The following is a 556717-nucleotide window of genomic DNA, read 5'->3' as shown; positions in this document are numbered from 1 at the left end:
GAACTCTAAATTTGGGGCTGTGGTTTGATAAGCACTGTACAGAAGCAGATCTGATCAGGTATCTGGAAACCCTCAACCTGGTGCTTCAGGCAGTAAATTTTATTTCCTATTCCCATCTTGAGGCTCAGGGTCAAGAGTCCAACTAATCTTTACTACACACAGCCTGAACAATCTTTAAGCTCAAACCATGTCAGGTATGCTGAGCTCTGACAGCTCCTGAGAAGTGATGCTGAAGCTCTGATTCAGCCCAGCAGCTGCCCTGGCTGTCCCTGGGCACCAGAGGTGTCCTCCTGTGTGGGTCTGATGGTACCAAAATCAGTCCTCAGCACTCCCAGAGGTTCCCATTTTAAACCTTTCAAAACTGTAAATCAAATTAAGTTTTTGGCTCCCTGGAATTTGCTCACATTTAACAATCTGGGAATAGGCCCCACTGTGCTTGGACAGAGCACCCAAAGGACATCCAACCTTCCTGAGCCCACACCTGGGGCAGCAGGGAATCCCAGAATAGTTTGGGTTGGAAGGAAGCCTTAAAGCTCATCCCATCCCACCCCTGCCATGGCAGGGACACCTCCCACTGTCCCAGGCTACTCCAGCCCCATCCAGCCTGGCCTTGGGCACTGCCAGGGATCCAGGGGCAGCCACAGCTGCTCTGGGCACCCTGTGCCAGGGCCTGCCCACCCTCCCAGGGAACAATTCCTGCCCAATATCCCATCCATCCCTGCCCTCTGCAGTGGGAGCCATTCCCTGTGTCCTGTCCCTCCATCCCTTGTCCCCAGTTCCTCTCCAGCTCTCCTGGAGCCCCTTTATGCCCTGGAAGGGTCTCTGAGGTGTCCCTGGAGCCTTCTCTTCTCCAGATGAGCACCCCCAGCTCTCCCAGGGCAGAGGGGCTCCAGCCCTTGGAGCATCCCCATGGCTTCTCTGGACTCTTTCCAACAAACCATCCCTCCTGTCCTGCTGCCCCATGCTATGCAAGCAGCAGGAGCCATGTGCCCTCAGAAGCCCCATGTCCCAGTGCAGGGTCTGTACCTACAGGCAGGTGAATCTGAAGCAGGCTGCTCTCCCCAGCGGCACGCAGGCTGCCATGACCCCTGCAGGGACCCTGTGCTGCTGACAGCAGCTCACAGCTGATTATCTCCCAATTTAACTGGCACTGAGCTGGGTGTGCTGCCCAGCTGGATAATCCCATTTCTGCTCTAATCCACTGCACCCTTTCAGCCCCAGGGGCAGAGCTGCTCACTGCCTCTCCCAGGCCCCCAGATGGGATTTTGGGGTGGGAGGGAAGCACTCCAGCACCAGCAGCCTTGTGTTTTGGGACAAAACTCATCCTGTGTGTTCCAGACCTTAAGCAAAGATGATTCCAGAGGTTTTGGTGCAGATTGATGTTTTTGGGGCAGTAACCTGGCACTGGAACAGATTTTCCAGGGAAGCTGTGGCTGCCCCACTCCTGGATGTGTCCAGGATGGGTTTGGGGAAACCTGGTCTAGTGGAAGGTGCCCCGGCCCACAGCAGAGAGTGGAATGAGATGAGCTTTAAAATCCCTTCCAGCCCAAACCACTCTGTGATTCTGATCCTAAAGGAGGTCTTCCCTGCCTTCCAGCATCCCAGTTTCACCCCAAACCCCACTTTTCCTCCAAAAATGGGGTGGGCCCAGGAGCAGTTTTGCTAGCAGCGGTTCAGACCCGGGGAAGGAGATCTTGGCTCACATTTCTCTGCTCCAGGCAGAGGTTTCAAACCAGTTATTACAGGAGGTGGTTGCACATCAAAGGGCACATGCATGTTTTCAGGGAAAACAAAAATAGAACGAGTTCCCCTCCTGACTGGAAAATTATATGTTGTGTTTCTGGCTTAAGTGATAGATTAAAAACTGCAAGTCTTTCAGGTGTTTGGATCACCTGAGAAGTTATTTTAGAGGTTCAAGATGCTAATGAGGGTACAGAAGATCTCCCAAGGCAAGCAACGATTACCTCAAAGAGATTGCCAGGCCAGGCTCCAAAGCAGCCTACACAAACCAGCCTAATTATTCTCATTATTCCCCCAGAAGAGCTATTTTGGTTGTTACAAACACAAAGAACAACCCAAGTTCCAGCAAGACAAACTCTGCCTGCTGGATGTGACCCCCTGAGGCTGTGTCTCACTGCCTGCCCTGCATGGGGGGTTTGCTGCTGGCTGCTCCCACTCACCCATGCTCTGGCTCCTCGATGGGATCTGTGAATTCCGAGTGCACGGTGGAGTCGATGGCGCTGTCGGTCTCCACCTCGTCGTGCATCTCGTGCTGGACCAGGGTGCTGGTGTCCTCATCTGTGAAGGTCTCACACTCACTGTAGGTGCTCTCTGAGCCCATGTAGGCACTGTCAGTCACCTCATTTGCCTGGTTAAAAAAAAATAAAATCACAAGAAGCAAAACAGTAAGATGAGCTGTGTGGATTCGTGGCAGAGAGGGTCAAAACATGGATGAAGAAGGGAATTTTGGCTGTGCTGCATTTCTGAGCACAGGAATCACCCCAGGCTCAGGTACTGCTCCACCTCAGCCTTTGCAGGGCTTGAGAAGCAGATCACAAAAATAGGGAGTAAATAAGAATTGGAGGGAGGATTTTTTGTGAGCCAGGATGGATTTGGCCAGGGCAGGAGGAACTACCCACCACTGACTCAGCACTTTCCACCACTGCTGCTTTCTCCCACCCCTTTCCAAGAGGACATGTTATTAATCTGAATTGCCTGCAAAAACCACCACTCAAAACTCCCAATTAGCACTTGGAGCACCTTTTTTTCTGCCCTGTCTGGTAAAACCTTCCATCCCTCAACAGCAAATAAACTGCTTCTAAATCTTCATCACAGCTTTGGATTTGCAGGGACTCAAATCTCCACACTTCAGCTGGAGCAGGATCTCAAATCCATCACTGAGCAGGCTCTGGGAAAGCAGCAGGGTTTAGGTTTTAAGAGACTGATATGAGCAAGAGCTGTGTTTTCCTCCCAGTTCTGCACCCCCAGGCAGGTGTTCAGCTTCAATCCTGCCTGTTTGCTCCACACACAGGCAGGGGCATCAATTCCTTCAGATCCTGATGTCTGGAGAACCATGGCAGCAGCAGCAGAACCCCCCCAAACCCCCCAAAACCCAAAGCTCTTGTTACCCCTCAGTGCCAGCCCCTTCCCTAAGATCTGGGGATTTCCCCAGCAAGGCTTAGAGTAAATCAAGGAGTTTTGGGATCTGCCAGTGCTGTGCTGAGCTCCAGCTGATCCCTGGTTGGGCAGAGGGTGGGGGGCCCTCCTGTCCAGCCTCCAGCTGCTCATGGAAAGCCATCTGCTCCCCCTGAAGTCCTCCTGGTGGGATCTCATGTGATCAGCTGCCCCTCCAGCACAGAGAAACAGCAGCACTGTGAATGCAGGCATGACTGAAGCTAAACCCTTTTCCTCTGCACACAGAACAGCTTTCAGGGCTTTTTCCAAGGATTTTGGAGAAAATGATGTTTCCCAAAGCACTGTATTCATAAAATCATGGAGTGGTTTGGGTTGGAAGGGACTTTAAAACCCATCTCATTCCACTCCCTGTCTGTTCCACTATCCTAGGCTGCTCCAAGCCCCATCCAGCCCAGCCTTGGACACTTCCAGGGAATAGAAAACCTTGAAGGGATGGAGAGAGAGCTGATAGCAGCAATTCCCACTCCACATGGGAGCAGCCAAGTGACTCAGTCCAGCCTGGCTTTGCTCTCCCAGCCCCTGTGCCCACCACACTCAGCAGGATGGACACAGCCAGGAGCTCCTCTTGGAAGCCTGGCTCAGCTTCCACCTGGCTTGGGGACACCAGCACCTCCAGGACACCACCCTGAAGTTAAACACAGCATAAACCTGCACAGAGCTGGAGTCTGGGGCTGTTCCAGTCAACCCCAGCAGGGCACAGCCTGTGCCAGTCTTGCAGAGAGAAACAAAAGCCTCTGAATAAAGCCCCCACCCACTCAAAAAAGCAGAAATCCACCAAAACCACTTACACATCTAAAGCTGGGACTTCCTTAAGAGCTTTAATGGATTTATGCTGCACTTTCTAGAAACACCATTAATGCTCCAGCAGGAGGGACAAGGGGAAGCAGAGGCTTGACCTGCCTTGGCTTGGTCACAGACAGGAAGAGCCCAAGAGGTGACAGCAGCCACATTCCCCTCCCTTCTCCCTGTTTGAAAAAGATTTCTTGCCAAACTGGAAATAATTTTGCTTGCACAGTACAAAATAAAGGCTGCTTTTTGAATACCAACCCTCTCCCCCTTCTCACTGGAAAAGCTTAAATTTAAGCACAGGTCAAAGTATTATAATGAGCAAATTGAAATATAATAAGCACAGAGCAAAGACAACCATTAAAAGAAGCCAAAAAACCTCCAAACACTCCCAATTCACAAGTAATTTGATTTAAAACCCTGCTGTGGTTACTGCTGACCCTCTCAACATGAAGCAAGCCAGGAGCTGAACAGTGCCTTAGTCACATATTGGAACAAGAGCACCTTTAATGTCCCTTCCAACCCAAACCATTCTATGATTCTATGAGTTCTCCATCAAATTGTTCCAAAACACCTTATTGATGGGAATACATGAATGGACAGGCTGGATTTGGGAGCAACTCTTTTGGAATAGGAGCACATCAACCACTGTCCTTCAGCTACACCAAAGATATGCATCAATTTATTATTTAAAAATTGTATTTTTTTTTCTGATACCAGCCTAGATGAGGTTTCAAAAGCAAAAGAGCCCTATTAAAATTAAACCTGAGTGGACAATGATTTAAGAAGCAGCTGAAACTGTAAACAAAATCCTCCTGAGCACGAGCGTGGAGAACTTTGCTGCACATTTCACCACAGAATCAGTAACTAAACCTCAAGAAGAGATGCCAGGAGGAGATAGGCAAACCAAGGGGGTTCAGGTATTGCCAAATGCCTGTCAGAGCTAGACCTCTGTCCCTGGGCAAGTGTGTGGGTACAGAAAGTTCTTATTTATGGCCTCATGAGCAGCTGGTTTGTGCACTGACCCTTCAAACCCCCCTGCCACAGCTCTCCTTCAGCCAGCCCTGCCTTCCTGTGAGCAGAGAGTGAACATTTTTTTCCAGCTTAAAAAAGAGCCAAATACAAAATATACAACATGTTAAAAACATCCATGGGCTCAGGACAGCCAGGTTGGGCTACAGCCACCCCAGGAACATCTGTGCCACATTCAGAGCAGGGCTGGTGTCACCATTATCAGTGCATTTTATGTTTTTATGGAATAAAACACACCCTGAGGTGCTTCAGGCAAACCTCAGACATTCAAACTGGGACACACAGAATTCCAAGCTGGAACAGGATCAGGGTTTGATGGAGGTTCCCAGTCCCAAATCCAGCTCCTCCAGCAGGGATTTCCCCAGAGCCACACCTGCAAAAACCACCATTCAAAACTCCCAATTTTGACAGGACATGGGGCCACCTGGAGGCATCTCTGCCTGCTCAGGTAAACTCCAGGGATTGGAGAGCCAAGGTGAGCACTCCTGCTTGTAAAAGGAAATCAATGGTGCAATCAGCACTGGGATGATGTAATGTGCCCTGATGGGACAGGTGAGGTGGGGAGGTGCTTCAGGAACCTTCTCCAGCAGCAGCTCATCCATTCAGGCATCTGATGACATATGGGAGGAAAGATTACTTAATGAGATGTTTGAAAGTGCTATAAACCATATGGATTTAAAAAAAGCTGCTGCAGTGTGAGGAGAAGGGCTCTTGGGAATCACCTGCAAGGTCCAGGCAGGGACAGGCTCAGCTTTGATCTGCCAGGGACAGAAGCTTCAGCTCTGCCAAGGCGTTGCCTTGGAAAGGAGGGCAAAGTCTGGCTCCAGGGAGGTTCCTTCCAGGCAGGGCTGTCCCTGGAGCTGTCCTGGCATCCCTAAGCCCTGCTGTCCTTGAACACAAACACTGGGAAGGTTAGGAGGGGAGGTGAGTGACAAGGAAAAGGAAAAACAACTCTGCTTTCCCAGCAGTGTGAGCCTGTTTCTGGAGAATCCAGCCCTGACTGGGCACAGGATGGAGAGGAGATGGATCAGCTACACAAATCCCCCTCCAAAGGACACCCTGTGTCCCAGACAGCAGTGACAGTGCCAGGCTGGGAGCCAGGGAGAAGGGACACAGTTGTGTTTCAAGTCCCACATTAATGCAGCTGACCCCAAAGCCCTGGAACACCCCAGGGCAGCTCAGCCTCTGGAATGCCACTTTGGGGACTGCCAGCTCTGCTCCCAATGCTGCCTCTTCACACACAGCTGGGCAATGCCAGCTGTCAGGGAAGCCTGTGCTCAGCCCTGGGTGAAGGCAACTTGCACAACTCAGCCCCTGGAGTTTGGGTTGTTACCATCACCCCCTCAAGGCTGGGCAAGAGAAACGTGCTGCACCTCTTGGGGCAAATTAAAAACACTCACCCAGCCCAAAAAACAAACCCAAAACCAACTCACAAAACACCACACCAGGCACACTGTTCCCAGCACCCCAAAAACCAGCAGGCACTGTCCCTGCTGATTCAACTCCCCCAGGGAGACCCAGGCAGAGAAGTGTGAAGTTACACCACAGCCCATGGAATCACAGAATCATGGAATGGTTTGGGTTAGAAGGGACATTAAAGTTCCACTCAGTTCCACCCCTCTGCCATGGCAGGGACACCTTCCACTGTCCCAGGCTGCTCCAGCCCCATCCAGCCTGGCCTTGGGCACTGCCAGGGATCCAGGGGCAGCCACAGCTGCTCTGGGCACCCTGTGCCAGGGCCTGCCCACCCTCCCAGGGAACAATTCCTTCCCAATATCCCATCTAAACCTCTCCTCTTTTAATCTAAACCATTCCCACGTAAAAACCCAGGTGGATCTGCCTGTGTAAAAGTTCAGGTGGATTCCCAATCTGTCCCTTGCTGGCACCTCTAGAATCCAACCCCTCATTTCGTGACAACAACCCACCTGTGGAGACATCCTGTCCAGAGGCAGATCCAGCTCTGGGAGCTGCTCCTGTGAGGCAGGAGGGAAGCAAAGTCCAGGGGAGGCTTAAAGAGAGAGCTGCTGAGCCCCAACAGAGCTGCTTTTGTTGCCGATAAGGAGCAGAGCTCGCACACTTCCCTGCCGTGTGACCGACCGCAGCCTCCTCCCGCTCCCCTCGATTCCAAAATAAAAGCACCCGCTCCAGGTGCTCATTCCCGGGAATCCATCCCCAAAGAAAAAGGCTGAATCCCAAGTCGACCCGTTGAGGTTTATCTCGGCCTCCCTGCTCTGTTTCTGGTGAATAATTAAGCGTTAAATGACAAATTCCTTCCTTATAGGCAGAAACAGAGGGATGAATAAAGCTTGGATTGCACACCAGGGGCAGGTCAGAAGCAATTTGGTGACTCAGAGGGTGATCTCTGGCAGGCAATGACAATATTGACCCCAAAGAAGGTTTACAAACAGCCCAATGCCACCCTGCCCCAGCCTTCAGCCCAGCAGCTGCTCCCAGCAGATCCATGGGGTGCCCTTCCCCATGGCAGCCCTCCTCACACCCACAAGGTTTGAGGGTTTTGTCTGGTTTTCTGCTTCCTCTCCGCAGAAACCTCACATATTTCGAGCTCCATCAGCCCTTCCTCCCCAGCATAACCACAGTGATTTCCTTCCATTACCTTCCCAAAGCAGGTTTTGCCCTTTTCCCTGGTGGAGCTGTGAGCAGAAGGCACAGTGCTGAAGTGTCCCTCGATAAGCACTGACTGCTGAGGCAGCCCAGGCTCAGAGTGCTGCTCACAGCACGGCACTGAGGAGTTATGCTTTAACCCGAGCTCTGCCTGCATCTGCTCCTCCACAGAGCAGCTCACAGCCCTTCTGCTCCTCTGCTGGTGCCTCAGGACCTCAGAGAACATCTGCAACTGTCATGAGAGCCCAACACCAGACACTAAAACTAGTTAGGAAATCCCAATCCCTGTCAGTTTTACTTCTCAAACTCTTATTGAGGCACCTCTGCTTCCACTGCTCCCCCTCCCCTCCTGGTCTTTCCTGGTGTCCCACAGCCCATTTCCCACGTTCCCAGTCTCACACAATCTGCTTCTGGTTCAAGATAAGGCTCCAAGGACTTTGTTTTCCAAACTCCTTCCAGCTTATTTCCTCCAGGGCAAACACTTCAACTCGGACTTTTCTGACCAGCAAGACAAATTTCTCACCATGGCCCTGCACTTGGGTCCTGCCTTCAAGGACATCTCTAACACATTACACGCCCATCCTTCCTTCTACACAGTTTGGAGTTGACACAATAAATTAATTTCCTTAGTATTTTCAGTCTTTAAGATATCAAATTATTGCTGATTTGGGAGAGCTGGAGCCCCTCTGCTCTGGGGGTGCTCACCTGGAGAAGAGAAGGCTCCAGGGACACCTCAGAGCCCCTTCCAGGGCATAAAGGGGCTCCAGGAGAGCTGGAGAGGGACTGGGGACAAGGGATGGAGGGACAGGACACAGGGAATGGCTCCCACTGCCAGAGGGCAGGGCTGGATGGGATATTGGGCAGGAATTGTTCCCTGGGAGGGTGAGGGGCCCTGGCACAGGGTGCCCAGAGCAGCTGTGGCTGCCCCTGGATCCCTGGCAGTGCCCAAGGCCAGGCTGGATGGGGCTGGAGCAGCCTGGGACAGTGGAAGGTGTCCCTGCCCATGGCACTGGATGGGCTTTAAGGCTTCCTTCCAACCCAGACCATTCCAGGATTCTGTGAATACAAGGATAATATGGGACTGTTCACTTGCTGTCCAGAGGGCTCATGGCCCTTCATCTCCTGCTGGAGGGGAGCAGAAAGGCTTTGGGGACAATGGGGACATTGCTCAGGGCTCCATGTCCTTCCCAAGGACAGGTGAACAGACACTGCACTGCATCTGTCCCATTCCACAGCCCTGCAGCTCCAGCCACCTGCAAGACTTCAAATCCACCAGCTGTTCAGGACAAAATTATCCCAAATTGCAGCAGCCAGCTCCTGGAGAGGGGTTTATGACCATTTCATCCATGGTGCTTTCAGGTCAGCCCTGTGACCAGAGGCCTCCTGAGGCCATTCCAGAAGGTGGGAATGGCACTGGTACAAAAAACCTGAGCTCTCACCTCCATGTCCCATTCCAACCACCAGACCTTCCCCCCTGGGTTAGGACAGCCAGGGAACAGCTGAACTCAGGTCTGTCCTGGTGCTTTGAGCCCCTTGGACAGCTCAGAGGTGGTCACAGAGCTCAACCCCATCTTTTCAGCCTGTGGCCCCTGCCAGACATGCACCCTGTGCTAACAGTGCTGTGGGGAGAGGCAGAGGAGGAAATAAGGCTCCCATTTCTGTAATAAGAACCCTATTTCCCATTTCCATAATCTAAAACCCCATTTCTATAATCTAAAACCCCATTTCTATAATCTAACGTGTCACAGATTGCAAAGCAGGACCCTCCCTGTGCTCACCAGGCTCACTCTGCCTTTGGGAAGGCAGGTATCCTGGGAATTCTGTACTAGGAAAGGAGGGCTCAGAAGGTCCCCAGGGCTACCAGAAGGGGACACAAGGAGCCTGCAGCAGCCTCCTACACCCACCCCACCTGGGCTCCCTGCAAAACACAAGGCACCAGGGATGACAGTGACACCTCAGGGAGCAGCTCCAGCACAGCCCAGCTCCAGTCCCACGTGCTCCAACAGTTTCTGTGTCACAACACACAGCTGGGACCCTGCAAGTCCCTGGTCCTCATTGCAGAAGCTCTGAGCAGCTGGAGAAACCCAGCAAGGTGGATTTCAATGGCCTCACTCTGATTTTTGCCCTCAAAGAAGCCTGAAATTCAATTGCTCAGCATGGAAATAAGTCCTGGCTTTAAGAGAGTTAAAGTTTCACAGAGTTGATGTGTTGGCCTTAAAGCTGCTGCTCACTGTTGCACAGAATGTCAGAGAATACTCAGAGCTGGAATACAGCTGCACCTGTAGGCAGGCAGGCTGGGAGAGCCAGCAGTAGCTCCTACTCCCAAAATACTCAAAACTTGGGACCTGCCCAACTCCCATTTTCCTCCCCAGATCCATTCCTCTCATGCTGTACAACTCCCTGCTAGACAAATAGCCAGAGGGGACGTGCCTGGGCAGGTGAAGGCTTCCAGGGAAAGCCAAATTCCTCTGCTGTGGCTGTGCAGAATGTTTTCCTGGCTGCTTCCAAGAGGAGCCACGGCAGCTGCCCAGCAGATGGCAACAGCCCTGCACAAGGCACTGCAGCTGCAGGATTTATGGCTGCCCTGTCCTGCAGAGCTCAACCAGAGCCTTCCTCTGACCTTGCTGCCCCAAAACACGAGTTCTCAGAGATAGAAATCCCTCTTTGGGGTATTTATGGTGCTCCCAGGCAGCCTTTACAGAGAGCTGGCTCTGCCTCTCCTCCAGAACACCTGAAGTTGCACATCTCCATCCCAGTCTAATCCCAGCATTTCCATGCCTCATTTCCCTTTTCCAAGAGTCATCCTTCCCACTCTGCACTGCCCAAGGGGGTCACCTGCCCCAGGAGCAGAGCAGAGGGGCAGAGTCTTCACCCTAGGCACCCCAAGGGTGTTGAGCTTGGAGGTCTTTTCCAGCCTTAATGATTCCATGATCCCAGGAAAACTAACTCAAATTTCCCCTCCACATTCCCCAGAGCATTCCAAATGAGTCCTGTGCCTCAGCACTGAGTCATGAGCTCCACAGGAGCTCACAAGGGAGGCAAGAACTCCCACCTTCCAGGCAGTTAAGCTGTGCCAGCCCAGCCTGGGGGAAAACAGGGCTCAGGGTCCAGATGGAAAAGCTCCAAGCTACTTTCAGTGTGACTCTGACAAAGCAGGAAGGTTGTCATTAGCTTCTGGTGGTTTCTCACTCAAGCTTCCCCCTGGGGCAGGAGAACACATGGGAGGTGATCCCAGCCAGGTGATGGTGTCCCTGCTCCCAGATGGGTGCACAGGGATGAGGCTCCTCTTGAATGTGTGGAAGGTTTGGGATGAGCCCCCTGAAACCCAGCAGGAGGCACAAGAAGCCACGTGGCTGCAGGAGCTGCTGTCTCAGTGGAGCCACAGGAGCAGAAATCCCCTTGGAAGCACCTTAACAGACAGCCCTGTGTGCTGGGCACTCCTGGAGTGGTGCAACAGGAGCCAGGAGACCCATGGCACATCCAGAGCCACACCAGTGGCTGAACTGGGGGACCATCCAACATTACCAATTCCTGAGCTCACACCTTGTCCCCTTCAAAAGCCTTGTCCTGGAGGAAGCAGGTGCTGGTGGCTCTCTCTGGAGAGCAAACACTGGGTCAAAGTCCCATTTCTGGGCTCTCAGGGCTCTCCATGGGTGCTGAGCTCTCCTGATGACAGTCACCAGAAGAGGACATGAGTCATTGAGCAGAGCAACCTTATTAACAGAGAGAAGACATTTTCCTGGAGATACTTAGAGCACTTGTTTATACTTGTTTGAACAAACACTGAGGAGAAAAGCTCCCTGTCAGACCCCAGCATCTGGAAGAGCTGAGCACTCCAGCCACTGGGAGGAGAGGGACCACAGCCAGTGCTCCACTCCAGTAACCACAGCAGCTCCCAGCATTCTGCAAATGCAGCAACTCCTTCTGCCCTGATGTGACAGGGAGGAGAAATCCCAGCTGTGCCACTTCACCCCAGGGCCCTGCCACAGCCAGAGGGGCTTCCCTGAGGTGTCCCAGTTGTGTTTTGGGGTGTGTTCAGTTGGATGTCCTGCTGCAGCATCTTCCCAGACCTGACACAGGGATATCCCAGAGCCCAAACTGCTGCTTAGTGCACTGACAAGTTTACTCTGAGGAAAGGTGATGTCTTCAGTTTAAAAGGTGATTTTTCCCCCCCCTCATCTCTTCTGGAGAATCCAAGCGAGATGGAATATAGATTTTGGGAATGGCTGTTTTTTCTGTTCTCTGCCTTGTTGACATCCTGCTGCACCTGAGGAAGAAGGGTCTGCTGGAGCTCTTTTCCCAGTGCTCCCAGCAGGATGCTTTGTACCACAGCTTCTCCCTCCCTGGGCCAGCTCCATCTTTCCAGGATGTGTGGGATAAAAAGCACGTTGGGAGCTCACAGCTCAGCCAGAAGAGAACAAAAACCCCCTCGCCCCAAGACTCCAGTTTATTTTTACACTCCCAAGGCTGAGTGGTATTTCTCAAGCATGTTCTCATTTGCTGAACCTCTACAAAATCCTGGCAGGCTGGAAATTATTTCGAATCATGTATCCAAGACAACAAGGATAATTCTTCCCCGGCATGTTATAAGCAGAGCTGTCCTTTAGACAACTACACTGAATTCAGGATAAAAATCCACTTAGATCTTTTGGAAAAGGAGATTTCAGGACTCATCACCTTTTTCCTTTGGGTCACCTTGTCTTTTCAAGGAAAGGCTGGCCCAGCAGCAGACGTATTTCATCCCAGAGGGGCACACACCTGCCGTGTTGGTACTGCTGCCCAGAATAGCTCCCAGCACTGACATAGCTCATCTATGTTAAATTAGCCCTTGGAAAACATCCTCACTCAGAATCTCAGGCAAGATGGTCCCTTGACACAGGTCTGAGGAGCAAAAAGTGAAAGCCTTTGCCTGTCACAGCCTCCACACTGCTCAGTCCAGCGTTAAAATGTGACCCTGCACCACTTAAAAAGCATGGAAATCCATCTCCCTGCCTGCCCTCCTGTCCCACTTCTCCCCAGCTCTTCCTGGGGCTTGTAACTACCTTTCAATAAGGAAAAAATAAACCAATATTCAGCCTTGCCTGGAGAAGCTGTGGCTGGCCTGGAAGTGTCCAAGGCCAGGTTGGATGGGGCTTGGAGTGATGTGGTAGGGTGGAAGGGGCAGGGGTGGCACTGGATGAGCTTTAAGGTCCCTTCAACCCAAATCATTCCATGATTTAAGGACCAGCTGCCCAACACCCAGGCTATAATTAACCTTTTATCAAGAAATCACAAGGCCAAAATTATGTACTACAGACTGTACCAAGCAAAAATACACACAGATATGAATAAATATATTTGCATGCAAATACAAAGCAGGTCAGGAGTGTCGTTGCCAGCAATAAGTAGTGTGATAAAAATCACAGAGAATCATAAATATCCTGAGGGGGAAGGGGTCCACAAGGATCAGAGCCTGACTCCTGGTCCTGTAAGAACAACCCCAAAAACATCCAGGCTACCAAGACACAAGTGTCACAACCCTGAAGAGGGAAGTTTGGAAAACAAAAAGCAGAGGGAAGTGATTCAGTCCCCACGTGGGACAGGGACCCAGACATCCTTTTGCTCCCAGGCTGGAAGGCACAGAGCAGGAATGGGTGAAGCTTTCCAAGCCAAGCCCAAACCCCAGACACAGACAAGAGGTCTCTCCTTTCCAGCTGGGAACAGCAGGATCACTGCTGCAACCTGCTCCTGTGGTAAGGAATGCAGCAGGGAACCAGCCATGGAGGCTTTAACTAGAGGAAAACAACCTAAATCAGAGAAATAGCCTTCATCAAGCCCAAGAATAGAGAAAAAATGTAGATTTTTGTCCTTTTTGTCCTTTGCTCTGCCTTTTACTGGTCAAAGAACAGCAAATGTCAACATCTCACTGCTCTGCTGTGCCTCTCAGGCAGGCTCCTGCCTGGTACAGCTCAAAACCAAGCTCAGGTTTTCCAGGCTCAGAAACTCCAGCAGGAAGACAAACCCAAGAGCAGCAGGTCCCCTTCCCGTGTCACCAGAGTGTGACCACAGAAAGGGGCTCCCTTTCCAGCCAGGGCACCGTGCTCTGCTCTTCCACTTTTATCAGCACCAATTTTAACTTCAACAGCACCAAATGCTCGGTGCAGCTTCTCTGGGCCCGTCAGCCAGAGACTGAATTTGTCTTTACACATGAAGCACCCCTGAGCTCAGTCACAGCTCATCCCCTCTCCTCCATGCCCAAATCCCACTCCACATCAAACAACATTTATGGGAATGCCCAGAGCTCATACTTGCCTCAAACGTGACGAAATCATCGAACTCATCGGGGCAGGCCGGGGCTTCCTCCTCGGGGGTGTATCCCATATCATACAGCTGGCTGTCAGGGTCTGCAGGGGACAGAAGCACAGGCTGCATCACTGACAGAGAAATCTGCACCCAGGGGTTGGCAATGTGGCAGAACTGCGAGCGCTGACCGGCGCCTCCAGCCCTCAGGAGGGGCCGCTGCTCCCGGGGCTGGAAGGCGATGGCTGATCTGCCACAGATCCTACAGGGCGCCTTCACCACCCCCCACGCCCTCCGTTCCTTTCCCCGGCTGCCTCGCCATCCCTCTCTCGGGGCTGTGGGCAGGGAGTGCGCGGGGTGTGTGTGGCAGCCGAGCGCCATGGGAACGGGGAAGGCAGGCAGGGGAAGGCAGCCAGCCTGCAGCTCCCGGCGCCGGCTCCTCCCGCATCGGGAGCATCGCCGCAACAGCACCGGATTTGCAGCAAGAGCTCCTCAAAATGAATTCCTCCCCCAGCCCAAACCCCCGGCGGGGCAGCAGCGCTCCCGCGCTTCCAGCGAGGAAAGGAGCGAGAATTCCCTGAGGCAGCGGCGAATGGCCGCTCCGGCACACGGCCTGGATCCCGCTGGCAGCGCCGCCGCAGCGCCGGGTAAACAGCGGGCTGGAAACGCAACCTCGGAGCCGTGCCCCGGGAATGCACAGCGAGCAGGGAGGGACAGGGGACACCCCTCTGTGCCCTTCAGAGCCCCGTGCCAGCCCCCCAAAGGGACACAGGTTTGTCCCGCTGCAGCTGCCCAGACGGGACAGTGCCAGCCGCACCCAGAGGCACTGGCAGAGCTCCTGCTTTGGGGCCCTCTCCAGGTATCAAGAAAGGCCATTTTTCACAAAAGAATCACATTATCATCATTTAATACATCTGGTAAAAGGTCAAGGGATTAGGGGTTGGTCAGGGCACTGGGGGTGCTCACCTGGAGAAGAGAAAGATCCAGGGACACCTCAGAGCCCCTTCCAGGGCATAAAGGGGCTCCAGGAGAGCTGGAGAGGGACTGGGGACAAGGGATGGAGGAACAGGACACAGGGAATGGCTCCCACTGCCAGAGGGCAGGGCTGGATGGGATATTGGGCAGGAATTGTTCCCTGGGAGGGTGGGCAGGCCCTGGCACAGGGTGCCCAGAGCAGCTGTGGCTGCCCCTGGATCCCTGGCAGTGTCCAGGGCCAGGATGGATGGGGCTTGGAGCAGCCTGGGACAGTGGAAGGTGTCCCTGGACATGGAATGAGAAGAACTTTACAGTCCCTCTCAATTCAAAGCACAATAAGAATCTCTGATTAGGGCACGGGATGAACTGAGAGCTCAGGCTGCAGCAGCATCTCCCACCTAAACACCATCCCAGGGCCCCTCAGCTGGGCACTAAATGCAGACACAGGTGGGCACCCTGGAATGCTGGAACCACCAGGAGATGCTGGAACCACCAGGAGATGCTGGAGCCACCAACCAGATGGGTTCCCTGGGGTGGGAGAAGTTGAACACGTGGCACCAAAGAAATGATCCCTCCCCTCCCCTGGGCCTGGGGCTCCCAGGCTGTGAACCCACCCCAGGAATAACCCAAATTGCTGTTCCAGCACCAGAGCCATGCTGTGCTCCACAGGGTCAGGGCTGCAGCAGGGGGAAGGTGCTCTTGCTCACAGCTTAGAACTTCAGTGTCCCACTGCTGTGCCACTATGTCCCACTGGTGCTGCTCCAAGGAAGAGCAGGGTGAAGGGATACACCTGGAAATGCTGCCTGGGCAAGGTCACCTCCTGCTCTGACTATTGGGGGACCTTGATAACCTTGGAGGTCTTTTCCACCTTAATAATTCTATAACCTATTTTCCCATTAATGATCCCTGGTGCCATTCTGGGATTTGAGCCTCCTGGCTGACAGCAGGGAGGGGATGGGGACAGTGACTGCTCACCTCAGTGGGTGCCACATCTGGGGGAAAAACCAAAACCGAACAGTGCTCCTGGAAGCAGCTTGTGTCACAGCACCCAGAGGGGACAGGCAGCACACCCAGGCAGTGTCAGCTCCAGGCCCCCTCCAGTGATCCTTCTGGCACCCCACAGCAGCCCCTGGAACCACATCCCAAAGGCACAGGCTTCTTCCTTCTCCTCATCCCCACTGCATTTCTTTTCCTCCCCCTCCAAGCAGACACACAAACACTTCCTACTTTTCTACAGACACAGATATTTATTCTCCTCATTCCTTCCAGAGGGGCTTGAAGAGGGAGGATTTGCAGAGAAGGCTTCCCTTTGGAATCAGGGGTGTGAAGCGTGGGCAGAGCACAGGCACATGCAGCTCCTGCATCCATCACCTGCCTCCTGCCCAAACCAGGGGCTCTGGAGCCTTCCCAGCCCTTTGGGGAATGAACACGGTGAGGATGAACGGGATCCATCTGTGTGCAGAGAGTCCAGCCCAGAGAGGGGGTCTCTGTGTACCATGGATTTATTTTCACAGCAAATTCCAGTGTAAAAATCCATCTGAGAGGTCACCTGCACCCTCGTGGTGGCGTGGCCAGCACAAGCCATGCTCAGGAGCCAGCACTCCACATTTCCACGTGTCACAGAGAGCAAAGACAAACAGCACCACAAACAAAGGTTGACATTCCTGCTGGATTCATTCCCTCCCCCTCCAAAAAAAGCCATATGATGCTTTGTGTATAGGGAGAGTTGCCATGGAGAGCCTGCCTGCAAGTCTGCCAGCACAACAGCCTTGCACATTCCTGGCCAAAAGAGCCAAAAAACCCTGGGAGCCAGAAAATCGAGGGCCCTTGGTGTGAGTGTCACTCCCCATGTGCAGAGCACTGTCCCCAGGTGCAGAGGGAGACACGTGGTGACAGCTGGAGGGGTTTGCTTCCCAAACAGGAGCAGAGCCAGGGATGGCTGTGGGCCACCAGCAGCACCAATCCATGGCACAGGCTGAGCTCTGACATTCCCTCTGCTCTCCCCATGGACATCAAAGCCCCAGCTGACCCCTGCTCTGCTTCTCACCCCCTTCTCCCTGCCCCTCACAGCACAAACAGCCTTTCCTTGCTTACACCCATCCCTGGTTTCTCTTTTCCTCACTGACAGCTGATGTGGTCACAACACTTGGAGTCACCTCTGCCCCACTCTGTCAAATCCAAGCTTTTGCTGGGGGTGGCATAAGGCTCTGCCTTTTGTCCTCTGAGTGCCATGACCAGCTTCTCCTGCACTTCCAGCTCTATCCATCACTCCCACTGCCAGTCCAGTCACATCCACAAACATCCAAAACTATTAAAGGTAAAAATCAGGTTCTGAGAGACCTCCCAGGCAGCTTTACTGCTGAGCCATCACAGAATCATGGAATCATTCAGGTTGGAAAAGCCTCTAAGGTTATCAAGTCCACTCATTCCCCCAGCTCTGCCAAGGCCAGCACTGAAATATGTCCCCAGCTGCCACATCCACATGGCTTTTAAATCCTTCCAGGGATGGGGACTCACCACTGCTCTGGGCAGCTGTGCCAGTGCCTGGCCATGAAAGAATATTCCCAAAATCCACACTAAACCTCCCCTGGCACAACTTGAGGCTGTTTCCTCTTGTCCTGTCACTAGAAGCCACCATTTAAAAGCCATGTGGATGTGGCACTTGGGGACATGGGTCAGTGGTGGCATTGCTGGGGGAATGGTTGGTCTCAGTGATCTCAGAGGCTTTTCCCAACCTAAATAATTCCACGAGCTCTCCATGGGGGTGGATGAGAGACCTCTTCCCATATCTTGTTGAGCTTCAGAGCTCTCAGGTGTGCCAGAGTCACCCGGGCTCTCCCAAGAATCCTCAGGAACAGCAGTTCTGGGATAAAGCTCCTGAAATAGATTCTAAAAGCTGCTTCCAGAAGGCAGGATTGCTGTGGAAAGGCACCTTGAGTGAAGGGCTGTGGGTACAGCAGTGGCACATGGGTCACACAGAGCCAGTTTTATCATATAGGAGTGACCCAGAAAAACAGCCTTTCAGGAGTATTTAAATCATCTGCCAACACCCTGTACACACTGCTGCAAGCCACAGAGCCTCAAACTCTGAGGGATTCCACCAGGATGGATTATGTGAGCTCACAGACCTGCATCTTTCAGAGTGGGAATAAGGCTTGGTACCTGCCTGAATGGCACAGAATAAAACAGACCCCAAAAATGAGCAGGACAAAGTTCTGATTGGCTTAAGGGAGAACAAGTGATATAAACCCAGCTGCCTTGCTGGGAATGCTGCTGGAAAACAAGAGACACACAGCCAAATATTTAAAAGTTGCAGGAATTTAGGAGGATCCTGCACAGGGGGAGCCACTATCCAGTATTTCCAGAGGCACTCAGGGTCCTGTGCTTTATCACATGTGGTGTGATCCCTGTGGGAAAAAGCCAGCCCCAATCCCACTCACCCACCTTCCCCAGAGTGGCCCAGGAGTACATTTATAATCTGATGCTCCTATAAAAGAGCAGCTTTCTACTCTCTGCTTTCCCCACAGCTCATCTTCCCCCAGAGATGGGCCAAAGGAGCAGGAGCACTTACTGAAAACTGTAATTTCCCAACCCAAAATGCCACAGGGGATGGAGCAAGCAGCAGCCCAGGCTCCCAGGGAGGCAGTGGCAGAATTAAGGTTGCTTACACAACCCTGGCTAAAGCTCTTCAGCAGTCCCTCATTTCCTGAGCATCACTGCTCACTGACTGGGGCTCATCACACATTCCTTTTGATCCTCTCCTATAGCACAGGCTCTGCAGCCTCCCTCAGACTCACCAGGGAAAGCCACTGGAAAAGGAATTCACTCCATGGCATCCAAGCCCTTTGGAATCACAGATCCAGCTGCCTTCCCTTCATCTCAGAGGCCTGGTGAGCATCACTGCCTCTGCCCCAGAGATGGACCAGGAGGCCACTACTGACTCCTGGAATCTGTGCTGACTTTAATTAAAACCTGGAATTTGTGCTGAGTTTAACACCTGGAATTTGTGCTGAGCTTAACACATGGGATCTCATTTTTAATTCCCAGCAATCTGAGTGGTCTCTTCAGTGTGTGCCAGTCACCAAGACCAGCTCAGATTCCTGCAGGTTTGTGCCAGCCAAGAACAAAGGCTTGCTGCTGGAGAGACCTCCTGATGTCCTCCAGCTCCTTCACTTCTTCTACTTCCAAATCTCTATACCTCTGGAAACTAAGCTGGATTTTTCAGACAGAGATCACAGAATCATTAAAGCTGGAAAAGCTCCAAGACCATCAAGTCCAACCATTAACTCACCACTACCCCATGTCCCTAAAGTCCCTGCTCTGTGGAGAGGCTGAGGCAGGACCTGTTGAAGGATGAACCAGCAGAACATCCCAAGTCAGCTTCCAGGAGCACATCAGTGCTGACACAACCTTGGGGACACCCAGTGGCCACTGTCCTTGAGATGCTCCACACCTGGGAGCTCACAGAGCATGAGTGGCACTTTTTAGATAAGATTGTCCCACAAGCAAAATATAATTAAAGAGAACCCTGAGTCAGGAGCTCAAATGGAGTAGAGGTTGTGACACCCCAAATAACACAGGCAGAAACCAGACAGTTCCACAGGCTGGGACTGACTGGATGCCACCACCCCATCCTGAACAAAGCTCCCAAATGGAGAAATTAGGATAAGAGTTAAACCCTGTTCAATCCTCCCCAGCTCAGAGCTTCCAACCTCAGGCCTAGGAAATGCTCTGATGTTCTTACTTCCAAGCATGGCTGAATTTAATTATCACAGCAGTGCCTGTGTGGGTCCAGGCACAGCTTCCAGACCCACAAGGATTAAAGGAAACACTTTCAACACCTACAGTACTTCCATCAATATGCAGGCACTAGGATTTGTTAGATCTCATTTGCCATTTCTGCCCTCCACTAGCCACACCAAAAACTGACCACAGTTAATGCCAAGTCTCTCCAAAGCTGTCACTGAGCCCTGGGAAGTGTTTTGGACCAGAACCACCCACCTGCCTCTGGAAAAGACAGGAACAGGAGAGCTGTGAGCCTGGGCAGGGACTACAGACACCCCCTGCTCCAGCCTAGGCTCTAATCTCAACAACAGAGCTGTAAATCACCAATGAAAATTATTTATAAAGTTATTTATAAAGCCTCTGATCTCAGACTTGCCCTCTAGGTCCTGACCAGAACCCAGCCTGGGCTTAGGGGAAATTTGGGACAGGAAATACATAAGAGAGGCACTAAACTACACTTGCAGGAAGAATTCTCCCCAAGGTGGTGCTCCACAGTCCTGGGCCATCTCTTGGAAATGATGACTGTGCTGCTCAAAGACATCCTGTATGTTACAGGGAGTGTCCAGCAGCCCCTGTGCCCTCCTGCTCCCCTCCAAAATCCCTTAAAAGCTATGCAGAGTAACAGAAAAATACTCCTGATGGCACATTTGAATCCCCTTCCCTGCTTCTCCCCCTAACTCCAACATTGCCAGAAAATCCCTTGGAAACAGAGCCAAACCATGTCCCACTTGTCACTGAAGGAGAAGGGAGATGCATTCTTTAAAGTGCTTTTGCTCCAACTGGCTTCTGGATAGGAAACACCACCCAAAATAAAACAACATCATGAGGGGGATCCTGTAAAATTGTGTTTTGATCCTTTTTCCAGCCATTATTTGTGCCTGACCACTCACCTGCAGGGGAAGGAACACAGGGAGAAATTGGACCTTTTCAATCCAGAGTACGAGGAAGGCACTGAGGGGCTGAGGGGTAACAAACAGAATTGCTGAGGTTGGAGAAAACCTCCAAGATCATCAATTCCAAACACAGAAATGAGATCCAAACAAGGCATTGCCCAGCTTCTCATCAGGGGTATTTTTATTAGAAGCTGTCACATCATCTCTCTATAATTATTAACTGCATTAATAAAAATTCCTATTGCCTCGTTAGCAGGTGTCCTTCCTGTTCTAAGAAGGAATAAACTGCCCAGTGATTTACAAGAGCAGTTTGGACTGTAAGAGCCTGGAAAAGACAATCATGAAGGAGAAAGACATTGAGGAACACCTGGACCAGGCCAGGAGGAGCAGAATGGGAGTGAGATAATGTGAGCTGTGCTCAGCCAGAACACCAGAGAATTGGGAAAATTGTATTTTCCCAGTGTGTGGATACCCACTGGAACCTGCTGCTCACCCACCCACAATCAGCACTGATTTCCCAGGAAATCCACATCACATGCAGCCTCTCCTGTGCAAAGAGACAGGAGAAAAACATCAACCTGCCAGAGTGTCACAGGGGTGTCATGTCACCCAGAGCAGTCACCAGCCCCCAGGCTGTGACAGAGCAGGGCAGAGAGGAGCACAGATCCTAGGTGAGTAATTATCCCTTTGTTAATAACTCCGGATTGACTGGATTCCTCAGGAGAAAGGAGCTGGCAGCTCTGCAGGGTGCTGGGCTCCACCTTCCTCCACCCAAGCTGGGGCAGGCATCTCCTGATGCCTGTGCTGCTGCTCCTGCTGGGGAGGAAGGACACATTCCCCACCTTCCCAGGCTGACCCAAGCACTGACATCCCCTCACCCTGGACTAACACCCCAACCTGAGACAGCACAACAGGCAGGAAACAAGACACAAATACCCCCCACACCCACGTGGAGCCACCAGCCCAGCCCAGCCCAGCCCAGCCAAACCCAGCCCAGCCCAGCCTCCTCCCACGCACTCCCAAACCACAGGCGAGCCCGGCTCCCAAAAGCATTGCCAGCACCAGATGTGGAGGAAAACACAGGGCCCAGAAAGGGAATCCTGCAATGGAGAAACTGAGGCAGCAGATGGGAGAGGAGAAATGTTATTTAACAGAACCTGCCTCTGTTTTCTCTGTAGTCATCATCTCCACAGAAGAGCATGCTAAGAGCTGCTCCAATAAAGTACTGCTCCCTATTTTCATATTCCTGGGAAAACAGCTAGTCCCTGCAGTGGGTTTTATCCTCCTTTCCCAGAAAATTTTGCTTTCTTTTGGGCATCAGATTTGTCTTTATCAGGTGGGTCAAAAAGCCATCACAGGTTTCCTTCACTTCAAGACACATGGAAGTCTCTGCACTCTGGAATTAGCTTTGATTTCCAAGATATCTGGCTACACAGCCATGCTTTTCCCTCCCAAAGGATGCTGAACCAACAGTGATTTTTTGGGGGTTTGATCCCAGCTTTAATCCCAGCTTTGAACCAGAATTCCCTCAGACTCAGGGTGCATTTCAGACTTGTTCCACTCCACGACAATGACTGGAAACAGCCAGATTTCTCAGGTATATTGGTATATTTATACCGGTATATTCCTGCTCCAAAGCAGGAATTCATAAAGGTGGAGACATTCCTAGAGAAGGAATTCTCAGAGGGGCAGAGATTCCCATGCCAGTCTCCCATTCCCTGTCCTCCAGAGCCTGGAGCCCTCACAGCAGATTTCCAGCAGCATGTTTGAGCAATTCCTTGCTGTTCTCATCCCAGAGCTGCCTACAGACACAGCTCTCCAACACTTCAGTGCCTCTCCCAAAAGTAGGTCAATGCAGTATGTCATCTGCCAGGCTGCTTTTGGGAAGCACAGCTCCCTCTCAGCCATGGAGCACCCGGAGCAGAGCAGCCTCTCCTCCCCTGTCACCCTTCACCCAGCTGCCACTTTGATCAGTTCAATACAAACAAGTGGTTATGGAAATCAAAAGAGAAATGGCTGGGAAAAAAAACTGCTCAGCTGAGCCACAAGTGCCCCCCCCCCCCATCAGCATCCAATGTTATTAGATTATTATATTGAGTATATTGTTATTGCTACACTGCTATTGTATAAATGCTGTAGTATATTGCTATTGAGTACATTGGTATTAGGTAGAGTGCATTAATGGTTGGATTCAATTATTCTAAAGGATTTTTCCATCCTAAATGATTCTATGTCTGTATTATAGCAGCAACAGTGATTTAAGAGAGCTTGAGAACAGTGTGATCTGTGGTCCCACTCCTGGCTGCTCTATGGCTCCTCTCTCCCAGCAACAGCCCCAGCTTCCAAGGGGAACAAAAAATGATCCCTGCTCATCCAACCTCCCTGCTCCCACTGCCATGGGGAAGAGTCTGCAGCCAGGATCTGCTGAATCTGGGGCTGCACAGCTGGGGAGAAAGTTCTCCACACACAGGAGCACTGTGGGGCTCCTGGGAGCAGAAGAGGGATTTTTCTGGTGCTGGAGGAAAGAAGCACCCAGCTCAATGTCCCTGCCCTGGGGCTGTACCTGTGTCCTTCTCTTCCCTGGAACAGCCTCCAGCTGGGCTGGATTCACTCCTGCTCAGTTCTCCTGCTGTTTGCATCTCCACACATGGGATCAGCTCCCTACAGAGGCATCTCTGTGCCCTGGATACACCCAAACCTCCTCAGGAGAGGGATGGAGACAGACCCCAGGTCATTGTGACCACAGAGCACCCCCAAAGCAGCTCAGCTCCATCCCTCACGCTCCTAATTCCCCATTCCCTGTGAGCACAGAATTACACAGACTCAGCAGAATCCCAGATTCATTGAGTCAGGAAAGACCTGTGAGACCATCATGTCCAATCTGTGCCCAGTGCCCACCTTGTCACCAGCCCAGAGCCCTGAGTGCCATATCCAGGCTTTCCTTGGACTCCTCCAGGGATGGGGACTACAACACCCACCTAGGCAGCCCCCTCCAATGCCTGGCCACCTTTTCCATGAGGAAATTCCTCCTGATGTCCAGCCTGAATCTCCCCTGGCACAGCTTCAGGCTATTTCCCCTCATCCTGTCCCTGTTCCCTGGAGCAGAGCCCAATCTCCCCTGGCTGTCCCCTCCTGTCAGGGAGTTGTGCAGAGCCAGAAGGTTCCCCCTGAGCCTCCTTCTCTCCAGGCTAAAGAAGCCCAGCAAAGCCCTCACACATTTTTATGGGCAGGCCCAGTGGTTTCCAATACAACCCTCTAAGCACCACTATTTCAAGCGAAAAAAAATCCAAATTAATTCCAAGAATTCCTTGCTGCTCCTGTCCCTGCCCCAGAACGGGGCACAGACAAGCACGTGGACCCCAAACTTGACAAGCACAATCCTGGTGCTACAATCATCCTCCTGCACCACAGAGATGAGCAGAACCCTGAGCTCCCAAGAACAGCACGGGGATTATATTTTTTTCAAGTATCCATATAAATTTTAAAGAGCCATTTAAATCTCCACTCCTTTCAGGGGCAGAATTAACACTCATCTTCCTAAAGTCCTTATCCCCACCAGCAATATGTACAGCACATCCATATGGATCTGCCAGAGCAGAGCAAGATGCAAAGGCAAAAAAAAAAAGCAGAAGACATAATGAGAGCAATTTGGGTTTTATTCTCGCTGGTGAATCAATCTTGATTTCCCATTCACAGCAGCCCCCATTCCCTGCATGCCAGCTGTACACAAAGAGGCATCTGTCCTACCTTCAGCCATCCAAGGAGCTGTGTCCCTGTGGATGATGGTTTCCCCAGGGTTGGGAGCAGGCAGCAGCAGGCAGGTCCCCACTGCAGCAGTGCTGCATGAATCCAGGGCTCAGCAGATCCGTGGGAAGAGCTCAAACCGGTGCCAGATACTCACCCAGTTTAGTCAAACGTGCACACGAGCTCTGCTTCCATCTGCTGAGCCTTGGGCAAGGCTTTCCTTTCAAAAAGCAAAAGCCTGCAATATTCACTAGGGCCTGGCCAGCCCTGCTGAGAGGAGCACTGGGGTGTCAGCAGTGGCCTGTTGCAAATGCACTGCATTTCCAGCAGCCAGGTGGGGCAGAGAGCTGGGGATGCACACAGCCAGCCCCAGAAACAACCACGGGGCTGGGAGAGGAAGGGAATGCAGGCTTTGGCTTCTGGAATTATCCCTGGGCGTAGCAAAAGCCATCTGCAATGCAGATCCTACAGAAGGGGGGAAAGAGCCTCCACAGAAAGCAAACAGGGGTTACCTGACAGGATATCCAACCCCTTGGAATGCCCCATGGAGCCAGCAGGATCCAGGTCACCAGGACAGCCAGCCCATCCCAGCCACCACGTGCTGCCCAGCAGTGGCTCTGAGTGGCTCCCAGGTGGCATCTGAGCCCTGGCAGATGCAGAGGCACCACCAGAGCCAGAGCAGTGGGAGCAGGGAATGTGGAGCCCAGCCTGCACGTGGGATAACCCCTCAGACCTGATTCTGGTCCTGGCTCTAAGCTTTAAGGTCCAACACTCACAATCCTTCATTTGGAGAAGCGCTGGATAGGATTTTCCTGATTCCTCTCAGGACATTCCCAGCTGACCAACCACTGACACAGCTGCAGAAATCCTGGAAATGCCCCCTGAGATCCTCCCAGGGATGCTCCTGGGATGGGAGAACAGAGGCACTGCCAAGAGCCAGAGCAGGGGGAGCAGGGAATGTGGAACCCAGCCTGGAATAACCCCCCAGACCTGGCTTTGGGAGCTGATGTGCAGCTCCCTCCTGGCTCTAAGCCTTTAAGGTCCAACACTCACATCCTTCATTTGGAGAAGGGCTGGATATGATTTTCCTGATTCCCAGCTGACACTCAGCTTCCAGGAGCTCACCAACCTTTGACAAGGCTGCAGAAACCCTGGAAATGCCCCCTGAGATCCTCCCAGGGATGCTGCTGGGATGGCAGAGCTGCAGCCCCACAAAGGCTCATCCCCATGGCAATTCCCACTGCTGCCAGTTCCAATTAGGAACGGTGTGATGCTCCCACACAGGCTCAGAGCCACAGCCTGACCCTCCAGCCCTGGATTTGCTATTCAGCATCCTGCCCTGTCTGCTCCAGCTTCCCAGCTCCACACTTTTCCCTCCAGCCAGCATTTGGAAATGCCTCTGGGGAACTGAAGATGCTCCTCCTGCTCCAAGCCTCTTACTCAGCCCCTGGAATATCTTTCCTCTGGCACAGTGGGTTCCTGATCCAGCTCCTCCAAAGCTGGGGTCTCCCAGGTCTCCCTCCTTGCAAACAGGAATTCTCTTAGAGCTTCCAGGTTTGGGTGCTGGCTCTAGCTGGATTTTCCACATTCCCAAATCCAAAGGGCTTTTACTTGAAGCAATTAAAAAATAAACAATAATAAAAAAAAAGAGATGCGACTATTTCCATCCTCAGGCCCTCCCCTGAGCTCCTGGACACACCCATCCCTCCCTCAGTGGGTGCACTGTCTGTTCTCAGTGCACAGGGGCCCCTTTGTTCAGGGATCAGAAGGGGTGGATGAGGCTGGCAGCTCCAGGAATGCACCTTTCCCTGCCTGGCACAGAGGTCCCTACTCTGGCTGACACCTCCAGCAATCCCCCTGTGTGCAGGGGCATCTCCCAGAGCCCCTTCCCAGAGGGCTGCTCCCTCCTAGACAGATGTTACAGATGTTTTAGCTCTGAGGATGTGTGTGAATGACACAGCTTGTTCCTAATCCTTGTGAGTTGCAGTGTGAGCACAGAGATGTTCAGTTTGTCCTGCTGAGTGCTCAGACCCCTACAGAAAAACCAGGTGTCTGAAGCTTGACAGGTTTTAATACCTTGACAAGGGAAGGACTGTGCTGGTGAGCACAGCCTGGCTGTGTGCCTGCATCCAGCTGTGGCTGATCCAGCCCATCCTTCCTGCTTGCCACCAGCTGTTCCTGCACCAGGACACAGAGGAGCCGAGCTGCTCCTTGCTTGTGATTGCAGAGCCCACCCCAGGGCAGCTCCTTGCCACACAAACAGGCTGAGTTTCCCAAGGGGCTGGGATGCAGTCCCTGCTTGCAGTGTGTCCCTGAGGAGATCCTGCATGAGCTCAGCTCCTCACTGTGATGGTTGCAGCAGTCACAGGCTCCCTGTTTCTTTTCCCTTGGATCTCACTGATGGCAGCCAGATGCACCAGGTCTTCCTCTGGCTGAGAATTATCCAGGCCTCAAAAACCACGTTTTTTAAGCATCATACTTCATTACTGCTTTCCTTCCATTATCAGTTTCTCAAGTTTTACAATCCAGGGCTATAAAATTCCACTTTTCAGAGTTATTTATGCCTCTTGACATGCTGCCAGTGCTGGATCCACATTTCCCCCTCTGCTGTGCACACTGGCCAGTCACTCAGGCACCATTCACATGGATTTTAAAAGCAGGGAAGCCACTCCTTGTGGGGCAGGGAAGGACCAGGGGATACCAGGAGCAGGAAGGGCTGGGACACAGCAGACACAGGGAGCTGAACCTGTCCCAGCAGCATTTCTGTCCCCACAGTCCCCAGGCCCGAGAACAGAGCTCAGCCACTACCAGAGCTGGCCCATGGCAGTGCAGAGCTGGCCCTGGGGCTCTGTGTGAGAGCTTCAGTGGCTCTTGCTCCATGCTGGAGGCAGAGCCAGCACCAGGAGCCCTGGACCAGCCTGTTCCTCAGCCTGGGACATGCCCCAGGCACAGGGAGCATCCTGCATGTCAAGGCCAAATGGACACAAAAAGCAGCTGATGGAGGAAATGTGGCTGGGCTTGTAACTGCACCTCCAGTTTGCCAGGCTCCAGGTAAATCCAGCTGCTCTCCAAAGGGAATTCTCCAGAGAGAGAGAGAGAGGGAGAGAAGAGTGGGACATCCTCAGAAATAAACCCTGCATTAACACACACACCAAAAGGTCCAAGCTGACACCAGCTCTCAATTCTGTGAGTGACCCAAGAATTACAGAGCACCAAGAAATCCAACAGAGCATTCCCTGGCTAAAAATAGTCCTGGCTAATTAACAAACCATGTTAAAAGGGACACCCATCAGCAGCATGACCTCTGCTTTGGTTACAAAGGGATGATCAATATTGACTGTCTCAAGAGCAGCAGCAAATCCTTCAGATCCCTTCAATGTGAGCAATGCTCAGCTGGGAGACTCCAAGAATCTCCTCTGCTCCCTGCCCTGGGCTCCTTTTATAACCATTTAATGCCACATCTTGTTAGAGAGCTCAGCCCTTCCTAACCACTGTAATAAACACATATCAATCTCTTTCAAATTTAATAAATAGAGACCCTAAAAGCTTTGCCTGGATCTGCTTTTCCCATTCAATTAATAGAACACAATACCAAAGTGATGAATTATTGAGGAGAAACACAAGCCTGGGCTTTCACAAATGCTCTACTCCAATGGCAATTTATTACAAATTAATAGTGTGCTGCAGTTCCTCCTGCTTCCTGGCAGCTGGGAACTGGTCAGGCTATACCAGGAAACTTGGGAGCTGCCACAAAACACTGCAGTGCTGATCTCAAATAATCCTGGAGTGGTTTGGGAGCTCAAAGCTCGTCCCATTCCAACCCCAACACCTTCTACTGCCCCAGGCTGCTCCAAACCCTGTCCAGCCTGGCCTTGGACACTGCCAGGGATCCAGGGGCAGCCACAGCTGCTCTGACTCCCAAATCTCATGGTAAATAAATAAATAAAGTGGGGGTGGGACTGGGGAGGAGGAGGAGGGATGGACAAGTGGCAGAACAGGAGAAAACCTTGCTTTGAGGGGTTTTTGCTGGAGAGCACAGTCTGTATGGGAAGGATGGTTCATTCCCACCCTTACAGCACACTCAGTGTGCAGGGCTGGCAGCAGGGCCACACTGAGCAGGGCTGAAATCCCAGATAAGCATCTCTGAGCAGAGCTGACTATTGTGCAAGGATGATAATTCACATTTCAGAACTCCAGCAACTCAGCAGGGAGCCTCCCAGATTTCTCACACCCTGCCCATAACAACATGCCTGGCCCAAAATGACCCTCTGAGAGAAATCCCAAACTGACAAAACAACACCTTTTTCTGCAGCCAGAAAAATATTTCACATTTCACCAAGCTACTGCTCTGGAAGAACATGCAAAAAGCCCCCAGGAGCCACGTGGGGACTGGCACTGGCCTGTTTGATCATCCTGACTCTACTCAGGGAGTTCCAACTTCTGGTTTAATGTGCTGCTTGCTAAAAACCATCTCAGCACATTGATCCTCCAAACAGGATAACCTCAATAACCTCACTCCAAAGTGAGGTTATAAATGGTAAATTCATTAATAAATTAGTAAATGCATGGTGATTTCCATTCCAGTGGAAGGAGTCCCTTTCCATGGCAGGGATTTCCCAGTGACATTTCTTTACAGGAAGGAACTTTCCTGATAAACAACAAAACATGGAACCACCATCACCACCGCTGCAGCACCTTTTTCAACCCTTATTAAATGCCCACAACCTCTCCCCTTCCCCCCCACCCAGCACAGAGCAGTAACTCTCAGAAAACCAAACCCAGATGGTTTTCCCCAAGCAGCTTCTCAGCTCAAGTTAAATTTATTCTGCCCCCATCCTCACTCACAGCACAGCAGGAACTCACCTCCATTTCTGATGGCTCTGATCCCCCGGTGGAAATCTTCAAAGCTGATAACTCCCAATCCACTGGGATCCAGGTATTTTGTTAGGTCCTTTACCTACAACCAAAAAAAGCAGCATTACTGATGGAATCCTTGCAGGAAACAGCACAGAAACACCTTGTAACCAACTTCTTCCTCTTTATCAGAAAAACTTAAACAAGTAACAGTGAATTTCTTGAGCTGACCCCAAACTGTGTCTGTTCTCCTTGAAGTGAATGAGTAATCAGTACAAAGGAGTTAATTAGGACTTGATTGGTGTTGAAACTATTGCTTAGCCTTGAAGCAGCATTTTGGGCAGTGGCTCCTGCAACATGAGCCTGCTTTGCCAGGGATTTGTTTATTTTTATGAGTTTTTAAAGAGGTCCTGCCTTAATTGGGAAACTGTAATAGGCTGCCTGGTAGGAGGGCCCAATTAAGGGGATTCAGTGATAATGAACTGCTCCATGTTACAAATTTAGGCCCTATAATTGAAACATTTTCCCAATTAGACAATGCCTGGGGGGTTGGGAATCACATCAGCTGGGCAGGGTTGGGATGGGGGTGCTGGAGCAGCACACACACAGAGCAAGGGGCACTCTGAGGATGCTCTGGCATCTTCACAGTGAAACAGGGCAAAACCACAGAGCCCAAAGTGTCTCAAAAAGGTGCCTTTGGTTCCAGACATGAGCAGAAAATCCTTTACACCAGGTGCTTCTCAAGCTCAGACAACCAGACATTTCTCCTTTGTTTAAGAGCTTTTGAGGCACCTTTGTGTATTTTTGCACCATGTGCTTCAGCTGAGGAACAATGCCAGGAGCAAGCTGGGGAGGTGAGAGAGGAATTGCAGGGTGAGCTCCATACCCCAAAGCTGCCTCACCCTGCCACACACATCCTCCTCCTCCCCTTGATGCACAGGAAGGAGTCTTCAGGGCTGGATTTCTGCAGCTCTTTGACTCACTGGGGTTTCAGTTTGTTCTTGGGGAAGGAGCTGGTGAATCACCAAACCTCTCCTTTCACAGAAGGAATCCTCAGGTGTCAAAGGAGACACAGCCTCCAGCCCAGGTGTGGAGCTCAGAGCTGCCTGCTCACCCTGCAGCAGCACTGGGGGCTTGGTTTGAGCTCTTTATGGTTTTCTGAAAGTCAGGTGTGTGTTTCTATAGGAAAATCACAAACACAGCACACTTAGAGCTGTTCACCCATGTGTCCATGTGCTTTGGTCATCCCACATGTCCACAGGAGCAGCAAAAATTCCACTGGCATGGAGAAACCCACAGGGCTGAGACCATCAAACCATGGAATCAGAATATCCTGAGTGGGAAGGGGCCCACAAGAATCATCCAGCCCAAGCCCTGGCACAGACACCCCAACAATCCCACCCTGTGATCCCTGCCCAAACTCTCCTGGAGCTCTGGCAGCCTCAGCACCCTCTGGGGGAAGAACCTTTCCTGAGATCCAACCTAAACCCCCCTGGTACAGCTCCTGCCATTCCCTCAGGTCCTGTCACTGAATTCCAGGCTGTGCCTCTGGAGGAAACCCAAATCCCCCAAGGCACAGCCCTGCCCACCTGCCAGCTGACTCCAGCTCAGACAGCAGCAGGAGTTTCTTCCCAGAAAGGGTGGCCAGGCACTGGAAGGGGCTGCCCAGAGAGGTTTGGAGTTCCCATCCCTGGAGGTGTCCCAGGAAAGCCTGGATGAGGCACTCAGTGCTCTGGGCTGGGGATGGCTCACAGGCTGCACTCAATCTCAGAGCTCTTTTCCAAGCTAATCTGAGATTCTGTGAATGGGAGAAGACAACACAAGCACCTTCTCCATTTTTCTAGAGCATTTTTTTTGGCAGCCAGACCTCCTAAACTCACATGGCACTCATCATCTTGGGTGAGTCAGGTTTCTTGTATGTTAAACAAAGGTATTTTAGACTAATAAAAACAACTTGTAGGAATGTGTCTGTTCCAATGAATGCATCTGGCAGCTGCCTGGAGTTCAAAAGCTGCTGCTTCATTTGTTATCTGTGTACAGAGATAACAGAAAGGCAAGTGACATTTAACCAGGCTTGATAAGGGATGAGCATGACACACTCCAAATACCAGTTTCTGTGATTTTCAGCTCCTCAGGAGGGATTCAGAGCCTCAGCAGGGCACCTCACCCAGCCCATGCTCTGGGGGCAGCCAGGGAAGTTTCTGCTTCATATTGGGCTGTGGGCAGGGGGAAATGAGGGGAAATGGTTCTGAAAACTCCCCAACCCAGACATTATGGACACAAACAACAAAAGGCACATGGTGAAGAGGTTTGAGGCTGTGGCAGTGTCTGTGCTGATCCAAACCTGCCTGTATGTGCTGTTCAGGCTTACAATCACCACTGCCAGTTGAGACACCACCACCAGGGTGAGTGTGAGTGGCTGCTGACACTCTGAAGAACCCACAGGACAGAAAACAAGAATATTTGCTATGCCTGCCTGGTCCCCACAGCCCCTGGACTGCTGCTCTCACCAGGCATCACCCAGCAATGGAGCTGCACCCCCAAACACCTGGGAGAGCTGGGGGTGCTCACCTGGAGAAGAGAAGGCTCCAGGGACACCTCAGAGCCCCTTCCAGGCATAAAGGGGCTCCAGGGGAGCTGGAGAGGGACTGGGGACAAGGGATGGAGGGACAGGACACAGGGAATGGCTCCCACTGGCAGAAGGACAGGATTAGGTTGGACATTAAGAAGGAATTGTTCCCTGGGAGGGTGGGCAGGCCCTGGCACAGGGTGCCCAGAGCAGCTGTGGCTGCCCCTGGATCCCTGGCAGTGCCCAAGGCCAGGGTGGATGGGGCTGGAGCAGCCTGGGATAATTTTCTTCATTCTTCACTTTGACAACTGGACTAAACCCAGTACCTTATCAGAGCATCTGGGAAAACCACCAGCATTGTGGCTCAAACTGCTTTAGATTCATCCAGTAAATGTGAGCAGTTCTGAAGTCACAGATTTGGTGGTTTTAGCTGGAGCCTGAGCACAGCAGCTCCCACCACACTCCTGCTGGCACAACCCCAAACAGGAACACTCCACCAAACTGAGCACCGAGCTAAACCCACGAGATAGAAGCCACAGTCCTGCTCCTGGCCAGCAAGAAATACTTAAAGATTTTCCTTCCTGTGTGTGTGTCTGTGGCTGGTTACAAACCCTCCTTGGAGCTGAGCATTAAAGAGTGAAAGAGGATGAGGTGGTTTAAGTAGCTGAATAAATCCTGGTGGAAAGTGAGAGGTTTAAACTGCTTGAAGGCAGGCAGGCTGCCTGGGGCTGAGCACAGCTGGGGGGACACGTGCCAAGGGCTCTGGTCACCCCTGTGCCAGGGACAGTGCCAGAACAAGGGATTCCTCCTGCAAAAGGACAGGGAGCAGATGGGGACAAGGAGGGCACCTCAACACCACACCACAGCTCCTTGCAGCTCCCACACCCCCTGATCCAAGACCTCTGCACACCCCAGGGTGTTTCACCTTCCAAAACACAAAGATTTTGGTGCCAACACCCCCCAGATCCCCACAGTGTGATGATGCCATGGGGCTCCTCACAGCACAGAAAGTTTCCTGGCTTTGATGCAGCTCAGCAGAGTCCAACAGTGACACCTCCAAACCCAAACTCACACAAAGGTTGGCAGCCCTGCACTGCAAGGCTCCCACAGAGGTGAAGGATTCCCCAGCTGTGAACTCCCTGTTTAGGAGGAAAAGGAAAAGGAAGTAAATCCAGCTCTCAGGGCTGCTCTAATCTACACAGACTGCAGCAAATCCAATGGAGGAGGAATGAATATTCCTGATAAAGACCCCCAAACACCTGAGCAATGGGCTGCAGCACCCAGCAGGAACTCCTGGAGCCTCACACCTGCTGCCATCAGCCAAGGTGAAAGGAAAGGTGGGAAAAAAAGGTGGGAAAAGGGGGTGAAAAATGGAGGAAAAAGGGAGAGGAAAAAGGAAGGGGGAAAAAAGGAGGGGGGAAATGGGAGGAAAAAAAGGAGGGGAAAAGGGAGAAAAAAAAAAGAGGGGAAAAAAAGCTAGAAAAAAAAGGAGGAAAAAAGGAAGAAAAAAAAAAAAGATGAAAAAAAGGAGGAAAAGAGGAATAAAAGGAGGAAAAAAAGGAATCCTGGGTCTCCTGCTTGACTGAGACAGGACATGAAAATCCAAGTACTTCTCATGTAACTTTAATTACTCTGCCCTGACTGCCAGAAGCCCAGATCTGCTCTGAACATCCTTTGTCTTTGGGGGAAGCAATATTGGGAGTGAGACAATCCCTGAACCCTGCAGGGACAAGGATCAGCACCCCATTGGCAGAAGTGCCAAACTGAGGGAATTTTGGCAATAAAAAGTGCAGGGAGGGCTCAGAGCAGCTGCTCTCCTCTCTGCTCAGCCAGGTGTGTGGCCTGGAGTGGCCACAGCAATTTATCCAAGTGAGAACATGCTGGATAAAACCTCCATGGCTCCACAAAGGTGGTGCAGCACCTCTACCCTGCCTAACACAAAGGGATAAACCAAAATACTCATTTGTCCCTAAAAACCCACCCTGCCTCTCAGGGCTACACCAATCCTTCCAAAGAAAAATGTGTAATATTTTTAAATGCTGATAACAGAACTTGAGTATCCCAGAACCAGGAACACCATTCCCAGCCCTGCAGTTCTGTGCTCCAGCACAGCCAGGCTGAGGGGCAGGACGAGAATTTGGGATTATTCTGGCTCCAGCCCTGTTATAGGCTCTGACTCCCCAACCTGCTGAAGGAGCTGGCACTCCACACAGCACTCAGAACCCCAAAGCAGGTTTCTATTCTGCTGCAATTACACCTAATTAAGGCACCTTTAGAACACCCCCGAGGGGTGGATCTCATTCCAGGGAGCAGCCCTGGCCAGTTGTGAGTAAGCACAACCCCTGTATTTAGGAGGAATAAAGAGGAATAATTACTGTAAGCATAAACCTGCAAGTATTAAAAGCAGAGGAATCACCCACAAACCAACACAGAGAAGGAACAAACTGAGCAGGTTCCCAAGGGGAAGACAGATCCTGCCATTTAATACACCCACTTTCCTAACAAATCCTCCTTTTCCCATTAATCCAAGAGAAAAGCTTCCTAAACCCCCTCCTGAGGTCACCAGGCTCCTTCTGCTGGTGCTAAGGACCAGATCCCTTCCTCAGGAAAAGACTTTCCTTCAAACACTCAAAATTCACCAGGAAGCAGAAAAAAAAAATTAAAAAAAAAAAAAAGCCAGAATATGTTTTAAAGAGCTGGCAGCCAAAAAAGAACAGAGGACCCACATCCTTCCTGCCCCCACCCACAAAAAAACCCAGGACAAACAGATCCAGCCTGGTGCAGAGCATGGAGCTGCATCACTCACATTTGGAATTTTGGGGTATTTCACCTGCTGGTGGAAATCCCTCTGGTCTGTACAGGACATTTTGGACCAGCCCCAGCAGCTCCAAGCATGTCTGGAGGCAGGAACACCTCTGTGCTCACCAGGGCTTCAGGAGCCTCCAGTTGTGGTATTTAAGTGTGTTCTCAAATGCCAAGTGTGACATTTCCAAATTATCCCTCAATTGTTGCCACTGAAGCATAAAAACGTATTTAAACAAACAACTTCAAGGATGTTTGGAAACATTAACAGGAATATAAGTTACGCTGGGGTGGTTTTAATCCAAATTTATTTGTTTGTCTCGAGTGTTCCAGGTTTCCTGTCGCTCCCTAAGTGCTCAAAGGCTTCAGCAGACACGATGCTCTACTCCAAACATTTATTTGTTTAATGAACTTGAAGAGGGCTCTTCCTCCACCCTCCAAGCTTTTGTTTCTAGCTTTTGTTCTGCTGATGACAAGGGAAACCTGTTCTCACCCTTCCAAACGCTGCTTGGTGGCAGGAGGCCGGGTTAAAGCAGGAAAGAACAAAGGTTTAGTGCCTGGTGACTGCTCAGATAAAGCAGGAGGATGGAGCTGCCTGGGGGAAGAGCCAAGTGCCAGCACTGAGCCACCCCGGGTGTGTCCTGCACAACAGGGACACGGAGCCGATCCGAACTGAAAAAAAGCAAAAGCAACACAATAAAACACACCAGGAGGTCAGACACCAAGGATTGGGCATTTTTCAGGTGCTGGATGTTTTGCCTGGTGTGGCACTGTGCACAGTGCCCTGCAGCAAAGCCAGGTGTGTGTGTGATGGGGCTGTTTGCTTACAGAGGCTGTCCAGCCTTAGAAATCCAGGACTGTGCTGTTTGCTTCCCTGTGCTCCCCTCCAAGTGCAAAACCTCTAGGCACACCCCAGATTAAATCCTGCCCCTGGCCTGGTACACTCAACCTCCCCAGGAAAACTCCTGGAGCAGGCAGAAGGGGCTGGGATGCCATGCACAGTTTGGGAAGCCCAGGATCCCAGGAATTGTGAGCACTGGGCATGAAGGGATCACCACCAATGCTCCTGAGCACCCTCCAGGCTGGGAAGCCTGGAACTGCTCCATGGCTCTGCCAGGCTGGCAGCCAAGGCCCTGCACAGGGGACTCCTCTGTGCCCTGCCTGTGCCACCAGCTGCCCTCCTGCAGCCACCTGCCTTGGTCTGAAGGACAGGTGTCTGCCAGATGGGAATGAGGAACAACATCTCTTTACTGGGAAAATCAAAATAGAAATACAGTATTACAAAGAACAATCCCATCCCTGACAGAGTCAGAATCCAAGCTGACACCCTGTCAGTCAGTCAGGGTGTTGGTATCAGTCCCATTCAGTGGTGGCTGCATCCTCCTGCAGTGGCTGATGTGGTTTAGCTGGAGCAGTGCTCCTGGAGAAGGTGCAGTTTCCTCTGAAGGTCCAGGGATGATGTGGAAAGGTCTGGTTTTCCTCTGGAATCCAGTGGAAAAACAGGTAACTTGCTGTCCAAAATCTCAGTTTTTATCTGGGTAGGAAATGCTTGGCTCCTCCCCTGGCTGGAGCATCTCCCTGTGGGATGATGTAATTTTATCAGTCATGCACTGGGACTGAATGGCCCATTAACAGATGATATCTTCCTGGAGGGAGGATGGGTTGTGGGAAAGACAAAGATGGTTGTCCCAGCTGGTTTAAAGATGCCCATTAGCAGATGGTGTGTGCCAGGAGATAAAGAATCACTGCCCCACCTGGTTTAACAGATAGAATGTGACAGAATTCACATTTCTGGCCACACCACCACACTCAGCCACCCCACCATGCCAGAACAGGATGGATGCTCCACACAGCCTGGAGGTACAGCTCAGAGTGCAAGAGGATTCCCTGGTGCACACCAAGAACCATCCTGTTCCACACCAAGACCTCCAGCACTCCCCTGCTCAAAACCAAAGCTCCCAAAATTCCCCCTGGACCTTTCAGGGAAGGCTCCACAAACCTTCCCTCTGCTGTGCTCCTGCCAGGACAGGAGTCTCAGAGTTCCAAGCAGCCAGGAGAGGATTAGCTGGTTGTTGCATCCATTTAGCAAGCACAGGAAAAAAATTCCACAAGGATATCCAAATTTTGGGTTTTTTTCCCCCAGCTGTAAACTCCTCACACACACACAGTGAGCAGGGTGAAGAACAGCCACTCCCCTGGAAAAAATAAAGAATGTGGCCAGGCAAAAGGGAGGCAACAGCTGCCTCTCCATCCTTCCCCAGGCAAAGGCAGTGGTGAAAACCTCAGAGGGTGATCAGATCTGCAAAACTACAATGTGTTATTAACAATAAATAAACGGGGGCACTCCCAGGCTGCTGTCAAACAGAGGGATATTCAGCCTGGAACAAAGCTGTGCCCACCCCTGGGACACTGACAGCTCCACAGGACATCCCCAGAGCTGCCACCATGCCACAGGGAGCTGGGACACACCAGGACACACAAAGGAGCTCAGCAATTAATGTCATTTCAGCCAGCACACAAATTCCCATCCAATGCCCCTGTCCCTGAGTGCTCCAGCTTCAACAGGATGTGCTAACAGGGAGCAAAGGCAGCTTAGCCACTGGCATCCCTAGGAAAAGGGGATTTGCTCTCACACTGCAAGGAGCTGGATGGTTCCAGCAACTGGAATCTCTTTCCACATCAGCCTCCACAATTCCCTGCTTTAAGAGCAGTTTTCTCTCTAGAGAGGGGAAAAATCCTGACCAAAATCAGGAATGCAGTGCCTCCATGTCCTGATTTAGGTCAGCCTGGAGGTGTTTTCCTGCTACCAAGCACATCAAGGGCCTCCAACATCAGGAGATGGAGCTGGAGTCATTCCAGAGGAGCCAGGGAGATGCTCCAAGGGCTGGAGCCCCTCTGGAGCCAGGCCAGGAGAGCTGGGGGTGCTCACCTGGAGAAGAGAAGGCTCCAGGGACACCTCAGAGCCCCTTCCAGGTCATAAAGGGGCTCCAGGAGAGCTGCAGAGGGACTGGGGACAAGGGATGGAGGGACAGGACACAGGGAATGGCTCCCACTGCCAGAGGGCAGGGATGGATGGGATATTGGGCAGGAATTGTTCCCTGGGAGGGTGGACAGGCCCTGGCACAGGGTGCCCAGAGCACTGGTGGAGTCCCCATCCCTGGAGCATTTAAAAGTCACATGGATGTGGCACTTGGGGACACGTTTCAGTGGTGGCCTTGGCAGAGCTGGGACAGCTGGACTCAGTGATCCCAGAGGTCCTTTCCAGCCCCAATGCTCCCCTGATTCTCAGCCCAGCACAACCAGTCTGGCAGCTTTGTACCTCCATTTTCCACGGGTGCCTGAATTTGTACAGAGGGAAAGGCCAGCACTGCTCCCCAGGGCCCAGCAGCACCTGCCCAGGCTGCCAGGCCAGGAATTAGGAAAAGATGGAGGCAGGCATGAGGAACAGGGAGAAACAAGCCATGGTTCACTGCCAGAGCTGGAAACAGGTTGCTGCCATGGCAGAGGGGACACAGAGGGTGGCCCAGCAGAAGCAGCTCTCCCTGCCCAAGCAGGCTGAGGCTAAAGGGAAGTTATTTGTTTTGCAAAATTCCAAAGGCAGGAATTAAAACTTCAAAGCCCCTGGGTTCCAGGAAGATCATTCCCCTGACAATGAGCAGCAAATGAAATAACAGGAATAAAGTGGGGAGGAATTCTGTGGGAATTGTAATGATTATCAATTACTGTCTGGGCTGAGTTACATAATGGGATCAGAGCTTGGGAATGCTTGGGGAGAGGGCTCTGCAGGCAAGAGCAGCTCAGAATGAGCCCTGTGATCTGGGGCTCCATCACACTCCAATCAGTTAATTATGATGACCCCAATCCAATTTTAATTGGAAATACCCTGCCCCTGAGAGGAAGCTTCTCATGAATCCACCTTTCTTCTCTCAGTGTTTATACAAAGAGAGGGAGAATGACTTTTATAGGCAGAGAGTGACAGGACAAGGGGGAATGGGTTTGAGCAGAAAGGAGAACATTGGATATTATGGAGATATTCTGGCCCTGTGCCAGGGCTCCCACCCTCCCAGGAAACAATTCCTGCCCAGTATCCCATCCAGCCCAGTAGGGAAACATTCCCTGTGTCCTGTCCCTCCAGGCCTTATTCAGAGCCCCTCTCCCAAAAATCCACCTCCCACTCTGCATTCACAGCACTCTCAACCTGAAGGAGCAAGGCAGGATGAAAAGGTTGATTTAATAAACTGGTAGCTGGGATAAAATTACCACCAGCACCCTCCTCCCAGCCCAGGCAGACAAACCCTGCCTTTGAGCATTCACAGCCCTGCCAGGCTCCATCCCACTGGGATCAGCCATCCATCCATCTGATCCCAGCCACAAACACATCAGCACAGAGCTCTGATCTGCTCCCAGCCCTCTCCTCCATGCCCAGGAGCTTAAAAAACCCGAGCAGGGGCAGCTGAGAAAACCTGGGAGCACAGGAATTATCTCCTCCTTGGAGTCTTTTGGGATATTTATAAGTGAATCAAGTGAGCTGAAAATGGAATTTGCAAACCAGTCACCACCTCGCCCAAAATTACACAAAATATGTTGGCTTGGAAGCGTTTTCCTCACTGAGGGAGAAAGAAAAACTCCTGTCTTGGAGCTCCTGGAGCACAGAGACCTGTTATTTATTGATGGTGGTAAAAGCCCTTTGAAGAGGGAGGGAGGAGGCAAGGAAAGGGCTCCCACCCAATCTCCCAAAACCCACAAATTCCCTGCCATGGTTTTCTTTAGAGGGAAAACTGGGCCCTTGCTCAAAGCAAGCAAAATATTTGAGATTTGCTGCTGTTCCAAAGCACACAGGGCACCTCCTGCACACCCAGAGCATGCCCACTGCCACCCACAGCAGGAACCAAGCTCAGGAGCTGGGCTCCATGATCCTTCCAAGGCAGGACATTCTATGGAGTTAAACAGCAATTAAACCTCTGGAAGGTGCAGCAGCAGCACAGCTGGAGGCAATTGAAGCCTCACTCGCCTGTGAAACCATCATAGATAATTTTAGAAATCTCTCCATGAAACCAGCATTTCCTCTGTTAACAGTGAAGCATCAGAAAATGAAAAAAAAAAATAGAATTGGGGTTTCCTCATGACAGAGATCATTAGATTTCACTAGGAGGTGGGAGAAAAGCAAGGGGAAGAGGGAGCAGATCCCAAAGCAGAGGCAATGTCAGCATTGCCAAGGGAGATGGGAGGAGGAGGATGCTGGATCCAGGCTCACACCCCCAAGGGGAGCAGCAAAATCCAGCCTGGCATTCCCACAGGGGGGTAACCACTGAAAAGCTGCAGTTTGACACTCCCCAGACTTCATTACACAAACTCACTGCCAGATTTTCAGATTGGTTTGCTCAAAAATAAAAACCAACTCCAGGATTCTCTGCTGCTGCTGTCTGGAGTGATCCCTGCAGCTCTCAGCTCAGGCTGGGCACCCCATTCCAAGAGGCTGAGAAAGTGCTGGGAAAAGTACAACAAACCTGATAAAACCCTTCAGAAAACAGCCCCAGAGGGAAAGTTAAAAGCTGAATATGGAGACCTCAGCTGAGGATGAACTGATGTGGTGACAGGACAGGTATTGAGGGATGGAAATGTTAAAGAAAGCAAAACAAATCCCACTGAAATAAAGCTAAAACTGATCATCAAGAGGGGAAAAAAAAGGCTGAAGATCCCTTGGAACAGGAGCCTTTGGAATTGAGTTTGACAAACTCTGGGATTTCTCTTAATTGAGCCAAGGCAGTGAGATCATGTGGTGCAAGAGGCTTTTCCTTCTCCAATTGTCTGTTAGATCAAAACAAAAAAAAAGAAAAACAACCCAAGGTGCCAGCAGGACGCTTGTCCTCAGCCTTACAAACAATTCATTCTCCTCTGGGCCTGCTGGAAATAAATCCAGGGAGATTTTTGACCTCAGCCAGACAGCCACAATGCAAGGATACAGCAGGCAAGACGTGTAAAAATAAATTGTGAAATAAAAATTTGAACCAAAACCAGTTGCACAATGGCCTTAGATTCTGTGCAAGACACAATCCTCCTGCTTTACAAGGTGACAAAAAAAGTGACATCAAGTGTGTCCCCACATCCCTGCTCGCTATTTAAGGCAATTTTAGTCCAGCCTTCTGTCCCAGCCAGTGGCTGCAGGGAGCAGCAGATCCCAGAGAAATGCAGGGAGAAGGGGGAGGAAGGAGGCAATAACAACACAACAACCCTGGCAGCTGCCTCTCAGGTGCTCTGGGAGCAGTCCAGGGGTTTTGGATGAACAGTCAAGCTGTCCTCAAGACCTTTGTGTCCCACATCTTGTTTGTAAATCCATGGGAGCCTTTCAAGTGGCAAACAATCCATGCTGGACAAACACTCTCCTGGGAGAGGCTGTGGCAGGACCATCCCAAGGCCAGCCTGGTTCAGGTCACCCCCAGCACCATCCTCCCATCAGCCCTTTGAAGATGAAGGTTCTGGCAAGAGCCTCAAGCCCTGTTATCACTGCAGATCAGAACAAACTGCCTTTATCCTGGCCTTCATCTCTTCCCCGTGCCAGCACCAAACCACAGAGCTCTCCCAGCCAGCCCTCCAACACCCCAAGCTGCTTAAGCAAAACCCTGTCCCAATCCCATTTTTTTATCCCCATGGAGAGAAAAATACTCAATTCATCCAAGCAGAAATCCACAATCCCATGGTGTTTATAGAATGAACGCCAGCTGGTGCCTTCCCTGTGACATTTAGCTAATAATTGCTGCAGCCAAACGAGCTGACAGCGCTCACTCAGCAGCCCATGAATGCCTCTGGTGTTTGACTGAGCCTAAAGACAACACTTGCTGCTCTCCAGCTCCTCATCCATGTGGATACACACACACACACACACACAGGCTCCCCTTAACCCTTCAGCCCTCCCCAGCTTCAGGAATCAGCTGCTTGTTGTGATTAAATATAGCCATTTGTTCCACCCCTGGGGGTGGGAGGGGGGGGGAAAAAGGAAGCAGGTACCTCCAGCAGGAGGGCTGGAATTTGTTTCTCATCAACTTTGTGGTTGTCCAGCAAGCCATCAAACCCCGACCCCTCTCTCACAGCAGCCCAGTTCTGGTTGTGGCACAACCTCTATTTACACCTTGAGGGTCTCATTGAGTCACCTTAACACTGTTCAACCCACTGGGGATGTTCCTCCCCTTTAACTTCCACCTGAGCTGGATCTGTTTTCCAAAAGTCCCAGCTGCTTCACACAAAATAGGTCAAGGAACTTCCCCAGAACTCCTGCCTTTATTACTCCATACATCAGGGGGTTAGGCTGGATTTTGGGAAAGGTTCTTCCCCCGAGGGTGCTGGGAATGGCACAGCCCCGAGGCTGCCAGAGCTCCAGGAGTGTTGGGGCAGGGATCACAGGATGGGATTGCTGGGGTTCTCTGCAGGGACAGGAGCAGGACTGGATGATTCTTGTGGGACCCTTCCCATCCAGGATATTGTGTTCCATGATCTGCCAGGAGCTTACAGACCAATCCCCAAGCCCTTCTCCTCCTCCCTCAGCGTGCCCTGGTCTTTTCCAAGCTGCAGACTCACACCAAGTCCTTGCACACACAGGCATCACCATTCCTCCTCTGCCAGTGCCCTGGACTGCCCAGGGGCTGCTGGCTCAGGCATTGCACACCAGCCTCCCCAGGGTGCTGCACCAGCAGCCAGCTGTCCTGCATGCCAGGAGCTGCCTGTACCAGCCCCTGCCTGGAGAGAGATGGGTTTCCAAAGCATCAGTTATGGCAGCACAGGCAGCACGAGCTGTGCTCAGCAGGACAGAACAGGGAGCCCTTCCCAAATGGATACACACACACACAGAATCCAAAACCTCCAGGAATCCCCCCGAGCTTTGGGGTGACCTGATCAGCCACAGCCAGTCCCCAGGCCAAGCTCAGAGTGTTTCCCAGGCTCAGTGAGGCCCCTCTGGAGCTCTGGCACCATCCCCACGCTGGGCTGAGCTGCACACCCAGAGCCACCTGCCACGTCCCCTGCCACGCACACGCCACCTCCTGTCCCTGTCCCCATTCCCACGTCCTTGGGCTGCTCCACGCCGGGGGACACCCAGGCAAGGAGGACCAGGAGCCACCGTCTGCTCCTGCTGCCTCTGCTGGGGACAGCACAGGGAGAGGGCAGAACAGAGGATTTGGGAATTCAGGAATAAAGCCTCTGTCCTGGCACAGGCAGGAGCAGCCGAGGTACCTGTGCTCACACCTTGAGACCCTCTGCACACACAGTGCCCCATCAGCAACACAAAGAAGTTCCCTGCCTCCACTTCGCAGGGCTTTTTTTCTAAAATAAATACCTTTGTTTGATCTTTGAGAGGTGTTTCTAGCACGAGGACAGGGATAAAAAGCCCTCCTCCACCAAAAGCCTCCTTCACACACGATTTGCTTTGTCATGGCACTTAAATACCCGCGCAGCAGCCACGGATGGAGAGGAGAGCAGATCCGGGCAGGCACAGGGCAACTCCACAGCAATACCTGCACGCCTTAAAAAAAAAAATCTTCTTTTCCTAGTGGCGATGCCAGCCCAGGCCAATGCATGGAACACCAACAAGCCCACCTCCATCCCTGGTGAGCGCTGCCGGAGCTTGCTCCATTTTGGGTCAGCCCAGGCAGCCTCAAATTACATCGCCTCTGATCTGCGGCAGGAACAGCGGCTCGCCAGGGCACAAAGAGCAGAAAGGGGGGAAAAATACTCCTTCAGGCTGTCAAACCGCGATAAGCGGGGCAGCAGGGAACCAGGTATGGGCTGGAAAGGCGCTTCAGGATCACCCGGTTCCAGCCCCCAGCCACGGCAGGGATGCTCCCCGTTCTGGAGGTGACCCGCGGGCACAGGGAGCCGGCACGGGGGACACGGAGCAGCCGGGGCGATGTGCCCGAACCCCGGGGCGGCAGCGATGGGGAACAAAGAGCCGCCGGCAGCTGCGGATCCTGCCGAGCCACGCGTGCCCTGCCCGGGCCAGCGCTGCCCTTGGGGACACTGCCGCTCACCCGGGCAGGAGCCACCGGCACCCGCGGGGCCCGGCCCGAGCCAGCGCCGGTGGCAGGTGCGGTGCCGGTCCCGGTGCTCACCTGCTCGGCGCCGTAGGCCGTGGCGAACTGCACGAACTCCTCCACGCGCACGAAGCCATCGCCGTCGCGGTCCAGGGCGTCGAAGACCGGGCGGAGGCGCGGCTCCTCCTCCGGCGGGGGCTCGGCGGGGCCCGGGCTGCCCGCGGCCTCCCCCGGGCACCAGGGCGGCGGCCCCGCGCCGGGAGCGCTGGCCTCAAGCGCCCACAGCTCCACATCCAGCTCCGGCTCCGGTTCCAGATCCTGGTCCGGCTCAGGTTCTGGTTCCAGATCCTGTTCCAGCTCCGGTTCTAGGTCCAGGTCCGGTTCTGGTTCTAGCTCCTGTTCCAGCTCCGGTTCTAGGTCCACCTCCGGTTCCGGCTCCAGCTCTGGTTCCAGGTCCAGCTGCGGCTCCGGTTCCCGTTGCAAGGCCAGCACCGGCTCCGGTTCCAGCTGCGGCTCCGGTTCCCGTTGCAAGGCCGGCTCCGGTTCCAGCTCCGGCTCCGGCTCGGGGCCCGGTCCCGGCCCCCGGGGCAGCGGGGGCTCGGTCCCAGGCGGACGCGGCTCCATCTTCACCACCGGCGCCGCGCGCCCGCCGCCGCCCGCCCCGGGCCATGCCCCGCGGCCATGCCCCGCTCACATCGGGGCGGTGCCGGTGCCGGTGCGCTCCCCGCGGCACTCACGGCTTTGTGCGAGGAGCGCCGGCCCCGCCCGCCGATACCGGGGGCGGCCCCGCCGGTCCCGCCCCGCCCGGGGAGCGGCGGCTCCGAGCGCCGGGGCCGCGGGTCCTGCCCGGGACCGGGGGATGGGGGAGGCGGCGGCGGCACCGAGAAACAACCGCGCCGCCCGCCCGCCGCTCGGGGCCGCCCGCGGAGAACCGGCAGATCCAGCCCGGCCGCCGCCGCAGTAGCCGGGGCGGTGACGTCACTCGCCTGCCGGTGCGGTTCGCCCCGCCCCTCCGCGGCGCGAGCCCGTGCGAGGCCGCGCCCCCTCCCGGCTCGCGCGCGGCGGGGGCGGGGCCGGCGGGGAGGGGCGGGGCCAGCGGAGCGCGAGCACGTGGGAGCGGGAGCACAATGAATGGGCAGCCCCAAATCCCCCTGCTGAGAAGCCGTGTCCGGGACCCCAAACCCCTGTGGAACCGTGAGACGGGATCACCCAGCTGCTCCAGGTATGAACTGTGCAGCGGAACCCCAAATCCCTTTGGGTATGAACTGTGCAGCGGAACCCCAAATCCCTCCAGTGAGATGAGCCCTGCTCCAGGACCCCCAGCCCCAGTGGGGCTGCTCCAGGGGGGAACTGAGCACTGGGACATCGCTGGGACCACATTAATGAGTTAATTAATGCCGTGTTTAGGGCCCACAGCCTGCAGGCTCGGTGCACCTGCAGTTTCTGCTGGAGCGCCAGGATGACCCCGCTAACACACCCATGAGCTGCCCAGCAGGTGGAATTACAGCCCCCGGGTATAATTAACAGCAAACTTGATGAGCAAGAGCATCCCTGGTCCCAGTGCCACTGCCCAGGATCAGCCTGGTTGGGCCACAATGTGTCCCCCGAGACAGAGAGGATGTCACCCCTGTGCAGTCAGCCCAGTGCTGGGAAGGATGGAAACCTCTGCTCCAAATCCTCGTCACATCCATTCCCAAAGTGAGCAGGGCAGAAGGGGCTCCTCTGTCAGTCCCACAGGGGAAGCACAGCTGCCACCTGCACAAACCATTCCCTGGGCAATACAATTCCTGCTTCCCAGACAGCTCAGGCAGCCAGGGGTGGTGGGAGTGGCAGGGAACAAGGTGCCAGCCTGGTGCTGTGAATGGCAGCTCTGGATGGGTTCCTGCAGCTCCAGGCCATGCCAAGGAGCTCTGTCCTTCCCCTGGCTCAGCTGCCTCTCCCTGGGCTGGCCACAGAGCCAGCACAGCCCTGACAGTGCCTGGTCATGGGTGAACTGTGAAACCCATGGAGCCTCCCAGAACAGGGATGCAGGTCACAGACAAGGCTGCAGCTGGGCAGAAAAGCCAACACACATCACACAAAATCCCTTCTCTGGGAGAAAACACATCCTGTACCCAGGAAGAGCAACACTGTGCCTGGAGCCAAATCCCAGGAGCCCAAAGGACAGCAGCCAGATCCCAGCCCAAGCCCCACATCCCCATCCCTCTGAGGGGCTGAATCTTACCCCCAGCACCTCCCCAGCACCTCTGCTGCTGGAAACACCTTCCCAGAGCCACTGGGGCTGAGGAGCTGGCAGGACCCCAAGCCCCATGGGCCTGGAGCACTGGGGCACCACAGAGCCAAGGGCTGGAGCCACACCAGGCTCTGGCAGTGGGAGCAGTGGCTCTCCCCCCTCCCTCGGGGCCCAGTTTGGACCATCAGGACCAGTCTGCTGGGCAGGGCACTGGTGCTCATGCAGCAGAGAGAGGCATCACTGCTCAGGGGCCAATTTCTTTATTTGTGGCCTGGAGGAAGGAGCAAAATCTGGCAAGTCTACAATCAAGTAGGAAATATAATTAAGTGGGAGAACAAGCTTAATGGAATCCAGGGTGAGCCTAAAAACTACCAGCAGCAGCAGGAGGATGCACATGAGCAGAGTGTGTCCCCTGAGGCACCAACACCAGGGACAGGGCTGGCTCCAGCTGTGCCATCCATGCAGCCCTGCTGTGGCTCCTGCAGCCCAGCAGGAGGAAAGGACTGGATTCCAGTTCTAGCCCTTCACCTACCCTCAGCCTGAGTGTCTGAAAGGAGCCAGTGTGACACTGGTGTGACAGATGGGTGTGCACAGACCACTGGACACCTGCAGTGCTGCAGCCCTCCCACCCCCTCTGCTCCCTGCAGAGGGGCATCCCAGCTGCAGCCCTGGCAGCCTCTCAGCACCCCTTGGGGACAGAGACACCTCCCCCTGCCAGGGTTTCCCCTCGAAGAGTTGCCAAGGCAGAAGTGGGCCCACCACACTGGGTGACCCCAACCCCAGGCAGGCTGAGCTGCTCCCCCTCCCAAAAAGGAGCTGCTGCTGGGGCTCTTGGGCACTTCTCAGGCTAAGACAGGGGGAGAGGGCAATAAGAGGATGGGTATCCATGGGTGACACTGCTTGGGGCTTGGGAAAGGCCACAAGAGCAGCTTGGAGGGAGCCACAAAGGGACAACAGTGACCATCTCAGCCCTCCATGCTGTCTCTGCACCCACAGCCACAGCAGCTCAGAAGGCAGCAATGGCACAGGATGGGGGTGGGCACCCCTAGAGCTGGGTCCCCCAGGGCTGGTAGTGTCACCACTGCCACCAGTGGCCAAGGAGAGGCTGTGGCTGTCAGCACTGGCTCTGGGAGATGTCCCTCCGTGGTGTCCCAGGTCACATCTGTCCATCAGTCAGTCCCAGGCTGTCCATCAGTGGGGTTGGCTTGCTCCTGCAGCCCAGACATCTGCAAGAGAGGGAGGAGGTGGGGACAGAGCCCTGCTGGGGCATGCCCAGCTCAGGGAGGGTGCCGGGGGGGGGCACAAGCAGGGAGGAGACCCCTTCCCCTGCCAGGCTGCAGGAATTCATCCAAGGAAAAAGCTCTTTGGCATTCTTTGTGCTCAATCCTGCTGCTGGGGTACAGAAAATGGGTATCACGTGGCTTTGGGGGAATCTCAGAGGTGCCTGGAGAAGCATCCAAAGGACACCATGTGACAAGTCAGGCTCAAAGGGAAAATCCAGCAGGTTCTGCTTGTCCCAAGTCATGCCCAGCACTGTCCATGAGGACGTGTCCATGCCATGCTACAGCAGCCATGCCCCAGGAGAATCATGATTAGGAATCATCATTTAAGTTGGGAAAGCCCTCTAAGACCATCAAATCCAACTGTTCCCTTATCACTGTCATGGCCACCACTAAATTGTGTCCCCAAGTGCCACATCCACATGGCTTTTAAATCCCCCCAGGGATGGTGACTCCACCACTGTTCTGGGCAGCTGTGCCAGTGCCTGACCATGAAGGAATTTTCCCAGGATCCAACCTAAACATCCCCTGGCACAGCTTGAGGCCATTTCCCCTTGTCCTGTCCCTGTTCCCTGGGAGCAGAGCCCAACCCCCCCCCCCAGCTGTCCCCTCCTGTCAGGGAGTTGTGCAGAGCCAGAAGGTTCCCCCTGAGCCTCCTTCTCTCCAGGCTGAGCCCCTTTCCCCTCTCCTGAGCTGCTCCTCACAGGATCCATGCCCTGCACCCCAGGGAAAAGCAGTGTTTCCCTGAGGAGCCCTGCTCCCATCCCACGAGGGGGAAATGCAGTCACCTAGAGTTTAGCAGAGGAGGAGGCAATACCCAGCAAGGCAGAGAAGCTGTTGGGGGAGGTGAGCCAGCTGCCACCATCCACGACCAGGGTGGTGCCAGTGACGTAGGACGAGAGGGGGCTGGCCAGGTAGAGCGCGCTGTGCGCGATCTCCGTCTTGTTCCCCGCGCGCTGCAGCGGGATCACCGAGAACTGCGCCGACCTCTCGGCAAACCTCCCGCCTGAAAGGAGCAGCCGAGAGTCAGTGTGGACCATGGCAGGGCTGGCCACCACCATGGCTGGCCAGGCACTGCAGCACTGCCCATGGGGATGGCTCGGTGCTCCAGGGAGCTGGGATGGGATCCTGGCTCAGCCCTGCCATCAAAACCTGGGAAGATTAAAGGAGGGGAGCTCAAACCCAGCAGGGATTTTGTACTGACACAGCAAGCTCCAGACAGGACCTCAAAGAGCTTTAGAACCACGGAATTAAGGAATGCTTGGGGTTAGGAGGGAGCTCTCCTTCTCCTCCCCTGCCATGAGCAGGGACACCTTCCACCGTCCCAGGCTGCTCCAAGCTCCATCCAGCCTGGCCCTGAACACTTCCAGGGATCCAGGGGCAGCCACAGCTGCTCTGGGCACCCTGTGCCAGGGCCTGCCCACCCTCCCAGGGAACAATTCCTTCCCAATATCCCATCCAGCCCTGCCCTCTGGAAGTGGGGGCCATTCCCTGTGTCCTGTCCCTCCATCCCTTGTCCCCAGTCCCTCTCCAGCTTTCCTGGAGCCCCTTTAGGCACTGGAAGAGGCTCTGAGGTATCCATGGCTCCAGAGCACAGGGGCTCCAGCCCTTGGAGCATCTCCATGGCCTCTGGACCCACTCTAAGAGCTCCAGGTCTTTCCCATCCTCTGCAACTGCACTAGCAGTCTGCTCATGGATACAAGAGCCAACCCCTCAGGCAGAGCTGAATTTTGGGGGAGCACAATCCATCATGGCATCAGAGAGCCCATCCTGCTGCCAAACCAGTGCCCTGGGAGCTACCAGGGAAGTGGGAATGTTCCCAGAGAGCTGTGCCTGCCAAGCCAGTGCCCAGTAGCAATCCCCCAGGAGCTGTGTGGCACTGGGGGTCCCTCCAGGTCCCCTCAGGGGATGCCAGCAGGGCACTGGCAGGGCAGGGAGCCCAGGCTGCCTCACCCAGGCGTCGGAAGCCCTCGGTGCCCGTGATGGGGCCGGGGGCCAGGCTGTTCACACGGATGTTGTTGGGTCCCCACTCCACTGCCAGGTGACGGGTCATGGCATCTGGGGAGGGATTGCAACAGCAGTGAGAAACAGGAGCACAGCCTTTCCAGCAACTTCTTTTGAGGGGGGGAAAAAATGCTGCAGAAGAATCTGGCTGAGAGCAACGGGCCCTGGAGGGGAGAAGAGCCTCATCCGAAACCCAGGCATGCAGTAACCACACCAATTCATGCTTGTCCCTCCCCAGGGCATGTTCCCATCCCAGTATTTAGGAAGAACTGGCTTTTTCCCTGGCCCCAGCAGGGTGTGTTGAGGTACCTATGGCAGCCTTGGCAGCCCCAGCGTGCACCTGCAGGGCCTGCCCTCGGTAGCTCAGGGTCGCTGTGATGTTAACGATGACCCCACCATGGTCCTGGGAAGGAAAGGAGACCTGGAGTTAGGCAGCAGTGATGAGGAAAGAAGGGAAATTTTGGATGATAGAGTAGACTAAGATTGTGAGGATGCTCAGAGGGTGACTGAGAACTGGCTGAGGATGGAGACAAAGCTGCTTTATGAAATGAATGAGGAATAAGGATGTTGCAGCCACAATCAGTGGCACAACAGTGAGTATCCTTCAGAGATAGTTACTTATCTGAGATTTGTCAATAACAGGGTTAAAAATATTCTCAGGGCTTAGTCATAGAACAAGTAATTCTTAATCCTGTACTTTGTCACTGATCACTTTAAATGGAAGTTTTCACTGCAGAGGCAACACTCGGGTACCTTCACCATTAAGAACACTAAGCCTGAAAAGGCAGGAGAGAAGCAAAAATCATACCCCTGATCTTCAAAATTGAAAGCACAAAGGGCCACAGAGGGCTCTGAGGGACAGGAGAGCTGGGCTTGGAGGGACAGTCACCCATGGGAACTGCCAAGCCACCACTGAGGCAGCTCTACCCACTGAATCTCAGAGATGGGACAGCCAGCTAGAGAGGTGGGACATGCAACGTGGAAGGAAAGGCCAAGACAAAGTGGCAGAGCTGAAAAAGGAGGAGGAGATCACAGCTTGTCCAGTTGGCAGAGCATGGAGAAGTGCTACAACAGCACAAAGCCCCAGGGCAAGGGACAGGAGGATCCCCAGTCCAGGGCTGGGATCCCTGGAAGAGAACAGAGTGGATCTGTGCAGGGAGGCTCTGGGTCCTTGCACTTCCCTGATTTGCCCAGGAGCACAGTGTGGTGTGACACTACCCTCTGCCTGCCAGAGCCTCTCCTCAGAGTCCCCTGGCTCCATGCCACTCACCCGGAAATATTTCTCAAAGAGGACTTTGGAGGTGTTGAAGGTGCCCATGGTGTCGATGTCTATCACTGTCTTGAAGGCGTTGAAGGACAGGGCACTGGCTGGGCACAGGAAGTTCCCTGCAGCACCTGAAGCACAGGGACAGGCAGGACAGGGCAGGGAGAGATGTCAGGGCCCTTCTGTGACAAGGAGGGGGAGGGATAATGTCTGGAGAGCACATGGAGACAGCCCTGGTAAGGGATAAAGTGGTGGCTCTGGGTGCCCAGCAGCATGAGGGGAGCAGGGATGAAGCACAGCAGGCAAACAGGGATGGTCATGTACCACACACAGATCTCTGCTATCTCTGTGCCCCCCAGGATTCCTGTGCAGGAAAACCCCTGCCCAGCAGCAAGCTCACAGCCTGGCCCTGCCCTCTCCATCCTCACCATTAATGAGGATGTCAATCCTCTGGAACTCCTTCAGCGCCTCGTCCACCGCGGCCACGATGGTCTGGGGCTGCCGGACATCCATGGACAGGGGCAGGCACTGCTGCCCTGTGGCTGCCATCAGCTTCTTCGAAGCCTGAAGGAGCAAAGAGACTTGAGAGAGCCTGGCTGCACCCTGCTAGCCCTGGGGTAGCCAGGGAAAGCTCCTGCATGCTGCATTCCAGCCAGCTGGCTAAGCCCAGTCACCTGCACGGGCTGCCATGGACACAGCACATCCCAGGCAACATCTCTGCAGGGCAAGTACAAAGGTTGGACCTCAGCAAGGCACTTTTGGCCTGAGCCCAGGCACAATTGCCCTTTAGATCCAAAAAGTCAGCGGGCAAAAGGGCAAAGACAGAGCAGCCAGGTGTCAGGCCGTGAGACAGACCAGCTCTGCAGCTCAGGGTTTGTCACAAGCCACCCACATGGCTCATTAAGAGCAAGATTTTCCCCAGGGAATTAAGCACAGGGGACACACAAGCCCAGCAGCAATTCCACACAACACCCAGAGCTGCTCCCACTTCTATTTTGGGCCTTGTGAAAGGTTCTAAGCCCCAACAACACACGGGTGCACGAGCAGCTGGAGCCCTGGACTGCAGATTCTGTGGCCTCAGAAGACTCTGACCCCTGAGGACTAAAAATCTGCTGAGCTTTGCAGCTTCTTCTGGCACGTGAGCGTGAGGGAGTGGGAAAGGGCAGCCAACCACACCTGCAGCCTCTCCTCTGCCCCAAAACACAGGGTACCTGTGCAACCCACCCCAAGCCACACAGCCCCTGGGGTCTGGTCCTGCTGCACACTGAGGTCTCAGCCCAACCTTGGGCTCTGCCCTGCTGACAAACCTCCCCCACAGCTCATTTCTGTTTCTCTCCCACACAAAAAGCCATGATGATGGTGCAACAGCCCTACAAAGCAGGTTCCAGGTTAACTGAGCTGTGCTGGAGGTGAGATGGGTGCAGCCCCCCAAAAATCGCACCCACCCTGCCCAGCACTGCCAGAGTGTCCAGGGCTGGCAGCACTGGGAAACCATTCCTCCTGCTGCACCATTCCCGGGGCTCCCAGCTCCACTGAGAGAGCAGCAGGATTTCGGGGCTCGCAGCTCACCTCGGACACTCGCTGCAGGTTCCTGCTGGCAATGACGGTCCGGCAGCCGTGCCTGCAGGGAAGGGGCAGCTGAGAAGGGCCGGGCTCCTCAGCAGCACCTCGGCATCACCAGCAGCAGCAGCTCGGGGGTTCCCGCAGGAATTGTGCTGCCCCAAGGCCGCAGGAGGCAGAGGCCGGCCCGGAGCGCCCTGAGGGCTCTGCCGCCCTCGGCTCCACATCCCGGCTGCTGCAGGGCCTGGCACCGCCGCGGGAAAGGGACGGGGCGGCGGGAGAGAGAAAAGGGGTGAAGAGCAGGAAAGTGCGGGAAAAGAAGAGAAGGGAGGGAAAATCAGGAGAGGGGGAGGCAGAGAAGAAGGGAAGGGGGGAAAGCAAAAAGGAAGCAGGGAAGGAAGGAGGGTCTGTCCCAGCCCGCACCTCATGAAGATCTCGGCGATGCGGAAGCCGATGCCGGAGCCGCCGCCGGTGATGAAGGCAACCTGGCCCCTGCGGGACAGAGAGACGCTGTCAGAGCCGGGCCCCGCGGAGGCGAGGCGGTTGTGCCCGGAGCGGCGGGACTCACGCGAGCAGGTCGGGGCTAAGCAGGTGCCGGTACTGCGGCAGACAATCGTCCCCGTCCTCGTCCGGCGGCACCGGCGCAGCCATGGCGGCCTCGGCCATGGCGGGGGCTGCGCACTGCGCCTGCGCGGGCAACGCCGCCGTCACCTGGCAACGGAGAGCGCCCGGGACACAGCGACACCGAGCGGCCGTGGCGGGAACTGCAGCGCGGGGCGGCCGGAGCCGGCCCGAGATCCCGGAGCTGTCCTGGAGATCCCGGAGCTGTCCCGGAGATCCCGGACATCCCGGCGCTGTTCCGGAGATCCCGGAGCTGTCCCGGAGATCCCGGAGCTGTCCCGGAGATCCCGGACATCCCGGCGCTGTTCCGGAGATCCCGGAGCTGTCCTGGAGACCCAGGAGCTGGCCCAGAGATCCCGGAGCTGGCCCGAAGATCCCAGAGATCCCAGAGCTGTCCTAGTGCAGCCCTGGAGATCTCAGTGCTGTCCCAGTGCTCTACCACTGTTGTCCCAGTGTTGTCCTAGTGATGTCCCAGAGCTGTCCCGGAGCTCTCCCAGGGTTGTCCCAGCGATATCCACTGTGCCAGTAGCGTCCCATTATCGTCAGTAGCGTCCCAGTATCTCCAGTGGCGTCCCAGTGCTTTCCGTAGCGTCCCAGTGGCCCCCAGTGCCACCCAGTGGTGTCTCAGTGCTTCACAGTGGCATCCCAGTCCCTCCCAGTGGTGTCCCAGTGCCACCCAGCGGTGTCCCAGTGGTTCCCAGCGGTGTCCCAGTGTCGCACGGGGCAGTTTTACAGCTCAGACCCCACCTTGGTCTCTTCCAGCCACCTGCAGAGCCCCTGCAGCCCCGCAGGCACAGCCCGGCCTCCCAGTACAGTTCCAGTGCTCCCAGGGACATCCCAGGGTCTTCCCGAACTTCCCAGCACTGCCCTAGTGCTCCTAGAGACATCCCAGTTCATCCCAGAGCTTCCCAGTACTATTCCAGGTTCTCACAGAGCTTCCCAGTACCGATCCAGTACCCGCCAGGAATAGCCCAGTACCACCCCAGTGCCCTCTGGGGACATCCCAGTGTCTCACAAAGCTTCCCAGTACCAACCACCACCTTGCACGGATGTACCAGTGACATCCCAGAGCTTCCCAATACAGCCCCAATACCCCCCAGGGACAGCCCAGTGCCTTCTAGGGCTGCTCAGTGCAACCCTGGTGCCCTGTGGGGACATCCCCAGTACCTCCCAGAGCTCCCAAGTATCACCCCAGTGCCCTCTGAGAACATCCCAGCTCCTCCCAGAGCTCCCCAGCACCACCCCAGTGCCCTTTGGGGGACATCCCAGTGCCTCCCAGAGCTCCCCAGCACCACCCCAGTGCCCTCCGGGGACATCCCAGTGGCTCCCAGACTTGCTGGTGGTATCCGAGGGACGAGCCCGGAGTCAGCGCTGGAGGCAGTCGGGTTTATTGGGGCGGGGGTGTTCCCGGCCGGGCTCTAGAGCCCGTAGATGTTGTCCCTGTCCCCGCTGTCCCAGGCCAGCAGCTCGTGCCGCTGGAACCAGAAGCCGATCTCCCGCCGGGCCGTCTCCACGGAGTCACTGGCATGGACCAGGTTCCTGCGAGGGGACAGGGATGGGGACAGTGCCACGGCCGTGGGGTCCCGCCCCCCCCGGCCCTACCTGGCGATGTGCACGCTGAGGTCTCCCCGGATTGTCCCCACGGCGCTGCTGTCCCCAACCATGGCCCGTGTGCACCGTACCACGTTGTAGCCCTCCCACACCTGCGGGACAGCGACAGCTGAGCCCCCTGCGCCCCCGCGCCCCCCGCGACCCCCGAGCTGTCCCCTCACCATGGCCACCACCGGCCCCGAGGTCATGTAGGCGACTAGAGCGGGGTAGAAGGGCTTCAGCCTCAGCTGCTCGTAGTGCTGCTCCACGAGCCTGCGATCCGCCTGAGGCAGCGACAGCGACAGTGACACCCGGGCCGTGTCCCCCGGCCACCCCCGCTCCTCGCCGGGCCCGGTACCTGCAGCAGCTTCATGGCCACCAGTTTGAAGCCGCGGCGCTCGAAGCGCTGGATGATGTCCCCCAGCAGCCGCCGCTGCAGCGCGTCCGGCTTGGCCACCAGCAGCGTCTGCTCCTGCAGCGCCGGGGGGGCTGCGGGACACCGGGGTCACCGCCACCCCCGCGGGACACCGGACCCACCGCACATGGGACCCCGAGCTGGCCCCGCGGCACCACGGCTTGTACTCAGCCCCCAGGCTGCCCATGGGAACCCACCCCCATGCCTGTCCCCCATGCCTGTCCCCCATCCCTGTCCCCATTCTTCTCTCTATCACTGTCCCCCATCCTTGTCCCCATCCCATCCCGGGGCCATGTCCCCTGGACAAGCTCTGCCTCTCAGGCTGGTGGCATCCCAAGGGACGTGCCACAAAGCCCTGATGGGTGCTGGGGACATGTCCGTGGCCTTTAAGCCAGCGATGTCTGTGCCGTGTCCCGGTGCTGGGGATTCTTTCCCGGGCACAGCTCTCCGCTGCTGCAGAGGAAAATCCATGGCGGTGGGGCGCAGGGTCCGGCCCCGCTGCCACCCCTGGGACAGCAGGATCCCAGCCCCCCGCTGGCCCTGCCACGGCTGCGCTGCAGGAGGGGACAGAAACCCCCAAGGGACAGCGCATCCCGTCCGCTGTGGGGACAGAGGGGACAGGAAGGAGGGGAAGGAAGAGGGAGGACACTTTACTGCCAACCCCAGGCTTCGGGGACCGTCCCGGGCTGGCGGGGACAGAGCTGGATAAACCGAGCCCGTGAGCTCACCCGCGCCCTGGGCACTGCTGAACACGGCTCGGCTTTGCCGGGGTCACAGTCCTGGGGACACTGAACCCCCCGGGACCTTCAGGGAGCGCCAGCGCCGGCCCCTGTCCCATCCCGGCACACGGGGCTGGGCACAGCAGAGCCTGGCACCCACTCCCTGAGCTGGGGGGGACAGGAGCCCGTGAGCCGCCACCCCCGGGGATGGAGGGACGAGGACACTGCGAGGGGATGGGGCACCGTGGGGACAGGAAGGGAACAACAGCTCTGAGGGATAACACGAGCAGGGGGCTGGGGATGGGATGAGGATGAGGAAAGGGTCCCCAGGGGCAGGACGGAGAAGGGGCTGAAGGATACCAGGGATGGGGACAGGGTCCCCTGGAGCAGGGGTGGGGACAGGGTCCCCAGGAGCAGGGCAGGGTGGTCACAGGGTCCCCAGGGACAAGGCAGGGTGGGGACAGGGTCTCCAGGAGCAGGGCAGGGTGGGCACAGGGTCCCCAGGGGCAGGGCAGGCTGGGTACAGGGTCCCCAGGAGCAGGTGAGGGTGGCACAGGGTCCCCAGGGGCAGGGCGGGACGGGGCCGTGTCTCACCGGAGCCGTAGCAGCGGGGCCGGGCGGGGCTCAGGCCCGGCTGCCCCCGCGGGAGGCTCCGGGCCAGGCAGCGCCCCAGCGAGCCCATGGTGGCCCCGGCGGGTCGGAGCCGGGCTCGCCCGGCCTGCGGAGGCTTTAAGGGCCCGGCCGAGCCCAGGGACGGGTCAAGCTTCCGTCCCTCCCCTTAAAGCAGCAGCCGGGGATATCCCGGGACGGAGCATCCTCCCCATCCGGAGCGTTCCAGCACGGGGCATCCCGACACCGAACATCCCGGCCTGGTTCCCAAGCCCTGCCAGGAACCAAACCTGCCTCGTGCTTTGCCCTCGAGGGAGAGGCCGGGTCAGCCCATGCCAGGCTGAGCCGGGGCACAAGGCAGTCCCCAGCCTCGGGAGCAGCCAGGACAGTGTCCCCTGTGGGGCACAGACCTGCCCCGGACACAGCAGGTGCTGGGGAAGGGGTGCAAGACCCTTGGGCCAGAGGAACTGCCCAGATGGGAGCACCTCTGATCACTTCTCCAAGCCCCATTCTGGGAAATCACATTCCTGGGCTCAGAGACACTTCATAGGAGAGCAGCTTGACAAGTTCATGGAAAAGCCTGGTTGCTTTGAGCCTGTTTCCCAAACCTGTGCTGATTTGAAGGACTGAGGAGTATCCTGAAGGTACACACAGAAGGAAGCTGAGGGCTGGGCTTGATCTCACTCTCCCTGTCAGCACCCTGCCTTCCCAAGGCACAGGGAATGGGGAGCTCTGGGGACCTGCTGTGCTCAGCACCATGGCAAAAAACATCCCAGAGCAAATGGATTCAACAGGTTGTGGAAAAGAGACTTTGTGCCCCAAACAAGGGGCTGGGGGTGGGGAAAGCCCCCTCTCCAGGGTCTGCCATGCCAGAGAGAATGGGACAAAAGGGTGGCAAAGAGGAAAGAGGTTTTAGGACAAGGGGTGGCAGATTGGACCCTGGACTTCAGGCACCTGGCAGCTGCTGGCATTGACCAAGGGGAAAACTTGTACTGTCACCCTCAGTCAAGCCAAGAAAGAGAAGCAGGATGAGCCTGGAGAGCTGTGCTGGGATGAAATCCCTTCAGCCCAGCTCCAAAGGGAGCCTCAGCCAGTGAACTGGTGGAGGAGGTGGCTGCCAGCTTCCAGCATCCCCCAGGGCAGGGCAGAGCTGCACAGAGTGCCCAGGAACAGCCAGGAACAGGAGCAGGGCCAGGCTGCAGGGCCAGGTCTGGGCTCTGCACTGGCTGTCCAAGCACCCAGTGACCAGCAGGAACAACAAGGGCTCCCAGTTTCATCTGCAGACAGTGGCACTCCAAGTTCTTCCAGGTGTGGCTGGCAGGGAGCTCGGGAAGGCTGAGCACAGACCATCACCCACCTCCTTCCCCTCTTCAATCACCCTCTGGAGGAGCTCAGCCCTCACCTGCACGGGCTGGAGCAGGGATTGCACAGATTATCCAAACAGTATCTGTCATTTCCCAGTGACAAACGTGCACAGGGAAGGGGCTTGGCCACAAAACTGAAACAGAGGAACCAGGAGAGAGTGCTGCCACACTCCAGCTCACCCCTGACACCTCCAAGCTGTCCAGGTACAGCCACATCTCCAAAGATTCCTAGGAGAACACCTCCAGGAGTGCTCCCTTCCCTGGTGCTGTTCCTGCCACTGCAGCTGCCCAAAACCACAGGGAAGTAAACTGATACCACAGAATCACGGAATGGTTTGGGTTGGAAAGGATCTTAAAGCTCATCCCATCCCACCCCTGCCATGGGCAGGGACACCTCCCACTGTCCCAGACTTCTCCAAACCCCAGTGTCCAGCCTGGCCCTGGGCACTGCCAGGGATCCAGGGGCAGCCACAGCTGCTCTGGGCACCCTGTGCGAGGGCCTGCCCACCCTCCCAGGGAACAATTCCTGCCCAATATCCCATCCAGCCCTGCCCTCATTCAGCCTAAGACCATTTCCCCTTGTCCTGTCACTCCATGCCCTTGTAAGAAGTTCCTCTCAAATTTAATCTATTAAATATAAAAATGAAGACTGACTTAATACTGCTTCCTGATCAGGGAAAAGAAATCCTTCCCAGCTGCAGGATCAGAGATCCACAAGCCTCACACAATCTGGTCCTGCCTGACTGGTGTCTGATGTCACTACAGGGTCACTGGTCAGAGGGTGAACTCCAGCTCCAGGCTCCCTGGGAACTGGGGATTTCTTCCTGCAGGCACTTCATGATCGATTCAGATGAGTGTGCTGGAGGGAACTAATGGATCATCACAACATGTGACAGAAAACACAGGAGGAAAATAAATGGAGACAGCAGAAGAAGCAGCCACCTGCACCTTCCAGGAGCTGCTGGACTTGTTGGGATCCTTGTTGGCTGCTCCTCATTTCTGATTTGGGAAAAGCTGTGGATCACTGTGTGTTCATTTACAGAAGGAGCTAGAGAGAAACTAACCCAGCCCCGAGTTATTTAAAACAACAAAGTAAGCACTTTATTCCCATTAAGCATGTTGTTTTAGTATCACAATGGAATGATGAGAAAACGTTTAAAAAAAAACCCCAAAAAAGTCTCTAAATTCCCGCCGACATGGGGGAGGTTTTCAAGGCAATTTAAAAACAAAGGGAGTGACAGAAGTGCCAAACCAGTCCCAACGTCAGGAGACTCCTCCTCCGAGAGCTGGGCGGGGCAGGAAGGTGGAATGACACGAAGGTACGAATGTCTGAAGTGGTCTTTGGCGCTTCTGCCTCGTGTTTGATACGGACATGATCTCTCCAGACACCTCCAGATGCAACAAAGTGCTACAGGAGCATTGGGAAAGCCCCGGAGAGGGAGGGATTTCCCAACAGTCGGGATGCCCTGGGGTGGGCATTAAGACACATCCTGCTGGCTCCGGCTGCGGCCTCGGGCGGGCAGGGAGAGCTCAGGGAAGCGGTGGGGCGGTGAATCCAGGGCAGGAGCCGGCCCGGGGCACGGGGGCAAACCCAAACACGGAGCTGCTCCCGCAGAGGGGCAGCAGGAGCCCAGTGCAGTCACTACAACTTCACAGTGCCCGGGGGCAGGCTGTCGTTGCACAGTCTGTAATAGCGCAGGTCGTTCACCAGCCTGTGCACGTTCTGTGTGAACGAGGGCAGGTCCTGCAAGGGGAAAACAGCAGCTGCTGGGAACGGCCAGGGGCTGACAGAGGGGCACACACCCAGAGGGTGCTCACACATGGAGATCCTGGCTCGGTCTGAGCCCAGGGAGCTGCAGGTTCTGGGGCAGGGATCGTCTCAGAGCTGCCTGCAGGGACCCAGGCTCTGCTCCCATCTCCAGCTCCTCATTGTGCAGCGAGGTCTGAGGGGAATGGCCATGGAATCCTGGAATGGGCTGGGCTGGGAAGGGCCTTAAAGCTCATCCAGTGCCATGGGCAGGGACATCTCCCACTGTCCCAGGCTGCTCCAGCCCCATCCAGCCTGGCCCTGAACACTGCCAGGGATCCAGGGGCAGCCACAGCTGCTCTGGGCACCCTGTGCCAGGGCCTGCCCACCCTCCCAGGGAACAATTCCTGCCCAATATCCCATCCATCCCTGCCCTCTGGCAGTGGGAGCCATTCCCTGTGTCCTGTCCCTCCATCCCTTGTCCCCAGTCCCTCTGCAGTTCTCCTGGAGCCCTTTTATGCCCTGGAAGGGACTCTGAGTGTCCCTGAATGCCTCTCTCCTTCAGGTGAACACTCTCAGCCTGGCTCAATGGCCACGTGCAGCACTAATTCCTTGCTTCCCTCCTGCCAAGGCTTCTGGGTGTCACACACTCCCTGTCAAGAGCTGATATTCCTGAAGAGCAGTTGCCTTCTAGAGCCAACCAATTCCCCCAGGCTTCCATTCCTCTCCTCACCCTTGGTCTCAAATTCCCATCCCCTCCCTCAGGACATGGAACATTCAATGGACAACCCTCAGTAAATGGCAGCCAGAACCTGCTGCTCTGCCATGATATTCCACACATTTCCTTCCCACACACAGGGGCTTTGCAGGAATTGTGAACCTTTGCAGGCACTCTGCTGTTGTCCTTACTGTAACCCTCAAAACCATCTGGCCAGCAGCTGGAGTGAGATTTAACCAAGCACTTGGGAACATGTCAGCCTCCAATGAAAACTCTCCAGGAAACATTCCCTGCAGCCTGAGGGATGAGATGGCAGCTCTGTACCTGCAGTGAGGAATCCCTGCCTGGGGATCGCTGAGCGTGGAAGCGCTGGCAACAAAAGGCACTGCCTGGAGACATTGCCAGGCGCTGCACTGTGCATCCTGAGAACACCTCAGTGCTGCAGGCCATCCTTACCCTGTCCATTTTGAAATTCCTGCCCAGCACGTTCTTCTGGTTGGAGTCCACGCCGTCGCAGCTGGCCAGGAAGCCGGGCAGGAAGGCGGAGTAGAAGCCGTCGAAATCCACCGAGGCCATGTTGTAGGTGGCGATGCCGATCTCCTCCTGCAGCAGGTCGTGGGACTTGTGCACCAGCACCTGCAGCAGCACGTTCACAAACTGGAACAGCATCGTGGTCCTGAAGATCTTCTGCACAGGGAGAGGGGTACAGGGTCAGGGGGCTTCACTCCTCCCCCAGGAGGACAAATCCAGCAAGGACAGAGCAGCTCAGCTTCAGCGGCATCTGCAAACTCTGGGGAGCTCTGAGATGGTTTTTTAAGCCAAGCCAGATGGAAAATGGCTGAAATAAGCTCAGTTAGTATCAGCTTGAAAGTTAACATTGAATTTGGCCACACTTACCTCATGGTTTGGGGTTTCAGGGACACCTCAGAGCCCCTTCCAGGGCCTCAAGGGGCTCCAGGAGAGCTGAAGAGGGACTGGGGACAAGGGATGGAGGGACAGGACACAGGGAATGGCTCCCACTGCCAGAGGGCAGGACTAGATGGGATATTGGGAAGGAATTGTTCCCTTTGAGGGTGAGGAAGCCCTGGCACAGGGTGCCCAGAGCAGCTGTGGCTGCCCCTGGATCCCTGGCAGAGTCCAGGCCAGGCTGGATGGGGCTGGAGCAGCCTGGGACAGTGGGAGGTGTCCCTGCCATGGCAGGGGTGTATAAATAAATCAGCTTTCCAGTCCCATCCAGCCCAAACCATTCCCTGATTCCATGACCCAAGTTTTAAGCATTGGCAAAGCCAGCAGCATCAAGTCCCACTCCAATTCTAGCCAGGTGTACCCAGCACAGAGCTCTTGTGGCCTGAAGTCTGCCCCAGGCACCTGTGAACAAAAAAAGGGCTGCCCTTCAGGTGTGACCACAGGTGAGAAACTGAAAGCTCTGCCTTCTCAGGCTGACCAGATTCCCTGGATTCCAGATTTAATCCTTCATGGCAGCAGCTAAGGGTAGGTTACAGGGCCTGGAGGATGGGTCCAAAGAGAGCTGGAGACTCCCAGGTGGCAGTGACCTGGGAATAGGGGATACCTGCAGCTGCCCAGGTGGGAAGCTGGAGGCACTCACTGTCCCACTGATGATCCCAATTCTTGCTTCCCCAGACTCACCTCACTGTCACTGTGTGTTCTGTGCTTTCCCTCACTGTCAGAGGAGGGGACACATCCAGGCTTTGTCTGACTGGAGCTAGGATCCCTCCCATTCCCAGTTCCCAGTATCAGGGGGTGGTAACTCCATTCCAGCCACCTGGAGCAAGGCAACCACCCAAAGGCTGTGGCACAAAACCCCCAAACCTGGGCTTCTGAGTAGTTTAAAACCAGTCCCAGGACAGCTCCCACCTCCTCCATGCACAGAGAGCACAGGTTGAGGCAGGACCCACCTTGTGGTACAGCTTCTGCTTCGTGTTCAGTGTCTCCAGGTAGAAGAGGTTCTGCTTGAACAGGTGAATGTCAGGCTGCAGGAAAGATTGACCAAATGCCTGGGAACAAAGCACAGAGGGAGGAAGGGGCTGGAGACCACCACAAACCTCAGAGCTGCCAGGCAAAACAACAGCACCTTCAGCCTGACAGCAGGACAAACCCTGGGAGCCTCACTGCAGCAAGCTCATGAGACACAGGCAGCTGTTCAAATCTGTGCTGCCACCAGATCCATGGGAATGACATTTTGGTGGGAATGTGGGCATATCCCTGCAGAGCAGCTCCTCAGGGATGTCACCTAAGGCACCACAGCATGGGGAACAGACAGGACACAGCCCAGCACAGGCCCTCAGCCTTTGCCCAAGCAGATATCACCACCCTGATTTAGGATTTGGAGATGGACCCTGGGAGCCTGTGCAGTGAAGAGCCCAGAAGGAAACCTGCAGGACCCTGAGCTGGCCTGGCAGGGCTGCACAGTGTGTGATCAAACATCTTTTCCACCCTGAACACCTCCAAAACACCGTGCAGAGGATGAAGGTGGATGAGGTCAGCTCTGTACAGAGACAGGATTTTAACAGTTCCTCTTCAAGGCAGTGTGAACAGAAGAGTTTATTCTCCCACATGACCCATTTATTATCAAATGGACAAAAATGACCCAGATCCCATCAAGACTGAGCCAGTTCTGGCTTTAGATCTCAGGTGGAAATCAGCATACAAACTATTAATATCCCCCACACAAAGCACTGGCTGTGGGAACATTCACAGAACATGAAATAAGAACTTTGTATCAGAGCAGCAAGAACCAAGGAATAAAACAAGCAGTGCAGCCTGAACTGAGATTATCACATAAATATCTGCCAGAATGAGACATTTAAGAGAGTTTGGAAGATGAGAGAGATGGCTGGACAGCCCTGCACAGGAACCAGCCTGGGCTTCATTCACACCAAAAGGTGGCAGGAGAAGGAAGGCCAGAGAGAAACATGACCCAGTTTATGTCAGTGCAAGAGCTCCCTCTGCACATGTGCACCACAGGGGACCCAGTGTCTCCAGGCACTCAGTGATGGGGAAACTCTCCTAAAGTCCTCCCACCTGCAGTTTAAGGTGATACAGGAATTGCAAGGGAACTCATCTGGCCAGCTCTGACTGAAGTAACACATGGAACACAGTCTGTTGTTCTTAAAAATTCCAATGACCCAAACTCAGAAGGTTGGAGCTGGCTCTGTGCACACGCTGTCCCTGCCTTCCAGAGCCTCAAGGGGCTCCAGGAGAGCTGCAGAGGGACTGGGCTGGATGGGATATTGGAAAAGAATTGTTCCCTGGGAGGGTGGGCAGGCCCTGGCACAGGGTGCCCAGAGAAGCTGTGGCTGCCCCTGGATCCCTGGCAGTGTCCAGGGCCAGGCTGGATGGGGCTTGGAGCAGCCTGAGACAGTGGGAGGTGTCCCTGCCCATGGCTGGAGGTGGAACTGAATGGGCTTTCAGGTCCCTTCAACCCAAACCATTCCATGATTCACTATTCCCCAGGCCAAAGCTTGTCAGGTGTTACCCCACTGATCCTTCCCTACCAGGGCCTGTGGTACAGCACTCAACAAGAGCATGGAAACCAAAAAGACACTCAGGAAAACTCCCCTGCACTGGCAGCTCTCCCCAGTGCCAATCACAACACTCAGAATTAACTGGGTCAGTGGCAGTAATGTATTTTTATTGCAGGATGAGGCTTGCCAAGGAATTGACATTCCTTCCTCAAGCCTGCATGGCTCTGTGCCTTGTGAGCTCAGCAGCTGGGTCAATCCTCAGCAACTTTCATTTTCAGCTGTTCTGGGAGGCAAAACCTCACTCAAGACTCATCTAAACCCATCATCCACATGTGCCCATTTGGGACCCTCAAGAACAAAGACACTGAGGGGCTGGAGCATGTCCAGGGAAGGGAACAGAGCTGGGGAAGGGTCTGGAGCACCAGGAGAGGCTGAGGGAGCTGGGAAAGGGGCTCAGCCTGGAGAGAAGGAGGCTCAGGGGGAACCTTCTGTCTCTGCACAACTCCCTGACAGGAGGGGACAGCCAGGGGGGATGGGGCTCTGGGAAGAGGGAACAGGGACAGGGCAAAGGGAAATGACCTCAAGCTGTGCCAGGGGAGGCTTAGGTTGGATACTGGGAAAATTCCTTCATGGGAAGGATGGCCAGGCCCAGGCACAGCTGCCCAGGGCAGTGGTGGGGTAACCGTCCCTGCAGGGATTTAAAAACTGTTGGACGTGGTACTTGGGGACATGGGTTAGGGGTGGCCATGGCAGTGCTGGGGGAATGACTGGACTCAGTGTCAGAGGGCATTTCCAGCCTGGATGATTCTGTGATTCCATGTTTGATGCACTGCCCCCAGCAGTGTGAGCTCCCCAGCAGGACAGTTCTGGGCAGTGGTGGGAAGGGGTGAGTTACCTGCATGATGGCACTGAACTGGGCTTCATTCTCCATCTGCTCCTCTGCCACTCCCCTCTGGACACTGGCCAGCACACTGGATTTGAAGAAGTACCTCCAGTTATGGTGCAGGACCCGGAAGAGCAGCTCAAACAGCTCTGCTTTCACATCAGGGGATGAGCGCTGCAGGGGAGGGCACAGAGATCAGAGCAGCTCAGAGCAGGCACAGAGCTCAGAGCAGCTCAGAGCAGACCCAGAGCAGGCACAGAGCTCAGAGCAGACCCAGAGCAGGCACAGAGCTCAGAGCAGCTCAGGGCAGGCACAGAGCTCAGAGCACCTCAGAACAGACTCAGAGCAGGCACAGAGCTCAGAGCAGCTCAGGGCAGGCACAGAGCAGGCACAGAGCTCAGAGCACCTCAGAACAGACCTAGAGCAGGCATAGAGCTCAGAGAAGCTCAGGGCAGGCAAAGAGATCAGAGCAGCTCAGAGCAGGCTCCTCTGCTGGGATCCCACCCCAAGCCCTGGGTCCCACCCACTGCTCTGCAGCCAAGCATCAAAGCACTTCTCCTAAGGGAGCAGCAGACCCAGCAGCTGTAGGATTGTAATGAAAACACACTGCTGACTCTGAGCTGTGCCTCCTGCTTTGACCACCTCCCTAATCTTAGCTTCTCTTGGAACCCCGACAAAACCCTCCATCTACCCTGCTTCCAATCCCACTGTGGAGTGTTTTCCCTTCACATTTGCAGCTCTTGGAAAGCCAAAGCTTCACTGCTGCCCCCTCCCCAGCAAAGCCTCCCCTCCCCTGCCCTGGGAGAGCTGCCCTACCTCTGCAATGATGGGGTAAACCTGCTCCATGCACAGTGAGATCACACTGGGCAGGAAGGGTTTGAACACCTGGCCTGGCTCCTGCACCACCACCTGCAGGATCTTCAGGAACTTCTCCACCACCCGGCAGCCGGTGCTGCCCTCGTGGAGGATGCTCTCTGCCAGCTGCTCCCTAGGACACAAACAGGCATCAGGAACATTCCCAGGGATCCAAAGGCTCTGCCAGCTGCTCCCCAGGACACAAACAGGCATCAGGAACATTCTCAGAAATCCAAAGGCTCACCTGGTTTACTGGGAAATAGGTGATGCCTCTGAAATGCTGAATTAATGCTGGCCAAGGCATGAAGCCACAGAAGGGAGGGAGGTTGTGACTGAGGGTTGACAGACCCCCTCCCATCCTCCCCAACAAAAAATGAGTGAGGGGATACTCTGAGACCTTGGGCAGGAGCAAAGAGGGAATGTGAGAGTCCAGTTCAACACCCCAGACAGCCAGAAAGTCTGTGGGGCAGCTGGAATTGCAAAATGGCAGCTATGATGGGAATGCACTGGGTCTCTCTGGACTTGGAAGTGTTTTCCACAGATTCAGCCCTGGGATGTGACAAAAGTCTGGCCACAAAGGCTGCAAACAGCTCACTGTAGGGACAGGGAACAACTGGCTGAGCAGCTCCTGAGATAAACCCTCCTGAGGGGTAAGAAAGAAGTGACCAGTGCTGGGCAGTACCTGGTGAACATGTTCAGGAAGGTCTGTATGATCTGCTCAGTGAAAGGCACTCCCATCTGCACCCTCAGGCCTTGAAATAGGGTGAGGAAAAAGCTCAGCATCTCATCTGTCACATCTAAGAGAAGAGAAAAGCAAAAAGAACATGTTAAAGAAACATCCAAGTGCATCAATAAGTCTTTTATGTTTAAGTCTGAAGTTTGCTCCTCTGTTCAGGGAACCCCATTTACTCTTGGGAATTTACCAACAGGAATGTCTGAGAAACTGAAACCATCATCTGGTTCCTATAGGGCTTCAAGATTGTTCATCCCTTTCCAAAACCTGCCAGGGATGACAAGCACAGGCAGCACCCAACCCCAGAGAACAGCCATAACCCTGCCAGCAAGGCCTCAGTGTGCTCAGATGCTGGGAGAAAGCTCAGGGGCAGCTCCAGGCCCTTCTCCAGTTCTCACTGCTCATACAGGGTTAACAGGAAACACCAGGAAATCCAAAACACCCACAGAGCTCGGGGTGCAGGAGACAGAATGCAGCCTGGGTTTTTGGCAGGAACTGAGAGGACCCTTCTATCTTCAGAAGTGAGCACGTGGTGATGCATGAGCTGATCAGCACAGCTGATGCTTCATCCATGCCAATAAAGACTGGATAACCAAGCTGGAGCTCTCAGCTCCTCCCTCATCACACAGCCTTTGATAGCCAAGAAATTGCAGCTGATGAGGCTGCCAGCCTGTTCTGAAGACAACAGCTCCCTGGAGTCACAGCACCTTTGCTACTGCCTTGGATCCTCTGCATTTCACTGATTTTGTCTCCCCTCAACCCCCAGTACTGAGAAAATCCTAAATGGAATAGGAGGAAGCACCCTGATGTGACCCAAAATGCAAGTTGCTGGCCACAAGGCTGCCAAGTGGCAGTCCTGCTTCCATCTCAGGGCAAAAAATCCCCAAATCCCACAACATTTGATCCAATCTGATAACAACTATTCCTCTTAGTCTTCAAGCTTCTGCAGAGAATGTAAATGGCAAATACAGCCAGAGAGGGTATTTTAAAGCTTTTTTTTTTTTTTTTTATTTTAATGCTCAGGACCAGCTGCTCTTTGAAACTGTGACAATCCTGCCTGGATGCTGGCAGGCAGGGATGTCCCTTCCCTGCTGTGGTTCAGCCCAGCTCTGCCAAGCACAGCAAACCCACATGCTCCACACCCACACCACAACTCTGTGCTGCTGCTCTGGGTGTTACCAGGAGCTCAGAAAGCTACTCACAGCATGACCCCTGGCCTGAGGTTATACCTGACTGATGAATGAAAGCTGGGAAGAGGGCTAGTGAGACCTGCACGGATTCTTGCAGCGACTGATAACAGATCTGCCGGGACTTGGTGGATTCTCCAGAGACACTTTCTACAATATCTTCCAGAACGCTCAGTGTCTGGTGGATGATCACTTTGGCTGCAAAACAAGAGGAGTGATGCTTCTTGCATGTGCCAAAACTGCTCACAGGTAAGAGGAAGAGGAATTAAGCTCGCACACAAAGTAATTAAAACAACTGAGGTGCGACACTGCAGATTTCTGAATGATTTCTAAAGTGATCCTCAATGAAAAAAAACCAAAATTCACCCAACACCAGGCCCAAAGCATACAAAGCAGTTTCCCTGCATTCCTTCTATATAAACAAATCCAAACCAGTACTTCCTAAGTCTGGAAGAAATTTTTTTTTTCCCCTTCACTTTTTATGACCACAATCTTCGTTAATGCTGCTTCCAACCAGTATTTCTAATATTACACCATGAGGCTGTCCAGTATTCCCAATGCAATCCTCACTATTTAAACTTCAACCCCAACCCTGATCCCACCTTCCTTAAGAAGACAACACTTTAATGGAAGAGTTTACAGGTGACCTGGGATGAGAGGCAACAAATCCTCTAAAACTAGAAAGCAAAGCCAACCTGCTCCTTTCTTCCCGTACGCCAAACACCTTCTGAACCAAAATAACCCCTGGCAAATCAGCTTAATGACACTGGGCAGTGCAGCAGCAGTGAGCAGGACACTGGTACTTACTGTCCTCCAGCTGCACCTTCCTCTGGGGCAGGCTGGCCGTGGCCTTGAGCTGCCTGTAGTCCCTGGTGAGGGCGGACACGAGGCTGGCGTGGTTGGTGGAGCGCACGGCCCACTGCTGCTCACTCTCAGGCAGGTTGGGCCAGGGCAGCAGCAGCACGTTGGACAGAGCCCTGCACACCAGCACCTGGGCCTGGGAGGGACAGGAATCACAGCCACACAATGGTTTGGGTGGGAAGAGATAGGAAGGGAGGTTAAAGCTCAGGTGTTCCACCCCTGCTTTGTGTGTCTCTGGACGCTGAGGATGGATTGCAGCTCCCAAAACACACAACACCTGAGCTCCTGGTAGCCACAGTGAGATGGGAGAGCAGAAAGCCACCTCCAAGAGCCCAGACAGCACCAGGGTTGGACAGACAGCAGAACCATTGAATCTTGCAATGGTTTGGGTTGAAGGGACCTTAAAGGTCACATAGTTCCAACCCCAACTTCCACTAGACCAGGATACTCCAAGTCCAGCCTGGCCTTGGACACATCTAGGGATGGGGTAGCCACAGCTTCTCTGGGCAACATTGAGCAAAGAGACAAAGTTTTTAACGTTTTTTCTGAGTGAATTTTTGCTAGAGCACAAGCCTGGAGTGAAGTGACATTTTATGGCTGTCCAGCAGTGCTCACTGTACAACTGCAGAACACGAGCCCAAGTGAAAACTACCAGCTCTGCAAAGAGAGAGAAGAAAAACTCTAGGATTCAAGGGCAGCTCCCAGCTCTGTCAGCCCTTCCCTGCAGCAGTAAATCTCCGGTGTTTATAAAAACAAAGATTATTTTACTTCCATTACTCCTTGTCTGGTTTACAGGCTGAGCTTCTGCACTTGTGCAGCACTTTGTGCTCCCTTGCCAGCACACAACACAACCATATCCCAGCACTGTGGCTTTTCAGTGCTATAAATGGAATGCATTTATATTATTTACATTGCTTCTGCAACATAAACATTTGAGTCTCACAAAAATCTTTGTGTAGATCAGAATCAATGTGCCTGTACTGTAAAGATGATGCAGAACTGGGGATGGTGTCAACCTAAGAGGTGCAATTGTGCTTTTTCCTTGAAACAGATCATTAATTACATACAATATCACTGTCATTTGTGGATATCCACAACACAGAGATGACTGCTGCCCCTCCACTTGATTGTTGAGGTTATCCCTCACCACCTGAGGCACATCTTGCCAAGGACAGCTGATTTGCAGGTGAGACAGCCGTGGCCCACTGACCTTGTCGGGGAGGCGCTGGGCAGAGGTGTCAGTGATCCTGTTGAACACTTTCTGCACGGCTGGGATGCTGCTCAGGAACACCGGCCGCACCGTGGTGGCCAGGGACACCAGCAGGTGGCACGCAGACAGCAGCAGCTTCTCCTGCACCTGAGACACAGAGGGGTGGTCAGGCTGCCCAGTCCCAGCTGCATACACAGCCAGGCACAGCTCACTGAGCTGCCAGGACCTGGGGATGCAGCCAGGGGGGGTCGGGTTCTGTTCCCAGAGAAAAGGGACGGGATGAGAGGAAATGGCCTCAAGCTGTGCCAGGGGAGGTTTAGATTGGATTTTGGGAAAAGTTCTTCATGGAAAGAGTGGTCAGGCAGTGGTGGAGTCCCCATCCCTGCAGGGATTTAAGAGCCATGTGGATGTGGCATTTGGGGACAGTGGGTCATGGTGGCCTTGGCAGTACTGGAGGAATGTCTGGACTCAATCTTAGACAGCTTTTCCTAACAATTCTAACATTTATTTGTCAACCAGAGCATAACTGAAATCCTTTAACACATGAGAGAGAAAGAGACTTCCCTGCTTTCAAACCATAAAAACATTAGACTGAGTTTGAAAGCCTTTAAGTTGCTTCTGCTAGCCTGACCCCCAGTGCTGTTATGACACCTCCCACAGCTCTGGGATGCTCCAGCCCAGCCCAGCTGAGCAGAGTGCAGCCCCCAGCCCCAGGGGAGGATTTACCTTGGAGCTGATGAGGGGGGTGATGGCCTCCAGTGCTGTGGACACCAGGGAGATGAACTGCTCGGGGTTCTGCCGGTGCACCTCGCTGTAGAACTGGGCCAGCCAGTGAGCATAGGCCTGCAGGGCTGCCAGGGACTGGGCGTGCCTGGGGACAGCAGGGGACACTGTCAGCACTGAGCAGCACACAGGAGAGGTGTTTTGGGCAAACCTGGCAGCGTGGTTTGAAAAAAATCCTCATTGCTTTTTTGGAGCCACTAAGGCAAAGGCGTGAATTGATAAAGCCAAGTTATCACCAACTTGTACTGGATGTAAGCACAGTTCATAATCACACTTTTATCAGGTCAGGATTGTGTCAGGAGAGGTGTCCCAAATGTGTGACAGTGTTGCTTTCTCAGGCAAGCATTAGGAAATGGATCACAGGTTTCTTCAGGGACAGGGAAAAGGGTGAACCCATGCTGACAGATCATGGAAAACTCCTCCCCAATTATTATCCCCAAGCCAGAAAATCTCCTCCCAAGCTATTATCCCCAAACCAGAAAAAACATTAAAACAACATGACCTGCACAAATTTCAGTGCTATTAACTTGGGGCTAATAGGAGAAATCCCATTAGTTATACAGTGATATGGTGAAATCTAGAGGAGGTCTTCAAGGAGCTGCTGAAGGTGCAGTTACAAACCAGAACAAGGGTTCAAACCTTAAATTCTGCTCACAGAACTGGCAGAGAACAGATTTGTGCATAGTCTCAGCAAGGGAGGGTCACTAAAAGTCTGTCCCAGAGGTGATGTGTGACCAGAAGCACCAAGATTTCACACAAAATCAGTGCCTGCATAGCAGGCATTGTTTGTCCCAGAAATGGCTTGCACAGCTGTAAGGTTTATGTTTGTCTTGGAAGACAAGGATTTCCCTCAACAGGGAAAAACTTCTTTTACCTGAGGCACAGATGTGACTTTAGTAGCAAAAAATCCATCTACTGGATTTATAAATGGTGGAACCATTTCTTTAAAATATCACTGTTGTAACACTTATTTCCTCATTAATTACCCCGCTCTTACAGCCACCAGCACAGGGCACAATCCCAGCTTGCTCTCAGAGCTGATTTAAGGGGCATTTTTCCTTTTCAGCACAAACATGTTATCCTTTAAACAACCTGGGTACTTCCATTAGAGGAAAGACAGGTCCAACACGCTGGCAGGAGCCTTGACTTTCATCAGCTGAAAAAGGTGCTTTCCTGGGGAGCTGCCAGCAGCTGGAGAGGCTGTTTCCCAGAATATCTGAGCAGCAGATCCAAGCCTTCCCCACCCTGTGAGTGGCCAGTTTGGGGCAGCCCACACTCACACATCGATGAGGTCGGGTTTCAGCACGGAGGGAACGGCAGTCTCAATGTTGTACAGTTTGATTTGGGATCCATACAACGTCACCTTCACCAGCCTGCAGGGGCAAAAACACAGGACACTGCAAAGGGATTGTACAAATCTGCTCCAGCAGCTGGTCTAGTGCAGCTCTTCCCCAGTCTGGGTCAATATTTAGCTAATACACAAATGAGATTTTGACCGTTTAGCTTAAAATAATTCAGAGTCTACTGTGCTGTTTGGGAAAAAATGGAACAAGTCAGATGTTCCTGCACAGAAATGAAAACACAAAACCTAGGTAAAGGCCTGAAATTCTGCCATTTGTAACTATGTGCTAATTAAGTATCTTGGAGAGGAAGATAAAATGTCTGTCCCTTCAGCTTTCACAGGTCTTTTCATTTGAGAGAAGAATCATGGAATCATCCAAGTTGGAAAAGACCTTGAAGATTACAAATATAGATGAGAATTCATAAACAACTGAATCCCAGCGTGAAAATCCATCTTTTGTGCTTCAATCCTGACTCTGAGTGAAGGCAGAACAAAGAACAAAAAAGAACACAGCCACTGACAATGTGGAGCTGCTAAACAACTGTACCCTCTGGGAAGACAAGCTGAAAGGATAGGACAGGAGGCAATCTCTCCTGATGAATTACACCTGTAATGATAACTGAGGAGTGGAAACATCTCTGCCTGCCCAGCGAGTTTGGGTGTTATAAAGGAGTGGGTTAGCTGGCCACCAGTTACAGTACAAGTAGAGTACAAGGGCTTGAGATTAGGAGTCTGCTGGCTGTAAGGAGGTAAGGGACAGACAAGGTATGATGTTGTGTGAGGGACAGACAGGGTAAGGTGGTTAGGAAAGGGACAGGTTTGGGTTTAGCCAGTTATGCAGAGGAGAGAAAGAGTCAGTACTGTGTGAAGCTGCCTACGAGGGAAGGAGTCAGTTATCAGAAAGAAGCCCACTGCAAGGAGGCATGAAAAGGTTTCCAATAGAGGAGTGGAGGGGTGGCAGCCCAGCACCCACCTCTCCACCACGGTGAGGGCGTCGCTGAACCTGGCGGCAAACACGTCCCCGGTGAAGTACTCGGCCAGGCGGCCCACGGCCTGCAGCAGAGAGCTCAGGTCCCTCAGGGAGCAGTGCAGCCTCCTGCAGTCGTTCTCTGCTGTGATGTTCAGCCTGTGACCTGCAGGGACACCACAGCAACACAGCCACACATCAGTTCATCTGATCGTGCCCCCAGAGCTGCAAATCCCTGCTGGCGCAAGGGAAAAACCCCACGAGTCTGAGATGAATCCCTGCAGCTCTTGGGCATGGGAAACCTGTGACAAAGGGACAGGAAATGCAAAGCTTATTCTAATTACATGGCAAGAACTGTGAAATTAGCTCAGCACAGCTCAGATGGTGTGAGAGCCCAGGGCGTACCCCTGGCCTCCTTGGGGGTCTCAAAACCCCCTGGCGAGGGTCTCAAAGACCCCTGAGTGAGACCCTGCTGTCTCAGGCACTGAATTCTAACTCCTGGGGGAAATTACCAACACAGAGGGAATGGAAACAAGCCACCAAAATTAGTAAAGTATAAATTAGATTGTTAGAACGTAGATAAATAGACTTTTGGGAATGTTTATGATAAGGGACACGTGGCCAAGATGGAGAATTTGGGGGGTGGACACCTTTTCCTCCTTCTTCTTCCTGTCATCCATGTTGGGTGACACGTTGGCACTTTTAGATTGGATGGGGTCAGGGCTGGACCATTTAACAAGATTGTATTGTATTGGGAAATTGTTGTAAACATGCAGCATGTAGTTCAGACTATATAAAATAAGCCCTGCCCTCACCAGGCAGATTCCACCCTGGATGCCAGGCTGGGCAGACTGCTGCTGGCTGGGCAAAAAGTTCCTGAGATAAGAAACAATAAACAATCCTTGCAGCCTCTGAAAACCCTCTCCAGCAATCTCTCTTCAGCTGCTTCGGGAAAAACCAGGGTTTAAACCACTGCATGTCCCTCTGGGGTGATCTTGGGTCTAAGGAGAAACCTCAGACTGGGAGAAGATGGCAGCACTGGGCCAGACACTGCAGCACTGGGGCTGGGAAAGCAAGCTCAGCTCTTCTGACCACACTTCAAAGGCTGATAAAGGTATCAATGACTATTTCAGCCCTTTCCATCTTCATTTCCTTCTGGAAGATGTAATTCCTACACAGAGAGAAGCCTGTCTGTGTCTTGCTGCCATCAGGAGCATCCCCAGCTCTGCAGAAGATGGTTTTCCCCATGGAGAAGATAGTTTTCCACACTCCCTCTGCTGGCTACAGTTCCAGTGATCCAGCAGCAGATTTGGGACAGAGAATTTGTGACTTCACTTCTGATGTGAGGTGTGTTGTACACTTCCATATTTCTCAGGTACAAGAAACAATCTGCTAATGGGATTTTCCAGCCCCACACAATCATCCTGCTGCTCAGGTGTGGACACCTCAAACATTCCAGAGCTTCTACTAAAATAGCAAATATGTTCTGCAACACCATTTTTCGAAGAAAATCACATTTTCTTTCCACTGACTGTATTTCATCTCAGACCAAACTTTCAACAACAAATTCTCCATTTTGTGGGCACATCATCCTGTGCCATGTGTTCTGGGATGAGCAGGGGTGTTGGATCAGAGGCTCACTGAGGTCCTTTCCAACCTAACCCATTCTGGGATTCAATCCAGAGCTGCTGATCCAGCCCCAGGACAGTTCCTAACATAGGCTGCACTAAACCCCTACACATTGCTTATCCAAGGGCTGAAATGATCCTAAAACTGGGAATACTTTTTCTAGAACTGGCTCTACAATAGTCACCATTCTGCCATGTCCAGCAGTATTGGAGATGTGACAGATTCCCTTCCTGGTCACACCAGTGAATTTCAATACAACCACAACCTCCCCTCAGGCAGATCTCCCTGCCACTGCTTCCCTTGTTTCTCAGGAAGGAGCTGTAGTATTTGGTGCAGCACACCTACTCTTAACACCTCTGGTATCTTCATTTCAAATACCAGAACAAGGAAAGAACCAAGCCTATAAGAATAAATCATATTATGAGATTTCTGTCTGCTGCTGGAGTTTAACTACTGAGCCATGAGCTACCACACAAGTTCTGATCAACTGAGTATAGAAAAAGCAACACCAAAGCAGGTCTAGAGTGGTTTTGCAGGGATGAAGGAGGGAGGAGCACAGTGTTAGAGGCTGGTTATTACCTGTTCCTGAAGTGACCACGAACTGCTGGAGCCCCAGATACACTTCCAGGTTATCCTGCAGAACAGGAAACTGGAAAAGAGAAGAACTCATTGTGATCCTGGGGCTTGGCAGACACTAACACCCAACTACTGACTGCTCTGCCAGAGCAATTTCTCCCCAGTGCCTTCAGAAAGGCATTTGGAGGAAGGGCAGGATGGGCTCTGGGCTGATCCTGCATCCCACAACATCCCAGGTCCTGACAGCTGTCAGGAGAACAAAGACCACTCCCCTGAAGGCACTTCCCTGTGGCAGCTCTCCTTTGCCTCTAACCCCAGCAATCAGCCTGACAAGATAATGGTCTGACAGTGGAGTGAGGGCACAGCTGGAGGGACAGCCCAGGCCAAGGAGCAGAGGAGTGGCAGAGTCTGAAGTGCAGGAAGTCTGTGCTCACCCCCTCACCTGGAAACATCACCTTCTCAAAAGGTGATACTTCAAAACCTCCCAAAATATCATGCAACCTAAAAGCTGAGTTCAGTGCCTCTACCAGGGTAGAGAAGGGAGGCAGTGCAGCACTCTGCCAGCAAGCTGTGGGCTGCACCAGCTGAAATTCCACGGGGAAAACAGCCAAAGGAATAAACAGCACAGTCCTCATGCACCCCAGTGTGGGAGCAGAGTGTCAGCCCAGCTCCATCACTCAGCAGTGACAGCAAACACGTCAGGTTCTGCTCATACTTCAGCTGAGGAATATTGCTCAACCCTTTCAGCCTGGCACAGCTCTGTTTAATTTCTTTTGGGGAAAATGGTTGAAATTGGTGGTTGGTTTTATGGAAGTTCCCTCACCCATCAGCAGAAGGAGCTGCAGCCCTTCCTTGCTCAGCATGGGATGGAGCAATGGCAGCTGCTGTCCACTGCTTTAATTATTTGCCACTGCTAAAATTCCTAACTAATCACTGAACCCACCAGCCCTGCAGGCACTGGGAAAAGCACTGGGAACTGCTTGAGAGCCTCCACATTCCCCAGTCCACAAGAAGGAACAATGCATAGCTCAGGAAAACACTCCCTACCCATCTTCCAACATGCTGTGCCTAATTAACAGTGGAGTGTCTTTGCATAAATGCCTGAGGGGAGTGTAAAAAACCACAGAGCCTTCCTCCTGGGAATGTGTTACTCCAAGGAAGCCACATGCTCTGCTCCATCTGATCCATCTGCTCCCTGAAACACCATCTCCTCTCCTTGGTGCCTCCTGCTGACTCACACCAAAGCTGCACAGCAGCCTGTGCTTTTGTTCCCTCCTCCTAGTGACAGGCTTCTGCTTCTCTGCTTCAGGAAAAACAGCAAAGGCACTTCAGGTCAGGCACCTTCTGCCTCTGCAGCAGCCCAGTTTTCTCTGCTTCTTGGGAATACAGGTCAGAGGGTGAGCTGTGCAGTGTTCCCAGCAGGACTGATGCACCTGCTGAGATCCCAGTACTGTTATTTCCCTTCCTCCTCACCTCTCCTGGACTGCTCTGAATTCTGGGCTACACTTCCATCCTCAAGATCTCCTCCTCAAAACTGTGATGCTACAAACTCAGACAACTTTTACACCCCCAAAGGTAGTGACAGCAGCTGAAGAGATCAGATCACTTATCCAGATCAGATCTGCTTCCCAATACTCCAAAGCCTCTCTCCAGCATTTTTATCTAGCCTCTAATTAAAATAAAGATTCTACTCTTTAAAACCCTATTAATGACACTTATCTGACCAATTCACAGCCCTTATTTCAAGATGAAGGACAAAATAAACAGCACAGAGGGGTTGCTGCCAAATGCTTACACTTTGAGAGAGGGGAATTTCTAAAGAGTATCCACCAAGCTGGACACTGAAACACTCTCTTCAAAACACACCAAGAAATGCAACGAAGCCAAAGCAACAATTTTCTCTCTTCAATTTCTAATCTCCCCTTGCCAAATTTTGCAAGAAAAAGAAAATCTCCATCAGTTGGTGCTCATTCCAGGTGGCACTGGGGCTGGGGAAGCACTTACCAGTGTGGAGAAGGCGTGGGTGGGCAGGAGCTCCATGACTTTGGCCACCACTTCCAAGCTCTGGCGCAAGTACCGCTGCCACTCGGTCTGCTGCTGCAAACAGCAGGGACACTGGGGTGAGCACAGCCCCTCCCAGGGGAGCACTCAGCTTTGGGGACACTGGGAAGGAGGGACAGCAGGGAGAAACCCCCACACACAAAGCAGCACCTCAGAGAAATGGGATTTGCATGCTCCACTTGAATTTGTTTTTATATAGAAATGATAGGGGACAGGGCAGGAGAAGGGAGGGGAAAGAGTGGCAATGATTTGATAGGTGAATTAAACAATTATTTTAACACTGAAAAATTCTTTCCATGCTCAGCCACACAGGTGACTGAGAAAGAAGCTGCCTGTTACCATCATAGCCCAAACCTGCTATTGATAGGAGAAGGAAAAAATGGAACAAGAAACACACACAGCAACATAAACAACAGAATAATCAATAGCACCATGTCCTGACTTCATTTTGTCCACAAATCATGAACTAAAACCCTTTTCAAGTTTTATACCAAAAGCCTAAAGTCTAGCAAGTATCATCATTTGCCACCCTGTTTTGGAAGCATAAGGACAACTTCATCAGATGCTCCAGATAATTTATATCCTTATTTATGACATTATTATCACCATGGAAAGGCATCCAAACACCAACATGGTCTTTACAGGGGTATGACAGCTAATTATAAGTGTCAAATCAATCAAGAAAATAATTAATTTTGCCTATGAAATGGTGCTGCTATCAAGCTCAGAAGCTGTGATGTGACCAGCCCTCAACATCCCAGAATATAAAAATCTCTCTGATCCTATTTGTGGTGAAAGTCCCTCTGCTCCTTCACCTACCCTCTTGTGACACCTAACCTACCCTCCCAGGGCTCTGGCCCCACCCATTTTGGCCACCTACTTCACTTTGACATTTATCAGTTTCAAGATAATTTTTTTTAATCAATGCCAATTTAGGAGAAATAAGCTTAAACACAAACACCAACAATACACAGCTTCAAGCTTTTGCTTTAGAGATATTTTAGCATTTCAATTCCCAAGTGACCAACAAATTAATTCCAAACTAAGTAAACACTTTAAACTCCAAAGGAATGACATGGCCACTTAATACCTCTGACAATCAGAACACAAGGATTTAAATTTTCCCCCCAGTAAGTTAAACCCAAAGGTTACATCTTCAGTGTGACTTTTTGTGGAAAGCATCTGAAGCTGTTTTAAGCTCAAACCCCCCACAGAAGGGAGGGGAGGAGCAGCTGTTTAGCCCATACTCCCAAGTGCAAGCTCTGGAGAAGGCACTGCAGGTGTGGCAGTCACAGGTGGCCTGTCCTGTCCAGCCCTGCTCCTTACATCATCATCCAGGGTCTCGTCATCCAGCTCCTCCAGCTGAGCCTGGTTATACCTGAACTGGATCCGGTTCAGCACCTCTGTCAGCAACAGAACCAAGGCATCCTCGTACCTGCAGCCACCAGAAGACACACAGAGAGCTGGCTGAAACCCTTCCAGCAAAGGAAATCTAAAACACAACACTTACACCAAGCAGCATTCAGGGTATCAGCTCATTTCACAAGGTACTTGTAAGGAAACTGCCTTGGCAATACCCACTATCCCTCTGTCTCTGGAAGGGAAAGGGAGGATTGTCAGCCACAGAAACAGCCCCAGAGTTAAAAACAGGAAAAGCAGGAGCAGCTTGCCAGGAACAGCACCAGGTGTCCACAAACAGGAGGCACCAAGAGCCTCCTGGAGCCTGGGCTGTGCTCAGCAGCCCCTGAATGAGGAACAGAGGAACCAGGGCAGCTGTTGCTGTCTCAGGTGGGACCCTGAGCCTGTCTGTGCTGCTGTCTCCTTCCCCACACTGAAATCCAGGCCCTTCTCCCCTGAAACAAAGCCAGCCCCCTTCCTTCTCTCTATGTAACACTGAAGGTGTGTCACTGAAATATCCCTGCACCCCTGGGAGCTGGCACAGAGCACAGAGCCAACAGAAATAATGCCAAGCTGCAAACTCAGCAGAGCACACAATCACTGCTGCTGCCACAACACCCAACTTCAGCGATTTCAAGCTGGGTTAGTCTGATTTTTCCTTGAAAAACCTTCTCCAAACAGCTGGGGTCTCATTAAAAAATCCTGTGTTTTTTTCTAGAGAAAATCAGGTTGGAACAACAGGCATAAAAAAAGAGTAACAGACGCAGAGCTTGACGCAAGCCAAGTGTCAGATGTGACAGTCAGCTGTGCCACCAGCCAGGCTGCTGCAAGCTCTGGGCAAGGTGGTGTAACCTTGCATTTGGCAACTTCTCCAGTGGTAGAAGTGGCACTGTGTACAAAAAGCAAAGTTTCTGAACCACAGAAGAGGAAACATCCTCTGTGCCCCTGTGGTGTAACCACCCCAGACTGCCCAGCCCAGAGTTCCCACGGCTCAGGGTGTGCAGGACTGCAGGTGTCAGAGCTGCCCCAACCACTCACAAGCTTTATTGATGATTTTGGAGTCTGACAGACCTAGAGACAGCTTTTTGTTACAATCTTCTCCATCACAAGCTGAGTGACACCAAGACCACACGCAGGTTAGGCAGGCACAGGAGCAAATACTGAAGTTCTAAAAATCTGCTTCTTGAGAAATTCAAACCCCACAGTTCCCATGCTGAAAGGAAGAGCTGTCTGCTCTACAGCAGTTCCACTTTTCCTTGTGGTTATGATGCCAGGCTGGCTTTTAAAAACCAACTGCTGCTATTCAGGGTGCTCAAGGGAAAGAATCTTCTGTCCGCACTTAGCAGAACCAGACAATGCTCAAACCATGGTGCTTTTAAACCTAAAAACCCAAACAACTCACCAGGATATTCACCAGACTTTTAAAGTGGCAGCAAAGAGACTCTTCTCAAACAAAACCCAGCCCTTTCAGGGTCAGCATCTGCCAAGGAAGAGCTGCCAACCACTGCTGTAACTAATACACACAGCAGTAACCAAGTGCAACTTTGGACTTCCAGTCTCATCTGTATTTCTCAGAATCACATCCTCTATTTAAAGAGGAAGTTTAAAATCCTAATTAAATAAAATTTGTTTCCTATTTCATTAATTAGTTGTATGAGCTGTGTGAACACTAAGTAAGCAACCTGTGTTGTAGTTTCCTCTTCTAATTTGTGCTCAAATATGCTTCAGTTCTATTTTAGACTACAAAGCTTCCTTCCTCTGCCTGCAAGGTTCACACACAACATATGTAAGTGACAGTTTGTCTACCCAAACCTGCTCAGCCTGAATTCTTGTGAATCAGTGTGAAACACTGAGGTTTATGCTTTTTATACTTGATGATTTTACACAAAGAAAAGACTCAAGCACACATGAAGATGCTGTAAGCAGTAGCTTTTTTCTCACAGCTTTTCCAAGGTGACCACAAAGCCTCTTTGCTGCTGTAGGAAAAAAATTCTTCCTTGGGAGGGTGGGCAGGCCCTGGCACAGGGTGCCCAGAGCAGCTGTGGCTGCCCCTGGATCCCTGGCAGTGCCCAGGGCCAGGATGGATGGGGCTTGGAGCAGCCTGGGACAGTGGAAGGTGTCCCTGCCATGGCAAGGGAGGGATGAGATGAGTTTTAAGGTCCCTCTACCCCAACCCATTCTGTGATTCCAGGCTGCCCCAGCCCAGCCCTCACCTGTTGAGCACTGCTTCTTTGTCTGCCAGGCGACTTTTGATTTTGCTGGTCAGGTAGTCCAAGAAGAGTGTCCAGATGTCCAAGCAAGAAAAGTAACCTTCATGTGTAGGCTGAAAAACACCAAAATTCCCAATAAGTACCACAAGCTATGGCAAGATGGATTCCACACAGTGAAAACAGGAGGTAACATCCACTTCAATCCCTGGCAAGAGATTCTTGTTTTACTGAAACAGTTCTAGGATGCCACTGGAAAGATTCAGAGCTGCCAAAAAATGAGCAAAAACTCTTGGACAAGGGCAGGAACCCAGGAATTATGAGGTTGGTCTCAGCATTAACCCATCTCATGGCTTGCTACACCAGTTTCCATCATTCCAGTGCCTGAAGGAGCTCCAGGAGAGCTGGAGCGGGACTGGGGACAAGAGATGGAGGGACAGGACACAGGGAATGGCTTCCACTGCCAGAAGGCAGGGCTGGATGGGATATTGGGCAGGAATTGTTCCCTGGGAGGGTGGGCAGGCCCTGGCACAGGGTGCCCAGAGCAGCTGTGGCTGCCCCTGGATCCCTGGCAGTGCCCAAGGCCAGGCTGGATGGGGCTGGAGCAGCCTGGGACAGTGGGAGGTGTCCCTGGACATGGCTGGGTTGGAATGAAATGGTCCTCAAGTTTCCTTCCAACCCAAACCATTCCAGGATTCTGTGATATTATAAAGCTGTTTCCTTTGTCATTATTCCTGTGTTGCTGGGCTGAGTTGCACTGACAGCTTCTATCTAAAGCCATAGAGATTTTTAATACAAAAACTGAAAGCTACAAGAAAGCCACAGATTGAGGACAAAGAACAGCACCCCCAAACACAAACCAAGCAAGTCTGAGAGACTTTTCCACACATTGCCCATTCCAAGGAGCAGGGAAAAAAAAATTTAAGCAGAATCAAAGTAAAACATCAGATAAGTTGTTGTTGCAGGGTAAGCACCAGTGGGAAATGCCAGTAAGGCCCAGTTCAATGTTCTTTTTTTGAGTTGATTGGGGCAAACAAGAACAACAGAACAGGATGGAAAACATGAGGATGTGGGGCTGTACCTGATGAAAAGTGTATTTGAACAGCAGGGCCAGGAATTCAACCACAGGGAACTGGGAGTAGGACTCGATCCTCCTCAGGTGCACGCTCACAAAGAGACGCAGGAAATCTGTGAACTTCTCAATGTAGCTGCAAGGAGAGCAGAGAGCACTGAGGACAAACAGCAAAGCAATTGCAGTGAAATAGTGATAGAAAACACTCAGAATCTTCTCATTCCAAATAAATAGCTGACTATCAGGAGAACAATTAAATATAAAGCCCTGCATGGATTACCAACCCTTCACTCCACTAACAGCTGAAACAGCAGAAAAGACAATCCAGTCAAAAGCAACTTTAATATTCAGATAAATATTGAGTTCAACCAGGCCTGCAAATGAACACAACCCTCTCCACCCTGGAGAAATAATTTGATAGCAAAGGTCACTGTACTGATGGAGACAGGATTAGTGAAATGACCTGTAACCCCTGAGGAATTCAGCTGGAAGTAAGAAGTGAATGCAGGAATCAGCAACAGAGTGGTTACATTTACAGGAGGGGGGGGGAGAGCCAGGGAGCTGAGAGCTAGAAAGGAAAATTCCTCCTGCAGTGGAGATCAGCTCCATCCTGAGCTGAGCCCAGGCTTGAGACTTATTGGGAAAAGAAAGAGAAATCTTCCTCCAAAGCATGGGCTCCTCAGGGAATGTACAAAGTGTAGTTCCCAAAAGGAGCCTGCCACCAAATTTTCAGGGACTGCAGCCAGAGCATGACCTGGTGCAGCAGGGAGAGTTCCTGAGGGAAAAATGGCAAATTCCCACTGGGGTGAGATTTACTGGGAACACAATCACACCCTGCACAGCACAGCTTCGCAGGGTTAAAAACCATCTCCAGATCCATCTGTGCAGCAAGAGTTAAACACTCCATCAGCCACAGGAGGGATGGCAGCACCACACACATCACACACAGGCAATTCCAGCCTTCCCTCCTGCCCAGAGCTCTGAAATGCACCAAACTACTCAAAGTCAGTATTTTCAATAAAATGTTTGGCTCAGCACAGTTTCAGACAGGCATGAGCAGCCTGGTTTTACTCCACTGCCTGATCTGCACTGCTGCAAACTCTGGGGATTTGTTTTTGGGTTTTTTTTGGGAATCCCCACTCTTTCTAACAAGAACTCCCTCACAACCAGCAGCACTGGCAGCTGACAGAGCTGCAGCACTGGGGGCTGTTGTGAGCCTTCAAAACCACACACTGCTTTGAATATGCAAAAAAGATGAAGTTCCTTCTTTATCTGGCATTCTCTGCTTGACAGGAGATCACTGAGCACACCTGAGCACAGATCAAACACTTCGAAATCAAAGCCACGGGCAAAAAAAATTAAAAAATAAGTCCAGACTCAAACATCTCTATCCTTTTAATTTCCATTTTCTAAATAGGCTTTGACCTGAGAAGAGGGAAATTCCTCCTTGGTCCCCAGCCCCCTTCTCCAACCTCTGAGCCACTGCCTGGACCTTACCAGCCACTTCCCATCTTTTGGGACCTTCAAAACCAGACACAAATGAAGCAAAAGGCAATTTCAACTTGCTCTGCAGTTTCAAAGTGTTCAGACTGATTTTTAACAGAACAAAAATAACCAGCAGCACAAGAGGAAAGCAAGGAAGGACTCCAGGGCCTGCAGGTTCTGAGCACACCCAGCTACTGAAGGGGCTTCCTTCAGTGCCCCTTTTATTCAGGATTTTATTAGTCCAAGCTAGGATGACACTTCCATGCACTGAGTCCTTTAGTTTTGGACACAAAAAATCCAGCTGTGCCCTTAAGTGACAAAAGGAAAATCCTCATGGCCTTTTCCACAGAGAAGTTCCACTCCCCAGAAGTCAGCTGGACTTCTCCAGTCTCCAGAACACCTTGGTCCCATCCCTATTTCAGACCTCAACAATGAATAAAGGGGGGTCTCCCAACTCCAGACACCAAGAGTCCCTGTGGATAACAGAGGAATGGCAGCTCCAGAGCTTCCACTGATGGCTGGCCCCAAAGGCTGCTTGATATTGTCCATAAAAGAAAGAATAGTTAAACAGGGGATTGTGGGGTTCCAGGAGAGCTTTTCTGAAATCCAGAGAGGAACTCCAAGGCTCTCTGTGCCTTGCAGGCAGAGCTGGCACATCCCCACATCTCATTTCTACAAGTCAGAGCTAGCAAAAACCAGGCAGCTGAATTCCCTGTGAGTCTGGATTTACCACCCCAAAGCTACACCTTTACCAAAGGAGAATTCTGCAGCAGAAACGTGCAAGTGCTCTCTCCAAATGGACTCAGATGTTTTCTAAATGTTTTTTTTTCTCCTGACTGGAAATTTATTTCCACCCCTGTGTACCCATAGTAGATACTCAGCACTTTCACACAGTTACAACCTCTCTGCCACTGTCAGCAGCTCTGTGACAGGAGGCAGCACCAAGTCACCACCCTGCCAACACCCAGGCTTAGCCACTCCACAAAACAGCAAGAGGAGTCTCACTTTGTCCCCTACAAGTAGGAGTATCTGACATAAGAGAGTGGAGCTGGCCTAGGGAACAAAAGGTGGCAGTAACACCCTGGAAAATGAGAATACTCAGCTTCCCAAGGTGCTGCTGCTGCCCTGCTGCCTCCAGTCAAGCCTGTGGAGAGCCCTGGAAGTGGAGCCATTCACCACTGAACAGAGCTCCCCAAGTTGTGCTGGGTGCTGTTTATAAATACATTTTAAAGTAAAAAATAATCAGAAATGGCCATGGCTCAGTGAAGGGTGGGAAGGCTCTGCTGTTTTCTCCCAAGTCCTGACTTGCAGGATGTGTCCCCACTCTCAGATTCTGACCAGTGCCTGCACCTCACTGAGCCCCTTCTGTGCTGTGACAGCAGGTTCAGCTCTGGTGCCACTCAGACCTGCAGTCAGACAGCAACAAACAGGACAGGAGAGGGAAGGGACAGCCAGGAACACAAACCTTAGCTGTGCACAGAGAACAGAACCCCAGAGCCCTTGAGAGGAAGCTGCCCTACCTCTCATCCAGCTCCTCCAGCCGGCTCTTCACCGTGTGCGCATTGTTCTCCCTGGTGATCTTCTGCAGCAGGTAGAAGGTCTGCTGGAACATGCGCAGCAGGTACTCCTCAAACTCCATGGGCACGCAGTTCTTGGCCATCAGCTCGTTGATGCAGGCCATGGCCAGCACCCCCAGGCGTGCCCGCTCCTGCCCCGGGCCCTGCCCCGCGCCGGGGCTGCCGCCGTTCACCGCGCACGCCTTGCGGCCGCGGCTGTCGCAGCCGAAGCGCGCAAAGTGGAAGATGGTGCTGAGCAGGGAGGGGGTGATGCTGCTGGACAAGGGGATCCAGCTGAAGAGGTGTGCCAGGCACTCCAGGGCCAGGCAGCAGATGTGCTCGCTCTCCGTGTCCAGGATGGGGATGGGCTGGTTCAGCAGTTTGGAGGCGCTGGGGCCCTGCAAGAGGCTGCTCAAGAGGTCACCTGGGGGAGAGAGCGGCGTCAGGCAGGGTAACAGCACTGGGATTTTGCACCTCTGGGATTTTGCACCTCTGGGATTTTGTACCACTGGGATTTTGCACCTCTGGGATTTTGCACCACTGGGATTTTGTACCTCTGGGATTTTGCACCACTGGGATTTTGCACCTCTGGGATTTTGCACCACTGGGATTTTGCACCACTGGGATTTTGTACCACTGGGATTTTGTACCACTGGGATTTTGCACCTCTGGGATTTTGCACCACTGGGATTTTGCACCTCTGGGATTTTGCACCTCTGGGATTTTGCACCACTGGGATTTTGCACCTCTGGGATTTTGCACCTCTGGGATTTTGCACCACTGGGATTTTGCACCTCTGGGATTTTGCACCTCTGGGATTTTGCACCTCTGGGATTTTGTACCACTGGGATTTTGCACCACTTCATTAGGGATTTGTCTCAGTCTCTTCTGCCTTCACCCAGAGCCAGGATTAACAAATACATGAAGGAAATGGATTTTCTCGTGTTCGGGCTTGGTTGGTTATTAAATCTTATCAAAAGTACAGAAAGTTCAGCAGCACTTCCAGCTACCTGCCAGAAGTGAGCAAAATGGAGATGGATCCAGCTGCTACAAGATCTCTTACAGCTAAAGAATCCAATAGGGAATTAACACCTATATTATTTATCCTTTTAACCCAATAACTAACTTCCCATGACCCTCAGTGTGACACTGACTGACCAACCAGCAACTACAACCTGAAACCCATGAAGGAAGATGAACAACAAAAGAGACACAACCCAAAATCCTCCATCTTGTCCCATGCCAATTACTATATTCTATTACTACATTACATTGCTATATTATATATATATATATATATATATATATATATATAACTATATTATAAAACCTTCAAATTTAAAACCCTTTAGTGTGTGAAAGCACACACCTCTATTTCACTACACATCCGTGATTTTAATTCACCACTCAAATTTAGAAGCCTTCTCCAAGGCCTCAGGTCAAAAGCAGTATACTCCAGGGGGTCAGTGCCAGAAAGCTGAAAAACTCCAGGTTTGTGAGATCCAATAATGCAGGGCATGAACCCCCAGCTGGCCTCTGACCATCCTTGTGGATCTCTTCCAACTCACAACATCCTGTGATTCAGCAGGTTCTTTGTCTGAGAGGAACTGGTGATTTCTGTACTCAGGAATTAGCCTCACACAACCCTTCTGGTCTGACCAGGCAGGGCTCTCCTGGTATTTCAGGAAATACAATGCCAAGGGGTGTGTTTTAGGAATTTATTATAAAATTCTACCCTCCCACAAGACTGAGCATCCTTGATGTAATCTTGGCACATCCCTGTTATGCTGAAGGTGCCTGTGACACTTTGGTTGTTGCCAGTCACATCTAAAAGCTCACTCAGGGCAGCACGTCTTCCCAGGGAGCAAAAGCCATGGCAGGCACAGATCACATCCCCCAGCCTCCCAACTACACAACAAAGGCTTCCCAAGAAAGCTGGAGTCTGAAAAATTTGACACAGCCTCAGGATTTATCTTCCATGACCTTCTCCAGCCTCCAACTGAAACAATATAAAGTTAATATTTACAATACCCCGTGACAGAGTTCCACAGTTTCACCATGAAGCTGCTTTGTTTGCTGCCAGCTCCTGGTTTCACTTTCTACCCAAAGAGGGAACAGAAATAATCCCTGCTTTCACTTTCTTTGTGTCAGTAGGCTTCTAACACAGATCCTGCTCAGTTTCTTTGACAGAGAGAAGGTTTTACTTCTGTTGTTGCTCACAGAGAAGCCCCTCAAACCCCTCCATCACCTTTAGTGCCCTTCTGCAAAGCTTTCATTCTCCTCTGCACCTACTGATACTGAGAGAGCAGGACTGCAGTCCCCACTCCAGGGGCAGATGAGCCTCAGCTCCACAGAGCAGCACAGCAGGGAATTATTCCTGACTGCTGCTGCTGTGAATTCTCTGCAGAATCATGGGGAGAAGTTCCAAAGTTAATCCTGCCTAGTCCAGGGTGAGCTCTCCTCTCACAGCAAGAGGAGACCACATGCACTCACCTTTCATCTCCCACCTCCACCCAAGCCACCAACAACCCAGGGATTCCCTTTTCCCTGATTGTCTTTGTTTCCTCAAAAGCTTTTGGAATCCAAGGGCCAGCCCCAGCCAGGCTGCCTTTCCCCAGATGCTGCCCACAATCTCCAGGCTTCCACCTGCTGCAAAACCATTCACCTTCCCTTGTGCAATCCACTTCTCTTCCTTGAGTACCTCCTCATTTTTAATAACCTCTTCACCTTTAAAAATCTGGCACTTGCTGCATTACAGAATCTGAAGTTCTTAGAGAATCTGAATGATTTTTTATGGAAGTGAAACATCCTGACACACCAGCAGTGCCAAAATAACAGCTATGATTTACTGAGCTACTTCCAATGTACACAAGACCCTGAGTGATGAACACATCCCTCCCAAGTCTTCATTTTTCACCAAGACTGATGTCTTACATCACTAAATTCATAATTCCCTGCCAAGCCTTATCATTGCTTCTTTCTCCTGCACTCTGGAAACTGAAGGCATCACGTGGCTATGGCTGAGCAAGAGAATCCTGCCCTTCAGTCTTGGCACTGAACCCCCTGTGGGGACATGTACACCTGGACACACTTGTGCAGCTCATATTCTGCTTTTACAGACCCCCTGAAGCTCAACAAGGTCAAGTGCACCAGGGCTGGGGCAATGCCAAGCACCAACCCAGGCTGGGCAGGGAACAGACTAACAGCAGCCCTGGGGGAAGGATTTGGGGTGTTGGGGGGTGAGAGCTGGACTTGCCCCAGCCATGAGCACCCAGAACCACCCCCTGTGCTGGGCTGAGCCCCAGGGTGGGCAGCAGGAGGGGGGATTCTGTCCCATCAGGTGAGAACCCACCTGCAGAGCTGCCCCCAGCACAGCAAGGAGCTGGAGCTGCTGGAGAGAGTCCAGGGGAGCCCATGGAGATGCTCCAAGGGCTGGAGCCCCTCTGGAGCCAGGCTGGGAGAGCTGGGGGTGCTCACCTGGAGAAGAAAAGGCTCCAGGGACACCTCAAAGCCCCTTCCAGAGCATAAAGGGGCTCCAGGAGAGCTGGAGAGGGACTGGGGACAAGGGATGGAGGGACAGGACACAGGGAATGGCTCCCACTGCCAGAGGGCAGGGCTGGATGGGATACTGGGAAGGAATTGTTCCCTGGGAGGGTGGGCAGGCCCTGGCACAGGGTGCCCAGAGCAGCTGTGGCTGCCCCTGGATCCCTGGCAGTGCCCAAGGCCAGGCTGGATGGGGCTTGGAGCAGCCTGGGACAGGGGAAGGTGTCCCTGCCCATGGCAGGCACTGGATGAGCTTTAAGGTTCCTTCCAACCCCAATTGTTATTCTTTTAAACACACAGTTTGGCCAACTCCACAAAAATCAACGAGAATTAAAGATTCTCATCTTTTAATCCATCCACAGCAGAAACCCTCAATTACATTCCTGTAACTCACAGCAGTTTGTTCAGGTGCTTTGCATGCAGTTAAATCACTGAAGCTTTCAGGTGCAGGGACTTTCAGTGTCTTTGCAAACAGGTGACAAATTTACAGCATCAGCTGCATTCATGCCAAAGGAGAAAACTCCCAGTGACTGGCTCTGCAGCAGGAGAGCAGCCACAAATCCTTCAGCTACTCATTTGTTTGCCATAGGTGAGTGAATATTCCTGAGGAAGGGATTCATCAGGAAATGTGCTATAAATCATGTAAAGACAACATTTGGAGGCTGACACTGCTGCTGAGTAAATCCTACACCATGGCAATAACTCAAATGTTGTCCAGTGTGCGACATTATCAGAGTTCCTTTGCTTAAGTGATATGAGAAATTAGTTTAATGTTGTCTTCAAGTACTATTTAAAACCTATATAAGACTTGCAAGTAACCATTTCACTTTCCTGTGCAAATGAAAAATAGGAAGCAGAAGTTGTCCAAGTTCCTAAAGAGATTTGGGCTCTGATGGAAGATATTAAACATTTATGAGGATTCAGGAGCTTATTTTGACTTTTGGAACACCTTTAATTTCACCTGAATGTAAAGAGTAAAAGGTGGTGGCCTCACTTAGGCAATGAAAACATTTGAGATTCACCAGTACACCGGAGTTGAGTCTCAGTAAACACAAAATGAGCAAGCAGTGGATTAGAGGGAAGCACCTGGTGTTCCTTTTGGAAGTGGTGGAATTATCACCTCTGGAAGTGTGGATGTGGCACCTTAGGGACATGGTTTAGTGTGGCTCTGGCAGTGCTGGTTGTTGGCTGGGCTCAATCCAAGAGTACTTTCCAACCTTAGTGACTTCAAGAAGTGGAAACACAACAAAATAAAACTGAGAGAGTTTCACACAAACAAGTTTGCACAGGCAAAATGAAACTCCTAAAGGCACTGCTGGTGTGGTCCTGGTTCTTAGCAATTATCTTGAAAAAACACTGTGTGAAAAGTTTGTTTGTTTTCCATGAAAGGGGAGAAAGGAAAAGCCCAGCACAGAAGTGCAGCTGACTTCCAGTTTGGGAAATATGATCCCAAGTCACGAGGTGAGCACACAGGTGGATGAAAGCTGCCTCAGCACAAGCCCCAGGGGACTGAGGACATCTCCAACAGGCTTCCACAACAGCCAGCACAGAATCTTTTGCCCCAGCATCATCCTTGACAATTGACACCAGAAGCTTTGATCTTTTCTATAAATATTTCCTGTCCAAACTTTTCCCAGCTACAGCAAAATCCTCTCTCCTCCTGCCAACCCAAAGGAATATTTATTCCCATCAAACTTTGTGGTTTGTATATAAATATAGAAGTATCTTAAGCTCTTCTACAGGAAAGGAGCACTGGAAATGCTGCTCAAACTTCAATGTGAAAGGTTTATCACTAAGCAAAACACTGCCAACAGCTTTATCAGAGGCAGCAGTCTGGAGCTGCCTGGTGCAATCTGGCCACAAGGAAATGATCTGCAGCTCTCAGGGAACTGCTCAAGGTCCCAGGGACAAGGAAATGTGTGCCAAGGACACAAAACTGTTCTCCATTTCAGAGGTAACTAAGAAATAGAGATGTAAATGGGTTAACAGCAGCTAAGCACTCACACAAAAGTCTAACAGGAGTAGACAGAAAACAAACTTTCACAGTCACAGAACAGTTTGAGTTGAAGGGACCTTAGAGCCCACCCAGTGCCACCCCCTGCCATGGGCAGGGACACCTCCAAGGCTGCTCCAAGCCCCAGGGTCCAGCCTGGCCTTGGGCACTGCCAGGGATCCAGGGGCAGCCACAGCTGCTCTGGGCACCCTGTGCCATTGCACAGAGATGTGGGTACCTTTATTTTCTTTTTCCCAGCTAGGATTTAATTTTGCTCCACTTGGTTGGATGTGCCAACAGCTGGAATTCAGGGGACAATGCCAACCCCATGCAAGGCCACAGGCTTGGGGAAAAGGGGCTGAAAAGCTGCTCAGTGGAAAAGTGTGTCCAGGTGGGTGAGAGGGCAGTGGCACCTGGCTGGAACAGCACTGGGGTGGCAGCAGCACCAGGGCAGGGACTGTCCCCTGTGCTGTCACTGCTGGGGCACCTCCAGTCCTGTGTCCTGTTCTGGGCCGCTCACAACACTGAGGGGCTGGAGCATGTCCAGGGAAGGGAACAGAGCTGGGGAAGGGGCTGGAGCTCCAGGAGAGGCTGAGGGAGCTGGGAAAGGGGCTCAGCCTGGAGACAAGGAGGCTCAGGGGGAACCTTCTGGCTCTGCACAACTCCCTGACAGGAGGGGACAGCCAGGGGGGATGGGGCTCTGGGAACAGGGACAGGACAAGGGGAAATGGCCTCAAGCTGTGCCAGGGGAGGTTTAGGTTGGATATTGGGAAAATTCCTTCATGGGAAGGGCTGGTCAGGCTCTGGCACAGCTGCCCAGAGCAGTGCTGGGGTCACCATCCCTGAGAGGATTTCAAAGCCATGTATATGTGGTACCTGGGTTAGTGGTGGCCTTGGCAGTGCTGGAATAACAGCAGGACTTGATGACTTTAGTGGGATTTCCCAACCTTAACAATGCCAAGATTTTAACTCACTATCACTAGAGCATTTTGTACTGAAACTTCAGGGAGGTTTTGCTATCTGAGGACTACAAGCAGGTCTGTGGGCAGAATTTAATGAAATTTGCAGTGGGGTTTCCTCACAGAGGAATTTGTTTCTTCGTGTAAGGTTTTTCTTTCCAATCAGGAATTTGTTGGCCTGTGAAAAGCTGTGGGAATGGGTTATTAGGAGAGATTAGACAGTAAAGGGAGGAATCTGTGTCTGATACTGCAGGTTTAAATACATGGAAATCTTTTCCTTACCACTTTCTCCTGAGGTTGGGGATGGTGGTGGAGTGGCAGCAGTAGCACTGTGCTTATCCCAGATGCTCTCCAAAATACCTGGCCAAAGAGAGACATTTCACAAGTGCCTTCTCAAAGCCACACTGACCCCACAAACACAGCACAGACAACAGGATAGCTTTGGCAGAACACAGCTTGAGAGCTCTGGGAGGGACAGAAACGCCCCATAATGGCTTTGGGCTCACTAAGAGAAGACAATCTCTCTGCATGGAGGCAGCCCAGCAGCTGCTCTGCTCCACCAGCTGCTTCACATTCAGCTGAGGGCAGATCTGAGTACTCCCACCCCATCACCCCCATTTTCCTCCCCTGAGCCTCACGAGTGCCAGCCCAGCAGCAGCCCCGGGTGCTGAGGGGACACAGTGGCAGGTGTGAGTCGTACCTGTGAGCAGCCCCAGCACTGTCTGCACCTGCTCCAGCAGCAGCTTGCGCAGCTCCTCCTTGCGGGCCACGCTCAGGTCCTCGCGGGGACACGCCAGCTCCTCCGATGTGGTCTTCAGCATGATCAGCCCCAGGGCAGTGGTCACAGGAGACTGGATCAGCTGAGGGGCACAGCACAGCTCTGATGGCAACACCCACTGACACACACCCACAGTTTACAGCAGCCCCCTGTCTTGGGTTGATGTGGCCAGCAATGTGTGTTCTGTCACCATCTGTTAAACCAGGTGGGGCAGTGATTCCTTATCTCCTGGCACACACCATCTGCTAATGGCCATCTTTAAACCAGCTGGGACAATCATCTTTGTCTTTTCCACAACCCATCCTCCCTTCAGGAAGATATCATCTGTTAATGGGCCATTCAGTCCCACTGTGTGACTGATAAAATTACATCATCCCACTGGGAGATGCTCCAGCCAGGGGAGGAGCCAAGCATTTCCTACCTAGATAAAAACTGAGATTTTGGACAGCAAGGAGCCTTCTTTCCACTGGATTCCAGAGGAAAACTGGACCTTTCCACATTATCCCTGGACCTTCAGAGGAAAACTGCACCTTCTCCAGGAGCACTGCTCCAGCTGAACCACATCAGCCACTGCAGGAGGATGCAGCCACCATTGAATGGGACTGTGCCACCACCCTGACTGACTGATGGGTGTCAGCTTGGATTCTGACTCTGGCAGGGTTGGTACTGTTCTTTGTAATACTGTATTTATATTTGAATTTTTTAGTAAAGAATTGTTATTCCTAATTCCCATATCTTTGGCTGAGAGCCCCTTAATTTCAAAATTATAATAATTTGGAGGGAGGGGGTTTACATTCTCCATTTCCAAGAGAAGCTTCTGCCTTTATTGGCAGACACCTGTCCTTCAAACCAGGACCTCCCCACTGAGGAGATAAGTTCAGTTTCCTCACATGTGAATTTCTGGTGTTGCAAGAGCTCCAGCCCCACAGGAATCCTGGGGATTTCATAATGTCACTGCACACATTCTGCATCCCAGCACAGCCACAGGAGCAGCCTGTCCCTTCTGCTTGCTGCATCCTCTGCCCTCAGCACCAGCAGCTGCCCCAAAAATCCCTCCCTCCCTCCCTTCCCACACAGCCCAAAGGCTGCAGCCAGGAGCAGATGGCACCAGGCCACAGCTGAGGGATCTGACCTCCCCTTGCACCTCTACTGGATCTCAAACTGTAAACTGCATTTCTCCCAAAAAGAGGAACTCTGCCCCATGCTGGAACAGGACTGGACAAAAAGCTGACTTGTGCCTTCATCAGCCACTGGGATACTAAAGACTTCTTCAAGTGGAACAAAGTTTTGTCCCACTGCTCTTCACAGCTGCCCAGACACATCCAAAGTGATTTATGCTCTGCTCCCTCTGGGAGGAAAAAAGTCCAAAACCAATCCCAGTTGCTACAAGTAATCCTTGAAGCCATAATTCTGCAATACAGGCTGACTTTGCTGCTGATCTCTTGATCCTCCAAAGGCGAGCCAGGCTGAGTTAACATCACTAAAACCACAGAGTTTGGTGAAATACTTGGGGAGAAAATAGCCCATCCAAAAGCTCTTATCTTGGCTTTTGTTAAAGAAGTCCCAGACACAGGAGCAGATGACAAGGAACTCAATGAAACACTCAACTTGTTGGTAAAGTGTGAAGGGACTGAAGATCATCTCTCAGGATGTTTTGTGACAAACCTAAGGAGTTTTAGCAATGCCAGGCACTGGTACCTCAGGCTAAACAAATTTTATACCTCTAAGGAAGCAGTACTTTATGTAGAATTACTGGCTTTACATAATGATAATGCAATATCCCAATTTACCTTTCTTTTCCACCCCTCCAGAGATTCAGTAAAAAGTTTAGAGACTACTCAGACTACTTGGATACAATTTAATGCTGTAGAACAAAGAACATGCTGCAAATGATCTCAGAAAAAAGTCCTGAGACAGGGCTCATCTGCAATTCTAACAGCAAATCATTCTGCTCTTCCTTCTGTTGAGGCTCTGGAATTCAGCATTACTGTTTTTCTTCCACTTTCTCTGAACATTTTAAGAATGTGTCTGCCACATAAATTAATTTATGGAAACATTTTCCTCCACTGCTGAGCTCACAAGGAGAAGTTTAAGGGAAAATAGATTCCTCAAGTGAGCTCTGCAATCCCTTCAGATAACCCCAGAGTGCTAGAAAGGCCAGAAGAGCTCAGGCTGCCTTTCAGTCCAGATCCAGGTGAAATGAGAGGCCAAACTCAAAACTCCACATGAGTTATCTCCAAGTATTTCTTATCAAATTGATAACTGAAGTAAAAACTGCAGCATGTCCCAGTCCAGGAGAGTCAGAAAAGTGATTACACCAGTCAGTGATGAGCTCTGCAGCCAAGATAGTTTTTTTTTTTTTTTTTAAATTTTGCAATTAATATTAGATCCATTTGCCTTAACAAATAAACTCCTGCCACTCGAGGACATGGATTTAAATAACTGCCTTGTGGCTTGGCCGTGGGCTTTGCTGCATTCAGATCATGTAATTATGTCAGCAGAAAAAGCCTGTGCAGCACTTCAGTTTACACTCAGCCTCTTTAAGCCAATTAGGAACAAAATAAAGGAAATTGGAGACAAAATACTCCAACAAAGAGAGGTTTGCACCAGCCTAGCTCAGGATTCCCTGTAAGGATGCTGAGCTGCAACCATCATTCCAGCTAATAACAGATTCAGTCAGGATCCTCAATTCACAGCTGAGCCTTCCTGCAGGAACCCTCCTACACACCCCAACAACATTCCCATTAGTGACTCTACTGAGGAGGGACCAGAGATTTTGGGGTGTCTCTGCCTGTGGGGTGAAAAATCTGCAACAGCCCCCATTGAAAAACTGCCCTTTTGAGAATAAGTGACACATCCATCATTTATTGACTTCTTCTTTGTTTAAAGAAAACTCATACTCCTTGCATTTTCAAGAACTAGCCCATAATACTTAAAATTTAAAGTGAATACTTGTGGCACAGTGTACATTTAACACTGGAGAGAAACGTCAAAGAGAAAAAGCTGAGAGTTACAACAAAATTAAAAAGGAATTTACAAAGCAACATTTACTATTTAACCTTCCTCAAAAGAAATCCCTACTCAATGAAAGCAAATGATGTTTCCAAGGGAAAACCTGGCTTCCTGCATGGACAGAGCTCTTACCTGCAGGATGTTGGTGAAGAAGTCGTGGTAGAACATGGGCCAGTCCTGGCGGCCGATGTCCACGATGACTTTGCAGAGCTTGTTCCTGATGAAGTAAGGCAGAGTTTTGTGGTGAGCCAGCAGCAGCTTGGGCAGGCAGCTCCTGATCTCCATCTTGTCCTGGGATGGGACCCCCAGCCACATCTTATTGATCAGGTTCTGGAAAAGCAATGGACACCCCAAATGAGCTCATCTTGGACATGCTTTGCTGAGGTGACAATCCTGACACTGAGAATCTGGAATCTCACACTGGTTTGGGTGGGAAGCGACCTTATAAATCATCCTGTTCCCACCCCTTGCTCTGGTCAGGGACACCTTGCACTATTTCAGGTTGCTCCAACCTGGCCCTGGGCACTGCCAGGGGTCCAGGGCCTGCCCACCCTCCCAGGGAACAATTCCTGCCCAATATCCCATCCATCCCTGCCCTCTGGCAGTGGGAAGCCATTCCCTGTGTCCTGTCCCTCCATCCCTTGTTCCCAGTCCCTCTCCAGCTCTCCTGGAGCCCCTTTATGCCCTGGAAGGGGCTCTGAGGTGTCCCTGGAGCCTTCTCTTCTCCAGGCAGAAAAACAAAACAGAGACAGAGCATCTGGCAGAGCTGCTGCATCTCATAGCCCAGGACTGGCAGTGCCAGTGGAGCTGAAGTTACTGGTTTCACTGGTTTTGGGTTCAGCAGAACTCCAGTGGCAGGCACATAACCATTTCCTTTACTTTTTAACCCTGGGTACTGAGGGTTTGCTCTTTAAAGGGGGAAGCAGAGCCTTGGATGAAGCAGGAAAAGAAAAGCAGGGGAGGAGGTTTGGCTTTCCCTGCCTCTGATGCCACCCAGGTCTCCTGAAGCTGAGCTGGAAGGTCACTGGAGCAGGCACTGCCTGGCAGTGACAAGGCACCACTTGCACAGAAAGCTTTTAGTCCACTTAAAGTCAGACAAAATCCCAAGGAAAGCAGAGTTGCAAATTGCTTCCCTGCCCTGATCCCATTTAGGGCTCTGGAGCATCAGGAGCTGAATCTCTTGGGATAACCCAGAGAGGAGGCTGAGGCAATGACTGTGCCCATCTGCAGGATTCAGCCTGGACAAAGAGAATGCTGGAGATCACAGCCATAGCCTGGCTTGGGTTGGAAGAAACTAAACATCCAAAACTGGAAGATGATGTATGGTCAAAGGAGATGCAATCCATAGTGGGATGTACTGCACAGAGACACCAGTTCCAGGGGAGAGCTACACAGGGATATTTATACAGAAATTCCTAAAAGAAGTTGGTTTTGGTGATTTCTAGCAGAGAAAATCCACAAATACTGCTTGGAAACAACCAGATGAGGGTTCCTTGAATTTCTAGAATTCCAATAAAACTGGAAGATGTTTTAGCTTTAGCATCTTTTCATGCCCACTGTGTTCTGTCCTACTCCTCCCACCTGCCAGCAGCAGCTTTCTCCCTATAAATGCTTTTGGGAAGATGTTTTCTTTTGCAAAAAGCAGGAGGTGAAAAGAATTCATCTGGAAGGGGCTCAGGAGGAGTTTGATTCCAAATCCACTGCTAACTTTCCAAGGAGTTTGGGAAATCCATGTGCTTGGGTGGTTTTGGGAATGATCCTTGTGCTCACACCCTTGGACTGATCCAGTACCCAAGGGCAGCTGGGGAAGGTGCAGACTGGGACAGACCATGGCTCTGAGGACCCAGCACTGCACCAGTTATTTTTGGGAATTCAAGCTCCTCCATGGAGAAATCCTCATCTCCCAGCTGGACTGGGAACTCCTGTTCCTCCCTCTGCACTTGCACAGTGATTTCTTTATCCTGGCCACAATTAGGTTTTTCAATGCTTCTTTTTCCCCCTTCAGGGAAGCACAGGCTCAGTAATCAAACTCCTGAATAAATAAAGTAAAATATACTGAGCTGGTAGAATCCACAAGGGATGATCCCAAGGATCACTGAATCCACCTCTTGGCCCTGCACTTGTTTTTGCTCATCAGGAAAATCAGTGGGACAGCATCCCCTGAGCAGGAATCATTCCCCTGTCACTTGCCATGATCACCCCTCTTGGAAGGGAAGGTAAATCACATTCAATTTGCAGATTGGGTCCAGACTCCCTCTGCAATCCTTAGTAAGTAAAATGAATATTTAAGAGGAGAAATCAATGATGATGTGGATAATTTGTAAAACCAGAACAACTTTAAAAGCAGAGTTTTTATCTAAACATGTATTTTACCTAAAAAGTGGCCCAGTGCAAAGACCACAAACCCCTCTGACTTAGGGGCACAGCTCAGAGTGCCCACTCAGCCAAGAACAGAACACAGAGGCCACAAATGGCCCAGACTGAGATGTGACACTGACCAAACCCCAGGACATCCTCAGGGACAGCTCACTGACAAATCAGTGACACAACACAGATGTGCTCAGAATACTTTTGCTCATTCCAGTAGACACAGAGATCAATATCAAGGCTTTTAACCCAAATTTTATTCTTTTATAAGTAGGTGAAGAATGGAATGTGGCTGTCTAAGAGAGACCTCACCACTCCAACCAGCACAGGTTTGCAGGGTGTAGCTTGAGAGCACCAACCACAACTACAAAATGTCAGAAAAAACAAAAGCAAGTTTGCCTTCCCTCTCAGCACTCAGAGCCTGCAGGAGCCAGGAGCAGGTAATCACCCCCATATTTCTGATCATAAAAACAGCATAAAAGCAATAACACCCTTAAAAGCATCATGCAGAAACTCAAGCTGCCTCTGAAACTGGAGGTAATTTGTGCTTAGAGATGCCAGGAAATGAATTCTTCAATTTGTGTACAAAGATTCATATTCTCCCACTCTGTGCCTGCCATTAAGCAACCTCTCTGGCAGAGAGCAATAAAAGCATCCTTTATCACTGTACTTACCAGGGATGCCATTTCAGACAAACATTTCCCCCCCCCCCCCCCCCCCCCCCCAAAAAAAAAAAAATCGATTGGCAGATAAAACTGCAGCAGGCAGAGAATGCACTGAGCAGGCAGGAGCCTCACCTCAAACACTGTCAGGCTGTACATCATCACATAATCATTCCTTGTGCTGGATAGGAAGTACAGGCAGAACCTCCAGGCTCCTATCTGCTGGGCAAAGTTATTTAAAAGCTCCTCTGCAAAAAAAAAAAAAACAAGAAAAAAACAACACAACAACATAAAGTAAAATATTACTTTAAAATGCATTTCAGTTTTAATTTGATTTTGATATAAATATTCTATTAAAATTCTTTAGATGTAAACAAAGCCATAACAAGGTATAGTGATAGCACAGCAACTGAGCAGGGAAGAGACCCTGTGTTCAGGGAATGACTCAACCTGGAGGAGGGTAAAAAAATATAATAAAATCACATTCTACAGTGTTTAAAGCAATGTAACAACTTTAATGCAAACAAAACAGATGTGTCATTTTAGAATCAGTCTTGACATAAATACTGCAGCAGATAAGAGGTGAATATTAGAACAAATCACACCGCAATTGTATAATGAGCATTGTTATTTTATCTGTGGAAGCCAAGTGTTGGGATTTCAGGACACTGTGAGAGTAGGAGCACTTCAGATCACAGTGTTCTGAACCCACCTTCTTTTAATGCAACTCCAAGAGCTGCTGACTTGGTGGAAGTTCAGGGTGTCACAAATCTCCCTGAATGCTTAGGACAGGATTTGGTCATCTCTCATGAGGTGACAATGAGAAAATGACAACATGAAAAACAGAAAAGCCACAAGGGCTGTTTTACAGAGTAAGCAAATTTAAGGCTTAATTAATTGTTTTCTTTCCTGCATTTTAAGGAGGAAAATGAGGGATACTTTTTCCACAGCAGGAGATCCCACAACAAAAACCTTGTGTTGTTTATTTTACAGGATTTCTTGGCCAAATCTTTCATGCTGATCACACTTTTGGTACAAGATGGTAGAAACAGAACAATCCCAGAATGGTTTAGGTGGGAAGGGACCCTAAAGCTCATCTCATCCCACCCCTGCCATGGGCAGGGACACCTCCCACTGTCCCAGGCTGCTCCAGCCCCATCCAGCCTGGCCCTGGGCACTGCCAGGGATCCAGGGGCAGCCACAGCTGCTCTGGGCACCCTGTGCCAGGGCCTGCCCACCCTCCCAGGGAACAATTCCTGCCCAATATCCCATCCAGCCCTGCCCTGTGCAGTGGGAGCCATTCCCTGTGTCCTGTCCCTCCATCCCTTGTCCCCAGTCCCTCTCCAGCTCTCCTGGATCCCCTTTATGCCCTGGAAGGGGCTCTGAGGTGTCCTTGGAGCCTTCTCTTCTCCAGGTGAGCACCCCCAGCTCTCCCAGCCTGGCTGCATCCCTCAGAGCATCCCTGTAGCTGTTAGGGAATAAAAGGAATCTGCTTCTTTACAAGCAGCACAAGCAGCTCCCCCAGAGCACCTGGCAGGATCTCTGCTGCCTTTCAGGACACATTCAATCACCCCACCCAGAGGGAATTGCTGTTATTCCTGCTTGTCATTCCACAAGAACTGGGACAGCCTTGCTCTGCATTCCTAATGCTGAAGTCCTTGCAGAGATTTCCCAGCACACACAACCCAACCATGCACAAAAATCACTGGTTTAGGATCCAGAGGAGCTGCCACTGATTCCCTGGAACCCCAACTGTGGAAATCTTTCCTTTCAGTTCCCACTAAGCAGGAGAGGGGAAGATGCCAGTTCAGCTGTGCTGAACATAACCAGTCCCCCAGCAGCAGGAGCAGCCCTTGGAAGGGGCAGGAACTCACCTATCTCACGTTTCCTCTCATTTGTTGTGCAATTGTGGAAAAACTCTGTCATCAGACTCTCCAGAGCCCGCAGGGAGGCCTCTTCTGATGCCTGGGGATGAAAAGGGAAAGAAAGAGAGAAAATTCATTCCCACTCTGACACAGGAGGGTGGCATTAGAACATCACAGATGCACCAAAATCCAACATGAGCAGGATCAGCACAGGACAAGCAACTGGGAACTCAAACTGCTCACCGGTGTCAGGGAGCAGCAGGATTTGTCCACTGCAAGTGAAAGCTTTGGACATAAAGGACCATTTTCTCAGCTCCATTAATAAGGACAAGAACACAACAAAATTCCTTTATTTTAGTGGCATTCAGGAATTTTAAGGCAATAAACAATTCTCCCAAAGATAGCAAGTTGGAGTAAAGATGTTTTCAGATGTTTAGAAATTACAAATATCCTATCATGGGAAGCATAAACTTGGAGAGGATTTCTCTTGGACACCCAGGAAAGGTGATCAGATATTGGAATGGGCTGCTCAGGTGGGTGGCAGAGTCTCCATCCCTGGAGGTGTCCAAGGAGGATCTGGATGTGGCACTCAGTGCTCTGGGCTGGTGACAAGGTGAGGATCAGTCACAGGTTGGACTCAAGTATCCTGGAGGTCTTTTCCAGCCTCCATTCCATGATCCTGTGACCCTCCTGTGACCCCTGACACCTCTTCCTGTCTTTGCCTTGGTGCCATCCAGGTGCTCAGGAGGCTTAATAAATTAAAGAATTTCCAGAACTCTAAAATGCAATATATACCAGCAATCTGGCTTGAGAAGAACAGCATCCCTCCCCCGTCCCCCTAAATTTAGGTTTTGTTTTTGGAAATCATTAGTTCCAGTTTTAAGTCCTAAAGAAATTATCAAGATTAGCATCCAGCTGTAGTTCTGGAGCACTCTGGAGTTGGGATGATTTTATTCTGGCAAGGCTGCAGCCTTAGAGACAGACCTCTTACAGCACAGCCCATGCCATAGCTGTGTCTCCAATGTTTTCAACCCATGCTATCAATAATAAATGCATCAAGATTCAAGCCCAGACCTTCAAGCACAGGAACAAAATAAACATTCAAGAAAACTGAAATTTCTGCCTCGACAAAAACTCCAAAGCAGTGCCTGGCAGTGTCCTGCAGAGAAGAGCATGAGAGACATCCTGCAGCAACACTCCAGGCTTCTGCTAATTCCCATTGCCATGCACTGCAGCTTTCCCAAGCAGCAGGAGACCCTCCTCATGGATAAACCCCCAGGAACACCAACAGCTCCACAGGGAGGGCTCTGCTCTCCAGCAGCTGGAAATGGATGCTCTGCAGGACACCAAACATTTCCATTCACAAAGGAATGCTGAATTCCATCCTACCTTTCCTCTTCCTGCCCTGCTTTTCCCCTTTTTTTTTTTCTTGCTTTTAAAACCCTTGCTACAGAAATCAAGGACTATTTTAGCAAGAGATGCTGGTAGTGGGAAATTGGCTTAAAACAACCAACAATCCAAGCAGAGCAACATTTGCAGCTCAAGTTTCCAGCTTTAATCTGTTTCTGCTTGGGCTGCAAACTTCCCTTCAGCCACAGATCAGCCTCCTGCCACTCACCACTCCCAGGTAACAGCATCTCTGGGGATAAAAGCCTCACTTTAAAGAGAAATATCTAAATCCTTCATTACTTAGGATATGGCCACACTGCCATAAGTTGTCCTGAACTCCTCCCAAGCAGACCCATACATACATATTCCAGGATTTTCCTGAATCCCTGCTGCTCAACACAGAATGAGTCTCAGCAGCAGTTTCTGATGCCAAAGCCCAAAGATGAGTTTCCAATCTCAATTTGATGCAAATTCCTCCAAGAGCAGCACTGCTCTCCCACTCTACCTTCTACCATCCAATACCAAGATCACCTCAATCCATGGAAAACTCTTGGTCCTTTACAGGGTGGAAGGGCTCAGATGTCTTTGGATATTTAATTCAATCCTTCTTCAGCAAGAGCAGTTGACATAAGTACATTTCTTCTAAGATTCATGTCCTGCTTCTGGAAATTAATTATGGAGTTCTTATAAATCTTGAGCATCTGCCTTGTCCTCCACTGACTTCAGCACTGAGATTTGGAAGATCTTATTCCTTAGGAACACAGTTCATCTTCCAAAGTTAATCTTTCAAAGCAGAACACCACAATCACAATGTTCAACATGTGAAAAGCAGGAAAGAAAAGAAACCAGAGAGTATAACATAAGGATTTCATGCAAAAAAAGCCCAGGCTGGAGAGCACCCAAGGCCACCTTGGGCACAAAGATGCATTGGGACCTCCAAGATCGTGCTCTCCTCTTGTTTGACTTCTTGAGGTTTGGCCAACAGAAGGTCAAGAAGGGAAAATTGTCTGAGGTAACCAAAGCCCAGCTTAGGATCCCCTTCTAATTCCAGGCTGGACTTCCCAAGGACCTGCATTTGCTGCTGCCCTTGGGTGTTCCTCAGGTTCCCCAGATCCTGGGGCATGTGGTCATCCCCCAGCAGTCCAGCAAGGCTCTGATAAGGAGGCACTGAGATAAGGAGGCCACATGCTGTGCAGAGCTGCACCTGGACACAGACACCTGGCAAGCTGGTTGGTGAGACTCCAATAAAAATCCAGCTGTTTGCAACACCTGGAATATTTCCTCTTGTTATTCCCATGGTAACAAGCAGTTTGCTTTCTTTTAGGGCTCCCTGTTTAATTTGCATTGAGGAGAAGGACAGGCAGAAGCAGCAGTGCTGAGCTCAGGTTCTGGTGTGAAATTCTGGGTCATGCACAGGTTTCATATTCCAAAGATTTCAAGGGAAGCGTGGGCCATCAGTAACAGAATTTATCCCAGTTTTCTGTGTCAGGGCTGGCAATTTGCCACATCTCCATGAGGGATTACCAAATATGCAACTACTGAAATACAGAAATACTTCCCACTTCCTTTCAGAAGTCAAACCTGACCCCTCACCCCTAGTGCCTCCCAGGGCTGAATCAAACACCAGAGAACACCATTCCTCTCTTCTTCCAACCATTAGAGGAAAATATATTCAGTTCTCCAAGTCCTGCCTGCAGAGCAGGTAACATGAGCTTTTCCCCATGAAAACTGCAGCTCACAAAAAGCAGGGGAGATAAGATGTGCCACGTCACCACCCACTCCTGCTCCACAACACCATGGCTGAGCTCTGACCCACAGGGAGAGTCCTGGCTGCCAAATTCAGCAGATCCTGTGGCCAAAGGTGATGCCCTTGTCAGAGGAACATGGCAGTGAGAGGTGAAAGCAAGCAGGGCTAAATCTAACACAGCCACAGCTGCAGATTCCCAGCAGCACATCCATACTTTGAGCTGGAATTTGGGTCAGAACAGCATCTCTGGGAGGGGTGGCACAGGTGACTGTCCCCAAAATGGGTGGCTCTAAGTGCTGAGCTGGGTGCACAGCACACAGAGGGGGCAAGCAGCAGCTCAGCTCCAGCTCTGCTCCTCCTGAACTGTCCCATCTGATCTGGCTGTGGGTCAGGGTGGGACAGAGTCACTGTCAGCCTGTGTCCTTCCCATCCTGTGTCCCTCATCAGTTTGCTAAAGGTGTTTCACACCACTATCAGAGGAGGGGTGGAGCTGCTTACTCATTCCAATTATCTCTGGACTCCAACCCTCAGTGCCCTCCTCCAACCAGGAAAATGAGCTCCAACAGCTCCTTTTCCTGACAGAAAACACAAGATCAGCTACCAAGAACCTGCACATCCCACAACATTCTCCATCCACCAAAGCACCACCAGAAGGACCCACCCCTCCAGCTGATTTCAGGGCTACCCTCCAGTTACATTTTAAGCCATGTGAGTCATTAACTGATTTCTGCTGATTAAAGGAAAAAAAAAAAAAAAAAGCTGCCAACCTCCTGCATTTCAGGCTGTTCAATATTGCAGCTGCACCTCAGCAAAGCTCTGGAGAAGCAAAATCTTTGTACCCTGCTGCTGACTCCATCACCAGCTCAGATGTAGACTATGACTAAAGTACTGGGGTAGAACCAGTTACTCATCCAGCAAACAACAGAGCAGTGATCCTTGGGCTGCAGTTTAGACACTGCACATGCACTTGAAGAGCAGATACAATGCTAATTTTAGTTTGCACATCACCAAACACAACCACAGCCCTTAAAAAAGCACCTGCTCATTCTGCAAGACATGGAAGTGCTTTCTAAAGCCATTTTCTTCACAAGTGCTTTCATTTAGAGTTCACTTCCTCTTTTTTTTCAATTTCATTATATGCTCTCCGAAGGGACTTTTTTTTTTTTTTGTTGAGGAGAAAGCTTTTCTCTACTGCTTTGCCATAAAAACACAAGCTGTTAACCTTGCAGTGTTTGCCATTAGAGCATCCATCACACCAACAATGCTCTAAACACTGCAACTGGGCTAATGACAACTAAGAGAAGGGTTAGCTCTGTTCAGTTTTTCCCTAATGTATTTGCAAATGGATATCACTCCAAGACAAATTTAAGGCATTCCCTCTCCAGAGCTTTTTTTAGTAAGATGTTAATTGCAGCTGCAATGTTACAGAGGTGACTTCACCCTTCAGGCAGCACTGGAGCACCTTCCTGATGGGAAAAGATGGATTTTACAGCACACAGGCTCCCAACACCACCTCCAGTGGCAGAGAGGAAAAGCCCTGGCTCTCACAGCAGAACAAACCCTCCTTCTGCATCTCTTTGTTTAAAGACAGGAGTTCTGCTGGGGAGTTGTTCCCACCCCCTGCACCCATCCTGGTTTGAATTACACACCCACCCCTCCATCCCTGCCTGCAGCCCCTGCTCTGCTGGGTTTGACACCTCCAGGCCCCCACACCCTGCACTGGCAGCGAGCACAGATCCCTCTGCAGCTTCCTCACTTTCTGCAGCCTCCATCCCCATCCCAATGCCACCCACTCCCCTCTCCTGCCATTTCCAGTGCAAGACACACAGCCCAGCACAGCTCAGTTATCAGCATTCAGATTTTATCACGTTTATCTGTTAAAATCACTACCAGCTACGTCTGCCAGATCTTCCAGGAGAGGAGGCACTGCAGGGGAGCACACCACCAGAATCTTGGCTGATGGAAAAATTCCCAGCTGGAATTGCTACAATGCCACCAAGGAGCCAGTGCAAAGGGTTAACAAACCAGACAAGAAACTTCATCCACAGCACCTGTATAAAATAACTCATCATCACCCTGTCATTGCTAATTGCAATGTCCCAGCCTCTTCCACCTCAGAGCCTTCTGCTTCCAGTGTTGTGCAGTTAATTAACAGCACAGTCACACACCTAAAAATACAAACAACTCCACTCCAGCTGCTGAGTTTTCTTCTTTATTATTTATAGTCAAGCCTAACTTAATGATGCACATATGTATTGTGAATATTAACAAAATTAACATCTCCATGTACTGAGGCAGTAATTTACTCAGTGAAGGATTACCAGGGTGTCTTTCAGAACCCCTCCCTGCCCCAGCTCTAACACAACATGGTAATGAACAGACTAGAAATCATCCTCTCAGTAAGCCTGTGGGTCATTTCGAGCCAGCTCACAAAACCTGGAGAGTCCCTGGGACAGCCCTGGATTACTCAGGGCAGTAAAATTCAAGGAAGAAATGCACTATTATTTTGAGCAAGAAAAGCAGAATTATGAAGTGTTTTTAAAAAACAGTTGTAGGACATCCAGCACATCTTCCAGAAAAAGATAAGCACACATTACAGGGAGGCAGAGCTGGGAGCAGTGTTACTCATTATATTTAATCCTTTGCACCAATAATTGCAGAATGTGGGGGCTCACCCTCATTCCCAGGGTCTCTTCTCAGAGCTCTGACACCAGGAGCCCACAGCATCCGTGCTGCCATCAGCCCTGCTGATGCTATCAGGCCACGGCTCAGCTTCATTCTCAGTTTCCTTGTTGCACTGCAGAGATGTTTTTGTGGTTTCAAGAACCGAAAGCAGACTGTGCTCTGTGCTCCCAGCACAGCTCAGCTCCTGGGGCCTGGCTGCAGAGCTGAGCCCTCTCCTGCCTCACTCATTTCAGACACCACCACTACACCACACCACTAACAACAGGGAGATTGTGCAAACTCCTCAGAGTGGGTTTTTTTGCTGCAGTTGTGGGATAAAAGTCACAGATTGCTGTTGTATCTCAAGGCACCACGCTCCTCTCCGTGTCCCTGAGGTCCCAAAGCTCAGGGCCAGCTCCAGAGCTGCTCAAAGCCTGGATAACTCACCCCTTCAGGAATCAGTGTTTGATTTAAATATCACCTAAGGACTCAGCAGGAGCCCAGGCTGAGCAGTGCTGTGTGGAACAGGCCATGGAGAGGCAGCAGTGCCAACCTGAGTCCTGCACCAGAGATCATTTTACCTGGAAGACTGCCTGCTCCACGAGTAATCAGCACCTTTTTCAATACCCGAGGGATCTGATTTCTTAAACCCTCTTGGACAAGCAGATTCAGTTAACCAGGCATCAGGCTTGAAGGCTGAACTTTGATTAACAGGCTCAAGTGTCTGAGTCTGATTCTTTCTAACCCAGTAACTCTTAACCCACATAGCCAAGCCCAGCAGGCAGTGCGTCCTCCACCCAGCAGCTCCCAGTGCTTCAGCACCTAGGAATTCTCTTGGGAACCCAGCAAAGGAATAAAACAATCCCAGCAGGCTGGAATAAACAAAAGGTGATTTAAGCACAGGGCTGTTTCAAGCCATGCTTGCTGAAGATGAGCCCAAGAGCAATTTCTGGGTCCCTGACGCCCAGAAAGGCAGCTGCTCACGTGCTGCTGACTTCCTAATTGGTTTCTTGTGGTTTAGCTGCTGGAAAGGGCTCAGCAACACAGTATTTTCCCAAACAAGCAGTTGCTAAAATAACAATACACAGCTGAGAAGTGCAGAAGCACTCAAAGCAGATTCCTCAACATCAATACCCTGCAAATCACCGTAGGCAGAGGTGGCTCTGGAGTCACTTTTTGGACTTGCAACTTAAACCTGACAATCCAGCCACACAGACTCTTCTCAGCAGACAGTTCTCAGCTGCTGGCCATCACTTTTTTTAGTCATCAATGATAATAACTTTTCATTTTGTAGTTTATCAGCAAAACCAGCCAAACAAAATCTGCTCTTTAGACAGACACAGCTGAGCATCTGCCAAGGGTGCTCAGCTGGGCAGGAGCTGCTTCCAGAAGTTAAAACACTGCAAGGTGACTCTGGTTGTCTCAGTTCAGAGTTAACTTAAATTCCCCCAGTGAAGTCTAGAAACTCACAGCTCTGAAGCTGCATCATTGCTTTCACTTCACACTCTGCCTTTGCTGGGCTGCCCAGGATGCCCCACACTCCCAACCAGCCTGTGACCCCTTGCAGGGAGATCCCACCCTGCCCTAAGGGCAGTGCTTGTCCCCAGGACCATGGGCACAAGGAACAAATCTCTTCCCTCTTCTCTACATAAACAAATCAGGCAGGACCACAGGGCTGCCCCAAATGCAGCTTCACTCACTTTGAGACAACACCTCCTCCAGAGGTTTAGGTAACCCAACTTCTAAACAGGCAGGTGAAAAAAAGATCCCAAGGAATCCTTTAGAAACGACTGTGCATCTCCATGGCCTCCCCAGACTTTTTCCAGCAGTTCCACATCCTGTGGTTATAAAGACTCTTCCTACAGAGAACACTCTTCATGCTCTCACAGGTGAAAATCTGACCTAAAAATGCCAAACCCTTGTTCCTCCCCACTCATACAAATGTAGCAGCTTCTTTGACTAGAGAGAAGACAAAAAAAGAAAAATGCCCAAGAGACAGGAGTGAAGAACCTGGTGTGGTTGTGTAGCAGTTCTAAGGAGTCCAAGATACATGAAGAGATTTTTAAAAACACTTCTCAAATCCTTCACTGTCAGCAGAGCCACAAATAAACCCTTATTTATCTCAGCCTCCAGACAAGTCCCAATAATACCCAGGAAAGGCTCTGAATCACAGTTGTTTGTAGCCCCAAGTAAAGGAGTCTCTGGAACTGTGCACATATGCAGAGCTGGAAATGGGAACCACCAGGGCAAGCAAAAAAAGAAAGCAAATGTAAGAAAAAAACCAATTATTCAGCATGTTTCTTAAAGGGGCACCTCTACTCAGATGCAGCTCCAGCAGGCAAATCCTGCTGATTTTTCCCCAACATCCACTTCTGCTTGGCAGGATTAACATGGGGAAAAACTGTCCCAACCTGGCTACACAGAGTGCAAGATTTAGGGCAATCCTGAGGGCAGGATTATATATCCAATACATTACAGACCTGATTTCCAAGGAGGTGTGATTATACTACACGAAAATATGGAATTTTCAGACCCTCATTCCTTGTCAAAGAAAATAAAATAAAGACTGTGATACTCTAAATTTTATTCCTGGCAAGAGCATGAAAGCTTGTGTTGGGCATTCAAGAGTGTATAATGAAGCTGCCATGGGAAACACCATGGGAATAACTAAGATTTTTGTTAATTAAAATGTTTTCAAAGGACAGCTCACGCAGGGAGAACATCCAGTCCAATTAATGAAAAACAAGATGTTGACATCTGCAATGTTTCTGCACTTTGGGGGATTTCACAATGCACTTTGCTGCTCACCCCTGCAGCTCTGGGACACCCAGCGTGTCCAGTCCCTGGGAAGGTTCCAGGCTCTCTGTCCATAACAGGGGGCTCTGCTCAGTGTGGGGATGTTTGTCCTGGGGGACCCACAGAGTCACCATGACCCAACCAGCTCCATCAAGCACAGGAACAAGCAGCTTTTGAAAGCCAAAACTGCCTTTTTCCCAATCCCAAAGCCAGCAATCCCCTCCTGGGATCAGAGGAATGGCTGGTGCAGCCCCCAGCTATGACTGGGAACAGAAACTGACCTCACACTTCTACATCATCACAGATGACAGGCCATGGATCACTTTGTCCTCCTCTTGCTTTCCTCCACACTTCATTGCAAAAAAGAAAGCCAAAGAACTGGAGAAAATACAATTTTACCCCCATAACCAAAGGGAATGGGAACAACAAATGCAGCCATGCCAGGTTTTGCTTTATCCTCCCCTGATTTTAAACACCAGGGAAACCACTGAGCCAAACTTCCATGGAAGAAACTGCTCTTCATCCCAAAGAAAAGGTGGAATTGCAATGCAGAAGAAACCTGCTCTGTTCTTACTCAATGAAGCAGCAGGGAAGCAGCTGAGCACAACACAGATTTTTCAGGCAAAACATCTCTCCAAAGGGAAAAAAACTCTTTATTCCCCTCTGCAAAGCTGCATCCAATGCTGGCTTGGGCATCCTGACAAGCCAGTACACAAAACAGATGAGCACACTCCTTTCCCCAAAGAGGGGACAAAAAAGGAACCAGGACAATCCCTCTTGGGAAGAGCTCCACATTGCAATTAAAGCCCTAATAAAATATTAAGTCAAAATGCTAAAAATACACACAGAGATCCAGCTACAAGCTTGGAGATACTGGAACAAATAAAAGATAATTTAGAGTGTGAATGCAAAGGGTTGGAAATGGGAAAAGAAATTGAATTCTGGGCATGATCTACATAGGAGAAAGGTCAGGGAAAATCAGGGGGGGAAAATATATAAGGAATTTGTGGTGTTGCTAGAAGAGCCTGGAATAGTTCTGGTGGAGTGAAAGTATCCTGAATGTAAACAGAAGGGAGAAACATGGATAGAGAAAGGAATCAAATGTGTGGGGAGGGAAGGTAAGATTGGAAAAGAGCTGCTTCACTGTAAGGTGTTGGTTAGGCTTCTTAGGCCAGGAGAAGCTGCATCACCCCAAAATTCCAAAGGACAGAAAAACCACAAATAAACCCCAGGGGGTGCCTGGATGAGTAGGAAAGTCCTTGACCATCACAGCCAATTGCTTTTCCCCTACCAAAATATTAATATTTACATTTTGGTTGGAACAATGAGGCCTGTAAGGGAGAACAGGCACATGCTGCACACTTCATGAATGCTGGAAACAGGATTCCAAGAAGTATTCAATATAAAAGGGAATCTAAACTTTTTATTTTGATAAAACAAAGCAGCAAACACCTTTTCTTTCTCTCAAAGAAGGCTGTCATGTTGACACCTGGGATACAGAGAAAGCCAAAGCAGCAGTGACCCAAATACAAATATAGTTCCTAGGAGGAAATATCTGATGTCTGATACAGGATAATGATTTGGAAGGATTTTAGGGCACATTCTACCAGACAGCTATCAGCCTATACACCTCAAAGCTACATTTTCTTCTACTTTGCATCTACTAATGTATAAATCCCACATTAGTTCCTAATTGACACCACCTAACAATGTGCAATTAACTCACCCAACTGAGCCCAAAGTTCTTGGGGTTTTCAGGTTTCTGTGCATGGAATGATCTCTGCACAGCACTGAACCCCATGGCAGGAGCTTTGTAGTACCTGCCAGATTTTAATGCTTTTCTGCTGAAATAATTGCAACCACCACCACCCATCCATCAGCAACAGCCAGTGCAAATGAGCTTTTCAAGCTCCTTTAGTGAACATGGAGGCTCAAAAATTTTGCCTTGATAGCTTTTAGTTCTCCTGCAGCCTACATTTAGATACCCAGGTCTTTGAAATATGGATGTATTGGAATTATTATAGGTCCTGAAAGGGATTATATGCAACCATTCTGTTAAATGAGCTCTTTTCTTCTGAGAAAGAGCTCTGCTTTTGGAGGAAGCATCCAAGCAGAGATCAGCTCTCCTGCCACAGTTCCCATTCCTGATTCATCTCCAGAGCTACCCAGGCCTTGCTGCAGAGATGGGAAAGTTCCCCAGCATTAATCACCATCTCCAGTTTGATGATTTAATAGAGGGGAGATAACTGGGGGGCACACAAAGTCACAATATGACTTGCTGGCCAAAAAAGGAAGCCAGATGTTGGAGCTGAGGCCAGAACTTCCGAGTTCCTACTCTCTGGTTTCTCTGCTCAGCAGCTGATTGAGTCAGAAGGGTTCTACAAAGGGTTTGCTTTTATTTTAACTGCACATGAAGGGGATGCACTGAGAGCACACAGAACCTCAGCCTTAGGGGTGTAGTTTTGGCACTGCTGGGGGACAGAGGAAGGGGACAAGACCCTCAGCTCCCTCTTCATCCCAAAACCCTGCTGTGCAGCTGAGACCACCTCACCACGTGCCAGCACCTCCTGCTTGTGCAGCAGCATCAGCATCCTCCCCATCTCCTCACAGCACAGCATCCCTGGGCTCACCTGTGCCAGGGACAGGCAGCACAGCATCCCTGGGCTCACCTGTGCCAGGGACAGGCAGCACAGCATCCCTGGGCTCACCTGTGCTGTGAACAGGCAGCACAGCATCCCTGAGCTCACCTGTGCTGTGAACAGGCAGCACAGCATCCCTGAGCTCACCTGTGCTGTGAACAGGCAGCACAACATCCCTGAGCTCACCTGTGCTGTGAACAGGCAGCACAGCATCCCTGAGCTCATCACAGCATCCCTGAGCTCACCTGTGCTGTGAACAGGCAGCACAGCATCCCTGAGCTCATCACAGCATCCCTGGGCTCACCACAGCCCCCCTAAGCTCACCTGTGCCAGGGACAGGCAGCACAGCCTGCATGGGTCCCGAGTGTCCCCAGGGTGATGGGACAGCCAGGCCAAGGGGCTCTGCAGGAACAAGAAGTTGCTGCTCCCTCCTGTCACAATGTCCCAGGTCACCTGCAAAGAGCTGGAGTGCTCCCCAGAGCAGCTCTGGCTCCCAGCCTCAGGGCCACAGCTCATGAGGCTGATACAGAATAAACAGGAGCTATTCTGGTAATGGAGCAGGAGCTCCTTGGCAACCACGAGCACCAGGATAACCCTGGGCTCACCAGCCGTACCTGGCAGGACATGCTGCAATCCACACACTTCACTCCTTGCTGAATGAAAGGCTTCAGCCATCACCAGGCAGCTTTAGGCACAAGAAAACACAGCACTTACTGCTAAAAAACGTGATGGTGCCAGGAGAGGCTATGCAATAAAGGCAAGATGCTGCTGTGGGAAAGTCAGAAACATCCAAGCTGCAGACGCCCACTGCCTGCTCCCATTTCAGCAGCTCTGTGTGCCTCACACAGAACAGGGACACCACATTCCCTGGAGCTGGGCTGCCACTTCCATTGTCTGCTAGCCTGGGAGCTCAGGGACAACCTGAGGGAAGTGGGACTTCTCCTGGGAGAAGCCTGGCTGCAGCTCTTCAGCATCTCTGCATCCAAAACCTCAAACAGCAGCATTTCCTGGAAGTCCCTGTTCCTAAGTTTCTGTCCCTGTTTCAGTTTCTAGCAGGACACAAATCCCACACAACTGAAGAATGTATTTCCTAGGAGGCAATCACCAAAATTCCATCCTCACATGGGGGTTGCAAATGCAATTCCCAGGTGAGTGGTTTGCTCAGGAGATCCAGCTGAGCTCTAAGGGCTTCAAAGATGGTTCATCTTCATTAGTGGAAGGAACAAAGTTAAAGAAAGAGTGATGAGACAAAGACAAGGCTTATTTGGACAGAAAATAAATCCCTTCAAGGATAGCTTCATGATCAATATTTACTTTGAACTGTTCATAAAATCCTCTAAAAGGGTCCTAAAAGGTGAGGAGGAAACAATGTAATTTGGGGTCTGTGGAAGAAAAGCTTGAAGTTGGATCTGCTCTGTGTGTTTAGATATGAACTCCACAGGAACCCACCTGGATTTTGCAATATCCTGATTTCCCTACAGAGGGAAATCCTCACCACCTTTCCCTCAGGAAGCTCCAAACTGGACACAGCACAAGCACTATTTACACACACAGCATTCAGGAGCAGCCCCAAGAACCACCACACAGAGCTCTCTGCAAATACCTCTGAAAGCACAGAATGACTAAAGCTTCCTGTGAGCCCAAATTCTGAGTGGCATTAAGATTTTTGAGCCATGAGTGGCAACTAAGCCCAGTTTTACAACATTTGCAGTGCCTGAGCTCACTGTGCATCACTGCATTCCCTCCTGCCATCCCAATTTCCTGCCCAGTTAATCAAGCTCTAATTCATCCCTGCTCATTCCCTTCCATATCAACCCAATTCAACCCCACTAAGGAAAATCTGCTCCCAGCAGCCTGTTATTCTGGAACAGAGTTGAATTATGTTTGATTTGTTCCCTGTGTGCCTTCCAGCAGCTCATCTTCACACTTTCCCAACTGTTTCCGGGCAGGAGGGTGCAGCAGCAGCAGAACATGCCCATCTGCAGGCTCCAGGAAAATGGCAACAGAAGGAAAATCTTGCACAGGAGTCACATGGTGAGTTACAACAGTAAATCCTGCAGCATATAACCCAGGGACTGCTTCTCAACTTCAAAAGGCAGGACTTGTGGCTGAGCCAAACAGTGAATGTTCAAGAGAAAAGGAGAAGAAAGCAAGGGGTAATACAAGAGGATAAATGTGTGTGTCCACAGGGAAGAACTAACTGCAAATTATTTATTCACCTCTTTGAATCTGGGCTGTTCACTAAGAAGAACCCATCTCAAAAATGTCACCCTTTGCCTGAAGCTAAACCCACACAGAGCTGGGACACATGGCAGACACATCAGGAGCCCACCCTGAGCACCCTCACCTGCCATAAAATACTCCCAGCATTTACTGAGGAGACCATGTCCCACCCCAGCACATCCCAGATGGAGCAGCAAAGCCTCTCCAAGGAACTAATGAAGCTCAACAAAGGGGCTGCAGGGAGCAGAGTTCCAATAAAACACCAACCATGTACCAGGAGCACATCACACAGTGAGCAGATGTGATTACCTCAGCTCTTGGGTGAAGAAATTCACAACCAGGATCCCTGGAAGAAAAGGGGTGCAAAGCCTGATCCTACATCACCTAAGGAAGGTTAAGCTAGAAAGGGTGAGAACAAGGCCAGAAACTGCAGCCTGTGCTCAGTGGGACTCTGGGGGAGCCAGGGCGGATCCAGGGCTGCTGGAAGCATCTCCCCACACCCTGCCCACCTGCAAAGGGCACATTTGTGACTTTGTCATCCCAACAACCACTGGGATACACGGTCTCCCTGAAGGTGAAAACACGAACAGCAGTTCTGGGATGGTGACAGTGACAGCACCTCCATCCCCTGGAGGAAATTCCCAGCTCCCAGCCCGGCTCTGCGGGCACCCCAAGGATCACAGACCTCTCCTCCGGGTCCTTATGGAGGGGAGGAGAGGATTGTGCACCCAGAGCGGGCTGGAGCTGTCCCTGGGTCTCAGGCAGCTGAAGGCCGATGTCTCCAGCACAGGAAAGAATCTAGGGCATTCCTACAGCTTATCCAAGGCACAACTGGAGGCTGGGGCAAGCTCACAGCTGGCACCAGAGAATCCTAACCACGAAATGGTTTGGGTTAAAAGGGACCTTGAAGCTCATCCCGTTCCAGCCCCTGCCTCGTCCAGGGACACCTTCCACTGTCCGCGGCTGCTCCTGTCCCTGGGCACTGCCAGGGATCCGGGGGCAGCCACAGCTGCTCCCTCGGCACCCTCGCTGCTTGTAACGCCACCAACCCCGCGATTCCCAAGGCCCCCCGGGCACCCAGGCTGCCAGGAGGAGTGCGTGCCTGCCCGGCGTTTCGCACGGTGCCTGCGGCGGCTCGGGGTGCAGCCCGCAGGCTCCGGTGTCCCGGGCCCCTCGGGACAATCCCCAGCTCCTGCCACCCCTCCCGTCCCCGCTCCCCAGCTCACCATGGCCGCGCGGCCCGGGGCGGCTCTAGGCAGGGCGCCGCGCTCCGCTCATCTCATGGCCGCCGGTGGCCCGGCGGGGCCTCCCCGCCCATGCACCGGCGAGCCCCCGCCGGCCGCGCAGCCACGGACAGCGGAGAGCTGCCGGCACCCACTCCCCGGGCCTCCCGCGGCCGGCGGGACGCGGAGCCCCGGGGCGCTGGGCAGGGCGGCGGGCGGACAGGCGGCAGCGATGGGCGGCGCGGCCCGCACGGGTCCGGGGCCGGTGTCGGTGCCGGCGCTACGCCAGGCGCATCCCGGGCCCGCCCCGCCCTCCCACCGGAAGCGCTCACCGGCGCCGCAGCCAATCGCAGCCGGGGCAGCGCATCCAACGCATGCGCAGTTTAGCACAGCACACTGCCCGCCGCCATCTTGGAGAAGGGCGCGGCGCCTCGCGGGGTGCTGAGGGAAGGGCACAGCCTGGCCCCGCCCCGCAACAGTGCGCATGCGCAAGAGGCGATTTCCCGCGCGGCAGGAAATGGGAGGTGATTGGGCTGTTGCTTCATGGGCGGGGCTATGGATGGATACACCCATTGTGGGCGTGGTCTGGGACGGGACGGGACGGGACGGGACGGGACGGGACGGGACGGGACGGGACGGGACGGGACGGGACGGGATGGGGATGGGACGGAATGGGGATGGGGATGGGGATGGGGATGGGATGGGATGGGGATGGGGATGGGGATGGGGATGGGGATGGGATGGGGATGGGGATGGGGATGGGGATGGGGATGGGGATGGGGATGGGGATGGGATGGGGATGGGGATGGGGATGGGGATGGGGATGGGGATGGGGATGGGATGGGGATGGGATGGGGATAGGGATGGGACGGGACGGGACGGGACGGGACGGGACGGGACGGGACGGGACGGGACGGGATGGGGATGGGAGGGAATGGGGATGGGGATGGGGATGGGGATGGGGATGGGATGGGGATGGGGATGGGATGGAATGGGGATGGGGATGGGGATGGGGATGGGGATGGGGATGGGGATGGGGATGGGGATGGGGATGGGATGGGGATGGGACCCAGACCTGAGCATGGCCAAGGCCTGGACCTGGAGCCTGCAGCTGGAGCCAGAGCTGGCCCTGGATCTCCTCTGGATCTGGCCCTGGGCTTTGACCCCCAGTAATTAAATGAGCCAGAGTGAGGTAAACCCCCATCCCTCCCAGCCCTGCTCAGCAGGGACAATAAAACTCCTTGGCATGGAATCCTCTGACTATTCCCATGTCCCGGGTTTTTCTCAGCCTGGAGCTCTTTGTGCCCATCAGTTTTCCATTGGCTGACCTGGCCAGGAGCAAAGACATCAAAGGGGAGATCCAGATCCATTATTCCAGGGGATTAATGCTAGGAAAGTTGAAATCCAGTCCCTAACTGCTGCCTCACAAAATTCAGAAGCTGGGAACCACTGGAACTCCAAACCAGTGAAGCTGACACAGACCACAGTGTCCCTTATGGTTCCCAAATTCCTGTGGCACCTGCAGTGACAAGAGGTGACTCAGCTGTGGCTTAACGAGCTTTAGAGGGGACAGCAGCCCTGTGGGGACATTGCAGAGGCTGGCACTTCCTTTAGAGGATTAGACACCAGCAGGAGGGGGAATAAACCATCTGTGGGGCTGGGACTGTCCCCAGGCTCCACCAGGAGCTTAGGGCTGAGCGGGGTCTCCAGGAGGATTTTCTGTCACGGAGGATTTTATTTCCACACTCTCAGCAGAGCACTGACCCCAGCTGGCCCCATCCTGCTCATCCCTGCAGGGAAATGCTGCTCCTGGGCCAGGCAGAGCTGCTGGGACTGCACAGACATGGCCTGGGTGTGCTGATGGATCAGGCAGAGCCCCAGCTCCAAAACCTGCCTCTGCATCACCTCCAGACCTCCCCAAACCCCCCAAACCTCCCCAAAACCTCCAAAATGCCTTACAACACTTTCCAACCCCTCCACAACCTCTCCAACCCCTCCACAACCTCTCCATCTATTCCAAAACCTCTCCATCACCTCCAAATCCTTTCCAAAACTCCTGCAAATTCTCCAAAATCTCTCCAACCTCTCCAAAACCTCTCCAACACCTCCCAAACTCCTCTGGCTTCTCCAAAACTCCTCTGACACTTCCAAACCTCCTAGAAACCTTCCCCAATATTCCCAACACCTCCAGAACTCCTCTGGCTTCTACAAAACTTCTCTGACTGCTCCAAACTGACTCCAAAACTTCCCCAATATTCCCAACACCTCCAAAACCTCTCCAACACCTCTAAAACCTCTCCAAAACCTCCCAAACTCCTCTGACTGTTCCAAACCTCTTCCAAAATTTCTGCAATATTCTCAACACCTCCAAAACCCTCTGATGCCTCCAAAACCTCTCCAACACCTCCAGAACTCCTCTGGCTTTTCCAAAACTTCTCTGACTGCTCCAAACTGACTTCAAAACTTCACCAATATTCCAAACACCTCCAGAATCTCCAACATCACCAAAACCTCTCCAACACCTCCCAAACTCCTCTGACTGCTCCAAACCTCTTCCAAAACTTCCCCAATATTTGCAACTCCACCAAAATCCTCTGATGCTTCCAAAACCTCTCCAACACATCCAAACTTCTTCCAAAACTTCCCCAGTATTCCCAACACCTCCAGAACTCCTCTGGCTTCTCCAAAACTCCTCTGACTGCTCCAAACCAGCTCCAAAACTTCGGCAATATTCTCAACACCTCCAAAACCCTCTGATGCCTCCAAAACCTCTCCAACACCTCCCAAACTCCTCTGACTGCTCCAAAACTTCTCTGACTGCTCCAAACTGACTCCAAAACTTTCCCAGTATTTCCAGCTCCACCAAAATCCTCTGATGCCTCCCAAACTCCTCTGACACCTCTAACCCCCCTCCAGAACTTCCTCAATATTCCCAATGCCTCCAAAACCTTCTGAGACCTCTGGAACTCCTGTGGCTGCTCCAATCCCCCTCCAGGACCTCTCCACCCCCCAGCTGAGCCCAGGGGTGCCTGTGCTGATCCCAGGTGGAGCTGCCTGGATTGTGCACCTCAGCAGGGCTCCCGCTGGGATGTGCAGCTGCAGGGGCTGGTTGCCATGGTGATCATTAGGAGGATAATCTCATTAGCACCGTTTGTCATCCCAGCAGGGCTGTGTGCCTTGGGCACTGCCAGGGATCCAGGGGCAGCCACAGCTGCTCTGTGCCAGGGCCCCCCACCCTCCCAGGGAGCAATTCCTGCCCAATATCCCATAATATCCTGCCCTCTGGCAGTGGAAGCCATTCCCTGTGTCCTGGGAATGTGGCCATCCCATTGCTGGAAGTGCCATTTCTTAAAGAAAATCAGCAGTTCCCCAAACCAGTGGCTGTGCCCTGGTTTCAGTTTGGGGCTGCTCCATCCCAAAAGAGGGAGCAGCAGTGCTTGGACTGTGCCTGGACCAGCCCCGAGGCAGGAGAAGCCATCCATCCCCCATTTTTAAAATTTATTTGGTAACTTTATGTTTTAGAAACACAGAAGGAATGGAAATGCCATGGAGCTGAACAGCTGTTGGGGGAGATGAAGGGAACAGGATTTGTGAAAATAATTTGTTACCACATGGTTTATCTCTCAATTTTTATCACAAACAGGCACTGAAATGCCTGTTCTCCAAACCTCCTGCACTGCTCCAGCCTGGATTCCAGCCCCTTCAATCCCACACTCAAACATTCATCACATTTAATTGCTTTATTCCCGTTTTGCAGCTTTTGGGTTTTGCCCTCAGGGTGAGTCTGAGCCTCACACCAACCCAGCAGCTGGCTGTGCTTCCCCTCACATCCCTCCCCCCTGTTCCCATCTCCTTTGTTGTTCCTGCCACAAACCAAGCTGGAGCTCATTGGGAATGCCATGGAGAAATGAGCATTTTACTGCCCTGCCACCTCATACAAAGCACTTTGATCAAAAGGGTTAAATTGTGTTTTATAAGCCCAATAAAGCAGCTTGGAAAAGTTTTGTCCACAAAGCCCCACCACTCCCCACGTCTCCCAAGCTCCTTGGCAAGGAATTTGCTTATTTAGCAAGCTGTAAAAACCCAGCAGGTAAAAATTCCTGAGTACAAATTCCTGAGGAAAGTACAAATGTGGATAATTAATGATATAAACCCAGCAGAGCCTGGGGGCAGGGAGCTCCTGCCTTGAGGTGGGGAGGGCACCCCCAGCCTGGTGTCCCAGGGGTTTGGGGTGTTTAGCTGGGCTGGAATCCCACCCCATCCCTCATCCCTGTGCTGGGGGCTGGGCAGGGCCAGGGTGCCCGTGGTGGCTGAGGGACCTTTGTGGCTTTGTGGCCACCACTGGTCCTGGCCAGGTCTCCCTGCCTGCACTCCTGCTCTGCTCCACACCCCACTGGGATTCATCTGGGGTTTGGGCACTGATTATATCCCTGGGAGTGGCTTCTCAATTCCCTTTGAAGGGGCTGGGGACAGGAGCAGATCCCCAAAGGACACGTGGATGGGGAGCAAAGCAAGGCCAAGCTTCAGCCAGCCCTTGTGGGTCTGATGTCTGGGGATTATTGAAAGGGAGCCCCAGAAATTCATCTCAGAGTCCAAACCACCCCTTCCAAGCTCTCCAGAGCCAGAGCAGCAGGAGGAAGCCAGGGCAGTTCTCTCCCTCTGCTCTCCTGCAGGCAGGGAGAAAGGACTCCTTCAGGTTGTGGCTTCTCTTGAACCTACACGAAGTTCAGCCTGTCCCAGCCTCTTCCCAGATCTCCAACCCACCCAGACAGCCCAGCAGGATGTCCTGACCTGCCCTCCTGTGCCTCTCCCTGCTCTCAGTGTGCCATGGTTTGGTGCGACCCCAGCAGAGGTGCAGCTGCTGGTGGAGGAGGATGATGGAACCTGGGTGCCCAAGGGCAAGGTCTCATTCTGAGGGCTCTGTCCCTCATCAGGAGCTCCTGTGGGGATCCACCAGGAGCCACAGGGATTTGTGACTGGCCCCTTGGTCCAACACTGGGGTGGGATTTTATTTATTGAGGCAGAGGGTCCCATGAGCCAAAGAGGTGTCCTCTTTTTCCAGGAACCCATCAGGGGCTCCCCAGGCCTGGGAACTCTCATCCTCTTCCTTTTTCCTCCAGGTTTCTGCTCCACTCTGCTCAGCCCATTAGTCAAGGCATTAAATTTTAACATTTTTGTTGCTCCTGCAGTGTGTTCCTGGTGTGTGGGTGCCTGGGTGGATGCCAGGGGACTGGGGGCCCATGGATTCCGTCAGTGCCATCCTGGGGGATGCTGATGCTTCTTCTCCCAACACACAAGGACCAGCATGGAAAGAGGATCATTGAAAACACCCTACACAGCCCCAGTGGAGCCAGGCTGGGAGAGCTGGGGGTGCTCACCTGGAGAAGAGAAGGCTCCAGGGACACCTCAGAGCCCCTTCCAGGGCATAAAGGGGCTCCAGGAGAGCTGGAGAGGGACTGGGGACAAGGGATGGAGGGACAGGACACAGGGAATGGCTCCCACTGCCAGAGGGCAGGGATGGATGGGATATTGGGAAGGAATTGTTTCCTGGGAGGGTGGGCAGGCCCTGGCACAGGGTGCCCAGAGCAGCTGTGGCTGCCCCTGGATTCCCTGGCAGTGTCCAAGGCCAGGCTGGATGGGGCTTGGAGCAGCCTGGGATGGTGGGAGGTGTCCCTGCCCATGGCAGGGGGTGGAATGGGATGAGTTTTAAAGTTTCTTCCAACCCAGACCATTCTGGGATTCCAAGATTCTGTGAGATAAAATTGAGATCGCCAGAGTCTCCTGGGAGGACAGGACCCAAAGCAGCACAGCCAGGAGCTTTCTGGCCACGAGGAATTAAAAAGCCATCGATTTCTGCCATTAGCGGGGGTGTGGCCGGAGCAGACGCCGCAGGCAGAGCCACTCACTGAATAATTCAGAAGGAGAGATGACGAAGCCCGAGGCCAGCCTGGGGAAGCCTCTCCCTGTTCTGGCTCCCCAAGGACAAGGCTTTTGCTCCCGTCCCAGGACACTGGGTGCAGGGTTCCAAGGACCTGAGGGACGTGTGTTGGTTCCTGAGCCGCTCCCAATGGATGGGGAACAGTGACATGTCAGGGACTTGTGAATTTGGGGGCTTCTGACTCAGCTGCACATTGCTTGCAGCAATGGGGGGGACACTCATCAGGGGGCAAAGGGACACTGCTGTGGGACAGGGACACTCCTCAAGGGGCAAAGGGACACTGCTGTAAGCCAGGGATGCGTTTCTGAGGCAGGGACAGCCCTCACAAGGCCCCATGGTGCTCCTGTCCCGTGTCCTGCCCCACCGTGTCCCCACAGAGGGGACGGCTCCCAGGCCACCTCCTCCACCACCAGCAGCCACGGGCCACCCACGAGCAGCCAGGCTGAGAGATTTCCCGCCGGCTGTGCCATGTCCCCTGTGCCAGCGCTGCCCAGAGCGGGGATGTGGCCCTGGGGACGGAGCACGGGCTCCTGGCTGACTCGCGGTGTCCCGGGCGGAGTTTGCCCGCTCCCAGCCCGTGCTGGCGAGCCCAGAAGCAGCGCGGGCAGCGGGCCGGCGGCATCGGAGGAGTTAACTCGCAGCCTCGCCGCGGGAGTCGGCAGCTATTAATACTCGCACGCTGCTGTAGCTGTCAGAGCGAGCGGCTGCTCTCGGTGAGACGAGCCCCGCGGAGCCGCCGCTCCACGACGGCACAACTTTGCCCTCCGTCGGTGTGTGGGGCTGCCGGACCCTTCCGACGGCGCTGGATGCTGCCGGGCCCCGCCGGGCCCCCGCTGCTGCCCGGGACACTGTCCGTCACCGCGGCACGGACACTGCCCGGTGCCCAGGGGCTCTGAAGCACCGCAGGGCTCGGCCGGTGCCTCGGAGCTGCTGATGCCATCGCAGGGCGCTGCTCGCACCCCCTGAGCACTGGCAGCCATGGGTGCCGGGGTGGCACCGGGCATCGCCGGCCCCGCTGTGAGCGGGACGCGGGGCACGGCACAGCCCGGAGCCGCCGCCGTGCCCGGGCAGCCGCCGGTGCCGGCACTCAGCGCGGCCCTGTGACCGGCCACCACACCATGGCCCCGGCAGGGCCGGCCTGAGCCCCCGGCCAGCGCCGGCACCGGCCAGGAAGATGCCAACACCCCTCCGGCACTGCCTGCCCTGCGGTCACCCTCGCCCGGGCGCGGTGGCCACCGGACCTGAGCGATGGATTCCTTCTGCTTCGTCTGCTTCCAGAAAGAGGAGCTGCAGCCCCTGCACCTGCACAGGTCAGTGCCGCAGCCCGGGACAGCCCCGGTGGGGACACGGGAGGGCACGGACCGGGAGCGAGACACCGAGCCGGGCTGGGACAGTGCAGGGCGGGCCGTGCCAAAGTTTCTTTGGGAGCTGGAGCGTCCTGTCCTGGCCAGAGGAGCCCGGAGCCGGTGCTGTGCCGGGAGATGCTGCGCTCAGAGCTCAGCACGTGTGTCCGCCCGGGCTGTGCTGTCCTGGCAGCAGCGCTCCAGGACCCCGCTGGGCATCCCGTGCCATGCCCTGTGGGCAGCACGGCCTCCCGGAGCTATCCCAGGGCCTCCCTCGATCCATCCTGAAGCCTGAGCTCACCTGAGCAGGGTCCCAGGCCAGTCTCTGCTCCTCCCTGCCCAGTGCAATTGGGGGGTTCACAAGGAGAGGCTCCCCCAGTCCTGTCCCTCTGGGCAGCAGCACCGGTGCTCGCCTCCCCCTTTCCCGAAATCTCCTCTCCCCTCGGCGCTGCTGAGCGACAGCCAAGGAGAATGTGGCGGTGCCGGAATTAGCCGGGCAGCCGGCAGGGTGCGAGGTGTGAGTGCTGGCACATATTGTGCCCAACTGCTCTTCCGTGGCACCGAGCCACTGCCGGCTCCTGCCCCACACTGCCAGCCCCGAGCAGAGCCCCTGCCTGGGGCTGTCCCCAGCGAGATCTGGGGGGGCCTCTGGCCATCGGCTGGAACAATCCAGGCGCCTGTCCTTCCTCCCGGGTTGCAGGAAGCTGTAGGATTTGTTTTGGTGTAAATAATGGGGTTTTGGAGCCTCAGTTCCCGTGAGTCAGTGGCCAGGTGGGGGGAACAGTGCCTGGGTGTGGGTGCTGCTGCCTGGGAGGGTGCACAGAATTCCCAGGGCTCCTGTCCCTCAGCCCAGCCCGGGCTCCGAGCTGGCCAGTGGCATCCAGCCTGTGTCAGGCCACAGGTGGCATCGTTTGGCATTCTCAGCCAGGGAAGGAGGACCCGGGGTGGCAGTGGTGGTGGCCCGGGGTCCTGCGTGGTGGCCCAGGGTTCCTCCACCCTGCTCAGGGGACAGCGAGGGACGGATACCCATGGTTTGTGGCCAGGGGATTCTCCCTGTCCTGCTCTGCTTCAAGGTGGGCTGCACTGGTGTGTGGGTGTGTGTCCGGTCCCTGGCTGTCACCAGCTTGTCCCTCAGTCTGTCTCCACCCCGTGGGAACACAGCTGCCACCGCCTGTCACCTCCAGCACAGCCCCACCGGGGTGGGCTCGCCGGGGTGACAGGAAGTGCTGTCCCTGCTCTGTCACCGCCCCGGCGCCCGGCCCTGGTCCTGCCCCCTGTGCCAGCACGCGTGGGTGCTGTGGCAGCGTGTCTGTCCCCCCCTGCCTGTCCCCACGTGTGTTCCCCGCGTCTCTCCCCTGTGTCTGTCCCCTCGTGTCTGTTCTCGCGTCTTTCCCGCTGTGTCAGTCTGCCCGTGTCTGTCCCGTCCCCCCGTGCCCGTCCCCGCAGCCTCTAGATGGTGCCAGGAGAACGGGCAGCGAGCGGAGGCGGCGGGCGGCGGTGCCGGCTGTGTTGGGGTACCGGGGCACTCCGTGCTCTCCCCGTGCCCCACTTCCGTCCCTCCTTCCCCTCCAAGAGACCCGTTCTGCTCCTCCTCCCAAGCAGCCCATCCCAAAGAGCCCGCTCCCGTCCCGCTCCATCCCAGTGCCGGAACAGCCTCACTGTGCTCCAGGCTCAGCACCATTCCCAAGATCCCAAACGCGGCCGGTGCTGCCCCAGCCGGGCTCAGGGGATCCATCCCTTGGGGCGCTGTGCCCCCGCCCGGCGGTCCCTGCAGCCCCCTGGGCCGGGGCAGCCCCCGAGGGTCCCCGGCGGGGGCTCGATGTGTCCCCATCACCAGAGGGGCTGTCCCGCGGCTCCCGGGTGCGAGCAGCCACCGGGAATTCGGTGAATTCTGAGAATCCCGTGAATTCTGCTATCTCCTGCCGGCTGTCACCAGGGGGGACACCGAGCTGGGGGGGAGGTCTGAGCCCCTCGCCCCGCGCTCCAGGAACCAGTTCCCACCACCCCTTCCCCTGGGAATACCCATCCCCTGGATGTGCTCTGTCCCCAGGGGCGAGGGGACACCCGGAGCCCCCGGGGGGAGCGGATCCCCTCCGCTCGTGCTGCGGCTCCCGCTGCGCTCCGCCGCCGCCTTCCCTCCCTCCTCGCCTGCGCTGCTCCTCCCCAGCATCCCCGCACACCCCCGCACACCCCTGCAGATCCCCGGCAGGTTTGGAAGGTTTGGGACCCCGGTCCGGGTGGGGCTCAGACCCTCGGCTCCCGCTCTGACGCAGCCATGGCCAAGGGACAAGCGACCTTCTCGCTGAATTCCCCGGGGATTTGGCACGTTGGAATATTTTGGGTCATTTCCCGCTGCCCACCCTGTCCAAGCCCATCCCCCGGCATGAGCCGGATATTCCCTTTCCGAGCATAAATCCCACCCGCGGTCCCTCGGGGGGCGGGGGCTCTTCGCACGGTTTGGGATTGCACGAGGTGATAAGCATGTTTGATCCGGCTCCTTTCATCTCGTTAATCTTAATTAGTTATTAATATTCCGGGAGTGCTTTGAAGACCACGAGCTCAGTGCGGGCACTCCCGGGTGTTACTATGGCTCGGTGTGCGTGTCACCCGCCTGCCACCGAGGGGCGGGGACGCCCCAGAGGAACCTGACGGGCCCCACGGACCCCGTGGAACCTCCCGGAGTCACAGGGGGGTCTGGCAAGCTCTGAGGAGCCCCAGAGATCCTTAGGGAGCCCCACAGATTCCCACAGAACCACATGGACTCCCACAGAAGCTCAAGGAACTCTGCTGAGCCCCACACAGCCCTGCTGAGCCCCATGGAGCCCCACACAGCCCTCCTAAACCCCACACAGCCCTGCTGAGCCCCATGGAGCCTCACACAGTCCTCTTGAACCCCACACAGCCCTGCTGAGCCCCATGGAGCCCCACACAGTCCTCTTGAACCCCACACAGCCCTGCTGAGCCCCATGGAGCCCCACACAGTCCTCTTGAACCCCACACAGCCCTGCTGAGCCCCATGGAGCCCCACACAGCCCTCCTGAACCCCACACAGCTCTGCTGAGCCCCATGGAGCCCCACACAGTCCTCTTGAACCCCACACAGCCCTGCTGAGCCCCATGGAGCCCCACACAGCCCTCCTGAACCCCACACAGCTCTGCTGAGCCCCATGGAGCCCACAGAGCTCCACGGAGCCCTACTGAGTTCCACAGAGCCCCATGGAGTCCCAGTGAGCCCTGCTGAGCCCTACAAAGTCCCATGAAGACTTGGTGAAGCCCATGGAGCCCCGATGAGTGCCATGGAGCCCCACAGAGCCCAACAAAGCCCTGCCAAGCCCCACAGAGCCCCATGGAATCCCACAAAGCCCTGCCAGGCCCAGCTGGTCCCAGTGCCAGCTCAGCCCCTGTGCACAGCACCGGGATGGTGACACTGGGAGCTGCCCCACGTGTGGGGCGTGTGACACTGTCCCTGCAGCCCCCTCCCGGTGCCTGGGCCGGCTCCCCGGGCAGCGGCACCTCCCGCCTGACCTAGAAACAGCCCCGAGCTATAAATAGGGAGAGAGTTGACAGAGAGCTCGGAGGAGCCGCTCGGAACGCGGCGAGCAGGAGCTGCGGCAGCCGGGATGGCACCGCAAGGACGGGCAGGGGACACGGGGCGAGGAGCCAGGGGAAGGGGCGAGGATGGAGACACCCCATCCCTAGCGGCACATAGAGCAGCCGTGGCTTCCCCTGGCCCGGGTCTGCTGCAGGGGTGACACAGAGAGCAACCAGCTCTGCTCATTTCTGGTGACACACAGAGCACCCCAGCTCTGCCCATGGTAACACACAAAGTCCCCAGCTCTGCCCATCCCCAGGGACACACAGAGCACCCCAGCTCTGCCCATCTCCCCTGTTTTCCTCTTTCACTGTCACCCCTCAGATTTTCTCCTGTACTGCTCCAGCCCCCGCTCCGAGCATCGCCAGCCCCACCCCGGCCGGGTCACCGCGCTCCAGCATTTCTCCTCCCAATGCCTCTCCGATCCCTCCATCCCGGTGGGAACCACCCACACTTGGAACATCCCAGCCGCAGGAGCCGGGAGCCGTGTCAGGAACCGGGGGCGTGGAGGGGACCGGCCCCGGGAGCAGGGCGGGAGGAGGGTGACAGTGGCAGAGCCGATGCCGGCACAAATTGAAGCGGAGTGTCGGAGTGTGATTCAGCCTCTTGCCTTAAAGTCATTCATGAAAAGACTTAATTGCATCCTCAGCGCGAGCGGAGCCATCCGTGAGTCAGTGCCGATGGCTCCCCGGCCCTCCCCGGTTTGTGGGGCCTCAGGGGGCCGCGGGACGGCCTCGGCCCCAGAGGAGAGGGCACAGCCCATGTGTGGGAACAGCCTTTGCGCCCCTCGTGGGGCAGCCCCACGGCTGTGAGTCCCCTTAGAGTGACATCGCGGGAGCGAAAGGACCTGGCGCCCAGATGAGAGGCAAGTCCCAAAGCAAAGCCTGGCCTGTGTTAAACATCCCTTCTTGGCTTCGTGAGCACAGAAGGAAATCGGGGAAGGCAAGGGATGCTCCAAGAGGGAGCACGGTGCCAACCCCTTGCCTTCCTCCGGGCGAGCTGTCACTGTCCCCCAGGCTGGAGGTGCCTGCGAGCTCCTGGTGCCCAGCTCCAGCATCACTTGCTGAAAGTGTTGCCAAATTCAAGGCACCTGAAGGGAAGCCCCCGTGATGTCTTTGCTTCATCTGGCATTCCCTGGCTTGGCCTGGATGTTCCCACCATTCATGAGCCACATCCTGCACGCATTGAGGAGCAGCATTCTGGGGGGCTCTCTGTGCCATGGTGGCTCAGGGTGCCCAGAGAAGCTGTGGCTGTCCCATCCCTAGACGGTGTCCAAGGCCGTGTTGGATGGGGCTGGAGCAGCCTGGGATGATGGAAGGTGTCCCATGGCAGGGGGTCGAACGAGAGGATCCTGAAGGTCCCTTCTAACCCAAACCATTCTTTGACCCAGGCAGGGCATCACCCACACCACGGGGGCATCACCTGTGCCGAAGGAGCCCCACCGAGTCTCAGAGGGCTCAAAGACAGCAGGGCCCAGGGAAGCAGCGGGCAGCAGGACACGGATGTGTGCTTTGGCATTCCGGCTGCACGCTGCTGTGACCCCCGGATACTCCATGCTCGGGCTGTGGGGCCTCGGGTGGGGTAGGGCGCGAAGCCGCCCCCTGCGGAGCACCGCTCCCATCCCCATTGTCCCCAGCGCCGCGCTCTGCTCCGAGCCCAACCCGCGGTACCGGAGCTCCGCACCGGGCGGGGAGGGGGCGGCTCAGCCCCGAGCCCCCTTTCCTGGGCTGCTCCCGCACCGACTCCCCCCGGCTACATCGGGAGGGCGGGGACAAGCAGCGCCCCGCATCCCGCATCGCTCATTCCGCATCCCCCCGCCCCGCGGGGCCGGCGGCGGAGCCCCCCCGCGCCTCCCGCTCCGCTCCCTCCCCGGGGCGGCGCCGCTGCCGGTGCGGGCGGAGCGCGGCGCGGGGCGGGCGCTGCCGGGGCTGCGGGGGGCGCCGCGCTCCGCTCCCTCCGCTCCTCCGCTCCCTCCGCTCCTCCGGCGGCGGCGGGGCCGCGGCATGAGGAGCCCGGCGGGGCGGGCGGAGCGCGGCGGCGGCGGCGGCTCCTCTCCCGCCGGGGACGGGGCGCGGCGGCGGCTCGCCCCTCCGGTAAGGCGGCGGTGTGGGGATGGGGGTGCGGGGATGGGGGTGCGCTGCCCGCCCGGTACCGAGGCCGCCCTTTGTTTGTCCGCACGGCGCGGGGAGGGGATAAATCCCCCATCCCGGTACAAGCGGCGCTCCAGGATGAATGGAGCGGGGTGGGCACCGCGCTGCCCCCTGGATCGGCCCCCCCGGCTCGGGTCCCTCCGGCGGCCAGTGGCACCTGCGCCCCGGGCGGCCCCGGTACGGCAGGGAAGGGATGGGGACGGAGGGGCGTGAGTGACACCGAGCCGTGCTGGGGCCGCGGGGCTGCTCCCCGGGGGCTCCCGGTGGGTTTGGGGGTGTCTGGAAGGGTGCGCTGAGCTGGAAGGTAGATAAGAACAGGGGAAGGGGAGAGCAGGGAGAGGCGGCCTCGGGGGCAGCTCAGGCCGTGTTCCCTCGCGTCCCCTCATTGTGTCCCCTTGTGTTCCCTCATCACCTCCCCATCTCATCTCCTCTTGTTTCCCCTCATGTTCCCTCACCTCCCCTTGTCTTCCCTCACCAGCTTCCTGTCTTCCCTATTACCTCCCCTCATGTCCTCTTGTCATCGCCCCTCATGCCCCGTCCATCATCTCCCCTCGTTTCCCCTCATTGTCTCTCCTCATCGTGTCCTCTCTTGTCCCCTCGCCATCTCCCCGTGTCATCTTCTCTCGTCATCTCCTTGTCTCCTCTCGCATCCCTTCACCACGTCCCCTCCCGTCTCCTTGTGTCCCCTCATCACCTCCCCTATGTCCCCTTTCACCTCCCCTGCTGTCCCTTGCTGTCCCCCCTGTCCCCCGGCCCGGGAGCGGGGCCGGCCTCCATCGCACCCCGCGTGTCCCCGGCTGCAGGGGAAGGGGGAGCGTGACCCACTTTCCTGCAGGTCCGGCCTCGCTGCCGCCGTGGCCGCGGGCGAGCGACGCCAGCCGGGAGCCCCAGCACAGCTCAGGGACCGGGGACAGGGCGGCCCGGACTCGGCACCCCTGTGTCCTGGACCCACCGGGAGGCAGAGGGCAGAGTGTCCGTGTGCCAAGCCCCCGACCCGCCCGGTGTCACCGTGTCACCGTGTCACCCGCCGGGGGTCTGCGGGAGGAGAGCATGGCAGAGCTGGGAGCATCCTCTTTCCTGGGATTATCCCGGTCGGCGATGCCCGGGCTGCACGGGGCACACAAAGCCCTGGCTGCGGAGTCAGGACTGGCTGTTGTGGCAGAGGGACATGTCCCTGTTGTCGCCAGGAGGGCCGGCTGGGGGCTCGGGCAGGTGCCGCTCGGGGCGTTTGTCTTTGCAGATCCCACCCGTGCGGTGCTGCCGGCGCTGGCGGAAGAGTTTTGGGAGGGAGATGATGACAGGCTGATGAAACCAATCAAACAATGAAGTAATCATAAATCCCCGGTGCTGGCGGCGAAGGCGGGAGGAGCCGAGGTCCTAACGAAGCCATCCTGCTCGGCAGCAAAACCCCGGGAGGCCAAGCACTGAAAGGCAGCCAAGGTCCTGTCACTGGGGCCGATGGACAGAGACAGCCCCGCGTGGATGAGCGCAGGGAAAATCCTGCTGTGCAGAGGGCACAGGGAGCGGTGGCAGGAAGGAGGAGTGGTGGCTCCCCGGGGACAGTCCTGGCACTGCTTTGTTTGCTCTTCCCAAATTGGTCTGTGAAACCTGAATCCTGCGACCAAAGGCTGAGGAAGCTTGTCATGGGCTGCTGGCCAGGATGGGAGATGGCTCCTGCAGCGGGGAACACCGTGGATGGGTGTGACAGGGCCTGACCCTGCCCTGCAGCTGGAACATCTGCACTGGGAGAGCAGCTGGGCTGGGAGCCCATGCCTGGCTGGCATTCATTGGCTTTGTCGAAGACAATCTCTGGTCTAGGCGAGGAGCTGGTATGAGAAGTACTGGATAATTCAGAGCCAGTTCGGTCCTAACCTGGGGGCACTGGGGAGCTCCAGTTGCTGGGGTGCTTCAGTGGAGGTTTGGTGCTGGTTCCGTGCTGCCGTGGTGCTCCAGCGCTTCCCGGCGCTGTCCCGCTGCTGGAGCCAGCTGCACCTGGGGACGTGCCCCACCCATGGGCTCTTTGAGGTGGCTGCTCCTCCTGGGCTGCGGCGTGCTGGCAGAGGGGCTGTCCCCGTGCCGTGTGTGACCAGCCCCTCGAGGACACACTCGGCTTGTGCTGAGTGCCTTTGGATGGCCCTGGAGTGGCACATGGATGCAGGAACCCTTTCCCCGTGCCTGTTCTGCTGCTTTGGGTGAGGTGGGAGGTGGTGGCCGGTCTGGCTGGAGGCTGCCTGGCCATGCTGGGTGCCGGTGCCTCCGAGCCTCGGTGAGATTCCTGTCCTGCCCCCACGTTGTCCTCGTTAGGCCAAGGCGCCTTTGTGAGCCCTCCCTGGGCTCCAGCGTGCCACAGCCCCTGGGAAGCACAGCTCATATCTGGTGTGCGGGTCCCAGCGGCACGGCAGGGAGGAGAGGATATCCCTGGAACGGGGTCAGGCAGGAATGAAGGTGGCAGGGGCTGGGAATGGAGTGGGGCCCTGGCAGGCAGCAGCTCAACGTGGGGCATGGCCAGAGCACCCCGGCCCCTCGTTCCGGTGTCACCAGGCTGGTGCTGGCATGTGGAGAACTGGGAGAGGGGACAGCTCTGCAGGGCTCAGGACATGACTTTGCTGGCTCAGTTTGTTGTTTAGAGGAAACAGAGCAGGTTTGAAGCTGGTTGGGGTGTGGAGGGAGGGAGGTCCCTCCTGAGCGATGCCCTGGCATCCAGCCGGCTGGGCTTGGGTGGGAGTCGGTGTTACCTGCTCATAACTGAGGGTTTGGGGATGGGAATGGGCAAAAATCAAAGCTCTGCCAAGTGCAGGCACAGAGCAGTGTGGGCCTGTGCCCATCCCACTGCTGCACGTCACATTTCTCCCCTCTTTAAAGAGGAATCTGTGTTTTACAGAGCCCCTGCTCTGCATAGATTTTTCCCTTCATTTTCCAAAATCCTTGCCCCAGAACAGCCCACGGTGCGAGTCCCAGCCCCTGGAGCTCGCCCGTGCACCAGGCTCTGCCCAAACCCTTTTCCTGTAACCTCCCTCAGTAACCGGGTTGTTTTTCTATCTCTGATGTGGCCAGAGGGATTTTTTTCCCCTCTTTTCCCTCTTAATTTCCAAGCAGCCGCTGCTCCAGCAGCCTCCTCTGCGGGAGCCTGGGGCAACTCTCCCGGGCGGCCTCTGCTCCTCTCAATGAGCTCCTAATGAGTTTGCAATTAGTTATCGGCAGAGCCGGTGTGCCCAGGGCTGGGCGTGCGGCGGAGCGGGATCCAGAGCAGGGCAAAGCAGGGAACAGCGCTGGAGCAGCATTGTCGGTGCCAGCCGCGGCTCCTGGCAGGATGCTGGGCTGTGGGATAATGTCCTTTTGGGATCTGCTCCTCGGGGCTGGGGTTGGAGCCGGCAGGTTTGGGAAGAGGAGCGGCAGCTGCCGACGGGAGACGAGTGGCTGCCTATAAATACCTGCCAGGGAGCAAGGAAGAGGTGGGTGGATTATCCTCCTCACTCAATGAGATAAACGGTTCTGAAGCTTAAACACAGAACAATTTTAGTCTGAATAGTAGGAGAAATGGCTCGGGATGCGGAGATGACGGCAGGAGCCGCCTGTGGCGAGCGGCAGGTCCCGGGGCCGCGGGGCAGCAGCTTCGCTGCCTCTGTCACTCCGGGATCCTGAGCCCGGGGGCTTTGCCAGACTCGGCCGGGACGCGCATCCTCCCTCCCTGCTTTGAAAGCTCCTTCAGCAACGCCTGGGACTGAGCTGGAGTGAGTTTGGCTTCCTTCGGATACGGTGCTGACTCCTCTGCCTGGGTTTTGGGGCGGGAGAGGAGTTGGGGTGCTGGGAAAAGGCCCCGTTCTGGCTCTGGTGTGACCCGACCCGGCTGCACAGGTGCTCCAGGTGTGACTGGCCTGGCTGCAGAAGGATGTGGGACCTCAGCCCTGGCCAGGCTGAGCTGGTGGCATCTCCTGCCACACCGGCACTGCCATCCCTCCATGTGCTGCTGTTCCCCATCCCTGCTGTCCCTGGGAGTGCACGGAGCTGGAACCGAGCTCTCGCCGCCTCCTGCTGCTGTCCCGCTCCGCTGCTCACGTCAAACCCAACGCGTTTTCCAAAGCTTTTCAATTTTTAATGAAAACTTCTGCGTTTACACTTTCCTTGGCTTCGGCACGTCGGTATTTCGGTGGCTGCTGCTGTTCGGGCTCTCCTGGGATGGGCGGCGGCCCCGTGTTCCCGTTAGCCCTGCCGAGGCGGGGCTGTGTTCGGAGCTGACCGTGGCACTGCGGCACGATCCCGGCACATCCCGAACCCTGGCAGCACATCCCGGTGCCAGCTGTGCCAGCCCACGCCGCAGCACGGGACCCGACTTGGCGGCATCCCTGCTTCCCATGGATGTTCCTCGGCTGCTGCTTGGGAAGGAGACACCTGGAAACCACAACAGGCTGAGCCAAGGGGAAAAACAAACAGTCCTTGACTTGGAGAGCACTTCCACAAGCTGCCAGTCCTCCCTCTCCTCTCTCCCATCCAACCAGCAGGGTTTTTCCTCAAACCCAACCTTCTCGACTTGAATAATTGCATTTCAACGCCGGTAATTAAGGGACATTGATGAGCGCAATCGTAAATCCAAGCGTAGCCGGAATTCTTCGTGCAGGATGCTGGGGGCTGTTCCCAGTCCTGCCTCCAGCGAGCTGCTGCTGATCCACCTCCACCTCCAGCACCCAGACGCTGAGATGGTGCTCCTCTGCCAAGGGGCCAATGAAACACTATGGAGATGAGCTGCTTCGGAGATCTTATGAGTCAAACTGTTACATTTTTGGAACATCATGATGTTGAAGTTCCTTTTCTATTTTTTCCCCAACTTCCCAGGGAAAAAATATAACTATAATAAGTGAAAAAGCTGAGCTTTGGTTTGGGATGACAGGCAGCACAGTGGGGGGAAGGAAGGAAGGAAGGAAGGAGGGAGAAGTTGGAGATCCGACTCAGCCTTATTGAGAAGGGGCTGGGAGGATCCTTGTGTGGGATCCTGACTGTGGGGTGCTGCAGGTGCTTTGTGGGGTATCTGGCACCATTTTGGGGTGGCTGCCACAGCCCCTGTGTGGGTGTCAGCCCGTGGGCACCACCTGAGCTCTCTCTGTCCACCTGCAGCCCTCCCCACATCCCTGCCTGCCCCGGGTTTGTGCTTGTGCCGTGATGGAGGGTGAGGCAGGGCCCTGAAGACATCAGAGGAGATGCTGGGGTGGTTTCACTGCTGTGGTGGTGTGGTGGGTGACTCCAAGCTTGGATCTTCTTGTGGGAATGGTCAGAGTCAGAAGAAAACAATCCCTGGTTTGTTGGAAGTGAGGAATGTAGGTGCTGTTGTCCATGTGCTGCTGGCTAGGCCGGCCTCTGCTCTGCTTTGGAGAGATCCCACCAGGAATGCTGCATCCTGCTGATGGTCCCCAGCACAGAAAAAGACATGGATATGTTGGAGCAAGTCCAGAGAAGGCCACAGTGATAATTATTGGGATGGAACACCTCTGCTGTGAGGAAAAGCTGAGAGAATTTGGATTGTTCAGCCTGTAAAAGAGAAGATTCTGGCGTAACCTTAAAGCCCATTTCAATGCCTAATGGAGCTCCAGGAGGGCTGGAGAGGGACTGGGGACAAGGGACTGGAATGAGAGGACACAGGGAATGGCTTCCACTGCCAGAGGGCAGGGCTGGATGGGATATTGGGCAGGAATTGTTCCCTGGGAGGGTGGGCAGGCCCTGGCACAGGGTGCCCAAAGCAGTTGTGGATCCCTGGCAGTGCCCAAGGCCAGGTTGGACATTGGGGTTCGGAACAACTTGAGACAGTGGCAGTGTCCCTGCCCATGGAACAAGACTGGCTTTAAGGTCCCTTCCAACCCCAAAGCAGTCGGGATTCTGGGATTCTCCACACCAGAGTGTCTGGCACCCTGGCCAGCAAAGGCCAGGAGTTGGTGCTGGTGGATGTTGGGAGAGATGTGAGGCAGGGATTTGCTGCAGAGCCATTGTGTCCCCTTTGTGCCTGGGCAGGTCCTGGTTCTGCTCTGGAGCTGGAATACATCAGGCAGCCCTGGCTGGTGTGAGGCTCAGCTCTGGAGGGGGTCAGGACTGGCCAGGGCTGGATTTTGGGGACCCCACTGGGGACACAGCAGCAGAGGGGGCCCCCAAAGAGCCTTAGCTCCTGTCCTGCCCCACGTCTATGAACACATTGAGAAAATGCGTCCATGAGTGTGTCCCTGTTTGTATCCACGTGTGTCCTTGTGCGTGTCCATGTCCTGTCTCCTGTCCTTGTTTCTGCCATACCTGCAGCCCTCCCTTTGACCCCAAACATCCACATGGCTGCAGTGCCTATGGGGGCTGGAGCATCCCCTCCAGAGCCTCTGGGTTGGGGTGGCACCACTGGGACAGGAGTGGACGGGATGGGACAGGATGGGACGGGAGTGGTTGGGACGGGACGGGAGTGGATGGGATGGGACAGGAGTGGATGGGATGGGATAGGATGGGACGGGAGTGGACAGGATGGGACAGGAGTGGATGGGATGGGACAGGAGTGGATGGGATGGGATAGGAGTGGACAGGAGTGGACGAGATGGGACAGGAGTGGACAGGAGTGGACGGGATGGGACACGGTGCCTGTGCAGCCCCCCGGCAGCCGCGCCGCCTCTGCCTTGCAGCGCAGCCATGAGCACGGGCTCGATTGAGCAGGAGCCGTCGCGCAAGCTGGGCTGCTGCGGGGTGCCCCTGATCACCGAGGACATGCAGTCCCTGGCCATCCGCACCCTCTCGGGCACCGACATCACCAAGCACTACGACCTCATCCGCGAGCTCGGCAAGGGCACCTACGGCAAGGTGGACCTGGTGTCCCACAAAAGCACAGGTGAGGGCAGCGGGTGGGTGCTGGGAGCGGGATGCCCGGGCTGTCCCGGCCCAGGGCTCACTCCTGTCCCCTGCCCCCCACAGGCACCAAGATGGCCCTGAAGTTCGTCAACAAGAGCAAGACCAAGCTGAAGAACTTCCTGCGGGAGTTCAGCATCACCAACACGCTCTCCTCCAGCCCCTTCATCATCAAGGTCTTTGACGTGGTCTTCGAGACCGAGGACTGCTACGTCTTTGCTCAGGAGTACGCCCCTGGTGGGGACCTCTTCGACATCATCCCGCCTCAGGTGGGACCCCAGCACCTCCCTGGGAGCCTCTGGGGGATGTGGGGTCTCGGGGGGTGTTGGGCAAAGCTGCCCCTGTGCTTTGTGCCCATGTGGGAAGGGGTGCATGGACTGGGCACCCCTGTCTGGGCTGGGCTTGACCACAAACAGCTGTGGGACCCATCACCCATCCCTTGGGTGACCCAAGATCCATCACCTGTCCCTAGGATGTTCTGAGACCCGTCACCCTTTTCCTGGAGAAGTTATGGCTAACCCATCCTTGGAAGTGTCCAGGGCCAGGTTGGATGGGGCTTGGAGCAACCTGGGCTAGTGGGAGATGTCCCTGCCTAGGGCAGGGGTTGGAACTGGACAATCCTTAAGGCCCCCTCCAACCCGAACCATCCTATGGGGAGCCTGAGACCCATCACCCGTCCCTTGGGTGGCTCAGGACCCACCATCACCCCCTGCCTACTCAGACAAAAGCACTGTCCTGGTTTGAAGCACAGGTGTCTGCCAATAAAGGCAGAAGCTTCTCTTTGAAATGGAGAATGCAAACCCCCTCCCTCCAAATTATTATAATTTTGAAATTAAGGGGCTCTCAGGCAAATATATGGGAATTAGGAGTAACAGTTCTTTACTAGGAAAATTAAAATAGAAATACAGTGTTACAAAGAACAATCCCAACCCTGACAGAGTCAGAATCCAAGCTGACACCTGTCAGTCAGTCAGGGTGTTGGCAGCAGTCCCATTCAATGGTGGCTGCATCCTCCTGCAGTGGCAGATGTGGTTCAGCTGGAGCAGTGTTCCTGGAGAAGGTGCAGTTTCCTCTGAAGGTCCAGTGATTATGTGGAAGGGTCTGGTTTTCCTCTGGAATCCAGTGGAAAGAAAGTAACTTGCTGTCCAAAATCTCAGTTTTTCTCTGGGTAGGAAATGCTTGGTTCCTCCCCCTGTCTGGAGCATCTCCCAGTGGGATGATGTAATTTTATCAGTCATGCAGTGGGACTTATTGGCCCATTAACAGATGATATCTTCCTGGAGGGAGGATGGGTGGTGGAAAAGACAAAGATGATTGTCCCAGCTGGTTTAAAGGTGCCCATTAGCAGATGGTGTGTGCCAGGAGATAAGGAATCACACCCGGCTCCAACAGATGGGGACAGAATACACATTGCTGGCCACTTCAACCCAACACAAGCACCCATGACCACGAGACCACAGAGTTGTGGGGTGTCACTGCACAGGGCTGGGTGTCACTGCACAGGGCTGGGTGGCTCACGCCGTGTCCCCCCGCAGGTGGGGCTCCCCGAGGAGCTGGTGAAGCGCTGCGTGCAGCAGCTGGGCCTGGCCCTGGACTACATGCACAGCAAGAGCCTGGTGCACCGGGACATCAAACCGGAGAACGTGCTGCTCTTCGACCGCGACTGCCGCCGCGTCAAGCTGGCCGATTTCGGCATGACCCGCAAGGTGGGCTGCCGGGTCAAGCGCATCAGCGGCACCATCCCCTACACGGCGCCCGAGGTGTGCCAGGCCGGCCGCGCCGAGGGCTTCGCCGTGGACACCAGCATCGACGTCTGGGCTTTCGGGGTGCTCATCTTCTGCGTCCTCACCGGCAACTTCCCCTGGGAGGCGGCGGTGGCGTCCGACGCCTTCTTCGAGGAGTTCGTGCGGTGGCAGAAGGGGCGGCTGGCGGGGCTGCCCTCGCAGTGGCGGCGCTTCACGGACAGCGCCCTGCGGATGTTCCAGCGCCTGCTGGCCCTCGACCCCGAGAAGCGCTGCCCCGTCAAGGAGGTTTTCTACTTCATCAAGTGCGACCTCATGGCCGAGGTGCGCTGCCGGCCGTCCTACCGCTCCCGCAAGCACGCCAGGGACAAGCTGCCGGCCGGGCCGCACTGCCACGAGCCCGGCGCCTCCTGCACCCCCGCCCCGCTCAAGAGGACCGTCCTGACAGAGGCGAGCGCAGCGCGCGGCCCCGAGCCCGGCGCGGCCGCCCCGGGCGCGGCCAGCAGGACAGACGGACGGCAGGACAAGGGCAAGGGGCAGATGGTCCTGGCCACAGCAATAGAGATCTGCGTGTGACGGCGGCGAGGGGCGGCCGCGCCCCCCGCCCCGCGTCCCCGCCCTGGGGGTGGTGGTGGCGGCACGAGCCGGGACCGGGCTCTGGGTTTCCCAAAGGAAAAAAAAAAAAAAAAAAAAAAAGTGGAGAAGAAACACAATGGAAGAGGAAAAGGACAGAACTGGTTGCGCTCTGTAGCGCCGAGGATGCCGATCCCCCCCATCCCGCCTGGGCGAGGCCAGGGGCACCCCCAGCCCTGCCCCGGCTGTGCTGCCCCTGCCAGGCTCCCCTTGGCACGGGAGGGCTCTCCCAGGCCGGGGAGGAAGAGTCGGGGGCAGTGGGTGGTGGGTGCCCACCGGCTCTGCCCCCAGCCCGTGCTCCCCCCCTGTGCGGGGAGCGGGAAGGCCGATGACCCTGCACCGTGGAGGAGGCCTTTGGGGAGGTTTGGGTGGGTGATGTGCCCTCTTCCCCTGGTCCCTGCCGCACTGCCGGGGACTGGAAGGGGATGGGGAGGTGGGTGACGGGGAGCCGGGTGGCCGCCGGCAGCCCCGGACCCCCGGCATTCCCGGCTGCCTCCCTGCCGTGGGAGGTGCTGGCAGCCATTGATGTAGCAAGTGTCCCTGTCTGTGTGTCCGTGTGTCCCAGCCCCTGTCCCCGGCAGTCCCTGTCTCCTGCCCTGCCGGAGGGATGCTCCCTGCGCTCGGGGCTGTGCCCGCCCATCCCGCGGGTTGGATGCTCGGGGCTGGGCTGGCTCAGCCGTGCTGGTGTCCCCGTGGTGCCCCTGCAGAATTTTTGTACCCAGGGACGGGAGGAGGTGGCAGCGGTGCCTCCCAGGCTGGCCTGCACAGGAGCAGGGCAGGGAGCTCCGAGCGGCCTCTCTGTGCTGTCCCCATCACCCCTCCTTGCTGTCACCCCTTCCCCAAACCTGTCACCCTCCCCTGGGGCTGGCGGGGAAGCGGCAGCGGGACAGACCCTGCCGGGGCCGGCTGCGGCGAGGCAGGGCGTGGTGGCAGCAGCCACCGGTGGCCCCTTAGTGACAAGGTCCTGGGGTGTGTGGGGAGGTCTCACCTTCCCTGCTGGATTTGGGCACCCAGGGACGCTGTGGGGGCACCTCAAGGCAGGAGCACCCTGCTGCGCTTCGGGCTTCCCTCCCATGGGGTGGGTGCCGTGGGGCCGCCCCGCTGCCCCAATTCCCCACAAAGGGCTATAACGCTTTCCAGCAGCAGCAGCAGCAGTTTACAGAGCAGGGGCCGCCCCCAGCCCCCGCCGTGCCCCCTTCCCCGGCACCCCCCGGGCCCGGCGTTAGACGTAGCATTGCCCCACGTAGAGAGCTAGGCACCGGTTTTACTCCTCTTTGCCTTAGGTTCCTCGATGTCCTCGATCTTTCGTGCAATAATGTAGATAAGGGATCCCGGGCGGCCCGGGAGGGCTCGGTGGCACCGCCCGGGTGGGTCCCAGGGGGTGCCCGGTGTGATTTCTGTCCCCGTCGAGGTCGCTGTGTCCGTAGGTTGTCAGGTTTTTATTTCCAGTTCCCTCAGCTGTCGGGTTTCGGACCTTCTTCCCGTAGGAGAGGCTGTAGTGTCACAGACGTTACCTCAGTTTGTCACTGTTGAAAAGGATTTAAAAAACCACAACTGAAACCATAAAAATTACAAAATACATAGTTATAAAAGCAACAAAAAATTTCTCAATGGCGGTGAAGACTTTTTTTTTTTTTTATTAACTGAAGGAAACGTGATGCTGCTTGTGCAGGGGTGGAGGGCACGGCCTCCGCCCTGCCGCGGTCTCGGCAGTGGCTGTGCCTCCATTTTCACCCTGTCACCACGGGAAGGGACAGAAGGGATGTGGGGAGCAGCACCCGTGGGTGGGGGGCACCCAGCAGCCCTCGGTGCAGCCCCCTCCGAACAGCCAGGGCTGCCTGATGCCAAATGTATTCCAGCCACGTCCGTAGGCTAATTTCAATTTCCTGGTAATTATGCAAATGAATGTGGATTTAATTAAGGGCAGATTTCATTAAAGTCTTCTTGGGGAAATGAGAGCAGGGTGGGGGAGAGCGAGGAGGAGGAGGCGGTGGCAGGGAAGCAGAGATGAAGGCAGCGCCTGCCCCGGAAGATAAATGGCCCCAGGGGATGCGGAAGGATGGACTGGATCCTCTGGGAATGGGACAACACTGCAGGAGGGCAGAGCTGTGTGGGCACGGCTGGGGCAGTGCGGGGATGGAGCCCGGGCAGTGAAGGGATGGAGCCCGGGCAGTGAAGGGATGGAGCCCGGGGCAGTGCGGGGATGGAGCCCGGGGCAGTGCGGGGATGGAGCCCGGGGCAGTGCGGGGCAGTGCGGGGATGGAGCCCGGGGCAGTGCGGGGATGGAGCCCGGGGCAGTGCGGGGATGGGGTGCGGGCAGTGCGGGGCAATGCGGGGATGGAGCCCGGGCAGTGGAGGGATGGAGCCGGGGCAGTGCGGGGATGGAGCTGGGACAGTGTAGTCCCGCTGCATCCCCAACCCCGCTCCGGACAGCGGGTCCTGCTCATCCCTTGCTCCTGCAGCGACGGCTCCCGGCTCCTTCCCTCCCACCAGGGCAGGGAAAGCATTGCTCTGACACGTGATTCGTATTTTTCTCTTCCCCGGCTAAAAATACAGATTTGGCCACCCCGAGAGGTCTAGGAAATCAATGTCATTGTCACCAGGCTCTGGCTGGCAGGAGTCTCCCCTCCCCGATCCAGACAAAAAAGGGATCGCTGCCATTTGACGTCTCCGAGCCGAAGCGCTCGCGCGGCTCCGGCGGAGCTGCCTTTAATCCAAAGTGAAACGGGGCTAATTTTATCCCGGCAAGGTCGGGATGCTGCGAGGGGCAGGAGCTGCTTGTCTCCAGGCAAAAGCTTCAGCCACAAAAAGCGGAGCTGAAGTTTGCCAAGCCACCACCTGCCCGGCAGAGCCGCAGCCTCCCCGCCTCCCCTCCGGGTTTGCTCCGGGGCGCTGCGGGGTCACGGCCGCTGCCCTTGGGCACCCCCCGAGCGAGGGATGAGCAACGCCATCACTGCTCTGAGAGGAAAACAATCCCCGACTGGGACAGATCCTGGGGGAGCGGAGGGAAGAGGGATGGTGTGGCAGGTGTGGAATGGTGTGGGTGTGCGTGCAGCATCCCGTAAAACCAGATCCTTCCGAGCCGGGAAGGCCAGGAAGGCCCGGCTGTGACACTCAGCTGCTGATCCCGCCTCGGATTTCATCCACCCCTCGGTTCCGGAGCTGGATGGTGCCCGGTTTTCCTCACAGACACTTAGTGAGGCACTGCAGCCCCAGCTAAAACACTGGGGGCTGGGAATAAAAATAACTGGGAATGATCTGCTCCTCGGGAGCACAATGATCAACGCCAAGCTGGCACCGCACGAAGTCCCACCCCGAGCGCAAACAAACCCTTTAAAAGGTAATATTTCGCCACTAGGATGGTGCTTCAGCTCGCTGCTGACTCAGGAGCGGCCGTGGGATGAGCGGGGAGTTGCCACGCAGCCCGAGCAGCGCGGGGAGCTCGGGGTCCGGGGGTTCCCCAGCCTGGCCCGGGGACACGGGGCCGCCAGCCCGGCCTGGGGCATCGCTAACTGCGCGGCTCGGGGCTGATCCGCTCCCTGACACTTCCAAAAATAGCGGCGGCACCGCGCTGCCATGGGCGTAGGGAGGAAGTGTGACTCATGTGGCACCCGGGTCCCCGGCGGAACCGGGCGGGCGCCCGAGGAATGCGGGAATGATGCGGGAATGGTGCGGGAATGATGGTGGAATAATGCGGGAATGGTGCGGGAATGCAGCAGGAATGGCAGCAGGCACAGGCACATCCCGATGCTCTTTCTGGTGGCAGCTCGGGCTCGTCCCTGCCCGTCCTTCCCGCGGGGACCCGCTGCTCTCTGCCATTCCAGCTGCCAGGGATGATGGACACGTGTCAGTCAAGGCCCCAGCGGGAATGAGCTGCTGGAGACAGACAGCACACAGTGTCCCGAGGTGGGGACAAGGCCGGGCTCAGCAGGCCCTGGCTGGAAGCAGAGGTGACCTTGTGTGACATCCAGGCCCCTCCGGGAGGAGGGAGAGCAGAGCCGGCTGCAGCTGCAGCCCAGCCCAGCTCCCGGCCCAGCCGTGCGTGCTGGGAGGAGCCCTGTGAGCATCCCCAGGAGCAGCTCAGGGCAGCCCCTGCCCGGGGGTCTGGGCTGGGGCACAGGGAACAGCAGGGAACTGCTGCAGGGATCTCTGCCACATTTCCCACCCGGCCCTGTGCTCCCCACCACGGCTTTGGATGCATTTTCACCCAAAGGTGATTTTCCCCATGGAAAAGGCAGTGTTTTCAGCAGGGTCCTTTGGCTGAAGGGTGGGTGGGGGTGTCAGCTTTGGGAAGAGGGCAGTTTTGGGGTGTGGGGAGGTGCCAGAGCCTGGGGGGAATCTGGGGAGCATCCCCAGCCCTGAACATCCCCACCCCCAAAGGGGTGGGCTATGGGATCCGGCTTGCAGGGCTCCCACGTTGCCATGACAACTGCAGCATCCCAGCTTGGCAGGGATGGGAAATCTCCTCCATCCCATCACCCGGACACGGCTCTGGAGCTGGCACAGGCAGCATCCCAAACCCACGGAGGAGCACGAAGTGCAATTCCTCCTTGCTGCACAGCCCCCACAGAGCTGCCAGGGCAGGGCAGGAGAGATTCCTGCTTTTCTCATGGGATCTTCCCATGCCAGACCCTTCCCCCTGCTCTGGATTTGTGGGGTCCTGGCAAGCAGAGCTGCCCCCAGGCTGCCCCCACACCTTCCTGTCGTCTCTGGGGTGGCTCCCAGATCACAGACCCTGCTCCCCCAGCTGGCCCAGATTTGGGGTGTCTCTGGGCTGGTGTTACCCCGTTAATAGGAGCATCCCCAGGGGCGGCTCTGGCTCTCTGCAGCCCCCTCAGCCCCGAGCCTGGAGAGATCCCGAGCTAATTCCTCGCTGACAGCAGTGGCACAGGCTGGGGATAATCTTATCTCCTCGTCTCAGAGGTTGCTGCACCTCCACAAAAGTCGCATTTGAAGAGCATTAATACAAGATTAATCGAGGTTTTAATAAACAGCGAATCGAGCGCTAATGGAGCCCAACTTGTAAACCATGTGTAACACCCCGGGGGCTTAAAGACATCCAGAACGGGGCTGGAACATGCTGAAAGGGGTGTTAATCGCCGTGTAGCCCTGAAGACATTGCAGGGGAAGGGAATTTTAGGGGAAAGCTGCAGGTGAGCCTGGGACACGACCTCACCCCTCCCACTACTTCAGGACACGGGGATTTACAAGCGTTTCCCCCACCCCAGCCCTGGCACGAAGGCAGCAGAGGAATTTGGGACACCTGAGTGCCCCCGGGGCTGGAGCCACGATGAGGCAAGGCCAGTTTATAAGGAAAGGCCAGATGTGCCCTGGAGTGGGATTATCCCCAGTCACGAAGTAGGGGGTGGGAACTTGGGACCATTTGGGGTGGGCAAACCCTGCAGCTGGCCTGGGACCCTCTCCTGGGGCTACAGGAGCCCATCAGCACCTCTCTGGCTGGAGCTGCTCCCAGATGAGATAATCCCAGACAGGGATTTCCATTCCCTCCATCACCTCCAGCCCGAGGAAGGTGCAGCTCCCTCAGCCTCTGCTGGGCTCACTCCCGTTTGTGGCACCTCTGCAGCCACTCCAGGCCAGGCCTGGTTTGAGGAGCAGTGCCAGGAGCCTTTACAAGGACCAAGGTCTAGTTCTAGAGTGCCCCTGTGCCCTGTGAGCAGGGCTGGGTCAGGCCTGCCACGAGGATAACTGGTGTGTGCCAGGGCTGGCTGGCTGCCCCCAGGGCCAGGGGCACTCCAACACCTGGAGCCTGCCAGCTGTGCTGGCTGTGGGCTGGACATCGACTCTGGCTGTAGCTGTGGCTGAGCTCAGCAGCTCAGGATGGATGGACTGGGGTGCTTCACTGGTCAGGATCTTCTCAGGGGTCCTCAGTTTGCTCCATAGCACCTCAATCCCTTCCATGTGTTTGGATTCCCCCTGTGGGGGAAGGAGCAGCTCTGCAGGACACCAGGTTGAAGCAGCCCAAGGTTCTCTGTCAGGAGCTGAACAGGCTTCCCAAGGAGGCTGGATCTTGGGGGAGGACAGCACTGGGGACCAGCATAACAGTCCCATTTATCCTGCAGGATGAGGCTGTGAGTCCCTACCCAGCTTTTCACCATTCCTGGGAGCCACTTCTTCCTGCTGCTCCAGGGGGACATTCCCTGGCCAGTCTGCTGTGAGAGGGAATCACCAGCAGCAGCTCAGGATCTGCCAGAGCCCTGGAGAGGAGGAGCCCCACACCCAGAGTCACCACTATGTCACACACACACAGTCATCACAGCATCCAGATCACAGAATTCCAGAATAGTTCAGCTTGGAAGGAGCCACTGGAGCTCATCTGGTCCCACCCTGCTTCAGCAGAAGGTGTTGCTCAGGATTGTGTCCCGATGGCTCTTGAGTATGTCTGGGGAAGGAGACACAGCCTCTGTGGGCAGCCTGGGCCAGTGTTTGGTCACTGCTCAGGGAGGAAGTTCTTCCTCATGCTGATGAGGCCAAAATCCCACAGGTGTGGAAGGAGGAGAGCCCAGGGGTCAGATCCACTGGTTCACCTGGCAGAGTAGCCAAGCACAGCCCCAGCACAGGGACAGGAGCTCAGCAGAACCCCAGCTGAGGCTTAAATATCCCACAGCTGTGGGTGGGTGGATGGATGGATGGATGGATGGATGGATGGATGGATGGATGGATGGATGGATGGATGGATGGATGGATGGATGGATGGATGGATGGATGGATGGATGGATGGATGGATGGATGGATGGATGGATGGATGGATGGATGGATGGATGACAGACCTTACAGCCCCTCAGCTGAGCTCCCCAGGAGTTTTTGTAGGCCCAGTTTGACCCCACCCTGTGTGAAACTGTCCAGGCAGAGCTTCTGCCTTGGTTTACTGGATCAGACTGGTCCCTTTTGGGGGTGGGCAGTGCTGTTGCTGCTGGGCTGTGGCTGTGCCAGGGCCAGGTGGGCACAGATGAGACTGCCAGCCCTGGTCTCAGAGACCCAGTTAGAGCATCCAGGGAGCTCCTGTGCCTATTCTGGCTGAGCAGCCCCATCCCTGCTCCCTTTTCCCTGTTCCTTGTTCCCTTTTCCCTATTTTCTGTTCCCTGCTCCCTGTTCCCATTCCCTGTTCCCTGGTTTAATTCCCCGCGGGTGACTCATCCCGGCCCCTTTATCAGCGCTGCACACAAAGAGCCCTTTGTGCTCCTGCAGCCCTGCCAGGGGGGATTGCCAAGGACCAATTAATCACCAGCTCCTGCTGCCACAGCCTGAGATGGTGCCCTGGGAAGGGGGAGGTCAAGGACTGGAGAGGGGACACTGCCCATGGGACAGGACTGGGACAGGAGCCCAGGTCCTGATGCCAGCCCAGGAAGGTGAGGCAAGGGCAGCCACCAGTCCTGGGATATCACAGTGATGGAATGAGAGCTGGGCTGGGTGTGAGGGAACCTTAAAGATTCCCCAATTTCCCTGTCAAGGGCAGGGGCACCTTCCACTGTCCCAGGCTGCTCCCAGCCCCATCCAACCTGGCCCTGGGCACTGCCAGGGATCCAGGGGCAGTCACAGCTTCTCTGGGCACCCTGTGCCAGGGCCTGCCCACCCTCCCAGGGAACAATTCCTTCCCAATATCCCATCCAGCCCTGCCCTCTGGCAATGGGAACCATTCCCTGTGTCCTGTCCCTCCATCTCTTGTCCCCAGTCCCTCTCCAGCTCTCCTGGAGCCCCTTTATGCCCTGGAAGGGGCTCTGAGGTGTCCCTGGAGATCAGCCAAGGGAGGTGTTTTTGGCCCTGCCAGCCACAGCAAGGCAGATACCTGTGGGCATGGGAGGTGCACAGCACAGGATTATCGAGTTTGGTGAGTATGGATGATCTAAGGACAACTCCTCCTGCTTCCTGAGCCAGCCATGGAGCTCAGCAGGTGAAACCCAAGTGCCCAATTTTGATTTTGCTGGGAGGGCAGCAAATCCTGCTGGCTGTGCAGTAATTCCCAGGCTGTGTGGTGACATGGGGCATTCTCAGGGCTGGTGTGAACAGGGCTGAAGCAGAACCATTTTTGTGGTGAAAAGAGTCAGTTTGGGCAGGCTGAGGTGCTGAGCAGTGGATGTGTCTGTGCTGGGGCTCAGCAGAGCTCCCCCAGCAGGGACTGGTGCTCACCCTGGGTCACAGTGACCCAGTCCCTTTGGACCACCTGCCAGGTGTCAGTGTCCCACTGCTGCAGGGGACAGCCAGGCAGGAATTACCAGCACTAAAGCTGTCCTTGGCACAGAGGAGCTGCAGAGCTCCAGCAGCAGTGAGGCTCTGCCTGTGCATCCAGCACCTGCACATCCCTGGGGACACCAATCCTTCCTGAGGAGGACAAAGGGCTCACCTGAGAGTTCCTGGGTGTGTGAGCAAACACAGTGTGCCCATCCCAGGGCACAGCAGGAGCTGCTCTGCCCCCAACACCTGCCCCTAAAGGGAGCTGATCAGGCTGGGAGAATGGGATTTCACCACCAGACACTGTGTTCCCATTTTTGCCATGGCAGGACTCTAAGGAGTTAACAGCAAATGCCACCTCCTGTATTTTATCTCTCATCCATTGAGGCAGCTCTGACACTGGCAGCAGAACAATGCAAAATTCTGATTAGCTCTGGTTTTCCAGCAAGAGGGGAGGCACAAGAGGGTGGGGATTTAGTACTATTCTGCATAATTTTTAATCTAAATTCCATTTCTTTTCTTTTCTTTCTCCAGGAAGCAAACAATCTAGGGGGTTTTGTACTCAATTTCTTGCTTTCATAATCTAAATGAATTGTTTGCAAGTAGGAGCCAGCTGCAAAGCTGGCAATCTGGGATCAAATCTGCCTTTCTCCTAGTTCTTTCAATCATTAATTTGCTCCTCAGCTCTGATTAGCTAATCCTGGCTGCCTTGTGGCAGCTTCCAGGGAGAAGCAGTGCAGGAGCTGCAGCTGCCATGGAGGGAGCTGGAGCTGCTGGGATTGATTCCTGGTGCCTCGTGGTGCTCCTGGTTGTCACTGCTCCAGAGACAAGTGGGGTGTTCTCTGGGAGAAAAGGCAGGCAGGGTTATTTGTGGAATGCTGGCATTTTGGAAATACCAGAGGATGATGCTTTCCCCTGCTCTGTGTGCGGGTTTGTTACTGAGATTAATTAGCTGGGCTGTGAAATAGGAGTCCAAGGCACAGCAGCAGATCCTTGCTCTGAGGTATTTGGGTGCTGCCCCATTTTTGGGATGTTGCTGCTGTGCCTGGGGGATGTGGCAGAGCTGGTACCTCCATTTCCTAGATGGAAACTGAGGCACAGGGCTTTGCTTGCTGGTGGATGGAGGCTCCCAGAGCTCAAGGCTCAGCAGGGATGTCTGCAAGGGGATGGGATGTGTTTTGTGCCAGGCCCTGGTTTGTTACACAGTGAATTAATCTTTGCTCAGAGGCTGCTGAGGCCCTGGCACAGGGTGCCCAGAGCAGCTGTGGCTGCCCCTGGATCCCTGGCAGTGCCCAAGGCCAGGCTGGATGGGGTTTGGAGCAGCCTGGGACAGTGGGAGGTGTCCCTGCCCATGACCAGGGGATGGGATGGACTTTCAGATCCCTTCACACCAAAACCATTCATAATTCTCTGATTTTATTAATTAATCCTATGAATTAATGAATTAATTGGTCTCACCTCCTGGCAGTGCTCCTGCCAAGCCCAGATGGGCTGGGGGTGTCCCACTGGGATGTCACTTCCCCAGGCTGACACTGGCTTCCCAGAGCATTCCCTCCTGTTGTCCAGCTCCCTGTGACCTCAGTCCCCAGGTGACCCTTGTGTCACCAGGCTGGCTGGGTCAGGGCTGCTGCTGGCCCCCTGTGCCCCTTCCTCACGTGCAGCTCCACAGGGCTCTCCCTCAGCTGCTTTATTCCATTCCTTTTCCAGATCAAATTCCCCGAGTGCTGGGGGTGGATCCTTTTAATTTTCATTTGTTTCAAAGCCATACAGGGTTTACAAGCATGACAGAAATGTGCCTGGAGTGCAGGAAATGGCCTAGTTAGCTGCAGGAGCAGAGCAGGCTCCTCCAGCACGCTGACTCCAAGGACCTCCTCCTCCCCAGGGACCAGGGCAGCTGCCTGCTTCCCTCCCCAGCTCCCTTCTGGAGATATTTGGTCCTTCCACAAAGCCCAAAGAGCCAGTGCAGGCAGAACAGTGCTGGGGAGCAGAGGTTGGGAGAAACTTCCAAGGCTGGACAGGGCTTGGAGCAACCTGGGATAGTGGAAGGTGTCCCTGCCCATGGCAGGGTGAGTTTTAAGGTTTCTTCCAACACAAACCAGTCTGGGTTTGTGTGATTGTGACTCTGGAATGGTGTGTGAGCTCAGGCCAGGTCACTGTGTCCCCCCTCACACCCAGCTGGCTGTGACAATCTCTTTAGGCTGCTCCAAGGTGGTTTAGAGAAGGGCAGGGGCTGTGTTGGGGCTGCTCCCTGCTGAGGCAGCAGAGCTTGCAGGGTCACCCCTCTGACAGCTCTGGGCACTTCCACCTCATCTGCAAAGGAACAGATCTCAGAGGTGTCCCCTTCTCCCAGGGGCTGTGAGCTGGGGAGGAGGAGGGCTCAGCCCAGGCTCTTTCTGAGGGAAAGGCCCTGCAAAGAAGGGGCTGACAGCATCCAGAGCTGGGCTGGGCACACTGTCCCTCACCTCTGGGACACTCACAGGGACTGTCCTGCCTCCTCTGCCATGGCTGGAACTGGAAACATGCACAGAGGGACAGAATGTCCTGAGCTGGAAGGGACCCAAAAGGATCAAGGATCTAACCTTGGCCCTGCACAGACACCCAAACAAGCCCCATGACCCTGTGCATCCCTGGTGTCCAAACACTCCTGGAGCAGCCTCAGGGCTGTGCCCATTCCCTGGGGAGCCTGGGCAGTGCCAGCACCCTCTGGGGAAGAACCTTTCCTGATCTCCAGCCATTCCCTGGTCCTGTCCCTGCCCCAGGGAGCAGAGATTGGAGCTGCAGCCCCTGCTGAGCTCTGCCCTCAGTCTCCTTCTCCAGCTGAACAATCCAAGTGCCCTCAGCTGCTCCTCAGACCCTTCCCCATGGCCGTGCCCCTCCTTTGGACACTCTCAGCAGCTTTAGATCCTCCTGACATGGTGGCACCCACAACTGCCCAGACCTGAGGTGAGGGCAGAGTCTAAATCTAAGTCTTTGCCTTAGCAGGGCAGGTGGGAACAGGAGGCTTCCTGGGCTGAGAAGAGACTTTTCTAAAAGAAAAGGGTCCCAGGAAAGCTTTGTATTAACACCAGCTTCCTTTCCTCTGGGCTCCTAGGAAGGATGACAGGACCAGCAGCTGCTGAGGGAGGTGAAGAGGAGGCTGTGTGCCCATGGTGGGGAGCAGGAAGGGGCTGGCACAGCCCATGGCTGCTGCAGCACAGGCAGGTGAACATTGAGCTGTCCAGCTCTTAATCTTATTGAATGGTTCAGCCTGGTATACTGAACCTCCAGGGATCCAGCTTCCCCTCTATTTCCATTTCATTTGCTGTGGGTTTGTCTTTGGTTCAAAGAACACAGCAGCCAGCAGAGTCTCTCCATGAAGTCTTTGAGGCCTGGTGGAGATGGAGTCCCCAGGCACCTGAGAGATACAGCAGTGAACACCTGCCCCTGTATTTGCTTCCTGAGGTTTTCCCAGCCACTGGAGTGCTCCAAGCCTTGCTCCATGGACACACAGATTGTCTCTGGATAAACTCCACAGTTCAGAGGGGTTTGTTTTGGGGTGCTGAGCCTTCCTCCAGCATCTCATTTCTCTGACCCATGCTAATGCCACACTTCAGATCTGTGTTTAATTCCAAACAAACAGTGCTCTTAGAGCAGGTTGTGCCTGTGTGTCCATCTCCACAGCCAAGGCTGCCTGGGGGTCTTGCCCATCTCTGCTAGCAATCCTGGGATTCAATCCTGTGGATGCTCTCTGATGTCAGGGAGTCAAAGAGGCAGCAGAGCAGCTCCTGGGCCTGGGGAGAAAACAAGGAGAGGGTGGGAGGAGAGCTGTGAGTTCTGTGCATGGCAAAGAAACTGTTTTCCAGAGGCAGGTTTCTTGTGCAGAGGCTGTTCCCCAGGCTGGATTAATCCCAGCACTGAGGTGGCTGTGAGTGTCCCCCAGCAGGCAACAGCTCCCTGTGATGCTCAGGAGTTGTTTTCAAGGAACTGAGGAAAAGCAGCAACAAGAGAGGTGCTAAGTGGGAAATCTCCTCCCTCCTGGCTGCTCTGCCCCTCCTTCCCAAGCCCAGCCCTGGAGCAGCCCGGGCAGGCTGGCTCTGAGCTGGAGAGGCCAATGTGTGCCCAGCCTGCACTCCTGCCTGTGCTGATGAGCCCCAGAGCACTGGGGGTGCTGTGCCTGCCCTGCCTCTCCTCACAGTCTCTTTGATGGGATGCAGCCCTCCTGCCTGCTGCTGAGGGGCAGAGGATGAGGCCAAGAGGGCTGGGACGTGTTTTCCCTGTGTTCTGCTCCAGTTCCACGTGTCAGGTGTGTGCAGGGAGGTGGCTCCAGGCAGAGAGGAGGGATTGGTGCTGCCAGGGGAGGCTGGGCTGCTCCCCTTGGGCTCTTACTGAGGGACAGAGGCTGTGTCACCCCACTGCTCTGAGGGTGATGGTGGCAGGTCAGTGATGTCACCGAGGGACAGACACCTGCTCCTCACAGCCCCATCCCTGCAGTCACAGTGCAGGTGAGGGGAAGTGCCCAGCCCCTGACCACTTCCCTGTCACTGGAGACATCCCAGTTTGGGCATGGACCAGCTGCAGGAACACCTGGGACACCCCTGTGGAACGTCACCAGCCCCTAATGGTGGCACCAACAAACAAACCACGGCTCTGTCACTTCCACCTGTGAGCTGTGCTGAGAACAAGGAACTCCCAAATCCTGGATCTGTCTGCTCCTAAGGCAGGGCTTCACCCGGGGCAGGTGAAGGTGTCCAGGAATGCAGCAGGAGCAGCAGACAACCAGCCCAGGCACAGATGTCAGCACTGCACCAGGCCACATTTGGAAAGCTGACCTCTCATCCTATTGCCTAATCCCAAATCACACTGGGAGCCAGGATGATATTCCATTCCACCAGGAAAGGCTGCAGCTCTGCACAGACCATGAGGATTTGAAACCCATGTTCATTTAACCCTCCTGAACTCTGCCTGATATCGTGTTGTTGCTCATTAGCTTTGCCCTGCAAAGCCTGGCTGACATTTCATAAACTCATTAGCAGGAGATCAGAGGCTCAAACATCATTCCTGGGGCCATCCTTTGAGGAACAGATTCCCCAGTGTGTTTGCTCCTCAGATCTCACTCTGATTCCTGAACCTACCCTGAACTTGGAGAAAAGGCCCTTTGGAAAACCAACAGGAGCTGCTGCTGTGCTGCTGTCCCAGGACTGCATTCCTGCTCAAAACTCCCAGCTCCTGCCAGCAGCCCCTGCTTCCAGAGGGATTCCTCTGCACATCCCAGGCTGCCAGAAGCAGGGAGAAGGGCTGAGCATATTTGCTTTTTCTCCTCTCTAGCACACAAAGCCCTGGAAGCCTCTCCCTGATAGGCTCATTCCCCAGTGCTGGGAAGCAGCAGGGATTTCATGTCAGGCACAGAGATGTAATGTCCTTTCAAAGCAAATCAGGAGACAGCCTGGACTTGCTGCCCTGTCACATTCCTTGGCAACAGCCTGGCACCCTGGCAGAGCAGCACTGGGCTGTGACAGCCCTGCAGCTCTGCAGAGCTGCCCAGGCACTGCAGCTCAGGATCCCTCTGTGCCCTGGGAAGGCAGCTCAGCTCTCCCGGGAAGCTGGAAGCTGTGAGGGTGTGAAAAGCAGGAATGCACACTTCAAAGAGGCCGCGGTGTCTTTTAAGGCTCAATCCTCAGAGCACTGGTGCTTGAAGGCAGCTCTGATATGTGAGATGAGGTTACAAACACATCTCGCTCTCCTGCTGGGCTTTTATTGGGAAGAAAAGGGATCCAGAGGAGAGGTTTGTCCACTTGCTATCCTTTCTCACTCTCCACAAGTCTTTTATCACAGAATCACAGAATGGTTTGGGCTGGAAGGGACCTTAAAGCTCACCTCACTCCACCCCCTGGCATGGGCAGGGACACCTCCACCAGGGCCTCACATCTCCTGATCTGCCTCCTCTATCCAAAACTCTCATTTGTTTGGAACTAAACTTTGATGATTACAGCCCGAATTTTGAATGTATTTATGCAGTTTATTCCCATTAGCTGCCCACGTGTCTGGAGCTCAGTGTTTCCTTTCTTGGGATGAATTACTGAGAAAATATTCAGCTAGACCATCCCTGGAATGGCTAATGGCTTCACTCCTCCTCTTCCACTTGGATTTGGGCTTCTGAAATGCAACTTTCAGAACACAGGACCTGTGCCAGCTTGGCCATAGGGCTGAATGAACATTTCCTGTCACTATTTTTGACAAATATCACAGACACTTGAAATCCCTGGGAGGGTGGGCAGGCCCTGGCACAGGGTGCCCAGAGCAGCTGTGGCTGCCCCTGGATCCCTGGCAGTGCCCAAGGCCAGGCTGGACAGAGCTTGGAGCACCTTGGGATAGTAAAAGGTGGCACTGGATGGGCTTTCAGGTCCCTTCCAACCCCAACCCTTCCACAATTCTGATATTTTTCTCAGTGTTGATTTTTCACAAAAAAAAAAACAAAAAAAAAAAAAAAAAAAAAAAAAAAGTAACAGATTTTCTATGGAAAACACAGAACCTTTATCAATATCTCCAAATGTTTTGATTCAAGATTGTATCACCACTGTAATGTGGGAGACAGTTTGACAGGACTTTGGTCCCACCTGCCCCATGTTCTGGGCTCTCAGCCTTAAGCCAAAGCTTGGGGCTGTCACCACCTCTGACTCATGAAAAGTTACAATTTTCTTTGAAATTTCAACCAATATTAACAAGTTCCCTTCATCAAAGGGACACGAAGAACACACACCCACACCATAAACATCTCTACTTGCCTGATTCTCATTTTGGGGATAAAGGAGATGCTCTGCAGTGTCCAGCACCGACTGGTTCTTCAGGCAGGCACTGGGGGCAGAGAGAAAGGGGAGCAGGGTTAGTTTGCCATGTCAGCTGGCAGGGAGGGAGATGACCCAGCTCTGGGGAGCTCTGAGCTCTGTGCCAGGGCATCTGCTACTGCTCCTCTTTACACAGCTATATCCTGGCTTTTACAAAGCTTTGTGTAAATGGCTTTGCACTATTTGAATACAAACCTTCAAACAAACAGCCATGTCCAGCTGCATAATGGTGGCTCTGGGGCAGTGGGAAATGCACATAAATGTGGGTGCTTCACTTTGGGCAAGGGGCTTTTCCTCCACTGGGACAATCTGGGTGTTTTTCCCCAATCCCAGGATTTACTGAACTGCCTGGAGCAGCAGGCACTGCCTCACCAGTTCTGGTTTTGCTCTGGCCCTTCTCAAGCCATGCATGAGCTGACCACAAAATGTATTCCAGAGAAATGGAAAGGCAAGGGACCAATCCCAGAATTGCCTTTTAAAGGGACTCTGTGCACACTCGGAGCCTCGGGCTTGAAAACTCTGCCGAGGATTTGGAAACCACTCCCTGCTCCCTGCCCCCATACGCAGGTATTGTGCTTGGCAACAGTTTTCCCTTCGCTGGTTCTCAACTGCTCCGAGATTTTACACCCCATGTGTTCATTTCTCTCTCCCTTTTTTTTTTCTTTTTCTTTTTTTTTTTTTTTTTTTTTTTTAATTTCTACACCTCCTTCCCCTCCAAAGCTCCCCGGGATGAGCTTCCTATAGGGATAACATCGCTCCCTGCTAGCAGCAATTAACACTTGGGAAGAATGTTTCATCAGAGAGAAAAACATCCAGCTAAGTTCCTCAGCACTTGGCTTCTGCTCTGATTGCAGCACCTTGCTTAAAGGCAGGAAGGCACAAAGCCTGGCTTAAACTCTAATTCTCTCCTGCTGCAGCTCGGTTTTGGGGGTGCTTTAGTCAAACCCTGCCTTACTGAGCCGAGTTAACCAGGTGAGCTGCTAAGTCTGTGCACAACACAGGTCCTGACAATCTTAAAGTGCTTTTTACATGCTTGAAGCATAGAGGAGTAATCACTGTGGGATCAGCATCACCTCTTAAGGCAGCTAAATCTGGTTTGTCATGCATAAAAAGCAGAGCGTGCCTTCCTTCCAGGAGTTGCTTTGAATCTAATGTTGTAAATTCTTGCCTCTGCCACCCTGCAGCCAGGAAATGTGGCTGTGAAAACAAGTTATGACAGGCAAAATTCAGATGTTGTATCCTGAGCCATGCAGGCAGCTGGATGCTGGCAGAACAAGGAAGGCGAGTCCCGTGTAGTTTTGCCTTGTCTGTGGGTAGGATGGTGTCACTTCCCTGCCCAGGGTCCCAACACCTCCCTGTGCCCTGTGAGCTCCCCTTGGCCCACTCCCAGGCTCTCCCAGATTCCTGCTTTTGGCAGCCAACCCAACTCCCAGGCTGCTGTTGTGCCCACACCTGCATTGTTCGTGTCCCTTTTTCTGTGCTCTCTGGTTTTTGGTGCACAAACAATGCCCTGGATGTCTAAAATGCAGCCAGAACGGGCCCTGCTGCTCAACAGCCACAAGGAGGGTCTGGGGCTGTCCCAAACCTGCCAGGATCTAGATGACTCTCCTCGACAGAGCTGGCTCAGGGAAGCTTTAATAGGCTCAGGACTAGGAGCGCACATTGTTCTCGCAACACCTGATTGCTCTTTATCCCAGCCCATCTCTGACATCACAGCCAGGCTTGCACACAGATGGGAACGTCCCTCCCCGTGGCACAGAGCCGCAGAAATGTGCCGCAGCTCTGATTTAAGTCCCAGGGCTGGAAAATAATCCCTGCAGGCGGCGAGGCTTCAGCAGTGCAGCTGAAATGCAAGGAACTGGGCAGGTATTGGAATGCTGAGCCCTGGCAGAGAGAGGGAGTGATTTAGCCGGGATAGAAAGGGCTGATGGAGCTGTAAGAGTAATTAACCTCTGGTGTTATTTAAATTGAAGATGTCTTGGCATGAAGTGTCCTTGGGAGGCACCAGTGAAGTCAGGCTGGTTTTATAAAGTTCGGCAGCTTGGGAGACAATAAGGGTGTGAGCTCCTGATCTCCCTGAGGATCAGAACCCTCCCTCTTCCCACCCTCGGGCACACCTTGCTGCCCCTCCCTTCCACAGGCATTTTCCATCAGCAAAAAAATGTGGGGCTTGGTTGTTTTTTTTGGTGGGTTTTTTTTGGGGTTTGTTTTTTGGTACAGCTGGTTTGAAAAGGTTCTATGATCACTGGGTCTGGCATTGGGGGAAAGGCAGAGTGGATCCCTTTGTTTGGGGGTAGATCCCTTTGTTTGGGGCTGGATCCATTCGTTTGGGGTTAGATCCATTTGTTTGCCCTTTGGAAGTGCCTCCTGACCCCCATAAGTTATTCACATATATTTTGGAGCTCAGCACAGAAGTTCATCCTTTGTACAGAGCAGGAGGGGGGTGAAGGTGCAGAGATTGGCACCTATTCTCACCCACTCCTCAGCCCCTTGGCTCTCTGAAAGAAGAAGTACCTCCAGCAGTGACCTCCAGGGTTCCCAGAAATTTGCTTTTTTTCATTGTAAACCAGAGAAAAATTAGGAGAAATCTCACCATAAAGGTAACTTTATATTTTTCTCCCTTTGCAGAGTGGAAGGTTTGGGCTGTGGCTTCCAAGGGTGGGATTTTAAATGAATGGAAGCAAAATCAAAATGCTGTCAGTAGCTTAAAAACATTTTTGAAAAGTTACCAATGGAATCTGTTCCAACCATTGCTGCCAGGTGTGGCCCTGGGAACATTTCTGCCAAGTGTGAGAACTCTGAGCAACGTTGATATTCATCTTTGAGCCCTTGGTGCCTGCACCCTCCAGCAGCCCTGCATCCCTGACTCCTGTGCACTGACAGCACGTGCTGCAAGTCCTGCAGAGGGTGCAGCCAGAGCCGGGATGGGGATTTTGGCCTGGCTGCTGGGCTGCTCCACACGGGATGTGGCACAACCCCCACCCCTGGCTCCTGTGCCAGAGGAGCCATGTGTGAGAGTGCACACGCCAGTGCCAAACACCAGCCCCGAGCAGGGAGCTCTTCCCTCTGGGGAACACAGGGTTAATTGCCCTGCTAATCACTCTGTTTCACTAATCAGTCCCTGCAGAGGGGTTCTGTTTGTTTATCCAGGCTTATGCATCCTCTACCCAGCGTTTCTGGTGATTTATTTAAGAGGCTAATTTTTGATTTTGCTTTCTGGCATTTTTTTTAAGGTTTGGTTGTTTGGTTTGTTTTTTTTTTTTTTTTTTTTTCTTCACAGCAAACATAAATCTGCTAAGATATTTCTCCTAGGAATTGTATTGGTTCAGCAGGTCTATTCCCAATGTGAGTCCTTACTTCAGAGAATTCCCTGTATTCATGGAACCATGCTGTTGAGCCCTGTGGACACTGCAGGTCCTTAACAAAGAACACAACTGGGTTTTTAAAGGTCCTGAGTACAGGACACATGACTTGGAAACTGGGGAACACTCTCAGGTATTGGGACCCTCATGACAAGAGACATTGAGAGGCTGGAGTGTCCAGGGAAGGGAACAGAGCTGGGGAAGGGGCTGGAGCACCAGGAGAGGCTGAGGGAGCTGGGAAAGGGGCTCAGCCTGGAGAGAAGGAGGCTCAGGGGGAACCTTCTGGCTCTGCACAACTCCCTGACAGGAGGGGACAGCCGGGGGGATCGGGCTCTGGGAAGAGGGAACAGGGACAGGACCAGGGGAAATGGCCTCAGGTTGTGCCAGGGGAGGTTTAGGTTGGATATTGGGAGAATTTCTTCATGGGAAGGGTGGTCAGGCACTGGCCCAGCTGTACAGGGCAGTGGTGGAGTCCCCATCCCTGAAGTGTTAAAATGTGTGGATGTGGCACTTGAGGGCCTCGTTTAATGGTGAATGTGTTGGTTGCTGGCTGCATTTGATCTTTCCCAACCTTAACAATTCCATGCCCCAGTGACTGAGCCATGCACAAGGCACCTGTGCAGAACAGGTTGGAAGCACAGCAAAGTGAGGTGGTTTCCCTCAGGGGCCTTACCTGTCCAGCAGAGAGCCCAGGGAGGTGACAGCGCTGTCCCACTGTGCTGCCAGCACCAGGCACAGCCCATCCTTCAGCAGGGAGCACTGCAAGAGAGGGAGGAGCTGAGCTTTGGTGCTGCTCTGCACTTGAACAAGTCTCTAAGTCAGGCTGATGGGTGAGGAACAGGAGCCACAGAGCATCAGGTCCTTCCAGGCAGAGCCAGTGCCATGTCTGAGCCCTTTGTGACCCCACAGCCCACCGGGATCCCTGCTGCCCTCTCTGAGGGAAAACCAGCAGAGTATCTGGGTGTGTTATTTAGCCCCTACCTCTGCTGGAAGCAGGAACCAAGGTAAATATTGAGATATTGTAGCAGGAGCACTCATTAGTTGAAGAAGCCCATCTCCCTTTGGAGAGGGAGAGCAAAGGCTGTAACATTCCCCTTTGGCTCAGCAGTGACAGATCCTTCTGGAAACACACCAGCTCTGCCCAGGGCCATTTATCTGTGACAGGAGGAGGGAGGGATGGCCCTGCTCCCCCAGTGCTGGTTTGTCCTTCCTAGAGAGCTGTGCACAGGGATGGATCCTCGGGGGACCCAGGGGACAGGCAAGCAGTGCCTACACTAATTGGCTGCTAGATGTAATTGCTGCTCCATACAGATGTACTTCAAAGGCATGCTGTCAGTTTTAAAAAGCACAACCTGAAAAGATCTTACATGCTCCTATTACAAATAACACCCAAGACTTAGAACTGAGAGCTGGAAGCCCAAATGTTTGTGTTTTGTGAAGGGCCTGCTGTGGTCTGACAGCCCTGGGGTGATTGTTGGTTTGCTGCTGCCACTGTAATTACTTTCCCCCTTGTTTATTCTCAGCTGCTGACAGCACTTCCCTGCACATTGCCCCTTCCAGCTTTGCCCAGGCCAGGCTCCTGGCTGGGTGGGTTTCTCCTCCACCAAGGGGAAACCAGCCTGGGCCTGGTATTCTGTTGCTGTGGAGCAGAGTCAGCTCAGCCCAGCAGCACATCCAAAGCCCAGGCTGGGCTGCACCTCCTGAGAGCCACAGAATGGCCTGGGTTGGGAGGGACCTCAAAGCCCATCTTGTCCTGGGGCACATTCCACTGTCCCAGGCTGCTCCAAGCCCCATCCAGCCTGGCCTTGGGCACTGCCAGGGATCCAGGGGCAGCCACAGCTGCTCTGGGCACCCTGTGCCAGGGCCTGCCCACCCTCCCAGGGAACAATTCCTTCCCAATATCCCATCCAGCCCTGCCCTGTGGCAGTGGGAGCCATTCCCTGTGTCCTGTCCCTCCAGGCCCATCTGGTCTCTCTTCATATTTCTTGTGGCTCCTTCACATACTGGAAGGCTACAATTAGATCACCCTAAAGCCTTTCCTTCTCCAGGTGAGCAATCCCAATTCCCTCAGCCTTTCCTCCCAGCAGGGCTGCTCCATCCCTGTGATCATCCTGGTGCCTCCTCTGGACTGACTGCAGCAGCTCCATGTCCTTCCTGTGCTGGGAACCCCAGATCTGGAGGCAATACTCCAGGTGGAAAACCTGGCTCAGGCTCCAGGGCACAGTCCAAGAAGAAAAAAGGGTTTTTTACCATTGTAGAGGAGGATTAATGAGGTGTGATTACAGAGAGGGAAATAGAAACTGTATTTATATAGAGAAACAAGACAGGAGACAGCAGCAGAGCACACAGAGCAGGGTGATGACTGACTGGAATGAAACATTCAATAAATAAGTGATGGATGGGCCATTCCCATGAGGGCTGTGTTCACAGGGGATGGTGTTGAGGGCTCCCAGGGATGCAGGAACACCAGCAAGTGTCCCCAGTGCCCACATTACTCACCAGAGGTGCCAGGGCTCAGAGGCAGCGTTGCAATAGTGCCACCAAAGCCTCGGCAGCACATCAGAGCAAAGCACTACAAGGCTCTTCTTCTGTGCCAAGGAAGCAAAGCCCAGTTCCAGCTGTTCCATACCTTTGCTGCAACACTGCCCTTGGCCCTGCTGAGCATCTGGGAGATGCAGAGAGCCTGAGGTGAGTCCAGCACAGCCAGGCGAGCTCCAGTCAGCACAGAGCCCCTGGCCAGCAGCTCCTGCAGCAGCTGCACGTATGGGGGGGGCTGGGAGCCCTGCAGGATCATCCCGGGCAGCAGCAGGCAGGTAGTTTGGCACAGCTGCTCCAGCTGGGCCTGGCCTGGGGAAACAGCAAAATACTGCTTTAGTCTGTGCCCAGCACCTCTGAGCCCCCCAGGGCCCCTGAGCCCCTCAGGGCATCTGCCCTGGCACTGACGGGACCATGGTGGTCAGAGGAACGGTGGGGATGGGATGGGATGGGATGGGATGGGATGTTCTCTGGGATGGGATGTGCCCTGGGATGCTCATCCTGAGCTGTGGCCTGCCTTTGTGTCCCTGTCTGGAGATCACAAGACAGCAGGAGTGACCCCATTTCAGGAGTCAGACAAGGACAACTGCTGATTTGCTACAGCAGCTACTATTCCATTTCATTTTTTCCAAGCAGAGGAAGCTGCTAATCCAGCTGCTTTTATAATCCCAAATGTAATTCTGCTCAGCATACGTGAGGCTTAATGTATTTCATATTTTCCTCATGATAAATCTGTCTGTCCATTAGGCAGCAGCTTTGTGATAATTATTTGCTGGAAGGAGGTTTCCTTGTGTGCAAGAGCTTCCTCTAGTGTCCAAGATGAGCCCAGAATGTGAGTGATGTGTCTGCTTTGCTGGAGGCACTTACAAGATCGTGCCTGGCAGTTCAGAGATCACGTGGACGTGCTTTTCCAGGGCAGTAACTCTTTGAAATACATTTTCTGAGACACAAACACATCAGGGCTGTACACTGCTTTCCTTTTTACTCTGCTTAGGCATCTTCAAAGCTCAGATATCCTCACGCAGCAGGAAATTAGGGGCGTGTATTTTGAGATTAGCTCCCAACACTGAGCTGTGAAAAGCCTGCAGAATACCTGTGCTCTCTCCACAGCAACCTGTTTTATTTTGTTTTATTTCATTCAATCTCTTCTACAAATCAAGTGATTTGGTCACAGCAAACCTGCTCCTTCCACTAGGATGATGGGGAAAACACCCTTCCCAAATACACTGGGATAAATCCTCCTTCAGAGACCACAAGTGACTTGGTGTTCACCCCAGGAGCAGAGGAGTTAATTTACCATCCCCTCTTTACATTTCTACACCTGCTGGTATGTGACCAATGCCCCCCCAAAGTCCTGTGTCAGGCAGGGCTGGGCTGTGATTCTGTCACTTCTTTATCCTGCTCCTTTCCTATCCACAACAATCCTGTGGTTCCACTGATGGGATTAAGGACTGCACTGGTCAGGTGTAGCACAGGAACATTTTCTGATCAGTCACATCAGAACTGAAGCTACAGGAATGGGAATAGCCTGCTTCTAAACAATTCTGTTCCCCAGGGAACACCACAGGGATGCTTCACCTGGTCCCTTGTTTATATCAAGGCTTGGGATCAATGCACAGCATGCCAAGGTGGGAGCATCCCCTGGTGTCAGTGCCATCTCCTGGCCCTGCAGCTGTGTTTACACATGTCTATCAAGTCAAATCAGCAGGAAAGGCCCTGAGAAGCTGCTGCATCTCAGGAAGTGTCAACCTGGCTGAGGCTTCAGCTCCCAATCAAAGTCAGCCTGCCCATAGTTGGGAGTCATTTGGAGCTGGCAGCTGCTCAGCAGCAGTGGGAGCTGAATGAGCTCTGAGCCCAGCTCAGGGGAAGCCTCTGGCCACACTGCCAGCAGCACTCTCTGCACCAAGAGATATTTATCTACTCCCAGCTCAGAGCAGCTCACACTGCCCAGCCCTGTGCTCCTGCCTCTCTGAATGGGCACAAACCACCAGGGCTGTGCTGAGACACCTGGGAAAAGCTCAGAGAGGGTCATGTGCTGGTCTGACACCAGCTGTTGTTCTGCTGCTTCTGTTAAGGCCAGCCCTTGTGAACAGCTCTGTCTGTAAACCCCCCAAGGTCTGGCAGGGGAACAGTTAAAGGCTGGACTCCCCTGGAGCTGTTCTCTGCAGCTCAGAGCTGTCTCTCTCCTTCTGAAAGGACATCAATACCCAATCTTGCTGTCACCAGATGGTTTGTCTTGCTGTCCAATTAATCAGTAGCAGTCCCAGTGTCTAACAGAGCTCCATTTCCTTACCAGCACTGCCTGGCTGCTCAGAGCCCAGGACACTGGGCTGTGTTCCTGGGGCACGGCTCAGGAGCTTGCGCTGCTTCCTGATTCCCAGGCTGAGGATGGGGTCGTGTTTCAGGTTATGGATCTGCAGGAGGCAAGGCAGGGAGGGAGGGAGAAGCAATTTGTGTGAACACATTAGTATAACACTCCTCAAGTATTGATTCAGGCAAGCTGTGAAGCTTTTGTTGCTGTCTTGTACTTCTGTAATTGCCAGCCTAGAAAACACCTGCTTGTCTGGAGATACAAGAACATTTTGCATGCATTCTTCTTTTTAATTGAGCCTTAATTCAGTGCAGCACCTCTTCATCCTTTTCAAGCTACCATATCAACACATCACTCTAAGGTCTCTACTCCCAGCTTTTCAAGGCCAGGAGCTCAAACAGAACCTGAGAGTCTGACAGCTTTACCCAGTGCCACGCTGGGGTGCAGCAGCTCCCTCTGTCCCTGAATGAACTGGCACAGTCAGGGTGCCCTGCTCTGAGCTGCACACCCACGAGAGTGAAGCCCATTACAGATGTGGCCATTTCCAGAGCTAATCCCTGGGAGGACCATCTCAGCTGGATCACCTCTGAGCCACAGCAAAGCTCAAACATTTCCACCCCTTGGTTAAGCACATCCCAATCGTTCTCACATCCTCAGCCATCCCATCCTTAAATGACACAAAGCTGGTAAAAAACCAGCCCTGGCTCGAGTGTGCCTGAGCAGCCAGGGTGAGGCTGCTATCCCTGCTCCTGACCTGCTTCCAAGCAATGTTATCATTTGGGAGCACAAGCCCTGAGCCCTCCCCAATTCACAGCAGAGCTTGCTGAACAAACAGATCTGCAGCAGCTCTTCCCCCCCTCCCCAAGGCTGCCGGGGCCAGTGCAGAGGGAGGAGCATCCCCAGGAGAACCTGGCAGCTCGGGAAGCACATCCAGAGCTGCATTATCTAAAGCATAACAGGAGAGAAGTCAGGGGATGGCAGTGAAAGCTGCTGCTCTGGCAGAGCAGGATAAAGCTCAGGAAAGGACAGGCTCCTACCTCCTGCTCCTGCACTGTCTGACACTGGGCACAGCACAGCCCTTCTGGGAAAAACAGCTTCACATCCCGCACAGCCATCGGGTAGGATCTGGAGCCTGAGAGATAAATACAATGAGGAGATTCTCTCAGGCCATGAATTAAACATTCTCTAGACTCACACTCATCTTTTGGAGAGATTGATGATGTGCAACTCACTGCAGTAATTGCTTTAAAGGCCAGCTGTTCTGTACAGTAATAGCAAACATTTTAAACCATTATATTTAGAATAGTTCCATTGCCTCCTTGGTATTTTGATTCTGTCCTGCTATCACTCAGCAGCTTCCTCGTGTAAACAAGTCTCCTTCTATTTCCTAACACTGGTGCTGAGGGAATCATGTTAAGGAGACTGTGAAACCTTTCAATTCCAGCTCTAAATCCTGTTGTTCCCTTGCTTCTGGATCACACCAGGCTGCCCTTACTGAAGGGGAAGAGCTACTGGTTAGTAAAACAAATGTATTTTGCTTTGTGCTTAGTAGGTCCCAGATATGCTGGGAACTCTGACTGACCATGGAAGCAGAATTAGCACAAGGCATTGCTGATGGAAGTACATATTTCTGTTCACCTCTGCTCAAGAAAGGTAAATTGAGACTGGAACAGTCAGAGAAATGAGATGAGGATGACTGGGCAGATGGAGAATCATCTGAAGAGTTAAACCAGACCAAAGCTTGTTTGACCCAACACGACCCAAAGCTGAGAAACAAATCTGATTTCTGATAAACACTACAGGGTAGGAAAGGTCAAAGGTGTAAAAAGCACTACTTAAAATAAAGTCCAGATAATGGCACAGGAACAAATGGGCACAGAGTATATGTGGCTATATTTAAGTTTGAAAATGTAAGAAGATTTTTAATTCTCAAAGCTCTGTGACATCCATCCAGTCAGGGTGGGTGCTTAAGGAAGGGAAAACGTGATGGGGCTGTCTGTGAGGGAATTAACTGAACCCAGTGACTCCAGAGGTTCCTCCAGGCTTAGCAGCTGAATATTTCCCTATAAAGCAACAGGGTTATAAAGCATTACTCAGAATGTTTGGAGATTTGTGGATGGAAAATAGAGAGGGAAAAGCTTTTTTCTCTTAGAGTTTAGATAGATTGTCAGTGTGCTGGCACAGATCCATGCTCCTGGCATACAAATATCCTCTGAAATGTTACCACCTTCGAGGCTACCCCTTTAAAGGATCCCTGAGAGCACTCAGCCCTGTTGGAGATCCATAATTCCAGGTTTTCTATAGCCAGAGCCCTGAAGGCAGCAGTTTACAATCCTGAGGTTGTGTAAGTCCCAGTGTATGAGCTGGGCTGGATCCTTTCCATTTCTCCACACCAAACCTTCTGTGCTTCCATCATTGGTGGCATTAGAGAGAACACAAGTGCTCCCAAAATGAGTGTTTTACTCTCACTTTGCTCAAGGTACAAGACACTGGAGGGTGCACAAGGAGAAGCAGAGCCCAGTGACTCCCCAAGCCCCAGAGGAGATGGAGGGTGCAGGTTCACCTCTGCAGGATTAAAGCTGCATTTCTTTCTCTCTTCTTTCCAGTCTCCCTGGAACCCCATCTTCATCTAAATTGCATTTCCACTGTCAATTTGGGAGGAAACAGTAATCTGGCATTAACTGAAGTTTTTCCTCAGCTAGAAAGCCCAGCAATATTCCCTCCTAGGAGAGAAAGGTGGGCTTGCACATTCCCCCAGTTATTCATTGAAGCTTAACTTGTAGGTAAATGTTCACCTGTGTTGGAGGACAAGCCCTGGGAGGTGCAGGGGGCTGGGAACACTCCTTTCCTTAGGGACAGAGGGCTCCAGGGCAGAGCAGCTGGGCCAGATCAGGCCCAGCACAGGGGTCTGAAGGGAGGCCAGAACATGAAAGGATCTCTCTCCCTCAGGGAGCTCCCTGAACTCCCAGCAGAAATGGGATGAAACTCAGTTTCCCTTGTTCATTTTCACTGTGTTATGCTGGAGATGCTTCAACTGCAGAAAACATCTAAAATTTGGGATGTGTATTACCCATTCTTAGCCATGACTGAGGTGTTTCAGAGCAATCTGGATACACAATCCATTCATTCATCTCAAGAGCAAAAGAAGCAAGGGCTGATAATGGATTGGCTGAAGAGCCCTGACCACATTATTATTATTTTTTTTTTTTTTGGTGTAAGTAGATCCTGTTCTTCAATCCCTCCCACAAATCCTGTGGGATCTCTCCTGGCTCAGTCCAAGTCCCCTGGGTTAAAGAAGCTTCTGCAAGGGTTTGTTTCTGCAAGGGGTTGGTTCTCTTTGCCAGGCTGTGGCTCCTTCACTCCCTGCCAGTGCTCAGCAACCCACTTGCTATGGGTGAAAAGAGGGAGTGATTTCACAGCCCAGGATAAAATGGGAAGAGCCAAATAATCCAATGGATCTTGTCAGGAAAGTTCCTCTGGGAGGAACACTGAGGAGGGCACACACTGCCTGCCAGCTCAGCTGAGTTTACAGAAATTATTGCTTTATTATTTTTATATTCCTTTAAGTGTTAGTGCAAAATCAGTGTAACAGTGAGGAGGAACACAGGCAGGGAGCTAACCACACTTAATTCCATGGGAATTTTGGAATGACATCCTTCCCTCCTCGTGGCAATCATGTTGTGCTGCTCTCCCCAGGGATATTTCCCATTTTCCCATCCATCACCTCCTCCCCCCCATATCCCAGTGCTTCCCAGCTGGCAGAGGAGCTGGGATGGTTCAGCATTCCAGGGATGCTGACTTGCCCTGTGCCTCTGCCCATGTGCCAGCTGGAAAGAGCCTTTCCAGATGGGAAGCAGCTGAGTTTCCCTGCTTGCCTCAGCCAGAGCAGGTTTGGATCCCTCCTCTGCAGCCAGCCAGGAGCAAGGTGAGATGTTCCAGAACTCAGGGTCCTGGAGTCTTTGGGAAATCTTGGAGTTGGCCAATGGGGAATGGAGACATCAGGAAGGGAACACACAAGCAGGGAAGACAGATGGGTTCTTGGGGATAATTCCAAAATAACCAAGCTAAAAGCACAAAATCACCAAGCAGGGAAGAGGATCAAAGGAAATCTGTTCTGATAAACTAAGAGCTAGGGCAGATCTGGGATGAACCCTTTTGAAATATATCTTCTGGGAGAATATTTCATTGCTTGAGACACACTGAGCTCAGTCACCAAGACAGGAAAAGTTTTCTAGGGAATAGTGGCCTGCAGTGCCTGCCAAGGCTGGATCTGTAGTGACAGTGTGAGAGGAAACAACACATAACATATTTTCTATTTGTATAGCTGAGCCTTTGGACTTTTCTTTTTACACAAACCTACCATAAAAACCATTCTGGACTGTGCTGGTGCCATACTGAGCCCTCCAGAGGCATGGATCCAGTGCTTGGGCCAGCTGAGGATCCTCTGGTCCCAGGAGATCCATCAGCTTCTTCACAGCATTGGGTCTCTGCAGGCACAGCACGAGGGCAGTGCCCGAGGTAAGGTAAGCACAGTGAGCTTCTGCAGCAGCTGGATCCTGAGAAGAAATCAGATGGAACAGTTGTAAGGAGCTGGTGAGCACTGGGAACATCCCAGCTTTCCTTTGCCTAGGAAGGACAGCAAATCTTTTTGATGTGTGAGTAAGCAAATCTGCTGTTGCTCCTTGTTTTCTCTCCTTTTTAATACACTACTGGTGTACTAAAGCTTCCAAAATCTAGAGCTCAGACACCAAGCAGAGCCTGTGACATCCAGCAGGTCACAGGAGGGCTGTTCCTTCAGGGGACATCTGGATCAGGAGGAAGCACAGGCACAAGCAAGAACACTGAGGTCATAAATACTCTGGGATGAGGAGCCACGTTCAATTCTTCAGCTGATATAAAAGGATGGATCACAAATACCAGAGCTTTGCTTTTTGAATTTACAAAAGGCAGGACTACCCCATACACATACCCTGCTTCTCCTGAAGAGTGAATTCCAGACATTAGTTAGGATACAGAGTTTAAAAGCAGGAGGGTCAGACCAGGAGCTGCAAGAAACCAATTTGTTGTCCTGGCCTTGTCTGATTTGCTCCATAGCAAATTCCTCCACCTTTGCTTCTTTTGCAGGCACAGTCAGTTCAGCCCATGCCCACTCCAGAGCAGAGCTGTGGAGGTCACAACACCCTGGGATCTCACACTGAGGAAGGATGAGAGGAAATGACAAGAAGCAATCACTGCACTGGTGAGGAGAAGCTGCTCTGAGGGCTGGGGACAGACAGACTGACACTTCTGGGACCCTGGCACAGGCAGCAGAGCCAGGGGCAGGTGGGTGCCAGAGTGCTCTGGCCTTGCTGCCTGCTTTAATCAAGGAAAACCTTGGGAAGCCAGGCCTGCTGCAGATGGCTGGGCTGAGCACAAGGTCAGGGTGCCCAGAGCAGCTGCAGCTCTGCCTCCTCCTGCTTCTCCATCTGAATAACATGGCAGGAGCATCCAGCTCTGCCTCCTCCTGCCCTCCATCTGAACAGTGTGTCAGGAGCATCCAGTTCTGCCTCTTCCTGCCCTTCCATCTGAATAACGTGGCAGGAGCATCCAGCTGTGCCTCCTCCTGCCCCTCCATCTGAACAAAGTGTCAGGAAAATCCAGCTGTGCCTCCCTGCACCCCACAGTGCAGCAGCCAGGGCTGGATGTTCTCTCCAGTTTAGAAAACAAGGGCATTTCCAGCTCCCTGTTGGAATCAACCCATGGCTATTTACTTTTTTTTCCCAGTTTTTGAGGAAATAAAAACAAGAGAGGGAAAAAAATAAAAACAACCACCCCACCATTTGATTCAGCTGAATCACATCATTCTCAGAGGTTTTAATTCCTCTATTTTTTAATCTTCTAAAAGCAGCAGAGGATAGCAATTCTCTAGATAAAACATTTCCAAAAGCAAATCCTATCATTTCATTTAAAAATATGGAGATAAAGCACTTCAAGGCCTCTCTGCTTTTCTATCACGTGAAACCATTCACTGCCTTTGACCCAAATCTTCTGACACTCGGCTGCCTCCTAAATTGCATCTCTGAGAAGTAGGTTATGAATTGACAACCACGGGCTCAATACCCCCCTCTATTTGCAAAGGCAAAATCTTTCATGAGAAAACCCCTCTGTGTTTAAATTGGTGAGGTGTTTAGGGGTTGGGTGTGGTGTCTGTCAGTGCTCCTGCCCCAGGGCACAGGGGCACTAAGGGGCTCTCTGATGACAAGAGCTCTGCTTGCATGAGGATGAAGAATTTCAGCTTGTCACAGTATACTGAGAAATGGTGACATTCATTCACTTCTGTAAAACACAAGATAATTCCTTCCTGCTCGAAAATTTTTGTTAGTTAAAAAAATGGATTTAATCCACTTTTCTATGGGTTTTCTCTTTGGGCAATGAAAAACCAGTGATTTTTTTTTCATGACAAATTTCAAAAGGACTGATAAAACGTATCAATATTCATCCGGGTTGGAAACAGCTGCAAAGAAAACATTCAGTTTCTCTTAAACAGAATAAATGAAAGTATTTTGTTCCAGAGCTTCTAACCAGTGATTTTAGACCTAAATAACAAAACTCTTCTGTCTTTCAGTTGTTCCCCAGCAAACCCACAGATTTGGAGATGATGTTGTTTCTAGTGGTTACTGATGGTGTCAGGGAGCTCCTCACAGCCACTCCAGACTGCCAGCCCAGCTCTGCCTGCATTCCCTCCATCCCCATCCTGCCTCCCCATCCTTGTGGAGCTGTGCTGGGGCTGCCCCAGTGCAGCTGCCTGGAATTCAGGCAGAATTTCACTGAGAGGAAGTTCCAGCTGCGAGCAGGCTCGGGAGGGTAACAGGATTAAAGGGCAGTGGAATTATCCAGCTGCTTTTACCCTGCAAGCAGAGATGGGGCTGGGGGGAATCCTGGGGTTATTGAGTCCAGTGACCTGCTGCTGCAGGCAATCACAGCAGGTAATCCTCCACAGCAAGATCAGGAAATAAAGCCCAAAGTGCCAATCTGCACTGGGCTGGATGAGCACTGAGGGAGATTCAGAATCCGTGGCAGAATCCTGGCTGAGCATCACCAGGTCATGCTGAAAGCTGGGGAGACAATGCCAGCTCTATTTACATGACCTTTATTTTCTCTAATCATTATTAAACTGCAGCTAAAACTTCTTGTTGTGGCTCCTGTGATTCCATAACCTCAGCAAAGAGCAGAGCAGATGTTTTTTCTCATGCTCCCAGCTCGGGGGGACTATTTCAGCTGGAAAAGCAATCATGGAGCTGGGCTTGTGCTGCCAAGGATATTTGTCAAGTGCATGTAAATAATACATTAGAAAGGAAAAGGAGATGTGAGGTTGTCTTGCTTGCAGTGAATAAACCCAGATTTACTCTTAAGTGCTATGTACACACAACAAACCAGCACATCCCAGTGCTTGGGGGTTCTCCAGAGATGGATTTTGGAGCATATTCCAGGTAAAGTGAGAAAAAGCCCTGGACAGAAGGGACAGACAGACTGGCTCCATCTTCTTCAATAGGACACTTCATCATGGATCTCATCAATCCATATAAATACCTCCAAGGGTGTCAGGGATAGTACCAGGGCTTTCCAGCACGAGCAGTAAAGCTCAGAAACTAAAACACAAGGAATTTTACCTCCACCTGAGGAAGAACTTCCTTCCATGGAGGGTGGGGAACAGCTGCTCAGGGACAGCTTGGAGCATCCCCCTCTGGAGACATCCCAAACCCACCTGGATGTATCCCTGTGTCACCTGCTCCAGGTGAGCCTGCCCTGCCAGGGGGGTGGGACTGGATAATCTCACTTCCAAACCCAACTGGGATGATCCCAGCTGGGATTCTGTGACCTGCTAAAGGTCAGCAATTTGTCTCTATATTAGGAGCCCCATTTGAAGCCCACCACTGCATCCCCTTGTACCACAGGCCAAGGAGCAGTTCCATCATGAATATTCCTCCCATCCAAAAGCTGCACATGGAATTTAGCTGGAAAAAACAGCCCTGCCCCCACAGCTGCCATTGAGCCACTTACCCACCAGATTTTCCAAATAACCAGTCCTGGAGCCTGCTGAGGCTTTTTTAAAAATCACCCTCCTTACCTTGGGAGCTCAGCATTTCCCAGCCCTCCCCAGTGAGAGCCATTCCTGCTGTTCTAAAAAGGAGCAGAGGCCCCTGGACAGCAGAAAGCATTTCCCATTCTCTGCTCCCCTTCAGCAAAGGCAGACTGTTCTCTTTGCTTCCTCACTTTCAAGCCCTGCTTTTTTCCTCGTGAACAAAACCTCAACAGTCTGTAATTTTTATACTCATTAGTCACCAGCTCTTCAAGGCAACTGAATCAATGCTCAACAGCTGCTCTGGTGTGTTGGAGAACTCCAAAACCAAGGAATTTTTCAGAAAACAGCCTCTCCTCACATTTACCCCACATGCCTTTGCATTGCTTCCTGAGGATATTGGGGTTTTTAAGATGTTTTCTGTTTCAGATGATCAAAAAGCCATTTTGTATTGGGAAGCACATCCCCATCAACCCTAATGGCCACTGTATCTCTCTTAGCAGTGTAAATATTTAAAACTCAGCTGCCTGTGCTCACTGCTTCCATGCAGAAAGTATAAATTGTTCCAGAGCACTGTCTTGGCATGTGCCTGTTTTCTTCTGGAAGCCTCTACTAAGAATTTCTAGGAGACAATGTTAAAAACTTTCCAAACTTAACCCAAGTGCAATATCAATTATAAATGTTTGTTTTTTGTAAAGTGGTTAAATGTCTTCAGGAAAGCAATCAAATAACACAGATTGTTTTTCCCTAAGGGAAGTAAAAAAATAATAATTAACTCCTCTCAAATGCCCAGAGTTCAGTTCCCTGGCTTTCACAGTATCCTTACACTCAGAGTACATCAGGTAGAGGAAAGAAAAGGTTTCTAATGCCATGAAAGAGCAGAAACAAACATCTATTTTTAGCTAATCAACCCCACAATGCCCTAAGATTTAAGAACCCTCTTTATTGCCTATTAGATATGAGCAAGGACAATTTCCTCTCCTTGCAGGTGATTTTTACAGACTGGCTCCCAGGCTTCAGCTGTGTCTGCAATGTAATCTCAGGTAAGAGCACCCCAGAGATGTGCATTCCCTGCCAGGCAGGAGCTTTCCCAGCTTTAACCACATGGAATAAAGCCAGGCACACGTGCTCCCTGGATGTGCCCCACCTGGAATGACCTGGGGGAAGGAACAGAGGACACCAAAGAGGCAGAGCTGGACAGTTTCCTTCGAGGTCTGTATTGCCCATTTCCACCCCAAAGTTTCACTTGGGAGAAACCAGGGCTGTCTTTATGGCATGTGATAAAAGAAGCCCTCAGCTCTCTTTGTGCTGACAAGGTACAGATCTGATTGTTCCATAGAGCTCTCTCCCAGCAACAGCTCTGAAATCCCGGGTGGGGATTGCTGCAATGGATTATCCACAGCTCCTCCCCATCCCCTGCACAGGCAGCAAGCACTGCTGCCACTCCCTTCACCAACCTGCTGCACCTCCCAGGGCAGGAGTGTGGAGGCAGAGGTCACATCCAGGTCCAGATGTTTCATGCCGACCACGCTGAACTTTTCCAGGTGCAGGAGGCGGAGGATCGCGGGCAGCCCCCGGCTCCACAGCCCGGGCTTGAGCAGCAGCACCGTGCACACAACCTGAGCCCCTACAACACAGCTTGTGTTGGTTGATGTGCCAGCAATGTGTGTTCTGTCACCATCTGTTAAACCAGGTGGGGCAGTGATTCCTTATCTCCTGGCACACACCATCTGCTAATGGGCATCTTTAAACCAGCTGGGACAATTATCTTTGTCTTTTCCACAACCCATCCTCCCTTCAGGAAGATATCATCTGTTAATTGGCCATTCAGTCCCACTGTGTGACTGATAAAATTACATCATCCCACTGGGAGATGCTCCAGCCAAGGGAGGAGCCAAGCATTTCCTACCCAGAGAAAAACTGAGATTTGGGACACCAAGGAACCTTCTTCCCACTGGATTCCAGAGGAAAACTGGACCTTTCCACATCATCTCTGGACCTTCAGAGGAAAATTGCGCCTTCTCCAGGAGCACTGCTCCAGCTGAACCACATCTGCCACTGCAGGAGGATGCAGCCACCATTGAATGGGACTAATACCAACACCCTGACTGACTGATGGGTGTCAGCTTGGATTCTGACTCTGTCAGGGTTGGGATTGTTCTTTGTAATACTGTATTTCTATTTTAATTTTCCTAGTAAAGAACTGTTATTCCTAATTCCCATATCTTTGCCTGAGAGGCCCTTAATTTCAAAATTATAAAAATAATTTGGAGGAAGGGGGTTTACATTCTCCATTTCAAAGAGAAGCTTCTGCCTTTCTTGGCAGACACCTGTCCTTCAAACCAGGACAGGTTACTACCCTGGGGATGGGGGCAGGAAACCTGGCAGGAAGTTCATAAAAATACCAACAAAACAAGAGTAGGATCATTTATTAATTGGGGTTTGCTTTGCTGGGTTTTCAGATTAAAAATGGATCTGAAATCATCTAAGCTTGGAGGTTTCTCCATCAAGGAAATCTGCCCCAGGTCCAGAAAGTTTTTGTGTCAGATAAAACTCAAACCTTTATATTACAGATTAATGTTTTAAGAGAGATAAAATATTCCCTTTTACATTTTTCATGTGAATGGTGGTGATTATGTGATGTAATCCTTGAGCAGTTATTACATTCTTACTCTGGTGTTCTGTATATTTTACAGCTCTGTTTCAGAGAGGCTCTAATACCCTGACAGATCCCAATTAATGTAATAAACCAATAATTAATTGAATTATCTTTACTAAAATTGACATTCCAGAAAAAATTTTCTGCTTCTGACAGAGCTCTCCCACAGCAGAGCTGTCAGGTAGGTGTAGCACTATGAGGAGCAGAAAACAAACCAGACCAAGAAAGCTTTGCTGTCTGATGAAAATAGATTTAAAGGCAGAAAAATACATAAATTCCATTTTTAAATGACAGCATTTTCAAATTTTTAGTCTTGCTAAAGTACTTGCCACTAAGAGTACCATTAATATTTTATCCTTATAACATCTTTAGGAGATTTATTGGCAAGTGCAGTGTCAGAACCAGTCGGTGAGGCCCAGGAACTGCTGGTGCTGAACCACATCAATCAGCACAAGCACAGGGGAACATCCTACAGGCTGCTCAAACTGATCCAAGCTGATCTGTTTGGGTACAAAAAATGTCATTTTCTGTTTCCTGTGCACCCCAGTACTAATTACACAGATGTCAATGCAGCAAAGCATCAACAAGGCTACCTGGAATTTAATGCTGTTATTTCCAGGTGACAAGCAGGACATGGCACAGAAACACAGGATCAAAAATAAAAAACAAGATTATTTCCTCCCCACTTGATATGGAAACTTAACCCTCGTGCTGCAGGGAGCCCTCCTGTTCCAGATGTGCTGTTTTCCTCACATCATTCCTGGACAGAAAGGTTCCATAGCAACAGCCTGGAGTGCAGGAAGCTGCTGGCCTCCACCTCAGCAGCCTCATCCCTGTGTGTTATGTAAGCACTCAGTGGCCTCCAGATGTTTTCCTCACCATCTGCCACGTTTTTGGGCAGATATTCTCATTCTTCTGCTGTGTGAGTCACCACCTGCTGCATATTTAGGGTCTTCAGACACTTCAGGAGGATTGCCAGCTTGGTTTGCTCAAAGATATCTTGTCAGAGCTGGCTTTCTCTCCTCAGCAATTATAAGTAACAAGAATTAGAGAAAATACCACTAATTACCAATGGAACAATCTCTGCTGATCATGAATTACCAGAGGTACCTGTTTGGCAATGCTCAAACCTGTCTGATTTCCAGTTCTGGCTGCTCAGAGCCTTTCCTGGTCTTAATTACATTTCTCTACTTTGTAATATTTTTAGATCCATTCCCCTTTTTGCCTACATAGTTTTGATTTCATAGCCTAACTATGAAAATAGAGTTTAGTTTATATGCTCTTTATAGACAATAGTTGAGATAGGTGTGACTTCAAATAAGTGGGAACTCAAGCAGATTCCACATCTCCTGGTATGCTCAGAATGCATCACTGCCTGGATTCCAGCCTAAGAAAAATGTTGGTATAATCCTTTTGCTTATTTTGGGCTGGTACATCCAGATGATTTAGTTCCACCAAGTCCTTGTCAAACCCTAATTTTTCATTTGCTTTCTTACCTGCTTGCAGGTAGGAAAACAGGGATTCTGCTCTGCACCTCCAGCTCTCAGCCTCTAAAGGAGAGAAGCAGATTTGAGTGAGTTTTGTGTGTTCTGAGACAACCTGAGAATTGTGCTATCATCTCCACAAAAAGCAGCCAATATTACAGTGACACACTGATATTTTAGGCCATGGATGGATTGGTTTCAGATGTCCTGAGACACCCTGGGAGGGGTCACCCTTCACCCTTCTCTGGTAATCCCAGAACAGGCTGATCAGGACTGCAAATCCTAAATCATGTTGGGTCTTGGTTACCTTTTCTGGCATTTCAGGGAGTACTGAACAGTGGTTTTAAACCTATCTGTGCTCCTATATTCCACAGGCAAATCAGATGCTGCCCTGTTTCTGGTGCTCCCAGAGCTCAGGTGTTTTGTTTGATGTTCTCTCAGGAACAAAGAAGAGCTGTGGATCCTAAGTGCTGCTGATAAAACCTCCCTGGCACTTCCCCAGCCAGCCAGGAGTGGCTGCTCCAGTGGTTCTTCAGGAAAGCAGAACAGGGTGAAAGGAGTCTGGGGAATCAGAACTTAGAACAAAAGCCAACAAAAAAAGGTTCCCCTGAGTCTAATGTAAAAGGAAAATTAAGGTACTTCATGCACATGAGAATTGAGAAGTTCTAGAAGTTCCCAGATCTAGGGCACAGTGAGGGGAATTTTTTTCCAATGAGCCCTCTTTCTCTTTCCACATGTTTGTTGCAATAATAAGAGCACAAATAGCAGGTAGAACCAGCCCTAAGGTCCTTGCCTTGTCTCATAACTTTTTAGCTCCTCCTTGCAGCCCCAGCTCTTTTCCTTAGTGGGGTTATCTGAAAGGACTTTCAGGATCTGTGAATCCCATGGTGACCTGGGCAGCACTGGGATGGAAATGACAGAGACATCCCATCTGAGACACAGGAAATGCACCTTCTGCTGTGACTTCACCTCTCTAAAACATCATGAAAATCATCATTTCTGGTGGTTCTCAGGACTGTGGAGAAGAAATGATGTGACACCTTCCCCCAGCACAGGGTGGACCCATCTGGCCTTTCCTTCCCAATTGCCTGGGATTAGGATGTCTAACCAAAGGTTTACTAATCCCATTTCAATGGCTCTGACACAGGACACACAGTTTTCTTCAATCTATTTGAAGAGTCACAAATAACTTGGTTTTTGGTTTGTTTTTTTTTCAAGAGGCAACTGGTGCTTACCTGTGTTCTTCCCTTCAGTCCTGGAGCTGCTGCCAGGTGGTGGCAGGTATTTCACAGCAGGGTGGTGTTCTGTGTCTGGAAAAGGAAGGACAGGAACTTTTATGGATTCACAGATGGGAAACCTTCACTGTCTGGGGCTGGAGGGTGACAAAGGTAATTTTATTTAACAGGGCAGATGCTCAACCTGATACAAATATTGAAGAGCTGCTCTTGAGCATGGAAGCCTCTCCATTCCTTCCACAACAATAAGAACACAAGGAAAAAATGGAATTACTTTATAAAAGAGAGAGTGCAGGATGGTGAAGTTGTGCCTCAGCTGTGCTCCTCACAGTGGCTTTGGTGCCAAAGGCTGGCACTGCCATTACAACCTCCCTCAATGAACTGAGCTCACAGCTCTGCTCTCCTCTTATCCTGCCTTTCCATCTCAGGATAACTTTAATTAAGGGCTGCAGTGCATGAACTCTTACAGTTTGAGACACCACTTTGGGATGTCTGATGCCTTCTCTTCTGCAGGCTCCTCTCCTTGCTCACCAGTCTCACAGAGAACACTCTCATAGTTCACTGACAAATTGAACTTGCTGTGAGCCTGAGCCCAGGATCTCTGCCCAGACAAATCTTTCTTCTTGGTGTTCACAAAGTCAATTTGTTACTGCACACTACACAGGCACAGTGGGTTTGACACAAGTGTCTAAGCTTGTGTTGATGACAAAGGACTTTTCTTCCCCAAGGAAAGGTAAAGGAAGGGCTGTAAATTCAAAGCACGAATGCACTTAAGGGACTGCATCACTCCCCCTCAGCTGATACATGGTGTTACCACAATCTTTGATGTCTCTCTGCTTCTGAGTAATCATAAAATCCCACAATGGCTTGGGTTGGAAGGGACCATCTTGTTCCAACTCCCTGCCAGAAACTGTCAGGGCTCAGAACTGTTTCTCTCTGGGTGTGAGGAATCAGGCAGCCCCAATTCTTCTCTGAATATTTCACATTAAAAGAAAACAGTGGGAGCTTGTAGTGTGCTGCTCTAAACCACCCAGTATCAATAACCCCACAGTCTGCACAGTGATTTACTTTTAAGAGGCATGGCTATACATTTCCTGCTACAGGAGGAAACTATCAAATTTACTGTGCTGAAAGATCAATGCTGGCACACATCACTGAACTCTGAGAAGCTTTTGACAGCAAAGGTCTCTGTTCCTCTCTTCATTCCCAACCAAGATAAAAAGACATTCTCAAGAAATCTGTTTTCTTTGGCTCTTATAGATTGGTCACACCTTCATCTCCCTGAGCACAGGGCAAGGCTGAGGCATCAAGGTGGAAGTCTGGCACCACAATTAGGGGCCCACATTTAGGTAGGAGAGCTCCTGGGCTCTGTTCTTCAGTTTCTCTCATATAGAGAGTTTAAAATGCATGGTATTATTTACTGATCCTGCCAATTGCTCTGATATCTAATTAGTACTTATGGAGTACCTTAAGATCATCAGAAAGGGCACCAGGCCAAGCACAGGCACATTAATTAACTAGCCCACCTTGTAGATGACCTCAGCTGGCTTCTGCTGGTTCCATTGCCTCATCTTAATTCAGCCAGGCACAGAATTTACCCCCACATTATTACATTTTCCTGTGCCTGAGAAAACCCCCAGCCCTGGATTCCTTTGTCCAAGTTCAACCAATTCCCCCACACCCTCTAGCTGAGGATAATACAGACATTAAAAGTGCCTTACCAGATACCAAATCTTCCTCTGTGAAGAAGAGGAAGGCTTGTCTGAAGGTCACCTCTGGGGTCAGGGCCATCAGTGCCTGTGGGAGGCTGTGACCTGTGCAGAGGCTGTCCCTGCCCTGTGTCCACCCTTGCAGGGCAGCTGCCAGGGCTGGGAAGGCGTCGGGGGCGCGGAGGGCGCACAGCAGCACGGGGCTGCACTCCAGCATCTCCAGGCTGCTCTGCCACTCAGGGTCCCCAGCCTCAAAGGGGGTGACTGCCCTGGCCTGGCACCTGCTGAGCTGGGGCAGCCACTTCAGGCCTAGGAGCTCAAATCCTGAATCAGCTTCTGCTGCAAGAAAAAGAAAAATGTAAGTCAAGAAAAATGTCCTTAGCAGCCTGTGTTCTGTAGGAGCTGTGCTTTCTTTTGGACACAAACATTTTATTTCACATTGATTTTTAACCTGCACAAGTTCTAATGGTGTTTTGGCTGTTTCATCCAGAAGGGACTGTAAGGCAAACATAGGAATATACTGGGAAAACCCACAAGATGCAAATTCTAAGAAATGCCATTACAGTGAAGAATGAAAAAAGGGTTATCTGGGAAATCACCAGGGAGCCACAGGAGCAAGTGCCATGATTTGATTAGAGAGCACAGCTAATGGAGGAGAGTTAAAAGGGAATCACTGAGAGTACACTGATAGCATTGTGGCTTGGCACAGCATAATCCATAATTATGGATCCTTTAGCACCTCTCATAACACTTTAAGCAATGCTCATCATAATAACAAACTACAGCAGAATGCTGACTTGTCTCTAAAGCAGTTTTAGTGTTGTAGGGTTTGTAAAGTTGCTTCTGATGATGTAGGAAGGAATTTAGGGCTCAGTCCACGAGTGCTGGAAGTTTCTGTTGGCTCAGATCTTGAATTCAGAACTTCACAGGATTTCAAGTAGTATTTCAACACAGTTTTGGGAGAGTCAGATACAACACAGTGTGAGATAGGCAGACTTGTGCCCTTTGTGCCTGCAGCTCCTGTGTTATCACACTTCACTGCAAACTGCACATGAAATTACATAAACTCCCAGTCCTGCCTAGGGCTTGACAGCCCTTTTCATGCACATGTGAGCACCCAGCATGGGGCTGGCATTGCTGCTCCTCCCGTGGGGGAAGCAGAGTGTGAGGCTGTGCAGTGCCTTGGTTCTGCTCACCAGGCTGTCACTGGACAGAACAGAGTCTGGGACTCCCAAACTCCTGTGCCAGTGCCAGCCCAGCCTTGCCTCCCAGTGCTCAGGTAATGTAACACAATGCTCTGTGTTATATAAAAGCTCTGCAAGCCTAAGCACTACTTGGAACTCATTTGATGCTCTCTGAAGCAAATTATGCCCACCTGAGCTGTTTGTGATTGCCCATTACAAAGCAAGATAAATTCTTCAGCTCTTCAGAGGGGAAACAAAGAAACCCATTCTTCCTGAGGCCCCTTCACCATATTTCCCATGATGTTCCTGCTGTGCTAAAAGAGCTACCCAGGATAAACTTTCCTGCCCAAGGTCTCCAGATCTGGGATCACCTGCACTCCAAGACTGATCCCTGGGGCCAGGCAGCAGGATGTGCTGGAGGAGCTCTCCAGCACTCTTCAGAGCCTGCATCCCCACCACTGTCAGCATCACCACTTGCTCCATCCCAGGCTCAGCAGCATAAACTCTGTGGCACAGGAAATCCAGGGGGATGTGATGGGGCTCTGGCACCACGCTGAGGCTTCCTCCTGCCCAGGGACAGCACCAGAACAAAACTGTTACCCATGAAAACACATCTCAGGCTTTTCACTGTGAAGGAATTGCATAAATCCCAACCAGTATTTCACTGTCTCCTGACACTGCAGCTCAGGAAAAGCCTCCTGAATGAGGAATATTAACACAACAAACCCCCTCTAATTAGTCCCAGTTCTGCCCTGGAATTACATTTTGCCATGTAAAGCAAATACATTCCCTTGTAATTTTGATATCCTTATTCACACCACTAGGCAGAGTTGATAGATCTGTACCAAAATGATTTAAGGCACCAGTTTTGGGTTGGTAACTAATGACTGACTTCACATTAAATCAATACCTCATTCTGCTGTCTGGGACATTGCAGAGCACACAATTAGGAGTTAATTTGGGGACTGCTATAACACTGTGCTTATATCCACAGTCCCATTGGGAACAGCCTGGAGAATCCCTGGCCTAGCAGAAATCCCTGTTTGCTTCACACTGATACACTACATGATTATTTAAGCAATTCTATCAATAAATATTTATTTACTTACTTATTCCTACATCATAACATTTCATAATGCTAGAGAATGGTGAATGACATGCATTTAATTTTCATTTTTCCTCAGGATTTAGTGTCAGTTTGTTTTTGGAGAGCAATATATTTTAACTCAAAGTCCTGGCATCCAAATTTTCAAACAATTAGATTAAATTAAACTAAATTAACTTACTGAACACATAAAAACCCCCAACCTGTAGTTAGGGAAATAAACACTGGGTTTTTTTTTTACTCCAAGTGTACAGAGCTAGGAGGTTTAAGACTCACCCATGTGAGTCATAGATTAAGAACAGAAAACCCATTTCCTTGCTGTTTGAAATCCTATCAATCTCCCATCTTTGAATGAATGAGTTACCAAAGTGAATATAAGTGTACAAACTGAAATTTAGAATATCTGAGTAAAATGAGATTGGAAAGTGCCTTTTCTGTACCTACAGAACTACAGCTGCCAGCATTTATCACTTCAGAACATTCCAATTCTACACACAACCACCAATTTATCTCATTTTTATATTTTGACTTCTCTTGAAACTATGGCAATAATGTAGTATTGATTGGCTATTAATATTAATTAAGGCTTAATTGGATGTTACCATGTCACGTTTCCATAATTTCTTTTTGCACGTATCTTAATTTACTTTTAAAAGGTATTTTCATTTTGATTTCCATTGATTCTTCCATAAGAATTACTGTGATTGACTGGCAGCAGAACAATAAATGAGATACTACAGACAAAAAGCACATTCCTAATGGCTTTAATCAGGAAAATCCCTTCTTAATGATCCCTGCAAGTGTCCAGGGCCAGGCTGGATGGGGCTTGGAGCAGCCTGGGCTAGTGGAAGGTGTCCTGCCCATGGAGAGGGTGGGATGGGATGGCTTTGAGCATTCCCTGGTGTCTGATCCTGCAGAAGCCACTTCAGAGCAGCTCCCCAGGCTGACCTACCCAGGCTGTGCAGCGTGGCCTCGGCGTACGGAGCCCCGTGGAAGCAGAGGGCTGGGTCTGCAGGGGGGATGCTGTGTCCTCTGTGTCCTCTGTGTCCTCTGTGTCCTCTGTGCCCTCTGCCCAGGCCTGCCTCTGCCACCTTCTCCATCAGCCCTGTGGTCAGAACAGCAGGAAATGTGAGGAATGCAGAGCTCTGCTCAGCCTGACATGACAACACTCTGCTATCCAGTGTTTGAGTCACTGGCCACAGCTCCCTTACAGACACCAAACTCAACTCAACCATCCCTTCTCCCCAAAATCACATGGACCACTTAAAAAGGGGCAAGGAGCTGCTCAAAACTGAGCCTGGCCCACAGCTTTCCCTGGCTTTTTCAGCAGCACCCTGTTGTTTCCATCCACTTGAACTGAAACATGGAACAAGTGCACAGATGCTGCCACAGAGCTCCTGAATTAGAATAAATATCTTAAATAAGGTGGTGTCCACTAGGAAGAGTCCCAGATCTGAGCCCAGTGCTCACGTGGAGGCCCTCAAGGTGTCTCACATTTCCAGGCATGAGGCCAAAGTCCTGCATCCCACAGGGCCCTCGTGGGCTGGGAGGTGCTGCTGGGGTGACAGACCTCAACAGAGACATCATGTTCTGCTCCTGTGATTTCCAGCCTGGAAAATATCCCATTCCACAGCACTTTTACAGACACTAAGTGCTTAAAGCCATGATCTCTCAGCTCCCATTCTCCCTCCAAAGAGCTGGGCTGTGCACAGGCAGTGCATTAAGGTGTTGCATACAGTACATTTCCACAACAATTAGTTCAGCCTTCTGTAATAATGTTTCAGGCCACCGTTTTAAAGGCTTGTTATATTTTAAATTACTTTGTACACATTTGATTGCTTCCTACCCCACAAGCCTGTCAAAAATTCACTGTGGTGGAGCATGGGAAATGGATTATTGGTGCTAGAGGCAGATGGCAAAGCTTGGATGTCAAATGTACCACTGACAATCACCTGCTCCTCAAAATTCAAAAGGTGTGAGGCATCAAAAATGGGCCATCACTGTCCCAGCAGTATTGCCTGTTGTTTACTCAGACTCAGGGCAAGGCAGAAAATAAAGCTTAGACAAAAAAATGTATGGTGTTTGAACCTCAGCACAGAGATCCTTACCCACCTATTTATCTGCTCTGTTCCAGGAGTAATTGTCAAATTCGAACTTGCTTTGAAAATTGAACAGCAATTTTCAAGACCTTGAAGACCTTTCAAAACCCTTCAAGACCTTGAAGGGACAACTGTTTTTCATTTTGATTACAAATGCAAAACTTCTTAGTGAGGTATTTTCCCTACTCCAATCTTAGTGCTATTCTGTATTTCTCAGAGGGCAAAGCAAAGCTTGTGTGGAAAAAACATCAACTTCCCTCTTCAGGGCTCTGGAATATGGGCTAAGGTGTCTTTCTGCAGTACAGGACTGATGAAAATAGCACAGAACACATGGAAAGAGGCAAAATCTGTCACAAACAAAGGGAAAAAATCCTGAGTTCTCTAGCATGAGGGAAAATATTTTACCTTTTCAGACTACCCTTCATTCCAGCCCCCCCTATATATTCCTAGTGGAAATTTCCCCGTGCAAAACATGAACACAAAACATCATCTGTGGCACTGGGGGAAGCAGCAAAAACTGCACTTTTTAATGAGCAACTTTCCCTGGGTGCAGAGGCAGCAGGTGACACGGGGCTGTAATTACTGTGCCATGATTAATCCTCTGTGTCTGCACATGTTTTCAGAACATTCTGTCTCAGGAGAAAAAGCCCAGCACTATTTGAATTGTCATTGTTTCCCCCCCAAACCTCTAAATGTTCTTTCCTATTGTGGATAAATTAAAGGAAGCAATTGGGCTGTGGATGAATGTCTCCATCCTGGGCTGTGTGGGATGGTGTTAATGGAAGGGTCAGCCACAGTGACCCCTTCTTGGCAAGAGCAGGGCAGGATTTCTGTTCCCTCCTGACCACTGCTGCTGCCTCAGATCTTCCCCACTTGAGGTCAATGTCAAATGATCCTTAAGAAAACAGAAACTCAAGTAAGAAGATTTAAGGCAGCAACTTGGCTGCGTTTTGGAGGTTCCTCTGTACAAAATGAGGTATTTTGGGGTGCTTGGAAGTCACAAGGATGCAGGGCTTGAAGCTGAGGTTGACAGGATCAGATGCTGCCCTCAGGCTCAGTGGCACAGCTGTATTTTGGTTACTCTACCTCTCTGGGCAAAGAGAGTTTCTGACAGTAGGTGATTGAGGCCATGAAGTCCCAGCAAGTCCTCACAAGGATCCTTGAAATCCAGCTGCTGGCCCTGAGCAGGACAGCCCCAGCAACACCTCCATGTGCTGGGTGTGAGATGCCAAAATCAGGCCCAGCTTTGAAATGTCCAGGGACAAGGCTCACAAATCCAAACAGGAGGTTACAGCTTCACATAAAGAAAAAACATTGCCCATAATGATGGAACAAAGGCCCAGGGAGGCAGGAGAATCTCTGTCCTTGCAGATTTTCAAGATCTGACAGAAAAAAAGCCCTGAGCATCCTGAGGGAATTCATTGCTGATGCTCTGCTGAGCAGGCTGTTGAATGAAAGACCTTCTGAGGCCCCTTCCATGAGGAACTACTTGGTAATTCTAAGTTCAAGAGCACTCCAGAGCTAAAGATCAAACAACTGGCAAAGGTCAGCTCTGTTGGATGTATAGTAGTGGCTGATGCACACTCTGGTCTAGAGATTCCTACAGCAACATGAGCAGGCCTTGATATTCTCAATAAATACTCCCTGCACTGTACAGCTGTGGTTGGGCTGCCAATTTGGAAGCCCCAGACACTGAAATGCAAACCCTCCCTGGCAGGCTGCTGGGCAGGGCAAGCATTACCTGTCAGCAAGGCAGGGATGTGATGTCTGGCATTCTCCTTCCTCAGCAGCAGCACCAGGCAGTGCCTGCGGGCTCCAGCAGGGAATTCTCCTTCTGCAGGACCAGCAGGTGAGCTTGAACTCTTGCCAGGGCAAAAGACAGCAATCTGAAATAATGAGGGGCAGATTAGACTGCTAAATCCAGCTGTAATTACTATAGGGCTCAAGGAAATAGATAAATGGCAATGGCATAACAAGATAGAGCTCAGCACTGAGCCACAGGAACTCCAAGAGCTGCGTGTTCTGCGTCATCTTTTCCTGAGACAGAGAAACTTAATTTGAACCCAGGCAAGAGGCTTAACACAAAACCATTCTGCCCTGCAGCTGGGCTGGGCTAATACCACAGCAGTTGTAACTCAGCTGATAGGTGGCACCATCCTAAATCACTCAAAGATTAGAGTCCCAAATGAAGGGATGATTTTCAGAAACAGCACACTGGAACAATGACTGCTGTGTTAACTCCTTAATGATCACTTAGCAGCATGCTCCAAATATCTGGCTATTTACTCTGCAGTATTTCATAAATAGGTTATATTCATTCTACAAAATATTATGGGCAGGGACATTGTTATTCCTCAGGCTTGATTTCAGAACAAGCAGAAAAGAGGGGATTTGTAGTTTGATTTGCAAAATTATGCATACCGACTGACATAGCAAAGAACTCTCAGCATGGTGATTTGAAGTGTGGGGTCCTCTCCTTTGTGAGAGAAGGTGTCATATGATTTTTCTGGGATTTATAATGTAAGAAGTGCAGCACTGGACTTCTTGCATATGTTAAGTTTGACTGCAACCTTGCATTTGTGATTATTGCTGTTTCCTTAGGCTGACTTGTCAAAATGTCAAGTGCACTTTACCTCAAACCTGTCACCATGTTAGTCAGAGCTTCAAAGGAAAAAAAAATTATTTTTGAAAGCCCTTTTTGAAACCCATCTGGAATGCACTGAGGTGGGGGACTTCATGCTGAAGGGCCCAGAGGGACTATGAAGTGCATCGCCAAATATCAGTCTGTCAGTGAAGACTCTCCTGAACCACCTTTGCAGATCAGTGTTTTGGATCATGGGGCTGCTGCCAGCTCTTGCTTATTCTGACATCAATGGCAAAATTCACATTTGTTTAGGAGGAGGAGGATGATGAATTTCCACTCCTGTTCTCCATGAGAGGCCAAGGCTTTGTGGGATTTTCCTACTAGGGAAAAAGCCAACACTGAAAGCAGCCAGAGCACCTCTCACAGGAGCACAGAGAGCTGAAAAAGAGAGAATGGGTGTCCTCAAGCACTCACTGGAGGAGCTGCAGAGCAAGGGGTAACCCATGGCACCAAGGGCACAGTACCTGCCCTGCTGTCATGCCCAGCAGCAGGCCTTGCTGTGCTGAGAGCTGGAGCTGCCTCAGTCCCTGCAGCACAAAGCCCCGGCGGGCACAGCTGGACAGCACAGCCCCATAGGCACGTGGAGGCACCACAGGTGACACCAGCAGGATGATGTCCCCTAGATCAAAGAAAGGGCAAGAAAAACAGCATATTATTGTCACAGGAGCTGTGGCATCAATGCAAGGCAGCTCTCAGAGCAGCTGCCTCCAGCTTGAAGCAAACAGCTGCCTCCTGAGCAGTGACCCTGTGTTTTACAGTTTATTTGCTGCATCCAGCTCATCATGACTGCAATCCAAGGCCAGCCCAGAGTGGGAAAGCTTATGGCATCATCAGTAATATCTTTATGAATCATCAGATGAGACCAGGCAGGCTGTCTCCCCAGCTCTGGGAGCTGCTCACATGCAGTGTGTCAGTGCTGTGGGAACTGTCCCTGTGCAGCCCCAGCACCCAGGGCAGGACTGAGACCTTGCACTGACACACTCTGAGTGACCAAACAGGGCCACAAGAACTACTTGTTCTTAATCAATTTGTCCAGGACAGAGAGCTTGAAGCAGCTCTGGCCATTCCTCTGCTCTCATTCCTCTCTGCTGTTACTGCTGGTCTCAATCCTGCTCAGCATCACCTTCCTTTTGTCCCTCCTTTGTTCCTGCCTTTAACCTTCATCCCAGACCTGGACTGTGGCACAAGCTCCTGAAGCTCTGGGCCACCTGTGATCTGACCTTTGGCTCCCTCTGGGGCCTGACAAGTTCCTTGGACACCTTGGTAATGGTACCAGCCTGCCTTGTCCTACCTGATCCTCTTCCAGCAGGTCTGGCTGCTCGAGCTCTCCTTGAGTCCCTCAAGGACATAAGATTGTAGACACAACTGGAATTTACTTTGGGTTAGAACTTTGGGGTTTTAGTCTCCTCTGTTTTCTAAGCTGAATCCCAGATTCACTGCCAACCCTGAGCAAGCTCAGGAGAAAGAGCCTCCAAGGCCTCTGAGCAGCCCCCACATCTCAAGCACTGTGAGACAAGCTCAAGACTTTCCCCTGATCTGCCTGAGCTCTCTGCTTTATCATGACCCCCATTATTACACTTTCTCAGTCCTAACAGAGTTTTTTTACCCCTCACAATGTATATTCAGATCTCCATAAGCTGCCAAGAGTGAGCTCTGAGGACAAATCCTCAGTACCACTTCTACATGGGCTTCCCCTAGGCTGCCCCAGTAATTTCTCATAGCTTTAGCCAACTGATTTAATGAGATTGGGGATTTTTTTTGTTGTGTCCCAATTGATTCTGAAGGTACGACAGTGAATATTTCTTTTTATTCTAGACTTTGTGACATGGATATCTGTCCTGCCAAGGCTCAGCCTAGTAGTTCAAAGCAACAGCACCAAAACAAGGGAAACTTTGTATTTGTCACTAAGGATGGGACAGGCAGGGTGGTTCTTTGCCTAAAAATCTGTTTTTGGCTTTATGGCTTTAACACTGGCTTTTAGCCATATTCATGATATGGGAACTTTCAAAATTGAAGATTTTTGGTGGGAAGATTTTGGTTACTCTCCAGTTGCCAACACTTAAAAAACCATTTTTTTGCATACACATATCCCAAATCAACAATATCTGCTTGGGTCACTAAAATTCTGATTACTGAGAAGGGGCAGGTCTACACAGCAGCAATACCTCTACTCTGCAGGGGGAAATATTCCTGTCTCCAAGAGGAGCTGCTGGAGACCAAAGGGAAGGAGTCAGTGAATGTTTCTTTTCCTGAAAACTCCAAAGGTGTCTGCACCCAGAGCAAAGTTATCTGAGGAGCAAAGCTTGACAGTGACTTCTGAGGCTCAATGCAGATGGAACGTGGTGTGGTGGAACTCAGCAGCCCACAGCAAATGTGAATCATTAAAGGCCATAAAAGGAAGGGAGGCAGCAAATGTGACTCATTCCATCAGTAGCCACCAGCTGCCATCAATCCCAATCCCAAATAACAGAGCCAAGGGCTGCCTGCCAAACTACCTGAGTTAACATGAGCCAAAAGATGAAAAACTGTCTCAAAATGGGTTTTTTCCTTTCTCCCTTCTCTGTTTGCCTTCCCTTCCACTCCTTATTCATCTTTTTGCCTTATGCTTTCATCCTTTTCTCATGGATTCTTTCCTTTAGCAATGAAGTTCCCTGTGCCTTCTTTCTCTGTCACTCCAACCCTATTTTCCTTCTGCCATCTCCTCCCTGACAGCTGCTTCATTCCTGTGAAACCACCTTCAACTGGGGCAGCAGAAACCAGCCAAGAGCACTGTCCAAAAGCCTCCTGCACCCCAGATGTGCTGTGCCAGCCCACTTCAGATGATGTTGGCCTTTACAGCAGGACCCCAACAGCTTTTAGCCAGGCAGAGCCTTGGCAGGTGTCCCCTGTCCCCAGTTTGCTGCTGGTTAGGGACAAATTCAGGCCCTGAACACTACAAAGGGAAAATGGGGATATGAGTGGAACCAGGGGATAACCCATTGATATTAGTCCCATAAAATGCTCTTCTTTCTGACTGTGTGGTCAGTCCTGCCCTAAGCAAAGCCTTAACCATTCAATTTCCCTGATTATAATATTCAGTCTTCAGCAGGAGAGGCAGATGATCTCTGCTCAATAAAAAAGCAGTTTAAGGAGTCTGTTATGTCATTATGTGACTGTTTATTTGATCATCAGGCCCCTCTGTGCAGAGATTTCCTGTGAAGTGCTTTTTGTTTCTCTTTTCCCCCCCATTCAATGACAACCTAAGCAGCCCCCAGGACTTCAGAACCTGCTCCCATGAGGAGGATGAGGTGGTGCCACTTCTCTGCTGCTTCATTTCAGGCAAGCGTCCCACTAGAAATTCATTCCTGGCTCCAGAATTGGCCAGGTCACAGCCCTGAGCAATCCAGAGAGGCAGAATTGCCTTAGGTGGGCTGGAGTAAAGTGAAGTTATCAATGAAAGAGAACCATAAACCCTGAAATTTCATTTCCTAACACTGACCTTTGGTAGTTGAGACAAGCATGGCTGGAGGTCGAGGCAGCATCAAGCCCTGGAGGTCAATTTTTCCTTCATCTCCTCTGGCCCCAGCTGGTGAAGGACTCTGAGAGCTGCAGAAAAACGATAAATATTAAATGAAAAATATTAAAAGGTTCTGGCTGAAACCTACTTTCTGTGACAAATCCAAGGCCACAGAAGCTTCTCTGGTAAAACTGCTTTACTGGAAAAGCCATTTCAATCCCTTGTCCGTGACATGAGCTGCATCAAGGTCTCTCTGACTGAACATCTTTTCATATTACTCTCCCTGAGGCTCTCTGTGTTCAATTAAAAGTAACTAACGCAAAATAGCCAGCTTGGCAAAGAAATCTGGGAATCAAGAAATATGTCAGGCTGCACTAGCAGAGCTTTTCCCACCCACAGACACATCCTAGTTGCTATTCACTTTGGGTTCTTTAGGCTGAGTTTAACCAGTTTGAAGGGTTCGTGTTAGGCAACAAGCAGGATCCAGTCTGGCAGGGATGTTCATGCCAGCAAAACTTCCACAACATTCCTGCACATCCAAAAGGACCCAATCAGGGCAGGGTGAACAGAAGGTGTGGTTGAAAGCCAGGGACTGTCTGGGAACAGTTTTGGCTGGGACTGTGAGCTCAGGCTGCTCAGGCAAACCTGCCTCATCCCTTGCCACCACCACGGAGCTGGCTGGAACACATCCTACTTGCTCACTCCCAGGAGCCCACAGCATTTGCAAGTCTAATCTGAAAAGGGCAATCTGAGCTGCAGTTTGTATTCCTGTCTCCCAACAGACCAAATTACCAGCATTAGGAGAAAGACAAGTGCATTATTTAGGATGTAGCACTGCTCGGGACTGAGTTAGACCAGAGGAGCAGAATTCATCATCTTTGTAAGAGGAAAAAGGCATCCCTGAGGAAAATAAACAAATAAAGAGAATGAAACTTGGCCAAATTGGTTTTTTTTTTTTTTACATCTTAAAGATAACAATGATGAGAGTCACTGGTTGTGGTCAAGCAGAGCTGAACTCTGACACATAATCCTACACAGCAATCCACAGGTTAATTCCACGTGACTGAGCTCTGCCACTCACAGAAAGCACTGACAGCAGTGTAGAGGATCTCACCTCCAGCCTGCTGCCTCTGACTGTGCTACCCTGTCCCAAGGATAAGGCAGGAGCCCTAAAAACCTCTCCAGAACCTGCAGGTCTGAGCTTTCTGCAGCAGTGCTTCTCATGCAGCTAAAGGCTTATAAGCCACACTTCATTTCCACACACTTCTCATCCTCCAAAGAACCTTTTTCTACTGAATCCCTTAATCAGTTGATATATAGGGCAAAGCCAGAGGTTTCCTAGGAGAGGGTCACTCACTGGCACACAGCCTTGCAGCTCTTCAGCACCAGGTCCCCAAATTCTGCAGCAAGAATATGAATTACAGGCCTGGATACCAGGGAACAGGGAATGGGAAGCAACTGCAACTGTCCCACACCTGACACATCCAGGAACTGAGAGAACAGGAGCTGTGCCAGGGGAGGTTTAGGTTGGATCTCAAGGAAAGGTTCTTCCCCAGAGGGTGCTGTCACTGCCCAGGCTCCCCAAGGAATGGCACAGCCCTGAGGCTGCTCCAGGAGTGTTTGGGCAGGGATCACAGGGTGGGATTGTTGGGTTGTCTGTGCAGGACTACAGGTGGAACGGGATGATCCTTGTGGGTCCCTTCCCACTCAGAATATTCCATGATTCTGTGATCTGCTGCAGAAGAGAGAAGGATTTCTGCAGACTGCATAACTGCCTTGGAAATACAAAAGTAGAGGAATTGCTCCCCCTGCACAGAGATCTCTGAGTGCCTCCAGGGCTCACTGCCTGTGGAAAACCAGCTCCAAACCATCAGGGGCCATCACCTGGAAGCCAGGGGCAGGATTCCAGCAGCTCTCCCTCCAAACCAGAGGCACAGCTCCCTATGCACCTGGCTGGGCAGGGGCAGGGACACGAGGGGCTCTGCTTGGCTCTGGGCTCTGGGAGAGCCCTGGGTGATGTCCTGCAGGATGCCATGGGCTTTGGGCCCTCTCACAGCCAATGCCAGCACTGGGGGCACCTTGCCAGGCTCTGAAGTGTAGGAGGAAGGCAGATTTCCTGTGGAAACAAACACCTGTGTGAGTAAAACATGGAACAACCCACCCCGAAGTCATTCACTCCACTCAAAGGCTCTTTTCAGATCTGTCAGAGCCAGACTTCAACTGAAGAATCACTGGTCACCTGCCCTGGGAATCAATCACCTGGTCACCTGCCCTTGGGGAAAGATGCTGGGAGAACCTGCACACTTTTACTCAATAGCAAACCTGAGGTTATTCAAGGCAGTCTGTTGAAGAAAAAGGAATTGGTTGCCTCATGTTTGCTGTGAAAAGTTATTACAAGGCAAGTGATGCACTAGAAGTGTCCCTGCCTGTGGCAGGGCTTGGAACTTGGAGGTCTTTAGGGTCTTTTCAGCCCAAACTGTGACTCTAAGCTAGCATTTAAATTTCCTCTTGTTCATGACCACAAGCAATGCTGGGAGATTGAAGTGTGGACAAGAACAGGGGCCTGAGGAAAGGGATGTTTTTGAAGGGGATCACAAACTAGAAAACTGGGGACTTATTTTTTACATTATTTCCTTCTGCATTAAATACAGATTTTGTATAATGCTGTAAGATCCAGGCAAATATTTGATTTGCCACCTTCAATTTTTCTGCCAGGATCTGAACCCTGACTTCCCTTATTTCCTTCAACACCTCTTCCCTATGACTGGCAAACCTTTCTCCAGCATAGTTGGGGCCCAGGAAGCAGCCCCAGAAAAATCAAATTTGCTTCCTTTCCAGTTCTTACTGCAGATGTCAGAAAAAGCAGCAAGGTGTGTGATTTTCTTCCCTTAGGTTTAAAAACATTCAAATGTATCATTTCTTGCATAAGAATCAGAAGGCAGAACACAAATCTCCAGAGCAGGTAGATAATGGAGCAACTGGCTGTAAATATTTAAAATAATAATTTTAGAGTAATCATGCTAAGGGTAAAAATCTAATTTACAAACTTGCACAGCAGTTCTCAGCTCAAATGAATTGTCTTTTCATTCAAAATGTTCTTAAATAATGGTGCATGGTTCAGAGCATTGAAGCAGATCTGCTGCCTGTCAGCTCCTCATGACTGCTGGTTTTATGGTTTTCTCATTCATTTCTGGAGCCCTCCTCCATTTCTCCAGCTCTCCCCAGGAGTGTGTTCTGTGCACAGCACCCAGACAGCTGCATTGCAATCCCTTTCCTAAGGCAGCCTGCTCCTATTGCTTTTAAATGCAGAAAGGAGTGAGGAGTCTGGGGGATTTTCTTCTGCCAGAGGAGAAGGAAGCCCATTTCTCTCCCTCTCAGACTGCCTGTGCCTTTCCCAAGAGAAATGGATTGTCTGGGTGAGATGGTGGCACATCTCAACCTTCCAGAAGAAATTCCTGGCTTCAAAGGAAGCACAAGCCACAAGCAATCTTCAAACTCTTCAGCTAAGGGAACACCTGTTGCTCTGGAGCTGTGTTGCAGGAGCAGCCAATAATATTCCATAAGGTTTTAAGACTGGCTTCATAATCTCTGTTTCTCAAATGGGAGAAAATAAAGACTTGAGTGCTACATGCCAGTATTTGACACACTGGTGTCTGATGTTCAAGACTTTGTGATTTGAGTTCAGAGCCCCAGATCATGTTTATTTACCTTATCCTGCTGGTCTCCCACCTCAGATAGGATTCTATTAAATAATGTGACATTTTAGTGATGGTTTATCAGCCAATGCAATTACAGGACAGATAAATCAGAACTCCTGAAGTCCCACAGGCAATGAGATGGGGGAATTGTGGAAAAGGGATGCTGAATTTTCTGCAGCTAAAACCTTCAGGAGTATCAGTGAGGAACTAAATGATTATATTTAACTCACATGTGCCTATCTCTGGAGCTCAGGGCAGTGAAATGTGTGAGAGCTCACTGCAAAGGAGCAACAGCTAAAGTTTAAGACCCAAAACTGTATCAAGGGCTAAAAATTCAACTCATGGATATTCAACACTGGGGACAGAAAGAAAGAAACAGCCAAAGCTATTCTATAATTTCTTTTGGGAATGATACAGAAGCTGATAGAGCAAATGTGACCCTCATCACCCTTCAGCTGAGTGCACTTACAGATCTGTGCCCCCCTCAGCCTGGAGGAGGCTCTGGGGAGAAGCAGAGCTCACCTGAGCTGGAGAGCAGCAGGTGCTGCCCGGGGTAGAGCAGCCGGAGGCCGCAGACATCCAGGCCAGAGCCCAGCAGCAGCTGCAGAGCCTGATGGCTCTCCAGGGGATTCTGGAACAGAGCCTCAAACAGCAGCACCATGGCAACCTGCACAGCCAGAGAAAAAGATGGGAAAAGGAGGGGAATGCTCCCAAGCCCACCACAACCTCAGAGCTGCAGCCCTGCTGCTCACCTCCAGTTCCCAGGATGGATCTGCACTGCCAGAGCTGCAGAGGGGGTTTGGTTTCTGTCCATGTGCATTCACACACAAGGCTCTTGGCTTTGATAAATCACAACTATCAATAATTATAATTTAAGCTATTTCTGCTGGTATAATTTTGCCTTTTGTCACATAAACTTACTAGTAAAGAACAGCAAGGCCTCTGGGGCAGTGCCCACAGTGCATCCCTTCTGCAGTACCATTTGCCCATCTTTCTGCATGATTAAATAATAATAGACCAACTGGTTGTGTCTTTATACCTTAAACAGCATGAAAATCAACACTAAAAAAATATCAAAAGGCAAACACATCACTGGTACTGTCCCAAATTTACATTTCAGAGTCTTCTTTATCAATCTAATCCAATTCAGCCCATCCTGCTGTAGGAAGACACACACCAACACATTCTGAATGTTTATACCCAAAAGGGAAGCAAATTATTGTTATTTTCCCCATCAGAGAAAGAAATTGCTTTAAAAAGCAACCTTTACCACAGGGAGTTGTGTGGTTCTGTGGATAACGAATTGTCTAGCTGGGGATCAGACAAGCTGATTTTCTGGCCCTAAATTTGGGCATGGTTCTCCTGGATGTTGAGCAGCTCAAGGATTTCCCCAGCTCAAGGTTTATGGCTGCAGCAAATGCCAAATGAATCCATCACTACTGGACACAGAAATGAAATGCTACTGCCCCATAAAGACATTATTAGGCTTTACCATCGTGATAAATGAAGATAGAAATTTACTCAAATCATATAAAAGTGGTCTAATTAGGAATAAAAGCTCCATTTCTTTATGTTTGTCTAGCTCAAGCTCTCCTGCTATTAACCCAGTGCTTACAGCAGCCAGTAAGAAGGATTTTCCTGTAGCTGCTCTGAGTCCCTGGGGCTGCCTGGGCTTGGGGCCAGCTGTGATAACAGAGCCATCCAGCACTGGGAAGCCTCAGGATGTGCCAGTCTGCCCTTTCCTCAGGAGCCTGGCACTTGGCCTTCTCCCCATTGCAGCTTGGGTGAGCTGTGCCTGGCCTGGTCTCAGACATCACCAATTGTGGCCACTGGCTGAATCCTGGACTTTCCACCTTGGCCTTGTCACTGAGGACTCCACCTGCAGGGCTGTGCCCAGTTCTGGGGCCACCAACACAAGAGAGATGCTGGCCTGTCCAGAGGAGCCAGAGAGATGCTGCAAGGGCTGGAGCCAGGCTGGGAGAGCTGGGGGTGCTCACCTGGAGAAGAGAAGGCTCCAGGGACACCTCGGAGCCCCTTCCAGGGCATAAAGGGGCTCCAGGAGAGCTGCAGAGGGACTGGGGACAAGGGATGGAGGGACAGGACACAGGGAATGGCTCCCACTGCCAGAGGGCAGGGCTGGATGGGATATTGGGCAGGAATTGTTCCCTGGGAGGGTGGGCAGGCCCTGGCACAGGGTGCCCAGAGCAGCTGTGGCTGCCCCTGGATCCCTGGCAGTGCCCAGGGCCAGGCTGGATGGGGCTGGAGCAGCCTGGGACAGTGGAAGGTGTCACTGGCATGGCAGGGGTGGCACTGGATGGGCTTTAAGCTCCCTCCCCACCCAAAGCAGTCTGTGGCTTTGTTACCCTGGGCTGATCCCCATTACTGCTGCTGGCCCTGCCCTGCTCTTCTCATTTCACATGGCTGAGTCCTGAACATTTTGTGCTGCACTCCTAACCAAGAGCTAACTGAAATCACTTTAACCTTCTCTTCTCCTGGGGTAGAATCAGTACAATTACTCCCTGCTTGTTTGTACAACACACACAGTTCCTGGAGGTCAGGCACTGCCAGAACCTTCAGAAATTTCTTAGAATGTTTCTGAGCTCAAGTTTAATCAAAGTTGTGCTGTTTACTGACTTACAGTCAAGTGGTTTCAGGTTATCAAAATTTTGTCTACTCTAACAGATTTGCACCTGGTTGGCAGCAATTTCTCCAACCCACACGTTTCAAAGTTTAATCTTCTGTGGCTCAAAGCGATCAGCACATCAATACTGATGACATAAAATACTCAGCTGATATATTTAGGTCTGAGAGAAAAATACTTCAAGATCAGGATTTGTATCAAAGCTCTAGACTGAAATATTCCAGGGCACTTAATTGTCTTTCAGTGTCCCCCCTGAGCCCCAGATGAGGAAGGAGGGGGTTGTTTGTTGTTCTTTACCTCAGTGTCTGTGTCTCTGCAAGCCTCCATGGCACTGCTGTCAGGGAAGTGTTTGTCATCACTCTCAACTGTCTGCCAGTAAAATCCCTTTGGCACTGCAAACACCTTCTCCACTGCCTGAAATGCACAAAAAAATCTCTCACTTCCATATTATATTGGTCCCTTAAAATAAATCAGGAAAACCAGGATCTTATGGGCACAGAGCACACGAGGATGCAGCTGGTGGATTAAACTCAGCCCAGTGTTGTTAATTCATATAATTTGCTTTCTTTCAACAATTCCAGCAGCTCTATTTAAGTGATATCCTAATAATATGAATCTGCAACTGCTTCCCAAGAGCCTGAGCATTCCCAGGGGCCAAGCCAGTGACTCCCCAACACTCAGAGCACCCACAAACATCACCAGGAGCTGCATCCATCAGCTGAGGCTTCAATTCTCCAGGACTGAGCACTCAGCAGAAAAGGGCTTTGTGGAAGCAATGCTCTAATTAACCAATCAAATGGAAGGCTAGGGAAGGGATGCATGAACTTCTACATGCCTGTAGCCAAAACAGCACGTTTCTCCTGTGCTCATGTCACCACAAGTGACACATATCTGTTAGTCTCATCCTGCCACATCCTCATGGATAGGCAAAAAATTGGCATTTAGGTCACAGCTCAACACAGCACAGCATTTCCCCAGGCTCAGCACCTTCTTTTGTTTCTCATCCATTTTCTGGGCAGCCAAGCAAGCAAGTTGTACAAGTGCAAGTGTAAGGATGTGTCACTCAGGAGAATGAGCTGTGACTGCATGCTCTGTGAGCAAGGCCACAGTCCAGGGACAAAGGCAACTCTTGAAAGTCACATTTGTCAGCTTCTGGTTTGAACATTCCAGAAGTACAGGTGCATTTAGGCAGAGTTCACAGTGGGTAGGAATCATTTCAGGGATGAAGAAAAAAAAGGAAGTCACTTTTAAAACACAGACTCAGGTATAGCTCAAAGAGGCTTCACTATTTTAAAGGATCTACTCTGATTTACAGTAGGTGTTAATTTGTCCTCAGCTCACGTGGACTGTCCTTTTCAAAACAGAAAAAGAAATTAATTTTCAACATGCTCTCATCAGGACTTTTATGATGGACAGAAAAGGGGCTAACCCTGCATGGAGAAGCATCCACTCTGCATTATGAGCTCCATATAATGAAGTTTAATTGTGTAATCACCTGAGAGATTTCGGGTGTGCTGCCAGGCAAACGATAGGCACTTCAGAGCATTCCACAAATGTTTCAAAGTAACAACCAGAAAATGAAATTCATTTGAATATTAAAACCCCTCTGACAACTGCCTTTCCACTTCAAGTAACCTTTTGTGTTGCCTCCTTCCTCTATTTCCTGTGTTTCATGAGATATTTGCCTGAAAGCAGAACTGGGGATTTCACTTTTTACCGTTCCAGCCAAATCAACTGCACCAAACCAAGAGCTTTGGCATCTCTCAATGAATCTGCCAATTATGTCCAGCAATCCATCATTCCCCAGCCTCCACTGCTGATATTACACTTGGTTGCTGTGGAAAATACCATCAGAGGAAAAGGAGACTTAAGGAAAGGGATAAAGGGATTTTCCCCATTTCCAGTGCATGATGCCAGCTCCTACCTGCAACAGTGGCACAGTGCAATGAGCCCAGACAAGCCCTACCAAGTGGGAATGCAGCAAAATCCCAGTTTCTTATTTCTTCCAGCTGTTCCTTGAACAAACCTCATGTCTGTGAATGTTCCAGAAGGAAAAGAAGGGACAAACGTGGTCAAACCAACACCAGCCTCTATTTCCATAGAAACCTTCAGGATAATCATCCAGCTCCAGGACATGGGGTGGAAAATCCAAGGGGAGCACCCTGGGATAAGCTGTGGATCCCTGGTGACCCCAGGATGCTGCTGGATGTGGCTGTGGCCACAGATGGGAAGAAAAGCCTGTGGGAATTGTTCCTCTCATCTGTCACATCTATTTTTCAACAGCCAACCTGAATGGGAGTTCACAAACCAGCAGGAACTTGAAAAATCTTAATTCTGCCAGAAAATCCTTCTCCTCATGAATTAGAAAATTGACAGATGGCTGCAGGATGAGCACCCTGCTTTGGCCACCCTGGCTGAAACATGCCAGTGGAGAGCTCCTCACACAACCCTCCTATGCCATCAACAGGAAAAAACAGGGAGAAAGTCACTTTTCCCCTGTGATATAGGAGAGAATTGCATGGATAATATTGTCCCTTTTGGACACAAAAAGAGAGAGGAACCCTCTGCAGGCAGCTGCAGGAGCCTTCTCCTACTAAAATAACTTGAGCACTATTTCTGTTTATGATACTTTAGTGCTCCTTTTAATGTTCTACAATAGGGTAGGTGTAAGAATTGTATTGTTTCACCTCAGGCTGGTTCCTCTCACTCCTCCAACATCACAGCAGCTGCAAATACTTTCCCAAGCCTGTGGAAGCAGCTCTGAGTGCTGACCTGTCCCCAAACCCTGCAGAATGGTGAAGAGGCAGCCCAGCCTTTGATCCCTACCTGAAAACACCTCTCAGTGAGGCTCTGAGCCCTGTCCCAACCTCCCCTCTCCCGGGAGAAGTTTTATCTCAGGGAGGAAGGCTCCTGCACTCAGCCACAGCAGCTGCACAGCCCCAGGGACACTCTGACTTCTGCTGTGACAGGTCTCAAGCCCCAGACTCATGGAACCATAACCCTGTGTGTCTGCAGGGCTTCTTACAGCTCTGACATCCTCTCCATCCACACTGCCATGACCAGGAGGAGCAGGGAGGGAGGGCACATCCATAAACTCCTGGCTTCAGTTATTCCTTTTTGCCAGTTTATCCTTATTTGGTTTGGGTGACAAATTCCAGCTTCTGCCACCTTAAGACACTGGAAAAGACCACTCTGTGCCACAGCTAGGATTGAATACACACCAGTTCTTTCAAAAGCATTTAAAAGACACCCCGAGCTCCTGCTTTGTTTCAGATAATATTACCCAGATGAAGGCAGACAGTTCTGGGAAGGAAACCCACAGGAGAACAAAATCCTGCTGCTAAATCCTTAGCAGAAAGAATAAGCACATCTTAGAGGAGATTGGAGCTGCAGCAAAGCCATGAATTTTAACTGGCACACAGAAATATGACCAAGGCTGTGATCCCCTCTTGGTGCTTACAGTGTTTTCTGTTCCTATCTCTGACAACAGAGGAAGAGCCTTTGCTGTCAAGTGATCTGAAAGAGTCTTTTAAGTTGCAAGAAATCTTCCAGGATGTTCCCAGCCCCAGCAGGAAAACAGAAACTGCAGGAAGAATCCCCATTACTCCACAATCTCATCTCCTCACACACAAGGCAAAGATCTGCTCAGCCATTATCTCTGTGGGACAGCACCAAACCCCTTGGAGAGGGGTGCTGTGCTTGCAGTGCCTGCAGAGCCAGGTGGGAGCTCTGGGCTCAGGTAACCTCTCCCTGCCAGCCCTGCTGAGCACAGCAGAGAAAGCACTTCTCTCTCTCTCTCACTCAGCAAGGCTCATGTCTGATGTGATTCACCAAATCCTGCCCCTGAATCAGGCAGATCACTCTCAAACTCTCTCCTCTCCCTGCTGCCATGTGCAGGAGCACAGTTTCCCTGGTAGAATTCAGATTAACACAATGTTGAGTGTGTTCCCTGCACATCTTCCCTCTCCACTGTGCAGGTTCTCTTCACATGGCTACAGAATTTAGTACAGGGAAGTGGAGGCACCACAGGCAGCAGAAAGTCTGGGACAGAGAGGGCTCATCAAGGAAGACATGCAGTTCTGGTGACTGCTTTCAGGCAGCTTGGAATGGATCTCACTTCCCCTTGTTCCCCTTCTGGATTGGGAAAGGAATATCTTAAACCCCAGAAGACAGGATGAGATAGCAGCTCCCGGCCTTTGTGCCCATCAGCACTATTGGCAAAGCACAGCAGCTCAAGAGTTCTTTAAAGCTGCTCTTTTCAGGAATATTGAGTGATGGACACAATCTAAATATGAGGAAGACCAAAAACCTTTAATGTTTTATTCCTCTCCAAGCTGTGCCTTCATCTTTATTCCAGCTCTGGTAGACATCACTGTAGTCCTCCCTCCTTCTAAAGGTTTGAGGTTTTTTTATTTACAAATGCCAGTGGCTGCCTGAACTCCTGGCTCCATGAAAATAAATGCCAGACTCCAGCAGGATTCAGCCAGAGCCAGCATGTCACCTCCTGCCTCCTGGAGCTACAGCCACGCAGCTATTCTGGGCTTCAGCTATGGATTCTTTTCTATAAATGTAAACTGATGAAGTCCAGGACAAACAGTCCTGGGAAGTTCCAGACCAGCCTTATCCATGTGGAATCACCAGCCAGATGTGCTCTCACCAAGCTGTTGGTACAACTTGAGCAGACTCAGGGTGCCAGCCAGGCAAGAGCTGACGCTTTTCACCAACTCAGTTAAAGACAAGCCACAGGCAAGATCTGGGTGAACCTGTTCTTTTGAACCTCCTGCTTTAGAGCTTCAGCCTGGATGTCCCAGAGCTCAGTGCTGGGCTCCATGGAGGGCACTGCCAGTGCTGCAGGACTCATCCTGCCAGGTCTGAGCCCATGTGGGGGAGCTGTCCTGGGTGTTTTATCCCTCCCCAATACCCAGGTCAGCTGTACAACAATCAGCTCTTTCAAGCTTTGGAGGAGGAAAACACAGTGCTGGGCCATGAACTAATTCTGGGAGCTCGCAGCAATGTGGGGATCAGCTCTGGGAGCTGAGCAAATTGTGCTGCTCTCCAGGGAGCTCTGGCAGCATCTCCATCCCAAAACATGGCCCAGCTTGGGTGCTGCTCACACAGCATGAAATGAGAAAGAACACATGGGGCAATAACCCCAAATCAAACCAGAGTGCCACCAGCACAGGCACTGGAGCACAGCAACCCCCAGCTCCTGCAGTTTGGGATGTGTGAGAGGCAATGCTCACACAGCCAGGGCCTGGAGAGCTGGGTGAAAGGCTGATGTGCTAATGAGCAGCATTCCCTGAGCATGCCTCCCTCAGCACTGAAATTAAAAGAAGTTACAGCAAAAGACAGTGGAAGATGCTGAAGGCAACTCAGCAGGGCCAAGGCCACGGTGCTTGTCAATGAAATAATGTCACAGCACTGAGTTTAAAGCTCAGAGCATTCTCACTGAGCTCATGCTGAAACACAGACCTGAAAGACCCTCTGGAAGGCCTCCCACTCCCTCTTCACACAGAGCTTGGGAATGTCATCTCCAAATCTGTGCCACAAGTGCACAACAAGTGCTGCATCCAGGGCTGCTTTTCCACAGGGATTCCAAGTTTCAGCAGCCATGGCCAGTTCTTCATGTATCCAACATGGTTATTTCAGAATTTGAAATAATGTGTGCAACTTTCAAAGCTTGTGTGTGTAAGAGCTCCTATGGCAACACAGTTAACATCATCTCCAGCAGGGAAAGCCCAAAAATCTGAAATTTCACATGAAAGAACTGCTCTACTTTCTGCCAGCCCCCTGCCACACATCAACCTTGCTGTAAGGTCAGTCTGTGCTGCTGGGTATTTTCAGCAGGCCTGGGCTAAAATATCAGGGCAAAATCAGCTCCCTGGACCCATTTCTGGGGATTCTTATCTACAATTAGCCAGGAAAAAAAAAAAAAAAAAAAAAAAAGTAAGGAGGGAACTTTGTGTAGACCTGCCCCAAATCATGACTATTTAAAAAACCCACACAAACTTTGTGTCAGAGCAGGAAAGCTGCTAGAGGAGCACTGATCACCAGCAACAAAATCAATTTTCTGGAACTTAAAGTGAAAAATCTTCTTCACCTTGACATGGGGATGACTGTGGACAGAGGAGGAGGGATGGAGATTCCCTTTCTTCCTCAAAACCTCCCTGAAAATGCTGCTATGCCCTGACTCCTCTGTCCTGGCAGGCACCTGCACAGGTTGGAGCTCAAGGACATGCTCTGAAAGACGAACATCAAGGGCTGCACCTTTTGAGCTGATGACCCAATGTCCAGAAAAACTGAGGGAGAGGAAAAGAACTCCAGCATGGACCAAAAAGGAGGAGGAAAAGCAGCATCAACACTGGCTCTGTGAGGTGTCTGTTGCATCCTGAGGTTCAGCAGCAGAAAGTATTTTTATTTTATACTAAAATGAAGAAATCCTCTTTCTGCTGACAAGGGACCTTGCAGTTAAGAGCTTCCACAGGGATGTTGTCACTCCCAACCCAAGCTGGGCTTTAATGGCTGCATTGTGAGCTGCTGCTCCTATCAGGAGTGAATTGCTGCAGGTTAATAGGATCCTTACACAGCTCTCATAAAAATGCCTCCCAAAAACCAGCTCAGGCAAAGCAATCTGTTTGGGGTCCAGAAGAGGCAGAAAATCCAGCAGACAAATTGACTGAAAACAAGACATTGGCTCATGCACTAGCAAACAAAAACCATAAAGGTTATTACAATTACTGCTGGCAATTGCTCCCCAGATCACACACAGAGCTGCTCAGTACACATCAGCTTCCCTCTCCCTCCATTTCTACCCATGTTGTTCCACAATCCTGCCAGGATTTCTCTCTCAGACTCTGATCTACCTGGAGCAAAAGCAGGGATTCACTGCATGCTCCTCCAACATGTGGGTGCAGGCTCTTTGGGCTGCTTAGTTTTGTACACACTGTCTCAAAACAAATTTACAAATGTACAAATGTACAAAAAGCAAAGCATGGATCACTGGCCTTGTACCAAACCTTCAGACCAAAGAAGTTAAAAGAATGTGATACTGAGTTTTCTAAGCAGCACTTTTTGGTTGGATTTTAATGACACTTGGGAACATTCTCAGTTGGTAGCACTTTGCAAAGCTCCAGGGCAGACATCAGGGTGAGCTGCTGCCTGCTGAGAGCGTGGCTCATTGAGCCCTGCTTTGGAAATCAGCCTTGCTGCCTAACCAGCTATGAAAATGTGCCTGTCCCACCCTGGCCAGGCTGGACAGGGCTTGGAGCAGCCTGGGACAGTGGGAGGTGTCCCTGCCACGGCAGGGGGTGGCACTGGATGGGCTTTAAGGTCCCCTCCAACCCCAACCATGCTGTGATTCCGTAACTCTGTGGAAAAGCCACAACACCCAGTGGTCTCAGCCTCACTCAAGCCTGGGGGGGCACAGAGCACACAGAGCACTTGAACTTGGGAAGAGAATGTGGATTTTAAATTGACATCACGTTTTCCATGGCATCAAGGCAAAGATCCACCCCCAGAAAGTGCCTGCTATCTTGCTGTTCAATTCCTAATGATTTATAATTCCCCTAATAGGGTATTTGCATAAAAGCCCTGGCTGTTTGAAATGATGCCTTGTTTTATGCCTTAAAAGCATGGAGCAGATTTATCTTTTACCAGTACATCAGACTCTTTATGGCTCTTGCTTCTGCTTGAAAGCCACAGTGACTGCAAATCAACAACACTAAACCTCCTTTTCCTGCACACAAGTGGGATAAACCTTTAGGCAAATTGCTAAGTGCACTGCTAAACCCCTAAGCTTTCATGGCATTGATTCTTACAGAGTCATAGTAATCCCCAAATCTGGTTGAAATGGCAGAAAAGTTCTCATGCTACATCATTTTCAAAATTAGAATTTCATTGTGAATAAGAATTGCAGGCTTTGCCATTCCCTGGAATTGTGTCTCAAGGGTTTTGTTCATCTAAAAATATTGGGACAAGACCACAATTGTCCAGAGGCTGGTGCTGTGGTGGGAAAGAAATAAACAAAACATTCCCTCACAAGGTATAGAAATCAGGTCATATTAAGTGCTGCTTTGAAAACCCACTCTAAATATTTACACCAAGGAAAGGCTGGTAAAGGTCTAAAAGCAGCACTGGATGCCCTCAAGGAATAATTTCCCCAAATTAGTATTAGAAATTCTTGTAACATTTAATTCAGTGGAATATTTGTTATGGAGCACTTGCTAATCTGACAGAAGAGAAAGGTTAATTATTATTCTGCTTATAGACAGCAGTGAGTGCTCCTGCAGACATTTCCAGGCAGGCAAGAGATTGGAAGCATTTGATTTGGAGAGGTGCTGTGTCCTTGTAGCTCACACACTTCCCTGGAAATCCACACATATTAAAATCACAGAATACTCTAATATTAGAAGCATTTGTTTTCAAACTCTCTTTAAATCCTTTGCTAAAGCAAATGAGAATATCTGTTAACACTGTTGACTGGAGCTGATCAAAAAATTACCAGAAGTCCAAGCATTTCTGTACAGTACCTGAGGGTCAGGATTAACAGCAGTGATGTCACTGAGCAGGACAGAGGGAATGGCAGGAAAAAGTGGGCACAGCTGGTTTTGGAAGTGACTGGCCAGTTCATCTCTCCACCAAATAAGATCTGGAAGCCATGTAGAGGTCAGAAAAGCAGAAATCTTCTGGTAAAACCTGGATGTTCCCTGGAGATGTTCTGCAGTCTGCAAAGAGAGGTTAAAAAGCTTTGGTGATGGTTTCAGAAATTCTGTCTGTACCTTGCACCTGCAGCAGCTCCTCCTCTGTGCATGGCCATGTCAGACTCCAGTTCCACACAGCTGCTCTCAGATTCTCCAAACCAACCCCTGGTGGGACACCCTGCACCTCCCAAACCCCCACACCCTTCACCCCATGCTCACATCCATCAGCTCACAAACCCTGCTCCAAAGCAGATCCCACCACACTCAGAGGGGAAGAAAAGCCCATCAGCAGGACCAATAATGAAACATTAACTTCCAAAGGCTTTCTTAGGGATATAAATGAAAACATTGTTAGTGCCCCATCCTGCAAGTGTTCAATGCCAGGGTGCAGTGAGCAATCTGGGCTAGTGGAAGCTGTCCCTGCCCATGGCAGAGGGTTGAAATTAGATGGTTCCTTTAAGGTCCCTTCCAACACAAACCATTCTGTGATTTTTTCAAGACTGAGGCTAATATTAATACTGATACTTTAATATTGAATACTGCACTGCTAAACTACAGTTTTCCATCATTTAACCTCTCCTCTAAGCTTCATTATTCTTCAGGTTGATTCTTAATTAACAGGATTTTCAGAGAACAAAACCAGTGACCTCAAGGAGACCTAATTATAAATTAACAGACTCAACAATTGTGCAGAACATCTTCTCTCCACCAGTGACTCGAGGGAAGTGAAGATCCTGCTCTGCCCTGGTGTGATCTCACCTCAGGTCTGGGCAGTTGTGGGTGCCACCATGTCAGGAGGATCTAAAGCTGCTGAGAGTGTCCAAAGGAGGGACATGGCCATGGGGAAGGGTCTGAGGAGCAGCTGAGGGCACTTGGATTGTTCAGCTGGAGAAGGAGACTGAGGGCAGAGCTCAGCAGGGGCTGCAGCTCCAATCTCTGCTCCCTGGGGCAGGGACAGGACCAGGGAAGGGCTGGATTTTGGGAAAGGTTCTTCCCCAGAGGGTGCTGGCACTGCCCAGGCTCCCCAGGGAATGGGCACAGCCCTGAGGCTGCTCCAGGAGTGTTTGGACAGTGCTCAGGCACAGGGTGGAGTTGTTGGGGTGTCTGTGCAGGGCCAGGGGCTGCACTGGATGATCCCTGTGGGTCCCTCCCCACCCAGGATATTCCATCATTCTGTGATTATTGCACCTAAAAAGTGAAGCTCAAGAAGGAAAACTCCAATCAAATGAGAGAGACTGGGAGCTCCTCTGAGCCACCAGGGAATGAAGTGATAGAGCTCCACACAGGGCCAGTGGGATAATAATAACAACTATATAATAATAATAACTGGGAATGCCTGGGAGATTCTTAGAGAACAGAGGCTGTACAAATCTCATTCCCATCAGACATGCCTGGAACTGCAGCCTGTCTATCAGCAGACAGGGATTACAGGAGGTGTTTTGGCATTTGTTCTGACAACAAGAAACCAAAACCAGGCAGGGATGTTGAAATCTGCCTCACTTCTAGCAGCTGTTTGGAGGAGGGCAGAAATAATTACCTCCAAAAAAAACCTGATAAAAATGAGAGGAAACAGCAGAAACACTGGAACAATGGTTTTATAGTTTAGTGGAATAGGAATAGATGCATCCCAGTTGAATAAGCCAAACGACTTGATGTGCTAAGGACAGGAGTTTTGTCTGGAGAAGCCTCTATTATAATTCTAATTATAACTATTACACCTTGGGACAGAGAACTACAAAATGATAAATAACAAAAGATACAGAGATAACAGTGAAGTGGCTAGTAAATAAGAAATGGATGGCTCAGAGCACCCTTTTGGGGCTGAAAATGGACTCTGGGCTCTACACATTAATATTAAAATATCATTTGTCATCATGGTTAACATTTACACATACTTGGTCTTTTTTGCATAATCTGAAAAAAGTAATTTAAGGTCCCCCTAAATTCTTAAAGCAAACAAAAGCACCTGGAAACCCAAATCTATTTTAAAGGTAAGCCTTGAAAAGTGTCTCTATGTGCCCACAGGAGACAACTGGAACCAGAATGAGTAAGTGCCCCAACAGGATTTTGTTTTTCAATTCAACCACTGAAAACTTGCACTTGACAGGGCAGTGAGAGACTGAGGGCTGCAGTGTGAAGAATAAAGTCCACATTTCTCTTCACAGTAGCTGAAGCTGCCCAAGGGCAGGAACAGGGAGAGACTTGCTGTCATTTTCCTTGTCTCTGCTGGGGCTGACATCCCAGCTCGTGTTGTTCCTCCCAGCTCTGATCTCTGCTGGGGAAAGCAGCAGTTCTACAAATGCCTCAGGAAAGAAAGATTGACACAAGTCAGTGCCACCACAGAGGCAGAGCCTCTAATGAGGGACAGGAAACCCAAGTTCTGCTTGGAAGAACTGCCCCAACACCTGAAATGTCACTGCAGTGCAACAGAGCTGAGCTCAGAAGTTTTTCATGAGGAAGATGCTGGGGCCCTGGCACAGGGTGCCCAGAGCAGCTGTGGCTGCCCCTGGATCCCTGGAAGAGTCCAAGGCCAGGCTGGATGGGGCTTGGAGAAACATGGAATAGTAGCAGGTGTCCTGGCTGCATGCAGGGATTTGGCCTTGATGGCTTTGAATGGCCCCTTCCAACCCAAACCATTCTGTGATTCCATGACAAGGACTCCAAAAACTGCACAGTGTTTGATTTAATCACTCCCAGCTCCAACCAAACACTCAGGGCAGCCTGAGCCCACAGCTCCATAAGTTCATTCAGTTCTGCAACCCTGGGGACATATTTTGGGCATAATCAGCACTCAATAATTGTGGTGTTTTGGCCAAGCCCTCAGCTGGAATAAGCAGAGAGCAGGTCGGGCTCTGTCCCTCCATTTGCCTTCCTCCACTGAGGAAACACCTTAAATTCAGTTACCTTGGGCAGGAACCAACACCAAGTCCTTGTCCAGTCCAGCAGAGCCTGGTCTCACCAGCCTCTGCCCAGGGCTGCTCAATGACTAATGGAAAAGCTGCTCATTGTTTTGGGCTGGGTTTTTTTGGCAGTGTTTTCATCATGACATTTGGTGCCAGCATCCATCATTTATTTTCAGGACTACTGGAGCCACAGCTGTCAAACTCTAGGTTTTGTGAGACAACATGGGGAATTCAATTTTTGCTGCTCCCAGGCAGCAGCTGCAAGTGAAGAACACTTGCTGCAGCTGAGGAGGGGATGCTGAAGTGTGTTTTAAAAACATGTTCACACATCCTGCTCCATTTTGGCTCCCCATGGTGTGGCCAGCAGGTAGAATACAGACACCTGGGGATGAAGCAGGCAAAAACAGAGTAGGAAATCCACTCCCAACTCACTGAAGTTGCCTTGAGCCATCTGAGAGGATCTCAGCAGAGCACAGGGCAGCACCTCAAAGGTTTCTCAGCCACAGGATTGAGTTATTCAAGCAAGTGGCTCTCAGAAGATCTGGGGGACACAGGAATTGCTGCTCCCCACATCCACCTGACAACACTTCCCAGCAAGAGTCACCCACACTGCTCAGGTAAAATAGGTCCTTAAGCAATACCACCTGAAAAGCTGTCTCAAAAAAAGAAATAGGTACAAGATGCTCCACCCTGTACCAAATCAGCTCTGTGAAAGAACCAGCAGGGCAGAGCTCAAAGCTGCAATTTCACAGCTCTGCTGTGGTCTGCACAGGAGTTCATCATATCATACATCACATGTGCTAAATTTCCTTCCAGTTTTTTTGCACAGCTCAGGCTCTGGGGGTCACCAAAATTGAGGGGACAGGCTCAGCTCCTGCTTCCAGGCCTCAGCTCCTGGCAGTCATATAAAAATAACTCTTCCTTCTGTGCCACACTCTTCACATGGTTAAAATAAAGGAGGAATAACCACAATAGGTACCAAAAGATGTGTCTCCTCCAAATGCAGCTAAATTCCTGCAGTGTGAGGTTACACTAATGAGCAATTGACAAAAAATGATGCCACAGAGAGCTGCTTTCTGGTCTGCACATAATCAAAATGCAGCATAACTGAGGGCAGCTTGGGTTGGCAATAAGCTGTGAGCAATCCTTCAGTCCCACAGCACTGGGCTGTTCCCCCATCCCAATTTGGGCAGCTCTTATCCTGCTCTGTCCAGCCCTGCTGGAATTTGAGCTTGAATTGGCACATGCAGACCTGCTGCTCAGTACAACTAGCAGGGGTAAATGCTGCTACTCACTGCTGACTCCTGGGTGTCAGGGCAGCTCTGGGCTGAAGGTTCCTCTGGTGCCCCCAGGCAGGCATAGAGGGCCAAGCCTTCCTCTCTCCAGGCTTGCTGCAGCCCCAGCACTTCAAATGGAGCTTTGGGATCATTCTTCCTCTTCACAGGAGGCACCTGGAAATCCATTGGAACACAATTCCATATTTAGATGGACTGAAAAAAACCTTTATCTTGCTCTTTTGCTTTTGAGTAGAGCCCCACAACAACCCAGGGAGCACTCTGCTTTGATTAGTAGATTAGCTGTGGTTTAGCCAGTAGAAAAATCAATAAAGACCAAATTAAATAGGAATAACACATTGCTTTTGATAAGCCATAGGATTTATTTTCTCAATGAGGACTTGCAAGCTCTGACTTCCACCAGTTTCACTGTGTGGAAGCAGGAATTCACATTATTTCCCTGGTTCAGCAAGGGGTGAGCACAGAACCCCTGCCAAGGCTGCCCAGAATGTTCCTGTCACAGCAGCACTGTCTGTGCCTTTATCAGTGACAGTGAGATCAATCCAATCTCAGCTCACAAATCAATGCAAAGGGCTGCTGCAGGCTTTCCTAAGAAACCCTTCACTGACAGCCCAAACCCCAGCAACCCCCATCCTGTGAATCCCCTTTTAGTTGGGCTGAGGTAATTTCTTTTTAATGGATTTTTTTTTTTTTTTTTTGTGCATGTGTGTGTGGGAGGCAAACATTCCATTTTCCAGTTTATAGATCTGATTTAAACAAAAAGGGTAAAAAGTGATTTCTGCAACCCACAAGACATAAATTATTATTGTGAATATCAGTTTAGATCCAAGGAGAAGGTTCCAGTAGGACAGACTGTGCCTTGGATCTTTAGGTTGCTCAAAGTCAGATGAAACATAATCCACTTGAACATGCAGAATACACAAAAATCTTGATTATAAATTTGAAAAGAGAGAGGAGAGACACTTGAAACAGCCTGGGAAGGCACTGGGATGCTCCAAAATGTCCAGGGCAGCTGGTGAAAAGGGGCAGGAAACTCTGGGAAAGCCAGACACAGGGAATCAGCAAAGCCAGGAGAAAGGAAAAGCAGAGCTACATGCTCTGGATGGGGAAAAAGGCAACTGTGAGCTACAGGACTGTAATTCCCTCCCAGGGCTCTGGTGGACACAGAAACTCCAAGTCTTGTTCTCCTGGTAGATACCATCACCAGTCTCTAGGTGCATTATCAGCTCTGTTTACTGCATATACAGCCCCAAACCATTTACAGGGAGATAAAGGGCTTTAAAAACATGTTTTTAACACAGGGCAGGCTGGATTTTGAAACTGCTGCACAGCCTAGCTGGATCACTCAAAACAGCAGCAGCAAGTCCTGCACTGCTTTGAACACTGGATTCCAGCACATCTCCAGTGGGACCATAAGGATATGCTGATTTACACAAGCCAGACAATGGAATTGAATGGATTACCAGCTGAGAATTTGGTCTAAAAATGCCTCAACATTTCCAATCCTTTCAGTAAAAGAAATGCAAAATTCTTCATTGCTACCAGCAGCCATTTCAGAGCCTGTGTAGAATAAATTGGTGGATTTTGCCCCAGTTTTTCTGGAGCACAAAGTCCATCTGAACATGTGACTCTACAGCCAGCAGAGTGACACAGCCCTGGGAGCTGAGAGCTCAGGTTTGGGTTTTTTTTTTTAATGGGAATAACACAAGAGAAAGAGCTCACACTGCAGCTGGTCACAAGCTAACGAGTCTGAATGGAAAATTCAGGATCCAGGGCTGTTCCAGTGGCAATTTTCATTAGCACTGAACTAACACTAAAGAATGTTAGCAATGTTTTAATGCAAGCACGAATATCATTAACAATTAATTGTGTTTAAGTGGAGTTTAAGTGATTTAAAAGCCTGGCTGCACAGGGTGAAATCTACCTTGACTGCATGGATCAGTATTGGTATCTCAGAGTCTTTCCCAGAAAGAATAAGGCCACTGAGAAGGAAGGAAAAATCTGCATTGGGGAGGAAAAAGACACTGTTTTCCCTAGAGAATAAAGGGTAATATGGATGGGAAGGAGAGAAGATGGGGTGGTTCCTCTAGAGGAGAAAAACATGTGAACCAAAGGACAATTAATGCAGCCCCTCACTTGTTCACAGCACTCTTGATTATCAGGAAGGCTCTGTTCTCATCTAGAACAAGTGGTGAAATCCAGGAGCCTGTGTCCATGGCCAAGGACAAAGCCCAGCACTCAGCAGTCACTTTCAACAACTGCAAATCTGCCACAACAATTTTTCACTTCTTCATGAACTCCAGCCACAACCCAGCTCCACTGACTGGTGAGACTTTAATTTGCTGACTCTGAGGTGAATTAGAACATAATTCCCACTTTGTTCAGACACTGTTTTGGAGCTGTTGGGGGGCAAATAGGAGATTTCAAGAGTGATTATGTGTTCACTGGAGGTGCAGGCACAGCCCCCATCACCCAGAGCCCTTTGTGCCAGCTCACTGCACTCACCAGGGACAGCAGCCATGCCACCAGTGCCTGGTAGATGTTGGCTGCTCCCAGCACCTTGTCAGGCACCTGCCCTTCACACTGATCTGTGGCCACTTGGCCACAGCTTGCCAGCCAAATGGTCATCAGCAGCACCTCCTTTTTCCCACTGTGGGGTCCAGGCAATGTGTCAATAGCTGGCAAAAAAGAGGCTTCCTGTTAAAAAAAAAAAAAAAAAAAAAAAAAAAAAAAAAAGTATGAAAATGAAAGTCACTCGGATTACTGGAAATGTATTCCTCATCAGGAATTAATTACATTCATTGCCATCACAGGAGGGGCATTTAACACCCAGAGAGCATTTATCAAAGAGGGAGAATGAGCCATAAAAGCCAGGTTGTTCCATCAGTGACACCTGCCTGAGCACTGCAGGTTTTCTTGGACAGCTGTCACCTGGCTCCTCATTTAGTCACACACTGCCTGGTGAATGGAAGGTTACACAGTCACAGCTGGAAAAGTGTGATTGAATTTATTCTGTATTCAAGACTCAGTGTTTGGGTTTTTTTTTTTTAATCACTGAAAAGCCCTCAAACAAGCCTGATAGTGTGAAAACTCATTATTTTCTGCTTCACCTAACATCCCTCATCATTTCAGAGATGAGGTCACAGTTAAGGGAACTCACCTCTTTTCTCTACTTCAGCACTGATAGTTGGTTATTTAGGATGCAAATTCCCTCTCCTTTAAGAGAACTGTTCAAGACACAACTTCAAGTTTGAACTGTGGACTTACAGCTTTTTGTCCTTCCCCAGATGCAGCAGCTGCAGCTGTAATTATTGCTGCCTTGTTTTTCTTATCTATATTCAACTTGCTGCCCCTGACATTTCTTTGGTAAATTAACCAGCAAGTCTCTAAAATCCCAAAGATTCTCCAGTACTGCTCCTCAATAGTTACAATTACAGAATCATGGAAGGGTTTGACTTGGAAAGGACCTTAAAACTAATTTTCTTCCACCCCCTCCCACAGGTAGGGACAACTTCCACTGGACCAGGCAGCTCCAGGCTCCATCTAACCTGGCCTCATGTTTTCAGTTGCTCCATGTAGCCTGGATGAGCATTTCTGCCCACACCTCTACACTGAATGAAACCTTAATTTGATTTACCTGAATTTACTCTGAAAGCAAAGTAGGCTAAATCCAATTACAGCCACTTTAATTCTGAATTAAAATGTCCAAAAAGGTGTTTCATGACTAATCCACTTGACAAGTTAATGTAGCTTGACTTTTGTGCTGCTCCTCAAAACAGACAACTTCTTAAAGTGGTTTAATCAGGAATAAAACTAAAGTAGCTCCACTGTGTCACTCAATGTTTTGGTACTATATAAAACTGTAATTAGTAATAAAGGCAAAACAGCCATGCGAACGTGTGTGATGTTGCAGATTTGTATTAATTAATACAAATTAATACTTGGGTGCCAACAGAATTCCTCAGGGCTTTGACCCCTCCACTGAAATCCCCTGAGGAAGAAGCCCTGGGAGAAACTCTGGGACCATGAGGGAACAGTGATTTTCTCCTATAGCCTGTGCTGGACACAGGATTCTTCATTCCTCCCTCAACAAGGGTGTGGGGACCAATGAGAGGAGGTGATTTAAGGATTAATGACATAATCATATCTATAATTAATGTTTCAGCAAGAAATCAACTATTCCAAACTTCCTCAGCCCAGCAGCAGAGGAAGGCTCAGTGGGTTTTCTGACCAAAATCAAATTAGTTTATTAAGGTTCTTTCTGACTGAAGTTTTGGTGAAGGTTGGAACTTTCCCTCTCCTCCCTCTGCCAGCCTCCTTACCCCAACAAGAATCTAATAATAACTTCTGAAATATTAAGACTAATGAACAAAAAATGAGCTAATCCAGTTTAATTCTGGGCAAGAAGAGCTGAAGAAAGATACAACTGCTGCTTTCAGCACAGCCCTGCCCAGTTTACCCCAGTCTGCAGAGGAGAGTTCAATTTGCCCACGTTACACTGCCTTTTATTTGTGACAGTATTAGGTTATAAAAAGCCCAAAATTACTCAAATGCTGGGCTATTTTTGGTTGCTCTGGCTGGAATTGTGCTGTCACTCAGAGATAGGCTTGCAGCTGATTGCAGTCAAGTGCCAACAATTACCAAAGAGTAAATAAGATAAAATTTCCTCTTCCCAAATTTCTTGCTATTTTACTGTGCAATGAGAATTTATGTCATTACAGCTCAGTTTCTCAACCACCCTCCATCCTCAGCTCTGGCTTTTTTTTCCTCCACTCTCACATAAAAACAGTGCAAGAAGGAGCAGCAACCACAGTGAGCAGCCAAGGAGTGACCTCTGCTCAAATCCACAGCACAGGGAAATGAGCAAAAAGGAATTGCAAGATAAATTCAAGACAGTCACATAATCCAGCCTGCATGACAGTGGTGCTGAACTTCCACAGAGGCATTTAGGCTGAGGGAAGGCAGGACTGGGTGGGATATTGGGCAGGAATTGTTCCCTGGGAGGGTGGGCAGGCCCTGGCACAGGGTGCCCAGAGCAGCTGTGGCTGCCCCTGGATCCCTGGCAGTGCCCAGGGCCAGGCTGGATGGGGCTGGAGCAGCCTGGGACAGTGGAAGGTGTCCCTGCCCATGGCAGGATGAGCTTTAAGGTCTCTTCCCATTCTGGAATTCCATGATAATCCCAAATGAAGTCACTATTAATTAAAAACTCATTTGTAAAAAATGACAATTTACCTCCATATTATTATTATTTTAAACCAGAGCTGTTTATGATGACAGCAAGCCAAGGCCTGGTGGGCAGAAGATTGCCAGCCAAGATTAACATCATTTTATTTTTAATAAAATAGCTCACAGCGGTTTAATGATGCTTTTGTTGATATTTTTTAAAAGAGTAGTTAGCATTACTCTTCCTACACATCCATGTTAGATTGGACAAAGAGCTTCAAAGACTGGGAAACAAAAATGTCAAGAAAGGCTGGAATAACCAAGGAGAAGTTTGAGGAGTTGCCCCAGTGACAGGATAGAACACTGATAAACCAATTTTTTTTACTTTAATAGATACAGTCTCTACTTTTCAGGTAAATAAAACTTCCCTCCCAGCACCTTTTCCAACACTAACATGGGAGTAAGGCAGCATGTTCCACCCAAAAAACTCCCTCCCTACTCCACCCTGCAGCAGCCAGAGCTCCATCCACACAACCCCTGCATGGGAAAGGCAAAACTCTCAGAACCTCCTCCTTCAGCACAGAGGGGTGAGTGAGGGGAAGGGGAGGAACAGCAAAACTGCCACTCTCATTGGCTGGAAGTTTAATCAAAATAATTGTTTTCAGACCTGTCTAAATTTATCCTCCTATGTCATCTGCACCCTAGCTTGGATCCCAGATTTAAGAGGCAATCCCTGATGAATGGCAAATTACTGGCTGTAAGAACTCTTCTGCCAAACGATGCATCTGCTGTGGGTTTGTAAATGTGAGCTGATTTCTAAGTGCTGCAGCAGCTCAAGCTAATTTCTCTAATGAACCTTCCCCTCTCATTGCACAGCTGCTGTGCTGCTCCATGGTCCTGCTCTGCCCTGGACACAGCTCCTGGTAAAGCCATAACCATGATGATTGTGTGGCTATATTCCCTATTTTCCACACAGTCACGTGGGAAATGTAGGATTTTTAGGACACATTGAACAATTCTGGCCATCTAAGGCAAGGCAGATTATCACTATTCCACAGCTTCTAAAAATTCTTGCATTAGATGAAGACATATTGGAAATGTCAAGTGTTTGTTCATTTTCATTCTGTGGGGAAGGAAAAATGATGGCAATGCCATCTGCTAGATGATTTGAAATTCCACATTAAAGTGTGGAATAAACCCTGAAACCATTCAAAAAAACTGCTTTATCACTGCAAAGTGGGAGCAATGGGTGAGAATGAGGAGAGGATCTGCAGTTCCTGCATGCAACTGGCAGAACACTCTGGAATTAGGAAGTTGACTTTTTCTGACAAAAAGGAGAGTACAATTGATGTTTAATGGCCTTTCTGTAAATGCATTTCTGTACCAGAGTCACTCTGTGGCACCAATGCCTTTCTGAGCATCATGCTGAGGTTATGGATCTGAAAAACATGATGGGGGCAAGATGGTATTGAAATTTCTTATGTGGATGAGCCTCAGATTGCTCAAAGAGGGGAATTATGATGCTCCAAAGCAGATAACTCTGCCAAGGGAGGTTGCAGGGATCCAGGGAGTTGCATAATGGGGCATTATTTGCTCTGATCTCCACAGTTTTCAATTCACTTAGGACACTCCAGATCATAAGAGTTTAAGTTAAAAATATAATAATAAAGAAAATGTCTTTGCTGAAAGTTTTCTTGCTCTGGACAATTATTCTTAGCCTTGGGTATGAGCAATAAAACCTCTTAACTGCACTAAGGGAATTCTCAGCTGCTTCACTGGAGTTAATGGCTCATCTATCAAAAGATGTGGATAAACCCTCTTCCAAAGGAGGGCAAGGATCTGGTCCTTAGGATTTGTTAGCAGAGAGATGCCGTGGATCACAGAGGATCAAAATATTTTTGGTCCAAATTAAACAAGTTAAAAAAACCCCATTCAAATAACTGGTAATGGCTTTTTTTTTTCTTTTTTTTTTTTTTTTCCACATATAATTTCTTTATTTTTTAGAAGTGGGAGAATTTTCTGATAAAGGCTCAGCTCAGGTAAACACTGACCTGAGAAGTACATTGAAATTTAAAGCAAAGTAACACTGAGTCTTATTAGAGTTTGTTTGCTTTCTGAGACACAATCATTAAAAATGAGAAGTGCCTTTTCCATGATTGGTGTTTACACTCCAGTAACACTTGGAGAGGCTCAGAAGGATTCCCAGCCTCATTGTGCTGGTGTTCTGAGCACATGTAACAAAAAGTTCCTCCTCTAATGAGTTTATACTCCTGGTTAATGAGAAGCAGCTGAAATGAGTAAAGGAAGTTTAATTACTTACACATTTCATATGAGCACAAGACTGGGACTCAGGAACTTGTGCCTCAGTCCTGGCTCTGGAATGAAGGATTTCTCTGTGGAACTGTAAAATCAGGATAATATTTCCTTATCCTGGTCCCTGTCTAGCTGGATTAATTATCACAACTCTGTAAAGTGCTCTGGAGAGGAAGAGTGTAAGATTATGAACAAACTTTCACAATTAACCTCTGTTCCCTTTCCTGCTCCTGAAAGTGTTGTGGCCTCTCAGCCCCCTCAGTGTCATCTTATCTGCATCTTGTTCTGCAAAGGATTCCAACCTCACATGAAATGAGGTCCAGCCTGGTACATGAAATGTGTCAGAACTCCCAGAGCCTCTGCAGGGAAGGGAATTGCACTTGGAAGTGTTGGGGCAGGAATTGCTCCTCAGCCATCTGAAATCTAGGCTGGCATTTGGCACATGCTCCAAGCTGGGTTTAAATCCTATGGAAATAGCTCTACTTGGATACTCCAGGAGATTCCCAGGGGAGTGGAACAAGATCATCTTTAAGGTTCATTCCAACCCAAATCATTTGGGATTGGTTCTATGATTCACCATACATTTATCAACCTAAGGAAAGCCTGATTTTTTTTTCCCCCATCTATTTATCTTTGTCATGTATTTCCCTTGATACTCTATGAAATCCCAAAATAAATTAAGGAAAATAAAGGGTCTGGGGGAGGAAACTCTGCTCAGCTGCTTTATCAGGAAGTTTAGCAGAGCTAAAGTGGTTTATTTTACAAACTGTCAGATTCCAATTAAAATGGATTGTATCCAGTTTGTCACAGGCTCTGTGCTCTTCCCTCCAGCTATAAAATATCCTCCAGCCCACCTTTCAGACCTGTGAATTTGGGGCTTTGTGATCCTGAGAACTGCTAAGTGCTTACAGTGTTCCCTGAAGCTGGTGGGAACTCCAGGTGCTTGGCACAGAGCTGGGTAGAGCTCTGTGTTTGCAAAATAAAAATAACTGCACGATTCTTCCACTCCATAATCTCAGATAAAGCCCTGAATTCCATTCCCTGCCACTGAGAACAATGCCCCATAATGAGTATTTGTGGAATAATGTGTTTACAAGTTGTAACCAAGCTTATCCCCCTGTGTGCTGAGATTTGGAACACAAGCCCAGCCTAAGTCAATGCTGAGCAAGAAGGCATGAGGAAAACCAGGAGTGCAATTTAAATCCTGCAGTTCCTTTAACAGACAAGACTGAACATCCCCTTGAAAAAGCAGAGGGGCAGGTTCAGCCTCCTTTCATCTAGAAATAGCATCAGAGATCAGAGCCCTGAGGTAAGGCCAGGAGTTGGGAATTCTATTTTGATTCCAAGACAGAGAATCATGGCAGAAAGTGTTTGTTTCCTGACTGGCACTTGTTCAGAGCCACTGCAAACCCAGGGCAGCTCTTCCTGCTGCCAGCACAGGAAGACATGGAGCAGGACCTGAGGAGACAAAAAGCCCAGAGATGGTTTTGTGTCCTCCTGTCCTCTCCAGGATGAGAAATTGAACTTGTCTCGTGGGCATTTTACATTATTGTCTTCAAGTTTAATGTGAGCATCCTGCTAATGTGAATGGAGGAGTATTCAGGACCTCTACTGGCAGCAAGTTCATGCATGGAATCCTGGAAACTCTGCTCCTTTTCCTTGTATTAACCTTTCCCTTAAGCAACAGCAATGAATGTTCCCATCTGTCAAACTCAGGCAGGAGTGTATTGAGGAATAAGCCTAAATGCATTTTAATCACTTCCAAGATATGCTGAGGAATAGAAAGGATTAAATATCTCCCATTATCCTGGGGCCTTTTTCAAACTGCAGTCAGAGAAACAGCACTGCAAGATCTCATTGTTTTCTAAAGTCCTGGCTCTTCAATTTCTTCCACAGCTGGAAAAAGCACAAATGTGGGAGCCCCTGGGAACCATCAGAGTGGCTCCCCAGGTTTACATGGAAGGTTCTCCATGGCTTTTTGTTCACCCTGTTACATTTAGAACAGGTGAATTTCCTGGTTCTGAGCATTTCTACAGCAATTTGGCTGGAAAACCTCTTAAAGCAGCCAAAGGTTATGAAAACAGCTTTACTGTGTGGCTCTTGGAGCTGCTCTGGTGGTGTGAGCAGAATTGGGGAGAGGAGCCATGAGGATGGGAAGTACAAGCTGCCCTAAGAGTGCCTGGGCATCTCCATAACATTCCTGGCTCTGGGAACACAGAGAGCAAGCTGCTGCTGTGTGGAGGGAGGTGTTTATAACACAGACATGCAAGGCTAGACCTTCTGCTTGCTTATTGAGGCACATCCTTAGGTCACATCCGTGCCATCCTGAGCCTCAGCTCCTGGGATTTGTGCCCACAGCCAGGGACAGCAGGAAGCAGCTACCCCAGCAAAGTGCTGTGCCAGCAAATCCCCCCATTTGCTTTCCCTGGCACCATGTGGGAAGATGAAGAGGAGGCCAGAAACACAGGCTCTGTGCCAGCTGCCAGCCACCCATGCTAGAAAAACATTTCCTTGGGATCTTCCATCTATTCCAAATGCTGTGCTGTGCTGGGCTGGTGGCACAAACAGGAATCTTGGCCTTCTGTCTCTGTGTACTAAGTTTAACTCCATCTCTAATTGCCTTAGTTTATTTTTAAGCCTTTTTTGAGTCGAGGCAGAGGGTTCATTAAGTACAGGAGATTTTAATCTTGTTTCAGGAACTCATTAAATGCCTGGCAGGAAAAAAGAAATGGAGGAATTCAGGGGCCATCTGGTGGCTGCTGGGCACTGCACTGCTGGCCACAACCTTGGCATCAGCCCAGCAGGGAGAGCACCTGGAGCCAAGCAAAACCCAAACTCAGCCCTGGTGTCCAAAAAAAAAGAGTGTAGGAAATATTCAGTGATTTTTACAGTTAACAGGGTCTTTTAAAGCTATATTAAAATAATAGTAAGGGCTAAATGCTGTTATAATTATATTCACACAGAGGCACTTGCTTTGGTCCAGGGTCAATGAAAACATTTGGTCACAGGTGAATTTGGACCACCAGGATCACCTTTGGAGTAATACACACACAGAAAAATTCAACTACAGTGTTCCAAAATAATTATAATCATAAAAAGATTTATAAGTTTCCTCAGCTTCTCCAAATAGATGTACTGCACCACATTTTGGGTACAGATTGGCATTTCTCTAAGGAAGTGGCACAAAACCTATTCCTTCATGAGTGGTTGATCAGGCCTTTGTCCTTTCTTTAAATGGAGACATTAATCTGACTTTCTTGCAGTCCTTTTCCTCTCTGCATTTTCCACCCAGCAATAAAAGTGGTGTATTTTTAAATAGTGCTGAGGCCATCACCTCAGTGCAGTCAGGTGAGCAGCTCCAGTGGAGCTGGGGAGGTGCCCAAGGGCCCATGTCCAGCAGGTGAAGTGCTGGGTTAGGATCCCAGGATCCTTGAACAACCCAGAGATGGAAGAAAAGGGCAAATTCCAATGTTGATGTCAGCAACATTGCCTTAAAAAGATCAAAACACCCATGGATCAGCAATGGCAATCACAGGCACCTATTTCAGGAAGACAGGTAAAGAATCAAAAGCATTTCACTGACAATTTGCAGATCAAGGCACCTCCTACTTAAAAATAACTTCTGGGGCCAGTAACTGAACTAAAAATACTTGTACAAGTTTTAGAAATCAATCCCTACTTTCAGTCAGACTGTGCTGATGGCAGAGTAACTGTCCCAGTAGCAGAATGTGCAGCACTTCAGCACCACTCTGATGGGAAATATGGATCTTGTCAGGGATTTTCCCCTGAAGAAATATCAGATCAAAGAGAGAAAAAGGGCAAGGAAGGATTTGACCATAATATTTTGATAATTTTGTGGCAATGCAAGGAGAACATCTCGTGGTTGAGAATTCTCCCTGACACCAGTGAGCTGAGTCAAGGAGTGTTAACATAAAGAACCTGCTGATTTTGACAAAAAGGTGATGGAGCCTGTGTTTACAAGATGGAAAGAAAAGCACCCACATCATCTATTTGTTAAGGTAGAATGAATCTGTTGTGCCTGGCTGTTTCTGTTTTGTAAGGCAGCTGTAAGGCTAAGCTGCAATGAGATGAGGATCATGGTAATATAATTACTAATACAAGGTTAGCCCAAGTGATTGTGAATGCCAAGAAAAATGAGATGCCTCAGTATGAGTCAACACATTCATTTCCCAAGCAGTCTGGCTGTGTAAGGGAGATAAAACTGTTTATAAGGGGCTGGTTACAAGGTGGCTCCTAATAGCTCTCCAATAACATTATCTTGTTCTGCCATATCATGATAAAGCAATAAATGGAGAATCAAGCTGAAGGCCTGCTGAAAACACCTACTTTCTCCCTATAATAAAAGAGATGAATACAAGCTAAGTTCTAGTTGTTCTGTGTTAAATGAATTCCAAGGCTGCATGGGCCAGGCAGGGGTTTGGCTGCAGTGTTCAAGGCCAGGTCTGACACAAGCTCAGGTGTTTCACTTCACTTGGGGCTGCTGGGAGAGGAGCTCTGTGAAGCTGCTTTTTCAGCAGGGACATTTCCCTTGGCCCTGGACAAGCTGCAGAGCAGCTCTACCTCTGCCTGGCCTCACCTCCCTCACCTGCACTGACTGCTCTGACTGTGTGGCTCCAGCTCAGCCCTGTTCCATCACTCCAGACCCCCTGGGTGATCACTGGGCTGCCCCTGGGTCCTGTCCCTGCCTTGGCTTTCTGCCCTTCATCTTGCACCTTCCTCACTCCCACGTTTGCCAAGTGGCCACTCTCACTGGAGCTGCTCTGCTGCTCCTCTGGGACTGTGGCACTGCCCTCCCTGCTGGCCAGGACTGACCTGCCTGCCTTGCTCTCACCTGCAGATCCTGCTTTGTCTTCCCCAAAGGCTTCCCACTGCCAGAGAGCAGGGTTAGATGGAATACTGGGGAGGAATTGTTCCCTTGAGGGTGGGGATCCCTGCCCCCAAGGCCAGGTTGGGATAGTGGAAGGTGTCCCTGCCCATGGCAGGGGTGGGACAGGATGGGATTTAAGGTCCCTTCCAACCCAGACCAGTCTGGGATCCTGTGATATCCTTAGAATAACCTGCTTGTGCTGCTCCTGACATAAAATTCAGCTCTGAGACTGGCAAAAGTTACCACCATTATCTGGATCCCACCTAATGGGAATGTGACAGGAAAACAAACATCAGCACTAAGTTACTTATCATAATAAGGAAGATGAATGAAGTGACAGATCAAACCCATTTCATTTTACATCCTCCATTTAACTGCTTTACATCCTGTGAGCATTCCTTCTGTCTCCATCAACAACACTGCTCAAATAATGAAACAAACCCTGTGCTGTTCCTCTAAACTAATTCATCCTGACCCTACAGCAAGGATCACACCACCACTCTGCTGGTTTCACAGAACTTTAGGTGCTTGCATCAGTTCTGAACCAGAGCCAAAGGTAAAAATGTGGTTAGGGAGCCCAATTTCAGAGCAGATCAACTCACTGCAATCTTAAATTTCACTGAAAGTTTGGGTGGTGCAGAGAAGGAAAAAAATCAAAGCACAGCATTAAAGAAACCACTGCATTATTTTTATAACTAAGAGGTGAGCCAGACTGCCCAAGTATTCAGACACCTACAGACATGGACTTGACAAGCAGAATTCTTAGAAAGAACCCACTGATTTCCCAGGGAATTGGCACCTGCATGTCTTGAAAATCCACTGGATCTCAGCCCCTTCTTCAGCAGCTGCAGTGCCCCTGGAAGTGAATTCTCAGTCTCTCAAGTTACCTCTCCCCAACCCTGACTCTGAGAGTGAAGCTGAGGACAGAGTTTGACTGAACTGGGTTAAGAAAAAAGAGACAGCACATTAAATCTGCTTTTACATTTTAGACAAGGACTCTAATGTAACCCTAATGCAGCTTTTCAAATTTCCTTTGCCAGTCTTTCCCAGCACCTCAGCTACAGTAATTGCAGAGTTTCTCAACTTTCCCTCTGATTATTATTCAATTCAATTATGTATGTACATTATAAATGGTCAGAAGAATTCTGGAAACTGTGACAAGTGTTCCAGATCTGAACATCTATCACTGCCAAAACAAAGGACTTACAAAACAAATTTGCAAGTGTGCTACTCTGTCAAACACTGGGGCTTGTTCTTTGAATATATGTGTTTATATATAGATATTAGATATTTTCACTGAGACATAGCTGCCACATTACAGGGGCTTTTAATTTTAAATGTCAAAACAGTCAAGTTTTTCTGGCTGTGTTCATAAAAAAAAGAAAGAAAAGAAAACCCTGTTCAAATTCAAAGGAAAAAATGCTGTTATCAAAGTGGATTTCAAGTAATCTTATAAAGGATTGCATTTGATAGATGATGTTGATACATTTTTTTAGTCTTAATTTTAATAATGAATATTTCTGAATAAGAACAAAGAGCAGAGTTGCCCAGACAACATGGTTATTATGGGTTGTGCTGATTTGCTTTCACCATCAGTGCTTTGGGAGGTCAGGCAGGTTCCCCTGGAGCAGGCTGGCACTTAGTCTGGGATCATGGAATGGTTTGGGTGGGAAGGACCATAAAGAGCATCTCATTCCACCCCTACCACAGGCAGGGACACCTTCCACTATCCCAGGCTGTTCCAGCCTGGCCTGGGACACTTCCAGAGCTGGACCAACCACATCTTCCCTGGGCAACCTGTCCCCAACCTCACAGGGAAGAATTTGCCCCCAGAATCCCACCTTACCCTGCCCTCTGGCAGGTTAAACCTGCTGTGCCTTGTCCTGTCACTGTGTAACAAGCCCCTCTCCCTCTTTCTGGCCACTGGGAGCAGTTTGCACACACAGCAGGAGCCTGGGCTGGTGAGAAATGTCCCTGTCCCTGCTGCCACAACTGGAACATCATCCCATCCCTTAGGGGAACATGCACAGCTCCAGTTCCAGCACAGATCCACCCTGAGCTCTGCTCCAGACAAAGCACATCACCAAGCCCATCCTCATTTTATTGGCACCAGCACAGCAAATATGGGAAATGACCAAACAGAGTGATTCTGCACTGCCTGGTGCATTGTCAGGAAGGGGAGAGCAAGGCCACGTGGATTTCTGAGGAGCAAGTGAGTGTCTGCATCTCAATAAGGGCTAACTGGAAGTGGGTGGTACCTGCCAGCAGCCAGGGAGGAGCAAATCCAAAGGATCCACAACCTTTACACTCCAAAGCAGAGCTCTGGGCACTGTGCTGTCCTTGTCAAAGCAGGCTGGCAGGGGGAAACTGCTGGGAGCTTTTTAGTCCTTTACTCCTCCTCATTGACTAGTCCACTGCTAAATAAAATGAGTTTTCAAATCTCCACAACCACAACAATCAATTTACAAAACAAACCTGAATGCTCCAGCTCCAAATCTAGGGCTGTGAAGTCTTTCAACTTTTATACTGACAAAAGAGCTTTATTATTGGCATTAGACTAAATAAATCATTATGGTGGATTCATGGTGATTCTGCAGTTTCTCACCTCCCCTGACCTTCTGCTCAGCAAAATCAGTGTATAGGTGAAGCAGGACTGCTTGTCATAGAATCATGGAATGGGTTGAGTTGGGAGTGATCCTAAAGCTCATCTCATTCCATCTCATTGTCCTCTGCTAAGGCAGGGACAGAGGTAAATCTTCTGAGGAGTAACAACAGCCCTGTCCTCCAAGCCATAGTTAAGGTTTGGCTAAAATCAGGATCATTTCATACTCCTTTAATCAGTATTATTAAACCCACAATCCTCAAAACCAATGCACAAAAGTGAACTATAAAGCTGCTGGGGGCAGACAAGAAGGACTCAATAGAGAAAGTAAAAATATTTCATTTTTTTAGGAAAAGGTATGAAAAATCATTTGATGACACTGAGGCCACTGATTCCAGCAAGCCCTGGCAGGTCAGAACTGGAGGGCAGCTGCTTGGGAGCTCTCCCTGCACAGGAAAGAGAGGAATTCTTCTCTCTTAGTGTGAGAGAAGAGCTGTAGGGCTGCTCCTCTCCTCAGCTAATGTTGTTCCACAACCAACAGCTTTGAAACAATGCAATAAAAATGCCATTTTGGAGCCCCTGGAGGCCCTGAGGCACTGACCATGTGGAACAGCAGTGGGGTGCTCTCTGCCATGGGCTGCCTCCCACACACCGAGCGCTGCGGCTGCCACTGCTCCAGCTGCTCCTGCAATCTCTGCCTCTCCTCCATCTCCTCTTCCTTCTGGGACAGCTCTCTTGCACTTCCTTCTCTCCTGAAAAATACACACAATAAGCTTTTCACTTGGGAAAAAAAGCCACTCGTTCATCTGGTTGCACTTCTTTTTTTTTCCTTGTATTTACATCACACACTTGAGGGGGAATCATCATGAAAGGCTAAAATGGATTTAGAAAGCAATTCTGTTGTTTGGGGGGGGACACAAGAACTTGTCAGTGGATGAAATAATCTCTCTAAGAAGAAAAGAAAAACACAAAGAAAAGGAGCAGAGATCAAACTTCTGGTAAGTGGTGATGATCTGTTTGGAGATCAAAACTCCTTTAAGCAGAGGTGTTTGTGATGTGTCACAATCTCCACACCAAGATTCCCAGTCCAGACCCATTTCCTTTCCACTGTGGTAGAGATAAAGTTCCCCTGACCCCAAGACCTCCCATCTCTCTACATCTGGATGCCTGCAGGAAGATTTCATCTGCCATTCCTGTGGCAAACACAAACTCCAACTTCTTCAGAATTCTCACAGCCCCAGCAATAATTAGAATAGCAAGAGAGAAAACTGCAATCAGTTAAAATCACTGAGTTACCACTCAGAGACAGTAAATAAGCCACATTCTTGTCTGGCCATGGGCTGCCATCCAGGCTAACAGGTAATCAAAATGGAGTTTAGTGTTCCTGATGGAAGCAATGAGCTTAATGTCAGGAATCCCAGGGGGAAAAGCCCTGCAACCAAGCACCTGCCACAGGAGCTGAGGTGTCTAAGTGGCAGAGCAGGCAAGTGTTTAACTCTGACACAGTAATAGTCTCCAGAGCAGCCAGATCCTGATTCTTTCCAGGGCTCATATGTCAAAGTCAGAATGTTAAATTTCACTCTGAAAATAGCAGGATATAACCTTTGAAAAGGCAGCATAATGCAGCTCTCCCAAACAGTTGGGCAGGTGCACAAGGCAACCACCTGATTTCACTTTGAAATTAGACCTTCTGCAGAATACACTGCATTTAACTAAGCCCAGGGAGGCAGAGGCCCAAATAACTCTGCAATTTCCTCAATTTATATCACTCTTATTTATACTTTTTAAAGCCTTCCAAGATATTCCTCTGGCATTCCTCACGGGTGTACTTTGTAACTCCAAGCTCTTGCACTTCTCTTGTTGGCAAAGAGTCAGAATTCCTTTGTTTGGAAGAAAAAAAAAATTACAAGGGGAGACTGATTCATCCTCCAGTTTGTAAAAGGTCTTTTAAACTGAGACAGAGAATAAACTATTTTCTATTCCTTCTGGGAACACAACAGAAATAAGCTTAAATTGGAGAGGGAATAATTTAAATTAGACTTAATGAAAAGCTTTACAACTCAAAGGATAATTAAACAGCAAAATGTCCTACCTGGGAGTCAAGGAATCCTCACCACTGAGGATTTCAAGACCAAGTTCTATAAAGATCTGCCAGGAGATATTAGATTTTACCTCACTCTTTATTGGCACAGGGAGACTGACCCTTCCAGACCTATTTTCTAGGAAGCTGTGCTTAGGAAATCCCAGTGCTGTTGTTCCTAAAGGAGATCAATACTGCCTTATCCTCCTTTTCTGTAGAATAAAAGCCAAAGAAAAAGGCTCAATTTCCAATGTCAGAAGTGCCATAGCTCATCTAATGCCAGGCCCACTGAGGCTGCCTCTAAACCTTCCAGCAGGAGCTGCCAGAACTGTTGCTCTTCCCAGGTAACAAAACCAGGCTTGCTCCAGCTCACAGCCCAGGTAAGCAGTTTTCTTTAATCCTGGACAATTAGAGAAGCCACATTCAAACCCACTGATTATTTTTCCTGTGGGATACCTTTGTAATTCTGCTGTAATTAGAGGATACTCTGGAGTATTTCCTGCATTTTTAATCTTCTCAGCTTCCATTTTGTTCTCTTTCTCTGTGTCAGCTCTGTTGCCCCCACAGCTTGAAAAGGGGAAACTTCTCTTGTCTGGTTCCAACCTCATCAGTTTATTGGGAACCACCTCATTTGTCTCTTGCCTCACTTTCCAAGACTGGTTTTGATTTTTATGAGAGGAACCTCTGTCTTCCAGCTTTTCTGGATGCAGTTTCTCAGCTGGAACAGAGGATTTATGAAGAAGCTCCAAGGATTCTTTACGTGCTGCTCGGAGTTGTTGCAGCAACAGGCTCTTCCCTGAGCAATTCCTCCTGCAAAGGAAATAAAAACCTGATTTCATCAAGATAAAGCATTATAGGAATAAAATCTCTGAGGAACTTCTCATACAATGAGAGCTCAAAACAAGGACTGGGCATCTACAGGAATAATAACTGTGGGTGACAGCAGCACCAGCACTCAGGTGACACAAGCAGAGCCAAACAAAATTGATCTTCCTGGCAATTTATTTACCTCTTCTGCATTCAGGCACAACAAAACACCTACCAGAAGAGCCCTGACCAAATGTATGGTTGGCATGGAAATCAGAGCCTATAGATATTTGTCCCCTTTGATACAGGGGTGGGGTTCAAATACACACAGATGAAAAGTTTTTTCTCATAATTATTACAATTTTTGAATGTTTGGCTTAATTTCCTCAATGAGACTGCTAAACTGTCAGCAAGCACATTACTGTAGTAGTGGAATGTCCTGTCATAATATTATCTACATGCAGAGAATAATAATTCCTGTTTAATAATTTGTTCCAGATAAAAATGAAATTGGATAGATCCCTCATTAATGAGATCAGAATCCTGCCCTGCTGAGACCAAGAGGATTTCTTCTTAAGGTGAATCAAAATCAAAAAAGCTCTGCTCTCCATCATTGCAGATTTACACTGATGGAACTGCTGAACTTGTGTCAGTGCCAGGGAGAGCTCCCCAAGCATCCCCTTGTCTCTGCTTTTTACTGGTTTTGGATTAGATATTCTAAATTACATTGTTTGGGCTCTGCTTCTTGTCAAATCATCTCTTCTTCCAAACCATTAAAAGAAGTGTAAGTGGCTGGCACATGCTCTGCTTGTCCCCTACCCTGCTGTGGTTTGAACTTCCAGGCTGCAGAATTCCAAATGGAACCCAGAGCATGAGTGCAGGAAGATGGTTAAATTGGACACCTCTGCTTCACATCAAACAAATGTCTAATAACCTATGGACATGAATCCAGGAGTTTAGCAAGAAAAGGCTGTGCCTGTTGAGGAATTTACATTTTAGGATTGCACCCATCACACTCTCTCAATTGAGGAGAACTGGGAGGGTCCCTGCCCATACAATGTAGTCAATATTCTCTTTAAATCTCTATCCATTCTAGCCTATTTTATTATTTCTAAAAATAGAAGTTTGTCTGAGTCAACTCCCTACAACATTTCCAAAGTTTGGTTCTGAGTCATGTCAAACAGTTCTGGTGTCACTCACACAGAGCTGGAGAAAAACTCACATTTTCCAGCCCCAGGACACCTCTGGCTGTGTTTTGAGTTGTCCCAAGCAGCTGGACAGGTGCAAATATTGCCTCAAGGATCAACAACTCTCTAGCTTTGCTAGCTCTACCATGCAACAGGAGAAGAGTGACCTCCTGGGGCCACACTGGAGTACTTTCATTGCTGGGCTTTAATTTTTTTTTGGGTTTTTTTTTTTTTTTGTTTTGTTTTTTTTTTTTTGTGAAGACCAGGAATGGAAATATTTAAGTACACAAACTTTCACTCTGATTACTGTTAGGCCAATTATTTTGTTTTCAGAAAAAAAGAACATCATATCACTTGAAACACAGTCCTGGTAAGGAGTCTTACATTTTCCTTTCTGCTTCATCCTTAATTGTCACAGTCTCTTCTTCTTCAGAGGAGGAGCTGTCACTTGCACTGTGAAACAATCAGACCATATTAATTAACCCTGTTCCAGCTGAGTGTTGGCTCTTGATAATTTCTAGGACACAAATTTAGAAAATTAAGAAAAAGAAGAAAAGATCTTCCAGGGAAGATCTCCAGGTGTTATGAAGAGTTCTTCACACTATTGCTCCAGCAAAAAGAAAATTCAAATATTCAAGCAACTAGACCAAAATGTTTACCTGTTTATTATCTAGTAGCTGTTTATTAAGTACAAGGTTTCTTCTTATGACAGAGGTGTGAAAGAACATTTTTAAAGTTACATTTCACAAGTATAAGATTCAGAAAGATTTAAGTTTCTCACCTTTTATTACTTATTTCTCACTCTCAAGAAAGCCAGGATTTACCTTTGTTCCTCTTCAGGGACTGTAAGTGACTTCTGGGGCTCAGCATCTCTCAAATCTATGTCCACAGCTGCAGGTTTTGGCTGACCCTGGAAACTCATCCTGCTCATCCTCATAGAACTTGGTGGGGATGACAGCAAGGCAACATCCCTACACATAGAAAACACCATCTCATATCCTCTGCCTCATCCACCCAAGAAATCCTGCAGGGAGTGCATTGGGATCAAAACTGCACTGAGAAAGGAGTTTGTGCTTGGCTACCACACAGATTCCAGCCCTGCTTCTGCCTGCTATCAAAATTCAAGGATTCAGTTTCCTTCAGGAACACAGATCACAGGCAGGATGAAGAGGGATATTTAGTTCTCAAAATGTGACAGCACCAAATTGTTCTGGAGAACAAAGGCAGGCACCAGAGAGATCACAACTTTTAACATCTCAGCATAAGAACAAGTTCCCCTTTCCTCCCTGCCTCTTGTGGCAATTTGTCTTCCCACACATACAAAGTGTAAATCATCCTAGTGGCTCTCCCTGCCCTGGCAGTGAGGAGGTTTCCCACCTTCCTCTCCACTTTTTCACTCATTATTTCCTCTGTGCTGCCACCATTGATGTTGTTCCCTCTGAACAATGCTGTTCCTTCACACAGAAACCTCCAAGAAGCACTGACATCTCCACTGATACCCACAGAAAATCATCCTGTGTATTTTTGCTCTATTGAGGTATCAGTAAGAAATTGGTACTCTAGACTAAAAAAAAAGTGAGCAGAATAATTGGCTTAGGCTCATTTTCCTGCCTTTCCCATTTATCCCAAGTGTCTGGCAAGGTTTAGACGAAGTTTGATGGAGAATGCCAAAGTGTTTATCATTAAATGGAAATGAATGCCTGAGTATTCCAACTCCAATATCAGCTTTCTGCAAGGCTACAGAGAAAACCCCCAATGGAAGTTGCCCAGTCTCCACTCTGGCAGCCAGGATTAGCTGGGATATGTGACAGAAAAGGACCTACTTATTGTCCTGCTGTCCCTGGAAGGAGCAGAGCTTGGCTGATGGCTTCCCCCAGGGAGGGGACACTGCCCTGGCCTGCTTGGCACACAGCTCTCCCAACCTTTTCATGAGCTCATCTTCAGACTTCCTCCTGAAAGTCTCTGGAAGAGCAACAAAATAATCATCAGTTGAGGTCTTCTGCCATGGAATCACCCAATATTCCCCAAATCCAGCCTGGCAGAGGGGAAGGATAAAGATAATATTGTAACTGGCTTGTCTGGCCCATGGCAGGCTGTGAAGCACTGGCTTCAGGCTAGGAAACCCAGATGAAGTCTTGAGGGAAGCTAATTAAATATGTTTTAGAAGCATTTAAAACCCCCACTATGATTTCTGCATTCAAAATTATCCTGCAGGGAATGACTTAAATACAGGAACCTGAGTTTTATTTATTTTAATGCACTTTCAACTAGTGACATTACCATAATCTGCTGGGAAGAAAGCAACTTCTGCACGAGTTTTTTCCTCCTGCTGCTCCAGCTCCTCAAGATGCTTGCCTACATCCCATTTCTCAAAATTCTGAAAGAAGATAAAAGAAATGTGATGGAAAGTTTATTCCCAAAAGACCACCCCTAATTTCAGTGTCAGCTTGCTTTCAGCAATTCCAGATGAAGTGCTGTAAGAAAGGAATGCATTTATTACATCCCTTCAGACACTGCATCCCTCCAGCTGCTTCAGCTACTTCTGCTGAGGTTTTTTCTCTGAAAACCCAAGAACCCTTTTGATAAGACTCAAAAAAACACTGAAGACAGTGGAACAGATTAAAAAGTGGCCTGATGCAAGGTCAAGCATGTGCATTCTGATCCTGAATAATAATGTGAGAACTTCTCCCTGCCACCCACAGAAGGACTTGTGGCTTTTCAGTTCTTTGAGATGAGCCCTTTCCTCCCCCTCCAACTTGTGAGCAGGGTAAATTCCCATTTCTCTGGGTACAGTCAGTATCAGATGATATCTCACAGCTGCTCACCCCACCCTGAAGGAGGATCATCCATTTCCTTGCTCTGAATCCCTGGCTGAGGGCACACTCACCTGACTCAGCTATGAGAGGCTGCTATGAAAGCCCACATGCATTTTAACCACTCATTGCTTTCCTCTCTGAACATTATTTGAAATTGAAGTTTTAATGAAAAGAATCCATACCCAAATCATCACCACAAATCAGAAGTGCTTATGAGTTTTATTGAAAGGAAGGGGGCTGTGAGTCGTGACAATGCCACCACTGCCACAAATATGCATTTAACACAACCACTCATGGCCTTTAAAAAAGCAGAAGCAGCCTCCAAACCCTGCAGTTTCACCTCCAGCATCTGCCCCTCTTGTTGAAGAGATCCTCCCTCCTTCCTGAGCAATAAATCTTCACACATATCTCAACCTTGATTAGATCTGTTCTAACACTGCAGCACTGCTTTAAGTTCCAGAAGAAATAGAAGTGAAGGTTTGCACAATTCAATTTTTAATACAGAAAGGAACTTAAAATAAAAACAAAAAACACTTCAAATGAACTGATAGGAATCAAGAAGAAATTGTACATTAGGTTTAGCAACTTGACACAAACTGAGGTGCCTGGCTGAGCTGGGGAGCAGCAACCCCATTCAAATGAAAGTGAGAACACACTGAGCCTGGTGTCAGAACTCACCCCAAAGCACCAGACTTCAGCTCATTGAAGTCACTGATATCAAACAGGTTCTGAAAGGCAAATAGGGCCTCCTGAATTAACAGGGACTGAATTCTATGAGGTGAGCTGGGAATTACATCCAGACCCACTTGAAAAAGATGTCCTTCAATGATGCAGAACAGTTTAACTCACAGGTCAGGAGCTCCATGATTTGCCTGGACTGGAACAGCTCTAACATCAAAAAGTTCATTTCTGTGAATATATGAAAGGAGAAGGGAAACATCTATACTCTGACCTGTGGCAGGCTTTGAACAGAAAGATCAGGACCTGTTCTGTGCTGATTAAGTCCAAATGAACTTAAAAATCAATAGAGGCAGACCTGTAACTCAGAGCTGAAGAGAACCACCCCCCACTCTGGGCCACATTCCAGGTAACACTGAGCTGCCTTAGGTGGGTGAGATTTAGGACTCCAGGAACAATCCTAAACACCTCCTCACCTCCAGCACTCCATTGGAAGGCCAAAAAGCTCCTTGTTTTAATGCCAAGTCTGCCTGAGACCTGAAAAACTCTTTTCCTTCCCAGGGACAGATGCTTTGGTTGGCTTCCCTGAACAGTTCATGAGCCTTGCTGCTGATCCATGGCTTTTGCCAGGGTTTGGACTTGCACTGACAGCTCTGGGACAGCTTTTGGTACTTGGGTAACACAGTGTGGTGTGCCAGAGCTGGGCACTTCAGTTCCTCACTGCAGTGGGACTGTGCAGGCACTGCTCTGTGCCCCCACCCCACCTGCAGCACCCCCAAAGCTTTATTTGAGGGCCACTTGCCTGCAATGACAAATGGGTCACCTCTCCAAGATGCTCAGCTGGGGTTTCTTCCTTTGCAACTCTTCCTGGAGCATTGTTGAGGCCATGGGAGGGAGGCTTGACATCCTGCTTTAGGGATGGCTTCACAAGGACCTTGGAGAGTATCTTTGTCTCTATCAGCTTCCTTCTCTCCTTTTTGCTGTACAGCTCATCCACAGACACTGCTGTGTTAAACCAGGAGTTCCCTCTTTCCTTGGCCTGTGTCCTGCCCATTTCTTTCTCCTCAAGGTGATGTGTGGAATCTGAGGGAGGCTCTTCAAGAACAGCTCTCTTTTGGTTTGGCATTTCTTCAGTCAGGCTGGCAGGCTCAGGAGCCTCATCTTTAATCATTTGTACATCTTCTTCTGCAAAGATTTGGGCACCATCTGTTTCTTCCTGAAAGTCAAAACTTTCCAAGTCTCTGTTCCAGTTCTCCCATGGAAGTCTTTGTGCCTCCTGGATTTGCTACAGGTAGGGAAAGCACAAACATATAGAAAGTCAATCTCCCTGAGCTTTGGAAATGGATAATAAACCAAAACAGAGTGATTGGCAGGCAACAGCTCCAGCTCAGACACCATATGGAAACATCCCACACTATACCCCTCATGGAAAACAGTGAGACTGTTTACTTTCTAAAACTTTAATTTCAGGAGCTCCTAACATTCTTTCAATTACATTTTCTTACATGTACTCATTTTTCCAACCTAAACCATTATATGAGTTCATGTTTATCTTCATCACTGAAGGAACAATGTGATTATTTTATCCCAGAAAAGCTGTTCAAAGAGTAAACTTCATACTTTTCCTCCTTCCTGCACTGTCCTGGTTAATTTTCTAGACACATAAAATGATTGCACAGTGTTAATTAGTGCACAGGGAAAAAAAAACAGTAAAAGGACAATAAAAACTGCCAGGAGATGGGACCAAAAAGGTCCAAATTCTCAAGAACAGAGAAAACTTTAAAAGGCCACTACAAAAAGAGAAAAAAAATGTATTTTCTAGTGCGAGAAAATACTGAGGACTAGGCTTTTCCTGTTCAGTCAAACAGGTCAAACATCAGCAGCTGCCCACACTGGGAAGAGCCAGAAGAGAGGGGTGACAGAACAGCCCACACACAACTGTCCCAACCTGCTCCTGGGAGTCTTCCAGGGAAAACATCAGCAGTTCTTCTGACAGGTCTGGAATTAGGTTTGGCAGGTCCCTCTGGAAGATGAAAAGCTCCTCATCACTCTCACAATCAGACTGCAATCAGAAAAAAAGAAAAAAAAAAAAAAGAGAAATTGAACAGGAGGCTGCAATACTCATTGATATTGGAATATCTGGTTTGCAGTGACAATTCCCATGCTGGCATCTCTTCAAGTGCAGAGACAAGAAGTTTCCCTACAGTCACACCTTTACTAGACAGTCTGGGAGTCCAAGAGTCACCAACTCCACATTTCAGCAAGCTACAAATGTAAAAAATATGTAAAACTCAAATTCCCATGGAGGTTGATTACAAACATCCTGCTGAGAAAAGCAATGGAAAGTGTGGGAAGTTCTCTGACTCCCAAGTGATTCTCTGCACTACCTCATTCACCATCAGAGAGGCAAGATACATATAAATATGCTGAATATTTACAAGGGCCTGGAGGACAGGACACAGGGAATGGCTCCTACTGCCAGAGGGCAGGGATGGATGGGATATTGGGCAGGAATTGTTCCCTGGGAGGGTGGGCAGGCCCTGGCACAGGGTGCCCAGAGCAGCTGTGGCTGCCCCTGGATCCCTGGCAGTGTCCAGGGCCAGGCTGGATGGGGCTTGGAGCAGCCTGGGACAGTGGGAGGTGTCCCTGCCATGGCAGGGGATGGAACTCAAGGAGCTTTAAGATCCTTCAACCCAAATCATTCTGGGATTCTCAGGGACTGGAGTCCCACAGCAGCCAAGAGGAACAAGCAGGACAGACCTAGGGGAGCAGCCAGGCTGAGGCACAACTCCAGATCCTTGGGCAACACGAGTGATGAGGCTGGTCAGAAATCAAGACTCAAAGTCAATTCACAGATGAAAGTCTGGCTCAGGCAGGACCACAACTAGAAACCAAAACTCCCCTAGCACAGCTCAGAGAGGCAGTGAAGGGCCAGGGCTGAGCTGAAATAGAGCTGCTGGGAGCCCAGGTGAGGCCAGGCAGGGCCATGAAGGCTTTTCACTGCCCTGATTCCTGTTCAGAACACAAAGTGCAGCTGTGTTTGCTCAGGCAGCATTTAGACAGCTCTGAAAATCCCTTTTCTAAACATCAGATATGCATTGGAGATGAATCCTTATGCATGGTCACCAAAGGGAGATTAAGCACCTCCTCAGCAGTCAGGACACAGCTTTCCTGCTTCTCCCTTTGTTTTGCAAGTGTGGGAATTTTGGGAAATTTTGGGAATTCACATTGCAGAGAATCTCCTCTCTGGTGTCATTAACATGAAGCCAACTGCAACAGAACATCTTTCCTCTTAATAAATTGCATATCAGGGTAATGAAAGGGCTTCAGGGCATAAAACACATTTGTGAGTGCCATTTTTGGAGGTGGGAGCAGAGCACCTTCAGGTGACAGCTCTGGGATGTACAAATGGATCTTTGTGCACCTGGAAACTCCTGGGACAAAGGTGCAGCCCTGGAACTGCAGCCTCAGCAGGACAGGGATTACACAAGCAGATCTTTTGAATGCAAATGAAGTGCCAGTCAGATTGCCTCAGTTCCTTCTGCAGGAAATCTTTTCCATGTGGGATAGAAACAGAGAATTTGGAGATTGTAAAGAATGGAAAAAAATGTTCAGCATGATTTGGGGTTATACAAGGGTGTGTGGCACCAAAATCTGGAGCTGCTCCTCTGGCTTAGCCTGCCTGTAATTTACTCAACAAGAAAGCCTAGAAATAATTTCAGTGTTGGGCCTTCATCTGTACTACAGAGACCCCAACAAGGGTTGTTCAGAATAATTAAAACAGTTTTGATAGAGGGAACTGAGAACAGTGAGGTAATGTAGCTTGTCCAGCATGACAGGGAAAGATCCAGGTCATGGAATCCCCATCAACACTTTATCCACCAGCTCACACTGCTTTGGATCATTGATTAATAATAATTAATAAATACCCACTGGAGGAATTTCTGGCTCTTGCACATCTCACAATCTCCCCCTGTTCCATTAATGGCTACACTAAGTTGAGATAAAATACATCCTTTGTGTGTTCAAAATGTTTTTCAAGTTTATTCATGTTTCAAAATTAACACAATGTTCTGATTTGGACAAAATGCCATTAATAATCAAATCTTGAGATATATTATCCCTTCAGGAAAGTCAATGCCAGAGCATCTTGGACTAGAGAGGAACACCAGAGCAATGGTCTCTGTGAACAGAGATATTCAGCAGCCAAGAACAGCCTGGCCCAGACCCAGCAAATGAAAAACCTGTACCTGTCAAGGATGCTGCACAACACCTCTCAGTCTCACACTTCATATGAAAAAGTTTCTGCAATTATGCTTCTCTGGCAGGTAAAAAGCATGAAAAAGCAACATGCCTTGTGGAGAGGACATGTGACACCAGCCTCAAATACAGAATAATCCATCATATCATGGAATCCCAGGATGGTTTGGGCTGGGAAGGGACCTCAAAGCCCATCCAGTGCCACCTCCTGCCATGGGCAGGGACACCTTCCACTGTCCCAGGCTGCTCCAAGCCCTGTCCAGCCTGGCCTTGGGCACTGACAGGGATCCAGGGGCAGCCACAGCTGCTCTGGGCACCCTCACCCTCCCAGGGAAGGATCCAATATCCAATCTAATCTTTTCCTTTGGCAGTGGGAGCCATTCCCTGTGTCCTGTCCCTCCATCCCTTGTCCCCAGTCCCTCTCCAGCTCCCCTGGAGCCCCTTTAGGCACTGGAAGGCCACAATCAGGTCACCCCAAAGCTTCTTTTTTCCAGGCTGAGCAATCCCAATTGTCTCAGCTTGGCTCCCAGCAGAGCTGATCCCTCTGATCACCCTGGTGCCTCCTCTGGACTCTCTCCAGCAGCTCCAAGTCAGTGCTGGGCCCCAGGGCTGGAGCAGCTCTGCAGGTGGGGTCTCACCTGAGAGGGCAGAGGGGCAGAATCCAAAGAATACAGGGAGAGGAGGTGGCAATTACACTCTGATAATTAAGGATAATCCAGAAGGCTGTGGATTAACACACCATAGTCAGGACAGGCAGCCCACCCAGGATACCTCAAAATGCCTGATAAGGTCTCCTGCTCTTGCTTTTGAGAGTTTTTTTTCTATCATCATCATCTATTATCTATCAGGCAGGTTTTCAGTGCTTACTGTGGAGGAGTCAGAGTCCAGGGATGGGAGCTGGTCCTTCACTGCAGCAAGGATGGCTCCCCACTGGAATGTCCTGTCCTGCACAGGAGCTGCAGGAGGCTCAGCTGCATGTTCTGCATCCTCACTTTGTGCTTCTGAGGCCATTGGGACAGCTTCCCTTCAAGCAAAGGCAAGATGAGCTTAAAGACATCTCTCCAACCATTAGATAACATCAGTCCAAAACAAGGACTGAGTGTGTGTGGTCAGGGCAGAGGAATTCCCAGCACTCCCAGCAGGGAATGTTAAAATCTGCAGTTTTGGACCTGTTCCTTCCCACCTGAGGTTCAGAAAGAGCTGAGAGCTTTCTGCCCTACTCACCACTACCCAGGGGCAGTTTAGCCCCTCATTTATAAAGTATTTTTTTGGGATTCTTAGCCAGAGTGCTGTAACTGTGTGCTCTTCAACCAAGGAAAGGACAAGGACACAGCAAAGGCAGGCTGTCACCTCTGCTCTCAGCTGGATTAACTCCTCTTCCCAATTTCCCTCACATTCCCCTCCTCACTACTCAAAGGATAGATAAAATGATCACAAAATCATGGAATCTCATAATGGTTTGGGTTGGAATGGAGGTTAAACTATCTCGTTCTACCCACCTGCCATGGGCAGGGAACTTTCCATGTGATTCATGTTTATTTATGGTTTCACTGGATTTTTATACCAAAAAAAAAAAAAAAAGTTAAGAATAAGCACATTAATGGATTTTGACCTCTCAAAGTGTTTCTAAAGTGGATTCTTTCTCCTCTTTCTTGATGTCCATGAGAAGTTGAGACAACACAGAAGGAACTACAGCTGAGCTAAGAGTTCAGATAATTCACCCTCACAGAAAAACTTTCTTTTTTTGCTACAATCACATGGTTTTCAGGGCAATCCTACATCAGAGTAAATGATTTCTGGTTCAGATGTTTCACAGAATACCCAGGGTTGGAAGAGACCCCAGGGACCATCAGAGGTTGGTGACTGTGTTCCTCAGGACTGAAATAACTGTTCAAGGGATCACACTGTCACTGTTATCTGCATTGGCCACTAACACTCCTCAAAATATGAAGTTAAACTCATCTTACTCCCTGGGAAGTTTATAACTCTCAAATTACCTCTGTAGGTACTTTATAAGCAACATCAATGGGGGTTTTGTTGGTATGAGACAACACTGAATTTCACTTGGATAAGAAGAGGGAAATCCTCATGGCTGGAGCACTGTGCTCTGACACTGAGCAGAGCTTGCCAAGGGTCACAGGAGCCCCATGGGGATAAAACAAATTAGCATGGCTCCCTGTGCAAAATTCTGAGATAAATATCCCACAGCTATGGATGGACACTGGATCTGAATGACAGTCAGCTCATGCAGCATCCTCTGTGGGAGCACAAGCACTTGTCAGCAGCACAACACTTTCTGCAGAGCTTGGGCATGGGGGCGGCAGCTCCAGGGCTGGACTTGATCATCTTTTTCTGGAGGTCTTTTCCAGCCTTAATGACTCCATGACTCTGAGGCTTGAAAGCCTGAGCTCCTCCGTGCCACCAGAAGTGGCGTTTGCTGGGAAGGAGAAGCACTGAGGATACGGGCGATGGAGGGGGACAGAGCTTGGTTTGAGGGCTGAGCCCCCGCAGCCGCAGCACCGGGACCCGCCGGAGGGACTCCCCTCGCAGCCCCGCCACGGCGCACGCGCACCGTCCCCATGGCAACGCGGCTCCCGCGCCCCCGGCCCCGCCCCGCTCTGCTCCCTTGCCCTCACTCACGGCGCCCACCGCCCTGCTCAGCGCCGGGCCGGACTGCGGGCACAGCGAACCGGCGGCACCGGGACGAGCGCAGGGCCGGGGACAGCGCAGCGGGGCCGCGTCTTCGGGGGCTGCTCGCCACAACCGCCCGTCGCCAGCCACAGCCCCATTGGCTGCCCTTCGCCCCGCCCCCCCACGGGCTCCTACCATTGGCCCGGCGCCGCGGGGGCTCTTGGGTGTTGTAGTTCGGTATCCGGGAGGGCGGAGTGTTCCCGGCATGCCTTGCGCGGGAGGGACTAGTTCCGGTGGCGGCGGCGGCGCTCGCTGGGGCGCAGGTGAGGGACGGGACTGGACTGGACTGGACTGGACTGGACTACACTACTCACCTCTGGGGCAGGCCCCGGGCACTCCCCGTCGGTGGGCCCGTGGCCGCAGCGGTTCGTACCCGCTCGCTGCAGTCCGCGTTGGCGGCAGGGCCGCGCGGGGATGGCGCCCCGGGGCCGTTCCGCTCTGAGGCGTTCGGTACCGGCCGCTGGCTCCGCCTCAGGTGCTGTGAGCGGAGCGTGCCCGGGCCGAGCCCCGCGGGTGCCGTGCCCCTGACATGAGAAATGTGCTCCCTGATGTGACTGCTCGAGTGTTTCTTACCTCGTTTTTCTTAGGTTGTTTGATGTGCTTTAACGTGCCTGAGAATGACAGGCTCGTGTAGAGTCAGCTTGAGTCCAAGCATTTAAAAGTGAAGAGCTTGGTGTATTTTTAACAGACATGGGTAGGATTGAACTCGAGTGTTGTGGGTCCAGGAATATTTTCTCTCGCCCACCTCAGGAACCTGCTGTGGTTCCTGCAGCTGTGATTTGTGCCAGCTGAGTCACTCAGTGGATGATACGCTTCAAAAATGAGATGTTCTGGTTCCTGTTGTTGTGGCTAAGCTGGCAAAAATTGACCCTAAAAAGAGGTGCTTAAGTAAAGGGGCTTTTTTTACTCCCTCCAATGAGTTGTTGCTGAATTTAATGGAAATAGAACTAAGGAGCAGAAGGGGAGCGTGTTCCTGCTGTGCCCTGGTGGCAGAGCATCATCTCAAGTCATGGGGGCACCCACCAAGGATCAGAAGGATCTAAAGCTGCTGAGAGTGTCCAAAGGAGGGGCATGGCCATGGGGAAGGGTCTGAGGAGCAGCTGAGGGCACTTGGATTGTTCAGCTGGAGAAGGAGACTGAGGGCAGAGCTCAGCAGGGGCTGCAGCTCCAATCTCTGCTCCCTGGGGCAGGGACAGGACCAGGAAGGGCAGGAGCTGTGCCAGGGGGGTTTAAATTTAATGAATTAAACTTAATAATAATAATAACAGCAGCCTCATGGGTGTCATGGCTTCACCCCAGCTGGTTACTAAAAAAAAAAAACAAACTACCAGGCTGCTGCATTTCATTTCTCCATCCCAGTGGGATGGGGAGGAGAATCAGAAAAGAAAGTAAAAAACCTCATGGCTTGAGGTAAGAATGATTTAATTATTGAAGCAAAGTAAAACATAATGATGATAATAATAATTATATGAGAAAATAAACCCAAAAGAAATTCAAAAGCAACATGGTTGCTCAGCACCTGCTGATTCCCATTTCATGTCCAGGCTATGATTGGCCCCTCCCAGCCAGTTCATATTCTGGGAGTGATGTTCTGAGGAATGGAATATCCCTCTGGCCAGTTTGGGTCAGCTCCCCCCGGCTTCTTGGGCACCTCCTTGCTAGCAGAGCATGGGAAACTTGTTTTAGGGTAAGCACTTCAGTGTGTTATCAGCATTCTTCTCATCCTGAATCCAAAACAGCCTGTGCCAGCTGCTGGGAGGACAAAGAACTCTATCCCAGCTGAAAGCAGGACAGCAGAGCTGAGGGAGGTCTGGACCAAATGTGAACTTGGTCACTCTGCCCCAAAGCAGGGGAACAGCCTGTGAATGTTCAGGAGGTTTTTGTCAAACTTAGTAACCCAATGTCCCTCAGTGCTCTCATGTTTGCTTTGCTTGTTGTGGGCTTTATCTAAAAGATTCCATGCTGTGACTTGAGCTTCTTTCTGTGGTGGCTCCCCCATCCCTGGAAATGTGCCAGGCCAGGTTGGATGGGGTATGGAGCAACCTGGGACAGTGGAAGGTGTCCTGCTCATGGCAGGGTGTGGGATGGGCTTTGAGGTCCCTTTAACCCAATCGTGATATTCTGTGATATGATGGATTGTCATTATTATCATCATTATTCTATGTATGATGGATGCTGGTGTCACATATCCTCTCCAGGCTCCTCCTCTTTGCACAAACAACCCCAGTTTTTTGTTTCATTCAGGTCTTTTCATTTCAGTCCTGAGAGCTCTGATCACTCTTGCTGTCCTGGAGATTGTGAGCAGCTGTCCTCAGGTGCTTGCAGAGCTGACAACCTGCTAAAGTGCAGTCTGAGGGGAAATCTCAGCTTAAAAAAAAATAAATAAATAAAAAATCAAGAAGCAAGTCTGTAGGCAGAGCACAGGGGAGGTGTAGGAGTGAGGCTGCATGTCCTGGCTGTTCTGTCCTGTCCTTATTGCCCTGCTGACTGTGGATCACCTCACCATTGCTGACTTGTACCTGAGAGTGGCTGATTCTGACAAAAACCAAACACCTGAGTGGTTTATAATTAATGTACCCAATTAATAAGGAGGGTAGAGAACAATGAGCTTTACCTCACCTAAATGTGCTTCTACAAACTGCCCTGGGTTTTACCCCCTTTCACTGCCCTTTGGCCTTCCTGGGGCAGCTCTAATGTGTTCTAGTGAGAAAATTTTCCCCTTATGATCCACTCAAATCCACTCAGCTCTCCTTGTGCTTTGGTTGTGAGGTGTTCAGGCCTTTCCCTTGTGCTCTGCATATTCTTGTCTGAAGCCTCTGGGTTGCCCAGGGCAGTACAAATTGCTGCTGTCAGGTACAGTAGGTGCCTTTACAGTATTTTTAAAGGGAATTAGTTTCTTACCAGCTGATGAAGTAGAATGGGTTGTGCTTTTTGTAGTCTTAGCAAGCTGAGGATGAAGGAGGGGAAGAAGAGGAAGGTGGGAGAGAAAGAATCCAAGTGGGGTGTGAAGAGGTAGGAATTAAAGCTGTTCTCTTATAAGAAAAGGGGCTGGTGCTTGCAAGGCAAAGACTCCCAGTTGCTCAGAAAATAAGAGTGTGGTCTTGAAATGTTACAGCTGAGGGAATCTGAGGAGCAACTGCTGCTGAAAAGCCTGTTCCTGCTCTTTTATTCCTTACCAGTGCCACATTTGGCATTTGCCTGACCCCAGAATGAATCAAAGGAATTAAACTGGCAAGAAGTTCCAGAAAGAAGAAAGATTTGATGTTGGCTTATCTTGTGTAGGCAAAGCCCAGGAGTGCTGTGTGGTGGGCAGTGAGACTGAACAGAGGGGAAAGCAATTCCCATGGGATTGTCTGAACAAACTGCCCAGAGAGACTGTGGATCTCCTTCCCTGGAGATGTTCAAAGCCCACCTGGACACAGCCCTATGTCATGTACTCAGAGGACCCTGCTTGAGCAGGGAGGTTGGGTGAGGTGACACCCAGTGGTCCCTTCCAACCCAAACCACTCTGGGATTCTGTGCTGGGGCCTGGATTCTGTGTCCTGGAGCTGCAGCTGTGCTGAGCAGCTCTTCATGGAGTGCCAGACAAGAACACTCTCTTGTGAGGGATTCAAATGATTAATCTGAAATTGTTCCCTAAGGCTGGGGCTGGGATAAACCTTTCAGGCAGTCCTGGAACTGGAGGAGCTGTGTAATTAAATTGTGTCTGCAGGAGGGGGGTGTGCTTGGATAATGAATGAGAAGATGTGCTGTTGCTCCCAGTGTTTCAGCATTTTCCAGGGTTCACTGAGGTGGGGCTGGGCTGCCTCTGCAGGGCTGAAACAATGAATGGTAGAAACAATCTTCTTAAACCTGATGGCAGGGGAGGGTGCACTGTTCAGGTGACAGAGTGTTTCTGGGAGCAGTGGGCAGTTGTCACTATTAGTGCAAAACAGATGGACAAGACCAGGAATGTCTTGACACATGAATTCTTAATTCTCTCCCTGCATTATAAAACATGCAGAGCAAGAATTGCATCCTTTTGTATAACACTAAGCCTACCTTCAGCTCTTAAATAGATATTTAGTCTTGTCTTGCTGAGGTTATTCAGAACTGCCTTAGGCTTGTTGTGAGGTGACACTTCTAGTGCTCCAGGCACTAACTTTGTCAGGTTACCTTTTAAAATGAGCAAAGCAGCTGAGAGTTGTTAAAAGGTTATTTATTGCAGAAGCACATCGCTCTCAAAAGGCACAGCCACAGACATTAAAGTCTATGCTAGGTTTTAGTTTAGTCTCAAGTAGAAGCAGAAGCTGAGGTCCCAGTAGGGCAGCTCCTATCTTTTTTTCAGGTGGCAGAAAGCAATGGCAGAAAAGCAGGAAAAGCACTAACTCTTTCTAATACTAACTTTTATATGGGATCTTCTTAACAAGCTAAGACACAAGCTCAGATCACTACTTTTTATTCTATAAGAATTTTAATTTTTTAGCACGCTAGGTTACATATAGACTATGCATAAGACTTATTTTCTAAGTCTGAAAAATGTCAGCAATATCTGAAAAATGTGAGCAGTATTTTTACTATAGATCTATTATGTCTAAGTACTGCCTGCTTGGATTGGGCAGGGAGAAAATAAAACCACTGCTTCTGCAATGTTAAAATGAGATTTTAAAGATGCGGGATTTAACATTATTGCCTTTTATTTTTCCAGTGTATTGGAATTGCAGCAAGAGAAACCTTCCAGCAAAATCTTCTCAGTGAGTTCTTGCTCCGGGCTGAGGAGTCAGTCGAGGCTGAGGTAAGGATTTGAAAGCCCTGCCATGGGAGCTGGAGCGGAGTGGAAAGCAGGGGCGAGCAGCTGAGCGCTGTGCTGTGTTTGCTCCTCAGGGCATGTCGGAGCTGAGCGATGAGGCCAGCGAGTCGGAGCTGCTGAGCCGCAGCCTGTCCATGTGGCACGGCGAGGGGCCCGTGCCCTGCCGCCAGGAGCTGGACGTGCCCCTGGACCTGCACACCGCCTCCTCCGTGGGCCACTACCAGGTGGTGCAGGAGTGCATCCAGCGGTGAGAGGGGCTGGGGCACAGCTGGGGGCAGATGTTAGTGTGGGAGCACATAATCAATCACAGCATGATTGTATGCAGGTGTCCTGGTTTGAGGGACAGGTGTCTGCCAATGACAAGCAGAAGCTTCTCTTTGAAATGGAGAATGTAAACCCCCTCCCTCCAAATTATTATAATTTTGAAATTAAGGGGCTCTCAGGCAAAAATATGGGAATTAGGAATAACAGTTCTTTACTAGGAAAATTAAAATAGAAATACAGTATTACAAAGAACAATCCCAACCCTGACAGAGTCAGAATACAGCCTGACACCCCATCAGTCAGTCAGGGTGTTGGCATCAGTCCCATTCAATGGTGACTGCATCCTCCTGCAGTGGCAGATGTGGTTCAGCTGGACCATTGCTCATGTAGAAGGTGCAGTTTTCCTCTGGAGGTCCAGGGATGACATGGGAATTTCTGGTTTTCCTCTGGAATCCAGTGGAAAGAAAGTAACTTGCTGTCCAAAATCTCAGTTTTTATCTGGGTAGGAAAGGCTTGGCTCCTCCCCTGGCTGGAGCATCTCCCAGTGGGATGATGTAATTTTATCAGTCATGCAGTGGGATTTATTGGCCCATTAACAGATGATATCTTCCTGAAGGGAGGATGGGCTGTGGAAAAGATAAAGAGGATTGCCTTACCCTGTCCCAAAGATGCCCATTAGCAGATGGCATGTGCCACTGAGATAAGGGTCACTGCCACACCGGTTTAACAGATGGGGATAAAATACACATTTCTGGCCACATCAATCCAAGACAGCAGGTGCTTTTATTGAAGAGCTCTGAGCATCAGGGGTACAAACCCAAATCTGACATGGATTCAAGATGGACGTGTTTTTATACCCTTTTCATTACATAACTATATATTAATTATTAAACCCATGTTGTTCTATTGTATACATTAATCTTATCTAACCATGTATTCTTGTAATTTTCATCAAGACCTCCCAAACATCCTTTCTCATGATTCTTGTTATGATTAAACAATAATTCTATTCAATTACCAAACAATCATTATATTTAACAATCATATTATTTATGATATGATGATTATGCAGGTGCAGGCAAAGTTCAACATTTGTTCCCAGGACCTAGCTGCCTTTCCCAGGCCTACCAGACCCAACCTTTCTTTCCACCCCCTGAATCTATTGTATACAATTCCCATGTTTTAGAAACAATTTAACCCTATGCTATCACAGATGTGCCTGTCACCACTGCCACACTGCTCAGGACAACAGGAACACATCACCAGGACTCCCAAAGGGTTCTTGGTGCAAAGTTCCCAGGGGTAAATCTGCTGATAAAAATTACCTCACTAGTGTTTTAGTGGGAGTGTGTCTCCATCATGTAATAGCTAATTAGTGGTATGTTTTAGTTTTTTTGGCTTTTATTTAGAGTTAGGGTTAAAAAATACACAAAGGAAGTGGAATTTCTTGTGTTTGGGTTTGGTTGTTTGTTAAATTTTATTGAAAAGTACAGAGTGTTTAGTAGTACTTGCTAGAAGCAAGGAAAAATGGAGGAGGATTTAGCTGTTACAAGGTGTTTTAAAGTTAAACAAGTCAATAGAGAATTAACACTTAGTTATTTTTTAACTTAATAATTAAATTTTTATGACTTCTAGTGTGACATTAACTGTTTAACTAGAAACTATTACTTGAAATTTGTGAAGAAGAAGGAAGATGAATACTGAAAGAGACACTACCCAAAATCTTCACACACACTTCTATTTCACTACACACCCATGATTTTAACTTCATCACTCAAATTTGGAAGCCTTCTCTGGGGTCTCAGAGGTTCTCCAGGGGGTCAGTGCCAGGAAGCACAGAAAGCTCTAAAACCCCAAATTTCTGGGATCCAACACCCCCATGGCAGGGGAGTGGAATGAGGTGCCCTTTAAGGTCCCTTCTACCCCAAACCATTCTGTGATTCTGGGGGAGGTTGTGCTGGAGCTGGTAGAAATTCCCATGCAGGCTTCAGTGCAAGATGCTAACAAGAGTCTGTGGAAGCCAGCTGTGGTGCACAGCTGCAGCACAGGAGTTCATGTGATTTCTTCTTCCCTCTGTCCCTTAGTGGAGACCTGGATTTGAACCAGAGGAACTGTGGGGGCTGGACCCCACTCATGTACGCGTCCTACATCGGCCACGACAACATCGTGCACCTGCTGCTGGAAGCAGGGGTGAACGTGAACATCCCCACCCCAGAAGGCCAGACTCCCCTCATGCTGGCCTCCAGCTGTGGCAATGAGAGTGTTGCTTACTTCCTTCTGCAGGTGTGTATCCCATAAAAAACAGAGAAAGCCACAGCTCAGGGTGGGACTGTCCATGAGCTGCCACATTGTGTTCTGTTGTGAGTTCTGCTTCGTGCTGGGATTTCTTTTAAACTCCTGGTGTCCCAGCAGAAAGGGGCAGTGGCTGAAAGCCTGAGCAGAGCAGATGCAGTAAGGAATATTGTGGTTCTCTTGCAGCAAGGGGCAGAGCTGGAGATGAAGGACATTCATGGCTGGACTGCCCTGTTCCACTGCACCAGTGCTGGGCACCAGCAGATGGTCAAGTTCCTGCTGGAGAATGGGGCAAATGCCAACTGCAAGTAAGGAGGGATCTGTCATTTCACTATCATTTCATTGTCATTTGTCATTCAGTATAAAGCAACAGGTGGCAGAGGAGCACACTCCAACAGACACCTGCCTTTGTCTTCCCTCAGTACCTTAGGATGTGTGCACAGCTAATACAGGGACAGGTGACCTGCAGACTGAATTGAAGTCTGTCCATGCTGTCACTGTTTATTAAACTAAGATCAAGGGAAATTAGATTTACTGCTTGTTTAATTATCAGCTAAACACTGACACCTTCTGAACTCAAATGCACTTCATAAGTCTTTCTATTGATTATTTTATATACTCAGAGTTTAGATTGGTTTTTGAAGTGTGCCCTGCATTCCAATGCCATGCCCTGGGGGCCACCACACATTTATGTTCATGGAATTGCCTGAAGGCAGCAAGAGTTTCTCATTTTATTAGCTCCTGCAAAACTGATTTGGGCTCTTAAAGGCAGATCTGCAGCTGGAAGGAGTAATTTGTTGCTGTGCAGCCAGTTTAGGAGCACTGAATCTCTACAGGCAGCTCTACAACAGAACAGCCAGTCCATCATAGAGTCTGTGATCAGCAAAGGTTGAGGGGTGGAAATGCTCTGTTAGGGAATGGCAGAACTGCAGCACAGTTCAGCTGTGGTTATAGCAGTCCATGTGTGTGTTTTCTCCCCAGGGAGCCAGTGTATGGATACACACCTCTGATGGAAGCAGCTGCTTCTGGCCATGAGATAATTGTTCAATACCTTCTTAATCATGTAAGTGTCCCGGCAGTTCTCTCTGGAGTTGAAAGTCTCTGGTTCCAGCCCTCACAGGAACTACCACAAATTTGACACCATGCTTTTTTTGACAGTGTTATGTTTGCTCCTTGGTGACAGTCACCTCTGAAGTCCCAGACTTTTGGGACTGCTTTCAAAGTATCTGCTTTCTGCAGGTTAATACCATGATTTTACACTGGCTTTGCAGGAATAGGAGTGAGATCTGACTGTCCAGATTTTACTGAATAATGACCAAATTAGAAAACAACTGAAGCTATTATTTTTTCTGTTGTGTTTACAGGCTTGCATGCTCAGGCTAGTGGGCATTTGTATCCAAAAGCTCATGAGCATGCAGGGCTCTTACACAGTTTGATTTTAGTCTCATTTGACTGGTCCAGCTTACTGCCAGAAGGAGGCAGCAGTACAAAACACTTCAGATCAAACAAACCAGTTCAGTGGCAATGCCCTGAAGAGAGCCCTGGGCTATTTGGCATTCAGGAATTGGAGAGGTTGGAGAGAACTAGAAAGTCACTCAGGGTATTAGTGCAGCTTGAATTGTCGGTCAAAGGTGAGCCTGTATTGCTGATGGTGGAGCTAAGACAATATTGGGGATTTTTTTAATACACATACATATTTTTTACACTCTGCCATGTGCACTTAAACAGGTATTTTTTCTACAGGGAGTGAAGGCAGATGTCAGGGATAACACTGGAGCCACAGCACGGACCCTGGCCATGAAGTATGGGCACACCAAGATTGTGGGGCTGATAGACTTGCATGCAGCCCCAGTGCCCAAGGTCTTCTGCAGAGGTCCAGGTAACAGATCTTAGACCTGTTCATTTTAAGTTGGAACCTGAAGAGAGGTGTTTGAAAGTATGTTATACTGTGTAGACGGGGTAGTGCTACCTGGTCTATCCTGGAAATTCCAGCATTTCTGAGGATGGAAGAGGCATGAACCCAACAACTCTTGTCTCCTGGCCCCTTTCTGACCTAGGTTAGCTTTCACTCTCACTCTTCAACATTTCCCTTTTTCTTTCCACTGCATTTATAGAACAGTAGCAAATAAAGCAGGCAAATTATTTCCTATGCTGCTAACAAGCTGTGTTTGAACTACAGGCAACTATGAGGAGCTGAGTTCTTCAGATGAATCCTGTTCTGCTCCCCAGAGACAGAGACCTGCTCGTAGGACCAAGGGTCCCAGCATCCATGAGGGGCCCCAGGCCTTGGCCAAGATCACAGCAGTTGGGATTGGGGGAAGGAAGCAGTCTGGCTATGGTGAGGAGAGTTGGGAGCCTGAGGGACAGTCCCGTGAGACCCCCAAATACACTGCAGCTGTTCCTGCTATCCATTTTTAATTTGTTTGGGATTTGTGTGTGGTTTGTACAGAACAAAGATAGCTTTGTATGAAGGTGTTCACTATCCAGTGTCTGGGTTAGAAGGAAAACACCCTGAACTCTTTTGTCAAGGTTGGATATTGATGAGTGGGATACTTTTCTGCTCTCACCTCAATTACTCTTCCCTTGATTCTTGAGAACAGTTCAGTTTTCCTTTTTTTGAGGCAGGCTCAAAAGTTTGAGAGCCCTTCTGAAGCTGATGACAGAGAGGTGCTTGCAGTGACCAAGAAATCATTGATCATGAGAGTGAACTTGTGAGTTTTGCCTTCCCTGATGCTTGAAATGCTTCTAAAAATGAAATTGCAAAACCTTTGCAATAGACAAGAGAAAGATGATCCAGTTCATCCTGGATGCAGTGCTAGGAGGTTTTACTGTCTGTCATAAGTATTTCTCAGGCTGGTTGCCTGGAATAATCAAGGTTATGGATTTGAAAGCATGTTCAAAGCTCAGTTCATTCTTTCAAACACAATCTGTGGTATCCCCCAGGCTGTATTGGAATGATGCTGTCAGCTTCTTAAATGCCAGAGGGATGCTCCTGGTGTTTTGGCACAGCTGAGGGTTGGTTCTGCAGGGTGTGCTGGAAGATGCTGTTTAAGGTACATCTCTGCTGTGAGGTGTTTTCTCTGGCTTTCTTTCAATGTAAGCATGTAAATGAAGTGCATGTGCTGTGTGATCATGTGAGGGAGTTGCAGGAACTTGCATTTCTCAGGTGCTCTCTGTGCTTTTTACAATGGAACTTGTCATTTATGAGCACAGCCTCTCATTTTGGTTATTTCAGATCCAGAAGTGGTTACATTTTCTGCAGGAACCTCCCTGATTAACCTGCATCCTAATCTCTGTTCTCCCTCATGTTGCACACAGAGCAGGTGCCCCCTCAGGGCTATGTCACCTTCAGGAATGATGGCAGCTGTGAGTCAGGTGTCATCAGGAACAGGGATGTCACCTCCCCAATCAATGAGCTGGACGTGGAGAGCAGCAGCAGCAGGGGTAAGTCACTGTCTCAGAACTGGACCAGCTTGCACTGCACACCTGGGGTGACTCCAGGCCTTGGCTTCCTTTCCCACTAAGATGCTGAGATTGGAATGTCTCTCCTGAGGGAAGGCTGGGATGGTTTAGCTACAGAACATAAAGCTCAGTGTGGTAATTTCATTAATTTGTACAAATAATCTGAAGGAGGATGAGAAGAAGACAGGGCATAGCTGTTTCCAGAAGTGTTTCTGGTGGCAAACAGACTTGGAGAGAGAGAGAGATGAGTGCTGGGGATCAGATGTGAAATCTCTGCCTTGGGATCATTTTGTATCCTGAGTGCTGCACCTGAAGTCTTGCCCTGGATCTCTCCTTTACACCCCCAGAAGGTTTTGGTGGTAATTGTGTAACAAAACCAGAATGTAATGAAGTTGTGCTTCAACATTTTTTTCCTGTTCCTTTCCAGAGGATAGTGCTTTGTCCAGCAACGGCTTGGGAACCATCAGGAGCAGCAGCAGCAGCAGTGAATGCCTAGTTAGGATCCCAGGAGTCAGCAGTGAAGGTTCCTTGGAAAGCAATGAGGTGGATTTTCCTTTCTCTGCCTTCAGCTTGGGCAGTGCTTTCACCCTTGGGTGACTCTACTCTTATGGGAGCCCTGTAGGACCTGGCTCGGTGAGGGAACACTGTTCCAGGGATGGGAAAACCAAGGAAGGGGGCGAGGTTGGAGGTTACTCACAGCTTATGTGGGTCAGGGCAGCTCTGGGACTGCAGTGCAAAAGGGCCTTTAGGTCTTGGAGAGTCTGCACTTGTTAGCCCCCCTGATCCTGACATCTCTGCACAATCATCCTTTCCATTCTGTGGGTGTTTTATCCTTTTCCAGGACTCTGACCACGCCAACAGCCCCCCGAGTCGGAAACAAGCCAAGAGCTTTAAGGGCAAGAGCCGCTACAGCAACAGTGACAGCCACTGCCTGGGGAAGGCTGGGGGCTGCAGCCAGCACCTTCCTGAGCCCCCAGCCTACACAGGGCCCCAGGTAACCACAGACCTGTCCTGCAGGCTCTGTCACTGTACCAGGCATGGGAGGCTTTTCCAAGGCCACCAAACACCTTGGATTCCAAACCTCTGCCCAAACTTAAACGCTTGTGAAATGACAATTTCTTGTAGAGGAGCTGATTGCTGAGATGCTCCTGTTGCTTGAGGGGTGTTCTAGACCCTTCAGGCCTGTGGGTGGGCTGGGGTAGCTGGTTCTGTGTCATTCTGCTCTGCACTTGTTAGAAGAGGCCATGGCTGCAGCAGAGCCAGTCCTAGCGTGTGACTGTGGAGAAGGGCGGGGAACCACGGGAAGCTGTGATTGCTGCTGGAACCCAGAAAGGTTTTACAGCAGCACCAGAAAGCAGATAGTCATGATTAGGAGGAATGGTGATGCTTTTGTTGTGAGTTTGTTTTGTTGGGGCTGCAGGATCTGGCAACATTCCTCGAGGAGATTGGGTGCCTGAAGTACCTGCAGGTGTTTGAGGAGCAAGACGTGGACCTCCGGATTTTCCTGACCCTCACAGAGAGTGACCTGAAGGAAATCGGCATCACGTGAGTGTCAGTCCTGTCCTTCCCAGCTTTCCCCTACAAACCAGGGCCAGCCTGGCCAGGAAGGCTTGGCTGGGGAGTGTTGCTCTCCTCTGGCTGCCTCCAACACAGCTTGACTGTCCTGGTTTGAAGGACAGGTGTCTGCCAATAAAGGCAGAAGCTTCTCTTTGAAATGGAGAATGTAAACCCCCTCCCTCCAAATTATTATAATTTTGAAATTAAGGGGCTCTCAGGCAAAAATATGGGAATTAGGAATAACAGTTCTTTACTAGGAAAATTAAAATAGAAATACAGTATTACAAAGAACAATCCCAACCCTGACAGAGTCAGAATACAGCCTGACACCCTATCAGTCAGTCAGGGTGTTGGCAGCAGTCCCATTCAATGGTGAGTACAGTCTTCCTCCAGTGGCAGATGTGGTTCAGCTGGACCATTGCTCCTGTAGAAGGTGCAGTTTTCCTCTGAAGGTCCAGGGATAATGTGGAAAGGTCCAGTTTTCCTCTGGAATCCAGTGGAAAGATGATATCTTGCTGTCCAAAATCTCAGTTTTTATCTGGGTAGGAAAGGCTTGGCTCCTTCCCTGGCTGGAGCATCTCCCAGTGGGATGATGTAATTTTATCAGTCATGCACTGGGACTGAATGGCCAATTAACAGATTCCTGAAGGGAGGATGGGTTGTGGAAAAGACAAAGATGATTGTCCCAGCTGGTTTAAAGATGCCCATTATCAGATGGTGTGTGCCAGGAGATAAGGAATCACTGCCACACCTGGTTTAACAGATGGTGACAGAATACACATTGCTGGCCACATCAACCCAAGACATTGACATCCCCACATCCTCAGCTGTAACATCTCCTGCTTCTGGAGCTGCCTTGGGGAGACCAGGCCCTGCAGAGGTGCTCATGGCAGGCTGTTGTGCTCAGGGACAGGGGGTGCAGGGCGTGACCCCTGTTGGTTGTACCCCCAGGCTGTTTGGCCCCAAGAGGAAGATGACGTCGGCCATTGCGCGCTGGCACAGCAGCGCCCGCCCGCCCAGCGATGCGCTGGAGCTGGCCTACGCCGACCGGCTGGAGGCAGAGATGCAGGAGCTGGCCATCCAGCTGCACAAGGTGAGGCTGCTGGCAGCCCCTCAGGGCCCTGCACCCTGCAGCAAGTGATCACTGCTGTGGTTTTGTTGTGCTTCTGATTTTCCTTCACCTCCAGCCACGACCTGTAGTGTCAAGTACACCACAAGTACAGCTTGCCCATTCCTCATCCTTTGTGCTCCTTTGTGTCAGCTTCCCATCCAGCTGAAACCTATAAGAGCCAGGGGCAGGAAGTAAATCCCTCCTCTTTCCCTTTCCTCCTCTTTTCCTTTTTCCATTTTTATGAAATTGTGCAGCCATCAGTGAACAGACTTGTGTTGGGAAATTTGGACTCAGGATTGACATTGTGAACAGAGAGGGGGAATTGTAACTCTGGAGCTGGGCTCAGTGTGGAGAGAGCCTGTACTCAGTGTCTGAGATTCATCCAGCTTCCTTTCCCTCTGCAAAGGAACATTCTGGCTGCTTAAGGCATTGAAATAGCAGGGACTCGAGAGCAGCAGGTGTGAGATGTTCAGTGCTCCCAGGCTGATCCCCAGTGTGCTCTGCTGCAGAGGTGTGAAGAGGTGCAGGTGATGAAGGGCCAGGTGTGCCAGGAGCAGAAGCTGCGAGCAGTGGCTGAGAGCTGTTTGATGGAGAGGGATGAGACCTGGAATGCCATCCAGTGCCAGCTTGGAGAGGCTCAGGCCATCACCAAAGATGCTGGAGTCCTGCTGGATCAGATCATGTAAGTCATTCCCACTGAGACTGCTGGGGAATGGGATCTGGGGTCATATTGGCAGCCTTACAGGTGATGCTCAGGGTGAGGCAGGAGAGCTCATGTGGCACCTGAACACATTTGGATCTGCCACAGCCACAGGAGCACATGTGAAGCTTGGGTCAGATGCATGAGCTGAAGTGGCTTTTTTGGGGGTGCTGGGTGCTCCTCTTTCAACCAGAAGCAGCCAAAAGACTGAGGCTGTGCTTACCCAGTGCTCTGGATAAAACTTGGTGATCAGGTGAATCCAAAATGAAGTTTTTAACCCATACCCTATCAGAGGATGTCTTGTAACTCACAAGTGAAGAACTTTCCTTGTGACAGCTGGCAGAATAATCTGTATAACCTCCTGACACTCCTTTACTGCATTTGTGGTGCTTTTCTCTGTGCCCCAGTCAGACTCCTGTCATGGGCATTGTTCTGCCCAGTGATACAACAGGGACATCCTTGAAAGTGGCCTCAATCCTGCTGCTTGTGGATCCTAGCCCAAGGGAGTGGGGTCTGCTTGCTGCCAAGCCATGGTGAGCTGAAGGCAGATCCAGAAGCTCAGCAGAGCCATGTTCCCAGTGCAAGGGGCAGAGCCTGGCTTTTCCCCTTACCTGAGGAGCTGGGACTGCTGCAGAAGAGCCCTGCCATGCTCTGAACATACCCTGCTTGAATTGGTGGGATGGTGATGACAGCCTGAGATCCTGGCTGTCCTGAGGTCGTTTCCTTAGAGGAAATGTTAGAAACTTTTGATTTGGTGTGATTCTCACACAGACCAGGCACAGCCACTGGCTTGGGCTTCCTGCTGCTCACCCCAGCCCCTCCTTGTCTTGTCCCCCCACAACTCCTCTGTGCTGGGGCAGAGCTGAGCAGTGGCTGGGGCTGAGGCACCGCTTCCTCTTCCCTGCCAGCAGCAAGGAGCAGCTTTAGCCCAGGCCCTTGAGGCACTGCCCCAGGCAGGTTCTGCAGGCTGGGGCAGTTGCAGAGCCCTCCCAGCCTGTCCCTGGTTGCTTTGCAGGAGCTGCCAGGCTGAGCTCTCGTCCCGGCTGGTCGCGGAGCGCGCGGGCGAGGTGGCGCCGGGCGGCACCGGGGAGAGCCGGCGGCCCGGGGAGCGCCCAGGTGAGAGCAGCCCCAGTGCTGGGGCAGAGAGCACCAGGAGAGCCCTGCAAACCCCCTGCTTGTCTTTCCTGGCTTTCCTCGGGAATGGAGGAGCAGCCAAACTCTTAGACAGAGTTTAATTCTCGCTCGGGAGGAACGTTTAAAGTTCGCAGAGCGTTTGGAGTGGAACTTGCAGTTTCTCAGCGAGTTTTGGGGTCTGGCAGGTGTTTGTTGCTAAAAATGCCAAGCTGTAGCACAGGCCCCAGTGACAGCCCTGCTTCAGGGACCTGCACCTTGGGTTTGTTACCACCCTGTGTGCTGGAACAGGGTCTGAATAGATGTGGTTGGTTCCCTGACCCAGCAGCTGCTTGTCCCTAGGAGTTGCTAAATGATCCCTGGAAGTGCTCAAGGCCAGGCTGAAGGGAAGTTGGAGCAATCTGGTCTAATGAAAGGTGCCCCTATCCAAGGCAGGGGGTGGAATGGGATGGGGTTTAAGGTCCCTTGCAACCCAAACCATTCCATGATTCTGAAATTCTCTGATATTGCTGCCTGTGACATGTTCCTAGTGACCTGTTCTTTGCTGCCTGTCTTAGAAGTGAGACAAGCAGAGATCCTGTTGATTTCTGTCCAAGACACTTAATCCCTTTGAGATTCTCTTAATAAAGAGCCCATCCAGTCTAAAAACATAAAATTCCAAAGTGGTAGCATTGCCAGAAAACTCCTCAGTTTGGCACATGCAGCCCCAGCTCTCTTCCCCTGTGATTCAGAGTCTCTAACTGGAATCCCTTTGGCTGGAGATGCTTCCCAGCAACACCAGCCCCTTGTGTGCTCTGTCCCAGAGAGCTGCAGATGGATTAACTGTGTCCCTGTCCTTGCAGTGCTGGAAGGGTGGCCACCTTCCCTGAAGTCCCTGAGCTTGCCTGAGCTGTCAGCTGTGCTGGAGGAGTGTGTGGGAGAGATGGGTAAGGTGGGAAGGACTGTGGGGGGACTGTTGTGCTGGGGGAGGCGTGGCTGGGAAGGGTTTGATGGTTTGCAGTGGTTCTTGGGAGACACCCCACAGTCCCTGCTGGTTCAGGGAAGTCTCCAGTCTCTGGAGTTGGTGCTGTTGGGCTCTGCATCATCCCCTGGTGACAGGTCCAGGCTGAGAGGTGGGGGTGGGGGGTGGTCCCTGCATCTCCTGCTCAGTGCTGAGAGCTGCTGGGGAAGTAGTTCCCTAATCCTGTGTCCTGTTCTCCTGGTGACAGGAAACTGCCCCAGCAACTTGCAGAGAGTAGAGACACCCCTGTTTTCAGAGCAGGAAGGCAGCACAGCAGTGGCTGAGTGCAGCTTCCTGGCCCCTTCCTAATGCTGCTTTGTCCCTTTGGTTTGTCCTCAGGAAAAGCTCTGCAGACTGTGACTCAAAATCTCCAAAGGCTCCAAGCCCTGGGGCAGAGCGGGCAGAGCTGGCCAAAGCCATAACCAAGCCAGGAGGGTGAGTGGGAACAGCTGCCCTGCCCAGTGGCACTGAGGGGACACAGTGCCCCCCTGCCAGTGCCAGGCTGTGGCACTGAGGGGACACCATCCCTCCCTGCCAATGCTCAGAGCTCACTCAGAGCCCACACACCAGGCCTGGGCTCTGACTCATCCTTTGTTCCCTCTGGTTGGCTGTCCCTTTGTCCCCCCAGAGGGTGGACCCTTAGTCCCCCGTCCCTTTGTCCCCCAGAGGGTGACTGTCCCCTGTTTGCTGTGGCTGCAGGATTTTGACGTCGGGTGATGTTCCACCCGGAAGCTGAGTGTGCCTGGGACAGGGAGCACAGGGCCGTGCCGAGGCCACCACAGCTGGCAGGACATGGAGGAGGCTGTGGCCACCAGAGAGCACAGCTGGGACAGCAGAGGACAACAACCAGGCCTGACTCGAGGCCCTCAGGATCTTTGGTTGAAAGGTTTCGATTTGGAGGAGAAGCTCCAAGCCTGGAAGCTTGATCTGCCTTAAGTTTCCTGCAGCCTTTGTTGTTCAGGTCTGGGTGGTGGCAGAAGGGTGGCAGTTGTACACAACAATCAATTCATTATTATTTTCTGCATCCCAAGCTCCCCAGGGCCTCTGAAATGTGTCCCTGGCTCTTCCTGTGCCATGGGGATTGGCCCAGAGAATGGATCTGAGGCCATAACAAAGGCAGTTTGTAATGGTGGGGTGAAGGGAGTGGAGTTTGTGATGTTTGGCTCTTTGAGCTGCAGTGGAGCTCAAAGTGCAGCCCTGTTCCTAGTAGGAATGTCTTCTCTACTGCCACCCCAAATCTGGGCTTCAAAGCCTGTTCCTCCAGTCAGCCCACCCTGGTTCACTTTAGGTTCTTGCTGTCCTTAGGGGCTGGGTGTGATCATGTTGGTGTTTAGGAATGGCATTCACTCAAACACTCCCAACTCACCCATTCCCCCCTCCTCCCCTCCCCTGGGATGGGATGGAGAGAACTGGAGGCACAGAAGATGAAGAGCACAGGTAGAAATAAAAGCATTTCACTGAAAACAGCAATGAGATGAAGAACAGAAACAGCAACAACAGAAATAGCAAGTGTAAGGACAGGTCCTCGTCCTGCAAAAATGAATCCTGTCCTGGCCAGAAGCAGGAAATCACCATTACTCCATCCCCAGAAGTTGGCTGTGTGGTCAGTGCTTTATGGCATTGGTCTGGTTTTCCAGGGCAATGTACAGTGCATCTACAGCAGTGCAGATGTTCCCCTGGAAGGACAGGAGAGGGAAGAGCTGGGACGTTGAGCTTCCCCTGCCTCTGGCAAGCAGGGGAACCCAGGGCAGCAGAGCAGGGACAGCCCAGAGGGAGCTCTGTGGTGCCAGGCTTGGCTCCTGAGCACTGCCTGCCTTTGGTGTGCAGGCTTTGTGGTGGGAAATACTTTAGTGGGAAGTAGTTGTGCCAGGGTGTTCCTGGGTGGGCAGTGCCAAGGACAAGCAGTGCAGGGAGAGGCTGCCCTGTCCCTGGGAGTGAGTGAGGAGTTTGGTGACAGGGACTGTGGTGTAAAGTGGTTTCCAGTGTTCCCATTTATTCCTAAGCCCTGTAAGGGGGAAATAATCAATAATCAAAATCTGAAATTTGTGATGGCCTTGATGAATCAGGACCAGTCCCCTTGGGAAGAGGATGGAACTGTGTGTTCCTCCTGGTGTTTGGACCTTGGGCACAGATCCCAAATATAAAAACTCATCCAGCTCCATCTTTTCAGCTGATCACCCCTTCTGATGAGCTGCCTGAGTCCCTTTAGGCAGGGGTGACAAGTGGTGTCTGCTTCCTGGGGCCAGCCCCTGTCCCAAACCAGGCAGGTATGGCTCTCAGCTGTGACCCCACGTGCCTGGCAGTGTCCCCCTCTGGGTGCTGCCTCCTGCCCAGCACAAGGCACTGTTTGTTTTTCCATCTTGAGCAAATGCCATGGAGCACCTGGGCACCCAGTGCCAGCTGCAGGAGCTTCACCCTGAAGAGTCTGGATGAGGTGGAGGGAGTTCTCCTCATGCAGCACCCCTGGAATCCCCTCAGAGGGCAGAGGCTGTGCTGGGAAGAGTGGTCAGGGCTTTGTCCCCCATTCCCTGTCACTGCAGGAGTGGGGGAGTGCCAGGGTCTCTCCTGAGCCTTGGTGGTGCTCCTGGCTGCAGTAGCACAGGCTCGTTAGTGCTGTTTCCCTTGAACTTAAGGCAAAGTCCCCCAAAAAATGCAGAGGGAAAGGGCCTGGGGGTGCCTGGAGAGCCAAGGAAGGGGGGACTGTGCAGAACAGTGGCTGGAAAGTGACTGTAGGGATTTGGGGCTGGCTTTGCTAAGTCTGAGACTGGAATAAAGGGGGCTTGGGGGATTAACATGTCTATCCAACAGATTAGAATGTCTGGGAAAAGGGAGAGTTAGCAGTGTGTGTGTAAAGGAAAAAGGCCCCAAACAGCTGCTGCAGGAGCCCAGGTGTAAAGGCTTCAAGGGTAAGAGAGCACACAAGGGGCAGCAGGGAGGGGATCTACAGCAGAATATCCCTGAGGAGGCAAGGCCTGAACTGCAGGATGTGAACCAGCATTCCTGTGCAGGCACTGGGACTCTGGTGCTACCCTAGGGTGAGCTGTCTGAGGAAATACAGCATTTGCTGACTTGGATAAATGAATAAAAGCTGAGATGCCTGTGTGTGCTGTGGGTTTCTCTGGAGGGAGCTGGGGCATCCTGGATAAGGTCCCTGATTTACTGCAGGACAATCAGGAATGCACACAAGGAGCTGGCAGGCTCAGGGGACTGGGGCTGCCTCATTGGGGCAAGGGATGAAGGGACAGGACACAGTGAATGGCTTCCACTGCCAGAGGGCAGGGATGGATGGGATATTGGGCAGGAATTGTTCCCTGGGAGGGTGGGCAGGCCCTGGCACAGGGTGCCCAGAGCAGCTGTGGCTGCCCCTGGATCCCTGGCAGTGCCCAAGGCCAGGCTGGATGGGGCTGGAGCAACCTGGGACAGTGGGAGGTGTCCCTGCCCCTGGGCTGGGCTTTAAGGTTCTTTCCCCCCCCAGTCCATTCTGAGTCAGCTGTCTGTGTTCACCAGCTGTTTCCCTCCCCTGGAGCAGACAGAAGCAGCAGGCTCTGCTTGCTGAAAAATAAATATTTATTTACATCTGAAAAGAGAGTTAATGTGTAAAATGGTCTCGTGGGGTTTCCATTGATCCAGGACTGTTCCTGTGTGACTCCAGCCTGGTGCAGCCTCTGCTTTGTGTGCTGGAGGCAACTTCTCCCTGGGGCAGTGGGAGAGGCTCCCCCAGCCCTTCAGGGAAGGGGCAGCACCTGGAGAAACTCCTGTGTCCCTGGGCAGGCACCTCCTGCAGCATCCCAGCTGCTCCCTCTGGCCTGGAGGGGACTTTTGTGCATGGTAAAGGAAGGAATGTGATGGGGATGAGCTCTGGAACTGTCTGTGAGTGAGGGGCTGGGGGTGTCTCCAGCTGCTCTGGGCTCCTCCAGGACAGGACAGGAGCAGCTCTGCTCAAACCACACCACCTCAGCTGCTTCCCTTGCACCTGGGCTTCCTGGGGTGCACAGGCTGCTTGGCCAGGCTGGGATGGTGCTTTGGCACCCCACTGGAAAGCAAACTCCCAGGATTTTAGCCTTTGGCCAGCACAATGGTTCCTGAGCTCCTGCCAGCCCTGCAAATCCATCTTTCCCTCCACAAAGCAGGAGCAGACTGGGCTGGATGCTGAACTGGGATGGGGGAGGTTGGGCTCTGCTCTCAAATCCTTCACTCCCAAGCGGTTTTTGGGGCTCCACCCTTGTCTCTGCCCGTGGTGAGGGGGCACCAGGAGGGTTGTGCGGTGAGGAGGGGATGGGTGCTGCTGTCCAGGCTGGCTGTGGGTGTGTGGGGCTGTCAGTGCTGCTGAGATGGGCCTGGGCCAGGACTGGGGGCACAGGGAGGCCCTGGCTGTGGTGTGGCCCAGGGTGCAGGGTTGGGCAGCAGCTCCCATTGCCATGCTGAGGGTCAGGCTCCCCCAGGGGTGTCCTGGGCGAGGCTGCCAGGCTCTGCTGTGCTCAGGCAGTGGGAGGAAGCAGCAGGTGCTGCCACACAGCCCTGCTGAGGGGACAGCCATGCCTGGCAGGAGCCAGGGGTGCCACCTCCCTCTTGGGTGACAGCAGGGATGTCCCTTCAGCAGCTGCAGTGTCCCAGCCTGGCCATCCCGGGTGGGCACTGCCAGCACAGCTTCCTGCAGCCTCCTGCCCTCCAGCCAGGACCTGGTCACCCCCTCACTGGGCACAGCAGAGCACAGGGTGGTCGAGCTTCCAGAGCTGCCACTTCTTCTTCATCTCGGACTTGACCTGCCGTGGAGGGGAGGGAGCAGGGGCTCGTCCCGGCTGTGCCTCCCTGCAGGCACGGGGAGGGCTGGCAGCCGGCAGGAGGTGCCATGGCAGGGACAGGGACGTTACCTCCTTGTTGGCAAAGCAGTACAGCACAGCCACCAGGAAGCCCTGCAGGGACAGCCAGGAGTGAGCCCCCCGCGCTGTCCCTGTTCTGGGGCGGGGATGGGCTTAGGCTCCCCCCGGGCCATTCCTGGGTGCGGGGCGGGGTCCCCTGGCAGCACCGCGCCCTCAGGGCACAGCGTGGCACAGATGTGCCCCGGTCCTGCTCCGTGTGTGCCCAGAGGGCTCGTTCCGCCGGCACTCACCTGGAAGGAGTTGAGGAAGAGGGTGAAGAACACCTTGACGTAGCGCAGGATGCCCGTGGTCTGCTCGTCGGTGGCGAAGATGAAAACGACCTCGTGGATGCCGAAGAGGGGGATGAGGGTCAGGGTGGCTTTGGCCAGCCTGGGGCACAGCAAGGGGACAGTGAACGCCCAGGGAATCGCAGGGCGGGCGTTGCAGGATGTGCAAGGCGGGGGAGAGGCGTGGGGAGGGGCAGGGATCCCGGACTGTGCCGCCCCTCTCCCGGCCCACCTCAGCTTGTAGTCGGCGTAGCCCTTCTGGTTGGCGCGGAGCTTGGCCAGGATCACCTTAAGGATCCGCATGAAGATGAGCAGGTTGATCTGGGAGGAGGACAGGCAGGAGCACACAGAGCCCAGCCCTGGCTGTGACACCCAGCAGGAGATGGCACCCCCTGTGCTGCCCTTCCTCCCCTCCTGCCATCCCAAAATCCGGGCTAGGAAACAGAGGGCAACCCCAGCCCCTTTCCTTCATCAACTCCCAGAACCAGCAAATGCTGAACTCTCTGTGCATTTGGCTGCTCCTTGCAGGCCAAACTCTCCCTCCTGGCCTCTGCTGGAAGCTTCCCTGGGGATCCCAGCCCTGCCCAGGGCCAGGAGCCAGGGGCTGAGCTGCTGCTATCCAGAGTCCCGGGGCTGGCAGCTGTTCCTACCAGGGAGGCGAGCAGGATGGGGATGCGGATGATCCACCAGTAAGCCATGTTCTCATTGAGAGCCCAGCACCTGCCAGGGAGGCACCGAGAGCAGCACCATCACCCTGAGCTGGGGCACCATGGTCCAAGAACTTTCCAGCCCCAGCCAGGTGGCTCAGGAGCCCTCAGCAGCCTCCCAGCATCCCAGTAGGAGCCCACTCCATCCATCCATCCATCCATCCATCCATCCATCCATCCATCCATCCATCCATCCATCCATCCATCCATCCATCCATCCATCCATCCCTCTCTCCATTCTCCACTCACTCTGCATTCTCCTTCAGGTACTTGGCAGCCATCCAGGGCACCACGAACACCACGGGGGTCCCTGCAAGTCACACAGCAAACCCTGTAAAACCAAGCACCCTCCTGAGCTGAGAAACCACCCCACAATGAGGGGGGGACACCCGGGGTGGCAGAGCCCCCACCCTGCACCCTCCTGGGATGGTTGGGGTGTCCCCCACACCAGCACTGTCCCCATCCCCACCACATGCCAGGGTGGCTCCTACCCCAGCCCAGGTAGAGGTAGAGCCTGTAGTAGTTCTTCTCAGAGAACACGGCCCCGATGAGCAGCTTGTAGAGGTAGACAGCTTCCACCAGAAACCAGTAGTGGTTGGCCAGGATGCAGTACTGCATCAGCACCTGTGCTGCACGGCACCCCAGCGCTGCCTGCCAGGGGAGAGCCACCGTGGGGCACCCACAGCTCCCCACAGCCACCAGGCACCCCAGGAGCTCATCCCTGCTGCACAGGCACCCCCAGACCCCCATCAGGGGCATGGGTGGCACCAAGGGCTCATCCCTCAAGTGCCAAACAGGCCCAGAGCTCACCCAGCAGGTGCACAGAGTTCACCCACTGGGGCATGGGCACCACAGGGCTGTGGATAATACAACTGTCCCTGAGAAGGGCCCCTGGGATCTCATACCCTGAGACAATGAAACTTCCCATGAGAAATGTTCCCCCCCTCCCCCCCCCGCCACTGAAACCCCTGTTATCATTTAGGATTTCTATTGGTCTTTACTAGATGATTGGTCTTTTCTCACCTAGAATCTTAAAGTAATTGGACAGTTTTCAACTTATAATTTTACTGGTTAGAATCCTAATCCCCCCCAAACCTATAAAAACCCCTATGCTATGTACTGGATTTTGCTGGTAGAACCCTTTGAAGAAATAAAGCTGCCTTCAGAACCTCTACAGTGACTCCCAGGATCTCATTCCTGGCTAGCAGAGAAGCTGAATTCACCTCGGGGGCTCCTGGAGCTGTCTGAGCCCCATAGCAGCCTGAAGCTAGAACCATCCTGGCCCTGTACAGGCACCCCAAGACCTCACCCATCAGGTGCATGGGCAACACAGGCACCCCAAAACTCACCCAGCGGGTCTCTGGGGCTGCATGGGCACCGACCCCCCTCGCCCTGCCCTCCCTGGACGAGGGTCCCCAGGCTGCCCCCAGCCCAGCGCTTGCCTCGTGGCTCAGCAGAGCCTCCCAGTCAGCCACCTGCAGCAGCTCCACGCCCCAGCGCCGCTCCAGCAGCGCGTCCTTCACCATCACCGAGGTGGCCCGCAGCCCGAAGGAGGCGAACAGGTTGGCGTGGATGTAATTCCTGGTGCAGCGCAGGTTCCTGCAGGAGCCGGGGTCAGGCGGGGCGCCGCCGGCAGGGAGCGGGGAGGGGTTTGTGTCCTACCTGCAGACGGTGAGGACGAGCAGGGCGGAGATGAGGGTGAGCAGTGACAGCGAGTAGCCCACGGTGTAGAGCACCTTGAAGCTCACCATGAGGCGGCGGGCGCCTTCCTGCAGGGGACACAGCGCCAGGGAGCCCGGCTGGGTGCGTGCCCAGCCCCGGCCAGGCTGCCCCGGCCACCCCCGGGTCCCAGCCAGGCTCCCACCTCCTCAGCAGTGACCTCCAGCTCATCCTCGCACTGCGAGTAGTCCCTCCAGGGCTGGCTGCCGTTCACTGTCACCCACTGGCCGTCGGCGCCACACCTGCGGCTCACCAGCCCGTGTTTCACTGCGGACATGAAGCACCGGCACTGTCCCCCAGGCTCCCCAAGCCCCTCTCCCGGGATGATGGATCTGACCCCGCTCAGTGCCTGTTCCAGGGCAGGGCACGAGCTGGCTTTCCCCTTACCCCAGCTCCACTCTTGGATCCCTCTGCCCCTGTCAGACGAAGGGAGGGGAACCCTGAGAGCCTCTCCACCCCCAGAACGGCTCAGCCCTGGCTTCCAGCTCCAGGATGGCAGGAGGGCATCCTCACCTTTCTCAAACCAGGGCAGGTAGAAGGGGCAGGAGACGTTGACGGCAGTGCCGGGGCTCCCGTCGGGCCAGCAGGCGTACATGTCAAAGGTCCTGTTACAGAAGAGCCCTGCCAGGGGCAGGGACAGGGAAAGTCGATGGTCAGGTGCTATCCCTGCACCTCTGAAGGGGCTGATGCCACCTGAAATGGGCCCAGGTGCCCCACACCAGCCTCAGCCCGCCAGGACATCCCAGCCCTGGGTGTCCCATCAGAGATGTGGAGATTCTTCTCAGTCCCTGGGCTCCGGTGATGACCAGAGCAGAGGACGCTGGAGGAGGGACAAACCCCAGCCCTGGCTCTGTGTGCCCCCGAGCCGGGCACGGCCGGCTACCTGCGGGGTAGGGCTCGCTAGCCATCCTCCTCAGGCACTCGTCACGGTACCGCAGCCACTCCTCGAAGGTCTTCTCCAGCACCTTGGCCTCGCCGTGCTGCAAGCCCAGAGCCGGGTCAGAGCCCCCAGCGCCCCGAGTGCCCCATGAGCTGCTGCCACGCCGAGCTGGGCAGGAGCCGCTCGCAGGGGCAGAGCCGGGCGGTGCCAGCCCCGCTGCCCCGGCCAGCCCGGCCCTCACCGGCACGGAGGAGAAGAGGCACATCCAGGCGAGTGGGACAAGGCTCCGCAGGGATCCAGATCCAAGCATGTTCCCCGCGCTGCTCCCAGCCTGAGCAGGGCTCCCAGTGCCGGGCACCCCGATCCTGCTGAGAGTGAAGGAACGGGCACGGCTCGGCTCTGCCAGCCGCCCACACCCGGTGCAGACACAGATGTGCTTCCCAAGCCAGCAGAGGAGATCCTGGGCGCGTCCTGGGCTGCCACAGCCCCGGGTCAGTTCGCTGAAGGAGCCCAAACCTCGGGGAGCAGCCAGGGTGTAAATGGCTCACACGGCTGTTGAGCCTGGCCAGCTCCAGCCGCCGCTGCCGCCCCGAGGGGAGCGAACACATCGCGACAGCCAACGGGACAGCCCAGTGCCACCGCTGCCACCCAGCAGGTGACTGGCACCCCTGGGTGACCCGGGGAGGGGCTGCAGGGACAGGAGGCGGCGAGACCTCCATGGGGTCCCCTGAGCCCCCAGCCCGGCTGGGACCCCCACCCAGCTGCTCTGCCCCGATCCTGCGGCACAGACCCCTCCCAGCGCAGCGGGGCTCGGGGGAGGAGCAGCCCAGTGCCCCCGGGGCTCCCCGCTCCTCCCGGGCTCCCCATCGCTCCGGGCGGGACGACCCCAGCCCGGCCCCCCCCCTCCCCAGCACGGAGCTCCCGGTTTGTCCCCACCAGGGTCCCCACGGCCCCTTGGGGGCCCCCAGCCGGTGCTTGCGGGGGTCCCGGGGCTCCGCGCTTACCCGGCTCCGCGGGAGCGGCAATCCCGGTGTCCGGCGTTACCGGTATTGGCGGTGCAGCTCGGCAGTGCCGGCGGTTCTGGCAGCCCCGCTGTTCCCGCTGTTCCCGGTGTTCCCGCTGTTCCCGGTGTTCCCGGTGTCACGGGCAGCCCCGGCTCCGCGAGGTGAACGCGGCGGTGACCGAGCGGCGTCTGCGGCGGAGCCGCCTCCTGCCAGAGCCGTGCCCCGACGGGAGGAGGTTTTTGGGGGGGCTTAGGGGGGAGTTCGGGGGTGGCACCGCCTCCCGGGGCTCCGGACGCCCGGTGAGACTCGGGGGGTCCCGGCGCCGCTGCCCCCGCGCCCGCGGAGCTGCAACACCGACCTGCGGAGCCCCCGGGAATCCACAGGGATGGGGGTCCGGGTGCAGCCCTGCCGGGGGTCCTGATTGAGTCACTCGGGGATGGGGGTCCAGGTGCAGGTCCAGCCCCTTCGGGAGTCCCCGGTGGAATGACACAGGGACAGGGATGAGGTCCAGCCCCAGCTGCATCCCACGCGGACAGTGATGGGGGTCCAGCCCCCAAACTGTGGATCAAGGATCCAGAGCCCTTCAGTGTCCCCCAGAGCCCCTGTCCCTCCCATCACACAGCCCCAGGGAAAGTCCCTCACCTGCCAGGCTCGGTGTCCCTCTGGCTGTCCCCTGGGCTGGGTGCATGCAGGGTGGGCTGCGGGGGCCACCCTCCCCTGGGGACAGTACTGGATCCAGCACAGGGACACAGCCCGTGACATCCCCGGGTCCCATCACCCAGCCAGGGGAAATTCAAGGGCAGGCACAAGCCATGGGACAAGGCTGGTGGCCCTGGTCATGCACCACCCCACCTGCTGGCAGTGGAGAGGGAGGGCTCAGTGCCAGGGAAGGTGGTTTTGCCATCAGTGGAGTGGGGGAGATTCCCTGATGTCCCCCCAAATCACCAGCAGTGCAGCCCTCCCAGGCTCCACGTCCCTCCCAGTGCAGCTGTGCCTCCCTCCTGCTGCAATGCTGGTGCCGACCTGCCCTGCAGCAGAGTGGAGTTCATCCCCCAAACCCGGCTGAATGCATCAGAAAATGCATTTATTTCGCAAAAATAAGGTGTTTTCCATAAAGCTTGCTGCAGTGGGCTGGGAGCAGACACAGGGGCAGACAGATGAGGAGTCACAGCTGTGGCTCCAGTGATGCGAGAGGTGTCTGGGAGCTCCAAGTGACAAATAATGCAGTGCTGGAGCAGCCCAGGGTAAGGATTTGCTGTCTGGGGGGGAAATGAACCCTCAGGTGCCTCCCCCAGCACGAGCCAAGCCCAGGGTATTTGCTCATTAACAGATTATGAACTTTGGACAAGAGGGACAGGACACAGGGAATGGCTCCCACTGCCAGAGGGCAGGGCTGGATGGGATATTGGGCAGGAATTGTTCCCTGGGAGGGTGGGCAGGCCCTGGCACAGGGTGCCCAGAGCAGCTGTGGCTGCCCCTGGATCCCTGGCAGTGCCCAAGGCCAGGCTGGATGGGGCTTGGAGCAGCCTGGGACAGTGGGAGGTGTCCCTGCCCATGGCAGGGGTGGCACTGGATGGGCTTTGAGGTCCCTTCAATCCAAACCACTCCATGATTCCATGAGTGCCCTGGGGCACTCATGGAGGATGATTCCAGTCACATCCCCTTTCCCAGACAGACACTGCACATCTTCAACCCACAGATCTCCCTGTGTGAATCCATTAATGGCAGCAGGAGCATGGGTGGGCTCATCCCACAAGGATGATGGATTTGGGGGAGAGCCCAGGGCTACAGCACATGGATGCAGCTCCCTAGAGAGGAATCACAAGACTCCAAACGTTATTGTCCCGGTGTGGTCCTTCTGGATGGGATTTCCTCCCATGTCCCTTGCATGGGGACATGAGGAACGAGCTGTTCCTCTCCATATTGATGATTTCAGGAGGGTCTCCATGGCGACTGCAGAGCTTGAGGCTCAGCTGGGCACCCATGGGGTGCTCAGAATCAGCTGGAGCCACAGGAACAGGGGCTGGGACAGCACCCCACTCCCAACAGCTGCTGTCCTGCCAGGGTGGGCTTGGGACACAGCTGCCACCCAGGGCACACGACTGCTACATTTATGTATTTATTTATTACAGGTGATATTCACCATCAGAGCTGGGAAAATTGTCCCAAAGTGATCTCAGGCATTGAAGCTGTTGGTGATTCTTGGGTAGCCTGAGAGCTGCAGGGGTGCTCAGGGAGAGGAGAGCATCCTCCAGAGTCCTGCAAGGGAAAATCATGGAATTGTTTAGGTTGGAAATCCCTCTGAGATAATCGAGTTCAATGAGGCAGCACTGCCAGGTCCACCATTAACCCACATCCCTAAAACACCACATCTACGAGTTTTTGGAATACTTCCATGGATGGTGACTCCACCACTGCCCTCAGCAGCTTGTTCCAGTGCCTGATCACTCTTTCAATGAAGAAATGTTCCCAATATCCAACCTAAACCTCTTCTGGTGCAACTGAGGGCTGTTTCCTCTGGTCCTGTGCCCTGTTCCCTGGGAGAAAATCCAAGGTCACTAGGGGATAAACACCCAGGTCAGTAGTGTCACTAAGGTCACTAAGGGATAAACAGCCAGCCAGAGAATCCCACAGGGTTAAATCCCTTCCCCCGGGGCACTGTTACCAGCAGCAACACCTCCTGAAGGCAGCTTTCACTTTATCTATCCATTATTGATGGGCGAATTCACCCGTGTGTATTATTGCAGGATCTGCTAATCAAGGTGCTTTGCCTCCCATCCAGAAGCAATTCGCAGAACAGAAGGGCTCATCAACACATCCCGACTCCCAGTTATGCAGCAAACTACCCAGGAAAGGCTGTGGGAGTGTTACCAGGTGGAGAAATCCTCTGTGAGGAGGGGCACGGCTGCCTGCTGCTGAGCCTGCTCCATTGCTGCCCCTGGGGCAGCTCCTGGGCTTTTGGTCAGCGTTTGCTGGATGAGAGCATCTATTTCCATCCCGTTTCAATCCCATTTCCATCCCCTGTGGCCATGACAGCCAGGGACCCCACCCCATCACACAGCAAAGGTCACTCTCAGGCCGGTGTTTCACCACATCACCACAATCCCGTGATAAATGAGTGTTCCCAGCTCAGAAAGGCACTGTTGGATCTGGCACTCAGAGCCTCAGCAGCTGCTGTCCCTCCAGCAGCCTCCAGGCGCTTGGGATGCAGAGCTGGGCTCTAAGCTGAGCAGGTCTCTTCTGTTTCCCTGTGGATTCTCCCCTAATTCAAGCCAGAAGGTTTAAATGATAAGATCAATAACTCCTCTGAAATTCATCTCTGTTCACATCCTGCCCTGGGGCTGAGCTCTGTCTCTGCCCAAGGGCCTTGGCAGGCAGGGCAGCATCCATATTTCAGGTCTGGGTTCAGATAACCCTGGCACTGAGAATTCAAGGAGCAGATAATAGGATGCATCTTTTATTTCTTCCTTTCCTGGCTGCAGCTTCTGCTATCACCAACTCTGGGGATGCAGCACAAGAAAAACCTGGATGGAGCTGCTGGAGAGAGTCCAGGGCAGCCCATGGAGATGCTCCAAGGGCTGGAGCTCCTCTGCTCTGGAGCCAGGCTGGGAGAGCTGGGGGTGCTCACCTGGAGAAGAGAAGGCTCCAGGGACACCTCGGAGCCCCTTTCAGGGCATAAAGGGGCTCCAGGAGAGCTGCAGAGGGACTGGGGACAAGGGATGGAGGGACAGGACACAGGGAATGGCTCCCACTGCACAGGGCAGGGCTGGATGGGATATTGGGCAGGAATTGTTCCCTGGGAGGGTGGACAGGCCCTGGCACAGGATGCCCAGAGCAGCTGTGGCTGCCCCTGGATCCCTGGCAGTGCCCAGGGCCAGGGTGGACATTGGAGCAGCCTGGGACAGCGGGAGGTGTCCCTGCTGACCTCCTCCATCCACTGCTAATTGGCATTTAGATAATGATCACTAAGCTGGGCAGGGTCAGAGCTCACCCCAGGTGGAATCACTAAGGGATCCCTTCATCAGAGCTTCCCACCAGCTGCTCAAGGGCTCTCAGGGCTGTGGCAGTGCCCCCAGCTCCAGGTGGTCCCCAGAATTCCTGGGGAAGCTGGAAGATCTCCTTTGGTGCTTGCCAGAACACGTTTGCAGTCACTTCGAGGGAAGGCCGAGCCTTGCTCCTCCCAGCCCAGGGATCTCCACCCCTCCTGTGGAAGCAGAGGAGGTGAGCAGCCCGTGTGGGTCTGGGGTGCCCCAGAAATGGGGATCACTTCCCACCCCTCAGCTGCTCTGAGAACAGACATATTTTCCACACCTTTAATATTCTTCCATACCTTAATATCCTTTAACATGTTCTGTCAAACCAAGGGATTATGAAGTTACCTCGTCTTGCCCTGGGTTCTGGGTCTTTCCCAGCCTTCCAGCTGTTCCAAGTGTTGGATGTTTGCCACCTTCTGGGACTGTGTGATGGATGAAAATGTATTTTCACCCTGGGCTGTGATTGACATTGCTGTGCTGTGCTCAGCAAAGCCAGGTAAGAGATGTGCTCTGCATTTCCCTCTGGCCACAAGGCCTGAGAGGGCTCCAGAAAAGCTCTCCCCAGGTTTGCCAAAGGCTCATGATACAAAACCTGGCTTAGAGCAGGGAAAGGGAGGCACTGAGACTGGAGTTTCTGTGCTGTCACAAGGTAGGATGCTCCAGGTGGGACTGGTGGAAGCCCAGCTACCACAGGAGACTTCAGGATGTGTCTCCTCCAGCATTATTTGGGTGATTTGGGAATTCAGCAAATCCAGGTTTGGGAGCTGACAGCCCCCAGGCACAGTGTTGCATCATAACACACTTGCTGCAAAAGCTCCCTCCCCCTCACTTTGAGAAAATGAAGTGAAAAAGAATCTTTCCCAATTCTTAGCAGTTCCTTGCATGTGTTCTCAGTGTCAGCAGCTGGAGCTGAGGCTGGGCAGCTCCCAGGGCTTGGTGGGATGGCTGCTGCTCCTTCTGCTGATGCTCCTGGAGCTTGCAGGACTCTGCTCACACACAGCTCCCATTGGAGGCCCAAATGTCTATCAGAGAAACATGGAATGGTTTGGGTGGGAAAGAACCTTAAAACTCATCTTGTCCCACCCTCTGCCATGGGCAGGGACATGTTCCACCATCCCAGGCTGCTCCAACCTGGCCTTGGGCACTTCCAGGGGTCCAGGGGCAGCCACAGATTCTCTGGGCACCCTGTGCCAGGTCCTGCCCACCTTGGGCTCTGTCTTGCGTCAGATTTCTGCACGTTTACAAAATCTTCGTAAAAATATTGGACTGGAGGGGTTGGACTGTATCTAATTGTGTCAATAGATACCATAAGCTGGGCTGCAAAACCTGTTGGATTTTTGTGTCTGCCAGGGCTGCTCGTGTGTGATTTTCCTTCTGATGGGAAAATGGCCCATTAATCAGTATAAATTCAAAGCTGTGTTATTACTCCAGTTGCAGGGAAGCTCTGGGAGCAGCAGCATGCACCACACACCTCCTGCCTCAGCAGCATCTGTCTTCCCCACAGAACTGAGATTTTTTTTTTTTTTAAAGCCTTGTTTTGTGCTTCTTCTGCTGGGCACAACCAGCTCCAGGGATGAGGCACAACTTGCTCAGAGCTGCTGCACACCATGTTGGGATGGGCTGTTACCAAACACATTTACTGCTGAGCTGCAGGCAGACATCACCCCAACTCTGCTCTGCAGCCTCCTCATCCTGGACACCAGCCCAAACTGGCTTTGGATGAGATTTTTGAGGACTATTCACTTCTCTCTTAGTTCATGTAACCTCCTCTGCCAGGAGATGCAGCTGGATTCAGGGATCCCTTTGGCTGTGCTGGGGTTCCTGGGAGGGCTCAGCAGTGCTATCCCCTCCCTGGGCACTGCAAGTCATGGTTTGCACAATCTGCCAGCCCAGTGACCTCCCCCTGTCTCTTGCTCACCATCCCCTGCCCAAAGCCCCTCCATCACTTCCACTCCAAACCCTTCCCTGGCACAAAGCTATTTTCAGGAGTTTTGAACCTCAGAACACAGCAACACTTAATTCTGCTGCTGAGATCACAGATTTCTGCCAGCACAGGAACATAAAATTCCCAGACTGGCCCAGCCCAAGCTCTGTTTATCCAAGATTCCAACTGCCCCTCAGAGCCCCTCTCAGAAAGGTTAGAAAAGCCAGGAAAAGGAGGCACCTCCTCCACAAGGAAAGAGTAATTGGGACAATCCTGGAAGAGCTCTCATTTCTACCCATTTGTATCCCAGTTTTGATGGCAGTGCCCAAATGCTGACTACACTACATTATTGTGGATATAAAATACTTCACTTTGGGGGAAATCCTATGGAATTGTACTCAAGCCCAGACATTTTAAAGCAGTGGATGTTGCCCTTGGGGACATGAGTTAGTGGTGGCCTTGGCAGGGCTGGGGCATGGTTGGACTTGGTGACCTTGCAGGGCTTTTCCATCCTTACTGATTCTGTGAGTTAAATAAAGAGGTTGTGCCAAGTTTGGAGTCTGGGGAAGAGGAGGCCCAGGAGGGTTCATTTCACCCTTTTGCTTGTGTTTCCTCATGCATGGGCAGTGCTTTTCAGGGTGATCCTTATCAAAAAAGGGTAAAATTGGTGACTGTGACAGTGGCCTTCCAAACCTGTCTTTGTCACCCTGGCTGGTTGTTCTCTGTGCCTTTCCCCCCAGCTAGTCCAAGAGCCAAAATGTTGGTGAAAACACACCAAAGCATCTTGTGATCATTATGGGTCTCTTCCAAGTTGGGATATTTGATGAGAAAACAAGGATTTTTGGATCCCCTGTGCCTTGTGGTGAGATGAGCTGGTCTTGCACCTCCCAGGCTCACTGGGAGTGCTGTGCTGGCTTTAAATCAAGCTGTGCCAGCTGAAATTAGACCCCCAGGAATCAGGCAGACTTTGGGAAATCAGCACTTAGTGCTGGCTTTGAGTGGGTCAAATGGCACTTTGCTGTGGAGGGTGTTAATGGAGGGAGGGTGGGTGTATAATTTTGTTTTTCACCCAATATAAATTAATAGCCAGTCTCTTCTCCTGACCTGTCAGACACAGACAGAGATGGATCTGGAAATCTCCTTGCTCAGGGGTGTTTTTTCATCCTAAGTAGCTTTTCCTGCTCATCTGCTGAGCCACCAAAGGGCAGCTGTTGATTTATTACCCCTGGTGTTTGATCCATGGGCTTCAGCTTATCCTGGGCACACAGCTCTACTCTAATGCCAGCCCATTAGCAGGGAGAGCTGCTCTGCACTGTAATTACAGGGAACGTGACATTCCTGCATATTTCCCTTCCCCAGACCTTCAGCTTTCCCCAGGCTCCTCTGCACAAAGGGTATTTAGCTTCCCCCAACATTCCCTGGGATTTCCCCTCCTCCTAGGAGGATTTTTTTTCCCTTTCCACAGCTCTGGAGGGATGAGGTTAATGTTAAATAAAGTGGGAAGGAAGGAGTTTCCTCATGAAACTCTTCAAAGGCCAAAAAGTTTGCAAGCTGAGCCAGTCCTCAGCAGCAAAGAGAAACCTCAGATCCTGTGGATAAGGCAGCAGGCCAGGCATGAAAACAGAATTTAGGTGAAAATTAATGTCCCAGATGGGCAATAAGGGAGGCTCTGATTGGGAGAGCAAATACTGGCATCCAATTTGGAAGTAAAAGGAGCATGAAGTGTCTGTACAATTCCATGAACCAGCCAAATTAAAACCTCATCCCTTCCTACCCTGCCTGATTTTTTTTTTTCACCAGTCTTTCTCTAAGCAAATGATCTGGCAGATTCCTTCCCAGTCTTTCAAGCAATGTGTGAAGCTAAAACCTTGTCTAACAGGTAGGCTGGGAAACAACCAGAATTACCAGGTTGTATTTACTCCACCATCATGACCATGCTCATTTAATTTTTTTTCCACACTATGGGGAAGGTGACTGATAGTATATTGAAGTGTACAGCAGCTTCACAGGAGGGATTTCCTGGGATGCAAAAGAAGCTTGAGGACTTTTTACCCATTTTTCCCCCAACAGAGCAGGCACAGATGAGTGTTTTCTGATTTTTGCACTTGAAGAATCTGAAGAATGTCTGTAATTTTTATTTCTAATTTTAAAAACATTAGTGAGATGAGGTTTAAAATCACTTGTGTTCTCCTTGATCATATTTTCAACAGCACATTTATGCTCCAGCCCTTGGTGTTTATGCCCCTGGGGAAAGCCAAAGCTGTAAAATCACAGCCTGACCCTTGGTGAGTGTGGTCCAGGTGAGCCTGATCCCAAGTAACCACTTGCCCCATGAGAATCTCATGAAGCAGCAACTCCTCACAAAGCCTAATTACGTGTTACCAGAAGGGAAAAAATTGCTTTAGGTCCATCTGCCAGCTAATGTAATACAAGGATGTGAGAATTTGACTTAAAAATATGTGATAGAAGCTTTAGGGCCAAGCTCTGCTAAAAAAAAAAATATCCTCCAAAACCTCTGGGGAAAGAACAGTAGAACGTGAAGAATGAAAATACATATATTGAAAAAAACCCAAAACAAATAAAAAGATCTCCAACCACCATTTCATCTGCAACAAGATGATGGCTGAAAGGGCCAACAGAGGGAAAGATGAATAGAGCTGATTTATTTATATGTTGAGAGCCTGACAGGTTCTGTACTCAAAAAAAAAAACAAACCAATTCCTCAAGTGTGGACGGTAGAATGGGGAGATGTTTCCATGCAGGTGAGTTCATGTGCTAGGGAATAAGTAGAGTTGAATTTTCCTTCAGGTGTGGGTTTGCAGAAATGGGAAGTGGGCAGGGAGAAAAGTTTATCCTTCATGGATGGAGTCTGAGCTCCTGCCAGAGAGGCTGCTCCTCTTTGAGACCCTGCTTAGCTCAAAGCTACATCCACCCACCTCCAGCAGCACCTTTGTGCTGCCTAACACTAACACATAAATATCAATTATATTTACTTAGAGTCTCAGTGTAGTGCTTGCCCCAGCTGTGGAATTTATTTTATTTATTTTACAGCTTTGGCTTTCCCCCACATATTTCATGGTTTGTAACTCAGAACAGAGCAGGGGAATACTTCCTTCCTTCTTTCATCCCCCTGAACAAGTGGGATTGCTGATACATTCTTGAACTGCTGAATTATTCCAGGTTTGTTACCTCATGGCTTTCCAGCATAAGAATCACAGTCTCTAAACACATCTCCTGTTTTCTAATGTAACTATTTCAGTATTTATTCTTTCAGGATTTATTGCTCTTTCCTTGCATTTATTTTTCAATCATGTGCATGAATACTGCTCACTACAGAGTCTACATCTGTGTGCTTTCTAAACTTGGGCAGTTAGAAGTGAAAACCTGAACTGCTCTGCAAAATGTCCTCAGACATCTATAGATCAACCTGACAAAAAGATGATATTCTACTCAATCCAAACTGAGATAGAGGTGATCCTGTGAGGAAGAGCTGTGGCTGCTCCACCCAGTGCTAATGAACAGATTTGTGGTCACAGCTGCATTCCTTGGTCCATAGAACATCACTACTGTCAGCACACAAACCCTCAGGCTGTTCTTCCTTCTTGCATCACCACGAAAACTGATGTGGGTTATGTCCATAGGGGCAAACTGGGGACATCAAAACCCTTTAAGAAGTTTACTACCAAGCTGCTGCCAGGATCAGTCAGCATCAGATGCAGTAGGGAGGTGGGAGGCTGCATGAGTTGTATTGGTTACCCACAGCTGCTTTCTGTGGCAGCTGGTGCAGTCCAGCAATTCTGTAGGTCTGTCCCTCACAGCACCCCAGGGATGCTCCTGCCCCTTCCCTGCTGTGCCAGGGCCTGAAAGAAGCTTCTGGGGCCACCCTGAAACCACCCTGGATATTTGGGGACCCCTGGCAAAGTGCACACAGGGATAGAAGAAAGGTTTCTTCAGAAGATGAAGGCAAGACAATATTGCCAACGGACTGACTTCCACCTGCCCAAAATAAACTTTAAATCCTGCTGGGACACACAAATTCAACTTTACTGCTGGTCGGCAGCCCATGTGCAAAACCATCCATTGCTGAGTCCCTGAAAGGATGGCATGTCAAATAATAAAGCAATGTACAGAAAATAGGAACTTTATTGAAGAGGTTTGCTCCTCCCAGCTTCAACTATGGGGTGAGAACAAGACTGGGCAGCCTATGCCTAAGGAATATGAACTTTAACACTTGGAAAAATGCTAAATTGGGGATGAGAAAATTCTAAGGAAATCTATGCCTAATGAAACAAGGGGGTCCTAACACCTATGGACAGGGATGTCTGGGCCCGGCCACCAGCTGCTTCTGAAGCCACCAAGAGAGATCCTTTGGGAGACACGGCCAGGGCAGGGGGTCTCACCTGGGGGCTCCACACGGCCTCCACAGCCCTGAACCGGCCCACAGCCTCTGCTTTTGGACTAACCCAGGACTCCCCTCAGATCGTGCCACACACCCAAACAGCCTCTGAATGCTTTTGGCTGTCAGAAAGCAGCAGCCCTTGCCTCTTCCCATGGAATGGCCCCTCTGGGTGTCTCTCACAGCAGCCCACGGATGCTCCTGACCGTCCCCTGCAGACCCAGGGGCCTGCAAGAGCTGTCGGGGGCTGTCCAGACACCTCGACGGCCTTTTCAAAACCCCCCAGTGATCAAATCCACGCAAGATGAAAACAGGACAATATTACCCACGGGCTGATTTCCAGCTGTCCGCAATACACATTAAATCCTGCTGGGACACACAAATTCAACTTTACTGCTGACCTGCAGCCCATGTGCAAAACCATCCATTGCTGAGTCCCCTCTAGAATGGCACAGCCAAATAATACAGCAATGTACAGAAAACATGAACTTTATTGAACAGGACAACTTGTCCCAGCTTCAGCTACAGGGTGAGAACAAGACTAGGGGACCGATGCCTAAAAAACCTTAACTCGAACTTTTGGAAAATGTTAACTAGGGTTGAGTAAATTCTAGGGAAACCTATACCTAATGAAACAAGGGGTTCCTAACACCTATGGGCGGGAATGTCCCAGTGCCTGGGCTCGGCACTGGTCATGCATTCCCTGCCATGTCCAGCAAGGCCGGAGACGAGCTGGGGCTGGAGAGTCACAGGAGCGCAGAGAAGTGGCCTCTCCTCCTCTTGTAGATGCCAAGGCTCCTCCTCCTCCTCCCTGCGGGCACTGGGCTGCGCCGGGAGATGCGCAGGCAGCGCCTCATCAGGGCGCGGTTCTGCAGCAGCAGCCGCTGCAGCTCCCGGGAGCAGCGGTGGCACCGGAAGCGCGGCCGTGCGGAGGCCGAGGCGCTCTGGCTCTTCTCCTGCAGCTGAGAGCACAGGGAGCCCCATGGCGGGGCACGGGGGCCTCAGGGGGCTGAGCCCTGTGCCGCTGCCCTTGGCCCCGGGCACAGAGAGCCTCGGGCCCGGCCGGGCTGCCCCGGGCAGGGGCTGCAGCAGCGAGAGCCGCGGCCGCCTCTGCCGGGGCTGCCCGGGGCTCGGCCGGGCCCCAGCGCTGCCCAGCCCTGGGCTCAGCCCCGCTCTGCCCCGCTGAGCCTCGGCCAAAGCGCTGCCCGGCTCTGCTCCCCGCGGGGCTCTCAGCCCTGGCCCCGGCCCCTCCCGCCCCGGCCCCGCTGCCCCGGCCCCTCCCTCACCTGTGCCCAGCGCCTCCAGAGCCATCGGCCCAGGGCCCAGCCCAGCCCAAGGCCCCTGACAAGCAGGGCCCCGGCTGCGCACAGCAACGGCAGCGCCTCCACCAGCAGCATGGCGTCCCGCAGTGGCGCCAGCTCCTGCTCGTCCAGGGCCGGGCCCGGCGCAGCCCAGCTCCCCGTGTCCCCGGCAGCAGCGGGGCTGGGAGGCTCCAGGCCCTGCACCAACAGCAGCAGCAGCAGCACCGGCGGCGGCAGCAGCCGCCGCAGCCCCTGCCTGAACACGCTGCTGACCAAGGCCATGCTGCCACCGCTCCACAGGCTCTGCCCGTCCTTCCCAGCCGCCTCCTGCCTGGGCTCTGGGCACGCCAGCGGGCTGGGGACACTCAGCAGCCACCGCGCTGGCCCCAGGGGCTGTGATGTCACAGGGCCCTTGTCTGTGACAGAGGGAATTGCTGGCAATGTCGTCACAAAGGACTCGGTCGGGAGGAATGGCTCTAGGATTCTTTGCGGACATTAAAGAATGCAAACTTTATTCAGAGCCCAGCACAGTCTGAACTTCTGAACTTCAGGGCAAAATGCCCAGGTTTAATGGACTTGTGGAAATGAACTTCTCTGCCCAGACTGGGCTCCCAGCTCGTATTAATGGTCATGCAATGCATTACCCAGCAGGGGATACTCGTCCAGGGACAAGATAGAGGAGGTGGCTCAGGAAGGGTGCACCTTCCTAGGACATTAGCACTGGGGAGAGAAGGGCAATGTGCAGGCAGGAGTTCAGGAGAAAAGGAGACCGTGTCCTCCAAAACTTGAGGGACACTCCACTGGGGTATAACCTAGAGCACTCTGTTGAACAGAGGTGAGTCCTGCAGGACTCCTCTGTCTCCTTTGTGGACGCTGGCCTTTCACAGCCGGCTGTCGGGCACAGGCTCTCCATTGCAGGGGCAAGAGATGCACTTGGAGGATCCCTGGGGGCCCCTTCCAACTCCACAGCTTCTGTGATTCTGTGACTCCACGTCCTCTTCTCCTGTCCCACTTTCCCTCAGAGCAGAGCTCGGCCCCAGCTGGCTGCACCTGCGACTTGCCAGGGACTTGCAGACAGTGAGAAGCTGTTGTGTCCCACCCCAGAACCTCCTCTTCTCCAGGCTGAGCCCCCCAGGCTCCCTCAGCCCCTCGGCACAGACCATGTGCTCCACACGCTTCCCCAGCTCCCTTCCCTTCCCTGAACCCGCTCCAGCCCCTCAATCTGCTCCCACAATTGAGGGCCCACACCCGGACACAGCACTCGAGCTGCGGCCTCACCAGCCGCAGGGCCACAAGCACAGCCCTGCTGGCACAGGCCGGGGGCCAGGGGCCATTGGCCCACATGGGCACACCTGGCTCTGCTTCAGCCGCTGCCCACCAGGAGCCCCGGGGCCTTTCCTGCTGGGGCCTTTCCACACCCCCTGCCCCAGCTGGGAGCTGCAGGGGCTTCTTGTGGCCAAAGGCAGCGCCTGCAGGCACCTGGGCCTCTGCAACCTCCAGCCGCTGCTCTTGGCCTGGCCAGGGCCCTCTGCAGAGTCTTTCCCCCCCAGGTACCCCACAGTGCCACCCCACTCGCTGGCCTCACCCGTCTGCTCCTCAGACACTCCAGCCCCTCCTGCAGATCAGCCAGACAGACCCTGGGCAGGCTGGTTTTGGGCGACCCCAGGACTCCCCTCAGGCCTTGCCACACTCCCAAGCAGCCCCTGCATGCATTTGGCTGCCTCAGGGCAGCACTCCTTGTCTGGGCCCCAGGGATCCTTGCAGCCTGGTGCTACGTACTAATGCTATCTTCTGTTATTGCCCAAGTTCATGGTTTAGTCCAAAATTATACCCTCCCACCCACCTATCCTGAATTACCTGTCAATGCTGCTTTTTGTCAGCCCCCTGCTTGGAATTCCCAAATGGAAATCCCCTAAAACTGGAGGTCTCTTTAGTCCATGTGACCCAATCTTCACCCATACCTCCCTCCACTGGACAATGCCTCTGTGAACCCTACCCTTTATCCCTCTTCAGAATTTCTCCAATTTGCTGATAAGTTCTACCTTCCCCTTGAACCTCTCTCATAGTTAAGTTGTTGCACCTTTGCCAATTTTGCCTTTTGCCCCGCAAACTCCCCTAAGTTATAAATCCTTTTTATCCTATGCAAAATAACTCCCCTTCCACCTTGCCTCCTTAGAAAGCAGTCTGATAGCCATAAAGGCCCTGCTGCAATAGCTTGAGACACATCTAAACCCTCCTGTTCCCAAAGAGTGACCCACTCTGGGCACGGGACCGTAGCGGCAAAGGGAGTGAAGCTCTCGCCATGGGGTCCAGGAATGGCCCCTCTGGGTCTCTCACTGCACCCCATGGATGCTTCTGCCCCCTCCCTGCTGCCTCACGGGCCTGCAAGAGCTCGCTGGGGTCACCCAGAGACCTCTATGGCTTTTTCAGAACCCTCCAGTGATCAAATCCACGCTTCCTTGCAAGATGAAGGCAGGACAATATTACCCACGGGCTGATTTCCAGCTGTCCGCAATACACATTAAATCCTGCTGGGACACACAAATTCAACTTTACTGCTGACCTGCAGCCCATGTGCAAAACCATCCATTGCTGAGTCCCCTCTAGAATGGCACAGCCAAATAATACAGCAATGTACAGAAAACATGAACTTTATTGAACAGGACAACTTGTCCCAGCTTCAGCTACAGGGTGAGAACAAGACTAGGGGACCGATGCCTAAAAAACCTTAACTCGAACTTTTGGAAAATGTTAACTAGGGTTGAGTAAATTCTAGGGAAACCTATACCTAATGAAACAAGGGGTTCCTAACACCTATGGGCGGGAATGTCCCAGTGCCTGGGCTCGGCACTGGTCATGCATTCCCTGCCATGTAAAGCAAGGCCGGAGACGAGCTGGGGCTGGAGAGTCACAGGAGCGCAGAGAAGTGGCCTCTCCTCCTCTTGTGGATGCCAAGGCTCCTCCTCCTCCTCCCTGCGGGCACTGGGCTGCGCCGGGAGATGCGCAGGCAGCGCCTCATCAGGGCGCGGTTCTGCAGCAGCAGCCGCTGCAGCTCCCGGGAGCAGCGGTGGCACCGGAAGCGCGGCCGTGCGGAGGCCGAGGCGCTCTGGCTCTTCTCCTGCAGCTGAGAGCACAGGGAGCCCCATGGCGGGGCACGGGGGCCTCAGGGGGCTGAGCCCTGTGCCGCTGCCCTTGGCCCCGGGCACAGAGAGCCTCGGGCCCGGCCGGGCTGCCCCGGGCAGGGGCTGCAGCAGCGAGAGCCGCGGCCGCCTCTGCCGGGGCTGCCCGGGGCTCGGCCGGGCCCCAGCGCTGCCCAGCCCTGGGCTCAGCCCCGCTCTGCCCCGCTGAGCCTCGGCCAAAGCGCTGCCCGGCTCTGCTCCCCGCGGGGCTCTCAGCCCTGGCCCCGGCCCCTCCCGCCCCGGCCCCGCTGCCCCGGCCCCTCCCTCACCTGTGCCCAGCGCCTCCAGAGCCATCGGCCCAGGGCCCAGCCCAGCCCAAGGCCCCTGACAAGCAGGGCCCCGGCTGCGCACAGCAACGGCAGCGCCTCCACCAGCAGCATGGCGTCCCGCAGTGGCGCCAGCTCCTGCTCGTCCAGGGCCGGGCCCGGCGCAGCCCAGCTCCCCGTGTCCCCGGCAGCAGCGGGGCTGGGAGGCTCCAGGCCCTGCACCAACAGCAGCAGCAGCAGCACCGGCGGCGGCAGCAGCCGCCGCAGCCCCTGCCTGAACACGCTGCTGACCAAGGCCATGCTGCCACCGCTCCACAGGCTCTGCCCGTCCTTCCCAGCCGCCTCCTGCCTGGGCTCTGGGCACGCCAGCGGGCTGGGGACACTCAGCAGCCACCGCGCTGGCCCCAGGGGCTGTGATGTCACAGGGCCCTTGTCTGTGACAGAGGGAATTGCTGGCAATGTCGTCACAAAGGACTCGGTCGGGAGGAATGGCTCTAGGATTCTTTGCGGACATTAAAGAATGCAAACTTTATTCAGAGCCCAGCACAGTCTGAACTTCTGAACTTCAGGGCAAAATGCCCAGGTTTAATGGACTTGTGGAAATGAACTTCTCTGCCCAGACTGGGCTCCCAGCTCGTATTAATGGTCATGCAATGCATTACCCAGCAGGGGATACTCGTCCAGGGACAAGATAGAGGAGGTGGCTCAGGAAGGGTGCACCTTCCTAGGACATTAGCACTGGGGAGAGAAGGGCAATGTGCAGGCAGGAGTTCAGGAGAAAAGGAGACCGTGTCCTCCAAAACTTGAGGGACACTCCACTGGGGTATAACCTAGAGCACTCTGTTGAACAGAGGTGAGTCCTGCAGGACTCCTCTGTCTCCTTTGTGGACGCTGGCCTTTCACAGCCGGCTGTCGGGCACAGGCTCTCCATTGCAGGGGCAAGAGATGCACTTGGAGGATCCCTGGGGGCCCCTTCCAACTCCACAGCTTCTGTGATTCTGTGACTCCACGTCCTCTTCTCCTGTCCCACTTTCCCTCAGAGCAGAGCTCGGCCCCAGCTGGCTGCACCTGCGACTTGCCAGGGACTTGCAGACAGTGAGAAGCTGTTGTGTCCCACCCCAGAACCTCCTCTTCTCCAGGCTGAGCCCCCCAGGCTCCCTCAGCCCCTCGGCACAGACCATGTGCTCCACACGCTTCCCCAGCTCCCTTCCCTTCCCTGAACCCGCTCCAGCCCCTCAATCTGCTCCCACAATTGAGGGCCCACACCCGGACACAGCACTCGAGCTGCGGCCTCACCAGCCGCAGGGCCACAAGCACAGCCCTGCTGGCACAGGCCGGGGGCCAGGGGCCATTGGCCCACATGGGCACACCTGGCTCTGCTTCAGCCGCTGCCCACCAGGAGCCCCGGGGCCTTTCCTGCTGGGGCCTTTCCACACCCCCTGCCCCAGCTGGGAGCTGCAGGGGCTTCTTGTGGCCAAAGGCAGCGCCTGCAGGCACCTGGGCCTCTGCAACCTCCAGCCGCTGCTCTTGGCCTGGCCAGGGCCCTCTGCAGAGTCTTTCCCCCCCAGGTACCCCACAGTGCCACCCCACTCGCTGGCCTCACCCGTCTGCTCCTCAGACACTCCAGCCCCTCCTGCAGATCAGCCAGACAGACCCTGGGCAGGCTGGTTTTGGGCGACCCCAGGACTCCCCTCAGGCCTTGCCACACTCCCAAGCAGCCCCTGCATGCATTTGGCTGCCTCAGGGCAGCACTCCTTGTCTGGGCCCCAGGGATCCTTGCAGCCTGGTGCTACGTACTAATGCTATCTTCTGTTATTGCCCAAGTTCATGGTTTAGTCCAAAATTATACCCTCCCACCCACCTATCCTGAATTACCTGTCAATGCTGCTTTTTGTCAGCCCCCTGCTTGGAATTCCCAAATGGAAATCCCCTAAAACTGGAGGTCTCTTTAGTCCATGTGACCCAATCTTCACCCATACCTCCCTCCACTGGACAATGCCTCTGTGAACCCTACCCTTTATCCCTCTTCAGAATTTCTCCAATTTGCTGATAAGTTCTACCTTCCCCTTGAACCTCTCTCATAGTTAAGTTGTTGCACCTTTGCCAATTTTGCCTTTTGCCCCGCAAACTCCCCTAAGTTATAAATCCTTTTTATCCTATGCAAAATAACTCCCCTTCCACCTTGCCTCCTTAGAAAGCAGTCTGATAGCCATAAAGGCCCTGCTGCAATAGCTTGAGACACATCTAAACCCTCCTGTTCCCAAAGAGTGACCCACTCTGGGCACGGGACCGTAGCGGCAAAGGGAGTGAAGCTCTCGCCATGGGGTCCAGGAATGGCCCCTCTGGGTCTCTCACTGCACCCCATGGATGCTTCTGCCCCCTCCCTGCTGCCTCACGGGCCTGCAAGAGCTCGCTGGGGTCACCCAGAGACCTCTATGGCTTTTTCAGAACCCTCCAGTGATCAAATCCACGCTTCCTTGCAAGATGAAGGCAGGACAATATTACCCACGGGCTGATTTCCAGCTGTCCGCAATACACATTAAATCCTGCTGGGACACACAAATTCAACTTTACTGCTGACCTGCAGCCCATGTGCAAAACCATCCATTGCTGAGTCCCCTCTAGAATGGCACAGCCAAATAATACAGCAATGTACAGAAAACATGAACTTTATTGAACAGGACAACTTGTCCCAGCTTCAGCTACAGGGTGAGAACAAGACTAGGGGACCGATGCCTAAAAAACCTTAACTCGAACTTTTGGAAAATGTTAACTAGGGTTGAGTAAATTCTAGGGAAACCTATACCTAATGAAACAAGGGGTTCCTAACACCTATGGGCGGGAATGTCCCAGTGCCTGGGCTCGGCACTGGTCATGCATTCCCTGCCATGTAAAGCAAGGCCGGAGACGAGCTGGGGCTGGAGAGTCACAGGAGCGCAGAGAAGTGGCCTCTCCTCCTCTTGTGGATGCCAAGGCTCCTCCTCCTCCTCCCTGCGGGCACTGGGCTGCGCCGGGAGATGCGCAGGCAGCGCCTCATCAGGGCGCGGTTCTGCAGCAGCAGCCGCTGCAGCTCCCGGGTGCAGCGGTGGCACCGGAAGCGCGGCCGTGCGGAGGCCGAGGCGCTCTGGCTCTTCTCCTGCAGCTGAGAGCACAGGGAGCCCCATGGCGGGGCACGGGGGCCTCAGGGGGCTGAGCCCTGTGCCGCTGCCCTTGGCCCCGGGCACAGAGAGCCTCGGGTCCGGCCGGGCTGCCCCGGGCAGGGGCTGCAGCAGCGAGAGCCGCGGCCGCCTCTGCCGGGGCTGCCCGGGGCTCGGCCGGGCCCCAGCGCTGCCCAGCCCTGGGCTCAGCCCCGCTCTGCCCCGCTGAGCCTCGGCCAAAGCGCTGCCCGGCTCTGCTCCCCGCGGGGCTCTCAGCCCTGGCCCCGCTCCCTCCCGCCCCGGCCCCGCTGCCCCGGCCCCTCCCTCACCTGTGCCCAGCGCCTCCAGAGCCATCGGCCCAGGGCCCAGCCCAGCCCAAGGCCCCTGACAAGCAGGGCCCCGGCTGCGCACAGCAACGGCAGCGCCTCCACCAGCAGCATGGCGTCCCGCAGTGGCGCCAGCTCCTGCTCGTCCAGGGCCGGGCCCGGCGCAGCCCAGCTCCCCGTGTCCCCGGCAGCAGCGGGGCTGGGAGGCTCCAGGCCCTGCACCAACAGCAGCAGCAGCAGCACCGGCGGCGGCAGCAGCCGCCGCAGCCCCTGCCTGAACACGCTGCTGACCAAGGCCATGCTGCCACCGCTCCACAGGCTCTGCCCGTCCTTCCCAGCCGCCTCCTGCCTGGGCTCTGGGCACGCCAGCGGGCTGGGGACACTCAGCAGCCACCGCGCTGGCCCCAGGGGCTGTGATGTCACAGGGCCCTTGTCTGTGACAGAGGGAATTGCTGGCAATGTCGTCACAAAGGACTCGGTCGGGAGGAATGGCTCTAGGATTCTTTGCGGACATTAAAGAATGCAAACTTTATTCAGAGCCCAGCACAGTCTGAACTTCTGAACTTCAGGGCAAAATGCCCAGGTTTAATGGACTTGTGGAAATGAACTTCTCTGCCCAGACTGGGCTCCCAGCTCGTATTAATGGTCATGCAATGCATTACCCAGCAGGGGATACTCGTCCAGGGACAAGATAGAGGAGGTGGCTCAGGAAGGGTGCACCTTCCTAGGACATTAGCACTGGGGAGAGAAGGGCAATGTGCAGGCAGGAGTTCAGGAGAAAAGGAGACCGTGTCCTCCAAAACTTGAGGGACACTCCACTGGGGTATAACCTAGAGCACTCTGTTGAACAGAGGTGAGTCCTGCAGGACTCCTCTGTCTCCTTTGTGGACGCTGGCCTTTCACAGCCGGCTGTCGGGCACAGGCTCTCCATTGCAGGGGCAAGAGATGCACTTGGAGGATCCCTGGGGGCCCCTTCCAACTCCACAGCTTCTGTGATTCTGTGACTCCACGTCCTCTTCTCCTGTCCCACTTTCCCTCAGAGCAGAGCTCGGCCCCAGCTGGCTGCACCTGCGACTTGCCAGGGACTTGCAGACAGTGAGAAGCTGTTGTGTCCCACCCCAGAACCTCCTCTTCTCCAGGCTGAGCCCCCCAGGCTCCCTCAGCCCCTCGGCACAGACCATGTGCTCCACACGCTTCCCCAGCTCCCTTCCCTTCCCTGAACCCGCTCCAGCCCCTCAATCTGCTCCCACAATTGAGGGCCCACACCCGGACACAGCACTCGAGCTGCGGCCTCACCAGCCGCAGGGCCACAAGCACAGCCCTGCTGGCACAGGCCGGGGGCCAGGGGCCATTGGCCCACATGGGCACACCTGGCTCTGCTTCAGCCGCTGCCCACCAGGAGCCCCGGGGCCTTTCCTGCTGGGGCCTTTCCACACCCCCTGCCCCAGCTGGGAGCTGCAGGGGCTTCTTGTGGCCAAAGGCAGCGCCTGCAGGCACCTGGGCCTCTGCAACCTCCAGCCGCTGCTCTTGGCCTGGCCAGGGCCCTCTGCAGAGTCTTTCCCCCCCAGGTACCCCACAGTGCCACCCCACTCGCTGGCCTCACCCGTCTGCTCCTCAGACACTCCAGCCCCTCCTGCAGATCAGCCAGACAGACCCTGGGCAGGCTGGTTTTGGGCGACCCCAGGACTCCCCTCAGGCCTTGCCACACTCCCAAGCAGCCCCTGCATGCATTTGGCTGCCTCAGGGCAGCACTCCTTGTCTGGGCCCCAGGGATCCTTGCAGCCTGGTGCTACGTACTAATGCTATCTTCTGTTATTGCCCAAGTTCATGGTTTAGTCCAAAATTATACCCTCCCACCCACCTATCCTGAATTACCTGTCAATGCTGCTTTTTGTCAGCCCCCTGCTTGGAATTCCCAAATGGAAATCCCCTAAAACTGGAGGTCTCTTTAGTCCATGTGACCCAATCTTCACCCATACCTCCCTCCACTGGACAATGCCTCTGTGAACCCTACCCTTTATCCCTCTTCAGAATTTCTCCAATTTGCTGATAAGTTCTACCTTCCCCTTGAACCTCTCTCATAGTTAAGTTGTTGCACCTTTGCCAATTTTGCCTTTTGCCTCGCAAACTCCCCTAAGTTATAAATCCTTTTTATCCTATGCAAAATAACTCCCCTTCCACCTTGCCTCCTTAGAAAGCAGTCTGATAGCCATAAAGGCCCTGCTGCAATAGCTTGAGACACATCTAAACCCTCCTGTTCCCAAAGAGTGACCCACTCTGGGCACGGGACCGTAGCGGCAAAGGGAGTGAAGCTCTCGCCATGGGGTCCAGGAATGGCCCCTCTGGGTCTCTCACTGCACCCCATGGATGCTTCTGCCCCCTCCCTGCTGCCTCACGGGCCTGCAAGAGCTCGCTGGGGTCACCCAGAGACCTCTATGGCTTTTTCAGAACCCTCCAGTGATCAAATCCACGCTTCCTTGCAAGATGAAGGCAGGACAATATTACCCACGGGCTGATTTCCAGCTGTCCGCAATACACATTAAATCCTGCTGGGACACACAAATTCAACTTTACTGCTGACCTGCAGCCCATGTGCAAAACCATCCATTGCTGAGTCCCCTCTAGAATGGCACAGCCAAATAATACAGCAATGTACAGAAAACATGAACTTTATTGAACAGGACAACTTGTCCCAGCTTCAGCTACAGGGTGAGAACAAGACTAGGGGACCGATGCCTAAAAAACCTTAACTCGAACTTTTGGAAAATGTTAACTAGGGTTGAGTAAATTCTAGGGAAACCTATACCTAATGAAACAAGGGGTTCCTAACACCTATGGGCGGGAATGTCCCAGTGCCTGGGCTCGGCACTGGTCATGCATTCCCTGCCATGTAAAGCAAGGCCGGAGACGAGCTGGGGCTGGAGAGTCACAGGAGCGCAGAGAAGTGGCCTCTCCTCCTCTTGTGGATGCCAAGGCTCCTCCTCCTCCTCCCTGCGGGCACTGGGCTGCGCCGGGAGATGCGCAGGCAGCGCCTCATCAGGGCGCGGTTCTGCAGCAGCAGCCGCTGCAGCTCCCGGGAGCAGCGGTGGCACCGGAAGCGCGGCCGTGCGGAGGCCGAGGCGCTCTGGCTCTTCTCCTGCAGCTGAGAGCACAGGGAGCCCCATGGCGGGGCACGGGGGCCTCAGGGGGCTGAGCCCTGTGCCGCTGCCCTTGGCCCCGGGCACAGAGAGCCTCGGGCCCGGCCGGGCTGCCCCGGGCAGGGGCTGCAGCAGCGAGAGCCGCGGCCGCCTCTGCCGGGGCTGCCCGGGGCTCGGCCGGGCCCCAGCGCTGCCCAGCCCTGGGCTCAGCCCCGCTCTGCCCCGCTGAGCCTCGGCCAAAGCGCTGCCCGGCTCTGCTCCCCGCGGGGCTCTCAGCCCTGGCCCCGCTCCCTCCCGCCCCGGCCCCGCTGCCCCGGCCCCTCCCTCACCTGTGCCCAGCGCCTCCAGAGCCATCGGCCCAGGGCCCAGCCCAGCCCAAGGCCCCTGACAAGCAGGGCCCCGGCTGCGCACAGCAACGGCAGCGCCTCCACCAGCAGCATGGCGTCCCGCAGTGGCGCCAGCTCCTGCTCGTCCAGGGCCGGGCCCGGCGCAGCCCAGCTCCCCGTGTCCCCGGCAGCAGCGGGGCTGGGAGGCTCCAGGCCCTGCACCAACAGCAGCAGCAGCAGCACCGGCGGCGGCAGCAGCCGCCGCAGCCCCTGCCTGAACACGCTGCTGACCAAGGCCATGCTGCCACCGCTCCACAGGCTCTGCCCGTCCTTCCCAGCCGCCTCCTGCCTGGGCTCTGGGCACGCCAGCGGGCTGGGGACACTCAGCAGCCACCGCGCTGGCCCCAGGGGCTGTGATGTCACAGGGCCCTTGTCTGTGACAGAGGGAATTGCTGGCAATGTCGTCACAAAGGACTCGGTCGGGAGGAATGGCTCTAGGATTCTTCGCGGACATTAAAGAATGCAAACTTTATTCAGAGCCCAGCACAGTCTGAACTTCTGAACTTCAGGGGGGTAAAATGCCCAGGTTTAATGGACTAGTGAAGATGGAGTTCTCTGCCCAGGCTGGGCTTGATGTTCATTTTAATGGTCATGCAATTCATGAGCAATCTGGGGATACCTGTACTTTGTTACAAGATGATCAGGTAGAGAACAGAACATATTTCATAATAGCTATCAGCAAAATATTTCTAGACGTCAGATTCTCAGTTTTCCTAAAGAAATGTACCTGTACACTCTATTTGACTTTTTTTTCTGAAGCAGTTTCTGAGTTCTGAGTCATAGATGATGTATGGGATACAAACTCTGAGCTGGAATACTGGCATGAGTAAAGCCATTACCTGTGCTAGTACTTACAAAGGACAATCCAGGACTGACATGCAGACCTGACCAAAAGGATCTAGGAAGATATCTAACAGATATTGTAGCAGGACTAGGAATTTAGGCCTCCTGTTTATGTTTTTTGCATGACAAAGGGAAATACACTTCTGAATATATAAGGTGCCCTTAGTTGACTTTCTAGCAGTTTTTTTCGTTTCCTTCTGAAAATAAGTATTTCCCAGCCTTGATTGAACCAAGTAAATTTTGCTCCTTTATCCACAGTGCCTGAGGAGATGTATTCAGGGTTTGGATTAGGGTTAGTTCCCAGTTCCTGCTAGGAAGTGTGTCAAGCTCTACACGTTTTGCAGCTCATACAGAAACCTTCTGCGTGAATTCCAGGGTCCAGATGCCCCAGTCTATAGTAGATTTCTCTTCTAGTCTCATTAGGGCTTCTTTTGTTTGATTTTTTTTTGATACACAAAAGCTGGGCTCTTGTCTTCTGAGAGATCGTCCTCGTGATCTGCAGAGCACATGGAGGGTGGATGGATCCCCAGAATGTTCCTGGTGGTTCAGTGAAAGACAAAGTTTTGTTTTTTGGTAGATTTGAAAAAGTTTAATAAAAGACAATAAGAGACAATAAAGTAAAATATTATAATGGCTTTCTGCCAAGAGCACACCTTAACACAGGAAACACTTCATGCATAAAACAGTTAAATGCATCAACTTGTTGCATATTCACAGACTTTACTACAGTCATCTCCCCAGCCTGTAAATCAACTTCTTTTCTTTAAATTTTTTTTTTACTCCTTTTTGTCGTTGCACTCCCTTGATAATGGAGATCAATAAATCTTTTCCTTGAAGTGTCAGTGTTTGTCACCCTTGTCTTCATCTAGATAGGATAATCCAAGAATGCAGAAAATTTTCTGATTGCCTTTTTACCATTTTCTGAGTTAGTTACATGAACAAAAGCTTTTTATATCACCATGTTATAGTCCACTATATATCACACTACTCTTTCTAAGTTTTAATAGCAGAACTTAGAGAAACTATATTAATTCAGCAAAGTTTTGCAATGTTATTATACATTATATACGTATATACGTTATATAGAGCATTCATTTTTAATATTTGCAAAAAGCTAATAATATGTATTTTTAACAGGTCCATGTGCGCTCGGCCGGGTGCAGCACGGGCTCCCCTCACTCCTCACACACGGCCGGGCTTCCTCAGAATCCCCAGGAATGGCTCCCAGCTCTCCTTCCTGAGCCACAAACCCCATCCTGGCTTAGCCCGGGTGCTATAAACTACTCAGACCCCAAGTGGGAATGATTTGTAAAAGTTTTATTGAAATTAAAATTTCCCAAAGTGAAAGGGACAGCACTGGAAGCGTGGCTGACCATCAGAGGCTCATCCACAAAATGGCAGCTCCGCCTTCTACACCTACACTACAATACAGAGGGGAGAGGATTAAAAGGACGACAAAAGGTCCAAAAACAACCTACAACAACAGAATCACAAAGAACCTTAAACATTAAAATTTCTTTTAATACAAATAATATCCATTCGTCATTATCGCGAGCCAATCACCACACCACCCATCTCTAACACGGTGTGTCCCCAGCGCGGGGACACAGCTGTGACACGGAGCTGCCGTGGGGGCAGCCTCTCCCCACAGCCCCGCAGCACATCGGGGTGGCCGGCAGGAGCAGGGCAGTGCTTCTGCTGGGCGCTGTGAGACCACAGCTCGAGTGCTGTGCCCAGGTGTGAGCCCCTCAGTGGTGGGAGGAGAATGAGGGGCTGGAGCAGGTGCTGGAAGGGAAGGGTGTGGAGCACATGGTCTGTGCCGAGGGGCTGAGGGAGCCTGGGGGGCTCATCCTGGAGAAGAGGAGGTTCTGGGGTGGGGATGACACCTTCTCACTCAACGTGGCAGGAGGCTGCAGCCAGGCGAGGCCGGGCTGTGCTCCCACGGGGCAAGGTTTGACACCAGGAAGAATTTCCCAGAAAGGCTGATACTAGAATGGGCTGCCCATGCGTGTGGCGGGTTCACTGTGCCGGGGGGTGTTTAAGGAAAGCCTGGGCACTCAGTTCTCTGGTCTGGTTGCCACGGTGGCGATCGGTCACGGTGACTCGCAGATCTCAGCGCGCTCTTCCACCGCGGCTCATCCCGCCATTCCGTGATTCAGTGTCCGGCCCGCGCACACTTCGCTTCCCGCGGGGTTTGGCCCCGCCGCGCCGCCGTAGCGCTTCCCCTCAGAGCCGCGGCGGCCGCGGGTCCGGGCGATGTCGTTCCGCGATCTCCGCAGTGAGCGCGGCGGGGCCGGGCCGGGCCGGGCGGGATGCGGCACCGCGGCTGGGCCGCCCGGGGAGCCCCGCTGCTCCGCTCGGCCGCACACGGAGCTGCCGGGGAGCGGTGGCGCGGGGCTGAGCCGCGCTCCCTGCCTGGGAGGGGTCCCCGCTGGGCAATGGCACGGGCGGGATTCCCCCGCACGTAGGGAGCGCTGTTGAATGCTGTGTTTGAGGGGAGAGGCTGTCTCCGTTGTTTCACCTCAGTAAATCTCATTAAAAACGCCTGGTTTTACTTTGGCGTGTTTTCTGTTGAAATCATACGATTTATGTTAATTACGAGGTTTAATTTTTTAACTGTGCTTTGCACTGGGCATATCTCATGGTAACTAAGCAGCACTGTGTGGGAGATGGCAATCTTGGCAAAGCCCTTACTGGATATCTAAGAAGGAATCCCTGCTCTTCCTCATTTTCCAGATTTTACTGAGATGATGAGGGCGCTGGGGTATCCTCGACTCATATCTTTGGAGAATTTCCACACCCCAAACTTCATGCTTGTGTCAGAAGTGCTGCTGTGGCTGGTGAAAAGGTTGGTGATGAGACCAACAAATTTTGGGGTGGTGCTGGGATGCGGGGAGTGTGCTTGAAACTGATGGTGTGCTGTGAAATTAGGGAACTCAGTGATATTTAGTCATTCTTTGAACTCTGCTCTTCTAAATACCAGATGGAAGTGTGGTAGTTTGCAGGTTTTTAGCTTGATGACACAGCCTGGAGTAGCAAACGCAGTGACTCAGTGCTGGCAGAGGTTGCACTCTGACTGTGGGCACACTCATTCAAAAGCAGCCTTATCTCTCTCACATATTCTCCAAATTCCACAGCTGCCCCTGCCCATGTCTGTCATTTTATCCAAACAGGGTGATCTCTTGTTGGAACTTCACCAAAACCCAGCCTTGTTGCTACAGCTGTTGGCTGAGCCTGGTGTTACTGCATCCACATGTGTAAAAGAAATAAAATGGTTTGCTTCTGATTCTGCTACTGTCCACCTGCAGTTTTACACCCACTTAACCCATAGACAGACTTTGGTTAAATATTTCTGGATGTTGAAGTGCTATTTGAATTATACATTATCTTCTCTCTCCTGCCCAAGTGCAAAATTAAGGGTTTTTTTTAGGATGATAAGGTAGAACATTATAATAGAAACCAACATTGACCAGTTTGCCTCATTGCTATTTTTTTGCCTGGATTAATAACTAATAGCTATTAAGTTTAATTACCAGATTGTTATAAATTTGCTGAATACTTTTGCAGTTGTAATGAAATAGGGATATACTGGCAACCACTCAAATTATTTCGATTAAGTTGCCTAAATAGTCTTTAAAATGCTGCTGTTACACTGATGGTCCAAATCACTGAATTTCCTTTTATTCTTCCCTGGTTCCTGCAGACTGGCCACTTCTAGAAGTTTCTGCATCTCACTCATCTTTTTTAAGCGTGTCACAAATTTCAGTTTGTTTTTCCCTAAGTTTCTTTTACCTGTGAAAGGAGTAGGTTTGAAATGATGTCTGGGTATGAACTTGTGCAGTGTGTGAGTTTTTACAGCTCTTGCAGTTTGTACAAATCCACTGTGTGCATTCCAGGCTCTGGATGCCCCAGTCTGCAGTAGGAATTTATTTACACATTTATTTTGCAGTCCAGTTGCCAGTTCCAGTTGTTCTGATCTCCAGCTGTTGTCTGCACAGGTATGAACCTCAGAGTGACATTCCTGGGGATGTGGAAACAGAGCAGGACCGGGTTTTCTTCATTAAGGCCGTGGCTCAGTTCATGGTGAGTCTGCCCAGGAGCACTGCTTGGGCTGAAATCCTGAACATCTGAAATCCTGGATCCATGGCAGCTTTAGAACTTTCTCTCTTAACCCCACAGAATTTCCCTGCAAAGGGTGGCTGAGTTTGTGTTGCATTCTGGTGATGCTTTATCCTTGGAAGTGTCCCAGGCCAGGCTGGACAGTGCTTGGAGAAACTTGGGATAGTGGAAGGTGTCCCTACCCGTGGCAGGGGGTGGAGCTGGATGAGCTTTAAAGTCCCTTCCAACCCAAACCATTCCATAATTCTGTGATTTTGCTTCTGGAAATTGGAAGAGGCCAGGGCATGCTGTTACTCCTGTATATTCTGTACTCCTCTCTGCAGAACTAGAATCTAAATAAAATATTGGGATCTAATTAGGATCTAAAACAATATTCATCCTTATCTCTCCTTATCTAGAAAGTGGAAGACACAGCTGTAGATGGGAAATGCTTTTAAATCATTTAAGTTGCTTTGGAAGAGATCCCACCATGGTTATGCTAACTTTGGATGTCTAATTCTTTCCTGTGCTTGAGTAATCATAACTTCTGATGTTTTCATTATGATACAGAATCATGTATTGGTTGTATCAGATTTCCCATAGATCAAGGCTTGTGTTCGTTTCTGAGATCAATTTTTTTTATGCATGAGCATATTTGGATTGGGCCATCAAATTTTTTAGTCTTTTGGAATAAACCAGCACTGTCTTTCATATAATTCATGTTATTTGGAAGCAGTATGAGCCTTTGATGTTATCACACACTTAGTTTTTCTCACATACTGAAGAGTGTTAATCTTTCTGGGGCTGCAGGTGAATCTGGAGGCAAAGGACATTTCAATGCTAATACCAAAAAAGAATTGCAATACTTTTAAAAAATCTTAAAATGTATTAAAATATCATTTTAACAATATTTCCCTTGTCATTGGTGTATATTTTGCACCATAACTTCTCTTAATTCTTAATTTTGCCATGTTCAGAGCAGGGTACATTCCTGTATATATATATATATATATATATATATATATACATAGAATGTACTTTTGAGCTGTGGAGCATCATGAGATGGAGGGAACAGGTCTCTTTTGTTTGGAAGGGTTTTCCCCTCCAAGCACAAGTCTGCAAGCAGAAATAATGGAATGATTTTCAATAGCTGACTTCATGTCAGAAATCCCAGGGGTTTTGGAGAATGACATAATATGATTCAGAAAATGTAATTAATGGAAATTACTTTAATCATCCTGTACATAATCTCAGTTAATATTACAAGCTAGTGCAGGGATTATTGTAGGTTTTCAGCATTTTTGGGATGAGAGAAGCTTGTAGACATTTCCTTAATAATTCACTGTCCGTGCAATCCACAATTATCCTCCCCAGGAGTTAATGGCTTTATGCATCTGTGGGCAGATGGGAGATGTGATGGAGATAGAATTGTCTCAGAAGAGAATGTCAGCACAGATCCATCATCAGGAAGTGTAACTGGAGCTTTGCTCTGCTGTACTGAACAAGTAGTGAGGAGGTGTTAATTTTTCACTCAAATTAGCTACTGCTCTATGTTCCTGGCAGTTTGAGGACTTACCAAATGTCTCCTTCCCAGATCCAGACAGAAAAGTTCTGAAATGCAAGGTTCCCTTAGGTGTGTTTTTAATCAATTTCCCCCTAGAGCTACCCTGATCAGTGGGGCTCAATACCTGGCTCCTGCTTGAGCCCACTTGAATCCAAATTTGAAGTAGAGTGCAACAAAAAGCCTCCAAAGAGTTCATCTCATGGAAGTTCATTCAGGAAAACCAACTCAGCAACCCAGGGGCACAAAACTTTTTGCAAGAGTCAGACATGACAGATAAATTTGGCTTCATTATATTAATAAAGCAGATTATGAAGTTAAACTGGGTGTTGCTGCCATTCTTGTATATTTATATTTTTGTTGCATTTTAGCCATTTGATCTTCAGAAGAAATAGCTGTGGTTTTCAATGGTTCTGCAAAACTAGAAATGTTATAAAATAAAACAAGAAATCAAATAGGTGAGTGTTCAAATATGAAGTGATGGAGGTGACTTTCCAAACATGAAGTTGTTTTCTTGACCCCACAGTGCCAGTCTGAAAAACAGATTTACTTGTCTGTGTATTTTTTCTCTTTTTAAGTAGCCTTCGAATGAAAAACCTTTTCTTTCCTCTTCCTAGACATTGATTTCACTCTCTTGAGGGTGAATGGAGCTGAAATTGGAACTCCTGTTTCTAACAACATGCTTTATAATTTAGTGCTTCAGTCCTGTTTGGATAGGGGATGTTTAACAGAGTGTCAGTTTAATGACCACTTCTCCCAAAATGGAATACTTGCTGTTTCTGCAATTAATTTTTTAGATTGCTTCTACTGCAGGGGAAGGGAGGTGAACATACTTGGCTTTTCACTTTGTGCCTTGGCTCATTTGAGGTCATTCTCAGACCAGCATTTCAAAAGCAGTTAGGGATTTTTTTGTACTGTGAGTCTCTCATTCCCCTGGCTCAGGGTGCACAACATCAGGAGCCTGTTCTGGAAGTTTGGGCTTCAATTTTTAGGAGACACAGAAGATGCTGAGTTGGGATCTTGGGGCTGTGTCCATTCCCTGGGGGGCCTGTTCAGTGCCCCACCACGTCTGGGGAAAGGACCTTTCCTGAGATCCAGTGGATCCTGTCTCTGCAAACACATACAAAGAGTGATTTTCCTCTGCTAGGTTGAGATTTTGGGATGGGAGGCAAGAGGAAATATTTATTGGAAATTAAAATCTGATTTTAAAGTCACAAAGTCTTGACAAAATAAACATGGACCAACATCCATTTGCTTTGTTTCTTTGGAAAAGCTGGAGCCAAATCCCTGGTTTGAAGTGTGGTGCTTTCTCTGTTTAGTTTCACAATATTTTTTCCTTTAGTCCATTATTCAGTGAAGCTCAATGCAGAGCTTAGAATTGTATTATACCAAATATTGCAATATCTGAGTCTCTTCCCCCATCTTAAACATCCTGCTCTATCAGACGTGAGGGAATGTGGATGAACTGTAAAACCAAAGCTGTGTAATACCCCAGTGACACATGGATAGGCTCTATCTGCTACAGCATTCCCAAAGAAACATTTCAGCAAAGGTTTCAACATAAAAATACACTGAAAAGAAGATGTTAAGTCACTTTCATGCTTCATGTCTCATTTTTAAGCTTAATTTTTGCCTCCATAGCTGGTGATCAATTTTTTATTTTTTTTTTTTGCTTCCTTATTTAGTTATGCCATCACAAAAACTCCCTCAAAATTTAATCTGAAATTTGTGGTTGTGGCTATTCATTTATAATATAAATTTACCAGGAATTTCAAGAACAACATTTTTGACCTTTCTCTGACAGATAGTAATTTCCCCCTTTATTATTTTGAAGCACAAAAAGATAATATTAGAATTTTTTTTTCCTTATTATTCGGTCTGTACTTTTCAGGGATGGGAGGCAAGGGAATAAAATCACTAATATCATAGCAGGGGAAAAATTGAGAGAAACAATAAAACATTTGGAAGGTGCTGCTGGAAGAGAAGACAGTTAAATTAGGATAACTGCATTATTCTTGCAACTCATTAAGGGTGAAATTTACCTCTCTGCAGCATCATCACAAGACCTGGGCAGCACTTACTTTCCACTTAAACTTAATTTGAATTTAAGTGGTGCACAGGGGTTTTTGCTGATCTGTATTCAGGGAAGAAATAATGATCGTTTGAGGGATTTTCTGCAAATGTTCTGACATGTAGAAAGTGCACAGCTTTTAGAAAAATTTCTACTAGAAATATCAGTATTATGATGAGGCAAACGGTGTCCAAACAGAATTATTCTGTACAGCAGAGCCTGGTGCCCCCAAAAAGAGCTCTGAGTGCAGATAATGGAGGGTTTTTGTAACAGTGGTGATGTTTTGCACCACTTCATTAGGGCTTTGTCTCAGTCTCTTCTGCCTTCACTCAGAGCCAGGATTAACAAATACATGAAGGAAATTGATTCTCTCATATTTGGGCTTGGTTGGTTATTAAATCTTATCAAAAGTACAGAAAGTTCAGCAGCACTTCCAGCTACCTGCCAGAAGTGAGCAAAAAGGAGATGGATCCAGCTGCTACAAGGTCTCTTAAAGCTAAATAATCCAATAAAATATCTATATTGTACTTTTAACCCAGTAACTCAATTCTCATAACTCTCAGTACAACACTAACTGTCCAACCAAAAACTACTACCTAAAACCATAAAAACCCCACCCAAAATCTTCTATCTTGTCCCATACCTATTACTATAAAACCCTCCAATTTAACACCCTTCACCATATAAAAGCACACACTTCTATTTAACTACACACTTGAATTTTAGCTTCAAATTTAAAAGCTATCTCCAAAACCAAATAAAAAATAATATTCTCCAAAAAATCAACACCGAAAACCTCAAGTTTCTGAAATCCAACAGATTTGGTTCTTTGTGACTGCTGAATTCCTTCTTTCTTACCCAAGGCCACCAAGGCTCACATCAAGCTGAACACAAAGAAGCTGTACCAGGCTGATGGATATGCTGTGAAGGAGCTGCTGAAGGTCACCTCGGTGCTTTATGGGGCCATGAGCACCCAGGGAGGGGAGCCTGCACACCTCCCCGAGGAGGACAGCACCAAGTTCAAGTTTGATCTGGGCTCTAAGGTAAGCACAACTGGCACTCTTGTGTTCACTTGGGGAAAACTCATCTGTTTTCTAGCTGGAATTTAAGTGGAGAATGTTCTGGCAAGGCAGTAAGCAGGGTTTTAAGTCAGGCTTTCAGTAGGTGGGGTTCTGTGACTGTGATTTGTTTTCATCTCTGAATTCTTAACCAGAAGCATAATACAAGGCAACAGTGGCACAAAATTGGTTGTCTTTGTATTGAAATGCTGGTGACACTATAGTAGGCTAGAATAAAGAGTATTTTCTACCTACTAAACTTTTGCCACAAGAGGAGCTTGAAAATACTGACTGAAAGTTGATTTTCAACCCATTTGCATTGAATGAAAGGGAGATCTTCCTGTAATCCTTAGAGACATCAAAGCTGTTCAAGCCCTTAAAATAAAAGCCATCTCTAGATACTCTAAAAGCACCTTCTCTAAGTATTAAAAAATCAAAAAAACCAATAACCCAGCACTTTGCTAAATAGAGGAATTTCTGGTACTACTTCTGTGGAAGATGTTCCTGCCCATGGTAGGGGTGGGACTGGGTGGGCTTTAGGTCTCTTCCCACACAAACCATTCTATGATTCTCTGTTCCTGTTATTTTTGAGATAAATGGCAGACCCACAAGTGGTTCTTCTGTGTGTAAGTCTGATGTGTCTCTCTGAAAAAATAACAAAGAACCACTTGGTGGATGCTCATTACTTATATTGCAGTCTGGTCCTATTCCTTTAGGTATATGAAGTTTTTACATCTGCTCATAAAAAAGGTTTCCCTTTGTCCTGGGCAGCACCAGCAACTGGCTGAGCCACAATTCTGAGGAGATTTGTGGGTCTTTTTTTCCCTTGGCCTAAAATATTTGGGGTTTCACTCAGAAACCTGTACCTGATGGGGCTTCACCTGGGCTGGTTCAAAGCCAAAACTCTGTCCACTCTGATTCTAGTGCACAACCTCTGGCAGAGTTTTGACCTCCTGTGCAATTTTGACATCAAAATGAGAAATACCATGGATATTTGTGATGTTGGGGATTCTCCTGCTATTCAGTGCTGTTGCTGTGTTCCCAGATTGCTGACTTGAAGGCATCCAGACAGCTTGCTTCTGAAATTACCTCCAAAGGAGCAGTCCTGTATGACTTACTTGGCAAAGAGGTGGAACTGAGGGTAAGTACACGTGGAAAAACTTGTGTTCACTGAGTGCCACAAAGGAAAAAAGGGAAAAAAGTCTCAGTTCTTATTAATGTCTGCATCTGGCTTGAATATTCTGTGAGTTTGAAGGAATGGGCCTGACAGTTTGCATTTCCTTCCTGTCCTGTTCATGGCTGGACTGCAGGCAGCCTGAGAGAACAGCTTGGCATTTTCTCTTCAGCAGAAAACTGAAACACTCTATCTTTGCAAATACATGTGCAGGCTGTAGTGGTGGGGATGGATATTCTAACACATAAATGATGCATGCTGTTAGTTTTCCAAGGGCAAGGCTCATTATTTCTGTGGCAGGAGCTGGAGGCATGACAGCCTGCAGGGTACATATTCTTCAGCTTAGCTGGAGAAGTAAAGAAGGAAAATCAAAAGCTGTTGTATGAAGTCATGCCCACTGCCAGAAAGTCTTATTTTTGCCATTATTTTCTTCAGTTCCTTTATCTGCAATGCTGGAGGTTTCATTTTCTGGAAAGGGACTTTAAAAGGAGGGTGTTGGAAATGTTCAGATGTCTGAGCTGTAGGGAGTGCACCCTTAAGAGCTGTAAACTCTGAGCATCCACAATTAATGCTCCCAGGTGCTTGTTTGATGGAGTACAGGTGTTTCAAAGGGTGGCTGGTACCCTGGGAAGTTCCTCCATGGAACACTGCCTTTCCTGCTGGATCCATACATCACTGTGGTGTGCAGGGTGTTAATATTTTAAATGAAAGGGAGAAGTGATAATCCAGTTTAATGCAACATGCACCAGTGTCACAGAACTGTTAATCAGTTACTTCTCCTCTTGCACTCTGCCTAATTTCTTGGCTTTGAAGGAGTTTTCACACAGCTGCTGTGTGATGTGTTAATATTTGCTTTAGTGGAGCATTTGACCCTTTTGCTCTGAGTGGTGCATCCCTGTAACTCTGCTAAAAGTCAAATACAGATCAGTTCAGGCATTTTTAAAAGTACTCAAGCATTGTTTTGAATTGGGTGTTGTTTAGTCACTTGAAATCAAGGCTTTTAGGATCTTGAGTTCAGAACTGGGCCCTGGAAAAGGGCCAGGCACAAGTGCAGGGTGCTGAAAAGGGAAGAGATGAGAAAGTGCTTCAGTGCAGCCACTTCTCAGTGGGGCCATTAACTCTGGAGTGGGAGCCTTCTTAGAGGTGCCATTTCTAAAAGGATGGGATTTCTTAGAGCAGTGAGCACGTGTGGCTGAGTACACAAGATGGGGCCAGCTAATCCTGTCCAGGGGCACAGGTTGTGTTTTGCACAAAGGCTTGGCAGGTGGAACTTGCTGTCCTGGGAAAGGTGATGTTCTGTGCCATTAGCTCTGAGTGCAATTGCCTGAAGGCAGCAGGTGACAGTGACAGCATAGGGACAGCCTCCAGAGAGATGCAGAAGAGGCTTTTGAGCTCTGTTCCTTATGATCTGGGGCTGGTTCCAAGGTTTTTCAGTGGTTTGTTAAAGCTGAAGGACCCATTTTTGGAACATGCAAACTTGAGACTTGAGCGTGTAGCAAAGCAAACAGGTTTCAGGTTAAAAGTCAGGAGGTTGCAGGAACCAGTTTTGCAGTGGAATTTGTAATTTTAAATTATGAATAAAATTTAAATTTAAATAATCCCACTCTGCCTTTCACTTGGAAGTATGAAATTTGTCCATCACAGGAGAGGATTAGAGCCAAATGCTGCTGGGTTTTTCCATCTCTGTTGGGTCTGAATTTCTTGTCAGTGCTGAGGGAAGTCAGGAATTGCCCTTTTTCATCTGCCACATCCTCCCTGGCTCTGTCACAGGGAGATATTCAGGAGACCTCAGGAATGGCAACCCTTCCCACCCCATTCCAGGCAGGGAACAAGTTCATTCTGGCTTTGGCTGGAGAGTAGAGCTTTGCTGGTAGACACTAAATTAGTTGCCATTAAACCAAGATTGCTTTTATTGCTTTTTAATGTGCGATTATTGATTTCCATTGGTTATTTTCTTCTGGCAGTGCCTGGCTAATTAATGCTCACACTAAGTGGCACTGCCAGAGGGTTTGTGCTGTTGAAGGGCAGGGGATCAGTGTGGTTTAGTTTTTTATTCCATTTTACTCTCCTGAAACCTGTTGCATCTGCTAAAATTTATCAACAGTTGTCATAGTGTTTAAAGCAATTTGAAAACATGGGAGTTTTATGTTCCCTGACCCTCTTTTCTCTTTTTTTTCCTATCCATTCATTTCCAAATATTTTAATAAAAGCTCTTCCTACCTAAGCTTCAACAGGCTGATGATAAATCTTATTTCTATCCTAAGTGAAGATGCCTTCATTTTCCAAGAACTATAAAGGAAATGCCAGCATTTGGCACTAATGGGTTGACTAGATCTGTTTTCATAGTCTGAGCAGCTTTTGGGGAAAGATCATTGGAGAAAAGTGAAGTAGAACTCATTATTTTGTTTGGAAATGTTGACTCTAATTTGCTCCACAGCCTTTACCTTCTCTGTTGGAGTCTTTTTGTACATAATTTGTATGGAAACTGTAGAAAAACTTCATACATTAGATAAATTTTATTGTACCAAGTCATGAAACACTTTTTAAAATAAATTACTTACTGAATGAAAACAAATTTCAGCTAGAGAAGATTTTAGAGGAATATTCTGCTAGATTTATTGGAGGCAGAGAGAGCTGTAAATGTATGTACATATTTTTGGGGAAGAGTTGAAGTGTGATTTCTTGGAAGTGTGGTTCTGTGCCTTTCTGAAGCCTTTGCAAATACCTTATTTCCTGACAGAATATACAGTTCCTGGTATATTTAAACTGCTTCCCAAGTTAATCTGTAATGCTGAAAAAGAATTTTTAATTAACAACAGAGGAAGAAACAAAATCTACAGGGTGTGCTGAATTCATGGTGTTGTTAAATTATGTGAGAGAAAAAATCCCAAACAACCCCCAAAGCTGTATTGTCAGATGAAAATCCCAAATATAATTACTGAGTTCCATGGAAGCTCTGCTGCTTCTGTGGATGAGCACAGTGCAGGTTATTGGTGTCCTGTGGCAGTGCTGGAGACAGAATTTTTATTTTAAAACACATTTAAGCATTACATTTAGAAGGTAATTTGCAGCTTCCAGTCTTGCTGGTCCAATCTTGGAGCACAGAAATTGCAGTTGGGATTTGTAGAGTTTAGTGGAGCTGATGAATGAGCTTGGTACCCCACAGTGAGATCCCTAAATGAAAAGCCAATTCCATGCAAAATTCATGCATGGAGAAATACATCTTCATCTTTATGAAGTGCCAGGGGCACTTTCTCTGCATTTCATTGCTATGTCACTTTAATTTTCAGAATATTTACAGTTTCCTTTGGAAGAGTAACCAGGCTCTGTTGAGTTCTGGTTTTCTTTTTTTTTTTTTTTGTGTGGGGAAGGTGGGGTTGATTTGGATTTGAGATGAGGATGAGAGATTTTGTTTGGATTTCTTTCTCTGTCTTCCTACACAGTACTAAATGAATGGAGCAAAGGAGTTGAAAATACCAGGCTGTGATTAAGGCTGTCAAACCCCAAATCAAGAAAAGTAGCAAGAGAATGAATGTCAGCACTCAGGCAAAATGCAGCACTGCTTCCCTAAGCATCCCCTTTTCTGGGATCTACACAGCTGCCAGTCTGTACATGGAAAAATATGTAGGAAAAGCCAGTGGTGCTCTGTATCCTAAAAACATGGCAAGGTGGGGGAAATGGCCACATTAACCTTTGGGGGAAGGGAGGGATGATGAGCTGGTCCAAATCATTCTTCAGCTCAAAATCAAGCAGTAATGAGACTTTCAAGGGCAGTTGTCCTCAGTTGAGGAAGGGCTCTCTTGAATTATCCTACAATAGAAATCCAAAAGGAAAAATCCCTGGCTGTTTATAACTCTGAGTGCCTCCCACTCTGCTTCTGCCAGAGATCCTGGGCCACACTAGCAGGAGCCTGTCAGGAAACTGCCCTGCTCAGACTTGCTGAATTATTTGACATGGGTAGATAACAGAGCAAAAAAAATTCCTAGAGAAAACTGTGCTGCTGGCAGGCAGAAAGATTTCTGACCTTATCAGGCTTGTTTACATTTTATTTACCTCTTCATTAGCTGGAAGGCCTATAAAAATAAAGAAAAATGAAAATAATATTTTCTTTTAAGGCTTTTAGCTTGTGCTGAAGATGGACAATGCAGTAGGTTTGTTTTCTAATGCTTCTCTTGGCACTTTGCCCATCAGTGTCCTTGAACAAAGTGTTTATTCCCTGTATCTGCTCCTGTAAATAGAGGATTTGCTGAATTTGGTAGATTAAAGCTTTTAACAGCCACATGAAATGTTTGCCACTCTGTGGAGGTTAAATTCTGGAGTGATCCCAGGGCACTGCTCCCTGTTATTGTTATGGATGCCCACAGCACCAGCTTGTTCTCAAACTGATGGGAGTCACTGAGAGTCTCATTACCAACTCAGCTGGGAGAGGCTGGAATGAAACTCTGCAGAGTTCAGAGCCAGCTGTGGAGCTGAGGCAGAGGTAATTCAGCACAAAGCCTTGCACCTAAGGACATCTCACTTGGATCTCTTGATTGCCAGCTTTTGGATTCAAGAGCCCTTCCTCCTTTCCTTCCCCCTCCTGCTGCTGCTGCTCAGAGGGAGATGTGATTTCAGAGCTGGCTGCATCACTCCCTGCTCTTTGGAATTTAACTGCAAAAATCATTTTATTGGGAATGTTGGAAGCATTTTTCCGCCTGCCAAATGTTACTTCTGGATACAAGACACTGCCTAGGGGAGGCTGATAAATTAATTTCTCTCATTTCCTGGCCTTTGGTTACAGAACTGCCACACATAGAACTTTTCTTGTGGAAATTTGTAACTTGAAATTGCCAGAACTCTGGAGAATTACTTGGTTTGCTTCAGTTTTTTTTTTTTAATGGTCTTGCTTCTAACCCAAGCCTCACCTGTCACTTTGAGGAAGAGAGCAAATTGGGAAGCCAGAATTAGCCCTTGCACGTGGGATCCAGTGTTGAATCAATATTAGATTGCTTTAACCAGAACTGCAGTTGTGTGCATGTATTTACTGTCAGAAATTATTTTGTATGACCTTCTCAGGAGTACTGAGCTTGAATAAATGTCATCAACTGCAAACTAGTGGTTGGCACACATCTCCTGGCAATTTTGGGGACCAGTTATGTCCAGTGCAAGGTGTCCCTGCCCATGGCAGGGAGTTGGAATGAGGTGAGCTTTCAGGTCTCTTCCAACCCTGCCCTTTTTTCCTTTGTAAACCAGCCAGCCAGGCCCATGCAAGGCCATTTCTAGCTGATTGTATTTGGAATTTCACTCACAGGCTTAGCTTCTGCTCTGGAACAAGAGGTTCTTTGTCATCTTCCCACAGTCTGGAGGAGACATCCCAGGCCATCTCCTGGCCAAGGAGCCATGAAATGACTCCCTGTAGCCTTGAGGACTTATCCAGGCTTTACCAAGTGCAGTCTGTCCTCAAACCTTGCACAAAGTAAATGAAAGGTGAGGATTCTGAGGGTTTGGAAGGATCACAGGAGGCACATCCTGGGGTTTGTGAGCTGAGGGTGAATCAGTGGCATCAACTCCAGAGCCAGAAGAAGGATGCACCTGGTGAGGGAGGGGACAGAGCAGTGTAAATTCATCCCTGTCAGAAAGCTTTAAACTTCTTTCCTGCCTCAGCAGAACCACATGCAGGTTACTTCTGATTCTTTTTGATCCATTGAATTTTTTTTAATTTTTAGTTTTCCAGTTGCTTCTCTCCCCCAGACCTCCTTGTGACATGCTGGGATAACTGAAGGTTTGGGGCACTGATTGTGGCTCTGCATTACTGAGTAGGGAGATGTCTTTGGAAACTGCTGAGATGTGCATGAAACCAAGCATCATGGTCTGGAAGCAACAAAATTCTCAATTAGCATGAGTTCAATGTCTTCAGGAGGAAAATGGGCTGTTGGGAAGGGTCAGATTCCTTCAGAAGGATTAATGTCCCTCATGAACCTTCCCTGTTGTTGTATAACAGTGCCAAATCATCCCTCCCCTGGATTGGCCAGATGTGTTCCCAGCATGTGTGAGTGAACTCCCTGAGAAACAAACTCCTGAAGGAGTGAGGAGTGCACAAACTTCTGTGTGCATCAGGCTTAAAACTCCTGGGAAACAAAGATTTAACCTGTGGTTGAAAACTCAGAAAAAGAATCATGGAATGGCTGGGGTTGGAAACACCTCAAAGATCACCCAGTTCCACCCCTGCCATGGACAGGGACACCTCCACTATCCCAGGTTCTCCAAGCCCCATCCAGCCTGGCACTTTCAGGGATGTGGCAGCCACAGCAAGAGAAGTGTGTTAAGAAAAAAGCTGTAATTTCTGTTCCTTACCATAATAAAGGTGTTTAGAAACCTCTGCTAGACCTTGAGCACATCAGAACATGTTATTACACCACATTCATCATCAGTGACTTCAGTGCTGGTCATGCCTAATTACTTGCCTTGGTTCCTTCCTGCAGTCTGGAGGAGGAGTGCATCCATTTTTCCATATATCAGCCACACTGGAAGCTGCTTTATCAGCTTTTGGTCCATAAAAATGGAAATCCATTACCAGCTGAAAATGCTTCCCTGGGCATATTTGCAGAATGGATTTTGCAATAGTGGCTGTTCATAGTTAATTGGGAATTAAGCTCCTGGGGAGACATTCCCAATAAGGGAAGTGGTAGATGCATTTGCAAAGGGTCCTTCTTGAAAAGAGATATTAAAGATAAAACTTTCCTCTCTGTCAGTGTTCATAGGGTAACAGGGAGTGACCCAGTGACTGTTACCCAGGGAAGCTGTGGCAAACATGCACAAAAAATATCAGTGGTTTTGATAGACTCAACATTTATGTTTTCCATTATATTTCCACTATATGTTACTATTACATAATAATTACATAATATTACATAATAATTAATATCTTTTCCACTTAGACTGGTTACTCCAGAGAGTCAGAGTTGGGTGAGGGGCACTGTTGTGACAGTGAGGTTACTCTGCCCATTCCAAGGCAGAGTTTTAGGGATGAGCTGTGTGTACAGAGGATTCTCCTCTCCATCTCTTGAGGTGTGTGGGGTTAATTGCCCTGGCCTTCTCCTTTTCCAGTCTAACCCTGATTCCACAGTCTGAAAACACAAATTCCAGCCTTTCCACTGCTCTGCATTTCCCTGACAGATTTTTCCAGGCAGGTGTGGCTGTAGGACTGAACCTTGTTGTACAAAACAATGTGGATTTCTGTGGAAGACAGTGGTGTGTACATGAAACTTCAGGGCTGTTAGAGGGAATACAGAAAAAGGAAAGACATTCAACTTGCATAAATTATTCCACCTAAAAGGGCAGATCCTCAGAAATTCTTCAAACCCTTCATCTCCTTGCCCTGCCCCAGTGCAGTGCCTTGTGAATATTCTGGGGTGTTTCACCAGGTTGCTGCAGGGGAGTTGGTGATGGAGTTTTTTATGGTTACAGGCTGCAGTGCTTGCTCTTCCTTTGACCTCTTTGCAAGTGGAAAGGACAATAATTCCAATTCCTCTGCTATTTTGTTTGAATTGTGTTGGCTCTGTGGCACAGACCCTCTGAGCCCAGTGCAGTTGGCAGAGCAGTGTCTGCACTAAGCTGGGCCTGGCAAAGGCCTCACAAATGAACAGGGATTTTGCTAATCCTAACAAAGGCTTACAAATAAACAGCAATTTTGCTGAGCTTCTGAAATGCTAAATGTTCCCTGAATGACAACTGAATTACATTATTCTTCCCCACCCTCCTCCAAAAACATTTACCTGTGGAATTATTTGGGAATTTGTATTGCGCAGATGTTTTTTATTTCTGCTCAAATGAACTTTCTGCTTTGGAGTTTGTTTTTCTCTGTGGACAGAGGGATGTTCATGAGCACTTCAGGCACTGTGAGCAGTCACTGCCACCAGCAGATGTAACTCCTGTCACTCTCCCCAACAAAATGTTTGTTCTCCTTCTTTTGTCATGCCAGGAAAATGAGCCTTTGTGCAGCATGTGCTGGGATTGCTCAGAGACCTGATCCACCAGAGGAATAAGCACATAAAGCTGCTTTTATTTTTTTGCTGGATGAACTCCCAGGTTGGGTTCACCCTGCAGTTCCCTGGACTGGAGCTGGTGGGAAGGGAGCAGGCTCTGCTGGAGCTGAGCTGTGCAATCTGGAGAGTCTGGCATCTTAGCAAAGTTGTTGGATCTGCTGCCAGAATTCCTCCTGTAGTGGGCTGGATACAGCCTGTGGCAAAGTGTACAAAGCATTTTTATGTTCTTAATCAAATATTTTCTAGAGAGATGCTTTCTCCATCTTTATCCACCTGTTACCAAGTGTTCTGCCAATATAAGGTTGCTTTAGGGACATGGAGCTGCAATTCCCTCTCTTCCCTTCCAGTGCCAAGCAAGTAATCCAAAGTTTTTATGTAATGACCAGATCAGTGTTTAAGGCATCAATTAGACAAGTGCACACCCAAACCTATATGTCCCCAAAACATCTGAGAGGGGAGGTTTTTTAATCCTTTGGGATCTAAATAAGGATCACTGTGGGGTTTTTGAGGAGTCTCAGAAGCAGAGATGCCCATACATCTGCAACATGCCATTTTCACATGGACCATGGAATGTCCTGGCTGGGAAGGACCCACAGGGATCACTCAGTACAGGACACCCCACAATCCCAGCCTGAGCATTGTCCAGAGGCTCCTGGAGCTCTGGCAGGGTCAGTGCTCAGTGTCCACCTGCCTGGCACAGTTTGGTGGCTTTGCAGTCCTTATAACTCCACTTTTGGGACACTGTGCTCCTCTACCTGCACTGGTGTTTTCATGGGTTGTGTTGTACAGGTGATGGAATCTTCTGTGCCCTGCTCCACATGTAAAATCAGAGCAGTTGCCAAAAATGTGCCTTCAAGAACACCTGCAGTCAGGCTCAGCACTCACTTCATTTGGAGAAGATGCCTAGATTGCTCCCTCCTGCTAATCTCAACTCATTTAATTTTTCATCATCTCCTGGTCTCTAAATAATCTCAACCTTGGTGAATAAACACTAAATCCTACCCCATTTATTATGTAGATGATCCTATCATTGTTGCTTGATCACCCTCACTTCTGCATTAATTGGTTCCTTTGTGTAGTGTTTAAATATATTGGTTCATTTTATTTCATAGGAAGCAAGGACAGAATCTATTGCCAGACCTCTGGAGATAAATGAGGCTGAGAAGGTGATGAAAATTGCCATTAACAGTGTTCTGGTAAGCAAAATATTGTTTGTTTGATTGTAAAATTGTAATTTTTCTGTTGCTAGAAGAAATTAGCTGTTTTTATCAACAGCCTGGGGTAAAGAGGGCCAAAGCCATCACCTGCAGCTGCATTTGATGCATCTAAGAGCTGCTCTTAGCCCCTCATGAAGAAAAACACATCCTAGTCATATTTCCTGCCTCTTTTAGGAGCTTCACCCCAAAAGCTCTACAGGAGGGATAAAAATTGCCAAAATCAGCACAGAAATCTACACCCTCTGCCCTGTCTGAGCCCTGTGACCTCTGCAGAGTCAGGGCTGCTAGTAGTGACCTGGGTAACTCCAGAAGTTCTGGTGCCTCTGGGGTTGGGATCTGGGCTCTGGAAGGACAGCTGAGCTGGCCAAGGGCTGAGTGAGGAGAGCTGGCACTGTGCTGATGAGGATCCTGCCAGGGCATCCCTTTGCTGCTTGGTGTGAAGGACTTTGGGTCTGTCTGCACTTCCCAGCACTGTCCTTGCTCCAGTTCTGAATTTCTGAACCTTCAGCTGCACTGTGTGAGGAGGGAGGTTAATTAAATTCTTATCATTTATTTCACTGCAAACTGTATCCAGTCCAAGGGTTTGGCTACAAGAGTGGAGCTCCAGGATAATCAAGAGAGATTCCAGGCAATCTTCCCTTGTGTGAATCCCAAATGTTGTTAATGTGCATTTCTTACTCCAGCTGTAGAGCTGATGAACTGAGAGCTGCATGAGAGAGGGATTGGCTTCCTGGCAAACAGCAGTGGCACACACTCAGCTCATTAATCCTGGCCCAGTTCATGGAATGACCTGTTGGAGCTGAGCAGCACCAGCACTCACTGCTGGAATTCCAGCAGTGGAATCCTACCCCTCTGTCTCTCCCTCAAGGGATGCTCATGGTTTCTTGAGCCTGAGCACATGGATGTACTCAGCTCATTTGAATAAACTGTAATATTGCCACTTCCCCTCCTGCTTCCTGTAGCACATGTTAAAATGTTCTAAGATGCTTCCCAGATTTTGAAAAAAAAGGATAAAGCAAAACTTAGGAAAGGGTGAAGATACTCAGATATAGGAAGTTCTTTATAAAACTAACTTGTATCTTGAAGAGAGAGAAAAAATTATGGAAGCTTAAAATTCCCTAAAATAGTACCAAGAAACAAATGCATTTCTTATCTGTTTATTCAGAGAGAAACATGGAATCACTAAGACTGGAAACAACCTGAATGATTCCATTAAGATGAAATCCAAAAAGACCTTAATGATACCAAAAGATGGGCTTCTTTCTGCCTTCTACTGCTTCTTCAGTGAGAAGGAAAACTAAAGTTACAGCTTCTTTAAAAATGTTGGCCAAAAATCAGGTATTTTACATTTTTAAATGTACAGTTAGTTCATTATCCTGGCCACAAAGAACTTTTGAATCTCCATTGTCTATAAACACAGATGAGATTATCCAGAGCAATGTTCAGCATCAGAAAGATAAATTTAATTATCACAATGCCAGCCGTGGTTCACCATCCTTCTCTTTCAGGAAGAAGTCCAAAAGACTAAAGACATGATGAATAATGTGGCCTTGGATGAAGCCAGTTTGGAAGCCAAGATTGAAAAACGAAAACTGGAACTGGAGAGAAGCCAGAAGAGGCTGCAGACTCTGCAGAGTGTTCGGTAAAGATCATGAACTGATTATCTGCTGCAGGGGGGAGTGAACATAAAGGATGGAACTGGAGCAAACAATCCCTCTGTTCCCAGAGGCATTAAAAAAATTCATTCTGCAGCCCTTGTTGGGATCAGATGCTCTGGGCACTGAGTCTGCCAGAAGATTTGTAGAATCACAGAACCCCAGACTGGTTTGGGTGGGAAAGGACTTTAAAGCCCATCTCATTCTATCCCCTGCCATGGGCAGGGACACTTTCCACTATCCCAGGTTGCTCCAAGCCCCATCTAACCTGTCCCTGGACACTTCCAGGGATCCAGGGACAGCCACAGCTTCTCTGGGCACCCCTGGGCACCCTCCCAGGGAACAGTTTCTTCTCAATATCCATTCTAAATGTCTCCTCCTTCAGTTTGAACCCATTGCTCCTTGTCCTCTCACTGCAGTTCCCAATGAGTCCCTCCCCCTTCTTGTAAGCTCCTTTGGATACTGGAGTGTTCAGGTTCACAGTTTGGGTTGAATTCTGGCCCTTAATTACCCTGCAGGTTTATACAATCTGCAATCTGACCTAATATAAAACAAAGAGGAAATATTGGACAAGGGAGTGGTGGAAGGAATGACCTGGATTCACATCCCCATTTTATCAGCACCACTCTGTGGGTTGGGTGTGAAGCTCTGAGCAGCAGCAGTGATTTTTGGGGTGCCTCAGTCTCCTCTCGGGGATAATTACATCATCACTTCATCATACTCCTTAATTAAACCAAGTAATGACCCAGGACACTTTTGTAGCAAGTAAGTCCCCAGCAAAGTAGATGATTTGCCAGCCATGCTACACACTATCTTTGTACAGTTATGGAACATCAGGAAGATTAATCCAACATTGCCTTCTGAGGGGGTCAAAATGCTGCCCTTGTGCCTGTATGAAAGGAAAATGGAGTTGTACACATCTCTCTTTGCTTTATGTAATTCCCAGGATTGTTTAGTGAGGGGCTTTGTCTTGAGCTTTTATTCTCTGAAGTGTGAAACCTTAAAAACAAGGGGTTTTTTTTGTTTAGCAGACATGGAAGAGCAGCTGCAAAACCAAAATTGCATTTCAGAGTTCTGTGTGTACAGAGCAATATTTGTAACTAGAGTCACAGAATGGCTTGGGTTGGAAGAGACCTTAAAGCTCATCTCATTCCAAGCCCTGCCATGGGATATCTTCCACTGTCCCCATAAAACCTGGCCTTGAGCACTTCCAGGGCCACAGCTTCTCTGGGCAGATTTAACTGATTTCTCTGTGCTTGCTCTCCCCAGCCCTGCTTTCATGGATGAGTATGAGAAGATTGAGGAGCAGCTGCAGAAGCAGTACAGCACTTACCTAGAAAAGTTCAGAAATCTGACCTACATGGAGCAGCTCCTGGATGATCACCGACGGGCAGAGCAGGAGATGTTTGAGGTAGGACAGTTTGGAGTGCTCAGCAGGACTGTGCAGCCTGCAGGTCTTGTCCTTACAACAGAAAATGTTTTAATCCCCTTTTAATCCAAAGCAGCACATCAGGAGTTGATGGAGTGAGTTGCAGGTGAGGGACAGTCCAGTGACTGTGGCTGCTCCTGGCCAAGCACAGCAGCTCAGCTGCATTATGTCAGTTAATGGAGTTAAACCAGTCATGGCTCTTGCCAGTCTCTGCCCCCCTGACTCATTTTCAGCTGCTGGGTTTTGTTCATGAAGAATGTTTTCACAATTTCTGATCCTCCTTTTGCTGCATACAATGGATGTGTTTACTTCTAGTATCTGCTGATGTGTTAAGGGTTCCTTAGCACAGAGCTCTTCAGTCTCCTCAGAGTATCACTGGAAACAGCCAAGTGCATCAGTGAGGAGATTAGATGTGCTGGGATCTTCCCCCTCACAGACTTCAGTTTTGTTAGGCACAATTCTGCTTTCTCTTGACTGGCTCAGTTGTGTCAGTTCAGTGTGATTCTCCTCATGGGTAATCTGCATCCTGTGGCCTGTTTTGCTCCAGATTTTCTTTGGGTGTTCACTGCAGTGCTTTCAGACAGCCTTTCCTTCAGCTTCCAGCAGCTTCTTGTTTTGTTGTTGTCCTTCTCTCAGTCATTACCCACTCTGTCTTCTGTTCTTCATTGAAAACATGTTTGAGTGAACCCTCTCCTGGGATATAAGTGCTGCTGAGTGTGCTGCACCTGGAATTACAGAATCACAGCATCCATGGGGGTGGAAAAGATCTCTGGGACTGTCGAGTCCAGCCCAGGACCCATCCCCACCTTGTCAGCAGCCCAGAGCCCTGAGTGCCACATCCAGGCTTTCCCTCAACACCTCCAGGAACGGGGATTCTGCCACTCCCTGGGTACCCCTTCCATTGTTTGACAGCCCTTTCCATGAGGAAATTCCTCCTGATGTCCAACCCAGACCTCCCCTGGCATAACTTGAGGCCATTCCCTATTGTCCTGTCCCTGTTCCCTGGAGCAGAGCTGACCTCTACCTGGCTGTCCCCTCCTGTCAGGGAGTTGTGCAGAGCAGAAGGTTCCCCCTGAGCCTCCTTCTCTCCAGGCTGAGCCCCTTTCCCAGCTCCCACAGGAATTCTCCAGACCCTTCTCCAATTCCCTTCCCTGGACACGCTCCAGCCCCTCAATGTCCTTTCTATTGTGAGTGGCCCACAACTGGACACAGCACTCGAGCCTCATCAGTGCAGCCAATTAACCCATTAATCAATTAATCAATGCTTCCTCATTCCACCACCACCTTTTGGACACAGGGAAAGCCATGCTGTTGAGAGTTCTTAAGTATTTTGCTGCATTATTTGCTTGAGGGAAGAAATACATTTTCAAAGCAAACGTGGGCATTTGGCAACTTGTTAATCCCTATGAACCACCTTCCCATCAAGCCCCTCTTTTCACAAGCACTGTCTGTAGAAGTTTTTTCACCTTTTATCTGAAGTCAGTTCTATCTCTCTGTTTCAGTTCTTCACCATATTCTTGCCCCTCTCAAAAAAATTAAATCATAATCTTGAAGTGAAGCCTAAAATCTGATTTATCCCTTCTGTTGAAATGCCACTGAGACTTCACAGCCAAAGGAGAAATGCTTTGAACTGAGCTACCTGAAACTGTTTATGAATTCAAGTGCAGAACTTTGTTAATGAGTTGGTGCTCAGCTCTTCGGGGGATTTTTGTTAAAAGATAATAAGAGCAAGAAAAAGCCTTGTCCCTCACGGCTGTGTCGTGATTAGAATATGGAGAGAACACTTTATTTTCCTTTTTTCTCCTTTCTCTGAGACTCCTGGGATCCTACCCATATGGTTTGGCTTGTGGTTTCCTAGGATAAGCAGGGAACAATGCTTCAGCCTAGTGCAGAATTAAAGGGTATAAAAACTGGGGACAAAAAGATGTTGTTTTGCTTTGCACATTTCTTATCAGTTGTACCTAAAAATACTTGGAGCATGCAAAGGATGAGACTGTGACCATCTCTTTGTGGGCAGGTGAACAGTGACTCAGGCAGCCATGAGTGCTTTGCTGCAGCAGCTGTTGCTTTGGTAGAAGAAGAGGGGTGTGTGTATCTCTTCCAGCCAAATATTCAGAAGTGCTGGAGTCCAAACTGGGATTTGTAGTCATTATGAGATGTCAGTCCTCAAAATCAAACTCCAGGACATGGGGACTGAAAGAGGGTGAAGAATTTCATCTGGAAAAGAGAAGGCTCTGGGGAAACTGTAGAGCAGCCTCCAGTGCCTGAAGGGGCTCCAGGAGAGCTGGAGAGGGACTGGGGACAAGGGATGGAGGGACAGGACACAGGGAATGGCTCCCACTGCCAGAGGGCAGGGATGGATGGGGTATTGGGCAGGAATTATTCCCTGGGAAGGTGGGCAGGCCCTGGCACAGGGTGCCCAGAACAGCTGGGGCTGCCCCTGGATCCCTGGCAGTGCCCAGGGCCAGGCTGGATGGGGCTGGAGCAGCCTGGGACAGTGGGAGGTGTCCCTGCCCATGGCAGGGGTGGGATGGGATGAGCTTTAAGTTTCCTTCCAACCCAAACCATTCCATGATTCTAATCTGGGTCCCAACTAAACCAAGAGACTTGCTGGTGCACCCCTACTCCAAACCAGTGAGGGGATGCACTGTTTAATCCATTTTGGGTTAATTTCTGGCTAGCCTGGAACACAAGGATGTGTCTGTGACTTCTTTCAGTCTTGATCTGGTTTTCAGGTGGTCTTTCCACACTTTGGCTACTTCATGGTGAAGCAAAACTGTGGGTTATTACATACTCTTAAAAAAGAGAACAGTTTGTTCCAAAAATGCTTTGCATGTTGTCCTACAGTTTATAATCTTGTGTCATTTTCAGCATCAACAGACAAAAAAAAAATAACAAGGATAATTACATTTAATCTATTTTAAAACACACTTACTCCAGCTGTCAGAAACACTGAAAATTATGTTGATTTTTTTCCCCCAACCCTGATTTGTCTTTTGTTCCACCAAACAAATCTTAATTAACTTCTGCAGTAGCAGCATGAGGCAATTTTTTTATCATTGCTGTGTATTGGCTAAAGGGCTTGCCAGCAAAAAGCATCAGCAGTGTAATTAGATTAATCCAGCACTCCCTGTGCTGTTCTGAACTCTGCTTCCTGGGCCCCTCTCCTTGATTTAGTCCACGATTTTAGGAGGTTTTGTTCTGATTCTGTTACTGAATAATGAGCCAGATCTGTGCTGCAGTTGGACTCAGAGTGGTTGAGTATCCACAGCCACCAACCTGGGCCAGCTCCTAATTAGCAAAGTGATTTAAAGATCTTAATGAAGTGACACTGAGCAGTTGAGGCACTCCAGCCCCTCCAGAGCTGGTGGTTGTGTACATTTTTGAGGTGTTTTTTCCATGCTGTGAGTGTCCAGCCCCTGGTGGGGGTAGCTCCTGGTGTTGTCCTGAGCCTCCTGCTCCTTTGGCTGCCTGTGTCAGTCCCAGGGAGCAGTGGCTGCAGTGTGATCAGTGGGATCCTGCCAGGCACTGGGCTGACAAATCTGTGTTGGAAGAACTGACAGGCTGGTGTTGAGTCTGAGCCCAGCTCTTAATTGGAGATGAAGCAGCTCCTGCTGAGCACCTGCCTGTGTGATGTGGCAGCCTGTTGAAATATATGAAAAATATGAAATTATTTGGCCATTATCATGTGGAGAAGGCAGAAGTCCACCCATGACTTGTCTTTAGAGTGAGTTTCTCACACTTATTGACAACTGTCATGCATTACTGACTCATGGATCTGAGGAATTTCAACAAGGCCCTTTTGTCTTTGCAGTTTCCTTCCCCTTCTTTACCTCTTTTATTCTCCTTCTGTTCCTTTGTCCTTTTCATGGAATTAATCCATCTTCCTGCAGTTCTGTGCCAAGGCAGGGATTTATGAGCCATGCCTCCTCAAAGATTGGGTCTTATTTTTCTGCTTTGTAAAAAGATTCAGTGCAGTTAATTCATTTTTGCCCTGTTTCTGAGATGGAATAGTTTCGGGTGTTTAGACACAGAAGCTATTACCACTTTAGCTGTTCTAAAAAACCCAATTTTCAGGGGTTTTTCAGATTTGGGGGTTGAAATTCTCTCTGGATTATAAATGAATGCCTCTCTTTTAAAGGACAGCACAGACTAATACAGTTCAAAAAAGTGGTTTTGGAATTAGCTTATGTAATGCCAGAATAACTTGGCAATTTCCTTCAGCATTTGCCTTTTCCCTGGGGAAAATGTGCTTATTCTTTCTTGTGCTTCTCAGAGGACACCCCAGAAGTACTTTCCTCTCCAGCTGCTTTCTCCTAAGGTATTTTCAGACTGTTTTTATGCTGTTAGTGTGTAATCTCAGCTGAGGAGTGCCATGAAGTGGTGGACACAGGGATGAGGATGTTCTTAGGCACTCAGTCTATCTTCGGTTTGGGATTGCTTAAACTGCTTTTCTTTCCATCATTATGAGGTTTCCAAGGCCATGTAGAGATAGAACAAGAGAGAATGGTTTTAAACTGAAGGAGAGGTTTGGATAGAATATTGGGAAGGAATTGTTCCCTGGGAGGGTGGGCAGGCCCTGGCACAGGGTGCCCAGAGCAGCTGTGGCTGCCCCTGGATCCCTGGCAGTGCCCAAGGCCAGGCTGGATGGGGCTGGAGCAGCCTGGGATGGTGGAAGGTGTCCCTGCCCATGGCAGGGGCTGGAATGGGATGAGCTTTGAGGTCCCTTCCAACCCAAACCATTCCATGACTGATTCTATGGATTCTCATTAAATAGTCCTTCATGATTAATCATGCAATTCCAAAGGAATAGATTGTGTTGTGACTTAGCCTTTGCAATCCACCCTCCCTAAATAAAATCTCTTTTTCATTAAGCTCTTTTTTTAATCAGAGCTTCTGAATATGCACATAATAAATAGGGATATCTGAGTTCTGCTCTACTCTAAGGTACCCCTTGGTTCTGTGCTTTTTGCAGTGAACTATCCCTCTTGTAGCCAGCACAGGGGTAACATGAGAAGCAGCTGGTTACAGCTTTTAATCTTCTAACTAATGTGCATCTGAGTTATGACTGCTTTAAACATTTTACAGGTGCCAGGAGAGTACTCCTGGTCCAGCATTGCTGAATTGTGTGAAGTATCAGTTGTGAAAGTAAGCACAGGCTGCTGAATTGTTGGTTGCTTCTATTTTGGCCTTTAGTTCAGTGTACAAGGGTGACAGCAGTGGTGCACTGAGACACAGAAACCAGTGGGGAAATGTGGGAAAAATCAGAGCAGGGGGAAGGGAATGCACAGAAGGAGAACGGGCAGTGGAGCGTAGGAGAGAAGGACAAAAGAAATTATTGGCTGAGAAATGATGATCACAGAAAGGAGAAGCTGGAGATAGAAGGTGGGAGGGTGTGTGGAGAGTGCTTCAGGGATGATGAAAAGGTTCTGTGTGCATTCATTGCACTGAAATAAAATTCTGCAGTCCTCTGCCAATACCATGGCAACTGCCCTGAGACAGGTCATGCCTGCCTGCTCCTGGAGCACTGTTGATATCCTCTCCCATTAAAGCTGAGGGAGAATTTCTTGGGAAATGCAAACTATTGATTTCAGTTCAACTATCTCAGTCAGATCAACTCAGTGCTCAAAGTTCTGTATTCTCATAGGGATTTTCTGGATATCTGGTGTGCCAGCTGGGTGACAAATGTGCCTTAGGATCCCAGATTTGGGGCCATTTGACTCACAGCTTCAAGTTCTTTGTGTCTGACACACTCCAGAGCTCATTTCATCACAGAGCTAGAGATCAAACAAGAAATTACCGAATCCCAAATCACTTACAGGCTTTTCTGAGCAATGGAAAAATTAATATTCTCCCTCCAGCAGCCCCTGAAGGGTAAAGAGGTTCCTTGTGCCTCAGGGCTTGGTGCTGTGCTTGGACAAGAACCCCCTGTAAAGGTTGCTCAGTCTGGTTCTTTCTTGCTGCTGTTATAAATTTGTGCACTACTCTGCACTTGGGGAAGGAGCACAGAGAGGATCTGCTGAGTTTTGCAGCCAGGGTGAGTTTGTCATGACAGCAGCTGTTTCTGTAAAGGGTGAGATGTAACAGCTCTCCCTGTCAGCATGGAATGGAAATCTGTGGATGGCTGTCACAAAGAGAAATCAGAACTATCTGATCTCAAATAAATTCAGTCCTTAACTTGTCTCTCTGAATTTTATTGTGCAGTGGCTCCAGTGGGGAAGAAGCAATGCATGAGAACAATCTCTAGTGCATTCCAAAGTGCTGCTTTGTAGGTTTTACATCTTTATCCAGCTTAATTTGGGAAGAAGATGAATAAGTGTGTGGTTCATATAATGCTCTTCCCTGCCTTCCCTGCATTATCCTTTTGAATATTCACAAAGACTTTAGATGTCTGAAATTTGTAACAGAAATCACTTGAAATTCACTCAGAAAAGGAGACAATCAGATTACTTGAAACAACACTAATCAAGAAGATCAATTTCTATTTTTCCCCAGAGATCAGCTTTTAAATCACTGGGAAACATTTAAACAGGTGATTGAAATAAAAAGCTAAAATAACTCTTAATTTGGGCCTGATGTTTGGTGCTTTGCACCAAATGACGTTAGTAGGTAGTGTTAAAATGATCTATAGGAAATTGAGGAGCTTGTGCTCTGCTGCAGGTACTTAGTGGGGAAAAGGAGCTGTGAGAATGGCATTTGGATTTGCATAAACATGCATAATCTCATCAGGTGCAAAACAGTGGGGTCTGAGTTTTAAATAGGAAAATAATTCTCAGTTTTCTGGCCATGTGAGAGCAGTTCCTGGTTGAGTTGTGTGAGATGTGAAAGTGGAACACTGTGCACATGTGAAAGGTGCTCTCTGACACAGATGTCCTTGGCATGGGCTGGCAGGGGCAGCCACTGCCCTGGGCAGTCCCTGCCTTCTCCTCCCAGAAGATTCTGATGTTGGGATAACCCATGAGCCCTACTCTGCATTTCAGCAGCTTTGCAGCAGGGTCAAACACCAGGACCAAGGAATCTCAGGACAAACTGCACACCTTTCTGCCTGGGGACTGGGATCATATGTATTAGCTGGAAATCCAGTTCCATTCACATTTGGACTTAGCTTGAACATGATGCAGTTCCAAAATCAATGGAAGCCTCCATTGTAGGACACTACATTGTGAGACTCTCCTGTTTTTATTTAATTTGCTGACCTGGAGAGCTGTGAGTCTGAGTCTCCTCCTCAGGCTTTGTTCTATCTGTGAGGAAGAACCTGCCCTGTTAAGCAGAGTCTGAGTCCCCTTGTTGGTGACCACCTTCTGCTGGGAAACTTCAGAGAGTGCATCCTGCATCTCAATTCCTGAAACAGCTCCAGTTTCTTAATCCATGGAGTAAACTGGAGTGGAGCTCTCCTGTGTCCCTGCTATTCTGTGGAGAAGAGCAGAGCTATGGGAGCCAGAGAAGCAGGATGTGAAAGCTGAAACCTGCTGGTGTTATCCATTGCTGGTTGCCCAGAAATTATTTACCTGCTCTTTTGTGTTAAAGAATCTCAGTCTGATGCATGAACAGTCCTAGAAACAGTGCTTGTCACTCCCTTGCTGAAGAGCTTTGTCTGCATTATTACTCACCTGCACTTCCTTCTTCTCCAACCCACCACAAAGTTTGAAAATAGTTTTATTCCAGTCATTTTAGGAGTAGGTAGAGCATTGTATTGTCCTGGGGAGCAGGAAGTAGGAGTGCAAGTATTTTCAGGCTGGAGAAATGGTAAAAAAACAGGTCTATAATTCCTGTGCTTGGGCTATGACAAGAATTAGAGAGAGGCTTGATGGTGCTGCCACTTCATTTGGGTGGGAGATCAGGAATAAACTGAAGTGTGCTGTCAGCCCCTTCAACCTCTGCTGTGAGAAATGGGGGCTGTATTGAGCTAATTGATCTCAAAAGGCAGCAGAGTCCATTATCAGTTCCTGGAACCCTCAAGTTCACCAACAACAGCTGTCCTTTAATATGGTAAACACTCTCCTTGAAAAGTGTGAGTAATCCTGACCCCCTTGGAACACCTGGGCTTTGTGCCAGAGGCAGAGGATAATTCAGGAGTTTGAGTCTGGTAGGGATGAGGCAGTGACTGCTGTGTGGTGCTGAGCAAGACACTGCTGTGCCTCCTAACTTCTAATCAGTGTTAATTTGGATGATGATTTCTTCAGGCACTGCAAACTGACCCCAGGCTTACACTGCAGAATTGTACATGGATTCAAATAAATTACACATTCAAACAGAATCACTTGTAAGCTCACTACAATAAATATGTAATCCATGAAGGGAATGTGCAGTGAGCTGTTATTGAGTCATTAGAATTCATCCCTTCCACAAAAGCAAATAGGAGAAAGTGGAGAGTTGTCATTAGGAGAAATTTGCATTGTATGTAATGCTGAATACATCTGATCCACAGGATGAAGTCCATCCTCTGTCATGTTATTTTAGGTAGTAGTGAGCTTGTCTGTGTTATTGCTGACCTGAAGCTTTTGTATGAAAGCATTTTGCCTGGAAAATTCTGGGCAGAAAATGTTAGTCTAGATCTCTTTTTTAACTTCTTTCCTCGGTCCTGTTTAGATTCCTGTCAGTGCTGGCAGAAGATTTAAAGGCCTGTGCCCTGCACTGGTCTCATGCAGCCTCTCCAGTGCCTTCCCAATCCTTGTCTCCTGTGTCTGCACAATCCTCCTGAGCTGTGCCCTGCATGGACAGTCACACAGATCATCAGCAGAGAGCCCAGTGCTGTTCCCTTGGATGTTCTGCTCCCTTGGCTCTGACCTGTGGTTCCTGGATGGATCAGGAGTATTTCTGACATCACAGAATGCTTTGGGTTGGGAGGGACCTTAAAGCTAATCCAGGGCTGTGGGCACGGACACCTCCACCAGCCCAGGGTGCTCCAACCCCCTCCAACCTGGCCTTGAAACCAGCACAGCAGTGCAGAGAAGTATTTAAAGTGGGAAGTTTTGAGCTGGGCTTTGTTAGTTGTCTTTTGGGGTTTTTTAAATCAAACCACTCCAGAATCATGCCAGGAGGAGAATTACTCATTTACTGTGTGAGGATATGAGGGGAGAGCTTAGAGAAAGGCCAGGAGAGTTCACACAGAGCATGAGCAGGGCACCCAGGTCAGCAAACACATCCCACAGGGTGAGAACAAACAATTGCCAAGCTGCCATTCCTCACACTGAGTAATCCCCTCCTGCTGAGTTCCCAGAGGGAAGGTGTTGATGTCCAGTTTGGAGAGTGCTGATCCCTTCCAACTCCACCTCTGGGTATTGCAGTGCTGGGGCTGGATGAAGTCAGGCCTTGCCAGGTAATTATGGGAGCTTTAGGAAGAAGTGTGTGATAAATGTTTGACCAATCTGATTTAAAAATAGTTGCTGTGGGTTCACTGTCTGGCTCTGTGCAGCCTGAGCTGGTGTCATTGAGAGCTGCATTGGTGTAAATCAGCCAGAACTCCCATCTTTTCCTGCCTCTGCCTTCTGCTGCTCATGTGACCCCATGTGGAGACACCTTTCCCACACATCCCTGATGTGTGAAGTCTTCCTAAAGACTTTCCCCCGAAACAAAGTTATCATAGCTGGCTTTAGGACAAAGGGAAATGGCCTCAAGCTGTGCCAGGGGAGGTTCAGGTTGGATATCAGGGAAAATCCCTTCACAGACAGCATTGGGACATCCCATGCTAGGGTCACCATCCTTGGAAGCATTCAGAAAACAAGTGGATATGGCAATTGGGGACATGGTTAACAAAAAAACCCCTTGATCTCAAATAAGATTTCCAATCTTAATGATTTTATGAAAACCCATGCTGGGTTTTTCTACTCTGATAGCTTTCCTTGATGAAACATTGCCCTCACACCAGAAAACATCTGTGCTTTCCCCCTAATTTTCTTGATGGCATTAAAGACTCTCCGTTAATTAACACGTTTGTCCTTGAAAAAAGAAACCTTTCAAGAAACTTCTGAGGTGTTTTTGTGACTCCTCTTGATGAAAGTGCCCTTCAGTAGTGATCTAACAGGTCTAATTATTTTGATAAATGTGAGTGCTAGAGCTGGTGTGCCAGAATTTATTAGGAGCCACCATATTTCTGTAGTGCCTGTGAGATCACAGCTGTGCACACTGATTCCTCCTGGTTTGGTTCCTACAATGGGTGTACTTGTGTTCAGTCACATGAGATGGGATCCCACTTGTTTTACCTTCACAAAGAACATTCCAGAGCTTGTTCACAGTGCACTGTTTGTCAGAATCATCATCACCATCACATCATTCCCTGCCAGACCTCATTCAAAATCTTCTCATAGCTGAGCAAGCCTGATGCTGAAGGTTCTTCTGCCCCACTGCTTCAGGTGGATCTTGTCTCTGTCCCACCATTCCTCAACAGAATAAAGAGGAACAAACCCTGCAGCACTGCAGTCAGGTCTAGTCAAACATGAGTGCCATGAGAGCCATTCAGAACATGAATTTTGGGAGAGGTATTTAACACTAGTGCAGCATCCAGGACACATCATCTCTGCTCCTGAAGAGCAGCTCCAGGTGGGCTGGTACCTCCTGTTTCCATGAACTTTAGTCCCTTTCCCATTGGCCTTGGCAGATTTCCTGTCACTGAGAGTTGTCACATTCTCACCAGGCTCCTCCTGGTTTCTCCTAATTCTTTATCTCCCTCCTGCTGCATGAGTGGCAGCTCTTAGCAGAACCAGCTGCCTGAGTGTAGCAGGAGCTGATCTCAGGTGCTTTGTTCTGTGACAGAGCAGGGAGCAGCTGCCCACATGAAGTCAAGGTGAGCTGAGCCCTTCAATCTAGCAGCAAATTGGTTTCATTCCTCCAAGGGTACTTCAGAGCAGTGGGAGCACTGTAAATCATTCTAGAAAAAAAAAAAAAAGAAGGAAACTTTGTTTTCCCTTGCTAAGATGAAAACATTAGACAGACAGATTTCTGGGATTGGGAGAGTGTCTGAGAACAAAAGGAATAGCTTAGGCAGAAATTTAAATGCTTGATCCAAATGCAAAAAGTCAGTGAGCTCCAGTTGTTGTCCTGTGCTTTTGCACTTATTCCATTCCTATTTCACCCACTCCTTTCTCTTTCCTTTCCTTTCCATTTAGTGGTAATTGTGTCTGCCAGCTGGCTGCAGGGCACAGATTCTTCATATTCAAAATCCTGCTGGTGTTTATAAAAAACAAAAAAAACAACAAACTTTGAGCTTAGCTAAAATCTGAAAAAAAAAAAAAAGCAAGAAATAAAAGGAAAAACACCAAACCAAAAAGCTGAGCTGTTTTAAATGGTCAAATACTGCATCATGTTTATTTTTCCTGGTTTTGAGCTATCAGATTTGCCTTCCTTCTCACAAATTCCAGGTTGATGTTATGGTTTTAAACCAGAACTCAGGAACATCAGGTGCATATAAAGAATTGGGATAAGGGACTGGCAGTGCTGTGACTTTTCCAAGTCCTGGATCACTGGCCTTGAGGCAAACACTGAGTCAGTGGCAGAGCAAGTTGTCTGGGTCTCCTGCTGAGGGATGTTCTTCATAGCTTCTGTTTAAAAACAAAATCACCCCAGCCACCCCTCCCACTCAGAGCCTGCACACTGGAAATCAAAATTGCTTTACTTGTGCAGAGAGCAATAGATCAGATCACATTAAAACATTCTGACACAATCTCTTGCAAAGACTTTCATAGGTATTAGGTGCAAAATCATCTGCTTTGCCAGCTGAAGAAGATTGAGATGCAGAACATCTGTTTCCAGCTTCAGCCTACAAAAAACATTTATCTTGTGTGCTGGACAGAAAACACTTCTGTAACAACAGAAAGTGGGCATGAATAAAAGCCCAGTTGATTGTAAACACAGGTGAAAGTTATTTGATCTAGAAGCCTTTGTGTTCCACCAGAGGGGCTCTGCATTTCCTGCTGCTCTTGTCTGTGTGGGCTCTGTGTGCCACCAGCCAAGGCCCTGCATGGAGAGCAGGGACATCACTGGTGACAAGGACACCTGACCCTGTGCTGAGAGCAGGGACAGCTCACTAGCAATGAAAAATCATTCTGACCTGCTTGAGGAAACTTCTGCACCCTGTGAACACACAGCCAGTGGAACAGGTTGATTGGTCTCTCCTCTGGAGATGTTTAGGAGCCAAGAAACTCCAGCTCTGATCCCATTGCTGGTCCTGCTTGGAGCAGCAGGTTGGGCTGGGACTTGGAAGGTCCCTTGGAGCCAGGGTTACTCAGGGGCTCTCAGTGTCAGCCTTGCCTTGCTGCCCATTTCCCTCAGCTAATGGCAAAAATTACTCTTTTGGGCAGATTTACACTCAGGAGAGGCTGCATAATGTATGAGGCAGAGAAGAGAATTTCCATTTCCCTGCTCCTAAAGCAGGATTTTCAGCCCCAGTGATCCCTGGTACCCTGAAAGCCCTGGGAGTCTCTGAAGGAGCAGATTGGTTTGTGTCCTGGGGTGACTTTCTCATGCTGCACTGTATCCCCATTTGTCTGTTTAGCCCAGAAATACATTTTGTATCTTTAAGGCTGGATTTGAGAGTGAAGGGGGGAAGGAGAAGCAGTGGAATGTCTGAGGCAGTTGCTTTCAAAACACAGAGATGGGGCTTCCATCACTTCATCTCCTGGACTGTGTCACTGTGGTGGACAGCAGGAGAGAGCTCCCCTTTGCTTTTAGGTAGTTTTTGACTGACTGAAACAGAGAAGGTTTTTTTCCCTGGAATTATTCAAACCTGCTCTGGGCTGGGGACCCAGGGGAAGCACCAGGAGCACCTGTGGCCCACTGGGGCCTGGGCAGTGGCATTTTCCAGCTCTGGAGGGAATGAGAGCAGCTGATCCAGGATCACTTCTCACACTTTGGGACATCAGAACATCTGGACCTCTGTGAGACCAGCTCACCAACGAGTCCCACAACATCACCTGCATGAGCTCTCAGCTCTCAGGGCTGCCCAGCCATGGAGGAGATGCACACACAGCTGCTCCCCAAGGAAAAACCCAGAAAGGGATTTATTGCACAGGCTGGAAGCCACTGAGGTACTGAAGAGAGGAGCTGTCACTGTCACTGCAAGGGAGATGTGACACCTGAGCAGCCCCTGGACCCTGGGACAGCAGCCTGTGCTCAAAGGGCACCTGCAGTGTTCCAGTCCATCACCCCCAGCTCCTGTGCCCTGTGACAGCCCTGGATCACACCCAGGGCCAGCCTCAAACACAAAAACAGCTGTGATGAGCACAGGCTGGGCTTTGCTGAGCTGCCCTAAATCACATCTGCTCAGGTGGTGTCACCATGGAAGCCTCTCAGGCCCAAAAATGCAGCTTTGATGATTGCAGGTGTTCAAAACCTTTAAAACATTAAGTGATAAATTCTGTTTACTTTCTGGGTTTTTGAATTGCCATCCCTTCTGCCCCCCCCTTTGAAGATGCCACTTGTTAAGAACAGTAACCAGCAGTTCACTGATGCTCTCCTGGTTCTGACTGGTTTGGAGCTGCCCTTTTAACACACTTTGTGTTGCTGCAGTTTTTGATGAGCTTCTGCAGGCTGTGGCAGTGATGGAGCCATGGCTGCTTTGGAAGGGAGGATGCACAGCCTCAGCAGGTCCCTAGGGCTGACAGTGGCATTTAACCAGCCGTGCATCAAGTTATTCAGAAACCTAAACCAGCAGAAAAACATTTTTCCTGCCAGTTAAGTGACTGGGCTGGCTTGCAATGACTTCAGCTGAGCTGCTGGCAGCAGCACAGGTGAAAGGCTGGAGGAAGGAGGAGAAGTGGCTCATCTGTATGGGTAAACATTCTTCTAGCCTTCATTTCTCTTGCAGTTTAACTTCATAAACCCCATCATCTTAACCCAGCTGTTTTCCTCAGGGGTGCAGCACCCCATCCTCCAGTCAGAACCTTGGGTAGGCACACACTGAGCTGCAGAGGAGAATTTGCCTGGCTTAATTTTGTTTGGATGGATTTGTTTGCAGCAGGTTCTGTTTGTTGCTGCACAAATGCTTTTGTCAGAGCTGGAGAGTGGGAGAAGGGAAGGAGCAGGGAAGCAGGGCAGGGCAGCTGCTGATTTGTCTAAATTGGAATTGCCAACTCCAGCTGTCGTGGTGTGTGCCTGGAATTGCAGTGCCAGGCAGTGATTATGTCTGTGCTGATTATTTCACTGCTCTGTGAGCATTCTAAATGTGTTTTTGGGGCTTATGAATTTGTCCCCATGATATCTGGGAAATGTCCTTTTCCTTTTATCCTGGTTTTTCCTTTCTTTGCCTTATGCACTGTGTGGGCTGCAGCAGGCAGTGGGGTTGGGATCCAGGTGGGGGATAGATCCCTCTGTATCCATTTGTCCCAGGGACAGAGCAGGGGGGAGGCTGCCTTGGGAATGGGGGGCAGGGGCTTATTTAAATCTGACCATAATGAAACCTTAGGGCTGGCTGGGAGGAAGAGGTAAAGGAAAATAAAACCAGCAGTTGTGAGGCTCATTGAGGAAATACTGGAACTCATTGATGCAGCGGAGGCCTTGGAATGACCAAAGGAAACACTATTAGCTAGAGTCCTCTGAAAATTTTACCTCAGGTCCACACTCATTTCAATTTTCATCATTTTTGAAAAGGCTTTGCTGGCACTGAGGGGGGTGGAGAGTGCTAATGATGAAGAAGGAATTCATAAAGAATAGCAGTTTCCTCCACAGAGCATTTCAGGTGTTCTGAGTCTACATGAAATGAGTTTAACAACCTGCTTGTGTCTTTTCCTCACTTGTTTTTGCAGAATTAGCTTCTCCCTGCAGAACACACCATCACTTTGGAGGTTTCAGTAGTCCTGTTGATGCAAGTTGCTGCTGGAGGGTCTCATTCCATGGGATTTGGCATCCTGACCTTTCAGCTTTATCCCCCTGGACACTGTCACACCTGCTTCAGCTTTCAGGGTTCTTCCTTTGGTCCCAAGGATCCATTAGCAATATTCCTGTCTCTTAGCACTGAGAGTTTGCAGAGCAGACAGTTTGTGAGATTGCCCAAAGCAGATTTTTGGATCAGGATTGATTTCCTTGAGAGAGGCAGTGAGCTGTGTTTCTCACCAGGTACAGGTGACACATCACTTCACTTTGGGAACATCTTCCCTGCAAGCTTTTCCAACATCAATTCCAATTCCCAGGTACAGGTATTTATGCCAAGCTGTGTTGGACCATTCCAGTCTTCCTCATGTGCTGGGTGGGCCTTGGAGGTTCCTCTCTCAGATTCTGTATTTGTGGAAACACATTTCCACTTGAAAGTGGAGCTTGTGCTCCATTCCACATTTCATGCTCTTCTTAATTTCTTCCCTCTGTCCCTTGGATATTCCAGCTAGTTCATGTTTCCTTCCCACAAGTGCACTGTAAGTGTGGAGGTCTGATCCCATCAGAGCAACTGGTGTTTTTAATTATAATCATATTTTGCATAGAAAAATCAAAGGCTCAGAAAAATCTTATTTCAATCCACAATTAATTAACTTTCCTCTGCCTGACTGGAATTGAGGAGACTAAAATTAGCAAAATTTGTGGCTCAATCTTGTATCAGCTGTTGCCACCTGTTCATGTTGTGGGTTCTGGCTGTGCCTGATTATTCTGTGCATTATTCTATCATGTTTAGTTTGCTTTTCACCATTAGCATTACCCAAAATTAAGCTAAATGTCATTAAAAATGGGCTAGAAAGGTCCCACTCTGTGACTTTTTAGTGTCACTGACCTTCATTTGGTTGGTTCTCCTTTGCACCAGAGTGGTATAATAAATACCACTCTGTGGTATATTTATGGCTGTGCTTTTCCAGCTCATTGATAGGGTTGTTTGCCCCAGTTTTGTTTGCAAAGGTGTGGATTTTTTCTGGTTTGGATGTGTGTTAGGAAGTGCAGTCACTTCACAAACCAGTTCTGGTGTTTAATGGACTGCTGGCTGAAAACAACTACCAAAGCTTGCTTTTCACAGCAACAGCAATCATGTTCTGCAGGATGAAGACAAATAAACCAATTTTCCATGGGATAAGTGATGTTTCACCCAGTGGGGATGTAAGGCTGAATTTCAGTGCACTGGTTGATACCAGCTTTATATCCTGACCCTCACAAAGCAAGCAGGAGCTCCATATTTCAAATCAAACCTATTTTTTCCATAAAACATTCTCAATGCTGGCATTTGCTAGTCCCATTCTACCTGTGGCAGCTTTCCCAAGGCAATTTTCTCTTTTTGCAGGAAGCAGCCAACATGTTACGTCTTATCCAGAACAGGCTGAAGGAGGAGGAGCAGCACCTGCTCAAGAGTGGCAGTAAGTGGCATTTCCTTCCTTGTAGTAGCAGAGGAGTTGCTAAGTGTGGCTACTCCATGTGGAAGTGTCCACTTCCAAGGGGGTGTGGGGTGGTGACAGAGTCAGCAGGGAGGGGGAGAACAAGAGGAATCATGACAGTTTGTCCTGGTTTGAAGGACAGGTGTCTGCCAAGAAAAGCAGAAGTTTCTCTTTGAAATGGAGAATGCAAACCCCCTCCCTCCAAATTATTATAATAATTTGGAAATTAAGGGATTCTCAGGCAAAGATATGGGAATTAGGAATAACTGGGAAAATTAAAATAGAAATGCAGTATTACAAAGAACAATCCCAACCCTGCCAGAGTCAGAATCCAAGCTGACACCCTGTCAGTCAGTCAGGGTGTTGGCAGCAGTCCCATTCAATGGTGGCTGCATCCTCCTGCAGTGGCAGATGTGGTTCAGCTGGAGCAGTGCTCCTGGAGAAGGTGCAGTTTTCCTCTGAAGGTCCAGGGATAATGTGGAAAGGTCCAGTTTTCCTCTGGAATCCAGTGGAAAGATGGTACCTTGCTGTCCAAAATCTCAGTTTTTATCTAGGTAGGAAATACTTGGCTCCTCCCCCTGGCTAGAGCATCTCCCAGTGGGATGATGTAATTTTATCAGTCACACAGTGGGACTGAATGGCCCATTAACAGATTCCTGGAGGGAGGATGGGTTGTAGAAAAGACAAAGATGATTGTCCCAGCTGGTTTAAAGATGCCCATTAGCAGGTGGTGTGTGCCAAGAGATCAGGAATCACTGCCACACCTGGTTTAACAGATGGTGACAGAATACACATTGCTGGCCACATCAACCCAAGACACAGCTTTAAAGGACAGCTGTGAAATGTTCCTCTGGGAATGTTCCCCTTGCCAGCTGCACCTGCAGAGCTGAGTAATTTTTACAGCCACTGAATGCTGGGCAACCCCTGAGCAGATTTAGGCTTCATTTTACTGTTCCCACCCCTGCCTGGGCTGGCTGGGGATACAGACTTGGCCCAGCAGCAGGGGATTGCTTGAGAGCAGATTTGAACAGAGGATTCTTCTCAGCCAAATGCTTCATGGAGGTGAGTAGTCCTGCTGGTTTGTGCCTCATCACACACATGCTGGGCTGTCCTGCAAAACCAGAGTTCAAAACCCAAATTTATGTCCTCAGCACTTGCTCAGGACAGGGTTTGGTTCTGTGTTCAGAATGGTTCTTTATGACACAGATCAGAACTTTCCCAGATGAAAACTCACAGCTCAAAGTCCTCTCTAATATCATCAATCTTCTCAATAGGAACCACATTTGCCTCCCTGCATTTGTTTGATTTTAGTGTATCTGCAAAATTAGGATGCAATTAAAATTTGGGGTTTTTTTCCCTAAGGTACTTCTTAATTAATTGGGATCAGAAGGAATTAATGACCTCTTGAGATTCTGTAGAAAGCTCACAAACCAGACATTGGTCTTTTTGAGCCAAACACCAGGCAGAACTTCATCATGAACTACCCCTGTGAATTTAATATTGCAGTCTGGGTGTTTTTATTTGATACTGGGAGAAACTAGGAGGAAAGCTAACTCTCAGGGTCAGAGGGAGGGTTCATGAAAGCTGAAATTGAGTAAAGACACAAAAATTGCACTTCACAGTTTGTTTTGTGGTTGAGATTTTCAGATCAAAGTCATGAAAGAGGAAGTTCCCTGATTTCTGCCCATCTTTGGTATCATATCAATGAGGTGCAAAGAGTAAAGAAGTTTTAGTTGAAATATAGGATTTGTAATGTAAATTAAAAGAATGTTGAATTATTTCAAGGATTTATTTGCATGAAAAAGTCTAAGTTCTCCTCTCTGACAGTTTTTAGGGTAAAAAAGTTCAAGAGGAGGTGAGCATCAGTCACCAGTAATTGGCAGTGTGAGGTATAACATGAAAATTGCTGCCCTGCTTTGTCCTTGTCTGTCAGTTTTCAGCTGGAAAACTGTTCTGTCATTTTGCATCTCTGAAATAAAAGGAACTTTGCCTTTTGGTGACTGATTTAACTGCCACCTAATAATGTGATTATTACTTTTAATAACCTCAAATATTACCATAATACATCTTAATTCAAGTACCTAATTGTCATAATTAGCATTTATTCTAGTGAGAAGAGCAGCAGAATGCTGCTTCCAGAGCTGCCTCATTTATTGACTGTCCCATCACCTTGGCAAATCGAGTCATCTCTGTCAGCCCCACCTTGCCTTTGTCTGGGAAAGTCTGCAGGGGTGGAACTGAGACAGGAAATGTGGCTCTTCAGGGCTGTTTTCCAATCAGGGGCACAGGGGTTAATTAATGGAATGTTGTAAAGCTCCCCAAGCCCACAGTCTGCTCACACTCAACAACCTGGGCTCTCCCCTTAGAGCAGAGCCCTGCCTCCTCCTCTGCTAATTAATTAAATGCTGCCCTTTAAACAAACCCAAGAGATGTGCTTTGGTGAGGGAATGCAGAAGTTGGTGTCTTACATGGCACAGATGGTTTACAGAGCAATGTGTTAATCCCAGGATCCTCAGCACAGGAAAAAACACACATTTAGCACAAGAGGAAACAAAGAAAGAGCAGCAGATTGAGCTCAGCACCACTGAGGTACAACAGGGACCACCTGAGGGATGGAGTTTGTGCTGGACAGGATTCCCAAACTGGGTCTGGCAGTGATTTTATCACAGTGCTGTGAGGAAATGGTTTGGGGTGCTGCAGTCCTGAGCCCTTCAGCCTTTCAGCTGTTTGGATTTGGGTGCTGCATGCTCCTGAGAGAGGATGTGCCCTCTAGTGAGCCAATGACAGGCAAGAGTAAAGGATTTCACCATCAGAAACATCTCTCTGCAGCAGGTTTTTGAAGGGAAAAATATTTCATAGAATCCCAGACTGCTTTGTGTGGGAAGGGAACTTAAAGCTCATCTAATCCCACCCTCAGCCATGGGCAGGGACACCTTCCACTATCCCAGGTTGCTCCAGCCCCATCCAGCCTGGCCCTGGACTCTGCCAGGGATCCAGGGGCAGCCACAGCTGCTCTGGGCACCCTGTGCCAGGGCCTGCCCACCCTTACAAGGAAGAAATTCTTCCCAATTTCTTGTCTAAATTGACCTACCTTCAGTTCCTCTCTGCCCTGTGAGCACTGGTACCTTCACCTCCCCACAGAATTGATCAGCTCTTGCATTGTCTGCATCCCCTGACCTTATCTCCTGCTCATTTGGTAAGCAGGGCTCCTAATTAATCCTTCATTGCTCTCTGCAATGAACCTGCAGGAGTTTTGGACAGCTCTCAGTTGAGTTTCAGCCTGAGAAATCCTGTTTCTCATAAAAGAGAGCTGTGGGATGGAGGTTGAGTTGTGCAGGTCTGTGTTAAGAATAAAGAAATTCCATGGACACAGTACTCAGATAAAAGTGGCAAAATTGTGTCGTGTTATTGTAGTGCTTTTTTGGTTTGTTTATTGTTTTGTTTTTTTTTGCTTCTACACATTGCAAATTCTCTTTGACAGAGCAACTCCATAAAACCACTGCACTGAAAAAACCCAAAAACAAAAACAAACCAACACTAAATTGTCTGAAATACTGTTCTTAAACAACATAAAGATTTTGAACTCTAGCTACAGGTCAGGCTCTGAGTATTATCTGCCTAATGAAAATACACACAATTAAGTACTTGAAGTAGTATGAAAATGTGTTTCATGCTGAGCAGGGAGGAAATTACTGTTATTTTTCTAATCTTTTCTTGGCAGAAGATGCTCTTAGGGAGGCTGATGCAGGCAGTGGTGTCTCACACATCTGCTGCCCTGTGCCACATGCAGGACTGGTGCCACAGAACAAATCCAATTGCCTGAAACTCAGGGTTGGTTTCCTTGTTAATGGCAAAGTGACACTTAAAGGAGTGTATTGGACATTGCTGGGATGAAGGCTGGAGACAGCACTGTCAGGTGTGGGTACTGGGTGCTCTGGTACTGGACTGTGTGACAGGAGAGGCCAGGAAAGGTCACCAACCACAGCAGAAATTCAATTTATTTCCTCAGGCTTACCCAAAATTGCTAAAACTTTGTTGAGCAAAAAGGAACAACTTATAATGTTTCTAGACTGAAATATTTTTAGTCTCTTCAGCTTTTTGTATTTACAGATCTTTCAATTTACTTTTTTACACACTTCTCCCGATGCATTTTCTCATTCTTCAAGAGCTTTTTATCAATTTAAAAGACAGTGCAGAATCACAGGATCCCAGAATAGTTTGGGTTGGAAGGAAGCCTCAAAGCTCATCCAGTTCCACCCCCTGCCATGGCAGGGACACCTCCCACTGTCCCAGGCTGCTCCCAGCCCCATCCAACCTGGCCCTGGGCACTGCCAGGGATCCAGGGGCAGCCACAGCTGCTCTGGGCACCCTGTGCCAGGACCTGCCCACCCTCCCAGGGAACAATTCCTGCCCAACATCCCATCCATCCCTGCCCTCTGGCAGTGGGAGCCATTCCCTGTGTCCTGTCCCTCCATCCCTTGTCCCAAGTGTCTCTCCACCTTTCTTGTAGGAATATATGTGACCTGTGTTTTTTAAGAAGTGAAATACTTTGCTTTGAAAGTATAAAACCATAAACACTTTGAATTTTTCAAGGTATTTCTTCTATTTCTTTTGACCAATGCTGTGCCCAGGATTAATTTGAATATGCAGAAGTATTTGCTGTAAAACTGAATTTTTCATTGACTCTGCCAGTTTCTGTGCTGCTCCAGTCAGTCCACTCTTGCTTGGTCTGTGGAATGGATAAACATTCATTTTCTCCAGCATTTGGAAATCTGCACTATATGAATCTTGTTCAGCAATAACCAGAGGATTTAACTGATCCTCCTGGCTGCACCTTTTCTACTCCAGAGCTGATGCTTTAAAATCTGCCAGCAGACAACCACAAAACCCCATTGCAGCAGCTGTGGGATTTGAGGGGGAACTCCTGGATGATTCCTGGATGACATTGCTGGTGCTCAGGCCATCCATCTTCTTGTGAGAGACACTTGGAACTGGTCCACAGGAGCTTTGTGTTGTGCTTGTTGAGTAATTGCAATTTCATGGTCTAATTTAATAGTGCTTGGATGGATTTTTGGCTTGTAAGACTGTTAGAAATAGTTCTGGTCACCAAATATGACCTCTTTATCAAATGGGCCCAAAAATAATCTAACTGCTCACTCCTGCTAAAACTTCAAATCCCAGTTTAAGTGGAGCTTGTCATCCTGAGTTAATTTTGATTATTTCAAGTGGCTGAGACCTATTGGTTCCCCAGGCAGTGGTTAATCATACTTCCTGATAAATTGGGGGTTTGGATGCTGCACATAGACCAGGCTGGATGGACTTGGAGCAGCCTGGGATAGTGGGAGGTGTCCTGCCCATGGCAGGACTGGAATGGGATGAGTATAAATCCCCTTGCAACCCAAATGATTCCATGATTCTGTGATCTTAAAATGGCCAGGCAAGGTAGATAAATGCACTTAGAGCTACCTCTGCAACCTCCTTGTTGCTGTAGGTTGCTGTCACTGCCCAGTTTTTCGCTGCACAGCTCTGAACATCCAGGTTTTCCACTGGAATTCCTGGGAGTTACACACATTAACACAAGGTACCTTGCTCAGGAGCTCTCAGTGCCAGGCTGAACTTTTGTTAGAGATCAGATGACAGATCTCAGTTTTGTGCTAAGGACAAAGGATGTTCCCTCCAGATAGTTTTATATCCAAGTCTTTCTCTCTTTTCCTCTTTCTTTCTCTCTCTTTCTTTATCCCTCTTTCTCTCTCATTTTCTCTTCTTTCTTTCTTTCTTTCTTTCTTTCTTTCTTTCTTTCTTTCTTTCTTTCTTTCTTTCTTTCTTTCTTTTTTTTTTTCTTTCTTTCTTTCTTTCTTCTTTTCTTTCTTCTTTCTTTCTTTTTCTTTCTTCTTTCTTTCTTTCTTTCTTTCTTTCTTTCTTTCTTCTTTCTTTCTTTCTTTCTCTCTTTCTTTCTCTCTTTCTTTCTCTCTTTCTTTCTCTCTTTCTTTCTCTCTTTCTCTCTCTCTTTCTCTCTTTCTTTATCTCTTTCTTTATCTCTTTCTTTCTTTATCTCTTTCTCTCTCTCTCTCTCTCTCTCTTTCCCTTCAGATTGCAGAGCTCTGTGTTTAGGAGTGCACAGGCTGATACAGAGCCTGGTGTTGTGGGTTTGGTGTGACAATAGGATGGGTTTGCAGAGCTGAGCCTCTGTGCTTCACTCTCCTTCAGCACACCAAAAATCCCAATCTCATCCCCTTTGGTTTTTGCTGTTCCCTTTTTTCATGCCATTTATTAACTGGATTTCATTTGGGATCAAGTGGCTGTCAGTTGCCCATTTGATTGTTCTCATGATGTTTTCTCACCAAAACCAGCATCCTGCTGAGTGCAGTAATTGCTGTGGAGCCAGTGCCTGTGTTTCCAAGGCAGTGATTTTCTGATGAAATTGAACACCCTGCACAGCACTTACAGCTAATTCCAGAGCATATCAATAAACAATGGCCACTGTGCTCATTATTCTCACCACAGTAACTTCTTATTTTACAGCTGGGTTCCTTTACTTGAATATTGATGCAAACTACCAAATCTGCAAAGAAAGCACTGCTAAGTTATTGAATCATGGTGCTTTTCCTTCAAGCATTGCAAATTACCAGAAATTAAATAATGTCAATATAGTATTGGATGTCCAGGTATCAGCTCTGGCTTTTTTCTGGGAGCAGTGAGAGCAGGAACAGAAATCCCACCTTTGGAGATCAGTGGAACCAGGATGTATTTTTTGTGGCTGAACAGTTTAAAGGAAACTAATTTATTTGACTGAAACCCATCTTTATGAAATAGAAATGTTGAAATGAAAGGCAAGTGGGGTTTAAAATCCCAGTGTATCCTCCCTGGGTAGGCTGATATTTGGAGTGTTTGCTGTGCACCAGAGGCAATCACAGCACTGGGGAGATGGGCCCAGCACAATTTACAGACTTGTTCTGCTGATTACCTTTTCATAATAAAAATACAAGAGCTGCTTAAAACCTCTGTCTGAAGCTTCTGGAAGCTGCTTCAAGTGGGGCACATGGATTGCTGCATAATAATGTCTGTTGTGAGAATTCCAATAATCCTCATGTAAACCCATATAAATCTTATAAGCCAGCTCCATTGAGTGGGTTCTGTACTTCATGTAAAAGCACATGGCAATTTGTGGTGCTGGGGTTGATTATCTTCATTGCTTTATGCTGATCCTGAGAAAAATCTGTTTTTTTTCATCAGGAGTGTTCCTTGTCTCCCCAGAATTGATTATAGTTGGCTGTGCAGTGGTACACATATGAGATTGCAGCTTCTTCTACGGCAATAAGTTCTTTTTGCATGTTGTTAAATGAAACTTTCTGAACTTTTTATGAATACCAAAAATAGTCTGGTGAGAACTGGGCACACTGGGTGTAGAGTGGGGGGTTGGTGATGAAGCAATGCCTAGGACAGGTCACACACAGCACTGGGCTGATAAAAAGCCTATACTCAGCTTCTGTTTGTCTTGTGTATTTGAATAATTTTTTAGCACTGTGCTCTGCTTGTGTGTCCTTGGGATTTTGGCTCAGCACAATTCAGATCAACTGGTAATTCAGATTCGGAACAGCTGGTCTTGGTGGTGGCAGCCCTTGGGCTGGATTGGAGCAGTGTATTTATTTTTGTGGAGTGAGAAAGGTGGCTGATGTCTTTTCAAGAGAGAGCAGGAGTTTCAGGCAGGAATTTTGATAGTGCTGAATTTGCATTTGCAGCTGTCACTTCTCTGAGCCTCTGGCACCAGTTCACTGCAGTGATGCTCTGAGCTCCAGGATTCCAGCCAGGCTGTTCCAGGAAAACCCAAATTCTTGCCATGGATCCATAGCAGAATTTGTTTCAAAGTCACAACTCAGCAGGAAAAGTGCTGTACTGTGGTTATTGGGAAGAAACTCTTCCCTGGGAGGGTGGGCAGGCCCTGGCACAGGGTGCCCAGAGCAGCTGTGGCTGCCCCTGGATCCCTGGCAGTGTCCAGGGCCAGGCTGGATGGGGCTGGGAGCAGCCTGGGACAGTGGAAGGTGTCCCTGCCATGGTTGAGCTTTGGGGTCTCTTCCCAGCCAGGCCTTTCCATGATGTGCTGGCAGTTCAGTTGATGAATTTGTATTTTGATATGGCTTGAAAGGCAATCCAGGATTTTTAAAGGCACAGGGAAGAATTTCTCCCCCATATCCCATCCAACCCTGCTCAGCTGGCAGCTGATGCTCAGGAGATCCCAGACAGGAGTAGGAATCATGGATGGGCCTGGAATGGGAAAGGTTTGGCCAAGTAACCAATGTCCCTGCAGCATCCTCAGCTCTTGCTGCCTGACAGGAACACAAATGACAAATCCTGAAAGGGACAAATTGCAGCTAACAATAAAATAAAGATGAAAGAAAAACCACAAAATAAGAATGAGGGCATTTAGTAGCAGTAAGAGCCATCACAGATGTGATAAATTAATTCTTTAATATATTGAGCACAAACTTGAATCCCTTCTGTAAGCTCCACATGTCTCCTCCCAAGGAATTTGCCCATGCAAGGCTGAACAAAACCTCAGTTTCCTAAATGCCAGGCAAACAGAGGCAGCATGCAGGTCACACAGCAGTGAGTGATTCCCTCGCTTGCCAAAGAAGAAAGTGCAAATAGGTATTATAGCTAACTCTGCTGGAGCCTTGTAATCTTACCAGGCTAGCAGATACTTCTCTTGCCATTATTATTTTCTCATTAAGTTCATATTGCAGTGAAAAAGAGGATGGGAAAATGTCTAATATTTGTACATTGTCCAATAATTAAATACTGCAAAGATGTGTCAGCTCATTACTGATCCTAATTAAAGTAGTTATTTCCATTTTCACCTCAGACATGTGTGTAATTAAATGTACCTGGGAAAGAATTGCCAATTTTCTCTAAATAATCAGCAGCAAATGTTGCTGTGCTGGGTCCTCCCATGGGGTCCTGTTGGCTTTGTCCTGGCACTGGGCTGGGAGCTCTGCTTTGGATGGGGAGAAGGAAACAGGCAGATGATGAAAATATCTGAAGAAGTTCCTGCATCTTTGGAAACTTCCCTCTCTCTCCAGCATCTTGAGTTTGGCTGTAGCTGCATTCCTTTATCTGGGACTGGAGCTATGTTTATCTAGGATTAAATGAAAGGCACATAGTGCAAAAATGGGTTTTGGTATTGCTGGTGTCAGGATAAAACCAGGATAATAAACACACACTTCCCAAGTGCTTTTCAAAGAGTTTTGTTTTTAAATCACTTGCTGAAGTAGCACCTTCTCTTCATACCCAGAGGGGGTATTTAAACAGTCTGGAGTTGTCCCAAGGCTCTTGTTCACAGAGAGTGTGAAGGATTTCTCCTTGGGATGTGGATTTTGGCCATTTTCCAGTGCTCTCTGCAGCTGCATTTTCAATTCCTCTTGGGCTCAATCAAAGGTAGAACTGCTGCTGTCTCCTGTGTCCAGCTGCTCCCCTGGGCTGGGGGTTGCTTTGGGTGATATTAATCAGCTGCCTTTGTTTTTTAACCAGGCAATGATGACTCTGACATAGAGATCCAGGAGGATGAAGGGTCTGACAGCGAGGGGGATTTGCAGATGACGAGGCACCGCATCAGCACAGACGCTCTCCTGCAAGGTACCCCAACCCCTCCTGAGCTGCCTGCATCCACAGGATGGGCTGCAGTTACCTCAGTAGCTGCAAATGGAGCTTGTTACCCTTCAGAAGCTGCAGGAGGATAAAGCCCTGTGGAAAAAACAGTGCTTCCAGAGGAGCAATGAAAGATTATTTACTGGAAAAGAAATTACTGTTTGGGGAAAATCCCACCTTGGTATTGCCTTACACATTCCTGAAGCAGTTCTGTACAAAGCCTTAGGGAAGCAATACCATTTCTCATTGCAAAGCCTTTCTTTCCATTTTCAGTATAGCTGTTGGCACCTGTTTTAGCTGAGAAAGCTCCAGTGGGTCAGTAAAGCCACCTGCACTGACTGTGGAGCACACCTGAGCTGCTGCTCCCAGGGACAGATGTGAGCCTGCTGTTCTGTCCTTCTGTCCTGCTTCCTGGAGAGTGCAGCTGCAGCCTCCCACTGCACACAAGCAGCTCAGATGAATTGCTGTGTGAGGGTCTGTGTTTCACCCAGTGGGAAAACAAATGTTCTGCTTCGTCTGGAATCAATCAAAACACAGCAGGAGGTCGGGGTGGTTATTTTTGTAAGCAGTGAGGGATTCTGAGCTGTCAGCACAAACCTCTCTGGGGTCTGGAGGAAGTGCCTATGTGGGGGATCTCAGGTGCCACCACTCCTGCTGGAACCTGTATGGGGTTTTGTGAGTGGAATTCTGCTTCCCCCTCTCTGACTGAGACCAGAGAAAGAAAATGGTGTTCTCAACTCGGTGTAATTTAAGCATTTTAATCCTCCCTTCCTCTGTTTTTCTTGAAAATTGAGAAGTCTTGTTAAGTGCTAGAAACTCTGATGTTCTCTAAGGAATATTTTACATTGGCATTTCTCAAGGAAAGGTTTGTACACAGGTTTCAGAGCTTTGGAAGGGACCCTGTAGCTGTCTGTGATGCTTCATCCAGAGAACACCTTAACCTGAGTCCCTGCTGCTCTTAATAGCAGTTTTAGAGATTTACACTAAAAGTTGTAGATTTTGCTGCCAGTAGATTTTTATTCTAGGAAGAGCTTTGTTATCATTAATTACCCTTAATGGAAACTCAGTATTAGTTCATGAGACTTTTAACACCTGAGATTAATGTCAGAAGCAGCAGCTGCTTTAGAAAACCAGGGCTAAATATTCTCTTCCTGTTTGCTGTTAAACACACCACAGATCTGCTGGTGTTCTTCAACAATTTGCATTTAAAATACACTCAATGATCAAGACAGCATAACAAGAACATTATTTCTATTAATTACTGCTTTTTTCCTTTCAGTGTAAGACATTTCAATCACTCTCTTTTGAAGCTTTTTGTTTTCTTATGTGGTGATGCTGCTGAGCCAGGTTTGCTCTCAGACTGAGGAGAAGGAGCCCACTGTGCTCAGTCCCTGTGGCTGCTGGGGTGCACTTTTACATCTCTAATTCCCAAGTTATCAGTGCTGGGAGATCAGGCTTCCTCCCTCTCTGTGGTGGGCAGATATTCCAGTGTGTCACATAGAGGCAGGATTCTCAGGGAGAGATAATCCCTCCTTTTAGGCCACTTGGTGTAATTGAGAAAAATCAGCACACTCACCGTCAAGAGCCCCTTCATCAGCTCTGTCTAGATGCAGCAAAATTCAGGTTAAATGTAGGTTTGACAACATTGGTTTTGACAACAACTGGTTTTATTCTTTCAGCCAATTAAAAGACTTGAAGTTATAGGATTTGGTTTCCCGTGGAGCAACAAAGAGGGAGCTGGGGGAGACTTGTGTGGTGCAGAGAGAAAATCAACCCCTTCAAGTGCAGAGAGGAACAGGGAGGAGAAGCTGAAGGAGGCTGGAATGGGCTCTGGAGCTTTGATTTCAGTGCTGCTGGGTCAGCAAAAATGGCAGGAGCAGCACTAGGGAAGCAGGAAGGGCTCTGATCCAGGCAGGGGAGAGCAGGGGCCAAGCTGCAGGTGCTGCTTTATTGTCACAATATCACACTGACAGGAGAGTCCCCTCCTTAAAGAGGCTTGTTTTAGTAAACCCATGTATTTGAACCCATCATTTGCCTTTGTAGATTAGAGAATACACTGATTTATCAGAGAATCACTTTGGGTTCTATCACAGGTTTATCACAGACTGCTTTGGGATGGAAGGGCCCTAAAGTTCATCCCATTCCACCCCTGCCATGTCCAGGGACACCTTCCACTGTCCCAGGCTGCTCCAGCCCCATCCAGCCTGGCCCTGGACACTGCCAGGGATCCAGGGGCAGCCACAGCTGCTCTGGGCACCCTGTGCCAGGGCCTGCCCACCCTCCCAGGGAACAATTCCTGCCCAATATCCCATCCAGCCCTGCCCTGTGCAGTGGGAGCCATTCCCTGTGTCCTGTCCCTCCATCCCTTGTCCCCAGTCCCTCTGCAGCTCTCCTGGAGCCCCTTTATGCCCTGGAAGGGGCTCTGAGGTGTCCCTGGAGCCTTCTCTTCTCCAGGTGAGCATCCCCAGCTCTCCCAGCCTGGCTCCAGAGGGGCTCCAGCCCTTGGAGCATCTCCATGGGCTCCCCTGGACTCTCTCCAACAGCTGCTTGTCCTTCCTGTGCTGGAGACACCAGAGCTGGAGGCAATATGGTCTCTACATTTTAATTTTAGCATTGTCAATGTGAATAAAATTTCACATCCACTTTTATTCTGTCTGGCAACAGATATTTGAGGCTGTGACAAATACAATGGACTTCCCTGAATTTGTGGTGGCACTTGCAATAAGATTCTTGTTTTGTCAGAGAGCCAAAGGAAAAGAAAGTCTTTCAACATTAAAAGTCTTAACCCCTTGCAGTGCAGAGAAACCTGTTGCCTAAAGCAGGTCATAGATGAGTTGTTTGCAGCAGGATGGTTGTTCATGTGCAGCTGGGGTGACTTGGGGGTAGAGGATGCACAGCCTTGTCCTGGGAATGCAGAAGTTGCCCTACTTAGCTGCAGCATCCAGCTAAACTGGCCTCTCCCCAGCCCTGGCTGAAAGAAAATGTCTGGGGAAGGACTCGGGAACTTCCCTCAGCTTCCCTGCTGCTCTCAAGCTCTTTCAGCCCCATCACTTGTGGCTTGCACACAGTTAGGATAACCCTCAGTACATTTATTTTCTCGTTAGAACCTGTCCAGTCTCCAGTTGAATGAATAGATTTTTGTCACCCACACTATCAGAAGTTGACAGATTTTGAGATGATGTTATGATTCCATGTGCAGATCCATTTTTCAGTCACTTGGACCAGAATCCTGAAATGGATTGTGGCATCATGAGGGTCTGTCCCCTTCCAGAGGTGGCAGTGGGGACACACAGACTGGGGACTAGTGTGCTGGTGACAAGGACTGTTGAATTAAGCTGTAAGTAATCCATCCTTGTGGAGCTGTGCCTTAAAATCTCCTTTTATTCCACACTGCCAGGGTTGTTTCAGCTCCTGTGAACCATTTCTCCCTGTGCTGTAGCTCTTGTTTCATTTTATAACATTGGTGTTAAGGGCTGGTTTTGTCCTGAACAGACCGCAGAGGCCATTTCACTACTGAGGCAGGAACAACTTCAGCCCCATTTGATCTTTAATGTAAGAAGACAGCTTTATAAAACCTGGTTTTTTTAGGAGACAATCAAAGTCACACAGAGAGCAGTTCTTTTGGAGCCCCTTTCCTTGGCTGTTCTGTCAGCAGAGCTGGCCCAGAGGATCAGGGTGTTAATGATGTGCTGGCAGAGGGGGCACTTGCTGCTGAGTGCCTGTGGCACCCTGCATGCTGGGGGAAGGCAGCAGAGCCTCCATTATCCCTCATGCTTTTCAGTCCTGTAGGGAAAAGGAGAGTTTCGACATGCAAATCTTCTCAGGTGAGCCTCCACAGTCCTGTTACCAATCCTTCCATACCACAGGCAGGCTGAAAAGCAGGGAAGTCCTGTTATCAGTGGGAATTGTCACTGTCTGTGGAATTTCTAGAATGTTTTCCTTCCCTCCCAGCCTCCCCCAGGAGTGGGTCATCCCAACATCAGATCTAGTGAAGAAGGAGAGGCTGTAAGTCTGAGATGGTGGGAACAGCTCCCTCACTTCCAAGCAGATTTCCTTTCGTGGAGGTGTAAGAAATAAACTGAAGTGTGCTGCCCCACACAGCAGCTGGGCTGTGCTCAATGAACCCCTGGGTTTTGGCAGTGCCTGGAAAATGCTGCTGGGATCAGGGTCTTGCTAAGGGATTGCTCTGCTCTGCCCTGGTGTGATCTCACCTCAGGTCTGGGCAGTTGTGGGTGCCACCATGTCAGGAGGATCTAAAGCTGCTGAGAGTGTCCAAAGGAGGGACATGGCCATGGGGAAGGGTCTGAGGAGCAGCTGAGGGCACTTGGATTGTTCAGCTGGAGAAGGAGACTGAGGGCAGAGCTCAGCAGGGGCTGCAGCTCCAATCTCTGCTCCCTGGGGCAGGGACAGGACCAGGGAAGGGCTGGAGATCAGGAAAGGTTCTTCCCCAGAGGGTGCTGGCACTGCCCAGGCTCCCCAGGGAATGGGCACAGCCCTGAGGCTGCTCCAGGAGTGTTTGGACAGTGCTCAGGCACAGGGTGGGGTTGTTGGGGTGTCTGTGCAGGGCCAGGGGCTGCACTGGATGATCCCTGTGGGTCCCTCCCCACCCAGGATATTCCATCATTCTGTGATTAAGAACTCAGTATCCAAAGGGCAGCAGTTCAGAAGGACCAGGCAGAAGGGTCACCCCATTTTTCTGTGTGTGGAAGGGACTGTGATGCAGAGGGGACAGAGGTGTCTTCTGTGAGCTCATGCTGTGAATTCACACTAAGCACTGAAGACTGACTGCAGATCTCCAGACTGGGAGCAAAATGTGTCAGCTCCAAACCCACCTGCCCCCCTCCCAGGCTGTCCAGGCTCTCAGGCTGTGTGTCACTCACAGGGTTAACCTGTGTCCCTGCAGGGGGAGGAGCTGGAAATCATCCCAGCCCTGTGGCTCCATCCCAGGCAGCTGCACAGGTTGGTACAATGGGAAAATGGCAGCAGCTCCCAGGCTCCAAATCAGGGATGCACATTCCCTTCTGCTCCCTGAGGGCTCTGTGCCTACAAACCATGGCCTTGCACAGGGGGATTGGACTCCAAAGGTGCAGTGAATCACAGCCTGTTCATTACCAGCATCTTTCCTAATTGCTGCTCTGTACAGCCTGTCCCAGCTGGGTTCACTTTACCTGTAAGGAAACACCACAGGCTCTCTGCTCTTGGAAGCTGTGGGAGCCCAGCTGAGTGAAGCCTGTAAACCAAGTGACAGCATCCCCAGCTGTCCCTGGGCCATGCAGGTGACTCCTCTGTTTCTTGCCTGCCCCCTGCACACACAGGAATACAGCATGGCCATTCCCCACACAGGGAATGGCAGTGAAAATAATGCTCCATGGAAAATCTGATTGCTCTCCTCTTTACAGCTTTGTGCTCAGGTGAAATCCCAGCCCCTCTGCATTCTGGGGTCTCTCCTGGCCTGTCCCAGTTTGCTGCAGGACCTCACCCTGTTGCTAGTTCAGAGAGGTGCTCCTGGCTTAGGCAATGCAGGGATCCAGGTCCAGGCAGTCCCAGATCCTCCAGTTCCTCCAGATGTGAGCAGTTGTGTCCATAGGATGTCTGCACCATTCCCATTGATGGATGAGCAGCATCCTGCTCACCTCCTGTGAGCATTCTCTTTGCTCTTCCATGGCATTTTGAACTGTCCTATTCCATCACCTCTCCTTACCTGATATCTTGATTCTCTTTTCTATCCAGAATCTCTCAGTTTTGTCTTATTTTTAGGAGCTCCCTGCAGCTTTCTCCTTTTTGAGGCAGTAATTTCCAATTTTACACTTTATGTTGAGCCTTCTACAGAGCAAAATTGCAGTTAAACTCGAGAGACATTTGTAGGTTGGGCAAAAATGGGGTTCTGTTGTCATCTAAGGATGTCAGCTATAATCACCTCCAAATTGATATCATTTAGTGTAGCATAAATTAAAGCAAAAGTCTCTAAAGCCTGAAGACAGATCTATCCAGAAATCTTTGAATTCCATTTCCACTTCTTGTGTTTTCAGCAACTGCTGCATAGAGGCCATTGCTTTTTATATAAAAGGCATAAAATCCTTTTAATGATCTGCCTTGATACAAGAAGGGGTTTTTGGTGAGCTGTGGATGACTTAAGCAGATTTTTCCTACCACTAGCTCAGCTCAAACTGCGTGGGACAAAGGGGACCTGTCATCTTTTGTGCTTTGGGAAGTAGAATAAAAGAGGTTTGCCAGGGTATATTTTCAAACTACCTTGTCTTCATGCTAAAAACAGCACAGATTGGATTGTTCTAGATTGGAACAATCCATATTTGGCATGGAGGAAGCTGGTGATGGCAGGAAACAAACAGATGGTGAGATGGGATGGACACAGCAGGGCTGAAAATAGGATCCAGTGTTGAGGGGGTTCTGAGTTGCCCAGGCAGCCTACAGGAGCTGTTCCCTGCTCAGAGCTCTGCTCTCCCCATTCCCAAAACTTCCAGGCTCCCTCCCCAGCCAAGGAGAGCTGCTGGCATCTTCCCATTGCCTCTGGATAGCCAAATCCAACCAAGCAGGCACAGGGTGTGCTCCCCTCCCAGTGAGATCCCCACCCTGCAGATCCACACCTCCCTCTTCAGCCTCACACATCAAACTCCCCTCACTCATCAAACTCCCAACAGGAAATTCCTGAGGTTTGCCTGGGCATGGCCAGGGGTTCCTGTGGGATTCTGTCCATCCTGGAATGGGAAGGGGTCTGAGCTCCCTGCAGGACAAAGGGTTCACCACGTGGCTTTAGTTCTCTGTGTACCAAAGCAGAGGAAGAAATGTGTCAGCTCATGAATTTTTTGGGTTGGAAGGAACCTCTCAAGATATCTAGAGCAACCTCTCTGCTCTAACAGGTTTGAGCTGCTTGTGCAGGACCACATCCAGTTTTTGCATATCTCCATGGATGGAGATTCCTAAACTTCTCTTGGCAACCTTGTTCCAGTGTTTGACTGTCCTCACAGTAAAAAAAGGTTTCTTGGTTCAGGTAGAATTTCCTGTTTCTTAATGTCCATTGCTTCTTTTTCCTGACAGAACCATCATGCTGGAATAATGTAGCTCTGGAAATAGCACCCTGACTGGAATTAGAATCACAGAATCATTAATGTTGGAGAAAAACTCCAAGATCATTGAGTCCAGTGTTAATTACTGTCAGCCTTACCCCTTCCTACCTTCTCCTGAGCAATGAGGCTTAACAATGGGGTGACTGCATGATTTGGGATCTCATCCTCTCACTGAGGGATAACCCTGACCTTTGCCCTTCCTCCTCCCTCCCTGTGACCACAGGCCAGGTTTGATGGGGATTCTCTTTGCTCCTTGAACTATGAGCCAGGTTTGATGGGGATTCCCTTTGCTCCTGTGACCACAAACCAGGTTTGATGGGGATTCCCTTTGCTCCTGTCACCATAAACTAGATTTGATGGGGATTCTCTTTGCTCTTGCAGGAAGAGTTGGCACACGGATTGTGGGATCAATGCAAGGTGGAGACACAGAGGAAGATGTGAGTAACCATCTCATGTGTCTGCTGAGCTTCCCTGACAGCTTTCTCCTCAGCTGGAGAGACACCTTTTTACCTGCTGAATCCTCACACCCCAGGCTTGCTTTTCCCTTCTTTTCCAATGGCTGACACCTTTCCTTGGCATTAGACATGTATTTCTTTTTTTTCCCTTTTTTCTTGGAGTCTGTGTGCTTCCATCCCATCCTACAGTGCAGAACTAGTGGCACACAGGCTGCAGGAATGCTGTTGTGAGCTGTGGGTCAGATTTCTGGGAAGAGGGACCAGTGTAGTGCAGCAGGAGTCAAATACATGGACCTAAATCCCCTTCATTGTTCTAAAAAGTCATTCTTTGGAGCCCTGTCCATGGTCTGTACTGGCAGCATCAGTGCTCTGGAGGATGGGGCAGGGATGAGAGCAGGACTGTGAGCTGTGCCCTTGGGACTCCTGCTGCCCCAGGGCTCCTGGGGTACATTGTGAGTGGGCAGTGTAAAATGCACACTCAGGTTTGTACAGGTTTGCTGTGTGTCTGTGCCCAGCCTTTGCCATCCATGGGCAGCCTTTCTGTGCCTCTGGGCACCCCTGAGTGGCCACATGTGCCACCAGCAAGCCAGAACCAGCTGCTGGCATGTGGTTGGCATTTGCAGTTAGCTCTCCCCACCATCCCAAAAAGCTGCTGCCATCCCAGGAGCAGTGGGGCTGTTCTCTGCAGGTGATGCTGGAGCACTGGTTTGGAGAGTGTAGGAGACAGTACAACTGTGGTGACTGTGGGTTTGTGTTTGAGCCTTGCTGCTGTTAACTCCCAGTGTGGATGGAACCTTTCTGTCTCAATCCAGCAGAAACCCCTCAGTGCTGCCTGTCTCAAGGAGGGGAGTTCAGACATTTCTGGGAATCCCAGAATGGTTGGAGTTGGAAGGGACCTTAAAACCCATCTTGGTCCACCCAGAGACACATCCCACTAGACCAGGTTGCTCCAAGTCCCATCCAACCTGACTTAAAACTATTCCAGGGATAGGACAGCCAGAGCTTTTTGAGCACCTCACCTTGTGTCTTGGAGAGGAACTTGCAGCCATGCCCTGCTCTTTGCTCCTGCCAGAACAGGTGTAGTGAAGGCTGGTGTTGCCTCCTGGACATCCAGACCCATTTCTGGGAAGGGGAGAGCTGTGCTGTGGGTGAAGATGTTGGCATTTTGGTCCCAGTGCTGCCTGATTGTCCTTGGCCACGTTAGTGACAGATTTGTACAGTCACTCTGTGATTTCTGTTCCCTTTGGACTCCCCTGCTGGCAGCTCTCTCCCTGCTGGCACAGCCCCAGCACACCCAGGGCTGGAAAGCCAAGGCCTTCAACCTGACATCCCTCAGTGCAGCCACCTCACTTGTCTCATGGCTCTGCCCTCTGACTGCAGCTTCTCAGAGCTCAGGGATCTCTGCAGGCCTCTGTGTGTCCCAGGGAATGAAACCAGAGAGGGGCTGCTTCGAACCCCTCGAGGAATTCATGGAGTCAGGAAGAGCCAGCAGTGTGTAACAAGTGATACCCAAGCTGTGTCAGCCCTTGCTGCCTTCTCCCCTGCTCCCAGCCTGGGCATTTCTGTTTTCTTTTATGTTCTTGTACTTTTTTTTCCTGCTCTGCCTCTGCTGTTGCTCCACTCTGGCTCTCCAAGGGGACCCCAGGCCCGGCACGGCCAGGCCGGCGCAAGGCACAGGTGGGTTCCTCTCCTGTGGATCTTTGTTTTCCCCTTCACCTCACTTCTGTGGTCTCACAGTAGCTGTCACCTGAATGTTAAACACCCTGCCAGGCCCAGCAGAAGTCAGGGAGTTTGTGTTCATCAGCCCTGTGGGGGTGGGAAGGAGGATTGCAATCCATTGGGAATGCAGAGCTGCCATCCCTCAGAGGCCTGGCCATGGCAGAGCTCAGCTGGTCATGGACTCACTTCCTGTCCTGCAGGACGACTCAGGGGATAGTGAGATTGACCTGGATGAAGATGAAGATGAAGAGGAGGAGGATGATCTGGAAGATGACAGCGTGGAAATCTCCCCAGGCAAATCCAGTCTCCGAGCAAGGAAGCCAGAGCCACTGGAGCAAAGTGATAATGACTTCTGACCCTTCAGCAGCAGGAGGCTCTGGAAGCACAAACTTTGGAGAGGCCAGGAGCTAAAACCCTGCTGTCTAAAAAGTGTGTGTCAGGGTGAATTCAGGGGTTGGTAAATAATGTTCATTAAACCTGAAAATTAAACTTGGATTGCCAGGTTTGTGAATCTCAAAGCATGAGCAGTTTATCCATAATGAGAATCACAGTAATGTGCACTTATTTCCATAATTGCACTAAACTGGCTCTTGTGCACTGCAGTGCCAGAAGTCTCACTCCAGTGAGTGTTGTGTGCCTGATTTCCCTGCATTTTATTATGTCCAAATAGATTTCTCTGGCTTAATAAAACTGGATGAAAAGCTGCTCTGGGAATGCATTTCAATTGGTTTTAAATCTGGCTTAAATCTATTTATCCTAAACATACCCTTTACTTAATCAAGGGCTTGTCTGCACAAAGAGCAGCACCAGGCAGACTGAAGGAGTAAAGTTGAAAGTGGAGAAGGCTCCAGGGACACCTCAGAGCCTCTTTCAGTGCCTAAAGGGGCTCCAGGAGAGCTGGGGAGGGACTGGGGACAAGGGATGGAGGAACAGGACACAGGAAATGGCTTCCCACTGCCAGAGGGCAGGGATGGATGGGATATTGGGCAGGAATTGTTCCCTGGGAGGGTGGGCAGGCCCTGGCACAGGGTGCCCAGAGCAGCTGTGGCTGCCCCTGGATCCCTGGAAATGTCCAGGTTGGATGGGGCTTGGAGGAATAGTGGAAGGTGTGTCTGCCCAGGGCAGGGGGTGTGAATGGATGAGCTTTGAGATTCCTTCCAACCCAAACCATTCTGTGATGATCTGAGCCCTGAGACCAGGCCCAGTCTCCCAGTCTGGGCTGCAGTTTGAATCAGTTTTCTGTCTCCTGTACTGTAGGCCCTGGTGGAAAAGTGACTCCATACCTGGTGCACAGAGCCAGAGCCTCTCTCTCCAGGCAGCACTGCCACCTAGCCTCCAGCACAGCCAGCATTTGGCAAAGCCCCTGCTGCTGCAGCTGCTTGTGCCAGGCAGGAGCAGCAGCACAGCCCCCTGTGCCTGTGAGCTGAGCTTTCAGCCCTAGGCAGTGGAACACAGCCCAGCCCAAATGTCCTGCAGTGCAAGAACAAGGCTGCACCAGGCATCTTCTCACCCAGAACTAATTTATTCCCAAGTATTTACATCTCCAGAGCTCAGCCCAGTGTTTCTGGGATCAGCCCCCAGGTCCCTGCAGCAGCCACTGGCTGCCCTGAGTGTGGCAGTGAGTCAGGACTGGGCTGGGCACAGGGGACAGTGGCTTCAGGGGGGTCACAGTTTGGCTGCTGGGTCACCTGCAAACCTGGCACCTCTGGAGAGTCACTGGGTCTCTGCCACACCCACAAAGGCAGCACCTTTGCTCTCCTAGTCAAAGGACCTGCAGGGACACACCCAGCAGCTGGGAAGGTCACAGGACACCAGTGACAGCAACAGGAGATCCAAGAGCTCCAGCCTGAAGCTGAGGCAGAGCTTTGAGCTGAGACAGTCCTGGTGTAGCAGGGGCAGGGTAGTTCCTCTTACATTCCCCCTCCCACTCCATTTTCCTGAGGACTTTTCATTTTCCAAGGTCCTTCTAGATGGTTCCACTCCTATGCCCTGGGTTACCTCTCTCTTTGATAGAGAACAGCTCTACCAAACACTTCAGGTGTGCCTGGCCAGCACCAACCTGTTCCTGAGGGCACAGCAACAGCCAGGAGCTGCTGGAAGAGCCCAGGTGCACAGAACCACATCTGAGCAAGGCAGCAGCAAATCTCTCGTGTCCGTCTGGGATTTCAAGGGGAGCCTGCAGGACTGGGCTGGTTTTAGCCAGGGGAGACAAAGCACCAGGGAGATCACAGGAGGAGTTGTCACCACCAGCAGATAAATCACCCTCAAAATCAAGGTCTGGCATCTGCCCCTCCTCACTCCTTTTTGCATTTCCCCCATTCCTTGAAGCTCCCCCAGGGCCTGGATGAACGCAGACATGGGCATACACATCCCTCAGCTTTCACCACGAGTCTCGTCCCTCCTGCACTCCTGTTCCAGCCAGGAGCTCAGGAGCTTTCCTTGCCCCAGTTCTGGTCCCTGAGATGGGCACCAAGGGGCTCCCTGCAGTCACCCAGGCCTGAGGCACCCCCGGGCCCCTCACACGTCCACGACACAGTCGGGAGCGTTGGTCCGGATCGTGTCCGAGATCATCTTGGCTCCTGACTGCCCGATGTGATTGCCCTGCAGGCTGGGGGAGAGAGCAGCTCAGGATGGGGCAGAGAGCAGATCAGGATGGGGGCAGAGAGCAGATCAGGATGAGAGAGAGAGCAGCTCAGGATGGGAGAGAGAGCAGCTCAGGCTGGGGGAGAGAGCAGCTCAGGATGGGGCAGAGAGCAGATCAGGATGGGGCAGAGAGCAGATCAGGCTGGGGCAGAGAGCAGATCAGGATGGGGGAGAGAGCAGATCAGGATGGGAGAGAGAGCAGCTCAGGATGGGGCAGAGAGCAGATCAGGCTGGGGGAGAGAGCAGCTCAGGCTGGGGCACCAGGCAGAGCAGGATCCTGGGTGAAGCTGCCCAGCTTTGCACCAGCGCCCAGCATCACCTGTGCCCACCCCACTCCATGCAGGACCCTGCTCCAGGGCACTCTGAGAGCCCTGAGGCAGCCAAGTGAGGAGCTGGAGAGAGCCCTGGACACTGGAGGGGCTGAGCCACCTCTCGGAACATTTTGGAGAGTATTTGTCTTTTGAGGTGGTTCTTTGGCCCAGAGGCATCCCTGGAGAGGAGCTGAGGGGTCTGGAGCTGTGTGGGGGTGGTGGTTGTCATGCTGGGAGGAGCACGGGATGTCCCTGCCCTGTGGGTTGGTCTCCATGGTCTCCCCCACCCCTGCCTTTCCCACCCACTGCAGCAGCCACTTACTTGACATAGGTGAGGCCGTGGTTGCCCTTCAGGGCCGTGGCAATGCAGATGGCTCCCTCCATGCCCAGGGAGTTTTCCTGCAGGCTGCGGGAGGCAGGAGGGTCAGACAGCACCAGCCAGGGACATGTGGCCACCAGGAGGGAGTGCAGGGTTTGCCCTTCTGAGAGCTGCTGGCCTGGCCATGCCCCCACTCCTCCCTGAGGGGATGTCTGGAAGGTTCCTGGCTCAGCCAGGTGTGATGCTCACCTGAGGCGGCGCAGGCTGCGGTTCACCCTCAGCGCCTGTGCCATGGCCTTGGCCCCTGCCAGCCCCAGGGAGTTTCCCCGCAGGCTGCAAACAGAGGCAGGGTGAGGAGGGACAGCTGGGGGTGCCGGGAGGGGGAGAAGGGACAGCGCACAGCAAGTGCAGGGACAGCTCTGGGACATCCCCATGCGGGGGTAGGAGCAGTGCTGAGCCAAGGGCTGGGCTCTCAGGGACCCAGGACCAGAGGCACAGCTGTGGGCACTCGGTGCCCCATGCACTCACTCCAGGACCTGCAGGCTCTTGTTGACCATCAAGGCTTCTGCCAGGGCTTGGGCACCGGCCACGCCTATGGAAGCCACTTGCAGGCTGCAAGGGAACAGGGACCCTTCAGCCACCCTGAGGTGGCCATGGTGTGTTAATTGGGATAATTAGGCTGTGCCACCAGGGCCCTGCTGCAGCCTGGGTACTCACTGCAGATCTGCCAGGGTGGTGTTGACCTTCAGTGCAGCTGAGAGGGCAGCCATGCCCTCATCTCCAATGGCGTTCTCCTGCAGGCTGGGACAGAGGTGCTGTGTGCCCGTGGCCTGGGAACCCAGGGCAGCCAGCACAGGGCCCAGCATTCCCAAATGGCTTGGGAGAGGTGCTGGGCCGCAAGGCATCTAGAGCATCCCCAGCCTTGGGGCTGCATTGGGGACACAGCAGATTTCCAGTGCCTAAAGGGATGCCAGGAGAGCTGGAGAGGGACTTTGAACAAGGGTTTGCAGAGATAGGACACAGGGAATGGGTTCCCACTGCCAGAGGGCAGGGTTAAATGGCATATTGGGAAGAATGAGAGAGGGAGACCCTGGCACAGAGTCCCCACAGAAGCTGTGGCTGCCCCTGGATCCCTGGAAGTGTCCAGGGCCAGGCTGGATGGGGCTTGGAGCATCCTGGGACAGTGGAAGGTGTCCCTGCCATGGCAGGGGTGAAACTGGATGGGCTTTAAGGGTCCTTGCAGTAGGGCCCAGGACACATCCACCCATGTCCCCCCTTACTCGAGGCTGGCCAGGCTGCTGTTGAACTGTAGTGCTTGTGCCAGGGCCGTGGCTGCTTTGGCCTGGATGAAGTTCCACTGCAAGCTGCAACCAGGAGAAAATGAGAGCTGAAGCCTTGGACTGTGAGCGTGCCCTGATCCTTCCAGGCTCCACACTCACCTGCACCCATCCAGGGATGTGTCAGACCCCGTGGGTCCATTCAGGATGTCACAGCACCCCTGCCATGGAAGGTGGCCCAGGGGTGGCCCTGTTACAGCCTGGAGGGGCTGAGGGCCAGGAGCAGTGTCCCTGCCCATGTCCATGGGCTTGAAACCCAGCCAGGCTCAGGGGGAAACTCACTGGAGGGACGTGAGTGCCTGGTTCTCCTTGATGGCCAGAGCGATGGCCTTGCCCCCCTCGTCGTACAGCAGGTTGGCCGCCAAGCTGGGGGGACAGAGGGCTCGAGTCACACAGGAGAAGCTGAGCACAGCTCCAGGGACACCAGGGGTGGCTCTGGGTGCCCTCCTGGGGCCCATGGCACTCACTCCAGCTTCCTGAGGGTGCTGTTGCTGCGCAGGGCACGGGCGATGGCAGGGCCCCCCTCCTTGCTGATGGAGTTCTCCCGGAGGCTGGGGAGAGACACGGGGCTGGGGAGGAGCAGCCAAGGCAGGGCTGGAGCAGCTGCTCCCCCAGTGCCCCTTCACCTCCAGCTCTGGGGCTGAGGGCACCACCTGAGTCAAGCAGTTTGCCTAAACCACCCCCACAGCTCCTGCAGCTCCATTCCCTGCCCCTCCATTCCCTGTGTTTCCTGTGGGCACTGGTGACCCACCAGGGCTTTTTGCCAGCCTCCCATCCCTGCTGCCATCCTTTCATTCCAAGACGTGCCTGAATGAGTATTGTTCCAAAGGGAGAAAAATAAAGACAGAGAGAAGTTCCTCACAGCTGGAGGAGGGACCAAAGCTGCTTTCAGCATCTCAGAGCACTTGTGGAAATGACCAGGCACAAGGCCAGGCTGCTGAAAAGCTCCAAGGTGTCTGCAGCAGCTTTTGGCCAGGGTGGCTGGAGGGACTGTCACTTACTTGAGGCTGAGGAGTCCCTTGTTGGAGCAGAGAGCTGCTGTCAGTGCCGTGACCCCTGCACTGCTGATGGAGTTGCTCTGGAGACTGAGACAAATGGGGAAGGTGTGAGGATGGGCCAGTCTTGGCATCACAGTGGACTGCAGTCTCATGTTTGGGGTGGAAAGTGCCCATTTCAGTGAGAAAAGGGCATCTCCCAACCTCAGGGGGCAGGGGGAGCCAAGGCACAAGGACCAAGTCTGGAGCATCCAGGCAGGATCAGCCACTCCTGCTGAGCACAGCAGCACCAGCCCCAGCAAGAGAGGGGACAGGGTTTGCAGAACTTTGGGACAGCCTTGTCCCCACCTGTCTGTCACCATGGCTGCTGGCTCAGCTGGGCACGTGGCTCCCCTGTCACAGGGACAGAACCAGGCCACAGCCACTCATCAGCAGGAGCCATCAGCCCTCCCCTCCAGCTGCTGTTCCCACAGGGAATGAAGATTGCACCATTCCAGCCTGACTGTCAGGCCTCAGCCTGTTACCAACCTCCTGAGCCAATTCCCAACACTTCTGGGAGAGAGAAGACACAAAACTACAGATCTCCTCCAAGCCAGAATAAAAAGTCATTGCTGGGTTTTAGGATTAGTTCTGTCAGTGCCCCCTGGTGCAGGCAGGGCCAGCCTGGCTGCTGCTGGAGCTGCCCCATGGTGTTCCAGCCTGCCCATCCAGGCAATGGGACACACATGGGGAGAGGTTGAGGGCTTGAGGGGGGGCAGATTTTGCTGGAAGGAGGAGGCTGGGCTCAGGGTCAAGGGCAAACTCACTCGAGGCTTTGCAGGCTGTGGTTCACCCTCAGAGCTTCGGCCAAGGCAGTGGAGCCGATGTCTCCCACCGAGTTGCTCGAGAGTCTGAGAAAGAAGAGGGAACTTGGAGCTGCCAGCAAGGGATTCATCTCCCCCAGGCTCTTCCTGCTGCAGCAACGAGCCGAACTCGCTGCCACCTCATTTCCCACCTACGTGCACCTCTGTTCTCCTGGCTGCTTTGAGCTGGAATCGCTCTTAACCTTTCCCCAGGGCCTGGAGTGCTGCTGCTTCCCTCTGCCAGAGGGGAGGCAGCTTCTCCTTTCTTCCTTTGTGTGGTTCCCTGCATCCCTGGAGGTCCAGAGAGCATCTCCACAGGGCTGCTCTCTATGCACACCAACCCTCGTGGGCAGAGCTGGCAGTGTCCCTCCTGCCCATCCCCTGGACCTGCCCCTTTCCTGCCCCTGCTGTCACAGGGAGATGTGGCTCTGGCCCTGCACTCCCTGTCCCTGCTGCCCTGCTCACATCAGCTCCCTCAGGCTGCAGTTCTGCTCCAGAGCCTCTGCCAGTTTCCGGGCGCCCTGGGCTCCGATGGTGTTTTTCTGCAGGCTGCCAAAGGGAGGGAGGCAGCTGTGAGTGGCAGGTGCCACATCCCCGTGCTGGGTGGCCAAAGGGAGGGGGACAGCACATGCTGGTCACTCACTGCAGGGTCACCAGCCTGTGGTTGGTCAGCAGGGCCTCGGCCAGGAAGGTGGCCCCGTCCTCCTTGATGGAGTTGTGCTGGAGGCTGTGGGAGACAGGAGTGAATTCGAGCCTGGAGCCTTCCACAGCAGGGCCAGGGGCTGTGCAGGGCTGCAGGGCAGTGGCCACCTGCCCTGGGCTTTGCTTGCCCTTGGCTCTGGCTTAGAAAGGGGTCTGGCCTCCAAGCATCCCTGACCAGGAGTCTCCTTCCCTCCTCTCCCATGGGATATTCTCCTTCCATGAAACAGCACCCTGGGAGCTCCATGCACAGAAAGGATCTCGACCTGCCCCCCAACCCCAGCACTGCCCCACTGGAGCCAAGGGGCAGGAGAATTGCAGCCTTCTGCCCCAGGGCTGCCCCAGTCCCTGGGTCTGTGCCAGCTGCTCATGTTCAGTTCCCTGCACAGCTGGCCCAGGGCATGCCCAGGGTCTCCCCTCTGCTGCCCCTTGGAGCTTGGGAAAACCCCAGTGGGACAGAAGAGGGATGGAAGGGGGCATCTGCTCCAGGAGGTGCTACAGAAGCTGGGACTTACTTCAGGGAGAGCAGGATTTGGTTTTTTTTCAGGGCATCAGCCAGGGCTTTTGCTCCAGTGGGGCCGATGGAGTTGCTCCGCAGGCTGGGCAGGGACAGGCAGAAAAGCCAAGGTTAGCAAAGCCAGACTGGCACAGGTCCAGTTTAAGCCAGATGCCTCCACATGGCACTGCTGAGGTAGGACATCAGGCCAGCAGCTTGTGGGGGTGGCTTTAGGGGCTGGAGACCCTCCCCAGCTCGCTCAGGCCGGGTGAGATGCAGGGAATGTTCCCAGTGGGAATGTGTGCAACACAGGAGCTGGGGAAGGGGAACACTTACTCCAGCACCATCAGGCTCCTGTTCACCAGCAGAGACCTGGCCAGAGCTTTGGCTCCCTTGTTGCTGATCTGATTTTCTGCCAAGCTGCCCAGAAAAGGAAAATTGGCTGTTTTTGCAGAGGAGAAAGAGACTGGCACAGACCCTGGCATGTCCAGGATGCAGCTGGGATGGCTGAGCACAGAAGAGCCATGGGGAGCATTTGGTTCAGGGTACAACCAAAGTGATGGATGTTCTCCTGGAGTGGACACCAGGCAGGGACTGCAAGGACACTGTTTCTGGACAGAAAATTCATCTGTGTCCTCAGAGCTCAGGAGCTCTGATGGCAGCATGAGGAGCTCTGTGCAGCCTTGAGGAAGAGCAGGAGGTGGGCAAAGTGGGAACCCATCTGTCTGGGATGAGGCATCTCCTGTGTGGGGGTCAGGAGCCTCTCCCCTCTGTGCAGCAGGTGCTCCATGCAGAGCCTCGAGTGTCCAACAATCTGCTGTGAGCTTGGGAAGTGGTTTGTTGGGATTGGATTTATTGCTTTGTTGGGATCACCCATGGATTTATTCATAATTATTTTTAGGAAGGGTGAGGAGGCAGCAGTTCCAGGAAGACTGGGCAAGACAACCTTGGGGTAAGGCCACTGTGCCTGGGTGCAGGGGATGCTGTGGGACTGTCCTTGTCATGAGGCACCCTGGGCAGCCATTGGAGAGATTGCTGGGGGACCCCACCCTGGTTTTGCAGTGCCCCCAGCTCCACGCTGCATCCCCAGGACACCTTGTCCTACCTGAGCCTCTGGATCTGGCAGTCCTTCACACTCAGCATACTGCCCAGCAGCTCCATCACATCATCCTTAAACTGGTTATTTTCCAGCCTGCAGAACACACAAGGAAAGAGCAAGAGAAGGGTTTGGGGAACAAAGTGGAGAAAGCATGATCCTCCCATGACATCTGTCTGCCCCAGGTGGAGAAACTCAAGGGCAGAAGTGGAGCTGACCCAGTGCCATCCCCAGGACAGCTCTCTGCAGGTGGTAAACATTTGGTGGACCCAAAATCCCCATTGACACTTTGGATTGTGAGTCACAGGAGAGAGAGAACTCATTGCAGCCTCCAGTACTTGGAGGGGACTTAAAACAGGGAACAGGTTTATACTAAAAAGAGGACAGATTTCCATTGGAAGTTAGGATGAAATTCTTCCATGTGAGGGTGGGATAGTCAGGGTGCCCAGAGAAGCTGTGGCTGCCCCTTGATCCCTGACAGTGTCCAAGGCCAGGCTGGACAGAGCTTGGAGCAGCCTGGGACAGTGGAGGTGGCCACAAGGCATTTAGAGCATTCCCAGCCAGGGACACACAGCGGGGGCTCAGCAGATTTCCAGTGCCTACAGAGACACCAGGACAGCTGTAGAGGGACTTTGGACAAGGGTTTGCAGAAACAGGACACAGGGAATTGCTTCCCACTGCCAGAGTGCAGAGATGGATGGGATATTGGGAAGGAATTGTTCCCTGGGAGGGTGGGCAGGCCCTGGCACAGGGTCCCCCACAGAAGCTGTGGCTGCCCCTGGATCCCTGGCAGTGCCCAAGGCCAGGCTGGATGGGGCTTGGAGCAGCCTGGGACAGTGGGAGGTGTCCCTGCCATGGCAGGGGTGAAACTGGATGGGCTTTAAGTTCACTTCCAACCCAAACCAATCTGTGGTTTCACAGTCACAGCCTGGCAGCTCTCCTGGCTTCTCCCAGCACAATCCCTCAGGACTCACCTGAGGTTGTGGCAGAAGAGGAGCTGGGACAGCAGGCTCTTACAGACGCTGTAGGTGAGGCAGTTGGAGAGGTTTGTCTCCTCCAGGCAGAGGTCAGAGACCTGCAGCAGATAAGCCAGGGCGGAGCAGTTGCTGGGGGTGAGCAGCCCAGCCAAGCTGCCGGCCCTCATGGCCTCCTCCAGGGCCCGGGCGGGCTCGTCGTGCCGCATCTCGTAGAGGCAGCGCACGGCGTTGACGGCACGCGAGGACGCGGCGGGCTCGGCACCCAGGCAGCCCCGCAGCACGCCGGCAGCCTGGCTCCTGAGGGCGCCCTGCTCCTCCCGGGGCAGCAGCCACCCGCCCAGCAGCGCGCCGGCCTGCGGCGACAGCAGCCCCGCCAGGAAGCGCACGAAGACGTCCAGCTGCCTGTCCTGCGCCTGCAGCGCCCGCTGCACCGCGCTCCTGAAGTGGCTGAGGAAGCCCAGCTTGGGCCAGGACACGCCGCTCTCCGCGAACAGGTCGAAGATGGCTCGCTTGGCCGCCGTGTAGTAATAGAGAGCTGCCAGGAACTCCTGGATGGTCAGGTGGGGGAAGTAGTAGGCGGCGGAGGCGTGCATGTCGTCCTTGAGCAGCAGGCGGGTGGAGAGGCTGCTGTGCAGCAGGCCCGGCTCCATGCCGTGGGCCTTCATGTCCTGCTCGTAGAACACGTGCTTCCTGCGGAGCAGCCCGTAGAAGGCCAGCCTGCCCAGGCTGCCCACCAGCTTCCTGCCGGTGTTCACAGCCTGCTCGGTCCTCAGGCCTTCTCTGGGCTGCTCCAGCCAGTCACCACTCACGGCCATTTTAAAATAATAGCAGTAGATTTCTGACAGGGTCCTGGGGACCACGGCTGCTTCTTGCGACTGATCGCTGCAGTGTTTCAGGAAATAAGCGATTGAGGAGCCACAAATCCAGCAAAAGCCAGGAATGGTGCACAGGACGTGGAGCGACCTGTTAGCCCTGATGTGCTGCAGGACCTGGCTGGACAGATCTCTGTTGTCCAGGAACATCTGGTCCAAGAAGTCCTTCATCTCCGCAGCCCCGAACCCTCGGATCTCCGTCATGCGGTCCACCAGCCCGCTGGGAATCTGCCCGGCCGCCGCCGGCCGCGACGTCACCCACACGGAGGCCTCCTGCAGCAGGTTTCCCCTGATGATGTTGGTGATCAGGTTGTCCACTTGGATCTCCTTTTTGGGATCGGTGCAAACCGCCCCGTTGAAAAAATCCAAGGGGGTTTTGAACTCGTCCAGGCCGTCGAGGATGAGCAAGGTGCGGGCGGCCGCGGCGCCGGTGGGCTCAGGGCTGGGAGGGAGGGCCCAGCACAGCAGGCGCTCGGCAGAGAGCTTCTCGTAGGTGTTGAGCTGGCGGAAGGTGAGGGGCAGCACAGACACCACGTCCCTGCTGATCTCCCCCTTTGCCCAGCTGCAGACAAACAGCTTCACCAGAGTGCTCTTGCCGATCCCGGCCACGCCGATAGTGATGGAGACGCGAGGGGGGATGCTGACTTTGGAGAGAGGCTGGAACAGCTTCTCCAGGGGGATGCTCTTGGACACGCTTGGCAGGCCTTTGGTGGTTTCAACCTGCAGGATGTCGTGCTCCTTCTGCTGGATGTCGCTCAGGCCTTCCACCAGCAGCAGGTTGGTGAGGCGCCGCAGGGCTCCTGTCTCCAGTCCGTTCGCACAGGAGCCCTGCAGGCTCTCCAGGGGCTTCTGCACCATGGGTTCTGCACAGAGAAATGAAACAGCGATGAGGAGGAACCACAAAGGCAAATGGCAGAAGCTGCTTCACTTTTCTGCTGTGCCCATGTGGAGGGAAACCTCACGGAGCCTTTACATCCTGGTGGGAAGGATGGCAGGGCTCAGAGGGCACCAAGAGGTCTAAAGGGTCCTGATCAGCCTCCAGGAGCCCATTTTAGCTCAGGCCGGGGCCTTCAGCCTCAGCAAAGCTGTGTTGTAGGAGCTACATCATGTTCTTGGGCCTCATTGCTCTGCCCTTGCCTGGTGGCCACTGGACTGGGTCTGAACCTGGTTGCCCTAGCTGGGCCTGATCCGGATCTCTCTGTTTCCCAGACTGGCTTCATTCCTGCCTCATTGCCATGCATTCTCTGATGAACTGGACTCCTGGCTCAACCTGGTGGCTACCTCTGGACCTGTCCTGCTCACCTGACTCAGGTATCTCAGTGAAATTAAACCCTCCAGCAAAGGCTGGACAGGCAGGGGATAATGGAGAGATTTGGAGCAGACACCAGCCGAGGCTGGAGCCTTCCAACCAGGAGGGAAACCAGGGAAACCTCTCTTGGCAAGAGGGTTGCAGAGAGAGCCTGAATTTGGGGCAGCCAGCAGCCAATGGGGTTGGGATCAGCCATCCTTTCCCTGTCCCCAGCCTGGTGCTGGGACTGGCTGCTGAGATCTGGATACTGAGGACATTAAAAACTCCTCAGGCTGCCCAGAGAGATGTGCAGAGGGCAGTGAGGGGCCTGGAGGGAGCTCCCTCAGAGCTGGCACAGAGCCCTGGTCACCCCTGGCTGTGGCCTTCCCCAGTGGAGTCGCTGCCATGGCACCATCACCTGCAGGGATGCTGCCACAGAACTGCCACCAGCCCCAGCTCTGTGCACACCTCAGGAGCTCCAGCCAGCACCAGGCCACGTGTGCAGCCCCCCTGGCTGGGCTGCCTGCCACAGACAGTCATGTGAGGTAGAGCTGCAAGTTGGAGGTCTGGATGAAGCTTTGCAGGACAGGGAGCCAGGACATCCAGCACAGCCCTCACCTGCTCGGGCAGGGGGCTCGCTGTCTGCACCTGGGCAGCCTCCTGGGCCCTCAGGAGCTCCAGCCTGCACAGGTGGCACAGGTGGATGATGTCCTGCAGGAACTGTGGGGACATGGACCTCGCCAGCTGCCAGAGGAACTGCTGGATCCAGGTGCCTGCAGGGCAGACAGAGGGACAGGTGAGTCCTGGGCCAGCCTGGGAATGTGAGGGGAGACAGGAAAAGGCAGCAGTGCAAAATTGTCTCTGGCTCTGAAGACAGCAGAGGTGAGCCAGAGCCCTCCACAGTGCCCTGCCCAAGCCCTCCTTGCAGTGATGCCATCCCAAAGTCCTGGCAGGAGGCTTTGCTACGTCAGGGCAGCAGCTATGAAATTGGAGGCAGAGACTGAAGAACACAATCATGAAATGGTGTTTTCTCCATGCAGAGAAAAAAAACTCTGAGCAAGACCATTTCTCTCAGGGACATCCGTTGCCCCGGTGCCAGCACAGCACTGCCTTGGAGCTGCTCGCACCTTGGTGCCCCACCTCATCCCATCTCTGAACCCCAAGGTGACACCTGCCCAAGCACCACTCACCTTCCATCAGAGGCCTCCCGTGGCATGGGTGCTCCCTGGGCCAGGAGTGCTGTGGTGGCAGCAGCGTCCCATGGGCCACTCCGGGCCAGCTCACAGCCCCACCCGGGGCTCCTCAGCCCCTGCCACGGCCCTGCTGGGAGAAGAGGAGAAGCATCAGCAGCAGGGTGGGAGGGAGCCCCCTCTGAGCTGTGGTGGTGCTGGGTGTGCTTCAGCCAGGGGTTCATTCATCAGCTTTTGGCTGAGAAGAGTCCCCTTCACTGCAGGCACAGCTGGGCCCAGAGCCACACACTTAGTGCCTCCCCCACCAGACTCACACCACCACCTTCCTCAAGCACAGTGCTGCATGAGCTGCCCTGACAATGGCCCTGTGCCATCTGCAGGGCACCTGGGGAGCACCCGAGTGTCACCACTGTCACCAAGGCTGGCAACTGCTCATGCATTCCTCTCTGTGTTGTGAAGGAAGTTGTGGGGCAGCAGGCAGTGATGAAGGGCCTGCTTTGGTTTCAAACCCACCTGGCCCCCATCCAGAGCCTCTGTCGGGGCTTGCTGAGCATGGCCAGCACCACATCCTGCCACAGAGCTGAGGATGCTCTGAACAATCACCCAGAGAAGGAGCATCTGCCTGCTCCCTCCCCCTCAGCTGCTGTCAAACCACTTCTGAGAGTTTGCTGCTTATTTGTAAGAAGTGAATCTGCTCAGAGTCCTGGTGTTCTCAATGCCTGAGCTCCATCCCAGCTCCAGCTGTGTTAGAGCCACTGTGCTGTGCCACCAATCCCAAAGTCATCCCCAGGCACTGGCCATGTCCAGGTGGAAATGCTGAGCCCCAGGGCATGTCTGATCACAGGAGCAGTGCACACAGTGTCTCAGGGCCTGAGTCCTGTCATCTTTCCTCCCCTCCACCTGGCCTACAGGATGCTCTGGATCCATGCAAACACCTCCCTGTTGCTCAGAGGCTCTGCAATGGGGTCCCTCCCACAGACAGCCTTGCCTTTGTCAAACACCCCAACGGGGGATGTGGGCATTGTGGGGGCTTTGATGCAGCCTCACCACAGGTACAGGGAACACTCCTTTCTTTGGTCAGATCTCTGCTAGGGAGTAAGCACAGATGTAGCTGGACCAGGAAAACCTGGCAGAGCCTCCATAGTGCAAGGTGAAGGTGCTTGGAACTTCTGTCCATCCTCCCTCCCAGGGATCCATGCTGGGGTTATCTCCCACCAGAAGCACAAGACTGCAGAAGGTGCTCAGGCTGCAGGAGGGACCTGAGTGTCCCCAGGGCTGAGTCTCTCCCACACCATGGCTGGATCTCCCATAGGGACAGGTGGCATGTCCTGCAGAGTGGGATAAGTGGCAGAAGGTGCTGGCTGCCAAAGCACCAGTCCAGCCCCACCTGCCCAGGTGGCTCCTGACAATCCCTTGTGGGGCTGGGAGGAGCTGTTGGAGCTGGCTCTGAGCCCCCTGCCTTTCCTATAAGAATGGAAGCCTGGGCTCTGCCCCAGCTGCCCAGCTCTGAGCCCCTAGTGCCAGTGGTGCCAGTGGTGTCAGAGGTCCATGAGCCCCAGGCAGTGGTGGTGATCCCACAGCAAAACCCTTTTCTCCATACTGGGAGCAGCAGGACCCCAGCAGCATCCCCCAGGCAGTGGCTTGGTCAGTGAAGATACCATCAATTAAAGGAGCTCAGTGAGCAATTCACAGTGAAATGTTCACCCTCTGATGTGTTCTTGTCTCTAACTGGCCTGGAAAGTTCAATGAAGCCTCTGCAGTCCCCAGGTCTGTCTCTGATCTTTGCTGTGCAAGCCAGAACACAGAGCCAGAATGAAAGGGGGTTTTGCTGCTTGCAGCAATGTTCCCTGCAGCCCTTCCCCTGAAACACAGCTCTTTGATGGGGGAAAGCTGCTCCAACACCAGAGAATGTTTGATGCTGTCCTCTGCTCCTTGAAACACCAGCAGGCATGGGCCAGCTCCTGCAGAGGCATCTCACAGGGAGAATAAAGCAGCAGAAGAAATAATGCATGGGCTGTGATATTTTCTGGTTCCAATAGTTTCAGGTGCAGCTCTGGGACCACAGGGGACTGCTGGAGGGAGTCACCAGCTCTCACTAGAGCTGTCTGAAGGGTAAGGGCCAGCCAAAGCCAAGCTCCATAACCTCTAAAGATCCAGATGTGTCCAGGATGGGACCCAGCTCATTCCAAAGCTGCTGGCCATGAGTCCTGCCCGAGGTGTCCATCCTGCACATCCCAGGTGAGCAGTTTTGCCTGGCCAGGATCCAGCAGGAACAATGTTCCACTGGCAGCCAGAGGAGCAGGGATACAGGTTTGTGTCTGCCCTGCCTTGCCTGTGTCCCCAGGGAAACTGGGATAAGGGGCTGGAGAGCAAGGGGCTGCCACTGGTGAATGGCACCCAGGGAGGAAATGGGGAGTTTCTTGGCAAGAATGTGGCATTAACACTTTTTTCTTTTTGCTTAGTTTGGTCCAAAGGTCCAGCCCAGGAGAAAATCCTCTCCTCTAAGGACATGTAGACAACACTGATGTGTTCTTCCAGCAGCTCCAATCTCACCATCCCTACACCCCACCTGAGTGTCCCTGCCCACAACCCATCAAGCCACAAGCACCTGGAAGGTGCCCACCACATGCACAGCCAATGCTCTCCCAAACAGCTGCTGTGCTTTTCACTGTGTCCATCCTGTCCCAGGATTCAAACTCCAAGACCAGGGAACACAGGCCTGGATGTAGCTGCTCCTGCTCATCTCTGGCTCTAATTATGAATGTGTAGTTTCTCTCCTGGCAGCCAACCATGACCAGAGCAGCATCCAGGGAATCTGGAATGAAGGCACAACCCTGGGGTGGCCACAGCATGAGGCTGTCCGGAGACAAGAGGTATTTACTGCCTCCCAGATCTTCCTCCTGCCCCAGACAAATCCATCACACTGTCCCTTAGGGATCTGCTGAGGACTGGGACCCGGCCAGGCCAGGAGCTGTCCCAGCAGCACCAGGGCTGCATCAGGTGACAGCCAGCAGTTGGAAATCTGTGTTTGTGCCCCTGCAGGGATTCACCTGCAGCATGGTGGGGTGGTTGGCACCTCCAGTGGGACTTCTCAGCTCGTAGAGCCCTGGGGACCTACTCAGGGTGGGCTGAGGGTGCCAAGGTTAGACAGGCAGCAAAGAGCTGGGCAAGAGCTCCTGGATGGCTGCAGGTACCCACAGATGGAAAACATCTGGAAATTGACTGATCTACCGAATTTAAATAAGGTTAAAAGATTTTTATATGGGCTAAAAATTGCATCACCACCCAGCACCTGCACAAGGTGGGAGATTCATCTGCTCCTTCACCCGCCCAACCTCAGCCCTTTCTAGTTATTTTTCTGCCACATGTCTGCCCTGAACTGATCCCACCTCAGAGAGCAGCGAGCTGCCTGGACATTAGAACATTTCTCAAGCCAACACCTCCAGCTGTTCCCCCTGAGCTGAGTGAATCCCAAAGCCAGGGTGCAGGCTGCCATCTTTTGGCAGAATGCAAGAGGCTTCACATCATTCATTTCTGCTAATTAAACCTGCAATAAAATACCTTCTGCATTATTACTCCATTATGATTCTTTCAGGCTGGGAAATAACTGGCAAGGTTATCTAAGTTTACATATGACTTACATTTTTTGGTCTGGATTTAATGCCAGCAAACTTAATTGCCAACTGTATTTTACATCAAATTTAATCTCTTCCAGGTTTGAGTTATTGTTTCCTTGAACCTCAACCCCAATAACAGGGCCCAGAAACAGCAGAGATTAAAAAGGAAGTGAGGCGCCATGAAGGGCCCTTGGGCTGGATGCCAGCAGTGCCAATCCCACATCTCACCAGAAAAAAAGGAAAAATCGATCAGTGGGTGAATCCAAACAGCTGAAAATGAAGATAATTTTGGACAGGACATCCCTTGCAGGGCACTGCTGCACCTCACAAGCTGCAGAATGAAGGCTGATGCATTTCCTGAGCTGCCCGTGCCCCAGGGAGGCTTTACCACAGATGTGCAAACAGCTGGTTGAAAAGCAGATCCTCCCAGCCAACAGCTTCTACCCCTGCCACCCACAGCATCTCAGGATATCAGCAGGAAAGCTGGGCAGGAGCTGCTGCCAGCCCACAGCCCCAGGGCTGCAGGATGCTGATGGATGTGGTACCCACCCAGTGATTGGTCAGAACCTTTCAGAACATCCCAAAGAGCAGCTGCAACATCTCTAGATGGAAATGTTTGTGCAACAGGAACATCCCGAGTGGGAGGTGTCCCCTGGCTGCCAACCATGCCTGCCTGGCTTTGGATAACTCTGGATAACTCTGCCACGTGCTGGCCAAACCCTGAGTGACAGTGACATCCCAGGGGGTGACAGCAGCCAGCCTGTGCTCCAGCAGGGCCTGTCCTCAGCAGTCCCATATTTATGGGCTACACAGTGCCCACAAGTGCCTAAATAAGAGCAGCATTAAGTCTGATGCCCTAAGGCAGCCCAGGGTGCCCAGGCTCTGTGCCCACCTGGGTGCAGGGCTGAGCTCCAGCCCCGACCTGCCCCTGTGACACCCCAGGGCCCTGCCCCACTCTTTGCTGCAATTTTGCACTGTGCCACAGGTGAGTGTGTCACTAACCTCTTCCTTTTCTATTGGTGGTACACCTTGGAGTTTATTTGGGATGGTTTGGAGGTAAATTAGTTCACCAAATGACATTAAGAGGCAGGGGAAAGCTGCTGCAGAAGGCTTTGGGCAGGCAGGACAGCCTGGCTGTGGCTGCCTTCGTGCCCTGGCAGGCAGAGCAGGAAAGAGGACAGAATCTGTGACATGTGCCAGGTTCCCTGTGGGGTGCCATCACTCCGGGCTCCACCCACTCCTGCAGCCCGGTGCCGAGCCGTGCCGTGCCGTGCCGTGCCGTGCCGTGCCAGGGACATCTGTGCCCAGCCCCTGGCCCTGCCGCTCTGGCCCAGCGACTCCACTGCACGTGGCCATGGCAGCACCAGCTCTGCGGCAGCTTGTCCCCGTGTGGGAGAGCCAAGCGACACCTCCCCTTGTCCCCACACCCCTCGAAGCCCCTCCAAGCCCTACCTTGGCGTCATGGCGCCTTCCCCAGGTCAGAGTGTGAGCGGGGCAGTGGCGAGAGCATCCTCGTGGCCGCGGGAAGATGCAGCCTCTCCGCGTCCCGCTCAGCTCTTTACCCCTTTGTCCCTCTTTATCCTTTGCTTCCTCCCCGACGGATGCTCAGGTTCCAGGTAGAATCCACCCTCCCGCTGTCCCCTCAGCTGATGGGACCCGGACCGGGGCGATGCTCGGGGCAGCACCTGCGGAAGGTGACTCCGGGTCCCCCCCGCCCGTGGCTTTCGTCTCTTTCCGTTCGCCGCTCGCCCCTTCCTGCCCTGTGTCTCGCTGATCTTCCTTCCTGTCAGCGCGGGGCTGGTGGCTGTGCAGATGGGGCTGGGGGATGCGCCAAAAGCCAGCGGCGTCTGACCCCGGCAGCGGCAGCCGCGCCGGTCCCGGTGGGATGCTCCGTGCGCCGACACTGCCCCGGCTGCCGATGCTTTCTCCCAAAAGCCACAAATCCGCCCCCAACAACATCCAGACTACTGCGGATTCACTTGAATCAAAGCTATGAGCTCAGCCCGGCCTGGGAGAACTGAGGGGTTTTGCTAAACAACCCCCTCACTGGCCAGGAACGCTGAGAATATCTCATGGAAGAGGCTGGACTTGCAGCAGCTCTGCCTTTCTTTGGGTAGTGCAAAGAAATATTTGCATGAGTAAATCAAAGTTTTGTTTTGAAAGAGTGGAATTAAAGGGTAGGAATAGCCTCCCTTTCCTCCAAAGCCGTTCTCCTGCCCTTGCTAAATGCTTCCCGAAATCAGGATTTGTCTCCAAAGATCTGAATCCCATCCCACCAAGGAGCCAGAGCTACCAGAGCAGCAGGACCGGTGGGATCTCACCTCCCCAGCTCCACACAGGCAGGTAGGGTCGGTCATTATTTTCCATTCTTGTTCGACAAAATCCTCCTTTTGTTAATCCTGTACAAATTTCACTGGCATTCAGGCTAGTGGAATTCAGGGGGCTAATGGAGCTCTCGTGGTGGCGAGCTGGTGAGGTCAGGGTGGGCTCGTGGCCACTGAGCTGCATTTGGGGAGAGGTGGGGGCAAGCAGGAATTCGGACCTCCAGCCCCCACTTCGGGCTGTGTCTCCCCCAGCCTCTCTCTCTGCCTGCCGCAGGCAGTGCCCAGTAAGGGTTAAAACCTTTCCTCTGGCAATTCGAGGTCTGTTAGTAATTTCCCCATCTGGGGGGTGGTTTCGAAAGGAGCCGGTAAGTCCCCGCAGCTAAAATCCCTCACATCCAAAATGAATGTGCAGAAACCCCAGTCAGGGCTGCACCTCCTGCTTTCCCAATTCATCATTTATCTGAATTAGCATATCTGAAATATTTCTTTGCTGCTGTGTATTACACATCCCTCACTCATTTTCTGGGCTGCTTGGTGGATTCAACCCCAAATTTCTCCAAGTATTTATTCACTAAACGTAACCTGTGGAGTGCCCGGCAGGGTGGGTTTGAGCGCAGCCCCTCTGGAGCTGGCAGGGGAGGTGACAAAAGGCCCAGGGTGACTCTGTTTGTTGACTCGTGCGGTTGCTCGGCAGGAGGGTGCTCGGGGACGGAGCCTCAGCTCAGACCTGCAGAGTCACCTGCCTGGGGACAAGGAACCTGGGGATAGAGAACGGTCCCAGCTCCAGAGGGAGCAGCAGGACGAGCTGGGGAACTGCCCGGATTCCACACCAAGGAAAGACCTTACTAGTGTGGGAGGCTCGGGGGGTCCCCGGGGAGGGAGGGACACAACTCCCAGCCCCTCCAGAGGAAAACGCGGTGGCTCTTGAGTTTTAAGCGGGATTCCTGAGCAAGGAGCAGGCGGCTGGGCCAAGGTACGGGATGGGATGGGATGGGATGGGATGGGATGGGATGGGATGGGATGGGATGGGATGGGATGGGATGGGATGGGATGGGATGGGATGGGATGGGATGGGATGGGATGGGATGGGATGGGATGGGATGGGATGGGATGGGATGGGATGGGATGGGATGGGATGGGATGGGATGGGAGCGGAGCCCCAGGCCGGCGGTGAGCGGGGCCTGGAGGGGATGGACAGCTGAGCCCCGCCCGGACGGGCGCGGCGGAGTACAGGCGGGCGGAGCCGAACACAATCGGGTCAGTCATAAGAGACGAACGTACTCAGCTCTAGCCCAGCCGAGTAAACACGAAGTGATCCGGACGGAGGCGATTGAACCCGAACCAATCCGGGCGGAGCCGACCGAACCCGAACCGATCGAACCCGAACCGAGCCGAGGTGAGAAGCCGTGTGAGGGGAATCGTGCTCGGTGCCCCGGGACCAGCGATGGCCCCGCTCCCTCCCCCGTCCCGCCCCGCCCGCTGCCCCCCGGGACCGGCCATGGCCCCGCTCCCGCCCCGCTGCCCCCCGGGACCGGCAATGGCCCCGCTCCCGCCCTGCTTCCTCCTCTCCTCCGTCCCCCCTCCCGGGACCGCTCCGGGGGCTGAGCCGCGGCCGTGCCACCTCGCTGCTTGTCGCCCTGCCAGAGCCCCGGGACCGCCCTCGCTGCTGCATGGCTGGGAAGAAGCTGATCGTGGTGTTCGGGGCCACCGGTGAGTGCTCGGGGCGAGCCCGGGATGGGCGAGGGGCGGAGGGGTCGGCGGTGCCCGAGCGGCCGGGAGGGAGGGTGAGGAGCGCGGGGAGCGAGCGGGCCTCGGTCCGTGTGGCTCCGTCCCGCCGCCCCAGCGCATCCCGGAGTCCCGGGCCCTGAGCGGCTGCTCCTGCAGGGGCCCAGGGGGGCAGCGTGGCCCGGGCGCTGCTGGACGATGGCACCTTCGCGGTGCGCGCGGTGACGCGGAGCCCCGGTAAGAAGGAGGCGGAGGAGCTGAGGCGGAAGGGAGCCGAGGTGGTGAAGGCGGATCAGGACGACAAGGCATCGCTGGAGCGGGCCTTGGCGGGTGCCTACGGAGCCTTTATTGTCACCAACTTCTGGGAACACTGCAGCAAGGAGAAGGAAATCGAGCAGGTAGCTGTCCTGACATTAACTGAGACCCCATGTGGAATGATCTGGCAGGGTCGATCGTGAGTAGCATCAAAGTGGGGACAGCTCTTGGAGCAGCCGTGGCAGCCCTGATGGTTTGAGTGGTCAGTCCAGAAGACCCCAAGGCCTCAGAAACAGCAGGTCACAGTTCTTTCAAAGCCAGGACTTGTTCTCTGTTCCCTCACAGTTGCATGGCTCCGGGGCCTGGTGCCTTCAGGGAGTTGGTGTATTTGTATGGAAAGCAGTTCCCAGGACCTGGAGTAGCAGGAGTGGGAGCACTTGGCTCCTCAGAGCCCTCTCAGGGCAGAGCTGGGAGTGTTGCTGCCTGCAGACCTGTAACTCTCTGTGCTTGCAGCCTCGAGGCCAAAATCCTGCAGTATCAGAGATCCCAAGGGTGGTGCTCACCCAGGGACAGATACTGCAGAGGTGCCACACCTGGATAGCAACAAACAAAAGATAAGATAGTTTAGGGCAGGTATGTTGTCCAGGCAGATTCTTTATGCTGGTGCTTGCATGTTTGGTGGGTGTGTGGTCTTTCTTAAGTAGGACAGGATTAGGAGAGTATTCAGCTCCACTTGGACAACTCACTGTGCTCAGTCCTGGACCCAGCTGAGGGCTGGTGGGAGTTGGATCCTCCCCAGAGAAAAGGGAAGGTGTGGGGATGCTGGGGATGTCCCATTCCCCTCTTCATGGCTGGTTTCTCCCTGTGCCCAGGGACAGCATCTGGCTGACCTGTCCAAGCGCCAGGGTCTGCGCCACGTTGTGTTCAGTGGCCTGGAGAATGTGCACAAGCTGACAGGGGGCCGGCTGGAGGTGCTGCACTTTGATGGCAAAGGCGTGGTAGAGGAATACTTCAAAAAAATTGGGGTTCCCACCACCATCATCCGGCTGCCGTTCTACTTCGAGAACTTCCTCTCCATCTTCAAGCCGCAGAAGAAACAGGGAGACACCTTTGTCCTGGGTAAGCAGGAGCTCTGTGGGTCACTGTCCTGTGACTGTCCTCATCCCACTGAGGGGTGGAGACACTGCCAGGGCTCTGGGCAGGTAGGGTGAAGAGGCCTCTTTCAGCTTGACCACAGCCAGCTGCATTATGGGCTTCAGACCTGGTTTTGGTGGCCTGCAGGAAATCAGCAAGATCCTGGGGCTGTTTGTGGTGCTGGGGGCTGTTCTGCAGATGCCAGAGCAGCTCTGGACACCCCAAGTGCCTGTGTTTGGGGTGTGGAGGTGGTGGGGCTGCAGGCCACTCACGGTGCTGCTCTGGGGTCGAGGTCTCTGAGCTCAGCCCTGCTCTCCTGCCGTGCCAGGCTGATGGGTGCTCTCATCCCTCCCTCACCTCATGGCCAGGGACTGGGAGCTGCAAACTGCACTGTAGCTGCTCAGGGCTGGGCTGCACTCCAGCTGGGATCAATCTCTCCATACAGAGCTGCCCATGGGGGACACCCCAATGGATGCCATGGCTGTGGAGGACCTTGGGCCCATTGTGCTTTGCCTGCTTAAGTCTCCAGGGGAGTACATTGGCCAAGTGATAGGGCTCAGCACGGGCAAGCTCACCGAGGCAGAGTACGCTGCAATCATCTCCCAGCAGACGGGCAAGAATGTGACAGCCAGCAAGGTAGGAAGTGTCCCTTGGTGTAGGTGATGTTGCTGAGGGACTCCTAGCTGGTTCTGGTGCAGCCCAGCCCTGGTGTCCAGGGTTAGTGCTGCTGGCCCTGGCTGTGGCTGGAGCACAGCTTGGCACCAACTGTGCCCTGTTGGTATTGTCACTGCTCTCACGTTTGTGGAGTGCACAGATGTGCCCGGGCAGGTCTGTGCCTGGCTCCGAGGGAGAACTGAGCTGGGAAGTCTCCAGGGGAGTCAGGGATGGGCACCTGCACAACAGGGGTGGGTGCTGGGTGCCTTTCCCTTCAGCAGGGCTTGCCCTGGAGCTTTGCTGTGTCACCATTACAACATTTCCTGGCCACTGTGCTGTGTCACTGTTAACAACACCCATGACCACTCCCTGCCCTTTCGTGACTTATTTTTAATCTTCGTTTGCATTTCCGTTGTGCCTCAGGCCAATACAATGGATTAGGGGTGTGGTGGTTCCCTGCCCTGAGGATAAAGTGCATTTCCTTAGACACCAAGCCCTTCTGTTGCTCCCTGCAGCTTCTGCTCTTCCAGAAGCTCAGTGAACCAAACCCTTTGATACAGGCAGGGAAGGATGTTTTGGGTGCCAGGTGGCAACCTGAATTGCCTCCTGTAGCACCCAGTTTCTAGAAGCCCTCAGCCAAAGCTGTCATGTGAGGAAGGGCTCCCTCCTAGCTGCTGCAGACCCTGGCCAGCTGGGTCAGATGGCAGACCTGGGTGCTGGCCCTGGGCTGTTCCTGCCAGGCAGGGCTGCACCCTGTGCCCAACCCCAGCAGCAGTGCCTTGCAGAGCCCTCCAGACCAGTGCAGTGCTGTGACAGGCTCCTGTAACAGAGCCCTCATCACATCCCCCCACTGAGGGGCTGAGGGGAAGCCCCAGCAGCCTCTGAATGAGTTTTTTCCCCAAATCTGTTGGCAGATCACTCCTGAGGAGTATGAGAAGCGGGAGTTCCCTGGGGCCAAGGAGATGGCTGCCATGTTCCGATTCTACACCCTGAAGCCAGATCGGAACGTGGCCCTGACCATGAAGCTGAACCCCAAGGCCCGCACCTTCCAGCAGTGGGTGGGGGACAACAAGAATGCCTTCTGAGCCTCCCCTCCCTCCTCTTCCTCCCTGGTTTCTAGCAGCAGAGGGGAGGTGCCCTGAGCCATGCTGCCTTCCCAATAGTGCCTCAGGGAGAGGCTGATCCTGCCCCAGCTGGGGAGAGCTTGGCCCATGTGCGTGCTACTGCAGCTGGCTGGGGCTGTTTAGGCAGCTACAATAAGAGCTAAGCACAGGCAGAGGGGTGGTAGAAGCACTGCCTTTGCACTCTGTCCTCAGGTGTTGCTTTAATCACTGTGGATGTTTTAGGGTGGTGGGGCTTGTTTTCCCAGGATCACTTCCTTCCCAGGCAGCACGTGGTGGGCTGAAGGTGTGTACCCCAGGTATCCATAGCCAGGGCTGCTGCAGGCTCCCAAGCAAACAGAAGACAGGCATTTCTCTATGGATCTGGTTTGGGCACTGCAGCTAAGCCACTGGAGAGATGGAGGCCTAGTGTCACCCCAGCAAGCAGGGACTGCAGTGACTTCCTGTGAGGGTAACACAAAAGCTGAGCCTGATTCCTCATCATACAGCTCTGGTCGTGGTCCTTGGGCTCCTGAGGCTAATTTTAGTCACTGTCCCAATGAGCGGAGATAAAACTCGACTTTTTCAAGCCTGTCCAAGGTTTGGTGAAAAACTCTCTTGTACCTGAAGTGCTGCAGCTTTGTGTTTAAAGTGAATCCCAGGCCCTAGCAATGCTGGAGCCACCCAACCCTGTCCCCTCCTTGTCCCAGCCTTCACTCCTGTTGCTAGGGGAGGGAAAGGAGGTGACAGAGCAGGTAGAATAGTAGACAAGGCAGCAAGGCACAGCATGTGTTAAATATCTTTATGAAGTCCATCTTATTTACATGGGTACAGAATCACTTTACAGGAGTTTAATCAGGAGGCAACTGCGTGCTTTATTTCATCAAATTAAGAAGGGCGAGACTACAGCATGTCCCTGTTTAACTGGTGTTGAACTGATGAGTACTGGGCTGATGGTACCTGCACGGTATCACAAACACAGCAGGCTACAGTAACCATGGAATACTCACTGCAAGAGCTCAGCTGCATCTGGAAGGAGTGATCCACCTCACTTGCACTTTCACACAAGTAAAACAACGATATTTGACCAATCCTTTACTCTATGGGTGTTGCACTAAAGTAATAAAAGATTTTTGTCCCCAACTGGCAAAGGGCTCAGTGATTGACTTGTAGCAGTCCAGAAGCAACAGCAGTTGTGTGGTAACTTTAGTTATTTGGAGGATAAACTTGAGGCAAAGTGCAGATTCCATCACTGCTCTGTGCAGACAATCAGCAGGATAGAGAAAGCCCAGGGCTGTGAGGGAGCCAGGCCAGCTGGGCTCAGACACCAGCAAGCCCCAGGGAGATTCCACTTGGAGCTGTGCAGGGCAGCAGGGCTGGCGTTAAGATTAAGGTTGGACCTCTCTGACTCACCAAGTCTCCTGGAGAGTTCACCTGGCATCCCAAAGGGCACTGAGTGAGCAGTTGGTGGCCTTGGCCTCCATACAGCAAACTGTTGCTCTGCGCTGCAATATTGATTTCACATTTCCTGTTCTTTGGATTCTAAATAATACTTCAATTTTTATCAAATAATCTTCCAGCAGCAGTAGGGTTGTGGAGCAGCCTCCAGATAACCACACTTCTGCAAAGTTGGTGTTTTCCTTCACTGCCAGTTCCTAAGACAGTGGGTGGGGTTTGTGTTGGTGCCTCTGTAGTCCGTGGCCTCTCCAGCTGGGATTCTTGCTGTGCTGCTGACTGACATCCTGCGTCCTCCAGAGCCTGGCTGCCAGAAAGATTCACCCCCAACTGCGTGGATGACCTGCTGCTGCTGTCTCCTAGTTGCCAGTAGAACGCTTTCCTGCAGTTGAAGTGAGAGGAAGGTTACATTTTCCTGGCTGTATCAGCACACAGCCCTCTGCGGGAGCACCTCCCCTCCTGACCTGCTGTCACACTCTCAGCCCTACAGCACAGCCAGCTTTAAAGCCTGCAAAGCTGAGCCCCTGGAATCTAAGACTCTGTCTGCTGTAGATGATTCCAAGTCTTGGTGCTCCCTCATAACACGTCAGCACCAGCTGAAGCACCTGAGTTACACTGCAGTGATGCACAGTGGCATTTGCTGTGCTCTGTGACAGGGCTGGCTCCTCCCTGGTGCTGTAAGGCCGTGCCAGGGGTGAATCCAGCCCAAGTGTGCCAGCAGCACTGGCTCTGCAGCCCAGGATTTGTGTGGCAGAACCTGGTCCCAGTGGGACCAGCTCATGGGAACATGCTCAGTGCTTGGCACTGGGCACATCTCCAGCAGCAGAGCTGCAGGAGAGGCCAGCCACCTCCCCAAGGGAACACCCAGCATCTGTGCTGCTCTTTGCTGTAGCAACAATGCACTTTAATCCCTGGCTTGTTGCTCCAGGTCCCAGGGCTAGTGCACACCCATGGCTGGAAGGCCTGAGGCTAAGTGAGAAGCAATGCTGTGCTATTGTGCTTCCACCTCCCAAGAAGTGCTCGGTGTGGGGCAAAGACAACAGTGAAACACAAGAGGCCTCCTACCTCGGATGGGGTGTCAGGAGGTAAACATTTTCTTAAGTTTGGAAAGGAATCCCTCCTTGTTCTCCTGAGCCTCAGGCCTATCCCCGCCTGCGTCAGCGCTAGCCGTGGCCCTGCCACCTGGACACAAACAGCAAAGGGCTGCAGTCAGACATCTCCCAGCAGGACCACAGGGGTGCTTCAGACAGGGAAGGGCCAAGAGAAAGCAGCTGCTTGTGCTGCTCCCTCACGTCCAGGGCTGCACCTGGCAGCGAGCTGGACCCTTGCAGTGGAAGCACTGGAGAGCCTGGATCCCAGAAGTGGAAAAGCCAACCATGAGCTCAGGTGCTGAGCTGTTCCCTTCCCCTCTCCCCAGCCCAGGCAAGGGAATTCTTGTGCTGCACAGAGTCAGGGACTCCATAGGCTTTGGAAATAAGTGCTTGGAACTGAGAGTCTGCCACTAAAAACAAGTGGTGAACTCTATCACAGCCAGCCAAAACTTTATAAGATTAAAAAATCTATACTGGTGGTCCCTGAAAGTTCTTCCCGTTTCAAGGTTGTGTCCTTGCAAAGCAGTGCAAAAGCACAGCAGGAGCCTGATTTGTGCCACTGCAAGCGATGCTTAGACAGTATGAAGCAGAAAATTAACTGGTGTAGAATGAAAAAGGCTACAAGTATTTCAGACCAACTGTCCAGATATGGAATGTTCAAATTGTCCTGAGAACTTCTTTGTCCCTCAGAAGTAGCTGTAACAAGAACAAAGCTGACCTCTTTGCTAATCTGCTTTTTTCTACAGTAAAACCATCAATAACAAGATCCCAAATGCCCCCTCAAGCCTTCTTTGTGCACAGAGAACACGGAGTCAGGTGCTCCCCAACGTCCCTAGGCTGAGTGCTGGGCTGGGACTGATGCAATGGAAAGAAATCCTGAGGCAGGACACGCCCCCCTCAGCACAGCCTGTCTCTATACTGCAACCTACTGGCGTTGTTTTAACCCACATTGCTGCATCATCATGGTAAAAACTGGCAGGTTTGCTTTTTAAAAAATTAGTTTCAAGAGTGGGGTTTTTTTCTCTTTGGCACATAAACGCCTTTAAAAAACTGGAAAGGAAATTCAGTGCTCAGAGCTCTCTGCCCTTCCCACAAGGCTGAATGTAATATTGGAAAGACATAATTTCTGTGTTAGGAAAGCACTATAAAACAGCACTGGGAAGTATTTGGTAGATCCTGCACTTAAGCCTGTATTTCTCACTCTTTGGCATGTAGTAGAGCAAATCCTAGGATCATTAAGCAGCTCCAAAAGGCTCTCACTTTTACCTAGTCATAAACACCCTGTTGGATTTCAAACCAAAACCAAAATCCAGCAGACTTCAAGAAGTTCATTGTTCCAGTTAAGCAAAGAAAAAACTGCTTTCCAGTAGAGAGAGACAAAGCTCCTTCCTTACTATTTTACTATATGTTGTGCCTTTAGCTGCTGCCTCTTCCAAGCACCTCATCTCTGAAACTTAAAACATAATTGCTGAATCTCAATTTTCCATCTGTAGCTGGAGAGCAGCTTCACAAAGCTCCCAGCTGCCTTCACTCCTCCACGGCACTGACCAGAGCTGACACTGGCACCAAAGGACACTCCAGGTTTCCCCACACACACAGAATATAGCCCTAACTGAAACCCCTATCAGCATTCCAGGAGAAACAGCCCTGTGCCCTCAGAAGCACACTGGGTTGGGATCACACAGGAAACTGGCCCGAAGCACATTTGCTTTCCTGCTTCAAGGCAAGTCCTGGCACAGAGGAAGCAGGGAGCAGGAGGCACTCATCAGCACAGCTTGTCTGGACCCTGCAGTACTCAGTGCTTGCTCTCTGCTCACACAGGGATTTGCTCAGTAAGTACTGGAATAAGCCTCCTGGGAAGAGGCTGCCTCCCTGCCGTGTGCTCCAGCCTGTTAATACCGCACTGAACTATTTCTGTTACACCAGGCTGTGCTGCCACAGGCCTCACGGTGACCCTGGCTCACCTTGCTCCCCAGGAATGCTCAGGGAGCTCTCTGCACTCCCAGCAGCTGCCCAGGGAAGGGCAGGAGCTCCCCCTGCTCACCTGAGGCTGTGTTGGTGACCCCGTTCACCGTGCCCTCCACGTCGGCCTCGTCCTCGGCGTAGCTCATCATTAAGGCTCGCTGGCGATCCGTCAGCCTCCTGTGGCACCAGGACACGGGCTCAGGGACAGCCTGGGGACAGGGCCCTCCCTAACCTCCCCCAGCAGCACCCACGAGGGGCAGGGACATGAGTACATTGTGTAGGAATACACCAGGAATCCACGTATTCTTTAAATGAGCCATCTGTAAGGAATGCTCTATAAAGAACTCTCAGTGGAAGAGGAGAGATAGGACCCAGTGCATTTCACCTCACTGAATTTTCACAGCTTCCAAACAACCTTTTTTGCAAAAAGTTTTTAAGATTTCACAGGAACTTGTTTCAGCTCTACTTACTGAGGAACTTTTATCTTTATGTGGATGTAGTGGTCTCCATAGCCATAGCTGTTGACCTTGGGAATGCCTTTCCCACTCATCCGAATTTTCTGGTCTGGCTGAATACCAGGGGGTATCTATAAATACACAGGTGTCACATTTACTACTCTAATTCAACATTTATATAATAATCACACATCCATAAAAATTATCTGCTTCTCCAATAGCTCTAAAGTAGGATGGGAGAGCTCTGGTATGCTCATGCATTGGGACACATCCCTACAGAGCAACAGGAAAGAAGCTGTGACCAGGCAGCTCACAAACTACCCAAGGCTCAATCCTGAAGGAGTCTGAAATGCAATACTGGCAGACTTAGGAGATATTCCCCACCTTTGCAACAAAGGAGAAGCCTTTGCTGTGCCCCACTGATTCATGCCCAGTAGATTGGTACTCACTGTGATGTTGATTGTCTCATACAAGCCTTGACAGCGGGCTGTGCCTCCCAGCACGGCCTGAGCTACTGAGATCAGGAGATCCGAGTGGATGTCGGCTCCGTTTCGTCGGAACACAGAGCTCTTCTGAACCTGGAGGGCAGGAAAGGTCCAAAGAGCAGTGAGCTCTCCTGGGAAACTGCTCCCAAGCCTCTCAGGAAAAAAACATCCCATCCCCAAACTGCATGGCTAAGAACTGTGAGTTAATATTTGGTCTTCTAGAAAACACAGATCTTGACATAACTGAATTAGCCAAAGGACTGGAAGGATCCTTCAGGAACTCCTTCCCCTAATCCTGCTGTTAGTTTATCCATGTCACTATGGTTCTGAGAGACAGACACTGCCTTGTCCAGCAAGGACAAGGAAGAAAGCCAAAAGTGAGAAGGACACGAATCACCTTTGCAGTGGCCTAATAGGCTGGAAGAGAATTAAACCCTCCTGCACCATGAAAGATGCTGAAAAAAATCTTCTCAACAAGAATGTGCCTGGCAGGATTCCGACAGGAGGCCCAGCTACAGCACAGATACAAAGCAGCCCTGAAGGTGGATCTGCAGGACACTTCATCATGCAGCCTCCTGTGGCACCTCTCACAGCTCTGCCAGCCCTGCCAGCAGGCAGCTCCCTCCCATTTCCAAGTTAAAAACTCAAGGCATGAACTACTCTGCATTTTGATTCACACTACCCTGAGGGCCCAGTCCTGGAACAAGGAGCAATTCTTCAAGAACAGATTCAGAGTTACACCCCTTGCTACAATGCAGATCTCCTGCTGTCTCAGAAAGTTCACAGGGATCACATTACCTCAGCTGTTCCAAAGGATCACTGGCTCTTCCTCCTCTGCCCATTCTGCAGTCCTTTCCCAGGCAGTTGAGAAGGGATCAACCAAGTTAAATAACAAACCAGCTTGGGATACATACCCTGAATGTAATGAAAATTTCTTTCTTCCCCACAGGCATGCGAACTGTCTGCCCATCCTCAACACCTGCAATGGAAACAGGAGGGAATGTGACCTTGGGTATAACCCACATGGACACCTATAACTCTTGCCAATCCTAAGAGCTGGCCACCACAGCCCAAAGGAGGAGTCAGCACATGTTAATACCTCTGAGGTGATCCCTATGCCCCCAACATGGCTGTAACTTCCAGATCTACAGAATTCTTTACAGAAATGCATTAAGGAACACAGCAGCCTCCACAAGCTGCAGGAAAATTACAGGCTGCTCTCCCAGGGTGGTCTCAAAGAAGCAAGTCTTAGTGCCACCACTGAATTCTCCTCTCTGGTGAGAAAGGCTATCAGCACACTCCTCTGAGCCAAGCCAAGGCTTTCGGGTTCTCAATCTCTCCCCAAGCTTCATCAAGGACAAATGAAGGACCCATGGCAATAAAACCTTTGGAGATTCATTCTTCAAAACATGCCTAGGAGGACCTAGGCAAGAAGCAAAGCTCAAGAAGGGCAGAGCAAACATCTGTGTCCATGGCCAGAAGGTCCATGTCATCACTAGCCTGTTCCATTGCCAAGCTCTCAACCTGCTTTCCTTTAAAGACATTGCTCTGCAGCAGAAGGTCTGACACTGCCCCCCATTTGTGCCTGGCATTGGCAGTAAGTACAGTTCTTTAAGAGAGAGCAGCAGACAGGTAGAGCACTGACCAGCTGGCACAGGAACCATGACTGTCTTCTTCTGCTTGGTCTGCCCCGTGCCCCGACACAGGACGCAGGGCGTGGTGATGATGGAGCCGCGGCCGCTGCAGCGCCGGCACGTGGAGCGCATCACGAACGGGCCCGTGTTGATGGTCTCCTGGGGAGCAACAAACACACAGTGGGCAAACCATGAGTACTGACAGGGGACTTTTCACACAGCACATCTGAGCTCTGATCACAGCCTGCCCAGAGATATCCTTCAGCAGGGGCTGGAGCAGAAAGCTGGCTCTGAAATCCACTCGCCATCGCATTCCGATTGCCACTGAACACCACCACTACTACAAGCAAGTGTGTGTTGAGGGAAACACACCTCAATGTCTAGGCTTTAATGTACCAGAAGGAACAAAGCTCCTTACAGAGCTACAAACATCTGTGTTCTGATGAATCCAAAGACAATCCATTTACATTAATTACTACCAGTGTCCAAGAAAACCTTATGGTGACTAAGCTCTGCACTGAAGCACACAAGGAATCAGATGCATGGAAAGCCTGCTGCTCCATCGTTAGCTTCATCACCACCTTCCTCCACCCCACAAGTCAAAAGATACTCATTTATTGCCCAAGGAATTTCAGAGCTGTTACATTATATTCATATGGTTTCCAGGATGTGCAGTAGCAGAGGATCCAGCCTGAAGGCTGATACTTTCAGCTGGGCTTCTTGACACAAAGAAAATCTTCCTATTAGCATCAAGCTGCTATTAACTCAGCTTTAGCTGAGATAAGCTGATGAGTGTGGTGAGAATTTTTCACCATGGAATGAAGTGCCTCTCCTCAAGAAAGGAAAGCAGAGCAGAAGCGGTGCCTGCTCAGCACTTACCATGCCCGTGCCATTGCAGTAGTGACAGCGCTGAGCTTTGGTGCCAGGTTCGTGTCCTTTGCCATCGCAGCGCACACAGGAGTCCTGGATGTTCACTACTATCTCCTTGTTAACACCTTTTGCAGCTTGGGTGAATGTCAGTTCCATGATGTACTGCACAGGAAACATGGATACAGATCCATCACTGAGGTGTGACAGGCTCTTAAGGAGATTGAGAAGAGCTTAGGCTAAATACCAAACAATGCTTAAAAATAAAAGTCATCAGTAAAGATGACTGATCAAAAGAAGAAATTCTCCTTATATGAAAAAGGTCAATTTTAGTAAAACCAGGAGTACCAAACACTTCCAAAGCCAACACATGAACCATCAACACTTAAAGGAGCACTTAGCTGCAGCACAAAGAACAAGACAGATTTTACTATGGGCCTCTCTGCAATATGGAGCTAATTAAGTTGCAAAATTAAGCCAATTAAGCAGCCAAACATATTGCTGGAAGGCCTGGTTTATAGTTCCAAGGTATTTTGTGGGTTTTAGCATTACAGATCAAAGCAGGCATATGTAAATCAACCTGCAGCAGAAACGATGCCTCTCCAGCAATGGAACTGCTCAGCAGTACTGGGTGGTGTCAGTAAACACCAAAGAAGTAGCTCAAGCCCAGAAAAAATATCCTGTCTGGAGGTGTGGGGTGTGTTTCTGCAGAGCTTAGCAGAACTAGAAGACTCTCCCCATGCCATGGGACACTCACACACTGAAATTCCCAGAAACAACTCCTTGCTGAAGCTCCCAGAGCGCTCTGTGAAAGAAGCTGAGGAGAGACACTGCTTTGAGCTCCCCATTTCATTCCTAAATAAAGGCACCTCTTACCTCCTGTGGCTGGTCAAAGACAGTCTGAAAATCGCCGAAAGGGGATCCTGAGAACTCCCCAAAGATCTTCCTGAAGAGCTCCTCGGGGTCGATGGAGGGGCCGCTGCTCCAGTACTGCCGGCCTGCCCCCGGCCCCGCCCCGGCCGCGCCGGCCTCGAAGCTGGCCGTGCCATAGGCATCGTACTGCTTCCTCTTCACCTCGTCACTCAGCACCTGGGGCAAGCAACGGGGCCATCAGGGCACTGCAGGACCCAGGGGACCCAGGAGCATCCCTGCATCTCAGCTGTTGGATCCTCCACCCAGCTCTCTGGAGTTAGGAACAAGCTGCTGCTTCCCATGTGTCTCTTGGCTTGACACCAGAAATACGACAAGGTCTTATTAATTTATAATTTATATAAAGCAGCTGGTCATTTTTATGTTAGCTGAAGAGTGCTGGAATCAAAAAACAGTGCTGGGGGAACACAGTGAAAGTCCCTCTGTCTCAAACACCTGCTGACAGGCTTTTTATTCATTATTTAAACTGACAGTAACTCCATGAAAGTGATATCCATACCAGTCACTGCTAAGGAAGGGGAAAACTTAAAGAGCCCAAAGCAGCTAAGTCAGATACTGGGACTAAATAATTTTTTGGGACAGAGGTGCTCCAGATTGAAGTGCATCAAAAACCAGCCATGGTTTTACAGGAAGTGCTTCCCGTCATCTCTCCTCTAATCTTTTCATCTTCTCATCACAATAAAATCCTGCTATTACCTCATAGGCTTCTGCTAGCTGAGAGAACTTCTCCTTCGCTTTGGGGTCGTCCTTGTTTGTGTCAGGGTGGTATTTCTTTGCCAACTAAAAAACAAGATCCAACTATTAAGGACAGCTAGGACTTATTTATTTTAGCATATCTCACATGCCAGAAAAAACACATCAGGCAGAGCCTGGCACTCACTAAATGCATTCCTAGGAACTAAAACTCTGCATTTTCCTTTATCAACCCAAAACAAGGAACTACATGAGCTGATCCTCATCTTCTCAACAACCCTAGATCCTTCTGGAAGGAGACAAGCGATGACAGCACAGGCAGACCATGCTTATGGAAGCGATCCCCAAGGCCACGCGCTGAGCTTTCCCACTGCCTCCTCCCCTTGTCACCAGCGGCTCCGAACACGGGGATGGGTTTGTTCCCCGCCCCGGCTGCTCTCGCTGCCGGCCGGTGCCCACGCACCTGGTAATAGGCCTTCTTGATCTCCTTCTGCGTGGCGGTGCGGGGCACCCCCAGCACCTGGTAATAGTCCTCCTTGGCGCGGGCCGCGCTGCTGTGGAAGGCGGCGGCGGCGGCGGCGGCAGCGCGTTTCGTTCCTGCGGGAGAGGAGGAGAGGGGCCGCCGTGAGGGCCGGGCCGGGCCGGGCGGAGGAAGGGACATGGCCGGGGGAAAAGACCCGCGGCCCGCCCGGCCCCGGCGCCCTCACCCGCGGCGCAGAGCCCGGCGCGGAGCAGCAGGAGGCGGCGCGGGGCGCGGGCGGGCGGAGTGCGCAGCCCGCGGAGCAGCAGCAGCAGCTGCGGCCGCGCGTTCCCCGCCCCACGCCCCGCTGCCGCCCCGACCCAGCGCGATGCGCTCCCGGCCGCCATCTTGGCCCGCGCGCGGCGCTGCGCCTGCGCACCGCACAGCGGGGACGGGCCGCGCACGCGTACGGTGCGGAGGCCGTGGTTGCGTCATGCTTGCGCATGCGCGGAGCTCGGCGGAGCCGCGGGGCGGAGCAGGAGGCGCTGCGGGGACACGGCTGGGGACAGCGGGCACTGCCCCCTGCGTGTGCAGCGGAGCTGGGAACCTGCCCCCTGAGCTGTCTGCGCCCTTCCCGGGCTGATGCTCTTCTCCCCTAGCAGGTGAAATATCTGACAGAAAGGGGAATAAAGGCTCTGAAACCACAGCGAGCGCAGTGACGCAGCGCCCACACACACAGCGCAGCAGCCTGGCGCGGCACCCACAGCGAGGCAGCAGCTTTCCTCTGGAGAGGAGGAGGACGATTCGTGCCAAGCGTGTCTCTCTCCCGCCCTCGTCACCGGGGCTGGCGCCTCCGAGCGCTCCTCAGCCGAGGCTCCGCCGCGCTGAGCGGCGGCCGGGACGCGCCAGCCGCTGTGCGCACCCGCCGCTGTCACAGCCCGGGTGAACGCAGGGCACGAGCCTGGCCTCCGCCGGGCCTGGGTGACAGCACAGCCGGGCCCACAGGGCTCAGTGGGCTCGGATCCAGCGCTGCCTCCTCCTCCTCCCTTCCCCGCAGCCATGAGTACACAAAGGTCTGTTCACCGCCGGCTGCCAGCCCGTGGAGGGGGCGAGCACGCCGAGCCCACGGCGCTGGAAACCTCCCGCTGTCCCCGTCCTGCTCGCCCCGAGCCCGCCGGAACCGCTGTCCCTGTGTGCAGCAGAGCTGGGTGACAGCCGGCTGTGACCACGAGCCTCTGAGGGAGCGAGGAAGGGAATCCCCAGAACGCCGGACAGTCACCCCAGGGGGGGCTCCGAGGAGCCGAGGCTGGGTGTCTGTGCCCCGCTCCCGGTGACAGCGAGGACACGGCACACACGGGACACGCGTGGGGCGGGGCCCGGGGCGGGGCCGGGGCGGGCGGAGCGGCGGGGCCGGGCCGGGCTGGCCTGGGCTGGGCTGAGCAAGGCTTGGTGCGGTACAACCGGAGCGCCATGAACCGCTTCAAGGCGTCCAAGTTCCGGCACACCGAGGCCCGGCTGCCCCGCAGGGAGGTGAGCGCTGCGAGACCTGCCGGTACCGGGGGATGGCGGGGCCGAGCGGGGCAGGGACAGGGACAGGCACGGGGACAGGGCAGGATCGGCCCCGCCCCGCGGCACCGCAGCTGTGGCATCGCCGGTGTGGCGGGGCCGTGCCCGGGTCCCCCGGCCGCGGTGCGGGTGCGTCGCCCGGGCAGCCCCTCCTTGGCACACGCTGCTGCCCATTCCGGGGTCCGCGGAGGATCCCGGCCCCGGGGCGCTCCGCAGGTGGGGTTGGTGGGGAACCCCAGCCCTGTCCTGGGCCGCTGTAGCATGGCTGGGGTACTCGTGCCATAGTGGCTGCTCCCCGCCTGCTGCTGGGCACGGCTGGCACAGGCGGTGCATCCCCGGTTCTTGCTGCCCTTTGCCGCTCGGTATCTCACCCTCCGGGCCTGTGCCAGCCCGGGAACCACACACTGGGTGTGAAATGCTGGGCGTCGCTCCTGCCACCCCGCTCTGCCACCCCGCTTCCGCAGGCACGGAGGAAGTGCTGGGCCCCACGGGATGCTGCTGAGCTCCATCACCCCCGTCACGAGCTGTGGAGCTCGGCACCGCTGGGGCCAGGCAGCTCTGGGGGTGTCATTGGGCATCGCAGAGCCAGGTGGTGCCCAGCTCTGGCCTCTGCTCCATGAATAACAGCCCAAATCATGCCAAGGGTCACAATCCATCGTGGCACGGTGTTGGCAGTGGGTAGCCCTATCCTGCTGTCCCCCAAACCACAGAGGCAGTCTCCTAGGTGCCTGTCCCTACAGATTTGGTAGGGCAGGGGCAGAGATGTAGGGTCAGGGCTGTGTGAGTCACATCAGGGTGCATTACCAGGACACACAGCCCTTCTGGGGGCTCCCCAAGCTGGGCACCCTTCACCCAGCTCCTTCTCACCACCATGGCCATGAGTAAGGCTGCTGCTGCTGTTTCCAGCCCTTGGGTGTGCACACATTCATTCTGTGTAACTTCCCAGCCAAGCTGTCCTTGCACCCAGCCAGCATGGCCTGTGCACACACGCCTCTGCAAATCCAGCAAACATCCTCTGAGCTTCAGCTGTGGGAGGCCCCATGGCGTGGTGTGTCTGCAGAGCAGGTGTCGGGTCACTGAAATCTCAGCTGGATGAAAGTTTGGCTGTGAATCCCAGCGTTCAGATGAGTCACTGGCCGTGGGGCGTGGGTGCTGGGACACCTGGTTGTGCAGGACATGGCATCCTCCAGGCAGGGACATCCCGTCACTGCTACCGTGGTGATGGTTCTGTGGTGGGGGATCTCCCAGGGACAGCATGCTCTCCCTGTGTGCAGGGAGGGATCTGCTGTGAAAAGTGGCCTTTCCAAAAGGCTTTTCCCATTCAGGCATGAAACATATCCTTGGAAGTGAGGCCACGCTCTCCCTGTAGGGCAGGAGGTGGAGAAGGAAGTCTTGTCACCAAACCCATCTCAGGTGTCACAGCAAGAAGCTCTGTTCTGTCCCCAGCCGAGCAGCTGTTTATGGAGGCACAGCAGACACCCGACCTGGCTGGATCAGGAAACGCAGTGTAAACATCAGGGATCACATTTGAGTCTTCTCCTAAGGCAGCATCTGCAGGGCTCTGCTGGCAGATGGCCCTTGAGAGCCAGTTGGTTCTAGGGGTGTAGCCAGGATGGTTTTTTCAGTGCTTTCCCGGGCATGCTTGCACGCTGCAGGATCACTTCCTTGGGGGCTGCTGCCCTCCTGTGTGTGAGGAAACTGTGGGGTCAGGATGGAGCAGCTCTGTGAAACCTCACTGCTGGGGTCCTGCATGGCACCCCTGGTACTGAGAGCCAGATGTGACTGGTGTCCCCCTTGCTGAGGGCCCCGTGCAGGGTGATGGGATGCAGATAGTGGGGTCCTTATCCTAGGGTCCTGCTCATGCTCCCAACCTGTTCCACATCCCCACTGCAGCCCCCTGCTCACCTGCTGGGTGTGGGGACAGGAACTGCCTTTGGCAAGAGAAGGGTTAACAGGTCTGCACCGAGCTGTGAGGGGAGGAAGTGCTGCAGGAGCCACTGCTCCCTGTCAGGCCTCCAACGGAAGTTGTGCAAGGAGAGGAAACCTGGGGCTCGGGGTTTCCCTTCCCTCTCTGGGTATCTGCCCAGTTTGTGGGGTATCCATTGCTCTGGACACCCACTGCAGCTCCAGGAGCTGCTGTGGGCACATGGGCCTGGTGCCAGCCATGAAACTCCTGCCGTTGCCACTGTCAAGGGTTGGACTTGGCCCTGGGTGTGCCAGGGAGCTCGTGGCCCTGGTGGCTACTTGAGGTGGGGTGTCTGTGTCACCTGGAGTGGGTCTGGCTGATGGAGGGTGTCCCACGAGTGCAGTGCTCAGCCCTGGGAAACACTGCAGAGTGGGAGTTTGCTTTTGGAGCTGTAATGGAGCTGCTTGGCTGTGTGTCCATGTGTGTGCTGCTGGAGGTGTTTATTGGCCTCGTGAGCCACAGCTTGACCCTGTGGTGCTTCACAGCCCAAGAGCTTTTGTCCCATCCAGATTCTCTGGTATTGGTTTAGTGCAAAGACCTCTGAGCACTTCCCACAGTGAGACAGTCCAGAGATGGGCCAGTCTGGGGGAGAGGCAGCACCAGGAGCTGGGATGCTCTTGTGTTCTATCCTGCAGCCCAGTGAGCGGCTGTGCTTTGTGACAGGAGCATGAGCAGCCACACTACCCTGGGACATCCCAGAGGACAGGATAATCCCTTTGGTGTCTGCAGCTGTGCATCAGCATGGCAGCTCCTCTGGGGCTGTGGGTCTCTGGCCATGCTGTGCCAATGCTCCTCCTGCCGTGCTCCAGGCCCTGCCTTAGCAAGGCAGCCCCTGGCAAGGCTTTTCCCTGTGTGTCCTAGGCCTGGATCAGTGGTATCCGAGCAGGCTCCATCCCATCCTGTGGGAACCACGTGAAGGCCAGCTGCCGCTGGATCGCCTTCAACGCCGAGGCAGCCGGTGAGGCACACGGGTCCCCAGCACTGGGATGGATTTGTCCCAGGGTCCCTGTGGGGCTGGGTGGTGGGTCAGTCCCCCAGACCCCAGAGGCACCAGAGTGAGTGGAGGAGGCTTTCCCTGAGACTCCCCAAAAGTGCTGACAGTCCCACACCTCTCGGCTTGCATTGTGAAACTGGGTGCCTCTTGTGTGTCCCTGGCTGGGGGAATTCCTGACCTGCTCCTGTGCCCTCTCCTGCAGGTGTGCTGGGAATTGTGCCCCTGGAGTGCGAGGATGGGGGCAAGAGGACCATATCTCAGCTCTGCTGCCACTCAGGTGGGTGTCAGTGCCACCTCCCACCTCCACAGGACATGTTTGGCCCTGTGCGGGGGGTTCAGTTGCTGAGTCCAAGCCAGGCAGGCCATGCTGGGCTATCTGCCAGGCAAGAGATGTGGGGACCTGCCAGGGACCATCACCCATGGGCAGGGTGACACCAGGAGGGGCTCTGCCAGGCTGGAATCAATCCATGTTCCTTCAACTCTCAGCTGCAGTAAGGCCTGAACATGTAGCTCTTCCTCACACCCTTCCTGCACAGCCTTTCCACATTACTCATAGCACACCCTGAAATTCCCAGTGCCAGGCTGGAATTGGCATCACCAGGGCATCACTGGCTCCAGTGGCAGGAGGAACAGGCTGGACCAGCAGCTCTGATGTGGGCAGAGTGAGTGTGGCAGGGAAGAGGCAGTGGCAGCATTGCTGCAGGCAGAGCAGCAGAGCTCTGCGCTGCCCAGGCACACAGAGGGGTGGTGCCCACCTCAGGGTGCCCCTCTCTTGGTGTGTGAGTGGCAGCCTGAGGGGCACTGACCACCCATTTCCCCAAAACTACACCAGAGCAGCAAGATGTGAGCTGGTTCCAGCACCTCCCTGCATGTGTGCCCTGGCACGGCTGCGGGGCTGCGCAGAGTGCCCAGCCTGCACCACCTCAGCCCCTGGCACCAGGAGCTTCCTCGGGCTGGAAAAGCAGGCAGTGAGTTCTGCTCCCTGGGGAGCGCCAGAGGGGTGCACAGGAGCCAGCACCACCTCCACAGCTCCCTAATGGGATCAGCAGGAGTCCTTTGAAGTGGGCTGTGCCAGAGCAACGCCTCCGTGGCAGGGAATGGATTTTCTCTCCTCCCGGCTGGAGGCAGCCGAGCGAGCTGCCTGCTCTTCATGCCTCCGGGGCCTGTCTCCTGGAAGCAGAAAAGTACACAGTGACCTACTTTTCTCAGCGTGCCAAATGCATCTGAGGGGCTGCTGCTGCTGGTGCCAGCCTTCCTCCCGCCAGCCCTGCCGTGGGACCATCCCTGCCCCTGGCATGCCGGCCCTGGAGGGTACAAAGGGAGCCTTGTCACTAGCAAGGCTCCAGCAGGACGTGGCACAGACACCCTGGTGCTGTCTGTGCTGCTCCCTGTGCCTTGTGGGGGTGTCAGTCCATAGATCAGCCAGGGGAATGCTCCCTTCAGGGTTTCTATCCCAGCCAAAGGGGTGCAAGTCCCTGAGGGATGGAGTAGAAAGGCTCAAGCACTCACAGCAAAGCTGAGCTGCTCCAAAACGCCTCGATGGGGCTGAATCTGCCCCCCACTGCTGGGTGTAGGGAAGGCTGGGAAGAGCAAAGGGGCAGACACACTGCTTGCAAGGGAAGATGGGGACAAACTTCTACCCTTCTCCTTCCAGATGTGGTCACAGACTTTGACTTCTCACCCTTTGATCAGCTCCTGCTGGCCACAGGCTCTGCTGATGAGACGGTGAGTGCTTAGTGACAGGGTCCCAAGGGGACATTTTGTGACCCTCAGCCTGTCTCTGGGATTCACTGCAGAGCTGGGGTGATGGGAGTAAGAGGAGCATGGAGTGGAGGGTGCCAGTCTGGGGAGAACAGTGTGGGACATCCCCACTGGGGACAGAGCAGATAGCCAAGGACCATGCTCCCATCTGGGTCCTGATCCCACCGAGCTGCGGTGAGGCATCACCTGGGATTCCACAGGGACCAAAACCTGGGAAAGCAGCAAGCCCAGGTGGAGCACTGCCAGCACCCAGCTGGGTCCTGCTCCCCTGGCCTGGGACTGACCACCCTCCTCTCCTGGGGCTGCAGGTGAAGGTGTGGCGCCTGCCCGAGCATGGCCAGGACATTCCCAATGGCGCAGGGCTGACCCTGGGGCCTGGGGGGGCCCCGGTGGACACACTGCAGTTCCACCCCACGGCAGATGCTGTCCTGGCCTGTGGTGCAGGGAAGAAAGTCACTGTGTGGGACCTGGGGCAGCAGCAGCCTCTGACAGGTAGGCAGGGCTGTGACTGCCCGTGACACGTGTCCTCCCCTGTGTGTCCTGTCCCATGTGTCACCGTGTGTCCTCCCCATGTGTCTCACTGAGCCAGTGCCTGGGCTCAACAAGGCATGACCTCAGTCATGAAACAGGCAGGCTGTGGCTTTTTGGGCAGGACACCACAGCCCCTTGTATCTGTGCTCCCCCCTGTGCTCTGATGCAGTGGTCCCCAAGGTGTCCACAGGAGCTCTGCTGGAGGTCCCCTGGGTGACAGATCCCTCTCTCTGCATGACCCAGGACACGGGTACATGTGGGTGGTTGCTGAGTAGCCTTGCCCAGACCTCAGCCACCGTGAGGGGGAGAGGAGATCGGTGGCAGCATAGGCCTGGGCTTTCCCAGGGCTCCTGCTCTTTGGATCCAGCTGCCAGCAGCACAGGAAAGCTCCCTGCACAGACACAGCAATGTTCCACTGGGTCCTGGCTGCCACCAGCCCTTTGGAAGGCCAGATCGTTTCTCCTGGGAGGTATTCTGGGTGGGAGAGTGATGGTTCCTGTCTGTCTGCTTGATCCTGGCCCTGACCCTGCTTTATCACTGCAGTCCTGGACTCCCACGGGGACCAGCTGCAGAGCCTGACCTGGAAGCGCGATGGTCGCCTCCTCGGCACCTCCTGCAAGGTGAGCAGTGCCCAGGGTGACCTTGCTGTGGCACAGCATGCGTGGGCTGTCTGCCAGCTGCTGGATCCACCCTGATCCTAGGGGGACCCGTGTCACAGAACCCCAGGATGGTTTGAGTTGGAAGGTTAGAGCTCAGCTCGTTCCTGTCATGGGCAGTGACACCTTCCCTTAGCCCGGGGTGCTCAGAGCTCCATCCAGTCTGGCCTGGAACGCTTCCAGGCATGGGGAGCGTGGAGGGACGGGAAGTTTTGGGATAGAAAAGGGCAGGAGTGCGGTCAGCGAGCCGCAGGGAGGCTGGCAGGAAGCAGCACTAGATGGCGCCGGCCGCTCGCTGCGGGACGCGCCGGGAACGCGCAGGGGCCGCGCCCGGCCGGGCGGGGCGAGCGGGCAAGGGCGGTGTGCAAGCCACGAGCCCCCCAGGCCCTGCCCGGCGGCTCGGCAAACAGCTCTGAGCATATAGCTCCAGCCCAGGCTGGGACCGCAGCCCGAGCCCAGGGACAGCGGGGGGTTCGTGGGGGGAACCCCGCGGGGAGCCCGGAGAGGCTGCGGGATGAGCCGGAGTCCCAGCTCATGGATGGGGCCCCGTGCCCAGCGTGCCAGCTCGGCTCAGGGGGTACAAGCCCAAGCCGTGCCAGCTGGAGTGCAGATCAGTCCCCGTGTCGTGTGGCTCTGGCCGCTCCCCAAACAGCACCCGGGCACCCCCTTACTGCCTCTGTGCCCTGCCAGCCTTGCCAGAGGGGGTCCCACGCCCCATTTGGCAGAGGGATGCCAGGCAAGAAGGAGCTTGTTCCCCTGCAGCACTGTCAGGATGGCATCTGACGGTCAGACTCCAGGTCTGGCCCTACTTTGAAGGCTCCCTCCTCTTCTGGAGCAGTTTTGAGGGTGTCAGGGTCCTGGTGAGGCTCTGGGGGTGCCCCCCTAACCCCGATGTGGGAGGACACAGTGCAAGCCATTCATAGGGATAGGCACTGCAGGCAGGAGAGTGATGGGCAGGAAGGGAAGGGCTGCTCATTCCAGCCTTCTGCCTAATGCATCCTGACATCCCGCTGGCCCCAAGGTCCTTAACCCTTCTCTGTTTTCTTTTATCTCACCAGGACAAGAAACTGCGGATCTTTGACCCCCGAGCAGGCCCAGCTGCCTCCCAGGTACTGTCCCCTCTGGATGTGCTGCAGGCAGCCCTGCCCAACCTGTTCCCTGCAGGGGGGTGAGCTTTGGTCCCCCAAACCATCCCAGACCTGGTTGGGCATGGGTGTGGAAAGGAGCTGAGGGCAGGGGGAATAGGGCTGTCCCCTTCACCCAGTGGGGTTTGGCAAGGGGGCCCCTGCCCTGGCACCAGGCCAGGGAGCACCCCCAGTGCAGTGTCACATGCCAGGCGAGCCCCATGTGTGGCAGGGCTTTGGGCTCCTGGGCTCTGCAGGCTCCTGGGCTCTGCCCTGCTCTGTGGGAGCTGGACCAAAGGCTCTTGGGGACGAGGACCCGCCAAGGGCAAGGGCTGGGCGGCCAGATCCGCACAACTCAGCAAATAACAGTGATTAGGAAATAAGTAGAGAATTTAAGCCTTGACGTCAAGTTCAAACAGCCTCTTATTAGAGGTTTCCTGTGGCTTGGGGGCTCTGGCTGCAGAAGGGACTGGAAGCCTTTGGGAAGGGAGGGGTGCAGTGGAGAGCAGGGTGAAGTGGGCTCTGTCATTCGTGGTGGATCTCCTGCTGCCTGTGGGCTCGGGGAGTCAGTGGCCTCTGGTGACAGTGCTCGGGCACAGTGGTAACCCCAGGCACTGATGGAAGGGAGCTGGAGCTCCAGTGCTGCACCAGGACTTCCCACCTGCTCCTGCACATAACCCAGGTGCTGAGCTCTCCAAAGGCCCCTGGATGCTTCCTGCAGTACAAATGATGCCCTGACCCTTCAGGCAGCCTTAAAAACACCCCACCACAAAAAGTAAACACAAACCCAGCGGTGACACGTGCAGATGAGCCAGGACAAAGTGCTTTCAGCACTCCAGCGGCCGCTGCAATCCTGTCCTGCTCCAGTTGCCACTCAGCATGGCTGGAAGATCCCATTCTCTACTCCAAAATTTATCCACTGCCTGCCTCAGTGCTCCCCTCCCCTCCTGGCCCCCCTCCTCCCCCTGCCAGACCTGTCGGCTTGTCTGATGGCGAAGCTGTGAGTGCAATGGGCTCGAGCCAAGTCTCCTGGGGAGGGTGGACTCTGTCTCGCTGAGCTATTAAAAATAACGTGTGAATGATGGTGGCTGTTCAAGCAGGCAGTTCACTTCCCTCCACTGCTGTCTGATCCAGCCCGGGGCCGGCGCTCCGCGTTTGCCAAGAGAAATATGCACCTTCACTGCCTCAGCCCTGCCCGGCCAGCTCGCAGTGGATGGAGATGTTTAGTCTTGGAGAAGTGCTCTGCTGAAGGGGAAAACTTTAAAATGCCATAAATCCTCTGGAAGTTCGCACAGGGCTTGCTTAGCCAAAAGGAATAACACTCCTGGGTTTTGTTCTTTTCTTTTTTCCCCATCGCTGGAGGGCTGGGTTCGTTGGAAAGTCTCCTTTTCCCCGGGCCAGCGCGGTCACAGAGCCGGGTGATGCCGGGGCCGCCGTGCGGTGCCAGCGCCTCGCAGGCTGCTGGCTTTGAAGTTGCCTGTTTTTTTACAGAGGTGAGCTGCAGGATGGGTTTTCCCAGCTGTGCTGGCCCCTGCAGCACCGTGGGCGTGGGTTTCCTCACAGCCGGCACAGGGTCCCGCTGCCGGCTCACCCTGGTCCCTCTGTGGAGCTGAGAGCCAGCCCCAGGCTGCTCCTCTGGCTGGATTTCTTAATTTGCCAAGCCTGCCTCATTAAACATTCCTTTGTTTGGAGCAGGGGAAAAGAATGAGAGTGAGCTAAAATAAAGAAGTTCACGGGAGGAGGGGTCCACTTCTCCTAGTACCTGGTGCTGCTCTCAGGTACCATGGATATGGCACACATGAGGGTGGGTGACCAGGGAGGGTGACTGGCAGGCTGCCCACACCCTGTGGCCATGTCCCCGCCAGGGCCTGACCCCCCATTCCCGGCTACGCCCATGGCAGCTATTTTGAGCATATCCCAGCAGCGGGCAGACGTGTGTGACGCAGTGTGGGCCGGGGTCTGGCTGACCCCGTGGGGTGCCTGGTATGTACCCGGGGCCGTGATTTCCCTTGGGAGAGCAGTGGCCTCATCCTGCTGGATCCCCATCCCTTTGCTGCAGCCTCTTTGTGAGCATCAGGGTTGTACTCACACCCTGTTGCTGCTCTCTGTGCCCTAAACTGGCAGTGGAGATGCCAGGACTGCCCTGGGTCCTGCCTTGCCAGCCGTATAGCCACACTCCGCTGCTGGCTGAGTCCAGGTCCAAGCACCACTGTCCTTCCAAAGAATTCTGTTAGTTCTGTGCTCTGCCTTATGCCCTCCCAAGGCCATGCTGCCCCGGCCGCCTGTCCTCCCCTCCCACAGGGTGGTGGTCACCCTCCTCGCCTTGACCCTCCCCCTGGAAGCGAGTCACGTCCTCTCCCTTGCGGCTTCGGCCCTGCCGGGGCTCAGTGTCGCTGTTCCTGCCCTCACCCTCCCTGCAATCCCCACGCAAACCCCACCAAATGTCCCTCCCTTGCCCCCCCGAAGCTCCATACCCACATTGTATCCAGTTCATGCCTCCGGTGGGCCACCAGCACAGTGCAGTGCAATGATTCGGATATGCCCTGGGCTACTAAGGTGGCATCTCTGCTTGCCCACTGCCAGCTTTCCCTGGGTGAAGAGCCCATCACATCCTGCTTCCCTTGCACAGGCTGCTGCGAGGGGCTGTGTGTGCATCTGGCCGGCACCTGGATCCCGGGACAGGCGTGGGGCAGGCGCCATCCGTGTGGAGCTGCGGGGCAGCCCTGAGCTGGGATGGAGAGGAGCCGGCTCCGTTCTCACGAGAAACTTCCTCCGCCGGCGTTTGGGCAGGGCCGGGGGCGAGGGAACGGCCGCGCACCGGGCGTAATGAGCGGTGCTAATGAGCGGGGCCAGGGCTGAGGGCGCCTGGGGACAGCTGGGACAGGGTCCCTGGGGGTTTGTCCCTGCCGTGGGTTTGTCCCCCCAGCTCGTGAGCCGTGCCTGGGGCAGAGTTCAGGGATGGGCAGCAGCCGGGGCTCACAGCCCAAGCACAGCCGGTGCTGTCCCAGCCCGGCTCGAGGTCCCAGGGGGAAAAGCACTCCAGCCCCTGTCCCAAACCATGGCTACCATCCCATGGAGCACATCAGCTGTACCTCAGTGAGAGATACGCCATGGAGAGGGTCCCTGGGGGCAGTGTGGCTGTGGTGGCAGGGTGATGCTGTGGTGGGCTGGAAATCCAGGTTTGGGGTGATCTGGTTGTGCCCACAGCCAGAACTCTATGGACCCTGACATGTCACCTCTGCCCAGGATCTAGCTGTCAGCCCAGGGCCGGCTGGGGACCGCTTGTCATCATCAGGGAGGCGCATCAGGACGTAAAGAGACTTTAGCCTTCCTCCCACTGCCCCATCATCACGGCATCCCACGCTGGGGTCACCCCGGGGGTACCTGACTCCCAGCCTCGGCAGCGGCTTCCTCCGGGCTGGGGGAAGGTCCACAGCATCCCACATTCCCAAGGAGACCGTGGGAAGCTATGAAAAAGTTGGCCTGACTCTGGGCAGCCTATTTATAGCAGTGCACGCTCGGCGCTCTCATGCTTCTGTTCCCCAGCGTAGCTGCACGGGACTGTTTATATTTCCTCTGCTCCGCTTCCCCTTCGCCGTCCTTCCGTCCTTCCCAGGAATGCCGCTTGGTATGGCAGACATGGGGAAGTCGAGGAGGTTTGGAATGAGCCAGAGGCACCTCCAGGAGTGTGGGTGTGCGGTGGCACCGGCTCGCCGTTGCCTGGGTGCCCATCGCTCCTGCTGGGAATGGCCTCACCAGCTCAGGCCCATGCAGGTTGGCATCTGCACTAATGGGGCAGGGGTTCCTCGATATTTCAGGAGCACCAGCCTGTGCATGACCTGGGACTCTGGGCAGGCTCCTCTCCAGAGGGCAAAGGTGTTTTGGGATTTGATGGCATCATAGCAAGGCTTGTGGGGCTGCTGGCTGCAGAAAGAGGAGAGAAGCAGCAGAAGAGGGGTGGGTGTGCTGGGTGCTCCAGGCTGCCCACCCCCCTGGCCAGCCCTGCCCTCTCCTGCCCTCTTCTCTCCCATCCCAGCTTTGTGTCTGTGCCCACTGGGATCCCACCCACCTTGCTGCCCTTGCTGGGCCCACAGCATCCTCTGGGGCATGGCCTTGGCTTCACCAAGGGCAGGGGGGGTTGGATGGAGCAGGGGGACTGTGCTGGTGGTGGGGGAGGAGACTGAGCCTGGTGGTGCCCAGTTCCCCAGGGCAGGGGGACTCACAGCAATGCTGCCCTGGACAGTGGGATTGGGGAGATGGCGTGGGCAGCAGGGGACTTGTCCTGGTCCCTGCCACGCACACCCCACACACCAGAGGGCAGAGGCCAATGTGATGGCTACTGGAGCAACCCCACAGCTCTGTGGGATCCCTGCCCTCCCCTGGGGCAGTGACAGCTCCTGGTGTCCTTGAGCTCCAGGCAGAGACCAGGAGAGGGGCTGGCCTAGGAGAGGCTGCTCTGTTCTCCTGGTTACCTCTGGAGTAATTGGAATTTGGCAAAGGAAGGAGATCACTCACATTCTTGTTCGGAGAGGAGGATTCGGTGCGTGGTTAACCCTTTCAGCTCCTGAGAAGCCATTCCTCCTGCTGCCCACAGCCTCGTGGGGTGTGCAAGGAACAGTGGCTTCCCCATGTGCACAGACCCGGGGTGGGTGTCTGTCCCCAGAGTCCCCCACAGTGCCAGGGGAGACCCCTTCTGCCCTGGCACCTTCTGGCAAAGGGATAGCTCAGCCTGGCACTGGTGCCTTCTGTGCCCACGCAGATCCCACTGCTGGGGTTGCTTCCCACGGGGATCAGATGTCCGTGGGCTGTTAGCCATGCTCATGGGCTGTTAGCCACAGGCAGGGCTGAGCTGTCCCAGCCCTGCCAGCCACGGGGACTCTGCCAAGAGCAGAGCTTTGACCCCTGCGTCCACCTCCTGCCTGTGCAGCCCCAGGGCTCTGCCCTGGGCTCCCACCTCTGGCTCTCCCTGCCCTGCATCCGGCTCAGGGGAGACAGAGATGGTCTGGGAGCCGGAGCAGCCTTGGCTTTGTGTGGGGCTCTCCCAGGCAGCCGAAGCGGCCGCTCCCTGCGGGCAGCTGTTCCAGCTTCCCGACCCCGCCGCATCGCTGCCAACAGCTGCGTCCGACACGCCAGCCCTGGGCCCCCGCGGGCCCCGGGGCTGCACGGGGAGAAGGGCTGGGGACCCCCATGGCAACCAGCACCGTACCCCAGCCTGCCTAGGAGGGGGACTTGCGACTGCGAGAGAGAGGGACTGTGCTAAAACTTTCCCCAGGCAGCCAACCTGGCTCCGAGGAGGGGGCACAGGCTTCCCCCAGCCTGGGCTGCCCAAAACCGGCAGGGCTGGATGCGTGCAATGGGCGGGAGGAGTCTGGGCTGCTAGGGCACTGGCAGGGGGCTGGGAGGCTTCCTTGGATCCCCGGGGGCTGGCCCAGAGCTGGTGACCTCCTTGCAGCCTGTGGGGGCACAAGCGGCTCAGGAGGGACACCCGGCCCTTGGGTTGTGGCTGATTCCCTGCTCCAGGGGTTCCATCATCACTCCGGAAAGGGTCTCTGCCAACCCCACGGGCGCCCCGGGGCTGAAGCAAACCAGTGTCCACCCTCAGTGTGAGGCCACATCGCCCCATCCCTGCCAAGACCCTCTGCACCAAGGGGAGCTGCTGTCCGCATGCTCACCTCTGGCAACATCTGCACAGGCTGAGCACGGAGCAGCCCAGCCTCCCGCATACTTGCTGCCATACGTACAGCTCAGCCGGGATGGAACTAATGCAGAAAACATGGTCCTGCGCCGCAGCCGGCACGCCGGGGGCTGGGAGCGCCCTGCCCTCCGCCAGCCCTGCCACCGCCCCGGGGCTGCCACCACCGCCAGCGGCTCCGGGGCACCCGCGGGACCCAGGGCCGTGCAGCCAGCGCCTGTTTATGGGATCTGCAGATGCTGAGCTGTGGCTGCCGCAGCCACCCGGCTCAGGTGCAGCAGTGCTTTCCTGGCTGACGTGCGGGCTGGCCCCCGCTCTGGAGTTTCCATCCCTTTTGGCAGCGATCCTGGGACTCGTTCCCTTCTCCAGGTCCTTTCCCTGCCAGCGTGCTGGCAGTGGGGGCCGGGCCCCTCCTGCCCCACATCCTGGCCCGCGGCTGGGAGCGCCGGGCTCGGCTCGGCCAGCGCTGCCCCTTCCAGTGAGCCGTGTTTGAGCTGGCAAGGCAGCAGGCGTGACGGAGCCAGGGCACGGCACTTGGCACCGCGCCCCTGCTCCCAGCCTGGCTCCCTCCAGAGTGGCATCTCTCTGGGGCTGGAGGCTGCTCCAGTGAGGGGTGGGAGCTGCGACCCCTCCATGGCCCCTCTCTGGCTGCCGAGCTGGCGGTCACACCAAGGGGGACACAGCTCGTGGTGCCCATCGGTGCCCACCCCACCCCCTCCTGTCCCCAGGTCTGGTGCTCCTGCCCCGCTCGGAGGTCCCGGAAGCGCCGTGCCGGGTTTGGCTCTGGCAGAGCCCTCCACTTTCCCTGCCAGCTCCAAACTCGTTAGCAGCCAGTTCTTGGCGCACCTCAATGAGAGCGAGGGGCTGCGAGCGCTGCCTGTGCCGCGGGCCAGGGCTGGCTGCCGGCTCCCGCTGGGGCGCCGGGAACCGCAGGGCCCATCTGGGGACCACATGGGAGCCGGGAATCACCCGCTGACAGCCCCGTGGAAGCGCTCCCGTCCTCAGCAGGACCAGGATGGGGACAGGATGTGGGTTGGGGGTCCCACCCCCACAGGGAGCCCAGGGGAGAGGTGGAGCAGGGTGCAGGGTTTGGACCAGTCTGGTGAATGTGGCCAGGCTCAGTTTGCCATGTTTCAGTAGCATCCGGGCACACACGGAGCACCCAGCTCCAGGAGCCAGGATTCAGCATGGATAAAGAGCCGGGGGATGCAGCCAGGGAAGTAAGTCCCTCTGTTGTCACTGCCATGGCAGAGCCTCCTCTTGCATCTGTGGCATGGAGCAGCTTCCTCGCAGCACTCTGTCCCCCTCACCCTGAGTGACCGGGTGTGGGGAGAGCCCTTGGGGACACAGGAGCCATCCCGTGCCCTGTCACACTCACGTTATTTGCTCCCAAGCTTGTTCCTTGCTGGGAGCTGGGCCAGCTGCTCCTCAAGGCAACCATGCTGGCATGGCAGGGGAGTCAGGGCTGTCACTGCTTGCAGGCTGTCCCCACTGCACTGTCCCCAGGGCAGCTCTCAGCAGAGCCTGGAGCCAGCACTCGGCTCCACATGCTCAGCCCCGGGGCAGATCACAACCACAGCTGGTGAAGCACACATCCCCTCAGCAGCAATACTGACAGCCTGTCCTGTGCCTTGCAGAGTGTCCCGGGACACGACAACAACAAGGACTCCCGGCTGCTCTGGATGGGCTCCAGCGATTGCCTCATCTCCGTCGGGTTCAGCCAGGTACAGTCCTCGCCAGGAAGGTGACCCTGGCACCACTGGGATGTTCCAGTCCTGCTCCCTGTGGCTGCTGTGCCAAAGCACCCCAAGTGCTTTATGGGTGGCCTGTCCCCTGTGAAAGCAGAAGGTCCCTCGCCAGGTGCCCTGGCACTTGCTGGGATGGTGGAAGGTGGCTGGGGAAGGCAGTGGCACTGAGGAGCCATCCAGGCAGCCCCAGTGCCCACTGACACCATGTCTGTGTCCCTGCAGATGCGGGAGCGGGAAGTGAAGCTGTGGGACACACGGAGGCTCAGCGGGCCGACGCTCACCATGGCACTGGACACCTCACCTGGGTAGGGATGGGACTCAGCGTGGGGTGGCAGGGTGAGCAGTGGAAATGTCCTGGTCAGGGTCCCATCAGGAGTATGGTGGTGGAGCAGGAGCTGGCAGAGAGTGCTTGGAACCAGCAGCACTCAGCCACAAAGCTCAGGACAAAGCTGGGGACCATGCAGCCAACCCTCATCACCGTTTGTGTGAGATGAGAGGGCAGAGGCAGCACTGGTGAGGGCACAGAGCTGTTCTCTAGTGCTGTGGTGGCTGGTGGCACTGCTGGGGACAGTGTCTGAGGTGGCAGCTGGCTGGGTGGGCTTGTGCACTGGGGCAGCACCACAAGATGCTGCAGGCCAGTGAATCCCTTTGGCGCTGCTGGAGCACTGGAGCAGCTCAGCCCTGGCCTCCCACTCCTGCTGTGCTTTGTGCCCCAGCCATGGGGGCTGCCCAGCCAGCCGTGGCCGGGCCAGTGCTCCCCAGGCACCCCTCGGGGAAGTGGAAAAGGAGCTTTGGTGGTGAAAGGGGTCAGTGCCCCTTGTCATGGCACAATGGAGCTGTCTCCATCTGCGGGGCGCTGCCAAGGCTGGGAAGGCCCCGGTTAGAGCCGGCCTGGGCTCTCCCACACTGCCCAGTGAGCCGGCCTGGCGTCACCATGGGGGACAGGAAATAGGAGGAGGAGGAGGAGGCTGTGCCTTCAGCCCACCAGGGTGATGGGGGTTTGGGGCACAGTACTTGTTGGGATGCACTGGAGGCCACCAGCTCTTCCCAGGGCTGCTGGCAAAGCACTGGCTTGTGAGACCATCCCAGGATGCTGGGGCAGGCTGGGTGATCAGCCACCAGCCTTGGCTGTCCTGCCTGCATCCCCCACACCGGTGTCAGCTCCAGGCCAGTGCTGGCAGCAGCCGGACAGACAGGAGAGGACCTGCCATGGGCATGGTGGGGTGGTGTTGGTGTGGTGGGAGCAGGGGGAGGCTGCCTGAGCATCCCTCACCCTCCTGCCAGCTGCCAGGGGAGCAGCTCCCAGCTCTCCTGCTCACCAGCTCAGTGAGCAAAGGCCATCATCAGTGTCCAGTGAATGCTCTCATGGGAGGCTGAGGCTGCTGCAAAGGGATGCCTTGGGGTCTATTATTGCTCTTGGCCGAGAATCCAGTGGGAATTACCCCGAATCCTCGCTGGGCTGCGGCGAGCCAGCCCGGCTAAATGGGATGCAGGCGCTGCTGTGCTCGGCCCCCCCGAGCACAGGCTGCAGTTATTTTGGCTGCCGGGTTTATCGGCCAGGAATGCGGCTGGCGGGCGCTGCCTGCGCGTCACGCCGGGGCCCTGCCGAGAGGGGCTGGGGGCGGCGGGGGCGAGCGGAGACCCCCCCCTTGGTGCTGGGGAGGTGCTGTTTTTAGGCAGCCGCGCCGGGGCCACCGCGCTTCCAGCCCCGAGAGCTCCCGCCTGTAAATCTGGCGGGGATGACAAATGGCGGAGGGGGATTTGGGCTGGCTCCCGGCGGAGGGGCCGTGCGGGGGCCGTGCTCTCCCTCCGGCAGAGTCATCCCGAGCAGCGCCGCGACACTCAGGAGCCGCGGCAAGGGCACGGGCTGGATGGGCTTGGGGTCACCAGATCACCAGATCTGCTTGGGGACTGGGGGACGGGGAATCAGCCCCCGGGGATGGCCGAGCAGCGGCGGGGCTGGCCCTGGAGCTCCGGCGTGGCCTGGGTGCCCAGTGTGGGGCACGGAGATGTGCTGGGCAGGGCAGCGGTGCCGGCCGGGCCGTGAGCGGGGCGTGGGGAGCCGGAGCTGCGGCAGCAGCAGCTCGTTGAAGCTCTTTAAGGAAGCAATCAGTGGGCGGGCAGGAAACTCATACCATTCATTACTGACGCCAGGCCGGCAGGAAAGGGAGTCCGCATCCCCACCGCATCCCCACCGCGCCCGCCGAGCCGGCACCACGCGTCCCCATGGCACCCCAGAGCAGGGCCATGGGGTGCCCCAAGGTGGGGGTCACCCCAGTGTGCTCACCCTAATGCCCACAGCAACCCCAAACCCTTCAGGCTGCTTGTAGCCCTATCTAGTATCTTTGGAAGAGGGCAGAGAATGGGAGGCACCAGCCCCATGGACCTCCACATCAGTATGTGCCTTTTGGTGGTTCTCTTTCCCCAATCCTGAGCAGGTGAGGTATTTCTGACCACACAAATGTCATTTTTAAAGCACTTCGAGCATGTCAGGGCCATGCTTAAGAGCTGACCCCACCAATGCCCACACCCTGAGGGAACAGGAGGTGGGAGGTGTGGGTGGCCCCTCTCCACATTCTGGTCCTCAGTGTGCCACCCCTGGCTACCTGCTGTTCCTTCAGCTCGGGTTTTGTACCCCCTGGCCCCCTTTAATTAGATCAAGGAGCAGCAGGGCAGGAGCCAGGAAGGGGCCTCAATAGGTTATTGTTGCCCTAAATTGTAACCAGCACCAGCGGGGTTGGGTTACCAGCTCCAACTTGGGGTCACCGACCAGACCCCGCTGCCCCATGCCCAGCAGCCAGCACAACACTGCCTGGGGACAGTGCTGTCACCACCATGGTGACAGGAGAACAGCAGCTTCCTTGCATCACCGCTTCTTTCCATGTCCTGAAAATGTCCCCAGGGAGGCTGGGGTGCTATGGCTGGATCAGTAGGGATGAGATGCTGGGGTCAGCAGAGGAAACCATGTCCCCGTGGCGTGTTCCAACAGTGGGCATGTCCCTCCAGGGCAGGATGGTGGTGGGGCTGAGGGATGGGGACAGCTGCATCCCCACCACCCTTTATGGTGCAAAGTCTGGCAGAGCTGAGAGATGCCGGAGCTGGGACCTGCCTGTAGCAGGGAGTTGGCACAGCAGGATGTTTGTGGAGGGATTTAGGGAGCTGGAGCAGGACGTGGAGGGGCCCAGCTGGTTCCTTGGGGACACTGCCTAGGGTGGCTCAGTCCCTAACACCCACCCCTGCCCCAGCCAAAGGCTGTGGCTGAGCCAGCTCCTGGGGTCAGGATTGCAGCCTTGGCATCTCCCAGCATCAAGGCACAGGACCCCACCAAGGCACATTATCCCACTGTCAACCTGTCACCCTGCTACTTCTCCCCAGGCACCAGCTGAAATAGGACCTCAGTGCTAGTGCTGGTGCTGCTCCTGTCCTGCCTGGCACCCTCTGCACTGCTTTTCCCTGGGATTTAGCAGCCCTTTTGGGTCATGGTAGGTGTTGTGGGGCTCTCTGAAAAAAAACCCAGCCCAGCAGGAAGAACCCTGAACAGGACAGGTCTGTTCCTTTCCCCATCCCTATACCAGTCCCCTTGCACATCCCAGAGGTGCCTGGGTTGACACATCAGTGGGAAAGGGGTTTTTCCTGCCCCAGCTTGGCTGCCACCCTCAGAAACAAGGAAGGGGAGAGGCCACCCCACCCCATCAGGTGTCACCCAGTGGGACCCATCCCCCTGGGGCTGCTAGCCAGCCACATGAAGGGGTTAAGGCGGGGCAACCACTCAGCCCATGTCGCCTGTCCCGTAATTCCACTGGGTAAAAATAGCCCAGCGCTGGGGCGGGATGGCAGCGCCCAAATCACTCCCAGATGAGCCACAGCCTCGGTGGCCAGACAGTGCTCCCTGGCCTCCCCAGCTTTCCAGGAAGATGATGAGCTCCAAAGCTCTTCCTGGCAGCACTGGGGTCTGATGATGGGCACACACCTGTCCTCCCCCCAGAGTGTGGGCATCTGGACCTCTGACACCAAGGCATGACCCTTTTGGGGCTCTGCTCCAGATATGGGGAACCCAGGGGACCTGTCTTTGGTTTCTGTGGGGCCACGCCTGGGACCAGGGGGGATTTTTTGGGTGACTAGAGCCCTCCAGCCTTGCCACATCAGGGTGCAGGCAGGATTTGCCCCGGTGAAGCCGGCAGCTCCTCCCACTGTGGCTCCCCGCCGAGCCCCCATCCTGCCGGTGGCTCTGGCCGGGGCTCTCACTTACCGGCTCCGTTGGATCGCACAGAGACAGAGATTTTTTTTTGGGTCAATTTCAGGGGGTTTTGCAATCCCTGTCGGCGCTGATTCAGCTCGCAGGAATTAGCAGCGCCGCACGATGTGCCGCTCGGAGCGGCTGTTGGCGCGCGACGGGGCTGGCAGTGGCCTGGGGAATTTTGAGCTGGGATTCAGGAAGCCACAGGGGCTGGACAGTCCCATTTTGGGCACTGCTGCTCGCCCGGGTGCAGATGTGGGTGTGGGTGGTGGCCAAGCCCTGCCCTGGCTGCAGTGTCCCCATCACCTCCGTGCCAAGGCTGAGGGCTGACTCCTGTTGCCCCCCTTGTGCAGATGGCACCCCAAAATCATGGCTCGGGCTGTCCCAGGGGTGCTGCACCTGCCAAAGCTGAGCCCCAACTTTGCTTCTGCCCTCCTGGTATCTCCACTGGAGCTCCCTCACTCTGGAGCTGCTGGAAGCCCCTCCAGAACAATGGGATCAGCTGAGGTGCCAAGGGGTCCCTATAGCATGGGGCGGGGGGGGGGGGGGGCGTTCCCTGCAAACCTCCAGCTACTTGCAAGCGGAGAAATCGCCCTCGTTAGGGGAAGGGCAGATCATGGAATCAAGGGAGGGGGGAAGTGAGGGGGCAGGGGGGGCAGGAGGGCTCCTGAGGCCGGTGCAGACGCGGGGACACGCCGGGGGCCGGCCCGGGCTCGGGGGGCTGTGGCGGGGCCGGCCGGGGGCACCCGGCGCGAGGCCGCGGCTCCGCCAGGGACTTTTCTTCTCTCCTCCTCGCGAGGCTGGAAAATATACAAAGCTCGCAGTGAAAATATTTACACAGCAGCAATTTTGGGAGGAATTTGGGATGTTAATTTGAAAAATCTGTGGGGAGAGGACCACAATGGGCCCTTTGAGCGGGCGAGCGTGGCCATCGCAGCGAGCCGCCCGCGCCGGCGAGGGGCCCCTCCTGCCGCTGCGCCGGCCCTAATGGGAGCCAGCCCTGCCGGAAGCCCACCTGGGAGCCGGGGGGCTGCGCCAGACGGCCCCGCCGACGCCCCGCGCCCCTAATTGCATCCAGAGCCGCTCCCTGCCCCGGGCGAGCGGCACCGAGGGGCCGGGGGGTCAGGGCCGTGTCTCGCGGCCGGCCCGCAGCGCACGCTGTGACCCTCGGCTTCAGCCCCGCGCTCTGCTCGCTCTCTCCAAATCAAACATACCTCGGCGGGCAGGGCCCCAACCTGGAAAATTCCAGCCCGAAAGATAAAGGATTGGAAAACGATTAAAACCAGAGGGTTGGAGCAGAAACCACTTGGCAGCGGGAACCTGCCGAGCGTCGGCTCCCAGCCCACCCCGCCAGGGCCAGCGCACAAAACCGGCTGTTCCTGGGGCCGGGCAGCGGGGGGTTCTGGCTGCGGCCCCCGGCCGGGGGGGAGCCACGCAGGCTGACCCTTGTCACGGGCGATTTGGGGGTCCCGGTGCCGCCGCAGGTGACGTCAGGAGGTTGGGCTGGGCTGTTTGTCCCGCAGCTGGCCCCGGAGCCATCTGGCAGGCAGGGAGGGATGAAGTAAGGCTGGATGATGCGCAGGGCAGGGGCTGATTTGAACCTCGTGGCCTCTGTTTTGGGAACACCTCCTCAGCGCCTGAGGTGGGGGGCAGCGCCCTAGGGGTAAAAACGCCCAGAGTCGGGAAAACTCCCCCCTCCCTTGCCCTGACTCATTCCGGCGCTCGCCAACAACAACGGGAGGACACGGCTGACCTTCCCGCTCCTCTGCAGGGGACACGCCGCGCTGCCCACACCCCTGCCTGTGACAGGCACTGCCTGCCGAGGTGCTCAGGGCTGCACAGGGCTTTTCGTTGTTGTTATTTTAATTAGTTTTGTTTTTTTTTTTTTTTTTTTCAAAAAGACATCCTTCTGATCTGCTTTACAAAAGAGATGTACACAAATCTGTACTAAAAAAAGTTTTCCCAGAAGAAATGGGAAATAACGGTGTATAAATATTCTCTCTGAGTTCTTAAAGCTTCAATTCCCGGTTTGCCTGCTCGGCATTTCCTTTGGCCCGGGGTGTCCCGAGGGTCCCAGCACCTCGGCCGGGCCGTATTGCTCACATCAGCTTCCAGGGAGTCAAGTCATGGGCCGTGCTCCACTGAAGGACCCTTGTTACCAGCACGTGGGCATCCCTCAGCCTTTCTCTTGAAAGCCACAGCAGCTTTCTCTTTAGCAGGAGCTAAAAAAAGCCCCCAACCCCCAAATTAACCCCCCTTCTCTTCCGCTACCCACATTCTAGGTAGAGTCACAGAAATCAAGGCACAGAGCAGTAAAATTCGTATCTCCTCCCAAAGCGTGGCAGCCTCTCAGAAATTGCACATTGTGGGATTGGGGGGGTTTCTGTCTCAATCCAGTCAGCTCCTTGGCAATCTGTGTCCCAGAGGGACATTGCCAGGTGTTGCCACTGAGCTCAGCCCTCCTGTGTCCAAGGCTCTGGAAGCCCTGTGGGTTCAGAAGTAAGAGGGTTTGAGCCCCGGGGTGTTGTTGTTGCTGGGATAGTGCGACTGCATGAGGGGCACCTCGCACTCAGAGCCACCAGAAAGCATCGCTGCCTCTGGCACCTTGCAGCCGTGGCTGCTCAAATCCCCGTTTTCCAGGCAGGCTTTCACCCCTTCCAGCTCCAGCGGGCCGGTGTCTGCCCCGGCGCCGGTGTGTGCCTTGGCCTGGCGGTGCCGGCAGTAGTACATGGCGGCGGTGGCCAGCAGCAGCAGCAGCAGCGCAGCGGTCAGCACGGGGATGAGGATCAGGGCGAGGTTGGGGTCCTGGCTCTGGGTGACCGGGGAGTGCTGCTGCAGGCTGAGGGGCAGGGTGTGTGCCTCGGCGCAGTGCTCCTCCTTGGGGAGCTCCCCCAGCGCCCCGATGCAGACGCGGTAGGTGCAGTTGGGTTTCAGCGCCCGCACCGTGTACTCGGAGAGCGAGGCCGGCAAGCGCAGCATCACCGGCCGCTTGTCTGGCCCCGACAGGTTCCGGTAGCTCAGGCGGATTCCCTTCAGCTGTGCCTTGGACTGCACGTAGTTGTGCAGGTCCACTTTGAGGGAGGTGCTGCCCACCTGGGCGATGCTGACCCGCCGTGCAGCTGGCAGCGCTGGTGTGTCCGGGGCTGGCGTCGTTCCCCTCGCCTCCACCTCGCAGTACACGCCAGCAAAGCCCGCGGGGCACAGGCACTCCAGCAGGTTCTGGGCGCCCAGGTGGCAGGTGCCACCGTTCAGACACGTGCGGGGGGGACAGATGGGCGCCGGGGGGCTGGTGGGGGCCGGGGCGCCGCTGAGGGGCACCAGTGTGGAGCTGCCCTGGGGCTCTCTGTGCCCCAGGGTGGGTGCGGCAGTGCTGGGGGGAGGCGGCGGGCGGTGCGTGCTGGGCAGCGGCGTGGGTGGCGGCAGTGTGGTGGTGCGGGGCGTGGTGGGCGTGGGGGTGGTGGTGGGGCAGCCAAAGTCAGCGTATTGCAGGTGATGGAGCAGCTTGCCAGAGTTCTTGGGGGGGAAGTGGCAGCGCGTCTCCTCGGGGCGCCGCAGGACCACACCACTGGCATTGACCCACTGCACCAGCCAGCTCATCTGGCAGATACAGTTGAAAGGGTTGCCGGCAGCTGTCAAAGCCCGAAGCCTGGGGAAGAAGCTGGAGAAATCCCGAGGGATGGTGTTGATGTTGAGGTTGCTGATGTTCAGCTCCTGGAGGTTGTGGAGGCTCTGGAAGTCCTCGGCTGGCAGCTGGGAGATGCGGGCGTTGCCGGCCAGGCTGAGCCTGGTGAGGCTGCCCAGCCGCCGCAGCACCGCCGGGACACGCTCCAGCAGGTTGTCAGAGACGTCCAGCTCATGGAGGTTGTTCTGGACCTGGAAGAGCTCCTCGTTTAGGCTGGTCAGGCCCAGCCCTGCAATCTTCAGGGACTCAATGCTGACGGCATGGAAAGCCCCTGGTGCAATGGCAGGGATCTTGTTCCAGCTGATGTCCAGCAGCAGGAGGTTGGGTAGGTCGAGGGGGGGCACAGCTCTGAGCTGGTTGTTCTGCAGCTTTAGCTCCAGCAGATTCTCCAGCGTGTCAAAGGCAGCAGCGTGGATGTGCTGGATTCTGTTCCTCTGCAGGTAGAGCCGTTCCAGCAGCCGCAGCCCATGGAAGGTCTCGTTGGTGATCTCCTGCAGCTGGTTGGACGACAGGTCCAAGTTGACGAGCTCCGTCAGGGGCTGGAAGATGTTTCTCTGGATGCTGGTGATCTTGTTTTGTGAGAGGTCCAGGAGCTGGAGGGCAGGCAGCCCTGCAAAGCTGTCCTCACTGAGCGTTGTGATGCCATTCTCAAAGACATAGAGGGAGAGGGTGCTGGGGGGCAGCCCCCGGGGCACTGTCGGGCCCCGCCTGGCCGCACACAGGATGGTCTTGGCATCATGGCACTGGCAGCCTGCAGGACATGCTCTGGCCAGCTCCCCACGGGCCAAGAGGAGCAGTGTGCAAAGGATCAGCTGGTTCATGGTGTCAGCTCTGCAGAAAGACAAGCGCAGCCAGGGTTAGAGGATGGGCCCTGCTGGGGGGTACCCAGGGCTGGCAGGGCTGTGGGGCACCTCTGAACCCTGCTCTGCCTCAAGGGCTGGTGAGAGTGAAGCAGCACAGGGGCTGCCCACCCCAGCTCTATGCTCCCCCCTCCCCAGACCTCCACGATTTGGGGATGTGGTACCTTTGCACACCCTCAGACATGCCCCACTGATATTGGAGCAGTCTTCGGTGGGGCACCAAGACCTTTCCCAGTACTCAGAAGGGCCCCAACCTCCCCAGCTGCTCAGCAGGGTGCAAATCAAACACAGGGGATGCGGAGAATCAGAGCACCGGGAAGGGGTGGGAGCCTGGCCGGCCTCCCCTGTGTAGAGCTCAGCTTAACCCTTTGCTTGTGCCACCATTGCAGCAGCTGCACCCTCGGGGGCTGCTTCTGCCCGGATCACCAGCAGTGGCAGCCCTTTCTGGGGACAGGGGCATTCAGAGGTGGCCTGGGCCACACAGTGTGGGGCTGGAGGAGCCATTTGTGTTCCCACAGAGTCCAAGGGCTCATACTCACCCCCAGCCAGCCCCTGTCCCCACAGGTCACCTTGCTGTTCCCCTCCCTGTTGCACTCCAGGGACTCAGCACAGCACCGTGGGCTGTGTCCCTGTCCCCTGAGGACTGGATCAGCAGGGATGGAGGGAGCAGGCTCTGGGGTGAACAAGGCTGTGACCACCCCAACCCCAGCTCCCAGTGGATACCCTGGCTGATGTCACAGCCACTCTCTGTGTCCCAAAGGGCTCCTCTCTCAACCCCATCTTTCAGCCCCTTTAAGGGTGGGCCAGAGACTCACAATCTCCTGCCACTCCATCTCAGGGTCAGGGGGAGGTGGCAGAAGGGGATCCCTGGGAAAGGAAGAGGCAAACCCTTCCCCAGCCCCATCTGTTGCCACCTCCTCCCTGCTCAGAGCTGTCGGATCTCCAGGCAAACGCCCCCCCTGTAGCTCACAAGGGGCCCCTGCCGTGTGTGGGGGGCTGCAGGTCACACAGCAGCACGTGCCGCCTGCCCCGGCCCTGTCAGCAGTGCAGGGACACCACATCCTGTGCCAGGAGGGTCTGGAGCTGTGCTGTGTCCTCTTGTCCCCCTGCCGGGGTGCTGGACAGGGTTAACACCGCAGCCAGCTCTGTCCTTGCCTCTTCTCGAGCGCCCCCCCCACAGGGTGGGGTGAGCCCAAGGCTGGGCAGGGTCACCACAACTGTCTGAGTCACTTGGCCTGATCGGCCCTGCCCTGACACGACCTGTGCCGTCAGCCCTGACACTGGGGAGGAGCTGTGCCACATCCAAGAGGTCACTGTCACACAGGGGTCACCATCGCTGCATCCCCTCCCCAGCAACCCCAGCTCAGCCCCCAGCCCCCTACATCACAGTCAGGCTGCCAGTGGAGTTGAAAACACACCATGGACACCCTGCAAAGTGCTGTTTGGGGCTGGGGCAGACCCAGCACCCCTCGAGGTGGCCCCAGCATGCAGAGTGTGCTGGCTGGTGGGAGAGCCTTGGGCACAGGGTGCTGGCATGCCAGCGGTGCCACGGCCGTGCCAGCCCGCCCGGGTGGGCAGCACCGGAGCGGGGCCAGACCTGCGGGATGCTGGCGAGGCCGGCGCTGGTTTTGCAATGCCAGGGTCGGGTTTCGCTGACGTGTCCCGTGCTGCAACCAGCTGCTGACTCCAAGTCTCTCTCGTCCCTTTAATTACGCTGGCATTTCCTCCCCGCCTGCCAGGCTCCCCGCTCCGGGCAGGTTCGGCCAGCCCGGCCACGGCCGCGCATCCGCGCCTGGCCACGAGCGCCGGGCGGGCTGGCACTGCCCCGAGCCTCGGCCGCCGCCCCTCGGCATCGCCCGCTCCGCGGCACACGCCAGCATCCCGCCCGCGCCCCGCCTCCCGGCACGCTGCTGCTTCCCTAGCACAGAGGAGTTAACCCAGCCCAGGACACCCCCCAGGAACGGGGGCAGGGGAACAGCCTCCCCAGGTTCTGGCAGGGTCCCCAAGGGCGGAGAGGGGGCCCCGTTCCTGCTGGAGGTGTTGGGGCCGCCCTGCCAGCGGCCTGCTGCTGCCTTGGCTGGGCTCCCCCGCGCCTGCACCGCAGATATTTGCCGAATTATTCATATTTTCCGGCTGCGGGGAGGATCTGGGCTCAGATTCCCCCAGTCCCGGTTCAGCCTTTCCCTGCCAGCCTGCTGGGGTGGGAGTGCCGTGTCATCCCCCCTTCCCTGCCTGCAGCCCACCGGGCTGGGCCACCCCGCTGCCCGTCCGGGGATGCCCTGCTTTATACCCGCCTCCTGTTCTTAAGGACGATGCCGATGCCGTCCTGGCAAGGGTGACACCTGTGCAGGACAGGCTGGAGGAACTGGAAAGTCCCTGCCTTTGCCCTCTTGCTTGGGGACCTCAGGGAAGCAGGCACAGCAGGGATGTTCCTTCCCGCACCGGCGAATGAACACAAACAAAGCCAGCGCTGTTGCTGGCCCGTGGGCTGCCACCTTGGCCGGTGGCACCGGAGCAGGAAGGACGGGGGCCCTGCAGTGCGCGGTGACAGGGAGGCACACAGTGCCTCTGCCAGGCGGGAGGCAGATGCTGCTCCCCTGCCTCACACCCCTCCAAACGAGCCGATGTCAGCCCGTGCCCCCTCCCCGAGCCGGCCGGGGGGATGTGCAGGATTAAACCCTTAATCCTCCTCCCCTTCAACCCACCCTGCGCCGCCGCAGCTCCCACCTCCTCCCGCTCCCCTCCCTATTTAATTAAAGTTTCCGCAGCAGCCCCGCAGGAATGCAGGCCTGGTTATTGCATTCCCCGGAGCACTCGCCAGCCCCTCCATCCCGCTCCTGCCCCTTTGACCCGGCCGCGCTCCTCATCTCAGGTGCCGTCAAGGAGAAAAACCAGCAGAGCCGCTTCGCCGGCAGCCAAACCGCCTCGGGAGGAGCCGGAACGCCGGCGGAGGGTGGGAGGAGGCCGGCCAAGGTGCCACGCGTGGCCCGGGCGGCACGGGCAGATTCCTCCGGAGTGACTGGGGCGGCCGCGGCTGTCCCCGAGCGCTTCCTCGTGCCGGCAGAGCCAGCCGGGCAGGCAGCGCTTGCATCAGGGCCACCCGGCCGGCCCCGGCGTGGTGCGGGGGAAAACAGTAATTAGTGTCATCGCTGATGGCGGCACTGCCCAGCGCCGTGTGGGCAGCAGCACAGCTGGGGCAGGGCAGTCCGGCCACCCAGTCTCGGCAGGATGAGATCTGTCAGAGATCTTGCACGCTGCCAAGTATGGGGGGACGTTGCTGAGGGGTATTGGTTGGGAATATTGGGAAGAGGAGTCTCAGAACTGGAGCATCTCTGCTGGGATATGTTGGCTCGTGTGGCAGTTGCCAGCCTGGGAAGGGACATTTACCCCTCGGTGGCCCAGTCAGACCCAAAGAGGGTGACAGGCACCAGCACCCTCCGAACACACACCGGGTGGTGATGAAGCGTGCAGGGAGCTGGCGGCAGGAGAAGCAGTGCGGTGTCCCTGCCGCCCCGTGGCCAGGCTGGCCGCTGGCCCTGCTGGCACCCATCCCTCTGTGCCAGCCGGAGGGAAACCCTTGTCGGCACCAACTGGGGACCCGCTTGGCCCCAGAGCGGGTCAGTGACCCAGAACACCAGCCCCTGAGGACAAGCAGAATGAGGGCAGCCAAACCCCACCCCAGCCAAGCCCTCCACTGAGGAGGGTGGTGGTGGACACTGCTGCCAGCAGCTCCCACCTCTGCCTGACCCCAGCAGGAGAGCCCCGCTGCCACATCTGCCAAGACAGAGCAAGCATGGGATGGGCCCGAGACCATGCTGGTCCCGTGTGGGTCCAGAGCGCTTCTGCTGGCAGAACACTTCACTGCCACCCGGCCATGCCGGATGGAGCCAGGCTCCGTGTCAGCCCCGAATACATCCCTGCTCTTGCCCGAGACGGATGGAGCACCAGACCAGGAACCGTGGGACAGACCCCAGCGCATCCCACGGCAAAACAGGCAGAGGCAGGGCAGCGAGAGCCCTCTGTGAACCCTTGTCCCAGCCCACTGCAGTGCCATCGCCCCGGCCCAGCTGAGGCCCTGCATCAGCCGGGGCAGGGGCCAGCCGGGTGCCCCTGGCTCAGCTGAGGCCTTGCAGGCACCGGGGCAAGCCGACCCTTAGCCGAGGCTCCGGTGACATCCTGTCACTCTGGGTGCCCAGGCTACACCGGGTGTCCCACGGCCCGGCCCAGGCCCACTAGGGCCCCCCGGGCCCCACCGCCCCCTGAGCCGCGGATGCCCGGGAGAGCCCCCTCCCGCCCGTGTGCTGCCGCCCCACGAGCCCCGGTGGCGGTGTGGAGGCTCGGGCGGTGTGGCGGCCGCGGGACTCACCGTGGCGGGCGGCGCGGGGCGGTGCGGGACGCGCGGTCAGTCCATGGCGGCAGCACAGCGACGACCGGGCGAGTACTCCCTTCTCTGGCGGCGCCGGGCGCGGGGGGCGGCATTTAAACCGCGGGGGCGGGGCCTGCCCTCCCGCCAGGCGCCCATTGGCTGAGAGCACGGAGGGGAGGGGCGAGAGGGGGCTCCGCCCCCGCTCACCTGGGGCCCGACGGGGGCGGCGCCGCGGGGACCCCCGGGACCCCCCGAGCCACAGGGACCGCGGGGACAGCCAGCGCCAATGGGATATCAGAATCACAGAGACTCCGGGAATATCCAGGACATCTGGGTCCTCAGAGTCACAGGGACCATCGGGGCACCCAGGACCTCTGAGTCACAGTGACCCCCAGTACCTCCAGGACCTCTGGGACCTTGGAGTCACAAGGATCACAGAGGCCTCCACAGGGACCTCCAGACCCCAGGAGCCTCTAGAGTCACAGAGACCTCTGGGCCCCTTGGGAACTCCAACATGGAACTCCCATATGGTGACCCCAGGGCTCCCCAGAGTCACAAGGATCCTCAGGACCCACAGAACCTTCCAAACCCTCCAGGGGCCCCCAAGACCTTCAGCATCCCTGGGGCCGGGGTCCCTGGGACCCCCAGCACCCCTGGTGTGTATACACACAGGTATAGGGGTAGATCCAGGAACAGGTATCTCCCTCCAGCTGCATCCCAGCACCCATGGGACCCCTGGCAATCCTGGTAACAACAAAGGCTGGTTTGGGTGTCCTTGGCTCTCCCAGGGACCCCCATATCCAGTATGTCCAAGGTAACCAGGGACTCTGACACCAATGAGCCCCAGTGCCCTGGAATCCCAATACCCCCATGCCCCTGGCGTCCACAGAGCTCCTGCCACCATGTCAAGGGACAGGGGGAAAGTGGGTGGCCTCACAGGACTGTCCCATGCCCCTGTGACAGCAGAGCAATGCTCCCTGTTTGGCATGGTGAGGATGGCCTGGGTTGGGCTGAAACAACCAGGCACTCAGGGTGCCTTTGTCCCAGCCCTGCACCACTGTGGTGGCAGCAGTGCTGGTGACTGTGGGGCAGGGCAGGGGACCCTGGTGCCTGCCATGAGCATCCTGGCAGTGTTTACCTTGGTTGTGCCAACAGTCCTGGGGCAGGACCATGCCATACCACCCGCAGCTGTCCTTCATGGCATGGGATGGCATGGAGCAGCTCCCTCCCCTTGGCACAGCCACAGAAATGTCAACTGACAGTAACAGATTGTCCCTTTGGTCTCTGCCTGCAGCGCTCCGTCCTCCACCCCTGCCGAGGGAAGGCACCGTGCTCCTGTCACCACTGTCCCCTCAGGCCACTGAGTATTCCCTGTGGTCCCCTCCTGCCACTGAGCGTCCCCCCAGTCACGGTCCCCTCTGGCCATGGAGCAAGCGCTGAGCACTGCACCCTGTCACAGCACCCTGGCTGCGCTCTGGGAGCAGGACAGGGAGCAGGGACACGCTCCAGCTGGCACAGCGGGGCCGCAGGGCACTCCCGGGGCGGGCTGGCTCCATGTGCCAGGGGAGGCGGGCAGTGAGCCGGGGTGTGCCACGCGCCCGCCCCGAACTGGCCAAGCCGGCCCGGCCGGCCTCGGGGCAACCCTGAGGGTGCCAGAGGCTCCCCCAAGAGAGGCCAGGTGCCAGGGAGCAGGACAGGGAGCAGGATGGGGGCAGGACAGGGAGCAGGACAGGGAGCAGGATGGGGGCAGGACAGGGAGCAGGATGCCCCACGGCTGGGCACGGCTTCAGAGCAGGCACTGTGCAGCCAGGGCTCAAAGCAGGTGGCAGTGACATCCTGCTGCCAACCTGTCAGCCCAGTCTGGGACAGTGAGTGGTCACTGAGGACCCTTGTCACTTGGGGCCAGCCCAGCACCCTGCATGGTGCTGCCCTCCCTTCACAGATCAGCCCTATCCTGCCCCACGCTTCCCCAGGATGGGGCTTGGGGTGTGCACCATGGGGGTGCTGTGCCCATGGGGGCACCCGGCTCAGCACCCCCCTTCCCTTGCAGGGTGACCATCCCACTGTACGACGCCGACACGGGGCTGCTGGTGCTGGCAGGGAAGGTGAGGTCCCATGGCTGAGGGTGTAGGGAGGCATTGGGGGGACAGGAGGATGCAGGGGAGTGTAGTAAGGTGCAGCTTGGTGCATGTGGGTGTGCTAGTGGAATACAGGAGGTGTGTGCAGTGGGGTGCTTCCTACAGCCTTGCTTATTCCCTGTCCACCTCTCTTCCAGGGAGAAAACCTCCTCTACTGCTTCGAGGTGGCCCCCACGCAGCCAGCACTCACCCAGGGTAAGCAGGTCCCACCCTTATCTCCCCCGGGGGCTCACCACTGCCTGGCCCCCCGCCCCACGGCCACCCTGTCTGTCCCACAGTGACTCAGTGCCGGACAGAGGGCAGCACGCGGGGCCTGGCGGCCGTGCCACGCCTGGCCCTGGATGTCATGGCCTGTGAGGTGCTCCGTGTCCTGCAGCTCACTGACACCGCCCTCGTCCCTGTCAGCTACCTGGTGCCACGCAAGGTAAGGGGGCCCTGCGGGTGGCACTGTCTCACAGGCCTGGTGTCATCTCATGGGTGACACCTCACCAGCACTGGGTGACAAAAATGACCCAGCTGCAGTAAGACCCCCATCTCCAGCCTGGGGACAGCAGGAAAGGAGGCCAGACCTGGGTGCTAATGGTGAGGCACAGAGTCTCTGGGTGCAGGATTGGGGTGCTGCAGAGTGACAGCTGGGTGCCACCTGCTGGGTGCTGTTGTGCAGTGGGTGCTGGGCACTTCAAGCAGCTTAAGTTTTGGTGCTGGGTCGTGGGGTCTGGGTGCTGGAAGTGTCTGGGGGTGTCCAGGGGTGTCCCAGCTGCAGTAGAACAGAGACTGTGGGATTTTAGGAACACCCATCTCACCCCATTCACTCTCCCACAGTCTGTCCAGGAATTCCATGAGGATCTGTTCCCTGACTGCACGGGAACACTCCCAGCCACTGATGCCCAAGGCTGGTGGGCAGGTGACAGCCAGCAGGTCAGTGTCATCTAGAGGAGTGTCCTTGGTGGTGGCATTGCCACAGCCCTATGCTCACCACTGTGCTCTGTGCAGGTGGGGAGGGTGAGCCTGCACCCTGCACGGAGATCCACGGAGACCTTCACATCCCCCATCATTGCTGGCACCGGCCCCACCAACACCAGCCACACAGACACCGACACTGGCCACACTGACACCGACCAGAGCGTGAGCATGGGGCACTGAATGCTGAAGGGGTGGGGTCCCTCCTGCTCCCATCCCACAGGGCAAGGCTCGGGTGCCAGCAGCCCCTGCCCACTGGCTCTCTCTCCCATAGGAAGCCAGTGGCTACTCCTCACCATCCTCACTGGCCTCACCAGGCAGCGCAGCCACCTCGCTCTCAGCTGGCACGGGCCCCTCCAGCGGCTTTGCCAGCAGCCCCAGCCAGAAGTCCCTGCAGAGCATTTTGGGTGAGCAGGCAGTGGGGCGGGCTGGGAACCCCCATTGGGGGATTCAGGGCGCTCACCCACCCCTCGCCCCCCGCAGGGCCCAGCTCCCGCTTCAGGCACGCGCAGGGCCGGGCGCTGCACCGGGACCAGCACCTCACCAACCTGCGGGGGCTCAGCCTCACCACGCCGGGCGAGTGCGACGGCTTCTGCGCCAACCGCCAGCGCGTGGCCCTGCCCCTGCTCTCCGCCGGCGGCCAGATCGCCGTCCTCGAGGTAGCCAGCGCGGCCTGGGGGCCGGCACGGCGCCGTGTGTGCCGTGCTGGTGACCCCCAGCTCTGTCCCACAGCTCTCCAAGCCCGGCCGTCTCCCCGACGCAGCCATACCCACCATCCAGAACGGCGCAGCTGTGGCCGACCTCACCTGGGACCCCTTCGACCCGCGGCGCCTCGCTGTCGGTACGTGTGTGCCGGCCCTGCTGAGGCTCCCCCAGCTCACGCCAGATCACCCCGCTAACCTCTGCCCGTCCCTTGTGGTGCACAGCGGGCGAGGACGCCAAGATCCGGCTGTGGCGGATCCCTGAGGGAGGGCTGCAGGAGACCCTGCAGGAGCCTGAAGCCATTCTCCGAGGTGAGGGACACACCGAGCACCCCACACTGGGACAAACCAGCCCGGTGGCACCCACAGCTGGGCACAAGCACTCACTACTGAACCTCACCAGGTCACACGGAAAAGATTTACTCCATCCGCTTCCACCCCGTGGCATCCGATCTCCTGGTTTCCTCCTCCTACGACATGACCGTGCGGATCTGGGAGCTGAGCGCTGGGCGGGAAGTCTTGTGCCTGCAGGGACACACGGATCAGGTAAGGGATGACAAATCCCGGGACACCTGAGAGGCAACTTTGGGACCTTTGCACAACATCTGTCTCTCCAGATTTTCAGCATGGCTTGGAGCCCAGATGGGAAGAAGTTGGCAACGGTGAGCAAAGACGGACGGATACGGCTCTACGAGCCACGGCACAGCTCTCAGCCTCAACAGGTACAATCCCAGCACTGGGGACAGACTGGAGAGCTGGGGGTGTGGGCAGGAAACCCTCCCCGTGGGCACATGGCTGCACCCCCAGCTCTCTCAGAGCAGCAGGGTCACCTTCACCCCATGCAGGAGGGCCCAGGTCCCGAGGGGGGACGCGGAGCGCGCCTGGTTTGGGTTTGTGGTGGTGACTACCTCCTGGTGTCCGGCTTTGACAGGTAAAGAGGGGGACACGTACAGGGCAGGGGTCCCTGAGGACACTGCTTGCTCTCACTGTCACCTCCCCACAGCCGCAGCGAGAGGAGGATCCTCCTGTACCGGGCACAGGCCCTGCCTGAAGGACCTTTGTCTGTCCTTGGTCTGGACGTGGCCCCTTCCACACTGCTGCCCTTTTACGATGAGGATACCAGCGTTGTTTTCCTCACAGGCAAGGTGAGGGCTGTCCGTCCAAAAAACTGGGGTTCCCTGCCTACAGCACCCCACAGTGGAAGGACATGTCCCCTGACAGCCTCCATCTTGCTGCATCCCCAGGGTGACACCAGAGTCTTCCTCTACGAAGTGACCCCCGAGCCGCCCTATTTCCTCGAGTGCAACAGCTTCACCTCCAATGAACCCCACAAGGTAAAGGGGGGATGTGCTGCTTGTCCCTGACCCCCCCACCTGTGCTGCCAGACTCCACTCACACCCGCACCCCACCAGGGCTTCGTCTTCCTGCCCAAAACGGCGTGCGAGGTGCGGGAGGTGGAGTTCGCCCGGGCGCTGCGCCTGGGGCAGAGCACCCTGGAGCCCGTGGCTTTCCACGTGCCACGCGTCAGGGTAGGTGCTGGAGGGGCTGGCTGTGTTTTGGGAGGGGGACAGGAGGCAGGGCACCCCTCTGAGCGCCACTTGCCCCGCAGAAGGAGTATTTCCAGGACGATCTGTACCCGCCGACCCGCGTGTGGTGGGAGCCGGCGCTGGCTGCAGGAGCCTGGCTGGACGGGCAGGACGGGCAGCAGCGCCGCGCCAGCCTGCGCCCCCCAGACATGGTGCCAGGTGGGTGCAGGGACCCCCGGGCCGCAGGGATGGCTGGGGGGGCTTTACTCAGTGGGGTAGAGCCCTCCCACCCCATGGTGACACGCTCTCACAGTGAGTGAGGCCCCGAAAGAGGCTCCGGCTCGGAAGTTCGTCCCTGCCTCCGTGTACCTGGAGGAGAAGACAGATGAGCAGAAGAAGGAGGAGGTGGGTTCTGGGACGGGCACCCTGCGCAGGGCAGGGCGGGGCGGGGCCGGGGGTGATGCCCCGCGCCCCACGGCCTCTCCTCACAGCTCCTCAGTGCCATGGTGGCCCGGCTGGGCAACAGGGACGACCCGCTGCCCCAGGACTCCTTCGAGGGCGTGGACGAGGACGAGTGGGTGAGTGTGGGAGGGGGGCACACGACCCCCCCGCGGGTCGCGCCGCAGCGCCCCTCACCCCCGGCCCCCCGCAGGATTAGGCTGGACCCGGCACCCCCGGAGCACCCGGGACCCCTGGAGGAGGAAGAGGAGGAGGAGGAGGGAGAGGTGGAGGAGGCGCAGGGCCCGCCGCGGGCAGGACCCGCTATTAAAGCCGCTGCACCAGCACCGTGTCCGGCCGTGATCCTGGGACACCGCGGGGGGGGACACGGGGACCGGGAATGGGGGGAGACACAGGGAACAAGAGGGCATGTGGACAGGGAGCGACACAGGGACCGGCTTCTGGGGGATACGGGGGTCGGGGGGGGACACAGGGACCGGCAGCGGGGGGCACCGTAACCGAAGGGAACGTGCGGACCGGGGTTATACAAGAACTGGCCCCGGGTGAACACAGGGACTGACACCGGGGAACACAGAAATCGAGGAGAGCACAGGGAATGAGGGGGACCGAGGGATCGCGGCAAGGGGAACACGGGGACCAGGAGCACACAGGGAGCGGGGCCAGGATAACACAGGCACCGGGGACTGGGGGGCAAAGGGGCTGGGGGGACACGGGGAGCGGCACCAGGATAACAAAGGGACTAAGGATGAAGGGGCAGAGGGACCGGGGGGACACGGGGAGCGGGGCCGGAATAACACAGGGCCCGGAGATGGGGTGGCACAGGCACTGGGGGGCCACGGGGAGCGGGGCCGGAATAACACAGGGACCGGGGTGGGGTGGCACAGGCACCGGGGGGACACGGGGAGCGGGGCCGGGGAAGTCGCGCCCCACACTCCGACAGGCCTCCCGCGCGGAGACACCGCCAGGGGGCGCTGTGGCTGCCGAGGGGACGCTCCGCCCGCGCCGCCGCCGTCTCGGTGCCCGCCGTGACCCTCACCCCGGCCACGTGACCGGCGGGGCGGAAGCGGCGGCGGGGACATGGTGAGAGGGGACGGGGGGACGGGGCGGGGGGACAGCGGGGCGGGGGAGCAGAGCTGCGGCTGGACAGGGTCCGGCAAGGGGCAGCGGGCTCCGGAATGTGCGAAGCGGCTGCTTACGGGAGGGCCAGGGCCGGTGGAGAGGGGGCGAGGGCTGGGGAAGAGGTCACAGGTCTAAGGAAGGGAGAAGAAGTGGGGAGGGTGACAGGGACAGAGGAGGGAGGACAGGGCCAGTGTAAGGGGAGCAGGGCCAGGGGAGGGGGTCTCAGAACCAGCGGGGAGGGGACAAGGCATGGGGACAGGGGACAGAGACAGGGAAGGGCGGACAGGGCCAGGTACGGCCATGGCAGAAGTCAGGTGGGTCAGAGCAAACCCCCGAGGATGGGGAGAGGTGACAGAGCCAGGGTTGTGCAGGGCCCGTGGGGAGGTGACAGGGTGAAAGAGCCGTGGTGGCTGTGACAGCAGGATGTCCCCGCAGGCCAAGTACCTGGCACAGATCATCCTGGTGGGGGCCCAGGTGGTGGGACGGGCCTTCATGCGGGCGCTGCGCCAGGAGTTCGCAGGTAGGAGCTGGGATGCTGCTGGGATCCCTGAGCTCTCTGTGCCCACGCTGCCCTGCTGGGCACTGCTCCACATCCCCACCCTTCCCTGGGCACCCCAATGCTCCCTATCCCCAGGCCATGCCTGCAGGGGACCCTGCCAGGTCGTCACAGGGCTCCATCCTGGCCCTGGCACTGCTGCCAGGCTCTCAGAGACCCCTGCACCCCAGAGGGCAGAGCGGGATAATCCCTGGGATGTGTCAGCCCAGCCTTGCCTTGCCTTAGCAAACGGTGCTTGCCTGGTCCCTGGCACTGGAACAGCATCCAGGGGTGCTGGATGGGGACAGAGGGAGGACCCCGGGCTCTGAGCATCTCAGAGTGCACAGGCTGTGCTGGCTGAGGGCTGGGGGTGGGACTCAGGCCCCGGTGTCCCCAGCGAGCCAGGCTGCAGCCAATGCACGCGGCCGTGCCGAGAGACCCCAGTCTGCTGCCGCCTCCAGGATCATCGGCATCAGCCTCCAGGAAGCTCAGCAGATCCTCAACGTCTCCAGCCTCAACCCTGAGGAGATCCAGAAGGTAGAGGCTTCCTTGGAGCCAGGGAGGGATGGTGCTGACAGGACCAGCTGGGCATGGGGGTGGCAGCTGGTCCCCCGTGCTGTCTTGGGCCCAGTTAATCCCAGTGTGAGAATTGCCTGCCCCAGCTGGAGCAGCCCTCCAGGATTGAGCTCTGCATGTGCCCAGTGGGGCTGCTTAGAGGTGGGTGTGGGATCTCTGGAGGTGCCCAGCTGGGAACATGGAGACTCCCAAGGGGTGTCAGGCAGAGCCAGTTGTGTCCCCAGGATCACTCTTCAGCAATGCTTTGGGGAGTGGGAGGCTGCCAGGCTTTGGGAGTGGGAATGGCAAGGGCGGAGGTGACTCTGACCCAGAGCTTCTCTCAGCAGAACTACGACCACTTGTTCAAGGTGAACGACAAATCAGTGGGAGGCTCCTTCTACCTGCAGTCCAAGGTGAGCACCAGGAGGAGCAGAGCAGGAGCTGCGTCTTGGGACAGGCAGAGTCTGGATATTCCCATGGATGAGGCAGGGAGGGGAGGGGGCACCCCATCCCTGTCTGTCCCCCCATCCCTGTCTGTCCCCCCATCCCTGTGTGTCCCCCCATCCCTGTGTGTCCCCCCATCCCTGTGTCCCCCCATCCCTGTGTCCCCCCATCCCTGTGTCCCCCAATCCCTGTGTCCCCCCATTCCTGTGTCCCCCCATTCCTGTGTCCCCCCATCCCTGTGTGTCCCCATCCCTGTGTGTCCCCCTCCCATCCCTGTGTCCCTCCATCCCTGTGTGTCCCCCTCCCATCCCTGTGTCCCCCCATCCCTGTGTGTCCCCCTCCCATCCCTGTGTCACCCAATCCCTGTGTCCCCCCTGTCCCCCAGGTGGTGAGAGCCAAGGAGCGGCTGGATGAGGAGCTGCGCATCCAGGCCAAGGGCGACAAGGAGAAGGGTCAGAAAGCTGAGACGTGACTCCTGCCCCCCCTGCCCCCGTGCCCCTCACCCTTAACTTATAGGTAGCCAATAAACACCGTGTCCTCCAGCACCTGGCCTGGCTGCTCCACACCCGGGGAGGGAGCAGGGACCTGCCTGCCCTTGGCCTCTGCAAGGGGCTGCGGTTGCCCAGGGGAGGAGGAGGAGGCAGCTGGGGAAGAAGGTTGTCCCCAGAGCATTGAGGCTGCCAGGGCTCAAAGGGCACTGGGGGAGGCTGCAGGAGCTATTTTTAGTGGGGAGGTTGGATACTCTTGGATTGAATGCACGGCTACCTCTGGCTGCATACCCTGGGAGTGGTGTGCCATTACCTTCTCCCAGTGTGGATGACTGCTGGGTTGGGCTGAGGGGCCGTGAGGGGACATCCTGTGACTGTCCCCACCTGCAGCTCACCCCGCAGATGCTGGCAGGGTTTCACTGGTGCTGAGGCTGCCTGAGCAGGAGCGTGGGGACACGGCTGGGGGCCAGGCAGGGCCAGCCGTGCCCCCCGAGGTCACACCCGCCCCCCCCCCCCCGCACCCCTCTATCCCCAGCATGGGCTCCTTGCCATTACAACCATGGACTGAAACAGGAACTTACTTCAACTTCACTTTATTGTTTTCTTAATAAACTTCCTCTCCCCTGGACGAATATAGTGTTACAGTCGTTAGCTTATCTCGTACTTGTGCAGTCCTTACACGCTACGCTAACAGCGATGGAGCCCAACAGGAGGAAAATAAAAACAACCCAGAAACTACGATAGAAAGGCACTTCGAGACCGTTAAAATACTGATGTCCTGGAATGTGCAACAACAAACCGACGAGGAGCGAGGAGACGTTTCACCGGCCGGGGCGGCCTGGTCGAGGGCCCGCGGCCATGCTGGGCTAGGGCAGCGCCGGGCGGCCGCAGTGAGGGCAGGGAGACCGGCTCCCTGCGGGCACGGGGGGCTCCTCCAGCGCGGGACGGCGGCACCGGGGAGACCCCCGGGGCTCGGAGCCAGCGCGATGATGTGTGTGACCCCCCCGGGGGAGGCTCCGAGCTGCGCCCACGCCGCGGCTGGGCGCGCTGCCCCACGGCCGGGGCTCAGCCCGGAGCATCCCGAGGGGCGGCTGGTGCCCGGCGGCCGGTGCCCGCGCTGCCCGCATGCGCTCGCGGTGCGTGGTTAGGTATGAACGTAGCTAGAGGGGGACTGTGCCCCGGCGAGCAGCACACGCGGCCGTGTGCCTTGTCACGGGAGGGCCGGGGAGGCGGCGGGACGGGAGAGGAGGAGGAGGAGGAGGAGGAGGCGGGCGCCAGGCCGGCAGTGCCCAGCCAGCTGGGCCCGGCACGGGGTGCCGTGGCTGCGGCACTGCCCGCGGCCCTGCCGGCCGTGCGGGGGTGGGATGGCACGGCCGGGCACGGCTCGGGGCTGCGGGAGCTGGCGGTTCCCCCGGCTGTCACCCCGCTGTCCGTGCGGCAGGAGCCTGGGGGCTGCAGCCCCCCACAGCAGCACCGAGGCCTCGGGCAGGGAGACGCCGAGTCAGCGGGAGCAGGAGAGCCCAAGCGGGACCCTGTCGGAGCAGGGAGCTGGTCGAGAAATAAATAGCGGCGTATCCGGCTGCCCAGGGCCGGGGAGGGGCGGGGAAAGGGGCAAGGGGACCCCCCTGTGCCCCACCTGCCCCCAGCACGGGGTCGCAGCCGGCTCCGGCCGCCGAGGGATTATTGCTTTTCTCAGAAGAGTCCGTTCTTCTTTCGTGACAGGTAAAAGCACGAGCGAGGCCCCGCCGGGGCTGCAGGGGGAGGAGGGGGCCGTGCCCCCCGTCCCCAGGGAGCGGGATCTGCCCACGGGGCCGGCGGCGGACCCCGGGCATCGTCGGACCCCTCAGTTGACAGCGGCGGGTTTGAGCAGCAGGGAGCCGGGGGGGATGAGCACCCAGCCGGGGGCCAGCGCCTCGGGGCTGCCCCCCGAGCTGACACCGGCCGAGAGGTCGAGCACGGCCCCCGGCAGGAGCGCCAGGCTCTCGGGAGGCACCCGCGGCCGCCCCGGCTCCGTCCTTTCGCCCCGCTCCTTGCGGCTCTCCAGCCCCTTGCCCGCCTTGGGCGGCCGCCCCTCGGCCCCGCCGCCCTTCTCCCCCTCGGCCTTGGCCCCGCCGGCCAGCAGCGACATGACAGGCAGCCCCAGCCCCGCCGCGAAGGGCGAGGGCAGCAGCGGGCTCTTGGCCAAGTTCAAGGGGCCGCCGTTGAGGGGCAGGACGGGCCCGGGCAGAGCGGGCAGCGCGCCCGCAGCCCCGCAGCCCAGGGCGCTGAGGTCGAGCGGTGCCGGTGCCAAAGGGATGGGCAGCGCCGGCAGCCCCGGCGGAGCGAAGAGCGCGGCGGGGTTGGGGATGACGAGCTGCGCCCCGTTAACGTAGGGCACCTCCGCCGAGCCCAGGGGCGTTTTGGGAGGCGGGTGCACTTTGAGCATCTCCGGGTGCTCGGGGGACACAAAATGGCCGTGGGCTTTGATGTGCTTGCGGAGGGAGCTGGGGTCGGTGTAACGCTTGTGGCAGCCCGGCATCTTGCAGGAGTAGGGCTTCTCCACGTAGTGGGTGCGGGTGTGCTTGAAGCGGTCGCTGGAGTTGGAATAACGCTTGTTGCAGCCTTCGTAGGGGCAGATGTAGGGCTTCTCACCTGTGGGACAACACCGGGTCTGCCAGGGGGCACCAGCCCTGCCGTGTCCCCCGTGTCCCCCGAGCCGCCTGCCCCCCCGGTGAGGGCAGGGCGGGGGCTGCGCTGACCTGTGTGCGAGCGGTTGTGGATTTTCAGGTTCTCCAGGCGGGAGAAGCTCTTGTTGCAGGTGGGGCAGCGATGCGGCTTCTCGTTGGTGTGCGTCCGGATGTGGATCAGCATCTTGTACCTGCGGGGATTGGGGCAGAATCGTGGAATGGGTTAGGAAGACCTTAAAGCTCGTATCCTTCAAACCCCCCTGCCGTGGGCAGGGACATCTTCCACTGTCCCAGGCTGCTCCAAGCCCCATCCAACCCAGCTTGGGCACTACCAGGGATCCAGGGGCAGCCACAGCTTCTCTGGGCACCCTGTGCCAGGGCCTGCCCACCCTCACAGTGAACAATTTCCACCCGGCATCCCATCTAAATCTCTCTTATTTTAGTTTAAAACTGTTCACCCTTGTCCTATCACCATCTGCCCATGGAAGCATGAGGGAGGGAATGTTAGGGAGTGGGTCAGCCCTGACTTCCAGAGCAAGTCTTTGTCCCTGTGCCTTGGCTATGGGGTGAGACAGCAGGGACAGGCAGCACAGTCATCCAGCCCCCCCAGGACCTTGCACCCTGCATGAGAGAAAGGGAGGGAGAGAGGGACAGATAGAACCTTCCCCTGTACGTCCCCAGTGCTGGGCTCCTGCCTGCCCACAGCAGCCCCCCAGGGACCCCAGAGATCCCCTGGAGCCCCCCATGCCCACCTGGCATTGAAGCCCCTGCCATGGCGGGCACAGCCCTCCCAGTGGCAGCAGTACCCCGCGTCCTTCTCGGGTTTGACGTGGAAGTCATTGACGTGGTCCACCAGGTCTTGCAGGAGGTCAAAGAACTGGTTACACTGTGGGCAGGAGGCTGGGGGTGAGGGAGCTCAGAAGGGTGGGCACCAGGAGGGCCAGTGCCCCATCATGGCCAGCACCTGCCTCCCATCCCATCCCATCCCATCCCATCCCATCCCATCCCATCCCATCCCATCCCATCCCATCCCATCCCATCCCATCCCATCCCATCCCATCCCATCCCATCCCATGTGCTGCAGCACCAGCATTTGCGGAAATGGAAATGGTTCCTTGCATGACCCCCAGCCCCATATCACCTCCCAGCATCTCTGCACAGCACCCACCTCCCCACCACCACCCTTCCAGCCCTACTGTCCCTGCTTGGCCTCCCATAACCCCCAAACTTGCCCATAGCTCCAAATAGCTCTGCCATGGCCTTCCAGCCCTATGTCCTCTCTCCAGCCCCAAAATTCCCATCCTTGCAATGCCCATGTGGTCCTCCCGCCCCCTCAAAGCTCCCACACACCCCCACCACAACCCCCCAGGGCCCCTAGCCCTCCCTGCTGACCTTGGACCAGCGGCAGACGAGCTGCTTGGGCAGGGGCAGCTCGGGGGGGAGCCGTTTCTCCTTGCTGGGGGGCAGGAAGGCGGCGGGGGGCAGGTGCAGGGCCCCCCCAGCCCCCAGCGGCAGGAAGAACTGGAAGGAGCTGGGGAGGCCATCGATGTAGCGCAGGGACTGGAAATCCTGGAGCAGAGCCCAGATGGGGGAATGAACCAAGCTGGATGGAGACCCCCAGACACCCCTTCCCCAGCTCCTCCAGAGATTCCTCCCAGCCCCTCAGGAACCCCAGAACCTCCCAGAGATCCTTCCCCTGAGGTACTCCCCAGAAACCCTCTAGATCTGCCAGCCCCCTCAGGGATCCTAAAACGCCCCAGAGACTCCCAGAGACACCCCAAACAGACTTCCCAGGAACCCCCCGGGGATACCTGTGGGGTCGGGGACCAGGGGGGCCAGGCAGGACATTGCCCCCGGGCTGTGTGCACACCGGCAGCACCGGGCACGCTGCCGAGGTCGGGAGCGCCGTCCGGGCACAGTCCCCACGGCAGGGGACACCTCAGGGGCCCACGGCCGTACTTACATGTGGGGTGAGGGGGCCGGGCAGGTCCCCGCTGCCCTGGCGCTCAGGGGACAGCGAGGCGCTGCCAGCCGGAGACTCCCCCCCTGAGCGAGGCGAGAGGCTGAGGTCCACCACCGGCACGGCGGCCGGGAAGCGTCCATCCCGCGGCTCCAGCAGCCTGGAGTGTCCCAGGAGGCCGGGGGACGGCGGGGCTGGCACGGCCCGGCGCCCCCCCCGGCTGCCCCCCCGGCCATCCCCGGCCGGCGGGGTGTCCGGGCGCTGGGGAGCGCGGGGGCGAGGCCCGGAGGGGCCCCGCTTCTCGCGGGCAGCTCGCAGCTTGGAGATGCTCAGCTTGAGGTCCAGGGGCTCCTCCAGGGAATGCATGGTGCCGGGGTGGGCTCTGCGGGGGACACCCAGGGGTCACTGCAGGGCTGGGGGACACCGGTGTCACCCAGAGCATCGCCCCAGCCCGGCCCCATGGCAATGCCCGGGCTGGAGGACAGGCTGCTGGCACGGAGACCGTGCCGTCCCTTCCGGCCACCCTGCCGCGGCCCCCTCCCGCAGCGGGCAAAGGGCAGGGCATGGCACCGGGCCCCCCCCTCCACCCCGGCCCTTCGGTGTCCCCAGCGTGTCCTCTCCGTGTCGCCAGCACAGCCCCTTGGCCCATGACCAAACCTTGCCGGGGATTGCCAAATCCCCCGGGCACCCGCAGCGCTGGAGCTGTGGTGTCCCCATTCCTCCCCCCCCCATCTGTTCATCCATCCATCCATCCATCCGTCCGTCTGTCAGTCCCCGCGGGCCTGCCCCAGCGAGGCCTTTCCCAGCGGCAGAGGAGGGCGGTGGCGGCCACCATCCCGGCGGTGACCCGGGCGGCCGAGCCCGCTGGCCCCAGCCCCGGAGGCTGCAGAGCTTCCTCCCCCGCCGGGGCCCCTTCCCCGCCGGCCAACGCCGCCGCCGCTGCCGGGGCCGAGAGCAGGGGCTGCCGGCCGCACGGCGTGGCACGGAACGGCACGGAATGGCACAGCACAATGCCACCCTCGCGGCTCGGCCGCCGCACATCTGGCGGGCAGCTGAGAACGGGCAGCTCGGTGCAGCGGTGAGCGGCCGAGCCGGAGCCGATGCCGTCCCCCGGCTGTGCCCCCGCGGCCACCCGCATCGCCCCGGGCAGGGTGGGGGCGGCCGAGGGGCCGTGTCGGGGGGCACGGCGCACCCAGCACACGTGGCAGCGGGGGGGCCCCTCCATCCCCACCCCGCCCCGGGGGGCCCGGCCCCCGCCCTGCCCCGCCGGAGGGGCCCCCCGCGCTGGCGGGGGTCCAGGCCGGCTCAGACGCTGAGGAATGCGGAGGAGCCGCGGGGGGCATGGGGCCCGGGCGGCGGGGCGGGGACCCCCCGCCTGCACCCCTGTGCTGGCCGAGGGGCCGGCCCCAGGGGGGGTTCCTGTGCCGGGCTCCCGGGGTGGGAGGAGCTGCCCCACAGCATCTCATCATCCTGAGCCTCCCCTGGCCGTGGGGTCAGCCCCGGAGCCGAGTCCCTCCTCTCCAGTGGAGGGGGGGGTCCCCGCCTGAGCATCCACCTCCTCCCACGGCTCTGGAGCTGCCCCACCTCAGCGTCCCATCTCCTGGGACTTGCTGAGCTTTCCCGGCCATGGGATCTGCCCACAGCGGGGCTCTTCCCCTCTGGGGGTCCTCACCCTGCGCCCCACTGCGGGGTGTGCCCATGGGGTGTCCCCACTCTGAGCCCCACCACGGTTCTCGGGCTCCAGCAACATGAGGATGTGCCCCACAGCCTGCTGGCACAGCTCGGGGACAGACAGACACAGGGGCAGGAGCCCACAACTGGGGTGTCACAGCAGGCCCCCCGGCCCAGCGAATGGGTCTGGATGCTGGCAGCCCCCCAGCGACGGTGGTCCCGGGCAAAGCGTCGCTGCTGGTGCCACCACGACGGTCGTGTCCTCGCGTCCCCAGGGTTGGGAGGTTGGGGGGGTCCCGGTGCGGGCGGTGCTGGGTGGGGACCGCAGCCACCCCCGGGCGGGATGGGTGGGAAAGGGGCCTCCAGCCGCTGACGCCAGGGCTCCCAGCGCGGCCGCGGGCGGGCGAGCAGGCGGCTGCCAAACCACGCGGCCTCGGGAAACCGGGCGCCGCGGGGGCCCCGCCGGGATGGGGACGGGGACAAGCCCTGCGGTGGCTTGGCCGGACGCCCCAGCACCTGCGGCCCCCGCGCGAGGCCCCTGCCCTCTCCTGCCTGCCCCTGCCTGCTCTCCCCCCATGGCCTCTCCTGCCCGCGCCAGGCGCTGCCAGCCCAGCCCCAGCCCAGCTTCCCCCCCGCCACACCAGTTCAAACCAGTCCGGAGCGGGGCTGGGCCCAGGGGCTTCCCAGTGTGGGTGGGGGCTGCTGGGATGGAGCCCGGGCGCGGGGGGGAGTCCCCCCATCTCCAGCAGCCAGGCTGGGGTCCCCTGGGCCCCCCACACTGCGCGGCCGCCGGCACGGCTGGGGGACCCGGGGTGACCCCGGTGCAGCCGGCGGGGTGCCAGGTCTCCAGGCTGCTGGCATCGCCGGGGTGTCGTGTATCCCCCCTGCAGCCCCAAACCCGCCAGGAATAGCACAGAGGTACCGCGGGGCAGAGGCTCCCGCGGCGCGGTGGGCTCGGGGATGGCGGCGGGGAGAGATGCCAGTGCCATCGCCGGGGGATGGTGACCCCGGGGCTCGGGGGGTGGGAGCGGTGCCAGCGCTGCAGGCAGGGCTCGGGCTCCGCCGCCGTGGCAATTGGCAGCGGCCGGCTGGCACCGCCGCGACGGGGGCAGTCCCCGGAGCCCCCCGTGCCAGGGCAGGGTGGGTGGGTTGGCAGGATGCGGGTCATTGTCCCCACGGCTGCTGGCAGGACACGGGCGCTCGTGGGACCCGCCATCGCTGCTTGTCCCACTGCAGATGGTGCTGGCACTGCTCACAATAGCCCATCGGGTTTGGGGGGGGGGGGGGGGGTCACATCCTGCTGGTAGCTCCATCTTGTCACTGTGGCTCTCCAGCACCCGTCACCCCACGCCAGCCGGGCTGACGGCAGCTGCCAAAGGTGTCCCCAGGAGTGGATATATGGCTGTGCTCCCCGAACTGAGGCCGGTGCCAACGTTCCCCCTTCCCGGGCATGTGGGAGCCGTGGGGATCCTGGCAGAGGACTGACACCAGCCCGCCGCCACCCCGGGAGCAGCCCCACAGCAGCGCCGCCAGCAGCAGGGCCCCTGCCACCCCTGCCTGGGGACACAGCTGGAGCAGGCGGGGACAGCAGCGGGGTGGTCCCCGGCAGCCAGCGGATCAGCACCCTGGGCGCGGCAGCATCGTGGGGATGGGGGTACATGGGGACCCTGGTTGGGGGAGGTGGTGACAGCAGGGTGACAAAGGCATGGGGAAGGGGAGGTGTCCACTGGTTGCAGGGTTTCTCCATGCTGGGCAGGGAACGAGCGCCTGCAGCAGCGCCTAGGGACATGGGGACGATTCGTGGTCCCCGCTGCTGGCACCTCCGGGAGGGGGTCACACCGTCCTAGTCCCCAAATCACCCCGCAGTGGCGCAGCCTGGGCTTGGCCACCCCACGCCTCAGCCCCACGAGGCCGTGGGATTGTCACCCCCCGTGGTGGGGACTGTCACTTCTCACGATGGGCATCGGGAGCCCCCCGCGAAGGGAACCGGGCTGCCGGGCGGTGGCACCGCCGGCGCGGGACCGGGATGGGGACGCCCTGCACCCCCCCACCCAATGCCACCCCTTCTCCCGTCTCGCACCATGGGGACACCGGTGTGTCCCCGGAGGTGTCCGCAACCGGGCAGTGCCACCCAGCACGTCCCCGCCGCAGCCCCCGCCCCACGGCCAAGGTCAGGACACCCGCCCGGGGTGCCGGGGGACGGCGGGTGACGGTCACCCCCCCGGCACCCACCGGGCAGCGGGGAAGCCCCCTCTCCTCATCTCCCTCGGGGGTGCGGCGGGGCCGCGTCCCCCCCGACCCGCTCCCTGGGCGGGGGAGGGCTGCAGGTGCCAAGGGACCCCCGCACCCCGGGGGGTGGCGAGGAAGGGGCTGCTCGGAGGGTGCCCCCTTTTCCCCGGCGGTGGCAGCATCCTCCTCATGGTCCTCCTCCCCTGCGCGGTGCCCGGAGCGCGATCGTACCTGCGGCGGGGGCTCAGCGCCGGGCGGGAAGCGGGGCGGGGTGCGGGGCTCGGCGGAGCGGGGCCCCCCGGGGCCGGTGCCGGGGCCGGTGCGGGGCGGCCGGGCCGCTCCGCCACATCCGCAGGGGCTGGGGGCGGGGGTGGCGGCGGCGGGGCTGGGCCCCCCCTGCCCGGTCCCGGGGGCGGCGGCGGGGCGGGGGCTCTGCCCGCCGTGATTTATGGCCGCCCCGCACCGAGCGGCCCGGCCCCGGCTGCGGGCGGCGCTGGGCGGGGGCGGGGGCGGCCCCTCCCCGCCCCCGCGGGGGGCACCGGGGGGCACCGAGCCCCGCCCCGGGGGGGGGTGCAGACCCGCCACCCCCTCGCACAAGGTCACCCCGCCGCTGCGGCAGAGCCGACCCCCCTCCCCCGCGTGTCCGTGTCCCCCCTGCGTGTCCCTGTCCCTCCACACCCCCCCCCCCCGGGGGACGTGGCGGGGCGGGGGGCGGCACCCACCGGAGCCCCCACCCCGTACCGGGGCGGCTCACGGGGGGGAGGGTGGGGGTCACACCGGGGAAATGGGGGCTGGGGGGGATCCCCCTCCCCGCAGGAACGGCGCCGCCCGCCCGTCGCGTGACGTCACAAAACGGGGCTGGCGTCACGCCTGGCGGGGGGCCCCCGCATGACGTCACCGGCGGGGGGGTTGTCCCGGGGCCGCGGCTCCTTCCGGCGGCAGGATGTGGCGGGGCCGGCCCGGATGCTGCAGCCGCGCCGGGGGGGTCCCTCCCCCGGGGCCCACGCGGGTGGCTGGGCACACCCCACCCGTGATTTTATTTTGGGGGCGGAATGTTGCTGCGGTGTCCCTCCGCAATGGGGGTGCTGGAGGGGGACACCCCTCCACGTTTTTTTGCCCCACGCGTTTTTTGTTTGTTTGTGGGGTTTTTTTTGCTGGGAAAGCTGCAGTGTCCCCAGCAGCGCCGCTGTAAAAGGAGGGACACGCGTGACGGACAGCACTGTCCCAGGCGGGTGGCTGAAGTCACACCCCACAAAACACCCGTTCTGTTTTCGTTTTGGGTTTTTTTTGTTTGTTTGTTTTTTGGGTTGTTTTTTTTGTTTTTTTGTTTTTTTTTTTTTGCAGGGGGAGATGCGGTGTTCTCCCTACGAAAGGGAGGGACACACGGGGAGGAAGCGCTGTTCCATGCGGACTTTAGGGGTGGAGAGGGAAGTGCTGTGTCCCCAAGAGCCCCACAAAAGATGGGACGCGAGTGAAGGGCAGAATTGTCTCACGCGGGCACTTGACACCACATCTCACCCGCAGTTTGGGGTTTATTTGGGGGCGGGGGGGGACAGAGCTGCTGTGTCCCCAAGAGCCCCGCAGCAGAACGGGGGACACGAATGGAGGGATAGTTCTGCTCCACACAGGCGGCTGAAGCCACATCCTACCCGTGTTTTGGGGTTTTTTTGTGGGGGGGGGGGGCCGCTGTGTCCCCACCATCCCCGCCGCACGCAGGAGAGACACGGGAGGGCAGCACCGTTCCACGCGGGTGACCGAAATCCCACCCTCCCCGCGGGATTTCCTGCGGGAGGGGGAGCAGCCGTAGTGTCCCCGATAGAAGGGAGGGGACGCGGCGGTCCCCGCGCCGTGGGGGGACGCGCAGCCCCCGCGGAGGGGCCCCTGCGGGGGCCGGGCAGGGGCCCAGGGGACACCCGGCAGAACCTGTCCTGCAGCTCCCGGCTGTGCGAGGGGGAGGGCTGAGCCCACCCTGCTCTGCCGGGCCGGGTCCTGCCCCTCCAGGGTGACAGCCCACCCCCAGGACCCCCTGGCGATCTCGCTCCGGTGGCCCTGGACCCACGGCGGCAGTGCTGGGGGGCTGTGGGGGGAGGTCACCTGCCTCAGGTAGGTCCCTCAGGTACCACATGGCTCCTGCCAGCTCCCCGTGGCTCCTGCCAGGTCCGTGCCTCCCTACCAACTCCCCATAGCCACTGCCAGCCTTGTGCTCCCCTAATTCCCCACACCCCCCTTTCTAGCCCTGTGCCCCCCTGCCAGCCCCCACACCTTTCTGCCACCTCCACGGCCCCCAAAGCCTCTATCATCCCCACCATTATCCCCTAAATCCTCCATTCCCCAGAACCCCTCTGCCAGCCCCCCAGAAGTCCCCCCAAAAGCTTCCTGCCAGCCACATGAAGCTGTCACCTCCAAAACCATGAACCCCCACCCCTCCTGTGAGCTCCAGGCCCCTGCCAGCCCCCACCCCCTGCTAGGCCCTACAGCCCCCTGCCAGACCCCAGACCCTCCCAGCAGTTCGAGTCCCCTGGCAGCTTTCAGAGCCACTCCATCAGCCCCAGAGCCCCCCATCAGATCCTCAAGCCCCCTGCCAGCCCCCAGCCCCTCCATCAACTCCCCAAGCTCCTCATCAACTCCCAGAACCCTTCATCAGCCCTCAGGGTGCCTCTGCCAGCCATGGGATCCCCGTCACCCCCAATTCCCTGAGCCCTGTGACACACCCAAGACTGCTGTGACCCCCCTCCCCCCAGCCACTGGCAGCCCCTGAGCCCCCCAGAAACCAGACCCTGCTGGAAAGAGGGATGGGATGGGATGGGATTCAGATTGAATAGAAGAGTATAGGACAGGACAAGGATAGGCCAGGGTGGGGTAGGACAGGATGGGGTGGAGATTAGGTGGGATGGGATGGGGATAGGGTAGAATGGGGTGGGACAAACTGGACGTAGGAGAGGATTGGATGGGGACAGGATAGGAAGGGATAAAATAGAACAGGGACAAGACAGGTCAGGATAGGGTAGGATAGGGTAGGATAGGGTAGGGCAGATGAGGTAGGATGGGGATAAGTCAGGATAGAATGGGGATGGGATGGGATGGGATGGGATGGGATGGGATGGGATGGGATGGGATGGGATGGGATGGGATGGGATGGGATGGGATGGGATGGGATGAGGTTGGACAGGAAGGGACAGGATTAGATGGGACTGGAATAAGACAGGTCAGGGTACCATGAGATAGGATAGGATGGAGAAGAGGCAGGTCAGAATGGGCTGAGATAGAATTGGATGGGATAGGATAGGACAGGACAGGATCAGATTAGATTGGATTGGATTGAATTGAATTGGAAGAGTTAAAATGGAGTGAGGATAGGGTATGATGGAAATGGGATGGGGACAAGTCAGGTCTGGGTAGGATGGCATTGGACTAGGACAAGATGGGATGAGGATAGGATGGGATAGAGACAAGACAGGTCAGGATGGGCTATGACAGAGCAGGGTAGGACAGAGCTAGACAAGATGTCTAGGATGAGGTGGGATGGGGAGAGGTCACGTTGAGATAGGATGAGATAGGGTCACGACAGGTCAGAGTAGGATGGGATGGAGCTAGAGCAGGATGGAACAATGTAGGGTGGAATGGACACAGGTAAGGATGGGGTAGGATAAAACAGGATAGGATAGGGTAGGGTAGGATGGGATGGAGCTAGGACAGGATAGGATGAGGTGTCATGGGATGAGGACAGGTCAGGGTGGGATAGGATAGGATAGGATAGGATAGGATAGGATAGGATAGGATAGGATAGGATAGGATAGGATAGGATAGGATAGGATAGGATAGGATAGGATAGGATAGGATAGGATAGGATAGGATAGGATAGGATAGGATAGGATAGGATAGGAATGGAGTGGCATGGAGACAGCTTAGGATGGTATAAGGTGGGCTGGGGACAGGGCAGGATGAGGGTAGGATGGGACAGACTGAGATAGGACAGACTGGGATGGGATAGAGTAGCACAGGATAGAGTAGAATAGGATGGAGGCAGGTCAGGAGGCAACGCGGTGTGACGGGCCGGTGCCAGCACGGGTCGGTACCGTCCCGGCCGCTCCAGTCGCCCCCTGCCCCGCCGCGTCTCGCCGCGTTCCGCCGCCGTGTCCCGGTGCCGCTCCGGCCGCGCCGCGGCCCCTCCCGCCGCCTTTGTTTACGCGGGGCCGGTGCGGGGCGGGGGCGGCGCCGGGCGGGCGGGGGCGGGCGGGGGAGCGGCGGCGGCGGCGGGCGGGAGCCGCGCTCGCTCCAGCTGTTTCCCGCCTTGGGCCGCGGGCAGAGGCCGGAGCCGGGCCGGGAGGGGCTGAACCGGGCCGGGACGAGCCGGGCTGGGCTGAACCGGGCCCCCCGCCCCCCGTTATGGAGTACTTCATGGTGCCGGCCCCCAAGGTGCCGGCCCTGCAGCACTTCAGGAAATCCGAGAAGGAGGTCATCGGCGGGCTCTGCAGGTGTGGGGGGGGCGCCGCGAGATTCCCGGGCTCGGGGGGTCTCGGGAGGACCTGGGGAGGATGGCGGGGAAGGGGGGAGCGGAGAGCGGGGGGCAGCGGCGCGGCGGCCGCGGCCCCACCGGCCGCACGTGGTCCCGACCGCGCACATGGGACCGGCGGCCGCGCGTGGCCCGGGCGGGGAGCGCCGCGCCCGCACCCCCGGCCGGGCCCGCGGCGGCGGCGGGGCGCGCCCGGGCGGGGGGCGCGGGGCGCGGGGTCCGGGGGGCGCGGGGGTGTGTGTGTGTTTACCGCCGGGCCTGGCCGTGACTCTGCAGCCGCCCGGAGGAGGCGGGTCGCGGCCGGGGCTGCCGGGACATGTAGTGCGGGAGCGGCGGCACAAAGCCCGCGGACACGCGGGGAGCCCCGGCGGGCGGGGGGGGCGCGGCCGCGGGGCTCGGCGGGGGCCGGCGGGCGGCGGGAGTGGGGCGCGGGCCCCGGGGCCACGCGGGGCGGCCCTGAGCCCCCCCCGGCCTCCCCGGGCCTTGAGCTCCCGCCCCCGGCAGCGCCGAACCCCCGCCGTGGGGCGGCCCGAGCCGCCGGGCCCCGGGGTGTCCCCACGGCACGTGTTGGGGGCCCGGCCCCTCGGGGTGCTGCCCCACGGCGGGGGGGCTCCGTCCCGGCCATCCCGGGGAGTGGCCGCACCTGAGCCCCCCCCGGAGGTGCAGCGGTGGGGCAGCGACCCAGGGCGGGGGGGCGGCCTCGCGGGGGTCCCTGGCGTTGGTCACTGCGGGCCCGTGGCCCGGGAGCTGCATGCACGGGCACGGGGATGCGGCCGTCCCGCCCGAGGCTGGGGCTGCGCGGCCCCACGCTGACCCGGCACGGGGCAGAGCTCGGGAGCAGCAGCCTTCCTTCCCACCGCACCGAGCTCTGGGACCCCCTGCCTGGAGCTCAGACCGCTGGGTGACGCTCAGCCTGCAAGCTCGGGGTGCTGGGGGACACCTGCCTGTGATCTGGGGGTGCTGGAGACACTTGGCTGTACCCTCAGTTATACACTGACTCTGTAAGCTTAGAAGTGCCCATCATGGAAGGATGGAGATACCCTGCCTGTGAACTTGGGGATGCCCTGCCTGCAGGTTGGGGAACACCCTACCTGTGACCTCAAGGAGCTTGGGACACCCCATCCACATGGCTGTGCCAGCACAGCCACAGCACAGGTTGTGGCCAGTGTTGAACACAAATGGATAGCAGGGCATCTGCCATGGGCCTTGTGCCTGACTCCAACACCCACCTGGGTTTGTTTCCCTCGAGGTCCAGGTGAGAGAAATGTCCTTCCCAGCATGGGAAGGACCAAATGCTGCTTGCTATGGCACCAGCACCAGGCTGGAGACACCCCAGTGGCTCCAGTGGGTGCTGCCTGCTCCCCCTGCTTCTGTGCTGCCCCGTCCCTGGCCATGCTGGGTATCTGAATCCCTGGGTTTTTGCCCTTTCTGTATTTCACTGTCACTTCTCAGGTCTCTTCCCAGGAAGAGCAGCTGGGGCAGGTTGCAGGAGGTCTGTCGGTAAGGAAGCAGGCTCTTCCTCCTTTCCCAGTATTTAAGAAACCACTTCCGTGCTGCCCAGTCCTGGGCCTCTCCATCCCAATGCCCTTAAGTGTCTGGTGGTCAAACATCCTGGAGCAGTGCTCCAGCCACCTCCTTACCCCAAGAGGGACGATGTCTCCAAGACACCTTGATGTGTTTTGGGGAGGAGTTTGGGGATGGTTTCAGCAGGAGCAGGGAGGTGGGTGACAGCCACCACCAGATGGGAGCCCTGTGCCACAATCCTACTGCAAGCAGTTCTTGGTCCATGCAGCAGAGGCTGCTGCAAGGGAGAGGGGCAGACCCCTGGGCACCCATCCCAGCTCCACACCCCCAGGATTGCATGTGAGGGAGCCAGTGCAGTGGGTGCTTGGTACTGGAATATTGCAGCAGAGGTTGGGGACAAATGTGTTTTTGCCTCCCCTGGGCTGAGCTGGGGTCCTTCCTCATCCCCTTGGGATCCTTTCCTATACCTCTAGGATGAGTGGGGTCCTTCTCCATCCCTCTAGGGTAATCTGGTATCCTTCCCTGTCTGCTTGGGATGAGCTGAGATACTTTTCTCTGTCTTGCTGGGCACAGCTGGGATCCTTCCCTGTGCCCTTGAACAGAGCTGGAATCCATCCCCTTCTTATGCTGAGCAAGGATCCTTTCCCATCCCTCTGGGATGAGCTGGGTCTTCCCCCATCCCTGTGTACCTTGGATGAGTTGTGGTGCGTCCCCCAGCTGCAGCAGGCAGCGATGAGTGGCCTGAGAGTCTCTGGTGACAGCCTGGGCACACGGTGGTGCTGCACGTGTCCTCTAGATCCCTGCGCTCCCAAACCCCTGTGGTTCCTCCATGGAGAGTGCCGAGGGCAGGCTGCCGGGCTTTGCTCCCCAGCCTGGCTCTGGCAGTGCCCTGGGAGGAGTGTTGCCATCTCCCCGTCCCGGAGCTGCCAGCACCTGGCTGGAGCCCGTCTTATCTCGCCTGCTGCCGCCGGCCCCGCTCCTGTTTAGTCTCTGGTGCCTGCAGCATCCCCGGCGCCAGCGGGTGCTGGGCCCTGCATCTGGGGACAGCTGGCACGGGGTGATCCAAAACCTCTGCCCTGCTTCCCTCGTGGGAGGAGAGGGATGTGGATGAAGCTAGACCCCACGGCAGCGAGCTCTGCTCGGGTCTGGTGCTCTGGACCTGTTGGCTGCCCGGATCCCTCGCCCTCCACACCGGCATCATCGCCGGCTCCAGAAGGCATTTCCTGGCCCATCTGCAGGGCAAGGGCGTGGGGGGCGAGGAGGCAGCGGCAGGAAGCAGGCAGGAGCTGCGGCTTGGGGTGGGACGGGGGCTTCTCTGCTGGGAGCTGTCATCTGGAAGCCATCAGCGGGGCGGGAGGGAGGGAGCCGCCTTCCCGGGGCCACACACGCGGGCTGCCCCGCAGGGACACAGCCGGCCAGCCGCAGCTCCCTCGCCCACCTGGGGGTCCCCGGCTCCCCTCGCCCAGGCTGGGCCCTGGGCAGTGTGTCTGAGCCCAGTGGGGCTGCAGCAGGGCCAGTGCTCAGCCAATGCATCCCCCAAAGCTTTGGACACAGGGCTGCAGAAACCCACCCACCTGCTTCGGTGATTCCCAGCAGTACAGCCATCGTCCCCTCCGTGTTACCCGTCCCTTTGGTGGCTTGGAACCATCATTGCAGAGCAAGGGGGCATGCAGGGGTGTAGCTCCCTCCTCCCTAACTCTGGGTCTCTCTCACAGCTTGGCCAACATCCCGTTGACTCCGGAGACCCAGCGGGACCAGGAGCGGCGGATACGCAGGGAAATCGCCAACAGCAACGAGAGGCGGCGGATGCAGAGCATCAATGCTGGCTTCCAGTCCCTGAAAACCCTCATCCCACACACGGATGGGGAGAAGCTCAGCAAGGTGAGCAGGATGCATGTGCTGGTGCTGCGTGTGGAGAGGCTGAAAGTGGAGCTGGGGGGAATTTGGGTGTTAATTCGGTGGTGGAGCCCTCTCCTGGGGAGGCTTCCCAGTAGGAGTGGGTGTGCATCCCCCTCCTGGTGTCCTGGAGTGGACTGGGAGTGTGTGACAGCCCCCAGTGCCCCAGGAGCAGGGTGACACGTTCCTGGGTGAGGAGGGGAGTGGGGTGAGGAGGCAACTGGTCGGCTTCCCAGGGTGGGTGAAGTGGAGGGTTTCACCATGGTGGAAATCCCAGGGGAAACCTGGGGTGAAGCACACTCTGGGAGGAGACACCAGGGACAGCAAGGAGCCGTGCTGCTTGCAGAGCTCATCGGGGGAGGACACTGGGGTCCCATGCCTCAGCATGCCCCTCCTGGCTCCCCCACAGGCAGCCATCCTCCAGCAGACAGCCGAGTACATCTTCTCCCTGGAGCAGGAAAAGACTCGGCTATTGCAGCAGAACACCCAGCTCAAGCGGTTCATCCAGGTATTGCCCCAGGGATGGGACAGGAGGGGATGGGACAATCCTGGCTGGCCAGGGTGGGAATGTCATTGCAGTTCCTTGGGCTCAGGGTGGGACCCTTTACCCTGCTCAGCCAGAGAGTGGAGATGTTTCCCTTCCCCTTCAGGCAGGGAGCCCCATTCAGCCTGGCATCTCTTACCTGGCAGGGGGAGAAGGGTTGGGGTCCCATTTCCCATTATTTCCACCCATTTGGGGTGTTGGGGATGAACTGCCCTGGATGTCACAGTGTAAGAATCAGATTGGCACAAGGCTGTGGGGAGGAGGACCAGGATGTGGGACACAGACAGGAGCCCATCTGTCCCCAAGCATCAAACACAACCCCAGGGAGATCCGGTCCTGCACGGAGCTGTGGTGGGGAGTGGCATCTGTCTGGATGGCAGGGAGAGCATCCGTGCCAGCCCCCTGTCCTGACACCACATTCCCACGGCAGGAATTCAGTGGCTCCTCCCCAAAACGGCGACGGGCAGAGGACAAGGACGAGGGGATCGGCTCCCCGGACATCTGGGAGGATGAGAAGGCCGAGGATCTGCGTCGGGAGATGATCGAGCTCCGGCAGCAGCTGGACAAGGAGCGCTCGGTCCGCATGATGCTGGAGGAGCAGGTGAGGCCTGGTGCCCTCTTGCAGCCTCTGCCATGTCCCCAGTGACCTCCAGGGACACCAGCAGTGCTCTGGGGTCACTGGACACCTGCTCTGGACATTGCTTCTCCGTGCTCATCCAGAGTGCAGCTCCCATGAGGGGACAGCTGGGGTTCAGCGGGGCTGTGCTGGACTCCCCACTGATGTTGGGGTTCCCTGGCCCGCAGGTTCGTTCCCTGGAGGCCCACATGTACCCCGAGAAGCTGAAGGTGATTGCTCAGCAGGTGCAGCTCCAGCAGCAGCAGGAGCAGGTGAGGTTGCTGCACCAGGAGAAGCTCGAGCGCGAGCAGCAGATCCGAACCCAGGTGAGTGCACCCCGGACATCCCCAGGCACTGAAACATGAGGGGTTGGCTTGGTGATGGACTTGGCACCTCCTGTGGGCACTGATGTCCCAGCAAAGCTCTCATCCTTAGTGATTTGGGAAAGGGGTGGCCCAAAGACCCCCAGTGCTTGGGGCTGTGCTTGGAGGCACTCTGTATTTCAGGGAGGGACTGGATTGGACCACCTGTGGTGGCTTCCAGGTGGCTCCCTTCCATGGCACAGAAGGGTTTGTACAGGGAAGGTCACTTACTGCCAGAGAGGGTCTCATCTCAGGGGCTTCACCTTTCTCTGGGTGACTCCCACTGCATTCCAGGGATCCCCAAACCACTCCCTGCCACCCAGCAGGATGGGGAGTGGCAGGCTGGCAGGCAGTGGGGATGGGAACCTTCAGCCTTTCCCTCGAGACTGCTGGATTTGCCAGTGGTGCGGGGAGGAGATGAGCACTGTGCCAGCACAGGTCCCTGTGCACTGTTGCCCTTGAGCCCAGCCCGGGGCCATGCCACTCCTGGAGCTTCAAAGGAAGGAGCAGCAGCTTCTTCCCTGCTCCTTGGGTTCTGCAGAGCCGTGTCCCTGCAGGGTCCCCTGCTGGCTGCCTCCCGGGGAAGTTCAGCCTATTTTTAGGTGAACTCTCCGTAGCCTCCTGCTAGGGCGGATCTTCCCATCCGCTGCTCAAACGAGGGGTGGGGGGAACTCCTGGCCACGCAGGGGCTGGCACTTGCCTGTCCTGGCTTCACAGCCCAAATCACTGCCCTTTGGGATGTGGGGAGTCCTTCATGTTCCACTCTGCAAAGCTGAGGTGGCAGCAGCTTTCAGCTGGCATCCACTGGGGTGGGGAGCCGGAGCAGCCAAGTGATGCTTGGGCTGGGTGAACGAGCACGGAGTTCTCCCCACGCCGCTGTGCCTCGCCCCCTGCTCACCCAGGGTTCCCCTTCTGTCCCCAGCTCCTGCCATCACACGCTCCCCCAGCGCCCACCCACCACCCCACCGTGATCGTTCCAGCGCCGCCTCCCTCCCATCATGTCACCGTGGTCACCATGGGCCCCTCCTCGGTCATCAACACGGTCTCCACGTCCCGGCAAAACCTGGACACCATCGTTCAGGTGAGCGGGGGAGCGGCGGGTGCTTGGCAGTGGGGGGCTCGGGGGGGTCCCTAAGCCCCGGGGTGGGTCCTGACGGCCGCTGTGTGCCCGGACAGGCCATCCAGCACATCGAGGGGACGCAGGAGAAGCAGCTGCAGGAAGAGGAGCAGAGACGCGCCGTCATCGTCACGCCCGCGCGCGCCTGCCCCGAGCCCTCCGCCTCCGACACCGCCTCCGACACCGAGGGCAACGACAGTGACTCCATGGACCAGAGCAAAGAGGAGCCCTCGGGGGACGGGGAGCTGCCCTGACACCCCCCACCAGCAGCTGGGGAGGGGAGCCAGGGTGGGGGGGGAACGTCAGAGAATATGCTGAAATTTTTAAAAAATACAACGCGATTTGGGTCTCTTTTATGACCTTTTTCCAATACTGTAAAGCAGAGCGTTAGAGGCAGGCAAAGGTCACCCTTCAGCTCTCAGGGGGGCGGGGGGCTTTGGGGTGGCCGCAGTGGGGCCCAGGGGGCTCAGGGCATGGTGGGGGGCATTTGGGGTGGGGGTCACAGCCCCCCACCCTGGTTTATCACCCCCCACCCGCCTGCCCACAAGGAATCCTGCCAAGCTGGCAGCAGCCCTGCTGTTCCTGATGGTGTTCCCTTGGGACAGGGCCTTTGGTTGGGATCTTAATTTTGTTTTCTCCTTCTCTTGTGTTTTTTTTTTTTTCCTTTTAATTAAATGTTCGTTTTTAAGCGGGGGGGGAGATGCCAAGTGACGTGGCAGCAAAGGCAGGACAGGGATCCCTGAACTTGGGGTACCACCATGGCTCCTGCACCCCACATGGGGCAGGGAAAACCCCCTTGGAGAGTAAAATAATCCTGGCATGATGCCATTGGAGCACCGTGGGAGGGCTGGCATGTACCACTCCTCCCTGGCATTTCCAACACCCACCTCCTTGGCACAGGGCTGGCAGGTTGGAGGCTGATTTTTACACCCCAGCCCTGTCCCTGTGCCCATCCCTGTCCTGCAACCCCCTTCCCATCCCTCCTTTAAGCACTTAACCTGGTTTGTGGGGTCCGTCAGCTCTGAAGAGCTTTTCTATTTCGTGATTGTGTCGCTTGGGTCTGTTGTGGCGGGTGGGGGGTCCCTGTTTTGTGCGTCCCCCCTTCGCCCTGCTGCCCCCCACCCAGCTGTAGGGTTTTAGGCCAGTCGTGTGTAGAGCCTTGGTGGTATTCAGTAGGTTCTCCCCCAGCTGCAGCTGTTTCTCGGTTCCTTTCCCCTTTTTTTTTTTTTTTTTGTTTTTTTTTTTTTTTTTTTTATTTTTTTTTTTGTTTTTTTTGGTTTTTTTTTTTTTGTATTTTTTTTTTTTACAATTTTCAGGTCTTTGTGTTGATTGAGAAGCTATTCTATTTTGTTAAGAAAGTTGAAAAAAAAAAGAGGCTCGTGCCTTTGTAAAGAAACAAAATAAAGTTTGTACTTGGTTTTTTAGAAGCTCTTTGCTGGCATCAACGTTTGTGGGGATGGGGATGGATCCCACCTTGATGGACACTGGTCCCTCTGGGGGCTCCTGGGGAGGGCAGGGAGTGCTGCCTGCACTGGGAATCACGGCAGGAGGCCAAGGCAGAGGATGCTGGCCCTGGTCCTGGTGTGGGTCCTGCTGAGCCAGGCTGTGTTTAAAGGCTCAGCCCTGCCAGTGCTGCCCACATGTGATGAGCACATCGGGGCTCAGCTCAGTGCTGAGATGGAGGTGGGGGGACATCTGGGCTCATTTTAATGAAACCACATAGCTGAGGGGGAACCTGGAGTCAGACTTGGTGTCCTTCTGTGAGAGTGGGGGCACTCATCTCTCTCCATGTTTTCTGGGGGGAGGCACCCCTCTTTTCCATGGAGTACCCACCTCTCAGCATCCCCCCATGGCTGTGGGTCCCTCCCCCTGGTCCTCCACTCCATGGCCATCCATGGTGTCCAGCCAAGGGCTGGTCTCCTGCCTGTTCTGATCCATCACCCCACCCCCTATTCCACACCACTGCCTCCTTCCCACCCCCCATCTTGGATTCAGGGGTTTCCCCTGCTCCCACTCCTGGGGAACTGTTGTTTGCCCCCTTCCCTGAGAAAAAGCTGGGTCACAGCCCCCCAGAATGGCTCCTGCACTGATGGAGCCCAGGGGTCTCTGCCACAGTCAGGCTTTGGGGACAGCACTGGGAGCTGTTCTGTACAAACAGCAGTGCCAGGTGCTGGTGAAGTTGTGCCCTGTGCCATGCAGCCCGTGCAGTGCAGTGGGGACACCATCAGGGTGGAAGGAACATGGAACACCCTGTTTCCTTTGGGGTGTATGGCACTGCCTGGAGTTGGTGACCCGTGGTGGCTGGAGGGGATATCAGATCAGCTCAGGATGTGATGCTTGGGGCCATCCACCTGTGGGGATGGGTGAGGACACAGCCGGGCTATGATGCTCAGCTCTCCCTCTCCACAAATTCCTGCTCCAGCCCAAAAGGAGCTGCAGAAGCTGAGGCAGCTCAGGGAGCCCTACTACCCCACACCAGCAGAATTCTGGGGACAGTGCCCAGAGGAGCCCTGCAGGAACTTATTCCAGTAAAGGGAGAGAGGCACCCATTTCTGCTCTCACCGTGCTGGGGACTGTGGCCCCACACGAGCAGTGCCAGCCCAGGTCCCCACGCCCGGAGGTGCTCCCCATCCCTGACATGAGCCATGCCCAGTGTCCCATCTCCGTCCCCATCCCCAGGGCCCCCGGGAGCTCAAGAGCGGCGGCAGCAGCAGCAGCAGCATCTGTGCGGGCAGCTGCCTGCCCTGCCCTGCCTGCCCTGCCCCGCGCCGACGCCGTATAAATAGAGGCAGCGAGCGGCAGGGAGCTCCTGGCAGCCACCATGAAGCGCCTCAACCTGCTCTGCTGCTGCGTGGCCTCGCTCCTGCTCCTCGGCACCGCAGGTACGGGGGGCTGGGGCTCCCCGCGGCCGGGGGCACCGGGGGGCTGCGGGTGCCCGAGGGCTGTGGCCGCTGGCAGGGCTGGGGGGTCCACATGGGGCTGGGGGTGCCCTTGGGGCTGTGGGGACTCTGCGGGTGACGCTGGGTGTGCCCAGGTTTATGGGGTCCCCATGGGACTGGGGGTGCCCCAGGTTTATGGGGTCCCCATGGGGCTGGGGGTGCCCTTGGGACTGTGGCAACCCCATGGGGCTGGCAGGCCCCCACGGGGCTGTGGGGTCCCTATAGAGCTGCAGGTGCCCGTGGGGCTGGGGGTTCCTCCAGGTCTGTGGCAACCCCACGGGGCTGTGGGGTCCCTATAGAGCTGCAGGTGCCCGTGGGGGCGCGGATGTCTGTGGGGCAGTGGGTACCTAGAGGAGCTGCCTGTGGGGTGGGGGTGCCCGTGGAGCTGTGAGCACCTTTGGGCCTCTGTAGGGCTGCAGGTAACTGTGGGTGTCTGTGGGGGCCCTGCAGGGTTGCAGATAGGATTGTGGGTGCCTGTGGGGCTGAGAGTGCAGGAGAGGCTCTGGGGTGCCCAGTGAGCCCAGCCCTAGAGCAGGGAAGGGTGGCAGGGGTGCAGCGGTCCCCGCTCCCCAGCAGCTCTTCCAAGACTGCGGAGTCACCCACAAATGTGCAGGGAAACGTGTCGGGGGGCTGGGGACAGGAGGGGATGGCGGGAGGTGCAGATTGGGGTCCCTCTTACAGAGTCACGCTGGGCACAGAGGCCGTGCTGCCGCTGACATGCCTTGGGGCAGTGTCACCTGTGCCCGCCGTGGTGCTTGATTTTGGACTGGGGGGGAGCAGGGGGGTGTGTGCCAGGGCGCTGGGCATCTCTGAGGACCCCGGATCCCCTTCCTCGAGCTGTCCCATCCCCACTTCGCAGCCCGCTGCCCGGCCGGGTGTCCCCATCGCTGGTACCCTTGCTTGCCCTTGAGTTAATTCGGGCCGGTTCTCTGCCTGGCCGGGCTCCGGCGGCCGCGCAGCCGGGAGGGGGGCGGCTAAGAATGGAAACAGCCGTGTAAGGGGACACTGCGGCCGGCACCCGCGCCCCCCCGGCCGCGCCGCAGCCGCCCCGCGCGGCACCGCAGCTGCCAGCGCGGCACCCCCGGCCCGCCGCGTCCTGCCCTTTTAAGGGCATCTGGGGCCCTTCTGGCAATGAATGGGTTTGGGGGCAGGCGACACATCGCGACACAGGTGGGGTGGCCTCCGTGGGGCTGCGGGTGCGGGCTGTGCAGGGCGGTGGGGAGGTGTCCTGCGGGCAAGGCTGGTGGCTGCTGGCACTCCAAGAGGGGCTGGTGGCACTGTGGCACATCAGGAGCTCGTCTCCATGGTGGGTGGCCAGCAGCCCACATCGTGGTTTGGCTGAGGCTGGCATGGCACGGCACTGGGATCCCCCAGCCCAGATGAGGCTCTGGGGGCTGGCAGCCCCAGGACCAGCTCTGAGGAGTCCCCACCTGCCTATTGAGGGTAACGAATTTCACTCCAGTACTGTAGGTTTCCAAAAAAGCTCTAAGCAGTGGCATGACTCCTGCCCATGCTTCTGCTCCTCCAAGACCAATGGAATTTGCAGGATGAGTTTTGCTTTTCCTTTGGTGCCAAGCTGAACTCTCAGACCCAGCTCCTTTAGTGTGCAGGAAGTGCAGGAGAGGGTGTTTTTTTCATTTTTGGGATGTCTTCCCATTCAACCCCTGTTGGTGCCTGTGGGGTGCAGGTGTCCATGGGAAGAGAATGGGTCAAAGTCCAGTGGAGAACCAGGGGCTCCATTGGAACACCATGGCAAGGTGTGGTCCTTCGGGTTTAGTGGCACCTGGGGCTGCCAGCACCCTGCCACCATTCCCAGAGCCTGGGCATGGGAATTGCCCCCTGTCTATGCTCTTACAGCCCTCCCCAAGGCAGCTCATTGCACACATGGCTGGGGCTGGCAAAGCTCCCCCCAGGAGCCTGGCAGGGACCACCACTCTGTGGGGCAGCGGCTCATGGTGAAGGCACTCACCAATACTCCATCTACTCCTGCCCAGGGGGACACAACTCACAACTCAGAGCCTAGTCATCCCTTCCAGGCTGGGTGACCCCTGTGGCCACCAGCAATGGCCCACAGGGATGCTGGCAGGGCAGTGCCCACACACCGTGCTCAGCAGCTTTGCCCTGGGGATCCCTTGGCCCTGCAGCCACCATGGATTTGAGTGGGAGGGCAATTCCAGGCCATGCCACTACCACCTCTGAGCTGAGAGAACTTGGGGAAAGCCCTGGCTCAGTGGTGTCCTGCTGCAAGGCACTGCAGGGCTGGCACAGACCCCTCCTGGTGACAGCATGAGGGGTCTGTGCCAGCCTCAGCTTCTGGGAGTCCTCATCCTGCCTCCTCCTGGCAGGTGTCACCTCAGGATGAGCTCCATCACCATATTCTGGTGGCATCTTGGGGTGCCCCCATCACCCGGGATGTGTCACCTTGGAATGTCACTTTAGGGTGGGCTCCACCTCCCAGGTCAGAACATCCTGGGAGTGGGACTGTGACCCCTTGTGTGGGCTCAGGGCCCTGGGCATGGCACAGCCATGGGGACACCCCACCCTGACCATCCCAGGCCCATGGCCAACACAGAAACAGCCTCCCCAGAGCTGGGAACCTCTGTGTCCCAGTGACACCTCACTTCACTTGCTCCACCTCCAGCACAGCCACAGGCACCACTGCCCTTGGGTGTGTGTGAGACCAGGGGCTCAGGTGCCTTGGGTGCTTGTGCCACCTACATCCCTGTCACACCCCTGGTGTCTCACCCCAGGGAGACCCTGGTCTCTGTGGGTGTCCTTGCTTACCCCAAAGTGTTGGCTGAGCAGAGCAAGGCAGATGCTGGGCAGCTTGGCTCTGCTGTGACACCCTCTCCATCAGCCATCCTTGTGTGTGCAGGTGACATCCAGGGGGGCAGGAAGGCCAGGAGACCTTGCTTGTGCATGGCCCTGGTGGCACAGAGGTACCAGCACGGCTCTGTGCCTGGCACCAGGCTCTGCCATACCCAAGGACAACACTCTTGCCACATTCCCACTGAGTCCTACTCGCCAAGCTGGTGAAATCCCAGCCTGGCCATTGGGTCAGGGTGACCAGGTTGCTTCTGGAATTGCCAGTTCCCTGAGCTCTGCAGGAATAGCAGCAATCCTGGGCTATGCAGGACTCCACTGAGCTATTTCCAGCCTAGGGGACATTTCCCTTATAAGTGACAGCTGGAGGGAGCCATGAGCTCCTGTGCTGTGGGGGCTGCAGGAGGGGCAGGGGAGGCTCTGGACAGACACCCTGAGCCAGGATGGGGTGTTGGCAGTGGCAGAATGGTCCCAGTGCCAGCTGGGCACGTGGATCAACCCTTGGGGTCCCACAACCCCGGGTGCACTGTGGGAAAGGACGTGGAGCTTTGTGGCCCTGTGCCTGTGCTGCCAGGTCAGAGCCCAGGGCTGGGTCCCCCCACTCAGCATGGCCAGGCAGGATCTGCTCAGACATTCCCATGGATTTGAGGAGTTTGTGGGACATCAGGCATTAAAATCCAGGCTGGCAAGTCCAAGGGGTGACTGGGTGACCAGAAATGACCCAAGGAGGGACGGGGAGCCAGGCAGGCTTGTTCTGAAGGAACAGAGGATGTCTCTCAGGACACATCCCTGGGGTGGGTTGGTGAAGCTGCCATGGCTGGAGGCCAGGGGACAGGAGCAGTGGGACCTCCTGGACATCCTTGCTCTGGGAGAAGGGGCTCTCCCAGCCCCAGCCATACCACAGCATGTCCCTTGGGACCCCCAGCATTCCTCTAAGCTGCAAGGGACACCACAAGTGGATGTTCCTCGTTGTACAGTGTGTCATTTGCCTGTGCCAAAATACCTGACGTTTCCTGGCCGTCTGCTCACCAATGGACCCAGATCTCCTCAGCCAGGAAGCAGCAGGTGCTTCATCTCCTACTTTCCTCATCTTCCTGTCTTTTACAAGTCAGGGTTCAGGGTTCTTATAGACCTTAAGGCCGGGGAGACAATGGAAGAAATACCCTGCAGCAGTGATTCCCTATTTTCATCTCTATTTAGAAAGCTCCAAGTGCTTTGGTAGATTCTGGTGAGGTTTCTTTACCATATTTTAATAAAAATATCATATGGTTCTATCCAACCATTTATAGAAATCAAATAACTTCGTAACTTTTTTTAAACTAAACTTGAGATTTTCTGTACAAATGAAGTCAAGTGAGTTTGACAAAACTGTTTCCTAGTCCTCCCTCTGCATTGAAAACCAGGAATATATTTGCTTTATGCTGGAGTTTAGGGCTCATGAAGCTTCTGGAACATGATGATGTGTCTGGGCATCCTGGGTTTTGGGGTGCACAAGGGTTTGGAGAGCCAACCCCATCCTCAGCTCCATCCTTGTGCTTGTGTCCTCTGAGCTGCTTGAGCCCTCATGGGACATTCCCTCTGAAGGTGTTGGCCCAGCTGACCCCACACTGGAGCTGGGCTCCCTCTGCTCTGAGCCCTGGGCTGGCAGAGCACCACGGGGACCCACAGAGCCTGGAGGGAAGGGGTATCCCCATGAACAGGGGTCTGCAGCAAGTTCACCTGGAAAATCCCAGGAACTCCCTGACAGCTTCTTTGTGTCCAGGCAGCTCCCATGAGGTTTTAAAGAGTTTCTCCAGAATAAAGGCAGGGATGGATATTTGGGATACAAGGTCGCACCAAGCCCCCCCCCGGGAGGACACGGGGAGCACAGGACTCGCAGGAGCCAGTGGATAATACCCCAGGGGAGCGGGGATTGGGATCTGGGCAGGGGAAGGGGGCGTGTGAAAAGCCATCCCCAAGTCCAGGGCTCCGATTTCTGCTGGAGGGGGAGAGTGTCCCTCCAGGGCCACCTGTGCCCATCTGTCCCTCCTCACCGTCCTCCTGGAGGACCCGTTTTGCCGTCAGGTCGCTGCTGTTCTGTTGGTCCCCTCGCAGGGATGGAGGGGACACCGTGATGTTCAGCCGTGCCTCTCCTTCCCAAACCGGCCACGGCATCCCCGAACCGCGCCGTGGGCACTCCATCACCGCTGCCACCAGCTGAAAAAGTGTCCCCTGGCAGCTCAGGAAAGTCCCAGCACGAGAAAGGGGTGGCAGGGGCAATGCAAGCCAGGGACTCGCAGGGAGGTCAAGTCCCCGAGGGGAAAAGGGCGAGGTCTCCTCTCCGATGCCACCCATCTGCTTGGCACAATGCAAGGTGCGAACACGGGGAGCCCCGGTGTCACTTTACACCGTGGCTGTCCCCTCCCGGAGCCCCCCCAGGTGGGGACGTCACCCTTGGCTGGCAGCGGGGCGAGGGGCAGGGGCCAGGGGGGCGGGGGCTTCACGGGGCTGCTCCTCTCCATCCCGTACAGTTGCCGTGCCGTATTTTTAGCCTGCCGAGGGTGTTAAGCCCGTAACCTTCGGCCCATTTTGCACTCATCGGCCGGCCATGTGCAGGTCAGCACAATTCACCATGGATCGGGAGACCATGTAGGGGAAACAGGGAGAAGGAGGTGGAGAGGGGACAGGGACTTTATGGCAGACCTTGAAGGTCACAGGAAATAAAGCCCGTGAGCAGCACGCCGGCAGGGACATCCCCATCTGAGTGCCTGGGGGATATTTCCCTTTTTCCTCGAGGGATGGCTCGTGGTGGGCACTGGCCTTGCTGTTGTACCTGGCCATGGTGGGTGACGACCCCTCTGGGTCGGGGGGAGGCACACAGACCCCAGACAAAGCCATGGGGACTCTCAGGGTCTCCTCTGCCTGGTCTTGCCCTTCTGTGCTTTGACCCTCACTCCTCTACCAGCTCTCCAGGTCACCAGCAGTTTTTGGGCCAAACTGAGAATATCCCTGTTCCCATCAGCTGAGGGGACCCTCTATTGACTCAGGCTGGTTCCCAGGCCACTGGGGCCAGACAGAGCCATGCTGGCCCCAACCACTCAGGATTTGCAGGTCAAATATAGATATTCCCATTCAAGAGGCTCCTGCAGGGTCCCAGGGGTGTTGAAGGAAGGTGACCTGAAGGACCAGGGTGGGAGCTGCCCACCACTATCTCCCTCCATCTGGGAGGTGAACTGGGTGTCTGTGAGCTGTGTGCCAACAGAGGACAGCTAGGGCAGAGCAAGGGTGACCTGTGCATCTGCTTTGGGCAGGGTGAGGGGCTGCAGCTCTGCTGTGCCAGGGAACCAAGAGCCACTGGGAAGGAGGCCAGGCTGGGGGGCAGCCTGTTCTTCCCAGTGCCCACTGCTGGCATGGCACAAGCCTCCCAGTGTGACCTGGTCCTAGCTCACAGCCCCACTACCACAGAGATAAAACCACCATCCTGGCATCCCCAGACACAACAAACTGGGCTGAGGGGTCTGGGGCTGGCACCATGCTGACCCCAGCCCAGCTCCTCCTGTGCTTGGTCACCACAGGCCCTGTGGCCAAGCCCATTGAGCTCCAGCTTTGCCAAGGTGCTGCTGGACACAGGAGCCAGAGCAGAGGACGGGCCGTGCCCCCTCTCCTCCCGCAGCCTGGGTGGACGTGGCCTTTTTTCCTGCTTGGCATCTGCTTGCCAGCTGGAGTACAAAGGTATTATTTTGCCCTGAAACGCTCCCCTGGCATGAGATGTTTGGGGGGATTATTTAGACTAGCAGCAACTGTTTGTAACAGAGACAGTATAGCCGTGATCTTTTATTTTTGGCGCGCGCTGACCGATGTTAAATTGCAGTTGGAGCCTATGGAAAATACGGATGGATTCTCCTGGGCCACAGAACACACTCATTGTGTCCCCAGCAGCCGCACGGCCCGGCACATGCTTTCCTAGTGAAGGGACACTCACAATAAATAGCTCCTGAGCCCATGGGCAGGGTTAGGCACTGCCTGTGGAAGGCAGGATCCCATGCCAGGAAGCCTCTTCCTCCTCCACCCCCTCACTTCACCGCCCACCTTGGCTGGTGTGATACTCCCTCGAGTCAGGGCTGGGGAAGGACTCTTTTAACCTGCCAAGTGCCCACAGCCCCTCCCAATTTGCCGTTTTTACTCCTTTTCCTGTTTTTAGGGCAGCTTTGCCACCTTCCTGCAGTGCTTTGGGGCGGGCAGCAGCCCCAGTGCCAGGCAGCCAGGGGCTGGTGGACAGCCCCTGCCAGCTCTGCTTCAGCCCCCACAAACACCTCTTTGCACCCAACTTCTTGCAACAGGGACAGAAAATCGAGCTGGAGAAGGTTTAGGGAAGAGTTTAAACCTCTTGGTACCAGCCACAACTCCTCCCTCAGGGCCCTGGTGGGTGGCCAGCGCGGGTGGGACTGACTGAGCTGTTCTCGTGTTTAGAGCCGCGCGCCCCCGGCACTGCCCAGAGCCCCCCGCCTGCCACCGAGCCCCCACTGGAGGAGAAAGCTGATGGCAGCCCTGAGGAGGAGCAAGACAGTGGCACTGCCAATGCCTCTTTGCCTGGTGTCACCGAGGAGGGACGTGGAGAGGGGGAGAAGGAGCCGGCGGGAGGCCTGAGAGAGAGCCTGGGGCCAGGGGATGGACAGACAGAGGAGAGCAGCAAGGACCAGGGCCAGGAAGAACAGAGCTCAGGGGAGGATTTCATGGCAGCTCATCAAGGGGGGAGCCATGGGCCTGGCACACAAGACACCCTGGAGGATGAGGAGCCCAGCGCAGGGAAAGGAGGGTCTGAGGAGGAAGAGCAGCCAGGGGAAGAGCAAACAGAGGAGTCAGGAGCAGCATCTGCTCCTGAGGGAGGGGAGGAAAGAGATGAGCAGAGCTCAGAGGAAGATGAGGAGCAAGGAGAGCCTGAGGAAGGTGAACACGGGGAGTCTGAGGTAGATGGAGGCAAAGAGGAGTCTGAAGAGTCTAAGGAGGAGAAAGAGTCTGACGAAGATGGTGACAGGCCAGAGGATGAAGCTGAAGAGAATGACAAGGAAGCAGCGGGCACTTCCAACAAAAAGAGCCACAGCAAACTAGCAGCTGCTGGCACAGGAGAAGCCAGGGATGGCCCTGCCAGCTGCCATCACCCACCCTGTGGGGATGCAGCAGAAGACCCACCACCACCAGCAGAAGACCCGCCAGCAGCAGTGGAAAACCCACCAGTGGTGGAAGATCCACCAGCAAAAGAAGATCCACCAGCGACAGAAGACCCACCAACAGCAGTGGAAGACCCACTAGCAGCAGAAGACCCCCCTACAGTGGCAGAAAATCCTCCAGCAGCAGAAGACCCCCCAACAGTGGTGGAAAATCCCCCAGCAGCAGCAGACCCCCCTGCAGACAAGACCCCACTGGCAGGAACAGAGGTTCCCAGCACCCCCCCAGCTGCAGCCGAGCCCTGGCACAGCCAGATAGGTTGGAGTCTTTTCTTGTGGGTGTGCTGTAGCAGCAAGAGTGACCTCCCATCAGCCCAGTGGAGCTGAGCTTGGCACATTAAACCTCGCCTAGTGCATGGCCCTCTGCTAACGCTTGTGCTTGCCCGCCCGCCCCTAACAGCGCCCAGCGGGGGCAGCGAGGGCAGCATGGCACTCGGGCACTCATCGCAGTGTGCCAAAACTGAATGATGCTCCCCTCTCTCCACTCCAAGTCCGTGATTTCTCCTTCAGGATGTGGACATGGATACAATTTTTAACCTCCAGGCCCCTTTCAGCACTCGCAGATCTCTTAAAGACTCTTGATCCACCACCCTCAGAGTCCTCCAGGCCCTGGCTTGTGCAGGGGCAGGATGCTCCAAGGATGGTGGGGCTCCCGGGATTGTGGGGCTCCTCTTCACCAGCTCTTGGCTCGTAGGGAAGGTGTGAAGAACTAATCCAGGCCAATGAGCTGCTGAGGCACCAGCCCTGCTCAATCAGTGAAAGGCTAACTAGGGGAAAGGGACATGCCCCACCATGATTTCCTAGAAATATTTGTAGACTTTGGCCCACAGGTTGGGCAGTGACCTTTGGACCCAGATTAGTATTTTTGTTGTTTTCATTTGTAACGTCCCAGCTCAAAAAGCCTGCCATTTTTCCCAGAGGGCAAATCTGGTTTGGTCTCTGTGTCTTCACTTGGCAAGTCAAAAGGTCTTCCTCAGCCCAACACTCAGTAGATGCTCAACACAGTCTCAGGGCTTAGTGGTGCCCTGCTTGATCCTGTTGTCCCCAGACCTGTCCCCAAACCCCTGCTAAAGTCCAACCCAGCTCCCCATATCAAAAAGCACTCAGAAGCTCCTGGTGTGGCTGCACCTCCATGGCAAGGACACCTCTGTCTCCCAGTTTTGGGGACACTGGGGTGCCTCCCCCAGCAGAGGTGGTGGCCTCATGCTCCCCACGCCTGGTACGGAGCCATGAGGGACAGGGCACTGTGCAGAGAGCTCCAGGGGAATATGGAGACACAGGTGGGAGAACTGGGAGGGAACAGCCCACTGGAAAGGTGAGGCAGCCAGATGGGCCAGGCTGGCCTGTCCCCCAAGAGTCAGAGGCAGCCCCAGCCTCAGCACCCACATCTCCAGCTCAGTGAGCAGTTTTTGGGGCAGTGGGCAGACAGACAGGCAGCAGCACAAAGCACCCAAGGCTGAGCCCGCGGAGCCGCAGCTGCCGGGGGAAGCACCAGGCCCCGCTGGGCAGCAGCTGCCGCGTGTGCTCATGCTACATCCCAGCCCTGGGAGCCCCTTCCAGGCACATCCTCAGCATTCCCCACGAGCAGCCAGCCCCTCCCCGGAGCCAAGCAGTTGCCTGTGGTGCCTCCCCCAGCAGGCACAGCCCTGGCAGCCTCCGGGAGCCTGTGCTGAAGGGAAGGCACACGGCATGCCAAGGGTGACAGTGGCTGCCGTGGGCACGGCGTGCCCGCAGCCTCGGGATGTGTGTGCTCCCTGTGCCCTCTCCCTGGCAGCCGCTTGTGTGAGCTCCTGTGTGGGTTCCCCCCTCCACAGTAACAGCTCTCCTTGTTCTCTCCTCCAGAAGAGGTTGAAGATGCCAGCGAGCCGACCAAGCGCGACCGGTCCCACTTGGAGAACACCCTCAAGCTGAACGAGGAAAAACCTGCCGATGATGTCTCAGGTGAGGAGGCCCATGCACTAAGACCAGGATTTTCCTTCTCTTGTGTTCAGATTTTAACCTTGCTTCTTGCAGCTCTAGTAATGCCAGATATTCAGTAACAGCCCTTTGGCTGCTCTTGGGTTAATGTATTTTAGGTATTTTAAGGACACCCCTGAGAAAATATGAGAATTAGAAGGATATAGAGGCTGGAAGATGCAGATGGTGAATCAGGCACATCCCTGCTCAAAGATAGCTGGAGCAACTTGTAACAAAGGGTTGGGATTTTTACTCAAATTATATATTAGGTTTTGCCCCCTGGCAGTTTGGGCTGGAAAGGCAGTGATATGAGATATGTGGAAAAAGCTCCTCCTTTTTTTCTAGCAAGCAATTCAGGGGCCATGCCAGGGAGCCCTGGCACCACAGTGGAGGGCTTTTTGGGACTGTGGGTGTTGAGTGCTAAACACCACTTAGGAAGGATGCTCCTCCCATCAGCTGCTGGAAACAGATGGGGACAGTGCCCAGTGGAAAAGATTAGCAGGGGAGAGGCATCAAAATCCTAGAACAGCTTGGGTTGGGAGAGATGGTGAAGACCCTCTCACCCCACCCCTCTGCCATGAGCAGGACACCTTCCATAGACCACATTGCTCCAAGCCCTGTCCAACCTGGCCTTGGACACTTCCAGGGATACTGCAGATCCTCTGGGCAAAATGTGTGATTCAGATCAGTTTGGCCAAGATTTCAGCTGTAAGCCAAATCTCTTGATCCATGGCTGGGACACTCTCAGGACCTGCAGGGAATGGTCCCAGGAGGGTCTCACCCAGCCTGGTGGGATTTGCCTCTCACCTGCCCACATGCTTTGTCCCCCAGGAGTATTGCAGCGGCTGAGGAAGATCTACCACTCTTCCATCAAGCCCCTGGAACACTCCTACAGATACAACGAGCTGAGGCAGCACGAGATCACAGGTAATGCCACGGGCACTGGGGTCTGCAGCACCACCAGGTCCTTGGGATGCAGATAACAGCACAGAGAGCCTTGGATAGTGTGCCTTCCTTTGCAGGGAGTCTGTGAACATGCTGGGCTTAGAGGCCATGCCCTAGTGAACCCAGCAGCAGGAATTCCTGCCTCTGCCTCAGCCCATCTGCTGTCAGGGCCATCTGTGTGGGCTGAGCATTGAGCCCTGCCTGCCTCGGGTCTCCCACCTGCTCAACATCAATGCCCTGTACCCCTGCCAAGCAGAGATCATGGCCCAATGAAACTGGCTTGGCAAGGAAACTCAGGACCTCTCAAGGCTGGGGATGAGCTTCCTGGGGGTGGCTGGAGCTGGCATCCTTCCTGCTGGGTACAGGACACAGCCATGTGGGCAGGGTATTCCTCAAGCTCCACAGCCTTCACTCATCCTGAGAGTTGGAGTTTCCAGCCCTTGGCAATCTCAGACATATTGGATGGGGTGAGCAGGTCCCTGTGGCCCCTGGCATGGTGTGGGCTGAGACAGGTCACACATGTGTCCCTCCAGAAGAGGAAAGTGCAGCCGTGTCCCAAGATGCTCACAAGAAGCAGGAATTTCTTGTGACCCAAGAAACACAAGCAGCCTCATTTTCCAAGCACAGATGGCTCAAACCCAAGTCCAACTTCCTTGTTCACTGGAGTAATTCTCCTCTGAGTATCTATTCAAGCACAGCAGCCAGGGCCAGATGTCTCCTGAGTATCCAGGAGAGCCTCTGCTGACAGTGTCAGGACTTTGTGCCCATGTTAGCCTCCTGCCAAGGTCCTGAAGTTATCCTCCTTATACTGTAGCTCTGCCTGCCTCCCCAGATGTCCAGGTCCACACTCCTGCAGCCATGCCCTCCCTCCTGGTGAGGCAGGACCAGGATTTACCCTCCCCACAGAGCCTTCTTTTACAACTGGCCTTGCTCCACACAAGGCTCAGCTGAGTAACCTAGTGGGGCACATCCCTGTGGAGCAGAACTGCTTTCCAGACATCCCCCCCTGCAGCTCCTAAGTCTAGGTCAGACATTCTATAAGCAGGCTGGGACATTTCCCTACCCAGCCAGGCCATCTCCAGTGTAGAGCACAGGGAAGTTACCCTGTGGGAGGGTAACTGAGGGTCACAACAGCATGTCCTGATTGTCACCCCATGGCTGTTGACCTGTCCCCTGGCAACACCCCAACTTCCTTTCCAAGCTGCTCTGGTCTGTATTGGTGGTGTTTGCTGTCAGCTCAGCTTGGGACACAGTTTAGGAGGGTGTTTGGTGTTACAGGGGCAGCTGGTGGGCTGTAACCTCCACTTTGCTTTCACAGCCAGAGGATGCAGCCCCCAGCCTCAGTTCCCAGCCCTCAGGACTCCCTACCCTACCATTAATTCATCCCATGCCCAAGCAGCCACCTCACTGCTCCCTCTTTGGGAAGAAACAAGTGTTTCAGTGTTCCCCAGACTCCTGCTGGCTTCCTCCCTCAGCTCCTGAGGAAACAACCATTAACCCTGGTGTTTTCCCAGGTTCTCTCAAACCCAGCTCCTGAGCTGGGACAGCTGGTCCTGGTGTTCCTCCTGGCCTCAGCTCAACACTCCATGGTCCATTCCAGCTCCCTGTGAGGAACAGCCACCCCTCAGGCTGACAGTCCCCAGCACACCCCACTGTGTCCTACAGGGCATCTTCACAGTGCTGTGACCCTGGAGTTGGTGGCCCACAGTCCCCTCTTGCCCCAGGGAAGGGCACAGGGGTGCTGCACTGCCTCCAGTCCTTATCTCAGCTGTGAGACACCCTGGCCATGCTTCCCCCCCCAAAACTTTCTACGGACACCAAACTTGTTGAATGATGTCTAACAACCCACACCCTGGCACACACAGCCCTCTCTGGAAACCTACAGCTCAGCAGTTTGTCTTTCATACCCACAGATCCAGCTTTTCCCAGTCCCTCATTAGCAGTGTAATCAGAGAAACCTGCACATTAGTTACAGGGTTGGCCCAGGGAACCCTCTTGACATTGGGGGGCAGGTGAGGACACAGTGGAGCTCAGGGAGCCTTCTCAACACTTGCCCTTCTCAGTGCCCCTGTCCCCAGCGGGTTCATTCCATCAATGGTGTCCCTGCAGGCTGGGAGGTGCTCCCAGCTCCTCCCTGTGCCCCCTCTCTGCGATGGCTGCAGGGCACAGAGCTTCCAGCTCAGCTGGCTGGGAGAAGCAGGACAGCTGGGAGAGCTTTGGGGCAGGCCTGTCATGGAATCTGTGTGACCTTTGGAGGTGTAAACCAATATAGAGGGGTGCCGTGGCAGGCACCCTGGCCCCTCCATTACGTGGCAGCCTTCCATTTTGTCTCCCTTCCCACCAGCTCCGTTCACTGCAGTGCAATCCAAAGAGTTCCTCTGCTCCCCACAACATGTGAAAACTCCTGTGAAGTCCTGTGGGAGCTGTGGCTGTCACCATCAATTCTCAGGGTGCATCTCATAAAGCTCCCACACACCCTCTGCTTAAGCCTGGCAGATGCCATTTCCTTCTCCCTGCCTGCCACCCTCCCGCCTCTCTGCTCTGCCATCCCACGTGGATGCAGACACGCTCTGGCTGGGTCCAACTCTGTGCTTGGAGGGACTATCCCTAGCTGAGGGTGAGGGATTCTCCTAGCCCAGCCATGGGAAGCTTGCTGTGAGGTCACACCAGGTTGTGGTGCATGCTGGTGACCCTAATTACTGATATATGCTAATTAGCGAGTGTAGGGAATGACCTCCCAGATGCCATCACCAGCCGCAGGGCTGGGTCCAGGTGACCCTGTCACTGGGGTTCTCAGGACATTTGCTGGGTTGGTGGCTGCCTAACCCCGGCTTGTTGGGCTCCGTGTGCTCTGGGTGATGCCAGGGAAGGCAACAACCCCGCCGAGCAGGGGTTGGGATGCAGGGCACCCGCGCCACATCCCCGCCCTGCAGGGCAGACAGGGGTTCAACGCCGGTCCTGGGAGCTGCAGGTCGCTCCAGGCTGTAACTCCTTGTCTCCCGCTGGGAATGTGGCCATCAGTTCCCTCCTTGTCCTGGAGCACACCCGGGCTGTCGCATCCCTCCTCGGACTCACGGTTCCTTTTCTCTCTCCCCGTGGCCCTGGCTAACAGCTTACCCCGGACGCACCCTGGGCTCCTCGGCCACAGGTTGGTATCGCCGCCTGCTCCCTGCATGCTGCCGGCGCTGCCTGCGCTCTGCACTGCCCCCGGCTTCCCCGGCTGCTGCCCGCTCCGCCGCACTGCCCAGGCACCGAGCAGAGCCGGGACCCGCCGTCCCCACCGACAGGGTCCCCTGCCCTTCCAGAGCCCGCACTCTGTGCGTCCCCACAGCCCCATCCTTCCCTCCTGTCCTCTCCTCGCCCAGGCTCTGACACGTTTTCCTCTTGGTTTAAGACTGAGACGCAGCATATTCCTCTGGCCAGGGTTCAAAGGCGATTCTATGAGAGCGGCTGAGTGAGATGGGGGTTCAATCTGGACAAAAGGAGGCTCAGGGGGGATCTTCTCGCTCCCAACTCCCTGACTGGAGGGTGGAGCCAGGTAGGGGCTGGGTCTGCTCCCAAGAAACAAGGAACAGGGCAAGAAGAAACGGCTTCAAGTTTCACCCGAGGAAGCTTGGATTGAATATTGGGAAAATTTCTTCAGAGAAAGGGCTGTCAGGCCCTGGCACAGCTGCCCAGGGCAGAGGTGGAATCCCTAATCCCGGGGGGATTTAAAAACCCTGTGGACATGGCACTTGGGGACGTGAGTTAGTGGTGGCCTTGGCAATGCTGTGGGAGCATTTAGAACTGGTGATCTTAGAAGGCTTTTCCAACCTAAACAATTCCATGATTGCATGTGTCAGACCTTTAGGTTGATCTCTCACCTATGGCATGAGCTGGAGGAGCTCAGCTGATAGCTTGTCCTATAGAGGGGATCTCTTCGCACCCTTCCCTCTCCTATGTGCAGAAACTTTCCTGAATGTCCACCCTTGATCCCACAGCAGCTGTCCCAGTAACACGGGCTGGCCCCTGCCCAGCAGCCTCAGCCCCCTCAGAAGCTCGAGCTGGCTCCTGTCCCTGCCTGTCCTGCTCAGGGTGTGCTGCCAGGTCCCCCCAGAGGATCAGGAGATGGGAGACACTCCAAGAAATGCCAGCCAACACCCAGCCCTTCCCCTGGGCCTGGTGCTTAGCCACGAGAACAATGCTCCTGCAGGGAAATCCCATCTTCTGTCCCTCCTGTCCTGCCCCACGGCCACGCTGCCAGACCCTGCCAAACCAGGCTCCTTTGGACACGGCCACAGCAGAGCCCTGCTGGGGCCTGGAGAGCCACTGGCTGCTGCTGTGCCAGGTGGCAGCAGTGGAGAGGGCTGTGGGTATTTATAGCATATTCCGATAGCTGCCTTATCTCATCTCGGGCTCAGGCGCTCGCACACGTGCTGCCGGGGTGGGTGCAGCCACGGGGGGACATGGGAGGCACAGGACACCTGCAGCCACGTGGGCTCGTCCCTCTGTCTATGGACACACGTGTTGTGAGGATACTCATGGAGCTGGAGGCTTTGGGAGCAAGGGTTGCCCTCCAAGGATTGCTGGATCCGTGCCATGGGCACATGGCTGGCGGTGCTTGTGGCATGGGGGTGGGACGGAAGTCTGGGGTTTGCTGGGAGTCTCCTCAGGTGTTCCAGCCTTCCTGGGTGGCTTGAGGACAAAGAAGACGTTGGTGCCCGTGGCTCAGTTGGAGCCAGGAGAGGAAGGAGGTGCTCTGCTTTGCTCAGCATCCTCAGGACAGACTTGCACTTGAGGGAGAGGCCACAGCGGGCACATCTGCTGGGCTTGAGGACAAGGGGGGACAAGGCACTGCCCAGGATTAATCACAGAATCATGGAATGATTTAGGATGGAAAGGACCTTAAAGTTCACCCTGTTCAACCTCGTGCCATGGGCAGGGACAACTTCCACTATCCCAGGTTGCTCTAAGTTCTGTCCAACCTGGCCTTGGGCTCTTCCAGGGATCCAGGGGCAGCTACAACTGCTCTGGACACCTTGTGCCAGGGCCTCCCCACCCTCACAGGGAAGAATTTCTCCCTAAATCCCATCTAACCCGGCCCTCTCTTAGTGTGAGGCCATTCTCCTGTGCCTTATCACTCCAGACCCTCATCCAAGGTCCCTCTCCAGTTCTCTTGGATCTCCTTTAGTCACTGGAAGGTGACTAAAGTTCTTCCCAGAGCTGCCTCTTCTCCTCCCCAGAGCAGCAGTGCTTCCAACCAACGGCAGACTGTCACTGCCAAAGGAAAATCTCACAGAAAGCCACTACTCAATGAAAGAAAACTACTTGGACATCCACACTGCTGCTATGCCCGGAGCTGAGCAGCCCAAGCAGACCCAGGCTCTGCGCAGGGATGAGCCTGGGGCTCGTCTGAGCTTGAGCTGAGAGCGAGCAGCCACAGGGTGGCTGGAGAGAGCCGCGGTGATGGAGCTGCTGCCATCCCCGCCCGGCTGCCTGCGAGCTCCGGCTCTTTGCCGCTGTCTGAACCATCAAACTGACCCGAATTGCTGCTGATAGACACGGCACGGAGACATAGCAGAGACACACCCTCCTGGGTGGGAGATGTTCCCTCTCTCCCAGCCTCTGGGCAAGCAGCAGGGAATCCCTACCCGGCCTCCCATCCTTCATCTGCTGCACTTCCTGCAGAGTTGCAAGTGCCTGGCAATGCCCACACAGCCCATGGGGGGTAGAGAGGTGCTCGAGGGGCTGTGGGTGGCCAGGCAGGGGGGCTGCCCATGTCACTGCCCACCTTGGCTTGGCTCCATGGAGCAGAGAGGGAGATGTGCAGCAGTGCTGGAGTTCACAGGTGTCACATTCACACAGTCACACCTGGCCAGGGATGTGTTATGAAAGAAAGCACTCAGGGACCCACCCCAAACCTCTGGCACAACATCACAGGGAAAATGGTAATAATAACAACCATCCGTAACCTAATTAAAGCTGGCAAGAGAGCAGAGCAGCGGCGACAGAGCGGCAGAGGAATGATTAATAATGAGAGTCCAAGGTTTCAACACTTGTTTTGGTCCCATGTGAGAAGACAAGGCTGGATTCCTGCAGCTGCCAGCTGCAGTGGGGTGCAGGAAAAACCAAGTACCTGCTTCAGAGGTGCTGCCCTGCTTTGTGAAGGAGGGCTGAGCTGTATGGATGCAGCAGTGCCTCATGGAGGGGTGTCCCCAGCCCATTTCCTTCCCCACGGTGAGCCTGTGATGGGGCAGACACAGCAGGAGGAGGCTGGAATGTTCTCCCCAGTGCCTGCCCCTATGGCCAGATGGGTTCAGTGTGAAGCTGCCATGCAGTGCCCTCCAGCACCCTTGGAGGAGCTCAGCACCATGGGGACTTTGTGGCTTCCCCCACCTTGGAGATGGATCCCTGGCCTGCTGGAAAGCTGCTGGACCACCAGGGGCTCTCAGCTACCTCATGGAAAATAGTTCTGCCTTAGGCATGGGAATGAAGAGAAGGTGTTGAAGGCAGCACAGCTTGCCAAGGGCATCTCCTTGCCTTGGGCCATAGGGGAAGGCTCTGCTCCAGCTGAGATAGCAGCTCCCAGCTCCTCTGGTGCCATCCATCCCCTGGCTGAACTGCTAGCAACAATGGGATGGACCCTCTCCCACCCTGAGCATAGGCTGGGGTTGGTTTTCACCAATGGGAACTCACCCACTTTTACTTCCATTCTTGTCCTGTTTCGGACTCACAGACTCCCGTGTGTCCTGGGCACAGCTTGAGGGCTGGCATCAGGCCCTGGGCTCTTCTGGTTCCACTGGCTGGGGGGTCGAGCAGTGTGGGCACAAGCTGATTGCATGAGACCTGTTTGAGCAGGGATTGCTCCTAGGGGCGCTGGTTGCGTGTGTCCAGGGACGTCTGTGCTCCTGGACTGATGGCTTGGCATGGGGACAGGTCAGCATCCTCGTGGAAAAAAAACCTGTGTGACTTGAAGAATGCAGGATGGGGGCTACAGTTCACTCTCCTTTTGCCTTTCCCCAAGCTCAAAGCGGGGCTGTTTGCCCTCCCCACATCCAGCTGGAGCCTCACAGCCAGGCAGTGACCTCCCGCTCGGCTGGAGGGTCGGGAGGCACGGCCCGGGGGCAGCTCCCTGCGAGGGCACGGTGAAAGGCTGGCAGGCTGCTGGCTCGAGGCTCGCACCGCGCTTACCAAGCCCTGCCCGCAGCTCTCCCGAAGGCACGGCAGCTCCCCCTGCCCGGGCACCGGCCCGGCTGCGGCACGGCCCCTGCTTTGCGGCGGCTGCTGCCTTCAAACAGCACCCCCACCCCGCAGCCAGCCCCAAACTCACCCGGCTAAACCAAAACAAACCGAGACAAGGCTTAAAAGACCTTCCAGTCCTCCGTAGTGTAAGAAGGGCTGAACCTCGGGGAAGGTGGGGCAGCGAGGTGGGCTCTGCCGCAGAGCACGGGGCCGTCCCGCTCCCGCAGCCGGCGCGGCGCTGCCTGGGCTGGCGAATGGCTGGTGGCCCCGAAGGGCGGCTGTTTGCCCGCACCGCTCACATGGGATGCTCGTTACAGCCGGGAGTTAATGGCACGGCGGCGACGGCTATTGTTCCTTCACTTCCTCTTGTTATTTCCCCTCTCCGCAGATGGGGAGATCACTTCCAAGCCTATGGTGCTATTCCTGGGACCGTGGAGCGTCGGCAAGTCCTCCATGATAAACTACCTCCTGGGGCTGGACAACACTCCCTACCAGCTCTACACAGGTACCACACTCACTGCTTTGCCAAGCAGGGGCAGGCACCTGCATTTCCACATCCATGCAATTCCCGGCCGTGTCTCTTCCATCCCTCCTTACAGCAGGGAGCCTGGAATCTGCTCTGTGCCACCAGACTGCGGTGCCATGTGGAGGGAGAGGTTCCCCATCACAGTCTGTCCACCCTTCCGAGGTGGAGGAGAGCATCTCTCCCACAACATCTTCATCCTGCAGCACAGGGCTCTCAGCTCCCAACCCCATCCCCATCCCCAACCCCGTGAGTGGCAGTCATGTCAAAAGGAGAGCTCACCTTTCCCTTGCCCCCTCCCCTCTGCACATGCAGCCAGCTAATTTACCCTCCCAGGAGAAAAGCCATTCCCCTTCCTTCCTCCCTGCTTCCACGGATGTCATCTCACAGCTAAGGGCAGATGTCCATGGCCAGATCAGTGCTGTGGTAATGAGGGCTCCCAGGAGATGGCTCTCCATGATGCCTTGTGCAATCAGGCCACTTCCAGAGAAGCCAGACCCCATAGACAACAACCCCTTGACATCTTCCCAAGAAGTCTGGGCAGGAACTTCAGGCTGCTTGCCTTGCCCCAGCATCTCTTGAGAAGCATGCACTGTTCCTAATGTTCCCAACCTCAGGCCATCCCTGTTGTGTCCATAGCCTGGATTTCACACCTCTGCTGCTCCTCTCATTGCTGCACAGGGGCAGAACCCACCACCTCCGAGTTCACTGTCATCATGCACGGCCCCAAGCTGAAGACCATTGAGGGCATCGTGATGGCTGCTGACAGCGCCCGCTCCTTCTCGCCCCTGGAGAAGTTTGGGCAGAACTTCTTGGAGAAGCTGATAGGCATCGAGGTGCCCCACAAACTGCTGGAGCGAGTCACCTTCGTGGACACACCAGGAATCATCGAAAACCGCAAGCAGCAAGAAAGAGGTAGGGGTTCACTGGGTTCATCTAAGGGACCCAAAAAAGATGCCATGATGATCTGAGGTGACAAAGGTGGCTGAAGCACAATGGAGAAGCGTCCTGACACAACACAGGCTGCCCAGGACAGTGGTGGAGTCACCATCCCTTGAGGGGATTTAAAAGATGTGTGGATGTGGCACTTGGGGACAAGGGTTTACTGGTGGCTATGGCAGTGCTGGGGGAATGGTTGGACTCGATGATCTTAGAGGGCTTCCCCAACCATAATGGGAATTATGGTTATCTGCTCACAGGAACAGCAGGAACCTGTGGTCAGCATCAGGGAGGAGGAAGGTCTGGAGATAAGGTGAGAGAGACAGGCAGTCACAGGCCCAGACACCCAGTGATGGCTTTTTGTGCCAAGAAGCTCCAAAATGTTTTTAGCATGTGAGAAAGAGGTTCTAAGCCACAGGGAAAGTCTGCTGTGCTTCACAACCCCTGGGACCCAAATGGGGATTGAGACACAGCAGGCTCATGGTTTATCAACCCCTTGATGAAGGGACTCATCCTGCATTGGATTTCCCTCTTTCCTCTCCTCAAGGTTACCCATTCAATGACGTGTGCCAGTGGTTCATTGACAGAGCTGATCTCATCTTTGTTGTCTTTGACCCCACGAAGCTGGATGTGGGCTTGGAGCTGGAGATGCTGTTTCGGCAGCTGAAGGGCCGCGAGTCTCAGATCCGAATCATCCTGAACAAAGCCGACAGCCTAGCGACCCAGGAGCTGATGAGAGTCTACGGCGCCTTGTTCTGGAGCCTGGCTCCTCTCATCAACGTCACAGAGCCGCCCAGGGTGTACGTTAGCTCCTTCTGGCCCCATGACTACCATCCAGAAACCCACAGAGACCTGTTCCTCAAAGAAGAGATATCGCTCCTGGAAGATCTCAACCAGGTGATTGAGAACAGGATGGAAAACAAGATTGCCTTCATCCGCCAGCACGCCATCCGGGTGCGCATCCACGCCCTGCTGGTCGATCGCTATCTGCAGACCTACAAGGACAAAATGACCTTCTTTAGCGATGGAGAACTGGTGTTCAGGGACATTGTGGAAGATCCTGACAGGTTCTTTATCTTTAAGTCCATTCTGGCAAAGACCAATGTCAGCAAATTTGACCTCCCCAACCGCGAGGCTTACAAGGACTTCTTTGGCATCAACCCCATCACCAGTTTTAAGCTGCTGTCTCAGCAGTGTTCCTACATGGGAGGGTGTTTCCTAGAGAAGATCGAGAAGGCCATCACCCGGGAGCTCCCCGATCTCTTGGGAAGCCTGGGCTTGGGCAAGAAGCCCAACGTCCTCTCCTGTGACGTCACTGGCTGTGGCGAAACCCCAAAGAATCGCTACAGAAAACCCTAAGGTGACCCACAACCCAACTGTCCACGTGTTCCTACTGGTGAATGAGCTTATGTCTTATCTGTCCAAGAAGCCGTGGTTTGTTAACCCTTTGAGCGCCGCGCTGGCAAAGGCTACCGTACGATGAGGACTTTGAGTCACTGACATCGATGGCAGGGGAAGATGGGTGGGCATAAGGAAGAGAATAAAAACTGTGAATTCCTGACATTTTATCTTTGTTCTTTCGAGTAGAAGGCAATGTTTAAGCTGTAAGTATGAGCAATGCATGGACAGGACTGCAGCTGCTTTTCCACTGGTGCCAAGAGTGCATGAAGAGGAATTTCAGCTTCTGCATCCCCGAAGCCATGAGGGAGTGAGAACAAGGGCACGGCGTGAGAGCACAGGAGAGAGCAGTGACACACTAACCCAGGCATCACCAGGAGCACTGGTCAAGGAAGGAGAGGCCATGTCCCAGCTGTTGTTTTCAGGCACAAACTTGCTACAAATCTCAGCAAATATTGATCTTGTTTTTATTTCCAAGACCTCTGTGTCACCTGGAGAGTTCTTTTTTCACTTGATAGCTCAGTTGATCTTCTGCAGCCTTCATGTGGGTGTTTGACTTAAGAAGCAGCCTTTGCAGGGGTGTTTGTAGTTCCAGACAGGCAGCCATGATGGGATTTGCAAGTCCATGGCAGAGGAAGAAATGGGGTGGAAAAGAGCAGCCAGCACTGGCTGAGCTGTGCTGGAGGAGGAGGGCCAGCACCCCAAATCAGATGGTCTCACAAAGAGATGTGAGCAGGGTTTCCTTCCCAGGACCAGCACAGAAGAAGGCACCTCATGCCTACGTGTGTCATTAACCTCAAAACCCACGCTAGCAAGTCTTGTCTGAGGACCAGCAGAGCTCCAAGGGTGAGGGTTTGGCAGTTTGCCTTTGCTCAAGTCCATGTTGCTCTTTTCTCAGTCAGCCCTCTGTGTTTTTGTTCTCTGTGGAGGGAGGCAGGAAGGGGGGGCATTAGCTGTGAAGTTTAAAAGGTCACATCCCTTTTGCCCACCTGCTGATCTGTTCTCCTCAGGACAGTTCAGGCAGGTTTCTGGGGCTTGCTTTCCAAACTCCTCCCTTTTTAGCCATTTGTTGGCTCGTCTCTGAGCATCGGTGCTCAGTCCTGAAGGAGTATTGCTTTGGAAGCAGCCAAGCAGGGTGAGGTTCCCTATGGACAGCTGACCTTGAAACTTGGCCCTCATGGGCAGCATTGCTGTCTGCCAAGCTGAGCCCAAACCAAACAGGAGATAGATGTTGTCCTGGATGGAAAACCGGCACCAAGGACCTGTTGAAAGTCCTTCCTCCTGCCAAACACCCACAGCAAGTGCTGCTCTCCAGGAAATCTCTGGAGAAAAGGGACTTACCTTTAACAGAAGCAAGAGGACATGGCAATGCTGGCTAAAGCAAGAAAAAGGCAAAAGGAATGAAAGAGGGAAAAAGAAAGCTGGAAATGGAAGGCTGTGTTGTGATGGGGAGGATGTGAAGGGCATCTCCACATGTGCAACAGGACATGAGCTATGGCAGGAGGCCTGGGAGGGCTCCATGTCCCCCAGACACTGCAATGAAGAGGTCCCCTTGAATCCAGGTGAGTTTGAAGGGATGCTACTGCAGGAACTTCAACGTTCCTGGCCTCTGCTTCAAGGTGGGACTTGACGTTTGAACTGATGAAACTGAGACTGAAGTCTATGTCCAAGCACGGGGCAGGTTCAGGAAGAGGGATTTTGCCTACACTGCAGAGGGAGCAGAGGTGCAAGGGAAGACAAGCAGTGTCAGAGAGAGCAGCAGCCAGAGCAGTCTGGAGAGAAAGAATGTGCTTGTGAGTACTGTGAGGTCTCAAACCTGCCCCATTGCTGCTGCCCTTCTGCTGTAGTTCCTTCTTTCTTGTCCACAATCCCGTTGCTCATCAGTTTTCCTCTCCATCTGTTGTTCTCTCTCCTCTGTCGGACTGGTCTGCATGGTTTTTTAATAGCTAAGGGAATAGAATCACCAACAGAAACTGGCTGATGCTGTCACTGTTCCTGCTGTCACATTGTGTGTCACTGTCACGGAAAGCAAAGGCCTTTAAACATTTCTGTTTGCAAGCACTGTATTGCACCATCTCTTTCCTTGTTCCTCTGTCCCCCTGAGGTTTTTACCTGATTAAGCCCCTTTACCCAGGGAAAGGCCCCCTGTCCCACAAAGAGTACTGACCTTGAAGGCACTGTTACTGTGCTCTCAGGCCACTCCCATCGTTCTCCTCACCCTTTCTCTGGTTTCCTTTTACCTTGCTTTATTTTCCAGCCCTCATCGCCTCCTCTCCTCCCTTCCTCTGCCCTGCAGCACCTGCACACCCTGTGCAAATCCTCAGTGCCTGTGTGCTGAATGGGGCTCCCCCATGACAGCAAAACCCTTTTCCCCCCTGATATGGTTTGTTTGGGCTCTACTTCCAAAGCCATGTCATTAGTGGTCTGTTCCCTGCTTCCTGTGGCATACCCTGACCCAGTCCCGTGCTGCCTCAGGGAGATGTCACCACTGAGATTCCTCCTCTCCTACGGATCCAAGTGGCTGTCAGTCCCAAGGAGATTGCAGCTCCCAGCCCAGGTCTCACTGAGCTTTCTTAGGAGACCTCTGGGAATTTAGGAGTGGAAAAATGGGGAGCAGGTAGACATTTTCATTCTGCTGAGAAACCCAAACCCCCCAGCATTTGGGGGTGAACATCTTGCCCAAGAGCTTTGTGGAAGGGAGGGAGGGAACTGGGGCACAGGCCCTGTAGATGCCTGTGATCATGTGCATTGGGATAAAACTGTCAGCTTGAACATCAGCCTGTCTAATAAAACCTGATATTTTCCAAACACACTCCCTGGAGATGTTTGTTTTGTTTCTCCTCCTGGTGTGGGAGAGAGTGCTGGCACTGGGGTAGCTGGAGGGGTGCAGCTGCAGGGAGCAAGGCAGGAACTTCCCATCTCCTTCCCTGCACCCCAGCTTTGGCCTCTGTCTCTTTCACAGGACCTGCCAGCCATGCCTGAGTCATCTGGCTGCTTTTCACACCTGTCTCCTTGTGCCACAGGCCTAAGAGGCAAAGCAAACCCCAACTCCTTTGCTTTGTGCCTTGGGGCAGTGTGATCCTCCCTGGTGAGACAGATCCTGCCTGCCTCAGCAGATGCTGTCTGGGCACCATGACAGCAGGCAGGGGTCAGGGACCAGAGAGGAGAACCCAGGATTGGGGATCACAGCAGAGGACAGGGGCTTGGGGATCATGGAGGAAGGCAGGGATTTGAGGAGCACAGAAGAGCATGGAGGAGAACAAAGGGGTTGGGGACCATGGAGGAGGGCAGGAGTGGAGTACCAGAGAGGAGAACAAGGGCTGGGGACCATGAAGGAGGATAAAGGGATGGGGGACCACAACACAGAGCAGGGGCTCTCAGCAGCCACCCAGCGAGGGGCAGATGGAGGTACCCTCCCACCGGCGACGCGCTCATGCAAACTGCTCATTATAACCCTTTTCCCAGCCCGTCTGTCTGTCTTTCTTTCCAACTATCTGTCTCACTCACTAATCAAAGAAGATTGTTCCAAGAAAGCTGGAAGAAGAGAAGGAATGTCTCATTTGGCTGCGGCTTCCTTTGGAAAGTCTGGAAAAACCGTGGCATCTCGACGTGCGTGAAGGTCTGCCTGGCGAGAAGCACATTTTCCTTCCAAAGCTGCTCTAAAGATGTGAATCATGAGCCGGTAACGCTCCTGGCAGTGCAAACCCCAATTCCACTGAGACATGGTGCTGGCAGCAGCTCTGCTGTATCTCTTGGACGGAAAAGACAAACATTTATCATAGTGACATTGCTGGGGAAGAGCTGCTGGTGCTGCCGAGATCCTGGCGGCAGCCGGATCCTGCCAGCACCCAGGGTGCTCCCACTAAGTTTTCCAAAGGTCTCCTGAAGTTTCTCAGACACCAGCCAAGGGGTTTACAGTCCCTTTTGGTTGTCCTCCACCACCTCAGCTCCTCTGTGGCATCTCTTGCAGGCATGAAAATATCCTGCATAGAAAAAGAATAAAAGATTTTGAAAAGGTCTGCTGGGAGCTGGGGGGAGCCCTGGTGCTCTGCCTGCTGTGTGGTGGAGGTCCCCACACATCCAATGCTGGGGCCAAACCCCTTCCAAACCTTGCCCCTAAAACTCCCCATGCTGCAATTGCAAGACCCCAGTGGCTGTGACATGTTTATGAAGCAACTCACTCCCTACTCAGGTGGTCCCAAAAATTTGCTCACCTTGTTGTCTACCAGAGTTGGGGCTGTCACTCTCCCTGCTGGCAGCAGATGCCTGACTGGTTCAAGCTGCCATTTACAGCTCCTGGAGCAAACAAAACACTCCTTCCATGTCAGTCCCTCCTTTTGGGGTCTGTGGAACTTCATGCAGCCCCAAGAGCACCCTGGCTTGCACAGACCCCAGCCCTCTGGCATCCCTGCCAGGACAGGCTCTAGGCTCAGGTTTGGAGTTGGAAGAGTTTCAACATTAAGTGTGGATATGCAGTGTGTGGATTCAGGACATGTTGGACAGACATCTCCTGCCTCAAACCAGAGCACTGTGGTTGGTTTGTGTCTGTGGACAGCCCCAAAATCAATACAATATGCCCAAGATGTGCAGGAACTGAATCAGGAAGGCAAGTAAAGCTGTGCCCTGAAGAGTCATGGGGCAGGGGCTTTGGGAGCAGTTCCCTCAGCTGACACCAAAGGAATCACAGATTGGAGAAACCATCTGAAATCATCAAATCCAGCTTTTGATCCTGAACTGCCAAGGCCCCCACGAAACCATGTCCCCCAAGAGTCACATCCACACATCTCCACGGGAGGAGGATTTGCAGACTACAAAGGGGTTCAGACCCAGGACTGGGGCTTGCATTTGATATTGGTGTTTCCTGGAGGAGAAGGGGTGAAGGAAGGGGAGCAAGCCCACTTCTGGAGCTGTCTGCCTTGGGAAAAGGAATGTCCAAAAGGACTGTCTGCTTGAGGGAGAGGGGAAAAGCCTGGATATTGGCTCCAAGGGATCACCACTTGCTCTAGTACCTACATCATACTCAGGGCAAGCATCAGAGGAGCCAGGGCAGTCTGGAGCCCTGGGAGGGGTATTTTCAGTCCATGAGGTGTCCAGCAAATGCTACCCTTGAAAAATGGGAGGGTGGTGGGTGGTGGGTGGTGGGCCAGGGGCTGGAGGTATCTGTAAGAGAGCAGAGGCTGGAGGGATGACAGGGCACTCACACACTGCTGTCCCTGGCCAGGAGCTGCTGCAGCCCAGGCAGCAACTTGGTGCCACATCACTGTGAATTCCCAGCAGTTATTCTATGGATGCCCATGACTGGAGCATTCGGCTGCTCCTTCTCTACCATGTTCATTAGTGGTCATTTAATTACAGGATGCAAAGAGGAGCTGTTCCAAAATACTCATGTACCTGTGCAAAACATGCAATGAGCAATTAGTGCTGCTAATGAGAGAGGGAGTCACAGTATCAACAACAGAAAAAATCCATCAGCATCCTGGCAAACCTGCAATCCACCATAACTAACCCACATGGAGTTCTGACCTGGAATTATCCCAGTAGCTTTTTGGGGCAGAGGGAGGGGAAATGGAATGTGGGTGAGATGGTGGCAAGTGGCCAATTCCTACCCATGGGAGAGACAAGAGGTGTCCAAAACCATCTGTACTCCTGTCAAAGGCTGCTGGTGGGAGTGGGAAGGGGATGCTGGTGCCACCACCACTTCAGCTCCAGATGAAAATTCAGCAGCACAGGGAAGGCCCTTGCTTCCTTGTGACTTTGCAGTGCCATTGGCTTGGGGATGGGAGTTGGTGGGGCTGAGCATGCAAACCAAGCACTCCCAGGGCAGGGAATGCTGCCGGCTGCTTCCCGGTAGCTGTGATTAATTGTTGTTAATATTAAATTCAGCACTTTTATGCAGGACACAGAAGTACTTAGGCAGGAGCCCAACTCCCATCCTACCTGTCATTAAAAAACATTGCAATTAAGCTCTACTGGAAGGAAATACAAGTAAATGCATCCTCTGTAAGTGGCTTCAGCTTTCCACACACATCTGTGTCCACTGTTTCCTCTTCATTGGCCAAGCTGCTTCTGTTTTCCCTCTTCCCATGACCCATACATTGCTTTTTCTCCTTAATCCTGCCCACAGCTCCCAAAAGGAGAGGGCTGGAGAGGGGAGGAAAGGAGCCCCAGCTGCCTCTGACCTTTTGCCACTGGTGGAAAGTTCATGTCAGCTGCAGCTGCAGCCCCAGCCCTGGCCAAAATCAAGGCTGTGCTCCGGGTATCTGCTCACCTAGTTGGATCCTGATGCTCTCTTTGTACCTCTCCATGGGCAGAAATCCAAATGCTTCTGCAAGAGGAAGGGGTGCTACTGCCCCAATATAAAGCATTGAACAAATCATTTCCACTTTGCAGCAGATTTGGATGGATTTTCAGCAGCTGAGACCTGCTGCTGCTTAGGTCAGTGGTGACAGACTCAGCCAAATGCCCCAGGAGAGCCAGCCCAGCCTCCAATCCTGCAGGGCCCTGCACAGCCCAAGCTCTGTGGCAGAGCTGTGCTGACAAACACTATCATGTGGCAAAGCTGAACAGGGTGGGGGTTCTTGCATCCCAGGACAGGGTTTTCCCATCGTACTGCCCCCCTGTTTTACTCCAGCTGTGGTTCTTCACCCGGGAAAGGATGAGGCAGGATGTCAGAGGTGGGACATGGAGCAGGTGGTGATGGGTCAGCCTGAGGCAGAGGATACTGAGAGGAACTGTGGTGGCAGGGCCCAAAGGGACAATCTCTTCTGTCTGTCCCCAGTGATCAACAGGACTGTGATAAAGCCAGAAGTTGTGGTTAAAGTTTTGGGAATGCCAGGAGAGGCAGGTGGGAGTGAAAGTCACATACAGCCAGGTCATTGTGTGGCCAGAGTCCCCATCAGGTCCTTAAAACCTGGGAAAAGGAAAAAAAAAACAACAAGATAAGACTTAGGGCAAGGGAGCTGGAGATAAAAAGGGGCAGTGAGATAAAAATAAACCTGATGTCAACGACGGTACCAGTGCCAGGAATGCCACATTGAAAATTTTGGACCTGGGGACATAAAGATCATGTGAAAGGTGTCCTGAGTGCCCAAGCTGGCTGTCCAGGGCCACGAAGGCTGCTGGCAGAATCACAGAGGGTCAGGATGGAAGGGCAGGGCAGAGGGGCACCAGGTGTGCCTAAATTTGGACAGGCCTGGAGCTCTGGCAGCCACAGCCAGCTGGAGGTCTGGGATGCAGGGTGAGGACTGTGGTGCTGAGTGGCAGAGCAGTGACAACAGTGACCACACCAGACTGTGGCTCTGGCCACACCCCCAGGCTCTGCTGATGCAGCTGAGCAGGGAAAGGTGTTGCTGGGATCATGGTGCTGATGAACTCAGGGATTTTCCCCTGCTGCTTGCAAGCATTGTCATCATGTATATGAACATAAAATGCCAAAATGTGACTCAGCCCAATGGCAGTTTGGCTCCTGCACTAACAGCCTGATAAATGGTGGAATCAGAGCTTGCAGAGGGGATTTATTCCTGTTTCGGGGGTTTCAAAAATTTGTTTCATGGCAGGTACAATATACTCCCAAGATACAAAAGAAAAAATATTCAAAATTAAAAAGAAAAGATAAAACAGGGATTTTTTTTCCCCCAGGTATTTGCTCACTAATGAAAGAGAAACCTTTCAATCTCAGGTAGTGGCCAAACAAACTTTTCAGAGAGGAAAGAAATGCAGACAGTATTTGCATGTGAGCTATAGATTCAAATTTTATGAAGGTGGGCTTTTTTTAATATTTGCTGAATAAGTTTTGTGGCCCAGTGCTGTGATCCAGCATAACAAAAGGTCCTATTCACATAAGGGAGCAGATTTGAGACCACCTCATGAATCTTAATTCCTGAATTTCTCAGGGTTTTTTTTCAAACATAAAGGATCCCAGTGAGCCGATTATGCAGACCTTGATATAATGTCTTTTTTTTTATTATTAAAATGCTGTAGTTTAAACTCTGCTCTGTAAACAGTCTGACCTTCACTTCTATCTCCAGGTGTCAATAATCCCATGAGGGTCAGCAAAACCAACCACAAATATAAAGTTGAGTGTGTTTGAAAAGTGTCTGCAGGATTGAGGCCAGCGATTGCAAAACAGTTTAAACTATAATCCTCCATTTTCATTAGTTTCTTGAAAAACTTCTTCTGTGGGCTTGAAATCCTTCCTGTTTTGTTGAGCCAAAGGTGATTTTTCTCCCCAGCAGTCTGAGCACAGACCTTCCTGCTGGTTTTATGTTGTCAGGCTTCAAAAATCACATTTCCCACTAAGGACATTCTGCCCTTTTCACTGAGAGAGCTTGACATTGACATCTATCATGTAAACAAAGCTAATTAAAGACAGTTATTACTTGCTGGACATAAAAGTCTTCCAACCCCACAGTTCAGTAGATTTGGCTGCTTTGGTAAGTGAAGCTTTGTGCTCTCCCTATTCTGCAGAAACACTGAATACACTTCCAGCCTAAGAGGTTTCTTCAGCCCTGTATCTCTTTATTATCTGTAAGATCTGAGGCCAATAAAAGGGACTTCTTTCCATCCATGGTGTTTCCACATCTTTGCCTTGAGATGCAGGAGGAGGATGGAGCAGCCCAGACCATCCCTGCTGTCAGCCCCACACTGCTGCAGCCCCCACAGGCACTGGGAGCATCCTTCACTCCTGTGTGTTCATTTCCAGCTTAATACATCATTTAAATAAGACCTCAGCCCAAAAATTCTACATCTGCATCTTCTCATAGGACACTGTGCAGAGGTGGTGGGCTCCTGGCAGTGGCCACCTGAAGCTCTGTTCTGTTGGGGAAACAAACATCCTCCCACAAAGCTGTCACTGCTGTGTGTTGCCTTTTTGGGGAAAGATGAAGGCAGTGATTCTGTGTTGCTGAAGTTTCTGTGGTTAGAGAAGCACAACTGCTTATCTAGGGACAGAGGTGGGCTGTGGGCTGGTTTTACTCAGGCTGAGGTTAGGAAGATAATCTCTCCAAGAGCCCTGCCCACATTTCTGGCTTGGAAGAAGGAGTTTGAAGCAAAGTGATGGATTTGGTGCCTCCTGGTCTGAGCAGCAGAGCTGGAGATATGAGCCAGGACAGGAGGAGAAAATGGGTCAAAATCCATATACCTCAACTCAAAGTGTCTCTAAAGCAGTCCATGGAACTTGACTGTGAACTGGATGCAATGAGAAAAGGAAGCAAGAGATCCAGATGAAGGGAAAATTCTTCATTAAGAGCTTAAATGGTTCACATAAAAAATCAAACATGGCAATAGTTATTTGAGTTATAATGGAATGAGACTTAATGAATGTGTGTTACAACTGTGAAATATTTTCCCTGCTCTTCAACATAGACAAAGCTGAGGAAGGAATGGAAACAAGGATGGCAAAAGAGAATAAATGAAACAGGAAAAAAAAACCACTTAGCACAATCAATCTGCTTCTCAGTCCCCACTTCTCTGGCGCATGGCTGGAGCCTTTTCTCTTTCCCTGGCCACGTCTCTGCCTCCCAAAATTGCTGCAGAAGTGTGGAAAATCCTTCAGCTGAAGATGGTGGGATACTTTAATTTAATTTTCAGCCAGGCTTCAGATTTGTAGCTTATTCAGGAACAGGTTCTCCAGGTACCCAGGAATTTAACATTAATAACTGAGATGCTTTGACTGAACATGTAAAACACACAATGGGCTTGTTTGGCTGGTTTTTTGTTAGGACTGAAGAAATATTGAGAGGCAATTTCAACTCCTGGTTTTGTTTTCCAAGCATTCTAGAAATTAATTTACCAAATAAATAGACAAGAGGTGGGACAGTTTTAGGCATGAGATCACACATAGTAGCACCAAGTAGTACCAAGTTCCCTTTGGTAAATAACTCATCTCTCTGAATCTACCAAAACAACCTCTGAACAGTTCTCACAGGTACAAATCATGCAGAGCTTCAGGAAGCAGCAGTCTGGAGGAAACCTCTGGTGGGAAATTGTTGGAAAGCCTGTCATGGGATTTTCCCTGATTGTTCCACTGAGAGTTTAATGTGTGCCACAAAGCACAGGGGTGTGATTTTTGCTTATTGATGGTGATTCTCAGTTCTCCCATTCACCCAACTCAAGGAGATTCCTGGTTTCTAAAAGGATTAGGGCCCCATTCCTAAATCCTGGTAACATTTAGCCAATAAATGCTGGATTGTAGCATTTCTCCCTCTGTGACCTTTCACTGTGTTCCATGTGCCACCTTATCCTGCCCTCCAACTCCCCCTTTTAACAAACATTTGCTGTGTTTTCTGTTCTCAGAACCACTGCTCCCTTTCCCCTGCGGAATCAAGCATTCCCTCTTACCTCTGTCAAAAGGTATTTGTGTAATTGCCTCATCCACAACCAGCAGGACCCAGTCTGAGTGACTTCACACTTTATTTCCACAATACACTGCAACTCTCAGGGCAGCACCAGAGGTAAAAATGCCTGGAGGATGTGATAACCACCTCTGCCAAAGTGTTATGTTTTAGTGTTCTCAGCAACATTTTCTTCCCATTTTGTTTCCTCTGCAAACAGAACAAGGCACATGGCACAAACATGCTCAGTTTTAAACATGAGTTTTTGGAAAGTGTTTGCTTTCACGTTCAACCTGGTCTAGCACAAGGTGTCCCTGCCACAGCAGGGGGTTGGAACGAGATGATCTTTAAAGTCCCTTCTCACCCAAACCATTCCATGATTGTTTGATTCTATAAATTGCCCTGTATGAGTTTTTCTTGTTTCATCCAAGTCTCAATCCCACCACCACAACAACAAGTGGAAGTAATGACTGGTTCCTTTATCTGTAGACAGAAGTGAATTTTTTCCAAGCCTGAGAACACAAATGTGTGTAGAAATGGTCTTAAATCCAAATTCAAAATTGATATAATAGTTTCTTAATGCCTTCCACTTCATCCTTGTCACAACATTGCTAAGTTGCTGAGATATATATGCTCCACTGAAGGAGTGAGGTCATGTATCTTTCTGAATGTCACAGGTGAAGTCCTAGGTAATGGTGAGAAAAATGCTCACTTCAACCCTTTTGGGGAAAAAAAGGCGCCCCAGAAATCCAATATTACTGAGTTTGGTTATTTTTTTAGAAATGTTTTGCACCCTCAGGGCAGAATAACAGATTTGTGGCTAAAATAGAGCCAGGGAAAGAGCAAGTGGATCTATTCAGGGATGCAGTTGGGAACACTGTGCTTGGCTCAGGCTGCCATGGCTCTCACCAGATCCATTCCCAGCCCAGCCGTGCTCGGGGTCACCTTTCCATCGCGGATCAACCAAGACGAGGGATCAGGTCACAGAAATGCCCCAGCAATTCTCTTCTTCCCAGAAATCTAAATTTAAAAAGGGCCTGCTGCACACATAGCAAATGTTTCACGAAGTTTTATGTTGTGTAATTGCTTGTGGCACATGCAATTCCTTAGCTGGGGTTTTCTGTGGATTTGCAGCAGGTCTTCCTCCCAAACCTGCAGTGTGTGCACAAGGTGACTGCATAATCTTGTAATTACACCTGTAAATCCTCACCCCCACCTTTTGTCAACTGAATAATCCAAAACACTAAATATAAAACATGTTTCGATTTGCAACTGTAAAATTGTGTGTTGCAACCTTCACACCCGTTGCAGAAATGACAAATTTTTCCAATATCTAGTTTCCTCCATAGTACTGCAGGAAAATCCTGTGCCAAGGATCACATCTCATCTGCCCATGGTTTGAAAGCAGTTACTGATTTTTGTCTGTCTGTTGGAATGGCCTTTCCTTGTGGAAAACACAGCCAGTTCAGACACGTTTAATGGAAGCAGCAGAAACACTAGTTTGCTTGGACCAGGAAGAACATGACACCATCCTGCAGCATGCAGGAAAGGAAAACCAGGAGCACCCATGGGAAGGGGGCACCCCAGTGCTGCTTGTGCATCCTTTTGTAGGATGGCAAAAATCACAGATGCTCATTTGCAAGAGAAAAAGCTGCAGAGTTTGAGAAGGGCAGATCGAGTGAAGTCACATTGCCTGCATTATTCTACTTCTTGTCCTGATTTGGAGCCACAGAAAATCCTCCTTCATTTGTATCACATAGGACTATTTTTATGGGCCTTTTCACTGCCTTCCACCTACTCATGAAGTCCTGCTGATGACTTTAGTGTCACTTCCCACTATTTGACTGCAGCTCTTGGTCATTCCCCCAGATATTTGCTGTTTTGTGCTGTGCTATAAAGCAGAGTTACCTCATGGCAGCAGGACTGGCTCAGCTCCACCTGGGGAATGCTGGTAGCTGATCTCCAGTCAGTTTTAGAGCTCCCATCATGTTTTCTTGCCATTGTTTCCTAATGGCTTAAGACTTTGCTTCAGTTTGGTTACAGCCTGTCCCTTGTCTCCCTAATTTGTATTCCCTGAGAAACTGCAAGCAGGTGAAGTGGGAGCTTGATGCTGGGCTAGGCTAGGTCACATCAATGACTGGTACTTGGAAAGTCCTTCTCTTGCTCTTTATTCCTTGGGACTTCCACATCCACACAGTCCCACTCATACCTAACACTCCTATTTTGAATAAGAAAGTGCCTTTTTACTTCCTTTTTTTCTTTTATTTAGTAGCACAGTGCCATGCAAGTCCCTGCACTGAGTGTTTGTAGTGTTAAAAGCATGTCAGACGTGGCTGTATTTGCAGACAACAGTGGTACTTCCTCTCTTCAGAAATGGAGCAAGTTTCTATTTTGGGCTGTGCTGACTCAAGGGTGAGGTACCCATGCTGATTCAGCAGTTTGGGATGCCAGAAGAATTTCTGGTTATGAATGGAATGAGCAATAAATTGATGCTTGTCTTCATCTTAAATAAATGTGTATTTGAGTGAAGCCACCTCCTGGTGGCAGACATTTTGTCAGATAAGTGGAATATTCTGCATTGCTTTTGGGAAAAGGCCATTACAATGAGACAACCATAAAGCCTGCAAAGTAAAATCTGGTCCCAGGAGAGTCAGAGATTCCCACTCATCTGGATGGGGACTTACTCTTCCTCTTGAGTCACATAAAAAGTTCTTCTACTGCTTGCTTATTTAATCTGTGCATCTCATCTGGGATATGAAATCCTCTCAGTGATATGAATAAATTGAATAGCAATTTCAGAAGGATGAAAATACAGAACACAGAACCAACCTGGCCACTGCAAGCAAGTGAGAATGCACCACCCATTTACTCAGCTTCTGTGGGTTCATATGGAACAGATATCAAAGGTAACTCTTGTGCTCTTCTGCTATGGAAAAATGAAATAAACATTGTGATATTTTGTAATTTTTAAAACCATAGAGGAGCAACTGTCTCTCACAATATTTGCCAATGTTTACCTGTCAGTCTGTGAACAGAAGCCAGAAGATTTGTTGAGTTTTGGTTTTCCTAAATGAGTTCTTTCACCTGGAGGATTCCAGGATTCAAAACAAAATTTGCAATGAATGCTCCACATGTTAGCAAGGATGAAGATACAGAAGTTTGTCAGAAAGTGAAATCTTTCTGTTCATTAAGGCAAGGTAGCATGAAATGGGACATCTGAGCCCCCTTGAGCCCCCTTCTGTCTGTGCATGGCCCAAACAGGTTTCGACACATTTGCTTCCATCTTTACACTGTTTCCAGTCAGCATCAATAATCCCCACAGTCCCCACCCAGGAAATCCATGATGCCTGTTCTTTCAGGCTGCAAGTTCTTCCTTTGACAGCACACAACAAAAGCTGCAAACTTCCAAAGGCCATTCCTCCTCCCCACTACAGCAGCCCCGCTGGCATTAAGGCACGCTGTTGTTCCAGCCAGACGTTGCCATGTCATGTTCTCCTGCCTCGTGAAGGCGGCTTGAGAAGTCTAAAAAAGCATCATGTGGGCTGTCACATTTCAGATCCCCCTAAATAGCTGTGCGTGGCTCCATCAGATAAGCACTGAAGTACAATATTATGAATGTCAAACAACAGCTCATCATTGCAGCTGACAAAGCTTGCTCCTCTGAGAGGGGAAGTAAATTCAGTTCCATAGGCTAAACGTGTATATTGAGTGGCTTGAAGTTCAAAGAACTCTGCAAGGAGGATTTGCATTTGAAATATTTCCTCTAACTCAGTCTCTGAGAAAGGAAACAAGTCATAGAGTGTTTTGGAAGAGTGGTCAGAGTTCTCCACAGGGAACCAGCACAAGCAAGTCCAGAATGAACCCAGAACTCAGGATCCAGGCTGCATGGAGGCTCCCAGCTCTACCAGGATGGCTCATTGTGGTCACTAAGAAAGTCATCCAGAGGAAGCATCTTCCTTAAAGGATGTCACAGACATGACCCACTCATGTCCCTCATAGAGGGACACACTGGCTGTTACACCACCCTGGATAAAAACAAATCAGAAGGTGGTGGTGGTGAGGAAATAACAAATACAACCTCAAACCACTTCTTGCTCTCTAAAACTAATCTCAGTCACACTTTAAATGAATCCAAGCATCACTGGTGTTTGTGGTTTTCTGCTTCATGTATTTAATCAGCTACTTGAATTCAACAGAGAAAAATTTACACAATAAAAGCAAAGTGAAATTAAAAATTCAGTGCTTCAGGAGACAGCACGAAGTCTGTCCCAGCCAAAAGAGCTAATGAAAGTGATCTGCTTCCTGACTGCACATGCAGGGTGTTTCCATGGAATTTGATAACGACAGGGGAAGGGGGGGAATGCCCGGGCCAGTGAGTGCTCCACCCAAAAGATCAAGTGGAGGAGCAGGATGGGAATCTGCAGGTTAAAAGTCTAACGGGAGCTCTTTGGGGGAGCAAGGATTCTGCACAGCCTTGAAATCCCCATGTGAAGCTTCCCAAAGGGGGGTCTGACAAGTCAGATGTCTCCTTCCATCCCATCTCCCTCCTTCAAGCTCGTAAACAAAAGCTGGGAAAGAGGAACTATTTTATTAGAGGAGATCAAAAGCTGTCTCTGCCCAGTATCCAGACAAAATTTAGTATCATGTGGGTCACTCAGTGAAAACTTGTGATTTAGCCAGTATCTTTGATGTGATTCTGTTTATTCTAAGAACATACAAAGTCTCGCTTTATGGAGCACAGGGGAACAAAAAAAAATCTATGCTGGAATTTCACTACCTCTTAAATCTCTAAATTCAAATGACCCAACATAAATTTAATAGGTTTGTATTAAAAAAAAAAAAAAAACAACAGGTAGTTTTACCTTAAATTCTCTGCCAATGAAACTTTTTTCCTTTTGCCACCATGCCTTTGAATCCTTGGATACTGTTGCATTTCTTTAATTCTGCAGATTAAATAAATTAGCCATTCTGTATAAAGTAAAAATGTAACTTAAAGTATATTTAGATGAATCAATAAAAATGTTGCAAAGAAATTTTAGTAAATTTATCAATTAATATCCAAGCCCAGGAGGCTATCCTGCCTTTCTGCTCTGTCAGCTCAGGGATTTCTCTCTTCCCACCAGTGTTTATGTAAGAGCTGCATGGTAAGCAGCACTTGCTATAAAATATTGATCAGTTGAACCATTAGCTGGAATTCAAAAGACAACAATGTCACAGCAAAACCAGAGCAATTATTGCTATTGATTGGAATTTTTTAGATTATTTTGATATTTGAGCACATCAGAAAATATAAATTTCTTCTGAATAATAATACTAAAAACATATGTTACAACATGGTGTCCTGATTAAGGGCAAATTTGAGAGAAAGCCTCCAAATACCACCCCCCCCCCCCCAGGAAGCAAATCCAAGTGGCCCCTCCCCCAACTGGTTTCGGAAATTTCCTCAGAGAAATAGAAAAAATCTATTTATTCAACAGGCAAGACACTGCCCAGCACAAAACAAATAAAATTTAAGTTCAGGAAAGTGGTATGGTCAGAATATGAATCTGTAATATCATGTAGATAAGGAAAATCAAGACAGGCTTTCATGACAGCCTATGGAGAGATCTCAAAGCCTGCATGCTACAGCTGCAACTCACTGAAAACATTCATTCTGTACCACTCACAGATACACAAAACTACTCTTTGGGTTTTCAGATCAGTCATGCACTTCTGAAGTGAATCTCTCCACTGTCCCTCCTCACTGTCATCTCTCAGAACAAGTTTGACATGAACTAGACTCTTTTAAGATGAAACTAAGGCAAAACACTCACTGCAGGAGAGTACCTAAGGTGCTCCAACTGGTACTGGGCATTGAAAGCACAGGAATAAGTCAGAGATGGTCAAACACCTGAGAATGGCCCATAATGTGCTGACATCAGATCCTCAGCACCCAAAACTTTTTTATTCAACATATGTGCTTCACAAAACTACAACTTGCACCACTGCAAACATAATCAAGAGATGAATTACATAAACCTGGTTCTAATTGAAACCCTCATCAAAAATACATCCCAGCCTTGTTACATGTTACAGATAGATTGACAGATTCTGTGCAGAGCTGGGGTAATGCAGGAGGGAATCTTCCCCAACAACTTGCAGCTGTACTGATTACCAAGCAGTGGAACATCAGTGCCTGGCCAGCCAGGTTACAGGATATAAAGGAGTAGGCAGCTTTCCTCACACACAGGTATTTGCAGCTGGAAATGCAGAAGGATGCTGGCTGTGCTGGGAGGAGCCAAGGGACAGACAAGGTAAGATGATGTGTGAGGTTCAGTCAGGGTTAGCTAATTGGGAAAGAGATAGTTTGGGATGAGTCAGCCATGCAGAACAAAGGAAGGTGCCAGAACCATGTGAAACTGGCCATAAGTAAAAAGGGAAAGGAGTCAGAAGCAACAGAGAAGTCTATAAGAAAAGGAGACAGAGTTGTATGAGAATAAAGTATACAGAAGAAAATGTGTAGTTTGTGAATGAAGACTGGTAAGGAATGCCAGTGAAAGGGCTGATGGTGGTGCCAGCCCTGTCCATCTCAGCTGTGACATGATTCTTGCCAAATCCAAGAAGAATATGTGTTTCAATCTTCTCTTTATCAAAGACTACTGAGTTTGAAAAGGCTCATTCTAAACCATTCAAAAAGAAAACCCCAAACCAAACAGTTTCAGAAAATACTATTGGCAAGTACGGCAGAAGCTCACAGTGATACTGATGTTGTGTCTTATGTGGAAAATGTGTTTATTTTGTATTTTGCTGTGCAGGACACACCTTATAAAGTTGTATTTACTCTGAGCTATCCCTTCCATCTTCTAGGAAACTGGCAGTTGATTTCCAGGAGGATACTCAAACCCATGTAGTTTGTTCTTGGCATGTATAGCAGAAGCACCAGAGCTGTACCAAATCACAGTGTACCCACTATTGGTATGAGGGTCTTGCTGAACATCACAATATTCCAGACCTAGAACTGAACTGAAGAGGGCTGACAGCTGCTCCTGATGTAAGGGCAGCTGAGATACCTCTGACAGGTCCTTGGAGACTGGTTCTTGAATTTGGGTCTCAGCTTTTTCAAAGCTACAGAATTTTGGCTGCATATAAAATGGAAGCCTATTTCCTCTTAATTCTGGACTCATGTTACTACTGTGGTAACTGTGTTCCGAAGACTCAGATGACTTATTTCTAGGTTCAGCCAAAATGCCTTTGATCACATTGTTCAATTGCTGGGGCAGCTTGTCATGGTTTCAGATACTTGACATAGCCCAAACCTTTACTTGCCCCAGTAATCCTACTCTTAATTATGCTGCAGCATTCAACATCTCCACACATCTTAAACTTCTCTCACAGATCCTCTTCTGTGCAGGTTTTTGGTATCATAACCAAGATTTGTGTGAACTCCTCATCTTCAGTACCTCAGTGGCTTCCAGCCTGTGCAATAAATCCCTTTCTGGGTTTTTCCTTGGGGAGCAGCTGTGTGTGCATCTCCTCCATGGCTGGGCAGCCCTGAGAGCTGAGAGCTCATGCAGGTGATGTTGTGGGACTCGTTGGTGAGCTGGTCTCACAGAGGTCCAGATGTTCTGGATGTCCCAAAGTGTGAGAAGTGATCCTGGATCAGCTGCTCTCATTCCCTCCAGAGCTGGAAAATGCCACTGCCCAGGCCCCAGTGGGCCACAGGTGCTCCTGGTGCTTCCCCTGGGTCCCCTGCACAGAGCAGGTTTGAATAATTCCAGGGAAAAAACCTTCTCTGCTTCAGTCAGTCAAAAACTACCTAAAAGCAAAGGGGAGCTCTCTCCTGCTGTCCACCACAGTGACACAGTCCAGGAGATGAAGTGATGGAAGCCCCATCTCTGTGTTTTGAAAGCAACTGCCTCAGACATTCCACTGCTTCTCCTTCCCCCCTTCACTCTCAAATCCAGCCTTAAAGATACAAAATGTATTTCTGGGCTAAACAGACAAATGGGGATACAGTGCAGCATGAGAAAGTCACCCCAGGACACATAGTTACAGAACACTTTTACAGAGGAACTGGAAAATAGGGCAGGTTTCAATTTCAGTAACTGTGTGGTCACAGATTTTCTGTTACTATTTTTGAAAGAGAGTATAGAGAGTCATTGATCATTTTGGCTGGAAAAGACCTCCCAGACACACTGAGCCCAACCTTTGACCCAACACTACTATGCCCCCCAAACCCTATTGTGAAGCACTAAGTCCATTTGTTTTTTGAACACTTCCATGGATGGTGACTCTACCACTGCTGTGGGCACCTGTGCCAGCATCTGATCATCTTTCCAACCAAGAATTTTCCCCAATGTCTGGTCTGAACTGGTCTTGGCACAACTTGTTTCATCCTCTCCCTTGTTCTCTGCAGGCAGAGCCTGATCCCCCTGGCTGTCTCCTCCTGTCAGGGAGTTGTGCAGAGCCAGAAGGTTCCCCCTGAGCCTCCTTCTCTCCAGGCTGAGCCCCTTTCCCAGCTCCCTCAGCCCCTCAATGTCTTGAGGGTCAAACACTTACCCCGGGATTGGAGGCGCCCCAGCGCAGGGGACGGTCACTGCGCTGGTCCCGCTGGCCACAATATTACCATTATTACATTAGCACCATTGGCTTTATTTTACGGAATGGTGTGGCCTTTGGAGAAGGGACTGCAGGAGGAAGATCGGCTGGAATGAAATGCATCGCTGGGGAAGGCTCACCTGGAAAAAGTAAATGGGATTCAGGGAAGGAGAAGCCACAGCAGGAAGAACTGGGGCTGGAGCTGAGGGGTTGAGAGGAATGAGTGTGATCAATTTGGGAACACCACCTGTGAGGAAGGGTGAGGGATGCAGGGCTGGGAAGAGGAGAGGGAGCTATAGCACCAGCAGAGAGAAACTCTATGAAGAACGAAAGCCACGGTCCATCTGCGCGAGGAGATAATGAAACTGAGGGAGCGGTGCAGGCGAGATAGCGTCAGCCATAAACAAGCGGAGAACGAGGAGAAAAATAACTCAGCGAGTTTGCAGCGGGGCTCGGGCTGAATTGTTTGGTGAAGTGCTTGTTGTCTGCGCATGGCAAATGTCAGCCGGAGGGGAGGGCGGTGGTGGGGGCAGCCCGGGAACCCCGGCCCCGCGGACTGTCCCCGCTGAGGGGCCACCCGGCTCCCGTCACCTCTCGCCGTCCCGCGCCTGCCTCACCGACAGTGCCGGCGACATCGCACCCACGGCTCTCTGAGGGGACCATCCCCGCTGCTGCCCGCGCCCCTCGCGCTGAGGCGGGAAGTGTGTGTTTGGGGGGGGGGGGGGGCGCGCTCCCGCCGCGCCGCCGCGCCCAATTGGCCAGCGGGGGCGCGCGCCCGCAGCCCCCCCGAACCTCCCCCCGCGCCGTGAGGAAGATGGTGGCGGCCGCTTGAGCGCGTCCCCGCGCTCCCCTTCCTCCCCTCAGACGGGCGGGCGGGCGGGCGGAGCAGAGGGGAGCGGCTGCTGCTGCCGTCCCGGCTGGGCGGGCGGCTGAGAGCGGGAGGCGGCCCCTCGGCGGCGGCCGTGCGGGGAGGAAGCGGCGGGCAGCTGCAGCCGACATGGAGGAGCGGTCCCCTCCCGGCGGGGGCCCGGCGTCCCCCCCGCGGGGCTGAGCCAGCGGCCCGCCCGCCCCGCGCCTCGGGAGGGCTGCGGGGGAGCGGGGCCAGCGGCGGGCGGCGGCAGCCCCGGCCCGGCTCGGCCCAGGCGAGGGGACTATGCGGGGCTGCCCCGGCGCGCTGTGTGCGGAGCCCGGCGAGCGGCCGATCGCCGCGGCGCTGCCCGGCCGCCCCGACGCGGCGCGGAGCGGAGGAGACTAGAGGCGACTCTGCGAGCAGCCCGGTGGCTTCGACAACCCCAGAGACCCAAGTCCGGCGCGGGCTCTTGAGGAGGAATTGACAACATGGCTTCCCCACCGCACCAGCAGCTGCTGCATCACCACAGCACCGAGGTGAGCTGCGACTCCAGCGGGGACAGCAACAGCGTGACGGTGAAAATCAACCCCAAGCAGCACCAGGGCTGCACCTCTTCCAAGCACTGCAAGTACAGCATCTCCTCCAGCTGCAGCTCGGGGGAGTCGGGGGGCACCCGGCGAGCCGGCGGAGCGGGCGGCAGCGGCTCCGGCCTCCGCCGGCAGAAGAAGCTGCCGCAGCTCTTCGAGAGGGCCTCTTCCAAGTGGTGGAACCCCAAGTTCGACTCCAACAACCTGGAGGAGGCTTGCATGGAGAGATGCTTCCCGCAGACCCAGCGCAGGTTTCGCTATGCCCTCTTCTACATCGGCGTGGCCTGTCTGCTCTGGGGCATCTATTTCGGCATACACATGAGAGAGAAACAGATTGTTTTCATGGTGCCGGCTCTGTGCTTCCTCCTGGTATGTGTAGCTTTTTTTGTGTTCACTTTCACTAAGACTTATGCCCGCCATTACGTATGGACTTCGCTGATACTCACCCTCCTGGTGTTCGCTCTGACCCTCGCTCCGCAGTTCCAGGCTCTGAAGCCTGTCTCAGGAAGTGGTGACATGTCCAACCGGACTCCCCCGGCAGATCCCACAGACACTTGTCTTTCTCAAGTGGGCAGTTTTTCTATGTGTATTGAAGTGCTCTTGTTGCTTTACACAGTGATGCACTTACCCCTGTATTTAAGCTTGTTTCTGGGACTGTCGTACTCGGTCCTCTTTGAGACCTTTGGTTATCACTTCCGTGATGAGAACTGTTTCACACCTCTGGGAGCTGGTGCGGTTTATTGGGAGCTCTTGAGTAAAGCCTTCCTGCACATCTGCATCCACGCCATTGGTATTCATTTATTTATCATGTCCGAAGTCAGATCAAGAAGCACATTCCTGAAAGTGGGGCAATCCATCATGCATGGAAAAGACTTGGAAGTGGAAAAAGCCCTGAAAGAGAGGATGATTCATTCTGTTATGCCAAGAATAATAGCTGATGACTTAATGAAGCAGGGGGATGATGAAAGTGAAAACTCCATCAAACGTCATTCCACCTCAAGCCCCAAAAACAGGAAGAAGAAGCCCTCCATACAGAAAACCCCTATAATATTCCGTCCTTTTAAAATGCAGCAAATCGAGCAAGTGAGCATTTTGTTCGCAGATATTGTTGGCTTCACGAAAATGAGCGCCAACAAATCAGCCCACGCCCTGGTGGGACTCCTGAACGACCTCTTTGGACGCTTTGACCGTCTGTGTGAGGACACTAAATGCGAGAAGATCAGCACTTTGGGAGACTGTTACTACTGCGTGGCGGGCTGCCCCGAGCCCCGGGCTGATCACGCCTATTGCTGCATCGAGATGGGCTTGGGCATGATCAAAGCCATCGAGCAGTTCTGCCAGGAGAAGAAAGAAATGGTGAACATGAGAGTCGGTGTTCACACCGGGACAGTGCTGTGCGGCATTTTGGGAATGAGGAGGTTCAAGTTCGATGTGTGGTCCAACGATGTCAATTTGGCCAATCTGATGGAGCAGCTGGGGGTGGCTGGGAAGGTCCATATTTCGGAAGCTACTGCCAAATATTTGGATGATCGTTATGAAATGGAGGATGGAAAGGTGGTTGAACGTGTCGGTCAGAGCGTGGTAGCTGACCAGTTAAAAGGTACGTGCTTTTATTTTCTTTTTTCTTTTGTTAGTTGCCCCAGTGCCTGCTTTGTGCTTGCTGACCATGTTTTACATTTAACTCGGTGTGCTGATGATCACAAACCCCCCCGGGGAATTACAGGATAAAAGATGACACGGAGATGAGTGTGAAAGACCATCAAAATAGGCTTTAAAACTCAGTGCTCCTTCTGAGAGCGTTGCCTTGTAGGAAGGAGAAGGTTGATGTGTTTGCTGTCTGCAAAAGGTTTTTGTTTCACTGTTGTGTGTCATCCTTTAATTCAGTAAGTAAACTTGTTAATTGACTTCATGTGCCATACAGAGAGCATATGTGTTTTGCAAAATTATGTATATCTGTGAAAAGGTTTTTTTTTTGGCATTGGGAGAGTTGGGACTGCGAAGGCATTTGGGAAAAATGACAGCTGGATTCACAGAAAGAAATGAGCACTGTAGATTTGGCAGTTTGATATGGCAAGTTGTTGCAGTTTGGAGTTAGGCTGGAAAAAGTTACTCAGGTGGCTCAGTGAGCTGGCAGATGCTCTCATTTCTGCAGCTCAAAGGATCTGGGGATGAAACGGCAAATTTGCCTTTTGGAGAAGAAAATGAAGGATCCTTCGGTTCCCCTTGGTTAAGAGTCTGATTTTTGTTTTTTTACAGGGTTAATTTTGAAGTGAAACTCTTGGCTGCTTTCTAGCAGCACTTAGAGGCGCGTGCAGCAGGATTGTACGAGCTGAGGATTTAATTGTCTCTTTTGTCAGAGCTGTGTCTCTTCAGTGCCGTGCCTTTGTCTCACAGGGAGATTGTTGTCTGCAGTGCTCCTAGTCCAAGGTGGGGAGCAGATGGATCAAAATGGGAGTGGAATATATAACAAACCCTGTCGTGCTCTGTGAGTTTATTCCTTCTGCTTATAAAAGTACCCATTTTGATGAAATAAGCTGGAATACTGAGTGGAAGAACTCGAAGGAGTCATAAACTAGCATTGTGATGGAGGAAGGAGATATTTGTGGCAACAAACACAAAAGGAGGCCAGGATGGTGGTAGAAAGGTCAGTGAGTAAGGACGTGGGGACAGCACTGCAGAGCAGTGGTGGCAGTGGCAGCCACTTGCCCCTGGCAGGTGCTTGTTTTGATGTGACACAAAAACTTATTTTTGGTGAGCAGGCTGTCCTGCAGCAGGGCTGCAGCGAGGCTCGGGGCAGACAACGACATCAGCAGTGACATTGGTGCCTGGGAGCCACAGTGCTGAAGCAGATGTGTGTCCCTGGGCTTTGCCTTGCTGTTCAGCTTCTAAAAATACAAATTCAGTTATTTCTTTGAAAAGTGTTGACATTGATGTATTTCAGTGGGAGTGTGCTTTCAAGAAAGCAGCATCAGATGTAACCTCGTTGTTAGTCTAAGATGAATTTTGCTGTTCTAATGGAAATAAATTGAACAGGTTGTAGAGAAACATCCTTGTGATATTTCCCTCTTCCGTGAACCTTTACAGCCAAATGCAGTGTGAAGGCTGTGTTGTTGCAACGAATAAAATTCAGTATTTCTGCTGCATTTATAACTGTTCTCAATATTAATCCCAAACTGACATGAATTTAGTTGTGGAGACTGATGGTACTGCTCCTAAATATTCTTATTTATTTGTTTATATTTTCTAGGAGATCACAAGAGCACTGTGTAGAGCAGTTACACCGCATGCCAGCAGTGGGTTTTTCATGGTCTTTCTCAGACTTCTGTCCTTGGTTACATTTATCATGAGAGGGCACAGGCTGCTCTGCCTCCTCAGTAGAGAGGTTTGAATTTTGCAGCTCTGAATGCATTTCACAGCTCCTGCTTCAGCCAGGGTACTACAGATGGACAAACTGATATCCAGTCTAGATGAGGTGAAATTTGCTTTGTGAACTGATATTTAATGGTCTCTTCTTACCCTGAATTGTAGCTATGAAAGCAGTTGGAGCATGTGGTAAAAATTACTTGAACGAGGAATATGGGTTGGGCTTTGCTTTTCCCCCATTTCCCTTCTGTATTTTTTGTAGAGCTGTATTCAGCTGCCATTTCTTACCAATGTCTTATGCAGTTAGAGAAATCAGAGGCTGTGTGTAAGCCAAGCAGACCTTTGCCACGAGTGCCCTTAGCCACAGGTTTGTAGCACACTTAACTCTGTTCCCTCCCATGCACAGACCCTCGGGGGATGTGGTAGTTTGTGGGTGCTTCAGAGCTGCCCATTTTTTCCTGTTTCCTCAGAACTTTGTTCTGCAGCCAGATTACTCAGCTGATGGTAAATGCCATCAGGGGAAAAAATACATCAAAGCCAATGATAAAAGCCATCAAACAGCAGTGCCATGGGCTGGTGTGTAGGATCTGCTGCAGGGGAGGGTTTTGTTAGGGAGCAGCTTTGAGATTTAATAAGGGAAACTGAGATTTCACCTCTTAATTAATTGATCTCTGCCAAGCACCTGCTCAGCTCTGTGAATGGAGGTGCTGTTAGGAAGCTTTGATTTACTATTTTCCCCGAGAATCTGTTGATAGTAGTGATAGAGAAGAGGAAGTTTGTAGTGGTTGTTTAATTATGTCATGCCCCGTACTCTCTTCAAGTATAAAAGTGCTGTACAGATAACAGACATAAGCTTTGTTTCCCTACCAGTACTTCAATTCTCAGCTTCCTTTCAACCTTTGATATCTTAATTATATCCTACTTTTTATGCTGCATGTCTAGTATATTATCTCTTAATTGTCTGAGCTGCAGCAGTTGTAGCTATCTTTGAGGCTGAGTCAACAGGAGCAAGTAAACTCTTCAAAGAGCAAAGTAGGAGGTGCTGGGCACACGATATCCACGTTCTGCACACTTCAGGACTTCTACCTGCACTGCTCCTGGAGCAGGTGTTGGAACAAAAGCACCTCTGTGGCTGGAGCAGGTCAGGCGTGCTCCTGGAGCCAGTCCTTTGGCTCAGTTCACCCCGAAGGAATCCAGCTCCAGCTCTCCAGCATGCACCAAAGCAGGGTGTGGAGGAGTCACTTGGGCAAACTGCTTCAAAACCCTGCTCCCCATTCTTGAAATACTCAGGTTCATGTCCCCTAAGTTGTCCTAGTGCTGCTCTTCCTGTTTTTTGGAGATGAGGTAAAACTAAATTTCTTTCTGTTTTATAGTTCACTGCAATTTTAGTATGGGAATATCTTTTCTTCATCCTTTACTTCCTTGGTTCCTTAGTGCAAGCAGTGGGGCCCTGGTGTGTTCCCTCCTGGTTCTGACTTTGGAATTAAATAGATGGTGTCTGAAAAAAACCAACAAGTAGAGCTTGCTAGTGATGCCTTGCAGTACTTTTGCCTGACTGCTGTATGTTTTAAGATTCCTCAGACCCCCTTGGATGCGAAGGGAGTGCAGGAGAGCATGTTGCAGTGAATTTTTGAGGTCTGCAGATAAACCTCAGCCATCAGTTCAGTTACATCTTCCATAATAATTTTCCTGTAGGATTTGAGACAATTCACTTCTTCTGTTTTCTTGCAGAGCTTCCTAGCAAATAAATTTATTGAAGATTATGAGATACTGAGAGTCACATAACACAGGTTAATGTGTCCCTTTTGAGCTCCGGAGACAGATCTCTTGGGATATAAAAAGTTCTGCTTATGGAAATATTTTTGTTTTGCTCTGTTCTTCCTGGTTGTTTGCATTTCTCTCTCTTGTTGCTTGGGAGGTCACATTATTGCTATTTACCAGGCAGCAACTCTTCCAGAAATACCAGGGTCACCGGCATCTTGTTTTTTGAGTGCTCAAAATACGTAAGCATGTTGGGGCAAGAATGCTTTCTCTGTGTTTATAGGGCATAGCAGAGCAGAACCATGATTTCATTTGGGGCCTCTCTGTGTGCCCTGGTACCCAAAATAATTCCCAAACTTTCTGCAGCCAGACATCTCCTTGTTTAGTTTGCCTCAAGGAGTGGCTTTATTGCTGTATTCCTGTTAGAAGCTCTTGACAATACAGCCACGCTTTCCTCTCTGATTTTTTTTCCCTTATTTCATCATGGAGAAAATGGTAAGGGGATCTTGTGCTCTCTGTCACCTGGCTGAACCAGGGCTAGTGGCACAGGTAAGGTTGGCTTTCACAGCAGGAACACCCACCAGTTCACCTGTGGCCAGCAGTGGATGTTCCTGGTAAAGCTTTTTAAAGATCTCCAGCTGATGTGCTGCTTTCACTGTTCTCTGTGTTTCTTTTAATATCTGATAATAATTTTAAATGTTTCTTAAAAAATAAGTAAAGTGGTTATAAAAGTCACCATTTTGCTCAATGGTGAAACCTTTTAGTCTGTGTTTTTACAGTATAGCAACCTGTGAACCAGGGGATGCTTTTCCCGTGGCACATGGGATGCAGCTCTGCTTGGTGATTTCCTACTCCACTGCTGCTTCATGTTTGGGTTGCAGGGAACAGGGCATGGGTGTTCTTGAAAGGCAAAAATCTTGGGTCAGGTTATGAAGAGATAAATTATTGAATTTTAATTCCTTCCCTCTGTGGCCAGTGAGGGCAGAGCACTCCTGACAGCCCTGGACTGTGCCCTGCCTGCCCTGAGTCCCTGTCCTTTAGCAGTGCTGTGCACAGAGGACCTGTAGCTGTCATGTGCTTCTGCAAAAGGTAGAGGAAAGATCAGATGAAAGTTTTCCTTGGTTTTTTGAGCCCAGCCTGCTGGGCACAGTGTAAATCTAGAAGGCTTGTGCTCGTGCCAGCAGGATGGCTCTGCAGAGAGCTCTGCAGATTCAGCTTTGCTCTGGGGCTAAGGGCAGCTTTAGTCTTTAACAAGTGAGGGTTTTGGGGTTAAGGTGCTTGTCTTGTGTCTTGCCAGCTGCTGTGCAGGTCTTTCTGTTCAACTTCTGTTTCATCATGTTCCATAAATGTAAATCTTTAGATACAGGCTTCTTATATTTATTGAACTAGCTTGTGACAGACCCTGTGATTCTGGATTTCATGCGTTCTGATACTGATCTGATGATCAGGCAAAAATAGAACAAATGTCCATATTTTTAAAAAGTGGGAATTAAATAAACATGTATGTATTTCTACTTCCCCACAAAAAGAATTTTGAGTTACAGAAAATTCTGGTGACCAGTCAATTTATCAGCTTTACATAATCTGACCTATTAACTGTTGTTGAAATAGTGGTTCATGATCTTATGTGTGACAGTGAAAATAAAATATCATACACAGGTTGACTTCACTCCTGTATTTCAAAAATGGAAAGTGTTCAGTGACAGATAAAGAATAATAATTAAAGGTAATTTGCACAAAGGCATATTGCCAAGGAGAAGCAAATTCTACCTTGATGTAACATTTTGACATGATCTGTAATTTTACCGTGTAATAGCATAAAGGAAGGGAGGTAAATAGTGAGTATAGTTGCTCAACCTGGTTCTTGTCAAGTCTTCACTTTGTGAAGATGTCTTTCATAGCTATAAACAAAGGAAAGAACTCTTTAGGAAAACCTAGTGATTATTGAGCTTTCCAAATATGACTTGATGAAATGACATTAACTTTTTCTCTAAGTAAACGTGAGTTGGTGTGCAGGTATTGCTCAGATTGCTGCCAGACCTGGACAGGAAGGTCACAATTTCTCCAAATTTTGAGGAAGTTTTTTTGACTTGCTCATAATTTTATTTGTGCAAAACCAAGTAGAAAAATCTCTCATTAAAAAATTCACACTTAAGCTGCTTTTGTTATTTAAGAGAAACTTGGATGTTGCACTTGAGGCTTTGAGTTTTGATAACTTGTTTCCAGGCCAATTTGACTGGACATAGTGAAAAAAAAAATTATAAACCTAATTAGAACTTGTGTAAGGTTCTTCACTTGGAAGGGGATGGAGCCTGGCCCTAACCATAAACTTGCTTTAGCAACGTGGGCTCTGTTTTCAATTTCTCATGTACTGACACTAATTAATAAATAAATCAAGGCAGTACTGGGGGTCTGGCTGTCAAGTGTTGCATCTCTGCCTGTTTAAGCCCTTTAACCCTGAACACTGTGGGATGAAGGAACAGTTTCAACAGACCTTAACACATTTTCACCCTGCAGGAGCTCAAGTGAGCATGGCCACAGCAGAGTTTCCTTCCAGAACATGGGAAAAGTGAGAGCTGAAATCTCAGGTCCTGTGATACTGGAGGGACACCATGGCTTCTGCTGCATTCTGATCACCATCTGCAGAACCTTTGACCTGTATTTCTGTCACCCACATCTGGGTGCATGATGTACACAGGTACCCTAAAAATTACAAATCTGAGCTTCCTTCTCCTGTTTACATCAGAAAGTCTCAAGAAGTAGGGAACTGTTTAAATGTGAGAGATCGCCTTCTTTAAATGGAAGGCTTGACTTGGTGCTTTTTGGGGAAAAAGATTGATGGAAAAGACAAAACAAAGTCAAAGACATGTAATTTATATTCATCTTCAGTCGTGAGGAGGATGCATGATTTGAATGGGCTGTTTAAAACTCTTTTTGCAGTTATTTCACAATATGTACTTCACGTCTGCTGGCAGGCAAAGAATGTAAGAATTTACATTCACCACTTTTAAAGTGCAATTTCACTGTATTTCAATTTGCTGTAGATTATCCTGGAATAATATTAATGTGAGGATATTAGAATTGTTTCTTACCATTTCAGTTTGTGTGTAAGCTGTCTCTCTTGGTCCTGAATCACCAGCTCACCCCATCCATGCTGGCTCTGTAAGGAGAGACAGCCATTCCTCTTTCCGTTACAGCTGACACTTGAAAATTCTCGGCTATTTTTAGATGATTTTCAATCTCATTTCTGTCCTTTGAAAAGAAAGGAAGAAAAAAAATAATTCCTAGCCTTTAAATTTTTATCTTCCAGTGGGAGTCTCTTCTGCAGAGAAGCCAGCTAGTCCATATAGTCTCATTAACACATTTTAACAGGTTCTGTTATATAAGTTTGCATTATTGTGATAGCTCTTTCATAGGTTTGGAGGGAATTGTTGGAACTCAATTTAAAGAAGAGGCATGCAGGGTTTGAAAGTGTAGCTGCTTGTTTCCAAGTAATAATTGGTGAAAATATAAAGTGATACTTGGAAAAGAAACCTAAACTGGGGCTGTACCATGGAATTACAGCTCGTTCTTTGCTCAGAGGTCGTGTTTGGGCACAGCTTCTGTCTTAGGCAGCAGCACAGATTTGGCTGGTGAGGTGGTTCTGGCAGGGCATTTGTCAGTATTGGACTACACCAGAAATCTTGACTGCCCTTTCAAGCCAAATTGTTTTCACCAAATTAATATTCTCTTTCATTTGCACCCCCAAATGTTTTAACCTTGAGCAGTAAGCGTACTACATATATGGCTTGAGGGATTGGTATTTTTTTCAGGGTTCTGAAATTTCTTTGTAGAGGAACAAGATGTTCTAGATACATGTCTTCAACTAGCATCCCCTCAGGATCAAAATCTTCTCAAGTGTCTGTAAATTTTTTGAGTTTGTGTTTGCTACAGTAACTTATTGTGGGAATTCTTGGCAAACTATCTAAATAATGATTATATTGCAAGTCTTTATTTCCCTGATAGCACTTACTGTTCCTCTTGTTGCACGTCTAAAACTGTTGCCTTCAACTTGACATGATAAATTTAGAAATCACGTTGCTGTCATAAAATAGCATTCATTACTTATAAAATCTCCAAAATTGGCACAGTTCAGAAAAACTGTCTGTATAAAGTCCACTAGCATGGTGATGGGATCTTTCCTTCTGTCTCCTGCTTAACATGTGCAGGAACATGCAAACAGAGGAAAAGTAACATCTTGATCATCTGCTCATGAAAGAACAGTTTGCTTGCTTTTGTTGTGAGGTTTCTTTTCCTTCAGCTGAAGTTAACTCAAATCTGTTTGTGTGGATGTCATCACAGGCTGGGATTCCCAGAGCTCCTGCTGGGTATGTGATTCCAGAGGTCCTGCCACTGCAATGGGGGCAGAAGGGCTGTGCAGAAAAGCACCCAAATCCAGCTGTCTCTGTTTATAACCACTTAATTTCCTTCCCCTGTTACTAATTTATAGGCCTTGATGGAAAGGCCTTCAAAATAGAGGGTGAAAAAGTGGAAAGCAAAATTCACTGATAAACAATACCACTGATATTAACATTTATTTGTATGTTTGAAGGGACAAAATTGTTGTAGTTTGATTGTGCTTAACTGCACAAGAAGCTAAAAAACACTAAAAACCCTCAACAAAACCACATGATAAAAAAGTAAAGTAATTGAAATAAAACATGCTATGAAACATTCACACAGACCACAGGAAATGTATGAAAACTTTTTATATTGGGTGCTTAATTCTTTAAGTTCATTAGATGAATGGGGATGTTTGAGTCAGAAATGGGATCTTTGCTTTTTTAAATGTGCAGCTTTGCCATTTGACTCAGATGCACATGCCTGAGAGATGGAGTAGAAGTTAATTTTTGGTTGTGCTTTTTTCAGAAGACCTCCCTGGGAAGCTTTTCCATAGGTGTCTCCAGTAGTTCTTGGAATGAAATTCTTGCCTTCTCTAGCTCGTGTTTAGTGGATGCCTGAAGTGTGTCCTGTAGGTACTGAGAGTCTCTAACCTCTGACCGACTTGGACAAGTGTCCAGCAGATAAATCTTTTGGAATTGCTCAGGGCCTGACAGGAGTGGTGCTACAGGCAGGATGTAATGAGGAAATGTTTCTGTATAAGGGCAGTATTTGCAAAGTGACCAGGTACAACATCAGCTCCAAATTTCCTTTGTTTAGACAGTGTGATTCTTGGGAAGAGCTGTTTGCAGCAGGTCTGGGTTCAGCCTGTGCTCAGAGAAATGGCTACAGGCTTCCAGGGCAGGGATGGAGACTGTGGTGTCACACACAGTGACTGTGCACCAGCACATAACCAGGCTTTGATTCAAGGCTTTTCTAGCTTTCCCCATCTATTTCCAGTTTTTAAAACTTGTCTCTTATTTGGAGTGGGTCCAGAGGAATCCACTAAGTTGATCAGAGGGATGGGGCACCTCTCCTATGAGGAAAAGCTGAGAGAATGGGGAATGTTCAGCCTGGAGAAGAGAAGGCTTTGGGATGACCTAGTTGTGGCTTTACAGTAGCTGAAGGGAGCTGACAAGAAACATGAAGTGAAACTATTTACGAGGGTCTGGAGGGACAGGACACAGGGAATGGCTCCCACTGCAGAGGGCAGGGCTGGATGGGATATTGGGCAGGAATTGTTCCCTGGGAGGGTGGGGGGCCCTGGCACAGGGTGCCCAGAGCAGCTGTGGCTGCCCCTGGATCCCTGGCACTGCCCAAGGTCAGGCTGGATGGGGCTTGGAGCAGCCTGGGACAGTGGAAGGTGTCCCTGCCCATGGCAGGGGTGGCACTGGATGGGCTGTAAGGTCCCTTCCAACCTAACCATTCCTTGATTCTGGAAAGTTGATTGCATCTATCTGACTCCCTGTTTGGGACTGACCTTGCTAGTAAGATCTGTGTTATGAAGGAGGTTTTCTCTCATGCACATCTCAGCTACTAATGAGACAATACGAAGTGTTTAATGTTTTACTTGCTGCTTGGCAATGTGGCATCAGAGAGTGTTCTTCAAAATACCACGTGAGGATGAGAAAATTTATTGTAAGTTGTTTCATAATTCCAATAAACCGTTTTAAGAGAAACATACACACCCCGTGCCTCACCCGAGGTTCTGGAATCCTTAATGATCAGCAAGTAAATTTTTCTGCTGAGAATGTTAAAGTAACATATACATCTTTGGTTATGAAACATTGCTGCTGCTGGGATTTGCTGTGGATACAGAGATAAACAACAGGTCTGCTAGTCTTCATTGAAGTCACATTTACCTGTGTCAGATACTTTAATTTGATAGTTGATGATAATTTTCCACAAATAAGTCCAAAAATCTTAAATTACGTAAAGCTGAATTCACAGAATTGTGGAATGGTTTAGGTTGGAAGGGACCATGAGGATCATCTGTACCTTGGGCAGGGACACCTCCCACTGTCCCAGGCTGCTCCAGCCCCATCCAGCCTGGCCCTGGACACTTCCAGGGATCCAGGGGCAGCCACAGCTGCTCTGGGCACCCTGTGCCAGGGCCTGCCCACCCTGCCAGGGAACAATTCCTGCCCAATATCCCATCCAGCCCTGCCCTCTGACAGTGGGAGCCATTCCCCCTTCTCCTGTCACTCCAAACTCTCTCTTTCCACATGTACATGTGTATATATAGCATTTCAGTAACTATGTGCACCCTTAGAATGGTTTTTTTTATGTGAAAATGATCCAAGTTGCTGCTGCAGTCTGTTATTTCTCCATAATCAGATGCTTGAATCGTGTTTAGTCAGCTTGGAAAACGTGTTTAATTCTTGTAGCACAAATGGCTCCATGTTCATGAACTGGGAGACACTTCTTACTAAAAGCTTTTCTCTGCTCTGTTTAATAGGGAGCATGATAGAATTTACCTGTTGGTGGTAGAAGGTGGGAGCTTCATGTCAAGAATGGCATTTTTTAAGTGTGAAGGCAGGGGATATCATCAGGAAGGCAGTGATGATTTCTGAGCCCTGATAAAGCACTGGGGTGATCCTTTTGCTTTGTTGCTTGTCCCTGCTTGGGGATAGAGCCCCTTTGGCCATGGCTGTTGGCTGACCAGGAGTCAGGAATGATTTTGTGTCCATAATGGGGTACTGAAAGTGAATCAGACCATACGGGAGGCATTTTTATCAGGCACAGTGTTTGCTGTGTGTTCTAAAAACCGCGTGCGTGATGTGGCTATATTTAAAATGGAGTACATCTGTTATGCATTTAATTCTTTCCAAGATTTCAGGAGGTGACAAAGTTGGAATTTGCCTTAAAATTCAGATTAAAATTTTGTTTTTCCAAGTTAGGAGATATGCCTGCTTGGTTTCCACCCTCACTAGTGCTACTTTGAAGCAGTGTATTTGCAGAGCACTTCAAGAAACAGTATTAGTTGTGTATTTTGGGATTTAGGTTGTGATGGGAGTTGTATGATCCTAATATCAACCACAGCCAAGCATGCAGCCAAGAGGGTCATAAATTACTGTGAGTTGTGCTGCTGTAATGGAATGGGATTGTGCTGACGGGGCATTATTTGTCCACCTCGTTTGGAGCAAAGGATTTGTTAATTCTTGTGCTGTTTAGTAAGTGCAGGAGTTGGATCATGCCCCACCAGTGTTAGGGGCAGCTTTTGAAACACCAAATCCTCCAAATTCCAATAGCACTTGTTGAAGTTTATGATTAGAATCGTGTCACTTCAAAGAGGAGCTGGTTGGTTTTAACAGCAGAATTATTGATTTTGAGAAATAAAGGGATTGTGTGTGTTAAATGTCATCTTTGGGATGTTATGGTAACACAACAGCCTGCCTGAGGGAAATACATAACACAATTCAGGAACTGCATCTAATATACATTGAGCATGCCTATAGCTTGACTAAGTAGAACAGCTTTAAATGTAGCCTATGACTCACTGATAAAAGTAAAGCAAAATTCTGCTCTAAAGCTCTTTGCTGCTGTATTTAGGTGATTCAGTATAAAACAGAATCACAGCATGGCTTGGGTTGGAAGGGATCTTAAAACTCATCCAGCTCCACCCCCTGCCATGGGCAGGGACCCCTTCCATTGTTCCAGGTTGCTCCAGGCCCCATCCAACCTGATCTTGGACACTTCCAGGGATGGGGCATCCACAACTTCTCTGGGCAGCAAACACAAAGAGTTACACTATAAACACAGATTTTGGGGTCAGAAGAAGGATGGCTTGCAGTATTTATGAGAGTTTTTATTGCCCTTCCAATGCATATATAAAATTACAAGCCTGCTGTAATGACTGTTGGAGGACAATCTTCTGGAGAGTGGGGCAGTGAAGTGCAGCAGGTGTTAGACAGTCATTGATAGGGCTCATCCTTGGATCTTTATTTGCACACTGAGGCACCTCTCAGGCAAGGAGCAGTGTGGAACTAATGAAGCCTGTGCTGCTGCCAGAGCCCCAGTGAGGTTTGTGTTCATGTAGTGACAGCAGAAAGACCCCAATACCCCATTCCAGCTGTGCTGCCCTGCTCCCCATGGCTCAGGGCTGTGCATTATCAAGGAAGGAAGGAAGGGGAGGCAGCCTGAATTAATTGCTGGGCCACAATTGAGCAAATCCAGTAAGGATCCCATGCCTGTGCTGGAGCTGGTCATGGCTCTGTTAGAACCTTGCAGGACAAAGAAATGGTTCTCATTTTCTGAGCTGTTTCTCTTCCTGATGTGACTTTGCACTGTCTCCTAAATGGAAGGAAATCACACTTTACTTTCAATAAAGCCTAAAATAAAATGTTTCAATTTATATACATTTGGATATTTCTATATCAATATATAGCTGAACCATGATAAATGGGGATGAAATTTTATTCTCTAGTATTTACTCTTTCCTTTGTCAGGGGATAAAAATCTCCCAGAGTACAGGCACTGGAAAGATCACCAGGTATTTGAGTGTGGATTAAAGGTGTGTTACTTGTGCATGGATATTGTGGTAAAGGAGGGTTGGGTCAGGTGCCTGGTTTGAAAAATAGTCTTTTAAATTTCCTGATGAATAAACTCATCAGTAGCTGTGGAGTCTGTTCCTAACCCCCTTGTCTAGACATTTGACTGTGTGTATCATTTTTTGGCCATGTCCATTCAATAACCTGCCAGAAGTGGGTCCTTGATCCAACTCCACTCCAAGCTCTTGTTGGGTGTCTCAGGGGCTGTTTTGTGGTGCTCCTGCTTGCTCTTATAAACTTCTATAAAACCCTGCTTCAGTTTCCTGTTCCATCAAGTGTAACTCTTGCCAATGTCAGGAATTTTTAATGTGACACCAGAAGTATCCTGAAGATGTGGCAATGAATTTGAGATTTCTACTGTGCATTCTGCTCTGGGAATCCTAAAGCCAGGATTAAATCCCAAGCAATCATAGCTGTGTTCACTTCTGAACAGGAGTGACACTCAGGAACTCATGAAGTGCTGCTCTGTGCTGAGGGAGGGACATGAGCTCGTTTATTCATAAGAAACTGTGCTAATATTTTGGTGACAGTGGTTCCCAAAATGCTGTATTTGAGGTTTGTCCAGAGATCCAGGTGCTTGTTACTGGAGCACAGTTAAATAGACTAAATAGGGAATAGTGAGTAGCTAAAATTAGTATTATTGTTCTATGGGACACAGGGTGTCTCTCTTCATTTTCTTATATCACAGTGCCACACATTTTCAGCCTGCTGCATTTTTGTTCACATGTTGAAGGGGGAATAAAGGAGAGAATTGTACTTTGTGGCAGTATAAATCCTTCATAAAATTGTTAGAGGTCTTAAAAAGTCAAATCTGCCTGTGGATATTAGAATGAAAAGAGATGATGGACTATGGGGATACCAAGCACTGTCATTCTAAAAAAAAACAGGATAAAGGATTGCAGGTTCAGTACAGTAACATTTGAATTATTATTTTTTCTTTTTGTAATTTGTCTGTTTTAATACAAAGCATTTAATGGCTTCTCTTTCTTTTGCAATGTCACACTGGCTCTAGAAGACAGAGGGGTTTTAAATGGCACTTTTTTTTTGTGAGGAAAGAAGTGATTCTTTCATGATCTAAAGTTTTCTGATGCTGCTTTGCATCTGGGGCAATTCCTGCTCTTTCCTGAACCAAAATTTAACTTTTTGGATGTTGAAGACAGGAAAAAAAAAATACTGCAGAAGCAGCAGTATATCATAGATGATTTTTGTTATTTTATGCTCCCCAAAGAAGATTCCAGGACCTTTAAAATGTGGAGGAGCCTGTACCTGTGCCAGAGGTGGAAGTGACTGATTCAGTAAATATATCCAGCTAATAATTTTGTTTTGGATACAGGGACTACTTAGCACAACTGTTTATGTGAGTACTTCTGTTGTGAACGTGTCTCCATGTGTGTAGAAATGGGGAATTTTTGAACTATCAGAGTACATTGTACACAAAAGTTTCCATGTTTTTAGCTGCTGTTTTATCAGCCAAGACAGCAGAGAGCAAATATATCATGAAAATCTGAGAGGTCATCACAAAAGTGATGTTAACAGCACAGTCAGTAAGTTGTTGAGTTTCTTTGTGTTTGATTTAGAAATATACTGAGATTTGGAACTTTAATTGCTTAATTCAAATATATATTGCCACTTTTGACTTCAATTTTTAAAAAGCCTACTTAAATTAAAAATAAAAAAAAAAAATTCTTAAGTGAAAAGAAGATTAGGAGCTGATTTTTGTCCCAATGTGGAATGATTCATTCCCCTGGTCTCCTGAGTGCTGAGACCATAGTGCTTCTCTATTTTGTGAGCTCTCCATGAAGACTGAACTTTCCTTCTGGATGCTCTTCCATGTTCTTGATTGCAGATTTTAGGGGCCACACAGGAGTTGAATTTTCTCTTCGAAGCACAACCCATGATAACTCATGTGCTCTAAAGAAAGGTCGTATTTGCTGGTAGATCATTCTTCCTCCTCCCAAAAAAACCTGACAGCTGTTTTAAGAAGTTATTTTCAGGCTGGAACGTGAAACTTGGAAGACAACCAGACTCCTTTATAAACAAACTTTGCAATCCTTGTCCCCTGCATAAAAAGGTGCTTCATACTTTTATTTAAGTTTCATGTAATTGGTTGTATGTTCATGCTCTTGTATATTCCCCTCATTTTTATTTACTTCAGTGTTTTTATTTACTTTAGTATTTGTTTGCCAATAATTCAAAAGCATAAACAAGTGGAGGTAGTGGTGGATTTTATGGTGGGAGTTGTAATAGTGTTCCCAATGCAATTTGCTGATATGAGATAGGAAAGGTGGGATTTACAGATATTAATTCTATTATGGTTTCTAGCCATAGAACTGAAGAGCAAAGCTGACCTCTGAGCAATATCTCACATATTTTGGTGCAAGTTTCCAAGGTCCAATAGCACCATGGCAGCTTTTCTCAAATAATTGTGGCTTTTAAAGATAATTTTAAGTGTTTGTTTTCATTGTTCTTTTGCAACTGAAGATAATCCCTGTAGGCATTATGACAGCAAAATATTTTAATGGGATGGAAGCTGTTAAGGGAAAATACTTATTCCTAAATTCTCTTTTGTATTTTTAATTACCCATTAGATTGTATCTTCTGAGAAGTAAATTAGAGAGGAATTTCGTGATGGCATTTGGAAAAACTGGAAGGCAGTGGGGAAGTGGAAGCCAAAGGCATGGTGGGTTACAGTGTGGGGGAAGAGATTGTAAGAAGTTGAAATCTGAAGGAAATTAATCTGAAGCACTTTTTGTGGGGTGTTTTTTGTTTTGTCCTCAAATCTCAGAAGTTGTTTCAACAGTAGAAGAAATATCAGTTAAAGAGATGTGAATGGAGAGAGCCTGTGAGAGAGCAATTGGGTGGGATGGATGGATGGATGGATGGATGGATGGATGGATGGATGGATGGATGGATGGATGGATGGATGGATGGATGGATGGATGGATGGATGGATGGATGGATGGATGGATGGATGGATGGATGGATGGATGGATGGATGGATGGATGGATGGATGGATGGATGGATGGATGGATGGATGTCTAGAATAGAGCAAGGAACTGCAGTTGTGTTGTCTGGAGGAAAAAGCTCCAGAGAGGAGAATGGCCACATTCTCCAGACAGGGTAAAAGCTCAGCTCTGGGGGGAAGGAGCTGGAAGCCCTGTGTGAAACTGCTGCAGGAGTGTGGGACCACCAGCACCTCCAGCTGGGCTTCAGGAGCTCTGTGGGAACAGCTTTGGGCTGTGGCTTTGGGGCAGGTGAGGCCTGGAGGGGTGAGAAGGTAACTCAGGAGGTGTCAGCAAGCTGGAGCAGCCATGGATTGTAGGGATGGATTGCTGCTGTGCCACTGGGAATAACCACACAGTGTTTCAGCAAGATGGCATCACAGGAATTTTAATCCTCTTTCAGAATAATTTGAATAATTTGGCATAGAGCTGTTGCTGATTGACTGAGGTAGTTGTTTAGGAGTTTTTTGTGTGTTGTGAACTGTCTGGCTTGTCCAGGACATGGAATGAAAGAGAATTGCTCCACTCCAAGTAGCTAGAGATGATCTTTGCTGTCATCAAAAGCCACTTAAAACAGCAGTGTAATGCAGGAGCTGTGCCTTTCCTCACCACTGGCACGGAGGTGGCCCCATCCCAGGGCTGCACAGATCCAGGTTTGTGAAGCTACATGTTGGTGCTGTGGCACCCATTTCTGACAGGGAAATGTGCTGTGGGACAGATACTTGTTGCCCTGTCCCTGATGACAGCTGGCTGAGCAGAGCAAGGGACTTCAGAGGGTTACTGTTTCTTCTTTATTTTCTATTTTAGAGTTTAATCAGTCTCTGCTTCTCATTACCAACATTTTTCCTGTTGGTAGAAATCCAACATCCAATGATACTAATTTTTGTCTTTATGTGCACATGTATAAGTATATAAATAAATCCATCAATTCAGTTTGTTCAGAACTGAAAAAATGCATTGCAAAGGAACATTTGGGGGTTGTTTTGCTTTTGATGTGAAAACCTTTGGATGCTGCAGCCTTTCCAAATGCCAAGCCAGAAGCTGGACGTCTCTTTCCATCCTTGCTGCTGATGCTGCAGGAGCAGCCCATGTCCCTTGCAGGTGGTTGTGACAGCCCAGGGCAGGAGCAAATCTGCCTGTTGTGTCTTCTCTTTCCGTGTTTATCCATGTTTTTCCATGTTTCCTTGGCCAAGTGCACTGAGCCAGGTTTGCAGAGCTGCTGATCCCTGCTCTGAAGGTGCTTTTGTTGTGGGTACACTTGTGTGATAAGTTTTTGTGATTACAAGTGTGTTTGTTGTTGGAATTTATTCTGCCTTGCTCTGCAGATCTTGCATTTCCAAGTCCATTTAACTGGAAACTTCACTCACACTGTCTAAATTTACAAAAACAAATCAGATGTAGCGATGCTGAAAGTTTTTGTGTGAGCTGTTCTTTCTGTATGTTTTCCAAAATTATGTTGCAAATGGTCAGATGATAATGAAAAATGGGTGATTTGGGTGAAAATATGAGCCACAGTAGGAAAAGATCCATTTCCTTCTTGTGCAAACAAGAGCACTTGTGTATTGTAAGACATTCTCAAATATTTTCTCTTCTTATTTTCACTTTTCCTTATCTACCTGTACAATTATGTAGACTTATCAATAAACAGTTAAATATTAAAGAATAAGAAAGTAAATTTGATTTTTTGATTGAGACAAAGTTGATGGAAGCAGTGTCTGAGTGTTCTCTGTGGTTGCTAAGCCCTAATGGTTTATTGGTAATATTTCAGACTTAAAGCCTCTCTCAGCCATGAGGGCAGCCATCAAATCATTAATTTAATATTGTGTTAGCAGCTCTCTCCTTGCAGTTATCTACAGGGAGACTAAATAAAAATACCTTAAAAACCCATGTGACTAAGATCAAAATATCCTTAGGGGAGGAGCAATTCAAGGGCTGTTTTTAGGTACCGAAAACCTGAGACTATCTTTCCTCTCCTGCACAGTTTGGGATTTTATGGTGCCTTTTTTTGGTATTTTTTTTATTCTTTTGGGGTTTTTTTTGTTTTTTTCTGGTTTGGGTTTGTTTGATTTGGGTTTGGTTTTTTTTTTTTTTTTTTTTTTTTTGCTTGTTTGTTTGTTTAGGATTTTTTTTTGTTTTTTTTATTTAGGATTTTTTAAAAAATGAATTCTACTTCTTTTCAATTGTTGCCTTGAAATACTAATTTTTAGGAGACTCAGCAAGTTTTAAGGAATTGTAATTTTTTAGACTAATTTTTATTAGGGTATTAATGTAAGGATCTCTTTGCATCTGTTTTATCAATTTTTATACCTTTTTAATTTCCTTATTAAATTGCACAGGGCCATGTTTATTACAAAATATTGCCAGTGTATGTTTGTATCCAGTTTCCTCAATAATTTGTTCTCTCTCTGATTTTGAAACTTGAATGTTTTATTTGGTTTTGTTCAAGTCTGATCTGGCAGTGCCAGATCTAATTATTTAAATTTCCCATTATAACCTTCTTACAATTTAAACAGTTTCTACAACACTGAACTTTCACAAGCCCTGATCTTCTCCAGGCTATGCCTTGCCTTTAATTTGCAATTTAAAATTACAGTAGGAGCTGTGTCCATAACTCATTTTGATCTCTCCATCTACATGTTGGGGAAACAGAGTTTTAGGCTTGGATTGGGGAAGAAAAGCAAAGTATAAATATGTGTCACTCATTTGAAGCCCTTCATATGATAGAGCACATTCCCAGGAAACAATGGGGAGAACTGGTGGCCTGTTTCTCCAGTCTCCCACTCCTGTGGGATCAATGCAATTTGAATAAATCTGAGATTTAGTCAAATCATCTAAATCCCTCCTTCTCACAGAATCATGGAATCCCAGACTGGTTTGGGTTGGAGGGGCATTAAAACTCTTCTCATCCCACCCCTGCCATGGGCAGGGACACCTCCCACTGTCCCAGGCTGCTCCAAGCCCCATCCACCCTGGCCCTGGGCACTGCCAGGGATCCAGGGGCAGCCACAGCTGCTCTGGGCACCCTGTGCCAGGGCTTTTGATGGAAAGGAGAAGAATTTTTAAATTTCTCCATCCAGTTTCCAAGCTCAGTTTTTTCAGAATTGCTGGAGTTGCACGTTGTTTGCTGGAGCAGCAGAGAAGCCCAAGCAGGCTGGGGCTCAGGCTGTGGCCAGGATGTGTTTCTCTGCAGGATTTTCCATCACAGGAGGTTTTGTGTTTCCTGACAACCTTTGCAGTTTTCCCATGCCTGTAAAACTTGTGCAAATAACTGAACAGCAAAGCTACATCCCTAAAACTCAGCATTCGGGCTCAGCATTAATGTCCCTCAGGCATTATATATCTTATATCTACCTTATGTTTTATCTATCTTATATCTTGTATCTCTTATATCTCTTATATCTATCTTGTGTCTTACATATATCTCATATATCTTAAATCTTATATATCTTATATCTTACATATCTTATATCTTATGTATTATGTCCCTCCATTCCTGCTGCTCACTTGCACTCTGTTTTTTATCTCTTTCCTTTGCTGGTTCTCCCCCTCTCTTCTCATAAGTGTAACTTTTATTCAAGTTAAAGTAAGGAACCACATGGGAAAGTGCATTCAGTTTAAAAGACTGGTTCTCCTCTGCTGGTGCAGTGGTTGTGAATGCTACTTGGAGTTTGCCTTCATCAAAATGTCAGTTTTGCTTTGTTTTAGAAAAGATCATGAGTTAGATAAGGATTTTTAAGTAGGGGAAGTAATTAAGCTTTGCTGTTTGTATTATGATGCAGACAGTGTTCAGCCCTGATTTCTTGACCTTCCACTTTCCATGTAGATTAGAATGGTTAAATTTGCAATTACCCTTTGGAAATTTTGTTTAATCTTCCTCATAGAAATGTTTTTCTTCCATGCCTCCAGCCTCTTACTTTTCCCCATTGCCCTTTCCTTGCTTCCAGTCTTTCCTTCCAGGTTTCCACTGTGAGATTAAAACCAAAAAAAAAGGGCTGGTTCAGGTTTGATACAAGTGAAGAGTGAAGAGCTGAAGCAAAGGGAGTAAATGAAGGAATGGAGGTGAGTAGCCAGGGAGGCTGGTGGGGAGCCTGCTCAGCAGATCTGCTCCAGGACAGGTGTCCCTCGTCCATCTGCAGTTCATCTGCTGCAGGATTTTCCCACTTCCTCTGCTCTCTTGCTTTCTTCCTTGCAGTTGTTCCAGCTTAAGTACCCATCAGTTCAGAATTCCCAAAGAAAAGGCCAAAAGTTTGATTGGAAACAGTCACAGTCATCCTTTTAATTTTGTATGGGCTGTGACATTGTGCAATCTCAGTGGTGATGAATCGGTGGTGAACTTTCAGGCCATTTGTTCTTCAAAATCCATTTTAACTGGTTTTAATGGCACAAAAATTTAAATATACAGATGGAAAAGTGGCAGAGCAGCTGAGCCTGTCTTGGTTCCTTTGCAGGAGAGGAGCCCAAACCTGGTGGGCTAAGAAGTGCCCATAAACAGTTTTCGGTCTAAATCCTTTGTTTAAACTCTGGGTTTATGGGACCTCAAATAGAGCAAAAGGGAAAGTAAATAATACAATATCCTATCTGGAGTGTCTCTTCTGCACTTGAAATAAGTGAGTGCTAGAAGGGAATCATCAGGGTGATTCTGGGAAGAACAGCTGGACCAGGGATGACAGTGCTGTTGGATGAAGCATGGGATGCTTGCCCGCTGCCTTCCCACCCCAGACCACAGCCACCAGCTCTGGGCCATAAAAGGAAACAACTTCTCTTGTCAAAATACAGCTGCCCAGCCCGTTTGCTTTCTGGGAAAAATGTCCAGTAACTGCTGGTACAGCTGTGTGATGTGCAGCTCTACCTAGAAACATTTACTTACTCTGAACTTACTCGTTGGCTTTACAGAGCCCATGTGGCAGGGGAATAACATAATGCTCCCAGCTGATGAATGGTCTCCACGTAGCAATGGAAAGCCTGGATGGAGTTTAAAGTTCAAAACAGTTTGCTTTTCAAAAAAAGTATTTTTTTTTAAATCAGAACAAATAATGTAAAGTTCCTCATTACTTGTAGAAATTGTGCATCTTGGCATGAAGTTAATTTTTGCATAAAAAGTAGCAAATATGTTTTGCCTCATCATCTAATTTGACTTATAATACTTTTCCTTATTGCTCTGATAGTTTTAAATTTCTATAAGCTCTTTAAATGATGCAAGAAAGTGCTCTGCTGGCACAACATGTAAACTAAGTGAGTGGAAAAGTAAATATTTAAGGCTGACATATTGAAGTATAAATAGCGGTTACTGTGTGTAATGTTTCAATTGTAAAACTATTTCTAGGGCTCTATTAGTGTGCACCATTGCTTGTTAAAATAGGAATGTTTTCTAAAAGCTGCATTTCTGTTTTGGAAAGTAGATCCCAAAGTGGTCACAAGTGCATCTCTGACATGGATCCCTTATGTGTTTGTCACTCGGCCCCACAGAAGGTCTGAGCAGCACGAATTGCTGAGCAGTGAAATTTCCATTTTTGGAGGTTTGTCTGTGTATTCCAGGCTGGATTTGGTGCTGTCTAATGAAAAAATGAGGAATATGGTCAGGTAGTGGCAGCTGGTTTTGTCAAATACCAGTGTTGAGTTATTTGGGGTCTGGGGTTTCTGCCTGGCTCCAGCACCAGCAGCATTCCTTGGGAAGCTGCTTTGGGGGGATGTGTGTGATGCCCCTCAGAGATCCTGGAATTAACTTATCTCAGACATCTCACTCAACAAGTGGAGTTTGGTTCTGCATCTCTTTGTAACTTCATCTTTAGCATTTGTGTTTTGCAAGAGCAGGATAATTATCCCACCTTGTCCCACAGCCTCAGTTGAGGGACTCTCCTCTAGAATTCCCATTCTTGTGGATTAGGGAAGAGCTCAGTGTTGTTTTAGCTCAGTTATTTTGTTCAGCAGTAATAAATAACTTTCCTGTGCATTCTCTGTGTCAGGAGAGCTGGGTGCCTTCCACGTGGGCACAAAAATGAAGGCTTTTAGTGCTGTGACATTGCACAAGAGCTGTTAACCACTCAGAGCTAAAGTTTAGCTCAGGATGAGCCAACCTGACATTTGAACTTAATATTTAACAAGTTTTGCTGTGGAAGTAATGTTATAGGAGGCATCTGTCTGTTGAGAAGTTATTGTGGCAACAGGTATCACTGGTCCTGCTGGTAATTGTAGCTAAATCCCCTCTTATTTTGTATGGAAAACAGGTTTTCATCAGAAGTTTTCTGGAAGAGAATAATGTGAGTGATCTTCTAAATTTCGGCTTTTCCAACACTTCAAATAATGAGTTTGAAAAGCAGAACTTCAGTCTTTAATTGCCTTGTAGGATGTGAAAATACTGGAACCTTTCAGAGTATTCCTTTTCTGAAATGTAGTTTGCTTGGACCAGGTTAGTAACTTTGTCAGTGGTTCTAAATTTCATTAGCACAGCTCCATAGACACCCCTGCTGTCTCTATCAGCTCGTGCTTTCTCTTGTTGGTTTTTATTTAATTTATTGTTCTTTGTAATTTATGTGGAACATGCTTATACATTTAGCAATAAAGAGTTGCTCTTGCACTCCCATACCCTGCTCAGGTTGACATAATAACACTTTTATTATTACCTCAACAGAAATAATTTATTTAGTAAGTTATTCATTTATGTATTAGTTTCAAATCTAATAGATAATTATACAATAGCATTAATGAAAATCAAGAGCATTGTCCCAAGTGATCTATAAATGAAACAAAAAACTCTTCATCCCTGTGAATTCTGGTTTCAATAAACAAGATGGAGAGATACAGCCCACAGCAGAAATGAATTGGTATTGAGGATAGGCATATACCCAGATATTTTCTTCCAAAATGAGGTTTTAGAGACTACTATTTCATGTCCCATCTTAGATACTGAAAAGTCTAAAAGCTTTGTTCAGAATGATCAAATGTGCTGTGCTGGTGATGCAATACATAAAATTCAGAGGCTGTTTAGCACTTAACAAAAGGCTGGTCTTGCCAACTTTCCTCTTAGATTTGTTCTCTCCTCCATTTGATTGGCTGCATTTCTTGCAGCCTACTGCTACTTTTCCATCTCCCAATTCCAAAATTTATTTGCTCTCCCTGCCATTCCAGGATCAGCATTTGGGAGCTGTGGAAGAGCAAGGCTGCCCTGTGCAGCAGGGAGATACCCAGGGGTGATCATCACAGAATCCTGCAGTGCTTGGGTTGGAAGAGACCTCAGAACTCATCTCATTCCACCCCTTCCACCATCCCAGGCTGCTCCAGCCCCATCCAGCCTGGCCCTGGGCACTGCCAGGGATCCAGGGGCAGCCACAGCTGCTCTGGGCACCCTGTGCCAGGGCCTGCCCACCCTCCCAGGGAACAATTCCTGCCCAATATCCCATCCAGCCCTGCCCTCTGGCAGTGGGAGCCATTCCCTGTGTCCTGTCCCTCCATCCCTTGTCCAAAGTCTCTCTCCTCTTCCTGGCAAGTTCCCTTCAGGTCCTGGAAGGGGCAGTTACATCACTCAAGAGCTCTTCTCCTCCTCTTCTCCTCCTCTTCTCCTCCTCTTCTCCTCCTCTTCTCCTCCTCTTCTCCTCCTCTTCTCCTCCTCCTCCTCTTCTCCTCCTCTCCTCTTCTCCCCTCAGACTGAACAATGTTCTCTCAGCCTTTCACTTCTCTTAGCTCACCACAAGCACTTTTTACCTTCTATTTTTTCCTCATGGTGCTTTTAAAAATCTCTTTTACAGACTTACAGTGTTTTAAGCATATTCATATACTTTAGTTCACGTGGCTGTTTAGAAACAAACTATTCAAAGTCATTTAGGTGGTAACTATAAGCAGCATATTTAAATCCCATTTCACATTTTATTGCAGTTTGTAAATCCATCAGTAATTGGTTAGCAATATTCTACAGGTATTCTGGATATGGTACAGTCAGGTACTTAGGATGCTTGCTTTAGGCTTCTTCCCTTTTTAGTGCTAAAAAAATAGATTTTTTCTCCTCATAGTACTGTGCATCATCCACGTGTTGGAATGCTGGAGGTGAGAGTTTTCCAGTAGATCCTCCCTAATCTCAGAGCTCAGGAAGAACCAACTCACTTCCTGAGGTAGGGATTACTGATTTGACTTCTGTAAATCATACATATTTCTGTCTTTAGCAGCATTAGCTCCAATACATTTGTATAATTTATAAAGCTTTATTCCCAACATGTTGTACAGGTTGTACATAGTTGATTCTTATCACACAATGTTATCTTGTGCAAATATTTGATTTCTTTAATCTCCCCAGAAAAGCCAAGTGCTAATTTATGATGCAATTGCATTCAGGTTGAATCTTAATTTCATGTGTGTATCACTTAACAGATGCTCTGGGGAGTAAAGACTCCTATAATTAGGTTTGACATATGTTTTCGTGCGAGGTGAAATAGTTTGCATGCTTCTAGAATAAATATTGACTGCAGCCTGGATTTATAATCCCAGTAAACAATTGGACATGTGCTGGGAGCCCTCCACGCTGAGTGTAAGCTGTGGCTTTGGGAGCAGGGACCCTTGTGATTCCAAAATATTGAGTCCTTCCTAATGGCCTTTTTCTGTTGTTGTTTTTGCTCCAAAAAAGGGCAAGATCAAAGTGCAGTCTGTTCTTTCCTGCCCTTCTAGATATACAAAACAGCTGCAAAGCACAATCAGCTATTGTAGTGATATGTGCCCCAGGTCTATAAATAGATGGAGAGCTGCAGGCTTGAGCTGTGCTGCTGCAGAGGCCAGGGGATTTTTGCTTGGGGTTACTAAACATTCCCTTGCTTGTTTGTGGTTTAGAACCATCATTTCCGAGGCTGCTATATTCCAATTGAATTGGAATTCCAAAGGATTTTGCTGTGGAAGCTTTATGTGACTTCACTGTTTGCATTTTCTCCTTCCTTTTCTTTTTTTCTTTTCTTCCTCTTGCAACACACAAGAATTTAGCAGGTTTCTAAAGGAAGTCAATTCAAACACGATAATTAATTTGCTCACTCAAAGAAAAAAAAAAAAAAAACAAAGCTGTGATGTATGGCACTAGTGGGAAGTTTCCAGAGACACATATAGAGAGTGAGAATCAGAACCATGTTTCATTAAATTGTGGTCTGGCCTCTCCTGCAGCCTGGGAACGTGGAGTGCAGCTTTGATAGGAGCTTTGTGTTCTCCTGAGCTGGGAGGTGGGTGGCTGTGTGAGTACTCTCTGCCTCCTGTGCAGGAGGGATCAAATCTGCATGGCACAGCCAGAGCTGGCAGAGCTCTTCCTAAATTTTTTATTTTTTTTTTAATTCAATATGCTGCATATTTTTTATTCATTATGTTAACTCAGAAGAGCTGTGCAAGCTAAGGACTTGTCAGATGATGAGAGAAAAATTAGTGTATTTGGCAGAAGTGAGGTGTTGGAGATAATTTGGGTTTTGAGCATCCAGGAGGTGGCTGAAGCTGCTGCTGGCAGAGGTGAAGCAGACTTTAAACTGCTCATCTCTCTTTCAAGCTCACTCTTCCTGGAAAAGCTATTGATTCCCATTGCATTTCAACAACATTAGCACCTCACAGTATCAGTACTGCTGTCCTGCTTTAAATTTAAATGAGAGGGAGGGATAAAAATAACTCCTTTGGCATTTCACATGGGAGACTTTTCAGCTGTAACCTTCATGCTTTGAGTCAGGTGAACCAGTTCACCTCTTGAGTCTTTCTCTTTTCAACAACAGGACCTGAAAATTGGATTTACTCTGTGAATCAGGAGGTCTTGCCTCACACAGACATCTCATTGATGGTGCATAAATGCAATCTCAGTATTTGTAGTCAGTATTTTCTGAGGCCATGTGAGGTTACGGTGGAAATTTCTCAGAACAGACTGTGAATTTCTAATTTCTAACCTATTTATTATTCCTGAAGAAATAGCAATAAGAATGTTGAAGGAAAAATGTTGAAAATGTTGAAATCTCTACTGAATGGAATTCCTATTTACCTGAATTTTAAAAATTCACCTGATACAACCTTTCTCTGAAAAACAGAAAAAAATAGAAAATTAGAGCATGAAATGGAATTTTAAAGTCAAGTATGACAAAAACTTGGAAAACTGATGCTGATGTTCTGCTGCATCAGTGACAATGTAAACCAGACAGGCACACAGCAGATCTTGGAGACAAATGAAACTTTTCCTCTAGTTTTCTATGTGGCAGCCATTTGATTTCCATTTGATACAGGTTGATACACGATGCAGGTTGTTGAGGGTCCTCTGAAAGTGTCCTGTCCAAACTGAGGCTCACAAGAGGTTTAGGTGTTTTTCCAAGTGTTGCTTGGAGTGCCCCTGGGATGGTGTCAGTGCTGAGGTCTCTCTGAAGAGCAGACTCTCTGTGGGTCTGTTGGCTGCTCCCAGTTTGTCATTGTGTCCTGTCCCCCCAGTTTGGTACTGGCTGTGAGCTCAGTGGTGACATGAAGCTCTCAGCTTACTCAGACTGACATCTGCAAACTGAGGAGCTCTCACTCTGTGTGGCAAAAAACCAGAACAAAAACTCCATCTGAGAGACCCCAGTGCTTCACCTCATCAGCTTCAAGCAAACAGACCTTTCTAAAGACAGCAGAAGGAGGAGGGGAAGTGTCAGACCTTGCTCTCAGACCTTGCTTTCACCCACAAGGGGAGAGGATCCATTTCTCCACAGCCACTGAGGTTCATCTGTGCTGAGGCAAACACCATGGGAGAGGCTGGGACAGAAAATCAGCCTCCTTCCTGCAGATTGCACTGAGTTTAGCTACTTTGGGAGGATTCCTTAGCACAGATTTTGATTTATCCCCTCTTTTTCAGGAGAAACATTTCAAAATTTTATTGCAAGATGGGTTGCATCTCTTCTCATTGGAATGGAAGAGAGGGAATAAAAACGTGCAGATATGGAGATGTGCAGGTGATCCATCTGGTCACACACAAAGGTGGAGGGAGGGAGGGAAAGGAGCATCTTTAGTTTTCATTTCCATCCAGGGGTTCCTGTGGGAGGCCCAGCTGCAGGCACAGCAGGGTTTGTGTTCCTCAGCTGGGCACAGCCCTGGTGCCATTGAGAGGATCCAGGAGCAGCACAGGTTTCACACCAAAATAACAGGTTCAGGCTTCAGTGAGCACAGCTACCTTTTTATTTTTAATTATCTTTTTTACCCCCAGCCTTCTATGCTTGCTGGTTTGTCTGGGAGCAGAAGTGCAGCTTCCCTGGATGTGTGCACAATCCAGGTCCAGCAGAAAAGACAAATGCTTTGCTTGTGCTGTGGTGCTAATGGGAGAGCAGACTTCAAATAATCAGTTTTCATCTAAAGTAAACAATTTTTATGCTTCTGACAGAAAAGATGAAAAGCACACCTCCTTTTAAAACCAGACCTTGCTCCTTAACACCATGGCAGCTTTATAAATAAAAAAAGAAGAAAATGAAAACTACTGTATAGGCTTGGTATGAGAAATTATTTCTAGGAAATACTGTACAAATATATTCTGTATATTCTCTGTGTATTCTCTGCAACAACCCAGCTGTTGTGTAGTACCTTGGGTAAATGGCTGTGACTTAGTGGAGCCCTCTAGTAACTATTAGAAAAGTATTTCCTTTCTCACTTTTATGTTCATGCATTTCCATTCCAGTTTCCCAAGCAAAGTCTTGCATGAAATTCCTATGGCATGGATCAATGAGAAATTAAAATGTCCTTTCTAAGACTAGGAAACTAACTGGAAAAAATGATATTGAATTATGGGTTTAGCACAAAAATTTGATATAGGTTGGATTTTGTGCTCTCTAGGAAGATAATGCTCTTCATTTTGAAGCTTCATGTTCCTAGGAGCCTTTAATAGAGTTTTCCAGCCTAGGGAAGTGTCCCAAGTAGAAAAAACCCAAAATATTGTATTAGCAATGTGTATTTCCATGTTTGTGTGTATTATGATTTACTTATAATTCTGATTTTCCTGATGTTTCTGAGATACCCTATGCTGATCCTTTTTAATGGAGAAAAATCTCTTGTTTATGATACCTGCAGCACTAACATGTCTTCCTTTATATTAAAAATCATTTTTACAATGCATTTCTTCACTTATTGTAAAGTGTTAAAATTAAAGTTTGTTAATAAAGCTTTATAGATTTAATTTAATTTCATTCTTTCATTTCAGTCTCCTTGAGGAAAGGCTTTGCAAATCTAATGGTGATTTTAGCACTGTAATTTTTTTCTGCTTTTTTGCTTTTCACCTCTGAGGTGTGCATCTGCCTTGCTGTACTCTAGATAAGCTGTTTCTTCTAAAACATGCTGGTTATCTCTGGGTCATGCTGAAAAATTTCAAAAGTTGGTTATAAAATCCTCCCTTTACATAAAATAGTTTACACAAGTGTGAGGGTAACTAACAGCATATTCTGTTTCTCATTTAAACAAGTTGTCTCAAATACTTTTGCAAAAAAGAATTGCTTGTTATCAGATTAAAAAACCCACACTTTTTAAGATGAGTAAGCTAAAACCTCTGTGACTCATCGTATTTCTGAGAAACCTTGATCCCATAACCTCAGGAAAGAGTAATCCCACAAAATACTTCATTCTTCATTGAGGAATTTTGTTTTTGAATGCTTAAATCTTCAAATAAGCCATGAAAGGCTTCATTAGGCAAGTGATTCTATGGAAGTACAAAGGAATTGGGCTATGGACTTGTCTCTTCCAATTCCAACAGAGTTGTGGCAACAAATGGCAGCAGTATCAGAGAGGCAAATGCAGAGGTTAGGGAAATATTTAGTCTTTGTTGGATTTCTTTCAGTTTTGTACAGCAAAGAGCTTTTTTTTTAGAGTTTTTAGGGGAAGGGGGTATTTCCTTTGTTTCTGTGCTTTCACCTGATCTCCAGTCTTTAGGTTGTTTTTTAAAGCTTTTTTCCCCCTAAAGGCTGCAAATAAATAGGTTGTTTCTACATCTTCTGGAGACCTGTAAATATTTACTTTCCCCAGTGTCTTCTCTACCTTAAAGTGATTAACTCCACATCTAAATGAGAAGGGATGTAAGTTACACAGGTGCAGCCCAAAGCCCCAAAAACCAAGCTGGGGAGACTGATCCCTAATTTCCATGGATCCCATAAATCCTGTTTCTAGCCCTTGCAGGGCTGCTCTCTTGCTGAGTGCTGTAACCTCCATTGCAGAGAGTGGAAAGAGAGAGCAAACCTCTGTGATCATCTTATGGTTTAATACTCAGCTTGAATTTCCAGGTGGAAGGTCATGTAAGAATTTGCTTGAACCAAAGTAAATTTGCATACCAGAAACTTTCTGTCAATAAACTTGATCCCATTCAACCATAGAGAAAGCTTCCCTAAGAATAACTTTTCCCCCATTTCTTTCCAAGATGTGAAGTATTTGACATATCACGAAACTACCGTCTCTTCCGTGAGTTTATCAACAGATTACTCAGGGTAGTTCTCTATCTCGCATGCAAGCACAACAGAAACATTATTTATATTGTATTTGTGTAGATAGGAGATGCCTCTTCCTAAGGGCTGGGAGATGGCTGAGTCAGTTCTCCAGTAAGATTAACTGGAAGAGATAGCAGGGCACTGTCTTTGGGTTTGGTTTTTTTGAGAGGAGATGAGTTTCTGCAGCAAACTATCTATTTATACCAGCCCAGAGCCCACTGATTTTTCACCCCCGTTGTTTTTGCATTCCAGACACATTCCTGCACTCCCCAGTAATAACTTTTAGCCCGAGGGTTTGAAATGTAATCAGCTAGTTATTAGCACAAAGTCTGAGAATGTTTTTGCAAAGGATGAAGAAATCAAATCTGGGCCATGAGCTGAACGAGGAGCTGGTTGTTGGGGGCTTGCTCTGGTATGAAGTAGACTGCCAGAACTGGTCCAAGTGCAGAGAATAATAATGGATGATTTATAGAATATTCAAACCTTGGAGAAGCAGAAATGCTGATTTTCCCCATGTTTGGTTTATGTCACTTGAAGGACTTCTACTTGCTTGTCTGGTGGTGCTGGTATCTCCTTCACTCTTAAAAATAGGTTTGAGTATCAGCACTGGGTAAAGATTTGCTGCTGGGAGTGTGGGGATGCACTAATTTCAAAAGAACCAATAGAATGCTTCAATGGATGTGCATTTGGAGGATTTTCTTCAACCGCATGATATTTAATGTCATTCCCACTGATATATTTGGTGACATGACATAGTGATGGTCAGACAAATCCATTGGGTAGCAAGTGATGAATCTCTGTATCTGTTTCATCAGGGATTCTTTTGGATGCATGAAGGAATTGCTTACCTACGTTTTGTATTTTATGGGCATGAATCATGTTATAATCCATTGTTTTATAATCCATTGTGCTATAATCCATCCTGTTATGTTATCTGCTGAAGTACATGCTGCTACAGTGATCCAGCATTTGACGTGAGTACACATGACCACAGGTTCACCTGTGGTCAGCACACACAGTTTAAGGCTTGGCATGAGGTATGTGTGTTAGCTCTGCTGACTGCTGAGCCAGGTGTTTGGCTCTGCTATGCTGGCAGCTTTGAGGGATGGGCTGAAACCCTTCCACAGCTACTTGTAGAACAGAGAATTTGTTTTCTGTCCTTGCAGTTTTGGGGGGTCTTTTTGCCCATTATGTTGTTTCCCGGAAATAGGAGATGCAGTGAACTCCATTGAGCAATAATCCAGTGGGAGAGAGCAGTAGAAGTCTTGGAAGATCAAGGCTGGGTTGGAACTGGTCTAGTGAAGATGTCCCTGCACATGGCAGGAGGATATTGGAACTAGGTGGTTTGTAAGGTGCCTTCCAACCCAAACCATTCCACAATTCTGTGATTCTTTGTTGTGGTGCCTTCCTGACTCCTTCAAGTTTGGGTGCTTTGGCACACTTAGAGACCATAGCCTGAGGAGCACAAGCTGGAAACCTCTGGAGGTTGAATCAGCTGTTGGACAAGACTCTTCCAGTACAGAGCTGGCCATGTCTTTGCCATCCTGCTGCCGAGCCAAGAGCACAGTGTCCTTTGCACCAGCTGACAGGGCTGCCCTGCAGCCAGCCATCCCCATGGCCTGGAGGGGCTGCTCCATGTGTAGCAACACCTGGTCCATCTCCAGGATGGGTTTAGTGCCATCTGAGTGAAAGAGATCCACAGCATGGATCCATCCAACCTGGCATCTGCAGCTGCTGTGCAGAGAGGAAGGGACGGTTCCAGTGGGGCTGTCAGGGCTGGAGGTTGCCTCGGTGTTGTACAGAGGAAATGGAAGGAATTTTAGAAACATTTTGACTGTGTGGATAAACAGTTCCAGCAATATTTCCTTTTTAACCTTGTTTTTGGGTTTTCAAATGGTTTTTATTTTGGGGAATAGTTATTTGTTTACAGTTTTACCTAAGGAGGGGAATAAACTGAAAAGCTGATCCTCTGCTTGGGAGAGACACAACACTCAGTAGCTGTTATGAAAAGAGCAATGGTTCTGAAATTAATCTTATTTTCAGCTAGAAACACTGAAAATACTCAATGGCTCAAGCTTGCCAGTTAAAATACAGCTGTATGGTGATACATACTTAGGTGGTGGCTGCTCTTGAGAGTTTCTTCTTCACCACCTCACCAATGTTTATACCATTGGGAGATATTGTTATTCTGAAGTGCCTCCTGCAGCAGTTTTATTTACATTAGCTTTATTTTTCAGTACTGAATTAGTAACCGTTTAAAACTGTCAACCACATGTAAACAAGCGGTGCGTAAGTTATGAATAACAACTTACCTGGAATTACAACTGCCTGTTTGGATTGCACAAGGCTGGGCGCTGGGGGAGTTGTGAAACGACTGGATTCACTACTGCAACATTATTTCTGTTTGTCTGGGCTCTTGCAGGCAATTTGAATAAATAGCCTGGTGCTCACATGATTCCCTCAGCCAGCCATCCTGGGGGGGATTGCTGGCTTCCCAAGTGTTGGAATATGCATGCTTGACTCCAGCCCGTGTGATGAGCAGCATTTTTTTGCAAGCTCTGTCAAAGCTGTGCTTGCTCACTGTGTAACTCGTCAGTTCTGACCAAAGAGCTTGGGTGGAGGAAGAAATACCATTACTAACTGATCTAATAATAAAATGTATTGAAGAAGGATTTGGTATAAACATTGACTCTTCAAACTGTGCTGGTTGGCTGTGATGGCAGGTGGAAAAATGCTCACAGAGTCATGGAGTGGTTTGGGTTGGAAGGAGCCTTATAGCTCATCTTGTTCCCCAAATGTGCCATGGGTGCCACTATCCCTGGTGCTCCAAGCCCTGTCCAACCTGACCTTGGACACTTCCAGGGATCCAGGGGCAGCCACAGCCAGGGCCTCCCCACTCTCATAGGGAACAATTTCTTCTCAATAACCCATCTAACCCTGCCCTTCTGTGACAGTGGGAAGCATTCCCCCTTGTCCTGTCACTCCAGTCCAAGGTCTCTTTCATCTTCCTTGCAGGTTCCCTTCAGGTCCTGGAAGGCCACAATGAGGCCACCCCAAATGCAGAACAATCCCAGTTCCCCTAGGCTTTCTATAAAGCAGAGCTGCTCCATCCCTCTGATGACCTTGGTGACTTCCAGGACTCACCCCCACAGGTCCATGTCCTTCCTGTGCTGGGGACCTCAGATGACCTTTTCCTTTGCTTTGAACACTGGTACACAGACATATACAACTTTTTAAAAACCCTGTATTTTTTATGCAGGAATTATCTAAGATATGCAGATTTACTTCTTTTAATTTGATCGCTTAAGGGCAGATTTTTATGTTCTCTGAGTATATCTTAAAGCTAATCAAGCTAATGAATTGTTGTTCAAGGTAACAACATGGAAGGTACTTGTGTTCCCCATGCAGAGCCCACCAGCTTTGCACATGGATTTTAACTGCTTTGAGTTTTACTTCCCTGTGAGTCCCTGGAGCAGGAGGGCACTGCCTGTGGGATTGCCCTGGTCCCCAAAAAATGCTGATTTAGCTGTCACATCCAGCTACCTGCATGATGCAAGAGGGAAGGAATTTGCCTGATCGTAGCCCTGTCAACACAAAGAGATTGCAGCAGTGTAAAAAACAGGATTCTAAAGTCCTCTTTAAATTGAATCTGGATTCTATTAAAAGTGTTAGTCCAGAGAGCCACAATAACTCACTCATTTACCATGGGCAGTTGCATCAGACTATTGTTTTTTATTGGAATCCTCTCTTCCATCCTGCACGTTTGGTATTCATCAATTCTAAAATATCAATCAAAAAGATAAATGGCATCCTCTGGTCCCAGGTGGAATTTTCCTGGGTGGTATTTCTAATAAGCTTCTATCTGCTTTCACTCTGGCCTCGCCTTTCCAGCTTAAAATGAATAAATTCCCATTCTTGAGAGCCTGGAGCTAAGAAAACTTGCATTTAGAACCTCTCTTTGACTTATTTTTAATTCTGCCTCTGTGTAGCAGAGGCTGGTGCAGCCATCCATAGTTCCTGAGGTGTGCCAGCTACTGTGTGGGAAGAAAATGTAATATATATGATGTCTCTCTGGGATGTTTGTGGCTTTGTATAATTGTCTTGTCTAGAGCAGTGGAATTCTTGTTGAGAAATCCTTATCTGTCCATAGATCTCTGGTTTATAAAGCTGCTGTTTAAATAGACTGTTTGAAGTCCTTGCCTTGGAGATATCTCCTGTGCCCTGTTCAGATTGCTTGTTTCCCTCCCACAGTAGTTTTAAGTTGGAAACATTTCTTTGTTTATAATAAAAGGGAGTTTTGGAAGTATATTCTACATATCCCAAAGGATTGCTGCACTCTTTGGGCAATGTGGAATGTCAGAACTTCCCAAATGTGCAAATTCACCAGGGGAACATGGACAGATCCTGCCCAAACACTTGGATTGAAGGGGCCATAGGGAAAGATAGTCTCCAAGGTTTCCTGTGTCATCCTGCTGCTTTCCATGCTGCTGCCATGCAGCAGGAATTCCATGTGTGGACAGGGATGTATGGAATGGATTTGTGCCCTGGAGGAGCCCCAGGGGCTGATCTGTGACCCTGTGTTTGGCACTGGGGAGCTCTTGGGGCTGTTCATGGCCATGGCTGTCTGGATTTGGACTCTGAGGAACCTTCCTGTCAATGATGAGGGGGAGAAAAAACTCCAAACCCACATTTGCATCCTGAACAAGAAACTGGAAGAAAACAACTCTGTAGTGTCTCCAAAAGACTTTACAGCATTATGACCTTACAATTTTCCTTAAGGCACAGAGTCCTGAGCCTGCCAAAACAGGCATGGTGTGTGTCTAAAGTGAATTTACATCTGCTTTGCATCACTGCAGCCACCCCACGGGCTGGACCTCTCCATCCACAGCTCCCAGTTTGCAGGGGAGTGGCTGCACTGGGGCTGAGGCTCTCAGTCTCCATCCCTGCTGCTCCTTGATCTGCTCTTCCACCTCTGCAGTCTCCTCAGCCTCATTCCCAGTCCAGCAGTGGAGCACATGATGAATTCTAAGTGGTTGTATCTTTATTAGATTCTGGTTTTAATTCATTATTATTTATATTTCCAAAAATTATGTTCTGTGGGAGGAATATAATAATTTTTGAAATGTTTGGAACCCCCTGCAAGTGCCGTGCCCTCATGTGCTTGGGTGACTCGTGTTTTGGCACCTCATTGTTCAAACCTTTCACTTTCTCTTATCGTGCTTATTCCTTTCCGGGTGTTAAAATTAACACAGAGGGCAAAAGGATTGTCCATAAATGTGAAAAATAATGTCAATAAAATAATAGCAGATGCCTTTTCAGGCGTGGGATTGCATCATGGAATTTGTTTTTGTGACCAAGACTGCAGGAGAGTTTACAGGAGGGCTAAGCAGTGTCAGTAAAAGCCAGACAGTATCTGTATCAGTTAATCCCTAATATCCTAGAGCTGGAATTAGGGCCTCTTTTTAGATTTAAATGTAGGAACATCATATGTCTCCTAGGTTTTGTGAGGAACCCTTAGGATAGAGAGAATCTCTTCTCTGTTTGTAAATTTGCTGGGCCTCAAGCTTCCCTTACTGAGCACACTGTTGCTCCTGGCAAGACTGCAAAATCCCAGGCTTACCTTTCCTTAAACCTGCTTTTTTCTGCTATTAGGGTGACAAGCTGTGATCTGTACTGAGGAGAAAAAAGAAGTTAAAACCCCAGAGTCATTGCAGAGAACAGGCTCATGTGCTGTTCACTCAGGCACCAGCAGAGCTGGTAGGAACTGAACGTAAATAAGGGAACTTTTAAAGCCCAGGCTAGGGATCAGTCTCTCTTCAGCCTGTTTTTCATCTGCCAGGGGAGTTTAAAAAAAATAATTAAAGAAAAAATCAAATATATATTTATTCCTGAGCCAGCATTGGCAGCTGGACTGGTGTGTTTGAGCTGCATGTCAGTGCTGGGTTTGCCCAGGCTTTTTTCTGCTGTGTTTTTTCTTTGGCTGGGTTTTTTTATCTCACCCAGGTGAGAAGAAGATAAAAGAGACTGAAGAAGGATGGACCACCAGCCTGCAATTTCCTTTCTACAGCTTAGTTATAAATGTAAATTGTGGGTTTGGGTCTGGGGTTCCCCACTTAAAACTGGCAGATGTTGAATACCAAAATTACACATATGTTGTTGATCAATGTTTTCCAAACCCACTGTTGTCTGTTAGATGATCTAAAGATCAAAAATAAGTATTTTGCTAAACAAAGGAGGCATAAGGAAAACAGCAGTTTTCCATATTACAGAAGATGCCTCTGGTTTCTCTGGTTCTTTGCAGCTCTTCCTTGGAGATTATGAGGATAGGTTTGGGGTTTTGGCTTTTTTGAGTTTCTTTTGTCTTCCCAGTCTGTAAAGTTCTGTTTCTTATTATCCTTCTTTCTGCTTTCCAGAGACCTAAGATAGCAAGTTGGCTCAGAGATTTTTTTTCTCATTTTAGCCACTGGAAATGTTGCTCCATGCATTCAAATGCTTTTCCAGGTAGGCTTGTTTGGAATCCAGGTGTTTTGGGTTACATGCTTTTATTTGCATTGAGCTGGAAGTGGTTTCTGTGGGTTAGAGGGTGGGACTTGTTTCATTGCTTTGCAGGTTGGGGAAAATAAATTAAATTTTTATGGAGCCATCCAGTGTCCTTTTGTGTAGTCCTGCAGTGTGAGCAGTACAAAGCCTGTTGTATAAAAGACAGTGGTGTGATTCTGGCTTCCAGCTTTATCACCGAAATATCTGGAGATAAAAAGCTGGAATTCACTTAGGAGTGTTTTTAGGGCTTTAAAATAGGAAAAAGAAAAAAAACTCACAATTTTTTTTCATGTCATTCTGTACAGCCTTCATCAAAGCATTCAGGTTCATTGTGTTTACTAGTATTTCCCTTACTGTATTTCAAGAATGGATATGATGATGTGGGGATGGGATGTCTTTATGCTGTATTTGATTTTGAAGTGTTCAGTGAACTGCTGTGTGTGATGATACACACACCCATCCATTGTGCAGAAGGAGTAGAATTTGGTAAGCATTTTATGGGGTTATAAGAATGAACATAAAAGCCTTCATTAATTAAGTGAAGCAATTGCTGGGTGGCTGGCAGGTTGCTTTGAGAGGAGGAGGAGAGGAAGGAGCTGTGCAGGACAGGACAGGGCTCCTGTGCAGCCCTGCATCCCCAGCCCCTGCTGCTGCCCCTGGGGTCAGCCAGGGTGAGGGGCAGGCTGGGCTCTGGTGCCCAGGAAACACTGGCAGAGGAGTCATTCACAAAATCACACAATCTCTTAGGTTGGAATGACCCCCAGGATCAGCCACACACTCAGTGCCATGTCCAGTCATTTCTTGAAATACCTGGGGGTGGGGGCTCCACCCCCTCCTGGGCAGCCCCTTCCAGTGCCTGACAACCCTTTCTTTGAAAAAATTTCTCTGATTCCCAAACTAAACCTTGAGTAGTGACAAGACAACAGGTTTTTTGTTGTGGTTTATGTAAAATCCCAGTTCCCAATTCAGTAAATGAGAGTGTTTTGCTGGGAGGAAGGAAGAGGTTTGTGTGAAGTCCCTGTGCAAAGTGCCTCTAATAAAGTGAGAAAACAGTCCCCATAAATCCAGATTTGGCAACTGTTGAACTTTAGGAATGAGGGAGAATATTTGCTACTAAAAATCATCTTTAGGTTCAGCAGCTGCTTGGACCCAAAGGATACTAAAGCTCCTAGACTGTATTATTTCTTGCATGGATTTTGGTTAGAGCCTGAAAAATCATTTGAGCTTTGACAAGGCAAAAAAAAAAACCCAAACAACCAGCACAGAAAAGTGAGATTAAAAAAAAAAAAAAAAAAAAAAAAAAAGACTGCATTTAGAAGTGATACATCACTGGGATTTTTTTTAGTTATTATTTGACAGTCATGTTACATTCCAGAAATCACAGTTAATAATTTATTTTACAGACCAAGTCAGTCTAATGAAATTGTGTAGCAGCATCTTTTATTGTGTGAGAAAACCTCACCATAAGTCTGTGTTTCCTTTCCCTGGAGTGGCAGTGCCTGAATATCAGTTTTTTCACTCCCAGGTTTTTGGTAAAGTGCAAAGATGTCTTTAAAAGTTGTGGAGAAAACTTTTTATTGTCTTTCTAAAAAGAGAAAGCAAAAAGCTGATGGATTTCAGAAAAGCACAACCCAGAAATGAGTTACCCATCAGTTCAGAAAGGAGCTCAGACCAGGCCTGAGAGATGATTAAACAGTTAAAGCAAGGAGACTGCAAGGGAAATCATGGCAGGTTAAACAGTGTTAGAGCAGCATTAATGTAAAGCTGTTTGGTCAAAGGGGTTGTAATCACTACAATTTGGATTTTATTCCATCAGTATAAGGAATATTGCTGTCTCCCAGCACAGAGGGCTGTGTACTGGCAAGCACTTAATCAGAAAGGATGCTCAAACTGCCCATACTGCAGCTAAAAAGGTGAAGTGATCCATGGAGGGAGGAGCAGGGATAGATAAGAAAATTTGGATTATATTTTGATTAAATTAATCAGTAAGGCCATGACTGAAATTGTCATTGCTTTTGGTATCTCTTCAAATCAGTGCTGTAAAAGATTTCAAAAGAATTTGTATTTCTTTACACAGAGACATGAGAAGTGTAAAAATATTTGCTAAAGAAATTTCCTTGTCTGCTATCAACAGAGGGTTAAAATGTTCAGTTCCAAAGAGGCGAAGCATCAAAAATTGAAACTTGAATATTTTATCGAAGAATTTCTTATTAGTATTTGTATTAATCCCTCATTTCCTGAAGAAGAGACAAACAGGGTGTTGTGGGGATGGGCAGGAGGCTCCAGCCTCTCCCTGTGCTCCTGAATTCCCTTTGCTCTGCAGCCACCAGCTTTTCTCACGCCACAGAACCTGGGGGAAGCCTGGGATGTTTACACACAGCCTTATTTATAATAACTCTTGTTTATTTTTGTGCATACGGAAAATAATTTGTGTGTGAGCACATGCATATGATTTTTTGTTGTTGTTGTTGTTATTAGGAGTGTTTTTTACTGGTTGGGGTGGTTTTCTGTTTTTCTAAGCTCAGAGAAATGCCATGGATCAAAGGAAGGCAGTCTGAAGAACTGAGCCAAGTACAGAGACTTCACTAATGCTTCTAAAATTCCACAGTAGTAGGACTAAGAAACCCACAGTTGTTCTATGAAGACCTCATCTGTTATTATTTTGTCAAAAATACACTTTACAAACACTGCCATGTCAATATTCAAAGTAGATGAAGTCAAGCAATGAGTGTTTTGGCTCAGTGTTCAGGAGCTGTTATTCTTTATAAAACTTACAGAATTTCAGACCTTGAAGAGCAGTGAAGGGAATGGTTTGTGTTCCTCAGAGAAACACAAGAGAGCTTATTTTTTTCCCAGGGCAGAAAATACAACTGTGTTAAGTTGGTTTATGGGGGTTGTTTTAGCCTATTTCCTGCCTTTGCTTCCAAGAGCCACCTCTGGAAAAAGCAGAATTGCAGGTTAAAGCTTGCCAGAGGACAGATTTGCTGTAAGGCACTTTGAGGTTGTGCTTCAGCATTTATTTTGGATAAATTTTGGGGAAGGAAGTGAGTACAAGATTGATCTTGGCCTTTATAAATAGCACTACAAGCACTTCATATCACTTTCTGCATTGCCATGTCTTGACTTATTTCGTTGCACAGCAACACGCACCAAAAATTGCATTTTCACATCAAATAGCAGCTCCTCTATTTATTCATTTCTTATTGTGATGTTACTTAATTGATTTAAACCTGCTGCTGCAGATGTTTCTCACTCTCTACACTGCTTGTGTGCAAAATGACAGTGTTGGTTGCACTGATTCCCTGGAGATGTCAAAGGAGGAAGAACACTATTCCCAATGGATGCATTTTAGTTACATCAGTACAGTTCTACTCAATTAATGACCTTTTTTTATTTCAGACTCAGCCTAGGAGGTGCTTTGTGAAATGTCACAGAGTTCCAAGGAACCCTGTAGCAAATGGAGTTTTCCCATCATAAGGATTTAATAACAAAGTATTAGCTAGGCCATGTTAGTAAAGTTTTGTAAAGATTGAAGGTTTTTACACCTCTTCATTTTCCAAAACTTTACAAAAATAACCTTTTTCTCCTTCTTTCTCTCCTGTTGTCTCCATACAAAACGTGTGCAGGATATTGATTTTTCTCTATCCCAATTCAAATTACCCCTTTTGAGTGATGTTCCTTATGCAGGGATGTGGTGGGGCTGGGGAGCACAAGGAGGGAATAAAGAGATTCCAATAACCAAACATTTTAGCCAACTTTAAAGCCTGGGGCCACTTTAAAGTGGCTGCTGTTGATGTGCTATGGGCTGGTGGGTTTGCAGGGATGGAGAGGACAAGGTGGGGAGTGGGATCAAGGAGCTGATGTTTCAGCCTGGGGCAAGGCTGGATTCTGCTGTCCCAAATCCATTTGCAGTGTCTGGTGTGCCTTTCCCCCTTTTCCTCAGTTTGAAACTCAAACTGGAGATAATTTTACTGCATGCAACAAGATTGACAAAATAATTTTGCTGCACAGCACAGTAAGACATAAAAAGCACCTTTTCAAAAGTACAATAAACAAAGAAAATATGTTTGTTTAGGAAAAAAAATGGAGGAATAATAGAAATAGGGAAATTACTTCTGTTGCTTTAAGGTAGCTTTTAAAAATAGGAGTAGTCAGTTAATGCTCCAGCCTTTACCACAGTAAACATATAATTGTGAGCTGATTGTGGTGAATTCCTCAAACAACAGCCCCCATCAGCAGAAGTTTGAAGGAAAGAGCCCTACATCTGGAAGCCAGCAGCAGTCAGGATTTTATTAAGCAGCACTGCCAAATAAAATCTGAGCACTACTATAAATGATATAAAAATAAAGATTGGCTGTGGCGTAACATCTCTGAGATGCCAGCAAGTGTGCCTGGCTCTGGAGCTCTGTGTGAGAGCAGCAGAGCTTTCCCAGCAGCTTTGGAGCCCCAGGGGGACATGGTGGGTAGGGATGTGGCTTTCTGTGCTGCTTGTCATGTTCAGGAGCTGAAGCTACGAGTGGAATAAAGAGAGAAACTGCAAAATTGCTCTTAGAGTGCCTGAATTATTTGTATTGGAAAGGTTTTGGCCACGTACAGTCTGTGTTGTGTATGACAGACCTAAAGCAAGGTTTATGGAATATGATTTTCTGTCTGTGAAGGAGGGTATGAGAGAGTGACCCAATCAGAGGGAGCAGGGACCTGCTCTCTTCCACTGCAACCTGACACATTCATTTGCAGCTGTGGGTGGAGCCGGTTGAACGGGTCGATGGCTGTGCCAGCCGTGTCTGGCTGCACTGGGAGCCAAGTCTCAGGGTCAGGGAGGGGATTCAGAGCTGACCCAGATGGGACCCAGCAGCCATCCCAGCAGCCTGGGACAGGGAGGGTTTGGGACAGCATCCCTGGGAATGTGGGCTCTGGTACCACAGAAAAACGAGCGCTTTGCCCTTCTGCATGCTGGGACACTCCACCCTTTTTGGGGGATTGGTGCCCCTCCATGCTGAGCAGGACATTGCCCATGCAGTGGCAATCAAATGAACTCCTGGGAATTCAGAAAGCTGTGATTAAGAGCTCCTTCTCAGGCTTTGTGTCTAGAAATAGCCCAGAACACCACAGCGCCAAGTTCAAGGAAGTAAAAGAAGTGATATGTTAAATGAAATTCCAATCTTTCATTTTTTGAGCAGGTTTTTGATACAGCTCAGCTTGATACAACCTGCTATTTACCAGCCTGGCCTTTAATATTGGATCTGCTTTCCAATTATGCTTCAATTCATACACCAGTTGCAGAGGGCGTGTGTGGGTGTACGTGCGAGAGAGGGAGATTGATTTTGTTCTTTAAAAATGTGAAGTCTGCACTAACTATGAAAACCCATCAGAATTTCTAGCACTTAAATGCCATTTCCTTTCTCAATGTGCTACCAGCACTAAGTAATGTTCACGACATCTCTCTGGCAAATGAAGGAGTACAGGCTGGTTTTTCAGAAGTAGAATATTAATACAGATATCAGTGAAAATCAGGCTGCAGATCCTTTCCAGAAGTAAAGGGTTAAAGTGAAAGCTCAAATTACAACTTAGAAGCAAATACATAAGGTCTTAGCTGTGTTCATCAGAAGTACATGAGTGAAAATGGAATAAAGAGAGTACATGTTGCTGTGTGTTGGAGTCACCTCTTGTGTCTGGAACACCAGATTTGGGTAACCCTATTTGCCACCACTTTGCACAGAACATATTGTGGTCATTTTTCCCAGCCACTGTCTATTTTGTGTGCTGTATTCCTGAACCTTGGCAGTGCTATGGTAGTCACTGTGTCTGAGAAGCCCAAAGGAGTGTTGTCTCTGTCTTTCTGTACTTCTGACTGGTTATTTCTATTTCCTGTAGGTTTGAAGACCTATCTGATCTCGGGTCAGAAGGTGAAGGAGCCCCAGTGCAGCTGTTCTCAGGCATTGCTTCCTGGTTTGGAGTCTGCAGATGGAGCCAGGACACCAGGACCATCATCAGCAGAGAACTCCAGCGACCCCAGCAAGGCAAGCAAACAGCTGGAGAAACCCAAGGTGAGCTGTCCTCTCAAAGCAGGGATGGGGAAACCTTACAGGCTTGTTTATGCACTGCTTTGCATATTTACATATGTATGGCTGTTACACACAGAGTGACAAAACAGAGTTTGAGGGTGGAAAAATTTACCAAGTCAAATGCCACGCTCCTCATTGGGCAAACAATCTCTAAAATAAGGTGAGCACTTTCAAAAGTGGTTTCAAGTAAATATTTCTATTTATGTTTCAGGACTGAGAGGTCACTGATGATTTTTCAATGGTCTGGATTTTGTGGGGGGTGGGGGGAAAAAATATGATTTATGCAGTTACTGTAACTTCTGTGATTTTCTGCTTTTGCTGCTTCTGGCATTCTTCTGTCATGAAGGTCATGTACCTGTGAGCCTTTTCAGGAGTTTTCAACAGATGTCCCAGGAAAAGATAATTGGATTGTTTTTGTGGTGGGAGAAAATGCTCTGGTGGGTTGGGAGATAGGTTTATCTGCTTGCTCTAGAAACCTATATCTGGAGCTGAGGGCAATGATTTGTATGGATTCAGCTTGGAGGAATGATGACACTTTGTTATGTTCACACCTCTCACAAGATCTCTTGACAAGGAAATCTGTGAAACAATGTGTATTGCTTCAGAGCTTTGCTGTTACTCTCCATCTTCCATCTCAGAACAGATTTCCCAAACAACAGATGTCTATTCTCACTTTTCATTTGAGCTGAGAATCCTTTCTCCTGGGCTGCCTGAGGTGGGCACAAATGGCAGAGCCAGGGATGGCCATCTGCAGGTCCCTGTTCTTACACTTCAGTATGGTCAGTTCTGACTGAAGCTCTTCAATGCAGGTTTGAGACTCAGCTGACAGAGTTGATGTGGGGATAGTTTTCGTGCTACTTTGTTTTACTGCTTCTTTTTTTTTTTTTTTTTTTTTTTTTTTTTTTTTTCCTGGATTAGGAGAGCATGAGTAGGGCACCTTTACCCTGCCTCTGCTCCCAGTTTTAAGATTTGAAGTAAAAACCCTGGATTACAGGTGAGATCAGCTGGAGGACTGACCCAAAGAGATGGTCCAAAGTTGAGTGAGCTCCTTAGAGAACAGGCCTGGGATGTTTAACTACAGAAGAGAGCTGTAGCCATCTTTATCCCTCTCTAAAATATTCACTGAGTGTGGTTTGACAGCATCCAAGTTGCTGGTGATATGTTTCTATTCCTTCTCCTGTGTAAGAAAGAATATATTTGGCATCCTGCTGGCACCATCTTTCCAGCTCCCTCTTGCCTTTCAGTGAAGGCAACAGCAAATAAGGCAGGAAAATCCATCTTGGAGTTGGGGGGAACTGTACAGATAAACCTGGGAGTGCTGCCCAGGGTGGGGTTGTGCAGAGATCCAGGTGTGGCAGTGACAGAAACTCCTTCATTTCAAGCAGTGAAGGAAGAAGAATGTGCCAAGTGGAGCAGGATTGCTGAGCTGCCTGTGTGCAGCAGAAGGGAGAGAGGAGGGATGAAGCCAAGCAGTGAAGCTGTGGCTGCTGTTCTGAGAGACAGTGAGGATGCCTTGGGAATGTCAGACAGCAGAGGAGGCTGTGACTGAGGAATGAAACTGCAGTGAAGGATGGGACTGACCCACCTGCAGCTGGGGCTTGATAACATTGTTATGTACAAACTTGGGGTGGTACCTGTTAAAAGGATCCAGGTGCAAAATGAAGTCTGTGGTTAAGGATCACCTCTGTGATGTGTTTTCTAAAATGAGGGGTGTTTAGGATCACCTCTCTGATGTGTTTTCTAAAATTAGGGTGATTTACCTTGCAGAAGGGCAGGTACAGCTGCACCACTCTTCCTGAACAGCTGGGATGTGATGTGGAACACATTGCTGCCCTGCCATGCTTTGTCCCTAAATTTCTGCTCTGGGGCTATTGCTGGGTGCTAATTGCTATTTAGAATATCCTGAGTGGAAAGGATTCACAAGGATCATTGCAGTCCAGCTCCTGGCTCCTGAAATGTTTAATTGCTGAGTGAAAGTCTGTAGAGTGCAAAAGTACCAGCATGGCTGTGAGTGAGAGAAGGAGAAATGAAAAGAAGCTGCTCAGAAGAGCATCTCAGCCAAGTGCCAGCTCAGATCCAGCTGCCTTGGGTACCCTGTTGTGCTACAGCTACTGCAGAGTTTGTGTCTAGAGGTGTCTGGCTTTACTCATCACCCTCAGCACTCCAGCTCTGGCCAGGGATTTCCTCCCAGCTGGGATTCCTGAGCTTTGCCCCAGTGCTCTGATGCTGCAGTGAATTCTGGATGAGCCCAGCCCCAGGTTTCCCTGGGATTCCATGAGCATCTGGCTGCTGGATGCAGAAGCCACATCAGAGCAGCTGTGTGAGCACTGGCTTCAAAACCTCTTCTGTGGCTGTAGTGGCAGCACAGGAGTGTGGAGCATCCCCACCCCTCCCAGCACAGCCTGAGCTGGGGATTCCTGAATCCACAGCATGCTCTTGAGGGTAATGTGCACCAGCTTTCTCTCTGCTGGAGAGAATCACAGAATCATGGGATAGTTTGGGTTGGAAGGACCTCAAAGCCCATCTGGTTCCACCCCATGCCATGGAAGGGATGCCTTCCACTATCCCAGGTTGCTCCAAACCCTGTCCAACCTTAGACACTTCCAGGCTGGGGCAGCCACCACCTCACTGGGCAAACCTATGCCAGTGTTTCACCAGTCCCATTGTAAAAAATTTCTTCCTTATATCTGATCTAAATTGCCTCTCTTTTGCTTTAAAAATATATGTATGTTAAAAACCCCCACAAGGTACCACTGCAATTTGATCACAGATCATGCACAGTTTTTGAAAAGGAGTGGGTTTCTTTTTTACAGCTTTTGGGTTTTTCGTGAGGGTTTTTTTCCAGCCTGCAGCTTGCTGGTAGGGTCTGGAGATAATAATTTGCAAAAGAATCATGACTTACATGCCGACTGTTTTAAATACAAAGCTGTAAATGGTGTCAGTGTAGGAGGAGATGACTCCAGCTCTGCAAAAGAGACTTAAGTAGGAGAGGAAAAATTACAGGCAAGTTGAAATATTTTTATTTTAAAGGGAATAAGTGGCTATATTGGATGCAGAGGATGACTTTCACATTTTGGGCTTGAACGGATGTTCTAGAGGACAAGATCTGTAAAGGAAAGTCAGGAGGGAGAGTGCAACAGTAATTGATCCATGAAAGGAATTGTATTTCCTCCTCTGGTGTATCTGTAGTTCATTTAACTGCAAACCTTGTTGCAGTTTGAATGTCAATAAGATGTGTTTACATTCATAAAATGGTGAACACAGAGGGTAAAAACTCTGAGTAAATCTATAATAGCAGGTGGCTTTTTGAATGAAAACATTCTACCCTGCCTAAGTGGTTTTGGTATCAGTTTATCTTCCCTATCATCTTTTATGACATGCATCACTTGACAGGGAATCATAAGCTGTTGTAAAAATGTTTTAATGATTGCTTGGTATGAAAACAGAAAGTCCTTTGCTTGTCTTGGTGTTTGCTGGAAGTGCATTAATGTTTTATTCATGGCACTGAGGTCACAGCACATGGAGCCTCTGAATGCCTGCAATAGAGAAGGAAGTTAATGATGTTGACTTGAACACATGGGGAAAGTGAGAGGAACTTCTGCCTCTTCTCAAAGGTCAGGCTGCTTTTCCAAGCCCTTTGTCTTCTGGCTTAACCCCAGGAGATGAGTGTTGGAGGTGGTCTTGCTGATTTATTAGCAGGATCAAACAGGGAGTGGTTTCTTCATTTCTTTATTAGAGGTATTTGGTTTCTGTCACCATTGCCTGACTTTTGCCATGGATAAATCTAAATCTAACTCCTAGAGGGTTAGTTAGTAAAGCTTGTTAGCCCACTGCCAATTTGTTTTTTAGGCCATCTAGTAATGCCTTCCACCAAGTGGCCAAGACATTCATGACAGCTAGTCAGAGATTATTTTTAAACAAAACCATTTGAGAAGCAGCTCCAAAGTTTCTTCAGTTGTGTTAGTATTTGTTCAGACTGCACAGGTTCAGAGCTCAGAGTAATTTCAGCATCCAGCCTGGGGAACAGCAGACAGGATGGTCTGCTGGCTGCTGAGGAGGCTCAAGGTCCTACATGAAAGCCTTTGAGAGGCATTGGTGAATGGTTAGATGTCACAGGGAGAGTGGGCTGGGAGAAACATCTGAAAATTAAACATGCTGGGGATTTTCAGGTGGAACATCAAAGGTGAAAAAGGAGCATTGGTTGAAAAGTTAGTTCTGAAAAGACTGAATGTGCTGGTCGTTGAAATGGGGAGTGAACCTGAAGACAGAAGTTGTGGGTTTGGACTAGAGAGGCTTGAACATGTCCAGAACAAACAGACAAAATTAACATGGGATGTTGAGTTTGTGACAGAAAGCTCAAGTTCTTGCTGGTAAATTTGCTGTGATGTTTAGTAGCAGACTTTGGCTAGCCTGGTCACAGTGAACATCTCCAGAGCAAAGCAGCTGCCAAGAGGGCTCAGGGTCCCTCTGGGCAGGATCCTGCCTGAACACTGCCAGCACTGGAGAAGAGAGTGAAGAACTTGGAAGATACAAATCCAGGGTTAATTCCCCTAATGAAGATCACATTTTAACTTGAAGGAACTAGCTTCTTTTTAAAGCTTCAAGTGCAACATTTTAGGTTGCTTCCAAAAGGCACAACTTGGAACTAGTACAAATCCTGATGGTTTTGCTTTCCTTGTTCCCTGTGACATTTGTTGGGTATTTGGCTCTAACAGTGTAGGATAGCCCGAGCTCCCCTCCCATGTCTTAGGGCTCTGTGTGAAAAAGCATTTTCCTTTATTCCTTTCAGATTTTTTGCTTTGTGTTTCCCTGGACTGTTCATAATGCATCATGGTGTTTCATGCTTTTTCTGGATTTTGCTGCATTTTGTGCTGTCTTCTCTCTTAATGGCATTCAAATCCCTTTGCAGGCAGGTTTCACACAGGAAAATTGCACTTCTCCTATTAAAGAGTGTTTTATTCCTCTTGGGGGGAGATCCTTTGCCTGTGCACAGCAATTGCAGTGTATCTGTGATCTTACACTAGTGAAGCTTTCCTGGATTAGATTTATCTTCAGCAAACAGCAAATCTGTGATTTATTTTTGAAATGGTGCGTTCTGTTCCAGTCAAATTTTGCTCCCTGCCTCCCATTCTGTAGCTTTGTTTATCTTTGAACCGTGCTGCAAGTATACAAGTGGACTAAATTACAAATTGCATCATCCTACAAGGACACCAGAACATTCCTGGCTAAAATTCTTTTGTCTCATTTCAGCCTTGCCCTTCATGTAGTACCACCCTTGCTCCCCACTGCGATGTCAGCATAGATGAAGGAGCTATCCAAAATGGTTGTCAGGATGAGCATAAAAACAGTACAAAGGTAATTGAAGTATTTCTCACTTCCCTTTTTCACTTATTTCTCTGCTTCCCTCGGCTTTCTTATTTTTACACCACTATTCCTTTATCCAAGCTCTTAAACAGCTGAACTGATTTTGATTTTGGTTCTTGATTTGCGTTCAAAAATTTAGTTAGAGTCCCCCTGCTCCAATTTTCAAAATTTTTGATAATGTGAGCTCTGCTTGATCCTGAGAAGGACCTAAACTTCGGACTCTTCAGACTATGCTGATGTTACCCAAAGAGGGAGGCCCAAGGAGCATTGCCCCACTCTCCATCCTCACACCAGCAGACACAAGCTCCGTGTCTCACCAGCGTCTCCTGCTTCACCAGTCTGACACAAGGTCACCAAATTCACAGCTTCAAGTCACTTTCCTGACCAACAGAAACAGCCTCTTTCATGTTCTTCATGCTGCTGCCACACTTGCTTTCCTTGCCTGTTGCTTAGATATTCTCACTGAAGCCACCAACATCCTCTGGCACACCAGACTCTGCCTGTTTGCCGTCCTGCTCGTGGCCTTCACAGCCTCTCTGTTCTGCCTGTTGCCTCTCCCTCCTCCTGAATGTTAAGCTAAATGCAGACTAAGGACCAGTGCTCATTACCTGGTTGTTACATATTCAAATAAATATCATGTTTTCCCTCCTTGGGGAGAGTCACTTTGTAGACATGCTGTGAGACAGTGAGTTTGTTCTTCACGTCTGCCTTACAGCTCTTCTCGCTGGTGAAGCTGATTGAAAAACTTGCCAGCACTGCTGCCACTGCTGAGGCACTACATTAATCTGTGTTTGTCCCTCTCTGTCTGTACTTGACTGTTGTCTCATGCTTAAACTAGAAGCTCAGAAGCAGGGCCTGCTTTACTGGGGTGTAGGGTGTGTTACACTGCAGTTCTGTGCCAGAGTTCCAGGAAACAGCCTAAGAAAAGAATAAAATCATGATCCCTTGAGCCCTGAGGGAGGTGTCAGCAGGGACTTGCCTCAAACCAGCTTGAGATCTCTAAGACAGAGAACATGTGGGAGATCTGCCTGGGCTGCCAGGATAGTAGGCAGGAGATGTTCTTCCCCAGGTGGCCTCTGCCCACATGCAAGGATCTCCAGGGACTGACTGAAGAGGGATTGTCCTTAGGTACCAACTGCCTGCTTTCAGCTGCTTCCTACTGTAGCTGCTTTGGCTTCATGTGTGTGAATCAGCAAGTCATCTGACCTTCCTTGGTGGAGATCAGTATACAGAGCTGAGGAAGAGGTCTGGAATTCCACTGGAGGAATTGCAGTGGAGCCCAAATCACACACCCTGCTTGGGTTTGGTTTGGTTATTGCTCAGCCACAGATGGGAGCTGTGTTATGGATGTCAGTAAGTCTGGGATATCTGTTCAACTGAAAGCTCAAACAGCAGCCACATGCACAAAGTTGCTGTGGCATTTGATTCCCAAGGCTTCCTTGCAGCCTCAGCTCTCTTGGGAAGAAGAGCCATGAGCTCCCTCTACCCATCTCTGTTCCCTTCCCACACCACATGCTGCACTCATGTGCCCTGTCTTTAGGGAAGGTTAATGATGCTTAATCATATCCTTGGACAGCCCCTGGAGCTTCCTTGTCTCTTGATGAGAGGAAACTCCACACCAAGCCTCCAGTTCTCAGGGAAACCCTACAGCCTGTTGCCTTCAGAAGTCCCTGTAATGTTGGAACGAACATTTAATAAACAGGGATTTTCTCCTACACAAACAGTTTCATACTCTAATCCCTGCCTGTTAAGATTAACAGAGCACAGAGAAACCTTGAGCAAGCTGAAAGGAAGAATTTTCTTGGGGATTTGAGCCTTTGCCAAGGAGCTAAAGAGAAAGACCATGCTGACCTTCTTTGAAAGAGAGAATTTTACAGTGCATTTTTCAGATGATCTTGAGGAACAGCAGGGAAAGCAGACAGTGTATAGGAGTCCAAATCTTTTATTTGAGCTGATCATAACAAAAACTGTGGGTTCTTGGTTACTACTTTTCAAGTAACAAGTTACTGGAATGGTGAGGAAGAGACAAAAGATGGTTTCATGGGGGTTAAAAAAAAGATGGTAGCTAGCACTTTCAGTTTTTCTTTAGGCCTCAGGTTTTCTGGGAAATGCTCTGAGCAAATACAATCTTTAGCATAAGTTAAAATAAACCCAACCCACCAAACAATGAAGGCTCTTCCCTAAGAGCTGGTTGGTGAGTTTATTTGGTTTCCTTTTGCTGATCCTCCTCCCCTCAAAACCAGAGGGGTTTGCCCTGGCTCTGCAGGATGCTCCTGATCCCTCTGGGCAGGCTGGATAACCTGGCAGGGATGTAGGAGGACTTGCTCAGGAGCTGCTCAATGTTTCCTGTTAGAAAAGAACCTGGTGACTTTTCATGTGAGAAGTTCTTGCCTGTGCCTTACAGGAGTGTTCCTCTGTCCTGGGGCTCTTGGTGTGCCCCTGCTGGGGTCTGGAATCCCCTTTCCCTTCTGGTGATTATGGTCTGCAGCAAAGCATTGGCAGCACACCAAGGAAACCACCCCATTTCCTATTCCTTCCTCAGCTGCTGTCACTGTGCTGGGAACACCTGCAAGCTGCCAAAACAGCTCTAGTGAGGGCTAGAAGGGAGCAGACTGGAATCCTTCCATCTCCTGCTCCCAGCTGGTGCCTCTGGGCTCACACCTCGCTGGGGCAGCCCACGGAGTGGGGATCCCTCATTCCCCAGGGAGGGGGGAGGAAGGGGAAGCACAGCCCACCCCCCTCCTGCTTTTCCTGTAGCTGCAGGGAACCATTCCAACACACCTTGTTATGGCTTTAGCTCTGGAGCTCTTGGCTGTGACAGGAGCCAAGCACTTCCTGACTCTTCCCCTGTGCAGGGTTCTGCTGCTGTCCCCTTAGTTTTGTGTCTTCTTGGCTGTGTCTGAACCTTTCCCTTCACCTGGCTGTGTTCACATCCCTCCTTTGTTTCAAAGGACAGATACACAAGGAAATGGAATTGATTTTGCATGGGCAGCCAGAAAGGAGATATTTTTTAACTTTAACTAAGTTGATTTTACAATGTCAGTAATATATTTCAGCACGTGGCTGGGGTGGTGATGGTATTTATGGTACTTATTTATGGTCACTGTGGTGGCATCCAAGAATAGTCTTCTGGAGGAGCTTGTCACTTCTGTACAAGCAGGAATGGAGAAACTTCTGTCATGAGTGGGCTTCAGGATGAGGATAAATGCTACATGATAAGTGATAAGATATGAAGGGGGGAGATGAGCACTCAAATATGGCAAGTTTGCTCTGTGTTTGCATTTGGAAATGATCCTGACTAACTGCAGTTCATTTTCATTCTAACCACACTTAGCTGTCTAATTCTTTTGGAATTGCTTCAGTACATACTGGTCTAGGTCAAACAAAATGTAAAAGAGGGAACTCAGGCTCCACAAAAATAGAATGATTTTTGTTTAGAAGTAATTTGTGTTCTCCAGTGACAGCAGCATTGGTGATACTGTGTACCTAAACACTGTTACAAGCTGTTACCAGAGTTAAAGCTGTCTTAATGAATACAAAGGCAAAAGGAATCCAGAAAAAGGAGTATGTCTTAGAGAAGGAAATGCAGTTTAATTTGCAGGAGTTTTTGTTGTAGGATGAGCTGTACAAATGGGCTGTTCCCCCCATTGGGGTGGAGGGGGAACCTCTGGGAAAGCAGCAGGCAGGTAGTGGTCAGGGGAAGGATCAGCAAGGGCTGGCAGAGTGAGCTGTCTCATGTCCCAGGGAGAGTCAGCACAGATTAAATGTGTATTTTAAAAGATCTTTAGAAGAATCTTAACTGTAAGATGAGTGAATAAAATTTGGACTTGTGGTTGGTTGTCACTGAGTGTGTGAAAATGTGCTTGGTTTTCTGCTCCTAAGAGAGTTGGTTCATAAAAAGCACAAAGGTGGCACCTGAACAGGCACATGGGAGGTGTGGGAGATACATCCACAGGAAAAGTGCATGGATTCAAGGCAGGAGGGTTTGGTCTCTGTGGTCAGGGCAGAGCTCAGGGTGCTGAGCAAAGAGCTTCCCTCAGGTTTTGCTCCTTGCAACCTCTCCTGTCTGCTCTTAACCACTGACATTTCCTGAGTGTGTTTTGCTCTCTGCTATCCAGGCTCCAGGAGGACACAGCCCAAAGACTCAGAATGGGCTGCTGAGTCCTCCCCAGGAGGAGAAGCTGAGCAACAGCCAGACATCCCTGTACGAGATGCTGCAGGAGAAGGGGCGCTGGGGCGGGGTCAGCCTGGACCAGTCAGCTCTGCTCCCGCTGAGGTTCAAAAACATCCGCGAAAAGACCGACGCTCACTTCGTGGATGTCATTAAAGAGGACAGGTAAGGAAATGCAGCTGGGCACTGAAAAACCCTCTCCAGGTGAGATGGCACTACTGCATGTAGTGTCTGCCTTCCTCTGCAATTTAAGGTGTAAATAAAATCCATACCACAAAACTCACACTTTTTATAGTAAAAGAAAAACATCTGATAATGTGACAAATCATGGAATCCGGCTGGGCTTGGAAGCAAAATTAATAGGAGTGAATTCTCATGGACTTACTATTTAATTAGATATTGTAAAATGATTTTCTCTCTGTGTTTCTAACAAAAAAAAAAGCTTATTAAGAGGAAATATTCTTCAAAATTTAGTAGTGTGGGATTTTTATCAGCACAAAACCATATCTCCATTATGGCAGTGACTTGACTGGAGCAGCCAAACAAATAGCTTGAATTTGTTATTATTATGGTTATTTTTATTTCTGTTTTGTTGCTTACACTCAGATTGAGGGTGTTTTATCTAAATATCCTTGAAGCTGTTTTCTCCTATGGACTCAGCAGTTTGGAAAAGGAACATCATCACCTTTTATGGAAACGTGACTTAGGCAGGGATAGGTGAGAGGGAAGGACAGGAGTCTTTCTCCAGTCTCTTACCTAGATTTTCTCAGTTTACTTTTATCCCATTGTCAACCTGAGCCAAAAATTAGATTTTTTTTTTTCTTATGTGTGGTCTCTCATTAGTGGCTGAGAATGGAGGTTTAGCTGATATTTCCAAATATTAGATAGTAGATGGATTGGGAATGTCCAAATGTTGGCAGAAATCAGCCAGAACAAATAGGAATATTGTTTAAAATGTAAACAGCACTCTGCAAACTGGAAGTTATAGAAATATTATAATTTCTGCAGTTGGTCTGCTGAAGACACCTCGCTCAAGTTCTTGTGTTCTGGTGCTTGCTTTCCTCCTCCACTCCCAAAATGGGTAATTTTTTCTGATTTGGAAGAAGGAGTACCATGATTTGAGATCAGTCAAAGCCTAGCTTTTTTTTGGTCCCAATTAAATATCATCATTACCATATTAAGTGGGCCATTTCTTGTTGCCAGGGAAACTTCTCTGCTGAGTTCAGTTCATGTAAACACAACTTTCCAAAAATAATCTTCTGATTAATTAGATCTATGCAAAATGCTTTAAGCCTACCAGTTTACACTGATTTTTTTTCAACATTTCTCAATGAGAAATTATATGGAATAAGACATTTTAAAAATGTTCTTGGTCCCCTTCTGTAAAACATAATTGTCTTGATGAATCCAATATCTATGAGGATCTTTAAATGGGAATTTCAGGTGTCTTAGGGAGGAGACCAAACTTCCTCATGGTCATTTTACAGGAATCCCCATTTTCACTGAGTTTTGCTGTGTTGGTTTGATGCTGTTGCAAAGCCAAGTGATCTTCCCAGGGCAGTGATTTCCACTGCAGGGCACTTGGCTCTAAATTCCTGTTAACAGAGAATACTTAACCCAGATATGGTGATAAAGTGCATAAATTAATCCCACAGGTTTCCTGCAGAGCTGGGAAGGGTTAAACATCTCCTGGGGGTATTCAGGAGCCAGTACCCTGCATTAGGAGGCTGCCTGGGGCTAGCTGGGGGGAAATGCTGGACACTGGGGATATTGAGCTCAGCTGTGTGGCTGAGAGTTTTTTGCATACCAAGATTTCACCTTGGAGCTGATACCTTGGCACAGTTCCAATGTTCTTTAAAAATAATATTAATAAAGACAGTATTAGTGTGGCATGTTTATATTAGTACATTATAAAACAATCCTTTTATGAAAGTTACCAGCTTTTACATCTTGATTCTCTATATTTGACAAACAGTAAGTACTTTCAGCTTTGAGTCTGGCTTTACTTCTGTAAAAATACTGTGCTTTGTTCATTCTAACCTTACTGTGTTCTTTAAAAGAGAACTGTAGTGTAAGAGTATAGAATATTTGAGCTTAATTTCACTGGGAATATCCTCAAAGGATTTTTTGTTTGCTGATTTTTGTTTCCAGCAAAAATTAGGTATTCCTTAGGTTATAAAACACCTGAAGTACAAGAAGCAAATACTCTTATGTTCTGACCAGGGCAGTATTCACTAAATTCTCTTCAGACTTCCAGAGCAGAATCTCAGAGATGTATGAATCTCCCCCAGAACTGGGTTCTGTGCAGCTCTTCATCCCCTCCTTGGGGCAGTTTCTTGTTTAAATATTTTCTAATTTCTTTCACTTTTTGCTTCCCAGTCTTGCTTGGTCTGGGGAACACCCTGTGCTGGGAGGCAGAGGCCTCCTGGGAAGCAGATCATGTACTTGACTGTTTCATCAAGTGGGATCTTCCTTTTGGAGGCAGAATGAGCTGTCAGGGAGCTGAGAAGCCCCAGGAATGCTCCCTTCTCCCTGGTTCCATCATGTTCCACCTTCTGTTTCGTGCTGCACTGTGGGGCTGGGCTGTTACTCCTACAATCACCACCTCCACTGAGCTTCCCTGCAGGAAGAAGGGGGATTTGACAGTACTTCAAAAACAACAAACCCAAAAGCTTTCAAATTTTTTATTATAAGATGCTCTTAGAAATGTCTAAGAAAGGTGAGGGATGAAGGCAAGGAAGAGTGACAGGGAGAGGGGTGACTCAAGTGGGTGCATCCTGTCATTCCTTCAGAGTATCCTGGTAATTGTAATGTATTGACCAAGGCCAGAATGTTTAAAGGTTATTGGCCATATTCATGCTTAGATTCCTTTGTCTTCTCTAGCATCAGTCTAAGAATGTGTGTTTGGTTGATCTTGCATCCCAGTTAAAAAAAAAAAAAAAAAATGCTTCCCACATGCCATCTTGTGCTGGGAGCTTGTACTTCCAAGAAAACCTCTTAGGCAAGAGTTCCATAAAAATAAACAGAAAATAACCCCGAAACCAAGCCCCCTTAGAAAAAGAATTCAGGCACAGACAAGCTCTGTAAGATCCTTCTTTCAGCTTCTTCATCTGCTTGGAATTTGACCCTATGTGCATCTCTGGTTTTTGCTCAGTCACCAGCTTGGAAATTGCCCATTCTGACTGTGGCTTTGGTGCTGCAGCTCCCAGGGTGGGAAAGCAGCCACCCCATTTTAGATTCAGAGGGATTTTAGAAACAATTCCCTGTAAACACAGGGAATAAGTTGCTTGAAAATGAGAGGAGGTTTACAGGCAGGGTGTGTTTGGAAGCTGCACAGAGCCACAAGTGCCACAAGCAGCTGTGACCTTGCCCTGTGACCCTGGGCACAAAGCACTGGGTGCCCTCGTTGTCCCTTCTGCTCCTTGGCACCTGCTCAGGGCAGCAAAGGTTGGCAGATCAGGAAACTTCATTCATAAACCTCATACTGCTCATGCAAAACTCAGACAGCTTTGCATTTTCTTCCAGAGGATGGAAAATAAACCCAACTTCTAATGATTGAAGTCTTTTTGATGTTGTGGTGGGGTTTTTTCACCTTCAGTGGAGAAGATGAAGGTGAAGGAGGCCATAAACACCCTCTGGTAGATGCTGCCTCTGGGTTCCTCAGCCCTGATGTCATTAGCTGTCACTGCCTTTGGTGATGGTGCAGGTTAATCCAAATCTCCCATTTCAGAAGTAAATCTCAGCTCTCCAACTCTTCTCTGCAGCCTGGATCATTAAGGGAATGTTCCCAGTTGAGTTACTGAGTAATTTTAGTGTCTGAAATAACAAGAAACTGCTTTCTAACTGTTTTCTAAAATGGGCAATGGTTTTGTTTTTTTTCCCCATAACAATTTGTCACCTTTGTCATCCTTGGCTTGCTTTGAGCCATAGAATTCCACCCAAGACACAAATATCCCACAGCCACGTGTCTCCAGAGGTTGTGTGTCTGTAGCAGCAATTAACCTTTACTATTTGCTGGCTTATGTTACAATTCTCTGTACTCATCAGTTAGATCTGGTCAATTTTTGGAAGGATTTGTTAGACTCTTCCTGGAAGTATAAAAGTTTGCTTTTTTTGTGGAATATTTCCTTTGACTGAGCAAGTGATGTGGGTAAGAGAATACTTTGGTGATTAAGAAAGAAGAAAAACCACAGGAACTTCAAAGCCAAGTGTCATCACCCCTAGAAACAGCAGCCACAGTCTGGGGGGGCCTGAAGGAAGTACAGCTGAACCAACTGATGCTGATTTTTTCTTCTCTCTTCAGCCTCATGAAAGATTACTTCTTTAAACCACCTATTAACAAGCTGAGCCTCAACTTCTTGGATCAGGATTTGGAGATGGCCTACAGGACAAGCTACCAGGAAGAGGTGGGTTCCTACTGCCATTGGTTTCTGTCTAAGCCACTGTCTATCCTTGGGTTTTTAAACATATTTTGTTACAATTGTTTCATGACAAGAGTGATAAATGTCAAATGTGATTTGCTACTTGGTATTTCTGCCTCTAAAAACAGTCTTCTTTCAGTTTATTGTAGAATTATGGAATGGTTTGGGTTGGAAAGGATCTTAATCCCATCTCATTCTACCCCCTGCCTTGGGCAGGAGCACCTTTCACTGTCCCAGGCTGCTCCAAGCCCCATCCAGCCTGGCCTTGGGCACTGCCAGGGATCCAGGGGCAGCCACAGCTGCTCTGGGCACCCTGTGCCAGGGCCTTAGAGAGAATTCCTTCCCAATGTACCATCTAACTCTGCACTCTGGCACTGGGAAGCCATTCCCCTTGTCCTATTACCCCAGGCCATCATCAAAGTGCCCCTCCAGCTCTCCTGGAGCCTCATTAGGCCCTGGAAGGGCTCTGAGGCATCCCTGGAGCCTTCTCTTCTCCAGGCTGAACCCCCTAGCATTCCAAGCCTGACATCAGGGCAGAGGAATTCCAGCCCTTGTAGCATCTTTTGCCATGCCCTGAGTCCAGTCCAGTATCTGGGCTGGAAATCTGAGGTACACTCATTACTTCTCACCTGTCTTTTCTCCATGTTCAGGTTAATGTTTTAAGTCTTTAGGGTGGCCAGAGAACCATGCTAAGATGGTAAGGACCATCACTCACCAAAGTAAAGGACCAATTGCTGCTTGTCTTCTCATCAAATACTCTAACTTTGAGAATGGTAACTTGGAATTTGATTCTTGTTTAGTCATAGTCCCATGGTTTTCCCTGTGGAATCCAAACCTGAGCTGAATTCAAGTGTCCTAATTCCATCAGTGTGCTGCATTCAGATACACACACCTCAAAACACTGGAGTTGTAAGGAGCAGTAAATTGTAAGGAACTCGGTGTTTTCTTCAGGATTCTGCACTGAGTCTAAAAACTCCTTAATTCCCTTGGGGGCTGATAATATCTCAGGCTTTCCACAGCACTGGATTCCCCTGCCTGACTGATAGGAGCTAGCAGGATAGTTTAAATTCACCTAGAGTGACATTAGGTGTCACTTAGAACTGAGGCTGCATTTCCACCAGCAGCTGAAAAATTGCTGCCAGGAAAAGGCAATTGCTCTGCCCTCCTTGCTCCTCCTCCCTGCTCCCTCTAATGGCTCTTCTCAGCCTTCCCTGCTGGGAGCAGTTCATTTACTAGCCTAGCATGAAATATTCATGGGGTTTTTTTTCTGTTTGGGGCTCTTTCTCTTTCCACCTCAGGCTGGGTTGTGCTGTGCTGGAGCAGCAGCAGCTCTGGAGAGGTTGGCAAGTGCCAGAGCCAGCACGAGATAAAGCGTCCGGCAGCAGGAAGGGGAATGGGCCCTTCCCTTCCAGCAGCACTGAGCTCTTGATTTGGGTGATCCATCTGCAGAATTGCATCAGGATAAATTAGGTGTGGGTTTCTTTTCTTCCCAGTATGTCCTGCATCTGTGGGCAGCAGGATTTCTCCTTCTGCTGGTGTTGCATTCAATGCTGGGCAGTGTTGTCATACTCTCCTTAGCAATATTTGCTTGTTCTCCAATACTTCCAGGTGACACCTAACTTAATTTATTTTGTTTTATCAAAGGAAAGCCCAGTTGTGTTGCAGTTCAGTCTCTTCACTTTGGTCAGGAGCTCCATGGCCTGTAATTTAGTGGTATCTCCCTGCATAAAGTTCCTTTGGCAACAACAGGGAAAAACTTTCTGTGTGATGCAGCCTAGAGAATTTGCAAACTGTACAGAAAATAGTAAATCAAGTAGTTTCCAGTGGAAAGATTGGAAAGAGAAGCAAAACAGAGATAGTAAAGCATATGCAGATGGACCTAATAATGTGGCTATGTAAGAAATTCCTAGAGAGAGCAAGGAATGTGGCCTGTGCATTTTGTTAGTGGCAAGCTAATAATTTGAAAATTATTACATAAGCCTGCTTGACAGTGGTAATTTTCACTCTCTAATAGTAACTCTGCAGCACTGGGGCAGAAAACTGTTAAAGCTTTAATGTTAGCAGAGTTCTGGTTCAAAACAACAGTGAAATCTTTTGGAGAGTGAAAAGATGTGACAACAGTCCAGGTTCTCTAATGGCCTGACAGTCAGTGCTGCAGAAATTACTTCAGCACCCCTGAATTCACCTGATTATACAGTGCCAGCTGCATGCTCAGGTTGTGGTCTCTCTCTGGAATCAGCTCTGCTTCCCAAGAGCCTTAATCTGTTCTCATTTGGAAATGAAGGCACTACTTAGCATTGTGAGAGCATCTTTAACTCTGTCACTTGGGGATACAGTGCTGCTGCCCTTAATTCAATTGATGGGACTTCATGTGTGGATGGAGAGGATTCTGCAACCCCTTCAGGTTAAAGGTAATTTTGGCACTGAAGTGGTGCTGGCTGGATTTATTAGGCTGCAGAGAAGTACAGATGAGGAACAAGTTTGTTTCCCAGTATTGCTGAGGACAGGAAGTGTTCTGAGGAGCAACAGAAACTTCCAAATTAAACCAGAGCACTCCAACTCGTGGTGACATTGATAACATAATCGCTGATTTTATTTGGAACTTGTTTTCTCTGGTCTCTTGGGCAGATACAAACTCTCCTGGGCTCACCTTCATAAGGATGTGGAGCTCATGATCTGGTTTTCAGCAGGACTGGCCATGGTAGCACAAAGCACAGCAGCACAAGCACTGGGCCAGGCCAGGATAGGATGGGAATGTGTGCTGAGGGATTATGGAAGAGCAGAATTTGGAGTCCTTGACTCTGATCAATTTGGATTACAGAGCTTTTAATGTGGTTTGAAAGGGAGATGTGAATTCTGCCACAGGAGCTGTGTCTGTGGTGTGGTGTTACGAGGGTTTTCTTAACCATCAGAGCTAAAAAGGTTATAGTAAAATCTGGAATTATTTTAAATTTAAATAATAAAATTATTAAAGAAGAAAATATCCTATCACTTATCTTCTGCTTATTACATTTACGTTTCTTTGCATGGAAAAGTCAATTTTTGCATTGTTTTATTTCTGTATGTAAAAATCACCCCAGGCCTGGGAGCTGTGCCACCAATACTTTTTTTCAACACAGCCATCAAACCACCTCTTCTACTTCTTCTTTCCAAGCAGTGCTTACACTGGATTAATGAAGTGGCCAAAATTTCTTCATTCCTTTATTTGTTTTTTTGTTTTTTTTTAATTCAGCAAAATAACATTTATTCCTTTTCATCCCTCAATCCCTGTATTCCACCCAGGTTATAAGGAATGCTCCAGTGAAAACATTTGCCAGTGCAACCTTCAGCTCCCTCCTGGACGTGTTCCTGTCCACCACAGTCTTCCTCATCCTCTCCATCACATGTTTCCTCAAGCACGGGATGGTGGCGTCCCCTCCGCCGCCCGCGGCCGTCGCCGTCTTCGTCATCGCCATCCTGCTGGAAGTGCTGTCCCTTGTCATCTCCATCAGGTAAAGGCAGTGCCACCAACTCTGCAAATAGCAGGGGGAGCTGCAGGGATGCCTGGCTCGGGGATATTTTGTTTGACAGCATCCCAGGAGCTCGCTGGGACGGGCTGGGAGGTTTGAAGAGCAGAGTCAGGGCAGCCAAGCTCGCAAGTCTTGTGCAGGATTTGCAGCAGAATTGTGGCTCTGGTAGAGATCACTTAGGGAAATGGAATCTGCACCCCATCCCTGCCACTCCTACTGCTCCTTGGGATGCCAAGTGTATGTCTTCTGTCCTCACAGGACTGTCAGAATTCAAAAAGAAAACTTCTATCTGTCCTGCAAACAAACCCACCCATACCGCTCCTTTAAAATCCAAGATAAAAGTACAGAATTCTGGGGTTAAAACTGACATTGTGTACCAGAGCTGCAAAGAGCAGTGCTGCCCTCAAAGAAAGAAAGGAGACTGCTAAAAGGACATTGTGTCTGCCCAGACTTAATTTTTTTTAAGTTTTGTGGGTTGACATTGAGACAGTTAATGTTTTCTGTGTTTCACATACAACAGGAGTGCAGTGTTTCCCCAGAAGGGAAGGAGCACTGTTTTGTCTCTTGGCAGGGCTGTGCTCAGATGCCAACCTCACACCTGAGCCCTCTTCCTGCCCTTCAGCAGATTGGGCTGCAGGTACCTGGTTTTTAGCAGCAGTTCCCCACTCCCCATTTGCTCCCAGTCACCCCCAGTGCTGGGCTGTTTAAGGTTTCCAGGACCCTGCTGTGGTAGCTTCTCCATCCCTGGGGTCACTCACACCTTGTTCAGTGCATCTCATCCTCTCTGATCTGCACAGATGCCCCGTGTAGCCTGTCATTAACCCTGTTAATGAGCTGTTTGTGTGTCTGGAGGTGTAGGAGGGGGTTCCCTCTGCCCTCCTCATCCCCGTGTTCCCTGCACTTGCCTGACACCACAGCAGGGTAAGGGTGGTGTGTGCAAATGGGTGTCCTCTCCTGGAGTTCTGCAGATCTGTCAGGAATGTGTCAAAATGCTTTTGTAATTATAACCTGGAAGCAATTTCTGCTGTTGTTTCAAAAGAAACAAGAGATTGCAGTTTGCACTCTTATTTTGACTTTGCAGGGTCGAGGTAAAAGCTACTGAATTAGTGCTTTTGTCACTGAAGGAACTTTGTACCCCACTGGGCATATAAATGTGTGCAAGTGGATTTACATCAAAACTGGCATGTGGAGTAGAAAGAAGCCATCTATGAAATGCTTTTAAAGATAGCATTTCTTAGCAGGGGTGTTTGGCTGTTGCAATTTGATAATTTTTAGAAAATCTAGAAATTCAGAGAGTTACAAGCTATACTTGGAGATGGTTGAACTGATAGTCATTCTAAACTGTATTAATTGTTGCTCTGTCCTCTCTCTTGTATCAGAAATGCATTTTCCCCTTGGCAGAAGTTTCTGCACTCTGGTTTGGATGGGGCAGAAGTTTTTCAGGCAGTTTAGTGTGCCCAGGGAGCTTTTTCAGGTGATCTGGGTTTGGTGGCCATGAACTTGTTCAGCTGGGATCAGCTCAAGCACCACTTTCCAGAAGTGCTGCTTTCTGCTGTCCAGGTGTATTTGGAGAAAATTTGTGTTTACTCACATTACAGGTGAATTCTTACTTCATTTTAGTATTTTTTCAATTTGTTGTTTTCCCCACTTGTTTTCCCTGTAGGACATTGCTTTTGCCTTATTTTTTACATTTATAAAAATTATTGCTATAGACTTAGAAATATTTATAGGTAGATACATAAGTTTTATTGCAGTCCTGCTCTATAATTGGTGGTTTATGGGTTCCTTAAGGAGAAGGAAAATTGTTGTTTTCAGTCAATATGGTCAAGAGTTGGCAAAGTGGTTTTGTCTGTGAGTGGTTGTGCAGGGGTTTGGATTCACTGCAGCTCTGGGCTGTCAACCTGACCTGACCTGATCTCAAGACCCCTCAAATTGTCCTGGTTATCTTGAGAACCAGGAATGGCTGGATGGGGTAAGTGCCTTCCCCTGTCCCCTTCTTCAAACCAGCAGGGATGCTTTGAATTTATTTTGTGTGTTTACTCTATAATAAATACCTAAAATACACTTCTGGGCAACCCCAGTCTCCATAACCTGAGGCACACACTCTGTACAGTTCCTTTGGGCAGGGAGGTGAAAATCATCTTTTTCCTCTTCAAATCCTCTTCCAAGTGAGGACTGCTCCCTCTGACCACTCATTATGCACAGAAACAGTGCAGAACTTCCTGTGCAGAAATGTCATCCCAGATGACAATCTCAGAATACCACCGAGATATCTTTGGGGAGGAGACTGGACTACAATGCTGGGCACAATCCCAGAGTTTCAGGAAAAGGGATTATTTTAAGACCAGAAAATTCTTGCCTAAGTTTCACATTGTATTTTCATTATCATGATGCTAAACACCCTGCCTTTAAATCAGCTAAATTGTAATTAAATCCAGAATCCAGCCTAGCAAAGGCTCCCCTGGCTCTTGTGGCTCAGCCCTCAGTCCAGCTGGGGGAGGGAAGAGGAGAGCACAGCACTGTCACAGCCTGGCCAGTGAGAAATGACCTAAAACTCGAGTTCTGCAACAGCAAAAGTCCTCATGGGGCAAAGCTTACGAGGGAGAGGGATGTTTTGATTCCTCTGAAGTGTCTGATGATAAATTATTGGAGTACCTATAGATGAGGATCCCACTGTTAGCACAAGAGCCACTCGAAAATTAATTGTATAAAGCTGCACGCAAAAATTGGTGCTTCATTTGTGAGCACTTGGAAGATGTCATCTCCTCTGAAAATGTTCTCTGAAAATGTCCTTCTGCCTACTTGAAACATAGCTACTTGGATGAGCTCAGCTGAAGTGTAAGAGATCCTAAAGTTCTGGGAATTTTTAAAAAATCATCATTGAATGTACACCAATGTGGGAGATTCCGTTTGGGAGTCTGAGGAGGGGCTCTGCAGGAACAGGGGTTAGAGATTCTGCCCAACAGCTGCCCAATGTTTAGTGTAAATATAGAAGTTTTGTTCACTAGATAATTTTGACATCTTGTCCTCGAGTATAAGTTTTGCTTATAAATAAGTTTTTTTACAAAAACTATGTTGCTTTTGATGGTGTGCTTCAGGGAAGGGTTGAGGGCAGAAGAGTGAGTGTTTAGCCCTGTCCAAGAGAGGGAGAGGTGGGAGGACTTTCAGTTGATTCATCAATTTGAAAGGACCTTTCTAGACAGCAAAAAAGAATCATCTGGATGGAGAAATCAAGTGCAATCCAAGAGTAGAAGGGAAGCTGTGCTATTGTCTGACCAAAGAACTGCCCTTCTCCTGGTGCTTCACTGTCCTCAGCCAGGACCTGTGGCCAGCATTGGATCTTCCTGCCTTCCTCATGACCAGCAGCACAAATTGTTTCCTGCCCCTCGAGCTGGATGAAGCAGATCTGTTAACACAACTGATACAGAGTATTGATGCTGGGGAAAACAATGTAGTCTGTTTGCCTTTATTTATTTCTAACATCTGGTATTTAATATCCCACCAAATTGCTGCTATGCCAAAAGCTTTTGATTTGAACTCTGGGAATTGATTTTAAACTGCCAGTAAATACAAAAATGATGGTAACAGTCTCCATTAGCCATTAATCATTTATGTCAAAGTTACTAATTTGAACTCCAGCTTGTGTAAACAGCTCAGATGCTTTAGCATTTAAGCCCTGTTGAGCTGCCCACTGACACTGCATTATTTACTGATACTGCCCTGTAGCCATTAAATCTGTCTGCAGCTCTCACTGCTGTCTGGATTTAATGCACCCCTGACTTCCTGTGCTGGGAGCGTTGGGCTGCATTCACTGTTCAGGAGGAGAATTCCATCTTTTAATTCCAGAGCACAGAGCCTCACTATAAATCCATCCCCAAAAAATCAATGCAAGAAGGTAAAGATTATCAGGAGCAACTGGAATTTGCACCTGCCTTTTTGAGGCACACAGCTGCCTAAATAAAGCAGTGTCCTCATGGCAGGATTAACCCGTGGGGTTCACCCCTGGATCTGTTGCTATAGCTCCCACAGGAATTTGTGCTGGCATGGAGGCTTGGCAGAAAGGAAGATGCAAACTCTGGAGTTTGGGGTGAGAGACACGAGCTGGGCAGGTGCCCCAGAGCAGGGGTGGCTGCCAGGCACCAGAGCGTGGGCACAGCTGGCACCTTGGCAGGGAGCAGGTGCCCAGGGAGCCCTGGGCTGCCATCCCTGTCCCTGCCCCTGTCCCTGCCCCTGTCCCTGTCCCTGCCCCTGCCCCTGCCCCTGCCCCTGTCCCTGCCCCTGCCCCTGTCCCTGTCCCTGTCCCTGTCCCTGCCCCTGTCCCTGCCCCTGTCCCTGTCCCTGCCCCTGCCCCTGTCCCTGTCCCTGTCCCTGCCCCTGCCCCTGTCCCTGTCCCTGTCCCTGTCCCTGCCCCTGTCCCTGCCCCTGTCCCTGCCCCTGCCCCTGTCCCTGTCCCTGTCTCTGCCCCTGCCCCTGCCCCTGCCCCTGCCCCTGTCCCTGTCCCTGCCCCTGTCCCTGTCCCTGTCCCTGTCCCTGTCCCTGTCCCTGCCCCTGTCCCTGCCCCTGCCCCTGCCCCTACCCCTGCCCCTGCCCCTGTCCCTGCCCCTGTCCCTGTCCCTGCCCCTGCCCCTGCCCCTACCCCTGCCCCTGTCCCTGTCCCTGCCCCTGTCCCTGCCCCTGTCCCTGTCCCTGTCCCTGCCCCTGTCCCTGCCCCTGTCCCTGCCCAGCTCTGCCAGGAGATTCCAGTCCCAGCCCATGGGCTCCTGGAGAGTGGGGCTTTGCTTTTTTGGGTGGTGATTTCAGACTACTCAGCACTGGGCACAGGGTACAGCCTGTGACCCTTCAGAAACTCCTCACTCTAGAGAGGTTTTTTAAAAGTCTTCTATATCCAGTTTTTAAATTTCAGTGCTTTGCTGGAAATTCTGTTTTCCAGTAGAATGCATTAGAATTGTTGGTGTGAATGAAGCCCATTAAACTGGGAGCTGGCAAATCTGTGAGCACCCTCTCGTGGGCTCCCGATGAATTACAGTGTATTCCATCCTCCCAAATTCCTCATTTTCCATTAAAGTATAATCTACAGATTTTTCTTCAATTAGAGTTCTTATGCTTCACAAAATACTTGTGGTTGCAAGTTGCAGAATTCCAGATCAGAGGATTAAAATCTCATTCACGAACAATTTATATTTAAAGGTGTGAAATGAGTATCAAATTGGCATAAATAAATTTCAGTTCAGCTTGGTTTGTGAACTGAGGCTTTTATTCAACGTATAGAACCTTGTATTTCAGACAACAGGGTTAAAAATGAGAGAGATAAAAAAATATTAATAAATACAATATTTTAGTAAATAAAAATATATCCTGGATATCTTTTCTCTTTTTAGATATGTAGGTGATATGGGGTAATTTATGTGACTTTGGAGACTGGGAATTTCATATTTAGTGTGTGGTTTTTGGAGGTTTTTTTTTCAGCTGTGAGCACCTCTGTATAAAACAAACAAAAAAGAAAAAAAAAAAAAAAAAAAAAAAAAAAAAAAAGGTGTGATTCTGTATTGGTTGGGCTCTGTAGTCCAGAATTACCTGCCCAGCCTGAGTCTGATAACTCCACACATGCCATTAATGGCTCTGGATGCAGCTAACTGTGCTACACCACCTTTTTTACACCTTCTTAAAAATAATTAGGCACTTGAACAGCAGTTGCAATTTTTCTCAAGTGACTAATGTTGAGCTTTGAGAACGAAGTTATCCCAAGGATTTATTTCTGTGGATAAATACTACTTTTCTATGCAATACCCTTGAGCATTGAGCATCCTTTTACCTTGCCTTATTCATTTCAGCAATTAGAGCTGCTCTCATTTGAGAAGCATCTCCTGTGAGCTGCTCTCCAGAGCTCTTCCAGTTGGCTCCTTCAGCTCTTCCCAGGCTGGGGCCGTGCTTAGCTCGAGGTGAGAGCCGTTCCTCCCTCGTGCCTGCTGGGATCCAGCTGGCTGTGAGGTGCCAGCTGGGCTCAGCTCAGCTCAGCTCAGCTCCTGCCAGCTCACAGCCCACGCTCCCCTTCCCCTTCCCTAATGACAGGGAGCACAGCCTGCTGCACCATGGCTGCTGGCAACTGGCAGAACTGGTTTGGGTTGCAGGGTGATGGGTGCTGGAGCTGCCCTGCTCCTCCAGCATTCCTGGTGTTATTTTCAGTAACTTCAATTTGTAAAAGTTTTCCTCTCTCCCTGCTTTATTTATGAATGGAGAGGAGTCTTCCCTGTGTTTAACCTTCCAGGGAAGTGAAGTTGGGCTGTCTGTTTGCTTCCTCAAAGCCACCACACCGAGGCTCTCCCTCCTCAGCCGAGCAAACACTCTGGATTATTCCCTGGAGTCACAGCAGGTGCTCACAGAGCCTAAGTGGAGGATTTGAAGCAGGTAAATGAGAGGTACAAGCTGTGCTGCCTGATGTGGACCCTGTCTCCTGTTGCAGGATGGCATTCTTCCTGGAGGAGGTGATGACCTGCACCAAGAGGCTCCTGGAGGTGATTTCTGGCTGGCTGCCTCGACACTTCTTCGGTGCAATCCTGGTTTCTCTCCCAGCTCTTGCAGTATTTTCACACTTCACCTCTGATTTTGAAACAAATATACATGTAAGTGGTTGAATTCTATAATGTGATGGTTTGGAGCTAACAAAGCTTGTTGCTTTCCTGCCTTCTTCCACCTCCCTCCTGCTCTACATCTGTTTGATACAGATCCCTTAGAGGGATGGGGCTTTGTGGATGGTGGAATTCCTGCTCTGTTATGTAAACACTGTCATGGTGAAAACTCTCAGACAAAAGGGGAGAGGATACCTAGAAATTCCTGCTGCTTGCATACCTTTTTTTCTCTTAGACCAAGCACTTCTGCAGGAATTTTTTTGAGATAATGCAAGTGGTTTACCTCTGGATTATTGTCCTGGGCTGGATTTGGAGTTTGGAGTCAAAGAAGCTGTATCAGTGAACCTCAACAATGAGAGCAGGATTAGTAAGGGAGGTTTTGGCTTTGCAGAGTGAGATGAAGGAACTCAAAGGAGAGACCCCTTGGTACCTAGAAATGGCCATTGCAGAGGCTGTGGGAATAGTTAAAGGAGTGCAATGACTGCCTTCTGAAAAGGAATGGAAAGAAACTGGCATGTTTAACTCAGACACAGAGATCCATAGAGAATTTGGTGTCTCTGTTATTAAAAGCACTCAGAGAACAAGGGGTTAAACATTTATAGAATCACAGAATGGTTTGGGTTGGAAGGCACCTCCTGTTCCAACCCCTTGCCATGGGCAGCAGTGAGCAGGGGGAAGAACAGTTTAATTTAAAGGCCAACTGTAGCATAAAATCAAGGCTTAAAAACTGTGAATAAAATGGCCTCAAGCTGGAGATGAAAGATTGTTTCTCTGCAGGTTTCTCTTAGGCAGCACAGTGTGCAATCCTTCCTTTCCAGGATCTTCAGGGAATTGTGTTTCACAAAGCTCTTGCTATTTCAGGGCCCTGGGTGTAGGTAATGACCAGATCCTCTTCACTCTGCCTGTCACAGCTCATTCCTGGCTACTGGGGAGTGTTTGTTCCATGGCAATGTGTGACCACACATTTTTTGGTCCTTGCTGATTTAAACACAACATGGGATTTAATCCTGTGGTTGTCACAGTCACAGGAGGGTGTGGTTGACATTCTGTTCCACCCCGTGCTTAAGATCATCTGCAGCTTCTACCTTTTGGAACTTGAGTTAAGAATTTTTGAGCTATAAATTTATTTGTTTGTTCAGTCTAATGATAGTCTTTCCCCAGCATGATTATCAGTAAACTAACCATAGGAATGTTTTCCTCAAGGGAAGGGAGCTGAAAACCTTCAAATCTCTCAAATCTGTCCATTGATTTTGATACCATCCCATTCATCACCATCCTTGATCATCTCTCCAAATATTTCAGATAATATCAGAAGCACTTTGTGAGTGTGTTCTCAGTACAGCAGCTCAGGTTGAGTCAAAACACTTCAGGCAGCAGCAGTAAAGCAATAAAATGGTGACTTTCATCACCAAACTGAGAATAAACTTTGCTTTCTTTCCTCTTGCAGGTGCTCCAGGGTCGTGGGGCTGTGGGCTCACTCTCCAAGAGATGCCCCAACTCACCTTGTGCTCAGTGTTTCCACACTCATGGAGCTCTAGGAAATGGAGTCAATCTATAGAGGGTCAGGTAAGTGTCCTCCTTTACTATGACATGGTTTTGCAAAGTTTTTTTTTTTTATTCATAGCATTTTATAAGCTCCCTGGATATAAAATAATTAAAATGAAAATTAACAAAAAGAGCCATGAAAAAAAAAAAAAACTTTCCAAAGCCATGCATCCATAGTAGAATCCAGCACATCCTGACCCTCTATAGGCTGGCTTCATGCTGGGGCATCACTTGGAGTGAGAACCAGTGCTCTGCCACTTTAGGAGACCTGAAATGGGGGGAAAAAAGTAAGTTTAAATTGTATTTTTATAAATGGACGCTTCTGAAATTCATTTTATTCGTTTTTAAGTCATTTAAAAAAACAACAGTTGTTGTTTGTGGTTTAAAAATGGTGAATTATGTAAGGATTTTTCCCATACACTGTGTCTGCTCTCAATCACATGCTTGTTTGTTATGCCACAGGACTGCCAGGCTGCAGAGTCTGCACTTCAGCTTCACAGGACATCTAAAGGGAAGGGAGAGAATGATCATTTCATGCTGTAAAACACAGCATAAAGCTAGACCAGAACTCCTTAATCCAAGGGTGGAGTCTCTGCTTTAGCTTGGATGGTCATGAATATCCTTGGGAAACCAAAATTGGCAGATCATTGGCACACTTGAGAGTTTTGAGCACTGTGAGGTTGTAGCTGGGGAAATGAAGGTGCTCTGGGCAATGCTCCTGCACTTCTTTATCCAGGAATTGTGAACAGGTGAAGGGGTTTGAGATGAGGCACTTGGAACAGAAAATGTGAACTTGTCCTTTCAAATTGCCACAAGTGGTCATGTTACCAAGGGTGAGTTGCCAGTGACTGAAGCTGCCTTTTGTCACCAAGGCAGATCTTTCCTTCCCTGGACCCAGCTCTTACAGGGCAGAGTGAGGATGTTCTCTCTGAAGTGTTTTTAAAAGCAGGCAGGTGGGTGAAATTGCACTCTGCAAATTTCCAATGCAATGGAATTTTGGTACTTATGTAAAGCAGGGCAGGATCTAACCCCAGCAGTGGAGAGGGGGTTGCCATGAATTTTCATCTTCTTTTTTTCCCTTTTTTTGGATGAGAAGAGGCACTGAGCTTTTGGCCAAGGTAAGCTGGAGGCTCTGGACATCATGTGTGATAAAAAACTCCATCCAGGGAAAATGGTGACAAACCAGCAGTGCTAAAGGTTTTCTTGCTCCTGGAAGGGAAGATGTCCATCTTCAGGTGGGATCACTCCCTGTGCCCATCATCCAGGTGGAATGATCCCCTTCTCCCTGCTGGCCCCTGTCCATGGTGTGTGGCAGGCCCTGGGCAGCTGTTAACCCCCTCTCTCTCTCTGTTGCAGTACACCATGTTCATGTGTTGTGCCATTCTCATCACCATTGTGCAGTACTGTAACTTCTGCCAGCTCAGCTCCTGGATGAGATCCCTGCTGGCAACCGTGGTGGGAGCAGTGCTGCTCATCCTGCTCTACGTCTCCCTGTGCCCCTCCAGGTGAGCTCACCCTCAGGGCAGCACAGCTGCCCTTTCCCCAGGGAAACAAGGGGCTGATGCACAGGATTTTGCTGTCTGCCATGACTTTCTCCAGCATCTCAACCTTAATGATTTTATTTCTTCATTATTTATTTTTTTTTTTAAGGATTTCAGGGGGCCCTTTTCTCTGTTCATCCTGATGTGTTCCTAGGACACAGATACAGACCCACAGAATTGCCTTTCACCACTAGTTTGAAAATCTGTTTTATTAAGGAATTTCCCAGGTATTTGGTGGTGCCAGAGAACCCAACTGCTCCCCAACACCCCTCTGGATTTATTTTTGCCCTTAGGAACCAGGTGTTCTTCCACCTCCTTCCTCAATGCTTTTTCCAATGTGGGAGGCAGGTGCTTGGTTTTAATGGGATCTAATGGGATCTAATACCCAGTTCCATTCTCCTGCCTTTTCAGAGGACTCTGCAGAACAGGAACCAGAGGAATCATGATAATGAGTTGCTGTGCAATAACCTTACATGTTTCCAGTTTTCCTCTGATACACGATTTTCTGCAAGGAGAATTTCTTTTGCAGTATTCTCCTGCTGTTTTCTTACCAAGAGACTCCAGGGGGTCCTTCCAGACTTCTACTCCTATTGGCAAAATTTTATCATCAACTTGCACTTCTCAGTGGCTTAAGACCCTCTCTTGGGATGAACTTAGCAAGGTCTTCTCCTCAATCAGTCAGTTCCTCTCCTTCAGAGACCTTCTGAATCATAAGGTGAAAAACATGAAAAAAAACCCAAACAAACCAAAAAGTGTTTGCACATACATAATTTAGTGAGTATTTAGCTTTAATTGCCTCTTTAGGTGTCTTCAGTGGTATTTTTTAATCTTGATCAAATTTATGCTTTAAAAAAGGGAAGAAGTCACCTCTTATACCTATTCACATCTGTGATTTGAGGTGGCTGTAAGGGTTGAAGGGAGAAAGTCCTGGGGAAAAAATATCCTGGAGCTGTAGTCAGTTGACAAATGATTTCTAGATCATATTGACTCAAGAAAGATCCCTCTCTTGTCTGTCTGCAGAGGGCTTGGACAGGAGGGCAGGGAGTTCTCTCCAGCTTCAGTGCAGGAAAGGAGTGTTTGCTTCTGAAGCCTCCCTTGTCTCCTCATGGATTTGTCTCATTGGGTTCAGGATCCAGAGATCCCAGTGAGCATCATCTGCCCCCAGCACTGGGTGACCTCTCCCAGTCACAAAGACCTTCTCCCTTTGCTTGCACTGGCCAGCCACAGCTTCACTGAGGATCTTGGAATCACAGAATCCTTTAGGCTGGAAAAGCCCTCAGAGATTGAGTCCAGCTGTTCCCCCAGCACTGCCAAGGCCACCACTGGCCCATGTCCCCAAGTGCCACATCCACAGGACTTTTAAATCCCCCCAGGGATGGGGACTCTGCACTGCCCTGGGCAGCTGTGCCAGGGCTTTTGCTTAAGGTCTTTTTTCCCCCTAATATCCCTAAACCTCCCCTAAACCTGAGGCTGTTTCCCCTTGTGCTGTCACTTGTTCCTTGGGAGCAGAGCCCATCCCCCACCTGGCTCCAAACTCAACCACGGGTTTGGTTTTCCAGGGGAATTAGTGGAGAGCAAACCCTTGATGCCATTTCTTGATTCTCTGGTTGCTCTTCCCTAATTCCCCTCAGCAGGAGTTCCTGGAGCTCCTTCCCCAGTGCAGCTGCCTGGGGGTTCCTGGTAAAAGGGGGCAGTGGAACAGTCCTGGACAAGCTCCGTGTCCAGACTTTGTGCAGAAAGACAGACACAGAACTGGGGATTTTCCCTGCATTTCAGCTTTATTAAGGGACTGGGAATGGCTCTTCCAAAGCTGAGAGGTGGAGACCTTGCTGTTGTGTCAAGTGACAGCATCAGCTCTTGCTGAGTGCTAAAGGATCTGTGAATATCAGGAAACCCCATCATCTTAATGAATGTTACTAATGATGATTTCCACTGTGGTGTGGACTGCAGTGACCATCCATGGGCAAGGTTCAGAAATCATGGAATGTGTTATTTCATCCCTCAAGAATAAATATTTCAAGTAATAGAGTTGTTCAACTGCAGGTCTGAAAAGGTGATTGATAGAATTGATCCTGAACAAAAGTCACACAGCTGTAGTCAGTGAAACCCATCCCTTCAGTTTGTTAATAATCATCTTTATGTCATCTCTTACCAAGATTCTGATAATTTTTTTTGTCCCAGTGGCAGTTGCAGCCCTGTCTGCACCACAGGCAGATCCATTCTGCAGTTTTACCTCCCTTTCCAGTTGTAACTAATCCTGAGAGTTTGATACTCTCTTGCTACTTGATTGCAGTAGAGAAATTGTAATACAAGTAAATAAGAGAAGTGCTTGAACAACTTATTTTCTCTAATGGCATCTTCAAAAATGGGTTCTGTGTTTGTTAGGATTTTGGGGATTTTGGGGTTTTTTTGGTTTTGGGTAGTTTGTTTTTTGTTTATTTGTTTGTTTTGTTGTTTTTGGTTTGTGAGCATTTTTGGTTTTGTTTGGAGATATTGGGGTTTATCTCTTGGTGTTTTATTTTTAAAATCTTCTGCTGTGTGCTCACATAAGAGGAAGACATAATGGAGTCTTAGAGTTCTGGGATTGCTTTTCCCTATTTTCCAGGTAAGATGGGATTGTTTAACAGTTACTTGTTCCCTTTACAGGAATTTGCTTCTCTGGCTGGTTCCTTCTTCCAAGCAGATAAGTCATGTTCAGACAAAGTTTGTGTGCAGTTATCAGGTCTGCAGTGCAGTTATTGGTCTGTGCAATAGAGAAGTTGAAAATTCTGTCTGGAATGCTGCAGGAATATTTGTTTATTGCTTTACTTTCCCTCTGAAATCAGTGCTTTTTTCATTTCAGCTCCATGGAAGCTCCTCATCTAGATTTGGCACAGAACTTTAGGTAAGCTTTATATAAAATTACCATCTTAATATTTTGGGATAGAAACATTTTCAGTGAATTACATGTAGCAAAACTTTGCATCCACAGTAATAACGTGGGAATTCATCAAATTGGTTCAGCAAGTTGTGTTTAAGCTCCTTGTGTAATTTCCTTTACAGATGACTTGGGTATGAGCAAAACTCATCAAGGCTGGTGCTGCAGTCACAGAATTGTATAATGATATTTTCTCCTTAAATTGGATTTCTAGGAAATAGAATTATGGAGGAGCTATTTAAAATCTCTTTTTCCAGTAGCAGCATTTTTAGAGCATTATCTGTCCATCACAAGCTGTTTATTTGGTTTTCTTGGCTGATTTGCACCTTTCTGAAGCAGTGTGAGTTGGGTGCTCTCACATCTGGCCAGGTGAGAATTCCCTGGTGTGCAGGAGCTTCCTCTGGAAAAGCTGGATGTGCAGCCAGCTGCCTTCCCAGGCTGGGGTGTGACAGCCTGGACACCTCTCCTGGGCAGAGCAGGGAGTCACAAAAATGAGAGCAAAGAAAATTTTACCCCCAGCCTTTCAAAGCAAACAAAAATCCATTCCTGGGTTATTAATGACCCCTTAAAATAATTATGTTAGAGATTCATTCTGGTGAAACTCTTGAGTTTCTCATGGGTTTATTGCAAGTTTTTGCAGTACCATTTTGAGGTGTTTTTACTGGTCTTTGGTATTAGACAAGTCTGTGTTTGCTCATTGCAAATTTGGGGGCAATATTTGGGCCACATTGGGCTTGATCTGAAAGGGTTTTTAGGAGCATGTTGCTTGTCCTGGGAGGATGTGTCAAAGCAGAATTCCTTTTAAATAATTCTCATCTCCACAAATGCTGTGGTAGTTTAGAAAACACATGGGGTTCAAAACAGAGGGATGAGAACAGTGTTTCTTTGGGTATTTCTTCACCAAGTACACTGTTGGGGTTTGGGGAGCTCTGTCTTTTCTTACTTGGGTTTTCCTTTTTCATGAAACTTTTTTTTTTTCTTTTTTTTTTTTTTGGTAGCAGAATTCCAGTTCATTGAATCCAGAATGGAAATTCAAAGCCAAGAGAATGAAGGGGCTTTTGTGGTAAACATTAGTATGGTGATCACTCCAGTAGTGTCTTGGGATCAGCCTTAGTTTGGATCCTTAGTGTTTGAATCCTTATTTTTTTTTGTTGTGAATCTTTTGTGCTGCTCAGAATGATAAACTTCCTCCCCAGCAGCTCATCAGGCTCCTGGCCAGCTGCTAATCACTGCTCAATAATCCATCCTGCCTTAAATCTTTGACAACTGGCTGCTCCCCTCAGTGACAGGAATCTGTTTTAAGATCACCTGTCAGCATTGTTTTCCTGCAGCTATTTCTCCTCCATAAATATGTAACTTGTGCCTCATGGCAGGTGAAGGTGAGAGTTGCTGAGGACCAAACCATGGAGGTGTCTCTTGAGGGAGTGAGGCTCTGCCTCCTTTACAAGGCTTGGCTTGTGATCTAAGGCAGTGACCAAAATATGGCACCCATTAAACATTTCTAATCTTCATTTTTCCCTTTTGATTTGGATGTTGTCTGTGCTCCTTCAGCTGAGGAAGAGACCCATGTGCTAATTCTGCTCAGCACTGCCCTTCAGTCCAGCTCACCTGGCCTGACCCTGCCCAAACTTGGACATTAACAAGTACTGGAAGTTAAAAGAGAGAACTGGGAGTTAATCCTGTTCTGTTTCTGCCATTAAACAGAATTTGGCATCTTTTTTCAGGGCTCTTACACTTTATATTATTGTATAACACATTTCAAGAGTACAGAATTTCCCCTTTTTTCTGCTAATGGATTACTAAAAGATTAAATTCTCTTAGCTTAACAAAATTTTTTGCTGCACCTTTCTGCCAGAATTAAATAAATTTCTTGCTTTCCCCACTCAGCACTAAAGTTTTCCTGTGTTCTAGGAGGGCTGGACAAGCTTGTGTGCTGCCTTTAATGAGGCTGTTCCCTTTCCTTGATCAAGAGCAGAGATAATATTAATGTTGCCTGGGAAGAGAGACAGTGTAATGCTAATGAAGCCTTAGCACAGAGTTCATCTCTGGGCTGTCTGTAAATAAAAATGTTTGCCTTGTTTTCTAGGCAGCCCAGTTCTTCAGCCCAAAGGATACAACCATGAACTTTGTCTTTAAAGCAGGAAATATTTCTCATTTTCATTCCTGGTGGGATGTGCCACTTTCCAGTGTGGCTGCTCAAGGGGGACCAGCAATCAGCCACTTGAGTGGAGACTGAAATCACCTGCTTGTAGGGAAGGGTTTGTAGGCATCTGCATGTTTTTCATGGAAAGCTGCAGTTTGATCCCTTTTCCACACCTTTCCTCCTTTGCATTCTTCTCTCAGATTGAGCAGGCAGAGGCATCCTCTCTCAATATAGCAAGATATCCAAATCCAGACAGGGGTTACTGGCTCAGAAGCAAACTGGCTTTCCAGAAAGCTCTGTAAGTGGAAAGCCATTATCTTCATGATTTGTGATGAAGCCAAAGGAGATTCTATCTCCAGAGTCTCACTTGTTCCATGTTCACAGCCTGGATGGAGGTGCCAAGTTAATAGTGAGGGGGCTGTGCCAGGCAGCATTTCACCAGTTTGAGTTAAAGAAACATTGTCAGCTCAAGATTTCAGTTTGAATGATTTTTAAAATCAGTTTCTGCTGCAACTCCTCATAAAAAGTAGAATTGAGAAAGATTGGTCAGAGGGATTGATCCTTTCTGTTGGAGGTGTGAGGGAGTTGTTCTTTTCTTTCCAAAGGTGACTCCAGGCCATGGCTGCTGCCTGGGGAGGAGATTCACAGCCCTGTAGGTCCTGTGTCCTGTGTCCTGGTCACTGCAGCACCACAGGCTGGATTCCCAAATGAGGACAGTGCAGTCACTCTGCTTCAGGCTGCAGTCAGGGTTTCCATACCAATGCTCATGGGGATAAAATGCCTGGAGAAGCCACTGCAGCTTCTTTTTGGGATCATTTTGGGATCCCAGCCCATTCCCCATGAGTGGAGGGAGGTCAGTGGGTCACTCCCTGCACGTGCAGGTCTCAGGAATGGAGCAGATCGTGGAGAGCTCCCAGCCCATTCCCCCAGGAAGCTCCTTCCCTGAAGGCAGATCCTGCCTTCCACTGTTCCTGATGGAACACTTGTGGTGCTCACCTCATTCACTGGAGAGGAGTTAAAGTGCTTTGAGGAGTGTTTGGTACAGCAAACTGCAAATAAAAAGCCTTTAATGACTTAAATAAAACCCTGTGGCAGGAATGTCTCATACTAGAGGGAATTGTTTGGATCAAACTGGTACTCTCAGAGCAGTACCAGAGTCATTGCTCAGATCCTTTCACAGATCTCTGCCCACAAGATGTGTGAAATAATGAACCCAGATTCAGAGAAGAACCTGAACTGTGCTCCTTAATCCAGATTCTTTCCTCACTTTCCCCCATCTCTTCTTATTTCCAAGATCTTTTCTCTTACCTACCATCCCCTCATTTTATTTTATAAACCCATCAAGCTGGGAGGGCATTTTATCACCTCCAAAATATGTAGCAAAAATTTCAGGAATTGTTCCCTTCTAATCATTAATTAGAGAGTAATTTAGACTGGAAAATACATTCAAGATCAGGGAATCATAGAGTATCCTGAGCTGAAAGGGACCAGTGAGGATCATCAAGTCCAAGCATTAACCCAGCCAAGGCCACCACTAAACCATGTCTTTGTCTTTGTCTCTGACTTGTGTTTCAAGGGGGAGATAAACAGGTTCATCCCAGAGGTTCTGTTGGGAATCAGGGAGGAAGGAGTGTCTTGGTACAGCAGTTACAGGAACCTGATGGTGAGGCCTGACTTTGAGCTGGGACATCTCCTCCTTCCACAGTCCCCTTGTGTAGAGGGAATAAAATGAAAACACCTTCATTTCACCACACTCCTCCTTTCTGCCATATTTATGGTAGGAAACAAAAGAAGTAATTTCCAATGTAATCTGTCCTATCTTTCATCTGAAATTCAGCCTGCACACTCTGTATTGTAAATATCTCACTTGCTGGAAGCTTTTCCCCCCTTAGGATTTCTGTAGAAAAGTGAATAGATACAAAGACTGTGGCCCAGAGAAATGTTTTTGGATATGGGGCACATTCATCTGTCTCACAGCTGTGCTGTGGTTTTGTTTCATCACACTTTTCTGTCAATCAAGTATTTGAGAATGAAACAGAGGAAGAAACTGTGCCTGTAATAAAGTCCAGCTCTAAAATACATCCAGGGTGGAAGCCTGTCCCCCATGGACATGAAGCAATAAAATTAACTCAGGAATGTTTTCATATGTTCCAGTAACAAATTCAACCTCCTCTCCTTGAGCTGTTGCTCCAGTTGTGCTGAGCTTTAATCCCTTCCTGCCTTCCCACTGAAGTGCAGGCAGGTGCTGAACATGGATTCCTTTCTGGCTCTCCAGGAGAAAGGTTGATGTGATGCTTTTCCTTTTCAAACCATCTCTTAACTTGAGAAGCTTCAGTGCATGTCTGCTCATATCAAATCTCAGGCTTTGGCATGATTTTATCCCAAAAATGCAGTTGGATCCCTGCAGAAATGACTGTGTGCCAAGCTGTCTGTGTTCAGCCTCTGCTTCTGGGATTGCATAGGTGGGGCCTGCTCAGATTCAATTTGAGTCTTTGCATCTCTGCAGAAAGTTGAGATTGGAGAGTGCAGATGTCTCCTCGTTCAGGGTGGTTTGGCACTGGCAGATGCTCCATCAGCACCTCATAATCTGCACAGGCAGGCAGTGAACTGTCGAGAGGATCTGAAATATTGCTCCCAGTCTATGGCAGACAGGAATTTTTGATTATTTTATGTAATCTTGGCACTTGGAGAAACTTTCTGTCTCCACCATGAAGAGATGAAGTAGTTTTATCACAGAAAAGATGTCAGCACAGCCATGTTCCCCACTTCCATGCAGTTCATAGAGCCACAGACTGGGCTGGCACAGAAAGACCTTAAAGCTCATCCAGTTCCAACCCCCTGGCACGAGGGTTCTCCATGGTCTGTCTGTTACAGGATTATCTTCTCCCAGACCCTTTGGTAGCATTAAAGGAACATGGAAAAGGTTCCTGGTCGTTGGTGAGGATACAAGCAAAGGCACAGGAGTGTAAAGCAGTTGGTTCTGAATATTGGAGGTCATAAAAAATACAAAACCAGATAAATGACACAAAACTCCCAGATACCCCCATGTACAGACATTGAGCACACTCAGATACCTAAACACACACAGGTTCATATTTACATGCAGTGCTTTGGGCTGTATATTTATATTTAGATATAATGATAAGAGTGTCCTTGGTGAAGTCCTTAAAACAGGATTGGGCTGTGCCACTGAACATGACGATAAATACTTGGTGGGTTTAAGGAAGTACTCGGCGAGTTTAAGAATGAAATTAATTCTTTGGCGTTTTCTTAACAGCAGATGAAGTTCTCAACTCATATTTTATCATTTAGTATGTAGCTGTACTTCCCACGGCTCCTTTTCCAGCGGAGGGTTTCTAGCTGCAGGGCAGGGATGGCAGTGCCCTAACTCACAGTGCCCTGTGTTGTGTTGTCCCCTCTGTGCAGCTCCAGGAGGAGCGCGTGCAACAGCTCGGCGCCGGGCGGGGCGCAGCGGCCGGCGCAGCTCCTGGGCCAGGAGGTGGTTCTGGTCTCCTTCCTGCTGCTGCTGCTGGTCTGGTTCCTGAACCGCGAGTTCGAGGTCAGTTACCGCCTGCACTACCACGGCGACGTGGAGGCCGATCTGCACCGCACCAAGATCCAGAGCATGCGGGATCAGGCGGACTGGCTGCTGAGGAACATCATCCCCTACCACGTGGCCGAGCAGCTGAAGGTGTCCCAGAGCTACTCCAAGAACCACGACAGCGGCGGGGTGATCTTCGCCAGCATCGTCAACTTCAGCGAGTTCTACGAGGAGAACTACGAGGGCGGCAAGGAGTGTTACCGGGTCCTGAACGAGCTCATCGGGGACTTCGACGAGCTGCTGAGCAAACCCCACTACAGCAGCATCGAGAAGATCAAAACCATCGGCGCCACCTACATGGCGGCGTCGGGGCTCAACACCTCGCAGTGCCAGGACAGCAGCCATCCCCACGGGCACCTGCAGACCCTTTTTGAATTTGCCAAAGAAATGATGCGGGTGGTGGATGACTTCAACAACAACATGCTGTGGTTTAACTTCAAGCTCCGGATCGGCTTCAACCACGGCCCCCTGACGGCCGGGGTCATCGGCACCACCAAGCTGCTGTACGACATCTGGGGGGACACTGTGAACATCGCCAGCAGGATGGACACCACCGGCGTCGAGTGCCGCATCCAGGTGAGTGAGGAGAGCTACCGCATCCTCAACAAGATGGGCTATGACTTTGACTACAGGGGGACGGTCAATGTGAAGGGCAAGGGGCAGATGAAGACCTACCTTTACCCCAAGTGCATGGACAACGGGGTCGTGCCGCACCACCAGCTGTCCATATCTCCAGACATTCGGGTTCAAGTGGATGGCAGCATTGGGCGCTCTCCCACGGATGAGATTGCCAACCTGGTGCCTTCTGTACAGAATTCTGATACGATAGGCCACGGCACAGAGAGCTCAGAAGCCAAGGACACCCTTCCTTCCGCCAAGAAGCTCCAGAAAGATGCGGCGAAGGCCGAGGAGAGGTGCAGGTTTGGCAAAGCCGTGGAAAAGGATGACTGTGAGGAAGCGGGGACTGAGGAGGTCAATGAACTGACAAAGCTAAATATCTCTAAGAGTGTATGATGAACTGTCAGAGTTGCATGAAGTGCTCTGTCCATAGAAACACACAGACTTTTGCAATTGGCAGTTTTCTTTTTCAAGAGAGACCTTCTCCACACCTGGGTTGTACGTTTGTGTTCATTTCGGCACCTGGGGCTGTGTGGATCATGGCTCTTCAGGGCTTGTTTTCATCCATCTCTCTCCTCCATGCCCCAAATCACATCCCAAGCTCCCCAGCTCCCTGTGCAACCATCTTACAGCTGAGTAGAGGATATTAAGTGCCTTCAGATATACTCCATTGGACTCCCTGTCAAGGTACAGAGGCCCCAAGTGAAATCATAGCTTTGGGTATTTATCTAATTTTAAAGAAAAGAAAAGCTGTGGTTATATCATTTTTATTGTTGTTTCTCACAAAACACTTTTTTTGGCTAATGCAACTCCTTGGGTTTTTTATATCTCTCGGAACAATGTTTTACTGTTATCAGACCTTTTGTATGTAACACACAGACATGTGCATGTATCTACCATATGAGACTGCTATAAAGTGCCAGTAATGCACCACGAGAATGTCTGGGCCAGGGGTGACACCCTTTGGGTGGGGCTGGAGGGGGAGTTGTGCCGTGGCTCAGCCTTTAGTTAGGGCAGGAGGAACAGCTGCTGTCGTCGTGTTCTCCTTTCCCGATGCTTTCTGCAGCCTCCGTGTGCCATCGTGTGCTTTGGATACTCTTCTTTTCCATATAGCCAGTGAGTTAGTGATCTGTGGGAATGGAAGGAGGGTTGGGACAGTGCCAGCTCTGGGGACAGTTTCCAGAAGCAGAGGAGAGACCCCGGCAGCGCTGCAGTTCGGGGCTCCCGGCTCCGTATGCGGCTCGGCGGGCGAAGGTAGGTGATGACATTGGTGTCTCTGAGCTGACTGGAGAGAGAGAAAGAGAGAAGCAAAATAAATGTTTTGGGAATGCCTTTATTTATTTATTTATTTTATTCCTGTTTGGTTTCTTGTTTTTGTTTTTTTTTTATTTTTTATTTTGTTTGGGAATTTTGGTGTGCGGAAGGGACCGGGAGAGATGAATTGTTGGTGGGTTTAACAGGAGTAATAAGACAGTGTTTGAGCCTCTTTGAACTACCAACCACTGTGAGGATGTTACCTTAGGCAATATTTGTTTCCAAACGACACTTTGGAAGCCACCAAACACAGTTGAGTATCCCAGCTTCCCTCTGGACTGAACCAATGGTGCTGCACAATGTTTTTCAGGATTTTTACACACACACACACTCACACACACACACACACACACACACACACACACACACACACACACACACAGTGCTTTTGCAGCAGGGAAGAGAACAGAATGCTCCCTTCCTGCTGCTGGAAGCAGGAATAGGGGAAAGAGTCCTTGTAGTGAGCTGAGAAGCACAATCATTCCCAGTCCTGCAGCCAGCTCCATGCAGGTCCCTGGGAGCAGAGGCCTGTGGGAGCCCAGGAGCTGCTTGCACAGAGGGA

The 556717-nt window shown here is 51.7% G+C and overlaps 23 protein-coding genes and 3 long non-coding RNA genes across 50 annotated transcripts in view; 11 read left to right on the top strand and 15 right to left on the bottom strand.

The window, feature by feature from the left end:
* Positions 1-44535, bottom strand: part of RAB11FIP3 (RAB11 family interacting protein 3) — a 70176-nt gene extending 25641 nt beyond the window's left edge. The window contains exons 1-4 of the mRNA XM_079321067.1: positions 43635-44535; positions 29175-29268; positions 13927-14018; positions 2181-2368 (exon numbers count right to left, since the gene is read on the bottom strand). Coding sequence (XP_079177193.1) covers positions 2181-2368; positions 13927-14018; positions 29175-29268; positions 43635-44180 — 920 coding nt within the window. The 5' untranslated portion in view covers positions 44181-44535. The remainder of the gene's footprint in view (positions 1-2180; positions 2369-13926; positions 14019-29174; positions 29269-43634) is intronic.
* A 1498-nt stretch (positions 44536-46033) lies between these two features.
* On the bottom strand, positions 46034-53206 carry DECR2 (2,4-dienoyl-CoA reductase 2). Of its 2 annotated transcripts, none has more exons than XM_079321133.1 (9): positions 52466-53206; positions 52321-52389; positions 51907-51958; positions 50766-50901; positions 50344-50468; positions 49383-49476; positions 49023-49127; positions 47887-48075; positions 46034-47015 (listed from the first exon to the last, which is right to left on the bottom strand). In XM_079321133.1, exons 1-9 carry the CDS (start codon positions 52561-52563, stop codon positions 46981-46983), a joined length of 903 nt encoding a protein of 300 aa, XP_079177259.1. In that variant the 5' UTR covers positions 52564-53206; the 3' UTR covers positions 46034-46980. The 2 variants fall into 2 exon arrangements, with proteins under 2 accessions (XP_079177259.1, XP_079177260.1); XM_079321134.1 differs by having other exon boundaries at positions 47858-48075; positions 52466-53201.
* Positions 53207-53915: 709 nt separating this feature from the next.
* Positions 53916-56101, bottom strand: LOC306809457 (nucleoside diphosphate kinase, mitochondrial-like). Its single transcript, XM_079320980.1, has 5 exons — positions 55837-56101; positions 54467-54597; positions 54291-54392; positions 54121-54221; positions 53916-54057 (listed from the first exon to the last, which is right to left on the bottom strand). Exons 1-5 carry the CDS (start codon positions 55922-55924, stop codon positions 53937-53939), a joined length of 543 nt encoding a protein of 180 aa, XP_079177106.1. The 5' UTR covers positions 55925-56101; the 3' UTR covers positions 53916-53936.
* Positions 56102-58290: 2189 nt separating this feature from the next.
* XPO6 (exportin 6) lies at positions 58291-114141 on the bottom strand. Of its 4 annotated transcripts, none has more exons than XM_079321058.1 (24): positions 113834-114141; positions 99159-99249; positions 97420-97532; positions 94388-94585; positions 91166-91325; positions 90748-90825; positions 83935-84394; positions 80939-81065; positions 79864-79973; positions 77579-77687; positions 76196-76288; positions 74195-74264; positions 71993-72152; positions 70958-71050; positions 69621-69765; positions 68895-69041; positions 67631-67820; positions 66866-67021; positions 65586-65700; positions 64865-65036; positions 64061-64222; positions 61597-61695; positions 60137-60367; positions 58291-58959 (listed from the first exon to the last, which is right to left on the bottom strand). In XM_079321058.1, the coding sequence occupies exons 1-24, from the start codon at positions 113834-113836 to the stop codon at positions 58858-58860; spliced, it is 3384 nt and encodes a 1127-aa protein (XP_079177184.1). In that variant the 5' UTR covers positions 113837-114141; the 3' UTR covers positions 58291-58857. The 4 variants fall into 4 exon arrangements, 3 of the variants coding, with proteins under 3 accessions (XP_079177184.1, XP_079177185.1, XP_079177186.1); XM_079321059.1 differs by having other exon boundaries at positions 76196-76285; XR_013776244.1 differs by lacking the exon at positions 58291-58959 and adding an exon at positions 61328-61463 and having other exon boundaries at positions 60237-60367.
* A 6509-nt stretch (positions 114142-120650) lies between these two features.
* On the top strand, positions 120651-137695 carry SBK1 (SH3 domain binding kinase 1). 3 transcript variants are annotated; one of them, XM_079321110.1, is made up of 4 exons: positions 120651-121078; positions 133499-133696; positions 133780-133982; positions 135249-137695. In XM_079321110.1, the coding sequence occupies exons 1-4, from the start codon at positions 120943-120945 to the stop codon at positions 136029-136031; spliced, it is 1320 nt and encodes a 439-aa protein (XP_079177236.1). In that variant the 5' UTR covers positions 120651-120942; the 3' UTR covers positions 136032-137695. The 3 variants fall into 3 exon arrangements, with proteins under 3 accessions (XP_079177236.1, XP_079177237.1, XP_079177238.1); XM_079321111.1 differs by having other exon boundaries at positions 121002-121078; positions 133494-133696; XM_079321112.1 differs by lacking the exon at positions 120651-121078 and adding an exon at positions 126625-126795 and having other exon boundaries at positions 133494-133696.
* Positions 137696-145971: 8276 nt separating this feature from the next.
* On the bottom strand, positions 145972-234107 carry DNAAF8 (dynein axonemal assembly factor 8). 5 transcript variants are annotated; one of them, XM_079321021.1, is made up of 32 exons: positions 234014-234107; positions 231876-232032; positions 228697-228810; positions 227551-228033; positions 225535-225631; positions 225078-225216; positions 224079-224225; positions 223639-223707; positions 221717-222070; positions 219782-219932; positions 206720-206911; positions 204215-204370; positions 199846-200040; positions 191615-191731; positions 189199-189343; positions 186863-187094; positions 184961-185067; positions 181947-182101; positions 180580-180724; positions 177692-177844; positions 176006-176200; positions 174463-174789; positions 172742-172816; positions 171519-171572; positions 168821-168990; positions 163665-163860; positions 160342-160436; positions 159287-159407; positions 157088-157305; positions 155132-155217; positions 151037-151106; positions 145972-148045 (listed from the first exon to the last, which is right to left on the bottom strand). In XM_079321021.1, the coding sequence occupies exons 2-32, from the start codon at positions 232017-232019 to the stop codon at positions 147968-147970; spliced, it is 4980 nt and encodes a 1659-aa protein (XP_079177147.1). In that variant the 5' UTR covers positions 232020-232032; positions 234014-234107; the 3' UTR covers positions 145972-147967. The 5 variants fall into 5 exon arrangements, with proteins under 5 accessions (XP_079177147.1, XP_079177146.1, XP_079177148.1 ...); XM_079321020.1 differs by lacking the exon at positions 234014-234107 and adding an exon at positions 233649-233804; XM_079321022.1 differs by lacking the exon at positions 234014-234107 and adding an exon at positions 233649-233804 and having other exon boundaries at positions 174463-174786.
* On the top strand, positions 155233-157733 carry LOC306809534. 2 transcript variants are annotated; one of them, XR_013776256.1, is made up of 4 exons: positions 155233-155419; positions 156507-156650; positions 157057-157146; positions 157563-157733. It is a non-coding gene; the product is annotated as an uncharacterized lncRNA (long non-coding RNA). The 2 variants fall into 2 exon arrangements; XR_013776257.1 differs by lacking the exon at positions 155233-155419 and having other exon boundaries at positions 156420-156650.
* A 4284-nt stretch (positions 234108-238391) lies between the features above and the next one.
* Positions 238392-253107, top strand: ANKS3 (ankyrin repeat and sterile alpha motif domain containing 3). The gene is made up of 17 exons (XM_079321073.1): positions 238392-238473; positions 238563-238735; positions 240837-241035; positions 241231-241352; positions 242026-242107; positions 242788-242923; positions 243224-243382; positions 244363-244488; positions 244934-245049; positions 245348-245500; positions 245927-246051; positions 247015-247156; positions 247684-247856; positions 248890-248990; positions 249848-249931; positions 250345-250440; positions 250705-253107. Exons 2-16 carry the CDS (start codon positions 238566-238568, stop codon positions 250425-250427), a joined length of 1971 nt encoding a protein of 656 aa, XP_079177199.1. The 5' UTR covers positions 238392-238473; positions 238563-238565; the 3' UTR covers positions 250428-250440; positions 250705-253107.
* A 447-nt stretch (positions 253108-253554) lies between these two features.
* LOC306809504 (glucagon receptor-like) lies at positions 253555-260140 on the bottom strand (the record flags this gene model as incomplete). 2 transcript variants are annotated; one of them, XM_079321104.1, is made up of 15 exons in its annotated part: positions 260104-260140; positions 259462-259667; positions 258699-258822; positions 258461-258557; positions 258091-258198; positions 257723-257844; positions 257521-257627; positions 257301-257457; positions 256350-256509; positions 256108-256168; positions 255802-255871; positions 255384-255472; positions 255116-255254; positions 254877-254918; positions 253555-254768 (listed from the first exon to the last, which is right to left on the bottom strand). In XM_079321104.1, exons 3-15 carry the CDS (start codon positions 258765-258767, stop codon positions 254697-254699), a joined length of 1293 nt encoding a protein of 430 aa, XP_079177230.1. In that variant the 5' UTR covers positions 258768-258822; positions 259462-259667; positions 260104-260140. The 2 variants fall into 2 exon arrangements, with proteins under 2 accessions (XP_079177230.1, XP_079177229.1); XM_079321103.1 differs by lacking the exons at positions 259462-259667; positions 260104-260140 and having other exon boundaries at positions 254697-254768; positions 255116-255472; positions 258699-258826.
* A 9480-nt stretch (positions 260141-269620) lies between these two features.
* On the bottom strand, positions 269621-271589 carry LOC306809526 (uncharacterized protein). 2 transcript variants are annotated; one of them, XR_013776255.1, is made up of 3 exons: positions 271102-271589; positions 270468-270771; positions 269621-269725 (listed from the first exon to the last, which is right to left on the bottom strand). XR_013776255.1 is itself a non-coding variant. In XM_079321142.1 (2 exons), the coding sequence occupies exons 1-2, from the start codon at positions 271396-271398 to the stop codon at positions 270562-270564; spliced, it is 507 nt and encodes a 168-aa protein (XP_079177268.1). In that variant the 5' UTR covers positions 271399-271588; the 3' UTR covers positions 270243-270561. The 2 variants fall into 2 exon arrangements, 1 of the variants encoding a protein (XP_079177268.1); XM_079321142.1 differs by lacking the exon at positions 269621-269725 and having other exon boundaries at positions 270243-270771; positions 271102-271588.
* Positions 271590-273657: 2068 nt separating this feature from the next.
* LOC306809420 (uncharacterized protein) lies at positions 273658-275064 on the bottom strand. The gene is made up of 2 exons (XM_079320908.1): positions 274565-275064; positions 273658-274234 (listed from the first exon to the last, which is right to left on the bottom strand). The coding sequence occupies exons 1-2, from the start codon at positions 274859-274861 to the stop codon at positions 274025-274027; spliced, it is 507 nt and encodes a 168-aa protein (XP_079177034.1). The 5' UTR covers positions 274862-275064; the 3' UTR covers positions 273658-274024.
* A 2423-nt stretch (positions 275065-277487) lies between these two features.
* LOC306809408 (uncharacterized protein) lies at positions 277488-278510 on the bottom strand (the record flags this gene model as incomplete). Its single annotated transcript, XM_079320896.1, has 2 exons — positions 278028-278510; positions 277488-277697 (listed from the first exon to the last, which is right to left on the bottom strand). The coding sequence occupies exons 1-2, from the start codon at positions 278322-278324 to the stop codon at positions 277488-277490; spliced, it is 507 nt and encodes a 168-aa protein (XP_079177022.1). The 5' UTR covers positions 278325-278510.
* Positions 278511-280583: 2073 nt separating this feature from the next.
* LOC306809388 (uncharacterized protein) lies at positions 280584-282002 on the bottom strand. The gene is made up of 2 exons (XM_079320874.1): positions 281491-282002; positions 280584-281160 (listed from the first exon to the last, which is right to left on the bottom strand). The coding sequence occupies exons 1-2, from the start codon at positions 281785-281787 to the stop codon at positions 280951-280953; spliced, it is 507 nt and encodes a 168-aa protein (XP_079177000.1). The 5' UTR covers positions 281788-282002; the 3' UTR covers positions 280584-280950.
* Positions 282003-282074: 72 nt separating this feature from the next.
* LOC306809312 lies at positions 282075-283741 on the top strand. The gene is made up of 2 exons (XR_013776213.1): positions 282075-282135; positions 283528-283741. It is a non-coding gene; the product is annotated as an uncharacterized lncRNA (long non-coding RNA).
* A 798-nt stretch (positions 283742-284539) lies between these two features.
* CLUAP1 (clusterin associated protein 1) lies at positions 284540-340563 on the top strand. 3 transcript variants are annotated; one of them, XM_079321113.1, is made up of 13 exons: positions 284540-284668; positions 285127-285238; positions 286389-286473; positions 290984-291163; positions 292224-292319; positions 301489-301572; positions 303102-303235; positions 304518-304659; positions 320867-320939; positions 330483-330587; positions 338066-338121; positions 339775-339816; positions 340059-340563. In XM_079321113.1, the coding sequence occupies exons 1-13, from the start codon at positions 284647-284649 to the stop codon at positions 340212-340214; spliced, it is 1287 nt and encodes a 428-aa protein (XP_079177239.1). In that variant the 5' UTR covers positions 284540-284646; the 3' UTR covers positions 340215-340563. The 3 variants fall into 3 exon arrangements, with proteins under 3 accessions (XP_079177239.1, XP_079177241.1, XP_079177240.1); XM_079321114.1 differs by lacking the exon at positions 284540-284668 and adding an exon at positions 284733-284854; XM_079321115.1 differs by lacking the exon at positions 339775-339816.
* A 1210-nt stretch (positions 340564-341773) lies between these two features.
* Positions 341774-359842, bottom strand: NLRC3 (NLR family CARD domain containing 3). Its single transcript, XM_079321062.1, has 18 exons — positions 357993-359842; positions 352924-353056; positions 349571-351308; positions 348606-348692; positions 347837-347920; positions 347520-347603; positions 346949-347032; positions 346771-346854; positions 346270-346353; positions 345470-345553; positions 344936-345019; positions 344751-344834; positions 344412-344495; positions 343849-343932; positions 343660-343743; positions 343381-343464; positions 343135-343218; positions 341774-342466 (listed from the first exon to the last, which is right to left on the bottom strand). The coding sequence occupies exons 2-18, from the start codon at positions 352928-352930 to the stop codon at positions 342376-342378; spliced, it is 3015 nt and encodes a 1004-aa protein (XP_079177188.1). The 5' UTR covers positions 352931-353056; positions 357993-359842; the 3' UTR covers positions 341774-342375.
* A 332-nt stretch (positions 359843-360174) lies between these two features.
* On the top strand, positions 360175-364429 carry NMRAL1 (NmrA like redox sensor 1). Its single transcript, XM_079320540.1, has 6 exons — positions 360175-360260; positions 360509-360574; positions 360749-360987; positions 361717-361963; positions 362424-362614; positions 363547-364429. Exons 2-6 carry the CDS (start codon positions 360535-360537, stop codon positions 363715-363717), a joined length of 888 nt encoding a protein of 295 aa, XP_079176666.1. The 5' UTR covers positions 360175-360260; positions 360509-360534; the 3' UTR covers positions 363718-364429.
* Positions 364430-364521: 92 nt separating this feature from the next.
* Positions 364522-374222, bottom strand: DNAJA3 (DnaJ heat shock protein family (Hsp40) member A3). 2 transcript variants are annotated; one of them, XM_079320538.1, is made up of 12 exons: positions 374015-374222; positions 373771-373904; positions 373311-373394; positions 372561-372773; positions 371697-371849; positions 370829-370976; positions 370098-370162; positions 369148-369276; positions 368714-368829; positions 368323-368420; positions 366253-366369; positions 364522-365569 (listed from the first exon to the last, which is right to left on the bottom strand). In XM_079320538.1, the coding sequence occupies exons 1-11, from the start codon at positions 374172-374174 to the stop codon at positions 366266-366268; spliced, it is 1404 nt and encodes a 467-aa protein (XP_079176664.1). In that variant the 5' UTR covers positions 374175-374222; the 3' UTR covers positions 364522-365569; positions 366253-366265. The 2 variants fall into 2 exon arrangements, with proteins under 2 accessions (XP_079176664.1, XP_079176665.1); XM_079320539.1 differs by lacking the exon at positions 366253-366369 and having other exon boundaries at positions 374015-374220.
* A 942-nt stretch (positions 374223-375164) lies between these two features.
* On the top strand, positions 375165-409058 carry CORO7 (coronin 7). Of its 2 annotated transcripts, XM_079320512.1 has the most exons (28): positions 375165-375297; positions 378161-378257; positions 378496-378570; positions 379948-380018; positions 380363-380546; positions 381129-381205; positions 382300-382350; positions 389695-389781; positions 390028-390110; positions 405001-405055; positions 405226-405283; positions 405367-405512; positions 405911-406006; positions 406082-406213; positions 406323-406455; positions 406532-406707; positions 406781-406889; positions 406975-407061; positions 407153-407295; positions 407367-407471; positions 407595-407680; positions 407753-407894; positions 407994-408083; positions 408162-408278; positions 408359-408494; positions 408589-408680; positions 408767-408853; positions 408928-409058. In XM_079320512.1, exons 1-28 carry the CDS (start codon positions 375238-375240, stop codon positions 408931-408933), a joined length of 2781 nt encoding a protein of 926 aa, XP_079176638.1. In that variant the 5' UTR covers positions 375165-375237; the 3' UTR covers positions 408934-409058. The 2 variants fall into 2 exon arrangements, with proteins under 2 accessions (XP_079176638.1, XP_079176639.1); XM_079320513.1 differs by lacking the exons at positions 375165-375297; positions 378161-378257; positions 378496-378570; ... (2 more) ...; positions 381129-381205; positions 382300-382350 and adding exons at positions 386097-386139; positions 389198-389277.
* Positions 395247-403078, bottom strand: VASN (vasorin). Its single transcript, XM_079320522.1, has 2 exons — positions 402951-403078; positions 395247-398555 (listed from the first exon to the last, which is right to left on the bottom strand). The coding sequence occupies exons 1-2, from the start codon at positions 403061-403063 to the stop codon at positions 396536-396538; spliced, it is 2133 nt and encodes a 710-aa protein (XP_079176648.1). The 5' UTR covers positions 403064-403078; the 3' UTR covers positions 395247-396535.
* Positions 409059-409596: 538 nt separating the features above from the next.
* Positions 409597-412503, top strand: PAM16 (presequence translocase associated motor 16). Its single transcript, XM_079320536.1, has 5 exons — positions 409597-409814; positions 410289-410373; positions 410786-410925; positions 411291-411356; positions 411773-412503. Exons 1-5 carry the CDS (start codon positions 409812-409814, stop codon positions 411857-411859), a joined length of 381 nt encoding a protein of 126 aa, XP_079176662.1. The 5' UTR covers positions 409597-409811; the 3' UTR covers positions 411860-412503.
* Positions 412453-424496, bottom strand: GLIS2 (GLIS family zinc finger 2). 2 transcript variants are annotated; one of them, XM_079320525.1, is made up of 6 exons: positions 424478-424496; positions 416505-416883; positions 415934-416110; positions 415294-415427; positions 414614-414732; positions 412453-414506 (listed from the first exon to the last, which is right to left on the bottom strand). In XM_079320525.1, the coding sequence occupies exons 2-6, from the start codon at positions 416865-416867 to the stop codon at positions 413719-413721; spliced, it is 1581 nt and encodes a 526-aa protein (XP_079176651.1). In that variant the 5' UTR covers positions 416868-416883; positions 424478-424496; the 3' UTR covers positions 412453-413718. The 2 variants fall into 2 exon arrangements, with proteins under 2 accessions (XP_079176651.1, XP_079176650.1); XM_079320524.1 differs by lacking the exon at positions 424478-424496 and adding an exon at positions 420633-420896.
* A 137-nt stretch (positions 424497-424633) lies between these two features.
* Positions 424634-432400, top strand: TFAP4 (transcription factor AP-4). The gene is made up of 7 exons (XM_079320272.1): positions 424634-424876; positions 428154-428319; positions 428744-428842; positions 429309-429479; positions 429683-429820; positions 430779-430937; positions 431033-432400. Exons 1-7 carry the CDS (start codon positions 424788-424790, stop codon positions 431225-431227), a joined length of 1017 nt encoding a protein of 338 aa, XP_079176398.1. The 5' UTR covers positions 424634-424787; the 3' UTR covers positions 431228-432400.
* A 1303-nt stretch (positions 432401-433703) lies between these two features.
* Positions 433704-457733, top strand: SRL (sarcalumenin). 6 transcript variants are annotated; one of them, XM_079320517.1, is made up of 9 exons: positions 433704-433855; positions 441185-442086; positions 442129-442198; positions 443782-443880; positions 444727-444822; positions 447953-447988; positions 452450-452566; positions 453266-453499; positions 454071-457733. In XM_079320517.1, exons 1-9 carry the CDS (start codon positions 433795-433797, stop codon positions 454880-454882), a joined length of 2427 nt encoding a protein of 808 aa, XP_079176643.1. In that variant the 5' UTR covers positions 433704-433794; the 3' UTR covers positions 454883-457733. The 6 variants fall into 6 exon arrangements, with proteins under 6 accessions (XP_079176643.1, XP_079176641.1, XP_079176640.1 ...); XM_079320515.1 differs by having other exon boundaries at positions 441185-442198; positions 443785-443880; XM_079320514.1 differs by having other exon boundaries at positions 441185-442198.
* Positions 457734-460155: 2422 nt separating this feature from the next.
* On the bottom strand, positions 460156-473964 carry LOC306809226. The gene is made up of 5 exons (XR_013776195.1): positions 473791-473964; positions 470115-470195; positions 468270-468336; positions 468082-468178; positions 460156-461831 (listed from the first exon to the last, which is right to left on the bottom strand). It is a non-coding gene; the product is annotated as an uncharacterized lncRNA (long non-coding RNA).
* Positions 473965-474464: 500 nt separating this feature from the next.
* ADCY9 (adenylate cyclase 9) lies at positions 474465-556177 on the top strand. Of its 2 annotated transcripts, XM_079320510.1 has the most exons (10): positions 474465-476866; positions 518195-518367; positions 523636-523740; positions 527868-528085; positions 532224-532326; positions 535624-535832; positions 542311-542470; positions 545378-545526; positions 548405-548446; positions 554049-556177. In XM_079320510.1, exons 1-10 carry the CDS (start codon positions 475168-475170, stop codon positions 555235-555237), a joined length of 4047 nt encoding a protein of 1348 aa, XP_079176636.1. In that variant the 5' UTR covers positions 474465-475167; the 3' UTR covers positions 555238-556177. The 2 variants fall into 2 exon arrangements, with proteins under 2 accessions (XP_079176636.1, XP_079176637.1); XM_079320511.1 differs by lacking the exon at positions 523636-523740.
* The last annotated feature ends 540 nt before the right edge of the window (positions 556178-556717 follow it).

Source organism: Erithacus rubecula, assembly GCF_903797595.1.
Source record: "Erithacus rubecula genome assembly, chromosome: 17".
Lineage (NCBI taxonomy): Eukaryota > Metazoa > Chordata > Aves > Passeriformes > Muscicapidae > Erithacus > Erithacus rubecula.
The sequence above is the reverse complement of the archived record's forward strand: the minus strand, read 5'-3'. Positions and strand labels throughout refer to the sequence as shown.

What these genes read in the sequence shown, in the direction of transcription:
- DECR2 (XM_079321133.1), bottom strand. Translation starts at nt 52,563, where the DNA reads ATGGCCGAGGCCGCCATGGCTGCGCCGGTGCCGCCGGACGAGGACGGG. An exon ending in ATCGCCGAGATCTTCATGAG is followed by an intron (nt 51,959 to 52,320) that starts GTGCGGGCTGGG and finishes CCTTCCCTGCAG; the next exon opens with GCACGGCTGCCGGACCGTCA. An exon ending in ACCTGCAGCGAGTGTCCGAG is followed by an intron (nt 50,902 to 51,906) that starts GTGAGCTGCGAG and finishes TTGCTCCTTCAG; the next exon opens with GCTTCGAAGAAGCTGATGGC.
- LOC306809457 (XM_079320980.1), bottom strand. Translation starts at nt 55,924, where the DNA reads ATGGGCTCGCTGGGGCGCTGCCTGGCCCGGAGCCTCCCGCGGGGGCAG. An exon ending in TGGCCATGAAGCTGCTGCAG is followed by an intron (nt 54,393 to 54,466) that starts GTACCGGGCCCG and finishes TCGCTGCCTCAG; the next exon opens with GCGGATCGCAGGCTCGTGGA. An exon ending in CGGGGCCGGTGGTGGCCATG is followed by an intron (nt 54,222 to 54,290) that starts GTGAGGGGACAG and finishes GCTGTCCCGCAG; the next exon opens with GTGTGGGAGGGCTACAACGT.
- XPO6 (XM_079321058.1), bottom strand. An exon ending in CGTGGTCACTTCAGGAACAG is followed by an intron (nt 72,153 to 74,194) that starts GTAATAACCAGC and finishes GTGTCCCTGCAG; the next exon opens with GTCACAGGCTGAACATCACA. An exon ending in AGCTTTCATTCATCAGTCAG is followed by an intron (nt 65,701 to 66,865) that starts GTATAACCTCAG and finishes CTCTTCTCTTAG; the next exon opens with ATGTGACAGATGAGATGCTG.
- SBK1 (XM_079321110.1), top strand. Translation starts at nt 120,943, where the DNA reads ATGCCAACACCCCTCCGGCACTGCCTGCCCTGCGGTCACCCTCGCCCG. An exon ending in GGTGTCCCACAAAAGCACAG is followed by an intron (nt 133,697 to 133,779) that starts GTGAGGGCAGCG and finishes TGCCCCCCACAG; the next exon opens with GCACCAAGATGGCCCTGAAG. An exon ending in TCGACATCATCCCGCCTCAG is followed by an intron (nt 133,983 to 135,248) that starts GTGGGACCCCAG and finishes GTCCCCCCGCAG; the next exon opens with GTGGGGCTCCCCGAGGAGCT.
- DNAAF8 (XM_079321021.1), bottom strand. Translation starts at nt 232,019, where the DNA reads ATGGCCTCAGAAGCACAAAGTGAGGATGCAGAACATGCAGCTGAGCCT. An exon ending in CTGTTAATCCTGACCCTCAG is followed by an intron (nt 191,732 to 199,845) that starts GTACTGTACAGA and finishes TGTGCATTTCAG; the next exon opens with GCAGTGGAGAAGGTGTTTGC. An exon ending in GTTTTCCTACCTGCAAGCAG is followed by an intron (nt 168,991 to 171,518) that starts GTAAGAAAGCAA and finishes GCTGTGTTGTAG; the next exon opens with GGGCTCAGGTTGTGTGCACG.
- ANKS3 (XM_079321073.1), top strand. Translation starts at nt 238,566, where the DNA reads ATGTCGGAGCTGAGCGATGAGGCCAGCGAGTCGGAGCTGCTGAGCCGC. An exon ending in GGTCTTCTGCAGAGGTCCAG is followed by an intron (nt 242,924 to 243,223) that starts GTAACAGATCTT and finishes TTTGAACTACAG; the next exon opens with GCAACTATGAGGAGCTGAGT. An exon ending in TGGCCATCCAGCTGCACAAG is followed by an intron (nt 247,157 to 247,683) that starts GTGAGGCTGCTG and finishes GCTCTGCTGCAG; the next exon opens with AGGTGTGAAGAGGTGCAGGT.
- LOC306809526 (XM_079321142.1), bottom strand. Translation starts at nt 271,398, where the DNA reads ATGGCCTTGGTCAGCAGCGTGTTCAGGCAGGGGCTGCGGCGGCTGCTG. An exon ending in TCTGGAGGCGCTGGGCACAG is followed by an intron (nt 270,772 to 271,101) that starts GTGAGGGAGGGG and finishes TCTCAGCTGCAG; the next exon opens with GAGAAGAGCCAGAGCGCCTC.
- LOC306809420 (XM_079320908.1), bottom strand. Translation starts at nt 274,861, where the DNA reads ATGGCCTTGGTCAGCAGCGTGTTCAGGCAGGGGCTGCGGCGGCTGCTG. An exon ending in TCTGGAGGCGCTGGGCACAG is followed by an intron (nt 274,235 to 274,564) that starts GTGAGGGAGGGG and finishes TCTCAGCTGCAG; the next exon opens with GAGAAGAGCCAGAGCGCCTC.
- LOC306809388 (XM_079320874.1), bottom strand. Translation starts at nt 281,787, where the DNA reads ATGGCCTTGGTCAGCAGCGTGTTCAGGCAGGGGCTGCGGCGGCTGCTG. An exon ending in TCTGGAGGCGCTGGGCACAG is followed by an intron (nt 281,161 to 281,490) that starts GTGAGGGAGGGG and finishes TCTCAGCTGCAG; the next exon opens with GAGAAGAGCCAGAGCGCCTC.
- CLUAP1 (XM_079321113.1), top strand. Translation starts at nt 284,647, where the DNA reads ATGTCGTTCCGCGATCTCCGCA. An exon ending in AGGCCGTGGCTCAGTTCATG is followed by an intron (nt 286,474 to 290,983) that starts GTGAGTCTGCCC and finishes TTCTTACCCAAG; the next exon opens with GCCACCAAGGCTCACATCAA. An exon ending in GCAAAGAGGTGGAACTGAGG is followed by an intron (nt 292,320 to 301,488) that starts GTAAGTACACGT and finishes TTTATTTCATAG; the next exon opens with GAAGCAAGGACAGAATCTAT.
- NLRC3 (XM_079321062.1), bottom strand. An exon ending in CAAATCCTGCTCTCCCTGAA is followed by an intron (nt 347,033 to 347,519) that starts GTAAGTCCCAGC and finishes TGTCTCCCACAG; the next exon opens with CCTCCAGCACAACTCCATCA. An exon ending in AAGAGCCTGCAGGTCCTGGA is followed by an intron (nt 343,465 to 343,659) that starts GTGAGTGCATGG and finishes CTCTGTTTGCAG; the next exon opens with CCTGCGGGGAAACTCCCTGG.
- NMRAL1 (XM_079320540.1), top strand. Translation starts at nt 360,535, where the DNA reads ATGGCTGGGAAGAAGCTGATCGTGGTGTTCGGGGCCACCG. An exon ending in CGTGGTGTTCGGGGCCACCG is followed by an intron (nt 360,575 to 360,748) that starts GTGAGTGCTCGG and finishes CTGCTCCTGCAG; the next exon opens with GGGCCCAGGGGGGCAGCGTG. An exon ending in AGAATGTGACAGCCAGCAAG is followed by an intron (nt 362,615 to 363,546) that starts GTAGGAAGTGTC and finishes ATCTGTTGGCAG; the next exon opens with ATCACTCCTGAGGAGTATGA.
- DNAJA3 (XM_079320538.1), bottom strand. Translation starts at nt 374,174, where the DNA reads ATGGCGGCCGGGAGCGCATCGCGCTGGGTCGGGGCGGCAGCGGGGCGT. An exon ending in ACTGCAATGGCACGGGCATG is followed by an intron (nt 370,977 to 371,696) that starts GTAAGTGCTGAG and finishes GTTGCTCCCCAG; the next exon opens with GAGACCATCAACACGGGCCC. An exon ending in ATGAGACAATCAACATCACA is followed by an intron (nt 368,830 to 369,147) that starts GTGAGTACCAAT and finishes GTGTATTTATAG; the next exon opens with ATACCCCCTGGTATTCAGCC.
- CORO7 (XM_079320512.1), top strand. Translation starts at nt 375,238, where the DNA reads ATGAACCGCTTCAAGGCGTCCAAGTTCCGGCACACCGAGGCCCGGCTG. An exon ending in GTCCCTGCAGAGCATTTTGG is followed by an intron (nt 406,456 to 406,531) that starts GTGAGCAGGCAG and finishes CGCCCCCCGCAG; the next exon opens with GGCCCAGCTCCCGCTTCAGG. An exon ending in CTGGTGTCCGGCTTTGACAG is followed by an intron (nt 407,681 to 407,752) that starts GTAAAGAGGGGG and finishes ACCTCCCCACAG; the next exon opens with CCGCAGCGAGAGGAGGATCC.
- VASN (XM_079320522.1), bottom strand. Translation starts at nt 403,063, where the DNA reads ATGCCGCCCCCCGCGCCCGGCGCCGCCAGAGAAGGGAGTACTCGCCCG. An exon ending in GCCCCGCGCCGCCCGCCACG is followed by an intron (nt 398,556 to 402,950) that starts GTGAGTCCCGCG and finishes GTCTTTCTGCAG; the next exon opens with AGCTGACACCATGAACCAGC.
- PAM16 (XM_079320536.1), top strand. An exon ending in GCTGCGCCAGGAGTTCGCAG is followed by an intron (nt 410,374 to 410,785) that starts GTAGGAGCTGGG and finishes CGGTGTCCCCAG; the next exon opens with CGAGCCAGGCTGCAGCCAAT. An exon ending in ACCCTGAGGAGATCCAGAAG is followed by an intron (nt 410,926 to 411,290) that starts GTAGAGGCTTCC and finishes TTCTCTCAGCAG; the next exon opens with AACTACGACCACTTGTTCAA.
- GLIS2 (XM_079320525.1), bottom strand. Translation starts at nt 416,867, where the DNA reads ATGCATTCCCTGGAGGAGCCCCTGGACCTCAAGCTGAGCATCTCCAAG. An exon ending in CCGGCCCCCTCACCCCACAT is followed by an intron (nt 416,111 to 416,504) that starts GTAAGTACGGCC and finishes GCTCTGCTCCAG; the next exon opens with GATTTCCAGTCCCTGCGCTA. An exon ending in TCGTCTGCCGCTGGTCCAAG is followed by an intron (nt 415,428 to 415,933) that starts GTCAGCAGGGAG and finishes TCCTGCCCACAG; the next exon opens with TGTAACCAGTTCTTTGACCT.
- TFAP4 (XM_079320272.1), top strand. Translation starts at nt 424,788, where the DNA reads ATGGAGTACTTCATGGTGCCGGCCCCCAAGGTGCCGGCCCTGCAGCAC. An exon ending in GCATGATGCTGGAGGAGCAG is followed by an intron (nt 429,480 to 429,682) that starts GTGAGGCCTGGT and finishes CCTGGCCCGCAG; the next exon opens with GTTCGTTCCCTGGAGGCCCA. An exon ending in AGCAGCAGATCCGAACCCAG is followed by an intron (nt 429,821 to 430,778) that starts GTGAGTGCACCC and finishes TTCTGTCCCCAG; the next exon opens with CTCCTGCCATCACACGCTCC.
- SRL (XM_079320514.1), top strand. Translation starts at nt 433,795, where the DNA reads ATGAAGCGCCTCAACCTGCTCTGCTGCTGCGTGGCCTCGCTCCTGCTC. An exon ending in CCTGCTCCTCGGCACCGCAG is followed by an intron (nt 433,856 to 441,184) that starts GTACGGGGGGCT and finishes TCTCGTGTTTAG; the next exon opens with AGCCGCGCGCCCCCGGCACT. An exon ending in TCCCTACCAGCTCTACACAG is followed by an intron (nt 452,567 to 453,265) that starts GTACCACACTCA and finishes ATTGCTGCACAG; the next exon opens with GGGCAGAACCCACCACCTCC.
- ADCY9 (XM_079320510.1), top strand. Translation starts at nt 475,168, where the DNA reads ATGGCTTCCCCACCGCACCAGCAGCTGCTGCATCACCACAGCACCGAG. An exon ending in GTCTCCCTGTGCCCCTCCAG is followed by an intron (nt 545,527 to 548,404) that starts GTGAGCTCACCC and finishes TTTTCATTTCAG; the next exon opens with CTCCATGGAAGCTCCTCATC. An exon ending in GATTTGGCACAGAACTTTAG is followed by an intron (nt 548,447 to 554,048) that starts GTAAGCTTTATA and finishes CCCTCTGTGCAG; the next exon opens with CTCCAGGAGGAGCGCGTGCA.